Source organism: Dermochelys coriacea, chromosome 7 (genome assembly GCF_009764565.3).
Source record: "Dermochelys coriacea isolate rDerCor1 chromosome 7, rDerCor1.pri.v4, whole genome shotgun sequence".
In the NCBI taxonomy this organism is placed as follows: domain Eukaryota; kingdom Metazoa; phylum Chordata; order Testudines; family Dermochelyidae; genus Dermochelys; species Dermochelys coriacea.
The window spans coordinates 52,060,031-52,582,556 of NC_050074.1; the positions used below are offsets into that span (position 1 = coordinate 52,060,031).

Consider the following 522,526-nt stretch of genomic DNA (forward strand, 5'->3'; position numbering starts at 1 on the left):
ACACCATGCTAGTCACTATGGATGTAGAAGCCCTCTACACCAACATTCCACACAAAGATGGACTACAAGCCGTCAGGAACAGTATCCCCGATACTGTCACGGCTAACCTGGTGGCTGAACTTTGTGACTTTGTCCTCACCCATAACTATTTCACATTTGGTGACAATGTATACCTTCAAATCAGTGGCACTGCGATGGGTACCTGCATGGCCCCACAGTATGCCAACATGTTTATGGCTGACTTCACCAGCAATGCCCCTCTGCCATGTACATTGGCCAAACTGGACAGTCTCTACTTAAAAGAATGAATGGACACAAATCAGACGTCAAGAATTATAACATTCAAAAACCAAAAAGAATAGGTTGATGGTGGGATGGAAATTGTTGAAATCAGCCTGGACCAGTCCACACAAGAGATCCACTTCCTGGACACTACGGTGCTAATAAGCGATGGTCACATAAACACCACCCTATATCGGAAACCTACTGACCGCTATTCCTACCTACATGCCTCTAGCTTTCATCCAGATCATACCACTCGATCCATTGTCTACAGCCAAGCGCTACGATATAACCGCATTTGCTCCAACCCCTCAGACAGAGACAAACACCTACAAGATCTCTATCATGCATTCCTACAACTACAATACCCACCTGCTGAAGTGAAGAAACAGATTGACAGAGCCAGAAGAGTACCCAGAAGTCACCTACTACAGGACAGGCCCAACAAAGAAAACAACAGAACGCCACTAGCCATCACCTTCAGCCCCCAACTAAAACCTCTCCAACGCATCATCAAGGATCTACAACCTATCCTGAAGGACGAGCCATCACTCTCTCAGATCTTGGGAGATAGACCAGTCCTTGCTTACAGACAGCCCCCCAATCTGAAGCAAATACTCACCAGCAACCACACACCACACAACAGAACCACTAACCCAGGAACCTATCCTTGCAACAAAGCCCGTTGCCAACTCTGTCCACATATCTATTCAGGGGATACCATCATAGGGCCTAATCACATCAGCCACACTATCAGAGGCTCGTTCACCTGCGCATCTACCAATGTGATATATGCCATCATGTGCCAGCAATGCCCCTCTGCCATGTACATTGGCCAAACTGGACAGTCTCTACGTAAAAGAATGAATGGACACAAATCAGACGTCAAGAATTATAACATTCAAAAACCAGTTGGAGAACACTTCAATCTCTCTGGTCACTCGATCACAGACCTAAGAGTGGCTATACTTCAACAAAAAAGCTTCAAAAACAGACTCCAACGAGAGACTGCTGAATTGGAATTAATTTGCAAACTGGATACAATTAACTTAGGCTTGAATAGAGACTGGGAATGGATGAGTCATTACACAAAGTAAAACTATTTCCCCATGGTATTTCTCCCCCCCACCCCACCCCCCACTGTTCCTCTGATATTCTTGTTAACTGCTGGAATTAGCCTACCTGCTTGTCACCATGGAAGGTTTTCCTCCTTTCCCCCCCTGCTGTGGGTGATGGCTTATCTTAAGTGATCACTCTCCTTACAGTGTGTATGATAAACCCATTGTTTCATGTTCTCTGTGTGTGTGTATATAAATCTCTCCTCTGTTTTTTCCACCAAATGCATCCGATGAAGTGAGCTGTAGCTCACGAAAGCTTATGCTCTAATAAATTTGTTAGTCTCTAAGAATATCAGAGGAACAGTGGGGGGTGGAGTGGGGGGGAGAAATACCATGGGGAAATAGTTTCACTTTGTGTAATGACTCATCCATTACACAACAGAACCACTAACCCAGGAACCTATCCTTGCAACAAAGCCCGTTGCCAACTCTGTCCACATATCTATTCAGGGGATACCATCATAGGGCCTAATCACATCAGCCACACTATCAGAGGCTCGTTCACCTGCGCATCTACCAATGTGATATATGCCATCATGTGCCAGCAATGCCCCTCTGCCATGTATATTGGCCAAACTGGACAGTCTCTACGTAAAAGAATGAATGGGCACAAATCAGACGTCAAGAATTATAACATTCAAAAACCAGTTGGAGAACACTTCAATCTCTCTGGTCACTCGATTACAGACCTAAGAGTGGCTATCCTTCAACAAAAAAGCTTCAAAAACAGACTCCAACGAGAGACTGCTGAATTGGAATTAATTTGCAAACTGGATACAATTAACTTAGGCTTGAATAGAGACTGGGAATGGATGAGTCATTACACAAAGTAAAACTATTTCCCCATGGTATTTCTCCCCCCCACCGTTCCTCTGATATTCTTGTTAACTGCTGGAATTAGCCTACCTTGCTTGTCACCATGAAAGGTTTTCCTCCTTTCCCCCCCCTGCTGCTGGTGATGGCTTATCTTAAGTGATCACTCTCCTTACAGTGTATATGATAAACCCATTGTTTCATGTTCTCTGTGTGTGTGTGTATATAAATCTCTCCTCTGTTTTTTCCACCAAATGCATCCGATGAAGTGAGCTGTAGCTCACGAAAGCTTATGCTCTAATAAATTTGTTAGTCTCTAAGGTGCCACAAGTACTCCTTTTCTTTTTGCGAATACAGACTAACACGGCTGTTACTCTGAAACCTGTCTTCATTCCTTGTAACCAGCTTCTTTTCGAGATTGTTTAAGATATCCTCCCACTTTACTGCATAGTGATCATCTCCCTCAAGCATTTTGATTGTCAGGAAAAGTGTCAGTTTTGCATAGTGTGACAGGGTCTACAGTGATGAGAGGGATCAGCAAGGAAAGCTACCTTATTGAGGTCAGAACATGTAGGGATAAAGTGAGACAGGCTAAAACTCGAGTAGAGTTGGACCTTGCAAAGGGAATTAAAACCAATAGTAAAAGGTTCTGTAGCCATATAAATAAGAAGAAAACTAAGAAAGAAGAAGTGGGGCCGCTAAACACTGAGGATGGAGTGGACGTTAAAGATAATCTAGGCATGGCCCGATATCTAAACAAATACTTTGCCTCAGTCTTTAATAAGGCTAAAGAGGATCTTAGGGATAATGGTAGCATGACAAATGGGAATGAGGATATGGAGGTAGATATTACCATATCTGAGGTAGAAGCAAAACTCAAACAGCTTAATGGGACTAAATCGGGGGGCCCAGATAATCTTCATCCAAGAATATTAAAGGAATTGGCACCTGAAATTGCAAGCCCATTAGCAAGAATTTTTAATGAATCTGTAAACTCAGGAGTTGTACCGAATGACTGGAGAATTGCTAGTATAGTTCCTATTTTTAAGAAAGGGAAAAAAAAGTGATCCGGGTAACTACAGGCCAGTTAGTTTGACATCTGTAGTATGCAAGGTCCTGGAAAAAATTTTGAAGGAGAAATTAGTTAAGGTCTATGGTAAATGGGACAAAATACAACATGGTTTTACAAAAGGTAGATTGTGCCAAACCAACCTGATCTCCTTCCTTGAGAAAGTAACAGATTTTTTAGATAAAGGAAATGCAGTGGATCTAATTTACCTAGATTTCAGAAAGGCGTTTGATACCGTGCCACATGGGGAATTATTAGTTAAATTGGAAAAGATGGGGATCAATATGAACATCAAAAGGTGGATAAGGAACTGGTTAAAGGGGAGACTACAACAGGTCCTACTGAAAGGCGAACTGTCAGGCTGGAGGGAGGTTACCAGTGGAGTTCCTCAGGGATCAGTTTTGGGACCAATCTTATTTAATCTCTTTATTACTGACCTTGGCACAAAACGTGGGAGTGCGCTAATAAAGTTGCAGATGATACAAAGCTGGGAGGTTTTGCCAATTCAGAGAAGGATCAGGATATTATACAGGAGGATCTGGATGGCCTTGTAAACTGGATTAATAGTAATAGGATAAAATTTAATAGTGAGAAGTGTAAGGTTATGCATTTAGGGATTAATAACAAAAATTTTAGTTATAAGCTGGGGACGCATCAATTAGAAGTAACGGAGGAGGAGAAGGACCTTGGAGTATTGGTTGATCATAGGATGACTATGAGCTGCCAATGTGATATGGCTGTGAAAAAAGCTAATGCAGTTTTGGGATGCATCAGGAGAGGTATTTCCAGTAGGGATAAGGAGGTTTTAGTACCATTATACAAGGCACTGGTGAGACCTCACCTAGAATACTGTGTGCAGTTCTGGTCTCCCATGTTTAAAAAGGATGAATTCAAACTGGAGCAGGTACAGAGAAGGGCTACTAGGATGATCCGAGGAATGGAAAACTTGTCTTATGAAAGGAGACTTAAGGAGCTTGGCTTGTTTAGCCTAACTAAAAGAAGGTTGAGGGGAGATATGATTGCTCTCTATAAATATATCAGAGGGATAAATACAGGAGAGGGAGAGGAATTATTTAAGCTCAGCACCAATGTGGACACAAGAACAAATGGGTATAAACTGGCCACCAGGAAGTTTAGACTTGAAATTAGACGAAGGTTTCTAACCATCATAGGAGTGAAGTTTTGGAATAGCCTTTCAAGGGAAGCAGTGGGGGCAAAAGATCTATCTGGCTTTAAGATTCTACTCGATAATTTTAGGGAGGAGATGGTATGATGGGATAATGTGATTTTGGTAATGAATTGATCTTTAAATATTCAGGGTAAATAGGACTAATCCCTTGAGATGGGATACCAGATGGATGGGATCTGAGTTACCCAGGAAAGAATTTTCTGTAGTATCTGGCTGGTGAATCTTGCCCATATGCTCAGGGTTTAGCTGCTCACCATATTTGGGGTCGGGAAGGAATTTTCCTCCAGGGCAGATTGGAAGAGGCCCTGGAGGTTTTTCGCTTTCCTCTGTATCATGGGGCACAGGTCACGTGAGGGAGGATTCTCTGCTCCTTGAAGTCTTTAAATCACAATTTGAGGACTTCAATAGCTCAGACATAGGTGAGGTTTTTGTAGGAGTGGGTCAGTGAGATTCTGTGACCTGCATTGTGCAGGAGGTGGACTAGATGATCAAAATGGTCCCTTCTGACCTTAGTATCTATGAATCTATGTGTGATGGCTCCAGGAGAGGGGGTTTGTTTTGTTTTTTTTTTCAAAATCTGAGGGTTTTTTTATTAACACAGATACATTTACTTGTCTTCTGGTTTGTTGAAGCAGTATGTCAGGCAGCATTTGCCACAGTAACGTCTGTCAAAGTGACTGGCCATGAAAACTCCAGCCCCACATTCCTCAGAGGGGCACTCTCGTTGCAGGTGACTGATTTAGAAGGCAGATATATTAGTCCCAGATTAAAAGCAGGTCCATATTTCTTGGGTAAGGTAACAGGGGCAGTTCCAGAACAAGAAGGAATTTGCTGGAGCAAATTCAGGCAGGCAGGCTAATTAGGACACTTGGAACCAATTAAGAAGTTGCTAGAATCAATTAGGACAGGCTGGCTAATCAGGGCACCTGAGTTTAAAAAGGACCTCCCTACAGTTTGTGGTGTGTGTGCATAAGGAGCTGGGAGTGAGTGGATATGCTGCTGAAGGACTGAGGAGTTTCATGGATTATCAGACACCAGGAGGAAGATTGTGTGGAGAGGATAAAGAAGGTATTGGGAGGAGGCCATGGGGAAGTAGCTCAGGGAGCTGTAGTTGTCGCGCAGCTGTTCCAGGAGGCACTCTGGGCAGTTGCAGTCCACACGGCCCTGGGCTGGAACCTGAAGTAGAGGGTGGGCCTGGGTTTCCCTCAAACCTCCCAACTCTTGATCAAAGAAAGGAAGAGTTGACCTGGACTGTGAGTTCCACCAGAGGGGAAGGTCTCTGGGCTGTTCCCCAACCCACATGGTGGATCACCAGAGACTGCGGGGATTGTTCTTCTTCCTTTTTCCCATGCTGGCCAGTGATGAAGTTAGCTGAGTGAACGGCAGGTTTGAGCCACTAGCAAAAGTGGCCAAACTGAGGGCTGATGTGAATCTCTGAGGCAAACGAATCCACCAATAAGCACATGACCCACCAAGGCAGAGGAGGAACTTTGTCACAATAGATAAAAGCAAGCCAGAGTTTGGTACATGGGTGTTCAAATATTTTGTGAAGAACTACTGGCAACTTTTCCTCTGACAAGAAAAACAACTTCAATGATTCAAAGTTGAAGGATCCTCTCTAAAGCAGGTAACATCAACAGCCATTTGACCCTACTGCCTCCCACTATTATTGATATTCTTGTCCCATGTACTCGCAAAAACTTTTCAGTCTTTCTATGTGAACAGCAAATATATGAATATATCCAAAAATCTTAATTACAACTAAGTGAGGTAGATGTTGAGAGCATTCTATCCCTTGCAATTCAGGCACAGTTGTGCATGACATGAATAGGGCATCCAAGGCCTACGCTCATCTTATTTTGGCATGAAAATGTTCTCTTCCATGTCTGTAGAGGCTGCTGAAGTTTGTGTTTGTATTGTCTACTAAGAATGGCACAACCTTATTATTTCAGCTGCAATAAGTTCTGAGGTCTTGCCTTTTTAAGTTTGACAAAATCCAGAAGTTTAGTGTGCCCACACACACTGCCTTTGTAAGCCTTGAAATAACAAACCAAGCCAGGAACCAATTTCACAGGTCTGTGATTTGATGCATCAACACACAGTGACAAATATTCAACATCTTTCAGATAATTAATTAATCATTTGCCCATGGAACAAAAACATTTTGCTATCGCTTCATGCTGTGTCTGTGCACATGAGAACTTTGGTTTGCTGATTTTTTTTTTAATTTAAATTGGAAGTCCAGGCCATTGACAGGAAACTGTGATGATGTCTAATGGTGGAATATGCAGATAGTTTTTTTTTTTGGGGATGTGTGTAAAATGTTTCACTGACTCAAGACTCCTTTAGCAACTCCCTACATCACACCAGCTAGGGTAGACTGCCTTGTGTAGGCACTGGGTTGCACAAACTCCACCCCTGGGAGAAAGATGCTGAGCAGGACAGCCCTGTGACAGGGGCTACAACCTGCCTATTTTTGCAAACACTGCAGGTGGCTCACTGCCCTGGGGGAAACTGTTACCCCTCTTCCCCTCCCCATGCGGGGTTTCCCCTCTGCCCCCTCAGGCAGCGCCTCAAACCTGGCTCCTACCCCCCCTCCCTGATTTTACCCCTCAGTCCCTCTCCTGCCCCTGCCTACATCTGTCTGTCGTTCCCCGCCCCTGCACAGACTGTGCCCATCCCCCCTGCTTGTCCCTTTAGCCCCTGGCACCAGAGGGAGCCTATTGTGGATGCCTGTGAGCCAAGATAGCAAGACCTGTGATACCTTCATGAGCAGGCCAGTGTGCCATACCATATTGTACGCTGCTGTTAGATTGATGAAAACAGTGCCTGTTTTCAAGTTTATCAGCACGAGTACTTGCTCGCATGTGCTACGGCCTCAGAGAAAACCAGCTTGGTCAGGGCTCAAAATTCTCTCCACATTGGGTAATATGCACTGTAGGACCAAGTGCTCCAGTGTCTTGAAGCACATCGACAATAATGATATGGGACGATAGCTTGATGCTTGACTTGGGTCCTTTCCAGGCTTTAGGAGGCCAATGACTTTTGCAGTGCACCATATCTTCAGTAGTCTATCTTCACTGATGACCCTGGTGAAGAATTTCACAAGCCAAAGCCAAGCATGGGGGCCAAGGTTTTTCTGGAATTCTGGAGATATGTTATCATAACCTGTAGCTATTCCACACTTGATGCTATCCAGTGTTTGTTCCAGCTCTGTTACAGTGAATGGTTCTGGGCAGCTTCTGGTCTGGTGTAGACGTTTAAACATATGCCATTCGTTCGTCTCTTGTCTTTGCACCCGTTTCTCCAAAGTTGCTTTGGCCACTTTAAGTAGGTGTCTGGCTACTTGGTTGGGTGTCACTGAGGGTTGGCAGAGTGCAGGTGACTGCCGCGCTGCTCCAAGGCGTCAGAGCAGACTCCAACACTTGCGGCTGGAGCGGGTAAAGCCCATCCTCTCGATTGTCTCCTCCCATCCATATGGTGGAGAAGATGCGTGCTTGGAGAAGACAGAGCAATGGGTTACGCCAGGGCTCTGTGCTTTCTCCAGGCTTTACATCAATGACCTGCCAACAACAGAATCACGCAAGTTCATTTACGCAGACGACATATGTTGTGGTACCCAGGCCCAGACGTTTCATGAGCCTGATGCCACCTTGAACCGGGACATGATAAAGTTAGCTGACTACTGTAAGACTTGGCGCCTCCAGCCAAGTGTCATAAAAACAGTCTCCTGTTTGTTCCGTCTTCATCACGCCAGCGCAACCCAAGAACTGAATGTTTATCTGAATGGTCAGAAGGTGAAGCATGAAGTAGAACTGGTCTATCTAGGTGTGACCTTAGACCACACACTGAGTTATCATGCCCACGTGAACAAGACGGCAGCTAAAGTTAAGATGCGCAACAATCTTCTTACCAAACTGGCAGGTTTGTCATGGGGTGCTCGTGCTCCAATTTTGCGGACGTCAGCTCTTGCCACCTCGTATTCAGCGGCGGAATATTGGAATTGATCGTCACACACCAAACTGGTGGATACAGTTACATGCCATCATGCGTATCACCTCTGGCACCCTGCGTCTGACTCCAGTCTGATGGTGTCCAAATCTGAGCAATATTGCTCCTCATATCAGACGAGAGGTTGACATTGGCAGGTTACTGGAGAAAGTACAGACCAACTCAAGCTTGCTGCTGCATAATGATCTTTTTAAACCACCAGCTGCACGTTTTCCATCACGATACCCATTATGGTCTCATCTGCCATGCCAGGATGTTAGGGCAGAAACACTCTGGCAAGAGGAATGGATATCTGTTATAATCCCCAACCAGTTCCTCGTCACCGACCCCACGCTCTGACTGCCTGGTTTTGACCTGCCCCATCGCCAATGGTCCCTTTTGAACGGGTTCCGGACCAGGCAAGGTCTCTGTGCAGCCAACCAGTATCGCTGGGGCCTTCGTGACAGGCCTTTGTGCAGCTGTGGTGCAACACAGAGGATGCCACACATTGTTGGTGAATGCCTGCTGACTAGATTCAGCAGTGGCCTAGAAGAACTGCTTCACGCCACTGAAGATGCCATCGCTTGGCTAGACGACTATGCACAAGCTAAATAAATATCACAGGGAGCAGATTTAATGCCCACCGAGGCTAGCGGTCTCAGCGATGTTACTGCGCATGTTTAGTGCCAACCAAGCCGCAAGCTCTGTCAGGCAGCCAGCCCCGCGGGGTTCCTGGCAGGGCGTGGGACCCGCCTCCCGCATTGGGGCTGCGCTGCAAGGGGCGCGTGGGACCCCGGCGGCGAGCGGGGGCAGGGAGGAAGGCTGTGCGCCTGCGCACGCTGGCCGGTGCGGCCCGGCCGGATATCCGCAGCAGGGCCGGGGCGCTGGGTGCACGGACATGGCGGCGGAGTTAGATGGTGGCCCGAGGCCGGAGGTCGGGGCCCAGCGGGCAGAGCTGGGGCCGCTGCTGGGGATAGCTCTGAGGCCGGGCGAGTCCTGGTGAGAGGAGGGCTGCCGCCGGCAGTGACAAGCCGGGCCGGGGCGGAGCTAGGTGGGGGTGGGGAGCGGAGCTGGGGGGAAGGGAACTAGGTGTGCGTGTGACGGGGGAGCCGAGACGGGTCGGGTCGTGGGGAGCGGAGCTGGACCGAGAGGGCCAGGCTGAGTGGGGAGCTGGGGGGTGCTTTCAGGCCTCTTGCCCTGGTGTCTGGGTCTCCGTTCCCTGCTGTAACAGTGGAGTCGGTAGCGAGTCTCGGCTCCTGGGAGGCATCACGTGCGTGTGGGCCCTTGCTCTGCCTGCTGAAAGTGGCTGAATCACCAGTGGCGAAGCCACAGAAACATGGGTCCTAGTGCAGGTTGCTAGTGTGGATCCCCTCGTTAAACGTGTAACACTTAAATCTGCTCATTCAACTTCTCAGGACTTCATAACACTCAGTTTGTTTACCCTTAAAACGCTACGGTCGCACACCTGTAGTGCTTCAGTGTAGGTGCTGTCCCCTGCTTTTGGGTAGGATTTTTTGTGCAGAGGGCCATTGCTCACTACTGGCTCTAGCTGTGATTCTGTGGTTCTGTCAGCCCAGTTCTTAGTGACTTAAGTGGGAACCTCCCTGCTGCTGCCTGTTTGTGCTGTCTTTTCATGGCAGTACTGTCTCCACACCACTCTAAGACCAACTTCCCTTAGATCAACATATCAGTGATTTCAGCTCAATTAATTACAGAGCAGAAACAAGCACTCTAAATTGAGTCTGATCCGCTCTGTCTTTAAACACTGAAGGGGATGGTCAAATGGTAAATGTCTTGTTAAACAGAGTCCATGCCACCAAGTAGGAACATTTGTCTGCACTCCCTCTGCCTTTTTGCTTGGGTGTAGAATCATGATCCCCTGCTTAGCAAGTTGACTTGATATTAGGATGACCCCCCCTCAATTAGGGCATGCTATGTATAGCTATGCTACTCTTTGCTCATACAATAATATTTCATTACTCCTGCATTCAATAGTAAAGCGAATCTTAACCCAAAACAGAAATGCCAAAGGGACCAAAGCAGGTCTGTCTGCAGGTTACCTAGGCAGAGTAGGTGTGTTTGTGCAAATACAGCCTGCTCCTTGGTCCCCCCCCCCCCCCTTTCACCACTAGATTTCAGGAGTGAGTTCAGACCCTGCTTGCTCCATTGTGGGGAGTGATGTCACTGGTAGATTAAACAAAAACATTTAAAATAAAATCACACCATTAGAAAAACTTGAAATATAAACCTGGTATGTAAATCATTGTGGAAACTTTGTTCTATTGAGTGAGGGGGAAAAAAAGGAAAAATGAGAAACTCATAGGAGATACAACATGCAAATGCCAATTATTTCCCTTCCAAAAGGGAATATGTATTCTAAATGAGAAATTTCTGTTGCTATCCTTCCATATGGGAAGTTCAAAAGTGTCTTTAATACTTCGCTGTCTTTGGTTTTTACATCTTCAGTTTTTTAAAAAGAATTTATCTACTTTGTTTCCATAGCAATACATTTTCATCTTAATTATTTACTGTATATAGCACTGAAAGCACGGGAAGCACTTTTCAGACAAATATGAGATCTGATCTGAAAAGCTTGTCCCATGCCCCTTGCTTTTACATTTGAGGCCCGCTATTGATTTCAGTGGGAGTTTGGAGTGATCCAGAGCACTGAAGATGAAACTACAGTTGCTTGCCAAGCTTGTAGCACTCAAAGCCTATGGTGGTGTCCAACAATAAAAATCAGTAGTTTCTCATTAATCTACCTGTCCAGTTTGTCAAGATTATACAGACATTAATGAAGAGAAGGGGGAACCATAACTAACACTACATGAATTAAAGATGATCTATTTACAAGGTACTATATGAAATAGCACCTTTTATCGGTGAGTCTCAAAGTGATTATAATAGGAGGAAGGTATTGCTATCAAAATTTTACAAACTGAGAAACTGAGACAAAAAGCGGTTGAGACCTGAATATTCAAAAGTGTCTACTCATCAAGAGTGCCTTGATTTTTGGGGGCCTACTTACTTGGGCTGGGCATCAGAAACTCCCACTGAAGTCAGTTGGAGTTATGAGTCTTTAACCCTTCCAAAAACCTGGCAATAGGTGACCCAAGATGACCAACAAAAATCAGAGGCCCTCCCAGGTTAGTGGACGTTTTGGACATATTTGCCTAAATGGTTTTCCCAAGATTGCACAGTGAGTCAAGGCTGAGAACAGGGCTCTGTTGACCCAACTACTTAGCTAGTCGTCTAGTTTGATCACTAGGTCATACTGCTGCTCATTTGTTAAAATACTCAAGTGTGTATTCGTTTTTATTTTTACTATACTATCCTCCCCCTCTCCAGCCCTCCATTCACAGAGCTCCTGCCTCCCAACCTGTCCTTTTCCTTCCCTGCTGGCAAGCCTTTGGACTTTGGGTGATGCGTCTGTTGTGTCCTGGATCTAGTCAGTCCCTGCCACTGAGAGGGCTCTGAGACAAGCTCCTCCTGTGGTTTCAGTAGCCAGTGATAGGTAAGGGTTGGATACAAGGCAGAGTAGGACCTGGCTGGCATGCAGCACTACACAGAGCAGGAAAAGAGGCCTGGCCAGCATTAGGGTCTGTTCTGCGTTGTTGATAGGCCTCCCATCCATGAACATAATCTGCTACCCTACGCAGCGGGTCGCCTTAGCCAAGAGTGGCCTCTGCTCCCAGGGCTTTCTTAGCTGCAAGGGGTCCTATGCACCTGCACCAGCTATTCCTCCTCCAGCAAGACTGACGTTGTAGTATGTGCTTTGGCTGGTACAAGCTGAAAGCTGCTCCTGACATCTTGTTGTTCAAACTGTTCCAGGTATTTGATTGATAGTCGGTGGTTCAAACAGTGGAAGAAGTATGTGGGTTTTGACAGCTGGGACATGTACAACGTGGGTGAGCCTAACCTGTTTCCTGGACCCATCGATAACTCTGGACTCTTTGCAGGTAAAGTGCATGCAGTTAAGGTGCACTGAATAGCTGGGCAGCTATTTGTGTCTGGCAGAGAAGGAGAATCCAGGTGCTCTTAGCAGTTTTTGAAAGAGTGTGTCCTTTAGCTCTTATACCATCTAACTGAAAAAATTTGCAATTTAGGTTCTCTTCTCATTCCCTGCCTTCACAAAAACAAAACCCATTAACCTTTCTGAGGGGCACAGCATATAGTCCAGAGGGAGCATGAAATAATGGAATTATGGGTTTGCCCAGACTGGGCTCTGATTTGTGATGTGCTGGAACAGCATTTCAGGTTGAGCACAGATGAGTGAAGTTAAGAGTGAATAATTTCTGTTTTCTGAGAAGGCTGGAAACATTTATAATCTTCTTCTGTCTTTTCTCCACACCCTATCCTGCAGTTACTTCCTTCCCTCCCACACTGACATGAAATTCTGTCAATGTCTGGAGACAGTCAACTTTACTGTAAATAGAAACTGAAATAGAGAAGTTTCAGAAGTTGCACCTGGAAGCAGAAGTGTGTGTCCAGTTTGAGTTTTGAAAGTTGGATCAGTCTGAATGAACTCGTAGCCTGATACAGAACTCTGATAACTCTAGGAAACTTTCTTTACAGACTTAATGTTCTGAAAAATGAACAAAGTATTATGCTATAAAGTTCTTTGTGTTCCCTAGTACCAGATATAGGCTAGTGTCTGGTGCAGGGGATAAGTGGCTTTTGAATTCTGGCTGATCTTCTGTCAGGTGATATAATGCACTCTTTATGCTCTTGCTCCTGTGATGCTACTTTAAGTGCCTGAAACCATTGTATGTAACACAGAATGTGCAATCTACTTTGGAGCCACTGTTAATGCTGCTTTGTCAATTGACTGGCATGGAGATTGCTGTGGCAGGCACCCTACCAGGTCATTAGCAAGATATATCTGGACTCCCCTGGTCCTAGGAAAGAGACTCTTGGTTTTCCTGTGCATCAAACCTTTATGGAACAGCAATGAGGCTGTCTTTTTCCACTGAGGGACTGTGAGTTTGGAATTCTCTCCCCCTTAAAGTCCACTGATAGATCCTTCTGGGTGAGGCTCAATTCTAAACTTCTGAGAGAGTTAGTTTGTGATGGTTTTATGTGCTGAGTTTGATCTGACTCACAAACCAGTTCTCCTGGATCTGTGTTTGGAACGTAGTTAACTTCTTGCAGTGCCTTGATAAGTGTTTGGGAAAATGAAGATACAAAAAATTAATTAGAAAATACGGTCAGTGGTTAAGTGGAAACCAGTGGTAACACTGCTTCTGTTCTGTAATGCCTGCTTGGTTGTCTATAGATGCAGCTGATTGTCCGTAGATGTAGTGTGTGAATAACTTTTGTGGTGGTGCAAATTGTATAATTTTTCTGCCCTACTGTTACATAAACTTTTTTGCCATAAAAACTTGGTTAATGTTTCTGCAGCACACGGGTACTGCCTTCTCCTTCCAAAACATGGGTCCTCAAAATGCAAAACCCAAGTATTGTAAGGGAAGGGGAGAACCAGGAAATGCTCAGTTTAGGTCTCCCTGCAGTTTAGTGTTCCTTTGGAACATCATAGTACTTTATTATCCTTTCCTCAGTCTTCTAGCACAGTGTGATCTCATCCAAAGCATAACAAGTATTTGACAAATCAGTGGTATTATACAGAGCATGTTAAAGGTTTGTTGGGACGTGTGAATAGGAATCCTGAATTGGAGGGCTCCCAAAAAAAGTCATTCTTGTTAAGGCTGGGAAAGGTACTGTAATGTTTCCAGTTCCTCTTGGCATCCCTGCAGGGAAAGATCTGATTGTGCATGTGGGTTTTAGAGCATGTTGAAAATTCAGCTTTAAACAGCAATGTCACAAGCTTAATTATGGTCCAACTAGCAGCTGCTCCATAATAAATCTGCAAATAACCATTTTCCAACTCCTCAGCTTGTCTACTTACCAATTTCTTGGAATCATAGAAATATAGGTCTATAAGAGACTTCCACAGGTCAGGACCCTCTCCTGAGGCAGGCCCAAGTAAACCTAGACCATTCCTGTTAGCTGTTTGTCCAACCTATGCTTAAAAGCCTCCAATGATGGGGATCCCACAAACTTCCTTGGACATCTATTTCAGAACTTAACTAACACCTAAATCTCACTTGCTGTAGATTCAGCCCATTACTTTGTCTTACCTTCAGTGGACATGGAGAACAATTGATCACCATCCTCTTTATAACAGCCCTTCAAATATGTGAGGGGCTGTGAGGTCCCTAATCTCTCTCCCTCCCCCCCCCCGACTAAACATGCCCCCCCCTTTTTTTTTTAAATCTTTCATCATAGGTCAGGTTTTCTTTGCTCTCCTCTGGATTCTCTCTAATTTATGCCCATCTTAAAGTGTGTGCTCAGAATTGGACATAGTACTCTAGCTGAGGCTCACTACTGCCACATAGAGTAGGACAGTTACCTCCTGTGTCTTGCATACAACTCTCCTGTTAATACACTCTAGAATATTAGCCTTTTTCACAGCTGTATCACATTGTCTCATATTCAATTTATGATCCACTACATCATCCTGTTCTTTTCAGCACCTTTTTGGCTACCATCTAGCCAGTTATAACCCATTTTTTAATTGTGCATTTGATTTTTCCTTTCTAAGTGTAGTACTTCACGCTTTATAGAATGTCATCTTGTTGATTTCAGATCAATTCTTTAATTTGTCAAGGTCGTTTTGAATTCTAATCCTGGCCTCCAAAGTGCTGCCAACCCCTCCCAGTTTGGTATCATCCACAAATTTTATAAGCACAATCTCCACTCCATTATTCATGTCATTAATGAAAACAGTGGATAGTACTGGATGCAGGACTGATCGCTGCAGGACTCCACTAGATACACCCTCCTAGTTGGACAGCAAACCATTGATAACTACTCTTTTTTGAGTATGGTCTTTCATCCTGTTATGAATCCACCTTGTAGTAATTTCATCTAGACCACATTTCCGTAGTTTGCTTTTGATATTGTCATTTGGGACTGTGTCAGAAGCCTTACTAAAATCAAGATGTATCATGCATGTCCTGTGCTGTAAGAGGACTTACCCTGTGTGTCTTGGGAGCCTCATAGCATGGAAAGGGGGTTGCTATGTGGAGCTCCCAAGAATCTTTTATGTCCCATCCGAAATTCTTCCAAGATAGTGCTTCAGCCCTTCTTATTTGGTTTTCTTGGCTTCCACTTTCTCCGCTGGCCACATAATACAAAAGCTCCCATCCCGTCATGGCTATTAAGCTTCACAAGAGAACTATCCTCTGTAGCACAGGCTAGTTCTGTGTTCATTCTGCATTGCATTTTTGGAATTATTTTAATAACAGTGAAAGTTACATATGTCATCTTATGGTTGATAATGCCAAGAAATATCATTTTCTTCAGAATTTGATTCGGCACTGTCACAGACTGGCAGAGGGAGATTGTTCAGCATTTAGATCTCATGTGGCACTTAAGGTCTCTGAGATGGCTGTTGTGGCAATTAAGATTGTCTGGGATCCTGTTGCCTCTGTTTTTGTAATGACATTTCCCAGGGCTTGGCTAACTTATTTTCTTCCTTTAATTGACAACCAGATCCTAAGACACAATGCCAAGCTGGGACAGTTTGATTTAATCGGAGCAATTTAAATCACCCAGTGGAAAGCCTCCATTTAAATCATGGATTTTAATTAACTTTTCTATTTATACTTCAGTTATTTTCTGAGACTGTCAGAGTAAGGAGGACTCTTGGGAGAGGACCATATCTTGTTCAGCAGTAAACACACTGCTGACATTTAATGAATTAATACAGAATTTGTCTCAAGTTTCTACCTTTCAGAGCTCCCTGTATGAAACTTCACCATGTTCACCAACATCCAAAGGGTTGAGAACATTTTGATTTGCATGTCTTGAAGATCTTTCATTTTATAGAATGTCTGGAACACCTTTAAAACATGAACTTCTAGTTTGTCCCACTTCTCAAATCTCACTTTTTTTTTTTTCTCTCTTCCTTTTTAGATCCAGAAATACAGACCTTAAAAGAACACCTCATTGATGAGCTGGATTATGTGTTGGTGCCCACTGAAGCCTGGAATAAGCTAGTGAACTGGTATGGCTATGTAGAGGGGCAGCAACCTATAGTAAGAAAAGTAAGTGTGCATGAATCTGAGACTCTTGTTTCATAATCTGCTGGGCAGTTTAGCCACCTTCATTATCTGAAACACCATCTAAATTTGTCAGATTTATGGTGCTAATGTGAGTTAAATCAGGCACAAGAACTTACTCTCCAGAAGTAGCTGGTTTAACTGTAACCCAAAATGTGGACGTATGTGGGCCTGCCCACTGGTTTGGCAGGTAGTGATCCCACTGTCATAGGTGGGAAGATAAGTTGGAAAGATGGGTCTTGTAAGTTCCTCAAGTAGTGGCTTCTGTTGAGGAGAGTGAAGAGGTTCATCCTGGATAATAGTCTTTACCTTAGTGATTGGTAGGAGAATAGTATATTTGGCTTCATCTGAGGATGAATGCATTGTTTGCCCATGTTGTACAGAGCTAAAAATGGGGGTTGGGAGTAGTGGTGGTGTTAAATTTCCTTCATAACAGAAGAGTGTGAACGTTTTTATTTGGGCTACCCTAAATCCCAGCGTGTTGCTTCTGAGTTGAGGATCTTCTTGGGCGGAAGGAGATACCAGACAAAGATGCTGTGCTATTAAAATAGGAGATTCAGGGACTTGCCACAAGGTTCGCTGAAATTCTACCCCCTACATTATTCTGTTTTTATTTAAACATGGGGAAGGGCATAAATGCCATACAGGCTTATTTGCTGCTTTAGTGAAAGTTCTAAAAGATTGTCGACTTTTGAACTTTCCTGAATGAACATTGGGCACAGGTAACTAGTACAAGAAAACATTTCAGAGCACAGTGACTTGTGAAGCAAATGGCTCTGCTGAGCTTCACTTTAATAAAAAAAAAAAAAAAAAAAGCCTTGAGTTATGGGAATCACTGATTTTAATAAGTTTCTTTTTTTTTAAAACATCAATCTCCAGTACTTAAAACCTAGACGCTACAACAAAGGTTGCATTGAAAACAAAGAATGGTTTTAGAATTAACACTCTCAAGTGTCAGTTTTTTTTTTTAAACACTGAAGTAAAAATCTTGCACCAATATTCAGTGTATATATTCAAAAGCAGGAAAGGGTGAATGGGAAAGCAAGGTTCCTTTATTAAAAGGTCCTCTGTATTGATGAGTGGCACTTATACCTTTGTAGGGCAACCTAGAAATTTTGCATACTGAGAAATTCACAGGTGCTTCAGAGAGCATCAAAGTTCCCACCTCCTTAAACTACCAGGATTCTCTCCTTTCTTTGAACACTGGTGGATTCTATACTTAGTTTCTTTATTTCTGCTTGCAGTATAAAAGTGAGAGGTTTGTGGTTTCAGTAGTGTCTTGTAATGGAAAAATTATTTCAGCATCATAATTATTGGACAGGGGAAACTTATGTACAGTATGCATTTCTCCCAACAGCAAGACTATTATGGTCCAAATTTAGCAAGAATAGATTTTATAGGTCCTAGTTTGCAGTTAGATCAAGTTCTTGTTGTCCACTTATACTACCCTGGTAATCAGAGTAGCAGCCGTGTTAGTCTGTATTCGCAAAAAGAAAAGGAGTACTTGTGGCACCTTAGAGACTAACACATTTATTAGAGCATAAGCTTTCGTGAGCTACAGCTCATGGACCCTGGTAATGAAAGAGGATCTTGACAAAATAGAAACTACTGAAATACGCTGGAATGACAAATGAATGGGCTGTTGTAATACCCAATTACCCAGGAAAAAAATATTAGTTAATAGAGGTGAGGAATAGCGCTATACCAGAAAGATTCACCTAATTAATGAGAATTCCTGAATGGAGAAGACTACACAGTACACTTGTTTGAATTTAAATTGCAGGTCATAAAAACAAATATTCTAGTAGGGTTATACTGCAAGCCTCCAGATCAGGGAAGGGTTATTGAGGGCACAGTTATGAAGAGCTCAGAGGCAAATGAGTAAGTTCAGGAACATCACTTTGTGTCACTTGGAAGCCTAATTGGCAGCATGAAGCAATGGGAGTGGCTACAAGCGTGGTTGAGAGCTCTTTTTGTTCAGAATAGCACTAGCCTGAATAATTGCTGGGATTTGAGGTCTGTTACTGTTCAGTTTTAATTTCTCAGCCATTTTGGCTTTATAAATTACATCTGTGTACACCAAGGCTTGTATCTATGCCATGCCAACTGTCCTATATTTTTGTGATTTCAGAGGGTAACAACCAGTTTCCACCCTTACTGTATAGCTAGTTTGTGTGCAACAGTTTCATTAGTTGTAGTGATCCTGCACAGGTGCTGGATCACTTGGCCTAACTGCCCACCTATGCATTTGTACAGATCAACAAAGATCTCTCAGCATAACCCCCCCCCTCCCCCCCCGGATCAAGACGACCAGCATGCACAATCCCAAACATTGCTCTGAAGCCTAGAATATCTGAGTCAGAGTGAAGTGATGGAAAGAGCTACACGTGCTTGAGATCTATTTTTTTTTTTTTTTTTTTTTTTTTTTTTTTTTTTTTGTTTAGAATATCACCAGGTTCAGTCATCACTCAGATTCGTGGTCAGTTATTGCCCAATTTTTACGTTCTCATTTATTTTTGGCTCTTTTACACATGTGACTTTATGAATTACGTGTGTGTGACAGCATGGGCTTTCAGCTACTAATAAAACTAAATATGTGGCTTCAACTGTGTGCATATAAATTCGGTCAGATGTCATCTGGAACTCATTTCCACAAGATACCATTGAGATTTAAGAGCTTATTTGGACTCAAGGATTAGACATTTGTGGATAACACAGTATAGCATTAAAAAACAAGGCTATAAATCATGCTTCAGGGTATATATCTAGCTGATTAGCTGTTACGAAGAAATCTTCCCTTCATGCAGCTTAGTTTCCATAATTTTCCAAAATAGGTTTCCTTGCATCATCCTTTGAGGGATCCAGTATTTGGCTGTGGTCATGGATGGGCATAGTGACTAAATGAACTATTGATCTGATCTGGACATAATGGACTAGATGATGGTCTGGTCATTCTTACGATATTTGAAATGAGGCTTTGGGGCTTCCTGTTAAAAGTTAGTGTTAGACTAGTGAAGAGGTTTTATACGTCAACATCCTCCATTGTATTTCACACTTGGAAAATATGCACATCAGCACAGTTTAAGGCTACACTTTATTCTCACTAAAGTGATGTATGTTGTCTTTAGATTCCGACCCAACAGCACAAGCCAAGTTTCTTTCTACCAAAATCTTTACTGGAAATGAGTTTGCAGTTTACTACATAACTGCTTCTATCTGGTATCTTTAAACTATTACATTACAGAGATTAGCTTTATTTGGTATCTGCTGTAATAAGAATCCATGACTTGAACTAAAACTTTTTAAAAAAGTTCCATCTCTGAGCACGACCTTTTTTTCCTTCTGCTTAATTAAAACATCAGAACTATAGAAGTCAGAGACTAGATCAGTAAATAGATCTTTCCTATTTCCCATACAGTCGAAAAAGCAACTGAACACTTGTGGCAAGTGCCTTTTTATTCTTAAGAAAACAAAACAAAAAATCTTTCTAGTATGTTTGACCAGTTCATTATTTTCATAAGTATTTTTAATTTCCGTTCTTGCTGTATCAATAAAATGTTACAGAAAAGTCTTTTCAAGTGTCTTCACTTGTTTGCTTTTTCTCTTTAAAGCAAGCATCTTATGGATTTAATATCACATTTCTTGGCTTCTGTGAGGTTGAATGGAGACTACCAAGATCACTTAAAGTCTATTAGTTCTAGCCCCTTTCTTAATTTGGGAGAAGCTCAGTTAGTTTAATGCCACACGGGCTTTTTAATCTTAGCATGTTGCATGTCGTGCCCTAAGCAGACAAGCTGTTTCATTTTGCAGTGTTATGTACAGTTCTATATACATAGAACCCTACATAAACAAAAACCCTAAATATACACTACAAAGTATCAATAAATGCCAGTGTTAATGTTGCTCATGCAGGCTTGTATGCACACCTTACTTCCTTCAATGCAAAATTGTTGAAAGGGAGAATTCTTCTCTGGATACTTACCTGTGCAGAACGTCCATAAGCTGAGAGACTTTTCTTCTACTGGTCAGCTCAGCATCTAGCTTTGACTTTCTTTGCTAGCCTAACCAAGATCCATTAGCATTTTTACTGTCCTCCCACAGTGGTTCCAACAGCACTCAAACACATGACACAGTTCTTCTCTACCATCTTTCAAAGGATTGCACTCTGCCTGTGGCAGAAAAATTGCTCTTGCTGCTACATATACAATCTCTTTAAAACTTAATGGAACTTTCCAGAGTGTTTCAGGATCCCCCATCCCTATTGTACTATGATGATGCCCCTCTCACTCCGTAGCAAGAGAGGCAGTTAGCATTTAGATACCTTAACAAATCTAAGGAAATCGGGAGCCTAGGATAGATATCCACTCCCACCATCTCCCCCTCCCTTCTCCTTCCCACCAGCTTTACCTTCTCTGATTGCCCCACTCCTCTGACCCACATATCACTGCCAGCCATTACTTCATCATCTCTTGCTCTTTGGCTCCTGATCCTCACCAAGACCAGGATCTCATCTGACACTGCTACTGCATCCACTCTGTTATATGATGGATTCTCTCACCCTGAATCATCTTCTGAAGTCTGTTGGGCTTCTTCTCTCTCAATCCTGCCATTTCCAGTCCCTGTTTCTCCCTCTCTTTGAGCTTTGAGTCTGATTACCAAGCAGTGGCTCACCCCCAGCCTCTGCTTGTAGCCTTCTTGTTCCCTTGCTGTGGAGTCTCTGGAAGTCTTTTGACTGTGCTGATCTTGTCTGCTACAGCTGCCTCTTTCTGCTGTGTGTTTATCCAACAGATCTACTTTACCTCCCTTTATCGAATCCTACACTGCCACTTCATCACCCCTTCCACGCTTCTTGCCTGTGTCTCTCAAAGAAAATATCCGTAAGACTTGGCTTGACCTCCCCCCAGCCCAGTGGGTTCTAAATTTCAGTTGGGATCTCTGGGTACTACTCTCATATTTATAGGCTGCCCTGTGTACTGGTGAAGCTAACACTGGCTCCACATGCTGCTATTTTCCACCTCTATAGCTCAGCTCCTTAATCGGAAGTAACATGGCATGTGGTACATAGGTGCACAGTCAAATCCCTGTGCACTATACCTTTTTATGAGTGCAGATGATAGCTGAATGGAAAGGGTTACTGCACATGTGCAGTTTCACATCTGGAAGTTTTGAACCCTTCATTTTGAAACCAATTTTTGTTAGGTTTACCAAAACAAACAGGATTACTTATGTTCCAGTAAGTACTTGACATTTCAGCCACTTTTGTGACATTGTTGATTAATTTTTTGTTTGAGCGGGGGCGGGAATGTAGTCATGAACTCATTCTGTGTTGGAAAATGGTTTGTTTCTTCTTATAACTCAGAATATCAGGTGGTATTTTGTTCCAATGTTCTGGGGGTGGGAAATTGCCTTTGGGCAGAGACCAGGCACAAAAGGTAAATGCCTTTGGAATTCTCTGCATGAAACCTAGGAGTTGCAATAGAAATTGTTCTTTGCAACCTTAACTAGTTGGTGCTACTACTCAGCTGCTATAATTAAGTTTCAGAACTTTCCCATGGGGGAAAAAAGGAGTAGTCTGTGTGTTACAGATGGGAAAATGGTGATAGAGAAGTTGAATTTCTTAATCTAGATAACACAACAAGTTGGGGCAGAGCTGGGATTAAACTTATGAATTCCCAGCTCCCAGTTTTGGAGTCGGACACTCCTTCCCCCACTCAATTTAAAACTGTAAATCACTCTTTAGGCAGCCAGTCCAGGTTGTGGAGGGCCCTTTAAAAATGATTGTCCTCTCACTTATGTGGGGATGGTCAGTATCATGCCTGCTTCAGGGGCAGCCTTTTGTTTATAGGTGGTGGAGTACGGTCTGTTTGTGAAGCACTGTAAAGTAGAAGTTTATCTCCTCGAACTGAAGCTGTGTGAAAATAGTGATCCTACCAATGTGTTGGCCTGCCATGTCAGCAAAGCAGACACCATCGGTAAGTAGCTATGTGATACTTGCAGCTTTGAACTGACTGACTCCCATAAGGAATGTTTAAAAACACCTAATTTAATAGCAGTAAATGGAGGTAGAGCCCTTCAGCCTGTTGCTACATGACTACAAGATTTGGGTTTGGGTTGAGTTGCCTCTGATGACCTTCTCCTGTCTCTCATGTCAGCACAGTGGTGGCTGCATGCCCTACTCCTAGCTTTGCTTTGTATGCTCTACAGAGTGTGCTGCAGATCCTCAGTGCCTCTTGCTCTGACCACACATACAGTGCAGAAGGGGTGTCAGGAACTGGGTACGCAGCCACCACCATGTATCAACTTTATGGGCTGGGTTAGGTTGGGTTGGAAAACTGCTTGACCCTTTGAGGCCAGGTGGGCTTAAAAGTTAGGTCTCAGCAGACCTGTAAATGTGGGGGTGGGGATGAGGTTAAAGGGTAATCAGAGCTTATCGTTGTCTTCTGTCCACTTCCATAGCAAATGGCCGTGCCGTTGTTTGAAACAGTTCTGTGTCTAAATGATTCCAGTACTTCTATTGTACGTTCTGTCACTGATGTGGCTCCTTGGGCTTTATCTGCTGGAATATTTTAGTCATACTTCCTCCAGTTTCCCCTGCTCGTTCATTTACCTGAAAATTGGTCCTATACCCTACATCACTGCATCATCGTATGCACCCTCCCCCCCCGCCTTTTAAGATGCTGCATGTAGACTATAATGTGATCCATAGATGTGCTTGGCTGATAGTTGCCAGTAGTGGGATCTTATAGTAATATCTGAGCACACTTCCTTTTTAAACTCAAATTTTCAGGTGCTTATAGCATTTCAGAAAAGATACTTGTTGGGCAAACTTCTCAAGCTTGCTCGCAGCCCAGCCAAAAAGGAATATTTCTGACAGACGAATGTGTATGAAAATGAAGGGTTTTAATAAGTAGACATTTTCAGCTCTAATTATGGTCACACTACTGGATTATGAGACATATCTTTTGCCACTGGGGCATTGATTAAAGTAGGGACATATGCCTTTAATGTATCTCTGGGGTTGGTCAGTTCTTTCTAGAAATATTGAAGCATTTCAGAAGTTTATTATATTATTTTCTCCCCTAAACAGCTACCATTGAGAAGGAAATGCGACAGCTGTTTAATATCCTCAGTGAGAAGGAAACTAGGTTATGGAGCAGGTATATGAGTAACGCCTATGAGCAGGTTAGCAACCTGGACAGCACTGTACAAGATGCAGGACTCTATCACGGTCAGGTAAGATGCTCAGAATTCTCTAGTAATCATGGTATTGAAATGCCTGGTAAGCTGTACTATGCACAAAAAGAGAATCTATCAGTAAAGACCCCCTGCAACTGAAGTATTATATACATGTAATAGAAAACAAAAGATGTTAAACAATATTCAGAGAACATCATTTAAGAGATGTCTAAGGCATTTTATAGAACGTAAAATAAGTTTGTTTTTGCCTTGCCCTACTGTCTGCATTCCTTCTTCAGGTGCTGTTAATAGAAGTGAAGAATGAAGATGGTACATGGCCCAGGCAGTCTCTTCCTACAAAGTAAGCATCCTCTCCATTCTTGTCTTCTCACTTCTGTTTTACTGTCTTGCTCAACTCTCTAATTCTAGTGACCGGTTGCCTTATAGAGAAGCCCTGTTAAAGGCTATTATTTTCTTAATTTCTTTAAAGAGAAGAGGTTAGCATGTCCTGATCAATTGAATGTGGGATTAAAAGCAAGAACACTAGCATTTTCTAATTCTAGCCTTGGCCCTGTCACTGACTCTCTGTGGTCTTTGGCTGTAAAAAGGGGATACGCAACAAAGTGTGATCTCAAATAGGTGACATGAGGATTAATTAGCTCATATCTGTACCATGCTTAGAAGATGCTAAGTACTATCTGTGCTAAGCATTATTCTTTAAGTTTTAAAAAATGCCTGGTGCTTCTTTAGTTGCATTTACAGTTTTAAAAGATGCAAAGACTGACGGCATGTCTACGCTTAACACGTTGCATCAGCACAACTGCACCGCTCTAGCACTTCAATGAAGACTCTCTCTGCTGATTGGAGAGAGCTCTCCTGTTGGCATTGATATGCCTCCCTGAGAGGCAGCAGTAACTCTCCTGCTGACATAGCACTGTATGCACCGAGGACTACGTTGGTATAACTGTCTCTCTGGTGTCGGTTTTTTTGCAGTGTGCACCAGACCTAAATGTCACTGTGGACTACATTAATGAAAATATCTGTGCATTGGTGGAAAAAACCAAACAAGATGTCATGGTGTATTAACAGATACTAATATTGAATATTTTATTCCATTCTGTGTTCAGTTCTAGTCATCTCCCATCAAAAGGATATACTAGAAATGGAAAAGGTCCAGAGAAGAGCAGACAACATGATCAGAAGCCTGGGAAGGCTTTTGCATAAAGAGAGACTACAAAGATTAGAATTTTTTAACTTAGAGAGGAGGTGAATGAGAAGGGCCTTGATATAAGTATATAGAATAATTAATGCTATAGAATGAAATTGAAATTTAAAATGTATGTGCACTGTTTTTTTTTTTCCTTCTAGTGCAAGCACAAGATGACTTTCAGTAAAATAAAGGCAGCAAACTTAATGGTGACAAAGGGAATGCTTTTCTACAAAACACACGGTTAACATGGCAGCGAGTTCCATGAGATTTTATTGAGGCTAACAGCTTAGTAAGATTAAAAAGACTAGGGCTTCAATTTTTAAAAACTGATTTATAATGGGATCTGTACTTTAAGTAACTTTTTCTTTGGAAAAAATGTCCCTAGATATTTATATGGATCATGACAACATCCACATTTGCAGTTCATAAGATTAAAATTGTATAAGTAGTATAAATCATGCTTCAAATTGTGTAGATCGTATAAACCATCATGCTTCATAGCAAAAGTCAACCACTAACTTTCACAGAATAGGATGAAACATGATCTATGAGGAGGTTAGCCCAGGATTGTTCATTCTAGAAGTTTTACACTTTCCCCTGAAGCTTGTTACTTTCCACTGGGAAACAATACAAGATGTAGGGGACCAACTGCTGGTCTGATTTGGTAGGAGAATTCCTATGTTTGTACAAGAGGAGTTCATTGATTACATAGTCCTCTATGATTGAAAGGAGTCAAGGAGGTTCAGAGGATTCCATGGAAAATCAGAGCTATGTGACTCTAACTTTCTTTGACAATTGATCCAAAAAGAGAAGGTTCAACCATTTGGCCAATTATAGGTTTGTTTTAAGTGCTGGATACTTGGGCAAGTATCAAATATTCTAAAAATTTACAAGGAATTCTATATAGTTCCAAGTATTATACTTTTTCTCCTTGAGTAGCTAGACTTAGAAACAGACTACTACCTAACTTCATATACCTAGGACTATCTAAGTGAAAATGCTTACCAGGTGCAAGTTACTATCTCCCAATTACAGTAAAAAGTGTGTTATCTGGCCCGGTACCAGTTGGAAAGCTCTAAAATTTGGCATTTCTAATCTTCATAGAAAGTCCAGTTTATTGTCCAGTTGGCACGGGATCGGCAGGCTCCCTCCTTGGCTCCATGTGGCTCCTGGGAAGCGGCGACATGTCTCTGCTGCTCCTAGGCGAAGGGCCATGAGGGGTTTGGAGTGTGGGAGGGGGCGTGGGCCCATGGGTTGGGGCACAGGAGGGGTTTTGGGGTGCTAGATCCAGAGGGTGCTCACCTCAGGCTGCTCCCTGCAAGCAGCGACTGTCCATGTTGTTGTTCGGTGGAAACATGGCTAGGTGGCTCTGCTCACTGCCTCCACCCACAGGCGCCGCCCCTGCAACTCCCAAACTCCCTCCTAGAACTTGCGCCCCACACCCCTTCCTGCGCCCCAGCCCCACACCCAAACTTCCTCCCTCTTAGTTAACTGGAATTCTTCACTTACTGGCACCCCCCATTTCCCCAAGATGCCGGATAAAAAAAGCTTTTACTGTAGATGGAAACCTAGGATTTTGGATTATATAATGTAGAATTTATAAAATATTAAGTGTGTTTTATTGAAGAGCTACAAACGCTGGTTGAGAACACTGTAGTAGAAGCATATATCTGTTGGGATTATCTATGTCTCTGTTCAGTCTAAGTCAGTATTTCATTTCCTCTTCACTGGGGAATGGAGTCAGGAATGTTATGTTAAACTGATGTCCACAATTCAATAAGAAAGGAAAATGATGATAGCATTTTTCTTGCAGGGGCACCTGTTTATCTTCCCTGTTTCTTAAATTCATTATATAGTCTGTCTGTTTAAAAACCCATTTGGGATTCATGGTGATCAGATACCAATCTGCCAGACTGGGGTCTTTCTGGATATTGAATGCTTCAAGGGCCAAAGGTTTCTTTTCTGAGGAAAAAAATTTACATTAATATGTAAAAACTCAGGGCTGTGTTAGTCAGACTTAGGCAGGTCAGCAGTGGTGGACTAGTTTAACAAGCAGGGTGCTATTTTGCTCTGAAAGTTGTCCATTTCTCAGGGAAATCCATTCCCCTAGCAAACAGATTGAACTACAGTATAATCTTCCTTACCTCAGTATTCAGGGAGTGGGGAGAAGGAAGCTCAGAAATTTATTCTTCGTAATCATATCATGTTTGCTGTAAGTAGCAGATGATTGATTAGGTTAAATCGAAGGGCCATTTCAGAAGGCCCTTGATAAATCCTTTGTGTTGCTTATTGCTTGTGGGTCTTCTTTAGTGATGTTTGTTCTGCTAGCACACTATATTCGATTTTATGGCACAATTATTGGTAGGATTACACTTTTTTTTCTTTTTTGCAAGATTATCACACTTGCTTTTCTCCCATCTTTTGATGTTTCCCCTGTTGCCCATGATTTTTCAAAAATGTCAGTGGATCAGGCTGTTACCTGGACTGGCTGATATATACATGTTCATATTTCCCAGCATTCTCTTTCCTGCTTGTTCTCAAGAGTCATTTCACAAGGTTAGTCTTCCTTATTTTGTTCAGTATCTATCCTTTTGAATACATGCTTAAAAAGGAGTCATTTAATTTCAGCATTCTCATTTATTAATGGACCAGATATCTTCCTAGTATTTTGGCCATTGATGAATTGTTAGTATTAGTTCATTTATATTTGTGTTGCCTATATCTTTCTTCCAGAGCTATGACTGCTTCAGATGTTTTTTGCTTGATTACCTCACCCCCGTCCCTTTTTAACAGATTTTTTTGAATATTCCTTTACGCACCCAAGTTAGCTGATTCTTATTTCTTGGTGTCTTCTTTTTTTAGGTGGCTTGTAGTCAGCCACCTTCTATGCTGCTAGATGAGGCCTCCTCTCAAACATTCCTCTCTAGATTCCTTAATTTCTCCAGATGTGCTTTCCTGAAATCTAACACCTCTATAGAGCTGCATTCAGTGAACAACATCTCTAAATCCTCATTCCCGCGTGTCATGTGGGAGAGTTAGCTTGGTTCCTCCCACTGTTTTCAGAGTAGCTCCTGCAAAGTGTTGTTACGGAAGTATTTTGCAATTGCAACAACATTAGCCTTTATTTCTGGAACAATGAAGTCTTTGGCTAGAAGGTGCATCAAATGAGCACTGCAATTATATGTTAGCTTGGGACTCTCTTCTCATCTTGGAAACATTTGCAGCATTGTCTGTGACCAATCTGCGTACTAGACATTTGAATTTTTTCCCCACAGTTTTGTTATAGCTTTTACTATTACTTATTGTAACTTCTGCTGTGTGTGCATTTCCTGATGTATTAATTGTTTCTGTAAGGAAGACATTCCCTTCTTCTGTTGTCACACAAGCACATACAACAGGATCATTGTGGACATTGCTCCACTCATCAAGACTCAGGTTAACAGTTTCACCCTCTAGATGTTTTGCACACTGCTCAATTTCTCTTTCATACACTTTATCCAGCAATTTGCCTGCGACATCTGCTCTGTTGGGTGGACTGTATCCTGGTCTTAATGACTGAACCATGTTAATGAAGTGTGGGTTCTCAATCACATGGAAAGGAGAGTTTGTTGCATAAAGAAACTGGGCAGTTTTTTCATCAATTACCTCTTTTTGTAATCTGCTGGTTCTGATCACAAACTTATCTATGATTGTTTCTGGATGATGGAGATCTTTTTTTCCCTTTTGCTAGAGTTGATACACTGTGGCTCTTTGACATACATGATGTGACTGAAACACTATCATTGGTAGATAACTCTGAAACTATAGAAAATGATGGTGATCTTGAAGGCGGATAGTCTTCAGAATCCTATGTGTTGAGGATGGATTCTCCTAAACAAAATAAGTCAATGCAGTTGTTTAATTATTATTACAATACTACTCATTTAGTTTTCAGAGTAGCAGCCGTGTTAGTCTGTATTCGCAAAAAGAAAAGGAGTACTTGTGGCACCTTAGAGACTAACAAATTTATTTGAGCATAAGATTTCGTGAGCTACAGCTCACTTCATTGGCTCATTTAATATTACTCATTGCATTCACTGACACTCAGTACTACTTTCAAGGTGAAATTGTAAAAGGAAGATCTGCCTCTTTCAGCTATTTATTTTTTATTACAACTGCGTCTAAAACGATAGTACCAGAGAGTAACAACTATATTTTTTGCTCAAATATGAGAATTCAAGAATAGTCCAGAAGGAAGACAGGCAGTCCTTAAGAAAGAAGTATGAACTAAAAAAGTTTACCAACCTGAAGATCCTGCGTGTTCAGACATGTTCCTTTCATCATTTTCAACACAGCTTCCTCCTGAGAAAGAACACTTCTCATGATGTTGTTTCATTTGGGCAAACAGCCCTTGCATTTCTTTGTTGCACTGTTTGCATTTTGCACACATGCCTGTCTTACCCACAGGTAGAGGAACTTCATTAAAATATTCCCAAACTGGGTCTCTTTTATGGCCTGCTGCCATTACAGGTTTTCCCTTCTAGTGAGAGAATGGTATGGTAGATCTCAATTCAAAGAAGGCTACACTCAGAAAGACATCAAGACTCCTGGAATATGCTGCTCAAACAGTTTCACTTCTGTTTCTACTGCCTGTTCCTCCCTTCTTACACTTCTCTCCAGACTTCTTCACCTTGTCCAGGTCTATTCCGCCCCCCAGCAGTCTTCTATTCATTGAATTTTTTTGAAACTTTGCACTTTTAGAGAGAGGTAAGGGATTGACTCTGTGTACACAAATTTGCAGAGGGACAATAGGGTTGAGGTCTGTTGTTTCTCATCTCTATATTTATTTTAAAACATTTTTGTTAATAAGCGTGTTATCTCTGGAGACACAAATCCACAGTTTGAGAACTGCAAAACTAAGCATCTCTGATGGTATCTTCTAGACCGAACTATTGGAACTCATTTACAAAACTTTTCTTAAACATTACATGAATATATTGTCTCATACTGTAGAATTAGAATTTATAATCCCTATCTCCATGATGAGATATCTTGGAGGTATAATTTATCTTTAGATTTTTTTGAGGAAAAACCTGATTTAAATAAAATCTGGTTTTTTGGTATTTTTAAAAAAAAATATTTGATTTTTATCCACCGTTATGATCAATTATTTTTTTGTCAAGGTCCAAATTTCTTGGTCAAGGGATTGTCAGGGTCCAGACTCTGAGAAAATAATACAAAACCAATAATAATGATAGTAATAAGTAAATAAAAAGATGTCTGGCTGTTCAGAAGCGTCTGGCAGTCCAAATTTGGTCTACGGTCAGACTATTGACTACCCCATATAAGCAGTTCTGTCTCTCTGCTCCTCCAGTTCACCCACTCTGACCTCAAGATGGTGCACGTGGGCTCTCAAGTGCTACAAGCTGTTTGTGCCGTACTTAGCCACAAAGCATGTAGTTTTACGTGCTGTACTTTGCCCAATAAGTTAGGTAGCACCCACCCTACTTGGTTTGCTGTTGGTTTCTTACCTGCATAGTTAGAGTGGGTTTTAAATAGAAGTTTTTTGTTTTGGTACTCTGTTGATGATTTAGAGAAAAGGTTTTATTATTTTAGAGGGTTTATTTTCTTAGTGTACCAGGCTGTTTAGAGCCTACTTTCCACTCAGTCCAAACTTCCTTGTGCTTATGCTATCTGGGGCCTCTTCTTGCTCATGACTGGCTTATTGTTTCTGCCTTTCACTTGTGATGCCCTAGATTGACTCAGACTAGTGTTTTGGAAATGCAGATACTAACAGGGTAAGATTGTAAATTCTCAATCAGACTTTACCTTTATTTTAAGAGTCTGGGGTTTGCAAAAACTGGTGGCGTTGTTTCTTCTTCTTCCCTTTCTCCCAGATCAAGCACTGCAACTAGCAAAAATTTTACTACTACTTCAGCATCACCAGTAAATTCTTATTCCTCAATGTCTGTCTCTTCTGCCATTGCAAATGGTGATAGCAATAAATCCTATGGACTGACCAGCTCCAGCCTTGGCAGGGGGTAAGAGCAGGAATGCTTTTCTTTCCCCTCTCCTTCCTCTGACTAGCTTTGTGTCCTGTTGCCCCTGGCTATTTGTATTTTCAAGCTGTTGTTGAAAGTAACACTTGCCCCACTCTAGCCCAACTGCATGCAAAACTAGCACTTACTCTCCCTTTCAGATTTTGTCCCATTCTTTGGCTGCAATAGCCACTTCATCAGGCAGAGACCATAAAACTTTTATCAACTGTTGCAAAGTAGTAGCTCACCTGCATATGTCTGTATAACGTGATAAAGGATTGTAGGCACCATACACTTGAAAAAAACGTGTCATAAAGTACTAGGTAAATGGTCAAAGAAAAACAGCCTGAATAGAGATAAAAGATGCATTGTTTCAGTATACATCAGACCTGCCAGTAATCAGAGTTAAATGAGATGTCAAAACTAACAAATATGGAGGAGCAGAAATATATGAAAAAGCACCAGTAAGAAGGAATAGCATTTGATGCAAATCATAAACTTTGCAGTGATGGGTGAAATGTGGACTGGTGTGGTCTAGATTAAAAAAAAAAAAGTGTTTTCTTCTTCCAGAGTTTCTGGCTTCTCCTACAACTCCTACTGCTGCAGGGAGTCCCCTTCCCAGTCACAGCCTGGCATCTGTGGGCTCAGTAACCTGGGAAACACCTGCTTCATGAACTCTGCATTACAGGTAAAGGGCTGAAAAGAATCTATTTCATGCTTTATCCCCATGGATTCATTGCACACCTGTCAAGTGCTCTGATATAGCATCCCAAAGTGTGTTAGGCACTTTATAGGCCTGTTAGAAGACCATTAGCTGTCCTGAAGAGCATCTAGCCTAAATAGGTTGCATACAGGTAAGAGGTGACAGGGGCAGAGATTCAAGATAAAATACTTTTTGTTTTTAAACCTGGTCAATTTTCTTTTTTGACACTATTTCCCTCTCATTGTCGGGTAAAACGTACACGTAACTTCCCCATGTTCAGCAATTGCACTCCCTCTCTGTACCTGGACACTCTGCTGCAGGGACATGCAGAGGGCAGAGTCAAGGACAGCAGGAGGGTAGCTTCCTAAAAGCCTCCCTACCCTGCTCAATGCTGATTCCTAGAGTCACTGGGTCTCAGAAAGTATCTCAGCACCAGGGAGGAGGAGCAGCAGCAGCTAGGAGGAGGGAAGACCAACTGTACATGGATAATCTTAAGATTCATTGTGTGGGGCAGGCCCAGAGGTTGGTACACACCCCTTCCCACCATGTTGGTTTGCAGGGACCACAGCATCACTGTATTGCTCCTACCTCTGGTGCTTTACACAAGAGTTTCCCCATTAGTGTAGGTTAGAGATATTCTGCTGTGTTACAGGAGTCTGCTACCCATGCAAGGGCGAGGGATAGCTCAGTGGTTTGAGCATTGGCCTGCTAAACCCAGGGTTGTGAGTTCAATTGTTGAGGGGGCCATTTAGGGATCAGGGGCAAAAATTGGGGATTGTTCCTGCTTTGAGCAGGAGGTTGGACTAGATGACCTCCTGAGGTCCTTTCCAACCCTGATATTCTATGCATCTTTAATCTCCGCACAAATGAGGAAAATTGCTATAGATATTAATAGGTGGAGTGGGGAGAAAGGTGTGTCATGGGATAGAGTGCTCCATTTTCATATTTTCCACTCAACTGTGTACAGTTACCATTATATAGTATCTTTTAGGCCTCATTTCAGGCTGCGGGAGTTCAGTGGGATGGAAAACCTCTAACAGACACACTCCTGAAAACAGTTAGGTGTGCTATCTAAACAGAGGCTAGCTTTGCTACTGCTGAGATTGGAGACAAGGTGGAGAAATTGTAGATCAGAAGGTAACTCTTGATTAAACTATAAGTGACATGAACTAAAGCTGTGCATTAAAGGGCCATCTCTTCTTCAGCAATAGCCTTAGCAAAGTGCTGCTATTTACACTTTTTATCCTTGGAAGAGAAGTCTGAATATTCTGAACCCTTTTATATTGCCTTTGTCTGGGTTGCATTGCTCACATTGTATCTCAATAAGATACAATTCTGTTTTACTAAATTGTGAGAGAGCTGTAGTCTCAGAACTTTCATTGTTCCTTTTAAATATTTTGTTCTATCTACTTTCACATGAGCTTTTAAAAAGGTTTTGTCATTTCAGATATGTACTGATATGAAAGTTGGATTGTTGCATTACTTCCTTCTCATAGAGGTTGGCTGTTCTAGACAATGACATGAGCTTTGTAAATGTTTTTATTTCAGTGTTTGAGTAACACTCCACCTCTGACTGAGTATTTCCTGGAAGATAAATATGAGGCTGAAATAAATCATGACAATCCTCTGGGGATGAGAGGAGAAATTGCAGAAGCATATGCAGAGCTTATTAAGCAGATGTGGTCTGGGAGACACTCTCACGTGGCACCACGTATGTTCAAAGTAAGTAGACACTTTTATTCAGAGAAGATGGTAGTCAAAGCAGAGTTAGAATGAAAGTTGTAATGTCTTTCCACAGGTTTTGCTGTCACGAAAGCTATAATGAAAAACATCTTAAACCTAAATGTTTTTCCATTTAGAAGGAGGGGTGGGGATCCAGATTCCTGCCTTGTGCCAAAGCTATAAAAGGGGGTAGAAGAGAACAAAGGGGGCTGCCAGTCATGAGAAATCCCCTAGTTACCATGTGAGCTGGAACTAACAAGGACTGTACTAGGGGAAAGGATTGGGCTCAGACAAGGAAGGAGTCTAGTCTGTGAAAGAAGCTTATTGGAACATCTCTGAGGGTGAGATTTACCTGATTTCAGTTTCTTAATGTATTAGGCTTAGACTTGCTTGTTTTGTTTTATTGTGTTTGGTAACTTATTTTGTTCTATCTATTATTTTGAAATCTCTTAAATCCTACTTTTTATACTTAATAAAATCACTTTTGTTTATTTATTAACCCAGCGTAAGTGATTAATGACTTGAGGAGCAAACAGCTGTGCATCACTCTCTATCAGTGTTATAGAGGGTGAATAACTTATGAGTTTACCCAGTCTAAGCTTTATACAGAGTAAAACTGATTTATTTGGGGTTTGGATCCCATGGGGAGCTGGGTATCTGGGTGCTGGAGATTGGAAACCTCCTGAGCAGTTTTTGGTTAAAGTCTGCAACTCTGGGGGCGTGGACCAGATCTGGGTCTGTGTTGCAGCATACTAGCATGTCTGGCTCAACAAGGCAGGGTTCTGGAATCCTGAGCTGGCAGGGAAAACGGGCTCAGAAGTAATTTCAGCACATCAGGGACGGTCCCAAGCGGGTCTCTGTGACCGAACCCGTCAATAGTGTTTTCTAATATCCAACCTAGACCTCCCACACTCCAACTTGAGACCATTGCTCCTTGTTCAGTCATCTGCCACCACTGAGAACAGCTGAGCTCCATCCTCTTTGGAACCCCCTTTCAGGTAGTTGAAGGCTGCTATCAAATCCCTCCTCGCTCTTCCCTTCTGCAGACTAAACAAGCCCAGTTCCCTCAGCCTCTCCTCGTAAGTCATGTGCCCCAGCCCCCTGATCATTTTCATTGCCTTCCACTGGACTCTCTCCAATTTGTCCACATCCTTTCTGTAGTGGGGGCCCAAAACTGGACACACTACTCCAGCTGTGGCCTCACCAGGGCGGAATAGAGGGATAATAATATATTACCTCACACTCCTTGTCTATCTCATATCCTGGGACCAACACTGCTCCACCAACACTGCAAATAACATTAGAAGAAGGTTGCAGTTACCCCAAAAACAAGCATTATAAACCCAGTTAAGGTTAAGCATAAAAATAAATCCACAGATGTCAAAGTAGGGAAATGCACTTAAGGCACCCAAACAACCTGAGTAATGTTAAAGTAGAATAACTTCTCAAATGTATGGAATGAGTCACTTTCAACTTAGCTTTCAGAGTAGCAGCCGTGTTAGTCTGTATTCGCAAAAAGAAAAGGAGTACTTGTGGCACCTTAGAGACTAACACATTTATTAGAGCATAAGCTTTCGTGAGCTACAGCTCACTTCATCGGATGCCAATCTGTTGAAACAAATGTCAGAAGTTGCTATAAATGCTTTGCCTTAGAGTATGAACTTGAATTTGGGGTGAGTTGCTTTTGGGGTGTGTTGCTGTAAAAGGTGGAAATGTAAGCCTTATGGAATGGTGGGGTCTGTTATTGACAGTGTTGTGGGTGATGTGAAAGTAGCAAGGAATGCAGAAAACTTTCCCCTTAACTTCAAAGATTTTTGGCTTGGTGTGAGACGTATCCTGAAGCAACCTTAACTGTCCCCAAATGAAGTCTTTGTGTGTTTAGTTTTTGAAAGTGTTAAATTTTTACGTTAAGGAGTGATGTGGATTACAGACCTAAAAGTGGCAATTCTTCAATAAAAAAGCTTCAAAAACAGACTCCAAGGAGAGACTGCTCAATTGGAATTAATTTGCAAACTGGATACAATTAACTTAGGCTTGAATAAAGACTGGGAGTGGATGTGTCATTACACAAAGTAAAACTATTTCCCCTTGTTTATTTCCCCTCCCACTGTTCTTGTAAAGTGCTGGAAATGGCCTACCTTGATTGTCACTACAAAAGGTCCCTCCCACTCTCCTGCTGGTAATAGCTCACCTTTCCTGATCACTCTTGTTACAGTCTGTATGGTAACACCCATTGTTTCATGTTCTCTGTGTATATAAAATCTCCACACTATATTTTCCACTGTATGCATCTGATGAAGTGAGCTGTAGCTCACGAAAGCTTATGCTCTAATAAATTTGTTAGCCTCTAAGGTGCCACAAGTACTCCTTTTCTTTTTGTGGATTCAGTAGTTGATTTTTTTTTTAATACAGGCTTTTTTTATAATTGAAATAGATCACTTCTCAAATTTATGATAGTTACTTAGTAATAACAACTATAAGTCAGTCACTGTTAAGTAGCAATGTTAACTTGTTCCAAGAAAATTTCTCTCCCTCATGAGCTCTGCTGGAGCCCTCTGGTTTGTTTTCCCATAAGTGGGGCTCTGATGCCTTGCTGGCCACCTCATGTTTGGCTGCTCCTAGTTTGGGAAAAAAATCAGTGGGATAACCTGCTCATGGTACCAGAATGATCGCGCTTTCAGAGTAATTGTGGCTCTTCATACTGTGATCCTTATGTCTTGGTAAGCAGGAAAATTATTAATGGTGAGAATCAAAGTATTGTCTTTACATTATGAGGTAGCACACAGTCTATTGAATAAAGCAGTTCATACCTCAGAGCGATTTTCAAGGTCTGCGCAAGTTCAGGCTGTTGTTGTTGTTACCTTTGGTTATACACTAGTCAGTTTTCAAAGTTTGTTTGAAATTAGAACAGCTAGAGACTTAGAGTAGAATCCTGGCTTCATTGAAGTCACTGGGAGTTGTGCCACTGACTTCAATGGGGCCAGAATTTCACTCTTAATAACTTTTAGTGAAAGCTGAGACTGGAGAACATTTGTGGCCTATCTGCTCCATACAACCCAGCTAATCCTTCATGTCATGTGGGAGGAAGGGCGCCTGCCATACTTTGGGAAACATTTTCCTTATGGACATGTGGTTGTTCCATAAATATCCACTACAGGATTCGTGGATTTTTCTCTGAAGTATCTGGCTGATGTAAGAGGATCCTGGACTAGGTGGATTGGGGGGAGGGATAGCTTAGTGGTTTGAGCATTGGCCTGCTAAACCCAGGGTTGTGAGCTCAATCCTTGAGGGGGCCATTTAGGGATCTGGGGCAAAAATTGGGGATTAGTCCTGCTTTGAGCAGGGGATTGGACTAGATGACCTCCTGAGGTCCCTTCCAATCCTGATATTATGTGATTCTATGACACTGGTCTGATCTACTGTAGCAATTATGTTCCTAAAAGAACACAACTGAAACTTGTTCAGCACCCCAGGTGCTGCTAGTTGGTATTTCTTGACCCAGAGCTTAGTATCAGGCAGTCCAGATTCCCACCATCCTGGTCTTTAAAAATGCCTTTGATTGAAAGCCTTTAAAATAGGCCAGGAAATCTGTATTGACATCCTTGTTCTGTTGCCTTCAGCTTCATTATTGTTAGCAATAAACTACAGCAGCTTCTTGCTGCTGAATTCTGAAGAATCCAGGATATGATTTTCTTTTCATTTTTACAAATACACGCATGATGCTGCTTTGACCAGATTGTCCATTCTGTTTTAATTTTAGACCCAGGTTGGCCGTTTTGCCCCCCAGTTCTCAGGATACCAGCAGCAAGATTCTCAGGAGCTCTTGGCATTCCTCCTGGATGGCTTGCATGAGGATCTGAACCGAGTGAAGAAGAAGCCCTATTTGGAGCTCAAGGATGCCAATGGCAGGCCTGATTCGGTACAGTGCTTAGATAAAATTACACCCTATGCTCAGTTGGAAGCCCTAAGCTACATTTAAATAGCATGAATAGTCTGTATTAAACTGCTATCCAAAGCCAGGAAGATGATAGTTAAAGCTTCAAATGTGCTTAAGTAATTGTTTGCACTTGGGATTGCAGTGGTCTTGCTATATCCCCAGCATTGCTCTGACACTTGGAATGCTAGAAGTCTCAATAGAGGTAGATTAATGAGCAGAATGAAGCTAATAAAAAATGTGAACGTTAAACTACATTATCCCATATTACTGCAATTTATTACTTGACTGTCATTCCATATGCAGGGTTGGAGCACAGAATTTAATAAATTTATGTTTTTGTGTTCTATGTGCATATGGGGCAGCGAATGTGATAATATGCAACACAAATGATGGCATAATTTATCTTTTCTCTAAGAGGCCACATAAATCTGTTCGTTGTGTATATAAGGAATTGCCTTGAATTCTGTTAGGGAGAGGGGGGCCTTGGACCCAGCCTGCCTTTGCCTTTTATCCAAGCACTTCCATTTTTCCTCTAACTTAAGGAGACACTCTGAGCTTCCAATCCACAGGCTGAAGCAAATACCCAGTAAATAGAAATCTTCAAACTTGGAAAAGAATTTCAAGAAAGCCAATTCAAATAGCTCTGTGATTACTACCTGTAGATTTCCTTTAGTTCAGCCCCCTTACCCTTCACTGGGGAAAAAGCCAAGTGATGTAGATTGATAAAATACTTTCCATTCCAAGAATATTTAAGGAAGATATTTAATAGCAGCTGCTAAAACTAGACATATTTAAATTTGCAGGTTCAAATAACTTGCAACAAAGAGTAGACAGAGGAGCTCTCTGGACCATTAATGTTGATTTTTAATATGTCTTGGAATACTGGGGAAGAAAACGAAAGTGTTAATATTTAAAAAATAAATGGGATGAGCAGAGTAATTCTAGGCCCATCAGTCTGATGTTTATTCTGGGCAAGATAATGTAATAGCTGGTATGGGGAACTGTAAAGGAGCAGACTCACCCCTGCGGTGCCTCCTGCTGGTCAGGAATTAGCTCACCAGGCTCCGGAGCACCCTCTGCAGGCTGGTGATCAGCACAGCTCTGGCCTCCATGTCCCTCACAGACTCCAGGGCCCCTTTCTCTGGGGTTCTACCCCCTGGCAGTACCCCCGCACTCTGCCTCTGGGTCTCCCCTTCCTGGGGAACCGCCAACCCACTATCTCCACTTTGCCTCAGTCTGGGCTAGTGCCAGTCATCACCAAGCCCCCACTCCCTGGGGCAGACTGCAGTGTAAAGGCCACTCATCATAGGCAAGGGGGTTTGGACCTGTTGCCTTCCTCTACCTCCCATACCTCTATGGGCCTTGGACTAGGCCCTACAGCCTGGAACTCCCCCACTCAGCCTGCTCCTTCCCCCCCACCCTCAGTACCCTGTCAGGTAGATAGGCCCTGCTCTCTTCCAGCCTGGAGAGAGACTCCTTGGGCCTCTGGCTCACAGCCTTTTTATATAGGCCAGTTGGGGCCTGATTGGGGCGTGGCTCAGCTGTGGCTGCTTCCCCAGTCAGCTCTCTCCAGCCACAGGGCTGCTTTTAACCCCTTCTATTTTAGAAGCAGGGTATCTGCTCTGCTACAGGAACTCAATTAATAAAGAATTAAAGGAGGGTGCTATAATTGCCAATTGTCATGGGTTTAGGGAAAACAGATCTTGTCAAACTTTTTTTTTTTTTTTGGATGAGGTTACAAGTTTGACGGTAATAGTGTTAGTGTAATATACTTAGACTTCTTAAAAGCATTTTACTTGGTACTACATGACATTTGATTAAGAAACTAGAGCAGTACAAAATTAACATCACACATGAAATGCATTAAAAACTGGCTAATTGTTAGGTCTCAAAATGTAACTAAATGGGGAATCAGCATGGGGTGGGTGTGTTTCTAGCAGAGTTCTGCAGGGAAGGGTTCTTGGCTCACTGCTATTTAACATTTTTATCAATGGCCTGGAAGAGAATGTAAAATCATCACTGATCAAGTTTGCAGCTGACGCAAAGATTGTTAAATGATGAAGAGGACAGGTCACTCATACAGAGCTTTCTGGATTTCTTGGTAATCCTGGTGAAAGCTTGGAAATCTGGGTAATATGTATTTTAATACAGCCACATTAAAGTCCTACATCAGGAAACCAAGAATGTAGGCCATATTTAAAGGATGGGGGGACTTTATGTTGGGAAGCAGTGACTGTGGAAAAAGACTTAAGAATCGTGGTAAATCATCTGTGAACGTGAGCACCCGGTGCAAAGCTGTGGCCAAAAAGAGTAATGCTATTCTTGGATGCATAAATGGGAATATTGAGTAGGAGTAGAGAGATTATATTACCTCTGTATTTGGCACTCTTGAAACTACTACTGGAAATATGTCCAGTTCTGGTGTCCACATTTCAGGAAGGATGTTGATAAATTGGAGAGGATTCAGAGACTGAGCCATGATAGTGATTAAAGCAGTGATTCTCAAACTTTTTTTTTCGCGGACCACTTGAAAATTGCTGCGGGTCTCAGTGGACCACTTAATGATCTTTCCAAATATTATTTGTACCGTTAGCTAAGTATTGTAAAGCGCTTTTGATAAAAGCGCTATGTACAAAAAACCTTAATAAGAATTTAATGTTTTTTGTTCTACAAATAAAAGCACACAACTCATATTTTAATATTAGTAGTCTTCCTTTCTAATGCGATCGATGTGCCCTCTCTCCCCAGCTGCAGCCGTCCCTGAGCTGGGGCTGGGAAGGAAGGGGGTCTCCCCCTCTCTCCCCCGCTGCGGCAGCCACTCAGCTGGGCTGGGAAGGAGGGGGATCTGTCCCTGGCCACCACAGCCCTGCACATCCCAAATTCCCCCCCTTCTCACCCCACTGCCCCCTCCCATCTACCTCCTATTCTCCCCCCTGCCCCACCCCCGGTCACCACCTCACCTTACATGTGCATCTTCTCCAGGGTCCGGGCATCTAATTAGTGGAGCCACACCTGTGCAGCTCCACTAATTAGGTGGGTGGTCCTTCATTCTCTGTGTGGCCACCCAGGCACGCACCTTAGAGGGAACTATCCGCGGACCATCTGAATGGAGCTCGTGAAAAACTGGTGGTCCACAGACCACAGTTTGAGAATCTCTGGATTAAAGGATTAGAAAAATGTGTTTTATAGTGATGCTTGAGGAGCTCAATCTGTGTAGTTTAACAAAGAGACAGTTAATGGGATACAATACCTACATGGGAAACGCATTTGATATTACAGGGCTTATGCAAAGTCCAATGGCTGGAAGTTGAAGCTAGACTATTTCAGATTAGAAATAAGGCACATGATTTTAATATTGAGAATCGTTAACAATTGGTACAATTTACCAAAGGTTGAGGTGGGGTCTCCATCACTGGCAATTTTTAAACAAAGATTGTTCTCATTCAAACAGGAATTAATTCAGGGACGTCTATGGCCTTTTTTACACAAGAGATCGGACTAGATGATCACAGTCCCTTCTGGCCTTGTCTATGAATCATCATCTTCTAACTTCAGGCTCTGGTCCACAGTTTTCTACTCTTCCAGAGAAAACTATGCATAACATTTATAAACTGAGAGATTTTGCAAGCTGGAGACCACAACCTGTCCCTGCTGGGTCAGGACAGAAAGCAAATGACCTTCCATGGATGAGGACTAAATGAAGCCTTGCATACCCCACTATGGGCAGGAAATCCGTTCTGTATCCGTTTCCACATACAGCCTAGAGATGAACTTTAGCTGCATCCAGTATATAGGGCCTGATTCAAAGTCCTTGATGTCAATGGGAAGACTCCCATTGATTGCAATGGCCTTTGGGTCAGGCCCGTTGACTTAAAGCAACTTGCTCCTTCCACTGCCTTCTCTATCTCCAACCCTCACCTCCAACACTGAGGCAATCTGTAGCAATACAGACCTGACATCTCCCTGCAACCTAACACGGACTGGTAGAATTAGGTGTCCATTACTTCCTTTTGCAGCAGGGAAGACTTGCAGACCTGGGGCCTGGTTAGTGAGAGAGAATGGTAGGCGGTTAAGGGGGACAGAGTTCAGGGAACCCCATAGTGTTTCCAGCTTGCTTAGGTGTGTATATATTTTTTTAAATATCAGAATTATGCTGAGTTCCTTTCGTCTCATGTCTCTATATTTACATTTCTAGTGAAGTGTATGAATTTAATTTTATTTCCTTTCTACAGGTGGTGGCGAAAGAAGCCTGGGAGAACCATAGATTAAGAAATGACTCTATTATCGTGGATATTTTCCATGGCCTTTTCAAATCAACCCTGGTCTGTCCAAAATGCTCTAAAGTTTCTGTGACTTTTGACCCTTTCTGCTATTTAACTCTTCCACTGCCCTTGAAGAAAGATCGTTCCATGGACGTTTCTTTGGTTTTTGCAGGCCTGCATCGTAGACCTACCCAGGTAAAAAGACATTTGTAGGTGTGAATTATCCCCAAAGACAGTCGCTGCAAACCAGTTCAGAAAAATCTGATCTATTTGATTATTAAGGCTGAGATTTTCAAAGTCACCCAAAGGACTCAGATGCCAAATTCTCATTTAAAAATTATTGGGAATTGAGCACCCAAAATTGAAAGTGGTTTGGAAAATATCTTCGTCTAAGTGACTGGGATGATGGGGCAGTAGGAATCTTATTTGCCCTGGTGGCAACAAGAGTACATATGATGATGTTGGAGAGCATAAGCAATAACGCATTTAATTGTCACATCCAACCCTGCCTCTGGTGCCATGGGAAGTGCTAGGCTGAAACTTCTCTTGAACAATGTGACCCCTTTATGTACCCGCTGTATGACCAAGTGGGTTTATCTGTGATCTGGAAATGGGAGTGGATAATCAGGTAGCAAAAATTGCAGATGGCACAAAATTACTTAGGTTGATGAAGACTTAGAAAAGACCAAGAAGCTTCAGAAAGATCAAATAAAGCTAAAAGAATGGGCAACATAATGTCAGATGAAAGGCAGCGCTGACAAATACAAAACCATGTGCATTGGAGGGCATAATTTGAACTACTCATATAGTTTGCTGTATTTTTAAATGAAAAAGACCGAAGCATTATTGTAGGCTCATCAGTGAAAACCTGCTCACTGTGCAGTGTCTGTCAAAAAAGCAAACATAAGTTGAGATTTATACAGAAAGGGAAGGAAAATAATTCTGAAGATATTAAATCATTATGAACCAGTGAGATACCTTTATCTGGAATACTGGGTTCATTTCTATTCACCCTATCTCAAAAAGGAAATAGTAGAATCAGAAGGGATTCAGAGAGAGGCAATAAAATTAACAGCCTGCGAACAGATTTTTATGAGTGACTATTGAAATGACACACTGTTTAGTTTAGAGAGGAGGCTAATAAGAGCAGACCTGATAGAGGTATATAAAATAATAAATGGCATAGATAGTGTTTATAAGCATTTCCATAAAACAAGAACAAAGTGGACCTTCAATGAAAAAAGATAACACATTTTAAAACTGATAAAAGCAAGTACTTTGTGACAATTAACCTGTGGAATTCATTGCCACTGGATAACATTAAGGCCAAAAGCTTAACAGGATTTAAGAAATGATTAGAAAATTTTATGGATAATTGGAACAATGCACAGATGAGGTAAAAATAAAAATAGAGGATTTAAATGAACAAGGCAGCTTCTGGGGTCATATGGAATCTTACTGTATGGACATGTTAAGTAATTAACCACTGCAAGGATTCTTGCACCTTTCTCTGAAGCGTCTGGTATTGGCCTCTGTCTGAATCAGGATATTGGATTAGACAATCCACTGGTGGCAGTTCCTGTCTTCAAGAATTTCCATGCATCCCCACTTGTGGGATAGCTCCCTCTGCTGACAAGCTCATAGAGCCCTCTTCAAAGCAGTGTTGTGTACATGTTCTGAGGTTTTCAAACATTCAGCACCCAGGTTATAGAAGAGAGTGCACTTCTCAGCTGTCTCAGTTCTTTCTGCTGTGTGTCTGATACTGCCGTGGTGGTAAGCTTTAGTGCCCTGTTCTGTAGTTGAGGTAGGGGTTTAGTTTTTAGTGTAGTTAGGCCTTAAGGAATATGTCCCTAAGTTTAGCTGAGTTCTCAAGATTCCCTCCAGTGTTGAAGCTGTGCTCAGACTGGAAACCTGCAAGGGGTTGAAAAGCTGTTTCCATGTTGATGATTCCAGAATCAGATGCCCGAGTGAGGTTTTTGATCTGTTTGGGGGATTTCCCCCTCTTCAACCCAGTATGCTGCCTGCAAGGCATTCACACCCCAGGCTTTCCAGGACTGCCAATTGCAGCCCCAGCTGCACCTTATGGAAGTGTCCCTACAGGCTCTTGAGTTTCTAGAAGACTGTGTTTCTGTGCACTGCCCAGACCGACCTTCATGTGCATCATCGCCCACACCAGCTGTATGGGCAAACCTGTCTTATGAAAGGAGACTCAGTCTTCTTTAGCCTAACCAAAAGAAGCCTTAGGGGAGATATCATTGCTCTCTATAAATATATCAGAGGGATAAATACCAGGGAGGGAGAGGAATTATTTAAGATAAGTACCAGTGTGGACACAAGAACAAATGGGTATAAACTGGCCATCAGGAAGTTTAGATTTGAAATTAGATTAAGGTTTCTAACCATCAGAGGAGTGACGTTCCAGAATAGCCTTCCAAGGGGAGCAGTGGAAGCAAAAGACATATCTGGCTTCAAGACTAAGCTTGATAAGTGTATGGAGGGGATGATATGATGGGATTAATTGATCTTTGACGATTAGACAAAAGCCTATGATGGGATGCTAGATAGGGTGGTATCCGAGTTACTACGGAGAATTATTTCCTGGGTTTCTGGCTGGTGAGTCTTGCCCACGTGCTCAGGGTTTAGCTGATTGCCATATTTGGGGTTGGGAAGGAATTTTCCTCCAGGGCAGATAGGCAGAGGCCCTGGGGGTTTTTCGCCTTCCTCTGCAGCGTGGGGCACGGGTCACTTGCTGAAGGATTCTCTGCATCTTGAAGTCTTTAAACCATGATTTGAGGACTTTAGTAGCTCAGACATAGGTCAGGGGTTTGTTTATAGGAGTCGAGGTCTGCTGTGATGACTGTCTGCGCAGAGCTGGGGCCACACACACACATGCACGTGCACACCCCACCCCCCGAACATCTAACCACAGGCAGGAGACAGCTGTTGCATTAGCTGAATAACTTTCTTTTGTTGTTTTTGTACAGAAAAGTTCATTTCATGTGGTGGCATGGGAGTGGGGCACTCGGTGTTGGGAGGCCAAGGTTGGCTGCAGGTGCCTGATGCTAGTAGGCTCTGGTAGTGTTGATTGACTCCCGAGGGTTAGTGCGTGTTTGGAGAACCTACCATTCCAGGGATGAGGAGGATGGAGACTGGTGGAAAGCCTTGAGCGGAAGTGAGGGGAGAGCTTGACTCCTGGCATTAGTCTCAACTTGTCACTTCTTCTAGTGTCTGTGAAATATTTATTCCTCTCTGCAAAGTATTCCCAGTGGCCACAGGAAATTGCTGGTTTTAGCCAGTCCCTACGTGATATCCTTATGGGAGGTAGGCAGTTCTGGAGTAATGATTTGCAGGAAGACACATTGGTTAACTCCAATTTACATGAGGTATAGTAGAAATCCAGCCAAACTGATCATGGCTTCCTCCTTTCCTGGTGCTTGCTTTAGATCAGGGGTGGGCAAACTGCAGGCTGGATCCAGCCGACCAGCCGTTTTAAGTTGGCCCTTGAGCTCCTGCTGTGGAGCGGGGCTTGCTCCATGCGGCTTGTGGAAGCTGCTGCATGGCCCCGCTCTGGCACTCCAGCCAGGGAGCAGGGTCGGGCACAGCTCCTGGAAGCCATGGCATGGCCTTCCTCCACCTCCTATGCGCTCCAATGGCCCCCTCTGGTGCTCCAATGGGAGCTGCAGGGGCAGTGCCTGCAGATAGGGCAGCATGCAGAGACGCCTGGCCGCGCCTCCACATAGGAGCCAGAGAAGAAACATGCAGCTGCTTCCAGGAGCCGCTTGAGGTAAGTGCTGCCTGGAGCCTGTACCCCAGAGCCTTCCCCTGCTCCCGAGCCCTGATCCCCCTCCTGCCCTCCGAACCCCTTGATTCAAGCCCGGAGCACCCTCCTGCACCCCAAACACCTCATCCCCAGCCCCACCCCAGAGCCTGCATCCCTTTCCGTACCTCTGCCCCAGCCCAGAGCACCCTCCTATACCCCAAAGTCCCCAGCCCCACCCCAGAGCCCGCATCCCCAGCTTGTGCCCTCACCCCCACCCCCGCATTCCACTCCCCCAGCCCAGAGCCCCCTCCCACACCCTGAACTCCTCATTTCTGGCCCCACCCTGAACCAAAGCCCTCACCCCTCCTGCACCCTCACCCCAATTTTGTGAGAATTCATGGCCTGCCATACAATTTCTATTCCCAGTTGTGGCCCTTGAGCCAAAAAGTTTGCCCACCCCTTCTTTTGATGCATAAAGTCAAAACCTTCTGGGAGACTTTCTCTAGGATGGTTCCTTTTGCAGTGTTAATTGCAATATCCAGTGGCTGGAAATGGAAGCAATTGAGAGAGCAAATAAGGCATGGATTTTTCAACAGTAAGGGTATTTAACCATCGGAACAGCTTTTGGGAGGCAGTGTGGTGGATTGTTCCATCACTTGAAATCAAGATTGGATGTCTTTCTAAAAAATCTAGTGCCACCGCAAGTTGTTGGGCTAGACAGAGGAATTTCTGGGTGAAATTCTGTGATCTGTACTATGGCTGTCTGGGCTTCAAATCTTTAAATCTGAGCCTGAGAACCCGAAGACAGCCAAGTGTGACTGGAAACCACACTTGCCATAGGATTCTCTGCTTTTAAGATGTCAGGACTAATGAATTGCTTAACTCCCATTTGCTAACTTTCTGCTCCGTGCATGGATTTATTTTGCCTCATGTAAGTTTAACGTTCTCTTTGTTTCCAGTATCGGGTAGTTGTGCCAATGATGGGGGCTGTTTCAGACCTGTGTGAAGCTCTTTCTAAACTCTCCAAGATCCCTGCAGAAAATGTAAGACGCACAATAATTTTGCTAATAAATGTGTTCTTTCATTTTAAAGAATTTTATTATTGGAAAAACTTTGAAATGGACAATAAGCAAAGAGGAGCAAAATAGTAACTAAGCATTAACTAATTGGACTGATACATAATTCCTTGCTTGCCTGAATTCTGAAAAGAAAGCCAGGACACAGGCACACTCTGTTCACTTTGACACCTCTATTATAGTAATGACAGTAATAAAGGTTTTAAAAAGGGGGGTGAGGGAAGAAAAAAATGACTGCCACTATCATTGCAACTCCTCTTAGCCCTGGTCTACACTGGAGTGGGGGGGAGATCAATCTAAGTTAAGCAACTTCAGCTACGTGAATAACGTAGCTGAAGTCTATGTACTTAGATTGACTTACTGTGGTGTCTCCACCGCGGTGAGTCAACTGCTGCCACTCCCTCGTCCACTCTGCTTGCGCCTTTCGTGGTGCTGGAGTATAGGAATCGACAGAGCGCTCAGGGATCGATTTATCATGTTTAGACTAGACGCGATAAATCGATCCCCGCTGGGTCGATTGCTGCCGGTCGATCTGGCAGGTAGTGAAGACATACCCTTAGTTTATCCTTTTTGCCCCTCATATTATTACTTTGGGGGTATCTACTCCCTAGAAACCTCCTTAGTAGCAACAGGAAATGGGATGTGCTTTATCTTTCTTAAGAAGTGAATGATTTTATTGCCCATTAAAATGTCAGGCTTGAAACCTGTGGTTTGTGGGAAGTTGTCTGGATTCCCATAACTTGTTACCTCATGCCAGTTCAGAGGATCAGTTCAGTACCTTTTGTAGTTGTTAAGTGTTCAGTTATTTCTGGCTGACATCCCAGCCTGTTGGGCCTTGATGCACTGGGATGTATGATATCCTCTTCACAGGACAGTTTGGCCACTGGGCTTGACGTGAAGCCACTGGGAGCTGCAGGTCCTCAGTGTCTCAGAAAAATCAGGCCCAATTGTTGTTCTCTACCTCATTGGTCTGATTAGGTTCAATTAATAGTATGTCGAATCAGCCATAAGGTGTCACTATAGAGCCTCCATAAATACTTTGGTGATGTGAACATTAAAAATGTCTGAGAGAGAAAACTGAGGAACTGTTTCTAGAATTGTGAATTATTTTAGTTTGTCTAACCGTCTCTAACTTCACTCTTTTAGATGGTGGTGACAGATGTTTATAATCATCGATTCCACAAAATTTTCCAAATGGATGAAGGGTTAAGTCACATCATGCCAAAAGACAACATCTTTGTGTGAGTAACCATCTCTTTGGAAAGAGCAGTGTTGAGAAGAATGTGCTAGGAAATGAGATTTTGGGCTTCTGTATATAAAAGCTGAAATGTTTTTTCCACAAATGTTCCAGCCTGCCTGTAGGTTGTCCTTCATGTAGTGCCTGCTCTTTGGCCCTATGCCTTTAACGAGGAGCTAGCTGGGCAGTCTGGGGGCACTGTTCTCATGCATGTCCCCTCAGTGGATATGCTTTATTTCCAGTAGTGATCACAGTGTGTTAAGTGCTTTCCTAACATAAGGAATGTCAAAGTCTCTACTCTGAGGAGCTCTTAAGTCTGAGTGATTATTTTCTAGTCACTTAGTACTTATGTTCTAAAACTTATAGGGATGCTGCTAACTTATTTTGATCTTCTGTTATTTGTCTTGCTGTAGTGCCTTTGAGGCTTCAACAGAGTTTGTGGCTCCCTTGTGCTGGGTGCTGTACATATACGAAGTAAGAGACAGTCCCTACCCTGAGGAGGTTACAGTCTAAACAGACAAAGGGTGGGAGAAAGGAAGTAATATTACCCTCATTTTGTAGATGAAGAATTGAGGCAGAGAGAGAAAGCGACTTACCCAAGGTCATGTAGGAAGTGAGAAACAGACTAGGGAATTGAACCTAGAGTCCTTAAGGCAGTTCCTTAACCACAAGACCATTCTTCTCTCTGTCTAAAAAAACGTTTTAGTCTGAGGCTTTGTTTTAGAAAGCTGTTTTGTTGCCTTTGCTGGTGTAAAGTCAGGTGTTCATTTCCTGTGAAGCAGCTGATATGTCATTCAAGGATGATTGCTGCATGACATTGCAATTTTGGGCTGTCCTGTCACTCTCTAGTTGTGGCGGCATTGTCATTGAGTAGTAGTACCAGAGTACTAAAAAGCTCTCAATATGTTATTTCCTGCAGCTGTAATTGTGAACTTGGTGATTTGTGGGACGAGTTACAGTAATTTGGAAGAGCATTTGGATTCTGTGTAGTCTGTGTTCCCAGAGATTGATGTGTTGTGGGGTAGAAAGGGGTGTCTGTAAGTTGTTGAGTGCCAAGTTATATAATCGCCCAAATTACTAAATAGTCTAGAAAAACAGAAAATAGTAGGCCAAGTCTGAATAATTATGTCTCTTAATACCAATTCAGGGATATCACTCCCACTGTTTTAGTCACACATGGTCCTTTTTATGCCTCTGGACAGTGGTTCTCAACCAGGGGTCTGTGGACTATGTTTGAGGTCTGCGAAAGTCTTGGACTGAAAACTCACTGAACAGAATTCAACTCCTGTATATACAGACAATAGATTTCCAAGGGGGTCTGCACCTCCATTTGAAATTTCCAAAGGGGGCTGCAAAAGGAAAAAAAGGTTGAAAACCACAATCTTAGGGGATGCCAGGATTGAAGTCGAGCAAAACAATCGCATAGTCGTTAACTATGATTATTTCCTTATTAAAGACAGGAAAATAAAAACAAAACACAAACAACATGCAATGGTTACTTCAGTTACAGTTGCTTCTCTATGACTCTGTGGACAGCTTTTAATAGAGATTACACTTTAGAGAGGGGGTCTGCACTTGGATGGGACACTTTTATCTAAGTAAACTACAGCGAAGGTTCATTAGTCCCGAAATCAATACTCAGTCCTCTCTGTGTATCGTAAATAACTGAAAAAGTTTATACATGGCAAAGGACTTTTTGTCTAAGGGTAGGTAAGCCTGATTTAGTATGGATAAGCTAAATAGTTTATAAATGGAAAAAGTGAGTAATCTTAATTACTTGTTATATGCAGTGCTGTTGTAGCTGTGTCAGTCACAGGATATTACAGACAGTGTGGGTGAGGTAATAGCTTTTATTGAACTAACTTCAATAACTAGTGCTAACTACTTATGCTAAACTATCTGTTTGACCTTGTATTTAGCCGGGACATCTGAGTACCTTTCCCAGACCTGAGGAAGAGCTTTGTGTATCTCGAAATCTTGACTCTCTCACCAACTGAAGTTGGTTCAATAGAAGATATTACCTCACTCACCTTGTCTCTCTAATCTTAACTAAGTCCAATGGGTGGGGGGGGAAGAGAATTTAAATCAGTTACTTAAAAGAAGCAATTCTAAGAGGGGTCTTGTGACAGGTCGTTAAAGAATATTAGGAATCTTAAATGCTCTCCAAATCCCACAATTTCTGTTATCAACTTTAGCTGTTGCTTTGAGTAGCGTCCCTTTGGGTTCTCTACTGCATGTGTACATGTGCCTCTTGAGCCTTTGACTGGAGATTTTTGCAGTGTTTTGTTTAGCCTGCACATGCATCCTCTGTATCCTGGTACCACACATCAAGACTATATAGGGATGTGTGGGTGAACTGCCTTCAGTTACTTCTCAACTGATTTGGCCTGAGATGGAGCCTTAGCGTGTCTGCCTTGAGTGTGCCTCAGCTATTCCCTTGTGCAGTTTACTTTTAGTTTTTGGTTTAGGATTAGATAGTGTATTTAGTTTGTTACGTTTTAGTTGTTAGCTTATAGTTAGTTAGCTATGAGTAATGAGAGGATTTACTTGTTTTGTCTCCCTCCTGTTCCTCCAGGAGCCTTATTCTCCTGGCAGGCCATGTCTGGCTTCCAAGGTTTCAAATGTTGCCTTTCTTCTTCAGAGGCTATGTCAGTAAGTGGTGGCTACTCCAAGTGTGTTGTTGCTTCGGGGAGTCCCATGTCTCCCAGAAGTGCAACTACTGCCTGGCCTTCAAATCTGGGGCAAGGAAGAACAGGGAAATTAAACTGAGGTTGCTGATGAGCGTGTTCCCTTCAACTCACTTCTGAGTCAGGTCAAGAGACCTCCACTGTAACCCTGTCTCTGGACAAATCTAGCACCCCTTCAATGGTGGTTGCAGGTTTCCCCTAAAAAGGGGAAGGCTATGGAAGCCTCTGGGAAACCATTAAAGAATAGGCGCTTGGACTGTCATCATACAAAACTAGATCTTGTCCCTTGTTAGATGTATGGTCTCGGAAGCTTCGAGCTCTTGGCTTGGTACCATCGAGATGAAAAACTCCTCCTCTGGTACCGGTGTGGCCGGCAAGTCCCAGAGCTCTAAAGAGAAACACAGCTCAGAGAGGACCCTGGTACCATCTGAGAGACAAGGAGGGCAAGGATAAGCTCTCCAGAGTGGGATAGTCAGTCACAGCCCACCACTGGTACCTACCTACAAGGCACCATTGATGCCAGGCAAACCACAGCTCCAGACACCAATGGCCCCTGGGATGTTACGCTCCCAATCAGTGATACCGTCTACTTCGGCCATGTTGGTACTGATCCACTGCTTGGTACCGCAAGAATTAATGTACTCTAAGGGCTTGTCTGAGATAGATGAACCAGAGTCCCCACTGCTCATGGGTACCAAGTGTCTCTTGGTACTGAGACCTCGATCCGCAGATTACCATCATCCTCTGGTACCATAGGACTCTCCACCCTGCTGGTGCCTCTTCCCCATCATTGGGGGGATATTGAGGAGAATAAAGGAGACTTCCATTCAGTCTCTATCTCTGTACAGGGTTCTCCGATGTATCTGTGTAGGAACCTGTTTTTTGACATTCACAGAGAAGATCCTCGTGCATGACAACAAGGGTGGTGGGATCTCTGGACTGTACATTGCCACACAGTCTTAGCTGAGTCCAGAAGTGCCTCATTAATGGTGGGAGTTGGACTGTACCATGTCTAGCTGTTTGTAGTCTGGAAAATGGCTGGCAAACACCCACTACCATTGTAAAGGGACAAATAAGAAATATTATGTTCCCCCTCAGAATTTTTGTTCTACAGCCCTCCACCTCACTCCCTGGTAGTGCGTGCAGTAAATGAGCTGTGTAAGCAACACTACTCCAGATCTACCCTGTAAGGACCAAAAAAGGCTAGACCTTTTTGGATGGAAGTCTTATTCATCCATGACCCTGCAATTTCAGATCACAAACTATCAGGCAATCATTATTAAATATAATTTTACAAGCTATAATAAATGTACTGAAATTTCTTCCACAGGGAAACATAGGGAACAATTTCAGTCCATCTTCTCACTCCTTGGATGCCACATACACCACTACCAGGTCCATCTTTGCAGCAGTTGTTATACTCAGGATGGTGACTCTGGAAGCTATAATCCCTTCACTAGAGGCAGGGGATTGGTTTTCAACCTTTGACCTACAAGACAGCTATTTCCATATAGCAAGACACCCATCACACAGGAAACACCTACGTTTTACTATAGGCCAGGATCATTTTCAGTACTGAGTACTTCCTTTTGGCCTCTCTGTGGCTCCACGGGTGTTCTCAAAGGTCCTGGTGGTAGTGGCTGCTTATTTCTTATGAGAAGCGATTTTAGCCTTCCTGTACCCTGACAAATTACTGCTCAAAGGCTGATCTTGTGAAGCAGTGCTGTCTTCCGCTTTCTCTTTTTTTCAGGAATTGGGTCTGCATCTAAATGCAAGAAAATCCACAATTAGCCCGTGTACAGAAAATACAGTTGATAGGAGCATACTTGGATTCATTGGGAGCCAGGTCATACCTTTCCCATAAACAGGTTCATAACTTTTTCAGGTCTGGTCAGGAGAGTTCAAGGAAGTCCTTGAACTACAATAAGAAACTGTCTACAGCTCCTGGGACACATGGCAGTTTGCACCTTCGTGACCGACCGGGCAAAGTTATGCCTCTTCTGCTTTCATGGCTGGCTCAGAATGACTTATTCACAGGCCAGAGACACTTTGGACAGGTGAGGAACTCCCTAGACTAGTGGAAAAGAATCAGCCTAGCATTTGTGCAAGCATCTCTTTCATTCACCTAGCTCCAACAAGAACCATGACAACAGATGCATCACTGTTGGGATAGGGTCACCTCAGTGCCCTCACAACTCAGGGCAGATGGCCACCTCAGGAAACCAATCTCCACGTCCGCCTGCTAGAACTTGGGACAGTCAGGAACATGTGCTTTCATTTCTTACCCCTCATTGGGGCAAATCAGTCAGGATCATGACAGACAATGTGACCTGCATGTTCTATATCAACAAACAGGGAGGAGCAAGATCCCCCTCCCTGTGTGCCAGAACTATGAAGCTGTGGAACTGGTGTATATCCCATCAGATGTCTCTCTCCCAGGCACTCAGAACACCACCGCGGACATTCTCAATAGGCGCATCTCCTAGGACTACGAATGGGAGTTGGACTTTCAGAGTTTCCAGTGTGTTTCAAAGGTGGGGATTTGCACAGGTGGATTTCTTTTCCGTGTCCAAGAACAAGAAGTGTCCTTTATCCTGCTCAAGAGAACGTCTAGCCACCACCCTTCGATGAAGGGTCTGCTCTATGAATTTCCTCCAGCACAGCTAATACTAAGGGTGATGAACAAGCTCAGACAAGACAAAGCTATGGATATCCTTACGGTACCGAGCTGACCGAGATATGCTTGGCACTCTTACCTACATCACCTATGCATCCAATTGCCATTCAAACTTCTGACCTTTTCCCATCACCTCTCCCAGGGTACAGATCGTGTGTTTCACCCTTGTAGAGCTTCTTTGCCTCAGAACATGGTTCCTCGCTGGTTCACAGGGATAGAATCTTCCTGCTCTTCAGAAGTGCAGCAGGTGTTACTGAACAGTAAAAAGGAGACAACCCAAATTACTTAACAGCAGAGATCTGATGCGCTACCATTGGTGTCATTGTCACAGACTTGTGCTTGAATCCGTATTGCTGTCATCCTGGATTATCTGTTGGATCTAAAGAAATCAGGGTTGTCAGCTTGACTAAGGTTCAGTTGGCCACAATATCAGCACCTGATGCTCCAGTAGAAAGGGTATACATATTTACTCATCCTATGTCATTAAGATTTATTAAGGGTTTTGGGAATCTCTACTCCACAGATTAGGACCCCACTCCAACTTGGGACTTCAGCGTTGTACTTAAATATCTCTCAAGACATCTATTAGAATCAGTGGCAACGTGCATGAACTCATCTATGAAGATGGGGTTTTTAGTAGTTATCACATTGGCTCATAAGGTTGGAGAAATTGGGGCCTTAATGGCAGGTCCCCCTTTACAGTGTTCTTCAAGGACAAGGTCTCTTTATGCCCATGCCCTAAATTCTTTCTTAGGGTACAACTGAAATTTCATCTTAACCAGTTCATTTGTCTACTAGTGTTTTTTCCAAAACTGCATAAGTCTCAACAGGAGATCTGTTTTCATACCTTGGATATTAGAAGGGTGTTGGCCTTCTACCTAGATAGAATCAAACAATTTTGGAAGGCACCTAGACTGTTTGTTTGTTTGTTTTTTTTTTTTCCATTGCAGACCGATCCAAGGGATATACAATATCTCCCCAGAGAGTGTTGAGGTGTATCTCTGGGTGTATTATTGCTTGTTACAAAACAGCCTCCTGCCAACGGTGTTTATCCCCCCGTACCCCCTCCAGAGGTGATAGTTCATTCTACCAGATCACAGGCAACGTCCACAGAATTACTCAAGAACGTTCCAGCATCTGAGATATGTAGGGCTGCTACATGGGCTTCAGTACACGTTTTCTAAACACTATGCCTTAATCCATGCTGCCAGATCCAATGCCGCACTTGGTATTGTGGTACTATCTTTAGTTTTGGACTCAATTCCAAATCTCCCTCCTCCCTTTGGGATACTGCTCAGGAATCACCTGAAGTGGAGCACCCACAGGGACGCTACCTAAAGAAGAAGGGGTTTGAGATGTGTGTTCCTGTGGGTGCTCCACTACCTGCCCTTCTTCCCCTCTGCTTTGGGCTGCTCTCTTAGGACATTAGGAGGGAGAAAGGGAATTGAGGGCAGTTTGCTTGCATAGCCTCTATAGTCTGGTGTGCAGCATAAGGATACATAGGATCATGTGCGGGCTGCACAGATACTGCTAACAGAAAATCTCCGATTTGAGGACTTGAGAGGCACATTGTCATAACCGTACAGCTAAGGGTAGCCTAGAATTCCTCCTTACCTGTAAGAGGTTAAGAAGCTCAAATAACCTGACCAAAGGGACAAATGAGGAAAGAAGATACTTTCAAATCTTGGTGGGGGGGAGAAAGGCTTTGTTGGTGTGTTCTCTGGGGAAAGCAGAGAACATCAGGTCAAAAAAAACCTCCTTCTCCTATAAGCCATCCTGTACAAGTCTGTGATATTACAAAAAGAGTAAGTAAATAAGGCAGGGCATGTTAGATTACCTTTTGTTTTCAACTTGTGAATTTTCCCTTTGCTAGATGGAGGTTTATCCTGTTTTTTTTGGTAACTTTAAAGTTTTGCCTCGAGGGGAATCCTCTGTTTTGAATCTGATTACCTTATAAAGTATTTACCATTCTGATTTTACAGAGGTGAAGTCTTCGAGCGCATAAGGGGGGCAGGACTAACTGTTAAGGCTAAGAAGTGTCAAATAGGCCTGAACAGAGTGACTTACCTTGGACACCAGGTGGGTCAAGGAACTATCAACCCCCTACAGGCCAAAGTGGCTGCTATCCAAAAGTGGCCTGTCCCAAAGTCAAAGAAACAGGTCCAATCCTTCTTAGGTTGGCTTGATATTACAGGCGACTTGTACTGCACTACTGCCAAATCGCCACCCCACTGACAGACCTAACCAAAAAGAAATGGCCAGATGCAGTTCAATGGACTAAAGAGTGTCAGAAGACCTTTAACCAGCTTAAAGCGACACTCATGTCTGATCCTATGCTAAGGGCCCCAGACTTTGACAAACAGTTCCTAGTAACCACAGATGCATCTGAGTGTGGTGTGGGAGCAGTTTTAATGCAGGAAGGACTGAATCAAGAATTCCATCCTGTAGTGTTTCTCAGCAAGAAACTGTCTGAGAGAGAGAGTCCCTGCTCAATCAGCCAAAAGGAATGTTACACCATTGTGTATACTCTGGAAAAGCTACACTCATACGTTTGGGGAAGGCGTTCCTACCTGCAAACAGACCATGCTGCGCTGAAGTGGCTTCATACCGTCAAGGACAATAACAAAAAACTTCTTTGGTGGAGTTTAGCTCTCCAAGATTTGGATTTTGAAATGCAACACATTTCAGGAGCTTCTAACAAAGTGGCTGATGCACTGTCCCATGAAAGTTTCCCAGAATCAACTGGTTAAAATCATTCTTGAAATGTGGAACATATTGTTAGTTTTTATGTAATCAGTAGTATCTCTAGAGGTGCATGTGTTTTATTAACTGTTTTCTCCTAGCGCTCCAGGAAGAAATCCCAGCCAGTGTGGAACAGGCTGTCCAGCACTGTCTGTGATTTGTGGGGCATGTCGTAACCATACAACTAAGGGTAGCCTAGAATTCCTCCTTACCTGTAAGGGGTTAAGAAGCTCAGATAACCTGACCAAAGGGACCAATGAGGAAAGAAGATACTTTCAAATCTTGGTGGGGGGGAGAAAGGCTTTGCTGGTGTGTTCTCTGGGGAAAGCAGAGAAACATCAGGTCAAAAAAACCTCCTTCTATAAACCATCCAGTACAAGTCTGTAATCTTACAAAAAGAGTAAGTAAATAAGGCAAGGCGTGTTAAATTATCTTTTGTTTTCAACTTGTGAATTTTCCCTTTGCTAGAGGGAGGTTTATCCTGGGTTGATTTTTTGGGGGTTTTTTTTTTTGGTAACTTTAAAGTTTTGCCCAGAGGAACTTCTCTGTTTTGAATCTGATTACCTTGTAAAGTATTTACCATCCTGATTTTACAGAGGTGATTTTTTACCTTTTCTTTAAATAAAATCCTTCTTTTTAAGAACCTGACTGAATTTTCCATAGTTCCAAGACCCAGGGGTTTGGGTCTTTGACCATTTTGTAACCAATTGGTTAGGATGTTATTCTCAAGCCTCCCCAGGAAAGAGGGTGTAAGGGCTTGGGGGGATTGCTGGGGGAAGAAGAACTCCAAGTGGTTCTTTTCCCTGGTTGGTTGTTAAATCACTTGGTGGTGGCAGTGTTACTTAAACCCAAGGTACAAGGGAGAATTTGTGGCTGGGGAGCTATTAACCTAAGCTGGTAGAAATAAGCTCAGGGGGTCTTTCATGCGGGTCCCCACGTCTGTACCCTAAAGTTCGGAGTGGGGAGGGAACCCTGACACATGTGCACAACAAAAGTAGCTCACCCATAGGGACACAACTCGAAGAACTGCAGTTACTGCACAAGGTGAGTAGTATCCCCTTCGTATGTGTCCTCTCCAGAAATACATAGTGTAACCAGTCTTGTGGTTAACAGGAGAAGTAGTTAAAACCTTAATTTACAATACCATTTCAATGTCCCATTATTATCATGACAAGAAAAATTTAAGTCCAATTCCTTGCATTCCTTTTAGTGCTTTTGCACTACAAGAATATAGGCAATAAGGATAGATCTCTGTCCAGATCTGCCTCTGAGAAACGACCCCTCCCCATCTCAGTCAAAGTCAGGTGAGTCCTTGTGTGTGGGTCCTTAAGAATTAGGTCTACATAAACCTTCTGTCCAAGAAGGATTGGCCAAAGGAAGAAGGATGTGACGGTACTGGCTCCAGCTCCATTCCACAAACCTAATGAGCAGTACCTAGCGGTTTCATTTGGGAGCTCAATGCTGGGACACCATCTGACAGCTCCATTGTGGGATCCCCTGTACACTAGACCCTTGAATGACCAGCATCTGCCAATACCCTCCCCAGGGGCTCCCCAAACCAAAAGGAAGACTGAAGCCTTTACCTCACTAGAAGATATATTTGCTCTGTCATACCCACAGTCTCCCCTGCTGTCAGACTGGGCTCTTCTTAAAGACATCCCTACGTCTAGGAAAACCACCCTGGGGTGAAGAGTATCCTCAATGACTATGTCCGCAACCATCCTCCCATCAGTACTGTCAGCACCACCAGCATAAGAGGAGCCTATCATTTCATCAAGTGAATCTGACGCTCCAGAGAAGGCTTCCCACTCGCAGGGTAAACCAGCCTAGTTGGAGACCAAAGAAAGTATTGGAACCGTCCACCTCCTTCTGAATATGGCTACCCAGGGGACTGCTGGTACCTGATGCCTTGGCCTACTCCTTCTCTGGTTGATCCTTAGTGGTTGGCCTGGGGCCTTTGAGATCTTTACAGTAAGCCCCCTGGATCTGTGCTGGAATCTCACTGACCCTCCTTTCCCAGCTAATACCAGCTGGCTTTGTCAGAATGCATGGTGGATGAGGTCGAGCCGATTGCACCAGTTCCAACAGGTATGTCATCATCCTCGTCAGATGAGGCAGTTGCTTCATCATCTTCTTTTCTACTTGATGACCACAAGCCGTATCAGGAGTTGTTGCAGAGGGTGGCAACTGAGCTGCAGATCTCTTGGAGAGGTCCAGGATATGCAACAGGACCTATTGGACATTCTCTGGCCCCTTGGGAGTGGCCCTTCCAGTTAGCCAAACCATTTTGGGCCCTGCTAGGTCAGTGTGGCATACCCCTGCCTCTTGTGCCCCTACCCCAAGGAGAGCTGAGAAATGATATTTCATGCCAGCTAAAGGGGCAGAGGTTGTCTTTTTCCCCCCCCCCCACTCATCAGCCATACTCCTTAGTAGTGCAAGTGGCTAGAGAAAGGTCTAGGGTGTAGTACTCCAAGACTCCCCCCAACTAACAAGGGCACTAAACACCTCGACCTCTTGGGTAGGTGACCTCTTGGGAGGTGAACTATCTCCAATTCAACAGGTTAATCATTAATATTTGGAGGATTTTTTTGCCATGCTGTATTAGGAAGAGAACATCACCAGACAGACATGTAAATTGTTTTATTTAACTAAAACAACATTATGTATTTGGATTTTTTTCTTCAGCCGCAAACATATTATATTTTAACAAAACAAGCATATGAATTTTTAAATTTAGTTAAACATTCAAGATTTTTAAACTCAGGTTTATTTTTATTAAAATTTGTTTTTAACTAAAATAGATGAAATTAAAAAAAACACCAAAAATTAAATAGACTTTGTCAGGTAAGTCAACATGAGAAACTTAAAATATTGCCTTCTGCACCTAACTCAGTCGTCTTGACCTTCATTTTCCTGTTTGTTCATAATCTGGAAAAGAAAAACAAGCTTTCCTGCTTTTTCAGGTCCCAAATGATTTCTCAATTTGGAATGAATTAGTCCAAAGGAAGAAAATATTCTTTCTACGCTGACAGAAGAAGCTACTGCAGTTAAAACTGAGATTATCACTTCAACAGTCTCTGAATCCAAGTTCTTAAGTGACTTCCACCAGTTCACTGGTGTGACTTCCTTTTAAAACCTCATCAGCAAACATATTTCTTGAACGGTTCATCCTTAGCTCTAAAGTTTATTATAGTTGGCATTATGGAGGGTTGATTGCTGGATGTCAATGTCATAGCCAACTCCTCTTCTTCAGCAGTTAAGGTTTGATCCTGGTACTGAGTATTGACAATATTTGCAAGAAAATGAGCTGGAGGTAGTGCTTGTCCCATTCGTTTTTTTTAATGCTTGTAATTTAACTCTGCCACTGCATATTTCTCTCTTTAAGATCTCACTCAGTTCCTTCCAAATTTCAACAGTCAGCAATAAAACAGCTTTTCCCTGCATTTTGTTCAAGGCTACAGAAGTAGGCTTCAGGGTACTCAGCATGTGTTCAACATTTCTCTTAAGCCCAATAAGCACAACTTTGGCTGTGACAGTCCCATCTATTTTTTCACTATTTTGTTCACAAACTCATCAGATTAAGCCATTTTGTGATATAGTGCTCAAAACAGTCCACTACAAGTTCCATCGCACGTCTTGTGGGAGAGCTAGCTTGGTTCCTCCCACTTGTTTCAGAGTAGCTGCTGCAAAGTGGTGTTATGGAAGTATTTTGCAATTTCAACAACATTAGCCTTTATTTCTGGAACACTGAAGTCTTTGGCTAGGAGGTGCACCAAATGAGCACTGCAACCGTATGTTAGCTTGGTACTCTCTTCTAAATTTCTTCTCATCTTGGATACATTTGCAGCATAGTCTGTGACCAAGCTGCATACTAGACAGTTGCATTTTTTTCAGTTTGTTATAGCTTTTACTGCTACTACTTGTAACTATATTCTGCTGTGTGTGCAATTCCTGATGTATCAATTGTTTGTTTCTGTAAGGAAGACATTCCCTTCTTCTGTTGTCACACAAGCACATACAACAGGATCATTGTGGACATTGCTCCACCCATTGAGACTCAGGTTAACAATTTTACCTTCTAGACCTTTTGCACACTGCTCAGTTTCTTTCATACACTTTATCCAGCAATTTGCTTGCGACATCTGCTCTGTTGGGTGGGCTGTGTCCTGGTCTTAATGATTGAACCATGTTAATGAAGTGTGGGTTCTCAATCAGACAGAAAGGAGAGTTCATTGCATAAAGAAACTGGGCAATTTTTTCATCAATTGCCTCTTTCTGTAATCTGCTGGTTCTGATCACAAACTTATCTGTGGTTGTTTCTGGATGATGGAGATTTTTTTTTTCTTTTTGCTACAGGTCTGTGACATACATGATGTGACTGAAACACTATCATTGGCAGATAACCATGAAACTATAGAAGATGATGGTGATCTTGAAGGTGGATAGTCTGGTGTATTTTGAGGATGGATTCTCCTAAACAAAATAAGTCAATGAAGTTATTTTAATTATTACCATTACTGCTCATCTAGTATTGCATTCATCTCATTGCATTCATTGACACTCAGTACTACTTTCAAGGTGAAATTGTAAAAGGAAGATCTGCTTATTTCAGCTATTTATTTTTTATCACAACTGAATCTAAAATGATAATACCATAGAGTAACAACTATATTTTTTGCTCAAACATGAGAATTCAAGAATAGTCCAGAAGGAAGACAGGCAGTCCTTAAGAAAGAAGTATGAACTAAAAAAAGTTTACCAACCTGAAGAACCTGCATGTTTAGACATGTTCCTTTCATCATCTTCAATGCAGCTTCCTCCTGAGAGAGAACACTTCTCATGATGTTTTTTCATTTTAGCAAGCAGCCCTTGCATTTCTTTGTTGCACTGTTTGCATTTTGCACGCATGCCTATCTTACCCCTAGGTAGAGGAACTTCATTAAAATATCATTAAAAGATTTAGTTGGGGATTGGTCCTGCTTTGAGCAGGGCGTTGGACTAGATGACCACCTGAGGTCCCTTCTAACCCTGATAGTCTATGATTCCCAAACTGGGTCTCTTTTACGGCCTGCTGCTATTATACATTTTTCTTTCTAATGACAGAATGGTATGGTAGTTCTCAAATCAATGAAGGCTACACTCAGAAAGACCTCAAGACTTTTGTAATATGCTGCTCAAACAGTTTCACTTTTGTTGCTGCTGCCTGTCCCTCCCTTCTCACATTTATCTCCAGACTTCTTCCCCTTGTCCAGATCTATTCCGCCCCCAACAATCTTCTATTCGTTGAAGTTTCTGAAACTTTGCACTTTTAGATCGAGATAAGGGATTGACTCTGTGTACACAAACTTGCAGAGGGACAGTAGGATGGAGGTCTGTTGTTTCTCACCTCTAGATATTTATTTATTTTAAAACATTTTTGCTGTTAACAAGCATATTATCTCTGGAGACACAAATCCACAGTCTGAGAACTGCAAAACTAAGCATCTCTGATGGTATCTTCTAGACTGAACCCTGAGTCCGGTTGAGTAGATAGATTAACCTAAATCTATACAGAAGCCCCTGGAATCCCATAAAATTGGGTCCCTAATCCATGAACTATCGGAACTCATTTACAAAATTTTTCTTAAACATTACATGAATATATTGTCCCATACCATAGAATTTGAATTCATAATCCCTATTCCATGATTAGATGTCTTTGAGCTATAATGTATTTTAATTAAAACTATTTTCCTCAAAAAGCATTTTATCAAAAAAACTTTTTTTTTTTTTAAATCCTTGATTTTTATCCATCCATTTGCAGACTTTAAAACAGACTTCCGCAGGAAAACAAGGCCCAGTTCCAAACCCTTATTGATGAAGGCAGGCTGCTGCCCAAGACATCATTTCAAGTGGTAGTAGACACAACTGATACTGCCCATAGAGCCGTCTTTGTTCTTCTCTAAAATAGAGCTGTAGTCAAAAGGTATGAGTCATGTTTGCATGGTTCCCTAAAATGGTCCAGAGTACCATAAAGGACCTTCCCTTTCATGAGTCTTTACTTGCTTAATGAGAAGACCGATTGTTTCTTGACACATTCAAAAAGACTTTAGAACAGCCCTCTGCTCCCTGGGCATTTATGCCCTGACATTAAAGAGGAAACATCACAAGCAACCCTATAGGCCCAGACCACAATCTCCTCAGGTGTTCTATCATCAATGCCCATATGACCCCACATGTAAGTAGCAAAGGGCTTAAAGATAGATGGCATCTTCTACCGCCACAGCTTCACCCACCATCTAAGAGGTTCTTCTGATGGTATGTTCAAGAACTGCGTACTGACATTGATGGAATACCTCGTTGTCCCTCATACCTTTGGAAGCTGCCTTACTCTCTCTGCTCTCAGCTGGGCAAAAATAACTACAGACATGTGGGACTAGACATCATCTAAAACTCAATAATGTAGCCTATCTCACCTCCCTGCCACAAACCCTTTTCCTGGCCCCTTTTCAGGGACCACTTTATCGCAAGGAGATTCTTCTTCAAGAGGTAAATTCTCTTCTCCAGAAAAAGGTCATAGAACCAATGCCCCCTCAATATCAAGGGAAGGGGTTCTAGTCCCCATATTTTTTGGTCCTCAAGAAATCCAATGGATGGACACCGATTCTTGATCTTCACCAACTATGTATTCAACCAAAAATTAAAATTCCACATTGGCATCAATACTCACCTCTCTGAAAGGGGGCACTTGGTTCATGGCCCTTGACTTTAAAGACACATACTTTCATATCGACATTCACCCATCCCACGGAAGGTTCCTCGGATTCTTCTTTGGAAGGACTGCTTCCAGTTCAGAATCTTTCCATTTGGGCTAGCTTTGCATAACATACTGCTGTAGATGCCTAGAATTGTGAGCTACTCTGTTACCTCTTTGCCTCAGCAAGAGTGAGCTTTGCTGGAGATTAGATTTTGTTAGCTCCCAGCCACACCAATCTGTCTTCCTTGCCAGCAAACTCCTCAAGGCTCTCCCTGCCTAAATCTTGCCTAGCAGGTAACAGTCAGTGAACTCCAGCCATTGCACAGCCTTTATCACTGTATACTTACAGAAGATCTAAAGTTTGCTGCTCCTTCAAAGAGTCAGTACATTACAGTTTATTAACTTAAGTGGGGTAAACATACCCTTCTCTTCAAACACAGAGAATTGTTTTATAGTAAAAGTTAAAACAAATTTATTAAAGAAGTCATAGTGATACCAGGTATATAAGGAGTAAAGATAAAGGGTTACAAACAAACAAAAGATAAAAATATGTGTTCTAATGGCTAAGACCTAACTAAAAATATACTTTGTTCGAGACAGTTTCCTCACAATTCTTTTTTCCAGCAGTAGTTGACTAGCTTTTAGCCAGGATCCAGAGTCTAAGGTACTGGTTTTCCTTTTATGCGCAGGTGAAGGATAATCACAAGTCTTCATGTGTCGTTATATTGCAAAGTCTACCTTGGTTTCAAGGGTCAGTTGATTCCCTAAGGTTCAGTCTCCTGTTTCCTCCGGGCTGACTTCATTTTGATTAAAGTATTCCCCTAGTGTGTTCCATTGTGATACTTCCTGCTGCAGTTTTACAGGGTAAATGGTCTCTTCCTGCCATCTTTAACATCTGGTCTTAGTTTCTAAAAGAGACCTCATAAGGCATATTTTGTACAAATATCATTGCAGTAGGGTGTGAATACAGAAGTGCTTAGGATCACACTACCACACCCAGGGTCTTCACAAAAGTCCTTTCAGAATTGGCAGCTTGGATAAGATTAAACAATTTCACAATCTTTCCATATCTCAGTGACTGGTTCCTAACTGGCAGATCCAGTAAGAAAGTCTGCTCGGTGACAGCATTCCTACTTGGTCTGTTTTTCCACAAAAAGTCTACTTTGAATCCCATGATGTCCTGGACTCGACTACAGCAATAGCCTGTCTTCCCACAGAGAGATTCCACATCATAAGTGATCTAATAAAACAGGTCATCCTCAGTCAAGTCTTGAGTTTTCCTTGGTGACCACATGAGCCTTGTTAGAGGGCTTATTCCTTCAATCTCTTACTTCCCTGGTCCTTCTTGCATGAACAGAGAGCAACAATACCTGAAGTCCAAAGGTGCAAACAATTTGATGTTTATTGGGGTGAACTTCCAGCAAACAACGATTCCAATTTCTTTCCTCAGTGTCCCCCTTCCCAGCTCTGACACCACAGAGCCTTACCTGTGTCCCTGTTCCCATTCCCTGTTCCCATTTTCCCCCCCGAGCAAAACATGATTCCAATTCCCCCCTTACTTCCTGATTGACTGCAGATTATATAGTAAAACTTGAGTTCTGCTTAGCTATATCTTAACTAAAAAATTTTACTGAAATTTAACTAACCAATCCTAACATATTGTAACATGATTATCTAACAAATTAGATCCCACCACCTTAATTGGTTTACACTCAACAAAATTAATTATAGAACAGACAGAAACAGTCACAGAACCAGACAGAGATTATAGAGACAAACAAAAGAGAAGTGGAGACTACAGTGATAGAACAACACAGAAATGAGGATTTCACACTCCAGCTATTGATAAGTAAGTTCTTGCCAGCCAGGATGCTATCAAATGAAGTTTTCTTCAACTATCTTTATCTGGTGATGATAGGAATACAATCCTGTCCTGATAATGCCTAACAGCCCAATAGCACTTTATTTCAATGTGACTGGTGAGGACATGACCATACGCTTCCCAATTTATGGCTGCCTCTGCTGCTTAGCCAAAGGCCTTAGCCTAAGAACAAGGCCTTAGACCATAATAGTAAGAGAAGGTCTATAAACAGGCAGACTATGATTTTGATTCTTGTTTTGTACCTCTATAACTAACTAAATGATAAACATATACCTAAATTCTTAAAGTATAGGCCTTTACAGACAGAATATCTATATCGCATCAGGCCTTGTTATACCATTTGTCAGGCTCCATCTGCACTGCCTACAAACTTGGCTTCAGTCTGTCTTCTCACCAGAAAAACTAATCATCAGTGCTAAAGTAACAATTCCAACCAAGGTTTTGGCTTTGCTCAAGCCAGAGAAAGTTTGGGTGGGAATTCCCTTCCTCACACCCATACCCAAGGTGACTATAATCACAGATGCTGCTTTATTAGATTGGGGAGCTCATATAAACAATCGCACCACACAAGGCACCTGGACCCCTCAGGAGGCCAGGACACACATCAACATAGTAGAATTAAGAGCAGTCTGTTGGACATGCAATGCATTCTTCCCACTCATCTGATCCTGACATCCAAGTAATGTTGGACAAAATGACAACTGTCTTCTACATAAACAAGCAGGGGGGAACAAGTTCCCTCCTTCTGTGTGTAGAGACAGTCAGCCTCTGGAACTAGAGTATCAGATACCACATGATCCTACTGGCAGTATGTGACGGGTTAGATCACAGAACCGCCCCTGGGGGGGCTGCCAAATAATGTGCCAAGACTACTTCTGCCCCTGCTTTCTTGCCCTGGCAGCTTGGGACTTCAGTGCCCTGCCTGGTTTGAGCCAGACCCGCTAGCCTGGTGCAAACCTAGACCCAGGTCTGAACCACGTCCCCTAACAGCTGTAGGCTTAAACTGAAAGCAGCTTAAAAAGTGTTCCTGTCTTTAACACTTTCAATGGGGTCCAAACCCCAAATAAATACGTTTTACCTTGTATAAAGTTTATACAGGGTAAACTCATAAGTTGTTTGCCCTCTAGAACACTTATAGAGAGGTATGCACCCCTCTCCCCCCAGGTATTAATACATACTTTGGGTTAATTAATAAGTAAAAAGTGATTTTATTAAATACAGAAAGTAGGATTTAAGTGGTTCCAAGTAATAGCAGACAGAACAAAGTGAATTATCAAGCAAAATAAAATAGAACACACAAGTTTGTCTAATACAGTAAGAAAACTGAATACAGATAAAACCTCACTCTCTGAGGAGTTCCAGTAAGCTTCCTTTTACAGACTAGTCTCGGTCCAGCAATCACTCACACCCCCTGTAGTTAGTGTCCTTTGTTCCAGTTTCTTTCAGGTATCCTTGGGGTGGAGAGGCTATCTCTTGAGCCAGCGGAAGTCAAAATGGAGGGGTCTCTCACGTGCTTAAATTTTCTCTTGTGGGTGGATACCCCTCCCTCCCCCTGTGTAGAAGTCCAGCTACAAGGTAGAGTTTTGGAGTCACATGACAAGTCACCTGTCCATGAATGACTCAGAACTTACATGTAGCAGCCAGGGTTCACATGCTACCTTTAACGTCCTCATGTAGACTTCTTATGTGGATTGGAGCCTTCCAAGATCCATTGTCCGTTAAGTGCTTCTTGACTGGGCACTTAACTTCCAAATTCCCTTCTAAACAAGCTGACCAAATGCCTTACTAAGGTTATTTAAAATCAAACAAGTATACAGCCAATATTCATAACTTTGAATACAACAATGACACATGCATACAAAGACTATGAATATTTTCAGTAGATCATAACCTTTACATAGATATGTTTCATGGCATATGTAGCGTAAAACATATTCCAGTTATGTCATATACACATTCATAAGCATATTTCCATAAAGCCTTATGGGGTGCACCGTCGCACAGTATACCACCCAGGCATGCCCAAGTCCCTAGTAGACACACTCAGCAGACATTTTTCAACAGACCACGAATGGGAGAGTCATGATTCCATTCTCAACAATCTCTTCAACCAAGGGGAACATCATTCTGCAATTTCTTTGCCTCACCAGGGAACAGAAAACTCACTCTGAACTGCTCCAGAGCGGCTCTGGGCTGAGACTTGAAGGGGACACCCTTCAGTTACCCTGGATGGATCACCACACATATGCCTTCCCTTCCATCCCACTGATATCACAAGTCCTGTGAAATATCCATCATGATAGGGCTCGAGTAGTCCTCATCGAGCCCAACTTGGCCCAAGGCAGTTCTGGTTCTTGGACCTCATGAAGATTTCAACCTGTCTGCCCATCAACATCTGACCATTTCTGAATTTGCTGATGCAACACAACAGCACAATCAAGCATCCCAACCCAGCACCACTACAACTCAAGGCCTGGTATTTGGATGAACATCAGATGTAGAGCAAACATGTTCAGTAGTGGTTCAATCCATTCTCAACCAAAGCAGGAAGTATTCTACCAGGAAATGTTATTCAGCCAAATGGAAGCATTTCTCTTCTTGATTACATTAACGCCAGTCATCTCCAGAGTCTGCTGGGATCCAGCTATCTTCGATTACCTACTCACCATTAAGACATTGGATTTTTCTGTCAGTTCCCTTCAGGTCCATTGTGCAGCAATCAGCACTTTTCATCCTATCAAGGACTACACTATCTTCGCTCATCCTAAAACGACTAGATTCTTGAACTGACTTCTTAGATTTTTTTCTACTGGTGGAGTAGCCAACACTTCCCTGGGACCTCAACCTCACTCTTTTGCTTCTCATCAAACCTCCTTTCAAACCATTAACCATTTGCTTTGTTTGATCTCTCAATGAACGTTGCCTTTCTAGTTGCTATCAAATCAGCCAGAAGGCTGAATGAGCTGGGAGTGCTCATAGCAGATCAACCATATACCATTTTTCATAAAGAGAATGTCTTTCTTTGCTTCCACCCAAAATTCACTCCTAAAGTAATTTGGGAGTTTCATATGAATCAAACTGTCCACTTACTAGTATTTTTTCCAAAGCTGCATACCCCTGATGAGAGAGGAGACTTCACTCCCAGTGGACACAGGCCATTTATCTACTGAGAACAAAAGTAATTAGAAAGAAACTTAGACTTTTGATTTCCATAGCAGAGATTGAGAGATCAAGTTCTATCTGTGCAGAAATTCTAAATGGATCTCGGGCTGCATCATCCTTTGTTAGCAACCAGCTCATATCCCCACCTTGCCCAGAGGCAATGAAAGCCCACTTCACCAGAGTGCAAGCAACCTCTATGGTATCTTTGCGAGACATACTTTTAGTAGATATACGGAGGGTAGCTAGCTGGAGCTCCTTACGCAACTTCACAAGACACTACACTTTGGTCCAGTCTTCTAATACAGCTGTGGGGACGACAGTATTACAGACAGCCATAACTTTTGCATCCTCACACGTACTTCCTGTTGACTGCTGCTTACTAATCTCTCATGTGTGGAAGTCACATAGGGACCATGATTCAAAGAAGAAATGGCGGTTACTTACCTGAAACTGGAGGTTCTTCGAGATGTGTGGTTCCACTCTGTATTCCTCTACATGCCCTCTGCTGTGGATCATAGCCAGATTCATAGCAAGAAAAGGAACTGGAGAGGCATCAGTCCATACTGGCCTTTATATTTTTTGTTTGGAGCACGAGGAGAACAATTGCACACGTGCAGACCTTTGGACACTGCTTTCTAAAAATTTCCAGACTCGGGTGCATGGTGTTCATAGAATACAGATAGGGACCACGCATCTTGGAGAACCTCCATTTCTAAAAGTGCATTTCATAGTCTGTAATTGGACCTGGAGGTGAGCAAGAAAGAGGGATTCTCCTTGAAGCTTTTTGTGCCTATCACTTACTGGAAGAAAGTTTTTTTTTTTTTGTTTTTTGTTTTTTGTTTTTTTTTAAGAATTTGTTTAATTAGCATGAACACTTCATTTAATAAAATGGACAATCAAAGACCTAAATACATAAGCTGTTGATCTCCAAGCATTTGTACATGGAAAAGAATTGTAAATATCTCCTAAAAATCAGTAAAGGCAAAGGTGGGTTTGCAATAACCTAAAATTACAGGTTTCAGAGTAGTAGCTGTGTTAGTCTGTATTCGCAAAAAGAAAAGGAATACTTGTGGCACCTTAGAGACTAGCAAATTTATTTGAGCATAAGCTTTCATGAGCTACAGCTCACTTCATTGGATGCATTCAGTAGAAAATACAGTGGGGAGATTAATATACATAGAGAACATGAAACAATGGGTGTTACCATACACACTGTAACGAGTGATCACTTAAGGTGAGCTATTACCAGCAGGAGAGCGGGGGGTAAAAAACCTTTTGTAGTGCTAATCAAGGTAGGCCATTGTTAATAACCTTTTTTGCACCAAGATTGAGGTCTGTGATTTAATGTGCAGAGCTGGGAGTGGAGCAAGCAAAGTTTCACTGTGCGAGTTTCATCTGATAAGTTGAGGGGGGGGGGGAAGGACAGAGGAAGGAGGTTTTTGGTATCAGTGACATCTTTGCCGGGTGGATTTTGGGTTGTCTCAAATTAATCCGGAAGCTTTAATGGTGGTTTAATGGACTCCAGAATAGAATTTTTGATATTTTCAGTGTATGAAATGCAGCCTGCAGTATGGCTCTGTTTTTAGGTTAAAGGGGAAATGATTCCTGATATTAAAAAGATTCTCTGATGTTTAATTACAAAGATTAGTAAATCACTAAAAATCTTTTTTAGAGCATCTGAAATGTACCATAAAGTTTGGCTAATTGACATTTTGCTAATCTGTGCATTTCATAAGTTACTCTTGCACACCAATGGTCTGACCTTACTTTCCACCAAAAATTCAGTGACAATCTTCATTGTGTGCAAACATACTCCATACTACTCACTAGTATATTCTAAAGAAGTGGAAGTTAAACTACATTTGTTGACTAAACAAAGTACATTTTGAGTTGTACTATACTTTCTTTGTTGTTTGCTTACTCACTCGCTTGCAGCTGGTCTCCCAGGCGTTTTTGAGAATTAATCAGTCCAAGATTTTCAAAAATGGGTGCCCTAAATATAGGCCCCCCAAATCCATATTTAAAATCCTAAATAAATGGTCTGACTTTCAAAAGTGCCAACCGCCCAGCAGTTCCCATTGAATTCACTGATTGGGGGGTGTAATTCTCAGAGTCTGGAGTCCTTCAGGCTCCATTCATCTGTAAATTCTGTTGGTGTGGAGAAAGTAGCTCTAATCTGAGCCTGAAGGAGGTATAACTTTCACACAGCTGTCTCTAGTTTCACACCACAGATCAAATCTGTTATTTAGATTGTGAGCCTTTCAGGAAGGGACAATCCTTTCATAGCATCTGGAAATTGCCTAATGCATTGTGGGCACTGCCAGAAACAAAAGATACTTACTGTTACTAAATGTGCCTGTGAATATTGTTGATATCGGAGAATAATCGTAGGGCTGTTGTGGTGGATATGAGATCCTGTGAGAATTATCCTCCTGAACACTGAAATCAAGGACCACATGTATGCATTTGTTTTATGTAATCCAAAGTTCATTGCTCAAGTGGTATCAAGTTCTAGGGTCCTTAGAAAACATGGCCTGGCAGCTTTTTCTTTTCTTCTTATCCCAGTACTGTTTCATGAAGTGGATCAAAAAAGGAAAATTTTCCCTCCTAACTGGTCAATTCTTTGTAACATCCATCCAGCATTGTTTTGATGAGAGAATCAATAAAGCAAGTTAAATTAGGTCTGCAGATAGGAGAACAGAATCACTCTTGGTGGGCTTGAGTTTTATGATTCTGGAGTTTTGAATTCAATAAATGTTGTTAATTAGCACCCAGTGTTCATTTTGCAGATGGAAGGAGGGATCTATAGGAAACATAGAACAGCCTCCTTTGACACCCTGTACCCAAGTAACACCCTGTAACCTCATATTCACCCCTTTTATATGATATTTTGTACAAAGCATGCCCTGTGAGTCATCATTTGAAAAGTCATAATTTGCTGAACATTATTGTCCTATAAAATTTCTGCATTAACGTTGCATATGGAGTTATGAGATTTTGCTATATGTTTGTTACTGAAACATATTGAAAGTCCTGGAAAATGCCCACAGACTAGCACCTTAGAGATAACAGAGGACTGTAGACTGAGGCCTTACATGTCGTTCTCCAGACAGCACATACACAGAAGGTATAAGCAAGAAATTTGCAGTTCACCGGAGATACACTTCACATTTCACGTATACCACAGACTGAATGTCTTGCACCGCAGCAGGAGGGTATTCATTCAGGAGAGTAGGAGGGTATAAAATAAGAGACAATGGCTTTTTCATTACCTCTCCTCACGGCAGCAATAGCATTTGAAAGACAAAAGGGGAGCATTATTGAACTGGGAGGGGTGGTCCCAGGCTGGAAGGAGACAACCTGTTGAATATCCTTGAGTATGTTTAGGAAATAGATTGCAACATTATTTTATTTCCTTTTGTAACCAATTCTGACTTTTTATGCCTTTACCAGTTATAATCACTTAAATCTGTCTTTCTATAGTTAATAAACTTGTTTTAATATTTTATTTAAACCAGTGTGCTTTGACGGAAGTATTTGGGGAATCTCTACTCAGGTTAACAAAGACTGGTGCATATCCATTATCCTTTGATGGAGTGGTGGACTAGTTAACGGGAGTATCTTTCTGTATAGAGTTCACAAGTGGCTGGGAGAGCATTCATGTAACTTTGCTGGATGTGCCTTTATATGCTGATGGCTGTGTGAGAGAAAAGCCTGGAGGGGCTGCTTTTCACTCGCAAAGCAGCGTAAGAGGTGTCCCGAGCTAGAGAGCTAAGGGGTCACTGTGATTCCACAGTTCAGATTGTACCCTGGGGATGTGTCACCTCCCTTCAGTGAAGTGCAGAGCCATGGCAATATGACTTTCATTCTGTTACTTTTTTCAGGAGGATCCCTTAAGTGTCAGATGAGGGCTTTGACCAGCAAGCATTGGAACAGGTCTCACTGTACACAGGGCAATGTACAGATACATTGCCAAACCGGCACTTTGGCAGGGAGAGCATTCGGAGGCTCATGGAGGTAGAGGATAGAGGACACTACACTTCTTTTTTCACATAACTGTTTAACAAAGGATGTCTTGTGTTAGTGCCGACGTTTTAATCCCAGTTGTACTTCTCAAAACTGCTGGTGTGTGGAAGATAAAATGCTTGGTTTTGAAAGATACACTGGAAAGTATTTTTAAAATACTGGATACGAGGCTTTTTTTTTCTCTTGGTCCCTTTATTATGGCTAAGGAAAACCTGAAAAGCTTTGTTTTGTGTTGGGTTTTTTGGGGGCAGGTGATTATTTCTGCTTTTTACTTTAAAAATATCTGGAATATCAACTTTGGTATTTCATGGATTTCCTGGAAGACTTCTGGGACATCTCAAGATATACATTGTGAATTCTCAAAGCTTAATTGAACTTTTGGGGATGTTTGAATCTTTAACGAAAGCATCTTTTCTCCCAAGACTTCATTTGGAGTTTAAATTAAATAGGCCTTAACAAAAACAAACTAGAATTTTGGGCAGTTGGACTAAAAACCTTTTTCCTCTTGGTTGTTCAGCTTCCAGTTTCTTGGTTCTTATGATGTCATTGTTTCACTACTTCTCTACTAACAGTAGAGCCTTCCAGACAGGCAAGACCTAAATATCTTATGTTTTTAAAAAAGAAACTTCTAGCTTAAAACAAAACCGAATGCAACCTTAGACTTCTGTATCCACCTTAAAGTGGAAAGAAGGTATGAATGCCTTGTTTTCCTTTGCAAGTCAATTTTGTGAGGAAAGGGAGAGAGTGGCACTGGAATTCTCTGAAAGTAGCTTCTTTCACAGGTCTCCTTACTCATACGCTCTCCCCCTTATGACAATAGGTTTCAATGTATAATTGAGACAGTTCCATACAAACTAATGGTATAGTAACTGACAATTGGAGCATATAAACTGTAGAAGGGGAGATGCTTTTTGAAGCAAGGAGTGTGGGTTTAAATAAAACAGAACTTCTCATAAGGCCCTTGGAAATGCACACAAGGGCCTTGTGGCCAAAGTGTTGCTCTGTGGGAGTATTTCCACTTCCCATAGCACTGTAAATTGTTATCTGGAGGAATGTTGTTCCTGCTGAAAGAATAGTGAGATCTCTGTGGCACGTGATCAGAATGTGACTGTATGTAAAGGTGGTCTGCAAATCAATCTGACAAAATGCCATCAGGTGTTTGTGCTGAATGCCCTCATTCTCCAGGCTAAACAGAAGAGGGCATTCAGTACATAACCAGAACGCTTACTATCTTTTTTTCTTAGGTCCCATGATGTCCAGCCCCACTAGGGCTTCCGGCTCCCGCTCCGATGTAACGCCCCAGCATGTACCATGCTGGTGATGTCACATCACCCAGGGATCCTGCTGGAGCATGGAGCCGGCCTACAAGGGGTCAGGTAAGTGACTTTTTAAAAAGTACATTGCACAGTTTTGCAAAGTCTTATTGTTTTCGGTTTGGGATTTTTTGTTTAAATTTCTTCTTAGGTCATGGGACCTAAAACGAAAACTTTTGAAGTGATTAATATTCTGAATACCCCCGTTCTTGTAGCCTGGCTAATGGGGGCATTCAGTATATTTTATTGTTAAAGTTGATGCAACTTTGCCGAATTGATTTGCAGGTCACCTTTAACTTACACTTTAACTTATGTGCACATTTTTATAAAATGTGTGTTTGCCATGTCATGAACCACTTTATTTGGCTTTCTCTGTCTTACCACATGCTGTGATTTTTATTCCAAAAAGTTCCTGGTTTCTAAAACATTGATTTGGCTGCAGAAGCTTCTGACCTAGTACCATGAGTAAGGACATAGCAACTTTGTCAGTCTGGATCAGACCAGTCAGTGTTCCAGCTAGTCCAGTGTCTTTTTTCTCTAGCAGTAGCTTATACCAGATGTTTCTAAGCAAGGTGTGAGAAACTCTGCAGTAGGCATTTCTGGCAAGTTTTCCCTAACCTTCTCAATTAGCAATTGACTCGTGTCCTGAAATGAGGTTTTAGTTCCTTTCCAAAACTAATCTGTATGTTTAATATTTACTATAACAACTTTGGATATTCTTGTTACCGTAATAAATGTCTAATCTTTTTTAATTTTGTCAAGCTCTTGGCCTCCGTAATATCCTGTTACGATCAGTTCTACAGGCTAATTGTCCATTGCGCTTCTTGTGATTAGTTTTGAATTTGCCACTTTTCAATTTCACTGACTGTCCCCTTGCTCAGGTATCATGAGAGAGGGTGAATAAAAGCTCCCAACCTTCCTCTCTAGATCATGCATTGTTTTGTTTACTTTTATCATATCCTCCTATAGGGTAACAATCCTGGTCTTTGCAATCTCTTCATCGGAGACTTTATTCAGGTCCCTAGTCGGTCTCATTACTCTTCTCTGCCCCCTCTAATTCTGCAGAATCCTTTGTAAGATAAGGCTATTTGCCTTATTCTTTATTCCATTACATAAAACACTGGGGTTTTTTAGCCATTGCTGCACATTGAGCTGTCTACAGTGATACCCAGTCCCTATGCTGGGTTGATGTAGTTAATTTAGAACCTTTTAAGATGCATGAACAATTCATATTATTCTTTCCAATGTGTGTGTATTGCATTTGTCAAAACTGAGTATGTACTGAAATCATCTTGTCCATTCACGTAACTATGCTGGGTACCTCTAAAAGTCCTAATGCTCCTTTGTTCTTGACTAAACTAATTTTGTCGTGCAAATTTTGCCATTTTGATGTTTGCCCCTTTTTTCCAGATAGTTAACTAATAAGTACATTAAACATTGGTATAAAGAAAAGGAGTACTTGTGGCACCTTAGAGACTAACAAATTTATTTGAGCATAAGCTTTCGTGAGCAACAGCTCACTTCATCGGATGCATTCGGTGGAAAATACAGTGGGGAGATTTATATACACAGAGAACATGAAACACTGGGTGGTGGTATACACACTGTAAGGAGAATGATCACTTAAGATGAGCTATTACCAGCAGGAGGGGTGGGGAGGAAGAAAACCTTTTGTAGTGATCAAGGTGGGCCATTTCCAGCAGTTGACAAGAATGTCTGAGGAACAGTATGTGTGTGTGTGCGCGCGGGGGGAGGGGGGGGAGAATAACATGTATTTTCCACTGAATGCATCCGATGAAGTGAGCTGTAGCTCACGAAAGCTTATGCCCTAATAAATTTGTTAGTCTCTAAGGTGCCACAAGTACTCCTTTTCTTTTTGCGAATACAGACTAACATGGCTACTACTCTGAAATCAAACATTGGTATGCTACCTTGTGGCACCCAGTGTTAATCTTTTGTCAAGATGTAAACCGGACATTTATTCTTCTGTTTTTTCCTTTTCTTAGACAGTTTTTGACCCATAAACGATATTTTGCCTTTTTCATCATGACCATTTAGTTTCTTTAGTAGCTTTTGTGAGGGACTTTGTAAAAGGCCTTTTGAAAGTCTCAGTGAATTGTTTGCCTCTCTCCACTTGTTTATTGACTGATAGATTAGTGAGACTTGATTTTCCTTTGCAAAAACTTTGCTGATTATACCCTGTCATAGTGTGCTCTTCCTAGTGTCGTATTCTATTTTTAAATGATCATTTAGACCAAATTACTAGGTACCAGAAGGAAGGTGTTCTGGCATATAATTCCTTACATGATCCTTAGTGCCTCTTTAAAATATAGGCACAACACTTGCTACTGTCCAGTCCATGGAATTCTTGAGTTTTTGCAGTGATGGTTCCTTCTAAAGAAGTGGCAAATGCTGATTCTTAAAGATCTATCAGCTGCCTTTAACACCATGGATATAAGTATTGCTGTCACATCTGTCGTTCCTAATAGGAGCAGGTAGAGCTGCTCCTGAGTGGTTCTACTCGTTTATTCTGGTGGGTAGTTTTGGGCAGTTGCTTTTAAGGCTCTTTACTGCAAAGTACTGTAAAGTTACAGCTTGTTGCCCCTCTGGTATAGAAGTGTGCTGGGATGGTTATTGAAGTGATATGGGTTGCAGTGCTTTAATTTGAATATGATGATGATGATAATTTGAATATTAGCTCTATGTCCCCATTACTTCTGAACCTACTTGTGCAGTGGAACAAAGGACTCAAGGTCTGTATGAGATTGAAGTGTGGGAGAGGGCTGGCCTTCTGAGGCTGTTTGGATAATGTTGATTTCATGTGTGGGCGGGGGGCAACCAGAAGAATTTGGCAAGGAATATATGCTGTTTGTTATGCGGGTACATGAAGGAGATGGTGTGTTTAACTTTTTTCAAAAGGGACAAAATGTTTATCACACTAGAGACAGTTACCAATATGCATTTTCCTAATGGTGCTTTTTAACATAAACAATATCTGTAGTCACCACAGCAATGTTCTGCAGGAGGCGACGGAGACAGCAGGGCTCTGGGCAAAGGGGCAGGGATAGTGGTCTGCACAATCCTCAGTGCCTGGGAGGGGTCCATGAGAGAATCTCTCTGTTAAGGTGTGGTCCATAACATGCCAAAAGTTTGAGAACCCTTCTTGTCCTTCCCAAGTGTCAATCTTTTGCAGAACCCTTGCTAGAGTTAATTAGTATTGCTTCTGTCTGCCCACTGTGCTTTAGGGGTAGAACTCACCCATTTTTTTTCTTTCAAACAGATATGAAGTTTGCAAGTCAAGCGAGGATGGTGCTGAGTGCATCACTCTTTCTGTATACTTCAGAGAAAAAAGAATAAGACAGTCCAGCACTTCTTCAGGGACTGTTCTTTGTGGGCAGCCACTGCTAATCTCTGTGCCCAAACACAAGCTCACTCTGGATCACTTGTACAAGGTTGTCTTGGAGCAGGTTGGGTAAGTACAGGCATGGTAGTGGGGATGTTTATACAAAATTTTAGTATTAGCTCATGCGGTTATACTGTAGTGGGTCTGTCTCAACCCCTCTGAGGTCAGGAAGCTGCCCAGTTTCTGGCCCAGAGCTCCACAGCTTTTCCCTGTGACCATGCTCCCTTTGATTTGCATGATTTCTGCAGTGGTTATTTTTTAATAACTAAGTTGAATGTAAACCCTTGTTCTCTGGCTGACACGCCATTAGCCATTCAGAGTGAAGGGACTTGCATAATCGTTTTATGATAATTAAGCAACTCTGTACTCCAGTTGACTGCTATAATCCCTCTGCTCTGATTGACTCCTCTACTTGAATTTTCTAGTTGTTTTCTTTCAACAAAGATGTTGCCACAGTGTCTGCCTCCTTCAGCTGAAGCCAAAAAACTTCATGAAAGAGAAGGGTAAAAAAACCAAATATCAAAAGAAATGGGGCTGAGACTGAAAGACCTACTCCCACCTTCCTTCTTCCACACGCTCCCCCAGAAGAAAGAAAGGAAGGAAAATAACCGTGTGTGTGTTCATGCAGAGGCCCCCCATTAAAATGTTCAGATATACTGGCAATCAGCATATGTAATAATGATATTCCCTTTACTGTCGTTCAATTGCAGAGATAAAACTGTAAACGCTTTTGGGTGGGATTTTCAAAAACACTGTGTAAGCTTGAGTTTTCTCCTGTTGAAGCCAGGGCTGCTGTACATGGTGGTTTGTTTTGATTTGGTTCTGTGGACACTCAGCCTTGTTGTTCATTGTCTTTAATAGATGTACAGCAGTGGCTCTCAACCTTTCTAGATGACTGTACCCCTTTCAGGAGTCTGATTTGTCTTGTGTACTCCCAAGTTACACCTCACTTAAAAACTACTTGTTCATAAAATCAGACATAAAAATACAAAAGTATCACAGCACACTGGTACATTGCTTACGTTCTCATTTTTACTATATAATTATCAAATCTATTGGAATATAAATACTGTACTTACATTTCAGTGTCTAAGTATATAGAGAATTGTATACAAGTCGTTGTCTGTGTGAAATTTTGGTTTGTACTGACTTCACTACTGCTTTTTATGTAGCCTGTTGTAAAACTAGGCAAATATCTAGATGAGTTGATGTACCCCCAGGGGTACACATACCCTTGGTTGAGAACCACTGATATAGGGGACCCAGGCATTCTGGCATTGCGCACCAGCATGAATGTCCTAACAAAAATGCATTTTCTTTGTTTAGCCACTACATTAAATTCCCTCTGACAAAAGAATATTCTAGTGTATGCCTGGACAGTGGGATCTGCAATGGCTCCAGTGGTGGCTGCGAAGGTAAAATTTAATCATTTGGATTGGAGAAGCTTTGCTAGAAGGTCATTCAGACCTACCTCTATCCGCTTTTAATTTTCTGCTTTATTGCATTATTGTTGTGGACTGTGGACTTTAATGGAATGTTTGGTTCTATACTGTAATTAAATCACATTATTGGAGAGGGCTTCTGATCTGCATGTGTGATGACAATGGCCCACAAAATCTCAAACACCTCTGGTTACATACTGCAGTATGTCAAGTTTGTGTATTTGAAGAACCAGGTGTAGTGCATTAGTCTTCTGCTACACTAGTAGTCTCCTGTCCCTGATCTCTATCAGATGTTCTAATGGTTCATTAGAGCAGGTGGTTGAGCAGCAGGAGGGAAAGGAAGGGGTCCTGTGAGGGCACTATGGTGTAATCAAGTGAGAGAGTGCCCAGAGCCCAGCAGTCTAAAGCTACAGGGGCTCATGCCTGGGCAGAGCCCTATAGCCTGTTGCACATTTACACTTCTGTGAACACGCTGCCACCAGAGGATCCTGCTGTGCTGCCATGAAAGTAACTGTGGGAACAGGGGATAGGGAAGAAATTAAAACAAGAGACATGCTGCCTTGCTGTAGAGAAGGGGAGCTACCTCCCTTGGACCTACCCGTCTCCCTCTGCTGAAAGGACAGACCCCACTGAACCCCTGCCACTCCTCTGTTGAGACACTGCTGAAGCATACTGTCAGCTTTGCTAACTGGCATGACTTGTAGCCTAGTGTCCACCTGGTGTTCTTCACAGGAACAAAATAGCTGTTTTGTCTTTACCTTCAGGACCCTTCACAAATTAGCCCCTCTGTCCTCTTCAATGCACTAATGATGCCGCTCTTGATCATGGCTTTCCCTCTTCTCCCACCAGCATCCATTGTTCTTTCTTCCATGCAACTTCTCCCCAAAGAATGGACTCATGGGGACTGATGTGGTCTGAATTTTGTCTCAGGTGGAGAATTAGCCCCAGCATTTTGAATGGATTGGATTTGAAAGGGGACGGGGCTGTGGAAGTTGCAATGACCCACCTGTGAGATTTTCAATTACTGGCAACTTTCAAATCTAGATTGGATGTTTTTCTAAAGATCTGCTCTAGTTCAAACAGGAATTAATTCAGGGAAGTCCCTGTGCCTGTGTAATACAGGAGGTAAGACTATGTGATCAGAATGGTCCCCTTTAGAGTCTAGGAATCTGAGATGGTAAAACCCAGGTTGTATTAACTAGATCCCTCAACAGGAAAAAAATGCCTTTCAGGTGCAACTGATTAGCAAATGCAAATTTCATCTTTAAAGTGTGAATCTACTGTTTTTAGTTGGTTTGTTGTAAAGCAGCTTCTGCCACATCTTTACTGGCATTTGTGTGTCATGTAAGCAGAGTGTGCCTCTCCTAATGAGCTCTCACAGCATGGTTTTTGGTGAGATAATTGTGTCTCTATAAAGGCTACAGAGCATGTAATATTGTGCTTGTTTTTAATTTTCACCAGTTGAAGAGATGGAACATCAGGATGGAGATGAGGAGGGCAGGGAAAAAGCCTCAGAAGCAGATTCCTGCCAGTCAGAGGGTTGTGCACATGATTTGCTGGGGAAGGAAGGGCAGCATCACAAGAAGCATCTGTTCACCTTTAGCCTTGTGAATTCCTATGGGACCTCTGAGATAAACTCACTTACGACGGAGGGGAAACTTCTAAAACTGAACTGTAGGTATCCTCTGTAACTCTTAGCTCTCCCTTCAGTAGCATGCTGACAGCAACCCTGATTCATTGTTCTGTCCTGCAGCCTATGCCACCCTTGCTATTGACTTGGATCCCGACACCCGGAAGCTGCTGTTTGATGAACAAGAGTCACAGGTCAGTAGTTTGCTTCTTTAAAGGTTAATGATGTGATCTCTAGCTGGAGTTAAGCAAATGCAGAGATGCTGATACAGAATGCAAGAGCAGCCTCCTCCTGGGAATCAGAGTCCAGTATGGAAGAGGAAAATTTATCCGTTTGCCTGAAAACTTCTAATAATAATGTCTACAGATCCATTCAAGTGGGCCTTCAGCCTACTTTCTCAGGAGGCAGAACCAAAGCTGTCAGTCCTTGGCAGTGGGATTTGCCCCAGCCCTGAAAACCTAGTCAGTTTGAGAACTTGCACAGCAAAGGATAGTTGACTGGTCAGTAGACTAGTTCAGAATTCACTTCTGGAAGACTTGAAAGATATTACAGTTATGTTCTGCAGAGCTTAACAGGAACTTGAACATTTCTTATTGACTTAAATCCTGAATTGGGGTCCCAGTTTGTAACTGAGAATGATCTGCTCTGTGTCTGGTCTGGTTCTATGAACTTTATTGCTGAGAGAAAGGAAACTTTCAGGTAAGCATGGGGAAATGTTTCTGCTTTCTCATGCTAGGGTCTGCAGACCTCTTAAAGTGAGATTTTGATTGCAGTGTGCATGTTGGGAGGGAGAAAACTGACACACATCTACCCTCATTTACAACAGACAGACATGAACATATGCAGTCACATGCTACTGCTGCTGCAGATTAACCACATTTAGGATCCAAGAGTATCCTGGGTGGCAGTAGAGGTAAACTCCAGTTCTTCAAGTGATTGCAAATACCCGTTCCACAGTAGGTGTTCGTGTGCTCCAGTGTATAGGTGTAGGAGAGTTTCAGCTGTTAGTGTTACCCGTTGGGGTGGCCTGAGCAGCCACACCATGCAGGCATAAAGGTATGAGCTGCCTTGACCCCCGTCAATTCCTTCCTACCCCCTGTGACAGTTTTTGGAGCTCCCTGGTCTTGCTTCTGCAAGTCTACTCCATACCTGTAAATAGTACCCGTCTATAGTCAGTACAGAAAATAATTGTTTTTGTTACTTTGTGTGGTTATGGCACCTAGTTTGGGTACTGGCCCCACTACCGAAGATATGCCGTGCTCTTTGGGTTTCAAGCCCTGACACTCTAACAGGAAGGCAATGCCTAATAATGACTCTCACCCCAGCTGCCTTAAGTTCTTGGGGGAGGCTCATGTGAGTGACAGGTGTGGCATTTGTAAGGCCATTAAGCTACATTCTAAAAAAAGATAGGGCAGCCAGATTAAAATACCTCCTGATGGAATTGGCACTGTGTCCTCCATCTGAGCCATCTGCCTCAGTCCAGGTACCGAGTACCTTGGTGTCGGTCAAGAGCAGCTCACCACTGGGCAACCAGTACCAAGAGATGGATCAGCATAGTTAGTAACAGAGGCATCAGAAATTGCAGTTGATACTAGGTGTGTCGACAGACGTAAAGAGGATGAGTTCTTCTAAAGGCTCGGGAGGGCATTCCAAGAGGAAGCACTCATCAGAGCATACCTCTAAAAAGGGGAGTTTGTTGACTTCAGAGCCCAGTGTAGGCCTGTTGAGACGGACTCCCGAAGCACGTTAGTCGGCATCTCCTTGCACCACAGTGTGTCTTCCTGTTACTGTCTACCTCTAAGGCATTTGAGGCTACGAGAGGGTTATTAAACCTCTGTGTTGCTGTCACCAGCAGTTCAAAAGCCTCTCCCTGCCCCAAGATATTGCCTCCAGTGCCTTCACCCCTGCACCAAGCAGCTCCATCGGATTGTGCCATCAGGGTACCAGTTAGGGCTGGACCATCCAAGGAAAAGCCACAGATGGTCTCCCCAGCTCCCCTTTCTTCAGATTCTGAGCCTTCTTCACTGCTACCAATGGGTATGGCTGTGACCACAAGAAGAGGTTTCTTCCTCATCAGACTCTGAAGTGGGATCCTGTGTATCCTAGCTGGTCCCATTAGGAGGGATGTGTCACTGCCCTGCGTGATTTCTGCCTCAGTACCAGCAGGATGCTTATAGGAGAGACCTCAGGACTATGCATAGTTGGGAACTGGGTCCTTACTGGTGGACCTTTTGGAACCTGTGGGGCTTCCTGCCCAATCAGTCACATCCCTGCAGCTACCTCAGCTGGCTTTATCTACTGGCGTCAGGAGCATCAATACACCTGTGGCATATTGGGGTGCAATCCAGACCAGGGAGTGGCTGTGTCACCCCTGCTCTGTAACCTGGGGTGCCTTTGCAATGCTTTGCTGTTGCCTCCAACATGGACTGCTTTCAAACAGCCACCAGTCTGCTGGTCGCTACCAGATGCTCGTATGAACTGCAGCCTGCCAGCCTCTCAGCAGCTTTGATTATTACTGCAGGGTAGCCTCAACACACTCCCAATCCCAAACTTTCCCCCAGAAATGTATGTTCCACAGTGTCCAGCCCTCTCCCACACAGTCCAGAAATACTGTTTGTTATTCCCTTAAGGGTATAACGTACACCAGCTTCTCTGATAAATGAAGTTACCCAGACACTTTACACCATGCATTAGACGAAACAATAAAACAAATTTATTAATAGAGAGATTTTAAGTGAGTACAAGTAATGAGGCATAAAAGTCAGAAATGGTTACAAAAAAAATAAAGATAAGAACACTTTCTAGTGCTTACTTAAACTCTATGAGATTCAAAGCAAAGTTTCTCATCACATGGTTCCAGCTGCATTACCGACCAAACTCTTTAGGTCAGGTTCCCGTCCCCCAGTGTCCAGTGGCTGTTTTCCTTTGTCTTCAGTGCAATGCCAGAGACAGATGGAAAGAGAGAGGGGTGTCTTGGGGTTTGCCACATATATTTCCTCTTTGAAAAGTACAATATTTCCAGCTGAGAACCAGGAGACTGGCAGTCTGCTGGAGGAAGGGACACCAGGCTTTCTCTTTGCTAAGATGCAAATCTTTTTCCCTGCCCTGCTTTCTGGCCAAAGAATGACCACTTTGTAGTTAATGGCCCATCCTCTTAGTTGACAACTGACTGGAGTGTCAGCTTGCCCTTGGTCTTTGAGACACTGGTTTAACTACTCCCCTGACTTACCTGGTAAACATATTTCAATCATAATTTCAGCTTATGTTCATAACTTAACCTCTAATGTTGCTATGTACAGTTTACCATGATATTTTATGGTATCACACTTTATTTACCAAGTGTGGTATACCAAGATTGGTATCGCACTTTACCAAGCTGGTTGTATTTTACAACTTTACCAAGCTGGCTTTATCTTAAAGAAGCCTTATTGAGGGCGCAGGAACAAACCATCCTGATGTGCAGAAATAATAGCAAATATGGTAGGCGGCTAGCTTGGCTTAACAGTGAAATCTTCGGTGAGCTTAAACACAAAAAGGATGCTTACAAGAAGTGGAAGCTTGGACAGATTACTAGGGAGTATAAAAATATTGCTCGAGCATGCAGGGGTTTAATCAGGAAAGCCAAAACACAACTGGAGTTGCAACTAGCAAGGGATGTAACGGGTAACAAGAAGGGTTTCTACAGGTATGTTAGCAACACGAAAAAGGTCAGGAAAAGTGTGGGACTCTTAATGAATGGGGGAAGGCAACATAGTGACAGATGTGGAAAAAGCTGAAGTACTCATTGCTTTTTTTGCCCCAGTCTTCACAGACAAGGTCAGCTCCCACACTGCTGTTCTGGGCAAAACAGCATGGGGAGGAGGTGCGAGTAGCCCTCAGTGGTGAAAGAACAGGTTAAGGACTATTTAGAAAAGCTGGACCTGCACAAGTCCATGGGTCCAGACCTAATGCATCTGAAGTGCTGAGGGAATTGGCTAATATTATTGTAGAGCCATTGGCTATTATCTTTGAAAACTCAAGGGAATCGGGGAGAGTCCCGGACGATGGGAAAAAAGCAAATATAGTGCCCATCTTTAAAAAAGGGAAGAAGGAGAACCTGGGGAACTACAGACCGGTCAGCCTCACTTCAGTCCCCAGCAAAATCATGGAGCAGGTCCTCAAGGAAACCATTTTGAAGCACTTGAAGGAGAGGAAGGTGATCAGGAACAGTCAGTATAGATTCACCAAGGGCAAGTCATGCCTGAGCAACCTGATTGCCTTCTATGATGAGATAACTGGCTCTGTGGATATGGGGAAAGCAGTGGACGTGATATATCTTGACTTTAGCAAAGCTTTTGATACAGTCTCCCACAGTATTCTTGCCAGTAAGTTAAAAAAGTATGTATTGGATGAATGGACTATAAGGTGGTTAGAAAGCTGGCTAGATTCTCGGGCTCAACAGGTAATGATCAACGGCTTGATGTCTAGTTGGCAGCCGGTATCAAGCAGAGTACCCCTGGGGCTGGTTTTGTTTAACATCTTTGTTAATGATCTGGATGATGGGATGGATTGCACCCTCAGCAAGTTCGCAGATGACACTAAGCTGGGGGGAGAGGTAGATACGCTGGAGGGTAGGGATAGGGTCTAGAGTGACCTAGACAAATTGCAAAAAAGGAGTACTGGTGGCACCTTAGAGACTAACAAATTTGATAGTCTCTAAGGTGCCACCAGTACTCCTTTTCTTTTTGCGAATACAGACTAACACGGCTGCTACTCTGAAACCTAGACAAATTGGAGGATTGGGCCAAAAGAAATCTGATGAGGTTCAACAAGGACAAGTGAGAGTCCTGCACTTAGGACGGAAGAATCCCATGCGCCACTACAGGCTGGGGACTGACTGGCTAAGCAGCAGTTCTGCAGAAAAGGACCTGGGGATTACAATGGCCGAGAAGCTGGATATGAGTCAGCAGTGTGCCCTTGTTGCCAAGAAGGCTAACGGCATATTGGGCTGCATTAGTAGGAGCACTGTCAGCAGATCGAAGGAAGTGATTATTCCCCTCTATTCGGCACTGGTGAGGCCACATCTGGAGTATTGTGTCCAGTTTTGGGCCCCCCACTACAGAAAGGATGTGGACAAATTGGAGAGAGTCCAGCGGAGGGCAGGGAAAATGATCAGGGGGCTGGGGCACATGACTTACGAGGAGGGAACTGGGCTTGTTTAATCTGCAAAAGAGAAAGCAGCCTTCAACTACCTGAAGGGGGGTTCCAAAGAGGATGAAGCTCGGCTGTTCTAAGTGGTGGCAGATGACGGAACAAGGAGCAATGGTCTCAAGTTGCAGTGCGGGCAGTCTAGGTTGGATATTAGGAAACACTATTTCAGTAGGAGGGTGGTGAAGCACTGGAATGGGTTACCTGGGGGAAGGGTGGGGTGGAATCTCCATCCTTAGAGGTTTTTAAGGCCCAGTTTGACAGAGCCCTGTCTGGGATGATTTAGTTGGTGTTGGTCCTGCTTTGAGCAGGGGGTTGGATTAGATGACCTCCTGAGGCCTCTTCCAACCCTAATCTTCCATGATTCTATGATATCAATCAGCAGGTTATGAGTTTTCAAATGATGAGCTTACCTTGTACAAAGATTATTACAGGAGGGTGTGAACACAGGGGTGTATTCTATCACACCAATCAATAGCTTCCCTGTAGCCACCTCAGCTGGCTCCATCTACTGGGCATCAAGAACTTTGAACACTGATTGAATAGATTTCCAAAAGAGTCCACACCTCCATTTGAAAATTTTTAGGGGTCCACAAATGAAGACTATTGAAAACCATTGCTCTGGCAGACCTTGGCTTCCCTGCTCTGACTGCATAGAGCGTGGAGTACCATGTTCCCTCCCCGGCGTTCAAGGATCTATATAACCATTCCCCTCCAGGCTCCCTTTAGTGGTACCAGCCACTGAAAAAGAAAGATGGAGTGCCAGGCACCAACCCTAAAAAGGAGAGGACAAGAAGCTGGACTTATTTGCATGGAAGCTTTATTCCACAAGTGGATTACAGATTTGTACTGCAAACCAGAAAGCTTTGCTGGGGTGTTAAAATTTCACCCTTTGGGACACTGTTTTGAAGCTCAATGACAAGCTCCCAGATGAGAGGAAACCGGAGTTCCAGTCCATAGTAAAGGAGGGCAAGTTGGTCACCAGAACAGCTCTATTGGTGGGTGTTGATACAGCAGATTCTGCAGCTTGGCCTCTATCACGATGAACTCTCCATAGTTTCAAATACACTAAAGCAGCCCTGAAATCCCTGGGCATTTACACCCCAGCTCTGAAGCGGAATGTATTCTGCCCTCATCAGTCTGTGTTTTCAGTGGTTTGCTCCTCAAGCCCAAGACCTGCGAAAGAGAAGGAGCAGAGGTTACAAACAACGACCATTGCTGCCCTCTGCTTCTGCAGCCGCTTGTTCATCAAAGGAGGCAGCAACTTCAGTTCCGAGTGTCATCTTTTTCAGTTTTTGAAAACTGCCTGTCCAATTCCTTCTTGCTTGGCCCCACATCACAACTGATCAGTGGGTTCTAAGCATGGTGGAACTGGGATACATGATCCATTTTATTTCAACCCCTCTGACAAGACAGCATTACTGCAAGAGATACAATCATCTCTCTCCTTGTAGTAGCTATAGTGGAGGTCCTTCCTTTATTCAGGAGAAAGGGGTTTTACTCCCAATATTTCCTGAGCCTGTAAGCAAAAGGGGATCTCCAGGCCTATTTTAGATGTAAGGCAGTTAAACAAATTCCTGAAAGGCAAAATTCCAGACAGTCATTCTAACTTACTCTTCCTCCACTGGAGCTTGGGGACTGGTATGCTGCTCTCGACTTAAAGGATGCCCAATTTCCCATGGAAATTCATCAGAGCCACAGAAAGTTTCTGAGATACACTGTCAGTGGCTGCCATTATCAGTTCACAGTTCTCCCCTTCGATCTCTTGGCTTCCCCATGTGTTCTTACAAAGTGCTTGAGGCAGTAGCAGCATTCCTCCAGAAGGTAGTCGTGCAGGTAAGGGAATACATGGAGCCCTGCGGGTGGATAAGAGGTCAAGCCAGCTCATAGGTGGTGCCCATCATTTGCATAATCCAATCCACCTTCAACACACTAGACCTCCTGATCAACTCAGACAAGTCAGTCCTGTCTCCAGTCCAGAAAGTAGAATTTATTGGAGAGGTCCTGGCTTTACCACCATAGGCAAGGCTTCTTGCAATTTGAAGCCTCATTCTGGATTGAAGGCTTATCCCTTTACCATGGGGAGAAGTTGTTTTAAGGCTTCTGGGGCATGTGGCAGCGTGCACTTACACAGTGCAGTACACCAGACTGCTTCTCAGATGCCCTCAGGGCTGGGTAGCACAGGTGTACATAAGAATGGCCATACTGGGTCAGACCAAAGGTCCATCCAGCCCAATATCCTGTCTGCCAACAGTGGCCAATGCCAGGTGCCCCAGAGGGAGTGAACGTAACAGATAATGATGAAGTGATCTCTCTCCTGCCATTTGTCTCCACCCTCTGACAAACAGAGGCTAGGGACACCATTCCTTACTCATCCTGGCTAATAGCCATTAATGAACTTAACCTCCATGAATTTATCTAGTTCTCTTTTAAATCCTGTTATAGTCCTAGCCTTCACAACCTCCTCAGGCAAGGAGTTCCACAGGTTGACTGTGCACTGTGTGAAGAACTTCCTTTTATTTGTTTTAAACCTGCTGCCCATTAATTTCATTTGGTGGTCCCTAGTTCTTATATTATGGGAACATGTAAATAACTTTTCCTTATTCACTTTCTCCACACCACTCATGATTTTATATACCTCTATTATATTCCCCCTTAGTCTTCTCTTTTCCAAGCTGAAAAGTCCTAGTCTCTTTAATCTCTCCTCCTATGGGACCCGTGCCAAACCCCTAATCGTTTTACTTGCCCTTTTGTGAACCTTTTCTAATGCCAGTATATGTTTTTTTTGAGATGAGGAGACCTCATCTGTACGCAGTATTCAAGATGTGGGCGTATCATGGATTTATATAAGGGCAATAAGATATTCTCTGTCTTATTCTGTATCACTTTTTAAATGATTCCTAACATCCTGTTTGGTTTTTTTGACTGCCGCTGCACACTGCGTGGGCATCTTTAAAGAACTATCCATGATGACTCCAAGATCTCTTTCCTGATTGGTTGTAGCTAAATTATCCTCCAAGAAGGCACCACATAGATGTTAATGTGTGTACCAAGCAGATAAACCCGAACAGTGTCAGCAATGGAGTTCCTGTTTTCCCCACCTTGACAATCTTTTACCCTCATGGATGCTTCAGATCTGGGGGGTGGCTCACCTGGGACCCCTGCAGCTATGTCTGTGGTCTCCTCAAGATCTCAGTATGCACATAAACATCGGGGGCTACAGGCTATCTGTTTAGCATACCTTCTTCACATCAGGGGCAGGGAAGTATTGGTGCTGATGGACAATATGATCTCCAAGTTTTATGTAAACAAGCAGGGAGGAGCCTGCTCCTGTCAGAAAGCAATCCTGCTCTGGGACTTCTGCATCAGCAACTCTATACTTCTGAAAGTGGCCCACCTCCTGGGGGGCTTGGAGTATGCTGGCAGATCACCTGAACAGCTTGTTTATCAATCACAGACCCTTCATCCAGACGTAGCAAGGTCCATTCTGCAGCTCTGGGGATTTGCCAAGTGGATCTGTGTGCAAGAGGGGACAACACAAAATGTCCCCAGTTCTGCTCCAGAGCAGGACACAATCCAGGTTAATTGATGGATTCTTTTCTTCAGCGGTGGTCAGAGGATATGCTGTACGCTTCCTGCCCCCCTCTTCTGCTCAGAGTTCTGTGCAAGTTCAAAGACGACTAGGCCAGTCTTGTACTGATCGCCCTGGAATGGCCCTGTCAGTGCAAGTTTTCATAGCTCTTGGACCTCTGAATCAGTCCCCCACTGTTACTTCCACTTAACATAGGCCTAGTTTCACTCAGTCATGGCCTCTCCTCCACTGCAAATTTTCAGGCCCTTCACCTGACAGCCTGGGGACTTCATGGTTAACAGTAGAGGAGTCCAGCTCCAGAGAGGTGCAGGAGATACTGCTGAATAGTAGAAAAACATCAGCAAGGACAACTTACCTTGCTAAGTGGAAGACCTTTTCCACCTGGTTGAGTCTGAAAGAGGTCTCCCCTATTCTTGTTTCTATTCAGCATGTGCTGGACTGTCTTTTGTAAATGAAACATCAGTGATAGGCAGTTTGCCAGGTGTACCCTGTTCAATTTCCTATATTGGCTTTTCACCCCTGAGGCCATATGGTTTTTAAAGGATTTAGACAGATTGTTCCTACATGTACAGAGTTCTATTTCACCATGGCGCCTGAATTCAGTCTTAAAAAAACTGATGGGTCCCTCCTTCAAGCTGCTAGTGATTTGCCCCCTGTTGTACTTTTTATTTTTAGTAGCCATACATTGGCCAGGAGAGTAGGGGAGGTGAGGACATTAATATCAGATCCTTCCTATACTTTTTTTTTTATGTGGCTAATGTCTGCCTTTATCCCCATCCAAATTTTCTTATGAAAGTGGTCTCCAAGCAATTTAACCAAACAATTTTCTTACTGACTTTCCCAAAGCCTCACAATAATAAGGGATAGGAGAGACTGCACATTCTAGATGTTAGAAGAGCATTAGCATTTTATCTGGAATGGGCTAAATCTTTCAGGTGTTCATTTCAATTGTTTGTTGCATCTGTGGACAGAATGAAGGGCAGTCAGATTTCCACGCAAAGGGTTTCATCATGAATACCAGTTGTATTTACCTGGATTACCAGTTGGCTAATATGAAGCCACCAGAGAGAGAGTATTGGGTCATTCAACTAGATCCCAAGTATCCTCTGTGGCATTTTTGGCTCACATGCCCATATTAGACATTTGCAAAGCAGCAACCTGGTCGTCATGTCACTTGTTTGCCTCTCACTGTGCAATCTGTCAACACTGTAGAGATGTTACATTTGGACAAGTGGTCCTCCAATCCCTGTTTAAATAGACTCAACACCCACCTCCAGATGGGACTACTTGTGAGTCACCAGCAGTGGAATGGACATGTGCAATCACTTGAAAAAGAAAAAAAGTTACTAAACTTACCGTAGTTGTGGTAATTTTCGTCACAGCATTGCTCTGGCATTCATGTTTGAATTATTTGTGATGATCCTTTAATGCTTTTCAGTCACTGCTTTCCAGAATACAGTCTCCCATGCTCTGTGTGACGGGTTCAGTCAGAGACCCCCTTGGGACTGTCACCTGATGTGCTGGAATTACCTCTGAGCCCGTTTTCCCTGCCATCTTGGGATTCCAGAACCCTGCCTTGTTGAGCCAGACATGCTAGCCTGCTGCAACACAGACCCAGGTCTGGTCCACGCCCCCAAAGTTGCAGACTTTAATCAAAACTATTCAGCAGGTTTCCAGTCTCCAGCACCCAGCTCCCAATGGGATCGAAACCCCAAATAAATCCGTTTTACTCTGTATAAAGCTTAGACAGGGTAAATGCATAATCTAGAACACTGATAGAGAGATATGCACAGCTGTTTGCTCCCCCGGGTATTAATCACTTATTCCGGGTTAATTAATAAACAAAAATGATTTTATTGAGAATAAAAAGTAGAATTTAAGTGATTTCAAGTAACAACAGACAGAATAAAGCAAAAACACGCAAGTCTAAGGCTAATATATTAAGAAAGTGAATACAGGTAAAATCTCACCCTCAGAGATGTTCCAATAAGCTTCTTTCACAGACTAGACTCCTTCCTAGTCTGGGCCCAATCCTTACCCCTGGTACAGGCCTTGTTAGTTCCAGCAGACATTTTAGGTAGAAACTAGGGGTGTTCTTAAGACTGGCAGCCCCCTTTGTTCTGTTCCACCCCCTTTTATATCTTTGGCACAAGGCGGGAATCTTTTGCGTCTCTGGGTCCCCACCCCTCCTTCTAAATGGAAAAGCACCAGGTTTAAGATGGATTCCACTATCAGGTGATATGTTCATATGTCCTGTGAAACCCCAGCCTCCATTCTTCCAGGCCTGGCCCACATGCACCCAGGAAGGTTTGCAAGTAAACAGATCATTTACAACCAATTGTCTTAGTCAATGGGAGCCATCAAGCTTCCAAACCACCGTTAATGGCCCACACTTCGCATAATTACAATAGGACCTCAAAGTTATGCTTCATATTTCTATCTTCAGATATAAGAATGATACATGCATACAAATAGGAGGAATATATTCAGTAGACTATAAGCTTTGTAATGATACCTTAAAAGAGACCTTTTGCATAAAGCATATTCCAGTTGCATCATATTCACACTTATAAGCATATGGAGTGCAATGTCACACTTGGTGTGTGGTCTGTGTAGCCTTATCTATAGCTATGGGTTACTTTAACCAATTACCCACCCAAAGTTTACATCTACTTTAATATGTGAGAATTCAGCCCCCAAGGTCAACTACAGGAGCAATAGAAGTGGGACTTTATGGTGTAGAGCAGAAACTACATAGTGCTCTGTCTATAGTAATTACTATTACTAATCAACCAAACAACAATATGTGCTGCAGTCTGGTGAAGGAGAGAGAGACCAACACAGAACTCACAGTATTTGCATTACTCACACCATGCCTTGTGGGAAAACCCAAAGTGTTAGTCATCATTCTCATCATCATCCTTACCACCAGTGGTCATCATCCTGGTGTTTCCCCCCCTGCAAGGCATGCAGACTGGGATACAGCTTGGATAATGGGTTAACGGCGACACCCACTGAAATTCATATTTATTTATTAAGGTTTTAACTCCTTTTCCCTATTTGAACTTCCACAGCCCTCTACTTTTCAGGTGCCCTATTTTTCATAGGCTAGCTTGTTAGTGAGTATAAGGGGAACTCACATTTACCTCACCGTATCAACATAGTAACAGGCAGTTATCTTAAGGAAGTCTCTAATATTTTGCCCTGCCTCCCAAACATAGACGTAGGCTCAGCAGGTTTTATTATGAACTTACTTATGCTAGCTTATCTTTTTTTAATTAATTTATTTATGCTAACTTATCTTTATAGTATAGTTAACTTATCCTGAGGTATAAAATAAGCTGTAGGACTAAGTCCTAGGCCTTGGCAAAGCTAAATGTCTTAAAGGCCTGAGGCCTGTAGGCCCTATGTTACAACATTAACATTCACCTCTATATCCTAAATACACCTGATAGCTTTTTTTACTTGGCTATACTTGTCTTTGTTCCTAAACATGTGCCTTTGCATTTGGCTGTATTAAAGCATGTATTGTTGGATTCCACCTGATTCACCAGGAGTTCTGAACATTTTATATGTGACTTGTCCTTATGGTTATTTACCACTTCCACCAATTTTTGTATGATGTGCATACTTTATCAGCAGTGATTTTACTCTCACTCTTGATAAAAATACTAAATAACACTGAGTCAACAACCAATCTCTGCATAACCCTACTAGAAACACCCCCAGTAATTAATTCCTTATTAACAGCACACTTTGAGATCTGTCAGACAGATTATCCATTTAACACAGGGCATATTGATTTTGTATTACTTTAGTTTTTTATTCTGAATGTCATGCTATGTAAGTTGAACTCCTTACGAAGTCTGAGTATACTAGGTCAACACAGTTACCTTTTTCAACCAGACTTGGAATTTTGTCAAAGAGCAATATCAAGTTTAACAATACCTATTGTCCAGGAGATCATGTTGATTTGGTATTAATTTATATTTTTGTTCTTTAACTCAGGATCAGTGTCAGGTTAACTGACCTAGACTTACCCACATCATTTCAGCTACCCTTTTTAAATACTGGCAAAATACTGGGTTTCTTCTAACCCTCTGGAACTTCCTCAGGTTTCCAAAATTTGTTAAACATTAATAACCAGGCTCCTCTCCCAAGCTCTTAAAAATTTTTCTGTACAAGTTATCCAGAGAAAATGTTTAACTTTAATAGTAGATACTGTTTAGCATTATCCTTAGCAACTGTCATATGATATTGATATATTGTTCAGACTGGATCCAAATACAGAACAGAAATATTTATTAAACTCATCTTTTTCTGCTTCATTATTGACAATATCACCCTCTAATAATGGACCTAGAGTGCTAGACCATTGCTAGGATTGCTTTTGTTCCTGATACATTAATAAATGCCTTAACCATAATGTCTATAGATATTTTGTTGATATACCTTTTGGTTCAGTTATTAACTGCTTGTATTTCTTAACTTCTTATTTATATAATTGCTATTCAGATCCTTTTCCCCATCTATGTAATGATTTTTAGTTTTAGATTAGTTGCTGCTTTCATGTTACTCTTAACCAAGATAAGGCAGGTGAGGTAGTATCTTTTATTGGACTAATATTATCTCACCTTCCTTGTCTCTCTAATATCTTGGGATCAACTAGCCTATAACAGTCTTAACCAAGATGACTTGTTAATCAAACAGCCCTTTTCTCTGATAAGGAATTGTAACTTTCTGGGAAGCAAGTGAAATGTTCTTAAACAACCTCCAACTTTCATTCATGATTCTCTATTTAAATTTTTCCTCCCAGTCAATTCAACAAATTTAATTTTGGCTTTGAGAAATTCGCCACTGGAAAGCTGCATATATGTATGTAACTAGTTGAGTGTATTCTGTTTGCTCAACACAAATGTTACCAGCTCTCAATCACTTACACCTGGACAGCCACTACTTTTTAGGTCAGTGATCAAATTCTTTCTGTCAGAATGAGATTTCCTATAGAGTCACACTCTGGGAGCAATAATTCCTGTGTTACAAATGTTAGAAACTCCAAAGATGTTTCACCAGTGTATATCCCCTGTTGTAATGCAGTATTTTTTTCCTACAGTTAATAAATGCACATCCTTTTCTCTGGACTTATTTGAGGGTCTGTAATAGACTGCCACCAGTAACCAGCCTGGTTAATAGATTTTAAGATCAGAGTGGACAATTATGATAATCCAGTATGACCTGCATTACACAAGCTATAAAATTGTACTTGTTTCCCCTTTCCTTCCCCCTTTTTTGTCTCTTGTTGTACAATAAGATTGTTAGCTGTTTGGAACAGAGACTGTCTTTTCCTTCTCTGTCTATGAACATCTGACAAAATTCCTTTCTGCTTTAGGGCTAACTTCAGCAGTAAACACCCTTGTGCAAGAACGTGTCTTTATTTATTGCCGCTGTAGAATGCTCTGCACAGCTGTGAGCAATAGAGATTGTGGGTGTTGATGTAGGTGTTGTGGGTGGAAAGAAAGAGGCTGGCTGCCTACGTCCAGGAAAGGATGGCTCGTCAAACAGTCTCTGGAGCAAGAGAGGAATGGGGTGGGTTCATTTCGAAGATAAGAAAGAAATGGCAGGGAACTGTGTTGGAATGGGACACAGATAACCTGTATGGGGACATGGGAAGGTGGTTCTAGATGCCTAGGATGAGCATATTCGTTTTCAGGATACAGAGGGTTAACATGCATCTTTTTTGGTAGACATTTGAAAAGGATGCAAGTATGTTGCAGTCACAGAAGAAGAAAAGTACTGTAGCTCTTAAAGACTGTATAGAACTCTTTACTACAATGGAAACGCTTGGTGAACATGACCCTTGGTAAGTTTACCACCCAGCTGCTTGGCAGCCATCTTACTTGGACTGTCTTTATATATACTATAAAATAACAATATTGTTTGGGTAAAGATTCCCCCCTCTGCTCTTTCTGTGCACCTTAGTTTCCTACCCCTGTTCTCACAGCCACAGTTCTGCCACTGCACCTCCGTCCTCAGCAGCGAGAGAGGTAATGTTACCTTAACAAGAAACAAAAAAACAAAAAAAAAAATAACCCAATTGCTCTATTGCCATTAGAAAGCAGCTGTAGTTATTATCCTTAGGCTCTGTGTAATTCTGCCACCTCAAACTTGACCTTCAGCACCTCATGCCGTTGTAGTCCTAACACCCCACTCTGTATGGTTCTCTCATTCTACCTCTTTTCTTACCAGGTGGAAGCAGGCTGGGCTGGTGCTCTGTAACACAATGCTACCTTTGTTCTAGTGTTCCAGTGAAACTGACAAAATGTCTTACCTTCAGAAACTCGGAAATCTAGTCACTTTTACTCTGCCACTTGGGCAGAGAGTAGAGCAGAGAGAAGGGAGGAGCAGAGGGGAGGATTGGAAAGGAAGCCAAAAAAGGACAGAAGACAAGACAGGAAGAGGAGAGTGGGGAAAGACGTCCTGAAAATACAGTGCTCCAGGAGTTTCTTACAGCTCATCCCCCAGAAGAGAAGAGAGCTTCTGAGCAATGGCCTTTGGATAGCAGTAGGCGGGGACATGGTGAATGTGTGAAGGCAGCAGAGAGGATTTACTGGGGGAAGAAGAGATTGCATATGTGAGGGGAAAAATCAGAGTGATGTTCTCAAAGCCTATTTATTTAAAAAAAAAAAAAAAAGACACAGGTGACTGAAGCCTGAGATAGGGATAGGCATTTTATATGTTACTCAAAAAATACTGTTCGTAAAGGGGTTTGAAACCCTTGGCTAGAAGGCAGATATCGAAGGTGTTTCATGCCTATCTATGCTCCTTTCTCAGGTACTGCCCTAACTGCAAGAAGCATCAGCAGGCCACAAAGAAGTTTGATCTATGGTCTTTGCCCAGGATTTTGGTGGTGCATTTAAAACGTTTCTCATACAACAGATACTGGAGGGATAAACTTGACACTGTGGTTGAATTCCCCATCAGGTAGGGTTCTTTACCAGCAAGTCACAATTGGGCAGAGCAAGAAACTCCACTTTTGATATAGCGATTGTATGGGCTCCACATTGGAGACATAGCTCAGGATAAGATTCTGCCTCCAAAGCCACAAGCCAGTAGACCTTAGTGAAACTCTAGTAACTGTCTCTGGAAAGGGGATGCTACCTGCACCTGTGATACCTATGGTGCAGATACGGTGTAGAGCTACTGAGCTTAGCAGGGATGGGCCTGGCCACTACGTGGTTAGGATGCTGCTGAGAAAATCCAGTGATTCCACGTCTTTACAATTCCCTCTGAGTCAGTTTTGAACCTGTGTCCCAGCAGAACCTGGACACTTTTGTCCTTTAAAGATCCTATGACAATTTTCATGAGTCATGATGGAGAGTGTTGGCAACAGCATGTCCAGGCCAAGTTCTACGCCAGAGATTTCTATGCTGCCTAACCTCCCCTGCAGCTTCATTGAATATTCTTTCCTTCCCTTGTAAAGTACCAGCTGTGTAGATCTGCTAGGATTTCCAGTTCAGTGTTACCTCTCCTTAAACAGTAGTGTGAAGCACTTGGAAAGAAAGATGCTATGTACGTATGAGGTATGAAAGTTGTTCATCGGCAAAGCATAGCAGGAGTCCTCTTTGTGTAACGGTATCTGTGTCCTGAAAGCAGGTACAGTACATGCGGTAATACCTGGAGATCCTTCTTGGAAGTCAGGTATCAGTGTTATTTCTGATCTTTGTGTCCAAATATAACACAATGCTCCTGGAATGGGTCGCTGGCAGGCGTTGAACCTGACACCTCTGGGTCTAAAAGCATGAGGCTCTTACTGTAGTGGACTCTCTATGTAGATTGTCCTTTAGAGGGGAATGGAGCCACGCTGTTAGTGTGGATTACATGTATGTTGCATGATCACCAGCTTCATCCCTCTGCATCCTCTACCAAGAGAAGGCCTTGCATTCATCCATCCATCTCAGATGCTACCATCCCACTGCAGGACATAAGCCTACCGAGTGTTGCTCCAATTCATCATATGGAAGAGTTTTACTTCTTCATGCTTGTTTTACATTGATTGCTGTTGGTGTGGCAGTTAGCCATCCTCTCTCACTAACCACACAACAATACTTGTCTTTGCCAGTAACCGTCATTCCTGATGGCAAACAAACTGGCTGATGCCATCCATATTACAGCCGCCTCGGTGGTGACGTCACTGGCTTGTGGGTCAAATATGTCATTAATAATTAAAAAGGAAAAACAGCATTAACTGGGACAGGTTAGCCCTTGGTCCGGTGCTGGCTATTTACAATGATTCATTATTACTAGGCCTTTCTCTTATTATGTGTACAATAACAATGTATTCTTACTTTTTTCTCAGGGATTTGAGCATGTCTGAGTTTGTCTGTGACCCAACAGCTGATCCGTATGTGTATGACCTCATTGCAGTGTCCAATCACTATGGAGCCATGGGAGTAGGCCACTGTGAGTAACTACCTGTGTCGTCTTTATCTGCAGGGAGACAGGAGGGCTGTATTTGTATGGGAAAATCGCTGTCAGGAGAGCAGTGACTCTTTCTCTCTGGGGGCGGGGAGTCATGATGGATGGGCACTAGTGGGTGGGGATGTTGGGGCTGCAAGTTGCTCAATCCATCCCTATGTTTTGCAGTTGTAGTTCTGCCCCAAAAGCCCAGGGAGCAAATTCAATCAGAGTTTATAGTGCCCACCCCCTTCATCCCTTGGTGGTCCATGGATTGATGTACTGGGCTCCCTGTAAGGAGGCCGGCAGGCAGTAAAGGATGTACTCCACCCCATTTAAACCTCATCAGCAACAGGAAGCAGCTAGGCATTTTATGTGCTGGGCTGTTGCATCCACACCCGGATCCGGACATTGTGGAGGGCAGGGCCTTGGCTAATGAAAAAGAAATTAGGACAGTTGGTAGGACTGATCGGAAAGCTGTTTGGGCAGCATTAAATTTCAGTGCTGAGATCACAACAAATGTAATGTTCAGCTGTAGTTTCCTGTGCGCCTTCTGTGTTTTATGGGACTCATTCTGGCAAAAAGAAAAGGAGTACTTGTGGCACCTTAGAGACTAACAAATTTATTAGAGCATAAGCTTTCGTGAGCTACAGCTCACTTCATCGGATGCATTCTGGCAAACAGAGCCATTAACCATTAAAATAGGTATAAGAATATACTGTGCAATTAAACTGGTTAGTAAAGCTGCTTCTGGAATCTGAACTTCTCCTGTTCCTCACTCTGGTGCTTACTGTGCTATGTGATGCAGTGTTTAGTTTTTTGCCTTTTTATTATCCTTGTTTCAAAAACAAAAAGAGAAATGATATGGAAGGACTTGTCTTGTGGTGCTTGGGAAAGCCTTACTGTGCAGGGGCATGGCTGGCTTTTCCAGTGGAGGCTGTACATTCCTTTCATCAGCAAATGCTCGCATCTGTGTGCAGCACCTGTAGACTTAAGAAAGCTCTATTGCACATGGTCAGTGCCCCGTGAGGCTGAGAGCAGGATGGAATTTACAGGATTCAAAAGAAGATTGGCCTTCTGTATGTACAACAAGGAAAACCACAGTTAGCATTAGATTAGGATTATTTTAAAACATAAATTTGGAGTGGGTATAAACCCTCTGCTTGAAGGCAAAAACCAACCACTGACTGAAGGATCAAAGAGAAATTTAAATTTCTTACTCCCTCCTCTGAAGCATTTAGGACAGGCCACTGTTCAGAACAGGTTTGTGGACTAGATGGACCTAGCCTCTGATCCACTGTGTTCCCTGTGTTCTCTGATATCACTGTGTGATATCGCTTCTGAGCAATGAAACCCAAGCTTTCTCTTCCCCTGCACGCTTACTTTGTACCTCTTATAGATGGAGTTATCAGAATTGTGTGTCATCAGGGTATTACAGTTACACTAGTGAGCCTCGTGCCTTACTGCTGAATGTAGATAGCCACTCTGTTTGTGTGACAGATACTGCATATGCAAAGAACAAAGTGAATGGCAAATGGTACTACTTTGATGACAGCAGTGTATCAATGGCTTCTGAAGATCAAATAGTGGTGAGTACTTGGAGTCAGACTAATTCAAGATGGGGGAAATCCCCAGATTTATACAACCCAGGAACATGCTGGGATGGACCCAGATGTTTTCTGCCCCTGTTAATTAAATCATCGTAAATGCAGGCTAGAATCTGCTTTGGATTGAGGTCAGATTCAAGCTGACGATGCTGTGAAGGAGCAGCAGACTTTGTGCTGCTGAGGTTGCTGTGTGTGTTTTGGAGTGAGTCGAACGTCCCTTCCTGCATGAAAAGCCATTGGAGGGGATTTTCTTTTGTTACAAGGACATCTCTGCAAAGATTCCCTGGCTGAGGTTCCTGCTAAAACATCTTTGGGGGAGGGGCTGGCTTCTCAGAGCAAAGCCTGAATGACTTGCCCCGAGTCTGATAAGCTATAGCCTTCCCAGGATCTGTGGGGTGGGTACCAGGGCTGTCCAGCTCTGCACAGACAGTGGGGAAGAGAGGGCAGTAAGGTGATATGAAAGCATTTCCTGGATTGTTTCTCTTGTTATATATATTGAAGCTCCATAAATCTCTACATACAGCTATATTACCAGCCGTGCTTCCCTCTAGGCCTCCAGCCTCCACATGAGGCAGAGAAGTACTGAGCTGCCCGATTGGGAGTCTGCAATAGGTTACCTCCTGCATCATCAGCTTTCCAGAACTGTGCTTCGTGGATGGTTTCTTTTCCTCAGATTGGTTTTCTTTCCTTGTTTGGCAGACGAAAGCTGCATATGTGCTATTCTATCAGCGGCGGGACAGCAAGCAGCACGTAGCCCCATCTCTTCCTGCAGAAAGTAAGCTGGCATTGGAAGAGTGTGATGGCATGGATACCAACTGAGCCCAGCCTGCTGCGGTAGAGTTCTCTGTTTGACGCCATGTCTGGAGCATCTGACAGTTGCTGTTCTGCCTTCGGTAGGATTCTCAAGCAGGAAATCTAGTGTTGGGGGCTTAGTGCCCAGTGTTGTAAGATAGCACTGGGGAGCCAAGAATGAGCTGACATGGGGTATTTAGAGGCCAAAAATTATATATATATCAAAGCTTCAATAAAATTTTTGTAAATCTGTCTGGACTGTGTGGCTGGAGCTGGGGAAGGAGAGGCTTGGGCTGGGCTGAGTTGTGGGGCTGGAGCTGGGGCCTGGGGCGGAGAGGGTGGCTGCAGGGTGTTGCAGAGATGACAGAGAGGTGTCATTTGGGCATGCACGCTATTCCTGTGGTGTGCCTGTTGTCAGCTCTGTGTGTAGCTGTCAGGCCCAGTACAGATTTTCTCTGTCTAATCTCATCAGCCTTAGTGTCCGGAATTCCTGCTATGGCTCCAGCAGTGCCTCTTCCACACTCCCCAGTCCATGTGGCCACAGCTCCTGGTGTCTCTCTTCTTCTTTCTGCCTTTGCACCTTTTTTCCTGTGCTGAGGAGCCAGGTGCATTTGATCTGGTCCCTGTCTGCTGGTGACATCTTTGACTATTCTAGGCAGCTGAGCCATGGACCTTTCCCACATTCAGACATATCATTTTGGTCTCAAAAAAAGTAGGAAATTCACTGGAAATGAAATGCAGTACCCCTGGCCTCTGCTGTGTGGAGAGAGCTGTACTCTGATTGCAAAATATACACACTCCTGTGTGTACGATAGGATTTCAGCTTTGGCTTCCACTCTTAGCACAATCACAGGGTGAGGTCTTGGCCTTTGAGACCTAAATTCAGCCAGGTCTTGTACTATTAATTCATATTCCACAGTCCTTTGTGCCAGTTCCCATGGAAACCTGCTGATGATCCCTAGACTGACAACCCCCCGATTGAGTTTGTCCCCGCCCCCCTCATCCGTGCGATACCTTGTGGGTTCTGTGCACCAGTGATCACAGCTTCCGTGTGATCTCCACCAGCTGCTATGTAGACGGCCCTACATACCACCCTCCCAGATGCTAATCCTTTCCAGGAGCTGGCCAAGTCAGAAAGTGGCCTTGCTCCAATCCAGCCCTCCCCGGTGCTAACTCTTCTCTCTCCCCACTGCTGTCCACACTGGTTGCATGCCAGTGCCACCCCATACAGGCACTGCCAGCTGCACAGGCCTCCCACTTGTTTATTTCCTAGAAGTTAAAAGGGAGGGAGGAAAGGCCCCGTGTGGGAACGCAGTACAGGATTAAAGCTGCATTCGCTAGGTTTGCTGTAAAGGAGAAGGGAGCTGCTGTATGCCCAGCCCTCTGGTTAGCATTGTGCTGCTGCTCGGCAGAGCGGCTCTTTTAAAGCACTGAGGTTTGAGTTGATTAGCTCATAATTGCTGATGCTTCTGCTGTTTGGTTCTTGGTTTGTTTGGGTTTTTACACCTGGCTTAAGTGGATATTATGTTTCTTTTCTTTCCCCCTCACTAGGGGCTAAGTTTGAACTGTAGCACTGCACTGGTTTTTTTGTTTAGCATCTTTGATTGTGGGTTTTCCACCCCTTTCAAGTAAAAATTTGGGGAGACAGTGGGGAAAAAGTAAGAAAAGATCCTGTTAAAAATGAAGAACAATATAATGTAACAAATGTGCTTCCCTTTCTATATCGACACAAGAAACCTTGCCACTTTCCTTTGTATGGTCAGACTGAAAAGGCATCCATCGGGCTGAAGGCTGATTCTTGGATGCTGAATTGAAATCTCTTCTAATACACTGCAGTAAAAAGGGTGACAGGAATCTGGCCTTCTTCTCTGCCGGCCAGCTGATTGGGTTCTGATTGGTGTGTACATTCTGTATAATGTCAAATCTGTTTTTAGACTGGCACTTTGTAAGTGACTGACTTTATTGTACAAAGAGGAAATAAAGAAGAGTGGTTTGCACTGAATTGGGGCTTTCTGGTGTCCTCAACCTTGCTTTTCTGAATTCGGATCAGAATGAATAGGTCACTACTCTAGGACACGGGCTAGTTCGCAGGGGACTGCCCCTGGGAAGAGGCTGAAAGGCAGGAGGGGAATGCTGGTACCACAAGGAGTTCCAGCTTATCTCCTACTTACTGATCCCCCAAGCACAGGTGACCCACATGAAGTGCACACACTGTTACCATAAGAATGACCATATGGGATCAGACCAAAGGTCCATCTAGCCCAGTATCCTGTTTTCCGACAGTGGCCAGTGCCAGGTGCCCCAGAGGGAACGAACAGAACAGATAATCAAGTGATCCATCCCTTGTCAGCCTGCTGGACCTATGCAGGATCTGTGTACTTCTGTGCAGCTGATCTGCACCAGAACACCAGGAACAATTCTTATATGCTGTCAGGTTTCATTCCTATGTTAGGATTTTTGTCACTTTTGGAACAACGAAGGTTTAAATCGCCTATCAAAATGAGGATTTTGCAACAGCCTTCTTATGGCATCACTACTGCTCCACTGTTATGAGAAGGTGATCGCGATATTCTGGGCTACCATGAAATAATGTCATTAACTCCCTCAGTAACCATGTTGCTACTCAAAAACCAGTGATTAGCCCAAACTCATAAGCCCTTAGCACTGCCTTCAAAGAGATCTGGGTCTGAGTGCAGAGAGGGATTTGGCTGACTGTTTCTCCATCAATTTAATGTGTGATGGTGGATTTTGGTTTCTGTGGCAGTACAGACTATGGCTGCTTCTCATCTCCTTAGCCAAATTAACCAAGTCTTGCCTGTCATATTGGACTATTCATGGCCTTTGGGGCAGTGTACCCTCTATTTTTTTTTCTATGCATATGCAGAATGAATTTTGTTATGTGCACCAATATGGAGGGGGGAGGGCTCCAGCTGGGGGTGCGGGCTCTGGGGTGGAGCTGGGGATGAGGGGTTCAGGGCTGGGGCAGAGGAGTTAGGGTGTGTGGGGGTGGATGAGGGCTCTGGCTTAGGATGAAGGATCTCGGGTGGGGCTGGGGATGACGGGTTCAGGGTGCAGGAGAGGGCTCAGGGCTGGGCAGAGGGTTGGGGTAAGGGTTCCAGCTAGGGCTGCGGGATCTTGGGTGGGGCCGGGGATGAGGGGTTTAGGGTGCAGGATGCCCTGGGGCTACATTGGGGGGAGAGGACTCCCCCAGCTCTCTCTCCCTGCAGCAGCACCTGGGCTGTGGGGGGATAAGTGCCTCTCCCCAACACGGCAGCTCTGAGGCTGGGGTTGTGGGAGAGGCACCTCTTCCCCAGTAGTGACAGGTCTGAGGCTGGGGAAGAGGCATCTCTCCCCATTGCAGCACTGAATGCCTGCACAGCACTTTGCAGCTGCGTTGCAGCCTATTCAGCTTAGAGGGAACTTAGCTATGGGCATTTCTCTAAGGTCTTCTCTACGCACAGATTTGCACTGATTATACTTAAACCAAAATCAGTACCCACACAGAAGTTTGCATAGGATTAGCTAACCTGCTTTAAGAATGGCTTATTTTGGTTTAGACCCAGGCTATATCTACACTGGCAACTGAATGACAAAACTTTTGTCTTTCAGAGATGTTTAGCGCCCCCCCACCCCACAAAGACACAAGTTTTCCACAATAAGCACCCATATGAACAGCGTGATGTCATCCTGCTGACAATGCAAACACTGCTCATTGGGGATGGAAGTTTTTTGTCAGCAGGAGAACCAAAGAACAGTGGCTACATTGCATGATTTTTAGTGGCATGGCTGTAAGCTGTACAGTGTAGACATAGCCTAAACCTATTCCCGATGAAGCCACAGTCAGCCTGCTTTAAACTGAACTCAGAGCATGCACACGGGTTTGCAACACTACAGCATACTGCCTTTTGGTACACTGATATGACCAGGTATATACACAAGCCCTTGATTCCCCAGTTTGATTCCTGCTTGCATAGGAGAGGTGCCAGCTGCCAGCCTGTCTCTGCTTTGAGCATGGGAGTTGCACTCTGTCATCCTACTGGGAGAGGCTGGCACAGGCTCCAGCCCACTCCCCACAGCCAGAGGGAGTACTGCCCACCCACAGGGTCTCCCAGGGGGCAGCATAGAGTCTGTGATGGAAGAAGCAACGTCCAGCTGCAGAATAGTCTGAATAGGCAGCAGTCCTGGCCTGGATTAATCAGCCCAGTTTAGGAGCCTAGAGCCAAGTCAACCCTATGCCCCAGAAGATTCTGAAGAAGCCTCACGTGTCGGGGCTGTCCCATGGCCTACTTGCTTCTGCCACTGAAGTGGCAGGGACCAAAGGTTTGACCAGATGCACTAATGATGTCTTTTGCTCTCCCCAGACACCCTCTTCAGGGAAGGGAGAAGTCTCCTGCTCAGAAGCAGGGGCTATCTGCCTGAAGCAGCCACGAGAGTCTCTGAGGAGGACTGCATTAGGCATGTGTTCTCTGCTTTGGCCACCTCTCCTGTAAGAGGAGTGACACCAAAAGTTTGCCCCTGTTTCTGGGGGGAGCAAGGCCAGGAGAAAATGCTCCCAGTGCATCCTTTGGCACAAAAGATCCTCGAACTGGAGCTTGTGTCCTGCAATAGATGGAGAACAATGGCAAGTAGAGAGAGGCTGTGGGGAGCGGTCATGGCCTGAGACTGCAGAAGAGCATCATGCAGATCTCCCTTCTGAGACAACCTCAGGCAGGCAATGCTGTGCTTTTGTGTGCAGGTGAACTAGCTTCATAATAAATGCCTTAAACATGACACAGGAGAGAGGAGCCTGGTCAGGAAGCCACAGATGGAGTGATGGCAAAGGCAGACACAACGTTTGATTATGTGATGGGGTTGCCTGTGATAGCAGGAGATGGACGTGATGACCCAGGGACTCCCTTCCAGGCCTGTGTCCATTATGTGTGTTCCCATAGTAGCTAGAGGCCCCAGCCAAGATACAGTCTCTGCCCTAAAACCTTTCTCTATTTAGAGAGAGAAAGTGACTGGACCAAGGTCAGGCAGCAGGGCAGAGCTGGGGCCAGAACCCAGGTCTCCTGTGTTCCAGTCCAGTGCACTGGTCATTGAACTTTGCTGCCTCTTGTGACACTAACATTGGGTGCTGGAAGGATAGTGGGGTGAGAGGGATGGGGGAGGATGGTCTGGAAAGATAGTGTAAGAAGGGAGGCCATGGGATGAGCCCTGAGATGGCAGTGAGGACAAGGGTGGGACAGTTGAATTCCCCAGGAATGCTGGAGAAGCAGTTGGACAGATCGGAGAATCACAAAGGATGGGGAGCAGTGAATATGATGGGGATAGGTCAGTGACAGAACAACCTGCAACCATAGTAAGCTGGGCTCACTGCAGCAACATACACTTCAATACAGCCAAGTAAAAGGTCACACATCTAGGAACAAAGCATGTAGGTTCCACTGACAGGATGGGGGACTATATCCTGGATAGGAATGACTCTGAAAAGGACTTGGGAGTCACAGTGGAAACCAGTGAAATATGAGCTCCTAGTGAAATATGGTGGCTGAAGGTGCTGTTCAGGTGCATAAACAGAAGACTCTCACGTGGGAGGTGATATTCCCTCTGTATACAGCCATTGGTGAGGCCATTGTAATGTTATGTCCTGTCCAGTCCACACTTCAAAAAGGGTATGAAAGGAAATTGAAAAGGGATCAGAAAAGAGCTACAAGAATGATTTGAGGTCTGGAAAACCTGCCTCACAAGTGAGGTACTTGAGCTCAATCTATTTAGTTACTCCAAGAGAAGATTGAGGTGATTTGATCACAGTGTATATTTGTGTGTACCTATATGAGGAGATATTTGGGAGTACAGAGCTTTTGATAAACATTGGTCTTTAAAATTAACATACATGAACTGAGGAAAATACTGTAACCGCTTTGGGGAGGTAGTTGCTCTGTGTGGATTTGCAGCGAGAGGCAGAAGAGGGCACCTGAGAGGTTTGTTGGGGAAAAGTTCACTGGTGCCAGAGATGACCAGGAGCATACAAGACTTGCCGCTGGACTGGAACTCTGCCAGGATTCCTGAACTCTAGTGCAAATGTAGTGCTCAGCATCCATCCTTTTATGTTGTGATAGCACTGGGCTATTGGGGCCTCTTGTTGGATGTAAGCCTGCTCTACCATTCCCTCATCTTCTCCCTCTGTTGCTTTTTCTCCATTCATCCCTCTCTACATCAGTATTTCTTCTTTGAGTGCTGTCCCTGTGCGTGCTCTATTCCAGGTGACAGTGCGTCCCGAGGCTGTTGATTGGAGATCTTCGATAGCAGTGCCTGGCTGGGCCATGTGTGCTCAGCTGCTGTCTCGCGGAACTGAGGGGGTCAGGCTGTGCACGTGCTGAACAGACTCAAACAATGCCGTGAGACAGCAGCTGCACACACCAGGAAGTGACCAGGCACTGCTACCAAAATTCTCCAATCAATGGCCCTGAGACACACTGTCACCTGGAGTGGAGCACCCACAGTGGGACACATCTTGAAGAATCTCAGTTACTGCACAAGGTGAGTAACCTTTTCTTTATATTAATTGTAATATTGATGGGGGAGGGGGTTTACCTCTGGAGGTTTGGAACAGGTTCCCCTGGGATGGAAGGGAGTTTCTCTGCCGCATTCCTCCATGTGCCTTCTCTTGGCCACAGCCACCCGCAGAGCATACTCCGTCTTGGCCATGAGGGCGCTAAAGTTACAATCTAATCATATAAATTATGTGGATGTTTGTTCTTATTCATGTTAATCAAATAAACTCACATTTCCAGTCAACTATAATAAATTCTGCCCAGAGCTGTAAAATAACTTCCAAGAATCTCACCTACTAGTTTTACTTTATTTTCCCTGCAAAGCGTCAAGAGGGGCTCAAGGCCACTAGACGTTAACATAAATACCAGCTGAGAAAAGTCAATCAGTAGTTTGCAGTGGGTAGTCACTCTGTCTTGTGATGCTACCTCAGCATTATACCTGACCTTCCACAAGTTATATTTGATCTTCTAAAGGTTTTCCCAGTCTTGTATTAATTTATTCAGTTATTTATGCAAAGTAAAACAGTTTCAATAGGAGAGATTGAGCATCCCCTGCCCCGGAATCCCCTATAACCTGCTGGCTAGGGCACTCACTGGAGATGCACGTCCCATCCCTCCTCCAAATCTGGCTGAGCAGGGATTCACAGAGAAGTCTTGACATGCTCAGTTCTGCCTCTCTTTGTGAATTAGGCATGCACAGAGCATGCCTACTGGATGGAGCCTGGCAAGTGAGAGAGGCAGTGCAGCATCTCACCTGAGAATCCTACTGAGAGGTGTCAGCTAGCTCTCTGAGCAGCTCATGAGTTGTGGCGAGGTGATGGCAGGAGTTAGGCCACTTGGCACATGCCCGCTGGCAAAAATTTAGGCACGTGAAGATTTTGGCTTCTGTAGGGTCAGGTGGCAGCTAAGTAGGGGTCAATGGCACCCGAATGTTGGATTTGGGTCTCTTAAGTGGCAATTGGGCACCTCTGTCCCTGTGTGAATCTCACCCTAGATTATCAGAAGGGTTCCTTCTGGCCTTCACATCTATGATTATGGGGCATATGAACAAATGGAATGGTCACTCCTGTCAAAACCAGCAGATGTGCTCTATTGAGAGCAGGAAGTGTGTGTGGGGGGGGGGAAAGGGATGTGGGGTATGGGAAGGTGAAGAAGAGAAAGCTGAGAGGTGGAGCAGAGGATCCCAGGGCCAGGAAATATGGGGTGGGGCACCAGTAGAGAATTCCTGGTGGATGGTGTCCAATTGCCATAGGTTACTCTGGTGAGGTCTGGGGCAGAAGAGGACGTTAGTAGCAGTTTCCCTCATGACAGTTTGAGAGCGTGTGAATGTCACAAGGATGCCTGCAGGAGAAGCGAAGGGAAAGTATGGCCACAGGGGCAGCCCTGACCAGGGGCAGGGGGCGGGAAGGTTCCGCGGCAGTTAGGGCAGGAAGGACCTGGCTGTTGGGAGCCTGCAGGACAGACTGATGTGGCAGCAGTTCTGGCCATCAGCCCTGAGGAAGGAGGCTGGTGTAATTACTAACTTGGATTTTGCTTGTCCTGTTGCTGTTACTCCCCAGAAGGACTGAGACCAAGCTAGGCCTGCCCTGAAGGGCCCAGCCACATCTGGTCTTGCCAGTCCAGTAACTCTGCCCTACAGGAGAGGGTGAGTATGGTGGGGAGGGGGGATGATGACTCCATCCACAAAAAAGGAAAATTAATATGCACTGTTCATCTTCTCTGCCAGAAGAGCAAACACTGACTGGGGGCGGCAGAGTGAGGAAGTGCTGCTTCAGTTATGAGAAATCAGGGACAACACAGTCCAGAGAGTTCGCAGGAAGCAGTGATCGCCTTCACAATGCCTCATTTACCCACTTCAGTAGAGAGATCAGTTACTGCCTGGTCTAAGTACAGACTTGGACAACACTGTCACTTAGTGGAAGTGACCTTTTCAATGATGATCATAAATAAGCACAATTCCCTTGACGATAAAACATGCTCGCAATGACACTGGCATGATTTAAAAACCCTGGGCTGGATTCACAAAGGGACTTAAGTGCCTCTCTGCTTCTTTAAAAAGAAAAGGAGTTCTTGTGGCACCTTAGAGACTAACAAATTTATTTGAGCATAAGCTTTCGTGAGCTACAGCTCACTTCATCGGATGCATTTGGTGAAATCTGCTTCTTTAGGCACCCAAGTCCAACATTTAGGTGGATCACCACTCAGCTGCTGCCTAACCCAGTAGATGCCTAAGTTCCCGGCAAGTAGGCATATGCATAGCCTCCTAAGTCCTGACACCACCCCACAGCATATGAGCAGCTCTGTGCTCTTGTGTGAGCGAAAACCCCTGTGGCCCTGAAGTGGGATTCTGAAACACGGTCCCCTGCCTATCTCACCAATCGGGTCTCAGAGCACATCTTTAGGTGTGCATAGCTTGTGTTCACAATAACCTGGTGGTCCGGGCACTCACTAGGGATATAGGGGACCTGGGTTGAAGGCCCTGCTCCAAATCAGGCAGCTCATGGATTTGAGTGTCCTAACTGGCTATAAAGGAGGAGGGGAAAAGTGTGCATGGATCGGGGGGGGGAGGTTTGTGGGAGGGGGTTTGTGAGAAAGAGAGGACTGGGCTCAGGTGGCTAGCTCCTGGAGAGGGGTTACAGCCTCTAAGTTTTGCTGGTGGATATGCACATAACCGCTGAATTCTTGAGGCCACCAAGCTGTTTGGTGGCTAGTGCACATTGAGATTCACAAATTAGGTGTTCCCCTGTCTCTCATCTCCAGGGCCTGATCCAATAGGTGTGATCATGCCTTGCACAAAAAGCAATTGGACACAAGCAGAGTGGGAATTTTTGTTGCTGGCTGGTGGGGACCTGTGTGCCATTATACCCAATAGCTACAGCATTCACTGGGGATGTGGGAGACCCAGGTTTGAAACCAGCTCTGCCTGATTTGAAGCAAGCAATTAAACCCAGAGCTCCCACAGCTATTGGGTGTTCTGGGAGAAGTCACATTACAGTCCCTTCCCCAAATCAGGCAGAGTCAGGATCCAAATGTGGATCTCCCACATCCCAGGAAGGGCCCCAGCCACTGAACTTATAGAGTCTGTATCTCCCTCCATCTGGCCCTACAGACAACAGACTCCCCACTACCACCCCCCCAACCCTGCACTTCATTGCAAGAACAGGTTAGGTTTGCCAGCCATTTGGTGCAGCTCCTGTCAGCACTGCCGACTGGGTCATTAAAATTCTGGTTGGCAGTGCTGCGGATCTAAGGCAGGCTAGTCCCTACCTGTCCTGGCTCTGCGCTCTGGCCCGGAAGTGGTCAGCAGCTCTGGCTCCTAGGCGGCAGGGCATGGGCCTCCATGCACTGGCTCTGCACTCCCATTGGCTGGGAACTGTGGCCAATGGGAGCTGGGGCGGAGGGGGTGGTGCCTGTGGGTGAGAGCAGCACATGGAGCCTCCTGGCCCCTCTGCCTAGGAGCCAGACCAAGACAGGTAGGGAGCTGACTGACAGAGGGAAGCAAGCACCCCAACCCTGAGCCCCAGCCCTGAGCATCCTCCTACACTTTGAACCCCTCATCCCTGGCCCCCCCTCAGAACCCACACACACAGTCCAGAGCCTGTACCCCAACCGGCAGGTCCCTCCGGCATTCTGAATCCCTTGGTCCCAGCCTGGAGCCCCCTCTGGGATCCCAATCCCCTCATCCCTGGCCCCAGCCCGGAGCCCATACCTTGTCCTGCACCTCAACCCACAGCCCCCTCCCACACGTCAAATCCCTTGACCGCCCCGTCACATACCCTGAACCCCTCACCCCAACCCCCTGCCCCAGCCCAGTGAAAGTGAGTGAGGGTGCAGGAGAGTGAGCCACCAAGGGAGGGGAAATTAGAATCTCTAGAGAATTTAGCAGCCAAACACTAACAAATCAAACCTGAGTATGTGCAAACTGAGATTTCTAGAGGTCAAATTTGGGTGAATTTTCCCAGAGTCACCTTGACTCCAGTGTGAGCTGCTTGCCACATTTCAAGTCCTTGCTCCAAAGCACAGAAGCACTAGAGCTTCTCAACAAAACAGATGTAAGATTTTTTTTCATATGGTGGTGTTCTTGGAAGTGACTATGCCATTATCACTGAAACTTTCCAAAAACATTCAGCCCAAATGATTAAAGTTTGGCAAAATTATAAGCAACTAAAAATAGGGTCTTATGGTGGTATACATCGGGCAACTGTACGATAGGTGGTGCTACCTGCACTGCCTATAGTAAAAACAATGGGCCTGTTGGTAACAATTGAACCAAATAGCTAACTCAGCTTAACTTCAGTATCTGGAAAGATAATGGAGCAAATAATTAAGCAATCAATTTACAAACACCTAGAAGATAATAAGGTGAGAAGTAAGTCAGCATGGATTTGCCAAGAACAAATTGTATCTCAGCAATAGCTTTCTTTGACAGAGTAACAAGCCTTATGGATGGGGGGAAGTGGTATGGTATATCTTGACCTTAGTAAGGCTTTTGATTCTGTCTCACATGAACTTCTCATAAACAAACTAGGGAATACAATCTAGATGGAGCTACTATAAAATGGGTGCAAAACTGGTTGGAAAACCATTCCCAGACAGTAGTTATCAGTGGTTAACAGTCAAGCTGGAAGGACATATTGAGTCAGTTCTGGGCCCAGTTCTGTTCAATATCTTCATCAATGATTTAGATAATGGCAAAGAGAGTACATTTATAAAGTTTGTGAACGATACCAAGCTGGGAGGGGTTGCAAACGCTTTGGAGGATAGGATTAAAATTCAAAATGATCTGAACACACTGGAGAAATGGTCCGAAGTAAACAGGATGAAATTAAATATGGACAAATGCAAAATGCTCCACTTAGGAAGAAACAATCAGCTGCACACATACAAAATGAGAAATGAGTGCCTTGGTAGGAGTACTGTGGAAAGGGATCTGGGGGTGATAAACTAAATATGACTCAACAATGTAACACTGTTGGAAAAAAAAGCAAACATCATTCTGGGATGTATTAGCAGGAGTGTTGTAAGTAAGACACAGAAGTAATTCTGCTCTACTCAGCACTGATTAGGCCTCAGCTGGAGTACTGGGTCCAGTTCTGAGAGCTACATTTCAGGAAAGATGTGGATAAATTGGAGAAATCTGGACAAAAATTATTAAAGATCTAGAAAACATGACCTATGAGAGGAGATTGAAAATCTTGGGTTTGTTTAGTCTGGAGAAGAGAAGACTAAAGGGATGTGAGAACAGTTTTCAAGTTCATAAAACAGTGGTTTTCAACCTGTGGTCCGCAGACTGTCTAAGACTTCCAAAGGGGTCTGCACCTCTATTTGAATTTTTTTATGGGTCTGCAGATGAAAAAAGGCTGAAAATCACTGACATAAAAGGTCATTACAAGGAAGAGGGTGAAAAATTGTTCTCCTTAACCTCTGAGGATAGAACAAGAAGCAATGGGCTTAAATTGCAGCAAGGGTTTAGGTTGGACATTAGGAAAAACTTCCTAACTGTCAGGGTTACAAATTGCCTAGGGAGGTTGTGAAATCTCTGTCACTGGAGGTTTTTAAGAACAGGTTAGACAAACAACTGTTAGGAATGGTCTAGTTATTACGTAATCCTGCCTTGAGTGCAGGGGACTGGACTAGATTACCCACTGAGGTCCCTTCCAATCCTATGATTTCTATGAAAAGTAATTCTAAAGTTAGAAACTCCGAAACTTAATCACTCCATTTTTGCAATGGCAATTCTGTTCAACAGTGCCTTCCCACACAATGCTAATCTAAAGCCATGCCATTTCCTTCTACTCAGTAACAGCTGTCCTAACTCTCCCTTGCCAGGCCATGGTTATGCCTCCATTTCGTGGCTGATCGACTGTCTCCCAGCAGCTGATTGGTCAGTTTAATTTGTAAAGTCATGGATCAGTTTGGGTAGAAGGCTAAAATCCTCCCCTTCCAGGTAACCCAAAGTCAAGACACACAGTAAAAGGTTTCACCAAACAAGCCTTAGACCTCCTTGGTCACCATGCCCAGCACTGCGTGAAACGACGGAATCCTCTGATGTTGCTGCCTCAACTCCCCTGGCACTGCTGTTTCCATGTATGGTGGAGCTGGGGCAGCAGCACCTTGGGCTTCTTTGAAGTACTGTTGCCTAAGCTAGCATGGGACCTTTACCATGCTGACAGTTGAGCTGAGCAATGCACCAGCGAGAGCTCTTGACACGTTAATTCAGCTTACCTTAGATCTCTGAGTTGTTATAATTCCTTCATAGAATTATTGTACGCAAATTAGCTGCAGAGGAAGAGTGAAATTATATCTGATGTCACAAAGGCTGGCTGTACTTGGAGTTACCTGAGCTGTGGTCCTGATACTGTCTGTAGCCTATATGATCATACCAATTAGACACAACACTCATTAACTTAATTACTACTTGATTTCTTCAATATAGCCTATGCACAAGACTTAAATGAATTTTGACGTTATGGAACATTTGAAGAGTCCATCTTATTCTGTTATTAAGATCACTTGGGGCAAAGAAAAGAGACTACATTTCTTAAAAGACCCTTTTAAAATTAATTTTAATTAATCTGTACATTCTTACAAAATTCATTCTATGCTCAAAGAGTAGATGCTGTGCAATCGAGCAGGATGCACTGTATTTTTAATACAGCTATTGAAGGTACTGAGTGCCTTCCAAGCCCTAATGTATTTTTCCTCCCAGTCCCTGTGAGGTAGGGCAGTGCTATTCTCCCGATGGTACAGAGAGTGCCCTGAGGAACTCACGCCAACCCAGGTGAAAGGAAATCTGTGTACATAGTCTGTTGTTTTTTACCCTGCAGGACCAGGATGCAGATAGATTTTCTAACTCACAGTGACAGGTTTCAGAGTAGCAGCCGTGTTAGTCTGTATTCGCAAAAACAAAAGGAGTACTTGTGGCACCTTAGAGACTAACAAATTTATTAGAGCATAAGCTTTCGTGAGCTACAGTTCAATGAAGTGAGCTGTAGCTCACGAAAGCTTATGCTCTAATAAATTTGTTAGTCTATAAGGTGCCACAAGTACTCCTTTTCTTTCTTCTAACTCTCAGTGGTTTGTCTCTCACAACAGGGCAAAGTGTCTTTCAGTTGAAGGCAGTGCAGCCCTCACTCCACATGTAAGCAGCAGAGCTGTGAAATCTGGCCCTGCCTCCAGAGCCCTGGCTGGCTGGGGATGGGCAGTGACTCAGGGAGCAGCCCTCTTCCCCCCAGAGCCCTGGCTGCCTAAAGCGCTGGCAGGAAATCCTGCCCCTACCTTCTGCTGCCAGCCCTCCTCCCAATGAAGGAGGGGAATGCCACTCAAGGAGGGATGGCATAGCCAACATCATGTGCTGCTGTAAGGGTCACAGCAGGCCCAGTGGATCCTGGGCTCAGAGCTGGGGGACAGGCTCAAGGAGTTGCCTCGGTGCATGGTCCATATACATCTGTACCACAAGCAAAGAACAAGGCACTGCCCAAAGGGAAAGAAGATGATTTAGCTGGTGTTGGCCCTGCTTTGAGCAGGGGGTTGGACTAGATGACCTCTTGAGGTCTCTTCCAACCCTGATATTCGATGATTCTAAGGGCAGGTCTTCATTACCCACCGGATCGGCAGGTAGTGATCGATCTATCAGGGATCGATTTATTGTGTCTCGTCTAGATGTGATAAATAGATCCCCGAATGCGCTCCTTGTCAACTCCGGAACTTCAAATCATGAGAGGCAGAAGCGGAGTCGATGGGGGAGCGGCAGCAGTTGACTCGCCTTCGTCCTCACAGCCAGATAAGTCAACCTAAGATACACCGACTTCAGCTACGCTATTTGCGTAGCTGAATTTGCGTATCTTAGGTCGACCCTGCCCAGTGTAGACCAGGGCTAAGAGCCTTGATATGGAAGTAAGGGAGTGTCAAGATTGTTCCTGGCAGTGTCAAAGACCCTTCAAAAAGTGCCTTGGATTCACATCATACTCCCATTAATCAGACCTACCAATGGCACGAGGGTGCTATCCATGCTAATAAAGCTGTTGGCATTGAACTGCGTCCTGTAGAAATTCCTGGGAGAATGCCTGCATCTCCATGGGGTGCAACAGTTTAGCTAACTCTGGCAGAGAGGAGAGCCCCCAGCACACACATCCTCATTATTATTGGTCAGAGCCATGTTGCACTGTCATGGGAGTTATGTTCACTTATTCTAAGCTGAGCTGAGCTACCCATGTTATTTTCAAAGCTGTCTCAAGTCCTCTCTTTTCTTGCACTGCGATTTCACTACATTTACTATATTTGGTTCTGCATAGATCTGCTGCAGTTCCCTATTAAATCTTCTTTTCCACCTATCATCCCCCCAGTTGGTCCAACAATCCATCTCAACACTTTACTTTGAAGACATTTAGCTGTCTTTCTTCCACCTTAGTAAGGTCTCACATCTATATAAAGCAATAGGCCATATAATGGTCTTGTAGCTTGGTCTTCTCAGCTGTTTGAAACTAAAAAATCTCTGCAGAGAAAAGCAACAGGTGTTCCCACTCTGTAACCCTGCCTTAATTTCCTCCTTCCCCAAGTTGTCATTGGTAATTAAAGCTCCTCAGTATTTAATGTCTGACTTGTTGATATCTATGGTTATTGATTGCTAGTAGGGCTGTCGATTATTCACAGTTAACTCACGCGATTAATTCAAAACATTAATTGCGATTAATTGCAGTTTTAATAGCACTATTAAACAATAGAATACCAATTGAAATTTATTAAATATTTTGGATGTTTTTTTACATTTTCATACATATTGTATTGTGTTGTAATTGAAATCAAAGTGTATATTATTTTTATTACAAATATTTGCACTGTAAAAATGATAAACGAAATAAATAGTATTTTTCGATTCACCTCATACAAGTACTGTAGTGCAATCTCTTTGTCGTTAAAGTGCAATTTATATATGCTGGAGGATAAGGCACTCCAGGACTTTGAAGATGACAGATTGTAGAGAGATTTATCAGCAGCTTCCTGCCCTGTACAGGTTATTTCTGGATTTTAGAAGGACCATCACTTTTGACATTTTCCAGATCCTTGACAGGTTACCCTCGTTGACAATCTGCAACAGAAATTTGGATAATTTGGTTGGTGTTGGTTCCGAGGTGTTTCAGGAAATCTGGCAAAATGTTATATCCTGCCACCATTCTGGGTCTGATGTTGCTCAGTACAGTGTCTAGTTCATGGAATTATGATATTTTCTGTCTTATTATCTATCCCTTTCCTAATGGCTCCTAACATTCAGTTCACTTTTTTGACTACCCCTGCACATTGAGCAGGTATTTTCAGAGAATGACTCCAAGAACTTTTTCTTGAGTGGTAACAGCTGATTTAGACTCCATCTTTTTGTATTTGTAGTTAGGATTATTTTTTCCAGTGTGCATTGTTTTGCAAGTATCAAAATTAAATTTCATCTGCCATCTTTGTTGGCCAGTCAACCAGTTTTATGAGATACCTTTGTAACTCTTCGTAGTCTGCTTTGGACTTAATTATCTTGAGTAATGTAGTATCATCTTCAAATTTTGCCAGCTCATGGCTTATCCCCTTTTCCAGATCATTAATGAATATGCTGAACAGCACAGGTCCCAGGACAGATCCTTGGGCGACCCTGCTATTTATCTCTTGCCACTGTGAAAACTGGCCATTTATTCCTACCCTTTGTTTCCTATCTTTTAACCAGCAACTAATCCATGAGACACCTTTTCTCCTACCCCATGACTACTTACTTGGGTTAAGAGACTTTGATGAGGGACCCTGTCAAAGGCTTTCTGAAAGTCCAAGTACACTATATCCACTGGATCACCCATGTTGAGGCATGATGACAAAAGCTGTGTTGATTCTTCCCCAATATATCATGTTCATCTGTGTATCTGATAATTCTGTTCATTACTATAGTTTCAACCAAGTTGCCTGGTATCGAAGTTAGGATTACCAGCCTGTAATTGCCAGAATTGCCTCTGGAGTCTCTTCAGGATGGAAGAAGAGTTCTGTGTAAGCTCAATAGTTTGACTCTCACCAATAAAAGATATTATCTCACCCATCTTGCTTCTCTAATATCCTGGGACCAAAACAGCTACAGCAACACTGCATAGCTCAATCTGAGACAGTTCCTCAGATTTGTTATCTAAAAAGAATGGCTCAGGTGTGGGAATCTCCCTCACATCCTCTGCAGTTAAGACCAATTAAAGAATTCATTTAGATGCTCTGCAATGGCCTTGTCTTCCTTGAAATCTCCTTTAGCACCTTGGTTGTCCAGTGGCCCCACTGGTTATTTGGCCGGCTTCCTGCTTCTGATATACTTAAAAACTTTTTTTTTTTTTTGCTGTTGATGTTTGTGTCTTTTGCTAGTTGCTTTTCAAATTCTTTTTTGGCCTGCCTAATTACACTTGACTTGCCAGAGTATATGCTCTTTTCTATCTTCCTCAGCAGGATTTAACTTCCATTTTTTAAAGGGTGCCTTTTTGCCTGTGTGATGGGGCACCTGCCTTACACTGGGCACTAAGGGGTTAATAGAGCCCTAGGGAGGCTGCGCAGGAGGCTGCCAATCAGAGAAGGGCTGAGAGGAACACCATTGAGGAAGTGGCCAGACATTGGCGGCAGTTGCCACTGAGGGAAGTGGCCGGACAGAAACCTGCAGTTCCTCCGGAAGAGGGGAGAACAGAATATGTCATGGCTGGAGGGCTCTGTCCTGAAGAGGACGCTGTGCTCCTTGGAACGATATGGGTCCAAGAACAGAAGTGATGGCGGGTGAGACACCACCAGAAGAGGGCACATTGGCCAGCAGAGCTAATCCCCGGGAAGCCAGCAGGAGGTGCTGCAGTGGTGAGTTGCACCCTGTTACAGCCTCTAACTGCCTCATTGACTCTGCTGTTTAGCCATAGTGGCATTTTCTGGTCCTCTTACTGGTGGTTTTTTTTTTATTTGGAGCATACATATAGTTCAAGCCTCTATTGTGGTGTTACAAAATAGTTTCCATGCAGTTTACAGGCATTTCACCCTTGCGACTATTCCTTTTAATTTCTGTTTAACTAGCTTCTTCATTTTTGTGTACTTCCCCATTTTTAAGTTAAATACTCCTGTGGTAGGTTTCTTTATATTCCCCCGCCTCACACACACTAGGATATTAAATTTAATTACATGATGGTTGCTATTATTGAGTGGTGCAACTATATTCATCCCTAGGCCCAGATCCTGCAACTGTTTGTTCCTGCCTAAGTGGAGTACTTTGCATTTGTCCTTATTGAATTTCATTCCATTTTCTTCAGACTTTTCTGGATTATTCTCCAGATTTTTCTGAATTATTCTGAATTTTAATCCTATCCTCCAAAGCACTTGCAACCCTCCCTGCTTGGTATCATCTGCAAATGTTATAAGTGTGCTCTTTATGCCATTATCTAAATCACTGATAAAGATATTGAACGGAACCAAACCCAGAACTTATCTCTGTGGGACTTCACTTGATATGCCCTTCCAGCTTGACTGTGAACTACAGATAACTCCTGTCTGGGAAAGGTTTTCCAACCAGTTATGCACCCACCTTATACTAGTTCCATCTAGGTTGTATTTCCTTAGTTTGTTTATGAGAAGGTCATGGGAGACAGTATAAAAAGCCGTAATAAAGTCAAATATACCACATCTACTGCTTTCCCACCCACCCCCCTCCACAAAGCTTGTTACCCCAAAGAAAGCTATTAGGTTGGTTTGACATGATTTGTTCTTGACAAATCCATGCTGACTGTTACTTATCACCTTATTATCTTCTAGGTGCTTGCAAACTGATTGCTTAATTTGCTCCATTATCTTTCCAGGTACTGATATACTTTATTTATTATTCTTACTGCAGTTGTCTTTTACTTTTCTTATATGACAGGTTTCAGAATAGCAGCCATGTTAGTCTGTATTTGCAAAAAGAAAAGGAGTTCTTGTGGCACCTTAAAGACTCACAAATTTATTTGAGCATAAGCTTTCGTGAGCTACAGCTCACTTCATCAAGCATCCAATGAAGTGAGCTGTAGCTCACGAAAGCTTATGCTCAAATAAATTTGTTAGTCTCTAAGGTGCCACAAGTACTCCTTTTCTTTTTCCTTATATGGTTACAATACAGTGTGTAATTAGAAACCTCATCTCTTTTAGGTGAGATGTCAGAAAAACTAAGGAGATGCAGGAAGGAACTGACTGCAGCTATAGACAGGGCATTTGAAGATCTCACAGCTCCTTTCTGTCTCTCAGAAGATTGCATCAATAAACAGAATTCAGACTTGCAGACAGAGACACCTTCCTCCTTGCTCCAAATGAACAGAGGTAGTTACAGAAGAGATCCTACTTCCTACTTATTTTCCTACCTCGACCAGTCTGCAACAGTCTCCTGTGTGCTGGAAAAAAAGAGTCCTGTCTTCATACCAAACCTTATTCCAATAAGCATTGCCCAAAATCCCTTATGCCCAAAGAGAGAACCTTTGACAAGTAAGGAAAATACTTGGCTACGTTCTTCCATTTTTGTGCCTGATAAACAACTTCCAAGAACTCTGGGGGACAGCGAGAGATTGAGGAAAGGGCACGCAAGGTACAATTTGTATTCACAGTTCTTTGTCATGAATACTGTTAAGACATGGTCAGGATGTCCAGTTTTAAGACTTCCAAGAGGAAGGAACTTCTGAGGAGATATGTGCAAGAATGTTTCCTCCAGAAGCTCAGATAGTAGATATTATTTCTGAGAGGGGAATGGGCTGTAGTGCTTAGAGTGGGGCACTGAGAATCAGGACTCCAGGGTGCTATTTCCAACGCTGTCACAAGTATTCTCTGCAATTTTGTGCAACCTCTCTTGCCCACATTTATCCTTCAGCCTGTAGGTGGAGAATGCTGTTTGCCTCCCTCCTAATGCCTTGTACACAGGGCTGTGAAGCGTATCGCCAGCCTGTGTTATGCAGGAGTTTAGGCTACGTTATCATAATGGTGTCTTCTGGCCTGAAAATCTGTGAATGGTTTGCATTACAGTAGCATCTAGAGACTTCAGTCTCAGGGCTCCTTTGTGCTAGGTGCTGTACAGTAAGAGACAGTCCCTGTTCCAAAGAGCTTGAAATGCAATATAGGAATACTCATGTCTGAGACAAATCTTAGGTGAGTCACCACGTGAAAAAACCTTCACATGCATAGGACCCTAGCAAATTCATGGTCCATTCTAATCAATTTCACAGCCATTGGATTTGAAAATTAGTTACGTTTTCAGATGTTCACATCTGAAATTTCACAGTGTTGTAACTGTGGGGGGCCTGACCCCCAAAAAAGATGGTGGTTGCCAAAGCTGTTGCAGGGGGATTGCACCCCTCACTTCTGTGCTGCCTTCAGAGCTTCCTGCAGCTGGAGGAGGCTCCTGGAGGTGGAGGTGGGTCTGACCTCCCCCATGCTCCTGGAAGTGCTACAGCTGGGGGCTCCTACCTGCTAGTCCTAACCAGTGGCTGATTAATGCATGGGCACTGCCCAGGCCAATTTGGGGGTCCCTGGAAAAATGGGCACCCCAAGCCCCAGCACAAGCTGCAGGGGCAGAAACCCCAAGCCCTGGCAGAAGACATGGAGGCAGAAGCCTTGAGCCCCAGCAGGATGCATGGGGTGGAAGCCTCATTTGGAGCTGCGGGGGCAGAAGCCCCAAGATTGGGCATCCCAAGCCCTGGCCGGAGCTATATGGGTAGAAGCCCTGAGCCCCGGCAGGAGCCCTGGGGAGCAGAAGCCCCAAGCCTGGGCACCCTGAGCCCTGGCAAAAGCCACGGGGGCAGAAGCCTCAAGCCCTGGCTGGTGCTCTGGGGGTAGAAACCCCAAGCCCAGGCACTCTGAGCCGTGGCAGAAGCCAGCGCACGGAAGCCCCTAGGCTGGGCGCCCTGAGCTGTGGCAGAAGCCCCGAACCCAACTCCAGGGTTGCTGCAGCACAGAAGTGAGAGTGGTACACCCTCACTTCTGAGCTGCCTTTGGAGGTGGGTCTGATCTCCCCACTGAGAGAGGACATGCAGGGGAAGGATAAGCCCCTACCTGGCCACAACTAGGAGCCCCTGCCTGGGATGCTCCCAGCAGCAGGGGGAGATCAGATTTCACAGGGAAAGGCTTATTTCATGGTCCATGACATGTTTTTCACAGCCATGAAATTGGTAGGGCCCTACACATACACATTAGAAGATGTCTCAGACTATACAACCATTATCACCATACCTTCATTTTAATGTGTGCCGTATATTTAGTCCTTATGTTTATAAAGCTCCATTTTTGCTGTCAACCATTTGACAAGCTTCTGCAGTGCAGCTTGTCCAGAGAACCAAAACCATTCCGTTATTTTGTCTAGCAAAGATGCTGAAAGATGCATGAAGTCAGAAGCAAACGTAGCTGTCCATGCTGTCACCCGAGACATTCCACAGGCTCTTCCTGACACACCTGGTGAGTCTAGAGCTCTGCTCTTCTTCCTTGCACTCAGGGTAGGCTGGCTTTTCCATCTCTGTGAAGTCTTTTAAAAACATCTCCTCACCCTTTTGTAGAAGGGATTGTGAGGACCTGTAAATGTAAGGGGACAGATATCAGGCAATGGAGCTGTTTGCCACTAAGCCACCTGTTCAAATCCAGCCAGATCAGGCATAACTAAAGTTACTAAAAACTAGGGTATTGATTACTCCCAGTTAACTCACGCGATTAACTCAAAGAAATTAATTGCGATTAATCACATTGTTAAACAATAGATACTAATTGAAATTTATTAAATATTTGTGGATTTTTTTCTACATTTTGAAATATATTGATTTCAATTACAATACAGAATACAAATATTTGCAGTCTAAAAATGATAGAAATGAAAGAAATAGTATTTTTCAATTCACCTCATACAAGTACTATAGTGCAATCTCTTTATCCTGAAAATGCAATTTACAAATTTAGGGTTTTTTTTGTTTGGGTTTTTTTTTGTCACATAACTGCACTCAAAAAAAAAAAGTAAAACTTCAGAGCCTACAAGTCCACTCAGTCCTACTTCTTGTTCAATTGCTAAGACAAACAAGTTTGTTTACATTTACAGGAGATAATGCTGCCATCTTCTTATTTACAATGTCACCTGAAAGTGAGAACAGGTATTTGCATGGCATTTTTGTAGCTGGCATTGCAAGGTATTTACATGCCAGATATGCTAAACATTCGTGTGCCCCTTCATGCTTCGGCCACCATTCTAGAGGACATGCTTCCATGCTGATGATGCTCATTTAAAAAATAATGCATTCATTAAATTTGTGACTGAACTCCTTGGGGAAGAATTGTATGTCTTCTGCTCTCTTTTACCCACATTCTGTCATATACTTCATGTTATAGCAGTCTCAGATGATGACCCAGCACATGTTGTTCATTTTAAGAACACTTTCATTGCAGATTTGACAAAACGCAAAGAAGGTACCAATGTGAGATTTCTAAGGATAGATACAGTACTAGACCCAAGGTTTAAGAATCTGAAGTGCTCTCCAAAATCTGAGAGGGACAAGGTGTGGATCATGCTTTCAGAAGTCTTAAAAGAACAACACTTTGATGCAGAAACTACAGAACCGGAACCACCAAAAAAGAAAATCAACCTTCTGCTGGTGGCATCTGACTTGGATAATGAAACTGAACATGAGTCGGTCCACACTGCTTTGGATCGTTATCAAGCAGAACCCGTCATCAACATGGATGCATATCCTCTGAAAGGGTGGTTGAAGCATGAAGGGACAAATGAATCTTGAGCGCACCTGGCACGTAAATATCTTGCAAAGCCAGCTACAACAGTGCCATGAAAATGCCTGTTCTCACTTTCAGATGACATTGTAAACAAGAAGCAGGCAGAATTAATTCCTGCAAATGAAAACAAACTTGTTTGTCTCAGTGACTTGCTGAACAAGAAGTAGGACTGAGTGGACTTGGAGGCTCTAAAGTTTTACATGTTTTGGTTTTGAATGCAGGGGTTTTTTTTGTACATAATTCTATATTTGTAGGTTCAACTTTCATGATAAAGAGATAGTACTGTAGTGCAATGAGGTGAATTGAAAAATGCTATTTCTTTTGTTTTTTACAGTGCAAATATTTGTAATCAAAATCAGAGTGAGCGCTGTACACTTTGTATTCTGTTGTAATTAAAATCAATATATTTTAAAATGTAGAAAACATCCAAAAATATCTAAATAAACAGAATTCTACTATTTTTTAACAGTGCAATTAATCACGATTAATTTGTTTAATTGTTTGACAGCCCTACTAACAACCACTAGCTGCTTGCTGAACTAGATTAAATGTGTTTGGTGTCTCAGTCCAGTTCACTCTGGATGTATGGCCACTGCATCCTAAGTGGCAGCATGATGAATATGCTCAGCAAAAAAGCCAAGCACTGAATCGACTGATGCTAAACTACCCTCTCAACCAGAGGTGATGCCTCCAGCCAAGGGAGATAGAAAGTTGGCTCAGCATGATATACCTGTTCTGCAGTATACTTGCCAGCAAGTTAAAGAAGTATGGGCTGGATGAATGGACTATAAGGTGGATAAAAAGCTGGCTAGATCATTGGGCTCAATGGGTAGTGATCAATGGCTCCATGTCTAGTTGCTAGCCGGTATCAAGCAGAGTGCTCAAAGGGTCGGTCCTGGGGCCGGTTTTGTTCAATATCTTCATTAATGATCTGGAGGATGGCGTGGATGCACCCTCAGCAAGTAAACTGGGAGGAGTGGTAGATATGCTGGAGAGTAGGGATAGGATACGGAGAGACCTAGACAAATTAGAGGATTGAGCCAAAAGAAATCTGATGAGGTTCAACAGAGATGAGTGCAGGTTTCAGAGTAGCAGCCGTGTTAGTCTGTATTCGCAAAAAGAAAAGGAGTACTTGTGGCACCTTAGAGACTAACAAATTTATTAGAGCATAAGCTTTCGTGAGCTACAGCTCACTTCATCGGTGCAGAGTCCCACACTTAGGACGGAAGAATCCCATGCACTGCTACAGACTAGGGATTAAGTGGCTAGGCAGCAGTTCTGCAGAAAAGGACCTGGGGATTACAGTGGCTGAGAAGCTGGATATGAGTCAGCAGTGTGCCCTTGTTGCCAAGAAGGCTAAGGGCATTTTGGGCTGTATAAGTAGGAGCATTGCCAGCAGATTAAGGGACGTGATCGTTCCCCTCTATTTGGAATTTGTGAGGCCTCATCTGGAGTACTGTGTACAGTTTTGGGCCCCACACTACAAGAAGGATGTAGAAAAATTGGAAAACATCCAGCTGAGGGCAACAAAAATGATTAGGGGGCTGGAGCACATGACTTATGAGGAAAGGCTGAGGGAACTGGGATTGTTTAGTCTGCAGAAGAGAAGAATGAGAGGGGATTTGATAACTGCTTTCAACTACCTGAAAGGGGGTTCCAAAGAGGATGGATCTAGACTGTTCTCAGTGGTAGTAGATGACAGAACAAGGAGTAATGGTCTCAAGTTGCAGTGGGGGAGGTTTAGGTTGGATATTAAGAAAACCTTTTTCACTAGGAGGGTGGTGAAGCACTGGAATTAATTACCTAGGGAGGTGGTGGAATCTCCTTCCTTAGAGGTTTCTAAGGTCAGGCTTGACAAAGCTCTGGCTGGAATGATTTAGTTGGGGATTGGTCCTGCTTTGAGCAGGGGGTTGGACTAGATGACCTTCTGAGGTCCCTTCCAACCCTGATATTCTATGATGCAGAAGATTTAAGTCTTAAGTACGATCACTTCACCACCTTCAGGGCTGCTGAGCTGCCCCAATAGCAAATCACTGTGCCCCTCACCCCAGGGGGCAGACATACTAGAGAGGGCATCCCCACACCAAGATGGAGACCCTACAGTGCTTCTGCCATGACCTCCTGCTCCCAAAAGGCTCTTTCCCCATCTTTGATGTCTTCGGCAGGACTGCTTGTACACAGCTGAGATCCACCACATCCCAACCTGCACCTCTCTCTCCTACTAGCCTTGCTCGCAGATCATCATCACAGATCTGCACTGCCTGTGGTCCAGGCATATTCCTTGGCCACGTGCACAGCATAAGGATGGACCTTCCTTAGAGGTTTTTAAGGCCCGGCTTGACAAAGCCCTGGCTGGGATGATTTAGTTGGTGTTGGCCTTGCTTTGAGCAGGGGATTGGACTAGATGACCTCCTGAGGTCCCTTCCAACCCTGTTATTCTATGATTCTCTGCAATTGATGCGCTGCAGGCTTACCATAGCTGTGTGCACTCCCTCAATCCTGCCAAACGCAATATCAAATGGCCTGAAAAAGTGGCACTGGGTGAATATTATCAAGACAAACATCCTGCCCCAGTTACTATACGCCTACAGCCCCCAAGCTTGCTATACTAAATCAGTAGAACAGCCACAGTTTACTCTGAGAAAGGTGCCACTTGAAGCTATATTTACTTGCTTCTAAGGCCAGATTCAGACTTCCCAGAATGCTCGCTACTAAGGCAGGCCTTTCACTTGGTATTGGGGCAGGATACAGAGACCTCAGCCTGAGTATGTATAGCATGGGAACTTAACAGACCTCTTTCACTGCCATATATTCTGGGTTTATAAAACATGTCACTCCCCAGTCCTCGCCTCTGCTATCCATACCACCAAACAAGAGATGCAGCCCAGATTTTGTTGTAGGGGAATACCTATGACTGGGAAGGAGTGGATGAAAAGGGACATTTTCACACTTTCACAGCTCTGAACCAATGACACCCCGCATGCTTCTCAAACCTTGGTACTCTGCCCTGCAAAAGCCATATTTTTGCCAATATCTACAATTATGCTATGTACCGGCTCAGCTCAATGAATGAGCAACAAGCTGGCACATGAAATTCAGTATTGATAAAGGCCAGGTAATGCACACTGGAGGAAAAAAATTAATTACCCATACAGCTTTTCAGGGCTCCAAATAAGCTGTATCAGGAAAGGCATCTAAGCATCACTGGACAGCTCAGTAGAGACTGCTGCTCAATGCGCATGTTGGGATTCATAAGGAATGGGATGGAGACTGACGCAGAAAATATAACACCTTTATCTCCATCAACAGTAGAGCTTCATCCGGATAATGTGTGCAGAAGTGGTCACTCCTTATCAAAGAGACGACTGCAGAACTAGATGGGGGTTCAGAGAAGGATGACAAGAATGATCCAGGGCTTGGAGAACCCCTGTATGCTGAAAGATTAAAATGACTGGGATTGTTCACTTTAGAGAGGAGACAAATAAGAGGGGCAGGATAAAAATGTACAGAACATCATGGTTCTGAGCCGCCCCCACATCAAACCAGTGTGGGGAGCCCAGTGCTCACAGCATACTGGGATACAAAAGGTCTCCTCCGCCAGTAGATGATGGGAGAGGTGCTGGTGGCCATGTAAAGATCCCTGAGTGGTTATAATGTAACTATAGATATTTACGGCCTCTCTTACACTGCTTCAATTACTGATTACACTTACGGACTGGTTTTCATGGCATTTTCCTTTATTCTGTAGGGAACCCAAACAGTTGGGGTATAGAGGAGTTATCAGGACAGCTGGCTCTAGTGAATGAGTTAAGCAGAGTTCACAGGCACTCAGGTGAGCCCCCCCTTAGAGACAATGTTTTAGCCATCTTTATGGATGCGAGCAGCAATTCTGAGACAAGGCACCAAAGACCAAACATTGAGGATGAAGAGATTATCCAGACAGTTCTGGATTTGGAAGAGGATTACAGCACGGCCATCTCTGCTCTGCACCAGCTGAACTAGGGAAACTGGATCAAAGGTTTATATAGAAACAACAGTTCTCAAACATGGAGCCTTTCTGGGGAAAAAATGGCAGATTCCATGTAGTATAAAGGTTCAATTAAAATAATAGTAATTTATAAATTCAATTTATTCTCAAACTCTCCTTTCTTTATGCTAGTGTTTTGTACTATTCATGTTTTCTTCTGAGTGCTGCTTTTTTTTTTCGTAAGAAGGGATGTTTCATTATCTGCGACTGACTTTCTCCACCAATATTGTATCTGCAGATTCAAGTCTACAGGGCTACAGAACCACTGTGAACAAAAGAAAATGTTAAGGGGCTGGCGCACTAGACATGTAGACATTATTGTGGAGCTAAAGATATACAAGTTCTTTTATACTTCACTGATCCACTGTTCCTCTCAAATACAATGGAAACACACCAGTCCTAGACAAAAGCTACATTATACTAGAATCAGTTGAGAATATACACAGTTCGTGCTAACACACAATGAGTTACACCTAGCAAGGGACATAAAAGGCAGTAAGAAGTGGTTCTAGAAATATGTTAGACCTACACGTTCTTTCCCCTTTCTCTTCTATTAATTAATGGGAAAGGAGAGCAAATAACAGATGACACACAGAAGGCTGAAATGTTTAATGCCTTTTTGGCTTCAGTCTTCACTGTGACCAGATGCTTAAAACAACTAATATTAACAAGGGGCAAGGAACTCATACCAGCATAGGGAAAGAACAGGTTAAAGAATATTTATATGTATTCAAGTTAGTAGGGCCTGATGAAATTCATCCTATGGGCCTTACGGAACTAGCTGAAGCAAACTCTGAACCACTGGTGATGATCTTTGAGTACTTATAGAGGACAGCTGAGGTTCCAGAGGAGAGGGGAAAGGCAAACATAGTACCTATCTTTAAAAAGGGATGGATGGGCGGGTGGGGTGGTGAAGAGGCCAGTGGCTGGGGGGAAGGTGAGCTGGCGGCGAGGGAGGGGGGCTGAGGAGGCGAGCCGGGGGTGGGGTGGTGGGGATGATGAGCCGAGTGGGTGGGCGGGCAGTGGTGGCAATACTGGATTTACCATGGCACCACTGGCGCTGGGCCCACAGGTCCAAAGGGGCCCCGGCCCAGCCGGCTCTTCTCCATCCGCCTGCTCCCTCCTGTGGGGGCAGAAGCTTGATGCTGCCAGCAGCTGGGGCTCCTGCTGCAGCAGGTCTCTGCTGGCAGCCAGGCTCCTCCCTGGTCTCTTCCCCCACTGTGCTACGTTCCCTCCCCTCCCCCGCTCCCTGCCGCTGCTTGCCAGCAGGAGGGAGGGGGAAGAGTGGAGCCTCAGCACACTCGCTGCTCTGGGGAGGAGGAGGAGGAGGAAAAGAGGAGGGAGCATGGCCTTGGGGAAGGGGCTGGAATCGGGGCATACCCCCTCCAGCCCCTGCTGTGAGTACCCCCACAACCCCAGCCCACACCCCCAGCCCTCTGCCCACCCTGACCCCTGCACCCCACTCACACACTCCAGCCCACCCTGCACCCCCTCACACCTCCCCAGCCCCCTGCCCTGACCCCTGCACTCCTCACACCGCCCCTGCCCTGACTCCTGCATCTCCCCTCATGCACTCCCAGCCCCCTGAACCCCCCTCACACACCCAGACCCTGCCCTGATCCCTTCCCCAGCGCCTCCCCCACAACCTTCCTTTTCGGCCCACAGCTGTTTCAGCAGGGCGGCGCTGGGAAAGGAGGGTTTGTTTCTGCGAGGCAGGCAGCGCTTGCGGGGGGGTTGTTTCCGCGGGGCTGGGGGGTTTCGGCCCTCAGCTGTTTTCTTTGGAGTAATATGACCCTTGCCGCTTTACGAGTTGTGCAGGCCTGTATTAAACAATCAAACTGTAAGCACCTAGAGAATAATAGCGTTATAAGTAATAGCCAAGATCAATTCATCAAGAAGAAATCATGCCAAACCAATCTGATTTCCTTCTTTGCAGGATAACCAGTCTCATGAATAGGGGGGTTGATGGCACCCGGCATGTCACCTGGAACTGGGGTACCACTGAGCCTCCTGACCCATCAGCTTGGGCTCCCTTTTACACTGTACTGCTGTGACAAGCTGCACAGCCCGCCAGCCTGCACTTTCACCAGGATATATACAGGGACACACCTAGCTGCAGTTACATGCAGACTCTCTGACCAGCCCGTGCATGAGAAGACTACAGCTAGGACAACTACCAGCTCCTCAGGAGTATAAAGCCAAAATTATACCATCTTGAACTTCATAGGGAACTGTACAGCAAAAGCTCATAAAATTCACCCCTCCCTCAATGTGGAGAGGATTATACAGCAGCCCTGCATTATGATTCCTACACACTGGGTTAGATAAAGGGAAAACAAGTTTATTAACTACAAAAGATAGATTTTACGTGATTATAAGTGATAGCAAACAGCTCAAAGCAAATTACCTAGCAAACGAACAAAAACACAAACTAAATTTAATATACTAAACATATAGAGTAAGAAGCTGCTATTCGTATCATCTCTTTGAATATAAGTAGGCTGCATATTCTTAAGAGGCAAGCTGCACTTGCTTACAGTGTGGAATCCCCAGGTGTTCCATTCACAGGCTAAAAATCCCTTTAGACTGGGACAATCACTGCTCCCAGTTCAATTTTTGTGCCTCAGGTGTTTCCAGGTGTGTTGCTGTAGGGAGAGTGAGGCACCATCATGATGTTATTTCCCCCTTTTATATCTTTTCCCCACTTGCTGGAAAGCTCTTTTGCTGTGACCTGGGTCAAACAGTTCCCACTGTGTAGTGCTATCTCTGAGAGGTTTCTATTGTAAACAGGTCCTGGGGTAATCCTTGTGTGTGTGTGTGCATTTCCTCAATAAGCCATTAACATTGTTTGGCCTTTTTACTGTTGTATCTCAAAGGTTGCTTGTGGATGTTTTCAACCTCAGGCCATGTTTCAGTAACACATACATAGCCAGACTTCATAATTTCACATACAATGATAGCACATACAATCAAATGAGATATTAATGTCTAGCAGATTAAAATTTTTAGAATGATACCTCTTAAGGCATACTTTGTACAAAACATATCTTAATTACATGACAGTGGTGAATATTGCGGTGCCAGGGTGTCGGGGGAAACAGTAGACATGAAATATTTTGACTTTGGTAAGGCTTTCAACACAGTCCAATATGACATTCTCATGAGCAAACTAGGGAAATATGGTCTAGATGGAAGTACTATAAGGTGGGTGTATTCAGGGCCAGCGCTAGACCAAATGGCATGTCAAGCGAAGGGCATCTTCGGTGCCCCCCTCATTTGTTAAAAGGCTGAAATTTATTCTAGGAGGTTCAAGGAAAATGTAGTTCTCAGAAAGCCTGGAAGGTTCCACAAGATTCTACAAAGGTCCAGAACATTCTAGGAGGTTAGTCAAAAATGAATCCACGTAAAGAATACCTGAAATATTTTACTTCAAACATTCTATTTTCCCTTTTGTTGCTAAAAACAAAAATGGCAGCCTCCAAGTCCAGCACCCAAGGCAGTTGCCTGGGTCACCCGCCCCTAAATCCAGCCCTGGGTGTATGCAGTGTAGGTGTAGCTGTGTTGGTCCCGGGATATTAGAGAGACAAGGTAGGTGAAGTAATATCTTTTTTTGGACCAACAACAGAACTAAAGAAGAGCGCTGTGTGGCTCAAAAACTTCTCTTTCTCTCTCTCTCACCAACAGAAGTTAGTCCAGTAAAAGATATTACCTCACCCACCTTGTCTGTCTATAGTGGTCTATAGCACAGCTGGTTGAAAAAAACATATGTGAGTAGTTATCAATGGTTCACTGTTAAACTGGAAGGACGTATCTAGTGAGGTCGCCTCCCCCTGGGTGTCTGGCATGGATCCAGTACTAGTCAATATTTTAAGTAATGACTTGGATGCTGGAATAAAATGTACACTTATAAAATTTGTGCATGACAGCAAGATGGGAAGGGTTGCAAGCATTTGGAGGATAGGATTAGAATTCAAGATGATCTTGATAAATTGATAATTGCTTTGAAATAGATGAAATTCAATAAAGGCAAGTGCAAAGGTATAAGACTTAGGAAGGAAAAATCAAATGCACAAATACATAATGGGGAATACGCGGTTAGGCAGCAGAACTGCAGAAAAGGATCTGGGGGTCACAGTGGATCACAAATTGAACAGGACTCAGCAATATGCTATTGTTCTGAAAAAGGCAAGTATCATTCTAGCATGTATTAATGGCAGATGGCAGGTCTCTTTCGCTCTCTCTATTCAGGATTGGAGAGGCCTCAGCTGGAATACTATGTCCAGTTTTGCGTAACACACTTTAGGACAGATGTGGATAAATTGGAGAGAGTCCAGACGAGCGCAACAAAAATGATAAACTGTTTAGAAAACGTGACCAACAAGTAAAGGTTGAACAAACCTTGTTTGTTTTAAACAAACATGTTTAGTCTAGGGAAAAGAGGACTAAGAGGGTGCGGGGGGGCTGTTCACAGTCTTCAAGTGCTTCAAGAGCTGCTACTAAGAGGATGGTGATCAATTGTTTGCTATGTCCACTGAGGGTAGGACAAGAAGTAATGGGCTTAATTTTCATCAAAGGAGATTCAGGTTATATATTAGGGAAAAACTTTCTAACTATAAGGATAATTAAGCAGTAGAACAGGTTAGCTGAGGGAAGTTGTGGGATTGAAGGTTTTTAAGAGCAAGTTAGACAAATACCAGGCAGGGATGGTCTAGGTTTATTTAGTCCTGCCTCAATTCAATTCAGGGGCTGGACTAGATGACCTCTTGAGGTCCCTTCCAGTCCTACATTTCTATGATTCTATTATTCATTCTGTAAAAAAAGACATAAAAGTGTTCAATAAATATTTCTGTTCTGCATTTGGGGAAAAAGAGGATATATTCTCATGATATGGTGATGATAACACTCTTTCCATTCCACTTGTATCTCTGGAGGATGTTAAAGAGCAGCCCCCAATGTTAGACATTTTAAATCAGCAGGTCTAGATAGCTTGCATCCAAGAAGTTTAAAAGAGCTGATTAAGTTCATGCTTAACTTTAAGCACAAGTTGTCCATCAATGATTGAAGTTAAGCATGTGCTTAAATGCTTTACTGCATATGGGCCAGAGGATTTAGCATCTTGCATGACTGAGCCTCAGCTGTGCAGGAAATTCAGAGTTTAACCTTAGCTTAAAAGAAATCTACACATTTTTATTCTGATATACGTAGATTTCAAGGTCAGAAGGGACCATTTTGGATCATCCAGTGGTTCAGAAAATTTATTGGCTCAAAGTACCACCTTCGAAAAAAAATTGCTGTTTCAAGTATAACATGCAAATTTCTCCTTTTTGTGCACATTTTGTAAGACATTAATAGACATAACTTGAGTATTTCTGGATTCACAGTAACATTAATGCATAAGGAAGCCTGAAATGTTAACATCCGTTTTAACCATCTCAGGTTTTTAGATAGTGAATCAAAAAGCACAATGAAGCAGCACTTATTATGTCTTTCATCGTATACGAATAAGAAAAAGGGTATTCTCCTCCCCCTCATCCCCGACTTTCCTCTGAAGCTGTGTTGGGCTGTCATACTTGGGTCTAGTTTCTGTTGTTTAGTGTATGGGTATTGGGTGGTCTGTGATAGGTCAGACTAGATGAGCTGGCCTTAAAGTTTGTGACTCTCTGTCACGAACAAAGGCAGCTAAGAGGAGAGTTTCAGAGGATGTAGCTGTGGACTCTGTGCTTGGAGGTAGCTGGACATGGGAATGGTGTGTTTGGCCCATCTGTGGGTTGTTTGTTTATTTGGTCTCTATGTATAGACTTGAAGGCTGTGCCGCAGCTGAATAAGCAAAGAAGACAGGTCTGTTTGCTGGTTCCTTTACAAGGACCACAAGGCTCTGACCCTGGGAGTGCTGATCAACCCAGCTGTCTGAAGTCTCTGAGTGGTTCATCGCTCCCTGGTGGAGAAGGGTGGCGCTGACCTGAGCTAAGCAGGGCGACTTTATATAAAAGGTCACTTGCTTTGCAAACTCAAGAGCTGTGAACAGAGGCAGCTCACAGCGGAGTTCAGGAAAGCATTTGGAGAGGGAGTTGTGGGAGACTCTTTCCAGGTTCAGCTTTAAGTGTGATTCCGTGACGGTCAACAATGGAACAGTGGTGGTGACCTGCAAAGGATATGCCCCATGGGTGCATGCCTCCATGACTGGCAGCTGTGCATGGGTGTGGTTGGGCTGTTTGCCCATAGACAGGGGAGAGTCCCCCTTCCCCTCCTGCCTAAGGTCAGTATGGGGGTTGTAGACCCCATTATAGTACCTCATGCAGCTTTAATTGTCATATTGCCTGACTTTTAATATCTAACTGTGAAACCTTCAGATACAATAATATAGTATTTGTATGGATTTTTTGTGTTTTGTATTCATTTTAAAAAAGTATTATTCTTTTGCACTTTATGGCTAGACAACAGCAAAATGATATCTTCCTCACCTGTGAGTAGATGTTTAACTGTACAGTGACTGAGGCTATGTGCAGGTATGCAGTGAACATGTGCACTAACAGCATGCATGCACAGCCCAGCGTATCTTCATTCAGTGTTGGCAAAAAGTACCAACAAAAACAACAGCACAAAATTTCAGAACCAAGCCTAGAATCTACAGGCGATATTCACAAAAAGGACGTAGGCTTACCATTGCTGCATGTAACTTTTAGCTACCATGATGCCTGGTGGAATCCTCAGCCCTGAGTTAGGTGCCCAGGCTCCCTATACAATGTATTAGGTGCCGAAGAATTGGATTCACAAAAGTCAGCAAGATGAGTGGGGAGCCACCTAAACTAGCCCAGAGGAAATGCCAAAGAAGAGAAGGAGGTGGTGATCCCGTATGCTCAATAGCCCAGTGGTTAGGGCACTCACCTGGGAGGAGGGGCATCCCTTTCTTGGTTGTCTTTTGTCCAGGTTAGGCATGCCATGAGTACACCTACTGTAGCAGGTCCCACAGACAAGACAGGTTGGGGAATGCCTAGTTTGTGAATCCTGCCAGGCCTTAGCTCCTGCGCTGTTCAGCAATGTCAGCGATTGGACGACTCTGGCATGTGCACTTGCAGAAATGTGGGCACCTAAGGTATTTACCTGCAGAAACTTCGCTATCTTGTGACTGTATACACCTACAGGGTTAATGGCAGCTCAGCAGGCATTCTGAGGAGCTAAATCAGTGGCTCCCAAGTTTTCCAGACTACTGTACCCCTTTTAGGAGTTTGATTGGTCTTAAAAGGTTAAAAACTACTTGCTGACAAAATCAGATATAAAAATACAAGTGTCACAGGACACACACTTTGCTTCTCTACAAAAGAAAAAGGACACTAAGCTATCTAAACTACTACATGCCACAAGGGGCCACTACAGTGGTTCTCGTAACCCACCCAGCAATATTGTTAATCTATCCAACTATACTCTTAGCGCAGCAGAAGAATCTGTCCTATCTCGGGGCCTCTGCTTTTGCCCCTCCACCCCACACGAACATGATACAGTTCTGTGGTGACCTAGAATCCTATTTTCGACGTCTCCGACTCAAGGAATATTTCCAACACACCTCTGACCAACATATTAACCCACAGAGACCTTCCTACCAACACTACAAAAAGGATTCTGGGTGGACTCCTCCTGAAGGTCAAAACAGCAGACTGGACTTCTACATAGAGTGCTTCCGCCGACGTGCACGAGCTGGAATTGTGGAAAAGCAGCACTGCTTGCCCCATAACCTCAGCCGTGCAGAACACAACGCCATCCACAGCCTCAGAAACAACTCTGACATCACAATCAAAAAGGCTGACAAAGGAGGTGCTGTCGTCATCATGAATAGTTCGGAATATGAACAAGAGGCTACTAGGCAGCTCTCCAACACCACTTTCTACAAGCCATTAGCCTCTGCTCCCACTGAGAGTTACTAAAAGAAACTACAACATTTGCTCAAGAAACTCCCTGAAAAAGCACAAGAACAAATCCGCACAGACACACCCCTAGAACCCCAACCTGGGGTATTCTATCTGCTACCCAAGATCCATAAACCTGGAAATCCTGGATGCCCCATCATCTCAGGCATTGGCACCCTGACAGCAGGATTGTCTGGCTATGTAGACTCCCTCCTCAGGCCCTTCGTTACCAGCACTCCCAGCTATCTTCGAGACACTACTGACTTCCTGAGGAAACTACAATCCATTGGTGATCTTCCTAAAAACACCATCCTAGCCACTATGGATGTAGAAGCCCTCTACACCAACATTCCACCCACAGATGGACTACAAGCCATCAGGAACAGTATCCCCGATAACGTCACAGCTAACCTGGTGGCTGAACTTTGTGACTTTGTCCTCACCCATAACTATTTCACATTTGGGGACAATGTATACCTTCAAATCAGCAGCACTGCGATGGGTACCCGCATGGCCCCACAGTATGCCAACATTTTTATGGCTGACTTAGAACAACGCTTCCTCAGCTCTCGTCTCCTAATGCCCTACTCTACTTGTGCTACATTGATGACATCTTCATCATCTGGACCCATGGAAAAGAAGCCTTGAGGAATTCCACCATAATTTCAACAATTTCCATCCCTCAGCCTGGACCAGTCCACACAAGAGATCCACTTCCTGGACACTATGGTAATAAGCGATGGTCACATAAACACCACCCTATATCGGAAACCTACTGACCGCTATTCCTACCTACATGCCTCTAGCTTTCATCCAGATCATACCACACGATCCATTGTCTACAGCCAAGCTCTACGATATAACCGCATTTGCTCCAACCCCTCAGACAGAGACAAACACCTACAAGATCTCTATCATGCATTCCTACAACTACAATACCCACCTGCTGAAGTGAAGAAACAGATTGACAGAGCCAGAAGAGTACCCAGAAGTCACCTACTACAGGACAGGCCCAACAAAGAAAATAACAGAACGCCACTAGCCATCACCTTCAGCCCCCAACTAAAACCTCTCCAACGCATCATCAAGGATCTACAACCTATCCTGAAGGACGATCGCTCACTCTCACAGATCTTGGGAGACAGGCCAGTCCTTGCTTACAGACAGCCCCCCAATCTGAAGAAAATACTCACCAGCAACCACACACCACACAACAGAACCACTAACCCAGGAACTTATCCTTGCAACAAAGCCCATTGCCAACTGTGTCCACATATCTATTCAGGGGACACCATCATAGGGCCTAATGACATCAGCCACGCTATCAGAGGCTCGTTCACCTGCACATCTACCAATGTGATATATGCCATCATGTGCCAGCAATGCCCCTCTGCCATGTACATTGGTCAAACTGGACAGTCTCTACGTAAAAGAATGAATGGACACAAATCAGATGTCAAGAATTATAACATTCAAAAACCAGTTGGAGAACACTTCAATCTCTCTGGTCACTCGATTACAGACCTAAGAGTGGCTATCCTTCAACAAAAAAGCTTCAAAAACAGACTCCAACGAGAGACTGCTGAATTGGAATTAATTTGCAAACTGGATACAATTAACTTAGGCTTGAATAGAGACTGGGAATGGATGAGTCATTACACAAAGTAAAACTATTTCCCCATGTTATTTCTCCTCCCCACCCTACCCCCCACTGTTCCTCAGATATTCTTGTTAACTGCTGGAAATAGCCTACTTGCTTGTCACCATGAAAGGTTTTCCTCCTTTCCCCCCCCGCTGCTGGTGATGGCTTATCTTAAATGATCACTCTCCTTACAGTGTGTATGATAAAACCCACTGTTTCATGTTCTCTGTGTGTGTATATCAATCTCCCCACTGTATTTTCCACAAAATGCATCCGATGAAGTGAGCTGTAACTCACGAAAGCTTATGCTGTAATAAATTTGTTAGTCTCTAAGGTGCCACAAGTACTCCTTTTCTTGAAACATTGCTGACTTTCTCATTTTGTAATTACAAAATAAATCAAGTGGAATATAAATATTGTACTTCCATTTCAGTGTAGAGTATATAGAGCAATATAAACAAGTCATTGTCCGTATGAAATTTTAGTTTGTACTGACTTTGCTTGTGATTTTTATGTAGCCTGTTGCAAATATCTAGATGAGTTGATGCACCCTTTGGAAGACCTCTGTGTACCCCCAGGGCTATGTGTACCTCTGGTTGAGAACCACTGAGCTGTATCATGCACTTTGGTACCTAAAGTAGCAGTTTACCCAAGTCCCTTTGTTAATCTAAGCCTATGGCTCTTGGCTTTGCAGCAATAGCCTGCACCATGGTGCCTCCCAGCCAAGTCCATCCATCCCTCTGTTCCCTACTTAACTTATCTGAAAATAAAATGTGACTATTTCATTCACATGTTTTAAGTGAAAAGAAAAGGAGTACTTGTGGCTCAGGGATGAAGAGAGCTGTAGCTCACGAAAGCTTATGCTCAAATAAATTTGTTAGTTTCTAAGGTGCCACAAGTACTCCTTTTCTTTTTGCGAATACAGACTAACAGGACTGCTACTCTGAAACCTGTCATATTTTAAGTGAGTCTGTTTGACAAGCTGGGGCAGCTAAGTGCCCTGCTGCTTATTTCTGTTGTTCTTCCCTGATGACCATTTGGCTACGCATAGGTCCTAGAAAACCCAACAGATGGTGTATTAGGCCCCAAACAATGCAGCTCTGAAGAGTGCTTAATGCATCATCTCTCCCTTTGTATTGTAGTGTCAGCTAGTGACAGGGTATACCTGGTCCTTTGTAGCTCCCTGCTGGAGGCCCTGTGGTCCTGCCACAAGAAGGAGGAGTAAGGGTGGGTCCTCTAGGTTTGCATGTAAACAGCGAATCAGAGCCCAGCAGGCTCAGATGAAAGGACTGCAGGGCCCTGGCAGGTCAGTTCCTGATTGGGACCAGTGGGGTGAGGATGGGTACTTTGTGGTGGCCACAGGAGCCAGCCAGCCAGCGAGCCAGCCTTTACTGGACCTGGGAGAGAGAAGACCTGAAAGGTTTAACTCTCAGGTAATGGGTGGAAGGAAAGGCACAAGATGGGAAGAGGCCCAGGGAAAACAGCAGCAACCAACTAAAGGAGGCAGTATAGGCTGCTGTAGATAGGCTCACTGGGAGTTGTGGGTGGGCCTGGGTTCCTCCACTGGGAAAGTGGGCTAAGCCCTGAGAAGAGGACAAGCCTGAGTGATGGGTGGGAGTTAAAGGGCTCATGGATTGGTCTGAAGACCCTTCGGAGTTTGTTAAACTCTTTGCTACCCTGGAAGAGGTTCATTAATTTTTTGACTGTTACTTGGCTGGAGGGCTGAGCCACTGAAGACCTGTCAAGCAAGGTTGACAGCTTATAGGGGGGCACCAGGTGGGGGGGGGGAGAAGGTTGCAGCAACACACCCAAATGATAGGAGGAACTCACGCGAGGTGAGTGTTTAGCACTAGCTGCAGTTTAGCACTAACTGCAGTACCATCAAAAGAAAAGGAAGAATTATTTTACTAGTAACTTAAGTTGTAGAAACCAGGTCACTGTCACACATACTTATATCACATTAAGTCTATGCAAACAGTTAAATACAGTAAAAACACCAAGAACCATAACCCAATATTAACGTTTCCAAGGGCAGTGTGAATTTGGGGAATGTGGACTGTACTACTTGTTCTCCCTGTTACACATCATCTTGGGTCAAAACCAGTGGAATATATATTACATAGCAAGTCAGGCCACGTACATCTGCAAACTGCACTTTATATTTTGGTTTTTCAGAGGAACAATAATTCTGACAACAGTTGCTTGTGTGGTATTTGTTCAGTGTTATTTCAAGTTTTTTTTTTCTTTGTATGGTTTTCTCAGAGGAAAACAAAACCTGATAAAACGGGAAAAGACTATAAACACAAGGAGAAAAAATTAAAACCTGAGGAAACTGAATGCTGAGGCTTTCTCTGAAAGATGAGTGATATAGTTTTTTGGTACTTCAGTTCTGCATTTCTTCTTCTGATATGGTTATATTTTCTACTTTGTTAGACTCTTTTAACATCAAAGAGAAATTGGATTTCTAGCTGTCTGGATGATTTAAAGGAGAAAACATAGGTGACTAGTGTATTACTTCATCTGTTTGAAGTGTTGTAGTGAAGTTTTGAAGTCTTTATCTCCAAACCCTATTTTTCATTTGTTTATGATAGAACTAGAAGTTACTGTTTGCTGTTATAAAACAATAAGCCTCTTGTTTTATAGCTGCCATGACTGAAAGATGCATGTCTTCTAAAAAGAAAATCCTCTCATAGTAACTGGAAACCTATACTGATCCCCTTTGGATCAAATATACCTTGAAGACAGATGGGAACAATAACTCTTGAGTCTCACATTAGTGGAAGTTAGATAACTGCAGTTTTGATCTCTTTTATTCTGAGCATCAAAAAGTACAGTATATTTTAGTAAGTAACCGATTTTTTTTTAAATGCCTTTGCATGAAAACTCATCTCTGCTTTCAGAAGATAGACGTCTGTAACTCTTCCTTAAACATGCCTTCAAAGTGGAGATCTCTTGCCATGAGCTCTTCTTCCACATCCTCTAATGCCCACTGATGATCAGTCAATTCCAAAGCTTCCCATTCCGTCTACAGGGACAGTAAATAAAACGGGAGGAAGAAACAGAGAGGGCTGAGTATTAAAACAGTTCTCTTGTTACTTCCTGTACATATTCTCTTCAAGGATGGTGCAATGTCCTGTTTAAATAAACAGGACTATGCCCAATTTCACACTCCTTCCTCAAAATAAATACTTTCTGCATGAAATTACTCACAAGTAGCCTACTCTTATAGAAGAACATATCTAAAAAGTTGGTTGGTTAAAGCATTTCAGAGATGTAAGGCCTTTTATGCTTACAAAGAATTTGAAAAATGAGGCTTTTCTTTCTGAAAAGGCCTCTAACTTTTTAGAGTACTGTTCTCCCTCTAAAACCCCTGAGACTACAAATGCCACATTGGCTGGATTTGTTTGTCCCCCGGGGAGGAGTGCCTCTTGGCAACAGGTAATTCACTTGGGAGACATTGCTAAGATTAGCTGTACCTCTGAGAATTCTGCAGGCCTCATGTCAGAATTGATGACATCCACAGGGATTGGGGCTATCCCCTCTGCAAGTCCCAGGAGGCTGTGGAGCTTATACACTCTGTAAGACTGGAGTGGGCTGCTAAGGCTATCTCCTGAAGACCCTCTAAGGTCAGCAGTTCCAGCGCTGCAACTGGAGCAACAGTCTAGCAGAATTTCTGCCCAACCTTCTATACAGGTTCCATTTTCACCTCACTGATGCTGGGGCAGAAGTCCCTGTTAATTCTCGAGTCATTAGCAGTGTAATTGGTTACAGTGTAACCTTAATCAGCAAACACACGAGAATTCTATTTTTAAAGACAAACTAATGGGGTTGGTTTGTTTGTGACTGAACTTATACACAGGTCTGAATGGTAATGAAACTTCTCAATTCTCAGAAAAATAAACTTAGGATGACTTAAAATAGCACAGGGAAGAAACAAACATGCCAGAAGTCTTATTTGCCTTTTATAAAAACAGGCAGGTTCTAGATTCTAAAAAGTCATTGGAAGATAGGTCCATCAATCACTTGATGATTACCTGTTCTGTTCATTCCCTCTGGGGCACATGGTATTGGCTACTGTCGGAAGACAGGATACTGGGATAGATGGACCTTTGATCTGACCCAGTATGGCCGCTCTTATGATGTTCTTGATGTAGGTAAGAAGGTGCCCAGCACTCTTGTTAAGAAGTGTTGGAGTCCAGCATCCTTCATGGACATGGTAGTTTATCTTCTCTGAAGGAGGCACTGATGATCACTGAGCAGTGCTCCCGAGTGCTCTCGCTTTCACCAAACTTAAGAAGAAAGAGTCTCTCTTGTATGAGAATGTACTGATGAACAGTCAAAATTCTGATCAGGAGAATGGCACCACTGCTTCATTCTGCATCTTTGGAACCAATGAGGCCACTGAATTTCCCTGCTGAATTAAGATGAGAGCTCTTAACAGCAAGAAGCTTCTGGGTCTGAGGTTGGGCAAAGACAGTCTAGGATGAAATAGCCAGGCAGGATTTGGTGGCTACTATCAAAGCTGAGAAGGATCTCTTGATTTCCTTCTTGCCTGTGTCATAGAGTCTCAAGGACTGTGACAGAAGGTGCTCCCCTCAGTAAGCAAGGGATTAAACTGACTTCCCCTCTTCCCTTGAACAGGTGCTGAGGCCTAGAACAATGGATGTGGGAAGGCAGGGCTCCAGGTTCAGGGGGATAGGTGAACCCCAGCTGGGGAATCATGTTTGTTTTGCTAATGCTAACATGCCTTGATTTAAACAGGAAAAGATTTTTTTTCAGCTGAGAAAAATCCTTGTGGATGATTACTGTCCTTTTTCTGCTGAGTCACCCCACCAGTTACAAACTCCTTATGTCACCCATAGCTGGTCTGGGAATAAACCTTGAGTCCCTTGTTCTGACTCCTGGATTATGCTTAATTTGAGACAGGTTGTCTATGAAGTATGAGATTATCAGGCAGTGTGGAGCAGGGGTACTCTGGGGATTGCTCATCAATAAGCAGTGTCTGGACATTGGTTGTAGTTTGGCTGGTCCCTCCACAGGTTGGGCCTGTGGCTAAATTGTGTCTTTCACCACGGAGCTCAGGAAACTCACTGAATCGAAGCATTTTCGAAGCAGACCATCAGCCTGACTAACTCCCTTCACACACAGCAGCGTGGGAATGCTCTAGTCATGGCTTGTGGGAAGTGGTGGGAGCAGGCTAGTGGTGGTGGGGGGAGGAGGAGGCAGTTACTACACTCCCTGCATTTCCATTAACCAGAAGGGGAAGTCATAGGAGTGTCCCGGTGTGTGAGTGGGTACAGAGACTGCTTGGGAGAATTGTGGCAATCATAGTTCTGTCAGGTGCAGGCAGACAAGATAGTTCTTGATATTGCAGGTCAATGCCCCAAGTACCAGTAATTGTGTCATCAAGCAGGCAGAGGTTGAGTAGCTCTTCAAGGCACCTCTCTGATTCCCTGGGCTCAGGCTTCCAGTATTTATGGTTTCCTTCTCTGCCTCGGTCTTTCACAAGGCAAGATGAAGCACGTACGACACACAAATACCTCACTTAGGCTCAAGTTCTATTACTAATGCTCAGGCTTGAGAATCTTCTGCTCCTGTCAGTCATGCCCAATTTTTTCTTCTTGACAGATAAGCCTCACACATGGACACAGCTTCCATACCTTTAACAATCCGCATCACAGGACTCCCAACTCTCTGGGTTTTCCAGATGACGCTGTCAGGTGCTGATGAAATCCTACAAGATTTTTACAGAGGGAGCTTGCAATGATCCATCTAGGAGCCCAGCTAACCCTGATCTTCCCTGGAAGTTCACCTGGCTGTTGTTTCTGCCTGTTATCTTTGCTCATCAGCAAGTAAGTTTTTCAATTCAGGAAGAGCCTTGGGCACTTTAACTCTCCAGTGCTGGCTTCACTAGTTTTGCTGGATTTAAATTTCTGAGTCACTAAACTCAGAACTTCTGTCTGAGTGCTCTTTATACTTTCTGTCCTTGAGCTACCTTCCTGACTGTACTCTCCTCTGCCAGGCAGCTGAGGATACTCCAACCCTTGATAACTCATTCCCCTGACCACTTTGGTGGTTTTTCATAAAGATGAAGTTGTGCTTTCTCCTCACCCAAAAATTTTGCCAAATGGGAGCACACTTTCATCTGAGCTAGACCCCCCTCTACTGATTTCTTTCCAAAGCTCCATCATAGACCTGCTCCATGAGTTGGGCTTGTGTTCAGCTTCACAATGGCCCAACAATCTCTTTTGTGAAGTCACCCAGGTTATTTGCTGCATTTGGGGGAAGGTCTAAAGAGGAAAATAAATTAAAAGCTGGTCCAAATGGATCCTCTCTTATATTCAGACAGACCTGTAAATAACTAGGTTTACTTCAGATGACTAGAAAGCCCATTCCGCTAACACTATGGAAGCTTCTACTTTGTGTTAGTCATATGACAGCTCAGATTTGTGGAAAAAGTGTTTGGATATCATTATGCAGAACTACTGTCTCAATGCCAAGGCACAATAGGCCACTTTGAAAGTGCTGTTCTGTAGCTTGGAGTGCTAATGAAGAGCAGCATTTCCTCCTGAGGTGGTTTCTTCTGCTCTGTTAATCTTCAAGAACAAGGAAAATGCGGAGGCTATTTCATGAGATAGCTGGGCTACTTATCTATAACAGGAGTTGGCAGAATATTACCTTCACAGATCTCTATTCATCCTCTTTCCTCACTCCTTCAGAAGACCTGTGTTTTCCAGGCAGTGAGTAAGGGAAGAGGGGCTGCATACACTACACAAACGTACAGCACACAAAAATGAAGTTGGAAATTTAAGCAATACTGTACCTTAAAGGCTTTGTTAGTATCTGCGGGCATGGCCATTGCTGCTCCTGTCATCTGTTCCTGCATTACCCTAGATTGGTCTGCAGCTGCAACAGAGAGAAACAAGAGTGGATATTTACTTACTCCACATGGACAGAGAGCTCTTGAAAGCACTGTACTATCAGAGAAGAAGTTCTGGATCGGAACTGTAGGCTAGAGAGTTGCAGGCACCCATCCACCATGATCATGCTATGATGACCCTGCAGGATGAAAGTAACGTATGCTCATGAGGCAGAGTGGAAAGGAACGTTTCTCATCTACTAATTCCTTCCTGAGCCATGCTGAGCACCAGTGCAGATGTATGGGTAACTTTCCTCCATGTGCAAGTTTACATTTTGTCCCCTTACTGACAGACCCTGCCTTCTCCAACTTAACGGCTTCCACAGATACAAACACCCAACCTCAGACTCTCCACCAGTGCAGGATCTTTTTAGCATTCCCTCTGACTATTTGACTAGGCAAAAGGCAAAGTGTCACAGCTACACAGATCTCCAAACTGAAAACGTTCCATGAAAACTAAGGCTAAAATGTCTAATAGCCAGAAACCATGAAAGAAAAACAAAACTCATCATGAACAAGTGAACTGCCCGTAGTGAAAGGCTTCAGTAATCTTCTGCCTAGAGGATGCTCCTACTGAACCTGCAATGTCCAGAGAAGCTGTGGGGAGAATGCTATTACCCCTTTTGGTGATGGTTCTGCCCAGCTTTCCCACTAAAGCTTCACTTTTCTTGGGTTTAAAAACCCTCAGTGTCTTAAGTGGAGTGAACCTTGATAAATGCAAGGTAGGGAATCTCTGCTAGCTTGCACTTGTAGAAGTTTATAAACCAGATCTAGCTGTATGGCCCTGTTTGTGTCACTCAAATAATAAAAAGCCAGTTATGCTTGGCCCAGTGGAATAGCAGTTATTTCATTTTGGGAAGAATTCTGCTCTTACTACCTCATTGGTAAGTGATGTGGGTTTCCAGCTGTGGTTTGTTTTTTTTGGGTCATCACTGACCAGCAGCTTGAAGGCCATTTGTACTTCTCTTAATTCCAGGAGACTGTAATCAAACTTCCTTTAGAAGCTCAGTTACATGCATGGAAACATTTTCTAGGCTACATGATACTAGTCTGATGGACTGGAGAGCCTGGCATTTTATGATTACTCGGAGTATCATTCCTGTGAGCATTGTTCCAAAGATGCCAACTATGCAGTTTGCACTAGTAGTGGAGGAAACAGCATGTTCAGCTCAGAGAAATGAATTTCTGACTTCTGGGCAAATAGCTAACGGATTCAGCGTGCAGCTGCAACTATGGCACCAGAGCTGGCAGACTTGGAAGATCCTTGGCTGAAAACTCCTGGTCTTATACTAGAAGAACTCAGTGATCTCACTTTAGAAATCTGTCCTTGGAGAGTTAAGCAAGAGCTCTCCTTGTGCTGAAGGACTCCCTGGTGAGAGTCTACTGTTGAGTTGGGATGGAACAGCTCTCATCTATTATCAGACTCAGGTTCTGGAAAAAAGATTTGCATATGTTGATTAAAGTAGGGTCTACTGTACAGGCTAAGGAAGGCCAGCTCCACTCACCCAGATATGACAGACCATCACTAGCTTTTCTCCCTTAGAGCTACAGCATCCACTATCTTCTTTGTGAAGGGTTTGGGGGCAGTTACCAGCCAGAATGGCAGGGGTCTGTACTGGAAGAACAGTCCTCTGGTGACTCTTGGGACCTGCTGATGACAGAACTCTGGGGAATCTCAAGGATTGATCTCTTTTGTGAAAGGGATGACTGGAAAGGCAGTTTTGTTCTGTTTGTTTTAAGAGGCCATCTTCAGAGAAGAAAAACTGAGTTTTGTGGGGTCTCTCTCTAGCTATCTAATACAATCCCTCCTAGGGATGTAACTTCTAATGCAATGGAAGAAAACTGAACACAGCTACAAATGATCCATCCTGTGGCCACTAAGCCATGCTACCTGAGTCAGCTTGTAATGCTTGTTCAGAGTCCTTGGTGGGGATTTCACATCAGGGTTTCTCAACACAAGTCAATAATTTTTAAATAGGTAATGGTGAAAGTCTTTTCTCAGAACCATCCTAAAGATGGACATGACAATCCCTAAAAGGGCAGAGCCATGGAGACGGAGACTGATGCCTATAGAAGGCCAGGCTGAGAAAATTTACCGCCCTCTCCTTTGTCCCAGAGTGAGCCTGAAACTATGAACTCTTAGGACCTTGGCTGCATATTCTTCTTTAGTAGCACCCACAATCCTGACATTTGCAGTCAGTACAGCAGCCCCTGTTGCTCTGATGTAAACTTCAGTTTATTTTCTGCTGTCCCCACCCTTCCAGTGGATCAGAGATTCTGACTTGGAGGCACAAGAGTGAACTGTAAAAGTTGTTGGGGAAAGCTCCAGGAGTTCTGGGGTTATTGCCTGGTGTTTTGGCATGAGTCTCAAACCCAATACCTGCTTCCAGCCCTTTCTCTGAGGTGGTTGAGGCTTACTGAAGTGGGCAGGGGCTGCAACTCCTGTGTTTCTCTCCCCTGTGAGCAGAGGGGGAGAGAACATTTATATATGAGGTGTGCGGGGAGGAGGGAGATGTGAACTCCTAGCTTCCCAGCCAAGAAACTTTTGAAAGCAACCAGTTGTCCCACTGCCCCGCATCTAGTAGCGAAGACTAGTTAAGTCTTTGCACTTTTCTTTAAAGCTAAAAATCCAAACAGATTTAGAGAGATTTCTCCCCATCTGTTTGAAGCTAATGAAGGAAAAGGCAATGGGCTACATCCACCCTAATTGAATTGGCCTCGTTAGCACGGCCCCCCCACTTGGTAAGGAAACTTCCATCTTTTCATGTGCTGTATATTTATACCTGCTTACTGTATTTTCCACTCCATGCATCTGATGAAGTGGGTTATATCCCACGAAAGCTTATGCCCAAATAAATTTGTTAGTCTCTAAGGTGCCACAAGGACTCCTTGTTGTTTTTACTGATACAGACTAACAGGGCTACCCCTCTGAAACCTGGAACTATGGAAGATTATTAACAGTCAGTGAATGGGCAATGGAATAGACTTCCAAGGCTAGCCATACTGTCATCCATGCAGAGAGAATAGTGGTAGGACTGAGTAACATAAGGATCTGAGAGGACAACTCATGACTTTCCTGGTCCTGCTGGGAATCTAGTATTTACTCAGATGAACTCTCCAACACAAGCAGAAACCAGTTAATTAAACAAAAACAATAGGGGTCTTACCATTATCTTGACCCAGGATGAGCGTATAAATGCTTCTAAGTCCAAACACATTCAGGAAGTACCATGAAGCAGAACTCACCCTGACAAACCAAAACAAAGAGATTAGATTTTAGTTAAATGAGTGCCTGAATGCAGGATGCCTATTTTCTGATCTCACTTCAGGCATGCTTGTACAGGCGGAGGCACTCATTCATTCTAAGCTTTTAATAGCAAAGTTCCACCATTCCCAGCCTGTGATGTATTGATTAAAAAACAAAGCTCTTACCAGGATGCATCCAAAGTGAGCAGCTCAATTCCCTGCTGCAGCATTGGTTTAAAGCGCAGCGTCAGGGGAAATGGTACCTTTGCTGTAAGGAAGGCAAACAAGATGATCTCACAAACAATGGTAAGCAACTGCCGAGCTGTTCCACAATCAGCTGTTCCTCTTGGTATTAACATTTTTCAGCTGATGTATACAAAACTCACTCACTTTTTTTTAATTCCCAGTAAAAGTCAAATTTTAAAGAGTTTTTGAAAATAAACCAAATCATCACTGCTATTAACACATCCACGATGGACATGAGTCATCTCGCAAACAGCAGGAGTAAAACAAACCCCGAACTGAAGGAAAGTATATATGTTTGGAACCCACTGCATTAGTTACTTAGTGTGACTTGACTTTTACACGTGTGGAAGGAAACCTACTCTGCCAACTTCAAATCTAGGCAATAAAAAAGGTTCCCAGCAGTTACTGGTGCTACGCCTGCTCTCAACTGCACCTACCAGTGTCTGTATTTCATGGTCATATTTTGCTATTTTTAAAAAGTGTTTCTCACTCCACTGTCACTGAGTGAATGAGTCATTGCATCAAATAGAGTGCAACTCTGCCATAAATACTCAGTATCTCCCATTCCCTGCTAGATGTTAGTAGATGTCTGCTTAATCACAATAGTGCCAGTAGGCAGGGTGAATTTGATTTAAATCACTAGTCAGGAAGATTCTATTTAATCATGGATTTCTACATAAAAGTGAATTCTTGTTGGTTGTTATAACCTTAATACATATTCTTCACAACTCAGAGATAGATGTAGGTTTCATTTTTAGAGGTACACACTATACATTTTTAAAGTGACTTATTTTGAAAACTTTTCAGATTAGTCTTACAGCTATATAAGAAAATGAATTATTGTTTGGTTATTTCATTTACCAAAGGTAATTGAAGCAGATATTTATGAAGTCATTGGGAGGTGAACTATCTCCAACTGAACAGGTTAATCATTAATATTTGAAGGATTTTCTTGCCATGCTGTATTAGGAGGAGAACATCACTAGACAGACATTTAAATTGTTTTATTTAATTAAAACAACAACGTTATGTATTCTGGATTTTTTTCTTCAACAGAAAACTTATAATATTTTAACAAAACAAGCATATGAATTTTTGAATTTAGTTGATCATTCAAGTTTTTTAAAATTGTTTTTAACTAAAATAGTTAAATGAAATATTTAAAAACAAAACAAATTAAATCGACAGTCAGGTAGGTCAACATGAAAAACTTAAAATATTGGCTTCTGCAGCTAACTCAGTCATCTTCACCTTCATTTTCCTTTTTATTCATAATCTGGAAAAGCAAAACAAGTTTTCCTGCATTTTCAGGTCCCAAACGATTTCTCAATTTGGAATGGATTAGTCCAAAGGAAGAAAATATTCTTTCTACACCGGCAGAAGAAGCTACTGCAGTTAAAAGTGAGATTACCATTTCAACAGTCTCTGAATCCAAGTGCTTAAGTGACTTCCACCAGTTCACTGGTGTGTTAGTCTCTAAGGTGCCACAAGTACTCCTTTTCCATCGGCAAACATATTTCTTGAACAGTTCACCCTTAGCTCTGAAGTTTATTATAGTTGGCATTATGGAGGGTTGATTGCTGGATGTCCATGTCATAGCCAACTCCTCTTCTTCAACAGTTAAGGTTTGACCCTGGTAGCGAGTATTGAGAATATTTGCAGGAAAATGAGCTGGAGATAGTGCTTCTCCCATTTTTTTTTTTTAATGCTTGTAATTTAATTCTGTCATTGCATATTTCTTTCTAAGATCTCAGTTCCTTCCAAATTTCAACAGCGTCAGCAATAAAGCAGCTATTTCCCTGCATTTTGCTCAAGGCTACAGAAATAGGCTTCAGGGTACTCAGCATGTGTTCAACATTTCTCTTAAGCCCAATACTGAGAACTTTGGCTGTGACAGTGCCATCTATTTTTTCACTATTTTGTTCACAAACTGTCATCAGATTAGGCCAATTAGTTCTTGATATAGTGCGTCAAAACAGTCCACTACTGAGTTCCATCGCACATCTTGTGGGAGACTTAGCTTGGTTCCTCCCACTTTTTTCAGAGTAGCTGCTGCAAAGTGGTTGTTATGGAAGTATTTTTTGCAATTTCAACAACATTAGCCTTTATTTCTGGAACACTGAAGTCTTTGGCTAGGAGGTACATCAAATGAGCACTGCAACGTATGTTATTAGCTTGGGACTCTCTTCTAAATAATTTCTTCTTATCTTGGATACATTTGCAGCATTGTCTGTGACCAAGCTGCATACTAGACAGTTGCATTTTTTTTTCACAGTTTGTTATAGCTTTTACTGCAACTTCTTGTAAGTATTCTGCTGTGTGTGCATTTCCTGATGTATCAATTGTTTCTGTAAGTAAGTCACTGTTTTTCTGTTATCATACAAGCACATACAACAGAATCATTGCAGACATTGCTCCACCAATCAAGACTCAGATTAACAATCTCTAGACCTTTTTGCACACTACCCAATTTCTCTTTCATACGCTGTATCCAGCAATTTGCCTGCAACATCTGCTCTGTTGGGTGGACTGTATCCTGGTCTTAGTGACTGAACCATGTTAATGAAGTGTGGGTTCTCAATCATACGGAAAGGAGAATTCATTGCATAAAGAAACCGGGCAATTTTTTCATCAATTACCTCTTTCTGTAATCTGCTGGTTCTGATCACGAACTTATTTATGGTTGTTTCTAGATGATACAGATTTTTTTTTTCTTTTTGCTACAGGTGATATACTTTGGTCATGTGACATACAGGATGTGACTGAAACATTATAATTGGTAGATAACTCTGAAACTATAGAAAATGATGATCTTGAAGGTGGATAGTCTTCAGAATCCTGCATGTTGAAGATGGATTCTCCTAAACAAAATAAGTCAATGCAGTTATTTAATTATTATTACTATACTGCTCATCTAGTATTACTCATTGCATTCATTGACATTCAGTACTACTTTCAAGGTGAAATTGTAAAAGGAAGATCTGCCTATTTCAGCTATTTATTTTTTATCACAACTGCATCTAAAACGATGTTACTCTATGGTAACTAACTATATTTTTTGCTCAAATATGAGAATTCAAGAATAGTCCAGAAGGAAGATAGTCAGTCCTTAAGAAAGAAGTATGAAATAAGAAAGTTTACCAACCTGAAGATCCTGCATGTTCAGACATGTTCCTTTCATCACCTTCAACGCAGCTTCCTCCTGAGAAGGAACACTTCTCATGATGTTTCATTTGGGCAACTAGGCCTTGCGTTTCTTTGTTGCACAGTTTGCACACGTGCCTGTCTTACCCATAGGCAGAGGAACTTCATTAAAATATCCCCAAACTGAGTCTCTTTTGCGGCCTGCCTGCTATTATAGGTTTTCCCTTCTCTCGTGAGAGAATGGTATGATGGATCTCAAATCAATAAAGACTACACTCCGAAAGACATCAAGACTTCTGGAATATGCTGCTCAAACAGTTTCACTTTTGTTTCTACTGCCTGTCCCTCCCTTCTCACATTTATCTCCAGACTTCTTCCCCTTGTCCAGATCTATTCCGCCCCCAACAATCTTCTATTCGTTGAACTTTTCGAAACTTGCACTTTTAGGGAGAGGTAAGGGATTGACTCTGTGTACACAAATTTGCAGAGGGACAATAGGGTTTAGGACTTATTTCTCACCTCTAGATATTATTTATTTATTTAAAACATTTTTGCTGTTAACAAGCATGTCATCGCTGGAGAACAAATCCACAGTTTGAGAACTGTAAAACTAAGCATCTCTGATTATATCTTCTAGACTGAGCAATGAGTCATAGAATCATAGACTATCATGGTTGGAAGGGACCTCAGGAGGTCACCTAGTCCAACCCCCTGCTCAAAGCAGGACCAATCCCCAATTTTTGCCCCAGATCCCTAAATGGCCTCCTCAAGGACTGAAATCACAACCCTGGGTTTAGCAGGCCAATGCTCAAACCACTGAGCAATTCCTCCCCACATTGGGAGTCCCATTGGGTAGATAGAAAGATTAACCTAAATAATCTATACAGAAGCCCCTGGAACCCCGTAAAATTGGGTTCCTAATCCATGAACTATTGGAACTCATTTACAAAACTTTTCTCAAATATTACATGAATATATTGTCTCATACTATAGAATCAGAATTTATAATCCCTATTCCGTGATGACAGGTTTCAGAGTAGAAGCCGTGTTAGTCTGTATCTGCAAAAAGAAAAGGAGTACTTGTGGCATCTTAGAGACTAACAAATTTATTTGAGCATAAGCTTTTTGAGCTACAGCTCACTTCGTCGGAAGCATGCTAAGGTGCCACAAGTACTCCTTTTCTTTTATTCCATGATGAGGTATCTTTGAGCTATAATGGATCTTTAGATCTGATTGTTTTTTTGAGGGGAAAAAAACTATTTAAATAAAAAAAATCTGATTTTTTAATTTTTATTTTATTTTTTAAATCATTGATTTTTTTTTTATCCACCCTGCCAGTAGGACAGAGTGATGCAACATTATAAAACAAGCATTGCAAAACTACCTCAGCACATTGCACAAACACTTCTTTATGCCTCTCTCCAATTTCTAAATGAAGACGTGCTTTCCAGCTCTGACTACTCTGCTTTATGTCAACTGTATTTGGGGATGGGACACTTGGCCCTGAGAAGAGGGAGCTTCCCAGCTGGAAGGAGATAACATAAGAACGGCCATACTGGGTCAGACCAAAGGTCCACCTAGCCCAGTATCCTGTCTTCCGACAATGGCCAATGCCAGGTGCTTCAGAGGGAATGAACAGAATAGGTAATCATCAAGAGATCCATTCCTGTGGCCCATTCCCAGCTTCTGGCAAAATAAAGGCTAGGGACACCATCCCTGCCCATCCTGGCTAATACCCACTGATGGAGCTATCCACCACGAATTTATCTAGTTCTTTTTTGAATCCTGATATAGTCTCGGCCTTCACAAAATCCTCTGGCAAAGATTTCCACAGGATGACTGAGTTGTGTGAAGAAATACTTCCTTTTGTTTGTTTTATACTTGCTGCCTATTAATTTCATTTGGTGACCCCTATTCTTGTGTTATGAGAAGGAGTAAATAACACTTCCATATTTTCTCAACAGCAATCATGATTTCATAGACATCTATCTCATTCCCCTCTTAGTTATCTCTTATCCAAGCTGAAAAGTTCCAGTCTTATTATTCTCTCCTCATATGGAAGCTGTTCCATGCCCCTAATAATTTTTGTTGCCCTTTTCTGTACCTTTTCCAATTCCAGTATATCTTTTTTGAGATGGGGCAACCACATCTGCACAAAGTATTCAAGATGTGGGCGTACCAGGGATTTATATAGAGGCAATATATTTTCTGTCTTATCTATCCTTTTCTTAATGATTCCCAACATTCTCTTAGCTTTTCTGACTGCCACTCCACAGTGAGTGGATGTTTTCAGAGAACTATCCAGGATGACTCCAAGATCTCTTTCTTGAGTGGAAACAGCTGATTTTGCATCACTTTATATATGTAGTTTCAGAGTAGCAGCCATGTTAGTCTGTATTTGCAAAAAGAAAAGGAGTACTTGTGGCACCTGAGAGACTAAAATTTATTTGAGCATAAGTTTTCGTGAGCTACAGCTCCGATGAGGCACAAGTACTCCTTTTCTTTTTATATATGTAGTTATTGATGGTGGGTTTGGAGAGTCTGCATTCCCTTTCCATTTGGTCAAGAGGGGAGAAATCTGCTGTGCCTCTTTAGAACCAGGATCACACTCATTTCACTCCACTAGCTCAGCCCATGCTTAGGCGGAGGTAATAAGGCTCTAATGGGGCCTAATGCCTGCAGGAAACCATTGCATATTGCTCCATGACACTTACTTGTTACAAATCCCGAGAACGTCATGTTGATCCAACCGCCGATAAGGATCATGGGTAAAACATTGGTTACATTCCCTTTCATCATATCCGTCAGCATAGTAGGATCTATCAGGTACAGATTGAACACAGTACATTAAGCACTGACTACATGCTGCCTTCCCAGATGTTTTGTCACTGCCTGCCTTTCTGATGGTAGTTAAAGGAAAACAATGTAAGAGGTCACATAGCTTGACTGAAAAAGTGGGTTGTATCAATAAGGAGTGAACGAGAGGTTAATCACGATGACAATACCCCCACCTAGGTCTTTTATATAGTGCTTTTCATAAGAAGATCTCAAAGCACTTTACAAAGGAGGTGAATAGCACACAGTATTAATAAAGTGGTGTCACTTCAACTATGCAATCCATTACATTGACCTAAATTGGGGGCACAAAGCAAAACAGAGTCCAAGGCTCTGAATTCACAGTACTGACAAGAATGCTATCTCCTGTGAGCTTTTTAGGACAGAACTCTACCTGCATCTCCACAGAGCTCAGAGGTTTCCTCTGAAAAATTTCAGCTTAACTAGGAATTTAGAAAGGAAAATTGTTTCCCTGCTGGGTGCTGGTGCCAGCTCCTAGTTGACCCTAACCCCAGTTGACTTCAAGAGGGCTGTATGCGTGGAAGAATTGAATTTAGCTTTTCCCTTCTGTTGCACCTCCCCAGGCCTTGTGGACGTTGGTGTTGAACTCTAGCCTGGGCTGAAGTCACAAACTGTCCCAAAAGGGGAAAGATGCCAAAAACTCCACAACTGATAAGCACATTATATAAAATTATTGTTGAAAGAAAGCAGAGAACAAAGACAAAGCCATGGTGAGAGCTGGGTTTGTCAGGACTAAGGCCTTGTCTACACATGGAGTTTAACAAAAAGGTGTCAATTTAAACCAATTTAGTTGAACTGGTGCAAATCCGTACGTGGACATGGATTTAAATTTAGCTTAAGTCAATTAGGAATGGGTTTTATGCTAAACTGAAATAAGAGTGGCCACACAGGGATGCAACTGAAGTAAGTTTGTCTGTAGCCAAGGCCTAAAAGGACAGGTGATTAAGGACTGCCTGGCTTCTGTTGAGGGTACAGAAGTGTTATGGTAAGAGAACAGCACCATTTTAAGATAATATAAGTGACAATACATGGGATCAGTGAAAACTTGTTTTTACTGGCCATTTATGCTAGGACAAAGCTGCCCTCCCTTTGGACCACTTCTTTTCTGAAGAGCATTTGACAATATAGTTTGAGTGTAGGGTAGCAGGAAGCATATAACAGCTGTCACCACCAAATGTGGGGTTAGAGGGATTTGTCATCACATAGCTGGGCCTTTTTCTAACCTTGAAAGATGCTGTGACTGAATGAGATGAGGCAAGGAAACCAGGCAGCGTCACCATTTCCACTCCTGTGTCCTGAGCAGTAAACATATGGCTCCTGCTCATACCCACTCACCCTGTCAATTTCCTCCCCACACTCCCATTCCTCCTGCCTCTCTTTTCCTTTCTTATTAGAAATCTGACTTAAGCTTGGTTTACACTTAAAAGTTATGTCAGCAGAACTAAATCAGTCAGGGGTGTGAAAATCCACCCCGCGACTAATGTAGCTATGCTGCCAAAACCCTCAGCTTAGATGCAGACATATTGATGATAGAGTGCTTCTGTCGAGGTACCTAACATTGTGCGGGGATGTAGTGTTCCTACACCAACAGAAAAACTCCTTCTGCCGGTGTAGGCTACATTTACGCTAGGGTCTACACCAAAACTGCTATGCTGACAGAGGTTTCGTAGTGTAGACATACCCTCAGCCAACTAGGATAGTTTTAACCTGGAAACGCTTTGCTGTGACCAATTTGATAGGTCAATAATGATCTCCAAGTGCTCTGAGTAGCTCGAAAGCTTGTTTCTCTCACCAACAGAAGTTGGTCAAATAAAAGTTAGTACTTCACCTACCTTTTCTCTCTAATATTCTGGGACCAACATGGCTACAACGCTGCACAGAGCTAACAATACACATTTTCAGAGATATTCAGCAGGTCTGCCAGGGCAGACAAGACTTGAAGGGCTTGTCTACACTTGCAAGTTTGTTTGCAGTAAAGCAGCTTTGAGCGCAGTAACTCCCAAGGTATTCACACTGCCAAGCCACTTAGAGCACAGAAATTGCGCAGTTGCAGCGCTCTAAAAAAACCACCTCAACGAGAGGTGTAGAGCTGTCTTTCACCAGGGCTACAGCGCTGTGGTGCCAGTATAGACCCTGTGATGATTACAGCCTGTTCTCACCTCTCTGGCCATCGGTTTGAACTCTACTGCCCTGTCCTCAGGTGACCAACCATCAGCCCCACCCTGTACATTCCTTTGCAAATTTGAAAGTCCACTTCCTGTTTGCTCAGTGATGCGTGCAGTGGTCTCAGCGCATCTTTCCAGGTGGCCATACCTGCTCCACGCACCAGGCGATCCCCCCATTTGGAGCAATGCTGAGCTGCTGGACATCATTGGTATTTGGGGAGAGGAGGCAGTGCAGTGACAGCTGCGCTCCAGCCGTTGGGATTTTGATACCTATGGACAGATTTCTAGAAGCATGACAGAAAAGGGCCATGACTGGGACACATTGCAGTGCAGGGTTCTGCAGTGAAGAAGCTGTGGAATGCCTACCACAAGGCGCGGGAGGCAAATCGCCGCTCCGGTGCTCAGCCCACGAGCTGCCAGTTCTACAAAGAGCTGGACGCGATACTCCACCTCCATTATGAAGTCCCCTGTGGATACTTCGTTGCCAGTTGAGAGTGGACCGAGCCAGGAGGAGGCAATCTTGGATGAAGAGGGTGAGGGGGAACCAGAGGCAGAGGATGATTCGGAGGCCAGAGATGCATGCAGTCAGGAGCTCTTTTCTACCCCGGAGGAGTCTAGCCAGTCACAGCAGGTGGATATTGGCAAAGCGCAAACAGAAGAGGAGGCCCCTGGTAAGTGGATCTGATTTTGGGAATTGCTGAAGTGAGTTGTTGGGGACAGGAGGGTTGCAGAAAGCAGGCTTGTCTCCCACATCATGCCTAGTTTGAGCAGTGGAAAAGGCTGTTGATACACACCCAGATTTCATGGGAATCTCCCTCAGAGATCTCCAGGAAACTCTTGTGGAGACACTGGGCAATCCGCTCCCGCAGGTTCCTCGGCTGTTTCTTGCCCCATTAACTGTAACTTTCCCGCGCCACTGTGCTGTCATGGGGGGGGAGGGGGGCGGGGAGGCAGGGACCATAGCTGCATACAGGCTATCCACAAAGGGGGCCAGGGCGGAAGCCGCAGGCTTGGAGAAGACTCTCCCTTGATTCCCTGCTCGCACTCAGCAGTGAGATATCTTCCAAAATGATCATCTCCTGTGGAAAGTGTGGGGACAGGAATGATTATCAGGCGCACCCTACAGTGCTGGCTCTCCCCAAGTGCCCAAGAGCCACATGCCCAGTGTATAGCAGGTTCCGGGAACAGTGATTTACCCTGCCCCTGCAGCTACTCACCATTTTGGGTCTTGTGGCTTGTGTGTGCTTGTCTGGGGTCAGGTGTGTGAGTACTGGCTGTGTTTTAAAGCACTGAAACAGTGTTGTCTGTTTCAGAGTAGCAGCCGTGTTAGTCTGTATTCGCAAAAAGAAAAGGAGTACTTGTGGCACCTTAGAGACTAACAAATTTATTAGAGCATAAGCTTTCGTGAGCTACAGTCTGTGTTGCAAACAATACTGCTTCTGTAAAATCTTGCATTTAAACTTCACAGAGATGACATTGGGAGGCCAGCCTCCCTTATCTGTGGCAGAACGGTTGCGAGAAATTCAAAAGCGACCAAGAAGGACTAAGGAGGACTTTATGTGAGAGGTTATGATGCAGTCTGCTGCCGAGAAAAAGGAATTGAGGGAGTGGTGGGACGGTGAGAAGAGGGAACAAAAGGAGAACATGGCATACCGGAAAGAAGCGACGGAGCGGCTCTTAACAGTTATGGAGCACCAAGCGGACGCGCTCCAGGAGATATTAGCTCTTCAAACCGAGCGCCCACCTTCCCCTGCAGCCACTGTCGCAACTCTTTCCCATGTGCCACTCCCCCCACTGCCAACACACTCTTATCAATCTCCTGGCTCCACTCTCTACCCGCAGCATTCCACTCCTCCCTCCTCACAGTCCAGCAATGTGGACTCCCAATACCTACTACACTCAACACCCATCCATATGTAGTTTGGCCCGAATGAAGTACAGCATTCGCTGCATCGTACTCCAAAGGAGAAGGTTGGGTATGATCCCTGGACATACACAAATCTGTAGCCATCCCGGGAGCCCTCCTCCTCTTGAGACCTTCCATTCCCCCATTCTTTCCATTCCCCCGCACCATCCCCCTCCCTGCTGATGAATTTTTTCTTTTGACTCTCTCCTCTGGTTGTTGACTTTCTATAAAAAATTGTGCTTGTTTGAAATCAATCTTTATTCTATTAAGGGAAAGCAAAAAAGAGCACTGCAAAGCAACATACATACAGCTATGTTAAGGCCCCTTCTTGCATCATGTGCACCAATCACCTCCTAGCATTATAAGCACTACAATCTCGAGCACAGCAACAAATATTAGTGGCTTTCAGCTTCAAATTGCTGCCTCAAAGCATCCCTGATCCTTATGGCCCCGTGCTGTGCCCTTCTAATAGCACAGGTCTCTGGTTGTTCAAACTCAGTCTTCAGGCGCTGAGCCTCTGCAGTCCAGCCCTGGGTGAACCTTTCACCCTTCCCTTCAAAAATATTATGGAGTGCACAGCATGCAGCTATAAGCATAGGAATATTATCGGCCATGTCTAGATTCCCATACAGGCATTGCCAGCGGGCTTTTAAATGGCCAAATGCACACTCCACAGTCATTCTGCACTTGCTCAGCCTGTTGTTGAACCACATCTGGCTTCATGAGCCATGGCATTAAGGGGGAGGCGGGGTCTCCCAGGATCACAATAGGCATTTTGACTTCCCAGACCAGAAGATTACCATGGGGGGAAGAAAGTCCCTGCTTGCAGCTTCTTGAACAGGCCAGTGTTCTGAAAGATGTGTGCGTCATGCACCTTTCAGGACCAGCCTGTGTTCACGTCTGTGAAACGCCCACAGTGATCCACAAGTGCCTGGAGAACCATTGAGAAATATCCCTTGCGATTAATGTGCTAGGTGGTCGGGTGCCAGAATTGGAATGTGTGTGCCATCTATCGCCCCTCTGCAGTTAGGGAAGCCCATTTGTGCAAAGCAATCCACAATTTCACGCACGTTGCCCAGAGTCACAGTCTTTTGGAGTAGGATGCAATTAATGGCCCTGCACACTTGCATCAACACGAGTCCAATGGTCGACTTGCCCTCTCCGAACTGGTTAGTGACTGATCGGTAGCAGTCTGGAGTAGCCAGCTTCCACAGTGCAATCACCACGCGCTTCTCCAATGGCAGGGCAGCTCTCATTCTCGTGTCCTTGCACCACAGGGCTGGTGCAAGCTCATTGCACGGTCCCATGAATGTGGCTTTCCTCATGCAAAAGTTCTGCAGCCACGGCTCGTCATCCCAGATGTGCACCACGATGTGATCCCAGCACTCAGTGCTTGTTTCCCGAGCTCAAAAGCAGCGTTCCACAAGGGTCAGCACCTCCGTGAATGCCACAAGAAATCTCTTGTCATAGCTACTACGTGTGGCGAGATCGATGTCGCACTCCTCTTGCCTTTGCAGTTTAAGGAATAACTCCACTGCCTCTTGTGACGGTCAGTGCGAACAGCATTCTTGTCAACAGCTAGGGATCCATTCCTGCAGCCAGAAAGAGGCAGGGCAGGGCATGCAGCACACAAACCGTTGAAAGATGGCACCAAATGCGAACGGAAGCACAGGGATTGCTGGGATGCGAAGCAATGCATCACGGGACATTGAGACAGGACCCAGAATGCCCCACGACTCCTTCTGCCTTTCCACAAGTCTTGGCAGCAAAATAGAAAGAGGTGCTCTGTGGGATAGCAGCCCAGAGTGCACCACTCCAAATAGCACTGCAAGTGTGAACACATTATTGCACAAGCAGCTGTCGGTGTGAACCCACCACAGCAGTTTTCCTTTGGCGCTCCCTAAGTGGCGCTGTAACTACCGGCACTGTAACTTTGCCAGTGTAGACGTGCCCTAAGGCTAAAAACATGCAGGGGGGAAAAGCCCCAAATGCTTATTCCTTATTCATTTACAGCAACAAAAAGGAAAGCATAAGGCCAGTTTTTCAATTTTTTGCAGTTTACCTTTTAAAGATGGTAACCCCCTAAAGACTCTACCCAAGCTTCATGGCCTCACTTCAGCAGAGGGGGAGGATATAAGTGAGGTGATCAGAGGTCAGCAAGTGACAAGGCAACATAAAAACCAACACTTGTGAGCCCAATGCAATTGCTTGTAGACCCTAGCCAAACCAACATCTCATTACTATTCTTATTACTTTGTTTATATTTTAAGGGGGGAAATAAAAACAATAAGTTACAAGAGAGCTAGAGACTTGTCAGGAAAGCCACCTGCTTACTTAGAATGTCTTTTGCAATAATCTCTTAACATACCTGTCATTGGAGAAGGGGGCACTACCTTCCTTTTTGTTTTTTTAAAAAATCCATCCTCTGGGTTATTGAAGAAATACTTCCGTGTCAGGAAAGACTGAAAGCAAAAGGAACAGCAAATTCTAAACGGGCTAGGAACCAGACAAGTACAACAGAGTGTACAAACAGCAGAATTCCTCTTGAGTGTTCAGGATGCATGCTTGTCATTTTTGCCTTTTTCATATCTCCTCCTTCCTCTCCTGCAGAGATGCACTAACCTCATGTACAGTCTTGCTCTGCTTTCCAGGTTTCATAGACTTTAAGGCTGGAAGGGACCATCCTAATCACCTACAGTGACTTCCTGTACATTGCAGGCCACAGAACCCCATCCACACCCCTCCTATAATAGACCCCTAGCCTCTGGCTGAGTTACTGAAGTTCTCCAAATCATGATTTAAAGACTTCAAGTTACAGAGAATCCATCATTTACATTATTTTAAACCTGTGGCCCATGCTGCAGAGGAAGACAAAAAAATGCCAGGATCTCTGCGAATCCTTCCCAACCCCAGATATGGCAAACAGTTGGATCTTGAGCACTTCCGCAAGACCCAACAGCCAGACACCTGGGAAAAATTCTCTGTAGTAACTCAGAGGCCTCCCCAACTAGTGTCCCATCACTGGCCAGTGGGGATATTTGCTACTAGCAGTCGCAGAATGGCTACATGTCATTGTAGAAAGCTTCATCAGACCATCCCCTCTGTATGCTTATCAAGCTCAGCCTTGAAGCCAGTTGGGTTTTTCCCCTGGATCCCAGTAATTTCAATAACTGATTTGTATTTGGGCAGAGCTTCTGTCTTCAATGTCCCCCAGGTTAGTGTCTATCTCTGAAATTCCATCTGAGACCTCCACATCTCAAACACTATTGACTGTTTCATGCACAGAAGCCATTTGCTCCCAAGGAGACTTACACCTTTCTACATTTCTTTTTTTCTCCAAGATGGCTTCCCAACATTCTCAGAAACTGAGAACAAACTATTTATATTTTGAAAGAAATTAAATCAATGCTGATGGTGAATGTTTGGTCCCAGTTGGGACCAATCAGCCCATGTCCCATGACCTACTGCAGTGTTCCACATTACTGCTTTTCTTTTTAAACATGTAACATTTTATATACAAAATGACCCCATGAATCTTACTACAAGAACCTTAACTACTTTAGGAACTGTCTGACATTTGAGCACAAGTCTCAACTTTAACAATGAATTAATACTACTTTCTGCACTTAATATTTGAAAAAGATTTGGGGGTCATGGTGGATAATCAGCTGAACATGAGATCCCAGGGCGACGCTGTGGCCAAAAAGGCTAATGCAATCTTTGGATGCATCAACAGCGGAATCTTGAGTAGGAGCAGAGAGATTATTTTACTTCTGTATTTGGCACTGGTGGAATCCTGTGTCCAGTGCTGGTGCCCACAATTCAAGAAGGATGTTGATAAATTGGAGAGGGTTCAGAAAAGAGCCATGAAAATGATTAAAGGATTAGAATATAGTGGTAGACTCAAGGACATGAATATATTTAGCCAACAAAGTGAAGATTAAGGAGTGACTTGATTACAGTCTATTAGTATTTACATAGGGAACAAATATTTGATAACAGGCTCTTCAATCTGGGAGAGAAAAGATATAACAATGCCCCATGGCAGGAAGTTGAAGCAAGACAAATTGATGCTGGAAATAAGGGGTAAAATTTTAACGGTGAAAGTAATTAAACACTGGAACAACTTACCAATGGTCGTGGTGGATTCTCCATCATTGATTGTTTTTAAATAATGATTGGATGTTTTTCTAGATGTGTTCTAGGAATTATTTTCAGGGGAGGGTTCTGTGACTTCTATTATACAGAAGGCGAGACTACATGATCATATTGGTCCCTTCTGGCTTAGGAATTTATAAATCTACGTTCATTTAGGTCATCATTCTCTCTATACAGACTTCATAAAAAGACTAAAGAAATTCAAATATGCAGCTTCACACATGTACATACCTGTTTTGGAATGTATTTTCCATTTTCTCTGAGGACTCTGCTTCGAATTAGGACTTGGCTAAAAAAAAGAAATCCATTATTGCAGGTCTATCGAAGATCAATATTGGAGAAGAGTAGAAGTGAGGGCTGCAAGTGAGCTGTAGGTAAACAACATGCTGGACAATAATTGAGCTGAGAAAGGCTGACTCAGCAACATCTACCACACAAATATAAAGACAACTTCCTATTAATGGAAACTCATTTCCAGAGTATCAGTTTTCACAGTTTGGAGCATCTCACTCATAAATCAGGATGGGTGAGGAATAAAAAGGTCACCTCTTCCGCCTCCTTCCAGATTAGGAAAAGAAGATTTCCTCAGAGGAGGACAAATTAAATTGTATCAGATGCTGTATATGTACCCTTTGGAATGACATTTAGACTCCATGAAGCAGCTTCATGGATTTTTGGGCCTCCTTTAAGCAGAATTTTCTGACAGATAATAGCAGCTTCTTCTAGGTCTAAAGGCAATTTTTATAGGAAAACCAAAAATATGTCTAGCATTAAATAGACTTCATTCACCAAAATCTTTGCTGTCCCAACTTAAATGAGATTTAACAGGAAATGTATTGTGCAAAGCAGCAGGAGAATCAGTGTAATTTTTTTTTACATAAGAATAGCTTCCTCAGTTAGCCTCAGGCTTCATTAAGAGGAAGTAGTGATACTGTGGGTAAATCAATGGCAAAATTAGTAGTACCCAGTGAAAAAAATAGTTGCAGCTCAAGATGAGATCCAAACATGACTAGGGACAGCCAGACAAAAAAAGATAAATGAACATAATGAATGAATACTCCCTGTCGGTATTACCTTTACACTCATAAGGGAGAGTTCTCTAGCCTGTTTTAAGAACTCCATCCAACAAAGGCATCTTTCCACCCTTTTACAGCAGGATAATTGAGCTTACATAGAAATTATTCGTATGAATCAGGACTTTGATTCATCTAGTTCAATACCCTGTTTCCACTGTGGCCAGTGACAGAAACTTGGGAACCAAGGGAATTTTTTCCAGAATGTTCATGAAATCCTCGGATGCTATATGATAAGCACCACAGAAAAGTCCATGAGGAAATTAATACATAATAGGATTTGAATAGTACAGTAAATATGGCCTGGGGCCACACAGTGAATAAGGAAAAGAAATACTGAATAGCTGTTCATTCAGTAAGCTCTATCCATCAAGTTCATTGAATGAGATGGAGTCCAGTGGAAAAATGTGATAATGTAATTAGAAATTGTTTCATATTGCATACAGACAAAGAGTCCAAATTAAGCTTGCACAAGCAACTTTAATTCTGGCATTTCCTTACTTTTGTTTGGTTGACTTTGCAAACTTAATGTTCTTTTATTCTAGCTTCATTAGAAAGACCATAGGAAAACTTTGGTGCACTTCTTAACTTACCTGTCAGACACTTGTTCCCTAGTGAGCTTTTTGTCACTTTGAAGCAAGATGGATACGTAGTGACGAATCATCCCAACAAAGAATGTTATGAAAACAATTGGAAGAACCACCCATAACCGGATATTGGAATCCAGCAGCAGCTCTGGTTCGCTCATCTTTAGAGTAGATTCTAGTAAACAAAATGGACCTGATTATGTGTTACATCCTGAAGGCACGCAGCACTTTCCACTCTTCATTCGGAAAAATGTTGTGTTCTGAACTTGTATTTGCTAGTATGTGGTGACTAACAGCAGGTATCTCATGATTTGGCTCATAATTGTTTTCAATTTTGTGAAATTGGTCATTCTAAGGCACCAAGTCTATATATTTCTGGTTTGGACTTCATTCAGTTTGCACATTATAAATGTGATCAAGTCATGATGACTTGTACTTAAGCTACCATTAATTTTTAGTTCTGTGCTCCATTCCCTCTTCATCTATTAGGACAAGGTCTAATAAAAAATTCCCCTGTGTCGGCTGCAACACTTTTTGAGTTAGGAAATTGCTATGTACAGTGTTTAGAAATTCCAGTGATGGTTTAGTACTGGCAGCATGAGACCTCCAGTATGTGTTACTCAAACGGAAGTCCTCCATTATCATAGTTTCCCCCCCCATACATTATAGTAATTCCAATTCCTCTTGCTTGTTATCCAGGCTTTTAACACTAGTGTATAAGCAATTCAATCATTTCTTCTCTTCACATCCATTGGTTCCTTGATTTATTTTGTTTCAACATCTCAATTTTGTGCTCATTTTACCCTCTCCTTCTGCTATTAATTTAACCCCCTGACCTGACTGCTCTGGTCAGCCTGTCCCTGAAGAGATTGGGCCACCTTCTACTGAGGTGGAGGCCATCCAAATTACACAGCCCCCACTTCCCATAGAGGAGGACCAATGTTCCACACAACCAAAACCCTCCACTGTATACCATTTATGTAGACAGTGGTTCACAGCTAGAATCTTCTGCCTTCTGTCTTCCTTCGCTTGTAGGACAGGAAGGAGCTTGGAAAAGGTCGCTTGAACATTCTTTTTCAGCATGCTTTTGAGTTCCCTGAAATCATATCTGTGAGCTATTCATTGACACAGTGTCATTAGTGCCAATTTGAACAATCACCCATAGCTCCTAGCCCACTAACTTCAGAAGTGTGTCCAGTTTCATGTCTTGGCTCTGGGAAGGCACCACACTGCCTGACTCCTGCCGAATGTTCATTTGATTCTTGTGAGGACTGAGTTTCCAGCAAGGATCATCTGCCTTCCTTGGATGGCTGAGGACTGCTAACTCCCATTAGAACTACAGACTGACTTGTCTTAACTGCAATTTTACCTGCTGTTAGTCACCCTGTGATTGATAAGCCGAGTTATGTATACAAAGATTTTCCTTCTGATAATAAGGACGAAGAGCATCAAAAATTACCCATCCATTACATGCAAAAAGGGAAGTTAAAGCAACAGTAGCAGTGGGGAACTGTTTGATCCTTTAATCCCTTGAAGAAAAGGAGTACTTGTGGCACCTTAGAGACTAACAAATTTATTAGAGCATAAGCTTTCGTGAGCTACAGCTCACTAGTGGTGAGACTAGACTCTAAGGTGCCACAAGTACTCCTTTTCTTTTTGCGAATACAGACTAACACGGCTGCTCCTCTGAAACCTTTAATCCCTTGGTGTGTGTGGCTATCATGCCCCATTTGCCATGTGCCAGCGCCCATCACTTCTACTGTCCCCTGCCAAGCAAAGAGATCCCAGCCCCCTCCCTAGCACAGACACCCCAGCCCCCTCCCCAGCCCAACAGCCGTATGCTGCAACCAGACCAGCACAGAAACCCAGTCTCCTCCCAGGCCCGACAGCCGCCTGCTACCCCCTTCCCGGCACAGAGACTTCAGCCTCTTCACTGGCCTGACAGCTGCCTGCTGATCCCTGCCCAGCACAGAGACCCCAGCTCACTCCCTGGCCTGACATCCACCTGCTGCCCCCATCACAGCAAAGAGACCCCAGCTCCCTCCCTGGCCTGACAGCCGCCTACTGCCCCCTACCCAGTACAGAGACCCCAACCCCTTCTCCAGCCCAACAGCCACCTACTGCCCCCTACCCAGCACAGAGAACTCAGCCCTCTCCCCAGCCTGACAGCTGCCTGCTGTCCCGTGCCCAGCACAGAGATCCGAGCCATCTCCCTGGCCCGACATCCACCTGCTGCCCCCTCCCCAGTGCAGAGACCCCAGCTCCCTCCCCTGCCCGACATCCGCCTCCAGCCCTCAGCCCAGCAAAGAGACCCCAGCTACCCACCGGACTGACAGGCACCTACTGCCCATTGCCCGGCACTGAGACCCCAGCTCCCTCCCCGGCCCAACATCCACCTCCTACCCTCAGCCCAGCAGAGAGACCCCAGCCGCCTCCCTGGCCTAACAGCTGCATAGTGCACCATGCCCGGCACAGAGACCTTAGACCCCTCCCTGGCCTAACAGCCACCTATTGCCCTGTGCCTAGAACCAAGACCCCAGCCCCTTCCCCAGTCTGACTGGCACCTACTGCCCACTGCCAGGCACTGAGATCCCAGCTCCCCCCCGACCCGACAGTCACCTACTGCCCCCTGCCCAGCACAGAGTCCCCAGCCCCCTCCCCAGCCCAACAGCACCTACTGCCCCATGCCCGGCACAGAAAACCTAACCCCTTCCCTGGCCGGACAGCCACCTATTGCCCCCTGCTGGGCCAGAGACCCCAGGTTCCTCCCTGGCCCGACAATCACCTAGCGCCCCCAGCCCAGCACAGAGACCCTGTGACGTTCTGTACCTCGGGGGATCACCCAGTACCCCCATGTTCATCCTTATGTTTGTGTGGTATCTAATGCAAAGTTTGTCATGTTGGGCGTCTTTGGAAGGCTTATGATGTACTGAGCATTGTTGTTATGGTAATGTTATAGTAAACATTGTTATGGTAATGTTATAGATTGTAATTTCATGTATATAGTTATGAGGCTGAAAATGTGTCCTCATGGCTTAAAGCAAGCCCAGGCAAAAACTCTCTAGAAGCAGAGGGGCAGTTCACACCTCATCAGGGCATATATGGGACAACCCAGCCCAGCCTCACCGGAACAAAGGACATTGGCTTAGGCAACAACAAAGGATCTGTTGGACTCTCGAGTGGGTCACCCCCCTTCCTTTGGTCAGTTTGGGAATGCGATGAGGTAGTGTTCACTTGACTCTGAAGGGGGGGGGCAAAGCCAAGAGGAAAGAAAGGACATGATCAAAGGGAGAGACATTTGCCATGCTCTTCCTCTCTTCCACCTTCATCTACAGACATCACCATCAAGCGATTGAAGTGCTGATCAAAGGGGAGAGCTTGGCTGAAAAGCAACCAGCCACCCTGTGGTGAGAAGCTTCTAAGGGTACTGAAAGTGTTAAGATCAGCTTAGAATGCGTTTTGCTTTTATTTCATTTGACCAAATCTGACTTCTTGTGATTTGATTTATAATCACTTAAAATCTGTCTTTCATAGTTAATAAATGTGTTTGATGTTTATTCTACCTAAAGCAGTGCATTTGGTCTGAAGTGTGTCATCAAGTGTATCCTCTGGGGATAACAAGCTTGGTACATAAAACGATGAATTCATATGAGCTTGCAGCGTCCAGTGGGCATAACTTGACACTGCAACATGGAGGTTCCTAGAGTTGTGTCTGGGACCGGAGATATTGGTTAGTGTCATTCGGTTGCAAATGGCTGGGAGCAGCTTACATGCCAGAGGCTGTGTGTGAACAGCCCAGGAGTGGGGGGGTTCTCAAAGCAGAGCAGGGTAAGGCTGGTTCCCAGAGTCAAGGATTGGGTGACCTAACGGATCACTGGTCCAGATAACACCAGAGGGGAACGTCACAGACCCTAACCGCCTCCCTGGCCCGACAGCCACCGGCTGTCCTGTGTCCGGCCCAGAGACCCCAACTCCCCCCAGCCCGACAGCCGCCTACTGCCCCCTCCCCAGCACAGAGACCCCAGCCCCCTCCCCGGGCCTTAGCCCCTCCTCACCCTTCGCCTTGACTCCGCTTCCGGGATTGAGAGAACGCAGTCTTCCCGTAAGGCCCAGGAAACACGTAATTGTGAGGTCATCAGGACGAGACAGGACTCGCTGCCTGGCGGGAAACTCGAGTAGAGTCTGGAGCTGTCGGCGCGAACGGTAACCGCGGTTCTGTGGCCATGGGGATGTCTCCTACTGGCCGCAGGGTCTCCCGCTTCCTTTCCTCCTCCCCTCCCCGGCCCGGTCTCCATGGTAGCGGGTGTTTGGGGGGATGGTGCCCTCCGTCTCCACGGCAAAGGGGTTTATGGGGGTATGGTGCCCCCCCGTCTCTGTGGTAACGGTGTAGGGGGTTGGTGCCCTTCCACGTCTCTGTGGTAACAGTGAGTTGGGACTAGTAACCCCCCATAGCTCCATGGTAACGGTATGTGGGGGGATAGTGCCCTCCCACGATTCTGTGGTAGTGGGGTGTGTGTGGGGATGGTGTCCCCCCATTTCTCCATGGCAATGGGGATGGTGCCTCCCAACTTCCCTTGCTGGAAATGGTGTGTGTGGGAGGATGGTGCCCCCCATCTCCATGGTAGCAGAGTGTGTGGGGGCATGATGCCTGCCCACGTCTCCATGGTAGAGGGGTGTGTGTGGGGATTGTGCCCCCCAGGTTTCCGTGGTAACGGGCTGTGTGCGGAGATGGTGCCCCCCCACGTCTCCGTGGCAATGCTGTGTGTAAGGGTATGATACTCTCCCACATCTCTGTTGCAGTGGGATGTGGGGGGGATGGTGCCCCCCACATCTCTGTGGTAACGGGGTGTGTGTGGGGTATGGTCTCTGTGGCAGCAGGGTGTATGAGGGGATGGTGCCCTCCCACGTCTCCATGGCAATGGGTTGTGTGTGGGGATGTTTCTCTCCATCTCTGTGATAGCGGGGTGTGTATGGGGATGGTGCCTCCCAACATCTCTGTGCTAGTGAGGTGTGTGTGAGGATGGTGTCCCCTGCATCTCCATGGTAGCAGGCTATGTGCGGGGATGGTGTCCCCCCACGTTTCCTTGGCAATGTGGTGTGTGTGTGGGGATTGTGCCCCTTCAGGTCTCCGAGGTAGCAGGTTGTGAGGCGGATGGTGCCCCACACATTTCTGTGATAAAGGGGTGTGTGCGGGCATGGGGCTCTCCCACATCTCCATTGCAGTGGGATGTGGGGGGGATGGTGCCCCACAACACCTCTGTGGTAACTGGGTGTGTGCGGGGATGGTGCCCCCCTGCATCTCCATGGTAACAAGGTATGTGGGGGGGATGGTTCCTGCCCACATCTCTGTGGTAGCGGGGTGTGTGTGGGGATGATTCTCCCCCATCTCCGTGGTAATGGAGAGCGTGCGGGGATGGTGCCCCCCTGGTGACTCCGTGATAATGGAGTGTGTGGGTGGGGATGTGCCCTCCCCCTTTTCTTTGGTTGTGGGGGAATGGATCCCCTCTGCGTCTCTGTGGTAGCAGGCTGTGTGCAGGGATGGTGCCCTCCACGTCTCCATGGTAACATGGTATGTGCGGGGATCGTGTCCCCCCCATCTCTCCATGGCAACAGGCAGTGTGTGGGGATTGTGCCCCTTCACATCTCTGTGGCAATGCGGTGTGTGCGCGTATGGTCCTCTCCCATGTCTCTGTTGTAGCGGGGTGTGTGGGGGTTGGTGCCCCCCATGTGTCTTGCTGGAAATGGTGCCCCCGTCTCCATGGTAATGGGGTTTGTAGGGGGATGGTGCCCATCCATGTCTCTGTGGTAGGGGTGTGTGTGTGGGGATGATTCCTCCCTGTCAATGGGGTGTGTAGTGGTGATGGTGCTCTTCCACATTTGTGTAATAGTGGGGTGTGTGCGAGTTTTCCTTCGCATCTCTGTGGTAGCGGGCTGTGTGCAGGGATGGTTCTACTCTGCATCTCCATGGCAATGGGCAGTTATGCACAGCCCATGTGGGGGGATGGAAAAATCATGGAGCAGGTCCTCCAGGAATCAATTCTGAAGCTCTTTGAGGAGAGGAAAGTGATCAGGAACAGTCAGCATGGATTCACCAAGGGCAAGTCATGCGTGACTAATCTAATTGCCTTCTGTGACAAGATAACTGGCTCTGTGGATGTGTTATTCCTTGACTTTAGCAAAGCTTTTGATAGTCTCCCACAGTATTCTTGCCAGCTGGATGAATGGACTATAAGGTGGATAGAAAGCTGGCTAGATCGTCGGGCTCAATGGGTAGTGATCAATGGCTCCATGTCTAGTTGGCAGTCGGTATCAAGCGGAGTGCCCCAAGAGTTGGTCCTGGGGCATGTTTTGTTCAATATCTTCATTAATGATCAGGAAGATGGGGTGGACTTCACCCTCAGCAAGTTTGCAGATGACACTAAACTGGGAGGAGTGGTAGATATGCTGGAGGGTAGGGATAGGATACAGAGGGACCTACACAAATTAGAGGATTGGGCCAAAAGAAATCTGATGAGGTTCAACAAGGAAAAGAGCAGAGTCCTGCACTTAGGACGGAAGAATCCCATGAACCGCTACAGACTAGGGACCGAATAGCTAGGCAACAGTTCTGCAGAAAAGGACCTAGGGGTTACAGTGGACGAGAAGCTGGATATGAGTCAACTGTGTGCCCTTGTTGCCAAGAAGGCTAACGGCATTTTGGGCTGTATAAGATGGGGCATTGCCAGCGGATCGAGGGATGTGATTGTTCCCCTCAATTCGACATTGGTGAGGCCTCATCTGGAGTACTGTGTCCAGTTTTGGGCCCCACACTACAAGAAGGATGTGGAAAAATTGGAAAGAGTCCAGCAGAGGGCAACAAAAATGATTAGGGGGCTGGAGCACATGATTTATGAGGAGAGGCTGAGGGAACTGGGATTATTTAGTCTGCAGAAGAGAAGAATGAGGGGGGATTTGATAGCTGCTCTCAACTACCTGAAAGGGGGTTCCAAAGAGGATGGATCTAGACTGTTCTCAGTAGTAGCAGATGACAGAACAAGGAGTAATGATCTCAAATTGCAGTGGGGGAGGTTTAGGTTGGATATTAGAAAAAAACTTTTTCACTAGGAGGGTGGTGAAGCACTGGAATGCATTACGTAGGGAGGTGGTGGAATCTCCTTCCTTTGAGGTTTTTTAAGGTCAGATTTGACAAAGCCCTGGCTGGGATAATTTAGTTGGGGATTGGTCCTGCTTTGAGTAGGGGGTTGGACTAGATGACCTTCTGAAGTCCCTTCCAACCCTGATATTCGATGATTCTATGATGGTGCCCCCACGTCTCTGTGGCAGCGGGGTATATGAGGGGATGCTGCCCTCCCACATCTCTATGGCAATGGGCTCTGTGTGGGGATGGTGCCTCTCCATATCTCCGAGGTAGTGGGATGTGGGGGGAGGGAGCCCCCCACATTTCCATGGTAATGGGGTGTGTGCAGGGATGGTTTCCCCCCATTTCTCCTTGGCAACGGGTTGTGGGAGGGATGGTGTCCTGCCACGACTCCATGATAGCGGGGCGTGTGTGAGGATGGTGCTTGCATGAGGTGAATTGAAAAATACTATTTCTTTTGTTTATCATTTTTACAGTGCAAATATTTGTAATAAAAATAATATAAAGTGAGCACTGTACACTTTGTATTCTGTGTTGTAATAGAAATTAATATATTTGAAAATGTAGAAAAACATCCAAAAATATTTAATAAATTTCAATTGGTATTCTATTTTTTTAACAGTGCAATTAATCACAATTAATTTTTTTAATCACAGCTAATTTTTTTTTAGTTAATCACGTGAGTTAACTGCGATTAATCAACAGCCCTAGTTAAAAGTCCTTTTGGGTCCTACACCCATCCCTGATTTTATTTGCCATTTTAAAAAATGATTTTTCAATAATATTTTCCTATTTAAGAACAAACTCTTTTTCTCTCTCTCCTATTGCTGTGTGAAAAACTAACAGACAGCAAGGGGAAGTGACTGAGTAACTGATTGTAGTGCAGAGGGCTGGGGAAAATGAGAGACTAAAACCAGTGTGCTCTCAAATGAGCAAAGTAACCAAAGTAAAATAATAGAGAAAAATACTCCATAGGTTCATAGATTTCAAGGCCAGAAGGGATCATTGTGATCATCTAGTCCAGTGGCTCTCAAGCTTTCCAAACTACTGTACCCCTTTCAGGAGTCTGATTAGTCTTGTGTACCCACAAGTTTCACCTCACTTAAAAACTACCAGCTTACAAAATCAGACATAAAAATACAAAAGTGTCACAGAATGCTATTACTCAAACATTACTTACATTCTCATTATTACTATATAATTGTAAAATAAATCAAGTGGAATATAAATATTGTACTTACATTTCATTGTATAGTATAGAGCAGTATAAACAAGTCATTTGTATAAAATTTTAGTTTGTACTGACTTTGCTAGTGCTTTTCACGTAGCCTGTTGTAAAACTAGGTAAATATCGAGATGAGTTGATGTACCCCCTGGAAGACCTCTATGTACCCCTTGGGGTATGTGTACCCATGGTGGAGAACCACTGGTCTAGTCTGACCTGCATAACATAGGCCATAAAACTTCCCCAAAATAATTCCTACAGCATATTGTTTAGAAAAAAATCCACATGTTCTCTTCTGATAGCTACATTAATACCTAAAATTAGTGTATTTGTGATAATGATAGGTAAAATGCATTCAAAATAGGGATGTAAATAGCGTTTAGAAAAAGTAACGTTTTAAACTATTAAAATTATATTGGTTAAACATTTAACTGTTAAGGAGTTCACAATATAGGCTCTGGATCTAGGGTTGCTGCATCACCCCCACATTCTATGCTGGGCTCTGCTGTTGGTCCTGCGCCCGGGGTCCTGGCTGCCGGCCCCAGCCTCAACCCCCTTACCATTTACTGAATACATTACTGGTAAGGCTGATGCTTATCGGTTAATCGGTTACCATTTTACATCCTAATTCAAAAAGTGTGTTTTGTTAGCTTTGTCCCTTTTTTATATACTTACCTTTACTCAAAATTAAAAAAAAATTACACATAATAGAGAACGAGCAGTACTTGTGGCACCTTGGAGACTAACTGTCTCTAAGGTGCCACAAGTAATCGTCGTTCTTTCTGCTGATACAGACTAACACGGCAACCACTCTGAAACATATAATAGAGAGTAATGCTAGATATGTGTCTGAAAGATATAGAAACAAAGTATCTCTCTCCTAGGTACTTATAATGTGCCCATAATCTTAGTAAGCGATGGTAGCTATACTATTTGAGAAATCTAATGTGATGATGTAATTGAACATTGTATCATGATGTGTGCACACAAGGGAACAGTGATGATTGCATGTTCAGCCTTGGCTTTGGGATTTACTGACATTTGACTGTTTAACTGCGTAGACTTGTAATGTTGGAGTTTTTTTTGGTTACTCCAGTTCACTCACCATTTAATTCGACTGGCAGTTGAAAGAAACACAGAAACTCAGAACCCGGTGTTCTGATAAACTGTATTTTAGAAAAAGTGAATAAACATGCTATTTCACTGTAACTGGAACTCCTTGACATCAGTCTGCATTGAAGAGGTGTTTGTGCAAAGAATAATGCTGGTTAATCCAATCTCTCTCATTTCCTTAGAATGGGCACTCTGCATTCCTGGAGCACTTTTCCTTCGCTATATCCTGTCCTCTATTCACTTTAGATTTGTTTACAAATTTTAAAGTAAAAACTGATCTCTGACTAGTTGCTAATTGTTTTTTTAATATTATTCTAGGATACAACAAAGATTTTGTTGCCATGGTTTCAAAACGAAAATTGTCCAAATCTGATGCTCATGGGGACAGTCTGATTGCAGAATTACCACGTATGTGTAGAAAACTCCTCTTATTTGAAATGAAATTCCTTTGGTAGAGGGCAACAGCTGACAGGCGGGGTGCATACAAGTTTTCTAGTAAAGTTACGGGTTGTGCAGAATGGCCCCGTAGAATATAAAATGGTAACGTTTGATAAGCTACAGTACAATGAAAAATAATAAAACCAAGGGTGTTACCAGGTCTGAAAAATCTGATTGCCTCCTTTCCTCCATCTCTGCATTTATCTCTCTCTGGACTGATGGGAGCAAGCCTCAGTGCCATTAGACGGAAGTAGTAAGCCCCTCCTTCCCCCAAAATAAGCCCTTTCTACCAAAATCACAGATTTAAAAAAAACGGCCGCCTCTCTACTGAATAGGGGAAGGAGAAAGCAACTTCATTTTCACTCTAGTAAATGTGCAAGGTGCTCATATATCCCAGTGATAGACAAGGTAGAAGAACCAGGATAGAGAGTAAACACTTCAGGGCAGGGATGTGCCTCTTGTAGATGCCTGTAAATAAAGGACCTAGCATGCTGGTGGTGCTGTACAAATTATAACTAAGGCATTGCATGATTCATGTATGTTGGCCAAGCTTATTGCACTAGCTTAGGGGCTCCTTGCTTTCCTCTATTCCCCCCCACTCCACCCCTGCAAGCTCCCTGTGTGACACTCTCCCATCCCCTTCTATTACACTGGGACTCTCTTCAACTCCCCTCTATCTTCCTCCTGCTACGAGTTCTTTCCCATACCAGAGTTCCCCATTGTCCCCACATGCCAGTGGCTTGATTCCCCCCCATTTCCACTCCGCCCAATGCCTCCTCTTTGCTCCCATTTTAGGGGGTATATGTGCCTCCCCACCGGGGTTCTCTGTGCCCCCATTCTTCCCTCCCCCATTCCTGGGACCCCCGTACTCCCCACCATGGCAGGGGCTCTGTATGTACTCCTAGACTCCCTTCTCCCATACAAAGGTCCCCCAATCTCCCCCCCCGGAGTTCTGTGTGCCCCATTCCCCTCTCCCCGTTTCCACCTTCCCTCTCATGCCTGTGTGGTCCCCACTTACCCTATTCCAGAGTCTCCCATTCTCCCCCACATGCCAGAGTCTCTGTGTGCACGCCTATTCCCACCTTCACCCATGCTCCCCAGTCTGTCTTCCCCACCACACCAGGATCCCCCATTCTCTCTTTCACCAGGAGTTCTATGTACTCTCCCTTTCCCCCTCCCCTCATTCCAGTGTCGCCCATGTCCATTCTCTGTGGCAGGAGTTCTGTGGCCTCCCCCATTCCTCCTTCCCTCTATTGCAGGGCCTCTGGGTGAACGCTTATTACCCGGCTTTCTCCATTTTCCCCTTTCCCCCCATGCTAGGGCTTTGGGTGTCCTCCTTCTCCCATCCCTCTCCCACCATCCCTCATTCTCCCCCCACTCCCCCATGCCAATGGATGTGTTCATGTCCTTCTCCATTCTCCCTTCCCCCCAATTACTCTTCTTTCTGTCTGGGAGTCAAGGTGGATGAGGTAATATCTTTTATTGGACAAACTTCTGTAGGTGAGAGAGACAAGCTTTCCAGCTTACACAAGTCTTGCAGGGTGCCAAGATGTTACACTCTGTTGTAGGGGTGGGCAAACTTTTTGGCCTGAGGGCCACATCGGGGTTCCAAAACTGTATGGAGGGCTGGGTAGGGAAGGCTGTGCCTCCCGAAACAGCCTAGCCCTGCCCCCTCCCACTTCCTGCCCCTGGACTGCTCCCCTCACAACAACTGACCCATCCATTCCCCCCTGCTCCTTGTCCACTGACTGCCCCCTCCTCGGACCCCCACGCCCTAACTGCCCCCCCGAGACCCCACCCCCATCCAAACCCTCTGCTTCCTGTCCCCTGACTGCCCTGACCCCTATCCACACCCCCGCCCCCTGACAGGCCTTCTGGGACTCCCACGCCTATTGAAACGCCTCCTGCTCCCTGTCCTCTGACTGTCCCCGGGACCCCCTGCCCCTTATCCAACCTCCCTGCTCCACGCCCCCTTACCATGCCGCTCAGAGCAGCAGGCCGGGCAGCACAGCTGGAGCTTGCCCCGCCGCCCAGAGTGCTAGCGGCACGGCGAGCTGAGGCTGCGGAGGAGGGGGACAGCAGGGGAGGGGCCGGGGCTAACCTTCCCGACTGGGATCTCATGGGCTGGGCAGAATGGTCCTGCGAGCCATAGTTTGCCCACCTCTGCTCTGTTGGGAGGATGGGCAGAGCTGAGATGGGGTATTGTTTTCCTGGAATATGTTAATGAGTGCCATCGGCTTGTTGTTTGATAAACAATTGCAGAGGTGCTTGAGGCTATGTCTCTGCTAAAAAGCTAGCAGGGGCTTCTTGTGTCCCCGTCCCCCCCATTTCCCCCAAATTAATAAGCATTGATGAGTTGGAATTGATTGGATGTGTATTTAAAAGTGATTGCCTCATAGACAGATTTCAGAGGAGTCACAGACTGTCGCCTGATGAGCTGAAACTACCTCTGAGCCCATCTTCCCTGCCAGCTTGGGACTTCAGAACTCTGTTTTGTTGAGCCAGACACGCAAGCTTGCTGTAACACAGACTGAACAATGCCCCCAAAGCTGCAGACTTAACTGAAAACAGCTTAGCAGGTCACCTCTTTCCAGCACCCAGCTCCCAATGGATTCAAACCCCAAATAAATCCGTTTTACTCTGTATAAAGCTTATACAGACTTAACTCAGAAATTGATTGCCCTCTATAACAGTGATAGAGAAAGATGCACAGTTGTCCGTCTTGCAGACAGAGAGACAGAGAAATGCCATCAAGTTGAGTGCAAGGCCTTCCAAGCTCAGCCAATAATTTGTTAATGGTGACAGTGGCTTTACAAAAAATGTTGGTATTAAACCAGATGCTTTAGGTCATGAACAGGCCACAAGCTGGGGCCGGTAAGAAATTTCCCCTTATGCTGTGGTAATGCACTCCTAAGTGTTTTATATCTTACTCCTAAATGTTTGCTATTGACCACTGTCGGAGACAGCAGCAGAGTGGATAGACCAGTCTGACCATCAAAGGTAATTCCTCTCTTCACAGAATATCTTGAGGTATGGCTAATTTTGAGTTAGTGAATTCTCTTAAGGAACCCCACTCCTTATTGCATCTGTTTATCCTACAATAATAAGCCTTGCTTTCTCAGAAACAAAAAAGTCTCGGATCTCTTGCATGGAGAAGACCTCTGCCGAAGATGGACCGGTGGAGAATGATAGCATCTTTGTAAAGCTCATCAAAACAGCAGGAATTACTCTGAATGCTGGGGAGAGACAGAACGACATAGGTATTGATTTAGCACTCTGTGCTGTATTTGGCTGTGGATGTATATATCTATCCAAAAAGCAACATTAAAAGGTGTTTAGGGTGATAGAATAAAGCACTCAACTCAGGAAATGCCAAAGTTAAAGTCAACCTCATGTGTGCTGTTGAATTACATGATTCCTGCCTTATTCAATATGCAAGATGGACAATGCACAGTGAATGAGGCAGCTGATAAACCTTTATTTTTATCTCCATTGTTCAGTGAGTAAATCCTTACTTGCCTTATTTGCTGCACACTGATCAACACATTACACACATGCTTCCACTCTTCTGATGTATATACGCATGTGCCGTGCTGGGAGAATGCTGCAAGATTGTAAGTGTACAGATGGGGATGGAATGAGATAAGGCTCTGTGAGTTGCTCTAACGTTTTCTCCTATTTTCTTATTAACCCATTGCAGAAAATGGGTGAAGTAGGGATTTTATTTTTAAATATTACAAAGTTTAGCTGCAAAGGCAGGAGTACTAGAGCGAGAGAGCTTCAAATGGAAACCCCCATTCCCCTTCCTCTCCCAGCTCAAGCACAGCTGTCAGCAGTTCTGAGGAAGTGGTTGCATTATTTTGAATCAGCCACTTTACTGTTTTTTGGACTTAGCAATACCAAGCTTCATTGCCACATGGAGATCCCAAGTCAAGTTTCTCATTCAGTACTTTGTGTCTGGAGCATTGCAGGCTTAACATCCTCATGATACATGTTTTAATATTCCCACAGTGGCTCCCTTTTACTGGCTACTGGACAAACTAAAGTGGTTCTGGCAGAGACTTACTGCTTCTCTTTAGAGTGGCTGGAACACTAGAAATGCAGGGTGTGCTTGGGACAGAGCAGTCTGATATTGCTGGAGGGTTTCTGTCATATCTTGTAGGGGTAAATGGTCTTTCTTTAGTAGTATAGGAGTTAGGGATTTGAGCTGGAGGAGAGAGCTTAATCATGCTGTATTCATTAGGACACAAGGAAAACAATGGGATGCCTTCCCTGCTGCTTGGTTCCCCAGTTTGTGTTCTTGAATGGGCTGGCAGGGTCTCCATACTAGGAGTGAGCTATACAGCTGACTGCAAGATTGGAGAGGCTACGCATTGGTTATTCTTTAAATTTCATCAGATCTGCTTCTATTTTGCCATGATGGAGGGAATGTGAGTAATAGGTATCTTTCAGGTTTTTGTTAACTGGGCACTCTAGATGAAGTGAACTTGTAAACTGCAGTGGGTAGCTGCTTGTAATCTACAAAGCAACTTGTATTTGTTGCTGAAATACTGTGAAGTTTGCATAACTAAAATGTATGACTAACTTGTATGTTGCATGACTAAAATGATTTACTCCTGACTTTCTCCTTAGCTGTGGATCAAGCAACCTTCCAGAAGAAACTCTGCCAGATCTTGAGGAAGCATCCTTTCTACCCACATGTATGTAGCTGACACCACAAATTTCAGGAGAAGTCAGTGTTTAAAATCTGTGTGCTACTTGGCTGTGTGGCCGCTCCCTGTGCTAATAGGCTATTAACAAAGGCTAATTGCTGCTGCACAGCCAAAATTGGCAGTGCAGAATTTGTCAGGTAAAAGAGGTATGCAAATGTAGCCAATTCCAGAAGTGTCCCAATGGCTCCCCCCTTCTGCCACCTTCCTGAGGAAAAATATTGCTGCTTGTTCTTGGGCCTGTTCTTTCCAGATGCCTGTCTGTCTCCCTCTCACCAATCCCCCAAACTGTATTCAACTCTTTCCCCCCTCTCCTTGGCTCCCTTCACCCTTTCTGCTCTGGCTCTGTCTTTTTTGAGTTATCATGTCAGACTTACCAGCCATTAATAGGCTGATTGGAGGCAAATCTGCACTTGAACTTGTCAAACCTCATCCAGTTTATATGCTGCTAAAGTGGCCTTGTACAATTCTGGGACAAAGCATTGCACATCTGTCTCCATGGCCATGACCCCTATTCTGCCCATCTTGGCCCCCTCCTCAAGCATGCACTGCTAGAAAATGTGACTTGGGAGAGAATTCAAATCCAAAGGATGCAAGAGACAAAGACACACGCAAAGGGGAGGGGGGCAAACCTAGCTTTTGAATGGAAAATTGTCAATTCACTGTTCAGTAAGTAATTGGCCTGGTAGCTGCCAGCAATAGAATGGCCACTCTTTGTTTAAATGTGTTCATATTGCCAGGGTTTTCCCTTCCCCTACTCTCTTCCCTTGTCCCCATCTGAAACAGCCAGACCAAATATGAAACTTCTGAGGCTACTTGTTTCAATATTACAACTATTTTTGGACATTGTTGTTTGCTGTATTGGACACCATGCTCCTAGCTGCACTGGGAGAAGTCACAGCTGGGACTCAGCCCTTTGAGTCACAAGCAGATGAGGGGAGTTTGAAACTGTCACCCTAGAGTGAGTTTGTAGAGGAACCAGCATCTCATTTGCAGGCTGTTTAGATTAGAGTAAAGTAGAACCTCAGTTTTACCAGAACCAGTCTCACAAATGACCAGTTATATGAGCCATTTTTCCAGATAGAAAAAAATCATATAATGAAAGTAATGCTGAGGAAGAACAGGCAACATCTCTTCATATTCTGAGGCCTCTAGTGCTTTTGAAAGAGCTTTTCAGCAGCTTAAAGGGCAAGCAGAAAGTGATGCAGTGTATCATACTGCACCAGACATGCATCAATTTTGAGATGTTCAGTTTTAACAACTTTTTGATTTTATGAACTTCTCAATTCCCAATTAGTTTGTAATATAGAGTTTATACTGTATCTCTAAGATGTCCATTGTGTTGCTTCCCCTCTAGTTTATCTCTGCCTGCAGCCTCCCGTCCAGCTGGGTGTTCCTTGGCTATCTTAGTACAGAACTCCTCTTCCCCCTCGTCTTTTGCACAAATAGCCCATACTAAAGGAAAGTGGGTGATGAGGGTTCCTACTCAGTCAGTGGCTGACTTTTTTCCCTTTTTCTCTGCAGGTTGTGCAGGAGTTTGTCAGTGGCTTGGAAACTCACATTAAGGACAGAGACCAGTTCAGGAACTGCCTTCTGCCTTGTGCTCCAGTGCGGGGCGAGGTTACGAGGTCAGAGAAAATGCATTTCTTTCTCCCTGCCCGCAGGAGTTAGTCTCTGCTTGAACAATGCAAAATTGGTTGTGGGGAGAAGGATTTATTCTGTTAAACCAACCGTACTTTCATAGATAGAAGGGTTTATTCTGTTAAGCCAGCCGTTCTGTTAAGCCAGCCCAGGACCAGCTCTAGGCACCAGCAAAGCAACCACGTGCTTGGGGCGGCACAATTCCAGGGGACGGCATTCCGGCCACCCTTTTTTTTTTTTAGCTTGGGCAGTCGCGCTCTCAGTGCGGCAGATTTTTTACTTGGGGTGGCAAAAAACCTGGAGCCGGCCCTGAGCCATCCGTACTTTCATAGATTCTTTAGCTATGTCTACATTACAAGGTAGGGGTTTGATTCCCCTGCTCGTGTGTGTAGACTCATGCTAGCTGTTATCGAGCTAGCGTGAGTATAAATAGTAGTGTAGCCTGGTAGCAAGGGTAGTGGCAGTAGAGGCACAGTTTAGCCATGCCAAGTATGTATCCACCAGTTCCAGGCAGGTTTGTATTCAGCATGGCTAAGCCATGCCCCTGCTACCACTGCTGTACTGCTATTTATACTTCCACTAGCTGGATGAGAACTAGCACAAGTACGTGTGCACAAGTAGGGAAACACACCCCTAGCACTTAATATAGACAGCCAGAGATTCCAAGGCCAGACAAGACCACTGTGATCATCTAGTCTGCCATCCTGTATAACTCAGGCCAGAGACCTGCCCCAAAATAGTTCCTAGAGCAGATATTTTAGAAGAACATCCAACCTTGATTTAAAAATTGCCAGGGATGGAGAATCCACCAGGACCCTTGGTAAATTGTTCTAATGGTTAATTATTAGCACTGTTAAAAAATTATATTTTATTTCCAGTCTGAAATTATCTAGCTTCAACTTCCAGCCATTAGATTTTGTTATACATTTTCTCTGCTAGATTGAAGAGCCTGTTATCAAATATTTATTCTCCATATAGGTACTTATAGATTGAGATCACGTCACCCTTAACCTTCTCTTTGTTAAGCTAAATAGATTGAGCTCCTTGAGTCTACCACTATAAGGCACATTTTCTAATTCTTTAATCGTTCTTATGGCTTTTTTCTGACTCTTTTCCAATTTATGAATTTATGCTCAATGACAGGATCTATCCCTCAGGCAAAGGAATGGCTAGACAGGGGCATGGCGCTTAAATAACAGAACATTAAAGATGCGGAGTCATTGGGCATACTAGTTGTCTAGGTGTGACTTGGGCCACAAGCAATTACTTTTGGAGGCGGTACAGTACCTGTTCTTGGCCCTCCCTGATTATAGTCCAGGAACTGTGGTAAGAGCAGACACTGGGGAGTTAGCAGTTGCGGTAACACTGAGGACAGCAAAATTCAGAGTCTGACAAAAAAGCCACAAGATTTGGCAGAGATCATCTGCTTAAATAGTGTCTCCAGAAGATCTAGGAAAACCCCAAAGGTTTAGCTTTCCCGGCCAAGGCTCCTTCCAGAGCTTAAGCTGAAAATGAGCAAGGCTGATTTATAATTTAAATGAACTATTGTCTGTGCCTCTAAAATTTCCCCTGGCTATTCCCAAGAACAACTTGGCCTAGTCGAGAGAGACTTCTTTGCGGTACCACTAGCTCAGGAATCCCTCTCTCAAGTTTCCAGTGTCCAGTGCAAGACAGGTTTTGGTCTCTCTGATGCACCTTTCCAGTAAGTTCTTTTGACTGTGATCAGGCAAAGAGTTCCCCTTGGAGCTTTGCAGTTGAGTTTTCAGCTGTTGCTGTTGCTCCAACTCAGACTTTGCCCTCAGCTCTGCTAGGACTGACGAAATGTGTAGCCTGTATCATCTTCCTCTCCCGAAGATATCTAGTCAGTTTCTGAGTCCCCAGATTTGTTAGTAGAATTCAGTTCACCTCTCTTCTCATTCCCTCTAGTTTGTCCACTTGCTCCCACACGGACGTGCTAGTATGTTAGATCAGTGGAGGCTTTGGCAGAGTTGCTGGTGCCAGGGCATAGCATGATACTGCTAACAAAGCCAGTTCTTCCCATATAGAGGGTGACCTCAATGCAAATAGGACTCTCAGGGTACATTTACATTGTGATTAAAAAACCCATGGCGTTGAGTCTCAGAGCCTCGGTCAGCTGATGCAGGTTCACGGGGCTCAGGCTGCGGGGCTAAAAATTGCAGTCTAGACACTTGGCCTTGGCCTGGAGCCTGGGCTCTGAGACCCTCCTCCCTCACAGAGTCTAAATAACAACAATAGTTAAAAATAGTTAAGATTGAAAAGGTATTAAACCTGACTGCATCTAGTGCCTAACCACAAATTTTTATAAACCTGTTTGTCATACACTTCTAAAAGGACCCTTCGCTTTAGAGGGTCTGGAAATGCAGAGTTATATTTGATATGTAGCTAGTTCCCCACTACCATGTACAGCAAGATTCAGAGTTTGATAGAAAATCCACAAGCACCACTAGCACCTGACCAGTTTCCCTCTTTGACTGAGGGGTTGTTTTTGATAGGAAAAGGACACTGCTGTCATTTTAAGTAGATGTTCTTTTTAACCTCTGCTGGACAAAAGCAGCTTGCTCACATCATGAATTTTCCTAACAATAAAATTTTTTTTGGGCAGAAATTTGGTTCATTCATACTGTGAAAGCCTTATTAAACTACTACTTGGAATTGAGACTTTACAGGTAAGGACATTTTAACATTCTTCTTTTCAGTTGTGACTATGTATTTGGGGACATCTAATGCTTACGAAAGTAGAGGACTGATAGAGCTAGTCACACTGCAGACACGTACTAATCTGCACAAATCCGCTGATGCTCCTCAGTCCAGACTAGCGCCCCTGCTTTTCCAGTCCTGACACAGCTCTACTGGTTTAAAGGGAAAGGTCAGAGAAGTGAGGGATGTGGATAGGGAAAAGAATCAGTCGAGGGTGCAGGAAGGCAAGAGAAGAGGATTGATAAGGACATCAAGGATTGCCCCAACGTGCATGTTCCAGGCTTCAGCCTTTACTCTCTAATCTTGAGACCTGCTGAAAAGTTGCTGCTCCAGCCATGGGCCCTGTCACTCCATGCTGGGGAAGTGGGGCTGGTGAGAAACCATCTGGGCGACTGCATGGTAGGAACTTACGGTGTTTTGTGGGGAGGTTCAGCTCCCCTGTTGGAGAAGCCGGGAAGGTTTCTGTAAAAAAAATTATCTTCTCTCTATCAAGGTACTTCTATGGCCCCCATTGTCACTGTGTCTCGCAAACTTTCAAGGGATTACCTTTGTGAGAGCTGTAAACGAGTTGCCGCTGACCAAAGCTTCTGGAACTCCTAGGAATATTATATGTACAATGCCCAAAAACAAGCCAGGTGCTTACAAATGTACCCCTCAATCTTTATTTAGTAATAACATGTATATTAAGAGCAAAGAATACCATACCCATGTAACATCTGTTAAATCCCTTAACTACTTGGTTCTAGCAAAATGTGTCTCCAAGAATAGATTGATTATGCCATCAAGGAACAGCCTTGAGTTAGGACTTGTGTGGCACCAGACCACCCAAGGCAATGCAATCCCCTCTGGAGCTTCCTAAGCTTCAGGAGAATGTTCATGCTGTGCCACCCTTTGGGGCAGTTTGCTCCCTCCTCCACAGCTGGCCAGCTGTGCTGGCTGGCATGGAAGAGGGGCAGGACCATGTCCCTGTCTCTTTTCTGCTCCCTCTGCAGTAGCTAGTTCCCTGGAGGCACTAGGAGTAAGCAGTTGCTATTTTTGGGGAGCACAAGGACTATGATTATGCCTAGTCCTTGTGCAAGGAGTATTGGGTTGGAAGGCTCTATGAGTCCTCCCCCACTACCTTGTATACCCTTGCAAGAGCAAGCCAGTCTCATTTGCAGCATACTGCGTGCTTATACTCTTCTGACCAGGTGGCAGTCATTGCTCTTCAGTTTCCTGAATTACTTTCCTGGCACGTGTCCCGTGAAAGAAACCATACAAATGAAGCACAGTGTATTGTAATAATACTTCAGGTTAACAGAGCCTTTCCTTGCAAGGCACTTTGTTAATCATATGTGCACTACAACAGTCTCTGAGGCAGAGAGCAGTAGCTGCCTCACTACAGGCTGCTGCACTAGTGAGCAGGGCTTATCAGGAGCCAGAAGGGAAAATGTTTTTGGTTTTTTAATCCTCTTTTAATTAAAACATCTTAATGATTGTTGTTTTAAATAAATTTTGAAAAATTCCATTTGGACAGAGGCCAAGTAGGGAAAATTAGAGCCACGAAGGGGAATGTTTTGTATAGGAAGTGTGTGTGAAAATAGGGAGTTAAAATAGAAACTTTTTTTAGTCTTACCTGTAGTGGTTGTTTCTGATGCCTCCAGCAGAGAGGTTATATAATGGAGTCTGGGGAAGGGAGTGTGGCTTCACATGCTTTTTTTTTTTTTAAAACTAATTTTAATTCCCACTCCTGAGTTATTTTGCTTGATACTTTTAAACCTAGCAAGCAAGTGGCCCTGCTTATATGTCTTTGTTCCTGTAGTTCAGAGGTGGATAGGCTCCACAGTCTCTGTGACTCGGTCTAGGGTGCACCTAACTACCAAGGTTTTCCAATTTGCAGGAATCTTCCTCTGGTTTGCATGCTGTGTGTGTTCTGTCTGTGCTCGTGAGAGGAGAATTCCAATGAGCAACGTTTCTTGGTCATGCTTTTGGGTCCCTTATACTCGGTGTGAATGCAGTGCCTAGGGCACTGGGCTCAGTGCTGAATGGGACCTCTGAGCACTACCACAATCTAAAAAAACCCCCAGCAGCATAATACTGTCTTTCTCTTTTTCTGTTTTAGCCTGCTGTTATAACATTGTTATTGGAGAAGCTCCCTGAGTTCTTTTTTGACACGTGAGTGCCTTAATATCTTCTCTCTGACCTGAACTGAAACCTTGTCTGTTGAGCATGATCCCAGCTGTTTGCTTTTAATCAATGACTAAAGTTTAACCAAAATGACCTATTTACATATATGGGAAAACACTGAATCTGAGGAAGGGAGAGTACAATGTACTATACAGTACTCAGAGCTCAAGATAATTGAATCATAGAATCATAGAATCATAGAATATCAGGGTTGGAAGGGACCCCAGAAGGTCATCTAGTCCAACCCCCTGCTCAAAGCAGGACCAAGTCCCAGTTAAATCATCCCAGCCAGGGCTTTGTCAAGCCTGACCTTAAAAACCTCTAAGGAAGGAGATTCTACCACCTCCCTAGGTAACGCATTCCAGTGTTTCACCACCCTCTTAGTGAAAAAGTTTTTCCTAATATCCAATCTAAACCTCCCCCATTGCAACTTGAGACCATTACTCCTCGTTCTGTCATCTGCTACCATTGAGAACAGTCTAGAGCCATCCTCTTTGAAACCCCCTTTCAGGTAGTTGAAAGCAGCTATCAAATCCCCCCTCATTCTTCTCTTCTGCAGACTAAACAATCCCAGCTCCCTCAGCCTCTCCTCATAAGTCATGTGCTCTAGACCCCTAATCATTTTCGTTGCCCTTCGTTGTACTCTTTCCAATTTATCCACATCCTTCCTGTAGTGTGGGGCCCAAAACTGGACACAGTACTCCAGATGAGGCCTCACCAGTGTCGAATAGAGGGGAACGATCACGTCCCTCGATCTGCTCGCTATGCCCCTACTTATACAACCCAAAATGCCATTGGCCTTCTTGGCAACAAGGGCACACTGCTGACTCATATCCAGCTTCTCGTCCACTGTCACCCCTAGGTCCTTTTCCGCAGAACTGCTGCCGAGCCATTCGGTCCCTAGTCTGTAGCGGTGCATTGGATTCTTCCATCCTAAGTGCAGGACCCTGCATTTATCCTTATTGAACCTCATTAGATTTCTTTTGGCCCAATCCTCCAATTTGTCTAGGTCCTTCTGTATCCTATCCCTCCCCTCCAGCGTATCTACCACTCCTCCCAGTTTAGTATCATCCGCAAATTTGCTGAGAGTGCAATCCACACCATCCTCCAGATCATTTATGATTGGGCAGCATATAGCAGAGGACAAGCCTAAAGATGGGGGATTCTCCCTGATGTGGTATGAATTCATTGGCTATTGGTGCTTACATTGGGTATATTGCACAGTACAATACTAAAGGCAGAGGCACTATGGGAGTGGAATTAAAAGGTGTCCCAGCAGAGTCCGGAGTACAACAATGACTTTTACATCTGAAAGAACTGAGATCCCTTTCAGCAATCCACCTCAAAAACTCCAAATTCCCCTTTACTGTGGGACTCAGGAAGTCCACAGCAAAGACTCCCCACTCTTGCATAGCTCAGGAGTATGCTGCTCAGCATGTAACTTTTTACAATAATGTGATTTTAATTTTCAGGTTTCCTTTTTTATTTCACACTCCTGGAAAAACAAAAAACAAAATTACAAACACCCCCCCCCCCCACAACTAGAAAATTCCCCTTCAAAAACGTAATTAAACTTCTATTTAAAGTTGCTCTCATACAAGCTACAAAACAAGGTGGAGAAAAAGTTTTTGAAAATATGGAAATGGTCAGTTAAATTAAAATATATTAATATTTCATTAATATTTATTAATGAAAATATTAATGTAAAAATTGTCCTTATACATGTGTACAATATCCTTAACTCTGACCTGCAATATATATTTGCAAATTCTGTCAATGTTTACATGGGCTAAACATATTTATTGGTAGCCTGGATTCTGCTATAGTGTGGGAAGAGCTTTAGAACCCTCTTCACTAATCCAGTTTTGAAGCTATTTGTGACATTGGTGGATAGAGGAGGCCTGAAGCTAAGTCACACTGAGTGCTCATTTGCATGCCAGAATGCTTGTGGTATTGAGGCTCGATCTTGGCTGACACACTGAAAACGGTTGGTTTCTGGATGCTTAGGAAGTGAGAACCGTGAATGGTTTGCCCTATTTTGTACTGAAATCTGCAGTGGTTGTAAATGAAATTTTGAAGGTAGCTAATCCATGAGGGCCTGCTAATCTGCATAGTTTTGAAAAATACTTAGATGAAATTCCTTTACTAACTGAGAGCTAGCAGTGAGAAGCTCTGCTGCAGTGGAAACTGGTCCAAAGCATCAAGTTTTGTATTTTGCACAGTTGCACTTTTCTCTCCCCTTGCCCATTATTTTTGTAAAAACATGATATTTCTCTTTCTAGCTGAATTTGCTTTGCAAACTTGCATTCTGTCCATGGGAACCACATCATTACTAGTTTAATATTTAAAACAAAAACAAATTCTTCTAGCTGAATGCTATTGTTTCAAAGTCTAGCACAGTGGTGGGTAACCATGTATCAGGGCAATAATGAATCTGGAGAAAAATGGACAGCCATTCTACATTGTTTCCAGCTTTGGCTTCTCTATCAGTCTTGCTTAACACTGAGACTGCTGTTGGCTCTGCTAGTAGGATAACTTCAACTGACTTGTATTTCACTTGTTCTGACTTTTCAGTGTGGGCACCTTTGGAACCAATTTCCCCCGTCTTATTGTCAATCAGTTTAAATGGCTTGACAAAATACTTGACAGCAAGGTAAGTACTAATGGTGCAGTCAGCAATATGTTTTCTCCATTTAGTTCTTTGAGCATCCTCAGATGGGATGAGATAACTATTTTGCTTGTAGGGGATAACAAGCACATACTGCAAAAGTATGGGAGGGGGTCAAGCAATCAAAACATGTTGAAAACCTATGTTTTTTTTTTTTAGTACTATATTCAATGGCCATTATGAATCTTAGGATTTGACCCACAGACCTTAATATGTGGGCTGATAGAAATTTTGATGATAATGATTAAAGTGGAATAGCATGTGCCCCTCCCAAAGCAGAGGACCAAAGGAGAATCTAGGAAATAAAGAGGACTGGACAAGAAGTCTAGTCCACAAAGTTAGGTGTAGGGAAATGCTCTGTAAAGTGTATTGGTTTCTTAGCTGAACCTTTATGAAGTTTCAGATGTACAATATATAAAGTTCCAATCTATTAAAGTTTGTTCTCCAATACTAATTTATTTTATGCAAATGCTTGACATCTTGTTCTTGTAAAGCATAAATGTCATGATGCACTATCCCAGTATGAAGATGTGTTAACCCCACAGATATTGGGGGAATTTTTAATACCCTGCATGTATAAGTTGCGGAATGCAGAACAGCCCCATCTAATACAAATCATAAAAATTTGGATGGCTGAGAACACTAGATATAGAAGATATGAGGATTTAAGTGAGGGTTAAAGTGACTTCAATGCATCTACATCTATATTAGGTGTTTGCCTTGATTTAACCAGATTAAAGACAGTTTAGTTAAACCAGTAAAAAGAAAAGGAGTACTTGTGGTACCTTAGAGACTAACAAATTTATTTGAGCATAAGCTTTCGTGAGCTGCAGCTCACTTCATCGGATGCATCCGATGAAGTGAGCTATAACTCACGAAAGCTTATGCTCAAATAAATTTGTTAGTCTCTAAGGTGCCACAAGTACTCCTTTTCTTTTTGCGAATACAGACTAACACGGCTGCTACTCTGAAACCTGTCATTAGTTAAACCAGTACAACTGTTCTAATGCAGGCCAAACCTTAAAATGTACAGACTAAGGGTCTAATCCTGTAGTCCTTGTGAAAGTAGTCTCATTAAAGTCAGGGGTGAAATGCTGGCCTCATTGAAGTCAGTGGCAAAACTCCCCATGACTTCAGGGGTGAAATGCTGGCCTCATTGAAGTCAGTGGCAAAACTCCCCATGACTTCAGTGGGGCCAGAATTTCACCCAAAATAAGTAAGGGTACAGGCTCAGGCACCAAATTACTGGAGTTGTTATTGTGGGTTAGTGAGGGTAAATAGTGGGGAAGGTATAAGTATGGAACAACTGTGATCATACTAAAGATATATTTGACCATTAAATGTCTTGTAGTGTTTCTTGAATGTAGGAGAAAATGTATAGTAGTGGATGTCAGGAAGGAACATGTCCCACTCCCTGCTATCCCCACAGCAAAGACAAGATCACCTGCTGGCAAGAGGCCCTTTAGATTTGCAGGCACAGTTGCCTGACACCTAAAAATAAGGACTGTTTTTTGTTTTCCTTATTTTGTCCTGACAGACCATTCAGATTGTAGCCTGAGGACTTCGAATGTTAGCTGTGCATTTGAAACACCCAGTCAGAAGTCTGTACTGGAGTTAGCTCCTGATGTAACTCCCAATGAAATAAATGACAGACCTTCCATTGACTTCAATGATAGTCAGGGGTATATTGGCTTGAGTCTCATTTAAAGAGCCTTGATCTAAGGCCTGATCTGCTCTTAAAACTTGGGTTGATGTAGCCAAGGTGCTCAGGGGTGTGAAAATTCCATACTGACCTAACCCCCAGTGTAGACGCAACTAGCCTGATGGAAGAATGCTTCCATCAACCTAGGTACCATCGCTTAGGAAGGTGGAGTTCTTGCAGCAACGGAAAAATCCCTTCCATCGCTGTGGTCTGTGTTTGCACTACAGGCTTATGGCAGCATAGCTATGGCGCCATATCTATTCTGCCAAGTGCCTATAGTGTAGAGATGGCCTAAGTTGCTTTGAAACTGAAGAACTTCATAATTGTTTAACTGCCTGGTCTTGTTACTGAAAAGAATGGATGTCAGTGAACCTGAAGAGCTAACTGGATTTGACAGTTCCATCAACACTTTTGAGAACTGCTGTTTAGATGGCTAAGAGGTAGATGAGGAGGAGGAGGAGTCTGGTGAAGAATTAGAGATGTAGAGAATTAGAGAATTAGACAATTCCATATAATTGTTCTACCCTTCTGTGTTCTCTGCTTCCTTTTTCTGTTTTTTTTTTTTAAATCAGTCTGTCTCTGTTGATTACTCAGTACTCAACTACCATTATTAATAAATGAGAGCAGCTGTCCCATAGTGGTTTGAATGAAAGAGGGTTGTAGTCAATTGTAAAGGCTTGATTATTTTTATTTTCCAGTCTCCTTTGCCCAGCAAAATAATTGGCATTTTATCAGCAAAATATGCAGTGCTTTAAAAATCACAATGTGATTTAAATTGTCATTGGCTTAGTAGAGAAGGCACTGGACTGGGACTCAGGAGATCTAGGTTCTGTTCCCAGCTCTGCCATTGGCCTGCAGGATTATTATGGGCAAGTCACTTCACCTCCCTGAGCCTCAGTTTCCCCATCTGAAAAAAGGGGATTATGACCTCCTTTGTAAAGTGCTTTGAGATTGACTGATGAAAAGTGCTAGGTATAATGTGGTCAATCAAGAGGACAGTGATTATGGGTGCATCCACTACAAGCATAGAGAAATGACTTAATTAAGGACATAGTGTTTATAATGTCATCATTGCTGTGAAAATGTGCTGGGTTTTTGCTGGTGGTTAGCAAGAAGGCCATGTTCCTTTTCGATTTGCTCTGGTGGTGGTGGTGATGGGAAATTGTCATATGCCAGTTTTTCCCTCTTCTGCAGGATCTCGTCATGAAATTAATGCAGATGGTTAGTGTTTCTCCGGCCCCAATCCAGCATGACATTATCACCAGCTTGCCAGAGATCCTGGAGGATTCCCAGCAAAGTGAATTTGCGAGAGAGGTTAGGTAAGGCTGACACTCATGCTGTCTCTTAATCCTTTCCACTGTGTATGCTTTACTCCCAGCTGCACAGTGCACCAGAGGTAAGATATGTCTTTATCAAATTGTGAATTCCACTTTGTTTTGTATCTTCCATTTTGTTGTAGGTGCTGAGCATATGTCTAATCTTGTCCTGGGGCAAAAAGAAAAGGAGTACTTGTGGCACCTTAGAGACTAACAAATTTATTAGAGCATAAGCTTTCGTGAGCTACAGCTCACTTCATCGGATCGATGAAGTGAGCTGTAGCTCACGAAAGCTTATGCTCTAATAAATTTGTTAGTCTCTAAGGTGCCGCAAGTACTCCTTTTCTTTTTGCGAATACAGACTAACACGGCTGCTACTCTGAAACCTGTCCTGGGGCAGTTTATTATGCTGTATCCAGACACTGCCTTGCTCAAGAAGGATGTGACACAGCTATTTGAGTGACTATGTCAGATGGGGGGCATTCCCTGGTCCCAGCATACGTCTCTTCACAAACACCAATCCTCCCTCCTGTGGGGTCAGAGTTAACTCCCTAGATCAAGCAACATGGTCTACAATAAAACAACATTTTTTCTAACTCAGGCAAAGCCAGGAGTAGACCCAGGTCAGGCTCTCTGGCAGGAGTAACACAGACTCCCTTGCCCCGATACAGCACCCCCAAGTCTGGCTAGGCACATGCCCAGACTCCCTGCCCCCCATCAATGCAAGCCCTACTTGGGTCAGTCCAACCTGTCTATGCACTCTGATGCTATGAGCTCAAACTCTGGGTCTTGCTGTGCTATCTCAGCAGTCCTGTTGTCTCCAGAATGTGTATCTGTAAGAGTCCCCATTTTGCAAGCACCAGTGCAGTACCTGCAAAAAGAAAAGGAGTACTTGTGGCACCTTAGAGACTAACAAATTTATTTGAGCATAAGCTTTCGTGAGCTACAGCTCACTTCATTGGATGCATGCAGTGGAAAATACAGTGGGGAGATTTTATATACACAGAGAACATGAAACAATGGGTGTTACCATACACACTGTAACAAGAGGGATCAGATAAGGTGAGCTATTACCAGCAGGAGAGGTGGGGGGGGAACCGTTTGTAATGACAATCAAGGTGGGCCATTTCCAGCGGTTGACAAGAATGTGTGAGGAACAGTGGGGGGTGGGGGGGATAAACATGGGGAAATAGATTTACTTTGTGTAATGACACATCCACTCCCAGTCTTTATTCAAGCCTAAATTAATTGTATCCAGTTTGCAAATTAATTCCAATTCAGCAGTCTCTCGTTGGAGTCTGTTTTTGAAGTTTTTTTTGTTGAAGAATTGCCATTTTTAGGTCTGTAATCGAGTAACCAGAGGGATTGAAGTGTTCTCTGACTGGTTTTTAAAAGTTATAATTCTTGACGTCTGATTTGTGTCCATTTATTCTTTTATGTAGAGACTGTCCAGTTTGACCAATGTACATGGCAGAGGGGCATTGCTGGCACATGAGGGCATACATCACATTGGTAGATGTGCAGGTGAACGAGCCTCTGATAGTGTGGCTGATATGATTAGGCCCTATGATGGTGTCCCCTGAATAGATATGTGGACAGAGTTGGCAATGGGCTTTGTTGCAAGGATAGGTTCCTGGGTTAGTGTTTTTGTTGTGTGGTGTGTGGTTGCTGGTGAGTATTTGCTTCAGGTTGAGGGGCTGTCTGTAAGCAAGGACTGGCCTGTCTCCCAAGATCTGTGAGAGTGATGGGTCGTCCTTCAGGATAGGTTGTAGATCCTTGATGATGGCGTTGGAGAGGTTTTAATTGGGGGCTGAAGGTAATGGCTAGTGGCGTTCTGTTGTTTTCTTTGTTGGGTCTGTCCTGTAGTAGGTGACTTCTGGGTATTCTTTTGGCTCTGCCAATCTGTTTCTTCACTTCAGCAGGTGGGTATTGTAGTTATAAGAACGCTTGATAGAGATCTTGTAGGTGTTTGTCTCTGTCTGAGGGGTTGGAGCAAATGCGGTTGTATCGTAGAGCTTAGCTATAGACAATGGATCGTGTGGTGTGATCTGGATGAAAGCTGGAGGCATGTAGGTAAGCATAGCAGTCAGTAGGTTTCCAGTATACGGTGGTGTTTATGTGACCATCGCTTATTAGCACCGTAGTGTCCAGGAAGTGGATCTCTTGTGTGGACTGGTCCAGGCTGAGGTTGATGGTGGGATGGTAATTGTTGAAATCATGGTGGAATTCCTCAAGGGCTTCTTTTCCATGGGTCGAGATGATGAAAATGTCATCAATGTAGCGCAAGTAGAGTAGGGGTATTAGGGGATGAGAGCTGAGGAAGCGTTGTTTTAAGTCAGCCATAAAAATGTTGGCATACTGTGGGGCCATGCAGGTACCCATAGCAGTGCCGCTAATTTGAATTCTTCAACAAAAAAACTTCAGAAACAGACTCCAATGAGAGACTACTGAATTGGAATTAATTTGCAAACTGGATACAATTAACTTAGGCTTGAATAAAGACTGGGAGTGGATATGTCATTACACAAAGTAAAACTGTTTCCCCATGTTTATTCCCCCCCCACTGTTCCTCACATGTTCTTGTCAACTTCTGGAAATGGCCCACCTTGATTATCACTACAAAAGCCCCCCCCAGCTCTCCTGCTGGTAATAGCTCACCTTATCTGATCACTCTTGTTACAGTTTGTATGATAACACCCATTGTTTCATGTTCTCTGTGTGTATAAAATCTCCCCACTGTATTTTCCACTGCATGCATCCGATGAAGTGAGCTGTAGCTCACGAAAGCTTATGCTCAAATAAATTTGTTAGTCTCTAAGGTGCCACAAGTAGTCCTTTTCTTTTTGTGGGCACAGACTAACATGGCTGCTACTCTGAAACAGTGCAGTAGCTGGCTCTCCGCTAAGGAACTCCTAGTTCAGACTCTGTACCCATGTGCTCTGGTGTCTCCCTGCCCCAGGTGGTCCATAGTTAATTCTGTATCCTTGTTCTGTAGTGGCACTCCCCCACTCCCTTAGCCAGTCAGTTTCCGTAGAATAGCAGGAGGTTGGGGTGGGGAAGAGAGAGATAGGAAGGAGAATGGGGAAGGGGTTCTACCCAGTCCCATAACTGTGATTGAGAAACAATCACTGAGCAATTTAGGGTCATCAGCTCTAATGTGTGTTAAATACTGAACCATCCACAGAGAACAATGGACTGTCTACATCAACACCTAATTGTGGGGAAGGGAAGGGGCTGGAGTTTCTCAGCTTGAGCACATGGCAGAAGCGGTTAGAGACTATGGGTATGTCTCCACTAGAAATGCAAGTCGACCTGTATTGGATCAACTTACAGCCATTGCAGTAATTACAGTGTCCGCTCTTCCCTCCTTGGGTCAGTGGTGTGCATCCTCACCAGGAGCGCTTCCACTGACTTGGGGCAGTAGAGCCCTGTCTCTCAGCTCCACAGGCAGCTCCCTGCCAGGAGCCTGGCTGCTCCTCAGATTTCTGGACTCCCAGTAGGCTGTCTCTGTCTCCTCCCTCCCCCCCACCCCCATTCCCCACTGAGAGCAGGGAAAGTTGCCTGGGTCCATTGCCCAGGGGAGCTGGAGGCAGCTGGACTTTAGCTGCCTGGCTTTCTTGTCAATTTCACGGCTCCTGCCATGAAATTGACAAGACAACCAACAACCTATGTAAGTAATGCAAGGCAGTGTCTACACCAGGGGTCTCAAACTCAATTTATCTTAGGTCCAGAGTCAGTCCTCAAATCCTCCCAGCGGGCCTATAATGTCACTTATGCTGCCCAGAACCTGCCCCCCCCAAACTCTGCCCCCCCCAAACTCCACCCCCACCCGCCTAAGGCTCTGGGCGGGAGTTTGCGTGCGGGAGGAGGTCTGGGGTAGAGGATTGGGGTGCAGGCTGTGGGTTGGAGTTTGGGTCCTGGGAGCAAGCTCTGGGCTGGGAAAAGGTGGGGGTGCAGGAGGGAGGGGGTGGAGTTGCAGGCTCTGGGAGGGAGTTTGGGGGTGGGAAGGGATGTGTGGGGAGGGGGTACAGGCTCTGGGAGGGGGTTTACGGCGCTTACCTGGGGCTCCAAGGCCTGGGGGCCTCTGTGCGCTACTGCCCCCAGCCACCGCATCCACAGCTTCCCCTTGGCTGCAGGGGTGCTTTGGGTGGGGGCAGTGCGCGGAGGCACAGCCCCGCCCAAGGGCTGCAGGGAGGGGCTGTCAGCCACGTGGAGCAAGCGTGCAGGAAGCCGCTCAGCTCTGATGTGCTGCTGCTGGTGGGGAGGGCCCCGGGCCATTTTAAATCGCCTGGGAGGCGTGCGGGGGTGAGGGTAGGGAGGGAGGAACGCCCAGGGACAGCAGGCGGGGCCAAGGGAGAGTCCCAGCCCCAGAATTGCTGGAGCCCCACGGGCCACATTGGGAAGGTTCTTGGGCTGCAGATGGCCTGCGGGCTGGGACTTTGAGACCTGGTCTACACAGACATTGTGTTGCCCTAACTACACCAACATAAACCTTACGCCTCTCATGGAGGTGAAGTTATTATGTCAGTGGAGTGGGGTACTTTTATGGGCGGAAGCAAGGCTGTAGTGTAAACACTGACACAATGATATAAGCTGCCTTAGTCGACCTAACTGTGTAGTGTAGACCAGCCCTATATTTAAGAGAGGTGGCTCTCTGCGAAGGTGGGCTGGCCACCACAACATGTAAGCAGAATGGGCTGGAGAGAGAGAAGGCAGGAGGAGCTCTGCCTAGACTGAAACACTGGCAAGACTCTGGACTCACAAAAGGTGTGAGATCAGATTAAGGGGAGGGTGTGTTTTGAAGGGATTGAATTAGAAGCCAGTGTGCCAGCAATCAGGTGGAATTTAGGGAGTGCATGTCAAAGCAATTGCAGGGCTTGGGAGATCTGAGGCGTTGGTTTTGGGGACGAGTGTGGTTGGATTGTCATCCCATGATCTAAGGAAGGGCTCAGACAAGAGGTCTGTGCCTGGGAGTGTGCTCTAGAGACTCAGCGCCACAAACAGTGACTAGACTCTACCCCAGCCCAGGGGGCTTAGAAGCACATGCTGCTCATGAGTGGGTCTCTTACAGCAGACTGGTGACTGTCCAGAAGAGAACACTGGGACAGGTTATACACATGGTAGTTAATGTGTTAACTAAAACATGTTAAACATACTCCTTTTTTCCTGGTAAAAACATGGCCTTAGACTTAAGTTTTTGTGGTCTGTGACTGTCTTTTACTCCATATAGTGCCTAGCACAGTGGATACCTGGGGCCTCTAGGTGCTACTGTAATAAAATAATTCATAATAAAATTAAATATCATGTAATAATGTGTATGTACAAGGTGGCAGAATTAAATTTGCCCAGGCAACTTTTGACTGCTTGGCTGAGTAACCTTAACATTCTTTTAGTGTTGGGTGGCTTTTTGTATGTACTTTCAAACATATTTTTAAAAAGAAACTGAAAAAACAGAAATTCCATCTCATGGATCCATACTGACCCCTGCTTGGGTCATCAGCAGATTTTGAACTAAGTACCTTTAGCGCCACAGCACAGATTTTTACTACGTGAACAAAAGGAATAGATGGTAACGGCCTAATACTGTTAACACTTATGTTAACCAACCACCAGTGGGAACACAACATGCAGTTTGCAAGTTGCACAGTATCTTACATAATTGTCTACAAGACAGCAGAGTAATGTTGGGATCAACATTTGTGAAATCTTTACCTGGCTTTGGAGGGCAGTGAATTTACTGGTTACAGACAGCACTGTTAATGACCTTGTGCCATCACTCGGTGAAATATGGGCAATAATACTTGCCTGCCTCTTACTGTGTATATTGAGGAAGTCCTCACACCCCTGTAACAGGCTATGAAATTCAAATAATTATTAACACCAGTCAGTGGAAGGTGGCTCCCTGCTCAGTGCACTTCCCCCACAAGCCAAAGGGAAAGATGCTGTTGTTGTGCTTGTGTCCTGTGTGGGACCATGTCTACACTATGGGGCCTATGCACAGCTATGCATAACCTCACAGTGTAGAAGCAGCCTGCACTGACAGAAGGGACTTTTCTGTCTGTGTAGGAACACCACTTCCCCAAAGTGTTCTGTTGACCTAGCAGCATTTACAGTGTGGGTTAAGTCAACTCCTATTTTGTTTAGGAGTGTGGATTTTTCACACCATGAGCGATATAGCTATGTCAACCTAGATTTTAAGTGTCGGCCAGGCCTGGTGCTCTAACTCTGGGTCTATGATGTAGGAGGCTGGGCCTGAGAGCATGACTAGGGCATGTGGAAGGTCAGTGGGACCAGAGCATGCCCAGTAACATGGAATGTTCAGAAATTTTAAGAACAAAGCTCTAACAAATCTCTTCTGAGCGTGGGCAAATGGGTGATTTTCAGAGCTTTATAATTTGGCCAAATCTGAGTGGATTTTTGTAGAGGTGGTAAAAGGCATCTCACTGACCCCAGGACCGGTCCTTGCCAAACTTCAAGTCCTTGCTCCATCTGAAAACTGAGGCTTATACTGGAAAGTGCTAGGCATTGCTCCCAGTCCTGCCCAAAATAACAATGAGAAATAGTAACCTTTATTCCTCTTCATGTCCACTTCAGTTATAGTAATCCCAAATTCATTGTGTTCAGAGAGAAGCAATCTTTTCCAGAGTAACCATTTTCTATAGTGCCTCTGGCATATATTTGTCATTGTTGCAGAGATTCTGGAGTGAGTGGAGAAACTGCTGACATTTTATAATTGCATAATTCCACTTAATAAAAAACTCTTATTTGTCTGCAATCTTTTTCTTGTGTATCAGCCAGCTGTTAAAACGGGACACTCGCCTAACTGTTCCGATCCTGGATGCCCTTTCCAATTTGGATCTTGATGCAGAACTTTTGGCTGAGGTAAGAGATTCTCTACTAAACAGAAGCGTAAATATTAGAGCGGCTCTGATCATTCCTAGTGTTGTGTTAAAACCAGCTCCTTTGAGTTTTTCTGTGCCAGCCAAAGTGGGAAAGGTGGCAGGAATGTCATTTGAATCTATAAGCCTATTACATAAAATTGTTCTTGAGAGAAAGCAGTGAATTGAGGATGACTTGTATGAGATTTTCTGGCTATAATGCAGTGGTGTGTTCTCAGAGGATGTGCCATCCTAACCCCCTCAGTTAGCAACTGTTTATGCCCTGAAACCTAAGGGCTTATTTTCCTTATTGTTTTTACCCTGTCTGTTGTAAATGGATGTTTTCATTAGGCATGTAAATTTCTAATCCTTTGAATCCTATTAAATTCTTGGCCTCAGTAATAATATTGTGATAGAATATTTTTTAAAAAAATATTCTATTATCCATCTTAAATTTGTTGCCCTTCAATTTCATTGACTGCCCCCTTGATCTTTTATTATGAGAAATGGTAAATAGGAGCACACAACTTACCATCTTCAGACCCATTCATTATTTTGTGTTGCTCTACGATGTCCCTTCTGAACTAAACACTCCCAGCCTTTTTAGGATGTTTTCATATGGAAGTCGCTTCAGCTTCTGTTAATTTCTTTTGCCCATCTCCAAAACCCTTGTTATCTCTGCTCTTTAGTTTTTGACGTGTGGTGACCAGAATAGAATCCAGTATTCTAGGTGAGAGCATGCCATTGATTTATATAACATTCCGTATTCTTCTGCAGCCCCTTCCTTTGCATCCAAAGATCAAGTTGGCAATCATGACAGGTTTCAAAGTAGCAGCCATGTTAGTCTGTATCCGCAAAAAGAACAGGAGTACTTGTGGCATCTTAGAGACTAACAAATTTATTAGAGCATAAGCTTTCGTGGGCTACAGCCCACTTCATCGGATGTGGCAATTCATCGAATTGGCAATCATGTTGCCCATTCCCTTAGCTTGCCATAATGGTGTTGTCCTACTCCCTGTGAAATTCCTTGCTATCTTTTCCAGCCTTGCCTATTCTAAATAATTTTTTGTATAGATTCCAAGGCCAGAGGGACTATAGTGATCATCTAATCTGACCTCCTGTATGACACAGGCCAGAGAACTCCAAAATATTTCCTAGAGTAGATCTTTTAGAAAATCATCCAATTTTGATTTAAAAATTGTCAGTGATGGTAAATCCTCCCCAACCATTCGGAATGATTTTTCATCATCTGCAAATGTTGCTACCTCATGGCTCACCACTTTTTCTTGGGGATCTTTATTAAATATATTAAATAACACCAGTCTTGGTTCAGAACCACTAGTCACCTTTCCCAATTATGGAAATTCCACTGTCATCTCAAGGTAAAAAGAGAGAAAGGTCTGTGTCATTGGGTGTATAGAACTCATGCTGGCCTGGTAACCAAGAAATTAAAGGATCAGCACTAATCCTCACAGCCGCTGCGGGAGAAAAAGAGCTGAGAAGCAGAGGGGTGGGGTGGCTGTCAGAGGAGCAAGCAGGTCAAAGAAAGAGTGTCCTGCCAACAAGCTGGTGAGAAGCTTCCCCAGAGTGACAACAGCTCAAAGAATGGACGACCAGCGCCACGGGCCACAGAAGCCTACAGAGCCAATGGAAGTGGGAAGGAGCTCAGAGTATTGCAGGAAAATTGTTAAGGACTGATTCTGCCTGCCTGGGTTAAGGGTCCCGAGTTAAGGGTCCCCTGGAATCTAGTGAATTGGGTGTGCCTGAATTCCCCTACCAACCCCTTAACAGAGACTTAAAAGCCAAAGGGGTTCCAGGCTCCTTGAGGAAAGGACCAGATAACCCCTGCCAATCATAAGGGGAAGACCGTACACCCCAGTGGAACAGAAATTAATGTCCTTGCCTCCAGAAGGACTATAAAGATCCAGACAAGAAGGGCAGACTGACTGCCCGGTCGATCTGAGAAGACTGCGCAACGCCCTGTCTAACCAAAGGGTGGCACTAATGCACTGGGGCACCAGCTCACGGTCTGTAAACAAGCTTGTGGGCTGCCTTTCAGAGATGCTGCTGCACATGGAGGCAAAGGAGCCAGAGAGGACAGTTTATATCTATATTGATGACCTCTGCTGCTTGTCTGACTGGCCATTTAAAGGGACCCCACTGTGGATCATGATTTCTTGGAAAGTGGCTTGGAGGAAGAGCTTTGAAATGGGAAAGAGCAGCCATTCTTCCTGTATATTAGCTGAGGGAGATTCAGTGACTCGGCACTGGGCTTAGTCTCTGTGTTTTTGTTTTGTCTTTTATTAATACTGAATGCTGCTGAAGAAGACACAAGTGGCACCATTCTGCAACCCCCTCTGAGTGAATCCCTGCTAATATAGCATCAGTCATGACTCTGCTGACTGGCAGTCATTATTATGAGGTGTCACCTCATTGTCAAGGCAACACCTGCAAGACAACTGTACAGCAAAATGAAAATGTAGAATGGAGGTGAGATACAAAGGCTTCTCCCAGCCAGAGCCTATGTACGTGCTGAAATGGTACAAATCTCATGTTCAGGTTGCTTCTGAGCACAATGCAGGTTGTTTGTTTGAGTGTATTAAAGACTATTTTATTATTTACATGGTCCCAAGGAGGTGCTAGTGGTCTTTAATAAACTTTACATTTCCCTGGCACCCCAGTCTTACAGATGACACAATATTGCTCTTCCCTTTAGGTGCGGCAGTCTGCTATGATCATTGTGCCTGCTGTAAAATTGGAAGATTTGCCTGTAGTAATCAAATTCATTCTACATAACATCAAAGCTGTGGATGCAGTAGAGGTACAGTATTTACTCTGTCACAGAGAGGAGATGTTCAAATGAGTATTCTTTAGGAACACAGCAATGGCCATGCTGGTATAAACCTATGGGCAACGTAGTCCAGTGTCCAGCTTGGCAGAGATCAGTGCCTGATTCTTCAGGAGGAGTTGAAATACTCTAATAATACTCCATATTGCTAAGTACTAAACCCAATAAGGAATTTATTCCTGACTCCCATTGTTGATGCACTTATGACCTGAAGCATGAGGATTGAGAGCCCCTCCTGTGCTCTGTGTATTTTTCAAGCCCCTTTGTTATCATTTGTTTTTTAAAATATGTTTTGCAGAAAGTGACAGGAATTTTCTTTAAAGGGCCTTTCCACAAAATTCATGTGTGGTGGACTTGCCATCCTGCGCCCCTCTTTCTGTCTCTTTTGCAGCAGGCCCTTTAAATTTCCCTGGTCCAGCTTCAGCTAGGCTGGCTGCAAAAGTCTTTCAAAATAAAATTACCTCAAACACAAAACCTTGATAGCAACCCTCCCAGTGCTGTTCAGGAGGGTTGTTTCCCATCCCTCTTCCACAGCCTTGGAAAGGGACTGTAGGTCACCCCTGTCCCTCCTGGGGCTGATGGTCCCTGGCAAACAGTTCCTCTCTATTTTTCCCTTTCATGGTGAGAACAGGGAATTTTTTGTGCTATCTGCCCCTCTTCCCCCCACTCCCAATGGTTTTTGTCTCGATTGGTTAGATTGATTGATTGGGAGGGGAGCCTTGCCCCCTCCACTGCAAGGCTATTGGCTCTGGGCCCTTAAAGAAACAGTCATCTCTGCTCCCTGGGGCCATTTCCCCCATGTCTACCCCTGCTGCTCCCAGGATCATCATTTGGTTGAGACTGTTTGGAACGGGGTAATCTGAGCCCTATTCCCTCTCACTCCCACAATTCCTCTTTTCCTGAGAGGACCAGTGTGAGGGATTGTCACTCCCTGGGGTGAAGTCTGGGAGCTGCTGGAACTGCTGTGCCCCCTAACAATTCAGCTGGGATGGCCTCTCTCACACTGCTCTGCTGGTGACTCAGCCAGCCTCTCCAGCCCGGTGGCACCACACACCCAACTGAGTTACCTTAGTGCTTTACCTAAGCCACTCATGGACAAACAGAGGGCAACAGCCAACTTTCCAGCTCTCCAGCCTTGCACCCCTACTGGAGCATAAACACAGAATTATACTGTCTTGCTCTGCACAGGATCTGTACCATGCAAGCGTATTAATTAATTCGCTTCCCCCCTCAATGTGGGAAAGATATATCCAACAGCCTTTGTTTACCAAGCAGAGATTTTCCCATATACTTCACTCAAAATGCACTGGTTAAGATAAATCATAAAACAAATTTATTTACTACAGAAAGATAGATTTTAGCAAACAGATCAAAGCAGATTACCTAGCAAATATAAAAAATGCAAGCTAAGCCTAATATACTAGATAGATGGTTTGAATTAGCAATTTCTCACCCTGACTGATGATACAAGCAGGCTTGCAGATTCTTAAGGCACAAGCTGCATCTGCCTTGCAGTTTGGGTTCTCCTCCCCCATTCCAAATCCTTTGTTTTCCGGAGTTTCTTTCAGGAGTTGTGTTGTGGGGAAGTGAAGACAAATCATGATGTCACTCCCCACCTTATATATTCTTTCCATATGGTGGGAACCCTTTATTTCAAGCTAAATTCCCAGTCCAGTTTGTGAAAAATTCAGGAATTTAGTGTCACGTGGTCTGGTCACATGACCTTGCATGCCTTGCTGAGCCATAGCAGCCATTATTCATAGGCTGTCTGAAGCCTTCCCAGGAAGGCTCACTAGATGGGGGATAAGCTTCTTCTAAGGCCTACTGTTTCCCTTAATGGCCCATTACCTTGAATAGGCCCTTCACAATCAGCTGTCTAAACTGGAAGCATCTTGCCTAGTGGATGTCACCCAGGTGTAACCACATGTGAAATACAGATACATAGTCAATATTCATAACTCCAGATACAAAAATGATATATGCATACAAATAGAATAATCATATTCAGCAAATTATAACTTTTCCAAAGACATCCCACATGATACATCTTGTAGAAAATGCATCATATAATTATGTCATAATCATACCACAATGATGAATATGGGGTGCAGTGTCACAATCAGCGTACCTCGTTATGGTCTGTAATATTGTCTCTGGGGATTCTACATAGTTGTCTTTATTTTTCTTTCACCTTTCTCTATCCCTCAAATCTATCCATTGATTTGTACAAATGCTCTAACAAATGTGCCTGTCTGTTTTATAAATGACTGTACTCTGCAGGTGATTTCTGCCCTTCGCAAGAACTTGGATCTGTCGTCATGTATTTTACCTCTGCAGATACTGTCTTCCCAGAGCAAGCTCAAAAGCCAGCCACAAATGAGGTATTTTCATGGTATCTGCATGATTCTGCTTGGTTTCTGCATGGGAAAGATGGGACAAAAGGACTTCGATTCTAATTTCTGAGACTTCTCAGTTGCGTTTAGTTACATACACTAGCATCATTTGGCCAGGTTGCTATGTCCGCTGGCATCCTCAGTGCTTTAGCCAGTGTCTCTTCCAGCCAGAATCATTGCAACCACCTCCCTGTGTCTGCTCCCTATCCTGTCCAGATGGCACCCTCCGCCGTACCACTGCAGTGTCTCTTCCAGCCAGCACCACACCCTTGCAGTTGTGCTGGCACATCCATTCTGGCTTGTGCTGCTGTGATTTCATCCCCATCACCCTGGCTGGCATTTGCACCCAGGACTAGCCTTGGCTGGGATGATTTAGTTGGTGTTGGTCCTGCTTTGAGCAGGGGATTGGACTAGATCAGGGGTCTCAAACTCAATTTACCTTAGGGCCAGTGCCAGTCCTCAAATCCTCTCAGCAGGCCAATCATGTTACTCATGCTGCCCAGAACCTGCCCCCCCAAAAACTCTGCCCCCCCCACCTGCTAAGGCTCTGGGAGGGAGTTTGGGTGAGGGTGGGGGTCTGAGGTGCAGACTCTGGGATGGAGTTTGGGTGCTGGGTTCAGGCTTGGGTGGAGGTGCAGGCTCTGGGTTGGCACAGGGGGTGGGGTTGCAGGCTCTGGGAGGGAGGAGCGTGGTGGGAGAGGGTGTGTGGGAAGGGGGAGGGAGTTTGGGGGCAGGAGGGGGTATGTGGGGATGGGGTGGGGCTGCAGGCTCTGGGAGGGGGTCGGGGGTGCAGTGCTTACCTGGGACTCCAACACAGGGTGGGCCAGGGGGTCTCCGCGTGCTGCTGCCCCCAGGCACCGCCCCTGCAGCTTCCCATTGGCCGCAGGGGTGCTTGGGGCAGGGGCCGGCAGACATGTGGAGCGAACAGGCAGACGCCATTCAGCTCTGCTGTGCTGCCGGGGCCCCAGGCCATTGTAAATTGCCTGAGCAGGGGAGCACCCGGGGCGGCAGGTGGGGCCAATGGAGAGTCCTGGCCCCAAAACTGCTGGAGCCCACAGGCCACATTGGGGAAGTTCATGGGCCACGAGTTTGAGACCCTTGGACTAGAGGACCTCCTGAGGTCTCTTCCAACCCTAATACTCTATGATTCACTGCCACCTCATACCCGTCCCTCTGCCACCACATGATCCCTGGCTGGCACTTCTGCTGCTGCACGCATCTCTTCCTACCTGCCCTGCCTTTATTGTGATTCCAGATAGCATTGCTTTCACTCCATCCCTGCCATCGCTTCCCTTCTAGCAGGTGGTGCTGTAGCTGCTCCTCTTAGCGCTGAGTTGACCTGTACCTGTTATGACAAGATTCACATAACAGATGAGCAATTCTGTTCCTCTCTGGTTGTTTGCAGTTCCTCCACAAGCCAAGAGAGCAGCAGCCAGAACTGTGTCAAGCTCCTCTTTGATGTGATAAAGTTGGCTGTGAGATTTCAGAAAGGCATTTCTGAAGCTTGGATTAAGGTCAGATTGGGCTCTCCAGGGTTTCTCTGATTTGTAATGTAATTAGAACATTAACTGTAGATTTCCTCACTTGCAAATATAGTTTCACAAAACTATCTAGTGTTACACTTTTATCCCTGAAAGTACTGATACTAACCTTTTTTTGTGGTATTGATGCTTTGTACTTTTCAGCGGCAAATCTCAAAGTGCTCTCAAGACTGTGGGTAAGCAGTACAAGCCTCGTTCTACAAAGCGAGGACCTGAGGCACAGGTGAAACCCAAGAGTGTATTTTAAAATGAGCACTTTTTTGTAAATTTGTGCTTTAGCTTATCTGGGCCTCAGTCTCCTCATCTGTGAATTGGGGGATAATGATGATGCTGTTCTTCATAAGGATTAGCTTGGTAATTGATGTTTGTAATGTGCTATTGAAATGTCCAGCAGGGACTGATCCTGTAGAGGGCATAAAGTTCAATTTTTAATGATGGGCTGGGGTATAAACTATGAGGCTTGTCTTGGTCTCTTGTTCCCAATTCTTAGTTTATTATTCAGGATTTCAGTTCCTTTTTCAAAGGCTGAAGTTGTTTGAGTATCCTCAGTCAAACTGTAAATTTGCACATTTATTCATGTGGAAGGATGTAGGAGTGGAGGGAAAGAGCAGATCTTAAAAGAATAACCGGATGAGGTCAGGCATACTGTGATGTAAGGTGTTCAGATGCAAGTGGAGATGCTACTCAGGATCGGTGCAAAAATGAGGGAAAAACTGAGGAATCGCTGAAGAAATTTGAGGAAAATATACTGTGCTGCGAGCTCACGTGCCTTCTTTCCCTTTTCTGTGCCTAGAATACTTCCTGCTGGCTGCATCCAGCCATACTAGAGTGTTAGACACACTTTGAGAAAGTGAGAAATGCTCGGCCTATCTCGCAGTTTGAATGTTCTGTTTATCTGGCAGTTTCTTTCCCCTAAAATAGTGTGCCCACCCATCTTAGCCACCCTCACTGGATCAAATTTTACATGGCATGGTGGCTAGAATTTTATTTTTTTAAGGGAATTGTTCTGTTCCTCAATGAAGATATTATTCTTGCTCTGGAAAAATTTCATATGGGGAGGTGAGGGAGGGGGAGCTACCTTTTAATGAGAGCTCTAGGAACTGCCTCCAGACTCTGCAGTATTTAATGCAATCCAGTATCCTGGATTGATGGGTTTGCAGAGAAGAGAAACTGACAATATTTCTTTTGGTATCTGCCTGGCCACTCTGGTCATTTCCAGCGTATAGGATGTGTGGGTTTTGAAGTCCGTTATTACTATACGCTATTCATAGAATCATAGGACTGGAAGGGACCTCATCTAGTCCAGTCTCCTGCACTCCTGGTAGGACTAGGTATTATCTAGACCATCCCTGACAGGTGTTTGTCTAACCTGCTCTTAAAAAACTCCAATGAACAACCTCCCTAGGCAATTTATTTCAGTGCTTAACTACCCTGATAGTTAGGAATTTTTTCCTAATGTCCAACCTAAATCTCCCTTGCTGCAATTTAAGCCTATTGCTTCTTGTCCTATTCTAGGAGGTTAAGAAGAACAATATTCACAAAAAGAAAAGGAGTACTTGTGGCACCTTAGAGACTAACAAATTTATTTGAGCATAAGCTTTCGTGAGCTACAGCTCACTTCATCGGATGCATTCAGTGGAAAATACAGTGAGGAGATTTATATACACACACAGAGAACATGAAACAATGGGTTTTATCATACACACTGTAAGGAGAGTGATCACTTAAGATGAGCTATTACCAGCAGGAAGGGTGTGGGGGGGGGGGGAGGAGGAAAACCATTTACGGTGATAATGAAGGTGGGCCATTTCCAGCAGTTAACAAGAACGTCTGAGGAACAGTGGAGGGTGGGGTGGGGGGTGGAGAAATAACATGGGGAAATAGTTTTACTTTGTGTAATGACCCATCCGGAGAGTGACTGGAGAGATTGAAGTGTTCTCAGCAACCTATCCTTGCAACAAAGCCCATTGCCAACTCTGTCCACATATCTATTCAGGGGATTCCATCATAGGGCCTAATCACATCAGCCACACGATCAGAGGCTCGTTCACCTGCGCATCTACCAATGTGATATATGCCATCATGTACTAGCAATGCCCCTCTGCCATGTACATTGGTCAAACTGGACAGTCTCTGCGTAAAAGAATGAATGGACACAAATCAGACGTCAAGAATTATAACATTCAAAAACCAGTCAGAGAACACTTCAATCTCTCTGGTCACTCAATTACAGACCTGAGAGTGGCTATCCTTCAACAAAAAAAACTTCAAAAACAGACTCCAACGAGAGACTGCTGAATTGGAATTAATTTGCAAACTGGATACAATTAACTTAGGCTTGAATAGAGACTGGGAGTGGATGGGTCAGTACACAAAGTAAAATTATTTTCCCATGTTATTTCTCCACCCCACCCCCCACTGTTCCTCAGATGTTCTTGTTAACTGCTGGAAATGGCCCACCTTCATTATCACCGTAAATGGTTTTCCTCCTTCCCCCCCCCCCCCCACACCCTTCCTGCTGGTAATAGCTCATCTTAAGTGATCACTCTCCTTACAGTGTGTATGATAAAACCCATTGTTTCATGTTCTCTGTGTGTGTATATAAATCTCCCCACTGTATTTTCCACTGAATGCATCCGATGAAGTGAGCTGTAGCTCACAAAAGCTTATGCTCAAATAAATTTGTTAGTCTCTAAGGTGCCACAAGTACTCCTTTTCTTTTTGCGAATACAGACTAACATGGCTGCTACTCTGAAAAAAGAACAATATTGTAACTGTTTGTTTATTTCTTTCCTCCTTAGGCTATTGAGAACACTGTCTCTGTGTCTGATCATAAGGTAATGCCTCTCTTGACTCTTCCTGTGCTGTAGCTGTTCTATGTTATGAGCTTCTCCCTTGGACACACACTAGCAAGGGCACTTGCTTCCTCCACAGCAACAGGATTGGAGGTTTTGCTATGGAGACCAGGAAATGCCATTGATCAAGAGATTTTTGTGGGTCTCCATGCATTTGTTCTCTCCATGTTTTTAACTGGGTTTGCTCTGAATTGTATTTACAACTGAACATTCTTAATAACAACTGCATCCAGCCCAGTCTGAAAGTCATGTGAGAGACGGTTCCTTTGAATCCACCTCCCTCCTCAATCTGTGGTACTAGAAACTGACAAGTCAGTTAAGTGACTTATTGAGCCCCGAACTTTCTCTGTAGATCTGATGAAAAATGGACGGTTCTTTTTAGTCTTTATTTTCTTTTGTGTTCTGCAGCCCAGCATCTTCCCCCAGTTCTGGACATCTCAGCTGCTCTCGTCTCTCTGCAGCATACAGACGTGAAGGAACATTTTGGCGTCACACGCTCTGGTCACGCCCCTCCATGTCCCCACTTGCTGCCAGATTCTGTGTCTCTGTGGCAGCAGACAGTGGCTGCTCCTTTTGCTCCTGCCCTTACTCCTTCTGTTTTAACATTTCTGCCTTGTTCTTTGGGCAGTGGGGAGCAGGGTTCTCCCTCCCTGAGCCTTCGCTGCAATGTTTCTCTACTGGTTCCTCTGCCCCTTACAGGCACGGCCAAGCAGTCGAGAGAGCACTGAGTCAAATCCAAGCAGTGCTTGATTTGTGAGGCAGCCTTCCCAGGCTCAGCAGACGATGAGTTGTGCCCAGCCTGCACCCAGCCTTCCGTCCCTAATTTTGTTAGGTCCAGGGGCTACGATTTGGAGAGGCAAGTGGGGTTCCTACCAATGTTCCCTCTAATTTTTTCTATCCATGTGCGGAATGAATTTTGTTATGTGCACCAAATTATCGAGATAACGTGTGGATGTGCTCCACCAGTAAGTAGAAACAAAAAACCTAGATATAATATATATTTTTAAAAATTTAACTTAGGAATAATTACTTCAGCCAGGACAGGTTAGGCATTTTAAATTTTAAATTTAAGTGTAAGAGAGAAATGAAAATTATGAAATGCAAAGACGAGTAAAAAACTCAAATAACAGCACTTTGAAAGAATAAAATTACAGAGAATATATGACAAGTTTCAGAGTAGCAGCCATGTTAGTCTGTATTCGCAAAAAGAAAAGCAGTACTTGTGGCACCTTAGAGACTAACAAATTTATTAGAGCATAAGCTTTCGTGAGCTACAGTTCACTTCCTCGGATGCATTTGGTGGAAAAAACAGAGGAGAGATTTTTATATATACACACACAGAGAACATGAAACAATGGGTTTATCATACACACTGTAAGGAGAGTGATCACTTAAGATAAGCCATCACCAGCAGCGGGGAGGGGGGGGGAGGAGGAAAACCTTTCATGGTGACAAGCAAGGTAAGCTAATTCCAGCAGTTAACAAGAATATCAGAGGAACAGTGGGGGGGAGAAATACCATGGGGAAATAGTTTTACTTTGTGTAATGACTCATCCATTCCCAGTCTCTGTTCAAGCCTAAATTAATTGTATCCAGTTTGCAAATTAAATCCAATTCAGCAGTCTCTCGTTGGAGTCTGTTTTTGAAGCTTTTTTGTTGAAGGATAGCCACTCTTAGGTCTGTAATCGAGTGACCAGAGAGATTGAAGTGTTCTCCAACTGGTTTTTGAATGTTATAATTCTTGACGTCTGATTTGTGTCCATTCATTCTTTTACGTAGAGACTGTCCAGTTTGACCGATGTACATGGCAGAGGGGCATTGCTGGCACATGATGGCATATATCACATTGGTAGATGTGCAGGTGAACGAGCCTCTGATAGCGTGGCTGATGTGATTAGGCCCTATGATGGTATCCCCTGAATAGATATGTGGACAGAGTTGGCAACGGGCTTTGTTGCAAGGATAGGTTCCTGGGTTAGTGGTTCTGTTGTGTGGTGTGTGTGGTTGCTGGTGAGTATTTGCTTCAGATTGGGGGGCTGTCTGTAAGCAAGGACTGGCCTGTCTCCCAAGATCTGTGAGAGTGATGGGTCATCCTTCAGGATAGGTTGTAGATCCTTGATGATGTGTTGGAGAGGTTTTAGTTGGGGACTGAAGGTGATGGCTAGTGGCGTTCTGTTATTTTCTTTGTTGGGCCTGTCCTGTAATAGGTGACTTCTGGGTACTCTTCTGGCTCTGTCAATCTGTTTCTTCACTTCAGCAGGTGGGTATTGTAGTTGTAGGAATGCATGATAGAGATCTTGTAGGTGTTTGTCTCTGTCTGAGGGGCTGGAGCAAATGCGGTTATATCGTAGAGCTTGGCTGTAGACAATGGATCGAGTGGTATGATCTGGATGAAAGCTAGAGGCATGTAGGTAGGAATAGCGGTCAGTAGGTTTCCGATATAGGGTGGTGTTTATGTGACCATCACTTATTAGCACCGTAGTGTCCAGGAAGTGGATCTCTTGTGTGGACTGGTCCAGGCTGAGGTTGATGGTGGGATGGAAATTGTTGAAATCATGGTGGAATTCCTCAAGGACTTCTTTTCCATGGGTCCAGATGATGAAGATGTCATCAATGTAGCAACTACAACTACAGTACCCACCTGCTGAAGTGAAGAAACAGATTGACAGAGCCAGAAGAGTACCCAGAAGTCACCTATTACAGGACAGGCCCAACAAAGAAAATAACAGAACGCCACTAGCCATCACCTTCAGCCCCCAACTAAAACCTCTCCAACGCATCATCAGGGATCTACAACCTATCATGAAGGACGACCCATCACTCTCACAGATCTTGGGAGACAGGCCAGTCCTTGCTTACAGACAGCCCCCCAATCTGAAGCAAATACTCACCAGCAACCACACACCACACAAAAGAACCACTAACCCAGGAACCTATCCTTGCAACAAAGCCCGTTGCCAACTCTGTCCACATATCTGTTCAGGGGATACCATCATAGGGCCTAATCACATCAGCCACACTATCAGAGGCTCGTTCACCTGCGCATCTACCAATGTGATATGTCATCATGTGCCAGCAATGCCCCTCTGCCATGTACATTGGCCGAACTGGACAGTCTCTACGTAAAAGAATGAATGGACACAAATCAGACGTCAAGAATTATAACATCCAAAAACTAGTTGGAGAACACTTCAATCTCTCTGGTCACTCGATTACAGACCTAAGAGTGGCTATCCTTCAACAAAAAAGCTTCAAAAACAGACTCCAACGAGAGACTGCTGAATTGGAATTAATTTGCAAACTGGATACAATTAACTTAGGCTTGAATAGAGACTGGGAATGGATGAGTCATTACACAAAGTAAAACTATTTCCCCATGTTATTTCTCTCCCCCACCCCACCCCCCACTGTTCCTCTGATATTCTTGTTAACTGCTGGAATTAGCCTACCTTGCTTGTCACTATGAAAGGTTTTCCTCCTTTCCCCCCCCTGCTGCTGGTGATGGCTTATCTTAAGTGATCACTCTCCTTACAGTGTGTATGATAAACCCATTGTTTCATGTTCTCTGTGTGTGTATATAAATCTCTCCTCTGTTTTTTCCACCAAATGCATCCGATGAAGTGAGCTGTAGCTCACGAAAGCTTATGCTCAAATAAATTTGTTAGTCTCTAAGGTGCCACAAGTACTGCTTTTCTTTTAGAGAATATATGTGTATTGCAGGAAGAATCAAGAAATAACAATAACAATAACAATAATAAAAAAAAAAAAAGGAGTACTTGTGGCACCTTAAAGACTAACAAATTTATTAGAGCATAAGCTTTCGTGAGCTACAGCTCACTTCATCGGATGCATTACGAAAGCTTATGCTCTAATAAATTTGTTAGTCTTTAAGGTGCCACAAGTACTCCTTTTCTTTTTGCGAATACAGACTAACACGGCTGCTACTCTGAAATAACAATAATACAAGTATGTGTTGGGAGGTGACTGAAAGACAGAGTGTGAGTGTGTCTGTGACAGAGACACTGTGTGTGTGTGTGTGTGTGTGTGTGTGTGTGTGTGTGAGAGAGACACACACACACACACACACTCTCACAGGCACACAGTCGGCCTTTCATTTATCCATTAAGACTTGTTCTTAGTAGCTGTCACGTCCGCAAGGAGGGAGTGTCGGAGCTGGCAACCTTATCCATACATGAGTCTTACTGGGTATTCCATGAGGTCAAGGTGGGGCTTGGAACACCAGCATCCTTTCTTGCTAAGGTAAATTCCTCCTTCCAGATTTCCCAAGATGCTGTGCTTCCTTTGTTCTATCTAAAAACACAACATCCATATGAACGAGTAGCCTCCTCCAGGATGGCTCCTCGTTCCCTCAGGGCAGCTTAGCAAATGGCCCCTCCACCTCACTATATGAGCTTATCATATAGTCCCTAACCATAGTTTATTAACAAAACGAAGTGCAAAAATCCATTACTCAAAAATCCTGACTCACAGTCCATGTCACCCCAGTGCATGTAGATTTTAAAACCCAGCTTCGTTTTCACTGGACTCTTGTCAGTCCTCCTTTGCCCCTCTGCCAGGAAAGTCACCCCAGCTCTTACTTCTGGGGCTCCACCCTGCTGTTCCCAGACTCTCTGCTGGAAGCATCCCTCATTCTCCCTGGCCCTCTCATGACTCCTCCAAGGACCAGCTCTTTGGTGAGGAGATGTATGCACTCTCCTTCTTTCCCTGCCTTTACCCCTCTCTGGTTCTTGACTCCAGCTCTCTAGCTTAGAGCCAGCAGGTATCTCCCTCTGCTCCTTCTGCTCTCTGGCCCTCTCCTCTTTGGCTTGGGGACACCAGCCAGCAAACCCCTTTTGCTGCTCTCCTGCCTTCAGCCCTCTCCTAGGAACCACCTTCCCTCTCTGGCAACTCTCCTCTTCTGCTCTTCCTGACTGAACCAGTCTGCCTTGCTTCACCAGGTCTCTTTCTCACCAGGCCTCTTATAGCCTCCAGGTGCTGCCCTCTTAATTGGCCCCACTGCGGGCTCCTGGACTGGAACAGAAGATCTCAGTTTGGTTTCATTTAATGAGCAAGCTACTCTGTTATAATCCAACTGAAAAGATGTGGTGCATCTTAGATGTTGGAAGAGCGTTGAAAATCTCTCTCAAACATACAGAATCCACAGAATTGGGTTCTCTATTTGTGTCATTCCACCCAAAATGCCAGGAACTCAGAGCTTCCAATTCCTTCATTGATAGATGGATTAGACTATGTATTGTGAAAGCCTATAAATCATCAGAGGTTCCTGTCCCAGAAGGGATTAAGGTACACTCCACGAGATCCTTAGCAACCTCATGGATGGAATGAGCAAGTGGGTTCAGTTCAGAAATTTGCAAAGTGGTCACTTGGTCTACAGCTAACATCTTTGTTAGCACTATAGTGTGGACCTTCTGTCTTCTGCAGATGCCTCGCCTCTTTTGGCAGGATGGTGTTGCAGGCTTTTGAGAAAGCTCACAAAAAGGCAGGTACTTCTTTCCTATTTGAAGTTTTGTTTCATAACCCTCCCTACATCTGTTCACTGCTCATTACTTCCCAAACATCCAGAATCGTGGGAGATACAGGGCTGCAGAATGGAAGATTTCTTAATGATAATTTCTTTTCTGCTAGCAGGGTCTCCCACAATTCTACCCACCCTGAATGGTTCATGAGTCAAAGATAATATGTTAAGTGGAATCGTTACAATAGGACAGTGCCTGTCTACGACTTAAAAGTGTTCCTTGATCTAATGTACATAGTTATTTCATTATCTCTGGAATATTTATTAACAATATTATGCAACTGTTAGAGGTCGGGACTAACTCATTTGGCACCAAGGGGGAGCAGAAGGAGCAGGGCCAGATTGTGTGGCACCAAAATGCTGATCTGCCTCCCATGAGCTGCAGAGAGAGGAGAGTAGCCGAGAACAGTGGGAGACACTGCTAGCAGAAAGGAAATATCGGTAAGAAATTTTCTGTTTCACTGCATAATGGATATATGATTAGTGATTATTTTCTCTGTGAAAGGTTCTGGACCTGATCATTCTGCTGCTAATCCATACTACAAACACCAAGAGCAGGAAGCAAATTGAGAGAGTGCTGAGGAACAAGATTCCACTGGGCTGTGTGCCAGAGCAGCTGCTACAGAGCGCCTTCCGAAATCATTCAGTGGTGAGTACTGCTGCTACTTTAAGATTCTGCACACTGGGAGCATTCCCCTTTCCACCTCCTGGGATGTGGCAGATTGTTTTTAACACAGTAAAGAGCTGAATCACAAAGACCCACTTGCAGAGCTTGTCTCGTGGGCCTTGTCGACCTTCCTGTGACTTCCCAAAATTTGCTGGAGAAGAACTGCCCTCCTCTGCCCTGCAGCATAGGGTAGGCTTCTGGTTCTTCAGATCTTAGGAAGCCCTTTTGCCCTCTGTCTCCCCACTACAAGTGACCCCCTCCTCCAAGGCCTGACATGCTGCTCTGCCTCACATTTTTCTTAGACTTTACATTTTTAAACCCATACCTTCTTGCAAGTGTAAAATGATCTACATTTAGACATGTTAGTGTGTCTGACTTGAGTGCCTATAGTTACAAGGAGAGGGGACCATGAATGCGGACAGACAGTGCCTGTCTACAGCTTAAAGTAGGGCATGAAGACTAAGTATTTGTCTGCCCTGGGGTTTTTAGTTACTAGTTTAGCTGCACCAGTGTAAATTTGAGTATAGACTGTTGTAAACTGACTTACATGAGTCACGCAGTTCAAGTCCCATTTTACACTGATGCATCATGTCTGCATGAAGAGTTTGCATCATAGAATCATAGAATATCAGGGTTTGAAGGGACCTCAGGAGGTCATCTAGTCCAACCCTCTACTCAAAGCAGGACCAATCCCTAATTTTTCCCCCAGACCCCTAAATGGCCCCCTCAGGGATTGAAGTCACAACCCTGGGTTTAACAGGCCAATGCTCAAACCACTGAGATATCCCTCCCCCAAGAGTGCAGCTGTACTCTGTTGCTGCAAAAAAGCTTTTGTGTGGATAAGTTTTCATTGTTTTGAAAGCAAAGCAGGCCTATAGAGAGCACAAATCTAAGTGGGAATCTGTTATGGCGTCAGCCTGTATCTAGTGAGGTGGAAGAGTCAGAGGCCAGGGAATCACCTGCTAAACTAACTAGGGATCTTCAGAATAAAGAGCAGTGCTCCTCAAGTTGGAACTCATAAAATGAGGGGTGAAAGCTTTGAAAGTAAATAGTAATGATGGGAATCTTATGTCTCTGTCATGATGTCTGTCTTTCAGGTTATCAAAGACTTCTTCCCATCAATCCTGTCACTTGCTCAGACCTTTCTGCACTCTGCTGATCCATGTGTCGTCTCCTTTGGCAGCTGCATGTACAAGCAAGCATTTTCAGCCTTTGACTCTTACTGTCAGCAGGTATATTTTGAAATATATAATAGCATATACTTTTACTCTGTTAAACATGAGTTCTGACAGACTGCAGATCAAAGTAAGGACATCAAAAAAACCTGGAGATCATGAATCCTCTACATAGGAGTTACAGATATTTTCACTTTGTTTTGTACAATATCTTTCACTCAAACTGCTTCTGAAAATGCTATATAAACTCAATAATGCAGATACAAAGTTAAATAATAAATGGAGAAACAGGTTGAGGCGTGAGTAGGGGAGAACATCCATGCTTTCAAAAACAACAAGGAGGCCAGTGGCACCTTAAAGACTAACAGATTTATATGGGCATAAGCTTTCGTGGGTAAAAAACCACTTCCTCAGATGCATGGAGTGAAAATTACAGATGCAGGCATTATATACTGACACATGAAGAGAAGGGAGTGACCTCACAAGTGAAGAACCAGTGTTGACAGGGCCATGTTGATCAGGGTGGATGTAGTCCACTCCCAATAATTGATGAGGTGTCAATTCCAGGAGAGGCAAAGCTGCTTTTGTAATGAGCCAGCCACTCCCAGTCCCTATTCAAGCCCAAATTAATGGTGTTAAATTTGTAAATGAATTTTAGTTCTACAGCTTCTCTTTGAAGTCTGTTTCTGAAGTTTTTTTGTTCAAGTATAGCTACTTTTAAATCTGTTATAGAATTTCCAAGAAGATTGAAGTGTTCTCGTACTGGCTTTCAGTTTATATGAACTGGGATGGTGAGTGAGGGAGCTGTTTACGATGGCAGGAGCTGGAAAGAAAATGACTGTCAGCAGTAGTGCCAGACTTTAAGGAGTATCATGGAGGAGACCAGCGCTAAATTAAGTACAGTGAGCAGACAGAGAAGCTGATAGAGAAAAAGTCCAGGAAAGCAATTGGAAACCCATGGAGGGTTTGTGAATCAAGAAAGTCAATTTTGAACTGTATCTGGTACAGTAACTCCTTGCTTAACGTTGTAGTTATGTTCCTGAAAAATGGAACTTTAAGCAAAATGATGTTAAGCAAATCCAATTTCCCCATAAGAATTAATGTAAATGGGGGGGGGTTAGGTTCCAGGGAAATTTTTTCACCAGACAAAAAACTATCTATCTACCTACCTACCTACACACACAGTATAAGTTTTAAACAATTTAATACTGTACACAGCAATGATGATTGTGAAGCTTGGTTGAGGTGGTGAAGTAAGAGGGTGGGTATTTCCCAGGGAATGCCTTACTGCTAAATGATGAACTATCACTCGCCTGAGCCCTCAAAGGTTAACACATTATTGTTAATGTAGTCTCACATTCTACAAGGCAGCACGAATGGAGTGAGGGGAGACAGCATGGCAGACAGAGACCGAGACACACACCCTGTGTGTGTGGGGGAGAGAGAGAGAGAGAGAGGTGGTGCGCATTGCCCCTTTAAGTATGCTGACATCACTCTAAATACATTGCCTTTTTAAGTGTATCAGGAAGTTGAGACAGCAGCTGTGACCAGCAAGCTCTCTCCGTCCTGAGCCCTGTCAAGTCCCCACCCTGCTCTATATGGAGAAGGGATAAGTGGGGAGCAAGAGCAGGGGGGAGGGGGACACCCTGACATTAACCCCCCACTTCCCCACCCAGCACGGCAAGCTGGAGGCTCCCGGGAGCAGCTCCAAGGCAGGAGCAACACAGGGCTGTGGGGGGAGGGACAAATGAACTGCTAGCAACTGATAGCCTGCTGGGCGGCTGCCGCACAGGGAACTTAGGGGAGCGGGGAGCTGATATGGGGGCTGCCGGTCCACCCTGGTTCCAAGCCCCCACCAGCTAGCTGCAATGGACTGCTCTTCCTGCAAGCAGTGGACAAAGCAGGCGGCTGCCAAACAACGTTATAAGGGAGCATTGCGCAACTTTAAATGAGCATGTTCCCTATTTGATCAGCAATGTAACAATGAAACAACGTTAACTGGGATGACTTTAAGTGAGGAGTTACTGTATTGTGAAGTGCTGAAGGCTGGAAAGTCATTGCCTCAGTAATGCTGTTCGGTCTGCCCAGTGCTTCTGTCCTTGGAGCTTCAATATTATCAGTGCTAATAGCAGATAAGGCAGCCTGCTAATTCAGCAGACCTTTACTCGTAAAGAGAGATCACAGGTCCTGTGCAGTGACAAAGGCCCTTGGCCAGGTTTATTGCCCTCAAGGCACAGTCCTAGTGCCCTGGCTCTACAGGTACATGAGTGCCCAGGGACAAGGAGTAGCTCAGTCAGTAGCAGGAATTTCTGCTGTCCCCTAGGCCACACAAAGAGTTAAGGTGAGATATCCTGTCATTTATAGACTGAGGGTACATCTACACTACCTGCCGGATCAGCGGGTAGTGATCCATTTATCACATCTAGTGTAGACGCAATAAATTGATCCCCGATTGCTCTGCCGTTGACTCCTATACTCTACCACGGCAAGAGGCGGAAGCAGAGTCGATGAGGGAGTGGCGGCAGTCGACCCCGCGCCGTGAGGACGTGAGGTAAGTCGACCTAAGATATGTCAACTTCAGCTACTCTATTCTTGTAGCTGAAGTTGCGTATCTTAGATCGATCTCTCCCCCCCCACCCCACCCCCAGTGTAGACCAGGCCTGAGACAAACAACTGGGATAAACAACTTAAACACCACCTTATGTGTTTTATGACATCTGTTTATTACCTCCCCTTGTTCCTGATATCTCAGACAAAACATCCCTATTCGTTATTTTGTCAAACCATCTTATCTTGTAGTAGATTGGGATGTATCTGTACTAGCTGGAATATATTTAGTGCTTAGTACACTAGCAACAACTTCGCTAAGTTCATGTACTGGGCAGTGAACTTGTAAGCATCTGCTTTAATCCATGGCTTGGCTTTGGTTCACAGCCTCTGATTCAGGCCTTAGATCTTGCACCAGGCCCAGTGCTCCAGGCTCTCTCTCTTTTCTTCTACTATTGCTACTACTTCTGGAAATGACTGAGAAGTCAGTGAAGCTGTGTGAGATTGGAGGTGATCTACTTTCACTTGATGAGGCAGGGAGAAGCATTCTGCATGTACCAGAATATGGAAAGATGAGACCTGGGAAGAGTGTGGATCAGGAAGACACAGCAGTGCAAGCATGAATGCAGAAGGGAAACACAATTACATACAGAGCCAAAGGCTTTTGGAAAACTGGAAATCAGGCTAAAGGATAAGGGCAAGATTGGGGACATTGGATGTGCTCTGAACAGAGAAGGGAATTAGAAGAGATGCAGTTGAATTTCAAAATAACTTTCTGGTTTTGAAACATTTCTTTATGTGAATGAATCTGAGTCAAAGCTACAGACTTTCTTTTTCAAGACTGGCAGAAATACAGATGTCAAAAGAAATGTACAGCTGAGTACTGCAAAGGACAGGTTAAGATGATTGAACGAGAAAGCAGATATGAAATCAGAGGGCTAAGAACTGAACTCTGTGGGTGGTACTGAGGAGGATGAATTAGTTACTATTTGTATAGTACTTTGAAGATAAAAATTGTTCTATAGAGGACATACTAACTAAGTATTCTTATGATGGGGCCACTTGGACACAGATAGAGCATCTGGATAGGGATGAGTAGGACCATGGCAGATGGGAATCATATGTGACGGGTTCCCCCCCCGGATGCAACCTGGAACTGGGGTACCACTGAGCCCTCTGACCCACCAGCCTGGACTCCCTCTCACACTTACAGCTGTAACAAGCTGTAAAGCCCTCCAGCCTGCACTTTCACCAGTATATATACAGGTAGGGGCACACACAGTTATAAGCAGGCTCTCTGATCAGCCTGGAAAGGCTACTACCAGCTCGTCAGGCACGCACCCCCTTTGAAGTATAAACCCAAAATTTTACTGTATTGCATGGCACACGGAACTATACAGCGTAAGCTCATAAAATTCACCCCCCTCTTTCAATGTGGAGAGGATTATACAACAGCCTTTTGCCCCTGAGTTATGCTTCCAACACACTTCACTCCAACTCACTGATTTAGATAAAGCAAAAACAAGTTTACTAGCTACAAAAGATAGAATTTAAGTGATAGCAAACAGATCAAAGCAGATTACCTAGAAAATAAACAAAAAACACAAACTAAGCTTAGTACATTAAATAGATTCGATATGAATAGCAGATTCTCACCCTAAGAGATGATACAAGGAGGCTGCAGATTCTTAAGGGGCAAGCTGCACTTGCTTTACAGCTTGGAATCCCAAGTTGTTTCATTCACAGGCTAAAAATCTCTTTAGCCTAGGGTCCAGCACTTCCTGCAGTTCAGTATTTGTTCTTCAGGTGTTTCAGAAATTTTGTGTGGAGATCGAAGAACACTAGATGATGATGCTTCTTATCTTATATAGCTTTTGCATATGGCAGGAACCCTTTGTTCTCAAAGTTTGGTTTCCAGAGCAGTCTGTGGAAAAATACTGACATCTCAAGATGACATGTGGTCTCATCACATGTCCTTGTAGAGTCATAGCAGCCGTCACACACAGGCTGTTTGGAGCTTTTAGAGGAAGGCTCACCAGGTGGGAGATAAGCTTCTCCTAAGGCCTACTGTTTTTTCCTAATGGCCCATTGCTCTGAATAGGCACTTCCCCACCCACTATCTAGACTGAAAGCATTTTTTCTACTGGGCGTTACCCAGGTGTAACTACATTTGAAATTCAGATACATAGTCAATATTAATCACTTCAGATACAAAAATGATACATGCATACAAATAAGATAATTGTGTTCAGCAAATCATAACCTTTCCAGTGACACCTCACATGACTTATCTTGCATAAAATACATTATAATTATGTCCTAATCATATCATAATAATATCATTGCAAAGAATATGGGGTGCAGTGTCACACCATATACAACTGCATAGCTATGGAAGTAGTCTCAAAGGATGGAATAATCCATAATATTAAAGCTGTACTGAGCCCAAGGCAAAAGAGGTGAATTCTCATCTAAGCTCATGGATCCCTAGCCCTTTCCTTTAATTTATGATGGACTGTTATTTGGTTGTCATCTTATATGGTGTAGCATATACTTTGTTGTTGTTCCAAGGGTCTTCTGGTACAGAACAGATATTTTTTTATTTGCTTTTCACTCTTGGTTTCTTGTGTGTTTTTCCTTCAGGAAGTTGTGAGTGCATTGGTGACTCACATTTGTGGTGGAAATGATGCAGAAGTGGACATTTCTCTGGATGTGCTCACTGACCTGGTGACTCTGCATACCTCCTCATTGATTCGCTATGCCACCTTTGTGAAGGTAGTGTATCTGCTTGTGAATGGTCCACACTTAGGGCTTGTCTATAGGATGAGTTAGTGTGTGGAAAGCTGGGTGTTGTAACAGGGTAGGTTGCCTCCTGGGCACCCCATCGTGGCCAGAGGTTGCTCTACAGTGCCCTTCCTTTGTTTCCTCTTTTTCAGGGTCCCTCAAAAATGCCACAGCCATTCTCATCCAATTATAGCCTTTCTTGGGGATATGTTTTTTATTCACACAGTACCAAAAACAACTACAAAAAAAATCTTTCACCCAGCCTTAAGCTGGGCACAACCCCTCCTTCCTGAGGTACTGCCCCTTCCTGGTCTCAGAGCAGCTGGAGAAAATGCAAGGCCTGACTTGCCTTCTCCCAAAAGAAAATCAAAACTTTCAGCTGGGTCTTGTTACCCAACCCCAACTCCTGTCCTCGGGGACCACTGCAGATACCCTCTCTCCCTGCAGCTTTTCTCTGCAGTTCCCCTTCCAGCTCTGCCCTCACTGGAATACACTCTGACCCTTTATAGCCCAGGTGCAGCCCTCGCACCTCTGATTAGCTCAGCTGGGAGCACCTGGTCTAGCACAGGGCCCAGCTGTCCTGTTACTGTAAATCCTGTAAATCTACAGTACTCCAATGTGTCATGCACTAACTCTGTGGACCCTCCTGCTTCACACTAGAAGTTCTCTAGTGTGATTTGACCTATTGCTGTTTCATGTTGGGGATAAGAAGTATAGGGGAGTGGGAGGATAAGAGTAGGGATGGGGACGAGGTAGGAGCCTGGGAGGCGATATGGAGAGGGTTCAGGAAATGGAGGTAGGTGCGGGAGAGAACAACAAGCTTGTGGGAGTACAGGGCCAGAAAGATGTAGAGCACATTCCCACCTAGAACTTGGAATTGAACCCAAGAGTCCTGAGTCTCTAGATTCATCTGCTTTCTGGCAGATAGCTCTGAAACCGACTAGCATAGTGTGTGTCTCATCTTCTTCTAGTGCCAGACCCACACTGAGAATAACAACCGCCTGATGCTACCAGTTACTTTGTTAGCGCAAGTGATAGAGGTCTGTGCTGTGGATCTCAAGATCTAAATCCTGTGATGACCCAAGTTGGGGGATCAATATGATTCCTTGTGATGGAATTTCTGTTTTTTGTGTTTAAAAAAAACCCCAAATTGCATTTTAAAAAAAAGTTGGTAAAAGAACATTAAGGTTCTAAAGTCCAGCCCTCAAAAGTTAGAAAGTGTCAGAAAAAAGGTTGCCCAGCCAATCTTAATTCGGTTTCTTTGTGCATATGCATTATAACGGTCTTGGCTAACAGGGACAGAACGACTGCCAATCCTGTACCTTGAATGGGGCCTACACAAAGGATGACCAAATTAAAGTTGTATATGCAGTCTTAAATCAAGCATTTCCAAACTGAGAGTGGCTTGACTTTGCAGTCATAATGTTCTTTTTAATGTAAGGTTTTAGTATGTAACTTGCTAGGATTTTTAAAAAGGAAAATGGAAAAAAAGATCAGAAATTCCTTCATGAGGAACTATATTGATCTTTGCATGTGCTGGACCTTTGTATCCACAGCAGAGACCTCTACCATTCTATCTAAGGAACAACTGTTAGAGTCGGAGGATAATACCTAATACCCTCTGTGGACCAATCATGAGGGGGAATGCAGTGCACCTTTGCAAGTAACTTACATAATTATTTACTAGACAGCAGAGGAATGTTGGGAATGCTGGAGTCTATTCTTGGCTCTGGAGGGGAGTATGGTCTAGTGGTTATAGACAGCACCGCAAAGCACTTAGATTTGGCACATTGTGGCTGAATGGGTGAGGCTTGGCTCTGCCATGTTAGAGACCCATGTTCTATTCTCAGTTCTGCCACATGTGACCTTGTGCAACCTCTTGCTTACCCCCTCATTAAATGGAGGGAAATTATATATGTCTGCGTCTGGAAGTAGGGCTGTTAGGATTTGCTCAATAATAAAGGCCCTGAAGAGTATAGACATAACACAAGTCAGTGGAAAAGCTGGAACTAGAATTCATGGTCTCCTTCTACTGCCAGCTCATTACACCCTCCCCTAAGCCAAACTGCGGGATAGCCGCAGTAGTGCATCACAACCGACCCAGAGCTTTAGCTTTATGCCGAATCTGTATGAGACTCAGTGGAGTCTGGGGAGCATATTTTGTGCATTAGGCAGGTGGTGAGCTCTGTAGAGGTCAAGAATGCTTAGTGTATTTGGCACATAGGGATCTCTATGAGGATAGAGCATGCTCAGCACAGACAGAATGTTCAGAGATTTTAGCAAGAATCCTCCATAAAGCTCTACTGAGCATGTGCAATTTGCACTTTTGGGAGGCTTATAATTTGATACATTTCATGGGGACAGCAAATGGCACCTCTTTGACCCCAAGATCATCCTCTGCAAATTCCAAGTTCCTGCTCCAAATCACGGACTTGCTAGTGCTTTTCAGAGAAATAGCTGGATAAAAATATTAACATGAGCAAAATTACCAAGTAGTGGAAAAACGAGCCTTGTTCCGGGAAGCAATCATTTTCATAAAGGAAAAAAATAGCTTGAGGTAGAGACCAGCTGTAGAAAATTCCAATCTAAACCGTTACAATTTGGCAAAGTTATGAGCAATTGAAAACAGAGGCTTGTAATGGAAAGTGTTAGGCAACCTTAGCTGTAGGCATCACTACCAGAATATTAGTTTTTGTCAAGATCCAATAGTTGAATCACCTTTTATCAGTTTTGAGTTTGGCACCTTTCAGTGTCATTGAACTCCCCCTCTCATCACAAGAACAAGGAGCAAACAGCCCTCCTAATCTTTGTTCTCTAGATCATTCACTGTTTTATAGACTTTTGTCATGTCCCTTTTTGTCTGTCCACTCTGTAGGGGAACAATCCCAGTCTTTTCAATTTCTCTTCCTAGGAGAATTTCTCCAGGCACTCACTCATTCTTGTCACCCTTCTCTGAACTCGTTAGTTCTGCAATATCCATTCAGAGATAGGGTGTCAAGTGCTGCACATAGTATCCAGATGAAGCCACACCACTGATTTATAGAATGGCATTATATCATTTTCCATATTATTCTCCATCCCACCATGATCATTAATGCACTTTGGACCTGCTTTGAAAACTCGGATCAAAGCCTTAAAGTGGCAATGGAAGCAGACTGGGTGTCAGTAGAAGGACTGGAGCACATATTTAACATGCTCCTGGTGACCAAAGTCATGGAAGAAACGGGCACTACATTTTGCATATCTTCACTTTCAGCCTCAGTCATGGGGAATTGCAATAATGTAGCCCTCAGATGACATATGAATGGATGCTTCTTTAATTTGAATGCACAGTGGTAGCTTTCTCCTGAGTATGTGCAAAAGAGAAAAGTAAATTCTTGTTACTGACAATCAGGTGTGTTATTTGGAGTGTGAGAAGGGCCTGTCAGGGTATTATGGCTACTTTGACATTTCTCTATTACAGAACATTTTAGACTATACAGAGAAGCTGAATCCACAGCAAATCCGGAAACTCTTCTACATTCTTGGCGAGTTGGCATTCAGCCAGAGGCAGGAAGACAGCTATATTCAGGTGAGTGGAGGGGGAGAGAGACAATGGGGGCAGGTAGGAAGCAAATCCCTGGTCTTTCTCCCCTTGCTGCGCTAGTTTGCAGAGCTTGTGTGGTGTGGAGACAGCAACAGCAGGGCCAGGATGGTGCAGCCTATACAGCCCTCCTGCATATGGGGATTTCTGGTGCACAGTACCTTTTTAATTTTAAAATTTCTTCCCCTCACCTTCCCTTTGCCCCCCCAAGTTTGATGGTTGTGAGCCCGTTTCCTGCTCCAGACTTTTCTCCTGTGGAGCTCATTCCTATTCCACACAGGAGGAACTCCCTGCTGCTACCGCACACCTGATTAGCTCCACTGGGGAGACACTGCCTGCACACATCCTGAGAGGCACAGCAGCAGAACTTGACTTCTACACACCTTAGGAATCCTTCAGGAAGCATAACTCAGCTACTGCACCCCAGTAGGTCTGCTGCGGGAGAGCTTCTCTCTAACAGGCCACTTAAGGTTTGCAAGACAGAAACAAAAGAGACTCCGCCCCTGAAGAGTTACCCTCCTCAAAGGAGTGTTTTCTCTGCTGCATCGCTGCAGTGAAGTGTTAGACTTCAGAGCTTTGTTATCTGTAGTTTGATATCTAAAACTCTAGAGGACAAATCTGTGTTACCAAATCCATTTTATGTCTGAATTGACTTCCAGCTTATTATACAGCATCCCAGGGAACAAGTCAATTACAATGTAACAAGAGCATGTTCAAATACATAGGTCTGAATTTTCATACCTGTCAATGAGGCAGTGGTCAGGCAAAAGTAGCTGAAAAATCTTGTGAAAATTGGAAGCTGTGAGACCTGGGCTTAGAAACAGTATAGAGCCTGCAAATAAAAAATATTCTTCTACACACTTTCGTTAAATAACTAGAGCAAAGGTCAAAACGAGCCTAATTTTGGAACATTGGTTGCATCTTTAACTGTGGATGTGTGGCCAGTGTCCCCATAGTCAAGGAGGTCACTGTCACGTTCCAGAGTGCAACCAGACAGTGAGAGGCTGTGTTACTGCCTGCCCTGTATTTTGAGTGCTTTGAATGCTCTGCTGCTGTGATTCACCACCAGGACACTGATAGTCCACAGTCAAGCACGCACTGAGTGTCTCTTTGTTGAGCAGTTCTGACTTCAGCAGCCTGTCTACAACACAACAGCCCCACTCTACGTTCTGTCACCCAGTTACCTTATGCAGGGGTGACCCCAACACACTCCCTGTCCCAAATTTCCCCAAAACCGTCTGCTCTGAAGTATCCAGTCCTCTCCTGGAATGCTCAGAGAAATAATGTTTGTTTGCTCCTCTAAAATGACAAAATGTGCTCAGCTTATCACTTTAACTGGAGTAAACTATCACTTCAGTTCAGACATAGCACTGGGCCAGTTTAGATTAAAAGTAAAACAAATTTATTAATAAAAGGAGATGGGATTTTAAGTAAGTTCAGATATCAAGGATAGTGTTAGAAAAGATTACAAGCAAATAAAAGTGAAAAACACTGTCTAGTGGCTAAGACTTCACTCAACAAGCTGCAGTCTTTGTTCAAGATTGGTAAGCAAACTATCTACCTTCCAGCAAGATGGCTGAGCACCCGTCTGATCAGCTGATCCCACAAGGGCCAAAGTGCTTGGTTTCTTTGTCTTCTTAGGTGAAAGATCACTTGCGGTTCTTTGCCCCTCTTTTATAGTTCAGTGAACCTTTTAAATGGATTCTTCTTCCTAAAGCAAAGTTCATTCAAGCTGTGAGGTAGGCGACATGGAATTTCCTGGTAAAGGACATTCCATGCTGGGTTTTTCCCCTGCTGGTGTTTGCTAAAATGCAAATTGATCTGTTCCTACACTCCCCTCTCCCTGCCGTGATGCTGAGTGGTTATCTCTTCCCCTTATTGGCTTGCTGATCCTGTTTACTTTTTATGTAAATTGCATTCCCTTTGTTTCTTAATGTAACTTGGAAATAACTTCAAGATGGCAGAACACATTGTTATATCTAGTGTGGGGTAACTTCAGCCCTGCCTGGCAGGCACACTTTTTGATAACATAATTCCTAATTTATTTGTAATTTTGAATTTGTCCTCCATACATACACCATCCAATGATACTGATGATAAATAGGCTATTACCTTTCTACTGATATCTTATATGACACCTTTTAGATGCAGTTTATGACATTAGGGAGCTGGGGTACACTCAACTGGACAGGCCAGCTGAAACTCACTGTCCTCTTGCATTGGGTTGCTGTTAGTCAGTCACAACATGTGTTTTCCCTTACAAGGATGTACTTCCCGTGGTCTGGCTGCCCCGTTTTGTCTGGAGGAAATTAACAGGGAAGTAAATCAGCTCTATTGTAAGTTTTGAGTGTTGAAAAGTGAGATGTTCACAGCAGTACCATTAACACACTCAAATGCATACATGGTGACTACTTGTAATGCCTCTCTCTCTCTCTCTCTGCAGGACGATATGCATATGGTGATCAGGAAGTGGCTGTCTAGCACAGTTCCTAAGTATAAACAAATGGGGATTATTGGTGCTATTACTGTGGCAGGCAGCATGGCAGCAAAGAGGTGGGAAAGGAATAGAACTTGTCAACTGTCATTTAACCTGCTCTAGCCAGCCTGATATAACCAGAGCTAGTAAGAGGGGAGGAGAAAGGGGACAGTCACATGGTTTGTGATGGTCACTGTAAGGCTCACTGGAAGAAAACCACCGAAAAACATTCTTTGCACATGATTGTCCCGTGTATCCTTTGAAAATGTGCTGTCCTGCTGCTGGTCCTGCCACTGCTTTCCTGATGATGCTGATTCTGAGATGCCTGGATCAGCATCAGAAGGAGTTGTGACTGGAAAAGATTTGGGGTTGTGGTAGATAGTCAGTGCAACATGAGCTTCTGTGGCTAATGCAATCCTTGGATATAAAAACAGTTGATTCTTGAGTAGGAGTAGAGAGGTTATATGACCTCTGTATTTGTCACTGGTGTGACTGCTGCTGGAATACTGTGTCCTGGTCTGGTGTCCACAGTTCAAGATGGATTTTGATAAATTGGAAAGGGTTCAGAGAACAAAAATGATTATGGGATTGGAAAACATGCCTTATAGTGAGAGACTCAAGAAATTCAGTCTATTTAGTTTATCAAAAAGAAGGTTTTTCTTCGAGTGCTTGTTCACATCGATTCCAATCAGGTGTGTGCGCATGCACGTGCATGATGGCCGGAAGATTTTACCCTTCGCAGCATCCTTCGGGTCGGCCTGGGCGCCCCTGGAGTCATGCCCTTATGGCGCCTAATATATAGCCCGGCTGACCCGCCACCCTTTCAGTTCCTTCTTACCGCCAGTGACAGTGGCTGGAACTTCCCTTGGCTCTTGATCAGCAAGTTTTCTTTGTTTATTCTATGTATATATTTAGTTAGTGAGTAGTACCAGTTTAAAGTTTAGTATAGTATTGTAGTTGGGGGTTCCCCCCAACTCTGGCCCCGGCGCCGTGGCATGTCGCAATCCCCGGGATTTAAGAACTGCGTGGCTTGTGCCAAGCGCATGCCTAAGAGTGATCTGCACTTGTCGTGTCTTCAGTGCCTGGGGGAGACTCATCAGAAAGATCTTGCAAGATCTGCTGCGAATTCCGCCTGAGAACACTTAAAGAACGGGAACAGTGGCTGAAGGTGATCCTCATGGAGGCAGCCTTGTGCCCCCTCTCTGACCTGGGCTTGAGATACCCAACCCCGATGGCGTCATCCTCGACACGGAGTGCCCCAGTGCTGTTGGCAACTTCGGCGCTGAGGAAGGACTTCTTCAGGGACGGTTGGCACCCCCATGGCACCTCATTGGGCCCTTCTGATAGTAGGCACCGCTCCCATTCACTAATGCCTCAAAAGAAGAAAAAGCCGGACGACCATTCTCCAGCTAAGCCTCAAGAAGTGCAACCCCAGGTGGGCCACTCCTCGGCGTCTCCTTCCAGGGCTGTGTCGACTCCTATCCAGGTAAGGCGATCAAATCTGGCCCCACCTCGATCACCAGCGCCTACGCAGCAGCTGCAGCTCCCGTCCACGCCAGAAGCATATCAGGCTGCCAGAGATCTCCTCCACCTGATGGCACCATTCTCGCCTGCCAGGGAGGAACCCTCAGTGCCGATGGAGCCCCGTCCTCCGGTGCATTCTAAGGGAAAGCCAGCTATGATGTCGAGGCACTCTCCTTTGCCTTGTCCATTGGCACCTATATGCTCAGATAGAGAGCCTTCCTACTCCCTGAGCTCTCGCTGTTCGAGACACCAAGGATCGGCTCCTCCGTGGTCTTCAGTGTCTGAGACCTCGGAGTCAGAGCCTGATTCCTATCGCTCAAGTAGTAGAAGAAGCCGGAGAGCGAGGTCCGGCAGAGACAGAAGGGAGCATCAGGCATGGCCTCTGCAGTGGCAGAACCCACCTCAGTGGCCCTTTTGGACTCTCTGGGCCTATCACCAGGGTCAGGGAGGAACCCAGGGCCCATGCTCAGCAAAATGCTTCAGTCACCTCCGCCACTTATGTACCACCTTCCGTTGTGCATCCGCATCCGGTGCCTATGGTACCGACGCCTTTTCCTCCAGCACTGTCGATTCTGGCACCGTGCTTGGCTTCGACTTCGGCACCAGCCTTCATAATGTCGACACACCTGTCTCCCATGCCTGCACTGTTGTTGATGTCGACCTTGATGCAGGCACCTACAGCCCAGGTTCCGATGTCGGCACCAGGCCCCCCGACCCCGGCGGCTCCTGTGAGTGTGCCAATGCAACTTCCTCCTGTGAGACTGATGCCGACGCTGCCTATGACGCCAATTGCCCCGGCACCATCATTGGCACCACCTCCAGCGCTGTCCCGGGAGTCACGTGACCCATCCAGGGCAGACAGCAGGGAGCTTCCACCACCAGCACATGCTTCCTCCTCTTTGTCGCTGGATGAAGCATTGGCAGGGATGTCCATAGTCCCTGTGTTAGAGGACAACAGAGTTTTACAGCAGTTGCTCTGCAGGGCTGCCCAAGACTTGGGCATCAAGGCTGAGGAGGTGGTTGAGGATACGGATCCCATGGTGGACATCCTAGCACCCTCGGGGCCCTCATGGGTAGCGTTACCCCTCATAAAGACGGTGGTGGACACCATCAAAACTCTATGGCATATCATCTCTGCCACTGTAGTGAGGTGGTGTGGCTCCCCGCCTCCCCGGAGAGGGACGAACCCATCCGGGTGCCGGAGTAGGCGGAGCCAGGGAGCTCTGAGCCTGCCCCTCATCAGGTCAGGTGGTGACCAGAAAGTATAAAAACTCTCCCTCAGAGCTCACTGGGGGCCCATCTTCTGGGGAGGCCAGACGCCTCCAGCCTGGCCTGTGACTGGGAAGTCCCTGCAGCCCAAGGTGCATGCCAGGAGTTGCCGGACCTGCCCTGCGGCTGCTACCCGGAGGAGTTGCTGGACCTGCCATGCGGTCGCTACCCTGAGGAACCCATAGTGCTGGATGCCCCTGAGGACACTGCCTGGACCCAGGTACCCCAAGAGGGGGGATTAGGAAGTAGCCCGGGGACAGCCACCCTAGTCTGGCTGTAACACTGCCAGAGCCCATGTCAGTGTGTTGCGACCAGGATCCCCACTGACACAGCAGCAGGTCTTCTGCCGCTGCTAGGGCCCCGGGCTGGGACGCAGTGGAGTGGGAGGGCCTGTGTCCCCCCTGCCACTCAACTCGTGGGTGACAGTCTCTTCCAGGTCCTTTAGGGCCTAGGCCTGCTAAAATTGAACTATTTGCTCAGTCCCTGCCTGAGGGCCTGAGCTACTGACTTGGTTGCCACGCCCTGATCCAGGGCCTGGACCTATTTCTGTGTACTGTTTACCACTGCTCAGCCCCTGCCGGAAGGCCTGAGCATCTGACTCATTGTTGCCCCGCCTTGACCTAGGGCCTGGGCTTACGGTGCTTGTTTCAGTTGCCGCAAGGGCTGCCGAGGGAGACTCCCACGGCTGGATTAATTTCCTCAAACATTATCTGTGTGTTGTGAGCCGGCGTGGCTCCCCGCTGCCCCGGAGAGGGTCGAGCCCCGGCTAGCTGCATTACAGCCACCCACTGCCAAATGCAATGAGCGCCGGTATTTTATCCCCTCCAGAGGCTTTTAGCATCTCTACTCCCATCCGCCTCCGGACTCGTTGGTCATAGATGCGGCTAACCAGTGGGAGAGACAAGATTTCCAAGGTCCTTCCCCAAAGAATAGGGACGCTAAATGACTGGACCTCGTGGATAGGAAAATCTACTCCATTGGTAGTCAACAACTCTGTATTGCTAACCAGCAGGCCATTGTGAGCAGGTACTCTTATAACACCTGTGCTTCCATGGCTAAGTTCACGGAGCTCATCCCTTCCGACGCTCAGTCAGAATTAATCACCTTGGTGGAAGAATGGAAATTAGTCTTCCGCACTTCACTGCAGCCAACCTTAGATGCTGCAGATACTGCCACAAGAGTCATGGCGACAGGGGTGGCTATGTGACAGGGGGCCTGATTGCAAGTCTCGGTTACCCTACGAAGTCCAATAAACGATTCAGGACCTCCCGTTTGAGGGTGAGACTGTTTTCAGAGAAGACAGACAAATGGCTCCACAGCCTAAAAGATTCCCGAGTCACCCTTAGATCCTTGGGCTTACATAGCTGCACCACTCAGCGCAGACCCTTCCGCCCACAATCTCCGCAAAGGTTCCAACAGCAGAACTGCCAGGACAACTCTAGAAGGAGGAACTGGAGCGGTAGGAGAAGGCAACATCCCTCCATTAACCAAGGCCAGCCCAAAACGCCCTGTGGCCCTAAACCGGCATTTTGAAGGTGCAGTCGAGGACGGTGCACCAGATCAGAGACTGGATTCGCCCCACCTTACCTTTTCCTCCCGACTATCCCCTTTTTACTGTGCATGGTCCCGTACTACTTCGGACCGTTGGGTGCTTCGCACAGTAGAGAGGGGATACTCCATCCAATTCTGTGCCCTCCCGCCCTTCCTCCCCCCTTCTCCATCCCTCTTCAGGGACACTTCTCACAAGCAACTTCTCATTCATGAGGTTCAATCACTCCTAGCGCTAGGGGCTGTGGAGGAGGTTCCACTGGAGCACAGGGATGAGGGTTTCTATTCCCGCTATTTCCTAATGCCAAAGGTAGCCTAAGGTCTATCCTGGACCTGCGTGGCCTCAACAAGTTTGTGAGGAACCTCAGGTTCCTCATGGTCTCCTTGACCTCTATGATCCCTTCATGGCATCCAGCAGACTGGTACGCCGCCTTCGACTTGGAGGACACGTATTTTCACATAGCAATAGCGCAAAACCACAGAAAGTACCTCAGGTTGTGGTCAGCAGTTCCCATTACCAATTTAGAGTCCTCTCTTTCGGCCTGTCAGTGGCACCTCGAGTCTTCACCAAGTGCATGGCAGTTGTTGCCACCTTTCTGTGGAAACATCAGGTACAGGTGTTCCCATACCTCGATGACTGGCTGATCAAAGGCTTATCCAGGGCTCAGGTGGCATTCATCAGAGCCACTTTCGAGAATCTGGGCCTCCTACTCAACGAGGCGAAATCGACTCTGTCCCCACTCCAGAGGATAGAGTTCATGGGGTGGTTCTGGACTCAACCCCAAGCCAAGGCATTCCAGGCCCTCGACGCCATTATCCAGGGAATCAGGCAATTCCCCACAACCACCATGAGAAATTGTCTCAAACTTCTTGGCCACATGGTGGCCTGTAAATATGTGATTTGACACGTCAGACTCAGGCTTTGGCCATTTCAGTTGTGGCTTGCGTCAGTGTACAGACTCACCCCTTTGGACAGGATCGTGACCCTGCCTCGCCCCATCCTTGACTCGCTCCTGTGGTGGACGGACTCTCAGCAAGTGTGCTCAGGAGTCCCCTTCACTGCCCCACAACCATCCCTGACGCTAGTAACAGGTGTGTCAGATTTGGGGTGGGGGGCTCATTTGGGGGACCACAGGACTCAGGGCCTCTGTCTTCTCCGTCTCCGTCTTCATATCGCCTAGTGTGTCAGTCATTCCGCCCATATCTAGCAGGTTGATGTGTATCGGTCATGACGGACACTACGTCCATGATGGTCTGTATCAAGAAACGGGGGTTCACGCTTCTCTCCCCTCTGCCAGGAAACCTTCAGGTTATGGGACTTTTGTATAGAGCACTCAGTTCATCTACAGGTGTCGTACCTTCCGGGGTCCAGAACGAGTTGGTGGACAGCTTCAGCAGGTTTTTCACAGCCGCGAGTGGTCCCTTTACCCAGACGTTGCATCGTCGCTCTTCCAGAGGTGGGGCTGTCCTCTGATCTACCTCTTCACCATGTGACGCAACAGGAAGTGTCAGCAGTTCTGCTCCTTCCAGAATCATAGTCCGGGCTCTACAGTGGACGCGTTCCTCCTCCATTGAGGGGGTCCACTTCTATACGCCTTCCCACCCATACCACTCATCCACAAGGTCCTGCTCAAGATCCGCAGAGACTGAGCTTGGGTCATTCTCATAGTATCAGCCTGGCCCCACCAGCATTGGTACATGACTCTCCTAGACACGTCAGTGGGAGCCCTGATTACCCTGCCTCTTTTCCCGGACCTTCTCATGCAGGTTCATGGGTGGCTCCAGCACCCGAACTTGCAGTCGCTGCATCTCACAGCCTGGAGGCTCCATGGCTGAACCCGTCGGAGCTCTCTTGTTCAGAACAAGTCAGACAGGTTCTCTTGGGCAGTAGGAAGCCCTCCACTAGGGCCACGTACCTGACCAAGTGGGAGAGATTTTCAATTTGGTCAGCTCAGCACAACTTTCCCCCGGTGCTAGCCTCAGTGCCCCAGCTTTTGGATTATCTTTTCCACCTAAAGCAGGACGGTCTCTCCTTCTTTTCTATAAGAGTACACCTGGCTGCCATCTTGGCTTTCCACCCGGGGGTACAGGGCCGCTCAGTTTTCGCTAACCCCTGGTCAGTCACTTCCTGAAGGGTCTCGACAGGTTGTACCCGCACATCCTCCAACCGGTTCCTACTTGGAGCCTTAACTTGGTCCTCTCTAGGCTCATGGGCATCCCTTTGAGCCTCTAACAACATGCTTCCTGCTCTCTCTCTTCTATAAGGTTGCGTTCCTAGTGACGATAACTTCAGCCTGGAGGGTGTCTGAGCTTAGGGATTTAACGTCCGAGCCATCCTACACCATGTTTTTTAAGGACAAGGTTCAGCTCAGACCCCATCTGACCTTCCTCCCGAAGGTGGTATCGCAGTTCCACATCAACCAGGACATTTTCCTCCTGGTGTTCTACCCCAAGCCTCATGCGAGTAGTAGGGAGCAGAGACTCCACACTGTCGATGTCCGCAGAGCTCTGGCCTTTTACATAGAAAGGATGAAACCATTCAGGAAGTCGGTACAGCTCTTCATCGCAGTAACAGACAGACTGAAGGGCCAGCCTGTTTCGATACAGTGCATTTCATCATGGATTATGGCCTTGTCATAAATATAAAGGGAAGGATAACCACCTTTCTGTATACAGGCTATAAAATCCCTTCTGGCCAGAGGCAAAACCCTTACACCTGTAAAGGGTTAAGAAGCTATGGTAACCTCGCTGGCACCTGACCCAAAATGACCAATGTGGGGACAAGATACTTTCAAATCTGGAGGGGTGGGAAAACAAATGGGTCTGTCTGTCTGTGTGATGCTTTTGCCAGGAACAGATCAGGAATGCAGCCTTACAACTCCTGTTAAGTTAGTAAGTAATCTAGCTAGAAATGCGTTAGATTTCCTTTTGTTTAATGGCTGGTAAAATAAGCCATGCTGGATGGAATGTATATTCCTGTTTTTGTGTCTTTTTGTAACTTAAGGTTTTGCCTAGAGGGATTCTCTATGTTTTGAATCTGATTACCCTGTAAGGTATTTACCACATCCTCATTTTACAGAGGTGATTCTTTTACCTTTTCTTTAATTAAAATTCTTCTTTTAAGAACCTGATTGCTTTTTCATTGTTCTTAAGATCCAAGGGTTTGGGTCTGTGTTCACCTGTACCAATTGGCGAGGATATTATTATCAAGCCTTCCCCAGGAAAGGGGGTGTAAGGCTTGGGGGGATATTTTGGGGGAAGATGTCTCCAAGTGGGCTGTTTTCCTGTTCTTTGTTTAAAACACGTGGTGGTGGCAGCATAGGGTTCAAGGACAAGGCAAAATTTGTACCTTGGGGAAGTTTTTAACCTGAGCTGGTAAGAATAAGCTTAGGGGGTCTTTCATGCAGGTCCCCACATCTGTACTCTAGAGTTCGGAGTGGGGAAGGAACCTTGACAGGCCTGCATTACCAAGTGCTACAATCTAGCAGGGATCCCAGCGCCCCCGATAATGGCGCACTCTACAAGAGTGCAAGCTTCATCAACAGCTTTCCTGGCCCAAGTCCCCACCCAGGAAACTGCAGGGCAGCAATGTGGTCATCGATACACACTTTCGCTTCTTACTATGCAATTACTAGACAGGCCAGAAATGATGCAGCCTTTGGTAGAGCAGTACTCCAGTCAGTGGATAGCTCTGACCCCACCTCCTAATTTTGCTTGGGAGTCACCTGATTGGAATTGACATGAACAAGCACTCAAAGAAGAAAAAACAGTTACTCACCTTCTTGTAACTGTTGTTCTTTAAGATGTTTTGTTCATGTCCATTCCAATACCCACCCTCCTACCCCTCTGTTGGAGTAGCCGGCAAGAAGGAACTGAAGGGGTGGCGGGTTAGCAGGGCTATATATTAGGCGTCATAAGGGCAAGACTCCAGAGGGCGCCCAAGCTGACCTGACGGATGCTGCTAAGGGAAAAATCTTCCAGCCATCGTGCACGTGCATGCACACACACCTATTGGAATGGACATGAACAAAACATCTTGAAGAACAACAGTTACGAGAAGGTAACCGTTTTTTAATTGGTGACTTGATCACAGTTTGTAATACCTAAGTGGGGAACTGAAGTTTGATAATAGAGTGCTCTTAAGTCTAACAGACAAAGGTGTAAGAAGTGCCAATGGCTGAAAGTTGAAGCTAGACAAATTCAGACTAGAAACAAGGTGCAACTTTCTAACGGTGAACCATTTACCAAGGGTTGTGGTGCAGTCTCAATCACTTGGGATTTTTAAATCAAGATTAGATGTTTTTCTAAAAGTTTTGTTCTAGTTCAAATAACAATTAATTCAGACAGGTCAGACTGATCACAATAGTCCCTTCAGGCTTTATAATCTATGAATTTCTTGTTCAGGGATGTAAGCACTATATGCTGAGTATGCAGGACAGTGGACACAGCCAGTGGGGCTTTTAAGGGATCATACCTGGAACAAGAGGCTTCAGGATTAGTTTAAATGGCTTTTTATTTGAGTTCCATTTAAGATGATCTGGCACGCTCCCTATGTAATTTTTCAGAGCTGCTGAAAGCCCCAGGGCTCACTAGAGGGTCTCAGAGGTCACAGCATAAAGTTGTTATGAAGGATCACACAATTCACTCACTTGGTTGTCTTCAAAAAATGCTCTCACTGTTAGGTTACATGGAGAGAAAAGAGACAGAGTCTAGCCGTCTGTCCAGGCCCATGAGCTAGCACACTTCCCAACAGCAGCTCTCAAAGGTGCTCTTCTGTATAACATTGTCTCTAGAGTACCTAATGAAAAGGACCCTGTAAAGTAGGTTTGATATTCTAGTAGGGTATGTTTATGGGGAGTGTGTATTGGGGATCTGCGGAGCAGTTTAATACACTTCTACTTTACAATGGTTTTATTGGCTTCCTGTAAAGTTTCTCTTTGCTATTGAAAGTTCTTACCCTCTGTGAAATACTGCATTGTGTGTGCAATGGCTATTAGGCAGGATGGACAGGGATGTTTGCCCGAAGCTGGGAATGGGTGACAAGGGATGGATCACTTGGTGATTGTCTATTCTGAGACACCTGGCATTGGCCAGTCAGAAAACAGTATATTGGGCTAGATGGACCTTTGGTCTGATCCAGTATGGCCGTTCTTATGTACTTATGTGCTTCAGTGATTCACCTGAACTTTCCATAGACAGTGCAGCCCTAGCCATCCTTTAGGTTAATCAACAGTCTTATGCCTACAATCCTGACACTGGAAACGAGCACTTTTTAATGATGCTCCAAGAATCTCCCTATTACTCTCTGCCATTCCCTGTCTATGCTGACACTTAAAACCTGGTTGAAGAAACGCTTGGACCTAGGTAGTGGAAGTTAGGTGTTTGCCCTTGTGGTAGGCCCATCTTTCCCATGAATAATTCCTCCAGGGCAGGGAGCCCTGTATCTTAGTGTAAACAGGTTTGAGCATCTCGCTGCGTAGTGTACTGTGCAGTGAAAAAAGTTTGTTGATTTCAGAAGTAAAGAAGACAGATGTTCATTGGAGAGAACGCAGCAAAGTGAAGAGCACTGCAGACAGGTGAGTGCCAGGACAGTGTGTGTGCTGAAGGGAGACTGGAATCCATGCACTGCCAGGGGATTGTGCCAGGAGGGGGTGTGAAAGGCAGAGGAGTGTGTGTCTCTGGAGAGGTCAGGGTCCCACTGGGCAAATGGGATATTGGTGTCAGTGCAGGGCCCGGGAATGGGGTAAGGCAGTTTTGTGTGTCTGCAGAGAGCAGAATGAGAGGCCGTTTAGGGGAGGATAGGGTCTGTGCTTGGTCTGTAACCACTTTCCTCCGAGGAGTTCAACAGTGCCTAGCAGAATAGGGTCCTGGCCCATGACTGGGGCTGCTAGTCACTGTTGTAACACAAATATGTAATACGAGGGGTCAGGTCAGTGGAGAAAGGCAGCGGCTTGTGGGGTTTGTATGTCAGTGAGAGGGGCTGGACAGGGCTTTGTGGGGGCTGTGTCTCAGTGGGAGAGTTTGGGAGGTAGAGAAGGGGGAGCTGTGGATCCTGCCTGTGTCTGATCAAGCTGGTGGGTAGGGTATGTATTATTCCCATGTCATTGGTCCTTCTTTGCAGCTCTCCATCTTGCTCGATCTGGTGAGCTACTGCTGTGAGCAAAGTCCTGAGGCCTTGGCTCTGTATTATGATGAACTTGCCAATTTGATTGAGAAACAGAAAGGGAATTTGGATTCGCAAATCCTGGTATGTTACAGAGTGGTCTGTATTTAGTCAGTTATACTAATCCTTCGGTGACGTGCAGGTTAACCAGGCATTATGGGACAGCATCTGTGTAAGAATCACACTCCTGTCTGAAAATGTTTTTCCTATTATTGCTACAGGTGACACCTAGAATTCCTGTAACTGACTGAGATTAGATGGAAAATCCAGTCTTTCAGCTTGTTTACTTTTTTGTTTACATACCTGGAGTGGTCTGTTGTTGATGTACGCCTTTCACACAGCCACAGTGGAGAGAGAAACCTTTTTAAAAATAGCAAATGTGGTTGTAAATGTACCAGACATAGCAGGGGGGATCAAGGGCAGGTGAAGAACCTGAAACTACTTTAAACTTTTTTTTTACTTGGCATCCCTTTAAACATGCAGGGCTCTCTAATGTCCAAGGGTTTGGAGGAGACACCATGGGGCTGCTTGGTGGGGGAGCAAGTTGGGACTTCTTCCTGCAGAGTCTCGATTGAGCCTGCCTTTCCCCTTACTTGGGAGCCCTTTCAAACCCTGCTTTCCCTTCTACTGTGCCTACTGGGGAAGATAGTATGTCATATTGGGGGTTGGGAGGGTGGCTGGTGGGGAATGTGAGACCATGGGGGAGCTGTTGTGGGGGTGGTCTTGTGCTGTCAGGGCACAGGAGGCAGGACTGGTATTGGGAGGAGGGTGGAACTTGGCTGTACTGTGATTCTTGGAAGCAAGTACCAAGACCACAGCAACCACAGTTCATTAGCCAGTGCAGAAAGTCCAGAGTATTTAGTGCCATTAGCTTAGGGTTGCCGAGATGACCTCGTGTTCTGCTTTGAAGCCTCTCTGGCTGTGTCTTCATTAGGAAAAAGTGTTCTTAACTTGAGTCAGCTAATGTTAGGTAAAATCCTAGCCCAGATGAGATGGTTAGGAGTTCTCACATGTTAGCAGGTCAAGGTAAAACTATGGGGAGCTAGTTTGTAATTCAGCCTGCTAGTTCATTTGAAGTTTACACATTGCCTTGTCTTCACTGGGATTTTATCTTGAGCAACCCACTCTCCTCCTTCATCCCCTACCCCACTGAAGACAAGGCCCTTGTAGTTGGGAGATGGAAGAAGAACAAACCAATGTTGTGATTAGTGGCAATAGAGTTGCCAACCTGAGAGCTGGAGGCCCCAAGTAACCCAGAATTCTGCCTCAAACACAGCATGCCTTGGGGAGAGGAACAATCATCCTACACAGAATGTGTCAATGGGGACCCCTTGAATGGAGGTGCCCATCTGTCTTTGGGTGGCCACAGCCTGATAAACCCCACTGCTAGAGAGCCCAGGCTTTCTATAGCATGTTGGATTAGCCTCAGAAATAAAAAGGTTGAGAACCCCTGCTCTGGAATAACCTCTGGGTGTTGAGTGCATGTAAGTCTGTGTAAAGAGGGCGGAACAGGCAGCAGCAGGCAGGGAAGCTGGATAGTGCAATAATCTTCTTAAAATATTTGGATGTGGCAGAGACCTTCCCTTCCACAGTAGCTTAGTCAAACTGAATCAAGGACATGGGAGAATAATCACAATAGTACCTAGTGGGTTTCATAGCACTTTTCATTTCAAAGGCAGTGAGTAGCATTTTAGAGCTAGGGAAGCTGAGCCACAGACTGGGTAGTGATTGGCCCAAGGTCACATGGCAGATCCGGGAATAGGATCCAGTCTCCTCAGTCCCAGTCCGATGCTCTGGTCACTGGGCCACATAAGTGTATGAAATGCAGGGGGAAGAGGATGCTCTTCCCTTTCCAGGGAGAAAGAGCTGGAAACCAATCAAGATCCCCACTCCTACCTTAGTCTTGGTCTACACTAGGAGTTGAGGTCGAATTTAGCAGTGTTAAATCTATTTAACCCTGCACCCATCCACACAACGAAGCCCTTTTTTTCGACTTAAAGGGCTCTTAAAATCGATTTCCTTACTCCATCCCCGACAAGGGGATTAGCGCTGAAATCAGCCTTGCCAGATCGAATTTGGGGTACTGTGGGCACAATTACATGGTATTGGCCTCCGGGAGCTATCCCAGAGTGCTCCGTTGTGACCGCTCTGGACAGCACTCTCAACTCAGATGCACTGGCCAGGTAGACAGGAAAAAGCCCGCAAACTTTTGAATTTCAATTTCCTGTTTGGCCAGCGTGGCAAGCTGCATGTGACCATGCAGAGCTCATCAGCAGAGGTGACCATGATGGAGTCCCAGAATTGCAAAAGAACTCCAGCATGGACCCAACGGGAGGTACGGGATCTGATCGCTGTATGGGGAGAGGAATCTGCTATCAGAACTATGTTCCTGTTTTCGAAATGTCAAAACATTCGTCAAAATCTCCCAGGGCATGAAGGACAGAGGCCATAACAGGGACCCAAAGCAGTGCTGCGTGAAACTTAAGGAGCTGAGGCAAGCCTACCAGAGGGGCAAATGGCCGCTCCAGGTCAGAGCCCAAAACATGCTGCTTCTATGATGAGCTGCATGCCATTTTAGGGGTTTCAGCCACCACTACCCCAGCCGTGTTGTTTGACTCCTTCAATGGAGATGGAGGCAACATGGAAGCAGGTTTTGGGGATGAGGAAGATAGCTCACAGCAAGCAAGCGGAGAAACCAGTTTTCCCGACAGCCAGGAACTGTTTCTCACCCTGGATCTGGAGCCAGTACCCCCTGAACCCACCCAAGGCTGCCTCCCAGACCCGCCAGGTGGAGAAGGGACCTCTGGTGAGTGTACTTTTTAAAATACTATACATGGTTTAAAAGCAAGCATGTTTAATGATTAATTTGCCCTGGCATTCGCGGCTCTCCTGGATATACTCCCAAAGCCTTTGCAAAAGGTTTCTGGGGAGGGCAGCCTAATTCCGTCCACCATGGTAGGACACTTAACTACTCCAGGCCGGTAGCACATACTCGGGAATCATTGTAGAACGAAGCATTGCAATGTATATTTGTTGGTGTTCAAACAACATCCATTCTTTATCTCTCTGTGTTATCCTCAGGAGAGTGATATCATTCATGGTCACCTAGTTGAAATAGGGTGCTTTTCTTAAGGGGACATTCATAGGTGCCCATTCCTGCTGGGCTGTTTGCCTGTAGCTGAACAGAAATGTTCCCCGCTGTTAGCCGCGGGGGGGATGAGGAGCTAGCCACACGGTGGGGGGAGGCAAAATGCGACCTTGAAACAAAAGCACATATACATATGTAATGTTAACAGCAAGGTTTACTGTGAAAGAGTGTACCCATTGTTCTATAAAATGTGTCTTTTTAAATACCACTGTCCCTTTTTTTTTTTCTCCACCAGCTGCATGTGTTTCAAGGATCACAGGATCTTCTCCTTCCCAGAGGCTAGCGAAGATTAGAAGGCGAAAAAAACACACTCGCGATGAAATGTTCTCTGAGCTCATGCTGTCCTCCCACACTGACAAAGCACAGACAAATGCGTGGAGGCAGACAATGACAGAGTGCAGGAAAGCACAAAATGACCGGGAGGAGAGGTGGTGGGCTGAAGAGAGGGCTGAAACTGAAAGGTGACAGCAGCGTGATGAGAGGAGGCAGGATTCAATGCTGAGGCTGCTGTAGGATCAAACTAATATACTCCAGCATATGGTTGAGCTGCAGGAAAGGCAGCTGGAGCACAGACCACCGCTACAGCCCCTGTGTAACCAACCGCCCTCCTCCCCAAGTTCCATAGCCTCCTCACCCAGATGCCCAAGAACATGGTGGGGGGGGCCTCCGGCCACCCAGCCACTCCACCCCAGAGGATTGCCCAAGCAACAGAAGGCTGGCATTCAATAAGTTTTAAAGTTTTTTAAATTTTTAAAGTGCTGTGTGGCCTTGTCCTTCCCTCCTCCACCACCCCTCCTGGTGCTTCTCTCCTCCACCACCCCTCCTGGGCTGCCTTGGTAGTTATTCCCCTATTTGTGTGATTGAATTAATAAAGAATGCATGAATGTGAAGCAACAATGACTTTATTGCCTCTGCAAGCGGTGATCGAAGGGAGGAGGGGAGAGTGGTTAGCTTACAGGGAAGTAGAGTGAACCAAAGAGCAGGGGGTTTTATCAAGGAGAAACAAACAGAACTATCACACTGTCGCCTGGCCAGTCATGAAACTGGTTTTCAAAGCTTCTCTGATGCGCACCGCGCCCTCCTGTGCTCTCCTAACCACCCTGGTGTCTGGCTGTGCATAACCAGCGGCCAGGTGATTTGCCTCAACCTCCCACCCCACCATAAACATCTCCCCCTTACTCTCACAGATATTGTGGAGCGCACAGCAAGCAGTAATAACCGTGGGAATATTGGTTTCGCTGAGGTCTAACCAAGTCAGATCGGATGCCATCCGATGAAGTGAGCTGTAGCTCACGCTCAGATAAATTTGTTAGTCTCTAAGGTACCACAAGTAGTCCTTTTCTTTTTGTGAATACAGACTAACACGGCTTCTGCTCTGAAACGAGTCAGTAAATTGCGCCAGCGCACTTTTAAATGTCCAGATGCATATTCTACCACCATTCTGCACTTGCTCAGCCTGTAGGTGAACAGCTCCTGACTACTGTCCAGGCTGCCTGTGTATGGCTTCATGAGCCATGGCATTAAGGGGTAGACTGGGTCCCCAAGGATAACTATAGGCATTTCAACATCCCCAATGGTTATTTTCTGGTCTGGGAAGAAAGTCCCTTGCTGCAGCTGTTGAAACAGACCAGAATTCCTGAAGATGCTAGCGTCATGTACCTTTCCTGGCCATCCCAAGTTGATGTTGGTCCCTTGTGATCCACCAGTGCTTGCAGGACTACTGAAAAGTACCCCTTGCGGTTTATGTACTTGCTGCCTTGGTGCTCCAGTGACAAGATAGGGATATGGGTTCCGTCTATTGCCCCACCACAGTTAGGGAATCCCATTGCAGCAAAACCATCCAGTATGACCTGCACATTTCCCAGGGTCACTACCCTTGATATCAGCAGATCTTTGATTGCATTGACTACTTGCATCACAGCAGCCCCCACTGTAGATTTGCCCACTCCAAATTGTTTCCCAACTGACTGGTAGCTGTCTGGTGTTGCAAGCTTCCACAGGGCTATTGCCAGTCGTTTCTAAACTGTGAGGTCTGCTCTCATCTTAGTATTCTTGCGCCTCAGGACAGGGGAAAGCAAGTCACAAAGTTCCATGAAAGTGCCCTTACGCATGCGAAAGTTTCGCAGCTACTGGTAATCGTCCCAGACCTGCAACACTATGCAGTCCCACCACTCTGTGCTTGTTTCCCGAGCCCAGAATTGGCGTTCCACCGCATGAACCTGCCCCATTAGCACCATGATGCCCACGTTGCCAGGGCCCGTGCTTTTGAGAGAAGTCTGTGTCCATGTCCTCATCACTCTCGTCACCGCGCTGATGTCGCCTACTCACCCGGTTTCGCTTTGCCAGGTTCTGGTGCTGAATATACTGCTGGATAATGCGTGTGGTGTTTAATTGGCTCCTAATTGCCAAAGTGATCTGAGCGGGTTCCATGCTTGCTGTGGTATGGCGTCTGCACAGAAAAAAGGCGCGGAACGATTGTCTGCTGTTGCTCTGACGGAGGGAGGAGTGACTGATGACATGGCTTACAGGGTTGGCTTACAGGGAATTAAAATCAACAAAGGGGGTGGCTTTGCGAGAAACAGAATGACCCCCCCTCAAGGATAGAACTCAAAACTCAAGGATAGAACTCAAAACTGGGTTTAGCAGGCTGTTGATTTCACGGAGGGAGGGAGGAGAAAACGAATACAAAACAAATCTGGTCTATTTCTTGTTTTGATCCACTTCATCTGTCTTTATACATCTTGCTGGCAGCAGACTGTGCAGTACGACCGCTAGCCATCGTCATCTCCTGGGTGCTCGGCAGAAGACGGCGCAGTATGACTGCTGGCCATCGTCTTCTGCTGGCTGCAGATTAAAAGACAGTGCACTGCCGGTAGGACTGAATCACCATGAAACAAAACTTAAAAAGGAAATGACTTGGCTGAATTACTCCCATATTTACCCATGCACCCCTGACCTCATCGAGGTCGGTTAAAAGAGCACCCTAGACTACGTTGTCGACGGCTACCAGTCATATTGCACTGTCTGCTGCCAAAAGGCAATAAACTGTTGCTGCGTAGCAATGCAGTACCACGTCTGCCAGCACCCAGGAGACATACGGTGACGGTTAGCTGAGCTGGCTCCATGCTTGTCGTGGTATGGTGTCTGCACAGGTAACTCAAGAAAAAAGGCGCAAAACGATTGTCTGCCCTTGCTTTCAGGGAGGGAGGGAGGGAAGGGGGGCATGACGTTATGTACCCAGAACTACCCGCAAGAATGTTTTAGCCCCATCAGGCACTGGGATTTCTACCCAGAATTCAAATGGGCGGTGAAGACTGCGGGAACTGTGGGATAGCTACCCACAGCGCAACGCTCCAGAAGTCGATGGTTGCCTCGGTACTGTGGTCACACTCCACCGACTACATGCACTTAGAGCATTTGTGTGGGGACACACACAATTGATTGTATAAAACTGCTTTCTACAAAACCAACTTCTATAAATTCGACCTAATTTCGTAGTGTAAACATCCCCTTAGGCATTTATTCAGGTGTTTCCTATGTGTAATTTCTTGGAGCTTTCCTACTCCCCATAAACAGTTGGACAACTCTCTTCCCCCCACCCCTGTCCAATCCCATTCATTTCTATCTCTCCCTTAGCCATCCCTGATGATCCAGTTTGCATGACATACAATACCAGCCCTTTGAAGCGTTTGGCATACTGTGGGTCAGGTCTACAGTTAAAGACCTTCTCATGGATGCCACCTGTCCCAATCCCATGGCTCCCCTGCTGCAACTAGAAGGCTTGGTTGCATGCAGAATGCATATGAAGAGAGTAGTAAGTAGAGCAGATATTCGCTGCAGCTGCTTAGCAAAATTCCAGTTTTGTGTCTCAGCTGTTCATTTCCTTTCCCAGGCTCCATGGCTCCTTGCAGCCTGCTCTGATCTCTCTAGGACTCTTTAGTTTGGTTCTGCTCTCCTTTGTATCTGTTGCCCCTCTTGTTTGGTATATCTTTCACTAGCCCCTTGCTAAGCTGTGGTTCTCTTTCTTTCAGGAGCGGATTGGGAAGAGTGTGGTGGAGGACTTTTCCAATGACTTCGTGGTAGATCTCACTCCTGTAGTTGATGGGTATGCTGGAGAAGTGCTAAGTGTTAATGCTAATAATATTTATTGTCAGTAGCTGAATTTGCTAACATGATGCTGACCGCAATTGACAACTGGTTTCTCTGCAGTGTTCACCTGTTCCCAGTGAAGTCCTTATTTAACCTGGATGAAGATGAGAGTCAGGGAACAATTGTTATCAACCTATTGCCACTGCTGTCACAGAACTGGCTTGGCAAGAGTGATGATGAAATGGCAACTAGGAACCAGGGTAAAAAGTAAGTGATGCCTTCCTTTTAAAATTATTTCACTGTCCAATAAATTGCAGTGATGTTCTTTTCTCTTAAGGCCATGCACTATAAATTCTGGTCACAGCTCTGCCTTCCTAAATGCCTATTAAATGACAGAAAAGTTAGGCAGGAGCCTGTATTCTTGTCCATTTCTTGCATTGAAGATGTCTGGAGCTCTGTGGTGTGGGAGGGGCAGGATGATATAGTGGTTTGCATGCTAGCCTGCCACAGGCTCCCTGTGCTATGTTTGGCAAGTTGCTTAGTCTCCCTTTGCCTCAGTTCCCCATCTGTACAATGGAGAAAATAGCATTTCCCTGCCTCCTGGAGATGTTGTAATAATAAATATATCAAAGATTGTGGTATTGTAGAAATGGGGTTGATATTAAGTACCATAGATAGATTTAGTTTAGAGAAAAGCTGGAGGAAGTGTGATTGAGGTATATAATGGAGTGTTCCTTTTTTATTCCTTCCTAATACAAGAACAAGACATCCACTGAAACAGAAAGGTAGCAAAGTTAATACTGATAAAAGGAATTAATTTTTACCAACATATATTCAGCATGGGAACTTACTGCCACAAGAGCTCGTTGATGCCAGAAACTTTTTTGGGTTCAAAAGAGAATTTGACATTTTGATATGAATAACAAGAAAATCCAGAGTTACGTTAGTGTGAAAAACACTTTTAGGAAGTACATGAGCCCTCCTCCCTCAGGGAAAAAAGCAACCAGTAACTGTGGGAGTTGGGAGGAAATTTCTCCTTCACAATTGCTCACTTCACAGCTTCTCACACCTTCCTCTGGCTCATTTGTTATTGCCCAGACACTGGATTAGATGGACCCTGCGCTGGTCTGATCTGATCGGTCCAAGTACAGCTTCTTTTTTACCTGTGGAACTTTACCCTAATCATTTGAGATCAAGGACTTTATTCTTTAGAAGCAAAGCGGAGGGAGAAAAGTTAACCATGGTGCTTTTCTTCCCTGCAGACTGGCAGGGGCAGAATATTACAAATGGGCAGTGGCTTCAGAGGGACAGGAAATGTTTTTCTTTCTTGAGGTTCCCCTGCTGGGTAGTAGAGTACAGGAAACAGCCTATCTCTTCTTTTCCCAGGATAGTGTCTCCAGAATGTCTGTGTCCCTCTTTCCGATTGCTGAGGCTTTACACGACGGAGCAACACAATGGGAGCATGGAGGAGATCGATGCCTTGCTAGGTATAGGGAATAGCCATTGAGCTCTACCTGTCTGAGCCCGTCTCCCTGCCCTAGTTCTGCCAACAATCTCTGCAGTCATGGCAGGGCCTCCAGGACTGGTGCAGGAGAGATTGAGGTGTTGTGTTACCTGCTCCCCCCCCGGACAAGGTGGGCTGCTCTCTGACCTGAGGGAGGTGGCTGGCTGGGCTCGGTTTCCTCTGGTTGGGGATTGAGTTCAACAGTGCTCAGTGTGGTGGTTGGTACAGTGCATGCAATGGGAATAAAGCATTCTCCACACAAAGGGAAGCCAGGTGAGTGAGAGTGCCAGAGATGGATGTCATGGTAACTGAGCCCGGCAAGCAGAGTTCAAGTAGCCCTGTTCCTGCTCTGTTACAGGCTGTCCCCTATACCTGACTGACTTGGAGATAGAAGGGAAGGTGGACTCCTTAGCCAAGCAGGAAAGGGAATTCCTGTGCTCACTCTTGTTCCATGCGCTCAATTGGTTCCGTGAGGTGAGTGGAACTGCAGAAAGAGGCTAGGCCTTCCATTGCTCACTTCATACCTTACTGTGCTACAGAATTTTGTATTGTAATCACCTTCTAACAGGCTTGTAACATGCCACCTGTGCAATGGGGGAGTTGGCAGGTCCAGGCCTCCATGGACCTATCCTGTCCCTTCAATGCAGGGGGGGCACAGATCCCTTCATCTCTTCCCTGCTCTCCCCTCAGGGCAGAAGGGAGTTGGTGGGCACAGACCCCCATGTCCCTAAGCATTCTCTTTCAGATTTCAGGGATTTTGTAGTGAAGACCAGCTATAAGTGGCTTCACAGGGAGTGCTGTTTACAATTCATGTCCCTTCCTGGTGGATGGCTTCCTGGTTGTCACTAGTCTCAGTCCTTTGGGATAGATAAATGCATCATGTGTTAATTCCTCTCCCCTAATTAATATGTTCACCAGTCCCTCTTTGTAAACATGTCTAAAAGGATGTCCAGTAGCTGCTTCTGTGTAGCAATTATGAGAGAGAAATGGACATTGCTGCTCTGATAGTTTTTTTTCTGATGGAATTCTGAAGAGATGGGTTTTTCTGTGCAGCCTGGATTCAGACATATAAACTGCCTGTGTGAATGGTGTCACCAGATGTTCGGAGCTAGTAGATGTTAGGCAGGCAGGAAAAATTAATTATCGAATAGTACCCCTTTTGTTGCTAATGAGTATGATTTGTATCTATAGGTCGTGAATGCCTTCTGTCAGCAACAGGACCTTGAGATGAAAGGGAAAGTTTTGACTCGATTACAGAACATCACCGAGCTACAGAACATGCTTGGAAAGTGCTTAGCAGGTGAGCTATGCAGAATACAGGATCCAGAGTCTAAGTGAGAATTTGCCCTTGGAAGGGGACCACTCTGCATGGCTAAGTGCCTTGTATAGTTATTCTCCGAATTATGTCTTCATTTGAATTTCTCCTGCACTATTCCCAACAACCATCACCAAACATTAATGGAATCTGGTAGAAGGTGACAGACACTCCAGTAAGCCAATTAATAGCCGTATCATGAAGAGACAATGTCTCACCAGAGTAGATCTGGTTGTAACAAATGTGCATTATAAGTAGGACCCTACCAAATTCACGGTCCATTTTGGTCAATATCACAGTCATAGGATTTTTAAAATGGTAAATGTCATGATTTCAGCTATTTAAATCTGAAATTTCACAGTGTTGTAATTGTAGGGGTCCTGACCCAAAAAAAGACTTGGGCTGGGGTGTGTGTCACAAGATTATTGTAGTGGAAGTTGCGGTACTACTACTCTGACTTCTGTGCTGCTGCTGGCGGCGGTTCTGCCTTCAGAGCTGGGCAGCTGGAGAATGGCGGCTGCTGACCGGGAGTCCAGCTCTGAAGGCAGAGCCACTGCCAGCAGCAGCAGCAGCACAGAAGTAAGGATGACATGGTATGGTATTGCCACCCTTACTTCTAGGAGGCTGCTTGCAGAGCTGGGTCCTCAGTCAGCAGCCACCACTCTCTGGCTGTCCAGCTCTGAATACAGCAGCCTAGAAGTAAGGGTGTCTGCCTTCAGAGCTGGTATGGTATGGTATTGCTACCCTTACTTCTGTGCTGCTGCTGGCAGGGTGCTGCCTTCAGAGCTGGGTGCCAGGCCAATAGCCGCTGCTTTCCAGCCTCCCAGCTCTGAAGGCTGTGCAGAAGTAAGGATGGCAATACTGTGACCCCCCCAAAATAACCTTGCGACCCCCCTGCATCTTCCTTTTGGGTCAGGACCCCCAATTTGAGAAATGCTAGTCTCCTATAGTGAAATCTGTATAATAAAGGGTAAAAACACACGAAAGATGATATTTCACAGTCCATGATGCATTTTTAATGGCCGTGAATTTGGTAGGGCCCTAATTATAAGCCCCATTTTTAAATCTTTGGACAAACTGCGGTCTGGGAGTAGTAAGCAAGCCCTAGCCCTTTAAGCTGCTGCAGCAACGTAAAGAGGGCAGCAATGGCCCCAGGGGAATACCCTGAAGTAAGAGTGTTTGTTCCCTGGCTGACCTAGAGTTGCTGGAATGGTTCTGTGCTGGCCTTCCTATCAGCCCCCAGCAGAAGGGGCATACAGGTGAGGCCAGAGAGCACTGTGTCCTGGTCATTCTTATTTGGCACATGGCAGAAAGAACGCCATTTCCGTCAGAACGTAAGTTAGAGCATGGTGCTCTACCTTCCAGACACTATGCAGGGATCAAAGGTAACTTAAGGCATTAAGTAGAGGAGGAGGTGACCAGGATCAATGGGGGCATTTCCCATGGAAGTCTAGCTTGTTCATATTTTATTGTTTGTGTGAAGAACTGAACTAACTGACTTATTGTCCTCTGGCTCTTTCAGCAAGCCCTGGCTATGTACTTCCCCCAGCTATCTTTGACTGTGAAGCCCTGGAAGCAGCACCAACTGTCAATGCTGTTGGTCTAGTTAAAAAGAAGAAAACAGGTAGGGAAAATTCCCCAAAATACTTATGCACACAGTTTGCAGTCAAGGATTCAGCAGAATTGCACAGCTGTGGCCACATCAGTGCAACCTTAGAAATAGGGATCAGACCCAGGGTCTGTACAGCCCAGTATCTGTTCTCTGACAGTAGCCAGCACCAGATGCTTCAGAGGAAGGTGTAAGAAATGCTGCAGTAGGTGGTTATGGGATAACCTGCCTCCAGGGGAAGTTTCCTCTTAATTCCCAGTAGTTAGAGGTCTGTTTAAGCCCTAAGGTTTATATCTTTCCAAAACTTATTGTATAATACTTACTAGGGCTGTAGATTAATCCCCATTAACTCACACAATTAACTCAAAAAATTAATTGTGATTAAAAAATTTAATTGCAGTTAATCGCAGTTTTAATCTCACTCTTAAAAATAGAATACCAATTGAAATTTATTAACTATTTTTGGATGTTTTTCTACATTTTCAAATATATTGATTTCAATTACAATACAGAATACAAAGTGTACAGTGCTCACTTTATATTATTATTTTTATTACATATATTTGCACTGCAAAAATGATAAAAGAAATAGTATTTTTCAATTCACCTCATACAAGTATCATAATGCAATCTCTTTATCGTGAAAGTGCAACTTACAAATGTAGATTTTTTTTGTTGCATAACTGCACACAAAACCAAAACAATGTAAAACTTTAAAGCCTACAAGTCCACTCAGTCCTACTTCTTATTCAGCCAGTCACTAAGAAGCCAGCAGCATTATCTCCCGTAAATGTAAACAAACTTGTTTTTCTTATTTACAATGTCACCTGAAAGTGAGAAATAATCTATTTTAGTTTCTCATGGATTTGGTGGTTTTCTTATGGATTTGGTTGTTGCTAATGGGGAGAGATTTAAAGGGGGAACCTATTAATAAACAAACTCTTTCTTAGTGGATTAAGAGCTGTATAGGGCATTGTTACACCTTAGCCAGAAAGCCAATACCTCCTGGCTTGAAGACACACCTCACCAGAGCCACAGTAGTGGTTTCAGTAGCACACCTTAGGCAGATTCCCCTGTGCGAGATTTGTGAGTTCCACGCACACCTTTATCTTTGCCCATTCAGTTTGTGAGAGTGGTGCTGCATTCTGTATCTAACTAGAACTCCTCACCCGCCTTCCTCCTGATGGAGCACTGCTTGCCAATCTCCCATAAATGGGAATGCACAGAGGCCTTTGAAGTCACCTTTCAGAGTACCTATCCAACTGCCTCTCTACCTCAGAGTTCTATAAAACATTAGGACTCTGGTCCAAGGAGGAAGAACTAAAGCCATTGGAGAGATCCGCTCCCTGATACAGAGTAGGGTGATGACATCATCTTCACGCAAGAACACTCATGAACTCCCTAATGGACAAAGCTTTTTAGTGAATTTCTGTAGCTTGACATTAGGGGGTGCCATATCCCACACGTGTAAATGTACAGAGGCAACTCTTGAAGAAGATGTTACTGCTAGGTAGACTCTCTTTATAATTCTGGATCTTCTTGTTACCCAGAGAAACGTTTCATCTTATCCACAGTGACATCCTCGAGCAAGGAATATGTGCCTCTGTGTGCCTGGGGTAGTCCTGAAAATGCCAAGTTCAGGGAAGACTGCAAAAGGAAGAGCAGACACTCCCAAAGTGGTGGTTAATACTGAAGTTAAACTCACCAACAGTCATAAACTGTGCTTCTGATCCCCCACACTGGTTATCGAGAAGCAAAAAATAGAAATCACACTACTGCCTTTATTGCATTCCAGTTCTCTGGCCCTCAGTCAGCACCTAGGTCCAGTACAGCGAGAAGTTATTTAAAAACTCTGCTCACATATACAAAATGTTCTTTTGTCACCAAAGGGCCAGCCATGTTACCAGGTCAATATTAGTTTGGATCTTACCCAAAATACCACGTTGCCAACAAATCTTTTAGTGTCTAAAACTAAAGCTTATTGTAAAGAAAAAAAGAACAAGAAGAGAGTTGTTAAATGTTGAAGTGGTCAGATATATGGACTTTGAAGTCTCGGTATGTATCAGGTTCTTAGCAGTATTGGTGAGTTTGCTGGCTTTAAAGTCCCTTTGGAACACATCCACAGCTTGGATGCGTCATTCAGTCCTTTGTTGAGAGCTTGAGTTTTTAGAAAAGTTACTCCAAAGGTTAAAAGCAGGAATGAAGACAAAAAGGAGATGATGCAGCTGCCTTTTTATATCCTTTGCCATGCGACTTGTACTTCCTGTGTCCCAAACACAAGCTTCACAGCACATGGCATTGAAAAGTCTTAGTGTTCTGTCCATAGGCATGCCCCTGACTTGCTGACTCATAAAGTGTAGTCCCTAGCTTTTTCAATGGGTTCATTATGTAGCTGAAGACCCTTAATGGGCCATCAAACAGGTTAAGCAGTGATGCCAATCTGTCTGGGGGTGTCACCAAGAAACACAGCATAAGTTTTGAAACACAGATATATCATACATATCTATAACTCACAATATAAAAAGAAAAGGAGTATTTTTGGCACCTTAGAGACTAACAAATTTGTCACATAAATTATGCTCAAATAAATTTTAGTCTCTAAGGTGCCACAAGTACTCCTTTTCTTTTTGCTAATAAAGACTAACATGGCTGCTACTCTGAAACCTGTCACAATATAAAAGTGATACAAATATATAAAAAAGATCATTATATTTGGCAAATCATAACATTTTCACAGATACCGTACATGGCATATCTGTCGGATTTCTTGTAATTTTATAATATTGGTATCAACAATATCATAAAGTGTCTCCCATATTCCATACAGCATCACAGAGTCCACATCAAACATTGTGTGAAAAAGTATTTTCATTTGTTAGTTTTGAATTTGCTCCTTTTTGATTTCACTGAATGTCCCCTTGTTTTTGTGGTAAGAGACAGGGAGAATAGAAGCTTCCCATCTAACCTCTCTAGACCATTGTGATAGGATCCCTTGGATACAACCTGAAATTGTGGGACTGCTGTGCTCCCCTTACTCTTCAGTCTGGATTTTCTCTCACAATGGTTTGTCAGTGACAAACAGCAAATCCTTCCAGGCGCTGTTATCTTGCACGAATGCTCTCCAAGGCACTCATGAACTATACACAGGGAAACACCAGCAAATATTCCCAGCCTTAAACACCAGGAATGTACCATCTTACACTCCTCAAGACCTTTTCTTGAACAGCACAAGCTCATTAATTAGTTCACCACTTAGTCAAAGGATAGTGGACGTGCACCAGCCTTTGTAACCTGAGCAGATTCCCCATGCTATTTACACAAACCCACTGGTAAGAATAAAACATTAAAATAAGTTTATTAACTACAAAAAGAGAGCTTTTAAGTGATAGGCATAAAGGTCAGAGATATTTACCTATGAAAATAATAAGTAAACACTCATTCTAAATCCTAAACTTATAGACTAAGCAAGATTTGAATCAAACAGCTTTTCTAACCTGACCGGATGTTGGAGGCAGGTTACAGTTCTTAATACACAGGCTGAATTTCCTTCTCCGCTTGGGACAGTCTCCTCAGTTCAGAGTCTTTGTCTTCCTGGCATTCTTGTTGCCTTCGGTGTAGGTGGGGCAGGAGAGAGGTGGAATCATGATGCCATGCCACTGTCGCTTATTTTATACTCTCAGTTCATGTCCCAGACACGTCCTAGTTGGCCTTGCTGAGTCACAGAGTTGAGCAATCTCCCATTGTGTGGTGCTTGTGCAACTGAGTCATAGAGTTGAGCAATTCTTATTGTGTGATGCTTACAAATTATCTTTTACAGAATTGTAAATCCCTTGTTTACAGTTCCCCTATTGATCAATGGTCATTTAACTCCCGCCTGGGTATGGGTCACCACCCTTTAGTCACTGGAGAGCTAGCAGTGGGCATCTCCCAAACTCATAACATAGTTTAATAACAACCATATAGCAAATCTTATACACACTAACAATATACATATTTTGACAGAACAGTGGTTTTCAGCGGATCATGAGCTTTCATATAATGACTTGCAAGGCACACTTTGTCTGAAATATCACAACCATATACCAATCATGAATATGGGGATTACAGGATGCTACTTTGAGGTATAGCATGTCACAACCATGCATTATTGTATGGACTTATTATTATTATTTGTATTACCATAGCACGTAGGAGCCCTAGTCATGGACCAGGACTCCATTGTGCTAGGTGCTGTACAAACATAAAATACTTTTATCTTGACCTCTCTAAGGTGACAGTCCCAATCTTTTGAGTTTCTGTGTAGATGAGAATTTTACTAAGTTCCTAATTATTCTCATCACCTTTCTCTGAACCCTTTCTCCTTCTGCAGATAGGGTGACTAGTCCTGAACCCAGTATTATAGGTGAGGGCATTTCTATTGATTTATAGCACTGCATTATAATATATGTAGATAATAGTAAAAACATGGGGCCCAATTAAGTAAACTAGTTTAAGGAAAAAAAAAAAGTGGTTGGGGAAGGGACCCCAAATGTCCTGGGCTCTGCAATTTCAGGCTGTGACCCTGGCTATCTCCAATATAGTCTTTATGTAGTGCTTTGTCAGCTGCTTTCCTAAATCTCACTAGATTACAGCATGAGCATTCCCCTATCTGTAGCCTGGCTGACCCCTCGCAGAGGCTCGGGTTTGGCATGGGCTATGTTTGTAAAACTGTTTCTCTTCCAGCAGGAAAAAAACAAAAATCTGAAGGCAGCAAAGACTCCTCTGCAGACCAGTCACAAATGGAGGAGAATCCTGAGGGAAATCAGTCCGAAGCTGAGACCACCCAGCTAGAGAAGGTACTATTGGTAAAAGGGGCTTGTGGGGGATAAGAAAGCAGTGTGTAAAACAGAAAGCGAGGAGAGGAACTCTTAACAGTGATAGAAATCTCAGTTCAAGAGCTCAGTGCTGCTTTCTGACATGATCCTCACATCTGAGCTTGGAAAGTCGGTTCTTGTTTGAGTGTCCTCTGCATATTTCTGCTCTTGTGATGCACTGACCAGTGTAGCTGAGACAGTGGAACCTTGGTAGTGTTTGAGCAGATTCTAAAGGTGTGGCTATCGAAGGGTGCATGGCTGTTTCCACCTCAATTCCTTCCAACCACAGCAGCAAAAGAACGTGAACCTCTTCGGATTTTTAATATACTCAGTGCTTTTTTTGCCTCTGTCTTCACGAACAAGGTCAGCTTCCAGACTACTGCTTTGGGCAGCACAGCATGGGGAGGAGGTGACCAGCCCTGTGTGGAGAAAGAAATGGTTCAGGACTATTTAGAAAAGCTGGACAAACACAAGTCCATGGGGCAAGATGCACTGCATCCGAGGGTACTAAAGGAGTTAGTGGATGTGATTGCACAGCCATTGGCCATTATCTTTTGAAAACTCATGGCGATCAGGGGAGGTCCTGGATGACTGGAAAAAGACTAATGTAGTGCCCATCTTTAAAAAAAGGAAGAAGGAGAATCCGGGGAACTACAGGCCAGTCAGCCTCACCTGTCCCTGGAAAAATCATGGAGCATGTCCTCAAGGAATCAATTCTGAAGCACTTAGAGGAGAGGAAAGTGATCAGGAACAGTCAGCATGATTCATCAAGGGCAAGTCATGCCTGACTAACCTAATTGCCTTCTATGACAAGATAACTGGCTCTTTGGATGAGGGGAAAGCAGTGGACATGTTATTTCTGGACTTTAGCAAAGCTTTTGATACGGTCTCCCACAGTATTCTTGCCAGCAAGTTAAAGAATTATGGGCTGGATGAATGGACTACAAGGTGGATGGAAAGCTGGCTAGATCATCAGGCTCAACGGGTAGTGATCAACGGCTCCATGTCTAGTTGGCAGCTGGTATCAAGTGGAGTGCCCCAAGGGTCAGTCTTGGGGCCGGTTTTGTTCAATATCTTCATTAATGATCTGGAGGATGGTGTGTACTGCACCCTCAGCAAGTTTGCAAATTACACTAAACTGGGAGGAGTGATAGATAGGATACAGAGGGACCTAGACAAATTAGAAGATTGAGCCAAAAAGAAATCTGATGAGGTTCAACAAGGACAAGTGCAGAGTCCCGCACTTTTGGACAGAAGAATCCCATGCACTGCTACAGAGTAGGGATTGAGTGGCTAGGCAGCAGTTCTGCAGAAAAGGACCGAGGGGTTACAGTGGACGAGAAGCTGGATATGAGTCAACAGCATGCCCTTGTTGCCAAGAAGGCTAACGGCATTTTGGGCTGTATAAGTAGGAGCATTACCAGCAGATCGAGGGACATGATCATTCCCCTCTATTCGGCATTGGTGAGGCCTCATTTGGAGTAGTGTGTCCAGTTTTGGGCCCCACACTACAAGAAGGATGTGGACAAATTGGAAAGAGTCTAGTGGAGGGCAACAAAAATGATTAGGGGGCTGGAGCACATGACTTATGAGAAGAGGCTGAGGGAAATGGGATTATTTAGTCTGCAGAAGAAAAGAATGAAGCGGGATTTATAGATTCATAGATACTAAGGTCAGAAGGGACCATTCTGATCATCTAGTCCGACCTCCTGCACAGCGCAGGCCACAGAATCTCACCCACCCACTCCTATGAAAAACCTCACCCATGTCTGAGCTATTGAAGTCCTTAAATCATGGTTCAAAGACTTCAAGGAGCAGAGAAGCCTCCCTCAAGTCAACCATGCCCCATGCTACAGAGGAAGGTGAAAAACCTCCAGGGCCTCTCCAATGTGCCCTGGAGGAAAATTCCTTCCCGACCCCAAATATGGCAATCAGCTAAACCCTGAGCATATGGGCAAGATTCACCAGCCAGATACCCAGGAAAGAATTTTCTATAGTAACTCAGATCCCATCCATCTAATATCCCATCTCAGGGGATTTGGCCTATTTACCCTGAATATTTAAAGATCAATTACTTACCAAAATCCCATTATCCCATCATACCATCTCCTCCATAAACTTATCGAGTAGAATCTTAAAACCAGATAGATCTTTTGCTCCCACTGCTTCCTTTGGATGGCTATTCCAAAACTTCACTCCTCTGATGGTTAAAAACCTTCGTCTGATTTCAAGTCTAAACTTCCTGGTGGCCAGTTTATACCCATTTGATATTTGATAGCTGCTTTCAACTACCTGAAAGGGGTTTCCAAAGAGGATGGATCTAGAATGTTCTCAGTGGTAGCAGATGACAGAACAAGGAGTAATGGTCTCAAGTTGCAGTGGGCGAGGTTTAGGTTGGATATTAGGAACAACTTTTTCCCTAGGAGGGTGGTGAAGCACTGGAATGGGTTACCTTGGGGGATGGTGGAATCTCCTTTCTTAGAGGTTTTTAAGGTCAGGCTTGACAAAGTCCAAAGATTTAGTTGGGGATTGGTCCTGCTTTGAGCAGGGGGTTGGACTAGATGACCTCCTCTGCTCCCTTCCAACCCTGATATTCTATGATTCTCAGATCCTTAGCTAGATAAGTGCCTTTTTTATCTTTTAGACTTGTTATTGTTAAGATCAGATCTCTTTGATTAATCAAAGAGAGTGTCTGGCCTTAGATTCGGATGCCTCAGGTTCTGGTGGAAGATATTCCAGCATTGAAGAGTGAAATTTTCTTGTTTGATACATAGGATGTCCAGTATTGTTCATTCGAGTCTGACACTCATATCTAAGACCTAATCATTTCCTAAACAGTCTTCCTCCCCTTTCACATCACTTGTCACACAATATGGTCTTTCATCGAGTGCACTGTGAGTTTTGCTCTTACCATAGATTCCTGGAATCTGGAGATGTCAAAACTTTTAGATCATCTTGTCAACCTTCCTGGGGTGAAGGTAGGATTGGGCTCTTTAGCGAATTTTCTAGTGCTTTATTCAGTCCAAAGTGGTGGTGATTTCACCACTTCCTTAGGAGACAATTCCACGCCTTCGCTACCAAGAAGACTTTCCTGTTGCTCAACCTGGGAAAAAATGTGGAAGACGGAATGTGGGAGAAGTGTCTTTATTGAGCTGAGATGGTTTAGGGGGAGCAGAGGGGAGTTGGTTTGTGTTGGAGAAAATCATGCATTCAAGGGAAAACCCTTGGCAGTTTTCACACGTACCAAATGATGTAGGGTCCTGTATTGTAGGACCAAAATTTTTTACATGCAGTATTCTTTATCAGAGCACAGATGTGACCATTGGCTTTATTCTGCTATTGACATTGCCTTTTTCATTTCAGGACACCACTGAAAAAAAGTCAGGGATCCCTTTCGTGCAGCTGCAGAGTTACCGTGCATTCTTCCGAGAGCTAGACCTTGAGGTGTTCACCATCCTGCACTGTGGGTTGCTGACCAAATCTATTTTGGACTCGGAGATGCAAACAGAGGTAAGTGTAACAGAGTAAACTTGTACCAAGGGGGGCCAGAAGGCTGCTGCAGAGCTGTAACTGGTTCATTCTCACCGAGGGTTTGGAAGACTTAGCCTTCTCTGCTTAAGTAAAATGGAGAAAATCCAATCTCATCATGGCCCATGCCCAACTGCAGAAAATCAGTATGCTGCTTCAGGGAAGGAATCTACATACACACAGGAGAAGACAGGTGCCTTAGAAATCCTAGGACAGATAGTAACACTATAGCTGTGGCAAATAGATGTTACTTGTGCACCTCCAGCTGGTGCTCCATCTTGAGGCTCTTTCAGCTTTGATCAGTCTCAGGCTTTGATCTCTCTTAGTAACCACATGGGATGTATTAAACCCTTTGGAGCTAATGGGGATTGCAAGTCACAGACCACATGTTTTAGTGATGGCACATCACTCATGTCACAACCAAACCATTCTCAGCTACTGTCAGAACATCATGTTCGCTCCAGTCACTTTCCCAACCAGACAGGACACACACAGACAGGGTACATGAGAAGAAAAAGAGAGAAGACTCTTTCCTTGGGCAGGCAAAATCTCATGTCCATGAAAGGGCAGATGGGAAAGACTGGACTGGAGGTGCATTCTCACTGCTGCATGGAGTTTTGCCCCTCATCTGCAGTGCAGTAACCAACATCAGATGAGTAGGTAGAACCAAGTCCAGGACCAGTTAGGGTATTATGGTAATACCTGAGAAACCAGGACCTTCAGGTTTGATAGTCCCAACACCCATAACTTGGATTGAAAAATAAAAGAAGGCATAGAAAAGGACATACACAAAAACTGACTAGAGTAAAGACAAACAGAGTTGATTTTGTGTCACTGGGATTTATATTTCTCAGTCCATGGAAAAGTCCGAGGCTGTTCACAGCCATCCTTCCACAGTTTTCCATTAGCTCTTCTAATGCAAACCATCTTAGCTGAAAAATGAGGGAATTGACAGGAGTCTCAAAACAAAGTTCAGACAAGAGCCCAGCATGCATTGGGTAGTCCTGTAGCATGACTTTGATTAAATTACTTTCAGGTCTTTCCCAACAGATTCAGGGTCAGAATTCATAGGCCTTAAACTTGTTAGACTGTCTCTTGGAGATATGCCAGGTCAGTTGGTCCTGTTCAGTTGGTCCTATATACACACAGCATATAGCTGCCACAGCTGTCCAATGTGTAATGGGGAATTTTGTGGATCAGCGTTCCCCTAAATTGCCAAGTTTAGGTACTCCATCCTATGTATAACCCAAGATCCTGTGTGCCTACTTTTGAGGATGGTTAATGGAGATGAACATACTGAACTATTTTCTTCCTTGAAATTTTAGGCCAGAGAAATTGTACAGTTAGGGCCAGCAGAGCTTGTGTTCCTTCTGGATGATCTTTGCCAAAAGCTGGAGCACATACTGATACCACCCGCTGCAAAGAGAGCCCCTTTCTTAAAGGTATGTGCAAAAGGGAGAGGTGGGGCAAAGTGTTTACTAGCTAGAGGCACCGAGAGTGAAATTCCTCCTCAGGTAGAGAGCCTGAACAAGGCATCTGTGCTAGATTGAGTCTGGGGATACCAGTGGTGCATAGGCGTTACATAAGCTCTCTACTCAGGGCTGAATTGGAAAGTGCTTCCCATATACTTAGGCTTATTACAGTAGTGCCTAGGAAATGGCTAAAGTCAGAGCCCATTGTACTGGGCGCTGTACAAACAGAGTAGTAGACAGTCCCTGCCCCAAAAGCTTACGATCTAAATAGCAAGACTGACACAGGGTGAGGCAAAGGGATAGAACATGTCAGCAGTGTGAGCCGAGGGCTGAGCAGCAAAGGGCATTAGAGTGCTGCCATTTTTAATTGTTTTTTGTTTTTAATGTTGTGGTTTAAGTTTTGTTAGCAGGGGATTTGCTAAACAGAAAGACACAGGAATGGAGAGAGGACATAGATGGGAAGGGCTGCAGGAGAAGAGGGAGGGGAGGAAAGGATGAAGGGTAGCTGGAGTGAGCCTGAGGTGAAGAGACTGTAAGGGACGGGATGAAAAGGACTTGGAGCATCGTTCGTGTCAGTGTCCCTAGGAACCTGCTGAGGCTGCTTCTGTGTCTCCTCTGCTGGCTACAAAATTGCTCTGGTGTGGGGAGCTGGCTTTTCCCTGGAATGTGTCTGCTTCTCCAGCCCACCTGCCTGGGGGTCCCATTCATCAGGATGTGCTGAGCTATGTTACTTAGAAGTGTTAGTGACACCCCAAGTCGAGGCTACCTGAGCATTTCCCTTTTCACGTTCTCATAACTGTCTCAGACTTGCATTTTTTAGGGATGATATTTTTCAGGTCTGCCTGATGGTGAATATTTTGTCGTTGAAAGTTTTGAGTCCAGTTGTTTTGGAGTATGACGAGAATGAAAACTACACTCCTTTTCCATTGTGCCTTTCTTCTGTTTACCAGCTGTAGCACCGTCTTTGGAGAGGCAGACTGGCCTTGTGCTGAGACTCAGGCACTGGGTTGAGACTTAGGAGAGCTAAGTTCAGTTCCCAGCTCCGGCATGGGACATCATCCCTCTGTGACTCGCCTCTCCATCTGTCACATGGGGCTAATAATCCTTCCTTTCTCCCAACCTTTGTCTAGTCTGTAAACGCTTTGGGACAGGGTCTGAGACACTACATTTTGTACAGCACCTAGCACAATGGGCCATAGTCTCAGCTGGGGCCTCTAGACTCTACCATAGAACAAATAATAATAATAAGTTGTTTGCTGGAGCAGCGGCTTCTGTTTGGAGGAAAATTTCTTTTTGTAAGGAAGCAAGAAAGATTCAAGCAGGAAATGAGTCCTCCCCATACGTCTCTACTGGAGTCTCTTCTTCAGTAAATGGTTTCTGGAGGCGTGCCAGACCAGCCTCCATCCTTCCCTATTGCAGAACTGTTTGGCAGAAGGAATCCCTGCTTCACAAAGGCTTGTATTATCTAGAAATAATAAGAAAACTTTACACTTTTGAATTCATTCTTTTGTCCCACCCCTTGGCCTTCCAGGTTGTAGACTTGTCCCCTTTCCTCCACCTTGTCACAAAGATCCCAGCGCTCTGGCCATACAGATCATTGTCACATTCTCTTGGTTGGAGCGAAGGCAAGATTTCTACTCACGTTGCATTATGAAGTTGAAGCAGGTGGGGGTATGGAATTCAGCCCTATCTTAGAACTCCAGTTAATCAACAGCACTAATTGGAGGATGTACCTGCTTATGGAAACCACCCTGACCAGTCCTTCAGGCCCTCTGCAAGGGCAAATTTATTCTGTTCACTCCGTCTAAAGGGCACGTGTTTACATATCTAAACCCAGCTAGCCTTTCTTCCTTAAAGATCTTCACAGAGGTTCTGGCACTGATGTTGCCAGGCTTCATTGCGGGAAGTACATATCTACCCTTTCCTGCATGGACACCTGACTGAGCCAGATCTGTCCTGGGTTCCTCTTAGTTTGAACAAATCCCAGATGCTGCCTTCTCAAGCTGCATCATTTGCACATAATCCTGGACATCTGGATGAAGAGGACTTTTTTTCCTCTCAACTATTTTGGGTTCTCTCTTATTTAGCTAGTCCCATCTCAGCTTTTGGCATAATGCCAAGGTTTTCATAGTTACCAAATGGACTGCACCCTTGACCCCCACCTGGTCTGTCTAAGTGCACCCTTCCAGGTCTCAGGCTACCACTTCTCCTGGGGTGGATGATATTCCTCAGGGTGCAATCTGGACTGCTGCAATCTGGGATGCCTCTGCAATCTAGCTCTGCAATCTGGGATGCCTTTTACACTGCTTTGCTGGTGAACAGCAACTTCTCTAGGCTCTCTGCACACACAACCATTAGTATGTAAAATCACTCTAGCTGAATACATGAATGCTATGCCCAGCCATCCATGAATTATATACAGAGCAACACTTGCTCTGTTTCCCCAGTCCCAGCCTTGCTCCCCAGAAATGTGTCTTGCATTGCTCGGTATCCTCCTTAACAGTGCAAGCTCCTAGTAACCTGTCATTCCAACTCTAATGATTATGCACCAGCCATGTTGTCCTAAGTAGAGATTCCCCAACATTTCAATCCAAGCATACGCTAGTTTAGATAAAACAATAAACCAAGTTTATTAACTAGAGAATGATGGATTTTAAGTGATCACAAGTGATAAGGCATAAAAGTCAGAATTGGTTGCAAAGGAAATAAAAATGCTAATTAATTCCTAAACTTTACCGAGGCTAGTAGGTTTAAAAGCAAAAAGATCTGTTTCACCATATGCTGCAATACATTTCACAGGCTGAGTTTCCTTCTAGTCTGGGAATCGCCCCACTTCCCCCCCAATACACATATACTTTAGTTCTGTGTTCTTCAGGTATTCGTTGATGAAATGAGTAAGGCTAAGATTTTGTCATGGATATTTTTAGTAAAAGTTAGGGACAGATCAAGAGCAATAAAGGAAAATTCATGGGAGTCATGGCCTGTCCCTGACTTTTGCTAAAAATATCTGTGACAAAATGGGGATCTGCGGGTCCCCACACCACCTGCAGTGGGCCTGTTGCGTGGCGGCTAAGAGCTCCGGGGGCCCCCACTGCAGGTTGTGTGTCAGAGCTCCAGGGTCCCCTGCTGCCCACAATTGGGAGCTGCGGGGTACCCCAGCCGCTTACAGCTCCAGGGGCCTGTGGCAGCCAGGAGTTTGGGGGTTTTACCATCGCCTGCAGTGATTTGGAGCTTTCAGGGCCCCCTCCATAGCCTGCAGCTTCCAGCCCCCCCGGGCACCGGGCGACCCTGCTGCTCCCAATCACCACAGGCTGAAGTCATGGACATCTCTGGAAGTCACAGTTTCTGGGACTTCCAGAATCTCCGTGACTAAATTGTAGCCTTAGTCATGAGCAGAGAGATGGGAGATGGAAAGAAGAGGTGACGTGGAGGTCACTGTTTCCTATTCTTATACTCTTCTCCCCTCTTTGAGGATTACCCACCCTCCACAGTGTAGACAAACAGTCCTCTGTGTACATGAGATTTGAACCGTTTTTGAGATGAAATGTAAATTACTAATTTACATCTCCTCCCCTGCTGGTGAATGGTTGATTAAGCAGGTAATTGCCCTTTAGCACTTTGCTGGTGTGTTAATGTGTCTTTGTGTCTGAGAAATTGGTTTGTTGTAATTCTGGTAATACACACATATTTCAGTAACAATCATACAGTCAAGCTATATAACTTTACACATAGTGTTGCTTCACACATTTCAACAGGACAATAATAATCAGCAGATTGAGTTTTCAAATTATACCTCACAAGGCATAATTTGTACAAAATATATCATAACCATATAAAAGGGGTGAACATGGGCTACAGGGTGTCACACTGGAATCACTCAATTCTCCCATTCTCAGATTGGATGCTGGATGGCAGGCTCTTGTGTCTCAACAGCGATCACCTCAGCAGGTCTGATTTAAGAACATAAGTACATAAGAACGGCCCTACTGGGTCAGACCAAAGGTCCATCTAGCCCAGTAGCCTGTCAGTGCCAGGTGCCCCAGAGGGAATGAACAGAACAGGTAATCAACAAGTGATTTATCCCCTTTTGCCCATTCTCAGCCTCTGGCAAACAGAGGCTAGGGACACCATCCCTGCCCATCTTGCCCTCCATTGATGGAGCTAATTTTTTTTTTAACCCTATTATAGTCTTGGCCTTCACAACATCCTCTGGCAGAGTTTCACAGACTGACTGTGTGTTGTGTGCAAAAATACTTCCTTTTTTTTGTTTTAAACCTGCTGCCTATTAATTTCATTTGGTGACCCCTAGTTCTTTTGTTATGAGAAGGAGTAAATAAGGAAGTGTTATGTACTTTCTCCACACCAGTCATGATTTTATAGACCTCTATCATATCCCCCCTTAGTCGTCTCTTTTCCAAGCTGAAAAATCCCAGTCTTAATCTCCCCTCATACGGAAGCTGTTCCATATCCCTATTCATTTTTATTGCCCTTTTCTGAACCTTTTCCAATTCCAATAAAAACAACAAGGAGTCCAGTGGCACCTTAAAGACTAATAGATTTATTTGGAATTTTTTTCAATTCCAATATATCTTTTTTGAGACGGGGCGACCACATCTGCATGCAGTATTCAAGATGTGGGCATACTGTGGATTTATATAGAGTCAATATGCTATTTTCTGTCTTATTATCGATCCCTTTCTTAATGATTCCCAACATTGTTTGCTTTTTTTTACTGCTGCTACACATTATGTGGATGTTTTCAGAGAACTATCCACAATGACGCCAAGATCTCTTTCTTGTGTGTAACAGCTAATTTACACCCTATCATTTTATATGTATAGTTGGACTCCGAGCCTACAGTTCGTTCCCACCAGGACTCTGGACAGTGGTAATCAGCAATCAGACAGTAACATTTATTTAGAACAAAAGCATTTCAGAGAAAACATATCTTAAAAACAATAAACCCCCCTAAATGCAATGCTTACTTTTCCACAATACTTGCCATTCCCTGGGTCTCGGAAGATTAAATTCCTTTAGACTCCTCCATAGAGCCTCTCTTTCTTTGTCAGCCTGACCCCCTAGATGGCTTCTGACAAGTTCCCTCACCTTCGTAAAAATCAACACACACTTTAATGGTTTGTAGCCCTTTTATCTGGTAGGCTCCAGCATTGCAAAAACAAGTTTACAGCATATTGGAGGCAAGATGTAGGATCTTTGATGCTAACAACTGTACCCAGTTGTCTTTCTAGTGTATATCTGGATGTTCTTATATGGGAAGCCATTATGTTGCCTTGCCTCCCTGTTCTTTTCACAGCACAGGAAAGGAAAGTCCTATAACCCAATGACTTCCCCTCACTGACTTGGTCATATAAAGTGCTTATATCATTATTACATCAGTAGTCATTGATTAATACATAACAATGCTTCCAGTATTCATAATTAAGGCTAAGATTTTGTCACACATATTTTTAGTAAAAGTCATGGACAGGTCACAGGCAATAAAGAAAAATTAAGGGAAGCCCATGACCGATCCATGCCTTTTACTAAAAATATGCATGACAAAATGGGGAGCTGCAGGGTCCCCACACGGCCCTCGGGAAGCCCTTGGTGAGAGCTGAGGGTCCCTCCGCTGCCCATGGCTAGAAGCGCTGGGGGCCACTGCCACCTGCAGCAGCTAGGAGCTGTGGGGATCCCCCACCACCCATGATAGCCAGGAGCTATGGGGATCCCTCCACCCCCTGCAGAGGCTCGGAGCTCCCAGGGGCTTCGCTGTCTGTGGCAGCCAGGAACTGCGGGGGCACCCACTGCCCACAGCAGCTCAGAGCTCTAGGGCACCTCCACTGCCCACAGAGGCCTGGAGCAGTAGGGCACCCTTGCTGCTCGTGGTGGGTCAGAGCTCCAGGGGACGCTGCTGCCCACAGTGGTTCGGAGCTCCCACGGGCCCCACTGCCTGCAGTGGTAAGGATCTGCAGGGGTGCCCCACTGCCCATGATCGCTTGGAGCTCAGGGGGGCGGGGGCGCAGTTCCTAACCACGATGGGTAACAGGGGGACTCTGCAGCTCCCAGGCACTGCGGGCTGAAGTCACAGAGGTCTCTGGAAGTAATGGATTCCATGACTTTCATGACCTCTGTCAAGGTTTCTTCCTCACTCTGAATGCTAGGGTACAGATGTGGGGACCTGCATGAAAACCTCCTAAGCTTACTTTTACCAGCTTAGGTTAAAACTTCCCCAAGGTACAAACTATTTTACCTTTTGCCCTTGAACTTTCGCTGCCACCACCAAAATCTAACACCAGTTACTGGGAATGAGTCCGTTTGGAAATGTCTTTCCCCCCAAAATCCTCCCAAATCTTACACCCCCTTTCCTGGGGAAGGTTTGATAAAAATCCTCACCAATTTGCATAGGTGACCACAGACCCAAACCCTTGGATCTTAAGAACAATGAAAAAGCATTCAGTTTCTTAAAAGAAGAATTTTAATAGAAGAAAAACTAAAAAGAATCACCTCTGTAAAATCAGGCAGAATCGCCTGATTGACGATTGAATATTGACAGAATCGCAGCCCTATTCATAATCTTGTTACATATCAGCTCCATTTGTGTCACAGGTGTCTAAAGTTATCTTTCTGAGTCCATGTTCACCTAGAGCTCTGATCTGAGTTTCAAAAGTGCTTAGTAACTAGCAGTTCCCATTGACATGTGTTTGTTTATGTCCAACAAATGTGTAAATACCTGTCGATAATAACAAAGAAATTCCAGGAGTCGTTTTATTTCCAAAACTGCAATTTTGATAAGAAAAACTTTCCAGGACTGTAACTGCAAGAAAGACAACTATAAATGAATGCTGGAATTAAAAAAAAAAATATAGAGTGGAAATCGAGGAAACTCTCATTTCATTTTTAAACTTAAAAAATAAAATGTGCCCTAAGCACCCTTAACTCTTCCCAAGTAACCCTGCCCAAATTACCAAAACAACCTTACTTCTGTACCTTGTGCATTTTTGACACAGAGAGAGTTAGCGACATATTTGTTCAAGAATTCCTACTTTTTTAAGGCCAGAAGGGGCTGTAATCGTATACTCCTGTATGTTCTTCTTTGTGCTGTGGTCCACAGGTCTGTTATAATGGTACATTGGCCTGCTTGCAACTGTTTGCAGCTTGGGGACAAAACCAGACCTGTCAGTCACTCAGTGGGAATACCCCATCCCCTGAAGTTCCTTCCTGGGTTCTTTGCCTGCTGCAGTGTCTCTTAACCCTTCCAGACTACTGTACTCCTTTCAGGAGTCTGATTTTGTCTTGTGTACCCCCAAATTTCACCTGACTTAAAAACTACTTGTTTATAAAATCAGACATAAAAACGTAAACATGACACAGCACACTATTGCTAAAAAAATTGCTTACTTTCTCATTTTTACCATATAATTATAAAATAAATCAATTGGAATATAAATATTGTACTTACATTTCAGTGTATAGTATATAGAGCAGTATAAACAAGTCATTGTATAAAATTTTAGTTTGTGTTGACTTCGCTAGTTCTTTTTACGTAGCTTGTTGTAAAACCAGGCAAATATCTAGATGAGTTGATGTAGCCCCTGGAAGACCTCTGTGTACTCCCAGGGATACACTTACCCCTGGTTGAGAACCACTGATCTACTGCGTCGCCGGCGGCTCCCCTAACCTTCCCTCCGCAGATCCTTTCAGAGGGAAATTACAAACTTCATTTTGGATTTTTAGATTAACATGTTGTCTAATTCCCAGCCACGTCCCAGAGTTGCATTTACTCTTTGGGGAGATTGTACCCTCAGCTCTTCTTCCCCTTCAGAAGTATTTTCAGTGGTTCGTGCCTACAGGCTTCACTGGGAACATCCAGACGCCAAAGGAAGGATCCATGTCTCCTGCTTTCCCCTTACTGAGCGGGGAACTCAGCCAGCTCTGTGGGCAGGATGAAATTTCCCTCACAGCCCAGACTGGGCAAGGTCACCTCTTACCCTTTCCCCAAGCAGGAGAGGAGGCAGACAGGATTGGAGAGGATGGCTCTATTGGGCAAGGAGCAGCCAGGGCCAGGGCTCACCTCAAACCACCTCCCCAGGCAAGAAAGGACGCAGGCAGGGTTGGAAAAGAACTGGCTCCAGATCAGACGGCTCCCTCTCCCACACCTTCATGGGGGAAGTGAAGACAGCAGGACAGTGTACCAGATGGAAGATCACACTGGAGTCCCTATAGCCCGCACCAGCAGCTCTGCCTCTGACTGCAGAGTTCATCCATCTCCTCCCCTCCGCTTCCCCACCGGTCATAGATAGAGGGCACTGGACACAATATGGACACTGCCAACAGCAGAGTGTGTGGTAAGAGGCTTTGGGCCCAGCTCCCTTCCCATAGTGCCACTTTTATAATGGCCCCCACCACCCAGGGGATTCCTACTCACACGCCAGACTGGGACCTCCTGAGGAACACAGCCTCATCTGGCCCATGTAGTTCTCATGCAATAGAGGGGAGGGGAGTTTCAGGGGAGCCCATTCTTGAGCCTCAGGCCAGCACTTTCCTTGAGGGACCCAGAACGGCCCCAGCTGGGGAGGAGAGACAAATAGGCCTGGCCTCTTTCAGGACAGGGAGATCAGTAGCCACTGAAAATATTTTCAGAGCAATCTCTGAGCCCAAGTTCATGAACCACTGAAACAGGATTATGGGGGCAAACTCTTAAAAGGGAAATAAATGAATAATAAAATTAGTGGTGTTTTTCCTGCTCTTCTTCCTGGAATGCAGCATGGCACATAATCCTCAGCACCTGGTTGCCCGTCTCACCTTCATGGCATGCAGCAGGGCAGATCAATGTAGAAAAGACCAGGCTATAGACATAGAATATCAGGGTTGGAAGGGACCTCAGGAAGTCATCTAGTCCAACCCCCTGCTCAAAGCAGGACCAATCCCCAGTTTTTGCCCCAGATCCCTAAATGGCCCCCTCAAGGATTGAACTCACAAGCCTGGGTTTAGCAGGCCAATGCTCAAACCACTGAGCTATCCCTCCCCCCTGTGCTGATTCCTCTCTGTTCATGCCCCCACCCAAAGCATTCTTCCTACTCAGGGAAGGGAAGCCAGTAGTCCACATCAGAGTCACTGAATTACATGGTAAAATATATTTAAAAAACCAGCCAGACAAAGAGGATAGATTCTGTCAGGCAAGAGTATAGTGAGTGTGTGAAACTGCATTGCAGAGGTCTGCAGCTGCCCTAGTCAAGCTATAGCTGCACCCTGGGAAGGTGGGAGAGAGGAATAGGGATTTTCTGCCACACCTCAAAGATTGGAAAAGCATCAGTCTGTCTTCCCCAGCTGAGGGTCGCCAGGCCCTAATGTTCTGGTTATTGCTCCAAGCTTCGGTTGCAGATTGCCATATCTCCCCACCACCTCATCTTCCTCCCCTGCACTGATCGCTGTGGTGTGACAAGAGAGACGGCAGCCCAAATGTGAAAGAACTGGCAAACAGTGAGGGGCCTCTTGGCCCACCATTCATTTCTAGTCCATTTTTTAAAGCCAGAAAGTTCTTCGGTGTGCACCGGTCATATTTAACCTGCCACAGATAAATGTGACTATTTTCCTTGGTGTTACTGGGAGAGATGCTTACCTGAAAGAGTAGCCTCATCATTATCCAGGCCCTTCACAGGCAGCTAAGTCCACGCAGGCATCACCTGATTCCATGAAATCTCTCAGTGGTATCAAAACAACAATAATAAACAAACAAATATGATCTGTCATCTGACACCCCAACTTGCCTTGCAGGCTGTCACCAGCAATGCTAACATGGGTGGACAGTATTGTAGATATGATCCCTTGCAAGGCTAAAAACCCACAGCCTAAAGGCTTCTCTCCAGTTAGAAGAGTCATCAGAAAAGTTGACTTACCATCCTGATTCCTGCCAAAAACTATAGAAAGGAATTCATATCATAAAGCAAGGCTGTGAAGCACAGCCAGAGAAAGTAATAGCTAGATCAAGTGCAGGGTCAGTAGCTGTTCTCTCTTGCCTCGGTTATCTGTCAGTCTCCCAGTCAGTCCTGTCTGGAGTTAGGCCCCTGATTGGTGCCACTTTCTCTCAGTTTTAGAGCAAAAGGGCTGTCTGTCTGTCTGTCTACCTATCATCATCAACACCATCATGGCAATACCAAAGAGACATGGCCTCCTTGCAATTCAGGTGCCCACTCAGATTGATCTCTGGGTTGGTTCCTAAGGTGCTCTGCCTGTAAATTCAATTTATGTCCATTACTGTTATCTTCTCCTGTCACCAAAGTTTTTGGTGCCCATGTGATTGCTGGCCATATGGTGGCATTCCCAGGTACACATGCTTCAGAATTTATTGGTCTTCTATTCTAACAACAGGTCCATACCAGGAAAGCCACCAAAACTGAACCAGTGCTGATGGAGGCGGTTGCTGGTTTCGGCTTCAAACAGCCATGTTTCTGATCTTGTGCTGCCACTTGATTGGAGCTGCCCACGAAGACAAGAATCAAAAATGTCAATCCAATATTCAGCCTCCCTCAGCACCCACATTTCACTGCTATACAATAGAGTTAGTATAAATATGATTCTATAGATCCACCATTTCAAAGCAAGCTTGATGTCACAGCATCCTCACAGAGGTTGCTGTGAAGGGCTGCAAGACAGCTACTACACACGCCCGACCAGGCACTGCTACCGAAAATCTCTGATCAATGGCACTGGGATGCACCGATACCCTCGAAGACTTATATGGCAGAAGTTGGATTAGCAGAGTGGTTCCTATATCCAGAAATAGTTCATTCCTTATAAGTCAATTTGATGGACTGGTGATCAACTTCTTTGTTTCTGGAAACAGCCATTAGAGTAGGCCTCCTGATGGCTACTATATCCTTTCAGATGAATCTTTTATCAGAATCTTTTAAAGGGGCCCTGTAGCCCCTCTGTGTTGTGAGCCAGGATGTGAGGTGGTGAATGACCTCTCTCATGGTCCGTGCTCTGTGTCTTCCCACCTTTTCCACTGCTCCCCAGTACAATATCAAACATAGGAACAAGACGGTGGCAGTGATACCATTATTGCCTTTCTGGCTGTAGAGGCAATGGTTCTCAGGCCTGATTAACATAGCATTGGATCTTTAGATATCTGTTTCACAGAGGAGATTTGCTATTGCAAAAACCAGTTGTCCATTCAGGGCCAGGCATATTTAAAATAAATACTTCAGTGGAGTGATTATTGCTCTCCTGGACCCCAAAGAGAAGTCAATAAAAAGAACTCATTCTGCTGGTTGGTACAAAGTCCTTAGTTTAACTAACATGTTGATTTAGTGAAACATAGTCTTGAGGTCCCCCGGCAGGGCTTTATTGTGGGTGAATAAGTGTGTCCAGGCAAAAAGATCAAGTCTCTCTCTAGTATAATTTTCTCTGTATGTTCAAGAAAAGGCAGTTTCCGTAGGGCACCAGCCTTACTCCAACCCTGCAAGATCATAGAGCATGACCCTGAAATCTCATTCTGCTCCTTCCAGCACTACCCAGATTGAATCCCTGCAGAAAGTGTCATTATACTTCTTATCCATTAGAGCAGGACTCCTATTTCCAACCAGATGAATGTTTTATTTGCAGCTGGGAGCTTTCCCTAACGAGACCCAGTAGTGTACATCCAATTCCGACATACAATTCTCACAGCTGTCATAACATTCATTCCCCAAGTAAATTCAAGAAATAGTCCTCCTTTGGTTAAATGCCAAAATCCAGGCCTTAGGAGCACTGAAAATCCCATGGTAGAGTAGTGATGTCTCCTGAATTGAGAACTGCTGGGTGCCCACATGGCTGTTAATATATAAATTCACCAAGTTCTGCATATTTGTCATCCAGTCTTAGCCAATGCCTCAGCAAATGTCTTCTCCGAGGCCTATTGCCAGGGGCAGATGGAGGAGATATTTATATCGAGCCAGCAGAATGGTGCAGCGGAAGTGTGCTGGGCCCATAACGCAGAGGTCGATGGATTGAAAACATCCTCTGCTAGGGATAGGCCTGTTTATTTAGGGGGCTGGGGCACATGACTTATGAGGAGAGGCTGAGGGAACTGGGCTTATTTAGTCTGCACAAGGGAAGAGTGAGGTGGGATTTGATAGCAGCCTTCAACTACCTGAAGGGGGGTTCCAAAGAGGATGGAGCTAGGCTGTTCTCAGTGGTAGCAGATAACAGAACAAGGAGCAATGGTCTCAAGTTACAGTTGAGGAGGTCTAGGTTGGATATTAGGAAACATTATTTCACTAGGAGGGTAGTGAAGCATTGGAATGGGTTACTTAGGGAAGTGGTGGAATCTCTATCCTTACAGGTTTTTAAGGGTGGCTTGACAAAGCCCTGGCTGGGATGATTTAGTTGGGGTTGGTCTTGCTTTGAGCAGGGGGTTGGACTAGATGACCTCCTGAGGTCTCTTCCAACTCTAATCTTCTATGATTTTATGATATATCATCTACATTGTTTTGGGTGTCCTCATTTAAAGGATGATCCTGCTTCTGCAGGCACACTGCTATGAGAATCCCATCGTAATGGATCTGTGGATCTTAGAACAAAGGAGAAGAAGAAAATTTATCCATGCTTACCTGAAAATTTCCTTTCTTGAGTAATAAGGTCCACAGACCCAGTCCCTCAGGGAAACAAATGGATCACCCAGAATAGAGATGGAAATTGGCATCCAAGGATTTGTTGTTGTTAGGTGAATTTTTTTTTTAATAGGTTTTTTCCTCAAAAAGCATACTATCGAAAGATAGTTTTAATTAAGAAACATTATAGCTCAAAGATCTGATCATGGAATAGGGATTATAAATTCTAATTCTACAGTATGAGACAATATATTCATGCAATATTTAAGAAAAGTTTTGTAAATGAGTTCCGATAGTTCATAGATTAGGGACCTAATTTTATGGGATTCCAGGGGCTTCTGAATTGATTATTTAGGTTAATCTTTCTATCTACCCAATGGGACTCAGTGCTCAGGCTAGAAGATATCATCAGAGATGCTTAGTTTTGCTGCTCTCAAACTGTGGATTTGTGTCTCCAGAGATAACATGCTTGTTAACAGCAGAAATGTTTTAAAATAAATAAATAAACAATGTCTAGAGGTGAGAAATAACAGACCTCAACCCTATTGTCCCTCTGCAAATTTGTGTACACAGAGTCAATCCCTTACCTCTCCCTAAAAGTGCAAAGTTTCAAAAAGTTCATTGAACAGAAGATTGTTGGGGGCAGAATAGATCTGGACAAGGGGAAGAAGTCTGGAGATAAATGTGAGAAGGGAGGGACAGGCAGTAGAAACAAAAGTGAAACTGTTTGAGCAGCATATTCCAGAAGTCTTGATGTCTTTCTGAGTGTAGCCTTTATTGATTTGAGATCTACCATACCACTCTCTCACTAAAAGGGAAAACCTGTAATGCCAGTAGGCCGTAAAAGAGATCCAGTTTGGGAATATTTTAATGAAGTTCCTCTACCTGTGGGTAAGACAGGCATGCGTGCAAAATGCAAACAGTGCAACAAAGAAATGCAAGGCCTGGTAGCTTGAATGAAACAACATCATGAGAAGAGTTCCTTCTCAGGAGGAAGCTGTGTTGAAGATGATGAAAGGATTATTTTTGAACATGCAGGATCTTCAGGTTGGTAAACTTTTTTATTTCATACTTCTTTCTTAAGGACTGCCCGTTTTCTTTCTGGACTATTCTTGAATTCTCATGTTTGAGCAAAAAATATAGTTGTTACTGTCTGGTACTATCATTTTAGATGCAATTGTGATAAAATATAAATAGCTGAAATAGGCAGATCTTCCTTTTACAATTTCTCCTTGAAAGTAGTTGTGACGGGTTGGATCACAGAAACCCCCTTGGGAGCTGCCACCTGATGTGCCCAGACTACTTCTGCTCCTGCTTTCCTGCCCTGCCAGCTTAGGACTTCAGTGCCCTGCCTAGTTTGAGCCAAACCGGCTACCTTACTACAAACCCAGACCCAGGTCTGAACCACGTCCCCTAACAGCTGTAAGCTTAACTGAAAGCAGCTTACAGAAGTGTTCCTGCATTTAACATTCAGATGCCCAGCTCCCAATGGGGTCCAAACCCTAAATACATCCGTTTTACCCTGTATAGAGCTTACAGAGGGTAAACTCATAAATTGTTCGCCCTCTATAACGCTGATAGAGAGATATGTACAGCTGTTTGCCCCCCCCCCAAGTATTATTACATACTCTGGGTTAATTAATAAGTAAAAAGTGATTTTATTAAATACAGAAAGTAAGATTTAAGTGGTTTCAAGTAGTAACAGACAGAACAAAGTGAATTACCAAGCAAAATAAAATAAAACCTGCAAGTCTATGTCTAATAAAACTGAATACAGACAAAACCTCACCAGTTCCAGTACAGCTTCCTTTTACAGACTGATCTCCTTCTAGTCCGGGTCCAGTAATCACTCACACCCCCTGTGGTTATTGTCCTTTGTTCCAGTTTCTTTTTTTGGGGGGTGGAGAGGCTCTCTCTTTAGCCATCTGAAGGCAAAATGGAGGGGTCTCCCACAGGCTTAAAAAACTTTCTCTTGTGCGTGGAGATCCCCTCCTCTCTCCTATGCAAAGTCCAGCTCCAAGATGGAGTTCTGGAGTCACCTGGGCAAATCACATGTCCATGGATGACTTACAGTTTTTACAGGCAGAAGCCATTGTCCACATGGTTTCTTGAATGTCTCCAGGAAGACTTCTTATGTGGATTGGAGCATTCCAAGATGCATTGTTCCTTAAGTGCTTCTTGATTGGGCACTTAACTTTGCGAATTCCTTTTTCTAGGAACTGACCAAATGCTCTACTACGGTGATTTAGAAATCAAGCGAGGACATGGCCAATATTCATAACTTTGAATACAAAAATGATACATGCATACAAATAGGATAAATAGATTCAGTAAATCATAACCTTTACATAGATATGTTACATGGCATATGTAGCATCGAACATATTCTGGTTATGTCATATATATTCGTAAGCATATTTCCATAAAGCCTTATGGGGAGCACTGTCACAGTAGTACTGGGAGTCAGTGAATGCAATGAGTAATACTAAATGAGCAGTATGGTAATAATAATTGAATAACTGCATTGACTTATTTTGTTTAGGAGAATCCATCCTCAACATACAGGATTCCGAAGACTATCCACCTTCAAGATCACCATAGTTTTCTATAGTTTCAGAGTTATCTGCCAATGATAGTGTTTCAGTCACATCATGTATGTCACAGAGTCACAGTATATCACCTGTAGCAAAAAGAAAAAAAATCTCCATCATCCAGAAACAACCATAGATAAGTTTGGTGATAAGAACCAGCAGATTACAAAAAGAGGTAATCGATGAAAACATTGCCTGGTTTGTTTATGCAACAAACTCTCCTTTTCGTATGATTGAGAACCCACACTTCATTAACATGGTTCAGTCATTAAGACCGAGGATACAGTTCACACAACAGAGCAGATGTCGCAGGCAGATTGCTGGATAAAATGTATGAAAGAGAAATTGAGCAGTTTGCAAAAGTTCTAGAGGGTGAAATTGTTAACCTGAGTCTTGATGGGTGGAGCAATGTTCATAATGATCCTGTTGTATGTGCTTGTGTGACGGCAGAAGAAAGGAATGTCTTCCTTACAGAAACAATTGATACATCAGGAAATGCACACACAGCAGAATACTTACAAGAAGTAGCAGTAAAAGCTATAACAAACTGTGAAAAAAAATTCAAATGTCTAGTATGCAGCTTGGTCACAGACAATGCTGCAAATGTATCCAAGATAAGAAGAAATTTAGAAGAGAGTGAAGAGAGTCCCAGGTTAATAACATACAGTTGCAGTGCTCATTTTATGCCCCTCCTAGCCAAAGACTTCAGTGTTCCAGAAATAAAGATTAATGTTACTGAAATTGTAAAATACTTCTGTAACAACTATTTTGCAGCAGCTGCTCTGAAAAAAGTGGGAGGAAGCAAGCTAACTCTCCCACAAGATGTGCAATGGAACTCAGTAGCGGACTGTTTTGAGCACTATATCAAGAACTGGCCTAATCTGATGACAGTTTGTGAACAAAATCGTGAAAAAAATAGATGGCACTGTCACAGCCAAAGTTCTCAACATTGGGCTTAAGAGAAATGTTGAACACATGCTGAGTACCCTGAAGTCTATTCCTGTAGCCTTGAACAAAATGCAGGGAAATAGCTGTTTTATTGCTGACGCTGTTGAAGTTTGGAAGTAACTGAGTGAGATCTTAAAGAGAGAAATATGCAATGACAGAGTTGAATTACAAGCGTTAAAAAAATGAATGGGACAAGCACTATCTCCAGCTCATTTTCTTGCAAATATTCTCAATACTCGGTACCAGGGTCAAACCTTAACTGCTGAAGAAGAGGAGTTGGCTATGACATGGACATCCAGCAATCAACCCTCCATAATGCCAACTATAATAAACTTCAGAGCTAAGGGTGAATCGTTCAAGAAATATATGTTTGCTAATGAGGTTTTAAAGAAAGTCACACCGGTGAACTAGTGGAAGTAACTTAAGCACTTGGATTCAGAGACTGTTGAAATGGTAATCTCACTTTTAACAGCAGTACCTTCTTCTGCCGGTGTAAAAAGAATATTTTCTTCCTTTGGACTAATTCATTCCAAATTGAGAAATCGTTTGGGACCTGAAAAAGCAGGAAAGCTTGTTTTTCTTTTCCAGATTATGAACAAACAGGAAAATGAAGGTGAAGATGACTGAATTAGCTGCAGAAGCCAATATTTTAAGTTTCTCATGTTGACCTGGCTGACGTAGTTGATTTAATTTTTGTTTTTTAAAAAATATTTCATTTAGCTATTTTAGTTAAAAAACAATTTTAACAAAAACAAACCTGATTTTAAAAAACTTGAATGTTCAACTAAATTCAAAAATTCATATGCTTGTTTTGTTAAAATATTATATGTTTTCTGTTGAAGAAAAAAATCCAGAATACATAACGTTTTTGTTTTAGTTAAATAAAACAATTTAAATGTCTGTCTGATGATGTTCTCCTCCTAATACAGCAAGGCAAGAAAATCCTCCAAATATTATTGATTAACCTGTAATTGGAGATAGTTTACCTCCCAATGACTTCATAAATATCTGCTTCAATTACCTTTGGTAAATGAAATAACCAAACAATCATTCGTTTTCTGATATAGCTGTAAAACTAATCTGAAAAGTTTTCAAAATAAGTCACTTTAAAAACGTATAGTGTGTACCTTTTAAAAATGAAACCTACATCTATCTCTGAGTTATGAAGAATATGTATTAAGGTTATTAAAACCAACAAGAATGCACTTTTATGTAGAAATCCATGATTAAATCGAGTCTTCCTGACTTTTGATTTAAATCAAATCCATCCTGTTTCCTAATGCAAACCAGAGAATCTCATTGTACCATAGTTAATATAACTAATGTATGCCCTCTGTCCTCCTGCAGACTAATTCTGCATTTCACTGTTGCTTAGCATGTTTGTCAGCATCTCTCACCTCATACATGTTGTGTATTCACAAAAGACCCCATTTGTTTCCCAATCTCACTTTCCCAGTAGAATTCAAGCATTAAAAATGTTACAACCATTTTGACTCCTTCCTGCTTGGTGTTCTGGCTCCCTATGGCTGTGGCCATCTTAAACTTTGTGGACTTCAGCTTTGTATCCTTGGTACCTGCCAAGGAGTGAAACTGAACAGGACTGCACAAGCCAAGTTAGTTTTATTCTCTCCATCAGGTGGTGTGATTGTGTCTTTGAGCTCCTATAAATTATTAATGAAGAAGTGACTTTAAATATTTGGGTTCACAGCAGGGGAAAGCCTGTAGGAACATTGGATTCTCCCATCTGTGTCAGAGATCATCTCAAGAAGTTGCCCAGTGTGCAGTCGAGCTGCTGAAACCACTGTGTAATCATATGGAGAACATGCACAATTACTTCCAGGTCAGAAGGCAGCAACTTGATTCTTAACAGTTGTCAACTGTTTTTTGTTTTATATCATTTATTTTATGGAAATGGAGGGGCAATGACATACAATAATTCTTGAAATAATATTTAATTAATAGTTTGTTCTGTGTTTTAGGCACTAATTACAGAAAACAAGGAGGTGGTGGATGGACCACGAGTGAACATCCAGGAGCATCAGCTTTTGTCTTCTTGTTACCAGCAGCTGCTGCAGGTCTTTCGCCTCCTGTTTGCTTGGTAAGTGTAAGGAGTGGCGTGTGCACAGGGGTACATAAACAAAGCCTATTTATTGCTTTTTGTGTGGGTTCCTCTTCATTGAAGGGCTCATATGTAGCAAATAGCACATGCAGAATATCAAATTGCAGTGATACAGGCTTTTAAGAAAATGTTATTTTGACGGGTTGGATCTTAGAAACCCCCTGGGAGCTGCCACCTGATGTGCCCAGACTACTTCTGCTCCTGCTTTCCTGCCCTGCCAGCTTAGGACTTCAGTGCCCTGCCTAGTTTGAGCCAAACCGGCTACCTTACTACAAACCCAGACCCAGGTCTGAACCACGTCCCCTAACAGCTGTAAGCTTAACTGAAAGCAGCTTACAGAAGTGTTCCTGCCTTTAACACTCAGATGCCCAACTCCCAATGGGGTCCAAACCCTAAATACATCCGTTTTACCCTATATAGAGCTTACGCAGGTAAACTCATAAATTGTTCGCCCTCTATAACACTGTTAGAGAGAGATGCACAGCTGTTTGCCCCCCAAGTATTAATACATACTCTGGGTTAATTAATAAGTAAAAAGTGATTTTATTAAGTACAGAAAGTAGGATTTAAGTGGTTTCAAGTAGTAACAGACAGAACAAAGTGAATTACCAAGCAAAATAAAATAAAACCTGCAAGTCTATGTCTAATAAAACTGAATACAGACAAAACCTCACCAGTTCCAGTAAGCGCTCTTTTACGGACTAATTTCCTTCTAGTCCGGGTCCAGCAGTCACTCACACCCCCTGTGGTTATTGTCCTTTGTTCCAGTTTCTTTCTTGGGGGTGGAGAGGGAATCTCTTTAGCCATCTGAAGGCAAAATGGAGGGGTCTCCCACAGGCTTAAAAAGACTTTCTCTTGTGCGTGGAGACAAGAGACAGGAGAGGGGTCTGTCATTTTAAATGCAGACTTTTCACCTTTCTCCTGGGAAAGATCCTCCCCACAAAAGGTGGGTGGACTTTCTGCCCCCCCCCTCTGTCTGGGCTTCCTCCTCTGGGTCAGGCACCCCTCTGTCCCCCAAAAGGGAAGGTGACCCTGGTCCAGCTGTGAGCTCACAGCTACCAGCTATGACAGACCCTTCACTGGCCAGCAAAATTCCAACCTTTGTACTTTGTAGCTGGAAGCAAGCCCAGCCTGAGTTCTTGGGGTCTGTTCCCACCACAGTGGTCACCAGGTCCCCAAATTTCACCTTTGGGACACATGTTTTTGTGCACCCCAGGGCAGGCCCTGCCCTCTGCTGACCTGTAACTTTCTGGCAGTCAGCGGCTGGAATGGCCCCCCTGCTACAAGGTGGTACATTCCCCTTCCTCGGGGAGATGATTAGAGGACAGGAGCTGGCTTTGTCCAGCCCCCACCCCTGCCCCGGGACTTGCCTGGAGTCCCAGGGCTACAGGAACTGGCCAGAACCATCCCTGTCCCCAAAACTGCATTCTTTACTGCTACAGAGGAATCTAAGAGACACCCTTCTATTCCCCCAGAATGCTCCAATAAATTTGTTAGTCTCTAAGGTGCCACAAGTACTCCTTTTCTTTTTGCAACTACAGACTAACACGCTAGTACTCTGAAACCTCTGATTCCCCCAGCAGTCCATGTGATTCCTCCCCCCCCACTGGGGCTTTTAGCACAAGATTTCTTTTCACTGCTGACCAACCCTGGAACAGATTCTGCCACATTAAAGAAATTATTCCCCAGTAGAAACGGTGCAAAATTGTGTGCTACCGTTGCAACAGTCAGTTCAGCCTGCAAATGACTAGTCTGCACGTGAACTTTAGCTAAATGTGCAAGGACTTTGTAACCTCTCGCCATTTTACCTGGCAATAAATCCTTCTCCTGGATAAGGTTCCTCCTGACCACAGAAATCTCAGCACCTGTGTCCCTCAAGCCAAGAAGTACTTCCCCATTGATTTTAACAGCATGCATATGCTCATTGCTTAGTTGTGTGAAAGCAAGCTTTACAAATCCTGTGTAGAAAGAGGCCTGGCTTTGAGAAGTAGCAGCCTTATGCGTTACTTGCTGCCTGCTTTTACTCAGCAAGGAACACTTATCCCTCAGGTGCTCGGTGGACTTACAATGATAACACCTCTGGGGCTCCTCTGCAGGTGCAGGAAATTTGGGACAAGTAACAGGAGAAGGGGGAGGTGAAAGCCCAGCCTCCTTTTTCCCAGGGGTAAAACGGTGATTCTGCTTTCCACCAACCCTGCACCCCTCAGCCAGTGGTTTGTGTTTTAATTGCAGCTTGTGCTTGCTTATAAGAGTCTGCAAATCCAGCTAATTCACCCACTTCATTCATTTTTTTGTCCCACAAATACTGTTTTACATTATCACTGCACATGTTCAGGAATTGTTCCTGAGTAACCAAATCACATATTTCCTCCAAGCTTGTGATGCCTTTCCCCCTCACCCACTTATCTACCAAATCTTTCATTTTATTTGCATAAACCATATTATTTAATCCAGATCCCCTCTTAAGACTCCTGAGTTTAACCCTGTAGGTTTCAGGTGTAACTGTTTCAAAACCAGTTTCTTTAATTTACCATAGTTTAAAGCATTATTAGTAGGCATCTTATTGAATATGTCCAGAGCTCTGCCAGTTAATTTTGTTATTAATGTGGTCTTCAGGGATCACATGGAGGGTGCACAGTTTTTCAAAGATGATGAAATATTCAGCAGTATTGCTGGATTCATCATACTGAGGGCATAGTCGCTCCCATTTGTGGATTTTTGGGGAAGTGGAGCCAGCAACTGGAGGGATTTGTCTCTTCAACTTTATAACAGCCAGTTCATGCTTCTGGGCTTCCATAGCTCTCTTGTGGGCAGCCTCTTCTGCCTTTATAGCTCTCTTCTGAGCAGCTTCCACCCTGGCGGTTTCTGCCTCCACCCTGGCTGTTTTTGCCTCCACAGCTTTTTTGTGGGCAGTTTCCTCCCTGGCTGTTTCTGCCTTCACAGCATTAATTTTTAATTGCTTTAATTCTATTCGTTTCTTATGGTCGATTTCTTTTCTTTTTTCCTTGCTTTCAGTCTAGCCAGCTTTAGTTTATTAGCTACTTCACTGGCAATCATTTTCCTGTGTTCTTGTGCTGGCCACGCCCCTCTGCAGCTCACTGAAACTGGGATGCACTTAGCTTAGGGGATTCTTAGTTAACAGAGACTTTCACAGTGTCCAGTGTTCAGCCTTTCTGGGTAATTTGCAACCTGTGCAGCTGTTTTTTGATCCAGTTTCTTTTAGCAAAAAGAAAAGGAGTACTTGTGGCACCTTAGAGACTAACAAATTTATTAGAGCATAAGCTTTCGTGAGCTACAGCTCACTTCATCGGATGCATCCGATGAAGTGAGCTGTAGCTCACGAAAGCTTATGCTCTAATAAATTTGTTAGTCTCTAAGGTGCCACAAGTACTCCTTTTCTTTTTGCGAATACAGACTAACACGGCTGCTACTCTGAAACCAGTTTCTTTTAGGTATCCTTGGGGGTGGAGAGGCTATCTTCTTAGCCAACTAAAAACAAAATGGAGGAGTCTCCCATGAGCTTAAATAAACTTTCTCTTGTGGGTGGACACCCCCTCCTCTTTCCTATGCAAAGTCCAGCTTTAAAATAAAGTTTTAAAGTCACCTGGGCAAGTCAGATGTCCATGCATAACTCACTGTTTTTACAGGCAAAAAGCCATTGCCCACATGGTATCTTAAATGTGTCCAAAAAAACTTCTTATATGAATTGCAGCGTTCCAAAATGCATTGATCCTTAAGTGCTTCTTAATTGGGTACTTAACTGCGAATTCCTTTCTCCAGGAACTGACCAAATGCTCTACTAAGGTTATTTAGAAATTAAGCCAGTATTCATAACTTTAAATACAAAAATAATACATGTATACAAATAGAAGTAATAAATTCAGAAAATTATAAGCTTTACATAGATATGTTACATGGCATATGTATCATAGAACATATTTAGTTATGTCATATATATTCATAAGCATATTTCCATAAAGCCTTATGGGGGACACCATCACAGTTATATATTACAATTGCTGTATATTCAGTCAAGCTATAAAAAATTGAAACTATAGATGATTAACCATAGTTACAGTAATTTAAGATCCCATGTTGGAAATTGGTTCCAAGGCAATTACCTGGTTTTAACAGATCATGTGATCTTGGATTAAAGCCAGCAGAAGTAAGACACCTATCTTTGTGCTTTCCAGTCTGTCTAGACATCTAGGAATAGCTAAAACAGTAAGTCCCTCTCTTCACTACTCAGCATGCAGGCAACAAGAGAGAAAAATTGGTCCATAGATACTACAATGATGGCTATAATAGAAATACATATTCCTTACAATAACAACAAAAACTCAATGTTATGATTGCATGATTAAGCACTCAAGCCAGAGGTGCAGATGCCAAAGTTACGGTTGCACATGCAACCCAAACTTGGCCTCTACAGTTGCTTAGATAATACAATATAATATCATAGAAACTTTTTTTCTGCAACCTAGTATCTTTCAATGTATACAGTGAATAAGGCATGGCTCTGCTGATCATTGTGTATATAAATTTATTTCATGGGCTATGTTTGTCGGGCATATATAGAGTTATATGCAGTGGTGGAAGATGATACGGATGTATCTGAGGTAGTTGGGGGAAAAATGTGATGTTACATTGTATTATTTGAAAAATAGTATGTGTCATTCAACGCATACACAGAAGGGGGCAGAATTAAGGGCATGATGGTAACTCTAACTTTGGCATTCACTAAAGTTTAAGTGCTTAATGATGAACCTTAACATTCCCCTAAAATATTTGAATGAAATTTCCAAGGGGTGCTTGTTTGATTTTAAGAAATTCCGTCCTCTGAAGCTCTTTGGCTAAGTTCCAGTGGGAATACCCTTTGTCGTGCAAGGGGTACACTAAGTGAGGCAGTGGTCACTGAATACTTACCACATTCACTGAAGCCAGGGTATGAACTTTCACTGACCAGTTTTGTGTTCTGTGTGCATAATGCTTTTAATGGCCTAGAAAAGCTAAAGCAATTTCATGTGACCCAAATTCTCATTTTTTTTCAAGTATTCTCTGATCTCCTCTCTTTCTGTAGCTAGGACAGAGCTGTTCTAATTGTCCAAACTTCTTTTATTTTTCTTCTTGAAAACAGATTTAAAAGAGCTCAGCATCTTAAAGCCATTGTGTAGCTGGCATTAATTTCTTCCCCTCCTCCAATTTGTCATATTGATGATGTTCTGCGGCTCCTCTCTTTTCCCAGGAGTGGATTTTCTCAACGTGAAAATAGTGACTTGTTGAGGTCAGCCCTCAAGGTCCTTGCAGACAGACTAAAGCCAGGAGAGACAGAGTTTCTTCTTCTTGAAGACCTAATCAGGTAGGATAAATGAAGGCAACCGTGCTGCATCCCCAGAACTTTAACAGGAATAATATTCAAAATGTTTTCTATATTTCCTGTGGGTGTTCTGCACAAATATGACAGATAAAACCGATTCAGGGTCCCTGATATTTTTAGAACACAGGGCTTGATGCTCAGGGACAGCATAAATATATACACACAGCTCTTGGAAAGTGGAGGCACCTGAGGTCTATGAAATACTTGGAAATAGAGGAGGGGGTACCAGTATGTCTAAAATATTCTGAGGGACAGCAAGGAGTGCCCTGATTAGAGCAGGAGAGAGAGAGAGAGAGAGAGAGAGAGAGAGAAAATCTCTTCCGGGTGTGTAGTGGTGTTCAAAAAGCACACTGAGGGAGTACAAGGAATGGGTTGGAAAATGATTCTGAAAATTATTATAATTCTGCAGTCCAGGGTCTCTCTCTCAGTTCTGGATGTCTGGGCTGCCTCTGCAGCTTCGTGGAGATGGATCAGTATTTTGGTGCCACACGCTCTGGCCACCCCGCATCTGGTGCTGCTTGTTGCTGGATTCTCTCCTTCAGCGGCAGCAGACAGTGGTGATTTCTATTGCCCCTGCCCTTACTCTTTTCTGTTTTAACTTTTTCTGCCCAGTTTTTGGGCAGTGGGGAGCAGGGTTCCCCCTCCTCGATGTTTCTCCTCCTCCTCTCTGGTTGATTAACCCTTTGGAGTTTTAACCCTCTCTGAGCCTCTTCTGCAGTGTTTCCCTGCTCGCTCCTCTGCCCCTTACAGGCATGGCCGAGCAGCCAAAAGAGTACTGGGTCAAATCCAAGCAGTGCTCAATTTGTGAGGCAGCCTTCCCAGGCTTAGCAGACGATGAGTTGTGTTCAGCCTGCACCCAGCCTTCCGTCCCTAATTCTGTTAGGTCCTGAGTCTATGAGTCGGGCAGGCAAGTGGGGTCCTTACCCACCAAAGCATCTGTGACTCCAATGGGGGAAAAATGGACCAGGAACCCCAGGGCAGAACAGGGAGAGGTTCCAAAAACAAGGAGAACCCTGACCACTTGACTAAGGGGATAAGTCCCAGGGGCCTCTTGCAGAGCAAGTCGTAAAGTGGGTCCTGAGTGCCATGGGGAAAGAAGCGGGACTTCTAATCAACCCCCTCCCAAGCTGTCCAGATGGATCTGATGAGTTCCCCCAAACCCCACCTCCCAGGGGGAGTGGGACCAATGGGGGAGGATTCAGAGCCAGATCTCTCGAGAGGGCTCCAGGCCCTAAGGAAGACAAGCTGTGGGCAGCAGAGCTTCTATGCTCCCAAAGTGCGGAAAGAAAATTAGTAAATTAAAAAATCTGAAAGGGGGGAAAAAAGGCACAAAAAATCCAGGAGGTCCAAATCCTCCGATTCCTCCCTCTGTGGAAGGCGATATGTCTGGCTCTGACTCCAAACAGCCTGGGGGAAAGCTCAGCAAAGTCTTTTTCTCCAGGAGAAATGTCAAGCCATGGACAGCAAGGTTATCTGCACAATTCAAACCCAACCTCAGCAGGCTCTTGAGAGTGAGCATCAGAGTCAATTTCTTCCCTCAAAACCCTCCCCGGTGGCGGTGATACCACTTCATTCTTCCTTCTCGGAGGCGAGTAGGGTAAGTGGGGTAAGCCAGCTAAGGGTCAGCACATTAACAAGAGTGACCTCAGGCTCCATAACATTCCAGACCCAAAGGGCTCCATTGCTGAGATACCAAAGGCTGATGCTGCTGTAGGGTCCCTCCCCAGGGATATGGTTAGCTCCTCAGAAGGGGAGTTCTACTCTATGGATCCCACAGATAGGAAGATGGAGGCCATTCTCAAACAAGACTTTGAAGCCGCCTCTGCTACCTTCTGAGCATCCCTGGGAGCAGCTGCCTGCTTTGCAAGAGCATCTCTCCTGGCTGGGAGATCACAAAGCCCTTAAGAAGAGAGATCACCCTGACTTTGGCTCCATTTTAATGAATATCTCCCGAGCAACAGTGATTGTAGCTGACACCTCAATGGATGCAATGAGGTTCTCAGAATGAGCCATGGCTTCCGGCTAAGCTGCCAAGCATCACCTCAAAGCATTTACCCATGGCTGCAATAGCTTTTTCACCAGCTTAATCCCAGTCTTGCTTCTTTCTTGTTCTAGTCCTGCCCCTGCCTTATTCTTGTATTGGATCCAGTCTTGCCCCTGCCTTGCCACACTCCAGGTAACCCAGTTCAGACCCTCTGCTCCAATTCCTGAGCTCTGACCCTTGGCTCTGATGTCTGGCCTCTGACTCTGGTTCTGACCCTGCTCTCAGATTCCAATCTACCAACTCCTGTTCTGAACACTAGGCCTGACTCCTGTTCTGACCACTAGGCATGACCGCCCACATCCCAGCCATGTGACAGTTTGAGCAGCCCACAACACAAACAATAAGAGCTGATACGGTGAGTATGGATTCTACAAAGACCAATATCTCTCTGATGAAGATAGTGGGAACCCTGTAGACCTTGCAGGACCTAGCAGGCCCAGGCTGTCAACCTAGAGGCACAGAATGCAGTCCTGCAAGCTCAAGCTGCCACCCTGTTCACTCCACTCCCTGCTTCTCACGAACCTGAGCTCCCTCTGCCTAACAAGTTCAATGGTGTTAGCAAAAAATGTCATGGGTTTCTAAATCAGGATCAACTCCTGTGTCTGCTATGCCCACAATTGAATTCCATTGACCATGCCTGAGTGGGATTGATTATCAGCCTGCTTACTGCGGGGACAGGGAGGGTGTCCTGGTTTGGTCTAGAAGGTCTCTGTCTGTCCTCCAGAGTCATTAAGTAATTGCTTTCATCTAGGAGAGCATCGACACTAAATGTGTACTCCTCTGTCTGGTCCAGATTCTACAACTGGTACCAATAGCACAGTGCAAATCCTGGAAATCCTGGAATTCCAGCCATTCTGGACTTTCTCTAAGAAGGCATGGACAGAAGCCTTCAGTACCATTGCATGTTAGGTATTTGTTCTTAGTAGTGTGCATAGGTAGTCAGATTCCTTCTAGCAGTCCAATTATCCAGACTGGTGGTCAGTCCAATCTTCCCAAAATGGGACCTTCTGCTAGTTTTGAGGGCCCTACCAAGGACTCCATTCGATCCTCTGACTTCAGTGTCGGCCTTTTATTATGCTTTGTATTTTAGTAGCTGCCATGTCTTCCAGGCTAGTGTTGAAGCTGGCAGCCTTACCCATACACGAGCCTTACTGTGTGTTTCATGTGGTTAGGGCGGTGCTCAGAACCAAAATCCCTTCTTCCTAAGATAAATTTCTCCCGCCATGTTTCCCAAGAGGTTATGCTTCCTTCATTCTGTCCAAAACCACAACATCCAACAGAAAAGACATGGCAAACCTTACATGTCAGAAGAGCTTTAAAATCTATCTAAAACGCACAGAATCCTCGAGAAGATCAGGCTCTCTCTATTCATGTATTTTCATCCAAAATGCCTCCATTGCTAGTAGATTAGACTATGTATTATGGAAGTTTACAAATCATCAAAGGTTCCTGTTCCAAAAAGGATCAAGGTACACTCCATGAGATCCTTAGCATCCTCCTTAGCATCCTCGACATACCAGGGCACAAGCTACACTAATGAGTAGCTGTGTAACCACTGCCCTGTGACCTGGGATGCCCTTTGCAATGCCTTACTGCTGTAGCTTCCAACCTGGACTGCTCACAAACAACCTCCAGCATGTAAGCCATGTCTGTGTGCTGCAGCCAGCCAGCCAGAACTTGGCCCTTACCAGCTTGAGTTTTGCTGCAGGGTGACCCCAACACACCTGCAATTCCAGATCTTCCCCCAGAAATTTATGTCCTGTGCTGCCAAGCCCTTTATATTAAGTCCTTTATTCCTTTAAGGGACTAGTATGCCAGTTTATTATTTTAAATAGAGTACCCAGAAACTCCACTGAAGTCCAGTGACTCCAATGAAACACACTGGATTAGAGAAAAAAATAAAACAAGTTTATTAAAGTGATATGTATGAGGCATACAAATCAGAAATGGTTACAAAAAAAAAGAACAGAAAATGTTTACTAACGCTTAACTTAACAAACTGTATTAGATCCAAGAAAAGTTTTTTACCACATACTCCAGCAGATACTGACCAAACTCTCAGGACCCACTCCCAGAGTCCAATGGCTGTTTTCCTTTGTCTTCTTAGGGGCAATGCCAGAGACAGACAGGGAGAGAGAGAAGGGTTTCTTGGGGGTGTCTGCCCGTTCCTTCTATAGTCCTGTCCTCATTTGAGAAGCATTTCCAACTGGGAGCAAAGTGACAGGCAGTCTGGTGAAGAAAGGAAACTCCATGTTGTTTCTTTGCTAAGATGTAGATTTTTGTCCCTGCTCCCTTCCTTGCCAAAGAATGGCCACTTAGCAGGTAATGGTCCATTGGGTTTGTTGACTGAGCTGATCAGGCTGAGGCGTCAGCTTGCCCTTTGTCTCTGAGGAACTGGTTTAGCCATTCCCTAGACTTCTCTGGGAAATATACTTCAGTCATGATTTCAGTTTATACACATAACTTTGCATATAATGTTGCTGTGTGCAGTTTGCCATTGTATGTGCAAGTTATGAGTTTTCAAATGAGTCTCACAAGGCATACCTTGTACAAACATCATTATAATAGTGTGTAGGGTGTGAACACAGTATCCACTGTCACAGCATCCACTTCGGAAATTTGCAAAGCAAGCACTTGGTGTACAGCTAACACCTTCATTAAGCACTACAAATGGATTTTCTGTCTTCCGCAGAGGCCTCCTTTGGCAGGAAGATACTGCAGGCAATGGCCAAGAACTAACATAGACCTTTGAGTGAGCTCATAAAAAGAGGGTACGTCTTTTCTGCCAAACTCTTGTTTCATAACTCTCCCTATATCTTATCACTGCTCTCTACTTCTCAGATATCCAGAATTGTGGGAGACACTGGACCATGGAACAGAAAATTTTGTAGCGATATTTTTCTTCCTGCAAACAGTGTCTCCCATGATTCTAACCACCCTGGATGACTCATGAGTTGAGGTCAGATACTAAGTGGAATCATTACCACAGGACTGTCTTTCTTGGTCTAATGTACATAGTTATTTTGTTATCTCTGGAATATTTGTTAATGTTATGCATGTTTCACAGTTTGGGAATAATTCATCTGATGGCATGTGGGAACAGAAGGGGTGTGGCTAGACCAGAAGGTGCCAAAACTCTGCTGATTCACCTTTCTGAGCTGCTGAGAAAGGAGAGCACCTCAGACTTCCAGAATTGTGGGAGACACTGTTTGCAGAAAGGAAATGATCAGTAAGAATTTTTCCATTGCATCAAATAGGCCAAATTCTCTTTTGCATTCAAGGTCTACTGGACATTAAAGGATAAGTGTGGCTGTCCAGAAGCCAGTCATGGCGCTCCATTCTGTTAATCTATGCCCCAGCATTAGTTAGAACAGCCCTTAGACTGCTCTAACTTACACCTCTGACATAAGGTCTCAGTGTGACTTAACACGAGTAGAGAAGTGGCATAGTGTACCAGAGCATCCCCTCTCTGCCCCAGCATGCTCCTTATCCTGAGAGAAGATGGGGCAGTTGGCCAGCTCTGCCAGCCTTATGCCAGCAAGAAGCTCCATTCCATCAGGGGAATTCTCTGTGGAGTACTGTATGGTGAGAATCTGACCCCTTTGTGTGGTGCAGTGTTAGAGAGTCTGGCTCTAAAAATCAAAGGGATACCCTCATTTGAAAATACTGCATTCAGTTTTAGTCTCTCCATCTCAAAGGAACATAGCAGAAATAGAAGGAGTTCAGAAGCATGTCATGAGAATGATTAGAATCTAGTGATACTGAGAAGGCTTGGTCTGTTTTTGCTTAGAAAGGAGATGAAAGAGAGAGAACATGATAGAGGTTTGGGATAGAGAAGGGAAGGTAGATCAGGTGCTACTACTTACCAGTTCTTATTATAAAAGAACAAGGGGGACATTCACTTAATGTAAAAGTCAACACATTTGAAATGGATAAAAAGTAAGTACGTTTTACATGACATCATTTGCTTGTGGAACTCATTGCAACTGGATACCATTGAGACAAGGAGAGTAGTAGGATTCAGCAAAAGGAATAAACATTTATATGGGAAAACATCCAGAGTAATGTAAGATAAAAATAGTCCTAATCCCCAAGTCAACCTCAAACTGGCTGAGGTTAGACAGAAGCTTGTTTTATGGAAAGGTTTTTCCAGTACAGTAACTCCTCACTTAATGTTGTCCCGGTTAACATTTTGTTGTTAAGTTGTTGATCAATTAGAGAACAAGCTCATTTAAAGTTGGGCAGTGCTCCCTTATAATGTTGTTTGGCAGCCGCCTGCTTTGTTTACTGCTTGCAGAAAGAGCAGCCCATTGGAGCTAGCTGGTGGGGGCTTGGAACCAGGGTGGGGCGGCAGCCCCCCCTCAGCTCCCCTAAGTTCCCTGTGTGGAAGCCACCCAGCAGGCTATCAATTGTCGGGCAGTTCAGCTTTCCCTCCCACCACTGCTGTGTGCTGCTCCTGCCCTCTGCCTTGGAGCTGCTTCCAGGAGCCTCCTGCTTGCTGTGAAGGGTGGGGAAGAGCAGTACTAATGTCAGGGTGTCCCCCTCCCCCCTGCTCCTGCCCCTTTACCTCATCTCCACAGGGTGGGGGGGAGAAGAACACGACAGGACTCAGGATGGAGGGAGCTTGCTGGCAGCAGCTGCTATCTCAACTTGCTGATCTACTTTAAAAGGCAGTGTACTTAGAGTGAGATCAACATACTTAAAGGGGCAATGCGCGTCTCTCTCTCTCACACTCGCACTGTATGTGTGTGTGTGTCACACACACACACACACACACACACACACACACACACACACACACACACACACACACACACACACACACACACAGAGTGTGTGTCTCTGTCTCTCTCTGCCATGCTGTCTCCCCTTCCTCCATTTGTGCTGCCTTGTAGAGTGTGAGGCTACATTAACAACAATGTGTTAACCCTTGAGGGAGCAGCCGAGTGCTAGTTCATCATTTAGCAGTAAGGCATTCCCTGGGAAATATCCCACCCTTTTCCACCCTCTGACTTCACCACCTCAACCAAGCTTCGCAATCATCATTACTGTGTACAGCACTAAATTGTTTGTTTAAAACTTATATCGTCTATGTGCGTGTGTATTATATTATATATATAATAAAATATAGTCTTTTGTCTGGTGAAAAAAATTTCCCTGGAACCGAACCCCCCCTATTTACATTAATTCTTAAGGGGAAATTGGATTCGCTTAACATTGTTTCTCTTAAAGTAGCGTTTTTCAGGAACACAACTACAACCTTAAGCGAGGAGTTACTGTATTGAGGCATCTGGTGCTGATCACCATTGGAGACAGGTTGCCAAGCTAGCAGGATCTCACGGTCTGATCTGGGCTGGCACTTCCTCTCTTGCTGTGTATATATGTGACATATCTGCAATGTCTTCATCCCTTTTCTTCCCTGTCACCCACAGCGAGAGTTTTCACTACTTGCTGAATTTCCAGCACAGCGTTCCCAATTTCCAGTGTGCACTCACCCTCACTCAGCTCCTGATCGTCATTGCTGAAAAACCTGTGGCTAGTTGGAAAAAAGATAAAATAGGTAATGTGTGCAGAACCTCTTTTCCTGGACAGGTTCTTTATCTGTAATGCTTTGGCTATTCTTTATCTGAAATACTTTGGCTTCTCACCAGGCAGTCTAGAAAACTTGCTAACATGAATAACACTAAATGCTCAAATAAATTTGTTAGTCTCTAAGGTGCCACAAGTACTCCTTTTCTTTTTGCGAATACAGACTAAAACGGCTGCTACTCTGAAACCTGACTAAATTTATTGGAAGCGCTTTACCACCTGCTTTATTATATGTCAGTCACACAAGAAAACAGTGTACAGTTCTATTAGTTTTTTGTTTTTTTTAATCATTCTTCAGTAAGAAGAAATGATGGCTGAAAGGCAAGATGGCTGAGAAGAAGCGTTTAACTTCAGCCTAATTTTACTGATAAAAGTAAATTGGTACAACCACTAGAGTCGGCACAATTGTACCACTATAAAGGTGCTTGTAACAGTATAGCTTATTCACATACATTAATGAGAATAAACTATAGTGGTATAACTGCATCCCAACTGGGGGACTGTTCCACTTTAACTATTTCTGTTCCTGACACTATACAGTAAAGTTTTAGAAAAACTATAGACAAGCCCTAATAAAGCAAGAGGAGCAGCTCTTGCAAGCTGATTAGAGTTCACTTGCTAATGGGGACAGTAGCCACATGGGCTGAGAGATCTTCTTGCAAGGAATATGCAAGGAAGCTTGCTGGCATTCATTTCCCATGTTCTCCAGATACTGCTAAAGCGAAGAGTGCAAGTTTGCAGGCTCCTCTCTCAGCTGTAAAGTGTTGCATTCTAGCAGTGTCTCAGATCCACAAAACTATTCAGAATTGTACACAGTTACTTCATCCCAGGGAGAGAATGTAGGGGTGAACTGTCTGCCCTGGATAGTGTTACAAATTGCCCTTCCCCCAGAGCAATTCAGTCAAATTTGAGAGAGACCCAATGGGTTTTAACAAGTTATTGAAAATTACAATAGGATCTAACTATATGATCCTAGGCTACAATACTGCAAGTAAGTAAAATCTCACTCCTCACGTCCAGCCAGGCGTACCAGCTGCAGTCGGATGAATCTGTTTCTCTGTCTAGAGTATGTCACTAATGCACTACACACCACACAGAGAAACTCTTAACACACGCATCTATACTCTAGGCTACCCATGCGCCCTGTGACAGGCACATACCCAGCATGTCCAGACATGCCCCAACCATGGCTTCCCTTACTGCTGGAAAACGTGAACACATACTAAAAGATAAACATTAAAAAATAAGGAAGGGTAAAGGTGGCTCACCCTGGAGACATAGGAGCATCTCAGGGTGCGGCCTGTGTGTGGGCTCTATAGTCCCTTAACAATAGGAATAACGATGAAAAATTTACTCTTAGCTGATCATTTCTTTTCTTTGGCCATTTATGTCAGAGAAGCAGATGCAGCCTTTGGAGGAAGACAATTATTTCTGATTACAAAATTCTAAACTGTAAATTTGCTGGTTCAAATTAACATGAACAGGCAGTGGCCAAAGGGAAAGTTTACCTGTCACCGGTACACTAACATTTGAGTTCATACTTGTATATCAGCATTGGAAAACCTCATTTCTGGTTTCCCATGGGGGCGACACTTAGCCCCTGCAGCAGGGAAAAACTGATCTCTGGCTCCACAGACCAGAGGGAGGAAAGGAAACCCATTGTAGCATTGTCAGACATGAATGGACAAAGAGCGAATGACTCCAATAAGAACCACTGTACCAGGCCAAGAGCTCACTAGACTTGTGTATAAATCTCCTTAGTGTGGTGAGTAATGATCTCTAAGGAAAACACCTTTTCCAACTCCCTCAGCTTTGGCAGGCACCTGTATGGAGAGCACAGGATCTGCTTGAAGTGGAATTACATTGTAATTAGCCAGAAGCATTCGGCTATCCTGCATTTGTATGAGGGAGAAGAAAATTATCTTGGATGCTTGTATTCTCAGTGAAACAAAACACATCCAGGCCCCTCCTCATTTTATTGCTTATCTTTGACAGCTTCACTTGCTAAGCAGTTCCTCTGCCAGTCATGGATGCATCCCAGTGGCATGCGAGAGAAGGGTAGCCAGTTCAGTGATGCGCTGCACACTCTGCTCTGGTAAGAATGCTTTGCTTCTGCTGCAGTAACTTGGTTTCTGAGAGCAAACTCTCTTCATAAACAGCTTTACTCTCCGTGTCTGTTCAGGTATTCTGGCTAGATCAACCCAAGGGGTTCTTTAAGAGTATCCAGTGTGCAGTGTGCTGAAATGCTTCTCCAGGAAGCCTTGTCAGGCCTGGGGAACAGGAAAAAATATAAACGGTTCTTGAAAAACAGATTGGAACAGTTTTCATAACCTTTCCCCCCCCCCCCCCCAAGACAAATAAGACAGGAAGCAAACAGTAATCCTACAGCATGTGCAAACTGTGTCTGGAAACTGATGTTTGTGCAACTGCATTTTCCAAAAAGCAATTTCAAAAGCAGCCATTTTAAAATCTTTTACTTTCAAAAGGATGTTAGTTAATATCATCAAAGCTTTCTCAAGATGTCTGTGAAACTGCACCTACAAATCTGAAAGTATGAAGAATTTTATTTTTAGTTAGCAGGGGATCAAAATCAGCCTTATATTGATACCACAGTTGCAACCTTAACTATGGAGAGGCATCCAACTCTCTGCATTAGACCATACACCTGCGGAACCAGGCCTAGAACTCTGTACCTATAGTTCCAGAAACACAAGCCTCTACCACTTGAGTTAAAGGAAAAACTCTGTTAGATCTCAGCTATAGAAAGATCCCCAAGCCTTCTGTTTTTTCTACACCAAATTTGTCAATACAGTCCAACACACATGCGTGTGTTTGTGAGCGTGTGCATGTGCATATATGCATTCTGGCAGTATAAAGGGGCTGCAGTGTAGTGTCTGATTCTGCTTCTATTAAAGACAATGGTAAAAGCTCTAATTGAGATCAGTGGGAGCAGGACTGACACAAAACTAACCACAACAAATAATTGTTAATATTTTTGCTTAATTGCAACCTATTTCTTCAGGTGTAGCTGCCATGTCAGTTTAAGGAGTTCTAACTCTCTGGAAGGTTGTGGCAGGGGAGACTATAACCAGCCACTGATGAGCTAGAGAAAAAGGGAGAAAGGCATAGGTTCAAGTCAATGATTTTCAATGACATGCAACTCAGGAACAGTTTGGCTAGAGGGAAGTCAGGAATGGGCTTTGTAATGGAAGCTACTGTCCTGCCCCTGCATAACATGTACTGACTTGTTATCCTGATGTTTGGGTTCAGTGTATATATGGAGCACACAGACAACATCTTGAAAGCTGTGGAAGACATCTCCAGTGTTGGGGTCCCAGAGCTGATTAATTCTGCTAATGATGGATATTCTTCAACTTACCCCACGCTGACCAGGTAATAATATCAACAAAGACCTTGAATCTCATGTGCTGCACAATAGCAATCGCTGGCTTCCGACGTTCAGATCTCTTATTGTCTGGTCTGTCTTGTTTTATGTTAAGGTTTCATACTAGTAATGTTTATACATCTGGGAACTGCTAGGCATTTTCTTAGCAGTGCACATTAAATCTGTACAAAGTCAGCTTTAGCCAGTGACAAACTTCCACCATGCTTCAGAGCAGGGTTAAGTTTATTATCCCTGAACCAATGCTAATAGATGAACACAAGGCAGTCAATCCTTGGGTGCTGATGGCCAGTTTGGGTGGTTGTGGTGGTGTACGGTTGTGATGGTTCTCAGGGTGCCTAAGGCTGAGTCACCTTGTTACCTTCTTCCTCCAGTGAGAGGGACACTTGCTTGTGCTTCACTGGGAGTCAGCTCCTTGATATCTCCAGTCTGTCAGTCACCTAGACAATTGCCTCTGGGCTATGACAGCCCCTGCTTTGCCTTGCAGGTAACAATAGATGTACCCCAGTCTCTGAGCCTCTTTGATGAGTTCCCTTGTAACGATCAGCCCTTTGACTGAACATTCACAGAAATACCAGGTCTGCTGTCCCCAAGGGAACTGTGTACACACCAGATTGAATGGTTCAACTCAGGATCAGCTCCTTATACAAAATGACAGCACTGAGGTATATTTATAGTGAAAACAATCATAAGTTTATTATCCAAGATCAAGATTTAAGACATAGTGAGTAAGGATAATGAAAGCAACTGATTACTTATAAAACAAAAGTATAACACGCTTTGTGAGACTAAATTTAACAGACTAATCTCCAGTCTAAATAAGTTTAGTTCACCCCAAATGTCCTTTGTAGCATTTTCAACCAAGCTTGGTTGAGATCCCATTTTCATGAATATAAACGTGCTCTCAGTTTACTTCCTAGGTGCAAGAAAACTAGGGTGCTTTCCTTGTCCTCCATTTATAGTCCAATAAACCTTTGAAGTGCCCCCCCAACCCCCAAAGGCTCTTTCCTCCTCTGGTCTCTTTCTGTTAAATCTCACTATTCTTCATCTGCATTTAGCTCAGACTGGTGATTGATTGTGGATGAGAAAATACAAGATTTACATTTCAACAGATAGATGGACAAACATCTCTCATCTGGCAGGAAATCAGTTTTTCACCTCTGCTGGGGTTAGCACTTAGATACAAACTATAAGAACATCTTTCCAATATAGATACATAACTCCTGAGCTGATAGTGGTACATAATTTTACAGTGCTACTCACAAATGTGTTACACTGGCTTTCCTTTGATACCTTACATGACATTTTTTGATGAACCAGGATGTACATACCAGAATCAGGATATACTTATAACCAGTTGCATCCCAACATCAAGGGAAGGGATTCTACTCCAAATATTTCTTGGTCCCCCAAAAGAATGGGGGATGGAGACTGATTCTTGATCTATACCAACTAAATGTATTTATCTGAAAATCAAAATTCTGCATGGTCACATTGGCATCAATAATCCTCTCTCTGGAATAGGGCACATGGTTTGTGGTTCTTGACATATAAGATGCTTATGTTCATATAGTCATTTATCTATCCCACAGAAGGTTCCTCATTGAACAAGACCACTAACAACTCACAGTCCTCCCATTCAGACTAGCTACAGCACCCAGGGTCTTTACAAAAGTGCTTTCAGTGGTGGTGGCGGCTTGAATGAAAATAAATGGCTTACTGTCTTTCCATATGGCAACAACTGGCTCCTGACAGGCAGTTTCAGCAGAGGAGTCCAGTCAGTGACCCTATTCCTATTCTGTCTACTATCTTCCCAGGGAATCTGTGTCAACAACGAGAAGTCCACTTTGACCCCCATGAGGTCCATAGACTTCATAGGAGGAACTCTGCATTCCACTACAGCAAGAGCCTATCTTTCCATGAAGAGATTGCATGCCAGGAGTGACCTTGGACTACTGTCAGGATCGGTCTTTCCCTCCTAGGGCACATGGCCTCATGCACCTACATATCACCATTTGCCACACTTTATCTCTATTGCCTGTGAACCTGGCTTCACTCTGTCTACTCACCAGACAGAGACAACCATCAATGCCAGAGTAACAATTCCAGCCATCGTTATGGCCTCTCTTGTTTGGTGGACATACCCAGAGGAAGTTTGGGTGGAACTTCCATTCCTCCCACCGATACCCAAGATGACTGTCATCACAGATTCTCCCCTCTTAGGCTGAGGAGCCCTTTTCAACAATCACATTGCATAATGCCTCTGGACCCCTCAGGAGATCAGCTTGCACATCAACTTACTGGAATTAAGGTCAGTCTGTAGGGCCTGCAAACACTTTCATTCCGCTCATCCGATCCCAACACATCCAGGTAATGTCAAACATTATGTCAGCTGTCTTCTACATAAACAAGCACATGAGGAAAAGATCCCTCTCCCTGTGTATAGAGACAATGGACCTCTGGAACTGGCATATCAGAAGTCACATAAGCCTATCTACAGTATACCTGCCAGGTGCACAGAACTCCCTAGCAGTCTCAGCAGATATTTTTCAACAGACCATGAATGGGAGATTCATTATTTCTTTCTGAACTAGATCTTCACCCAATGGGGAGCACCATTTTGGGATCTCTTTGCCTCACAGGTGAACAAGAAGTTCCCCTGTAGTGCTCCAGAAAAGCTCTGGGCTGCAGCTCAAAGGGCAATGCTCTGCTGCTATCCTGGATGGACCACCTCAGATATGCCTTCCCTCTCATCCGACTAATATCACAAGTCCTGCCAATGATCCATCAAAACAGGACTCCGGTCATCCTTATTTCGCCCAGCAGGCCGAAACAGTCCTGGTTCTTGGGCCTCTTGACCATTTCAACCTGTCTGGGATCTCAATCTCATCCTTTCAGTTCTCAGCTAATGGTTCTAAGGAAGGTTTGCTATGTCCCATCTCTCGATGAAAGTTGCCTTCCTCGTCTCCATCACATCAGCTAGTGTGGTGAGAGAGGTGGGGGCATTCATGGCAGCTCTGCCATATACCATCTTTCATAAAGGGAAGGTCTCTCTTTGCTTCCACCCAAAATTCATCCCTAAAGTAATTTCGGAGTTTCACATAAATTAAATCATCCACTTACTTGTATTTTTCTTCACTCCAACAGGCAGTGACATTTTATCTACAGAGAACAAAAGCAATTAGAAAAATACCCAATTTTTAAATCACCGTAGCAGAGTGATCAAGGCATCAAGCTCTATCTGCACAGAGGCTCTCTAAGTGGATCTTGGGCTGCATCATCCTTTGTTACTAACTAGCTCACACTCTACCCCCCACCCCAGTGTGAGCACCCATTCCAAAAGAGTGCAAGCAACCTCTGCAGCATTTCTGAGAGACATACCCTTACTAGATATATGTGGGGTGGCTACCTGGAGCTCCATAAACACCTTTAGAAGACATTATGCATTGGTTGAGACTTCTACTGCAGATACAGCTATGCGGTTATCAGTACTACAAATGCCCATACCATCTACATCCTCGCACCCATCTCTTGACTACTGCTTACTAATCTCTCAAAGGTGGAATAGGGACCAGCCCTTGAAGAAGAAATGGAGGTTACTTTCATGTAACTGGAGGTTCTTTGATATGTGTGGTCCCTATCTGTGATCTACTATTTACCCTGGGCCCCTTTGCTGCCGATTGTGACCAAATTCATGGTAAGAAAAGGAAGTGGAGAAGCATTGGTCCGCAACTCCCCTTAGCGCCCTCAGTTTGGAGCACCAGGAGAACAACTGCACATGTGTAGTCCAATGGACACTGCTTACTAAAAGTCTCTGGACTCAGGCACATGGAGTGCATGCATACATGTGGAATACAGATAGGGACCACATATCTTGAAAAACTTTCAGTTACAGGTAAGTTACCTTCATTCTCCTTCTGCTGCCTTGTATTGTTAAACTGAGAGGTGCTGATCACTGGATGTATCACAGACCTCCTTGAACATGATGATTGTGAACTAGTCCTTGATGCTTTTGAACTCATGCTTCAGTTAACATAACTAAAGATAAGTTATACATGAACTCTCACTGAAGACAAAAGAAGGCTTGGACAGAGTGGCTGGAAATCGGCTACAATTTGAGAATTGTGGGTTGCAGTTTTATTTTGGGGGCAACGTAATCACAGTATTTGGTGGGGGGAGGGAGAACTAGACATGTTTAATAGATTCTTAGATTCCAAAGCTAGAAGGAACCATTATGATCATCTAGTCTGTCCTCCTGTAATAACACAGGCCACAGGACTGCCTCACAATAATTCCTAGAGCAGATCTTTTAGAAAAAATCCCATCTTGAGTTAAAAATTGTCAGTGATAGAGAATCCACCATGACCCTTAGTAAATTGTTCCAATGGTTTATTTACCTTCACTGTCAAAAATTTACACCTTATTTCCTGTGTGAATTTGTCTAGCTTCAACATCCAGTTATTTGGTCATGTTATATCTTTCTCTGCTACTGTGAAGGCTTCCTAGGAAGGGAGGGGTAATTAGGGAATGGAGGAGTGGGGGAAAGGAGGGTTTCGGATTGCAGTGAAGGGGAAAGCGATGAAAGGGGATGAATGGTAGGGGAGGCAAGATAGGTTGGGGACTCAGTTGAGGTAGGCATGGCACCATCCAGCTCTGCCAGTGGACCCCTGCAGCTCTTTCAGTGGACTCCAGTACCTCTAACCCCCAGCTCTGCCTGTGCATTCCAACCACCCAGCACCCAAGCTTCCTGCACCCCTGCCAGTACACCCAACCCCTGTACATCCCCCAGCTGTGCCGGTGGACCCCACCACCCGTAACCATCAGCTCTGTCAGTGCATCCCAACATCCGAAACCCTAAAGCCCCAGTTCTATCAGTACACCCCAACCACTCTGCACCCCAATTTTCCTGCATGCCACAGCTCTGCCAGTACACTCCTGCCCTGAACCCCTTCCCTCTGCATCCCAACTCCACCAGTCCACACTGACCCCACTGCACCTTCCAGCTCTGTCAGTGCATCCAACCACCCTGCAGTTCTAGGCCTGCTGGTATACTCCAACCACACTGCACCCCAATTTTCCTGCACCCCATAGCTCTGCCAGTGAATCCCTAGTGTGAACCCATTCCCTCTGCACCCCAACTTTGCCAATCCACGATTTCACTGCATTCTCCAGTTCTGCCAGTGAATCCCAACCACCCTGCACCCCAACCCCATGCACTCCCTAGTTCTGCCAATGCATCTCAACCACTGTGCACTGCAACCCCTCTGCACCCCCAGCTTTGCCAATGCATTCCAGTCCTGCATCCCCACCCTGTGCATCCCCCAACTCTGCCAGTGAGCTCCAACCCCCCTACACTCACCAAAATGTTGGGAAGTAGAAATTGACATGTGACTGCTTCCTGGGCGGGGAGAGATAATTAGGGGGGCATAGGAGTAGGGTTGTGGCTGCAAGAAGGGAGGGGGGATAAATTGGGATGAGTGGTAGGGGAGGAGAGAGAGGTTGGGTAGGCAGGTGAGGGAGGCTTGGAGGTTAGAGGGAATGGAGGGATGGGGTCTGGGGGTGAGTGGTAGGGGAACTGGGGAAGAATTGTCAGCCTCACACTCTCCCCTCTCGTGTTGCTCTATCTCGCGGATTCTTGCTGCTTTAGCGGGGTCTAAGCCCCCCCCCTTGCTCCTCTCATATGATCTGGGATATGGTGGGTATTCTGTGTGTGTGTGTGTGTGTGTGTGTGTGTGTGTGTGTGCGCCAGTGCCAGAGTCTGGGGGGCCCTGCCCATCTGCAGGGGTTGGAACCTTTCTTCCCAGCCCTGGGTGAGCCAGGATCTCTAGAAGTCCTGCCCCTTTGAGTGGGGTGCTGAGAACCAGTATACTGCTTACCTCTCACAGGTTCTAAAGCAGTGGTTTTCAAACTGTGGGTCGTGACCCAGTATTGGGTCGTGGAATGTAAGGCACTGGGTCACGGCGGCTCTGGTCAGCACCGCCAACCGGGCTGTTAAAAGTCCCGTCGGCGGCGTTGCCCAGCTAAGGCAGGCTAGTCCCTACCTGTTCCGACACCGCACTGTGCTCTGGAAGCGGCCAGCAGCAGGTCCGACTCCTAGGCGGTTCCTGGCCAATTGGAGCCTGGGTGGGTGTCACCTGTGGGCGAGAGCCACGTGGAGCCGCTTGCGCACCTCTTCCTAGGAGCCGAACCTGCTACTGGCCGCTTCCGGGGCGCAGCGCGGTCCACAGTGCTGCCGATCGGGAGCTGCCCGAGGTAAGCCCATGGCCAAATCCCCTGCCCCAGCCCTGAGCCCCTTCCTGCACCCCAAACCCCTCATCCTGGCTCCACCCTAGAGCCTGCACCCCCATCCCAGAGTCCTGACCCACTCCTGCACTCCAACCCCCCTCCTGCACCCTGATTCCCCTCCTGCACCCTAAAGCCCTCACCCCTGCACTCAAACCCTGAGCCCCTCCCACACCCCAAACCCCTCATCTCCAGCTCTGTTGGGTCGCGGACATCAGCTATTTTCTTCAACTAGGTCGCCAGAAAAAAAGTTTGAAAACCACTGTTCGAAAGCACTCAGAAGGGATTGGGAATACCTGGGGAGATAAATGGAGCAGTTTACACATCTGAGAGTTATTGTTCCAGGCTCTGTCATCTTCATGGGCTGAGGACATCACATTGAGATGAATGGGTCACTTCACACCCCTCTGAGCCTCTTAAACTGCTGATGCGCATGTAGAGGAGTCCTTTCCCTCCTTCAACTCTCTATCCTTCATGTTTAAAGGACAATGCTTCCAAGTGCTCTAAAATCCACATGCGTGCACAGATTTTCTTCAAATTCGCTATGACTTGTGGGAGTGCAGAGTAGGGTGAGTGACTGCAAGGCAGTCACAACTCTCTGCCCATCTGTCAAGGAGGGAGGCCATGTCCCCTTGCTACAATGCCTCTGGAGCGATTCAATTCAGGGTGGAATTAGCTGACAGTTAGTAGGCCCAATCCTGCAGTCCAGGCCTGGCAGGAATTGAGTCTGAGACACCTGGCTCTCAGACAGGGCAGGGCAGCCAGCAATTAAGGGCTCTGGCCTGCAGTCAGGCAGAGCAGCAGTGAGTCTAGGGGGACCCAGGTCCTCAAGTAGGTCAGGACACCAACAGTTAAGGGGCTCTGGCCTTGAGTCAGGGCAGAGCAACACAGCAGTCTAGGGGGGTCAGTTATCTGGCGAAGCAGACAGCAAAACTGTCCAGCGTCCTAGTTTGGATGGACGAAAGACCTCTTGGCCTAAAGGTGGGGAGGCTGCCACCCCCAGAGGTGGGGGGGCAGGGGGATGCTGGCCCACCCATCTCCACTGCGTCCTAGCCCAGGGCTCTAACAGTGGCGGAGTGATCCTTCACTGGGTCAGCAGAGAATCCAGCCGCAACATGCTGGCCAGCTTGCAGCAAGTAACACAGCTGAACCCTATTCAGCTTCCTTGGGCTCCTTCATACACTCCCATTTGGGGGTACCTGGGTTCCAGGGTCATCATTTGTCTCACCAGTGTAAATGACTAGTGGCAGCCCCAACAGCTCCTCCGGGTCTCTGGTGCCTGCCAGCTCCGGCAGTCCCTCTGTGCAGGACTCTGCACTTGTTCTTGTTGAACCTCATCAGATTTCTTTTGGCCCAATCCTTTAATTTGTCTAGGTCCCTATGTATCCTATCCCTACCCTCCAGTGTATTTACCACTCCTCCCAGTTTAGTGTCATCTGCAAACTTGCTGAGGGTGCAATCCACACCATCCTCCAGATCATTCATGAAGATATTGAACAAAACAGGCCCGAGGACTGACCCTTGGGGCACTCTATTTGATACTGGCTGCCAACTAGACATGGAGCCATTGATCACTACCCGTTGAGCCCGACAATCTAGCCAGATTTCTATCCACCTTATAGTCCATTCATCCAGCCCATACTTCTTTAACTTGCTGGCGAGAATACTGTGGGAGACCGTGTCTAAAGCTTTGCTAAAGTCAAGGAACAACATGTCCACTGCTTTCCCCTCATCCACAGAGCCAGTTATCTCATCATAGAAGGCAATTAGGTTAGTCAGGCATGATTTGCCCTTGGTGAATCCATGCTGACTGTTCCTGATCACTTTCCTCTCCTGTAAATGCTTCAGAATTGATTTCTTGAGGACGTGCTCCATGATTTTTCCAGGGACTGAGGTGAGGCTGACTGGCCTGTAGTTCCCAGGATCCTCCGTCTTCTCTTTTTTAAAGATGGGCACTTCGTTAGCCTTTTTCCAGTCGTCCAGGACCTCCCCTGATTGCCATGAGTTTTCAAAGATAATGGCCAATGGCTGTGCAATCACATCCGCCAACTCCTTTAGCACTCTCGGATGCAGCGCATCCGGCCCCATGGACTTGTGCTCGTCCAGCTTTTCTAAATAATCCCGAACCATTTCTTTCTCCACAGAGGGCTGGTCACCTCCTCCCCATGCTGTGCTGCCCAATGTAGTAGTCTGGGAGCTGACCTAGTTTGTGAAGACAGAGGCAAAAAAAGCATTGAGTACATTAGCTTTTCCCACATCCTCTGTCACTAGGTTGCCTCCCTCATTCAGTAAGGGGTCCACGCTTTCCTTGACTTCCTTCTTGTTGCTAACATACCTGAAGAAACCCTTCTTGTTACTCTTAACATCTCTTGCTAACTGCAACTCCAGATGTGATTTGGCCTTCCTGATTTCACGCCTGCATGCCCGAGCAATATTTTTATACTCTTACCTGGTCATTTATCCAATCTTCCACTTCTTGTAAGCTTCTTTTTTGTGTTTAAGATCAGCAAGGATTTCACTGTTAAGCCAAGCTGGTCGCCTGCCATATTTACTGTTCTTTCTACACATCGGGATGGTTTGTCCCTGTAACCTCAATAAGGAGTCTTTAAAATATAGCCAGCTCTCCTGGACTCCTTCATGTTATTCTCCCAGGGGATCCTGCCCATCAGTTCCCTGAGGGAGTCAAAGTCTGCTTTTCTGAAGTCCAGGGTCCGTTTTCTGCTGCTCTCCTTCCTTCCTTGTGTCAAGATCCTGAACTCGACCATCTCATGGTCACTGCCTCCCAGGTTCCCATCCACTTTTGCTTCCCCTACTAATTCTTCCCGGTTTGTGAGCAGCAGGTCAAGAAGAGCTCTGCCCCTAGTTGGTTCCTCCAGCACTTGCACCAGGAAATTCTCCCCTACACTTTTCAAAAACTTCCTGGTTTGTCTCTGCACCACAATATTGTACCACCAGCAGATATCTGGGTGATTGACGTCTCCAATGAGAGCCAGGGTCTGCAATCTAGTAACTTCCGTTAGTTGCCAAAAGAAAGCCTCGTCCACCTCATCCCCCTGGTCCGGTGGTCTATAGCAGACTCCCACCACAACATCACCCTTATTGCTCACACTTCTAAACTTAATCCAGAGACTCTCAGGTTTTTCTGCAGTTTCATACTAGAGCTCTGAGCAGTCATACTGCTCTCTTACATACAATGCAACTCCCCCACCTTTTCTGCCATGCCTGTCCTTCCTGAACAGTTTATATCCATCCATGACAGTACTCCAGTCATGTGAGTTATCCCACCAAGTCTCCGTTATTCCATCATAATTCCTTGACTGTGCCAGGATTTCCAGTTCTCCCTGCTTATTTTCCAGGCTTGCATATGTGTATAGGCACTTAAGATAACTCGCTGATCGTCCCTCTTTCTCAGTATGAGGCAGGAGCCCTCCACTCTCGTGCTCTCCTGCTTGTGCTTCTTCCTGGTATCCCACTTCCCCACTTACCTCAGGGCTTTGGTCTCCTTCCCCCGGTGAATCTAGTTTAAAGCCCTCCTCACTAGGTTAGCCAGCCTGCTTGCGAAGATGCTCTTCCCTCTCTTCGTTAGGTGGAGCTCGTCTCTGCCTAGCAATCCTTCTTGGAACACCATCCCATGGTCAAAGAATCCAAAGCCTTCTCTCCGACACCACCTGCATAGCCATTTGTTGACTTTCACGATTCGATGGGCTCTACCCAGGCCTTTTCCTTCCATGGGGAGGATGGACGAGAACACCACTTGTGCCTCAAACTCCTTTATCCTTCTTCCCAGAGCCACGTAGTCTGCAGTGATCCACTCAAGGTCATTCTTGGCAGTATCATTGGTGCCTACTTGGAGAAGCAGGAAGGGGTAGGTATCCGAGGGCTTGATGAGTCTCGGCAGTCTCTCTGTCACATCATGAATCCTAGCTCCTGGGAAGCAGCAGACTTCTCGGGTTTTCCTGGTCGGGGTGGCAGATAGATGACTCAATCCCCCAAAGGAGAGAGTCCCCGACCACCACTACCCGCCTCCTTCTCTTCGGAGGGGTGGTCGTGGAACCCCCATCCCTAGGACAGTGCATCTCATGCCTTCCAATAGGCGGAGTCTCCTTCTGTTCCCTTCCCTCAGATGTATAATCTAGTCCCCTCTCTGCATTAGTACCTATGGAGAGAACATGAAAACGGTTACTTACCTGTATCTGCAAAAAAGAAAAGGAATACTTGTGGCACCTTAGAGACTAACAAATTTATTTGAGCATAAGCTTTTGTGAGCTACAGCTCACTTCATCGGATGCATTCGGTGGAAAATACAGACTTGATTAGCAACATCTTCCGAGCAGGACACTCATTTTGACAGGATTGTTTAATGTTTGTAATTGACAGAGAAGGCAGGAAAATAAAATAAAAAAAACCCCCAAAACCTCAGAGATCTTCCAATAAGCCTCTTTTACAGACTAGCCTCCTTTTAGTCTGGCTCCAACAATCACTCACACCCCCATGGTTACTGTCCTTTGTTCCAGTTTCTTTTAGGTATCCTTTAGGGGTGGAGAGGCTCTCAGTCTCAAGAACCTAAACAAATTTGTCAAAACGCAATGATTCCAGGTGGTTACTTTAGCAACAATCATTCCAGCTCTGGAACAAGGGGATTGATTTGCAGCCCTCGACTTGCAATATACTTATTTTCAGGTCACCATTCATCCAGCACACAGACGATTCCTCCTATTTGTCCTTGGGCAGTATAACTATCAATACACGGTACTGCCCTTTGGCCTTTCCATGGCTCCCCCAGTGTTTTCCAAAGTTCTGATGGTTCTGCAGTCCACCTACGCAAGCAAGGGGTAATAATATACCAATATTTATACAACTGCCTCCTCAAGGCTCCCACTCGGAAAGAAGTCGTAGAAGCCACACAAAAGGCAATGTCACACTTCACAAACCTTGGCCTGCAAATAAACCTTCAAAAGTCAACATTAACACTGATCAAGAACTGGAATTCATTGGGGCCCATCTAAACTTGCTAGAAGTGAAAGCCTCTTTACCATTTCACAGATTCGTTACCCTAGTGATCCTGATCAATACCACGGTGAGCAGTCCACAAACATCTGCCAAGACCTGCCTTTGATTACTGGGACACATGTCAGCGACCGCTTATGTTGTCCGACAAGCCAGACTGAGCATGTGTTGCCTGCAGGGGTGGCTCAGGATGGTGTACCTCCCACACAAACACGGTCTGAAAAAACTTTTAAACATGCCAGCAAAAGTCAAAAGACTCCCTGCAGTGGCAGAACCGCTCGCACAATGTGTGTAGGTACCCTTTTCTACAGACTCCCCCGAACTGATAATCACAATAGACGCCTCCCTACTGAGGTGGGGTGCCCATTTAGAGAATCTGACCATCCAGGGGAGATGGTTTTTTTCGGAATCAACACTGCACATAAATGTTCTGGAACTGTGAGCAGTACGCAATGCTTACACGTGTTTCCTGCCTCTGATCAAAAACAAGGCAAAAGAGATCATGATGGACAATCTGGCCTGCATGTACCACATAAACTAACAAGGAGGAGCAAGTCACACTCCCTATGTACGGAGACCATAATGCTGTGGACATAGTGTATACAACACATCTCCATATCTGCTGCTGTTAGATGTTTGGCTGCGTGTGTGTTCTTTGTGTGCTGTCCCAGCTCTGCGCAGATACTTGGCACAGCAGACCTCAGTTGAATTGCCCAATGACCACAAGATCTGTTAACGTATGAAGGTGCCGGAACAGGTTAATTGTCAATAAAGCAAGGTAATAGCACCAGCAGACTCTACGAGGATACTAAGACATATATGCCTGTGACAAGGGATGCAGCTCAGTGAATGGTGGGACTTTCCATTCCCCCCTAGGCTGGCCAAAGGGTTAAGGTGAGGTATTCCAACATTTATAAACTGAGACAAATAATCTGAGATAAAGAATTTACGTATCACCTTACACGTTTCATGAGATATTTGTTGTACTTGTTGTCCCCTTGTACTTTCCTCCTGATGTTTCAGACAAAACATTCCTATTAGCTACCTGTCTTTGTACTTTTACTCCTAAGGTTTCAGACAAAATATCTCTCTTCATCACTTTTTCAAACTATTTTATCATGTGCTAGGTTGGAGTGTTCTTGTGCTGGCCTGCTGGAATGTGTTTACATATTCAGTGTGTTTTAGCAATGCTAGCAAAACTGGTGCCAAGTTCGTATACCAGACGCCGGCTTGCAGGCAAGCATCTGCTTTTGACAGTGCCTGACTGTTGCTCATAGCATATCTTTTGCTGACTTTGATTCAGGTCTCACACCAGGCCCATGCTCTCTCTTTCTACTATATCAGCCACCTACCTACCAGGATCTCAGAACATCACTGCCGAAAGTCCTCCCTTGACCATGAGTGGGAAATAAACACCTCAGTGATTCACAACATATTCCAACAATGGGGCTTCCCCATAATAGGTCTATTTGTCAGGAGTTGGAACAGTGAACGTCCAACATTCTGTTCCAGAGCAGGCCTGGGAACAAGATCCAGGGTCGACGCCTTCTTCATCCAATAGGACGCGCCTCTCCTATATGCCTTTCCCCTGAACCTGTTGTTCTCCAGGGTTATCCACAAGATCAGAAACGGCCAAGCCAAATTCATCCTGATAGCTCCAGCCTGGCCCAGGCAAACCTGGTATCCATGTCTACAACAGATGTCAGCATGCCAACCTCGTGTCCTCCCACTTCTTCCAAACCTCTTGTCACAGGACACAGGCCAGATCTTACATCCAAACCTGGAGACATTCCACCTGGGAGCTTGGCTTTGCAGTGGTTCCAAGGCAAGGAGATGATCTGTTCTGAGGAAGTTAAAGACATTTTGTTAAACAGCAGGCGGTCAACTACACACTCAACATACCTCCACAAGTGGAAGAGATTCCACTTGTGTCTAAACAAACAAATAGAAGCCATTATCTCTACCCTGCCAGTAGTCCTGGATTACATACTCCAATTTAAGAAATCAAGTCTCTCAATAAGCTAGATACGAATTCACCTGGCAGTGATCACGACCTTCCAACACAAAGTTGATTGGAGTCTCAGTCTTTGCACATCCAATTACCAAAAGATTCCTACAGGGCATACGTAATATCTACCCAGAACCCAGACCCCCAGCTCCTCCATGGGACCTCACTCTAATGCTTCGATCCCTCACAAGTGCCCCTTTCAAGCCTTTGGCTACATGTTCACTACTATATCTGTCCATTAACGTTGCTTTTCTCATTGCCATCACGTCTGCAAGGTGCGTAGGAGAATTCGGGGCCCTTATGGCACACTCACCATATACGATATAAGAAAAGGAGTACTTGTGGCACCTTAGAGACTAACAAATTTATTAGAGCATAAGCTTTCGTGAGCTACAGCTCACTTCATCGGATGCATTTGGTGGAAAAAAACAGAGGAGAGATTTATATACACACACACAGAGAACATGAAACAATGGGTTTATCATACACACTGTAAGGAGAGTGATCACTTAAGATAAGCCATCACCAACAGCAGGGGGGGGAAGGAGGAAAACCTTTCATGGTGACAAGCAGGTAGGCTAATTCCAGCAGTTAACAAGAATATCAGAGGAACAGTGGGGGGTGGGGTGGGAGGGAGAAATACCATGGGGAAATAGTTTTACTTTGTGTAATGACTCATCCATTCCCAGTCTCTATTCAAGCCTAAGTTAATTGTATCCAGTTTGCAAATTAATTCCAATTCAGCAGTCTCTCGTTGGAGTCTGTTTTTGAAGCTTTTTTGTTGAAGGATAGCCACTCTTAGGTCTGTGATCGAGTGACCAGAGAGATTGAAGTGTTCTCCAACTGGTTTTTGAATGTTATAATTCTTGACGTCTGATTTGTGTCCATTCATTCTTTTACGTAGAGACTGTCCAGTTTGGCCAATGTACATGGCAGAGGGGCATTGCTGGCACATGATGGCATATATCACATTGGTAGATGCACAGGTGAACGAGCCTCTGATGGTGTGGCTGATGTGATTAGGCCCTATGATGGTATCCCCTGAATAGATATGTGGACAGAGTTGGCAACGGGCTTTGTTGCAAGGATAGGTTCCTGGGTTAGTGGTTCTGTTGTGTGGTGTGTGGTTGCTGGTGAGTATTTGCTTCAGATTGGGGGGCTGTCTGTAAGCAAGGACTGGTCTGTCTCCCAAGATCTGAGAGAGCGATGGCTCGTCCTTCAGGATAGGTTGTAGATCCTTGATGATGCGTTGGAGGGGTTCTGTGGTGACCTAGAATCCTATTTTCGACGTCTCAGACTCAAGGAATATTTCCAACACACCTCTGACCAACATATTAACCCACAGAGACCTTCCTGCCAACACTACAAAAAGAAGGATTCTAGGTGGACTCCTCCTGAAGGTCGAAACAGCAGCCTGGATTTCTACATAGACTGCTTCCGCCGACGTGCACGAGCTGAAATTGTGGAAAAGCAGCATCGCTTACCCCATAACCTCAGCCATGCAGAACACAGTGCCATCCACAGCCTCAGAAACAACTCTGACATCATAATCAAAAAGGCTGACAAAGGAGGTGCTGTCGTCATCATGAATAGGTCAGAGTATGAACAAGAGGCTACTAGGCAGCTCTCCAACACCACTTTCTACAAGCCATTACCCTCTGATCCCACTGAGAGTTACCAAAAGAAACTACAGCATTTGCTCAAGAAACTCCCTGAAAAAGCACAAGAACAAATCCGCACAGACACACCCCTGGAGCCAGGACCTGGGGTATTCTATCTGCTACCCAAGATCCATAAACCTGGAAATCCTGGACGCCCCATCATCTCAGGCATTGGCACCCTGACAGCAGGATTGTCTGGCTATGTAGACTCCCTCCTCAGGCCCTTCGTTACCAGCACTCCCAGCTATCTTCGAGACACCACCGATTTCCTGAGGAAACTACAGTCCATTGGTGATCTTCCTAAAAACACCATCCTAGCCACTATGGATGTAGAAGCCCTCTACACCAACATTCCACACAAAGATGGACTACAAGCCGTCAGGAACAGTATCCCCGATACTGTCACGGCTAACCTGGTGGCAGAACTTTGTGACTTTGTCCTGACCCATAACTATTTCACATTTGGTGACAATGTATACCTTCAAATCAGCGGCACTGCGATGGGTACCCGCATGGCCCCACAGTATGCCAACATTTTTATGGCTGACTTAGAACAACGCTTCCTCAGCTCTCGTTCCCTAATGCCCCTACTCTACTTGCGCTACATTGATGACATCTTCATCATCTGGACCCATGGAAAAGAAGCTCTTGAGGAATTCCACCATGATTTCAACAATTTCCATCCCACCATCAACCTCAGCCTGGACCAGTCCACACAAGAGATCCACTTCCTGGACACTACGGTGCTAATAAGCGATGGTCACATAAACACCACCCTATATCGGAAACCTACTGACCGCTATTCCTACCTACATGCCTCTAGCTTTCATCCAGATCATACCACTCGATCCATTGTCTACAGCCAAGCGCTACGATATAACCGCATTTGCTCCAACCCCTCAGACAGAGACAAACACCTACAAGATCTCTATCATGCATTCCTACAACTACAGTACCCACCTGCTGAAGTGAAGAAACAGATTGACAGAGCCAGAAGAGTACCCAGAAGTCACCTACTACAGGACAGGCCCAACAAAGAAAACAACAGAACGCCACTAGCCATCACCTTCAGCCCCCAACTAAAACCCCTCCAACGCATCATCAAGGATCTACAACCTATCCTGAAGGACGAGCCATCGCTCTCTCAGATCTTGGGAGACAGACCAGTCCTTGCTTACAGACAGCCCCCCAATCTGAAGCAAATACTCACCAGCAACCACACACCACACAACAGAAGCACTAACCCAGGAACCTATCCTTGCAACAAAGCCCGTTGCCAACTCTGTCCACATATCTATTCAGGGGATACCATCATAGGGCCTAATCACATCAGCCACACCATCAGAGGCTCGTTCACCTGTGCATCTACCAATGTGATATATGCCATCATGTGCCAGCAATGCCCCTCTGCCATGTACATTGGCCAAACTGGACAGTCTCTACGTAAAAGAATGAATGGACACAAATCAGACGTCAAGAATTATAACATTCAAAAACCAGTTGGAGAACACTTCAATCTCTCTGGTCACTCGATCACAGACCTAAGAGTGGCTATACTTCAACAAAAAAGCTTCAAAAACAGACTCCAACGAGAGACTGCTGAATTGGAATTAATTTGCAAACTGGATACAATTAACTTAGGCTTGAATAGAGACTGGGAATGGATGAGTCATTACACAAAGTAAAACTATTTCCCCATGGTATTTCTCCCTCCCACCCCACCCCCCACTGTTCCTCTGATATTCTTGTTAACTGCTGGAATTAGCCTACCTGCTTGTCACCATGAAAGGTTTTCCTCCTTCCCCCCCCTGCTGTTGGTGATGGCTTATCTTAAGTGATCACTCTCCTTACAGTGTGTATGATAAACCCATTGTTTCATGTTCTCTGTGTGTGTGTATATAAATCTCTCCTCTGTTTTTTCCACCAAATGCATCCGATGAAGTGAGCTGTAGCTCACGAAAGCTTATGCTCTAATAAATTTGTTCGTCTCTAAGGTGCCACAAGTACTCCTTTTCTTTTTGCGAATACAGACTAACACTGCTGCTACTCTGAAACATATACGATATATCTCAAGAATGAGGTCACTCTAAGGCCGCACCCAAAGTTTCTACCTAAAATCCCTTCTTCATTCCACATTAATCACCCATTCATCTTCTCATCTTCTTTCCTAAACCTCACAAGAACAAATAAGAGGCAGCATTCCACACCCTGGACATCAGAAGGGCACTCGCCTTTTATCTAGAATGGACTAAAGTGTTCAGAAAGACTCCTAAATTCTTTCTCTCCATGATGGAATGGTCCAAAAGCAAACCCATATCTAAGCAGAGACTTTCCAAATGGATTTCTGTCTGCATCCAGCTTTGCTACCGCCAACCTGAACTGCAACCTCCATCTCAGATCAGAACACACTCCACAAGATCCATAGCCATATCAGTAGCCTTTTTGAAAGACGTGCCTATCACCAACATTTGTAAAGCAGCCACTTGGGCATCCTCTCACACGTTCATACAACACTAGGTCATTGACCAGGACTCAGCCTCTGACACTAAACTGGAACACAGTCTTATTGTCCAATCAGATCTAACTCTGAAGCCCCTCCTTCCCCTGAGGGGCACTGCTCTACAGTCACCTAAAATCCACAGGGACTCCACTCAAAGAAGAGAGGTTACTCACCTTGTGCAGTAACTGAGCTTCTTCAAGATGGGAGTTCCTGTAGGTGCTCCACTACCCACCCTCCTCCCCTCTACTTCGGAGTTCTAATTTAGTCCTTTGCAGTAGAGAAGGAACTGTGGGGCACACAGTGCTAGTTAATCACTGCTGCAGGTACAAGACTGGAAGAGTGCATGTGCTGCCCAGCCAGGTACAGCTGTTGAAATTCTCTGACTAGAGGCACAGGGGCATGCAATCACCTGAAGTGGAGCACCCACAAGGACTTACATCTCAAAGATGTAATTACCGCACAAGGTCTCATCTCTTCAGACCTTGGGGTTCCGAGGGTGCTCAGGGGGTTATCTCGGTGGGGTCCTTCATTCCCCATCACAGTTGGTAGGTGTACCGTGGGGCTTTGGGGTAGAACCAGATAAGCCGTCATGATGGGGGCCTTCTTCGTGGCCCAGTGCTGGGTGGGTTGCAGTCGGAGGCCTGGAGGGTTTTCCCATGGTCAGGAGGGAGTCCGCACTGTGGCCATGGGTCTTGGTGCTGCCAGGGCCTCAGCAGCTAAGAAGTCCTCCATGAGGCTGATGGCCACCTTCAGGGTGGTGAGCTGGTGCCACAGGACCCATGCCCTCCCTCAGGGTGGGAGGATATGTATGAATTGTTCAACCACCACCTGCTTGGCGAGTTTGGTGGCTGTGTGCCGCTCCTGTTGGAGCCATCGCCAGCAGACATCCTTAAACTCCGGGCCACGATGCCAAGTTGTGCACCCGGCAGATATGTTTTTCCCCAAAACCTATGCTGAAGGTTTTCAGGGAGGTGATGTCCAGAGCGTCCAAGACAGCCATCCTGACTGCTCTATAGTCACGGGTCTCCTCATTAGAAAGGCCTTGATAGACAGCCTGGGTGGCCCCTGTCAGATATGGGACCAAGAGCCTGTCCCATTGTTCCAGGGCCCACCCAGCTGTCAAGGCAACTCTCAAAACTAATAAAAAAATGTGTCAGGGTCATCTGCTGGACTCATTTTCGTGAGGTGTAGTGGTAGCATGGGGGCCGCAGGGGCTGCTGCTCCTCCAGGGCCGGGGGAGTGGGTTGGCAGGGCAGCCAGTTGTTGAAAACATTGCTTTTGTTGGTCCTGCTGCTGGGCCCCCAACTCCCAGAGCAGCTGTTGCTGCTGGGCCCCCAGCTGCTGAAGTAGTTGCTGCTGTTGCTGGAGTTGGGCGGTCTGCTGTTGCTGTTGGGTTTTGGCCCACCATTTCATCAATTGCTCGAGCGCCGTAGCGGCACTTGGGCGGGTTGTTGTCTAGGCACAAGGGCAGTCCCCTCCCTCTGTTTCAGGGTGTGGATGATCCCTGATTCTCCACCATGTGTAAGGCGGTTGCGGCTCTCTACCCATCCGTCAAGGAGGGAGGCCACGCCTCCTCACGACAGTGACCCACATTTAGTGTAATCTGAGCCTGGGGTTCCTGGAGTTCTTAGCCTGAAAAAAAAACAAACTGTTTTTCAAAAAGTTCCTAGGCTGTTTTTCCCCCCACAGAGCTAGAGATCAAACTATTGCTATGATGTGAGTCAAAATGGTATGAGTCTGTTGGTGTTTACCCACGGTAGTGCATGGGGGACCCGAATTGTGAATGGCATTTAAGAACATGTTCACTTCTTCCCTTGCGTAGATGTGCAATCTGGAAGGATTACAATGTGCTTGCACTAAGGCTGTCAAGCGATTAAAAAATTCATTGTGATTAATTGCATGATTAAATAAATTAATTGCAATTAATCACATGATTAATTGCGCTGTTAAACAATAATAGAATACCATTTACTTAAATATTTTTGATGTTTTCTACATTTTCGAGTATATTGATTTCAGTTACAACACAAAAAGAAAAGGAGGACTTTCCGATGAAGTGAGCTGTAGCTCACGAAAGCTTATGCTCAAATAAATTTTAGTCTCTAAGGTGCCACAAGTCCTCCTTTTCTTTTTGCGGATACAGACTAACACGGCTGTTACTCTGAAATCAGTTACAACATAGAATACAAAGTGTACAGTGCTCCCTTTATATTTATTTTTATTACAAATATTTGCACTGTAAAAACCAAAAGAAATAGTATTTTTCAATTCACCTCATACAGTACTGTAGTGCAATCTCTTTATCATGAAAGTTGAACTTACAAATGTTTGTTTAAAAAAAAAACTGCATTCAAAAATAAAACAATGTAAAACTTTAGAGCCTACAAGTCCACTCAGTCCTACTTCAGCCAATTGCTCGTACAAACAAGTTTTTGTACACAATTTGCCCGCTTCTTGTGTACAATGTTACCTGAAAGTGAGAACAGGCATTCACATGGTACTGTTGTAGATGGGGTCACAAGATACTTATGAGCCAGATACACTAATGATTCATATGTCCCTTCATCTTCAACCATCATTTCAGGGGACATGCTGATGACAGGTTCTGCTCAATAATGATTAAAAGCAGAGCGGACCAATGCATGTTCATTTTAATCATCTGAGTCTGAAGCCACCAGCAGAAGGTTGATTTTCTTTTTTGGTGGTTCGGGTTTTGTAGTTTCCACATTGGAGTGTTGCTCTTTTAAGACTTCTGAAATCATGCTCCACAGCTCATCCCTCTCAGATTTTGGAAGGCACTTTGGATTCTTAAACCTTGGGTCAGGTGCCATAGCTATCTTTAGAAATCTTACATTGGTACCTTCTTTGCGTTTTGTCAAATGTGCTGTGAAAGTGTTCTAAAAACAAACGTGCTGGGTCATCGTCTGAGTCTGCTATAACAAGAAATATATGCAGAATGCGGGTAAAACAGAGCAGGAGACATACAATTCTCCCTCCAAGGAGTACAGTCACAAATTTAATTGATGCATTATTTTTTTAACTAGCATCATCAGCATGGAAGCATGGCCAAAGCATGAAAGGGGTGTGATAAATGAAGGTGGGGGGTAGTTCCCTTTTATGGACACCCAGCCAGCCAGTAGCTATAAAATCCCTCATAGTAGCTCTTCTCTAATTGCTCTACCTGTAAAGGGTTAAAAAGTCTCACTGCTGTGCTTAGGTAAAAGGAAGGGAGTGGACACCTGGCCAAAAGATCCAATGGGAAGGCTAGAACTTTTTAAAATTGAAAAAAAGACTCCCCTTTTGTCTGTCTGTCGTTCTCCTGGGGAGAGGCAGACAGGGCAACAGCTATGCTGTAACAAGCTTAGGCCAGGTATGGAAAAATCATCGGTATCATGCCTAGAAACTACTCATTTAAAATCCCTGATATGTAAGTAGATCAGGAAACGTCTAGGAAGACACGATTAGGTTTATCTATTTTATTTTGTTATGGCTTGTGGATTCCTCTGTGCTAACCCTAGGTGGTTTTTTGTTTTTTGTTTTGTTTTTGTTTTTGTTCTTGTTTTTTGCTTGCAACCTTTAAGCCGGACCTCAAGAAAGTTATTCTTGGTGCTTAATTCTTGTAGTTGCTCTTTTAAAATCTAGCAATAGCCTGAGTTCCCGAATATATTTTCTTTTTTTATTAATAAAATTTATCTTTTATAAGAATAGAATTGGATTTTTGTGTCTTAAGAGGTTTGTACACGTTATTTAATTAGCTGGTGGCAACAGATAATTTCCTTTTTTTTCACCCTTTCTCAGCTCTTCACTGGGGGGTAGGGGGATGAAAGGGCTTGAGGGTACCCCACAGGAAGGAATTCCTCAGTGGGCCTTCCTGGGCTCTCAAAGGGGTTCTGCACTTGGGTAGTGGCAGCATCTACCAATCCAAGGTCAGAGAAAAGCTGTAACCTTGGGAGTTTAATACAAGCCTGGAGTGGCCAGTATTAATTTTTAGAATCCTTGCAGGGCCCCACCTTCTGCACTCGAAGTGCCAGAGTGGGGAATTAGCCTTGACAAGAGGCATACAAAAGTTTAGCATTTCTGGCACATAAATACCTTGCAATGCCAGCTACAAAAGTGCCATGTGAACTCCTGTTCTCACTTTCAGATGGCATTGTAAATAAGAAGCAGGCAACAGTATCTTCCATTAATGTAAACAAACTTGTTTGTCTTAGCGATTGGCTGAACAAGAAGTAGGACTGAGTGGACTTGTAGCCTCTAAAGTTTTACGTTGTTTTGTTTTTGAGAGCAGTTGTGTAACAAAAAAGACTACATTTGTAAATTGCACTTTCTCAATAAAAAGATTGCACTACAGTACTTGTCTGAGGTGAACTGAAAAATACTATTTCTTTTATCATTTTTACAGTGCAAATATTTGTAATCAAAATAATAATATAAAGTGAGCACCGTACACTTTGTATTTTGTGTTGTAATAGAAATCGATATATTTGAAAATGTAGAAAAACATGCAAAATATTTAATAAATTTCAATTGGTATTCAATTGTTTAATAGTGCGATTAATTGTGATTAATTTTTAATCACAATTTTTTTTAGTTAATTGCGATTAATCAACAGCCCTAGCTTGCACCAATAAAGAAAAAAACTGCAAGACGGTTTCTCTGCAGCCACTGTATGGTTGCCTGGGTGGCATGGGGGAATGTGTTGATGCCATTGCCCTGGTGAACACTCCACCACTGACATTGCTAGTCTGAACCTTTGTATGCCTGTGCAATAAACATATTGTTTGTCACAAGTTGTCTCTGTGATAATATAACATGTTTTTATTACATAGGGAGATTTACTGTGAACACAGCAGAATGGTCAGCCACAGGTCTTACCAAAATTTTTGTTATATGGATGGGAAAGAGCTGAAGACAGAGGACTTTTTGGGGGAGACGGGGGATGGTGGGAGAGGGGTTGCGCAATGAGGATGGGTAGTAGGCAAGCCATGGATTGGTTATGTGAGAAAATCTGTATTTTATTAGCCTTGAGGAGTCAGGAGGGAAAGAGTGAGCAGGCAGATGACTACTTCCTGATCTTTGGGCAGAGTGATGTGCTGTTCCAAAGACATGTGGTGCAATAGTTTGCCATGGGGTTGCCAGTGTGTGTATTCTGCATGATTCCTGGATCATGAGGCTGGGTAAGTTCGCAAGAGAGTAAGGCGTACACTATGGCATGGGGTTACTGACTACAGGCTGATTTGGCTCAGTATGCAAATTATGGAACATGCTATGTACAACTGCCTAAATGACTGCTAACTCCTCCCTATTTAAAAAATTTCCTGTTTAAAAAACTAGGAAATTCAATGGAAAAATAACTATGTTAATACAAAGTTAAAATTGCTTAGTGGCATGTTGTCTCCCTGCAGAACATTGACCCAAGCAAAACTCAAACTTGTGAAAACCAGGAAATGCAGAGTTTACTCTGCCAACCCCCCATTTCACCTCCTTTTACAGCCAACAAGATTCATCTAACAGTGTTAAAGGACCAAAAAGCAGAGGGGGAAAGGTTGGTCATGCCACCTTCCCTCTGTACTCCTGGTGGTGGCAGTAGTCAATGGTAATTCTTTTTATACGTTCCAGGTTCAGTCTGTTAGATGTACCTACAGTAAATAGTGAGGCAGTAGTTGGCACTGCTTGGTAAAGGTTTGTTTGTGCTATGAGGATGTGTGGATTACTTGAGGCGGTGGGAGGGTAAGCTCAGTGGTTTGAGCATTGACCTGCTAAACCCAGGCGTTGTGAGTTCAATCCTTGAGGGAGCCATTTAGAGATCGGGGCAAAAATTGAGGATTGGTCCTGCTTTGAGCAGGGGGTTGGATTAGAGGATCTCCTGAGGTCCCTTCCAACCCTGATATTCTGTGTTTTGTGTCCACTGCATATGAGCAAAGAGAAGAGCTGCATGTGTGTCTTCAGTAACTACTTTTACTCCTGGGGGAATTCTGCACTACTGCATGCATGCACAATTAATGAGCCACGTATATTTTAAATTTGTTGCACAGCAAAAAGCTTCTGCTGAAATGTTGCTGCAGTTCCGCCTTTTGCCCATCAGAGGGTGCTGTGCCACAAGAACAGCAGCAGCTCCCAGCAGAAAATAGCTTCTGCAGCCTTTTGCCCAACAGAGGGCGCTGCGGCGATAGAACACAGCAGCAGTTCTCTGCCAGCTAGGGAAGAGAAAGAGCCTGCAGTGCCTTCTTCGCAGCACCTGTCAGGCCAAGTCAGTAGACGGGGTCTATGGGAGACAGACAGCATGGGGTTGCTGAGTGGTCAGACAGGGCTCATAAGGGCTAATGGGGGAGAACAGAGTGGGGCAGGGACTGAATGGGAATGGAGGCACAGGGTCACAGAGGGGAGGGAGGTGCAGGGCCACATGGTGATTGGGGAGGGGGTGAAGAGCTACATAGGGACAGAGAGTGGCTGAGTGGGGGCACAGAGACACATGGGGATGGGGGAGGGGATACAGAGCCACATAGGGACAGGGAGAGGGGGTGCAGGGCCACATGGGGATGGGAGGAGTGGGTGTCTGAGTGGGGGAGGAGGGACACATGGATGGGGTGCAAGGACACAAGGGAGTGCTGGAACACATAGTGACAAGGGCAGATCTGCTGACTGAATGGGAGTGACTACAATACAGAAGGGTCAGCCAGGGTCTGCATGGGGGAAACTCCCTAACAATTCCTCCCTGCACCCCAAAAAAACCCATTCCATACTTTTCCCACCCATACCCAACAACCCTCCAAGTTCACACCCAGGCTCCTTTCCAGCAATTTACTTCCCTCTCCCTTGGCTCCTCCGTTACCCCTGACACCCCCAAGCCTTTGCACTGTTTCTGAAGGATACAGGAAATATGGTTCTGTATTGTAGTTTAAATAACTTATTACTCAGAGTTCAGTATTAAGATGCCTACTAAGGAATCTATTTGTCAAAAAACATTTCCTGAATCTTTTTTGTTGCATGTATTGTTACAGACATACGTGCTGACAGGTATTTTGAAATAAATGACCAAAAATAATTGAAACTGGTGTGATTATATTATGTTATTTTGACAAATAAAATATGCAGAAATTTGCAAAATTTTAAAAAGTGCACAGAATTTTTTATTTTTTATTGCAGAATTCCCCCAGGAGTACTACTATGCAGCATTTCATTATAGAATTGTGTACATGATATAATTAGCAGGGCAGAGGGGTTTCATTAGAAAGGCTATTGTCAGTAATAAACTGAGGTACCTGAGCAGTCTATGCATTTATTATCTGCATGTACTCCAGGTAAAGTGAGTCTGGTCAGTGTCAAGTGTAGCTGTCCTTAATGGTAGATGCAGTGTTTTTGTATCAGTGTTGATCCCAGGATGTTAGAGAGACAAGGTGAGTAAGGTAATACATTTTATTCCACAGAAGTTGGTCCAATAAAAGATATTACCTCACCCACCTTGTCCTTCTGAATTGTGGAGGCAGTAGTTAGCTCTGCTTGGTAGAGGTGTGTTTGGGAAATCTGTGTGATGGAGCTGTCGTGATATGATCAGATGTATGTTTTTCACCCTTTAATGTTTGTGAGGAAAGGGAAAAGGTGCATGTGGCATGCCTCATTTCTATGGAGAATTTGTGTACACTATGTCCGTAGCTGGGTATGAGGCTTTCACTAGAATAGGTACTGTCAGCAGTAGGGTGGAATATGGCAGGATTCCAAAAGTTTAATGATAGTTTAGTGATGGTGTAGGTAGAGATGGTATCTTGTGAGCAAATGTAAGGGAATTTTAAGAAGTTGTGAAGTGGTTCTTAAATCTGTACATATTACATTCTTTCTGGGGACTACGTTAAATACGAGTCTATGCTTTTTTGTCCTTTAATAGTGTAAGATGGAATCCTGTGGGTGAGAGTGAATGGGTTGTAAAAAGAGGTGAACTGTGGGCTTGGAAGAGTAAAGGTATGTGTGTTCATAGATTCCAAGGCCAGATGGTATCATGGTGATCATCTAGTCTGACCTCCTGTATAACACAGGCAAGAGAACTTCCCAAAATAATTCCTAGAGCAGATCTTCTAGAAAAACAGCCGATTTAGATTTAAAAATTGTGAAGTCACCCATTAACCTTCTCTTTATTAAGCTAAATAGATTGATCTCCTTGAGTCTCTCACTATAACTGTGTTTTCTAATCCTTTAATGCTTCCTGTGGCTCTTCTCAGAACCCTCCCAATTTATCAACATCCTGATTGAATGGAGGGCAACAGAACTTAATACATTATTCCATCTGCGGCAGTACCAGTGTCAAATAACCTTTTGGCCATAGCATCACACTGGGAGCTCATGCTCAGCTGATTATCCACCATGACCCCCAAATCTTTTTCAGAGCCACTGCTTCCCAGGGCAGAGTTTCCCGTTCTGTAAGTACAACCTACATTCTTTATTCCTAGATGTATACATTTACATTTTGCTATATTAAAATACATATTGTTTTCTTGTGCCCAGTTTACCAAGTGATCCAGATCACTCTGTCAGTGGCCTGTACTCTTCATTATTTACCACTCTCCCAATTTTTGTGTCATCTGCAAATGACAATAATGGTTTTATATTTTCTTCCAAGTTTTAAATAAAAATGTTAAATAGAGAAGGGCCAAGAACCAATCCCTGCGGGACCCCGCTAGAAAAACACCTGTTTGGTGATTATTCTCCACTTACAATTAGATTTTGAGATACATCAGTTAGCCAGCTTTTAATCCATTTAATATGTGCCATGTTAATTTTATATATTTCTAGGTTTTTAGTCAAAATATCATACGGTACCAACTCAGTGCCTTACCGAAGTCTAAGAATATTACATCAACACTATTACCTTTATCAAACAAACTTATAATTACCAAAAAAGATTTCAAATTAGTTTGACAGGATCTATTTTCCATAAACCCATGCTGAATAGCATTAATTATATTACCCTCCTTTAATTCTTTATTAATCAAATCCCATACAAGCTGCTCCATTATTGTGCCTGGGATCAGTGTGACACTGACTGGCCTCAGGCATCCCACTGACCTTTTCAAACATTGGCACAATATTAGCTTTCTTCCAGTCTTCTGGAGCTTTTTCAGTGTTCTTATTGAAAATCAGAATTAATGAGGCATATTGGCACACTGCTGAACAAGGGCAGAGTTAAGGTTGCACGGACAACTTTAGCTCTGCATTTCCTGATTTTCAGAAGTTTAAGTTCTTCTTTGAGTGCATTCCACAATAAGTGTGCTTGCTCGCCACATGCACTGGTGCTGGAATTTTTTCCCCTAGCAACCCTTGGAGTGGCACCACCATGGCACAGTAGAAAGGGCGCTGCGCTCTCTACCCGATCTCAGTTCCTTCTTGCCGCCAGTGAAGGTGCTTCGGAACTGCTATGCTCCAGCTCTCTGCGGTAGCTTTCCCTGTTTGGATTGTCATTTAGTTCATAGATAGATAGTACCTGTAGTTCAAAAAAAATAAATAAAAAAAAATTAGAGAAGTGCGCCCGGGTCGGGTTGGGGCATGCCCCGCGCCATGGGCTTTAAGTCATGCGACACTTGTAAATGGCCTATGCCCATGAGTGATCCTCACACTAGCTACTTATGCTGTCTTGGGGAAACCCACCTCAGCAACCACTGCAAAATTTGCAGATCATTTAAGCCTCGGACTAAGAAGGAGTGGGACATACGGCTCCAAGCCATATTGATGGAGTCGGCCCGGACCCCGACACCGCTACGCCATTCCGAGTTGGCACCAAGCACTGCAGCATCAGTGCGCGGCAACCCATCGGTGCCTTCCACCAGCCAGCACTGCTCCCCATCCATGGGACGCTCTAAGAAGATGAAGAAGAGATCTTCTACATCAAGGAACCAGGGCAAGGCTGGGGGGTGAGACTAGACCAGCGTTGGGCAACTCTCTATTCCCCTCGACCTTGCGGCTTCCGACTCAAGTAGAGTGGAGTAGCCCAGCCCACTCCGAGACGCCCTTGATGGACTCCAGTGGCCACATATGGGTGCCCTCCATGCCGGAGGCCTTGCAGGCGGCTCGATACATAATGTCTCTCCCGGTACTGACTGCACGGACCCCAGCGGCTCCCAGTTCCAGAGGCAAGCCAGCGCTCGGACTGCCACAGTCACCACCCCGGCGGCACTTCTCACAGTCGAGGGAAGGTTCTTGACACTGTTCTCCGCAGAGTGACGACCCTGCTCACAGCCCGCACCAGTCCCCGTCGACCCCACTAGATTTTCTGACTGGGTGCTGAGTAGAAGGGATTTGTGGCACCGCTCTGCATCGAGAGAGAGCAGTCCTCGAGGTCAGAGCATGGACCGCTGGGACTGGGACTGATGGCACCAGAGGTTGCTGACTCCAAGAAGCCATCGTAGCCCCTCACGGTATCGATGTCAATGCCGCTCATGCTCTTCGTCCCGGTTGAGGTCCCCAACAGGGCACTGCTCCCACAGCCCCAGGCGTAGATCGCCAGCAACCGGCTGTCGCGGATCAGCCCGGCAGAGCTGTTCATGGAGCAGCCGTTACAGACAGTACTCCTGCTCCTCTACACCGGACTCAAGGTCTCAAGCCCGGCACCACTCACGATGCCATTACTCGTCCTCATCCCGGGATAGCGGTCACTTCACGGTAGGACAGGAACACTAGCAGTTTACCGTCCTCCCATTTGGTCTGTTGACGGCACTCAGAGTGTTCACAAAGTGTATGGACAAAGTCCTCACTGTGCCCAAGACTGTACTAGCCTCCCCCTGTGGTCCACCCCGCAGAACATGCTCGAAGGGTTCCCATTCAGGAGCTGTCCCCCAACTATAGAATTGGTGTCCGATGCATTGAACTTGGGGTGGGGAGCCCATGTGGGAAATCTCTAGACCCAAGGCCTGTGGTACACGCAGGAACTAGCCCTACATATAAACGACAAAGAACTCAGGGCGGTCCATCTGGCCTGCGTAACCTTTCGCTTGTGACTTACGGGCAAGGTAGTCAGAGTTCTCACGGACAACATGACCTCGAGGTTCTATATCAACAGGCAAGGTGGGGCCCGCTTCTCAGCCCTCTGCCAGGAAGCCCTCCGGCAGTGGGACTTCTGCATAGCCCACAATATCAACTTGGAAGCCCACCACTTACAGGGCATCCAGAACTCTTGAGCAGATCGCCTGAGTCGGGACTTCTCCTCCCAACATGAATGGTCGTTGCACCTGGAGTTGGCGCACATGATCTTCCAAATGTGGGACACTCCCCAAGTGGACCTCTTTGCAACCAGACAAGTGCTGGTGCCCTTGGTTCTGCTCCAGGAGGGGCCTGGGAAAGGGCGCAGTTTCCAGTGGCTTCCTTCTGTCCTAGTCGGGTCAGCTTCTGTATGTTTTTTCCCCAATTCCGCTGATCAGCAAGGTCCTGGAAAAAATAAAGACAGACAGGGCTCACGTCCTCATGATCGCCCTGGCATAGCCCAGGCAGCACTGGTATGGGATTCTTACGAGCCTGTCCATTGCTCCTCCCTTCCCCCCCGTGGCCACTGCCAACCCGCCCTCTCAGGACCAAGGTTGCCTCCACCTCACAACATGGTTGCTCAATGGCTAGGCCACGAGGAGGGTCTCCAGTGAGTCCTCCTGGAATGCAGGAGGCCCTCCATACCTCAGGCCTACCTGGCAAAATGGTCAGGATTCTCCCAGTGGGCCGCTGATCGCGACGTTTCTCCAGTGACTGCTCGCTCCAGCGTATACTGGATTACCTCCTTCATCTCAGAGGCCAAGGCCTAGTGCCCTCATTCATCAAAGTGCATCTGGCAGCCATATTGGCCTTCCACCCGCCAGTCCAGGGCCACACAGTATTTTCTCACGCCATGACCGGCCGATTCCTTAAGGGCTTGGATCACCTCTTTCCTTACATTAGATCCCCAGTCCCACAGTGGGACCTGAATTTGGTTCTGGCTAGGCTGACAAGGCCTCCATTTAAGCCACTTGCTATATGCTCCTGATCCCACCTTTCCTGGAAAGTAGCCTTTCTTGTGGCAATCTCATCTTCTAGGAGGTTCTCGGTGCTCCAGGCCCTGACCTCCAAACCCCCATACACGGTATTTCATAAAGATAAGGTCCAGCTCCGCCCATACCCTTCGTTCCTCCCTAAGTTGGTCTCCGCCTATCATATGAGCCAGGACATTTTCCTTCCGGTGCTCTATCCCAAGCCCCATGCTACTAGTGAGGAGTGCCTTCTCCACATGCTAGATGTGAGATGGGTCCTGGCTTTTTACCTGGAATGAACAAAACCGTTCGGGGAGTCTTCACAGCTGTTCATCTCCACAGCCGAATGTATGAAGGTTTGGCCAATCTCCACTCAGCGTCTCTCCAGCTGGACACTTCATGAATCTGTACTTGTTATGACCTCATGGGAGTTCCCCTACCACCGACTGTGAGACCGCACTCGACAAGGGCACAAGCCTCGTCGGCCGCCTTTCTGGCTCACATCTCTATTCAGGATATTTGTAGGGCTGCTACTTGGTCATCAGTCCACACGTTCACCTCAAATTATGCAATCGTCTCCCAGATGAGGGAGGACGCTGGGTTCGGCAGGGCAGTGCTCCGTCCCGAGTGTCTGTGAACTCCTACCCACCTCCAACAGATATATCTTGGAATAACCTATTGTGGAATGCACATGAGCAATCACTCGAAGAAGAAAAGACAGTTATCTTTTCCGTAACTGGTGTTCTTCAAGATGTGTTGCTCATGTCCATTCCACATCCCGCCCTCCTTCCCCATTGTCGGAGTTGTCTGGCAAGAAGGAATTGCACGTGGGTGGAGCATGCAGCACCCCTTGTACCACGCCATGGTGGCGCCATTCCAGGGGTCGCTAGGGCTGCTCCTCTACAGGTACTGCTAGGGGGAAAACTTCCGGCACTGGTGCACGTGGCAAGCACGAACACCTATTGTGGAATGGACATGAGCAACACATCTTGAAGAACACCAGTTACGAAAAGGTAACTGTCTTTTTTCCTCAGCTCACCATTCTGCAAGGGGATGACATCGTACCAAGCAGCCGCATTAATGTATTTTGTCATTGAATGTAGATATTTGTCCTGGTGGGTCTTATGCCAAGCCTTGCTCCCACCTTATCTAGTTGTTTAGATGCTAACCAGGTTATAAATACGGCCAACTTTCAGTTGGGTACAGTTGTTAAGAACTCAGTACTCAGCACTCAGACCTCCTCTGGATGAGTTGCACTGGTTCAGTGCACCTAAGTGACTACTCCACTGCTGTTGCATGACAAATGGTTTGTCCAACCCCGCTGGCCTCTTGAGTTTTCAGACTACTCAGGGGATAAGCACTGTTAGGATATAGATATTCAGGCCTGACTGTAAAGGCCTATACTCTAAGAATTTAGGGGTATTCTTATTACTTAGCTAGTTAAAGAGGTGTAGAAGAAAGAATCAAAATCACTGTCTGCCGGTGTAAGGGCCTTCTCTTACTGTGACAGTCTGAGGCCCTGTTCTTAGGCTGAGGCCTTTCGCTAAGCAGCAGAGGCAGCCGTAAGCTAGGAAGCGAATGGTCACATCCTTACATGCCAAACTAGTCACATTGAAATAAGGTGCTATTGGGCTGATAGGAATACAATCCTGTCCTGATAATGCCTATCACCTCCAGAGAAAGGGGAGTGCCTAGAAGATGTAAAAGGAAACTTAGTTTGATAGCTTCCTGTCTGGCAAGAACTCACTTATCAATAGCTGGGATGTGAAATCCTCATTTCTGTGTTGTTTTATCACAGTAGTCACCATTTCCCTATTGTTTGTCTGTATAATCTCTGTCTGGTTCTGTGATTATTTCTGTCTGCTGTATAATTAATTTTGCTGGGTGTAAACTAATTAAGGTTCTGGGATATAATTTGTTAAATAATCATGTTACAATATGTTAGGATTAGTTAGTTAAATTTCAGTAAAATGATTGGTTAAGGTATAGCTAAGCAGAACTCAAGTTTTACTATATAGTCTGCAGTCAATCAGGAAGAAAGCGGGGGAATGGGGGTGGGGGAATTGGAATCATGTTTTGCTAAGGGGGAGGAAATTGGAATCATGTTTTGCTAAAGGGGGGAATGGGAACAGGGACATAGGTGTAAGGCTCTGTAGTGTCACAGCTGGGAAGGGGGACACTAAGGAAGGAAATTGGAATCATTGCGTGCTGGAAGTTCATCCCAATAAACATCGAATTGTTTGCACCTTTGGATTTTGGTATTGTTGCTCTCTGTTCATGCGAGAAGGACCAGGGAAGTGAGCGGGTGAAGGAATAAGCCCCTAACAAGCACCCCAACCAGATGCACAAACAGCTACCCATAAGTCTTTAACAGGCTCTTGGCTTTTTTCTCTCCAGGCAGACATTTCCGGTTTTCTTTCAAGTGATGATGGCTCAGCTGGAGAATTCAGTGAGAAGCATTCCTGTGGTGAAACCATCGGACTCAAGTGAGGTAGGCCAGCAAATACATCTGAGATCTCCAGCAGGGATTTACAAAACACAAGCCAGGAAACTGCAGGAAAATGCTACAGTAGTAGCATCTTAACAATGATGTCCTGGCAGGTAGCCAAAACACAGACACACAAAATAACCTTTTAAGTATGGCAGTCTACCAAACTGTCTAATAGCTAGCTGGTACCCTGGCCAAATTCCCCATTAACCCAGCAACAAAGAATGTACACCATACTTACAGGGTGGGGGTCTATATACTGGGAAGCAGTGACTCTGAAAAGGATTTAGGGATAATCAGTTGAACATGAGGTCCACTGTGAGCTAACGTGATCCTAGGATGCAGAAATAGGGGAATCGTGAGTAGGAGTAGAGAGGTTATTTTACCTTTCTCTTTGGTATTGGTGCAAACCATTGCTGGAATAATGCATCCTGTTCTGGTACGCACAGTTCAATAATGTTGTTGATAAATTAGAGAGGGTTAGAATCATAGAATCATAGAATATCAGGGTTGGAAGGGACCCCAGAAGGTCATCTAGTCCAACCCCCTGCTCAAAGCAGGACCAAGTCCCAGTTAAATCATCCTAGCCAGGGCTTTGTCAAGCCTGACCTTAAAAACCTCTAAGGAAGGAGATTCTACCACCTCCCTAGGTAACGCATTCCAGTGTTTCACCACCCTCTTAGTGAAAAAGTTTTTCCTAATATCCAATCTAAACCTCCCCCATTGCAACTTGGTTCAGAGAAGAGTGACGAGAATGATTAAAGGATTAGAAAACCTGCCTTATAGTGATAGACTCAAGGAGCTCAATATATTTAGCGTAACAAAGAGAAGGCTAAGGGGTGACTGCATTACAATCCATAAGTATGTACATGGTAAACAAATATTTAATAATGGGCTCTTCAATCAGTCAGAAAAAGGTATAACACAGTCCAATGGCTGGAAGTTGAAACTAGACAAATTCAGACTTGAAATAAGGCATAAATTTTTAAGAGTGAGAGTAATTAACTATGGAATTTATATAATAATTTTTAAATCTAGATTGACTGTTTTTCTGAAATATCTGCTCTAGGAATTATTTTGGGGCAGTTCTCTGGCCTGTGTCATACAGGAGATCAGACTGGATAATCACAGTGTCCCTTATGGCCTTGGAATCTTTGAAAAAATGCATTGCCAGAAAACAGGACTAAACTTAGTAAAATTAAGTGGAATAGGTAGGTCCTGCACCCACTTAGGAGTAAGAAGGAATTTTTGAATAGGGAGCATATGTTGGGATCAAGTAGGTGGATTGTACATGATTAATTCCCAGTGATTTTATGGGCCTGGGCACTGGCGGAGCTTGCTTCTTTCCAGACATTATCTTCTGTGTTTTCATGGGCAACAAACTTATCTAGTAATTCTAGCAAATGATGTGAGGGGCGGGATTGTGTTTTGTGTCTGAATGGCCATGTGGCTGAATGTGTGACTGTGGACTCTGCTCGGGAGCAGGAAAGTGGTTTCTCCCCAGCTGTTTCCAGGGTGAATAGAAAGATACATTTATCAGATGGAGAGAATATAAATCTGGCAGGTGAGGAAAGCTGGAATGGCTACTGAATGATTTTGACTTTCACGGGTAAATGTTTGTGGAGTCTTTTAAGATGTAGGATCTCAAACACTGTTTCTCAAACATGTCCCTTCCCCTTTGCACAGCAGTGATGCCTCAGACTCTGGCAGGATCTGGGCTCTTGACCCTCTGTCTGCAGGCACAGTGCGTACTGTAGTAGCACCCAGTAATATGAAGGGAAATGCAATGGCTCTGTGTGGACAACAGGACTGGATAACTGTGTTGTCACTCCCCAGGTACAGCTAGAGAAGCTGCTGCACTGGAACATGGCGGTGCGGGATTTCCATATCCTTGTTAACTTGGTTAAGGTGAGCACATTCTTCTTTCCTTCCTTTCACCTTCCCAGCAGAATCCCATCCCTGAGCATGCAAGGAAAACAATGTGACTTACACTATGCTGGAGAAATGGTCTGTGATCGTGTAATCAGAGCCAACTGCGCTGTGTACTCATGTGCACTCGTGGCACATTCAGCCTTCACTTTGGCACATCCTCACTCTTGTAGCCTTAGCATTCTAGTAGCATAGTTTTTTGTATGGACAAATAATACAGACAAAGGCAGGAGGAAGCAGAGAGGCCCTGGAGAAGGACAGGAACACAGAAATTATCAACTGTATCTGACTCTTTGTCCACTCAGTGCAGTCTCCTGTCTCGGACAGAGGCCAGTGTTAGCTGCTTCAGAGGCAGATCCAGAAACCTGCAGTAGGCAATTCTAGGATAATCTAACCACTTCCTGCTAATTGTCATAGTTCAGGAGAATTGCATTCCTCCTCCGTGGTCCAGCAAGGGCAACCATTTTTAGGCTCCTGGCTCTTCAACTGTCACCTTTCTTGGGCTGAGACCCACATCTCTCTCCATCCTGACTGGGGCTTTTCAGGCTGCACAGATCCCTGCCTACACTGTGAATTCCCCAGCAAGTCAGACTGCCTAAACCGGACAGCGTCTGCATTTTGCTTTCTCCTCAGAGGCGGGCAAACTTTTTGGCCTGAGGGCCACATCTGAGTGGGGAAATAGCATGCAGGGCCATGAATGTAGGGCTGGGGTAAGGGGTTGGTGTGCAGGAAGGGGCTGAGGGTAAGGGGTTGGGGTACAGGAGGGGTGCAGGGTGTACGAGGGGGCTCAGGGCAGGGGGTTGGGGTGCAGGAGGGGGTGCGGAGTGCGGGAGGGGGCTCAGGGCAGGAGGTTGGGTGCAGGGAGGGTTGCGGAGTGAGGGAGGGGGCTCAGGGCAAGGGGTTGGGGTGCAGGAGGGGTGTGGCAGGGGGCTCAGGGCAGGGTGCTGGGGTGCAGGAGGGCTTCAGGATGTGGGCTCCAGTCCAGCACTGCTTACCTTGAGTGGCTCCGGGGTGGCAGTGGCACGCAGCAGGGCTAAGGCAGGCTCCTTGCCTGCCCTGGTCCCGCGCCGCTCCCCTCCCAGAAGCGGCCAGCACTACGTACCTGTGGCCTCTGGGGGAGCAGAGGGCTCCACACGCTGCCCTCGCCTGCGGGTACCTCCCCCAAAGCTCCCATTGGCTGCGGTTCCCCATTCCTGGCCAATGTGAGCTGTGGGGGGGGGCTGCAGGTGAGGGCAGCATGCAGAGCCCTCTTCCTCCCCCCGCCCTCCACCAGGGGCTGCAGGGATGTGGTGCTGGCCAATTCCGGGAGCGGCTCAGGGCCAGAGCAGGCAGGGAGCCTGCCTTAGCCGAGCAGCGTCACAGCGGTGGCAATCCCGCAGGCCAGATTCAGATTCGGCCCGTGGTACGTAGTTTGCCCACCCCTGCTATAAACAGTGTAATTGCCTGCAGTTATAAGTTACTACTCAGTTCTTTCTAAACAAGCAAATTTATTCTTAAAGTGAAAGCATTAGAGAGAAAACAAAATCCTTCCAACCCTTCTGTGACACTTTCTTAGGGTGTCCATTGTGTAGATCACTGTGCTACCCACCAATTTCAGCAAGAGAGAGACTTGCTGGTGTTAAACTATGAACCAGTTCACCACCCAAATAAATTCAGGACTTTGCCAGCCCGCACTTTGCCTTACACAACACTTTGTGTACCCCGGTCCCCAAACTCCTGAGAAGCATCCCTTTGTAGTATCCAACCCCAGTCACTGGACACACTCAGTAATTACCAGGTAAGTTGTTCCCAGAGAGACGGTGAACACACAGCTAGAAGGTTACAATTCAGAATCAGGTCCTTTAGAGCAACACAGCACTGTAATCAATTTATTGTGAAAACAAATATAAATTTATTCACAAAGAACAGATTCAAGTAAGTATTGAGTAAGAATAATGGAAACAGAAATGGTTATAAATAAAATAAGAGAATGACACGCTTTCTGGAGACTAAAACTTACCAAGTTACAACCTTGACTAAAGCATTTTCTCACCCACAAAGTCTTTCTACAGAGCTTGCTGGTTTTCAGTCAATCCAGGATCCGTTCCTTCATGAATCATTCCACTCCTACAAGGGTGGTCCACAGTGAAATGGATAACAGGGTCTTGTCTTTGCACCCCCTGTTATAGTCCAGTAGACTTTTGAAAGGCATTCCTGTAGTTTGTTTTTCAGTGTGGTGGCAGCATCTTGTGTTCACATCCCCCCACAACCTGTTTTTCCTGTTGACTTTACATGAAAATGTAGCTCCCGTTGTTTTTGCACACACTGCTTAATTTTAGGGCTGTCGATTAATCACAGTTAACTCAGAAAAATTAATCACGATTAATTGCACTGTTAAATAATAGAATAACAGTTGAAATCTATTCAATATTTTGGATGTTTTTCTACATTTTTATATACATTCTGTTTTGTAATTGAAATCAGTGTATTTTTTTATTACAAATATTTGCACTGCAAAAATGATAAATAAAAGAAATGGTATTTGTCAGTTCACCTCATACAAGTACTGTAGTGCAATCTCTTTGTTGTGAAAGTGTAACTTACAAATGTAGATTTTTTTGTTGTTGTTACATCACCTTGGTCACACCTTGATCGATAGGTCCTTCAGCCCTTGTGCTGTGATCAGTGCAATCTATACATCTTCCATTCTTCTCATATCCTGGCCTTCCTTCTCCGTGTGCAGCCATGTCTTTTCGCGATAAAATCTTCCCATCTGTTTGGAGGTTGGCCGAGTGGTCATTTCAGTTCCTGTGGGTACCACTCGGTGACAGCTGCATTCCATCAATTGTCAGTGAGCCTCGCGATATGCCTGATCCATCACACTTTACTATGCCTGCTCTCAACAACGATATCCTGCACTTCACTCTGCTGTCTGATCACTTCATTGGGGATACAGTCGAGGATTGAAATTCCCAGAATTCTTTCCATCGCCCTCTCCGTGACAGACAGTTGCTGCTCCTCTGTCTTCATCAGTGCCCATGTTTCGCTGCCGTACAACGTTGCTGGCAATACTGTTGAGTTGAAGAGGCTGGCACGTGTTGCCTTGTTGATTTTTCCTTGGAGGACATCTTTGATAGAATGGAATATGCACCAACATGATTTCTTTCTTTGCGAGAGTTCACCTTCCTGATCGTGGCACATGTTAATCTCTTGGCCCAAATAGACATGTTGCTCAACTTCTTCTATTTGTTCTCCCTTGATGTTTATTTGGACTTTTGGCAAGGTGTCAGACTGCATAAATTCTGTTTTGGAGTGGTTAATTTTCAGTCTGACTTGGCTGCTTTTTGTTTTGAGTTCTCACAGCATTTTCTGTAGTTTGACAGTATTTTCAGCAATCAACACAATATTGTCCACAAATCTGAGATGGTTTAACTGCTCTCCGTTGATGTTGATTCCACCCTTCCAACTCATCTGCCTCATTACCATTTTGAGGCAGGCTGTGAAGAGTTTTGGTGAAACTGTGTCTCTTTGTTTCACACATTTGTTAACTGGGATGCAAAGGGGAGTATCAAAGTTATATCTGTAGTGCAGTCAGAATTAACTTCTTTTAATACTTTGATATAGTTTGTGTCATTACCCTGCTCTGCAAGAGCTTTCAACACTGCATTGATCTCTACGCTGTCGAAAGCTTTTTCATAGTCGACGAAGGCAATACATAAAAGGAATCTGTGTTCCCTTAAACTTTTCAATAGCTAGTTTATAGTGAAAATATGATCCATTGTGCTGAAATTCCTTTGAAAGCCTACCTGCTTTCTTGGCTGCTGCTCATCCAGACTCTGTGAGAGTTGGTTTGTTATTATTTTGGTGAACTGCTTGTAGACATGTGAGAGCAGGCATATTGGATGATAGTTCTTTAGATCTTCATAGTTGCCCTTCTTGTGCACCAGAATGGTGTTGGACTCTTCCCAGCCAGATGGTATCTTCTGCATTTCCAAGTAATGGCTAAACCTCTGAACAAGGGTTTCCCAGAGATCTTGGCTTCCAGCTCTTATCATTTCGATTGTCAGTCCATCTTTACCCTGGGGCTTTTCCTTCTTTTATTTGATGAACTGCATGTCGAACTTCGCTGACAAGGGCTGGGAGTAAATGCTCTTTGTCTGTTGCAGCGTTGGTACTGGGACATTTATCTGAGACGCAAACAGTTTGGTGTAGAAATCTTTGCAGACCGCTTCCATCCCTGTTCTGTCAATTACTGGTTTTCCATCCTGTTCTTCAGCATCATTATTGTTGACCTGTATGTGTCAATTCCCTTTTGCACTTTTTGAGGCTTCTGCAATATTCAGCTGTCTTCAAGAGCCTTTCATTTCAGTACTTCTCGAAGTCCTCCTTTAGTCTTCTTCTTATCAACTTGCAGAGGAGAGAGTACTCAAGTTTGTCACCATCATTTTGCTTCATATTCCTCCGCTTCTCTAGCAAGTTCCGCGTTTCCTCTGAGATTCTTCCCTTCCCCCTTTTTGGTCTTTCTTTCTAGGCTAATTTCACGCATTTCCTTAATAGTGAAGTTTTTATAATCCTCATCGCAGTTATCTATAAGACTCCAGTCTTCCTTGGAAATGTTCACTTTCAAGATTGCGTCATCTAATATTTTTGGCTGCTGTCTCTGATTTGCCATCTGTAGTGCTCCACCTTTTCGTTGAAGTTGAGCCGTCTTCTGAGCAAGTAATGGTCACTACTGGTGTTAAATGATGGTACTACTGAGATGTCTTGTACAATGTGCTGCTTATCGATCAGAATATAGTAAATCTTGTTCTTGTTCTTCGCTGGGTGCGATCTATGTCCACTTCCTGTTGGCTGCCTTCTTAAACCAGGTGTTACCAATGAACATTTCTTTTGTCTCCGCCAGAGTTGCCAGTCGCTCTCTTCGTGGATTCCATTTACCGATGCCATACCTTCCAATGAATTTCGCGATCGTATATCTGGATTTTGAGCCAGGGTTTCCTCAAGCTCCTGATAGAATTCTTCCATATCGTCGTCTTCACTTGTGCTTGTGAGAGCATAGATCTGAATAATCTTGAGGGTTCTGTTCTTGTTCAGTAGAATGCCAATGTGTGATGACTTGAACTTGCAGAAGATGATTTTTGAAGACCATTCCTTGATGATGATGATGATGATGATGAAGCCGATTCCTCCAGCGGTTCTCGAACCTTCTCCTTTTCCCAACATGATGGTATTTTCATATCTCCACTTCACTTCCATCTTCTTTCTTCGTCGTGTTTTGCAGAGACCAAGGATGTCACAGGCTGTCCTTGCCTTCTCCTCATTAGACAGTTGATCGAATCGTCTCTCATCAGTATCCTGCAGTTATAGGTTCACACTGAGAGGGCAGTCCTTTTCTGGCTCCTGAGATTCTTAACAGCCTTTCATTGACTGAATTCCCCATCACTGTCGTAGAAAGGATCGAGGAGTTGGGACCCATTTATTCCTGTTGTTTAATCCATTTCTTCATCCACCCGCTGGCTATGCTGTCAGTGGCACGTTTACCTCCTCAACTTAGCTAGCACCTAACCTCAAGAAAGAGAATTGTCCTCTCCCTGGATTGGTAGTCTGACACCTTATAGCATGGTTGAATCTATTGAAGAATACACTCCACTATTCTCACTGTCAGACAAGCCAGGGTCACTGCTGCGGCACTTTGAGGCATTGAGGTAGGATTTTGCAGCATTCAAAAAAAACCAAAAAACAAAAAACCACCAATGTAAAACTTCAGAGTCTACATGTCCGCTCAGACCTACTTCTTGTTCAGCCAGTCGCGAAGACAAACAAGTTTGTTTACATTTATGGGCGATAATGCTGCCCTCTTCTTATTTACAATGTCACCTGAAAGTGAGAACAGACGTTCACATGGCACTTTTGTAGCTGGCATTGCAAGGTTTACCTGCCACATATGCTAAACATTTATATGCCACTATATACTTCAGCCACCATTCCAGAGGACATGCTTCCATGCTGATGATGCTCATTTAAAAAAATGCGTTAATTAAATTTGTGACTGAATTCCTTGGGGGGGAGAATTGTATGTCCCCTGCTCTGTTTTACTCGCATTCTGCCATGTATTTCATATTATAACAGTCTCGGATGATGACCCAGCCATGTTGTTCATTTTAAGAACACTTTCGCTGCAGATTTGACAAAACGCAAAGAAGGTTCCAATGTGAAATTTCTAAAGATAGCTACAGCACACGACTCAAGGTTTAAGAATCTGAAGTGCCTTCCAAAATCTGAGAGGGATGAGGTGTGGAGCATGCTTTCAGAAGTCTTAAAAGAGCAATACTCCGATGCAGAAACTACAGAACCCGAACCACCAAGAAAGAAAATCAACCTGCTTGTGGCATCTGACTCAGATAATGAATCATAGAATCATAGAATATCAGGGTTGGAAGGGACCCCAGAAGGTCATCTAGTCCAACCCCCTGCTCAAAGCAGGACCAAGTCCCAGTTAAATCATCCCAGCTAGGGCTTTGTCAAGCCTGACCTTAAAAACCTCTAAGGAAGGAGATTCTACCACCTCCCTAGGTAACGCATTCCAGTGTTTCACCACCCTCTTAGTGAAAAAGTTTTTCCTAATATCCAATCTAAACCTCCCCCATTGCAACTTGAGACCATTACTCCTCGTTCTGTCATCTGCTACCATTGAGAACAGTCTAGAGCCATCCTCTTTGAAACCCCCTTTCAGGTAGTTGAAAGCAGCTATCAAAACCCCCCTCATTCTTCTCTTCTGCAGACTAAACAATCCCAGCTCCCTCAGCCTCTCCTCATAAGTCATGTGCTCTAGACCCCTAATCATTTTCGTTGCCCTTCGTTGTACTCTTTCCAATTTATCCACATCCTTCCTGTAGTGTGGGGCCCAAAACTGGACACAGTACTCCAGATGAGGCCTCACCAGTGTCGAATAGAGGGGAACGATCACGTCCCTCGATCTGCTCGCTATGCCCCTACTTATACAACCCAAAATGCCATTGGCCTTCTTGGCAACAAGGGCACACTGCTGACTCATATCCAGCTTCTCGTCCACTGTCACCCCTAGGTCCTTTTCCGCAGAACTGCTGCCGAGCCATTCGGTCCTTAGTCTGTAGCGGTGCATTGGATTCTTCCATCCTAAGTGCAGGACCCTGCATTTATCCTTATTGAACCTCATTAGATTTCTTTTGGCCCAATCCTCCAATTTGTCTAGGTCCTTCTGTATCCTATCCCTCCCCTCCAGCGTATCTACCACTCCTCCCAGTTTAGTATCATCCGCAAATTTGCTGAGAGTGCAATCCACACCATCCTCCAGATCATTTATGAAGATATTGAACAAAACGGGCCCCAGGACCGACCCCTGGGGCACTCCACTTTTTTAATGAAACTGAACATGCATCGGTCCACACTGCTTTAGATTGTTATCGAGCAGAACCCATCATCAGCATGAACGCATGTCCTCTGGAATGGTAGTTGAAGCATGACGGGACATCTGAATCTTTAGCGCATCTGGCACATAAATATCTTGTGATGCCAGCTACAACAGTGCCATAAGAATGTCTGTTCTCACTTCCAGGTGACATTGTAAACAAGAAGCGGGTAACGTTATCTCCTGCAAATGTAAACAAACTTGTTTGTCTGAGCGATTGGCTGAGCAAGAAGTAGGACTTGCAGGCTCTAAAGTTTTGCATTGTTTTATTTTTTAATGCAGTTTTTATTGTACATAATTCTACATTTGAGAGTTCAACTTTCATGATAAAGAGATTGCATTATAGTACTTGTATTAGGTGAATTGAAAAATACTATTTCTTTTGGGTTATTTTACAGTGCAAATACTTCTAATCAAATATAAATATAAAGTGAGCACTGTACACTTTGTATTCTGTGTTGTAATTGAAATGAGTATGTTTGAAAATGTAGAAAACATCCACAAATATTTAAATAAATGGTATTCTATTATTGTTTAACAGTGCGATTAATCACAATTATTTTTTTTAATCTCTTGGCAGCCCTACTTAATTTACATATGACAGAGAGATAACTACCTTCTCTTGCCTCTGGAAGAAACCTGTAGGATTATAATATTTTCTATCTTACTATCTACTCTTTTCTGATGGTTCCTAACATTCTGTTAGGTTTTTTGCTTGTCACTGCCCACTGAGCGGGTGTTTTCAAAGAACTATTCACAATGACTCCATTGAGCAGTAACAGCTAATTTAGATCCCATCATCTTGTATGTTAGAGATAAATGTGAGTCAACAGTGTAACACTGTTTCAAAAAAAGTGGTAATTTTGGGTTGTATCAGCAAGAATGTTGTAAGCAAGACACAAGAATTAATTCTTCGATATTACTCCACTCTGATGAAACCTCAGCTGGAGTACTGTGTTCAGGTCTGGGCACCACATTTCAGGAAAGATGTGTACAAATTGGAGGAAGTCCAGAGGAGAGCAACAAAAAAGATTAAAGATCTAGAAAGCATGACCTATGAGGAAAGGTTTTAAACGCTGGATTTGTTTAGAGGTCTGGAGAAGAGAAGACTAAGGAGGGACATAACACTTTTCAAGTACGTAAAAGGTTGTTACAAGGAGGGTGAAAAATTGTTCTCATTAACCTCTGAGGATAGGACAAGAAGCAATGGGCTTAAGTTGCAGCAAAGAAGGTTTTGGTTGGATATTAGCAAAAACTTCCTAACTGTTAGGGTAGTTAACCATTGGAACAAATTGCCTAGGGAGGTTGTGGAGTCTCCGTCATTCCAGGTTTTTAAAAACAGGTTACACAAACAACTGTCAGGAATGGTCTAATTATTGCTTCGTCCTGCCTTGAGTGCAGGAGACTGGACTAGATGACCTATTGAGGTCCCTTCCAGTCTTACACGTCTATGATTCTACATCCTCCCTGTTGAAGGAAAAGGCCCAGGCCATTGAATTGTGGAGGTAAATGCGTGGTTACGCAGGTGGTGTCGGAGAGAGGGCTTTGGATTCTTCGACCGTGGGATGTTGTTTCAGGAAGAAGGAGTGCTAGGGAGAGATGGGATCCACCTAACGAAGAGGGGAAGAGCATCTTCGCAGACAGGCTTGCTAACCTAGTGAGGAGAGCTTTAAACTAGGTTCGCCAGGGGATGGAAATCTAAGCCGTGAGGAAGTAGAATAACAGGAGGAAACACAAGGAGGAGGGTGAACAGAGGAAGCCTCCTGATTCATACTGAGAAAGTAGGGCAATCAGCTGGTTGTCTTAGGTGCCTGTACGCGAACTCAAAAAGCCTGGGAAACAAACAGGAAGAATTGGAAGTCCTGGCACAGTCAAGGAACTATAATGTGATTGGAATAACAGAGCCTTGTAACTCACATGACTGGAGCACTGTCATGGATGGGTATAAACTGTTCAGGAAGGACAAGCGGGGAAGAAAAGGTGGAGGAGTTACATTATATGTAAGAGAGCAGTATGACTGCTCAGAGCTCCAGTATGAAACTGGAGAAAAGCCTGTTGAGAGTCTTTGGGTTAAGTTTAGAGGCGAGAGCAACAAGGGTGATGTCATGGTGGGCATCTGCAATAGACAACCAGACCTGAAGGATGAGATAGACGAGGCTTTCTTTGGACAACTAACAGAAGTTTCCAGATCACGGCCCTCATGGGGGACCTCAATCACCCTGACATCTGCTGGGAGAGCAATACAACAGTGCACAGACAATCCAGGAAGTTTTTGGAGAATGTTGGGGACAACTTCCTGGTGCAAGTGCTGGAGGAACCAACTAGAGGCCGTGCTCCTCTTGATCTGCTGCTCACAAACAGGGAACAATTGTTAGGGGAAGTAGAAGTGGGTGGCAACCTGGACAGCAATGACCATGAGATGGTGGAGTTCAAGAAAAGGAAGAAAGGAGAGCAGCAGAATATGGACCCTGGATTTCAGAAAAGCAGACTTTGACTCCCTCAGGGAACTGATGAGCAAGATCCCCTGGGAGGCTAATATGAGGGGGAAAGGAGTCCAGGAGACCTGGCTGTATTTTAAAGAAGCCTTATTGCGGGCGCAGGAACAAACCATATGCAGAAAGAATAGCAAATATAGAAGGCGACCAGTTTGGCTTAACAGAGAAATCTTTGGTGAGCTTAAACACAAAAAGGAAGTTTACAAGAAGTGGAAACTTGGACAGATGACTAGGGAGGAGTATAAAACTATTGCTTGAGCATGCAGGGGTGTAATCTGGAAGGCCAAAGTGCAATTGGAGTTGCAGCTAGCAAGGGATGTGAAGGTATCTTGAAGATAGCTAGGAGTGCTGGTAGCATAGAGCCTGAGGAGAAAGTCTACATAGCCAGACAATCCTGCTGTCAGGGTGCTAATGCCTGAGATGATGGGGCGTTCTAGGGGTTATTTCCAACACAGCTCTGAACAGCACACTAACCCAGAGAAGCCTTCCTACCATCACTACAAAAAGAAGGATTCTGCGTGGACCCCTCCTGAAGGTCGAAACAACAGACTGGATTTTTACATAGAGTGCTTCCACCGATGTGCACAGTCTGAAATTGTGGAAAAGCAGCATCACTTGCCCCATAATCTCAGCCATGCAGAACACAACGCCATCCACAGCATCAGGAACAACTCTGACATCATAATCAAAAAGGCTGACAAAGGAGGTGCTATCATCATCATGAATAGGTCGGAATATGAAAAAGAGGCTGCTAGGCAGCTCTCTAACACCACATTCTAGAGGCCATTACCCTTTGATCCCACTGAGGGTGACCAAAAGAAACTCCCTGAAAAAGCACAGGAACAAATCTGCACAGACACACCCCTAGATCCCCGACCAGGGGTATTCAGTCTGCTACCCAAGATCCATAAACCTGGAAATCCTGGACACCCCATCATCTCAGCCATTGGCACCCTGACAGCAGGATTGTCTGGCTATGTAGACTCTTCCTCAGGCCCTATGCTACCAGCACTCCTTGCTTTCTTCGAGACACTACTGACTTCCTGAGGAAACTACAATCCATTGGTGATCTTCCAGAAAAAAACATACTGGCCACTATGGATGTAGAAGCCTTCTACACCAACATTTCACACAAAGATGGACTACAAGCCATCAGGAACAGTATCCCCAATAATGTCACGGCAAACCTGGTGACTTTGTCCTCACGCACAACTATTTCACGTTTGGGGACAATGTATACCTTCAAGTCAGCGGCACTGCGATGAGTACCCGCATGACCCTACAGTATGCCAGCATTTTTATGGCTGACTTAGAGCAACGCTTCCTTAGCTCTCGTCCCCTAATGCCCCTACTCTACTTGTGCTACGTTGATGACATCTTCATCATCTGGACCCATGGAAAAGAAGCCCTTGAGGAATTCCACCATGATTTCAACTATTTCCATCCACCATCAACCTCAACCTGGACCAGTTCACACAAGAGATCCACTTCCTGGACACTACAGTGCTAATAAGCTATGGTCACATAAACACCACCGTATACCGGAAAACCTACTGACTTCTATACTTACCTACATTCCTCCAGCTTTCATCCAGACCAAATCACACAACCCATTGTCTACAGCCAAGCTCTAAGATACAACTGCATTTGCTCCAATCCCTCAGACGGAGACAAACACCTACAAGATCTCTATCGAGCATTCTTACAACTACAGTACCCACCTGCTGAAGTGAAGAAACAGATTGACAGAGCCAGAAGAATACCCAGAAGTCACCTACTACAGGACAGGCCCAACAAAGAAAATAACAGAACGCCACTAGCCGTCACCTTCAGCCCCCAACTAAAACCTCTCCAGCGCATCATCAGGTATCTACACCTATCCTGAAGGACGACCCATCACTCTCACAGATCTTAGGAGACAGGCCAGTCCTTGCTTACAGACAGCCCCCGAACCTGAAGCAAATACTAACCAGCAACCACACAACAAAAACACTAACCCAGGAACCTATCCTTGCAACAAAGCCCTTTGCCAACTCTGTCCACATATCTATTTAGGGGACACCATCATAGGACCTAATCACATCAGCCACACCATCAGAGGCTCTTTCACCTGCACATCTACCAATGTGATATATGCCATCATGTGCCAGCTATGCCCCTCTGCCAAGTACATTGGCCAAACCGGACAGTCCTTATGCAAAAGAATAAATGGACACAAATTAGACATCAAGAATTATAACATTCAAAAACCAGTCAAAGAACACTTCAACCTCCCTGGTCACTCAATTACAGACCTAAAAGTTGCAATCCTTAAAAAATCCTTCAAAAGTTATTATGTTATAGACAGAAAGACACAGAAATGTCGTTGAGTTTACAAACTTTGCAAGCTTGTCAGTCATTCTCTGTCCCATTCCTTATACATCTCAACATGTTGTTTGATTTTTGATTGCAGTTGCACATTGAGCAGAATGGATGTAGTTAATTTAGAACTCCACAAGGTATATGAGTAGTTTAAAATTATTCCTTCCCAAGAGCATTTCTTTGCACTTGTCAATACTGAATTTTATATGTTGTTCTGTTGCCCAGTCCCCTAGCTGGGTTAGGACTCAGGACTGGAGAAAAATCTGAGGAACTGCAGACTTGCCTAAATAATTTTGTCATCTGCCAATGTCACCACCTCCCTACTCCCCTCCCTTTGTAGATTAGTAAATGTTCCTCTTAGCACCGTACCTTGGTACTCCAGATGTTAACGTTTTCACCATGATGAAAACTGACCACTGAAACTCTTTGTTTCCTAGCCAGTTTCTGAGACTTGGACAGCACTTTTCATCCAATGACGATTTTGTTTCTTTAGGCTTGGTTCCAATATCATTCTCTCTTCCTCTTTTCTGTCACACTAATGTACCCCCTACACACCCACCATACCTTGCACACCCCACTGTTTTCTAGCCACATGAATATGGACCCATCTCCCTACACTATTCACACAAGACCTCCCCTCCCCCACGCTTAGATCTGGGAATGGGTTCCAGCTGAGCCTGGCTTCCCACTGCTACCCCTAACACTGGGGATACCATCAGCTAAGTGCTAATTCTTACCTGTTTGCTCTTGTTCTCACTGTTCCTTCCCCCTGAACTGGCTCTCTCGTTCTCTCCGAGCAGGTGTTTGACAGCAGGCCTGTGCTCAGCGTCTGCCTGAAGGTAAGTGAGAACTCAAGATTGCAGAGAATGGCAGCCTGATTGTGGTCTTTCAGGAATTGTTCCCTTGGTGGGGTGGGGAGCGGTTACAGAGTTCCTCTTCTCTATTAGGTCAGGCAGCAGATCTGCCTCTATCTCATGCCCAAGTGCACCGGCTCTTGGACTCTGCCCTCATTTGTGCCCAGAATGCTAACAGCGTGACTCCATTGGAGCTCCACTGCTGGTACTTCCCCGGCCTCTGCTGCCTATGGAATCCTGCACACACAACAAGTACAGTGAGGGCTCACAGAACAATCGCAGGCAGCTTTCACACTGAGCCCAGAAGGCAGCAGTGTGTCCTCTACATGGCCCTCCCCTTTCCAGCTGGGACCTCACAGACTGGCTGCTTCATTGCTGTGTACTTACTATTATTGTTTCATTTTATATTCCTAGTGATATGGTATAGCCCCTTTGCATGCCAGGAACTTTAATCACTAGCAAAAGGAAATGTCCCTGCTTCTAAAGCTACCAGACTTGTTTGCAGTTGGATTTCAATGAGACTCCTCATAGGATATGGAGATCCAAATCTAGCCCTTATGCAGGAGAGATCTGTGATGGACCTTTAGAAAAGATTGCCCTAAAAGAGAGTAGCAGCCGTGTTAGTCTGTATTCACAAAAAGAAAAGGAGTACTTGTGGCACCTTAGAGACTAACAAATTTATTTGAGCATCCGATGAAGTGAGCTGTAGCTCACGAAAGCTTATGCTCAAATAAATTTGTTAGTCTCTAAGGTGCCATAAGTACTCCTTTTCTTTTTCCCTAAAAGAGAGGAACCTTTCCCTGTTTACCTGAACTCCTTGCTAATGAGGAATTGCCCTTGGCTCATTCAAAGAGGAATTTAAAGTTTGGTTGATGGAATAGCCAAATGCAATAAGAAAAAGTGTGTGATGTGTTTACTTATCATCTTTCTGCATTCACAGTATGGCCGCCTCTTTGTGGAAGCCTTCTTGAAGCTTGCCATGCCTCTCTTGGATTACAGCTTTAAAAAGCACAGGGTAAGAATTTCAGAGGCACAGAGACTTGCCTGAAATCCATTTGGAAGCTGAAGTAAGAGCAGAATGCAGCAGCTGGCTTCTTGAGTGTATTGCAGTAGTCCAGTCTTGAGAGGACAAAAGCATGGATCATACTTACATAGTCTACATCCAAAAATAATGGTTGCAGCTTCCTGGCCAATGCAGACTTGAGAAAAGCCATCTTCATCACTTCAGCTGTGTAGTCATCTAAACACAACTGGGATTAAAGCAAGCCTCTCATTTGTGAACTTTGGTTACAAATGATGGATAAATATACTCAATAGGCAGGTTTGAGATGACCTATGTCATGTCCTCCAGCCCACCAGATCAAACAGTGGGCTAGAAGACATGCATGCAAGCTGGTGAGTAGTCAGTGAAATGAACAGGGTAGCAGAGCGCTGTTGGTAGGTCAGTAGGTGTTAGTCTGTGCCAGGTGGAGTTTTTCAGTGCCTGATTTTATTCTCAGGGACTAAGCACTACAATATTAGAAGCTGGAGGTCACAAATCTCATGGTATGGATCTCTGTCACTTGGCCTATGTCTGTTAGAGTGGAGAGTAATCTCCAGACCAGGCCTTTTTTCACACACACAGAATCCTCTGGCCTGGAAACTGTGCAGAGCACATGCGCAGAGCACGGGAACAGCTGGAGCTTGTTGTTTTGGTGCCAAAACACTGCCTAACAGTGGAGCCACAACCAGCACTTCCTCAATCAGCCCTGGCTGGCTCCTTCGGTACCACATCAAACAGCACCACTAAGTAGCTCTGCTGTGGGAGATCATTAGACCGCTGGCTTTAGGGTGCTGGCAGCAGTCCTCCTACCTGCTGCTGCTCCTCTCTCTTGCCTCCATCCCCAGACTCTGACCATGGGGTTTAGTGGTATGGCTGATGCCTAAGACCATTGGGTCTTACCCAGCGTAGCAGAGGGTTGGCTACCCCTTGCTGGAGATTCTTGCTGAACTAGGAGGGTGCCTCAGAGTAGTTGAGAGTTTGGCTAAAATGACTTGTTCACATATTGCAGTCTGCAACATGACTGTCTGGCCCCCTGGAGAAAGTATGTTGACAGTTCCATAGTTGCCTAGCATTTGAGGCTTTCGAGGTATCATGACTGGGGCTGAGGTGCAGCCCAAATGCATATAAAAAATCATTTGGGCACCAAAACATTGACGTTTCCAGGGGCTTCTGAGACCACGCTGAATGTGGTGTCTGACCTGCCAGTCTCTGAGCAGTCTTTGGAAGGAGGGAGCATGTTTGTGGTAAGTGCTAACAAACCAGACTCATCTGACATCAGCCTGTCTGTGCCTGATTAAACGCTTCTCCTGGAGTGTCCTCGCCAGGCTGCAGAGAACTAGGTAGCTCTGCCCTCTTGCTTCTGGAGGCAGGAGCGTGCTCTCTTTCACTCTCTCCTGGGCCATCTCTGAGACCCCACACCCCGTTGAAGAGCTCAAGCCCCAGAACACTTGGACAATGTGAGTGTGCTCAAATGCCAGCTTTGAAAATCTTTAGGGTGCACAGTCCTCACTAGAGTCTCTAGACAGGCCCCAAATTGCTGCTTGTGGCTACCCAAACTTTTGAAGATGTTGGTCTCCATCTCAGCTTGGTGGGGGCATTACAGACCACATGTTATTGCTGCCTGGGCTGCAATATGGGGCTGGCTGCTCTATGACTGCTATCACATTTCAGTCATGACTGCTTGTGAAAAGTTGATTTCCCTGGCCCCAAGGCACCTTGACCCTATAGGTGCAGGGTTCTGTGCTAGAGAATAGAGAACAGATTCAGTTCAAAATGTCTTGACTTGGCTGTTTTGCAGAGCTATGGAACAGAGTGGTGCCCATGATATATGTCTGGTGAGCACATTCTCTTGTTGGTTATGAGACTATGCAGAGTTCAGCTCCCTTATGGCTGCCATGTCTTAACTTGTTGGGTATTTTCTGTGGAGTGGGCAGAATGTATGTCTTTATATCTCTGCAGCACTGGTAGGATGAATAGGAGAGCTAATATTCTTGCTTCCAAGTTATCCTTTGTGATGGGTAGCAAATTCTTATAGATTTAAACATTCAGTACCAGTGACTCAGGGGGTCCTTTTCATTACAGGAAGACGTGCAGAGTTTGCTGAAAACTTTGCAGCTGAGCACCAGACAACTCCATCATATGTGTGGCCATTCAAAGGTAAGGGAGACTCTAGACTGCACTAGCTCTTGTATTCGCAAGGCCTTACTAATCTATGTTGATTTCTCTGTGTGTCTGTCTGTCACCACTGCCCCCTCACATGGTGTCTCCAGGAGTCCCACGCAGGACTCCTCTTCACAGGAATGTGACCAGTATAAAGCTCCTGTCATGGTTGAAGTGTCCTGACAGCAAAGCTGCTCTGGGTTCAATAAGCACAGACGGACGCCTGCAAATTGTTTTGCACTCTCTTGCCGCTGTCCCAGGGAATATGCTTCCCAGGTTCACTCATCTGTTTGGCCTCCTCTGTTGTCCAAGTCCATTAGTCTGGGAGAGTATGTAATTCCATGGGCAAGTTAATGATATAAATGTAAGGGAGGGTCATTTGATTTATAAAAATCTACAGAATCATAAATTCAACAGTCTCATCCTCTATGGCCTGGCAAGGGGAACTCACTCCCCACAACAGTCCTCCCCAGCTCCAGGTCCTCCAGTTGGTAGAAATATTGCTGATACAATGTCATCAGAAATGGGTTGAGTTGGGTATCACTCAAAAGCCCTTTCTCCCACAAACACAATAGTACCAAACATGACAAACGTAGAACAAGGCCTTTTATGATGTATATGCACGAAAAAGTTTAAAAATCAGTGGTTGTTTAATTATACTTTAACACAGGGATGCATGGCTTACATAAAAAAGACACTGCTCTCTGGTAATTCTAGGGAAGTTAGACTTGGCATTTAGGACTGAAAACATTTATTCATCAAAGTCGTCATCAGTGTTATCTCCGTCTAGGGCACCACTGCTAGACACAATCTCACACTGATCCTGGTAGGTGCCGCATTCGCACATCTCGGTACATGGCAGGCTACTGGCCAAACATTTTCAGGGTGATGAGCATCTGGTCTTTGCACACGAGCATTTGATTAGCTGAAGGATTGATTTGGGAGCGCACAGTATTTCACACACAAGTGTGATCAGTCCATCCTCCAAGACCCATCCATTCCTGACAAGGAAGGGTAGTTTTGGATGCACTCAATCATCCTGGAGCCATTTCACTGCTTGATAATTTGCCCTCTTGATAGCAGGTATAAATGCACCCCTTGTTGGTGGTAATTTTTCTCCTGTTGTCTGCTTCTTGGCAAACATCCACCAACATAGCTCTGCAAGTATCATAATGTTGATCTTCAAATGATAAACTCAGCATATCAACGCCTCCAGTGCATTTATGACTGCATCAGTGACTGCTTCGTCCATTCTGAGCACCCTCAAAGTGAGGAGAGAGTCTATGGAGGCTGAATCCAATGCCTTTCAATATGATAATTTGGCCTTTCCAGCCAACCTTCCAGTGGTGTCATACCCTGAAAGGGCTTGGAAACCTGGCAGTGCAGTGGCGTTTAATGGTCTGAGTGATAGAAAAATGTTTCTGACAGCACCTGAGCCTGGGACTGCTCCCCATTAATACACTCCTGATAGCAAGCCATCACAGCAGCATGAAGGGTACCTTTGCTATCTCCTGTATCTTGAAGGAAGTCTAAGTTATCCATAGCACAAAATATACACCTACCTTTGATGAGGTTTAGGGGAATGTAAAGTAAAACTATTTCCCCATGTTTATCTCCCCCCCCCCCCCCCCCACACACACAGAGTTTCTCAGATGTTCTTGTCAAATGCTGGAAATAGCTTACCTTAAGTGATCACTCTGGTTACAGTGTGTATGGTAATACCCATTGTTTCATGTTCTCTGTGTATATAAATCTCCCCACTGTATTTTCCACTGAATGCATCCGATGAAGTGAGCTGTAGCTCATGAAAGCTTATGCTCAAATAAATTTGTTAGTCTCTAAGGTGCCACAAGTCCTCTTTTTCTTTTTGCAAATATAGACTAACACGGCTGCTACTCTGAAACCAGTGTTATCAATATTCTCTCTAAGAGTGACTGCTTCATATAGTTTCATACCTCTCTCAAGTGTTGAAACTGTGCTTAAGGGGATGACTTCCAGTTTACTGAAGAAGAAGCAGGTGTTCTTCTCGAAATGCATGCCACAGCTGGCACTTATCCCAGCACCTTCAACTTTTTTCTGATGGTCAGTGTGCTTCCTCACCAACCTTCCAAATTCAGTTTATGGGCCCACTTCTTATAGCACGTAAGGTGCCACCAAATGTGTTTAGCCAGGTCCACCCATGGTGGTATTCTCCAAAGATTCAGCTGCTGGTTGGTACTCTGTCTCCCCATTGATGCCTAAAAATGATTAAGACCAAAGTAAAAACAAGGATTTTGTAATAAATTAGTTTGGGAGTGTAATTAATTATGTTTTATGTTATGTTATGTTATGTTATGTTATGTTATGTAGCTGATTGCATACTGTTTGGGGATGGATTCCAGTAATTTCTGACCTGATACTGATGTCTTACCCTGTGCCTTGGTACCACTCTTGGCATAATAAACAAAGCTAATAATCAATATCACTGAACTGCTTTTTTGCTGATGATGGCAAATCAGCTTGAAGCACTCCTTCCATTAATAGTCATCTGTAACATTAAAAAAATGAATCAGGTGTCCTGTTTTGAGCATTAACTGATAACACAGACTGGCAGTCAAGGGACACCACTTATCTTGTGAGGGCTGCATATTTGGCATGCCTGTGTTCAACTATGCTTTCATAAAAAGTTGATTTTTAAACATTTTCTCCAATATCTATCTATGGAATTGTTCTAGGTTTGTCATGTTTAGTACCATTGTGTTCGTGGGAAGAAGGAGCTTTCAATGATACCCAGCTCAACTCATTTCCAACAACATTGTATTCTCAAAATTTCAACAAACTTGAGGACCTGGAGCTGGGAGCCAGGTGGATGGGGCAGCAAGTTCCCCCTGCCATGCCACAGAGGATGGCACTATTGAAATTATGATTCTGTAGATTTTTATGAATCAAATGACACTTCCCTTACCTTTCTATCACTAACTTCCTTGGAAAGAGATTTTAGTATATTAAGCTTGCAGACTATATTGCCTGCCACCATGAGGTTTTGCACTGGGATTCCAGGACCTAGGCTAGCTGCTTCTCCCATTCCTTCTCACTGTAGGTTTATTCGTTATGCACAGCCTCCTAGGTATCCTCCAAGCTGCTGATTGTGGCAGCAGCCACCCTCAAGCATTAAGAGATCCAGATCACTCCCTAACTCAGCAGCGCAAGAATGTGATGGGTTGGATCACAGAAACCCCCTTGGGGTTGCCAACTGATGTGCCAAGAATACTTCTGCCCCTGCTTTCCTGCCCTACCAGCTTGGGACTTCAGTGCCCTGCCTGGTTTGAGCCAGAACCGCTAGCCTGCTGCAAACCTAGACCCAGATCTGAACCACGTCCCCTAACAGCTGTAGGCTTAATTGAAAGCAGCTTAAGAAGTGCTCCTGTCTTTAGCACTCAGATGCCCAACTCCCAATGGGGTCCAAACCCCAAATAAATCCGTTTTATCTTGTATAAAGCTTATACAGGGCAAACTCATAAATTGTTCGCCCTCTATAACACTGATAGAGAGATATGCACAGCTGTTTGTCCCCCACCCCCCAAGTATTAATACATACTCTGGTTTAATAAGTAAAAAGTGATTTTATTAAATACAGAAAGTAGGATTTAAGTGGTTCCAAGTAGTAACAGACAGAACAAAGTGAATTACCAAGTAAAATAAAATAAAACCCCCAAGTCTATGCCTAATACAGTAAGAAAACTGAATACAGAAAAAACTTCACCCTCAGAGGCTTTCCCGTAAGCTTCCTTTTACAGACTAGTCTCCTTCTAGTCTGGGTCCAGCAATCACTCACACCCCCTGAAGGTAGTGTCCTTTGATCCAGTTTCTTTCAGGTAACCTTGGGGTTGGAGAGGCTATCTCTTGAGCCAGCTGAAGACTAAATGGAGGGGTCTCCCAGAGGTTTAAGTAGACTTTCTCTTGTGGGTGGATACTCCTCCCTTCCCCTCTGTAGAATTCCAGCTACAAGATGTAGTTATGAAGTCACATGGGCAAGTCACATGTCCATGCATGGACTCAGAACTTACAGGTAGCAGCCATGGTTTACATGCTACCTTGAACATTCTCATGTAGACTTCTTATGTGGATTGGAGCCTTCCAAGATCCATTGTCCGTTAAGTGCTTCTTGATTGGGCACTTACATTGCAAATTCCTTTCTAAAGAAGCTGCCTTACTAAGGCTATTTAAAATCAAACAAGTATACAGCCAATATTCATAACTTCGAATGCAACAATGACGCATACAAATAGGATGAATATATTCAGTAGATCATAACCTTTACATAGATATGTTACATGGCATATGTAGCATAAAACATATTCCAGTTATGTCATATATATATATATATATATATATATATATATATATATATATATATACACACACACACACACACACACACACACACACACACACACATTCATAAGCATATTTCCATAAAGCCTTATGGGATGCACCGTCACAAAGAGACTTCATGCTGTGGCACAAATGCATTCCCTCCTCAGGCTTTGTCACGAGTGAAGAGCAGAATTCTGGACCCATCGCAGCAACTGGCACATCTGGAGCTTCCTTTAGTAGGAAGGAAGCGATTGTGCTCCCCACAAAGCATCATCTGCCAAAGGCTAAAGACATGAGGAGGACTATGCTCAAAGGTCCTGCAGCCACTGGGAATTTTGGCTTCCGTTGTAGGATCCTGGGCTTAGCAACATGCTTGACTTCTATTCTCTCCCTGCTCTCTCAACGGAGCTTGCAGGAAGGTGACTACAAGAACATAACATGGGTTTGAATGTAGCCTGCATGTTTCCCTGAGATGGTGGAATACCCCTCACTCCCTCCCTGATGGAGAGGAGTGCCCCTAGAGATCCCAGAACATGGTTATCTCTGTAGATACTAGCAGAAAAGTATGAGGAGCAGCCTTCCTATCTCATTTGGGCCATGGATTTTAGACAGAGTGGACAGAAATCATTATGTCAGCTCTAGCCTACATTAACAAGAGGAGACACAAGAAGCAGCTCTCCAGCCAAGGAGACAAAAAAAACCTGTTCCTCTGGGCAGAATCTCACCTGCTTGCCACTTGGCATCTTGCTTAGGAGACAGATTAGCTCAACCAGCAGGATCCTCCTGCAGGGAATGCTTCCACTTCAAGCAAGTAATTCACCTGATTTGTTCAGTGGGAGGCATCCCAGCCCTCTGTTCATTGCAGAACTTGGCTCTCAGCTGAATCAATTCTACAGCCATCACAGAGAGATCAAGGTTGGGCAGAGGACTTTTTCCCATCTATAGTTGTCCCTTGTTCTCGAGTGGGGAGGGAGGCCACTCCACCTCACTACACATCAAATAGACCAATCCATGTCTTGACTTCTACCCCATGCTGCCATGCAGAGTTCCTCTGCCTATCCCAGTGCTGGCAGAGGAGCAGAGAAGGTTCAATTGCCTCAGACTGACTGACTGCTCAAGATCTGGTACACTGATGTTCCTGTCCCAGGAAGATTCCATTGCCCATCCCTCTGGCTGTCCCAGGGCCCCTGGCAGTTTCTACTTGAAGGCCTGGTGCTTGGAAGGTCCATTTTAGCAGAGGAAGAAGAGTAACAGCAGAGCAGGTGGCCCTAAGTGTGCCTTTCAAGACCATGTTTGCATCTCTTTGGAGGAAACTAATAACAGCATCAGCATTCTCTTCAGTTTTTCTCTTCGGTACCTGACAGTTACAAGCTTAAGTCCAGCCTAGCTAAATGTTTTACCAGGGAATTTCCTTAGGTTTTTAATCCCTGTGAGAATGCTTGGAGCCAGGAATCCCAGTGGAGCCTGTGCGCTCTGTAGGGACTCTTCGGAACCCTGACAGGAGAGGCCATTGAGACAGGGAGGAAGGGCACTGCCAAGGGAGAGGAACTTGGGAGGGCAGCCAGCCAGGGAGCAGGGATTTATAACCTCTTAAATGAATTCTGGGATCTTGTGCTCCCTGGAGCACTGAAGCAGAGTATGCAGCTTCCATCACTCTACCTGGTGCACAGTACATTTTAGTGAGAGGAAGTGTATGTATGGTAGACACTGGGTGACTGGGATTCCATCTGAGAGGAGACTGGCAAAACAAGGATTAGCCTTGAGCAAAGACAATAGGATGTGATTTACTCAGAAGAGTTTTATATCACTGCTGTACAGTGCTAAATTGCTAGAACAGGCCCCTGGCTGAGCAGATGGGTTCCAGGAGAAACTGGGCCCTCCACAGAACCGAACAGATTAAAGGGGAATGAGCTGGATTTCTGTGTGGGAGTTACCAGCTGCCCTTATGGATCTGGGCAGGGACGTTTGGGCTCACTGGGCCTTTCTCCATATTGGATAGGGTTTTTGGGTTGCTCAGAGGAGTAATTTTGTCTCCCTCTTGCACAAAAGGCTAAAAAAAGTTGCAAAGATTTTAATCAGGCTTAAAAGTGTATGGGACTAGAGATGGCAGCATTTTCCTTGGACTATTCCAGCCACACAAGATCCCTGGTTGCTTCATTCCTACCCATCTGTATAAGAAGGATAAGTGTAACCTTGCTTACAGACTAGTACAACATCTTAAGAATCATTAGAGTTGTCAGGAGAATAAATACAGTAGTTGGTTTTGCATCTCTTCTTTATACCAAGATGCCCCACTGCATAGATTTTAAAGAGCAGAAGAAGCTAAGCAAGAATTAGGTGTAATTTCATTGTGTTTGTATCCCATTTTTAGATTCACCAAGACCTAGGATTGACCAACCACGTGCCTTTATTGAAAAAGTCCCTAGAGCAATTTGTATACCGAGTAAAAGCCATGTTGGCCTTCAACCACTGCCAGGAAGCATTCTGGGTGGGCATCCTCAAAAACAGGGACCTGCAGGTAAGGATCACAGCACTGCCAGTCCTGTGAAGTGGGGTATTTTTGTTTTGTTTTGTTTTTTGCTTTGGATACTGTCACAGCTCAAGGAAATTGCACCTGTATTCCCTCTCCATGATCCAGCATGGGCACCCACTCTCAGGCTTCCAGCTCCCCAGCCGTCGCTTCTCTTGGCTGAAGACCCGCATTTGTCTCCCACCTGACTGGGATATTTCCAGGCCACACACCCCTGTGCCTACACTTGAGTTCCCCCGGAAGGCAGTCTGGCTAAACATGCCTGCGTTGTCTTCTCCTTAGAGGCTATAAACAGCGTAATTTCCCGCAGTGAAGTTACCACACAGCTCTTTCCAAGCAAGCATGTTTATTCCTAAGGAGAAAGCATTACAGAGGAAACATTAAAAACAATAAAAGAACCTACATGCATCCTAATAAGCTTACCAGAGATCACCCCAACTTCAACAAAGGCTTTGGCATCAAAGTCAGCAGATCGACCTCTCATACTGTTTGCAGATAGGAAGGAATCTTTCAAATCCCACCAACAGGGTTTTCTGTAGTCACAAGTTCATAACAGCTGCTAGCTCAGAACAAGCAACATCGTGAAAAGTTTAGCCCCTCCTTTATACAACCTGGGTCTTTGATCTGGGAAGGGGTGATGTGTAGACAATGGACTTAGCTTCAAAAGGCTTGGGTTTTGCATAACTGGACGAGTTACATTTGCATACACCTCCCTCTGGAGATTCCTAGAAAGCTCATAACACTTCCCAACATTTACTTTAGTGCTGTCTCCACCTAAAGATGTTACATACAGTCCCACAATAATATATAATCCATTGAAATTTTAATACAAGGAACTTCCAACTTAAACTTAATTCAATAAGGTTTGTCCGGATATTGCAGGAAATTGCCTTATCTGTCACAGGTACAACTTAAACTTCACATTGAGACAAACTTGAAAAATAATCAAATTCCATTTTAAAAAGATGTGAAAAGACCGTCCAGGTTGCATGATTAATCTCTGGAAGGTCAGGAAATGCCAAAGATTGCTGTGCTCATACAGCCTTATCTCTGACCCTTGTGTGCATGCATCATTATCATACAGCTTTTAATGATATGGTCACCAACAATGATTTCATCTAATGCACAGAGAATGAGGCAAGAGTCTGACATTTACTGACAAATAATGACCTACTAGGACAGAAACAAGGTAGATGTGCCCACAATACAATTGCTATTGGCCATCTAAAAATAATTGTTTGCATTAAATTAAACAAAAGTGTTACTCGCTTGGAAAAGTGACTCTAAAAAACCTAATGGTATGGTTAGGTATTGAGTGTCTCTTGACGCTAGATCGAATATGATCAGATTACAAAGAAAACAATGTTTTGTTTCCTAATGTCCAGCCCTGCAATTCAGCCTGGAAACTGTGACTCAAGTTAGGTCTTGTCATCTTGTACATCATCATCATCATCAGTAAGATGAGGTATACATTTGCTTTGATCATCAAAATCAGTAGATCAGTCTCTCATAAAGTTTGCAGATAGGAAGGAATCGTTCTTGTATGGTTGCTTTTCAGAGTAGAGCTGCACCTTAAATACACTTAAAAACTAAAATATAAATTATAAGTGTAAATGTTTTCAATCAATAAAATTAATTATTTGTAAGTGTATTATATTAATATGTTTATTCTCATCGTTCAGTGCTTCGTTCACTGCACACCAGCTAGCTTATGTAGTCAGCGCTAGATTCTGATCTGAGTTGCACTAGGGTAAATCCAGAGTAATTCCAATAATGTCAGCATATAGAATTTGACCCCAAATGAGGCAGGAGTTCTGTAGACCCCTGTGTCATTCACTGTTTACTCCTGCCCTCTTGGCTGTGCACTGAATGAGACAGCTGTCTTGCAGAACTGTAGTATGTGACCAAGTCATTCAGACACTGTGGTATAATAACTCTGCCCCTGGTGTTTTTGAGTTAAGATTGTACAGGCAGCCTTAACGTTTTGGTATTTACTGGCTTCTGAGTGCTTCACTGTGTAACATTAATATTCTCCTGCCAATGTTTTGTACTGAATTGTCACAAGTCAGTGACAGAAAGACACTGCTCTCACAAGCCTTTCCCCTTGCAACTGGTCTCCACCAACAGTAGTGTAAATAGAAAGAACACAGAGTCATGTGAGGCCCTATTCATTTTAAAAAAATGGGAGTTACTTTTGTTATAACTGCCTGCGCTACAAGCATGCTTTTTCAGAGAAAGATCAGCGGCTGTTTGTGCATTGTTAGTGAAACTGATGCTGAATATTTTTGCACTAGTTCTTTAAGTTGAGAGAGCATTCATTTTTTACTGATCCTCACTTGGGTGAAATTCAGAGGTCCTTGTGCACCACTTCACTGCTGTTCTGCAGGCTTGGATGGGGAATAACTGGTGCACAGGCTTGTGTGGGGCCCCCTGCACCAAGAAATGCTGTCCAAAGACAAGAGCGAATAGACAATTTTTATTTTTGCAATGTTTGACTTTTAGGAGCCCTGACTACCCCTTGCCTTTTCCCTTCTTTTTGATGGCTGGCACTTCGACTTGGGCCAGATGGGGGCCCCAAAACTGCCAAATGTCATTTCATAATTTTTTTTTAAAAAAGAGGCCTGGCCATTTTCTTTCCCCACTCCCACCGCAGTGAAGCAGTACATTGTGGGGGAGGATAGGGGCAGCTCATTTCTGCAGAGAAATCTCATTTGCAACCAAATGCAGTGCATATCTGTTCCAGCAGGGGTCGATATTGCTGCTCCATGCATGAATTTGCCTTATAAAGTATTTACCACATTCACTTTAGGGAGAAGAGATCCTGTCTCAGGATTCTGAAGAGAATGACCCAGGGGAGGGAGTTTCCCAGCTCCCCAGAGAAGATCCTGCTGAGGTATTTCTGTACACGGCAGCAGTGCCTATTGCTTTTATGGTTCCTGAGCATCCCTGGTGGTATTTCAGTTGAGTTACAGTTTGTGTCTGCAAAAAGAAAAGGAGTACTTGTGGCACCTTAGAGACTAACAAATTTATTAGAGCATAAGCTTTCATGAGCCACAGCTCACTTCATCGGATGCATCCGATGAAGTGAGCTGTGGCTCACGAAAGCTTATGCTCTAATAAATTTGTTAGTCTCTAAGGTGCCACAAGTACTCCTTTTCTTTTTGCGAATACAGACTAACACGGCTGCTACTCTGAAGTTTGTGTCTGCTCTCTCTGCAGGGCAGGAGCAAAGACCATCTCTCTCATTTGCTCAGCTCCATGACAGTGCTTTCTCCTCACCGTATTAGGATCTTGCTGCCTGCTGAAAAAAATCTATCTTAAAAAAAAATGCAGACAGCAAAGCCCTTAGGTTTTCTTGACTGAGTTAATAACCTGAGCGATGCAAGCAGAATCAGTCTTGTTTGCTATTTTGAGTTAAGGATGAGGCACAGCCTCTTGTTAGGGTGAGAAGGCCACGTGCCACAGTCGGTAAATCAATAGGGAGTGTTCTGCTTCCTTCAGATGAGCTGGGCAGAGTCTGGGGCAGGGGTGGACAAACTTTTTGGCCCAAGGGCCACATCTCGGTGGGGAAATTGCATGCAGGGCCATGAATGTAGGGCTGGGGCAAGGGGTTGGGGTGCAGGAGGGAGTGCAGGGTGTGGGAGGGGGTGCAGTGTGCAGGAAGGGGGTCAGGGCAAGGGGTTGTGGCAGAGGAGGGGTGCAGGGTGTATGAGGGGGCTCAGGGAAGGGGGTAGGGGTACAGGAGGGGGTGTGAAATGCAGGAGGGGGCTCAGAGTAGGGGGTTGGGGTACAGGATGCGGTGAGGGCTCAGAGTATGGGGTTGGGGTGCAGGAAGGGTGCGGTAGGGGGGCACAGGGATGTGGTGCCAGCCACTTCCAGGAGCAGTGCAGGGCCCGCGGCACCACGGGGGGTTCCAATCCCGCAGGCCTTATCCAAACCCCTGACGGGCCAGACCTGGCCCATGGGCCGTAATCTGCCCACCCCTGGGCTGGGGGATACATCCTGGACTGAAGTTAAGCTAAAGAAAGTCCAGATGAACCAAAACTGGGACCCCAAATCAACCAGCCTATTTCCCTTTCTGGCTACTGGGAGGCAAAGACACTCCAGCTCCCTCTTGTGTCCATTGGAATGGGAAGAATACTGGTATCCCCTGAGCAGTCATTGAAGTGAAAGCTGGAAATGCCTTATTAGGCCACATTTTATCCCTCTTCCTACTGCGCTGGTAAGGGCAGGATTGTTCTCTACAGCATACTTCCAGAGGCAGCTAGTGGCTAGCTCCACCCTCTTGCTTCTGTAGGCAGGACTGCAGGCTCCCACCAGCCCCAGACCCTTAAGAGCCCTTTCCCAGTCACTAGCAGCTTGTGCTATTTTTTTACACATACACACACACTCACTCTCATGTTTTTTCTCTGCCTGTTTCCCCACCTTGGTTCTCTGTCTCTCTCCCACCCCTGGAAGGCAGGCTTTTGCTGATGTCCTGCTGTAGTGGCTCTCCTCAGCGGCACTCTCAAGCAGTCCTCCCAAGCTGCAGGGCATGAGCTCCAACCAAACCTTGTTGACAAAATAGATTCATAGATTCCATGGCCAGTGTGATCATCTACTCTGACCTCCTGTAAAATATGGCCAGGAACTGCCCCACAATAATTCCTAGAGCAGATCTTCTAGAAAAACAGCCAATCTTCAGTTTAAAATTGTCACTGATGGAGAATGACTCCAATTACAATGAATTACTCTCCCTGTTAAAACATACATCTTATTTCCAGTCTGAATTTGTCTAGCTTCAACTTCCAGCCATTGGAGCATGTTATGCTTTTCTCTCCTAGATTAAAGAGCCCATTATTAAATATTTGTTCCCCAGGTAGGTACTGATAGACTGTGATCAAGTCAGCCCTTAACTTTCTCTTCATTAAACTAACTCAAATTAGTTCCTTGAGTCTGTCACTATAAGGCATATCTTCTAATCCTTTAATCATTCTCATTTCCACCGAGCACCTCTTCCTCTGCCAGCTAACTTCCCTATCCCAGTCAGTGTGGCAGTGCCTAGTCCTTCAGGGGCAGAGATAGCAGGACAGGAATGGGTTACCTAGGGAGGTGGTAGAATCTCCTTCCTTCGAGGTTTTTAAGGTCAGGCTTGACAAAGCCCTGGCTGGGATGATTTAGTTGGGGTTGGTCCTGCTTTGAGCACGGGGTTGGACTAGATGACCTCCTGAGGTCCCTTCCAACCCTGATATTCTATGATTCTATGACAGAGCAACACAATAGGCAGGTCGTAGGAGGATCAGGCAGGAGATTCTACTCTCTTTCCCTTCAAGACACTTCCCTCAGGATCCCTTGCACTCTCCCTTCCACATCCAGTTTCTCCTCCTTGGGTTAGTACCACCACCCACTCAAACACCTCTCAGCCCTATGCAGCCACTTCAGAACTCCTTGGTATCCACTGTGTTGCTAAAACAGCTTGGAAATGGTGAGCAGGTGAGTTTTATAGGATACTTACAAGGAATCATGGGAGTTTGACCTCTGCTCCCATAATTCTCCAAAACCAGAGGAATCCTATAGTCCTTGGCAAAAAATGTTTGAGAATGGACTGATGGGGTGTAGTAAACAGAGATCCACAAGGTCCTCCGGGACTGTCTCAGATCAGTGCAGCAGAGTACTAGTGGAGTGGAAGCAGACTGGATATGGGGTGAAATTTCAGGGCTTCTTATGGATGCACTGAATGGTTGGTGGAACAAATGTACAAGATGGCTGATGAAGTACAAATCATTCAGCTCCATAGTGCAAACAATAACTACATGAGAGAAGAATTTGGCCCTTTTTTGTTTGAATATGGACATTTCTGGCCTGCCAATGCTCACTTAGGAGGACTTGTATGCAATCTGTGTCTGCAGGCCCCCAAGGTTACATCCAGTCCTTGGTTCTATAAATATTTTTTCTCTTTTCCAGGAGGAAGGTGACATTTCAGGGAGCGAGGGTGGATCCGAGCACAATGATGATGATGAAGAGACCTCTGAGTAGACTTTGTAGCCTCCCAGCATTCTGTTAGCTCACCATAGCATAGAAGCTTGGTATTATCCAAAACAATCCACACCAGTCACAACTGAATAGACTCTGGGGGTTGGAGGCTGTATGCCTCGAACATGATGAGATGTTAATACTGTGCAACAGTAAAGAAGGTTCACTTGTAGCCAGATCTTTATAGATGGGATTTAGTCCCCATTTAGTGTTGGTTGTGCAGTCTATATCTGTTGGGAGTTTTGCACCCAGACATATTGAAAAAAGTCATACCTAGAACAATTTTGATTTGTTCTTGCCTCCAGATCCTCCCTAACAAACTCTTTTCCATATGAATTCCTTTCCTTCTCTGCTGCCCTAGGGAGTGGATTTCAAGGGGAAACTCTGTGGCTTTCTGTCTAGAAATGCATTGAGAGTTTGGATTAGTTGCCAAAGTGAGAGAAGTGATATTTACAGAAAGAATCTGCCCTGTTCTTGAACAGTAGCTATGAAAAGCTATGATTTGCACAGAACCCACCTTCCCTCAACAGTCCAGCCGTTGGAGCCCTTGTGAGAATGACCTTTGTGCATTGGCCCTTTATTGAGACAGAAGAATCAGTGGGAGAGCAATCCAAATTCCCTCATTAGTGGCAACATAAAGTGCTCATTAATGTTGAGGGAAAGGCTTGTTATAGTTGTAAATTACAAAAAACAGCCTAATTCCAAATGCCTTGTTTACTAACTCATTGAATAAACTGTAATTCCTGCCCTGGGCACGTGGAATCGGTGACTGACTGTGTATTGTAAGGGTACAGCATAAAGCTCTCCTTGTGGGAGAAGCTCTCTAGGGGTCTAACAGCTCCGACCAACATGCCTTTTCTAGAGCTTAGCCTGGATGTGTGTGGGGCAGCCATGGCTGTGATGGTTACAGAGGCAGGGGCAGTGAGTTACATGGGCCCATGGTGCCCAAGCTCCAGCAATATTCAGGGCCGGGGACCCAGCTCCACCAATGTTTGGAAGCCGGTCTCTCCCCCAGCCCTGCCTGGAGTGTTCCCCGCCCCCGCCTGCTGCCCTCCTTCTTTTCCCCCGCCCCCTCGGCATGCCTCCCCCCAGCCCCGGAGCGTCCCTGCCTCATTAAAAGTGGGAGACTGCTCTCCTTTGCCGCTCCATGCTGCTGTCCTTTGCCGGGGCTGCCGCCTAAGGCTAGGCTACAGCACAAGAGCAGGCTGAGGAAGCTGGCTACTGCTGCTGCACCAGAGGAAGTGCACATATGATTGATAGCACCCAGCACCCACTGGAAGAAGATGCCGAAATAGACCTCTGGATCTCACTCACCTGAGCAGCTGCTGGGGCTTCCTTGAGTGTTTGATCCTGTAATCCTGCCCCCCACGGTCACAAGGCAAAGGGCAGCCCCTCCCCAGGAGGCTATGGTATGGGAGGTGAGGGGGCTTCCTGGACCTGAGCAGCGGGGGCTTGGGGGAGTGTAGTGACACCCTGCACCCCCCCCCCCCCGCCAACTGTCACTGCGTCTGCCCCACCCCCAGTGAGGCTACGGTGAGGGGCAGCAGCAGTGGGGGAGAGGGTTGGGGGGAGTCCTCCTCTCTGGTCCTAGCCCAGGGGTTGCCCAGGGGACCCCAAGCTCTTCATCCCTGGCCCTGCCCCACCCTGGAACCTGTGCCCCTGGCCAGAGCCCTCGCCCCCTGCACCCCAACCCTGAGCCCCCTCCTACACACCTGCCCCAGCCCAGACCTGTCACCCAAACTCCATCCCAGAGCACATCCCCCACACCCACTTCTCCTGCCCCAGCCCAGACCTGATACCTGAACTCCCTCCCAGATCCCATCCCCTGCACCCCAACTGCCTGCCCCAGCCCAGATCCTGCACCCCAACTCCCTCGCAGAGCCCACCCCCTGCCCCAGCCAAGAGCCCGCACCCAAATGCCCTCCCAAAGCCTGACATCATCCCCCTCCCACACCCAAACTTCCTCCCAGACCCTTAAGGAGGTTGGGGGGTGGGGGGAGAGGAGGCATGACTTGGACTCTTCTGGGCACCACCAGATATTATACAAACCTGCTGCTCCTGTACTGAGGGTACTGGAGGGGGTGGCTATAGAGGGGAGGGGGAAGTGCTGGCTATAAGGGGTGAGAGAGGGGTGGCTATATGGGAGGGGTAGCAGTGGCTATGGGGGGCATTGGGGATGGCTAGAGGGTAGCCATGGCTGTAGATGGGGGAGGCTGCAACAGGGGCTGGGGGCTTAAGGGGGTGGTCGTAGGGGTGTAGAGGCCATCACTAACCTCGCTTTCCTGTGCTCTTCCCAGGGCGGGGTGCCCTGGGCAGGGCTGTCCGCCCCTGGCTTGGGGCAGGAAGGAGGCAGGTCTCCGCTGGGGCCCGGACAGATCCGGGCTTCCCGCAGGCTCCCCCCAACCCGCCCACCCAATGGCTCATAAAGGCAGGGATCTGTCCTGTGTCCCTTTGCAATCCATGCCCGCACATGCGCAGTGCAACGGCGGGCTGGGTGCGGGGTGACAGCAGCAGCCATCTCGCTGCAAGAGGACCTGGTGCAGCATGAGATCCACCAGGACTGGGCCAACCGCGAGTACATCAAAGTGATCACTAGCTCCATCAAGAAGATCGCGGACTTCCTCAATTCCTTCGGTGTGTACGCGCCTGACCCGGTTCTGCCCTCAGGTTCCCCCCCAGGCCCCGCTCAGTCCAGCTCTTCCCTCAGGCCTGGTTCAGCTCCAGCCACCCTGCCAGGTCTGCCATCGTCTCATCCTGGTTTGACCCAGCCTGGCTCCATCCCACACTGGCCCCGCCAGCCGCCGCGCTCTGTTCGGGCGGGAGGGGTTCTATGGTCGGGGCTCCCCGGTGGGCGAGGGGGGGCGCACCTGTCCTGGCTGGGTACCACGGGGCCTGATGAGCCACCCCTTTTCCCTCAGACATGTCCTGCCACTCCTGACTCGCCACCCTCAACGAGAAGCAGACAGCGCTGGAGTGACGGATCGAGTACATCGAGGCCAGGGTGAGGGATAGCGCAGGGGAGGCGACACCAGGGGACAGCCCCGGCGCGGGAGGGAGGGCTGCCCTGCGGGTAGCTCGAGGCAGGGCTCAGCCTACGCTTAGCAGCTCAGGGACAGCTGGGGCCTTGCTGTTCAAGCCCCTCTGCAGCTTTTACCCCATCTCCAGTGGGTATTGCCCTGCTGTACCCCTCCACCTCCCAGCCAGGCAGCAATGCTGTGCCCAGCACCACCCACCAGCTAATCTGCTCTTTACACAGTGGGGGAATGTGCGCGACTCCCACACAGAGCCCAGCTGTGCTAGTTGTTACTGTGGGGTGGTGTTGCAGGCCCTTCTCCCGAACAGTAGTGCTGTATCTCCTGCCCTCTGTACACTCTGGTGGGCACCCCAGCAGTACTTACATTGGGGCATTGATTTTGGCCAACAGAGCTAGAGAGAGAACTGAGATCCTGGTGAATTGGGTGACACTGGCCTGGGGAGGACTACTGCCCCTGCCAGCCTTGCTGCAAGGGATGACTTTTACCCAGTTCCCAGTGTATGGGAGCTCTCATTAACTTTCCCTGAGTGGGCAGACTGGCTAGCCCTTGGTGACTGTAGGCTGTGCTCTCCTTTGGCAGGTAACAAAGGGCGAAACTCTCACCTAACTGCAAAAGGCTGGTGGGGAGCTGACCTGGAGAAGATTGTGTGGCTGTGCCAGAATTCACTGTCAAGCATCTGATTTCTTCATTACTTCTTACGGTTAACAGGACTTCAGCTTGTTTCTGCTCCCTGCGATGCAGTATCCCTGCCTTCAGTGCATTCCTCCAGGGGTGACTCTAGAGGAAATTGATAAAATGCAAATGAGCATGTTGGATTCAGTGATTTTATACAGACAGATTCGTGCAGCTGTCAGATACTCCTTCACTCCTTAATCTCTCTCTAATTCCCAGCTGTGCATGTAGAGCTCCGACATTTTGTAGCTGCAGAATCTCTCTGGCCAAAGGTCACTTTGTGGGAAGAAAACTTCTCTTGGAAGCTGAGCGGCTGAGGAAGTGGGTGTCCCTGCTGTTCGTGGGCCACTCCACTGGTGGCTTCAGTTCCTTTAGCAAAGTGGTTCTCAACCAGAGGCACCCCTTGGGGACCGCAAGCAGGTTTCAGGAGGTCCTCCAAGCAGAGCCAGTTAGAATCACTTGAGCCCACGGCAAAAAGCCGAAGCCCCGCTGCATGGGGCTGCAGCTTGGGGCCCTGAGCCATGCCACTAGGGGCTGAAGCCAAAGCCTGAGCCATGTAGCTTCCACGGAATCTGTGTGGCATGGGCCTCAGGTAAATGTGCTGCTTGCTACCCCTTAACACTGGCCCTGGCTTTTATATGCAGAAAACTAGTTGTTGTGGCACAGGTGGGCTGTGGACTTTTTATAGCGTGGAAGGGGGCCCTCAGAAAGAAAAAGGTTAAGAACCCCTACTTCAGCAAACACTGCAACTTATATCTCTTAGCAAAAATGTCAAGTATATCCATCCTTCCAGTCCGTGAGCAGAGCAGTAGATGGGCAGTATGTGTTTGTGGGGGAAGAGGGGAGGAGGAGAGAGAGGGGGCAGGGGAATAGGTAATGTGCCAAGGTTAAACTCTCCGGGCAGGGTGGGTTCAGAGTTTTCTATGTCTTTTGTATTCCATAGTGTCACATGGGGGTGTCTTCCATTTGTGTTTCAACAATAAACTGGATCTGCTGATGAGGTCTGAGCTGATGTATAGCTGGAGTGCATTGTCTGGGTTGCCAGGATGCCGGGGTGGGAGCATGGCCATGAAGTGAAGATGGCCAAGAGAAGTCACAATGGCCTGTTACTGTAACAGGTGCAGTTGCCTTTTGATGTTCTTCTCTTCCTTCCCTCCTCCACCAATTCCTGCCCCAATGGGCTTCGCTCCTCCCCCCCCAAAATGATTAGTGATTAAATAGTTAATGGTGTCAGTGCACTAAGTTTGAGTGTTAACACTCCAATCCTGTTAATGAGTGCTCACCCCACTGATTCACTGTCAGGCTCTCTGCAGACAGAAGCAGCCAGCACTGCAGTGGTGCTGTGGGTCCCATCTGAAAGTCATGAGATTTTTGGTGAGCTCATGGGTGTCTTTGGCCTCCTGGTTTCTGAGACCTTGGGGCTGACTGATCACATCAACAAACAGGGCTAGAAACTGATGGGTTTTAAATGAAAGCTGAATTATCCCCTCATCCCAAGACTCCAGGAGCTGGGCCATTCCAGGCTGATGATGGTTTCTGTCATTCTGAGCCTTAGCGGTTGAAGGAGAGCTCATAAGGGGGAATGGAGTGAAGAGTATATCTGCTCTGGTAGGCCCAAGCCTTTCCTGCTATCCTACTGTCTTGGCAACCTTCAGGAAAGTGTTTCTAATATGCTGTTCTCTTGTTTAGTCTAACAGAAAGAAAGTTGAGAGAGGATCTGATTATCCCCTGCTATATTTATAGCAGCGAACACCAGGTGGGGAAGGGCTCTTTAAGCTAAAGGACAATGTTGGCACAAGCGGTCACAACAGCGGTCCCAAGCCACTCCCTGGCAACGCAGGCTTGTCACTTCAGGCGCCCAGAGCAGACAGCGGAGAAGTATATCACTGTTGGGAGGGTTGGGTGGGCAGGACTGGGTGTGTATGGGGAGACACCAATCACTGCTGCGGGATGCCTGGCGTGGAGGGGCAGGGTTTTGGGATGTTTCTGAGGAAGAAGGTGTGGGTTAGGTTCTGTCCCCTCAGGCAGAGTAGAATGTAGCAGCCTGCCTGCATAGTGAATTGTTCCCGTTGTTCTTCGTGAATTCCCCCAAGAGCATAAAACAGGTATAAACCTTTGAAGGCTCCTTTACATTGCCAGAGTGGTGTAAAGGAGCTTTATTGCAAATGACAGTATAAATGTTTATGGTGGTTTAGTGATTAGAAATGGTCGAAATTTTTGGACTGAAAAATTTTATCATCAAAATGTGCTTCGTGAACTGTTTACTACTGACCTTCTGGAGATGGTCAATAGCCAGTATAAATTGTGAGCTTGATTCCCCAACCCTCACTTGCTCTTCAGTTGCCTATGATGTAATACTGAGTGTATGGCTGCATATATTCGTTGACTAATAATCAGAAACAAACGGTCAAACCTAACTATGTTACTATTAGACAAGGGGAGTTTGGGGATTTCATCCAATACTCCCCACTTCCATTCTCCATTCATTGTATTGTAGTTTAAATAAATTACCAAAGTAATTGAAATTGGCATGATTGTATTGCGTTATTTTGACAAAATATGCAGAATTTTAAAATATTGTGCACAGAATTTTTAATTTTTTGGTGCAGAATTCCCCCAGGAGTAATGTAATGCCCAAGAGCTGTCAGACACATTAATTACTCCTAGGTTGAACATGCTTTCTATTTCTGTACAAATTCATTCCTGCACCTTGCCCAGTAGCCCTGTAGGGTCTGCTGGGCAGTGACTGTAGTTCTTCTGTACTATATAAAGCAGTGAGCAAGTGACCAGGTGCCACTAACAGGGAGTTTTGAGAGGGAGGTGGGAAGGGGAGTGGGAAGGGGGCAAGGTACACTTGCCATTCCTTAGAACCTTAACCTAAACTATAATCAAAACTTCTTGATTTCAACAAAAACCCTATCATTAACCTAGGTAGCTGTAGGAGAGAATGCAGGCAGAAGCCCAGCAGCTGAGTGGGGGCTAACCTATTTATTGCACGCAGTGTGGCATGTATGATTACCTGCCCTGTGGGCTGGTGGCGTATGTGTGCATTCGGTGCAAGGAGGTCCTGGCCCTCAGAGACCGTGTACGGGCTTTGGAGGCCAGGGTGGCAGAACTGGAGGCGCTAAGGGAGGCAGAGAGGTATGTTGATAAGGCTTTCACTGTATATTTGTCCCACCTCTGCTCAGAGAGGCCCTGCGCTTTTAAGGAGGATGAAAGGCCCAGGGAAGGAGAGCAGTCAATGAGAGCAGAGGGAAATCTTCCCATAGTTGGGACCCTCCTTCCAGATGATGTTGGGGTATCTTCTCGCATTGAGGTTACCTCTCTGGGGGAGGGAACTCCAGTCATTAGGAAAAGGCAGGTGTTAGTAATGGGAGATTCGATCATTAGAAACATAGATAGCTGGGTTTGTGATGACCGGGAGAACCATATGGTGACTTGCCTGCCTGGTGCAAAGGTTGGGGATTTCTCGAGGCATCTAGATAGACTTATGTCTAGTGCTGAGGAGGAGCCAGTGGTCATGGTACATGTAGGTACCAATGACATAGGGAAGGGTAGGAGAGACATGCTGGAGGCCAAATTTAGGCTGCTAGGAAACAGACAAATTCAGGACCTCTGTGGTGGCATTCTCAGAAATGCGTCCAGTTCCAAGTGCAGGGCCAGGTAGGCAGGCAGAGCTGCAGAATCTCAATGCGTGGATGAGACGATGGTGTAGAGAGGAGGGGTTTAGATTTATTAGGAACTGGGGAAACTTTTGAGATATGGGGAGCCTATACAGGAAGGATGAGCTCCACCTAAACCAAGGTGGATCCAGACTGCTGGCACTTAACATTAAAAAGGTTGCAGAGTAGTTTTTAAACTTAGGCCTGGTCTATACTGAGGGGTGGGGGGAGATTGATCTAAGATATGCAACTTCAGCTACGAGAATAGCGTAGCTGAAGTCGATGTATCTTAGACTGACTTAGAATCACTTACTTCACGTCCTCGCGGCACGAGATCGACGGCCGCCGCTCCCCCGTCAACTCCACTTCTGCCTCTCACCATGGTGGAGTTCCGGAGTCGACAGCAGAGCGATCGGGGATCAATTTATCGTGTCTAAACTAGACGCGATAAATCGATCCCCGACAGATCGATCACTACCTGCCAATCTGGTGGGTAGTGTAGATGTGGCCTAAGAGATGGGGGAAAGCTGATTGCTGCAGAGGAGCACGTGAATCGGACAGAGACTTTTCTTAGAGGAGAGTCTATTGATAGTGAGTCTCTAGGTTTTAGTCAGGAGGAGAGGATGAAAGAGGATAAAGTATGGGCCAGATCAGTCATAAAACATTCACATAAAAAAGAATCTGACACATCAGAAAAGGGCAGACAAGTAAACAGTGACGTTTTTAAAGTGCTTATACACAAATGCTAGAAGTCTAAATAATAAGATGGGTGAACTAAAGTGCCTTGTGTTAAAGGAAGATATTGATATAATAGGCATCACAGAAACCTGGTGGAGTGAGGACAATCAATGGGACACTATCATTCCGGGGTACAAAATATATTGGAAGGACAGAACAGGTCATGTGGGGGGGGGGGTGGGCACTATATGTGAAATAAAATGTAGAATCAAATGAAGTAAAAATCTTAAATGAATCCACATGTTCCATAGAATCTCTATGGATATCAATTCCATGCTCTAATAAGAATATAACAGTAGGGATCTATTATTGACCACCTGACAAGGACAGTGATAGTGACGATGAAATGCTAAGGGAGATTAGAGAGGCTATCAAAAAAAGAAGTCAATAATAGTGGGGGATTTCATTTATCCCCATATTGACTGGGTACATGTCACCTCAGGACGAAATGCAGAGACAAAATTTCTTGATACTTTAAATGACTGCTTCTTGGAGCAGCTGGTACAGGAACCCACAAGGGGAGAGGCAACTAACTCTCAATCTAGTCCTGAGTGGAGAGCAGGATCTGGTCCAAGAAGTAACTATAACAGGACCGCTTGGAAAGAGTGACCATAATATAATAACATTTAACATTCCTGTGGTGGGAAGAACACCTCAACAGCCCAACACTGTGGCATTTAATTCCAGAAAGGGAAACTATGAAAAAATGAGGAGGTTAGTTAAACAGAAATTAAAAGGTACAGTGACTAGAGTGCAATCCCTGCAAGGTGCATGGACATTTTTCAAAGATACCATAATAGAGGCTCAACTTAAATGTATACCCCAAATTAAAAAACACAGTAAAAGAACTAAAAAAGAGCCACCGTGGCTTAACAACCATGTAAAAGAAGTAGTGAGAGATAAAAAGGCATCTTTTAAAAAGTGGAAGTCAAATCCTAGTGAGGTAAATAGAAAGCATAAACACTGCCAAACTGAGTGTAAAAACATATTAAGAAAAGCCAAAAAGGAGTTTGAAGAACAGCTAGCCAAAAACTCAAAAGGTAGTAACAAAATGTTTTTTAAGTACATCAGAAGCAGGAAACTGCTAAACAACCAGTTGGGACCCTGGATAATCAAGATACAAAAGGAGCACTTAAAGATGATAAAGTCATTGCGGAGAAACTAAATGAATTCTTTGCTTCAGTCTTCATGGTTGAGGCTGTTAGGGAGATTCCCAAACCTGAGCTGTCTTTTTTAGGTGACAAATCTGAGGAATTGTCACAGATTGAAGTGTCACTAGAGGAGGTTTTGGAATTAATTGATAAACTTAACAGTAACAAGTCACCAGATGGCATTCACCCAAGAGTTCTGAAAGAACTCAAATGTGAAATTGTGGAACTGTTAACTATGGTTTGTAATCTGTCCTTTAAATCAGCTTCTGTACACAATGACTGGAAGATAGCTAATGTAACGTCAATATTTAAAAAGGGCTCTAGAGGTGTTCCCGGCAATTACGGACTGTTAAGTCTAATGTCAGTACCGGGCAAATCAGTTGAAACAGTAGTAAAGAATAGAATTGTCAGACACATAGAAGAACATAAATTATTGGACAAAAGTCAACATGGTTTCTGTAAAGGGAAATCATGTTTTACTAATCTATTAGAGTTCTTTGAAGGGGTCAACAAACATGTGGACAAGGGGGATCCAGTGGACATAGTGTACTTAGATTTCCAGAAAGCTTTTGACAAGCTCCCTCACCAAAGGCTCTTACATAAATTAAGTTGTCATGGGATAAGAGGGAAGATCCTTTCATGGATTGAGAAATGGTTAAAAGACAGGGAACAAAGGGTAGGAATAAATGGTAAATTTTCAGAATGGAGAGGGGTAACTAGTGGTGATCCCCAAAGGTCAGTCCTAGGACCAATCCTATTCAACTTATTCATAAATGATCTGGAGAAAGGGGTAAACAATGAGGTGACAAAGTTAGCAGATGATACTAAACTGCTCAAGATAGTTAAGACCAAAGCAGACTGTGAAGAACTTCAAAAAGATCTCACAAAACTAAGTGATTGGGCAACAAAATGGCAAATGAAATTTAATGTGGATAAATGTAAAGTAATGCACATTGGAAAAAATAACCCCAACTATACATACAATATGATGGGGGCTAATTTAGCTACAACTAATCAGGAGAAAGATCTTGGGAGTTGTCATAAATATAAAAGGAAGGGTAACCACCTTTCTGTCCACGGTGCTATAAAATCCCTCCTGGCCAGAGGCAAAACTCTTTCACCTGTAAAGGGTTAAGAAGCTAAGATAACCTCGCTGGCACCTGACCAAAATGACCAATGAGGAGACACGGTACTTTCAAAGCTGGAGGCGGGGGGGAACAAAGGGTCTATCTGTGTGATGCTTTTGCCGGGAACAGATCAGGAATGCAGCTCAGAACTCCTGTAAAGAGTTAGTAAGTAATCTAGCTAGAAATGCGTTAGATTTCTTTTGTTTAATGGCTGGTAAAATAGCTGTGCTGAATGGAATGTATATTCCTGTTTTTGTGTCTTTTTGTAACTTAAGGTTTTGCCTAGAGGGATTCTCTATGTTTTGAATCTGATTACCCTGTAAGGTATTTACCATCCTGATTTTTACAGAGGTGATTCTTTTATTTTTTCTTTAATTAAAAGTCTTCTTTTAAGAACCTGATTGATTTTTCATTGTTCTTGAGATCCAAGGGTTTGGGTCTGTGTTCACCTGTACCAATTGGTGGGGATTTTTATCAATCCTTCCCCAGGAAAGGGGGTGTAGAGCTTGGGGGGATATTTTGGGGGGGAGATCTCCAAGTGGGCTCTTTCCCTGTTCTTTGTTTAACACGCTTGGTGGTGGCAGCATAGGGTTCAAGGACAAGGCAAAGTTTGTACCTTGATGAAGTTTTTAACCTAAGCTTGTAAGAATAAGCTTAGGGGGTCTTTCATGCAGGTCCCCACGTCTGTACCCTAGAGTTCAGAATATCGAAGGAACCTTGACAGGAGTCATCATGGATAGTTCTCTGAAGACATCCACACAGTATGCAGCGGCAGTCAAAAAAGCAAACAGGATGTTAGGAATCATTAAAAAAGGGATAGAGAATAAGACGGAGAATATCTTATTGCCCTTATATAAATACATAGTATGCTCACATCTTAAATACTGCGTACAGATGTGGTTTCATCTCAAAAAAGATATACTGGCATTAGAAAAGGTTCAGAGAAGGGGCAACTAAAATGATAAGGGGTTTGGAACGGGTCCCATATGAGGAGAGATTAAAAAGGTTAGGATTTTTCAGCTTGGAAGGGGGGGGGTATGATAGAGGTATATAAAATTATGACCGGTGAGGAGAAAGTGAATAAGGAAAAGTTATTTACTTGTTCCCATAATATAAGAATTAGGGTCCACCAAATGAAATTAATGGGTGGCAGGTTTAAAACAAATAAAAGGAAGTTCTTCACACAGGGCACAGTCAACCTGTGGAACTCCTTGCCTGGTGAGGTTGTGAAGGCTAGGACTATAACAGGGTTTAAAAGAGAACTGGATAAATTCATGGAGTTTAAGTCCATTAATGGCTATTAGCCAGGATGGGTAAAGAATGGTGTCCATAGCCTCTGTTTGTCAGAGGGTGGAGATGGATGGCAAGAGAGAGATCACTTGATCATTACCTGTTAGGTTCAGTCCCTGTGGGGCACCTGGCATTGGCCACTGTCAGTAGACAGGATACTGGGCTGGATAGACCTTTGGTCTGACCCAGTATGGCCATTCTTATGTTCTTAATGAATTTATGGGTTAGCAAGTGTGTCTTCCCTGGTTTGTTAGAAAACCATTTTTGCAGCACAAAAACCTTTGCCCTTTCACCTGGTGTTAATACACTGCAGATATCAATGCTTTCCAGAGATGTGTCAGATTGGCACAAGTGACCAACAAAAGGACAATCATGCTAACACTATTAATTCCCCATGTTGCTGGGTGGGTACACCCGAATGCTTATAGGGCTGCCCAGGGCTTTTGGTTTTTCCTATACAATCACCCATTGTCTTAAAAAAAAAAAAAAAAAAACAAAAAAAAAACAAAAAACCTCCCCATTTTCCCTTCCTGGGGCCCCCCTCTAGGACAGCAATTTTCAACCAGAGGTCTGCAGCCCCCCCTGGGAGGAGAGAGGAGTTGGTTTCAGAAGGGCCATGTGGCTGAAACTAGGAGCAGAACTGCAGGGAGCCCCACCCTAGGCAGGGTTGAAGCCAGGTGTCCTGAAGCCCGCCCCCGCCCTCCACCTTGCCAGGCCCTGGAGTGTTTCTACTATGTTAGGGGAGCCTCAGGAAGAAATAGGATGAGACCTCGCCCCTGTTCTAGGACACACCCTCTTATCTTGCGCTAGCAGTGGATTGGTCCTTTGTTTCACTGCAAAATGGGGGCAGCTGACATCTGCAACAGCGTCTTCAGCTACAGGGGTTGGTGCCTCCTTCCCTGGTCCAAGGACATGCTGCTTTTCTCTTGTAGCCTTTTTCATTGTTTAAATTGAATTTGGTAGGTTTGTATTTAATGACCACGGGTTCAGCTCCTCTTGCTGCAGGTTCAAGCTCAACACCATGAAAATTACTTCTGGTGCTTTTCTCAAATGTGGAGCCTCTAGGAACAAAGGCAGGCCAAGGCTAGTGACTGCAGATATAATCACAAGTGCAAACTCTAATACAGGTCACAGGCACACCTGCATATTGGTTTCAGCACATACCCTAGTACTGGTCCCATTAAGACCCCCTCATACTGGTGCCAGTACTGGTCCCAGTACATACCCCAGTACTGGTTCCAGTAAGAGTCCCATACTGGTCCCAGTTCCTACACCAGTACTGCTCCCACTACATACCCCAAGTTTGCTCTGTCAACGGCACAGTGGCTGATATGCACAAGCTCCTCATCTCGATTTACAAGCCTTTGAACGAGCCCTACAGGTTCAGCTGGGCCTCACCAGGTGCAACCCCCCAGGGCATGCCAGATGGGGGCCTAGCTGGGCTCGACCACATCAGTGACTGCAGTCCAAGCCCTCCACCACTTCTATTCAGCGGCACCACCCCCTCCTTACTCATCCACACTGCCTCACCAGTCCCTACTCCTGAAAGCCTGGGTGCAAGGAGCTCATTTTCCCTTACAATGCTCTGAGCACCTCCTTCCCCCTTCCCCCCGTATGCACCTGGAGCTGAGATCAGTGTACCCCTGAGCTGCTCCCTTGTGAAAACCAAAGGTTTAAGTTAGAGGGAGTTGACTAGTCTCTGAGGTCAACTGGCCAATCGCCACTCAGAGTCACAATGGTTCTGGCCCATGTTGTATATTGAAAATGAGATGACTCGATAGCTCTTTTATTCATTTTTTAAAAACTTTTTATTCTGGCAAAGTTACAATAAAATGTTAACATTCTACATTGTACAACACTTATTAAAGGTTAGGCTAATATTCCAAGAACACGGCTAGAGAGTCTGGCTTCTGGTGGGGAGAGTTGTCCTGCTCTGAGGCCAATAGAATGGGTGACCAGATTTCTACATACCTATCCGTTTTTGGCACTGCTTTAGTTGATATGAACATTTTCCATGACAATAATAATCCATATTTTTATATACCCAATTCCACAGGATGAGGGAATCACATTTTTTCTAATCCTGTTCAATATGGAACCTAGCTGCTAGCAATAAAAACATGAAATAATCTGCTGTCTTGTTCAAAAGGCAGATCCTTTACTGGAGAATTAAGTAAGCAGATCAGGGGATCTGCATTTTGTTATAAAATGAATGGATTTAATAATTTCCTCCCAAAACCATCTCATGTTTGGACACAACTACAATTCTTTTTAACCCTTTCCCCACAATTCCTCCAAGAGAGCATCTACCTGTAACAGAAATACGATGTATCTTAACTGGTGTTTAGATCTAAATGCCAGCTACACAGTCATTTACAAAAAATATATTTATGAACTATATAAACTGAAGATGCACAGTCCCTGGCCTTTCCTACAGAGAGAACCACTCAGCCAGATCAATTTTTGTCCAAATCCCTCTTCTTCCATCAAAATTGTCTCCACTTTAGAAATTAAGCTTTTATTTCAACTTGCTCTTTGATCATCTCCTCAAACATGGTTAAAAGGTCTAGACAGAAGCACCTTGTATCCAGCTTTCACAATAAAATGTTAGACTTGTAAATACTGAAAATATGGGAGCTTTATATGATTACATAGATTTGGCTATGATTTCAGACCAGGGCCCAGGAACAGCTCTCAGAATTGAGTAAACTCAGCTCTTACCCACAACTAATAGTCACTTTCAAAAAGAAAAACAATGTAACTTTCAGTTTACCAATATAATTTGGGTAATTAGTCTCTTAGTCTTTAAACAATAATTAACTTCCTGTTTAATTTCATTTTCACTGGTAACAATAACGCTTTCAAAAATCACAAAATCTAATCATATATGTTATCTTTCTTTTAATCCTTATTTCCACCAAATGAGCCCTGGTGTAAAACAACATAGGTGCCTTCCACAACTGTGAGTTTATTGGTCTCTGGCTATTCAGCCATATGTGTTGGTGTAAGGGGTCTCACGCTCAGTGGGAAGGTTTGCATCATGAGAAAAAGTCACCCGTGTCTGTTTTTAGACCAGGAATCGGCAACCTTTGGCACGCGGCCTGTCAGGGTAAGCCCCGTGGTGGGCCGGGGCGGTTTGTTTACTTGCCGCATCTGCAGGTTCGGCTGATCGCAGCTTCCACTGGCCACGGTTTGCCGCTCCAGACCGATGGGGGCTGTGGAAAGCGGCGTGGGCCGAGGGATGTGCTGGCCACCACTTCCTGCAGCCGCCATTGGCCTGGAGTGGCGAACTGTGGCCAGTGGGAGCTGTGATTGGCTGAACCTGTGGACATGGCAGGTAATCAAACAGGCCTGGCCCGCCAAGGGGTTTACCCTGGCAGGTCGTGGGCCAAAGGTTGCCCATCCCTGTTTTAGACTTTCAAAGTAGCAGAGGTGGAGGAGAAGTGATGCAAAACTAGTACTCGCAAAAAGAAAAGGAGTACTTGTGCCACAAGTACTCCTTTTCTTTTTGCGAATACAGACTAACACGGCTGCTACTCTAAAACTAGTACTGTAAGTCCACTGCAAAACTGAGACAAAAGCATAGAATCAGAACTCAACATTTGGAATCCTGCAGCCTGAACATGGAGCCATCACTTCTTCAGCACGAATGTCCTGCTTATTCCACAAGGGAGCCAGACTGGGATTCATGGGGAGGAATGTCCTCAGAGGGCACCAATTGCTTCTCTCTTTTCCTCATGACACTTTGGATCCAAATGATAAAGGACAATAGTTTCCAGTGTAACCATGGCATCTTTTGGGACCATAATAACTGCCATTGAACTAGGGTGCGGGGTTCCAAAAACAGTTTTATCAGGGACATACATCACCATAGTGTCCTTATCTTGGGTGAGAACCAACCGCTGTGTTCCCAGTACTAATACTGTAGTTGTTGCCAAAGCTTTGGCCTTGGTCAGGATAAATTTACACTTCACTGAAGTAAAATCCTTTAATAAACCACATACATTTTCAGTCATCATAGTGAGGAACATTCCCCAAACATGCCCAATTTGCTTCTTTAATGTGGTGGCTCGGATCTAAATGAGGGATTAGAAACAGGCCTGGATCTGAATCCCTGTAAGCACCCAGAGGTGGGATATCTTCAGAAATAGATATTCTGCTGCTGTCCCACATTCAGCACTGATTTCATTTTATGCACATTTGCAGCATCTACAAAACATGAGTTCAGCAAAATGCCATTTCGGTTTCCTCCATAGCTGCATAGATAGTCACAGTATTTCACAAGTCATAGGATTATCTAGGTGATATAGTGAGGTGTAAATGCCTGTAGGGTCTGGACCGCATCTACTGCTGCTATTAGCCAAGATGGTCAGGGATGCAACTCCATGTTCTGGTTATCCCTAGACCTCTGACTGCCAGATGCTGGGACTAGATCACTTGATGATTGCCCTGTTCTGTTCATTCCCTGTGAAGCACCAGGCATTGACCACTCTCAGAAGACAGGATACCGGGCTAGATTGCTGGGCTAGATGGACTATTGGCCTGACCCAATGTGGCCATTATTATGTTCTTAGGGCTCCAGATAAAAGGCCATTTTGCCTAGTTCCAAGTCACTTACGGTGGAATTCTCGCCTTTGGTCATCTGAGACCGTATTGACCGAAAAAATTTAACAACAGTGTGATCATATGCTGTTACTTCAGTTAGTTGTACAAATTGGGATGTGCTATTGTTCACCATTTCAGAATATAGATTTCATTGGTAGCATGTCCAAGAGCTTGGAGTATTCTCTCCAGTTGAATGAACTGAATTTGAACTTCCTCCATGTCAACATGAAGTGATGGGGAAAAAGCAAAAACAACATGAGAAATTACTATTTTAGTAAATGGTCATTTGTCTCAAAGTGCCCAATAAATCTGAGCTACAGTCTATTGAATAAAACTAATATCCAGTAATGTGACAAAATGGCTTTCAGAAAAGAAAGAAAAACCCACAACACAGAGAGGAATAAGACACTTTCTGTTTCATATTAAGTGATATTCCAGAGCAGGTTGCATATGATGCAGAATCAGGACAACAGGTTCTCCCATTGTGTTCTCCTCTGAGCCATTCAAAACCGTTTCACTCAGCGCTGCCTCTATTATTGTCATGTTATTTGCAAAAGTTTTAACACCATCATAATGGGAAAACAGGCAACCTTCCCATCTGCAAACCATCCCATTGGAATGGAATGGAAAAAGCCCAGAAGTGGCTTTGCCAATAGATAGAAATGGTGATTTAAACTCAGAATGACCCCACTGTGTTTCGGATCGATTTGCATTCCCCTTCTAGGTCTGTGACACTTTCATCTCCTGCCCTAATGAGTCTAATTTAAGAACAAAGGAATCAAACCATGATTCCAAAGCACAGAGAGCTGAGAACACAGCACGACGTGACACTTTGCAAGGTGGAAGGATAGAATATGAAGAAGATAAACTCTACGTGGCTCAGACAGAAGGTAACAATGCTGAGGCCATGGGGGAGAAGGGAATCCCTCCAAATCCTCCCATCTCCTTGTAGTGTCACAGAGGCTGCCCCGATCCTGTTATTATATTTAAATACATTTTAAATGAGAAAAATGGTACAAAAATAACTGCTGTTCAGCCCACTCCAGGGCAACATGAAAACAATTGAGAATGAGACATGGGGTCGGGAGGTGGGGGTGAGGAGAACTTGGTGACACACTGCAATCGGGGAACAGTATAAATGTGATGCTCCAGGATCATTTAGACTAGGAGAAGGGATGGAGCTTAGTTCAGGTCATGAGGAAACGTGCTAGATGGCCTGTGTATAGTGGCCATGGTTATGCCTTTACTGTAAGAATAGCTGTGTTTTACATGAGAATAACAGGTAGATTATCCCTCACTGTAGCTCATAGACTTAAAGGCTAGCAAGGACTATTAATCATCTAGTTTGACTTTGTGCACATTGCAGGCCACAGAACCTTGTTCACCCACTCCTGTACTAGACCCCTAACCTTTGGCTGAGTTACTGAAGTCCTCAAATCATGATTTAAAGACTTTAACTTATAGCGAATCCAGCATTTATTCTAATTTAAACCTGCAAGTGACCATGCTGCAAAGGAAGGTGAATCTAACCTGGGGGAAAATTGCTTTCCAACCCCAAATATGACAATCAGTTGGACCCTGAGCATGTTGACAAGACCCACCAGCCACTCAGGAAAGAATTTTCTGTTGTCAACTCAGAGCCCTCGCCATCTAGTGTCCCATCTCTGGTCATTGGGGATATTTGCTACTAGCAGTTGCAGATGTGCAACCTGGCATTGTAGGCAGTTCCTCAATAAACTTATCAAGCTCAATCTTGAAGCCAGTTAGGTTTTTTTCCCCCACTGCTCCCCTTGTAAGGCTGTTCCAGAACTTCACTCCTCTGATGGTTAGAAACCTTCATCTCATCTCAAGCCTAAACCTGTTGATGGCCAGTTTGTATCCTTTTGTTCTTGTTTCAACATTGGCACTTACCCCTCCCCAGTATTTATGCCTCTAATGTATTTATAGAGAGCAATCATATCTCCCTCAGCCTTCATTTGGTTAGGCTAAACAAGCCAAGCACCTTGAGTTTTCTCTCGTAAGATAGGTTTTCCATTTCTCGGATCATCCTAGTAGCCCTTCTCTGTACCTGTTCATCTTTCTTAAACATGGGAGACCAGAATTGCACACAGTATTCAGATGAGGACTCACCAGTGCCTTGTGTAATAGTACTAACACTTCCCTGTCTACACTGAAAATATCTCACCTGATGCATCCTAGGATTGCATTAGCCTTTTTCATGGCCACATCACATTGTCCACTTACAGTCATCCTGTGATCAACCAATACACCCAGGTCTTTCTCTTCCTCTGGTTGCTCCCAATTGATAAGTCCCCAGTTTATGGCAAAAATTCTTGTTGTTTAGTCCCCAAGTGCCTGCCCTTGCACTTTGCACTATTAAATTTCTTCCCATTTCTCTTTCTTCAGTATTCAAGGTCGTCCAGATCTTCATGTATTATATTTGCGTCCTCGGTATTGGTAATACTTCCCAGCTTTGCGTCATCCACAAATTTTATTAGCACACTCCCACCTTGTGTGCCAATGTCAGTAATAGAAACATTAATAAGATTGGTCCCAAAACTGATCCCTGAGGAACACCTCTAGTAACCTCCCTCCACCCTGACAGTTCACCTTTCAGTATGACCCATTGTAGTCTCTCCTTTAACCAGTTCTTTATCTACCTCTCAATTCTTGTGTTAATCTGCATCTTCTCCAATTTAACTAATAATTCCCCATATGGAATTGTGCCTTACCAAAATCCAGGTAGATTAGATCTATTGTATTTCCTTTGTCTAAAAAAACAGCTATTAGATACATCTGGCATGATCTACCATGTTATAAAACCATGATATATTTTATCCCAATTACCATTTATCTCTTTGTGCTTTACTACTTTCTCTTTCAAAATTCATTCCAAGACCTTGCATGTATTTGAGGCCAAATTAACAGGCCTCTAGTTTCCTGGAACACTTTTTTCTCTTTCTTAAAAATAGGTTCTATATTAGCAATTTTGCAGTCATAGGGTATGACCCCCCCAAATTTATGGATTCATTAAAATTCACCCTTTTCTACCCCATCTGGGGCTGATGGGGATTCCTGGTAGGAGGGACACATACATTCCCATGACTCATAATTCAAATGAGTTGATAGAAAGATCAAAGAGATTCACCCCCAAAGAATGGTGAGCTTTAAAAAGCAAAAGCAAGCAGCTTGCCTGGTGGACCATGGTGACACAAATGGTTCAAGCAGCCTTAAAGTTCACTGTGTGGTAATTAGTAAAAGTATTAAAGAAAATATTTTTATTGTCTGCCCTGGACAAGGTTTTAATGGTGTTTGTCTTGTTTGTTGATTCTCTGATGATAAATAAAGGCTGAGCTCTGATGGAAGATTTTCCCACACTAAGAACATCTCTAGGGTGTCTTGCCTGTATGGATTCTCTGATGTGCAGTAAGGGCTGAGCTTTGACGGAAGTTTTTCCCACACTCACAGCATTCATAGGGTCTCTCACCTGTGTGAATTCTCTGATGTCTAATAAGGGCTGAGAGCTGACGGAAGTTTTTCCCGCATTCACAGCATTCATAGGGTCGCTCTCCTGTGTGGATTCTCTGGTGTGTAATAAGATGTGAGCGCCGAGAGAAGGTTTTCCTGCACTCACAGCATTTATAGGGTCTCTCTCCTGTGTGGATTCTCTGATGCGTAACGAGGTCTGAGCGGTAACTGAAGCTTTTCCTGCATTCACAGCATTCATAAGGTCTTTCTCCTGTGTGGATTCTCTGATGTGTAATAAGCGATGAGCTCTGACTGAAGCTTTTCCCACACTCACAGCATTCATAGGGTCTCTCACCTGTGTGGATGCTCTGATGTGTAATAAGAGTTGAGCTTCGACTGAAGCTTTTCCCGCATTTATGGCATTCATAGGGTCTTTCTCCTGTGTGGATTCTCTGATGTGTGACAAGGGCTGAGCTCTGAGTGAAGCTTTTCCCACACTCACAGCATTCATAGGGTCTCTCTCCTGTGTGGACCCTCTCATGTCTAATAAGGGTTGAGCTGTCAGTGAAGCTTCTGCCACACTCACAACATTTATAGGGCCTGTCTCCCGTGTGGATTCGCTGATGTATAATAAGGTGAGAGCTCAGAGTGAAGCTTTTCCCGCACTCACAGCATTCATAGGGCCTGGCTCCTGTGTGGATTCTCTCATGTTTTGTAAGGTGTGAGTGGCTACTGAAACTTTTCCCACACTCAGTGCATGTGTTGTTTCTGTCTCCCAGGGAGATTCTCTTCTGGGCTCTGGTTTCCTTGCAGTCTTTGTAAACTCCCCGATAATTAATGGAGTTACCCATTTCTTCCCCTGGCTGGGTTCCCTGCAGCCTCTCTGGTCTGTGCTGACTCTTACAGGCTTTTCCCTGCTCACGACTACTGGACACAATCAACTGGGATCTTTGCACTAATGCCCCATGCAGTTCCACTTGCTCAGCCTCTTCTGGCTGAGGATTCAGCTCCTCATTCTCATTCACCATCCCCTCACCTGCTGGGACAGAGAGAGAAACCTCAGAAACAGGGATGGAAAAGGGAAGCACAAAACAAAGTAAGTGCTGAGGAGACAGGAAAAAAATCAGGACTTGTATTTCCCCAAACTCTGCCTTATAAGGGAGAAAGGAGGGGATCAAATCTACCTCTGCATCTCATCCAAACAAGGGAAGGGAGGTTAGGGAGGGAGTTTCTGCCAGGAGTCAGTCAGGACAGCAAGGGAACCATGAGTGATATCTGCCCTAAGGATACAGCACCTGATGGGGACAATCCTGAAGTTGGAGAGCTCACAAGGTCTTTGTACAGAATCCCAACTGTTTCCTTTAGGTGCTGATTCTTTTTGAGTTGGTTTCATGATTCCTCACCTGTGCAGACACTTTTTAGAATCTCTCTTTCTTCAGAGCCGTGGAGATCTGAGACCCATCTCTCATCCCTTCGTTCCAGCTGGGAGATCAGATCGGGTTTGGAAACTGGAAACCCTGCTTGGGGGGAAAGAAAACCAGGGAGATCAGCTTAAGTCATGCAACCTCTGTTGCAAAAAAAGTTCTGTTATTTTAACACCAGCCCATTTTAAAGCAGTTAAGATGTCAGGATGAGTTCCATCGATTCTCAAAGGTGCAGGTGACTCTGTTTATGAGGCATTTAGCTAGCCCCAAATCTGCTGGGAACACACAAAGCTAGATACTCATGGACAAGGGGGCTCCTAAAATGCAGAGACGATAACTCCATGTTCCAGAATGCGAAGAGTCTAGTAAGAGGGGAAGTCACCCTGGAACTGCTTCTTGCTAACAGAGAGAGGCCCAAAGACAATGAAAGGTCATAGGGAAGCTGGGACCAGTAAGAATGGACTGGCAGGGTTCAGTGTAGTATGGAATAGGATGGAGTGGGGAATGCCACCAAATGCAGCAGCTCAGGGTATATGAAAAGGCTCATGTGGAGAAGGCTGGGGAATTAGATGCTACAGCTCATTCCACTGGAAAAGGAGATTGTTAATAATAATTATTGGGAAAAGCTTCACTCAGAGCTCAGCCCTTGTCACACATCAGAGAATCCACACAGGAGAAAGACCCTATGAATGCCATAAATGCGGGAAAAGCTTCAGTCGAAGCTCAACTCTTATTACACGTGACCTCGGGAAGGAGCAACTAAATGATCCAAGAACGCTGCAAGGCAGAGAGACTGTGGCTGATGCAGATGGGGAGGAGGGGAGTAAGATTCTCTGATTTCCCAGAATTTCACTGCCAACCTGTGACATCACCAAGAAAGTGCCCATTTGTGCCAGGTGACTGGTCATCTTGTGGCTGGGAGGGACATAAGGACTAATGAAAGGTGGCTGGGGGTTGCAGGGGGTAGGGAAGGGTGGGTGTTGGTGTAGGCACCGAGTGGTGGAGAGAGAAGCAAAGTCAAAATAATATTGGAAAAAGTGAAAGTGGACTGTAATCAGAGTGCAGTGCAGGTTCCAAATCAACAGGGCCTCGGCGGGGATGGTGTGTTAATGGGCTGGGACTCTCTGCAGACCAAGATCCCCAAAACCTCCCCTCCCCTCCCCACTACTGACCCTGCCCTCCCCACGTCTCTTGGCATATGAACATACTGCAATGTAAGCCCAAATCTGTGGACTCACGTCTGCAGGCTCATTGTTTGTAAGCCCAGGTTTGAAAGCCCACACTTTATATTGACCCTAGATTTAGAATGTCTGGATATGGATTTCATGTACCCACACTGCATTCACGTATCCACATTGCATTACACAGACCCAAGTCAAACCAGCCTATCCCAGACTTCCCGGTGATCTCCGCAGCTGTCACCATTCTAGCCCTTTGTTCGTGGTGCACTGAGGGGACTTAACCGTCCACCAGGTGGCACTTTAGAGAAGTTTTTGCAGATCACCAGGACACCCAGCTGAGCCATCTCCTGAGTCTGCATGCTCTTGACAACTGGAGCCAGAAGCATGGACAAATCATCATCTGAAGAACTTGTCCTGCTTGTGCTTTCACTCCTGTGTCAGGAAATAGGCAGAGTATGCATGATACACTGGTGAACATTTCACTGGCATTTTCTGATCTACTGAAGGCACCTGTCACAGGATGACGATGACACAGATATGGCAGCCTGGAACCTGCTGACACTGCTCACCACTCTTGGTGATAGCCACTGGTGCTCGCTTTGCAGACAGGTGCTTCTGGAACAGGGCCACATGCACAGATTGATGGGATCACATCATCATGCGGACCCGCAAGGACCAGCAGTGAGGTCAGCACTTTTGCATGAAGAAAGCTACTTTGCTGGAGCTTTGTGCGCAACTAGCCCTGACCCTCCAGCATTAGGTCACATGCATCAGGGTGACCATGGGTCACCCAACCCTGGTACTGTCCAATGAGTTCCTGGTCTGCAGGACATGGTACCATGAAGGGGATTCAGGACTGGTGCAGATGGAGCAGGAGCCTGAACTCTCCCAGCCATGACCTCAAGTAGCCTCTCTAACACGTCTTTCTGCTGCTTTCTATCTTCCTCCTTCAAGGGATGTTCCCACTCCAGAGATTGCACTGCAAGTCTCTCCTTGCATGCTGCACTTCTTCTCATGCTCAGCAGCCTGCTTTTTGCCTTTCTGCTTGCCATGAATCCTTTCCCTTTCGGTATTGTTCCGCCTTGTTGGCCCTGTCCAGGATGTCCATCATAAGCTTATCACAGACATGCTTTCTCCGTGACTGCTCCGTGACACTTTGACATGGAGCCTTGTTGCCAAGAAAGTTAATGGCATATTGGGCTGCATTAGTAGGAGCATTGCAGCAGATCGAGGGAAGTGATTATTCCCCTCTATTCGGCATTGGTGAGGCCACATCTGGAGTCTTGTGTCCAGTTTTGGGCCCCACACTTAAGAAGGGATGTGGACAAATTGGAAAGAATCCAGCGGAGGAAAATTATTAGGGGGCTGGGGCACATGACTTATGAGAAGAGGCTGAGGGAACTTGTTTAGTCTGCAGAAGAGCAGAGTGAGGGGGGATTTGATAGCAGTCTTTGAATACCTGAAGGGGGGTTCCAAAGAGGATGGAGCTCGGCTGTTCTCAGTGGTGGCAGATGTCAGAAGAAGGAGCAATGGTCTCAAGTTGCAGTGGGGGAGGTTTAGGTTGGATATTAGGAAAAACGATTTCACTAGGAAGGTGTGAAGCACTGGAATTGGTTACCTACGGAGGTGGGGGAATCTCTATCCTTAGTTTTTAAGGCCTGGCTTGACAGAGCCCTGGCTGGGATGATTTAGTTGGGGTTGGTCCTGCTTTGAGCAGAGGATTGGACTAGATGACCTCCTGAGGTCTCTTCCAACCCTAATCTTCTGAGCCTATGATTCTATCCCAGGCTTCTACTGGACTGGAGTTCAGCTGCAAAGGTGGACAAGCATGAGAAGAGACATCAAACAGTTCATTATTGTCTCAGAAAAGGTTCAGTGCACCTCCAGAAAAAAGAGCCTGTGGAATGTCAAGGCCAAAAAAATGACACTTTGTAAAACTCAGATTCGGTATATTCTCAGACGTCCTAGTTCTCTGCACCTGAGAAGACAAAGAAAACAGCTGTTGGAATCTGGAGGAGGAATCCTGACCTGAAGAGTTGGTCAGTAACACTGCTGGAAGAATGTGGTGAGAAACTTTGCTCCAATCTAATATAGTTTGATAAGTTAAAACACTTTCTAGTGCCTATCTTTATTTTTCTTCTAACCATTTCTGACTTTTTAGCCTCATTACTTGTGCTCACTTAAAAGCTCTCTCTTTGTAGTTAATAAACTTGTGTAATCCAGTGTATTTAAGTTACAGTGTCTGGATAACTCTAAGGTAATAAACGGTTGTGTATTTATTCCTTTAAAGGAATAATGGACATAATATAATATAATTGGACTTCCCTGGAGAGGGCTGAGCTGTACAGGACATACATTTCTGGGGGGAAATCCAGGACTGGGAGTGTGATGGAGTCATCCTGCAGTACGATCATGGCTGGTGAGAGCTAAGGTATGACTGGCAGGCTGCAGTTTCACAAACACATGAGTGACCTGCATGCTGGTGGCTGTTTGTGAGCAATCCAGGTTGGAGGCTACAGCGGTAAGGCATTGCAAGGCATCCCAGGTTACAGGACGGGGTAACTCAGACCCCCACTGGTCTGGATTGTACCCCAGTATGTCACAAGGAAGTTGGGGGGGGGGTTTGCTGTGGTTTACTACCTAAACTTTCTTAGTCCTTTCAGTCATTCCACATTCTGGAGGACATCAAAATGCTGGAGGTTCCTGAATGGCAAAAGAACATTCTATTCCAAGGTACCAGTGACAAGCCAGCAGTGTCTGCCACAGAGGTTTTCAAGCTTATGGTGAGTTGGCAACACATCTATGAGTGGAGTTGGCTGGTGTTCTATAGAGGAAGGCCTGGGAAATACACCCTTCCCTGAAATGTGACTACTTATCTGGAGTTCCTCCTATGGGAAAAGTTTGCCATCATCAGCACCTGGGATTGGGTCAAAATTCATGAGGGAATCAACAGGAGGCTGGGTTAGTGTCCGCATGGATTACTGCCTTCCTATGGATTATGATACACCCTGCTCTGAGTACATCTACCTCTGGACTACATACAAACACACACAGTAATACGAATTCTCACAGAACTGCACAGCCACCCCCACCCCTTTCCCTGGCATATTTATGGACTTTCTACAAACTCCCTGATATTTTGGAAAGTGAATTTGTCATCCATACACTACAATTCCCCCTTGCCCAGTGCAGTTTACAGATGGGGTTGATTTAGTTGGGGATTGGTCCTGCTTTGAGCAGGGGGTTGGACTAGATGACCTCCTGATTCCCTTCCAACCCTGATATTCTATGATTCTATGGCTCGTTATGCTGTGGCATGGCCAATTTGTACAGTGCGGCGTACTAAAAGGGAAGGCAATAGTAGGATCTTATTTTTAACACCCCAGCACATCTTTGTAAGAATGTGCGAGTATATAGTAAAAAATTATGTTAAATGCTTGCTAATCTGTTGTTTGCCCTTCCCAGTCTCATTCTGAACTCCACGTGGTGTTGGGGGGTGAGAGATGCCAAGGCACTGGCATGCATTCTGCCATAAACAGATATATGCTGATACCTGCTGTGACGTTATTGACATGAACTCTGACTGTATAGATCATTGTTGCAACCAAGGTGCTATAGTGGCATCAAATCTTGTACTAAGAAGGTCAAATAAGGTGTCTATGAGAAAGTTATGATTTGCTGGTTATGATTATGCTATCTGTATGCAAGTACCATTTTGTATTTAAAGTTGTAAGTATTGGCTCTATATGTCTGTATTTCAAACTTGTGCTATGCTTTTGGGTGACACCCCAGACAATTTGGCATCAGCACTGTCTAGCCTGCTTGATGGCCCATTAAGGACCATCAGCTATTCAACTGACCCATTGAGAGAGGGCAGATTCATGTTGTGACTCAGCAAGGTATGCAGGGACATGCCTATGGACAGAACTCTAAGGTTTTTCCATGCCATGTGCTGGGTAGCTTGTGTTTGGAACAAAGGAAGCACAAGCCACATGGCAAAAGGACTATAAAAGGCAGCTGCGTCATCTCCATTTTGTCTTCAATCTTGCTTCTTACCTCTGGAAGGACTTTGCTACAAACTGAAGCTCTGAACAAAGGACTGAATGACCCATCCAAGCTGTGGATGTACTCCAGAGATTTGATTTGAACCTGCAGTTTATTCCATCACTGCTACAAGCCTGAAGCAAGAACTTTCCCATTACTGTATACAATTGATTTCATTTAACCAGTTTTAGCTCTCATCTATATTTCTTTCTTTTTATGAATAAACCTGTAGATTTTATATTCTAAAGGATTGGCAACAGCATGATTTGTGGGTAAGATCTGACTTGTAGATTGACCTGGGTCTGGGGCTTGATCCTTTGGGATAGAGGGAACCTTTTTTCTTTTACTGGGGTATTGGGTTTCATAACCATTCGTCCCCATAAGGAGCAGTGCTGGTGGTGATACAAGGGGACTGGAGTATCTGAGGGAATTGCTTGTATGACTTCTCTGTTTGGCGTGCCTTAATAGTAAAGGAATTCCAGCTTTGGGCTGTAGCTGCCCTGCTCTAAGCAATTTGTCCTGAACTCTCAGTTGTATCCTATCAGAGGCCGCTTCATTACACCTGCAGCTTGTAATAAAAATTGCATTTGGTCATAGTCCAGAAATCCCCCTCATTCATACATTAATAAAAATGGACGTGGAGCCAGAAATTTACCAGGCTCCAGGACTACTTTAGCCTCTTCTGTTTCTGCTGTCAGTTCCACAACAGAATGCGCCTCCAAGGGGTCATCAAACAGCTCCTCTGAGTATGGACCCAGGACATGCTGCAGCTAGGTGCTGACGGACCAGTCGGAGCACCAGAGTCACTTTGCTAGCCTGATCTGGTGGCTGCTGGCTCCCCTCAGGAGTTCTATGAAATTGAATGTCAGAAGGTTGTCATCCTGGCTGACCAGGCTATCGTGAATTTCTGGGGTCTCAGTGCTCAGGAAGCACCCAGCACCTGGTCAAAGTCATTATAAATGAGACAGGAGGCTGGGAAGTTCCCAGAGATGCAGTTCTCTGGCTTTCCGGCAGTTGCTTTTGAGCCACTTAATCTGCTCCCTGCTCTGGTCACTAGTCCATGTAATCCCCAGTGCTGTCAGTTGTTTGCTATTTCTTGGTACCCATGGTCATTTTTGATGCTTTTACTGAAGTCCATGTCTTGCTCACTTTGCCCCAGAGATTCACCAGAATTTGACTGTAGTCCTGTGGCCATGCAGCAGCATGCTGGACAAAGGGCTCTTCTTGTTGGTGGCCACAGCTGTTTGCAGTTCAGTGATCAGAATAAAATGGCAGGGTTATAGGATGTGCAGTTGTACTTGAACCAGGGGCGTGCTTCCATTTCCTGGGAGTTGATTGGCTAGTCTAGAGACAGAAAGGCCAAGGAACACTAGCCCATGGGATTGTGGGATAGAATTGCTGGATGCTCAGGACATGAGTTGCGGGACCTGGACTTGAATTGCTTCCACACTGCAAAATGATGAAGTTTCTGGGACTCAGGCTCAGAATCACTGCCCTGGCCAGGTCCAAGGGCCCAGGTCCTGAGAGCTTACTGGCCTGAGTCAGATAGATCTGTGTGTAGAAGGAATGGGGGCTGGGCTTGAGCCAGAGTCTGAACCTGGGCTTACACTGCAGGGTAGACAGAGCCTCAGTCCTATTTCTCCACACCCCCTGTGACAGAGTTGGAGCTGCTCTTTAGTACTGATGAATATTGAATACCCTGGCCTGGTTATTGGGATATTGATTGTATTACTATGCTGGTTTAGTTTAACAGGGACACTGCAAGGAAAACAAGCAGGCTGGAAGAAGAGTGGCTCAAGATGAGACACCCCTTATTAATCGCTTAAGGGTTGGTAAGTGAAAATGCCTGAAATATTAGCTTGGAATATTCTACCTCCTGGCTCCAGACAATTTACAGAACTGGGTTAGCTGAGCAGAGCCAAGGTCTGGAGCCAAGAAGATCAAAAGGACTGGAGCAGTTTAAAAAGGGACTCATTCCCAAGAAGGGGATGGCTGGTTAGGAGATAGGGGGGAAAAGGCAGAAACAGAGACTGTGCTAGGGAGTCAGCAGAAGTTAGACCTGCCTAGGTGACCATCAGGGAATGGTAAGCCTTTAGGACGGCAGGCATGCATGAAGCCTATTTGTTATTTTAAAATCCTTTTCTCTTATACTTTTTTTCCCTCCTGCAAAATCAAACCACTGCAGTGTTTAAGGTGGCTGTTTTGTCACTGTGCACCACTGATCCTAGACTGCCGAAGGTGTCACCACTCAGCCTGGCCTGCTGGGTAAACATGGCTGATACACAGGGTATTGCAGCCTAGGGCCCGATCTAGGAGCAGGAGAACAGCAGAATTCCACTCCAGAAGGAAAGGCGCAAGGTCTGACAGCTGGGGGGGTGGGGTGGGTGGGGGCGTGGCACTCAGAGAGACCAGGAAGGGGAGAGAGGTGCAGCAATACTGGTCACGCATTCCCCTTCCTTCCACTGCTCTCAGCTCTCCCCCACCCCCGCCAGTGTCATCACCAGGATGCAGGCAGTCTGAGCTAGTGGTCAGACCAGGAATTGGGCATCAGACCAGGTCAGATATCAGGAGGTCAGACGCCGAGACAGGCCAGGGGGCAAAACCAGGAGTCAAGAGCCAGGAGGCAGCAGGGTCAGTTTCCAAGCAATCAGAGTCAGGCAGTAGGAGCAGGTATCGCTGAGAAAGCAGTCCTCAGCAGGGGAAACCCAGCGGCAGGGACAATTTTCTGTGTCTGTGCTTGGGTTAAATAGAAGAGGGGGACCAATCAGGACCCCCAACGTTCCACCAGTCAGCTGGAGTCCTCTGTTAGGGTTCGGCTTCTAGTCTGACACTGCTAGCAGGACCCTGGGTGGCAGGCGGAACTTACTAGCTGCTAAGAGCCCCGTGGACCAGCATTCAAGATCTGTAGTCCCGGACACCTGGGGACAAGAGCACGTGCTTCTGGTGTTCTCTCCTCCCCTCCTATCGCCCACGGCCCTCTTCGGTACCTGTTCCCCCAAGTCTCCTGCTCCCCAACCACTTCCCATCCCGAACTCCGTTCTAAATGGTCCTTACTCCTGCCAAAAAGAGTGTCCCCTCTCTCCCACAGCTAGCACACCCTTTCCTGGAGCACCTAGCATCCACCCTCCCTTTACTCACACCCCTAACCCTCCCAGCTTTTTGAGCTCCTGATCCAACTCCCTCCCACTGCTCCCAGCCCTCCATGGCACCCAACTCCCTACAGCAGCTGCTCCATGGCATCCCACTGCCCCCAGCCCTCCTAACTCAAAAGAGCTCTTTGCCCCAAGCCTTCCTCTCTCCAGCCTGCCACCAGCAGGTCCCTGAAGGAGGATTGTGAGGTAGCTTTCTGGAGGTGTATGGAGTGCTCCTCCCAGCATGAGCGAAAGCTTGAAGTGGATAGTTTGAACTTTTAACAAGCAGGTGATGGAGGCTGGCATCCCTGGAGGATCACTGGTAGGAGCTGGCATCTCAGTGCTGAATCAGAAATCATACGTCAGATGGAGACAGGATGCGAAAGGCCTTGCTACTGAAGACAAGCAGTTTATGTTTGAGGGGACAGAGATGGGGGAACCAATGGAGGGATTCAGAGAAAGGGATGCCATGGATTTACAGGGTGTTAGAAGCTGCAGCCTTTCTACAGTCTCTCTTGGGACTGCCCCCTTTAATGTGCTAGACCCTAAGCTTAGTTCTTTGGAGGGCAAGCCCCACAGCACCACTTCTGAGTGTGGGCCCGGTGGCAGCACCCCCTTTTCTCCCCAGGGCTCTCCAGGGAGTTCAAGAGAGTCCCCTCTCTTTAGTGGGTGATGCAAACAGTAGGTATCTGCAGCAATGCAAGAGAGGCTCTTCACAACAAGACAGCGTTTATTGACAATACAGTATTGAAGGGTCCTCTCAGGTTAGTCTGCGCCGCAAGTGTGTGCAAGAAAATGTTATAAGAGCAAGCTGATTTTGGAAAAAACTGCTTTGGAGGAGTCTCTATCTCAAGAGCCCTTTATCAAATAACCCCATCCTTGGGCACCCCCATGAACAGCAGCACATTTCAAGCCAATTCAAATAAACGTGTGGATTTTAGGGCAGTGAAAATGGTCAGCCTTTAAACAGAAAGCAATGCTGAACCTTAACTATAGCAAAGCTAGTGCTCCTCTGTAAGGATTTCCCGAGTTAGCGTTAATAGTTGTAGTGTTTGGAATTTCAGATCACCATGAACCAAACCGACAAGTCAAAGAGATCGAAATGCAGGCAGGCAGGAAGACTAAGGCTATGTTTAGAGTCAGAGGGTTTCTAGCAATCTGCTCTCACACAACTGGTTCAAGGGACATGTTGTGGCCATTGATCATAGAATATCAGAGGTGGAAGGGACCTCAGGAGGTCATCTAGTCTAACCCCTACTCAAAGCAGGAGCAATCTCCAATTTTTGCCCCAGATCCCTAAATGGCCCCCTCAAGGATTGAATTCACAACCCTGGGTTTAGCAGGCCAATGCTCAAACCACTGAGCTATCCCTCCCCCAATGACGCTGAGCTACATCCATGTGTTTGAGTCCTATGTCTGACAGCTTCTAGACGGTGTGTGTTAGGCAGGAGTTCCTTGTGGAAGTTTTGCTCCAATACCAACATTTCTCAGTTGAGAGCAATATTTTCAAGTGCTCTATAATCCACAGGCAGGCTTTGACCTGCCCTTCACTTAAAAGCTTTACCAGCATAGCTATGTCAGTGAAGGGTGTGAAAAATCACATCTTTATTCCACATAGCTCTGACAGCAAGAGCTCTGGTGTAGACACAGTTATAGTGACAACAAAGTCCATTTTAAAAAACATCAAAGACATTAAATGTCCATAAATGTCCTTTATGCAGCGTTTAACATTGCCCAGTGCTGCCTCATGCCCTGATGGTGGCTAAACCTCTGAAAACCAGGAAATAGTTAAAGTAAACGCCACCTTTGCAATGCATCCTTAACTCTGCCCCCACCCCCTAGCCCTGGAGCTGGCAATAGCCATTGGGAATAGTTCAGTAAAGGTGCAAAGGTTTACAAACTACCAGGGGATGTGAAGGGTTCTCCATCTCTTGAAATCATGATATGATGCCTTTCTAGAGGATGATTTAGTCAAACACAAGGTATTCAGCTCAATAAACTGGTAAGTGGATGTAATTCTATGGCCTGTATTATGCTGCAGGTCAGACTAGATGATCTCATTGTTCATTTTGGCCATAAAATATCCGAGTTTATAACGGATACGAGAAAAGACTGGCGTTGTGTTCCACAGACCGCAATACCAGCATTAATCTGCATGCACTCCAGCTATGTGCCCTGTGCTAGCTCTAATTGAATGATGCAGGAATTGGAGCAGCTTGGCAGAGCTGTAACTGTGATATTAAGAGAGGTGCAAATGAACCTTGAGGGACCAAGTCTGCCTCATTTCAGTGCTGAGCGTTATTGACCCAACCTACAAAGGTACACAAAGTTGTATTCTCACCATGGGGATTGTCAACAATCTGGTGACATACATGGTAATGGTCTCCAGGCTGAGTGAAGAGTAAGTGAAGGCAATGACTCAGAAGGAATCGCCATGGGGAGGGAAAAGGCGTGGTAATGTTTTGCTAGTCTGAAATGCTTTGTGTGCAGTAGGCTCAGTGTTTAACTGTAGCCCGGAGTAGTTAACTTCTGTCTGCTACAATGGAAATAAACACAAGTTTTCCCTTAGCAAAGAGAAGATGTCAGACTTTGTGCTACCCTGTCATGTGCTCTGTTCCCAAAGTGTTCTATAGCGGGGAGGGCAGAGCGTTAGCATGTGTGTCACTGGCCCTGGGGCTGTTGCTGAAACAAGGCAGAGTTGAGGTTGCATTGTGGGGGTGTCGTGAACCTTAACTATTCATTTCCCCTTCTAATATCCAAGGGGACAGGAATCCTTACCCAGCGAGGTCACGTTCTCATAGATCTCCTGCATGACATCTCTGTAGAGGGCTCTCTGAGCACGGTCCAGCAGAGGCCACTCTTCCTTGGTGAAATACACAGCCACCTCCTCGAATGTCACCGGCCCCTGAAAGAGCAAGAGCCCCCCACTGAGTACGTGCTGCCCCAGAGACAGCCCTACTAGTCACAGGGGAGCAGGGCCAGGAAAATGGAAGCTCTGGGAGGCACAGTCCCCACAGTCCCACCCCCACCCTGCTCAGAGAAGCCAGGAGGTATCAGAGTGAGAAGGGAAAGAAAGAGCCCCTTGTCCCTTCCAGCACACAGAGGGGGCAGGGTGTTCACATTCATCACACACCTATTGGCCAGAAGCTGATACAGCAGATGGAGCACCTGGCAGGGTCCAGGTTCAGCCCCAGGGTACGAATCCCAACACCCTCCCTATTGCCAGCAGCAGCATATAAGGGAAGGGTCATCTCCCCTAAGCTGCACTGGTGGGTGCCCCCTTAGTATCTCATCACAGCCTCTGGCTGGCAAGTTCTTGTTCCAGCACTGGGAGCCTAGTAAGTTTTCCCAGCCCTGTCCAGGGGGGTTGTTTCCTGTTCTTCAAATCATAGATTTTCTACCCCAACCCCCATGGGTCTCTTCCTGGAATCTAGGCCTGAGTTAAACTAGTTCCAGCAGGTCTGTCACACTGTCTTTCCCCCCCACCCCCACCCCGTCTCCATCTTCTATATTTCCTACCCCCTCCCACCTTGAGAGCAAACTGTCCAGACACTCCCACCTCCTGTGTATTTACTGCCCCTCTCCAGGAACTCCCCGATAATCCCTACCTGAACTGGCTCCACTGCAGCCATTCCCTTTCCCTGTCCCATGGGAGGCTGAGCCAAGCAGGCATAAAACAGGGACGCTCCTCTGCAGCCTGTCAGGGCAAGAAGGGCAGCTGGGGAGATTTCCAAACAGACTTTGCTTAATTCCACATCACGAGTCTCAGCGTCCCCCTGGCTCTTTCCCTGCAGACAGATGCTCCAGACTCTGCCATGCTGGGAACAAGCTTTAACCCAGCACAGCCACAGCCCCACCACCAGGACTGAACTTAACAGGTTTCAACCTTTCCCAGTGACAACGTCTCTGAACCTACTGCTAGAAAAGAACAGAACCAAAGGAGGCACTTTGGGGGATTCTCCTGCCATAGGCCCAGGGGAACCGGGAGAGGCAGGGACAGGCTGTTCCACTCTGTGCTCCTCACCTTGCCCACAGGACTGTGAATCTATCCAGGGAAGCTGCAATACGTGTGTCAGGGCAGGCGAGAGATCTGGGCCACTCCCTCCCCACTTATTTCTCCCCCGCCCCATCAGGCTCTCTCTCCTTTATCCCCTGCCTCTCTCCCTCTAGCTGGGATAGCTCCATTCTTGGGGTTTTCCCTCGCCCATGTCTGGATCCGCGCCTGCAATTGCTCCCAGGAGAGGCTGTTTGCGTAGAGTCAATGTTACCCCGTCCCCGAGGTCACTCACCCGCAGTCTCCGGCTCAGGGCTGGGGTGAGCAGAGCCTGGGGGAGAAAGCCCCCCTCTCGGAAGTTGCAATGCAGGTCTCCCCCAGCACGGCTCTCTGACCCCAATGCAAGCAGCAGCCAGCTTCGCTCTTTGTTCTCCTCGATAGCTGCCTCCTTCCTCCCAGCAGCACCCTCCGCAGCAGCCTGCTCTGTTGCTCCAGCCCCTTCCTGTGTCCTTCAACACCAGCCCGGGCTGCTGAGCCGGGGGCTTGCTCCGGCTGGAAGCGCCCCGTCTCCGCGCGACCCAGCCGCAGCCAGTCCAGCTCGCGGGAAGTGACTGGCTCTCCGGGCCAGAAGGGTAAGGGGCTATACAGGGAAAGCGGAGAGAGACTGAGAGGAGCAGACGGAGAAATAAAGGGGGAGGGCGGTTCCCAGCTTCTTTCACTGCATCACCCTGGGCTGAGCGTCACAGACCCATCGCCCCAGAGATCCCCCCGTCTGCTTCGAGCCTCGCTGAGTAAGTGCAGAAACTCACTGCTACTGCCCTCCCCACTCCGCTGCTTTGTCACCCCGCCATGGGGGCAAGTCTGCAATTAACATCTCTGCTTTCAGGGACAGGAACTGTATCAATTTAGAAAAGGGGGACTTGTGGCACCTTAGAGACTAACAAATTTATTTGAGCATAAGCTTTCGTGAGTTACAGCTCACGTCATCGGATGCATTGGCACCTTAGAGACTAACAAATTTATTTGAGCATCAGCTTTCGTGAGCTACAGCTCACTTCATCTGATGCATTCGGGATGCATCCGATGAAGTGAGCTGTAGCTCACGAAAGCTGATGCTCAAATAAATTTTTTAGTCTCTAAGGTGCCACAAGTACTCCTTTTCTTTTTGCGAATACAGACTAACACGGCTGCTACTCTGAAATGTATCAATTTACTGCCTGGGGAGGCACCAGGGAAACTCGCACACTCAGGGGCACTGTTCAGATAATAACTAAAGACTAGGGCTGTCAAGCAATTAAAAAAATGAATCACAATTAATCATGTGATTAAAAAATTAATTGCTCTGTTAAACAATAATTAAATATTTTTGGAATGTTTTCTACATTTTCAAATATATTGATTTCAATTACAACACAGAATACAAAGTATACCGTGCTCACTTTATATTGTTATTTTTTATTACAAGAAATAGTATTTTTCAATTTACCTAATACAAATAATGTAGTTCAATCTCTTTATCGTGAAAATTGAACTTACAAATGTAGAGTTAGTACAAAAAAAGCTGCACTCAGAAATAAAACACTGTAAAACTTTAAAGCCTACAAGTTGACTCAGTCCTACTTCTTGCTCAGCCAATCGCTCAGACAAACAAGTTTGTTTAAATTTGCAGGAGATAATGCTTTGTGCTTCTTGTTTACACTGTCACCTGAAAGTGAGAACAGGGATTGGCATGGCATTTTTGTAGCCCGTGTTGCAAGATACTTACATGCCAGATGCACTAAAGATTCATATGTCCCTTCATGCTTCGCCCACCATTCCAGAAGATAAGCTTCCATGCTGATGATGGGTTCTGCTCGATAATGATCCAAAGCAGTGCGGACTGACCCAGGTTCATTTTCATCATCTGAGTCAGATGCCACCAAGAAGATTGATTTTTTGGTGGTTTGGGTTCTGTTGCTCTTTTAAGACTTCTGAAAACATGCTCTACACCTCATGCCTCTTAAACCTTGGGTTGAGTGCTGTAGCTACTTTTAGAAATCTCACATTGGTATCTTCTTTGCATTTTGTCAAATCTGCTGTGAAAGTGTTCTTAAAATGAACAACTTGCTGGGTCGTCACCTGAGATTGCCATAACACAAAATGCAGAATGCAGGTAAAACAGAACAGGAGACGTGCAATTCTCCCCCAAGGAGTTCAGTCACAAATTCAGTTAATGCATTATTTTTTTAACAAGCATCATCAGCATGGAAGCATGTACTCTGGAATGGTGACCAAAGCATGAAGGGGCATATGAATGTTTAGTATACCTGGCATGTAAATATCTAGCAGTGTCATGTGAACACCTGTTCTCATTTTCAGGTGACATTGTAAATAAGAAGCAGGCAGCACAATCTCCCCTAAATGTAAACAAACTTGTTTGTCTTAGCAATTGGCTGAACAAGAAGTAGGACTGAGTGGACTTGTAGGCTCTAAAGCTTTTATATTTTGTTTTTGTGTGCAGTTATGTAATAAAAAAAATCTACATTTGTAAGTTGCACTTTCATGATAAACAGATTGTACTACAGTACTTGTATGAGGTGAATTGAAAAATATTTCTTTTATCATTTTTACAGTGCAAATATTTGGAATAAAAATAATATAAAGTGAGCACTATACACGTTGTATTCTGTGTTGTAAATTGAAATCAAATATTTTAAAATGTAGAAAAATATCCAAAATATTTAATACGTATCAGTTGGTATTCTATTGTTTAACAATGTGATTAAATGCGATTAATTTTTTTAATCACAATTAATTTTTTGAGTTAATCATGTGAGTTAACTGTGATTAATTGACAGCCCTACTAAAGACACCATTAGTGTTGTATTGCCATTATGTTATCCTACGCATGCCGGCGTGGCCCCTCTGCTAAACAAGAGCTGGCCTGAACCTGGAAGGTCGTTTCCCAGGGAAGGAGAAATCAGTGCCCAGAGTCTGGGTAAATCCCAAGTGAGATTTGCTTTATTTACATGAATACACCAACCGTGGAACAGAGGCAAACAGCACACAGGCAACCCCCTCCTCCAGAAATCTCAGCGCACACCAATGCCTGGTTCCCAGTTAGCTACTCTGGGCCAAGCATTGCCTTTGAATGCAGAGAATACAGCAGAGCAAACTCTGTTGTCTGCCACAGCTTCTCTCTGAGGACAGCTGCGTCCCCAAACTCACAAGAAGCTTGTCCACCAAAGGGACTGAACAAGGCTAAGCAAGGAACCTGTCTGCCTGTAGAACTAGCTGGGCCACCTATGCTCTAGGGTTCAGATCTGTCAGCAGATCTTACAAGATTTTGTAAGCAGCCTGCCTCCTCCCTCCTCTGCTGAGTCTACGTCCCCAGGGGTCTCTGGCAGGGAAGGGAGACAGGGATTCCAAACTCAACAGGGAGTTAGGGAAGCGATTTTCCTCACTTTGGGGTACTGACAAAGTAAAACCCCTGTGCACCAACACCCTGCTGTCCCTGACACTCCGGCTGTCTCTCTGCTGTCAGGGAACTAGGCGTTACTGTATTGGGACCCCCTGAGTGGAGTTGCCATCAATCTACAGAAATTTTACCCCAGGGGGATTCACCAGGCTGCGTGGGGCTGGGATGAGGGGACAGAGGAGACCCCAGAAACCAGCCAGAATCCAGCTCTCCCATTCAGTGCTACAAGTGTCCAGAGAACCCCCAGCTGGAGATTGACCCATCCAGAGCTAAGGGTCCGGAGTGTCTGTTCAACAGCTTCCCCTTCCCCCAGCCCCCGACCCAGAAAGATCAAAGGGGGTGGCACAGGTGTGGAGGGGGCTCCCCTGGTACCAGATGGGGAATGAGCAGGAATCGCTGGGCCCCCCGCAGGGTCCCGGAGGCATGAAGGAGCTTTGGGAGCTAATATTCCTGTCCCACTCTCCAGATGCTGATGCTGGTCCATTGGGGTTGAGCCATGTCACACCTGGGGTGACAGTACAGGATATCGGCCCCACTAAGGGGATCAGATCTCTCTCTCCTGTCTGAAGGGAGGGCAGAGCAGCCCCCAAGGTCCCATCTCCCCTGACTGAGCCAGTAACTGTCTGTGATGGTTCATTCCCCAGCTCTCTGGCAGTGCCCAGAGGTGTCAGAAATCTCCCAACCTGGGTCATTGATGGGGGGTGGGGGTGGGAGGGGAGTGTCACCCTGAGTTGCAGCATTCCAGGGCTTGTCCCTGGGGAGCTGAGTGTGACCTGGCTCAGGAGGGGCAGGGAGCTGGGGCTGCTGTGGCTGGGCAGGAAACAAACAGGCCCCAAACTCGGTGTGTTTAAAATGTCACTTTTTCTGGTGGGGGGCAGGAGGACTGACTCATGATTTCTGAATGATTTGGGATTGATAAGACTACATCCAACCCTCAACCCCAGCACAGAAATGTTTCTGTATGCCTTACCTTCTGCCAGTTGGGATTGGGGGGCTTCTCATTGGGGAATGGGGGAGCAGCCTGTATCCCTCCAGAAAAAGAGACGGCTTACTTCATGTGTGGCTGGTGACAATTTGTTAGTTACACAGGGTAACTAACATGTACTACTGTAAAAATATAGTAGAGACAAGGCACTTCAGTCTTACTGAAAGGCAAAGTAGGTGAGGTCAGCAACACTATGCCTCCACCCCAAAGGAGTAACAGAATAATTCATGTAAAATATCTATTGATTTGGCAGTACAAAACAGTAAACTTGTCAGTATGAAGAACATCACTGAAACATATCATAGCAGAGCTAGGTATCATACCTAACAGCTCTAACAGTGAAGTGTGCCAATAGAAATGTAAACAGTTCCATAGAAAAATCTACATCAAGGTGTGCAGCAAATGAAGTAATAGAAGAGGGATAGCATATGCTTCAGTGTTTGCAGGATGGGGAAATTGCTTACACAAATAAGGAAGTTTAATTAATTTTCAATGAAGGCAAGTGGGGGAGGTCTGAAATAGCAGTGGCTGTTATAGGAGTGTACAAATATTTGCGGTATGGGTGTATTGGGGGAAAAAAGAACGGCAAAAGTATGAGAGTAGGCCCAGATCCACAAAAGGTACTTAGGTCCTAACTGCCAGTGAAGTTAGGAGCCTAAATATTTCTGTGAGTCTGGCCCACGTGCCCCCTAAAGGCTCAGGAACAAAGAGAAATAGAAAGAACTCAAAATTATGTATTTCTTTTTAAATTCTTCATGTTAAGTGTACAACTCATGCTTTTTGAATTATTGTGGGTATCAATCTACACTGGCACTGTAGATCTGTGTTCAATAAAAATTACAGTAGAAACTTGCCTTTGAGAAGTGTAACGTTGCACACCATAATGCTCTATGGGAATATGCTTATGAATGTATATATGACATAACTGGAATATGTTTTATGCTACATATGTCATATAACATATCTCTGTAAAGGTTATGATCTACTGAATATATTCATCCCATTTGTATGCATGTATCATTTTTGTATTCGAAGTTATGAATATTGGCTATGTACTTTTTAAATTTTAAATAGCCTCAGTGAAGCAGTTGGTCAGCTTCCTGAGAAAAGATTATTCTCAGTAAGTGGCCAATCAAGAAACACTTAAGCCAACAATGAACTTGAAGATGCCAATCCATATCTGAGCTTTCCCAGGAATGTGGCCTGGCTGGTAAGGAACTTCAGTCATGCATGGACATGTGACCTACCCATGTGACTCCAAAACTCCATCTTGTAGCTGGGATTGTACACAGGGGGAGGGAGGGGTGTACACCCACAAGATGAAGTCTATTTAAGCCCCTGGAAACCCCTCCATTTTGTCTTCAGCTGGCTCAAGAGATAGCCTCTCCACCCCCAAAGGATACCTGAAAGAAACTGGAACAAAGGACAGTAACTATGGGGGTTTGAGTGATTGCTGGACCCAGAGTAGAAGGAGACTAGTCTGTAAAAGAAGCTTACTGGAACATCTCTGAGGGTGTTTTCATTTGTAATCACTTTCTTACTGTATTAGGCATAGATTTACGTGTTTTATTTTATTTTGTTTGGTAATTTACTGTGTTCTGTCTGTTACTACTTGGAACCACTTAAATCCTACTTTCTGTATTTAATAAAATCACTTTTCACTTATTAATTAACCCAGAGTATGTGTTAATACCTGGGGGAGAGGGGGTAAACAGCTGTGCATATCTCTCTATCAGTGTTAAAGAGGGCGAACAATTTATGAATTTATCCTGTATAAGCTTTATACAGGGTAAAACAGATTTATTTGGGGTTTGGACCCCATTGGGAGTTGGGCATCTGAGTGTTGGAGACAGGAACACTTCTTAAGCTGTTTCAGTTAATCCTGTAGTTTGGGGGGACATTGTTCAGGCCAGGCTAGCGTGTCTGACTCAGACCAGGCAGGGAAAGCTGGGGCAGAAATAGTCTCAACACGTCAGCTGGCAGTTCCCAAGGGGCTTTCTGTGATCTAACCTGTCACAAGAAGGATTTTGTATGAGACCATAGACTGCCCTTAGTGAATCTTTGGGAACCAAGTTCTACACACAGGTGATGTGAAAAAGCACTAAATTTCTTGATTGAGAGGTTTGTCACTTGAGAAAGACGATCCCTCTTGGGGAATCAAGTGAAAATGAAGATGTTTTGAAGTCAGTCTTGAAGTCACGTGTTCCAAAAGAATAAATTTGTTCTATACACACACACATTCATATATAAAAAAAACAAAAAATAGAACAAACAATTGCAAATTACAAAATCATGATAAAATAGGCAGTGTCACACTAGACACTTTGAAATGTCATTGCTAAAACTACTAGCAACTATTAATATTTTCAATTATTATTTGCTGTCAAAATATAAATTAAATAGCACAATGACATCCATCTGCTCAGTATTAACAAAGTTAGATGCTGAAGAGTTAGGAATAATAAGAATAACTTTTTAAAAACTAAACAATTAAAAGGAGCAAAACTACATTTACAGTGAATGAGAAAAAAGGCAGTACAATTCAGGGAAACAAAACAAGACACTTGGGAACTGCAATGAGGCTTTATGCACACAAACTTATAATGGACTCTTTTAAAAACTAAAAACCTGTATGACAATTATATTTTCACTGGGGTAGCAGAGTATGTAACATATTTCATCGAATCAAGTTTCCTTTAGCAGCTCAGTACACCATTTCAGCTAGGGAAGAGCTGCTTTGTCCAGGTATTGGGAAGCACTGGGGATTTAAGAACACAGCCCTGGGAAGCAGGTGCTGAGATACACTGTCCTGAAGAGTGGGAGGAGGAGAAAAAAGATCCTCTGCCCCCTAACCTCTATTTTTTGCAAACATTGTAGTTGGTTCACTCCCTCTGGGGTAACTTTTATCCCACCTGTCCCTCCCTATCCCGGATCTCCCTTCTACCAGTCTGGCAGCACATCTCGCACACCCGCCTTCTTATCCCTGGCTTCTATCCCCTGCCCCTGATTCTACCCCTTGGCCCCTCTCCTTCCCTTACACCAGCTCTTTAACCTCCAGTTTGGCCCCTGGACAGACAGTGCCCATCCCTCCCCTCTGATTTGCCCCCCTATCCCCATGAGCAGCTGGGAGCAGGTGGTCACCCCAAGGGAGGCAGAGCGAGGGCAGCAGCTCTAGCAACTGTTAATGAGCATCTGGAGTTGACAGGGGCATGTTTAGTCCCAGCAAAGTGTCCCATTGTGTTGGGGACCCCTATGGGTACATACACCACTCACTGCCTTGGCTCAGGGTCTCCCCTCCAGGCTGAGGAGTGTTTTCTCAGCAACAGCTCAATTCCCCATGTAACCCTTCTGCTAGATGGAGTTGGCAGCAACCAGGTCCAGGTTCAATATCTAGGGCCCTGTCTACACTGGCAAATTTATGCTCAGTAAAGCAACTTTGAGTGCTGTAACTCCTGAGGTATACGCACTGCCAAGCCACTTAGTGCGCAGAAATTGCACAGTTGCAGTGCTCTATAAAAACCACCTCGAGGAGAGGCATACAGCTTTCTGCGCCATGCCTATAGCGCTGGGATGCCAGTGTAGACACCGTGGTGATTACAGCACTGCGATTGGCCTCAGGGAGGTGTCCACAATGCCTATTCTCACATCTCTGGCCATCGCTTTGAACTCTATTGCCCTGCCCTCAGGTGACCAACTGTCAGCCCCACCCCATACATTCCTTTGCAAATTTGAAAGTCCCCTTCCTGTTTGCTCAATGATGTATGCAGTGGTCTCAGCGCATCTTTTCAGGTGGCCATGCCTGCTCCATGCACCAGGCAATCCCCCCCCTTGGTGCAATGCCGAGCTGCTGGACCTCATCGGCATTTGGGGAGAGACGGCTGTCCAGTCCCAGCTGTGCTCCAGCATTGGAATTTTGATATCTATGGACAGATTTCTGAATAGATGACAGAAAAGGGCCATGACCGGGACACATTGCAGTGCAGGGTCAAAGTGATGGGGCTGCAGAATGCCTACCGCAAGGCGTGGGAGGCAAACCGCCGTTCCGGTGCTGCGCCCATGAGCTGCTTGTCCTACAAGGAGCTGGACGCGATACTTGGTGGTGACCCCACCTCCACTGCGAAGTCCCTTGTGGATACTTCGTTGGCTTCGTTGCCAGTTGGACCAAGCCAGGAGGAGGCAATCTTGGATGAACAGGGGAGGGGGAACCAGAGGCAGTGGATGACTTGGAGGCCAGAGATGCATGCAGTCAAGAGCTCTTTTCTATCCTGGAGGAGCCTAGCCAGTCACAGCTGGCAGATATTGGCGAAGCGCAAACAGGAGAGGAGGCCCCTGGTAAGTGGATCTGATCCAGCAGAGAGGCTAACAGAGGGAGTTTGCCTGGGATCTGCCTGAGAGGAGGTACGATAAGGGCTGCATTAAGGAGGCTGTGTTGGTGAGTATCTGAGTGTCTGTTGTGGGGACAGTTTGACAGTTTGACCGTGTGCTTGATTGGTGGTTTGAAAAGTGTGAATTGGGAGTGCTTTGTTCCAGGTGAGCCTTGAGTTGGCCTGACTGTTATAAAAAGCCAGTCAGCTGTGAACCAGCTGAGCGGCGAACAGCAGAAAGGTTAACAGAGGGAGTTTGCCTGGGAGTTCACCTGGGGAGAGCCCACTGAGGCTTACATCTTGCCAACTTCTCTGAGTAGTTACTACAACTCCTGTGGAATCTTGTAGAAGGAAGGTAATATGGAAGGGGAGTGTTCAGCTGTTGTGACCTGCACTGGATGTGCCATGTTTGTCTTTCTTCCACAGGACAGAAGCGACTTTGTCTGTACAAAGTGCAAGCTGATCTCCATATTGGAAGAGAAGGTTCAAGGTCTGGAGCAACAGGTATCAACCCTGTATTGCATAAGAGAAACTGAAGATTTCCTGGACAGACGTCAGGATATGCTTCTATGGACACAATGTTCTGAAGATTCAGAGCAGGCTGCACAGCGGGGACAGGAGGACGGTGAAGAAATTTGGCAGCATGTGACCTCCAGAAGAAGAAAGGGGAGCGTCCATGTACCAGCAATGCAGATACAGGTAAGTAACCATTTTCATGTTCTCTCCACAGGTACTAATGCGGAGAGTAGACTAGATGATGCATCTGAGGGAAGGGAACAAAAGGAGACTCCGCCTATTGGAAGGCATAAGATGCATTGTCCTAGCGTTGGGGGTTCCACGACCACCGTTCCCAAGAGAAGGAGGTGGGTGGTCATGGACTCTTTCCTCTGGGGGACTGAGTCATCTATTTGCCGCCCTGACAGGGAAAACCGAGAAGTCTGCTGCTTGCCAGGAGCTAGGATTCACGATGTGACAGAGAGACTGCTGAGACTCATCAAGCCCTTGGATCGCTACCCCTTTCTGCTTCTCCACATGGGCACCAATGATACTGCCAAGAATGACCTTGAGTGGATCACTGCAGACTACATGGCTCTGGGAAGAAGAATAAAGGAGTTTGAGGTGCAAGTGGTGTTCTCATCTATCCTCCCCATGGAAGGAAAAGGCCTGAGTAGAGACCATCGAATCGTGGAAGTCAACGAATGGCTACGCAGGTGGTGTCGGAGAGAAGGCTTTGGATTCTTTGACCATGGGATGGTGTTCCAAGAAGGAGGAATGCTAGGCATAGATGGGCTCCACCTAATGAAGAGAGGGAAGAGCATCTTCGCAAGCAGGCTGGCTAACCTAGTGAGGAGGGCTTTAAACTAGGTTCACTGGGAGAAGGAGACCAAAGCCCTGAGGTAGGTGGGGAAGTGGGATACTGGGAGGAAGTACAAGGAGGAGCGCGCGAGAGGGGAGGGCTCCTGCCTCATACTGAGAAAGAGGGATGATCAGAGAGTTATCTCAAGTGTCTATATACAAATGCAAGAAGCCTGGGAAACAAGCAGGGAGAACTGGAAGTCCTGGCACAGTCAAGGAATTATGATGTGATTGGAATAACTTGGTGGGATAACTCACATGACTGGAGTACTGTCATGGATGAATATAAACTGTTCAGGAAGGACAGGCAGGGCAGAAAAAGTAGGGGAGTTGCATTGTATGTAAGGGAGCAGTATGACTGCTCAGAACTCCGGTTTGAAACTGAAGAAAAACCTGAGAGTCTCTGGATTAAGTTTAGAAGTGTGAGCAACAAGGGTGATGTCATGGTGGGAGTCTGCTATAGACCACCGGACCAGGGGGATGAGGTGGACGAGGCTTTCTTCTGGCAACTCACAGAAGTTACTAGATCGCAGGCCCTGGTTCTCATGGGAGACTTCAATCATCTGATAACTGCTGGGAGAGCAATACAGCAGTGCACAGACAATCCAGGAAGTTTTTGGAAAGTGTAGGGGAGAATTTCCTGGTGCAAGTGCTGGAGGAACCAACTAGGGGAAGAGCTCTTCTTGACCTGCTGCTCACAAACTAGGAAGAATTAGTAGGGGAAGCAAAAGTGGATGGGAACCTGGGAGGCAGTGACCATGAGATGGTCGAGTTCAGGATCCTGACACAGGGAAGAAAGGAGAGCAGCAGAATACGGACCCTGGACTTCAGAAAAGCAGACTTTGACTCCCTCAGGGAACTGATGGGCAGGATCCCCTGGGAGAATAACATGAGGGGGAAAGGAGTCCAGGAGAGCTGGCTGTATTTTAAAGACTCCTTATTGAGGTTACAGGGACAAACCATCCCGATGTGTAGAAAGAAGAGTAAATATGGCAGGCGACCAGCTTGGCTTAACAGTGAAATCCTTGCTGACCTTAAACCCAAAAAAGAAGCTTACAAGAAGTGGAAGACTGGACAAATGACCAGGTAAGAGTATAAAAATATTGCTCGGGCATGCAGGCGTGAAATCAGGAAGGCCAAATCACACCTGGAGTTGCAGCTAGCAAGAGATGTTAAGAGTAACAAGAAGGGTTTCTTCAGGTATGTTAGCAACAAGAAGAAAGTCAAGGAAAGTGTGGGCCCCTTACTGAATGAGGGAGGCAACCTAGTGACAGAGGATGTGGAAAAACCTAATGTACTCAATGCTTTTTTTGCCTCTGTCTTCACAAACAAGGTCAGTTCCAAGACTACTGCACTGGGCAGCACAGCATGGGGAGGAGGTGACCAGCCCTCTGTGGAGAAAGAAGTGGTTCGGGACTATTTAGAAAAGCTGGACGAGCACAAGTCCATGGGGCTGGATGCGCTGCATCCGAGAGTGCTAAAGGAGTTGGTGGATGTGATTGCAGAGCCATTGGCCATTATCTTTGAAAACTCATGGCGATCGGGGGATGTCCCGGACAACTGAAAAAAGGCTAATGTAGTGCCCATCTTTAAAAAAAGGGAAGAAGGAGGATCCTGGGAACTACAGGGCAGTCAGCCTCACCTCAGTCCCTGGAAAAATCATGGAGTAGGTCCTCAAGGAATCAATTCTGAAGCACTTAGAGGAGAGGAAAGTGATCAGGAACAGTCAGCATGGATTCACCAAGGGCAAGTCATGCCTGACTAATCTAATTGCCTTCTATGATGAGATAACTGGCTCTGTGGATGAGGGGAAAGCAGTGAACGTGTTGTTCCTTGACTTTAGCAAAGCTTTTGACAGGGTCTCCCACAGTATTCTTGCCAGCAAGTTAAAGACGTATGGCTGGATGAATGGATTATAAGGTGGATAGAAAGTTGGCTAGATTGTCGGGCTCAACGGGTGGTGATCAATGGCTCCATGTCTAGTTGGCAGCTGGTATCAAGTGGAGTGCCCCAAGGGTTGGTCTTTGGGCTGGTTTTGTTCAATATCTTCATAAATGATCTGGAGGATGGTATGGATTTCACCCTCAGCAAGTTTGCAGATGACACTAAACTGGGAGGTGAGGTAGATACGCTGGAGGGTGGGAATAGGATACAGAGGGACCTAGACAAATTAGAGGATTGGGCCAAAAGAAATCTGATGAGGTTCAACAAGGACAAGTGCAGGGTCCTGCACTTAGGATGGAAGAATCCCAGGCACCGCTACAGATTAGGGACCGAATGGCTAGGCATCAGTTCTGCAGAAAAGGACCTAGGGGTTACAGTGGACAAGAAGCTGGATATGAGTCAACAGTGTGCCTTTGTTGCCAAGAAGGCCAATGGCATTTTGGGCTGTATAAGTAGGGGCATTGCCAGCAGATCGAGGGACGTGATCATTCCCCTCTATTCAACATTGGTGAGGCCTCATCTGGAGTACTGTGTCCAGTTTTCGGCCCCATACTACAAGAAGGATGTGGAAAAATTGGAAAACATCCAGCGGAGGGCAACAAAAATGATTAGGGGGCTGGAACACATGACTTATGAGGAGAGGCTGAGGGAACTGGCATTGTTTAGTCTGCGGAAGAGAAGAATGAGGAGGGATTTGATAGCTGCTTTCAACTACCTGAAAGGGGGTTCCAAAGAGGATGGATCTAGACTGTTCTCAGTGGTAGTAGATGACAGAACAAGGAGTAATGGTCTCAAGTTGCAGTGGGGGAGGTGTAGGTTGGATATTAGGAAAAACTTTTTCACTAGGAGGGTGGTGAAACACCGGAATGTGTTACCTAGGGAGGTGGTGGAATCTCTTTCCTTAGAGGTTTTTAAGGTCAAGCTTGACAAAGCCCTGGCTGGGATGATTTAGTTGGGGATTGGTCCTGCTTTGAGCAGGGGGTTGGACTAGATGACTTCCTGAAGTCCCTTCCATCCCTGATATTCTATGATTCTGTGATTCTATGATTTTGGGAATTGCTGAAGCGAATTGTTGGGGGCAGGAGGGTTGCAGGAATCAGGCTTGTCTCCTCCCTCATGTCTAGTTTGAGCAGCAGAACAGGCTGTTGATACACTCCCTCAACTCGTGGGAATCTCTCTCAGAGATCTTCAGGAAACTCTCATGGAGATACTGGGCAATCTGCTCCCGCAGTTTCCTCGGCAGAGCTGCTTTGTTTCTTGCCCCATTAACAGTAACTTTCCCGGGCCACTGTGCTGTCACAGGGGGGACAGGACCATAGCTGCACACAGGCTAGCCGCATATGGGCCAGGGTTCCCTGCTCACCCTCAGCAGTGACATATCTTCCAAAATGATCATCTCCTGTGGAAAGTGTGGGACAGGAATGATTATCAGCCCCCCCCCTACAGTGCTGGCTCTCCCCAAGTGCCCAAGAGCCACATGCTCAGTGTACAGCAGGGACCAGGGACAGTGATTTACCCAGCACCTGTGGCTACTTACCATTTTGGGGGTCTTATGGCTAACGTGTTCTTGCCTGGGGTCAGCCAGTTAGTGTCAGGTGTGTGAGTACTGGCTATGTTTTAAAGCACTGAAACGGTGTTGTCTGTGTAGCAAACAATACTGCTTCTGTAAAATGTTGCATTTAAACTTCGCAGAGATGACCTTGGGAGGCCAGCCTCCCTTACTGGCGGCAGAACGGTTGCGAAGAATTTGAAAGCGGTGAAGAAGAAGTAAGGAGAACTTTATGTGTGAGGTTATGATTCACTCCGCCATCGAGAAAAAGGAATTGAAGGAGTGGCGGGACAGTGAAAAGAGGGAACAAAAGGAGAACGTAGAATACCAGAAAGAAGCCACAGAGTAGCTCTTAATAGTTATGGAGCGCCAAGCGAGCACGCTCCAGGCGATACTAGTTCTTCAAACCAAGCAGCTTCACGCCCGCCCTCCCCTGCAGCCACTGTCGCAAAACTCTTTCCCATGCGTGCAGCCCCGCCCCCCACCATACTCTTATCAACCTCCTGGCTCCACTCTCTACCCACAGCATTCCACTCCTCCCTCCTCACAGTCCAGCAGTGTAAACTCCCAATACCCACTGCACTCAAAATCCATCCATCTGCAGTTTGGCCCTGATGAAGTACAGCACCCGCTGCATCATACTCCAAAGGAGAAGGTTGGGTATGATCCCTGGACATACACAAATCTGTAGTCATCCTGGGACCGCTCCTCCTCTTGAGACAATTCCCTATTCTATTCCCCAATCCCCCTTCCTGCTGATGAATTTTTTCCTTTGACTCTCTCTTCTGGTTGTTGTCTTTCAATAAAAGAATTGTGTTTGTTTGAAAGCAATCTTTATTCTATTAAGTGAAAGCAAAAAGAGTACTGCAAAGCAACATACATACAGCTATGTGTGATAGACCCAGGCCAGTTGGGTACAGCAGAGTAGCCTTATTGGGATCCAGGAAGTGGGAGGGTGAAGTGCCCACTGCTAAAGGATCCCCCCCAGCCTAAGAGGGGGATCCACAGGACCTGGACACCAAATAAATATGGAGGACATCTAATGAAATAACAGGGACAGGAGTGTGGTCAAAGGGTAAAATGAAGGGAACCGGACGGGAGCACTGAGCACAGAGCCCCAGACAGTGCCCACTGCTCCTCAAGGGTGCCAAGGGAGTCAGTGGGCACCGCCCAGAGGAATTCTGCCCGGATATGTGACTGGACAGAGGATCAGAAATAGGCCCCACAGTCACAGGAGACTCCATCGGCCAACCTCCTCACTCTCGTTTTATAGATGGCCACTTTAGCTAGGACCAGGAGGAGGTTGACCAGGAGGTCCTGCAACTTTGTGGGGCCACAGATAGGGAGTACATAAATAAGAAGGTGAGGGGAAAAGTGCAACCAACAGTGTAACAAGATATTTGTGAGGAGCCGGAATAGGGGCTGCAGCCTGGCACACTCCAGTATATATATGCCAGAGTTTCCCTCATGCCGCAAAAGGGGCAGGTGTCTGGGATGGGGTGAACAGCACCAAGTACATGTCCGTGCTCACAGCTCCATGAAGGAACAGGCAACTGATATCCCTGGTGGGCCTCGGGACCAAGGTGGAGTATAGGCTGGCCCACCGGGGCTCCCCAACCTCCAGAGGTGGCAGGAGGTCCCACCATTTTGTATCGGGGAGGGACGCAAAAGTGAGGATGTGAAGGTTGTGGAGCACGAGCGTGTATAGATGTTTCCTTGGTGAGGTCTGGAAGCAGACTGGCTGCAGCTCGTGCAGCCGGATCACGATGAAGGGGCGGGAGAGTCGGTTGGGTCCACGGGGCAGGGGCCCAATGAAAAGGTCCAGAGGGCCTGGGGTGGAGGGTGGCTGGGGTGCACCCTCGTGCAGGACCCGGTCGAGGTAAACCCGAGCAGCGGGCAGCAAAGAGTCCCTCACCTCCTGAAGTACGTGCCGGAGAGTACGCGGTCTGGAGAGCCCCATGCGCTGAGCGAGCATCAGGGGATCCAGCCAGTCTCTCTAGTCGTAGTCCAGGAGGTCTCCAACTCTTGTGACTTCTGCCAGGACCAACCTCTGGTGCGCTGAGGGGGACTCTGCCACCTGCACGTGGAGCTAGGGGTTGTGTAGCAGGGGCTCCACAAGGAGATCTGCCCCCTCAGTGGCCGCCATGGACCTGGTCGTTGAAAAGAGTTTCCAGGTCCGGAGGAGGTCCTGGTAGAAGATCGGCAGCCCTGAGAGGTCTCGTGGAAGACCTCTTGGATGGAGATAAAGGAGCTGCCGGTCGTATCGGAGCCCTCGGAAGCGGCGCAGGAAGGCGTGCGCCAGTATGCTCCACGCCGGACTACCTGCACCATAAAGGAGCCTCTGCAGGGCCTGGAAGTGGAAGACATGGACCTGAGTGTGCCGACACTTCAGGCCCTGCCCTCCCTCCTCCAGGGGTAGATGGAGAATCCCTGCAGGGACCCAGTGCAGTCCTGACCAAAAGAACTCCAGAATCGGTGTCCGGAAGTTGGCCAGGAAACCTGGGTCCGGGACCAGGGTGTTGAGCTGGTACCAGAGCATGGACAGGACTAGTTGATTAAGCACCAGCGCTCTCCCTCAAAGGGAGAGGCACCAGAGTAGTCCTGTCCATCTCCGGAGCCGCTCTATCACCCTGCCCTCCAAATCATGCCAGTTCTCCGGCGGAGAGGGATGCATGGCAGAAAGGTAAATGCCGAGATAGATCAGCGGACCCACGCTCCACTGGATGGTCTGAAGTGTGGGTGGGAGGGAGCTCGCCTGCCAGCCGTCCCTGACCACCAGGCCAGAGCTCTTGACCCAGTTGACCCGGGCGGAGGAGGCTGCTGAATAGATGGCCTGGCAAGCCTCCACCCATGCCAAGTGGCCTGGGTCCTGGACCACGAGGAGGACGTCGTTGGCATACGCCAACAGGACCAGCCGCAGCTCCGGCTCCCACAGCACCAACCCCATCAACCTCCTACGGAGGAGACAGAAGAAGGGCTCAATCACCAGAGCGTACAGCTGGCCCAAGAGCGGGCACCCCTGCCGTACTCCTCGCCCGAAGCTGACTGGTTCTGTCAGGGTCCAGTTGAGCCTGACCAGACACTCTGCAGAGGCGTACAGCTCCCGGAGAAAACCCACAAACTGGGGTCCGAAGCCAAACGCTTGCAGAGTGCTCAGGAGATACCCGTGGTCCACCCTGTTGAATGCTTTCTACTGATCCAAGGACAGGAGGGCGAATGAAAGACCATCCCCACACCTGAGTTCCAAGAGGTCCCAGACCAGATACAGGTTGTCAAGAATGCTGCGGCCTGGGATGGTGAAGGTCTGGTCTGGGTGGACTACATCCGCCAGCATGGAGCCTAGCCACAGCGAGAAGACTTTTGCTACGACTTTGTAGTCCGTGCTGAGGAGCGAGACGGGATGCCAATTACATAAATCGTGGAGGTCCCCCTTCTTCAGCAATAAGGCGAGCATGGCTCGCCTGCATGAAAGAGGGAGGACCCTGCTCTGCAAAGCCTCAGCCTAGATGGTTACTAGGTCTGGGCCGAGGACGTCCCAGAACACGCGATAGAACTCCACGGTCAGCCCGTCCATGCCCGGACATTTATTGGTGGGCATGGGACTGAGGGCTTCTGAGAACTCAGCCAGAGTGAGAGGCAGCTCTAGCTGGTCTCAGTTGCCCGCGCTGATCGTAGGAAGCTCCTCCCAGAGCACTCTGCAAGCGTTAGGATCAGTCGGATCTGGGGAGCAAAGGCTTGCGTAGAAGGTTCTCACCCTCCCGCACATCTCCACCAGGTCCGTGAGGGGGGTGCTTTTCTCTGTCAGAAGGTAGGTGACAAGCTTCTTGGCCCCCCTCCTTTTCTCCAGGGCGTAGAAGAAACGGGAGCCATGATCCATCTTCTGAAGGAAACAGATGCGGGATCGAACAAAGGTGCCCCGGGCCCGATGATCTTCGAGGGCCCAGAGCTCCTTCCGCTTCTCCCGGCATGCTCTGCAGAGGGGCGGATCCTTGGGGCTGGCAGCCAGATGCCTCTCCAGCTCTGAGACCTCCTGTTCCAACTGCTCTATCGCCACGTCTCTCCATTGGCTGGTGCCCTGGGTGTAGTCACAGCAGAAAAGCTAGGCGTGCACCTTCCCCAGGTCCCACCACCGCCGCGCTGAGGGAAAGGCATGCCGCTGTCCTCTCCAGGCCAGCCAGAATTCCCGGAAGGATGCCAGGAAGCGCACATCCTCCAACAAGCTGTTGTTGAAATGCCAATAGGCCAGCCTCGGCCTCTACGCAAAGAAGCCATCACGGTGGCTAGATGATGATCAGAGAACGGGGCCGGCCGGATGCTGGAGGAGTGGGCCCATGAAAGGTGATAAATAGATGGGGTCCAACCGGGAGTGGCGCGACCGATGGGCCTCCACCCGGACAAAGGTGAATGTTGAAATGTCATCCGGGTGGTGGTCGAGCCAGATGTCCACCAGGGAGTGATGTTCGACTATCTCCCGGAGGACATCCGCGGTGGCTGGGCACTGCTCCGTACCCGAGCGGTCCCGTTCCTCGAGGGTGGTGTTAAAGTCCCTGCCAAGGACCAGGCATTTATGAGGATCCAAGGTGCCAAGGAAGGCGGACGCCTGCTGGTAGAAACGCAGCCGCTCTGGGCCCGATGTCGGGGCATAGATGTTAACGAGATTGACCACGAGCCCCTCCATACAGACCCGGAGGTGCAGCAGGTGGCCCGGCACAGCCTTGGAGACCCCCAGCACCTCGGGCCGTAGGTTGGGGGAGCAGAGAGTCGTCACTCCAGCTGTATGAACTGTAAGATGGCTAAAGTAGACCCTGCCCCCCATTCCAGCTGCCAGCAGTCTTCGGCAGCCGGATCCGTATGGGTCTCCTGCATGAAAACCACAGAGTACCCCCCTCCCGATGGAAGGAGAGCACCTGGGACCTGCAGACACCCATCCTATAGCCCCAGGTGTTCAATGTTGCAATGATGATTGGTGCCATGAGGAGGGCTGGAGGGGGGGATCCTTGCAGTTAGGGAAGCTCGCGGCCCCCATTGGGCCATGCAGAAAACTGTGACCTACCCCGTAGGTGAGCAATGAGTCACGGAAGCCGCAGACCCGCTGGTAGACTGCGGCAGTCTGCTTCCTGGTCCTTTTACCCTCCTGCATAAGGGCCCTTGCGGCCCGGAAGATTTGGTGAAAGTCCCCCCATCGCTGGAGAGCAAGCTGTATCTTGTTGCGGGAGCCGCGGACGTCTTCAAGAAAGTCCCGCAACTCCTCTTGCAGTGCATGGGGGGATGGGATTACTGACTCCTGACCATCCTCTGGCGGGATCCGTGACACAGCCCTGTGGCCCACCGAGATGGCAGGCAAGGGGCGGACCCCTGATGTGGCACCCGATGGGCTGGCGCCACGTGGCCCGCCTCGAACCTTGGGTCAATAGGGGGCGGCGGAGGGAAGATAGCAGCCCCTAGTGGGTCGGGACAGGGAAACACAAAGGCCATTTCCTGGGGGTCGTCTACTGGAAAGGGGAAGGAGACAGCCATGGGGCGGCAATAACATCACAGGAGGTGGTGAGTTTAGGAACAGGGTCAGCATCAGGGGCAGAGGTGAGATTCCTGGCTCCAGAAGCCAAGCAACTGGGTGGTGGCACTTCCCGGTCAGGCTCAAGGGTTCGGAGGTTGGGGAGGGGGTTCTCACTGATGCCGGGTGCAGGCTTTACGGTGGGTTTGGCAGCCACAGCATCAGGAGATGGACTCTCTTCTGTAGGGCCCTCGCCCGGGAGGGAGGTCGATTGCTCCACACCAACGAGGGGTGCCCCTGGTGGCTCGGGTCCTGGCCGCAGGGCACTGGCCGTTGCCTCAACAAATTTGGTGGCCATCAGCAGGGTGCCTTCTGCAGCTGGGTTGGTGTAAGAATCCAGGGGCTCCTCGGAGATAGGAATGGTAAGGGGAGGGAGCATGGAGAAAGGGCAGTCGGAGTGAGGTCTCCTAGATCGAGGCCCGCTGGCAAAGGGTCGTCCTCCCCCTGGGTGACTGGGGTCAGACGCAGGGCCTCGATCTCCTCATATATGGAGGGGAGATCGCCTTCCACCACCTCGGGGCTCTCCCCGCCGGCATCCGAAGCAATGGTCACCTCGGGGCTCACAGAGGCTTCAGATGATACCAGGACAGGAGGGGCTCCATCGGGGGCCTTGGAGGGGAGGGACTCCCATGGAGGGGCTATATGACCCACCAGTGCTGCCATGTCTTCCCCAGCCGGCACCAGTGGATGGAACACACCTGTGGGCAAAGTGGAAGGCTCGGCCTCAGTGCCCCCTTTCTGCTCTTCCGGGGGGCCTCCGCATCTGATAGAAGGAGTGGGGCTCAAGCCTTCTGCTTGCTCTGCTTCCCCTGTACGAGGGCCCAGCCCTCCATGGCATCATCTTGGGGCTGGCTAGCAGGAGTCAGGTCAGGGAGTAGGGGCGATGGCTCAAGGACTCGGGGGGGGGGGGAACGGTGGGGTTAACTTGAAATCATTTTGAGATCAATTTGAGATTTTTTGAACAAGAAGCACAGATTTTAAAAGGAATTTTTTTCCCTTTGGGCTGCTGGAAAGCCAGTTTTAAGCTGAAACCAGTTATAGTTTGTTTTTCCTCTGCTTGGGGCCCAGAGCAGAGACAAAAGGGAATTGTCTTTTGTGAGCTGGAGTTTTCTCTACCTAAAGGCAGGGTAGTTAACCTCCTGCAGGGAAATTCATAAGTCTTCACAGACCTGAAGATGTTTTTTTTTTTCCTAAGAGCAACTAGAGGGGTTTTCTGCCTATTTGCCTGGAGACAAAGGTGTTGGGTTTTTTTTAAGGATTTTTCTGTAGGCTGACAATCACTATCAGAGAACGTAGGTATCCGGACAGCACAGCAAAATTTTACAAGCCAAGCTTTTTTTTTGTTTTCTTTCTAACTCTCGGGTGTAAAGTTAGTTAAAAACAGAGAGGTTAGGATGACAGACTGCACTGTTCAACAGAAGCCGGAATTAACCAGATTTGAGGCTGAGGAAAGACAAAAGGAACATGAAAGATGGGTAGAACTCAAACAGATGGATGAACAAGCGGCCAAAGAAAAAGAAATGGAGGCTGCACACAGGAGAGCTATGGAGGCAAGGGACAAAGAACTGGAGGAGAAGGAAAAAGAGAGGAAGCATGCGGAGGAGGAAAAGGAAAAAGAGAAGAAGCATGCACTGGAGATGGAGAAGGCAAAGGCTCAGCAGAATATACCAACAAACCCTAGAAATCCTTCTCCAGGTACCACTTCCCATCCCAGAAAGTTCCCCACCTACAAGGCAGGTGATGATACTGAGGCCTTCTTAGAAAACTTTGAAAGGGCCTGCCTTGGGTACAGCATCTCTACAGACCAATACATGGTAGAGCTGAGGCCGCCGCTCAGTGGACTCTTAGCTGAGGTGGCGGCTGAAATGCCTAAGGAACCATGAACAAGTATGAACTGTTTAAAACCAAGGTGAGAGTCAGAATGGGGCTAACGCCCGAGCATTCCCATCAGCGGTTCAGAGCCCTAAGGTGGAAACCAGACGTGTCATTTACCCGACATGCCTACCACATTGTGAAACATTGGGATGCCTGGATATCAGGAACAAGTGTTAAATCTCCAGAAGATTTGCCCTTCCTAATGCAAATGGAGCAGTTCTTAGAGGGTGTTCCTGAGGAAATAGAAAGATACATCCTAGATGGGAAGCCCAAAACTGTAATCGAGGTGGGGGAGATTGGAGCCAAATGGGTGGAGGTGGCAGAGAAGAAAAAAACTGGTCGCAGTTGGAGCGGATACCAGAAGGGACAACCTCAGACCACACCCTACTACCGGGGGCTGCCCAAGGCCCCACCTACCCCCCAAGGAACCCTCCAGACACCTTATCGTCCTGCCACACCGTTCTCCAGTAACTCTCCTCGCCCCTCGTCAGCTGGACAATGTTTTAAATGTAACGAGCCGGGGCATGTAAAGGCCAACTGCTCCAAGAACCCCAACAGATTACAGTTCATTGCACTGGAATCACCCCAGAGGTCCTCAGGCCCAGATACCTTTCAGATACCCTCGGAGCAGAGGGAAACTGTGAGTGTGGGCAGGAAGAATGCATGGAGCGACACCAGGGCACAAGTGTCGGCTATCCATGCTTCTTTAGTGGACCCCAATTTAATCAACCCAGAGATCCAAGTCACAATTCAACCCTTCAAGTCAAACTCTTTCAATTTGCCTACAGCCAAGTTGCCTGTCCAGTACAAGGGCTGGTCAGGAACGTGGACTTTTGCAGTCTATGATGATTATCCCATCCCCATGCTGTTGGGGGAAGACTTGGCCAATCGTGTGAAGCTAGCCAGGAGGGTGGGAATGGTCACCCGCAGCCAGACTAAATAAGCCGTCACGCCTAGCTCTGTTCCAGAAACTTCTACCAGGACCCGGTCAGAGGTGATGGACCCGGACCCCAGGCCAATGTCTGCAACAGCAGTAGTGGATCCAGTCCTAGAGACCCAGACAGAGCCAGTCCCAGAACCAGAACCAGCGGAACAACTAGCACCAGACCCATTGCCAGCACTGAACCCAGTACTTGCAACCCCAACACCAGGGGGCCCCACTGAACCTGAACCGGCAGCAGCCAATAACCCTACACAAGAGGCTCAGCTGGAGCCTGAACCCCAACGTAGTGCACCAGCGGAGAGCGGTTCACAGTCAACAAAAACAGCCCCATCCCCTATATTGCTTCCAGAGGGACCAAGCATAGGTCCACAATCCAATGAGGAACTGATGTCTCCAGCATCAAGGGAGCAGTTCCAGATTGAACCGGAAGCAGATGAAAGCCTCTAGAGAGCTTGGATGGTGGCACGGAGCAACCAACCACCTCTCAGCTCTTCTAATCAATCCAGGTTTGTTGTAGAAAGAGGACTTTTATACAAGGAAACTCTTTCTGGTGGACTCCAAGAAGATTGGCATCCTCAGAGACAGTAGTTCCAACTAAGTATCGGATCAAGCTCTTGAGCTTAGCCCACGATCATCCTAGTGGCCATGCTGGGGTGAACAGGACCAAAGACAGTTTGGGGAGGTCATTCCACTGGGAGGGAATGGGCAAGGATGTTTCTACCTATGTCCGGTCTTGTGAGGTATGCCAAAGAGTGGGAAAACCCCAAGACCAGGTCAAAGCCCCTCTCCAGCCACTCCCCATCATTGAAATTCCATTTCATCAAGTAGCTGTGGATATTCTGGGTCCTTTTCCGAAAAAGACACCCAGAGGAAAGCAGTACATACTGACTTTCATGGATTTTGCCACACGATGGCCGGAAACAGTAGCTCTAAGCAACACCAGCGTTAAAAGTGTGTGCCAGGCACTAGCAGACATTTTTGCTAGGGTAGGTTGGCCTTCCAACATCCTCACAGATGCAGGAACTAATTTCCTGGCAGGAACTATGGAAAGCCTTTGGGAAGCTCATGGGGTAAATCACTTGGTTGCCACTCCTTACCACCATCAAACAAATGGTATGGTGGAGAAGTTTAATGGAACTTTGGAGGCCATGATATGTAAATTCGTAAATGAGCACTCCAATGATTGGGACCTAGTGTTGCAGCAGTTGCTCTTTGCTTACAGAGCTGTACCCCATCCCAGTTTAGGGTTTTCACCATTTGAACTTGTATATGGCCGCGAGGTTAAGGGGCCATTACAGTTGGTGAAGCAGCAATGGGAGGGGTTTACACCTTCTCCTGGAACTAACATTCTGGACTTTGTAACCAACCTACAAAACACGCTGCGAACCTCTATAGCCCTTGCTAAAGAAAACCTACAGGATGCTCAAAAAGAGCAAAAAAGCCTGGTATGTTAAACATGCCAGAGAGCGTTCTTTCAAAATAGGGGACCAGGTAATAGTTCTAAAGGTGCTCCAGGCCTATAAAATGGAAGCATCGTAGGAAGGGCCATTCAAAGTCCAGGAGCTCCTGGGAGCTGTTAATTATCTCATAGCATTCCTCACCTCCAACCGAAAGCCTAAGGTATACCATATTAATTCTCTGAAGCCCTTTTATTCCAGAGAATTAAAGGTTTGTCAGTTTACAGCCCAGGGAGGAGATGATGCTGAGTGGCCTGAAGGTGTCTACTATGAAGGGAAATGTGCTGGTGGCATGGAAGAGATGAACCTCTCCATGACCCTCGGGCATATTGCAGCGACAGCAGGTCAAGGAGCTGTGCACTAGCCCCAACATTCTCAGCCACCCCAGGACTGACTGACTGGGCATACCACTCCATTGACACAGGTAATGCTCACCCAATTAAAGTCCAACCTTACCGGGTGTCTCCTCAAGCTAAAACTGCTATAGAATGGGAGATCCAGGATATGTTACAGATGGGTGTAATCCGCCCCTCTGGCAGTGCATGGGCATCTCCAGTGGTTCTAGTTCCCAAACCAGATCGGGAGATACATTTTTGCGTGGACTACTGTAAGCTAAATGCTGTAATTCGCCCAGACAACTATCCAATGCCACGCACAGATGAATTATTAGAGAAACTAGGACAGGCCCAGTTCATCTCTACCTTGGACTTAACCAAGGGGTACTGGCAGGTACCACTAGATGAATCCGCCAAGGAAAGGTCAGCCTTCACCACACATGCGGGGCTGTATGAATTTAATGTACTCCCTTTCGGGCTGCAGAATGCACCCGCCACCTTCCAAAGACTTGTAGATGGTCTCCTAGCGTGATTACGAGAACATGCAGTCACCTACCTTGATGATGTGGCATATTTTTGGATTCCTGGGCAGAACACCTGGAACATCTACAAAAAGTCTTGGAACGCATAAGGGGGGCAGGACTAACTGTTAAGGCTAAGAAGTGTCAAATAGGCCTACACAGAGTGATTTACCTTGGACACCAGGTGGGTCAAGGAACTATCAACCCCCTACAGGGCAAAGTGGATGCTGTCCAAAAGTGGTCTGTCCCAAAGTCAAAGAAACAGGTTCAATCCTTCTTAGGCTTGGCTGGTTATTACAGATGATTTGTACCGCAATACAGCCAAATCGCCGCCCCACTGACAGACCTAACCAAAAAGAAACAGCCAAATGCCGTTCAGTGGACCGAAGAGTGTCAGAAGGCCTTTAACCATCTTAAAGTGACACTCATGTCTGACCCTGTACTAAGGGCCCCAGACTTTGACAAACGGTTCCTAGTAACCACAGATGCGTCCGAGCGTGGTGTGGGAGCAGTTTTAATGCAGGAAGGACCGGATCAAGAATTCCACCCTGTAGTGTTTCTCAGCAAGAAGCTGTCTGAGAGGGAAAGCAACTGGTCAGTCAGTGAAAAAGAATGTTACGCCATTGTCTACATTCTGGAAAAGCTACGCCTATACGTTTGGGGACGGCGTTTCCACCTGCAAACCGACCATGCTGCCCTAAAGTGGCTTCATACCGCCACAGGAAATAACAAAAAACTTATTTGGTGGAGTTTAGCTTTCCAAGATTTTGATTTCAACATCCAACACATCTCAGGAGCTTCTAACAAAGTGGCTGATGCACTCTCCCGAGAAAGTTTCGCAGAATCAACTGGTTAAAATCGCTCTTGAGATGTGGAAAATGTGGTTAGGCTTTATATACTTGGTAGTATTTAGAGGTGCATGTGTCTTATTAACTCTGTTTTTTCCTAGAGCTCCAGGAAGAAATCCCAGCCAGTGTTTCACCCTATCTGTGATTTGGGGGGCGTGTCATAAATATAAAGAGAAGGGTAAACACCTTTAAAATCCCTCCTGGCCAGAGGGTTTAATCCTGTAAAGTGTTAAGAAGCTAGGATAACCTCACTGGAACCTGACCAAAATGACCAATGAGGAGACAAGATACTTTCAAAAGCTGGAGGGAGGGAGAAACAAAGTCTCTCTCTGTCTGTGTGTGTGATGCTTTTGCCGGGAATAGAACATGAATGGAGTCTTAGAACTTAGTAAGTAACCTAGCTAGATATGTGTTAGATTCTGTTTGTTTAAATGGCTGAGAAAATAAGCTGTGCTGAATGGAATGGATATTCCTGTTTTTGTGACTTTTTGTAACTTTCGGTTTTGCCTAGAGGGATTCTCTATGTTTTGAATCTAATTACCCTGTAAGGTATTTACCATCCTGATTTTTACAGAGGTGATTCTTTTATTTTTTCTTTAATTAAAATTCTTCTTTTAAGAACCTGATTGCTTTTTTCATTGTTCTTAAGATCCAAGGGTTTGGGTCTGTGTTCACCTATGTAAGTTGGTGAGGATTTTTATCAAGCCTTCTCCAGGAAAGGGGGTATAGGGTTTGGGGAGGATTTTGGGGGGAAAGACGTTTCCAAGCGGGCTCTTTCCCGATTATATATCTGTTAGACGCTTGGTGGTGGCAGCAATAAAGTCCAAGGGAAAAAGGAAAATAGTTTGTGCCTTGGGGAAGTTTTAACCTAAGCTGGTAAAAATAAGCTTAGGAGGTTTTCATGCAGGTCCCCACATCTGTACCCTAGAGTTCAGAGTGGGGAAGGAACCTTGACATGTCTCATCAGTCATTGGGAGTTTAACCCAGAATTCCAATGGGCAGAGGAGACTGCCCATTGGTTGGATGTGTGGGAAGAACATCTCCCTACAGAAGAAATTAACACAACAGAAATGGGGCTTCTTTGTTCTATTTGCAACTTTGAATAAGACACAATTATTGCCCCCAACATCTGGCGTTTTGCTGACCAGGCATATCTTAACAAAAGCAAGATTATCTTTGGTTTTGCTGCTTTCCCTTAGCTAATCACTATTTGCTAGGCCTCTGACCTCTTGACCAAATTCTGGACTTTGGGCCTGTATACAAATCCATACACCAGGTTATTACATCAGCAATGGACTTTAACCCTTCAATTACAGCATTGGCGGTTCAGTCCTGATGTTCCCCTGGCATGCAGAAAGCAACTGTTTGATTCCTGGCCAGGGCAGTGTTGAGCTTTAGTGACAAGACGTTTTAGTAAAAACAAATCCACTATAGAAGAGGGGTTTTTGTTTGTTTTGCCTTTTTTCTTCTTTAAATTTCTCTGATTGTTGCTGTGACATTGCACTCTATATGATTTTATGGAAATATGCTTATGAATGTATATATGACATAACTGGAATATGTTTTATGCTACATATGCCATATAACATATCTCCGTAAAGGTTATGATCTACTGAATCTATTCATCCTATTTGTATGCATGTATCATTTTTGTATTCAAAGTTATTAATATTAGCTGTAAGAAAAAGAGTACTTGTGGCACCTTAGAGACTAACAAATTTATTAGAGCATAAGCTTTCGTGAGCTACAGCTCACTTCCTCTAATGCATTTGGTGGAAAAAACAGAGGAGAGATTTATATACACACACACACAGAGAACATGAAACAATGGGTTTATCATACACACTGTAAGGAGAGTGATCACTTAAGATAAGCCATCACCAACAGCAGGGGGGGGAAGGAGGAAAACCTTTCATGGTGACAAGCAAGGTAGGCTAATTCCAGCAGTTAACAAGAATATCAGAGGAACAGTGGGGGGTGGGGTGGGAGGGAGAAATACCATGGAGAAATAGTTTTACTTTGTGTAATGACTCATCCATTCCCAGTCTCTATTCAAGCCTAAGTTAATTGTATCCAGTTTGCAAATTAATTCCAATTCAGCAGTCATAGAATCATAGAATCATAGAATCATAGAATATCAGGGTTGGAAGGGACCCCAGAAGGTCATCTAGTCCAACCCCCTGCTCAAAGCAGGACCAAGTCCCAGTTAAATCATCCCAGCCAGGGCTTTGTCAAGCCTGACCTTAAAAACCTCTAAGGAAGGAGATTCTACCACCTCCCTAGGTAACGCATTCCAGTGTTTCACCACCCTCTTAGTGAAAAAGTTTTTCCTAATATCCAATCTAAACCTCCCCCATTGCAACTTGAGACCATTACTCCTCGTTCTGTCATCTGCTACCATTGAGAACAGTCTAGAGCCATCCTCTTTGAAACCCCCTTTCAGGTAGTTGAAAGCAGCTATCAAATCCCCCCTCATTCTTCTCTTCTGCAGACTAAACAATCCCAGCTCCCTCAGCCTCTCCTCATAAGTCATGTGCTCTAGACCCCTAATCATTTTCGTTGCCCTTCGTTGTACTCTTTCCAATTTATCCACATCCTTCCTGTAGTGTGGGGCCCAAAACTGGACACAGTACTCCAGATGAGGCCTCACCAGTGTCGAATAGAGGGGAACGATCACGTCCCTCGATCTGCTCGCTCGTTGGAGTCTGTTTTTGAAGCTTTTTTGTTGAAGTATAGCCACTCTTAGGTCTGTGATCGAGTGACCAGAGAGATTGAAGTGTTCTCCAACTGGTTTTTGAATGTTATAATTCTTGACGTCTGATTTGTGTCCAGCACTCCCAGATATCTTTGAGACACCACTGACTTCCTGAGGAAACTACAGTCCATTGGTGATCTTCCTAAAAACACCATCCTAGCCACTATGGATGTAGAAGCCCTCTACACCAACATTCCACACAAAGATGGACTACAAGCCGTCAGGAACAGTATCCCCAATACTGTCACGGCTAACCTGGTGGCTGAACTTTGTGACTTTGTCCTTACCCATAACTATTTCACATTTGGTGACAATGTATACCTTCAAATCAGCGGCACTGCAATGGGTACCCGCATGGCCCCACAGTATGCCAACATTTTTATGGCTGACTTAGAACAACGCTTCCTCAGCTCTCGTCCCCTAATGCCCCTACTCTACTTGCGCTACATTGATGACATCTTCATCATCTGGACCCATGGAAAAGAAGCTCTTGAGGAATTCCACCATGATTTCAACAATTTCCATCCCACCATCAACCTCAGCCTGGACCAGTCCACACAAGAGATCCACTTCCTGGACACTACGGTGCTAATAAGCGATGGTCACATAAACACCACCCTATATCGGAAACCTACTGATCGCTATTCCTACCTACATGCCTCTAGCTTTCATCCAGATCATACCACTCGATCCATTGTCTACAGCCAAGCGCTACGATATAACCGCATTTGCTCCAACCCCTCAGACAGAGACAAACACCTACAAGATCTCTATCATGCATTCCTACAACTACAATACCCACCTGCTGAAGTGAAGAAACCGATTGACAGAGCCAGAAGAGTACCCAGAAGTCACCTACTACAGGACAGACCCAACAAAGAAAACAACAGAACGCCACTAGCCATCACCTTCAGCCCCCAACTAAAACCTCTCCAACGCATCATCAAGGATGTACAACCTATCCTGAAGGATGACCCATCACTCTCACAGATCTTGGGAGACAGACCAGTCCTTGCTTACAGACAGCCCCCCAATCTGAAGCAAATACTCACCAGCAACCACACACCACACAACAGAACCACTAACCCAGGAACCTATCCTTGCAACAAAGCCCGTTGCCAACTCTGTCCACATATCTATTCAGGGGATACCATCATAGGGCCTAATCACATCAGCCACACTATCAGAGGCTCGTTCACCTGCGCATCTACCAATGTGATATATGCCATCATGTGCCAGCAATGCCCCTCTGCCATGTACATTGGCCAAACTGGACAGTCTCTACGTAAAAGAATGAATGGACACAAATCAGACGTCAAGAATTATAACATTCAAAAACCAGTTGGAGAACACTTCAATCTCTCTGGTCACTCGATCACAGACCTAAGAGTGGCTATACTTCAACAAAAAAGCTTCAAAAACAGACTCCAACGAGAGACTGCTGAATTGGAATTAATTTGCAAACTGGATACAATTAACTTAGGCTTGAATAGAGACTGGGAATGGATGAGTCATTACACAAAGTAAAACTATTTCCCCATGGTATTTCTCCCTCCCACCTCACCCCCCACTGTTCCTCTGATATTCTTGTTAACTGCTGGAATTAGCCTACCTTGCTTGTCACCATGAAAGGTTTTCCTCCTTCCCCTCCCCCCCCGCTGCTGGTGATGGCTTATCTTAAGTGATCACTCTCCTTACAGTGTGTATGATAAACCTATTGTTTCATGTTCTCTGTGTGTGTGTATATAAATCTCTCCTCTGTTTTTTCCACCAAATGCATCAGATGAAGTGAGCTGTAGCTCACGAAAGCTTATGCTCTAATAAATTTGTTAGTCTCTAAGGTGCCACAAGTACTCCTTTTCTTTTTGCGAATACAGACTACCACGGCTGCTACTCTGAAACCTGTCAATATTAGCTGTGTACTTACTTGATTTTTAAGTAGACTTAGTAAAGCATTTGGATCAGCTTCTTGAGAAAAGAATGTGCAAATTAAGTGCCCAATCAAGAAACACTTAATGAAGAATGGATCTTGGAAAGCTCCAATCCACATAAGAAGTCTTCCTGGAAACATTCAAGATAGCGTGTGGGCAATGGGTGCTGCCTGTAAAAACTGAGTCATGCATGGACATGCGACTTGCCTATGTGACTCCATCTTGGAGCTGGATTTTGCATAGGAGAAAGTAGGGGGGGGTCTCCACCCACAAGAGAAAGTCTATTAATGCGCACCCTCCATTTTGTTTTCAGTTGGCTCAAGAGATAGCCTCTCCACCCCAAAGGATACCTGAAAGAAACTGGAACAAAGGACAGTAACTACAGAGGGTGTGAGTGATTGCTGGACCCAGACTAGAAGGAGACTAGTCTGTAAAAGGAAGCTTTCTGGAACACCTCTGAGGGTGAGGTTTTATCTGTATTCAGTTTTCTTATTGTATTAGGCATAGACTTGCGTGTTTTATTTTATTTTGCTTCATAATTCACTTTGTTCTGTCTGTTACTACTTGGAACCACTTAAATCCTACTTTCTATATTTAATATAATCACTTTTTACTTATTAATTAACCCAGAGTATGTATTAATACATGGGGGGGGGCAAATAGTGGTGCATATCTCTCTATCAGTGTTATAGAGGGCGAACAATTTATGAGTTTACCCTATATAAGCTTTATACAGGGTAAAATGGATTTATTTGGGGTTTAGACCCCATTGGGAGTTGGGCATCTGAGTGTTAAAGACAGGAACACTTCTTAAGCTGCTTTCAATTAAGCTTGCAGTTTGTGGGACATAATTCAGACCTGGGTCTGTGTTCGTGGCCAGCAAGCATGTCTGACACAACCAGGCAGGGCTCTGGAATCCCAAGCTGGCAGGGAAAGCAGGGGCAGAAGTAGTCTTGGCACATCAGTTGGCAGCCCTGAGGGGGTTTCTGTGATCCAACCTGTCACAGTTGCGATCACAAAAATATTTGTGCAAGACCAAGTAAAATGAGCAAAACCTGAAAATCTGCAGGGAGGGAGAGGGTTGTGTTTCTGAGCTCCAGGGCAGATGGAGATTTTCACAAAAGGGGATTAAGTCTAGGAGGGGCCTCAGTGACAAACAAGTCTTTTGCTAAAACAAGTTTTTTTTTCCAGTTTAATTTTAACCAAGTGCCAAACTCCCCCTACTGCAGCCCCTGCCTAGACCCCAGTGACATCCTGGCCTCCCCATGTGACCTACAGACTTGCCATTGGCAAATCCTCTAGTGAATCTTAAAACAACTGCCCTAGTGTGGCCCTTTTCCCAGCTGACACAACAGGTTTTAACATGACCTGTCACAGTGTCTGTGGCTGGGCAGCTTGTGGGTGAATCGTTCCCATTTTCTCTTCACACATCTCCAAGATTCTCTCCCACTTCCGCACTCCTTGGCCTGACTTGGAAATATCTTGTCAGGGAACCTTCTGTTTGAAAACCTATCACCCACATTGCTCCTGGTGAATGGGGAAGAGAATGTGACACTTCATTACACATTTGAATACATAGGGAATATTTTCCTCTGAGAATAAATTCAAGAAAAAGCCACTTTCTCCCCTCAGATATTTTCAACACTTTAATAAGCAGAGATTTAACAGCTCACACTGAACTCAATAAAAAATACAGAAAACTCAGTAATAATGAGAGATTTCAACTATAGTGTCTGGGTGCATGTCATCTCAACATGACCTATGGGGGAAGATTGAAAAGCCTGGGCTTGTTTAGTCTGGAGAAGAGAAGACTGAGAGGGAACACCATCACAGTTTTCAAGATAAAAGTTTGTTACAAGAAGGAGGGAGAAAAACTGTTCTTCTTAACCACTGAGGATAGGGCAAGGAGCAATGGGCTTAAATTTCAATAAAAGTGGTTTAGGAAATCTTCCTTAGCTGTCAGGGTAGATAAGCACTGGAATAAATTGTCCAGGGAGGTTGTGGAATCTCCATCATTGGAGATTTTTAAGAACAGTTTAGATTAACACCTGTTAGGGATGGTCTAGCTAATACTTAATCCTGCCATGAGTATAGGGGACTGGACTAGATGACCTCTTGAGGTCCCTTCCCATCCTACGATTCTATGTCATCTTAGGATAGGATGCAGAGGTAAAATTTCTAGAAACCATTAATGACTGCTTCTTGGAGCTGCTAGTCCTGAAACCTACAAGGGAAGAGGCTATTCTTGATTTAGTCCTAAGTGGAACACATGATCTGGTCCAAGAGGTAAATATAGCTGAACTCCTCAGTAATAGCGACCATGATGTATTACATTTAACATTGTTGTTTGGGGGAAATACCAAAGAAGCCCACCGTAGCATTTAACTTCAAAAAGAGGAAGTACACAACAATGAGAAAGTTAGTTAAAAGAAATTAAAACAGTCACAAGAGTGAAATGCCTGCAAGCTGCATTGAAACTTTTTAAAAACACCATAACACAGGTTCAAATTGAATGTATTCCCCAAATAAAAAATAATAAGAGAACCAGAAAAAAAAGCCACCATGTCTAAGTAACAGAATAAAAGAGGCTTTTAGAAGTAAAAAGGCATCCTTTAAAAATTGGAAATCAAGTTCTACTGAGGAAAATAGAAAGGAGCACAAACTCTGGCAAGTCAAGTGTAAAAGTATAATTAGGCAGGCCAAAAAAGAATTTAAAGAGCAACTAGCAAAATACACAAAAACTAATAGCAAAAAAAAAATTTAAGTACATCAGGAGCAGGAAGCTTGTCAAACAACCAGTGGGGCCACTGGACCATTAAGATGCTAAAGGAGCACTCAAGGAGGACAAGGCCATTGCAGAGAAGCTAAATAAATTCTTTGCACCAGTCTTCATTACAGAGGATGTGAGGGAGATTCCCACACCTGAGCCGTTCTTTTTAGGTGACAAATCTGAGGAACTGTTTCAGATTGAGATGTTAATAGAGGAGGCTTTGGAACAAATTGATAAATTAAACAATAAGTCACCAGGACCAGATGGTATTCACCCAAGAGTTCTGAGGAAGTCAAATATGAAATTGCAGCAGTACTAACTGTGGAATGTAACCTGTTGCTTAAATTAACTTCTGCACCAGATGACTAGAGGATAGCCAATGAAAGGCCAATTTTTAAAAAAGGCTCCAGATGTGATTCTAGCAATTACAGGTCGGTAAGCCTACTTTTAGTACCAGGCAAACTGATTGAAATTATTATAAGGAACAGAATTATCAAATACCTAGATGAAAATGAATGTTAGGAAAAGTCAACATGGCTTTTGTAAAGGGAAATCATGCCTCACCAATCTATTAGAATTCTTTGAGGGGGTCAACAAACATGTGGACAAGGGTGATCCAATAAATATAATGTACCTGGACTTTCAGAAGGCATTTGACAAGGTCCCTCACAAAAGACTCTAAAGCAAAATAAGCAGTTATGGGAGTGAAGTCCTCTCGTGGACAAGTAACTGATTAAAAGATAGGAAATAAAGAGTAGGAATTAATTGTCAGTTTTCACAGTGGAGAGAGGTAAACAGCAGGATCCCCCAGGGATCTGTATGGGGATCAGTGCTGTTCAACATATTCATAAATGATCTGGAAAAAGGTGTAAACAGTGAGGTGGCAGAGTTTGCAGATGATACAAAATTACTCAAAATAGTTAAGTCCAAAACTGACTAAAAGGGGTAAAAAAGGGATCTCTCAAAACTGGGTGACTGGGCAACAAAATGGCAGATGAAATTCAGTGTTGATAAATGCAAAGTAATGCACATTGGAAAACATAATCCCATACAAAATGATGTGGGTCTAAATTAGCTGATACCACTCAAGAAGATGATCTTGGAGTCATTGTGGATAGTTCTCTGAAAACATCTGCTCAATGTGCAGCAGCTAACAATGTTAGGAACCATTAGGAAAGTGATAGACAATAATAAATACCACAATACTACTATATAAATCCAAAGTATACCCTCACCTTAGATGCTGAGTGAAGTTCTGCTTGTTCCATCTCAAAAAAGGTATATTAGAATTAGGGCTGTCAATTAATGACAGTTTACTCACATGATTAACTCAAAAAATTAATTGTGATTAATCGCACTTATAACAATTAAAATTTATTAAATATGTTTGGATGTTTTTCTACATTTTCAATATTGATTTCAATTGCAACACAGAATACAAAGTGCACAGTGCTCACTTTATATTATTTTTTATTACAAATATATGAACTGTAAAAATGATAAACAAAAGAAATAGTATTTTTCAATTCACCTCATACAAGTACTGAAGTGCAATCTCTTTATCATGGAAATGTAACATACAAATGCAGATTTTTTTTAGTTACATAACTGCACTCAAAAACAAAACAGTATAAAACTGTAGATCCTACAAGTCCACTCAGTCCTACTTCTTATTCTGCCAATTGCTAAGACAAACAAGTTTGTTTACATTGACAGGCAATACTGCTGCCTGTTACTTATTTACAGTGTCACCTGAAAGTGAGAGCAGGTGTTCGCATGGCACTTTTGTAGCCAGCATTGCAAGGTATTAACATGCCAGATATGCTAAACATTCGTATGCCCCTTCCATGCTTCTGCCACCATTCCAGAGGACATGCTTCCATGCTGATGATGCTCGTTAAAAAAATAATGTGTCAATTAAATTTGTGACTGTACTCCTTGGGGGGAGAATTATATGTCTTCTGCTCTGTTTTACCAGCATTCTGCATATATTTCTTGTTATAGCAGTCTCAGATGATGACCCACCACATGTACATTTTAAGAACACTTTCACAGCACATTTGACAAAACACAAAGAAGGTACTGATGTGAGATTTCTAAAAATAATTACACCACTCAATCCAAGGTTTAAGAACCTGAAGTGCTATCCAAAATCAGAGAGGAGCATGTGGAGCATGCTTTTAGAAGTCTTAAAAGAGCTCTGATGCAGAAACTACAAAACCCAAACCACCAAAAAAGAAAATGAACCTTCTGCTAGTGGCATCTGACTCAGAGGATGAAAATGAACATGTGTCAGTCCGCACTGCTTAGGATTGTTATCAAGCAGAACCCATCATCAGCATGGAAGCATGTCCTCTGGAATGGTGGTTGAAGCATGAAAGGATATATTAATCTTGAGCGCATCTGGCACATAAATATCTTGCAACACCAGCTACAACAGTGCCATGAAAACGCCTGTTACTACTTTCAGATGACAGTGTAAACAAGAAGCAGGCAGCATTATCTCCTGCAAATTGTAACCAACATTGTTTGTCTGAGTGATTAGCTGACCAAGAAGTAGGACTGAGTGGACTTGTAGGCTCTAAAGTTTTACAGTGTTTTATTTTTGAATGCAGTTTTTTGGTACAAAATTCTACATTTGTAAGTTCAACTTTCATGATAAAGAGATTGCACAATAGTACTTGTATGAGGTGAGCTGAAAAATACAATGTGTTTTTTACAGTGCAAATATTTGTAATAAAAAATAAATATAAAGTGAGCACTGTACACTTCGTATTCTGTGTTGTAATTGAAATTAATATATTTTAAAATGTAGTAAACATCCAAAATATTTAAAATAAATAGTATTCTATTGTTATTTAACAGCACGATTAATCGCCATTCATTTTTTAATCGCTTGACAGCCCTAATTAGAATTGGAAAAAATACAGAGAAGGACAACAAAAGGGGGCATGGAACAGCTTCTGTACGAGGACAGATTAAAAAGACTGGGACTGGTCATCTTAGAAAAGAGACAACTAAGGGGGAATATGACAGAGATGTAGAGAAAGTGAATAAGGAAGTTTCAGAGAAGCAGCCATGTTAGTCAGAGAACACTTCAATCTCTCTGATCACTTGATTACAGAACTAAAAGTCGCAATATTAAAACAAAAAAACTTCAATAACAGACTCCAGTGAGAGACTGCTGAATTGGAATTAATTTGCAAACTGGACACCATTAAATTAGGTTTGAATAAAGACTGGGAGTGGATGTGTCATTACACAAAGTAAAACTATTTCCCCATGTTTATTCCCCCCAGTACCTCACACATTCTTGTCAACTGATGGAAGTGGCCCATCTTGATTATCAAAGGGTTTTTTTTTCTCTCCTGCTGGTAATACCTCAATTTACCTGATCACTCTTGTTACAGTGTGCATGGTAACACCCATTGTTTCATGTTCTCTGTGTATATAAAATTGTTCAACTGTATTTTCCACAGCATGCATCCAATGAAGTGGGCTGTAGCCTAAGAAAGCTTATGCTCAAATAAATGTGTTAGTCCCTAAGGTGCCACAAGTGCTCCTTTTTTGAATAAGGAAGTGTTATTTACTCCTTTCATAACACATGAAGCAGGGGTCGCCCAATTAAATTAATAGGCAGCAGGTTTAAAACAAAGGGAAGTACTTTGTAAAAAAGAAAAACAACGTAAGTTTCAATTTTCCACTATTCAAGTTATCACATAGTTATTCTCTACATTTTAAGAAATAACAAAAATTACTTAATCTTATCATTTGTTAGTGTTCTTTTAATCCCATTTAACACCCATTTCCATCTACTGAACCCTTCTGCAAAGTTGTGGTTTACACCAATTTAGGGGATTTCCCCTTCTCAGAATTCATTTATCTCTGGGTCTTCTGTCATAAGTGTTGGTAGAAGGGGCCTCACACCTTGTGGGAAGGTTTGCATCATGAGGAAAAGCACCTGTAAGGGTTCTTTCCCCACTCTGAACTCTAGGGTACAGATGTGGGGACCTGCATGAAAGACCTCCTAATCTTATTCTTACCAGCTCAGGTTAAAAACTTCCCCAAGGTACAAACTTTGCCTTGTCCTTGAACAGTATGCTGCCACCACCAAGCGTTTTAAACAAAGAACAGGGAAAGAGACCACTTGGAGATGTCTTTCCCCAAAATATCCCTCCAAGCCCTACACCTCCTTTCCTGGGGAAGGCTTGATAATAATCCTCACCAATTTGTACAGGTGAACACAGACCCAAACCCTTGGATCTTAAAAACAATGAAAAATCAATCAGGTTCTTAAAAGAAGAATTTTAATTAAAGAAAAGGTAAAAGAATCATCTCTGTAAAATCAGGATGGAAAATACTTGACAGGGTATTCAGAGTCAAAACACAGAAGATCGCCCTCTGGGCAAAACCTTAAAGTTACAGAAAACAGGAATAAACCTCCCTCTTAACACAGGGAAAATTCACATAAAACAAAAGATAAACTAATCCACCTTGCCTGGCTTACCTATACTGGTTGCAATGTTGGAGACTTGGATTAGGATGGGTTGGAGAAGATTGATTTCTGTTAGTCTATTTTCACACTTTGTAATCTTTCAAAGCAGAGGCGACGGAGAAGTGATTCAAATACATAAGACACAAAAGCAAAACTAAGTCCTTGTTTACACTATGCAGTTTTGTCGGCAAAAGCTGCCTATGCCGACAAAACAAGGGAGGTGTACACCACAAAGCTACTTTTGGAAGCAAAACTCTGCTGTTTTGCCAACAAAATAAAACCACCTCAGTTAGAGGTATAGAGCTTTCTGTAGCAAAGTTAAAGCAACAAAGCATTAGTGTAGATGCTGCCATTCATTATGTTTAGGTCCCTATCAAATTCATGGTCCATTTTGGTCAATTTCATGGTCATAAGATTTTTAAAATCGTAAATGTCATGATTTCAGTTATTGAAACCTGAAATTTCATGGTGTTGTAATTGTAGGGGTCCTGATCCAAAAAGGAGTTGTGGGGAGGTCAAAAGGATACTGTAGGGGCAGTTGCAGTACTGCTATCCTTACTTCTGCACTGTTGCTGGTGGTGGTGCTGCTCCCAGAGCTGGGCAGCTGGAGAGCAGTGACTGCTGTCCAGGATCTCAGCTCTGAAAGCAGAGCTGCTGCCAGCAGCAGTGCAGAAGTAAGGATGGTGATGGCATGGTGTGGTATTGCCACCCTTACTTCTGCCCTTTGCCTGTAGCAGTCACCACTCTCCAGCCACCCAGTTCTGAAGGCAGCAAAGCTGAAGGAGGAGTGGCATGGTATGGTATTGCCACTCTTACTTCTGCGCTGCTGCTGGCAGGGTGATGCCTTCAGAGCTGGGCACCTGGCCAACAGCCACCACTCTCCAGCCGCCCAGCTCTGAAAACAGCACAAAAATAAGGGTGGCAATACTGTGACCCCCCTTCCCCCAATATAATCCTGTGACCTTCCTGCAACTCCCTTTTGGGTCAGGACCCCCAGTTTGAGAAATGCTGGTCTCCCCCCTGAAATCTGTATAGTATAGGGTAAAAGCACACAAAAGACCAGATTTCAGGGGGGAGACCAGATTTCACAGGGGAGACGCGTTTTACACAGCTGTGAATTTGGTAGGGCCCTAGTTATGTTGACATAACTGGCCTCCCCCAGTATCCCACAATGCCCATTGTGACCACTCTGCTCACTGTTTTGAACTCAGGTTTCAGAGTAGCAGCCGTGTTAGTCTGTATTCGCAAAAAGAAAAGGAGTACTTGTGGCACCTTAGAGACTAACAAATTTATTAGAGCATAAGCTTTTGTGAGCTACAGCTCACTTCATCGGATGCATTTGGTGGAAAAAACAGAGGGGAGATTTATATACACACACAGAGAACATGAAACAATGGGTTTATCATACACACTGTAAGGAGAGTGATCACTTAAGATAAGCCATCACCAGCAGCAGGGGGGGGAAAGGAGGAAAACCTTTCATGGTGACAAGCAAGGTAGGCTAATTCCAGCAGTTAACAAGAATATCTGAGGAACGGGGGGGGTGGGGGGGAGAAATAACATGGGGAAATAGTTTTACTTTGTGTAATGACTCATCCATTCCCAGTCTCTATTCAAGCCTAAGTTAATTGTATCCAGTTTGCAAATTAATTCCAATTCAGCAGTCTCTCGTTGGAGTCTGTTTTTGAAGCTTTTTTGTTGAAGGATAGCCACTCGAGTGACCAGAGAGATTGAAGTGTTCTCCAACTGGTTTTTGAATGTTATAATTCTTGACGTCTGATTTGTGTCCATTCATTCTTTTACGTAGAGACTGTCCAGTTTGGCCAATGTACATGGCAGAGGGGCATTGCTGGCACATGATGGCATATATCACATTGGTAGATGCGCAGGTGAACGAGCCTCTGATAGTGTGGCTGATGTGATTAGGCCCTACGATGGTATCCCCTGAATAGATATGTGGACAGAGTTGGCAACGGGCTTTGTGGCAAGGATAGGTTCCTGGGTTAGTGGTTCTGTTGTGTGGTGTGTGGGTGCTGATGAGTATTTGCTTCAGATTGGGGGGCTGTCTGTAAGCAAGGACTGGCCTGTCTCCCAAGATCTGTGTGAGTGATGGGTTGTCCTTCAGGATAGGTTGTAGATCCTTGATGATGTGTTGGAGAGGTTTTAGTTGGGGGCTGAAGGTGATGGCTAGTGGCGTTCTGTTGTTTTCTTTGTTGGGCCTGTCCTGTAGTAGGTGACTTCTGGGTACTCTTCTGGCTCTGTCAATCTGTTTCTTCACTGCAGCAGATGGGTATTGTAGTTGTAGGAATGCATGATAGAGATCTTGTAGGTGTTTGTCTCTGTCTGAGGGGTTGGAGCAAATGCGGTTATATCGCAGAGCTTGGCTGTAGACAATGGATCGAGTGGTATGATCTGGATGAAGGCTAGAGGCATGTAGGTAGGAATAGCGGTCAGTAGGTTTCCGATATAGGGTGGTGTTTATGTGACCATCGCTTATTAGCACCGTAGTGTCCAGGAAGTGGATCTCTTGTGTGGACTGGTCCAGGCTGAGGTTGATGGTGGGATGGAAATTGTTGAAATCATGGTGGAATTCCTCAAGGGCTTCTTTTCCATGGGTCCAGATGATGAAGATGTAACTCAGTTGCCCTGCAGGCACTTGCCCCTCCCCTTTCAAAGCTCATGGAAGCTTTGACATTCCTTAGCCTAGAGAGCTCACAGAGAAGCTGAGGATGCCGCTCCCAGTAGCTGGGGAGGCTGTGGGAGAACTCAGGAGGGAATCAGAACCATTAATGTGGAATGTTGCTCTCCCTGGCAGGCAGGCAGAGCGGGCTGCTACTGTGAGGTGTGTGTAGAGAGACTGCTGTGCAGTCTCCCTCCCCCTGCCTCAGGATTGGTTGCTCAAGCTGCTATCTAAATTTAAAGAGACCGCATGCCGACACACTCTCCCCCAACACACACTTCATCTCTCACATACATACTCCCCCCCACACTTCCACAACACACACTCTGTCTCTCTTCCCACCACACACTCCCTGTCATACGTTCCTCCCTCTGCCCCACCCCCCACTTCAGTTGAAAAGCAGCTGGCAAGAAGGATGCCTATGAAATCATGTGACGCTATACCTGCCCCATGAGGCACTGCAAACGCATCCCAAAGCACCCTGTGACCAGTTGCACAGTAGGATAACTACCCACAGTGCACTGTTCTGTGTTGATGCAAAAGCTGCTAGTGTGGATGCGCTTCAGTGAAACAAGGAGCGTAGTGTGGACACTCAACAGTGGTTTAATTAAAGTGCTTTACTTAAAGTGGCATAACTTTTGACAACAAAACTCTGTAGTGTAGACATAGCCTAAGAAACCAACACATAGAATCAGGAGTCAAAATTCACATATCCTGCAGTCTGACACATTCATTCCCTCATTGGCTACCACCACTTGCACAGCATGTGCTTCTTATCCAGCAAGGCAGCCAGATTGGGATCCAAGGGGAAGGAAGGTCTTCTGAAGACATCAATTCTTTCTCACTTTGCCTCATGAAACATTGGATCCAAATGATAAAGGACAATTGTTCCCAATCTCACCATGGCATCCTTTGGGGCTGTAAACAGTGGCACTCAACTACGGAGTAATGTTGTAAGCAGTTTTACCTGTGCCACACTAAACCACAGCTTCCTCCTCTGGGGTGAAAACAAACAACTAGGCGGCTGATATTTCTCCCTAGGTTCTTGCCAAGTTCTTGGCCTAGGACAGGATAAATTTACACTTCTCTACTAGAATTCCTTACCAAACCACCCACAATTTCAGCAGTGCTAGTGAAGAATGGATTCCCCAGACATATACCTAATTTCTTTCTTTAGTGTGATGCCACATGTCAAAAATTAGGAACTAGGTACAGACCTGGATCAGAATCTCTGTAAGCTACCAGAGGTGTGATTTCTCTACCAAAATAGTTATTTTTCTGCTTCAACAAAAACGTCATTTTATCCACATTTGCAGTACATACAAAGAATGAGTTCAGCAAACACACCATTTCTATTTACATCTGCATAGTTAGGGATATCCTTTCCCAAATAATAAGATTAGTTAGGAGATTATCTTCATGGGTAACCTGCTGTGAGACCTGAATCATAACTATTTTGGGAACCAAAGACAGGCATTTTGCCTAGTTTCACGTCACTTACTGTGTAATTCAGTCAGTCTCTGGAGGATCTGAGACAATATTGACCTAAACAATTGAACAACACTGTGAACATATGCAGTTACTTCAGTTAGTTGTACTATTGGAGTCTGCTGTTGTTCATCATTTCAGATTGGAGATTAAAAAATATTAATGAGTCCTGGGTAGCAGGTCCAATAGATTGGAGTATTCTCTTTACTGAACTGCACTTCACCTTTCTCCATGCCATCAAGGAAGGATGGGGAGAAAGAAAAACAAAGTAAGAAATGACTATTATAGAAATGACTAATTTTATTTGTCTCAAAATTCCCAATAAATCTGAGCTACAGTCTCTCAAACAAAACTACTACCTAGTTATGTGACCAAATGGCCTTCAGGAAAGAGGGGGAAAAACATCTCAGAGAGGTGTACGACACTTCCAGTTTCATATAAAGTAAAATTCCAGAGCAAGTTACATGATTCTTCCATTGTCTTCTCCTCTGATACCTCCTTCACTGAGCACTATCTCATTATTATTAAGACATGTAATTTACAAAAGTATTAACATAATCATAATGGGGGAAAACAGCCAACCTTCCCATCTGCAAACAATTCCAACCAAGCAGGAAAAAGTCCAGAAGTGGCCTCGCGAGTACATGGGGTAGTAGAGAGAGTGAGCACTGGGCCAGGTGCAAGATCTGAGGCCTCAACCAAAGGCTGTGAACCAGAAGAAGTCTGGCCTTGGCAGCATAACATACTTGATATTTATGTAAATATATTCCAGCTAGTACAGATACAACCCAATCAAATACAAGATAAGATGGTTTGACAAAATAACGAATGGGGATGTTTTGTTCAAGATATCAGAAACAAGGGGAGGTAACAAAACAATGTAATGAAACTTGTAAGATGGTATGTAAGTTGTTTATCCCAATTGTTTGTCTCAGTCTATAAGTATTGGGGTGCGGAGATGAAGGAAGAAGGGGACACGGATCAGGACCCTAATTGTGCCCTGGGTGATCGCTACTTTCCACCACCCAACACAGAAGTAATGAGGTTGAGTAGTGCCCGTATAAGAAAAAATAAAACTACTAATTATTCCTCAAAAAGGGTTTTTAATGACCCAGCTGTAAAGGCAACACAGACAAAATAAGAAAAGAAAGATTAAAGACCAGCACTGAATAAGGATTAATATAACTGGCAAGTTATACTGAAGTCAAGCACAAGTACATGTAAAGTTATTCATCAACTACCTACTACTATTCTTAACACTATAGTATTGATACAAACTTGAGATCAATTCAGCTCGAGCAACATAATCTTACCCTGCATTTGTCTGAAAATACATTACCCTTCAGTTGGCTGTTTCCCGCACTGGCCAGGTACAGTTAGTCAAGAAGTGCACATTCCTTCGGTTCAGTGGGTGTGGGTCTGGTTTCCTGATCAAAGAGGGTCCCCTTATGATCAGAACACACACACTTAGTCCTGTGCCTTCGTATGCGGGTACATAGCTTATCTCCATGTAGCCAATTATCTTAAATGTAGTCAATGTGTGTTCATAATCCATGCACGGGCGCATAGATTATCTCAATTCATATGAGTCAGCCTACAGTGTTATCTGGTTGCAGCACATCCTGACCACAAGGTTTAATTTAATTCTGCAAAGCTTGCTTTCTGAAGCTTCCGGAAGTTTGAGGCCTAACATTGACAATACCTTTGTACAATACTTTTGTTCATATTAATCACATCCCTGCGAGGCCTAAACTTCTGATTTAGGAAAAACAACATTTATTTGAGTATATCACTTTATAACAAGGGGCAAATAGCGAATGCAGGCAAACATTAAGGCCCCAACAATAATTATGGTAAAACAGACTAACAATCCCAGAAGAATGTGTGGGCCCCACTGCTCCACAATATGTAACAATCTTTCAGGGATTCCAATCACGTGGTGGGCTGTTTCTTTAATATCTTGCCTGATCATGAAGACATATCTTCCTATTCCTTCTAACCATGGAATTATTATCGCATCCTCAGATTGAGTAGAGGGAGGAATCACCAGGGTTAGCTCCTGGTAACGTTCCCGTGAGACATTAAAAATCGTGGAAATAACATTGCCTAGCTGAATTATTGCTAGGTCAATTTCAGAGAATTTTTGGACAACCTCCTCTAATTTGGACACGCATAGGGGTGTAGGCAGGTGCACCTGGAGCTTCACTGAGTCACGTGCACTGTGAACCCATGTAGAATTGATGATAGTGCCTAATTGGAAATGATAATAAGACCAATTGATGTAAGCTATACTTTCAGTTGGCCGAAATAAGACCAACTGATTGCATATGGAGCATAAGGTTTATAACAATAAGAATGATGTTTCAGTGAATTTTTGAGGAATGCCTACACATTGGCTTCCCATCATTGCTTCCTCAGAATATGTGTTATTGATTAAGGATTTTTTAAGGTGGAGCCATCCCTTGCGCATCATACGCTTTACTTGAGTGGTACAATGTTTTCTAACACTCACAGGCCACAAATGGCACCGAATAAAGGTGCTTTCCTATAAGCTTCTTCCCAAGCAGAAGCATTTTTACAGGGGTCTGACTTACTAACAGCAATTGACAAAACAAGATTAATACTTTGAAAAAGAAAAGTCTGTCCACGAAGGCTATCCTGGAGTGCCTGGTTCTGAAGAGAGTCTTCCTCCCATTGCTGGCGATTTATTTGATTTTGCTGCTGGACTATTGCTTGGAGACTGACTTGATCTCAAACAGAACTTCTGTTGCATAAGCTCTAAGTTGTAACAGATGTAACATAGGAGAGATTTTGTTCAAATGTCCAATTATTGCTTTGAGGTCCAATGGGATAATATATTTTTAATAGTTCGGTCCCCAACAGTTTCTCCAAAGCACCCACATCCCATTTTATTTCCATTTGACAAGCATACACAGGCCCTCCACCGTACATGAAACATGAAGAGTTATAATACATACAACCAAAGAACCAGAGAGTATCATTAATAGGGAGTATACATCCAAAAGGAGGCTGAAGAAAATAAGTATAGGTAATGATGGAGCAGTTTCCCAGTGAAGGTTTTTCAATAAGAGTTTAGTTGACAGCCTTTACCGGGCACCAAGGATCGCTGGCATTGAGAACATTCCCATTTAATGTGCATTCAGGAAAGGATGAGTTCATGGGGGTGAAATAAGTACCATTTCCTAAGCACAAATTAGCCGCCTCCGATTTCAATACTGAAGACACCCAAATGAAGAAGAGCCACATTCCTGTAACAAGAAACACAATGCAGCTCACTGTACGGGTTCAGAGGCCGGAGGGGTTATCCAAGCTTGATTAGCATGGATATTATCGCTAGTAGTAGAAATTAAGTACATAAATGGATGGGATAGTATCTTTATTTTTCCTCCAAGGGTTCATGAATCTGAGGAAATACAAGCCAGACCAACTGATCTTTTTTGGTACAAAGGCTTCCAAGGGTCAGCCTCAAGGAGTGGCTTCCGTTGGTAAGTATATTGCCATTTTTCAGAATTTATTCCCCGGAGAACAGCAGATAATTTATTTTCCCACCCTTTCCAATTACCCTCATTTTTTAATCTAGGTTTAAGATCTTGGATTTTTCTTTCCACCACCCTATTGCTTTGTGGGTGGTAGGACAGGTGTAAAATGGGAGCTATCAACTGGCCTGAACACCAACACTCCCATTCTCGACTATTCCAAGGAGGACCTCTGTCAGTAAAAATGATACTGGAAGGACCCCAGACTGTCATGAACTCCTCACAACACTTACTAATATTGGATGCCTTGTAGAAACTTAATGGGAACCCAACGGTCCTCCGGGATCCTAAATCTACAACAACCAAGCCCACGGGGTTTCTTTTTGATCCTGCAAACAGGCCCATTAGGTCCATTTGCCAATGGTAATTTACCTGCTACTTTTCTTTTCTGTAAGCGCCTAACATATAAACATTAAAATATTTTTGATGGCTGAGGCAAAACTTAGTTACCAGTAACAGTTGCAATGATTTTGTGAATTTCTGAAAACCCTAAATCACGTAAAATAAATTCAAGAACAGATTTATTGCAATGACCCTGATTCTCATGAACAGCCTTTGCATAGTGAATGGCTGCACGAGATGGTTTGGCTTTTTTGCTATATGCCAGAATTGGAGGGCCTCATCAACGACAGAATGAGTGGGAGGAGTCCAGGATTTATGACTAGCAATTTTTATGACAGCAGAAATTTTTCCGAGCTCCCAATGATTTTTTAAGAATTTTACTATAGAATCCCAATGTGTATAAGGGGCTTTCAGAATTGGTGAGGTCAGAGCTTTGGGGCTCCTAAGCTTCCCTTATAAAGGTACGAACTGTCCACACCAATGTACCAATTTTCCTCTCCATGATTTAGTTGGGCATGAGTTAAGGAGAAGGTCAGTACCTTGACCTTGGCTAATTGAGCCGAAGGATTAGTCAGTAGTCTATGAGTCCCATTGGAGGCGCATTTTAGGCAATTATACCCAACTGCCCCTTCATGTTGTGGTGCACCATCAATCCATAACCACACTTTTTCTGTGTTATGTTCCGGAATACACCATTGTTTTTGGAAGAACTGGTTGAATCCATCTTACATGCAGTGGATGAAACTGGGTCTTTAGGGCCAATGCCATTTTTATAACTGCTTCAGGCATGTCCTGATGCATCCACCGAAACTCCGAACCAACCGAAAATGGATTATATGAAAACACAGACCAAATTAACAGCTTTCCTGCAAACCTCTGAAGAATGGGATAAATTTGATTAAGAATAGTTAACGTTTTATCCGTGTAGGACTGATAGGAATGAAAAATGCCACTGGTAAAGGAAGAGTGATTCTCTTGTTTGAATTCCACCCACCAATGATCATAACCATTATTTACATACACATCCACCCTTTTAGAGCCATTGAGGTAGGTAACAGAAGGTTCCTTAAAGAAGTGGGTTTTCCATTTTTGCCATATTGTCTGTATAAATGGCCAATCAGGATGTTTTCCCCTACTTAGAAGGTAGGCCTGTTTGAAAAAGGCATTCCAGGAGGAAGACAAAAGAGTAGTTTGGACTGCTAATCTAGCAGCCCTTTGGAAATCCTTTAAGGAACAGATAGAAGTGAGTTTGTCACTTCTATCGCATCTGAATTCAAGGTAATATCTATGGCACCCCATATCTATCCCAAAAATGTTTGCCTAAGGGTGGGTTCTTTTCCCTTTTCCTTTTTGATTTCCCAACCCTGGTTTGTAAGGTGTTGCATTAAGACGTTTAAGACTATACTGCAACTCTCTTGGGTGGAATCAAAGATCAAAATATCATCCAAATACCTAACCCAATTATCATAATCGAAGGAGGCCATTGATTGTGCCATCATTTATGTAGCCCATACAGGGGAATTACAAAATCCCTGGGGGGTGACTCAGAATTTATACTTTTTCTCATTCCACATGAAAGCAGTCAACCCTTGAGGATCTAGAATTGGAATTTGAAAAAACATACCTTTAATGTCAATAACTGCTTTCCAGGGGTTGTTCTTTAATTTGGCAAGAAGGTTATATTGAATTTCAGTTCGATTAGCAATAATCCCTTTTTCTGTTTGGACAGCAGCATTAATTCATTTGTAATCTATTACCAACTTCCCTTTGCCGGGTTCCTTTTTTGCTACAATCCAAACAGGTGATGCGTATAGTGAGATTCTCCTCAATCCATCCATTAGTTAATGCTTGGCTAACTAATTCATTACCCAAGGTGATTTGCTCACAAGACAATAGATACTGCTTTTGAGGTCCCACCTGTACATTTGGTTTCAACTGGACTATGAAAGGAGTCTGTCCTAGCAAAGGGAGGGTACTATAGGTAGTCAAAAAAGATTTAGCACAAGGAATTTTCCCATTATCATTTCCAAAAATATGAAAGGAATTACATTTCATAGGCACTAAGATTATAGAACTAACACCTTCTATTGAAATATTTGAGGCAAATCTCTTTTTAGTTCCTCTGATTCCTTTTAACCAAACTTCGGAAAGATCCCTTTTATCAATTGTTTTGACAAAGTAAACAGATTTTTCAGCATCCGTATCAAGTAACCAATTTTCCTGCTTTCCATTGGTATCTAATTTCAAAACAGGGAAACTTTTGCTAAGATTTATTAAAATGACTTTGCTCGTCTCCCTGCTCGAGCCACTGTTTCCCTATTCATTTTTATTTTTACCCTGTGCAACAAATTGATGGTGTTCAGCCAATTTTACTAACTCAGGATCAGAGAGCCAGGCCTCTGGAAGTTTATTCTGATTTCGTAAAAAGGTGAAAGCCGCATGTGCAACTCCAGAGTGCTACTGTCTAGGGTTTATGGAAGGATTTGATTTTAACAGTTTTGGGTTATCTATTACATTTCCTTGGTCCCACTGAATTTGTCAGGAGGACAGAGCTTCTAAGGCAAGTCCATCCAACCCTAAAACAACAGATTCCAACCAATATCATCTGAAAGATAGCTCGTCTAAACAGTAGCTGGATTTATTATTCTGGCTTGTGTTTCTACCATGATGTCATCTCACCATCCAGCGGTGCCATTATCATTATCTCTTACGCTGAGAATCGTATTCAAAAAAATGTATGCATACAGTGACTCCCAGTCCTGGATGTCATCAGGGCCTGGCTTAGTTCTCCTTCCCTAGGTATTAGTTACAGCCATTGCCAATGCCATGACGGGAACCGGGGTTAACCCGTCGCTTATTTTTGTTCTCCAGTCCCCTCCAGTTAGTCCCCCAGTTGACTGATAACTCAAACACCAGGGGTCCATCCAGACCATTAAGAAAATCATCACTATGTTCCTTATATAATCGCATTACCCACTTCCAAATAGGTTCACCATCTTTCCTAGACACCCTGGTTCGCAAATGTCAGAGCTCAGCAGTGGTGTAGAATCTATATTCACCATCACTTTTGGATTTGATGGTAACTACAAGGTATAGAGGCACTGCGGGAGCAGAAGGAACTGCCTTCTGCAACTTATAGGGAGGTGGTGGACTTTCTTCCTCCATTTTGACAGGAGGGGAGGAAGGGGCACAATGAGGCTGAAGCAGCAAGTGGATGGTTTTTTGCTGTTTAATTATAGTAGAACTTAAACACGTCAAGCAGTCCAACACAGACTGACATAATCCCTTCTTATTGATTTTATCTCTGTCCCAAAGCAATTCTTTTAAGACCAAAGGCTGGAGAAGCTGGTCCATGCATTGAAAATTTTCAGGGACAGTGGCTTTTACTTTGCAGATCTTCCCTAATCCTTCCAATAACATGTGGCAGGGACTATCAACAGGAATTTTACTTTGTTCGTTAAAATTAACAGAAGCGGTAGAACGAATTTCCCAGGAATTAAAGGTGACCACCGCTCGGCGAACCAAGGTTCCTGTATTATGCAAGCAATTAAACCCCCTATTGGAAGTTCGGCCCTTCATTGCTAAAATTTTTGGAGGCATTTCTTTAAGTTCAAAATTATAATCAATCTGAATATTCATTTGTATATTTCCATAATTTTCATTATAATGGAAAGCAATATGTTCCACTAAATGCCCAATCGGGGTGTTTACCATATTCATACCAGTCCTACCCATATATGGGCATTCCCTAGTAGGGCCTGCCTGGACCAACATTACATCTCCTTCCTGGGGTTAGCCATCTTTACTGAAAAAAAGATATTGCATCTCTACGATGGAATTGGGCAATATTTGTGTCATACAAACCCCTGAGCTTGTGGGCAAATAGCTCCCTAACACGTAATAAGGGTACTGGATCAGGGGAACCTATGTACCTCTGAATTTGATCCCTTTCAGGTCCTGGGGGGTGGGGGCTAGTTCCCAGCAATACCCTGTGATATAAATTAGTTTGGCACTATAATCTCCTGCTCTTAATTGCTTGCTTGATAACATATCGTAATACTGGTAATGATCTACTAATATCTATACTGTGATTAAATTGTACAAAAAGTATTGTCAAGTAAAAGTATTGCCAATGTTAGGCTTCAAACTTCCGTATGCTTCAAAAAGCAAGCCTTGCAAAATTAAGCTTAAGCTTGAGGTCAGGACGCGCTGCAACCAGATAACATTTTATGCTAACTCCTATGTACTTATCAAACCCACATTACCCACATTTAAGACTCAATTGGCTACAAAAGATAAATAGGCCTAAATTATACAACTAACTAACAATTGGCTACAAGGAGATAGGTATGCATCAATTATACAATTAGGGCAACCACACTAACCACATTAACAATGTGGCCCACCCTAATTGGTTGGTCTGTTTTAAAACATAGCCGTCAGACCAGATAAAAACTACGAAGGCACAGAAACAAGTGTGTTGTTGGTCATAAGGGAAACCTGACCCACACCCCCTGAACCGAAGGGACATGCACTTCTCAACTGTCTGTACCTGGCCAATGTGGAAAATGGCTGACTAAAGGGTAACGTATTTTTCAGACAAATGCAGGGTAAGATTATGGAGTAAAGAAGTGTGATTGCTCGAGCTGATTTGATCTTAGTTATATCAATACTGTAGTATAAAAACAATTGTAAGTGGCTGGTGTATAATAGCTTTGCATGTATTTGTGCTCGTCTTTTGAATAGCCTGAGTGGATGCATGTAAGGCTGTCATTCATTAGCTCCTTGTACGTGTAGTTGTGCTTGTCTTCGGTATATCCTGCCACCAGGAATATATAACTGCTGAATAATAGCTTTATTTATGCTTGTCTTCAGGGCTTCTATTATAACCTGCCAGGACCAGCATATGTCGAGTCACTGTTCAGTAACTCCCAAATGCTCCACAATATTACATGTACTTGCGCTTATCTTCAGTATAACCTGCCATTTATATTAATTCTTATTCAATGCTGGTCTTTGTTTTTGCTTTTCTTATTTTGCCTGTATTATCTTTATAGTCGAAAATCATTAAAAACCTTTTTTGAGGAATAACTAGTATTTTTTGTTTATCTTATACAGATGCTACTCAACCTCATTACATCTGTGTTGGGTGGCAGGAAGTAGCGATCATCCAGGGCCCAATTAGAGTCCTGACATGTGCCCCCTTCTTTATCTCCGCATATACCAGTGTAGTCTCAATGGCAGGAGCTTGAGCTCCTGAAGTTAGTTCTACTAATGGAAGAACCGGATTGTCAAGTTGCCTATGAGGATATTCATGAGCCCGGGAACAAAAATACTGTTTAAGAAGACAACAAACCACTCCAACAGTAAACAAAAAACAAAGGCCAGCAAAAATCCAGGTGGAGGTGACTCCTGGATCAGACCATAAATTCATTTAGTTAATTATCAAATACCACGAAGGGATATACAACCTTACAGTCGTGGACCTGCCACAGAACTTCATAATTTTCAAGCTTACTAAAGGTGCAAAGGAGAATTGATAATAACTGGGGAGAATGTAAATTCACAGTGACAAAATCAACCCCAGCACAAGACAATTTATCTTACCGGTGCTGAAGTTGTTCTTATCACTGCTGATTTAAAAGATGGCATGGTGGTCTGGAAAGCGTTAATCCATGAAGCACTCTTAGGACACTGAGGGAGTGGGAAAAGGGATAGCAGCAAGAAGGTAGAAATACCAAAGGTACGCTAACTGCGACCTGAGAATCCAAAACTGGTAATTTGACAACGAAAAGGTACACTGGCAGATGTAACCACGTGTCTGGAAACATTAACTGCACAGTCTCTGTGTCCCTTCAATTTGCCAGCTATTTTAGCTGTAGATATGCCTTTGGGTCTTGCACAGCTCTTTGGCTGTCAGGCCAAGTGTTAAGAATCAGACTTTGTCTCTTAAACCACAAATGTTCTATGCTGTGGTGTCTTTCGGGATCAAATCCCCAGGCCGAATTTTAAAATTCAAAACACGTCCCTTTGTAGGTAGTGTGTGTCACCCGAGTCTTTCACTGCTTTTACCGCAGTTCGACAATCGTCTGACAGGTGCCCAAATAGAAACTATGCCACAGAGTCTTCAGAGGCTTATGGGTCTCAGGGCAGACAGGTTAAAGTGTTTAACTGCGTCCCCTTATCCCAGATTTTATCCGGAAATCCTGCCAACTATGCTATGCGGAGATGAAGGAAGAAGGGGACACACATCAGAGCCCTAATTGTGCCCTGGATGATCACTACTTCCCACCACCCAACACAGAAGTAATGAGGTTGAGTAGTGCCCATATGAGAGAAAATAAAACTACTAATTATTCCTCAAAAAGGGTTTTTAATGACTTCCGGGTATAAAGGCAACACAGACAAAATAAGAAAAGAAAGATTAAAAGACCAGCACTGAATAAGGATTAATATAAATGGCAGGTTATACTAAAGTCAAGCACAAGTACATGTAAAGTTATTCATCAACGACCTACTACTATTCTTAACACTATAGTATCGATACAAACTTGAGATCAATTCAGCTCGAGCAACCAGACTTCCTTACTCCATAATCTTACCCTGCATTTGTCCAAAAATATGTTACCTTTCAGTTGGCTGTTTTCTGCACTGGCCAGGTACAGACAGTCGAGAAGTGCCCATCCCTTCGGTTCAGGGGGTGTGGGTCAGGTTTCCCGATCAAAGAGGGGTACCCTTATGATCAAAACACACACACTTAGTCCCGTGTCTTCATACCTTTTATCTTATCTGTTGGTCGTGTTTTAAAACAGACCAACCAATCAGGATGGGCCAAATTCTTAGTGTGGTTGCTTTAATATTATAAGCTATGCACGAGTGCATAGCTTATTTCCATGTAGCCAATTATCTTAAATGTGGTCAGTTTGTGTCGATAATCCATGCAAGGGTGCATAGATTATTTCAATTCATATGAGTCAGCCTGAAGTGTTATCTGGTTGCAGCACATCCTGACAACAAGGTTTAGTTTAATTCTGCAAAGCTTGCTTTCTGAAGCTTCCGGAAGTTTGAGGCCTAACATTGACAATACCTTTGTACAATACGTTTGTTCATATTAATCACAGGGTATCTCGCAGTAACCCTTTGTCCAGCCACAGGGGCAGCAGAAAGTCCTGCTGCTGACTGAGCTGGTCCCATGCTAACACACTCATGTCCATTACAAATCTGTAGGATCTATGGGGTGCTAGGATGGTTCTTCATTGAGAATAAACCTGGCCGAGCACCTTCACCACCAAACCGAGTCTCTGCTCTTTCTGGGTAGTTCCATCAATGTCTACTGGGTCAACTTCCTGCACAGAGCTCAGACGTCTCTCTCTTTCATACACACACACTGGGATTTTGACTAAAAAGGTGCAGAGTTCTGCACTTAGGAAGGAAGAATCCCATGCACAGCTATAGGCTGGGGACCACTGGCTAAGCAGCAATTCTGCAGAAAAGGACCTAGGATTACAGTGGACAAGAAGCTGGATATGAGCCAGCAGTGTGCCCTTGTTGCCAAGAAGGCCAATGGCATATTGTGCTGTATTAGTAGGAGCATTGCCAGTAGATCGAGGGAAGCGATTATTCCCTTCTATTTGGCCCTAGTGAAGCCACACCTGGAGTACTGCGTCCAGTTTTGGTCTCCCCACTACAGAAAGGATGTGGACAAATTGGAGAGAGTCCAGCAGAGAGCAACAAAAATGATCGGGGGGGCTGAGGCACATGACTTATGAGGAGAGGCTGAGGGAACTGGGGTTATTTAGTCTGCAGAAGAGAAAAGTGAGGGGAGATTTGATGGCAGCCTTCAACTACCTGAAGGGGGTTTCTAAAGAGGATGGAGTTAGGCTGTTCTCAGTAGTGGCAGATGACAGAACAAGAACCAATGGTCTCAAGTTGCAGTGGGGGAGGTCTAGGTTGGATATTAGGAAACACTATTTCACTGGGAGGGTGGTGAAGCACTGGAATGGGTTACCTACGGAGGTGGTGGAATCTCCATCCTTAGAGGTTTTTAAGGCCCAGCTTGACAAAGCCTTGGCTGGGATGATTTAGTTGGTGTTGTCCTGCTTTGAGCAGGGGATTGGACTAGATGACCTCCTGAGGTCTCTTCCAACTGTAACATTCTATGATCACATTCTGTTTGGGATCCATTCAAATTTCCCTTCCAGGACTGTGATACATTCATCTGTAGCACTATTGAGTCTGATTTCAAAGCACAATTCTGAATCACCGAGTTGAGAATACGGCATTATGTGACACCTTAGTAGGTGGAGGATTATCTTCTCCACATTCTAAATATTGCATGGCTCAGACAGAAGCTGACACAACTCGAGTGTTGGGGAAGGAGAGAATCCCTCCAACTCACCCTTCACCTTCCAGTCTAACAGAAGCTGAAACAACATTCTTTTGCCTGTCCCTGCTCTTGGTTATATTTAAATATATTTTAAATGAGAAAAAATGAATGCTGCTCTGCACAACCCAGGGTAACATGAGAACAACTGGAAATGAAACAATCTATCCCCAAAGGGGGAACTCGGTGACTCTAACAATCACTTTGCAGTGGGAGGAATAATATAAAAGTGATACTCCAGGTTTCTTTAAACTAAGAAAAATGGTGGAGGTCAGGTTACTTTATGCAGAAACGTGTTTGAAAACTTCAACCACTGTATGTGGCAAAAGCAGGTAACTCATCTGGGGGACCTGACAGACCATGGTGAAGCAAATGGTGCAAATAGCCTTAGAGTTCACTATGTGGGAATTAGCTAAAGTATTAAAGAAAACATATTTTGTCAGCCCTAGGCAAGTTTTTATGGTGTTTATCACTCTTGTGGATCCTCAGATGCTCAACACGGTGTGAGCACACATAAAAGCTCTTCCCAAACCCTGAGCATTTATAGAGTCTCTCTCCTGAGTGGAATCTCTGAAGACAAATAAGCCCTGGTCAGTCAGTGAAGATTTTCCTACACTCCCAGCATGCATAGGGTCTGTTTCCTTTGATGGGTAATAAGGCCTGAGCGGTAAGTGAAGGTTTTTCCACACATTGAACATTTATAGGCTCTTTTTCCCGAATGAATTCTCTCATGTCTGAGAAGGTGTGAGTTGTCATTGAAGTTTTTTCCACACTCTGAGCATTCATATGGTCTTTCTCCTGTGTGGATTCTATGATGTCTAATAAGTGCTGAACTCTGAGTGAAGCTTTTTCTGCACTCACAGCATTCGTAAGGTCTCTCTCCTATATGGACCCTTTCATGTCTAATAAGGGGGGACATATCATTGAAGGTTTTCCCACACTCAGAACAGGTATAGGGTCTCTCTCCTGTGTGGATTCTCGCATGCCTAATAAGCTTTGAGGGGCTACTGAAGGTTTTCCCACATTCAGTGCATGTGTTGTTTTTCTGTCCTGGGGGGATTCGTTGCTGGGCTCTGGTTTCCTTGAGGTATTTGTGAGTTCCTGGACTATTTGTAGATTTACACAGTTTCTCCCCTGGCTGGTTTCCCTGCTGCCTTTTTGGCCAGTGCTGACTCTCACAAACTTTTCCCTGCTCATGACTCCTGGACACAATTCCTTTAGATCTTTGTGATAATACTTTGTGCAGTTCCACTTGCTTAGCATCTGCCTGTTGAGAATCAGGAGCAGAATCCTCATTCACCACCCAGTCACCTGCTGGGAGAGAGAGAAACATCAGAAACAGGGATGGAAAAGGGGACAGGAAACCAAACTAAGTGCTGTGAAGGCAGAAAAATATCAGGAACTACATTACCCTACACTCCTCCCCCTAGGAGAGAGAGAAGGGTATCAGATCTGCCATCCAAATACTCAGGAGAAAGGGAGGTCAGGAAAGGAGCCACTGCCAGACATCAGTCAGGATGGGGAGGAAGCCACTGCCAGATCCCAGCTATTCCCTTCAGACACAGACAGATTCTGAATTGATTTATTTATTCCTCCCCTATGCAGGCACCTCTCAGAATTCCTCTTTCCCCTGAGCACTGTATATCAGTCATAGCTCTTCCCCTTTATTCCAGCTGGGTGATCAGACCAGCTTTGGAATGGGAAATACTGCTCTGGGGAAAGACAACAAGGAAAATTCATGGGACATTTTTTTTCCCCTCTCTCCCTCCCTTCCAGATTGGAATTTTTTCCCCTAAATCTCCCTTGCTGCATAGTAAACTGACCTATTGTTCTACCTTCAGTGGGCATGGAGAACAATTGACCACCATCCTCTTTCTAACAGCCCTTAACATCTTTGAAGACTTATCAGATCCTCTCCGTCTTCTTTTCTCAAAACTAAACATGCCCAGTTCTTTCAATCTTTCCTCACAATTCATGTTTGAGGATAATGAGGTAGCTTTATGGACATTTCTTCTCCAGCACCATTCTGAATGGATATGAGTGGGGGTGAGGAGGATCCTCCTAGAGCATGCTGAAGGGTGATTAGAGAGGTAGGAAGGGAACCAGGTGACAACAAGAGAAGACAAGGTTTCAAAAAGAGGAGCCTGGTCAGTGGTGTCAAATGCAGATGACAGGTCAAGGAGGATGAGGCTGGGGTGCTGGTTCTGAGCTTTGCCTAGGGCAAGCTGTGACCTTAAAAACATCACAGTGCCATCTGGCACACTGTTGGTGTGATATTTACCCAATGGGTGTCATGTAACGTATCCCTGGAAGAAAGACAGTTACCTTTTTCCGTAACTGATGTTCTTTGAGATGTGTTGCTCATGTCCATTCAACTTAGGGGTGTGTGTGTGCGCGCGCGCGCGCTCACCACATGCACTGGTGCTGGAAGATTTTTCCTCAGTGGTATCCATAGGGGACTGGCTCCGGTGCTGCTGGCTTCCCCCACCTTCAGTTCCTTCTTGCCCTCCTTCCTCACTGTTGGAGTTTCCAGCAGGTTGTGGAATGGACATGAGCAACACATCTCGAAGAACACCAGTTACAGAAAGGTATCTGTCTTCGAGTACTTGCTCATGACCATTCAACTTACGTGACGCCTATCCCTTGGAGGTGGATAGGAGTTCACAGACGTGTAGATTGCAACACAGCTCTGCCAAACCCAGTGTCGTCCCTGGCCTGCTGATGATAGTGTAGTGGGCCATGAACGTGTGCCTGGAGGACCATGTCATGGCTCCACAGATGTCCTGGATCGGGAAGTGTGCCAGGAAGGCTGCCGAAGATGCCTGTACTCTAATGATCAGCGGTGGAGGGACTCCCACTAACTCGTAGCGGGTCCGAATGCAAGAGGTGATACAGTTAGAAATCCTCTGCGTGGACACCAGGAGGCCCTTCATCCAATCAGCTGCAGAGATTAAAAGCTGAGTCAATTTATGGAAAGGCTTTGTCCGATCTAAGTAGAAAGCCAGGGCCCTTCTTATGTCCAAAGCATGAAGCCACCGCTCTTGACTAGTCTCATGGAGCTTAGGGCAGAAGACTGGAAGGAAGACATCCTGGCTCATGTGGAAAGTAGACACCACCTTGGGAAGGAAGGCCAGGCGGGGCTGGAACTGAACCTTGTCCTTATCGAAGACTGTGTATGGTGGTTGAGGTCAGGGCTCGGAGACTTGCCTCACTGATGTCACCGCCACCTGGAAAGCTACCTTCCATCGTAGGTGAGACAGGGAGCATGAAGCCAAAGGCTCAAAGGGCGGACCTGTGAGCCTGGACAGAACCAGAGTAGAGATTCCACTGAGGGGCCGGGGACCAAACTTGAGGAAAAAGTCTCTCGGGGCCTCTAAGGAACCTGACCGTCATGTCAAGGGAGAACACCATCTGCCACTGGATAAAAAAGGTGGAAAAGGCCGCCACGTACACCTTGATAGAGGAGTGCCCCAGTCCCTGGTTCCTCAAATGAAGCAGGTAGTCTAAGATCAACTGCACCAAAGAATGCGAAGGGGAGATGCCCCGTTCAGCTGCCCAGCGGGAGAACCTTGTCCACTTTGCCAGGTAGGTCTGCCAAGTCTAGGGCTTTCTACTCTTGAGGAAGACCTTCTGGGGCCAGGGATGGGGATTGCTGAGAAACTTGATAGAATCCCAAACCAGTGCTGGCGAGGCCACGCTGGGGCAAGCATGATAACCTGAGCCTTGTCTCTCGATTTTTGCTAGGACTTTGCTGATGAGTGTAATTGGAGGGAATGCGTACATCAGGCTTCCTGCCCATGCCAGGAGGAAGGCATCGGAGAGGAAGCCCTTGCCCAGACCCTGTCTGGAGCAAAACTTGTGAAACCTCCTGTTCTGCCTGGTGGCAAACAAATACACTTGGGGAGTTCCCCACCTCTGGAAGATCGTGCCAGCTACCTCCGGGTGGAGCAACCACTTGTGGTGAGAGAAGTCCCTGCTTAGGTGCTCTGCTAGCGTGTTCCTGGCACTCAGAAGGTGATGTGCTTCTAGATGGATTCTGTGGTCAATGCAGAAGTCCCAGAGATGGAGAGCCTCTTGGCAGAGCGCCAAGGATCGCACACCACCTTGCCTGTTGATGTAGAACATTGAGGCTGTGTTGTCCATCAAGACTAATCATTCTGTCTGACACGTGAGGTAGGAAGACCACGCACTGCTCTGAGTTCTTTGACGTTGATGTGTAGCGTCGACTCCTCTGGGGACCACATACTTTGGGTCTGGAGGGTGCAGAGGTGTGCCCCCCATCCAAGGACTGAGGCATCTGAAATCAACTCAACTGAATGAGGAGTGCTGACGAAGGGAACTTCTTCTAGGACTTACCTGGGGTCAGTCCACCATCACAGTGAGGTAAGTATCATCGCAGGGATGGTAACTACCTTTTCCAGGTGGTCCCTGGGTCTGGGAGGAGACCATCACGAGCCATTGCTGCAGGGGTCACATCTGGAGCCCGGCTTGGCACACCACATATGTGCATGCTGCCATGTGACCTAGGAGGTGCAGGCAAACCCTGGCTGTGGTCAGGAGAAGCGCAGAGACTTCTGTGATGAGGTCCGGCAATGTGCTGAATCTCTCCAATGGCAGGAACACTATGGCGGAGGACGAGTCGAGGACTGCTCCGATGAACTCTATCCTCTGTAGCAGAACTAATGGTAAATGACAAAAAAAAAAAATCTACAACAGGCTGAGGCGATGGCAAGTGGCTAACAGCATTGTGACATGCCTTTGGACCTGGAGCTGCCCTGGACCAGCCAGTCATCGAGGTAAGGGTAGAGCAGGACACCAACATCTGAAGTAAGCTGCCACTACCAACACGCACTTGGGTAAATACCCCCCAAATGGGAGTACCATGAACTGATAGTGGTTGGGACCTACCGTAAACCAGAGGAAGTGTCTGTGTCCCTTGAAGATAGCGATATGGAAGTATGCACTTTTCAGATCGAGGGCAGCATACCAGTCTCCTGGATCCAAGGAGGGGATGATGGATGCCAGGGAGACCATACAGAACCTCAGCTTCATTAGGAAGCGGTTCAAGTCTCGCAGGTCCAGGATATGCTGCAGACTGCCCTTGGCCTTTGGGATTAAAAAGTAATGGGCGTAGAACCCCTTGTACTTGTACTCTGGAGGAATGACCTCCACCGCACCTAGCTGCAGAAGGGTGAGAAGGGTATCTGAAGAGGGATGGGGAGGTGGGGTGGGAAGGAGGGGTGGAAAACAACTGAAGAGTGTAACCCCACACCAGAGTAATGAGGACCCATCGGTCTGATGTTATAGATGCCCATGAAGGGAGCAAAGGAGAAAGCTGGTTAGTTAAAATAGGGGAGGGAGGATCCTGGGAAGTCCCATATGTCGCCTTTGGGCGTACTCTCAAAATGAGTGCTTGCCCACCTGCTTATTATGGGTCAAGATTGACTGAGAAGCCTGTGAAGGCTGTTGGCTAGGATGCCACTAATAGCCTCTGGATTTCTTATGGGGAGGCTCCTGGCGAGGGTGGCTCCCCTGGCCCAGAGGCTGCTGTGGCTTAAACTGCTTGCGGGCAGGGCTGTGAACACACAGGCCCAGCGTTTTAAGTGTTGTGTGGGAGTCCTTTAAGTCCATGGAGCTTATTGTCAGTCTGTTCTGCAAACAGGGCTTGCCCATCAAAGGGAAGGTCTTGCATCGACTGCTGAGCATCCATGGACAAAGCAGAAAGGAGCAGCCAAGATGCCTGGCGCATGGCGATGGCCATGGTTCGGACAGCAGTGTCCACCACATCTGATGCCGCCTGCAGTGTCGCCCTGGCCGCAATCATGCCTTCCTCCATAATTGCTCTGAACTCCTTCCTAGAAGCTTCAGGAAGAGAGCCCTCGAACTTGGCCATGGCTTGCCACATGTTAAAGTCACAGCACCTCAGGAGGGCTTGATGGTTGGTCACCCTCAACTGGAGGCTATAGGACAAATAAACCTTACACCCAAACAAGTCTAGTCTTTTGGGAGTCTTTGTTCTTAGGGGTAGCCCCGGGTTCACCCTGTGGCTCCCTGTGGTTAGCTGCTTCTAATCACTAGGGAGTTGGAAGTAGGGTGGGTGTACAGGTACTTGTGGCCTTTGGATGGCAAAAAGTACTTACGCTCCACCCCCTTGGAGATGGGTGGCAGGGAGGAGGGAGTTTTCCACAGGGCATTAGTGATTTTTAGAGACCTCTTCATGAAGGGGCAAAGCCACCCTACCGAGTGCTGTGGAGCAGAGCATGTCAAAGAGAGTCTGAAGGCTCCTCTACCTGAAGACCCAGGTTGGCAGCGACCCTCTTCAGTAGTTCCTGGTGTGCTTTTGCATCATCTGGAGGAACTGGGGGAGGGGGCCCCGTTATAGCCTCGTCTGGCGATGACAAGGAAGATGCAGGTGCTGTAGGGTTTTCCACAACCATTGGTGGCCCAGCAGCTTGCTCCTTTGCTCCCTCTTGGACCTACGGGGTCCTTGCGTGCAAGGCTTTATGCACAGGCGGAAGACAGGACAGCTGGTCTCTCTGAGGCTTCAGACACTGACTGGGTGGCCTTGAAGGGCTAGGTGAACCCCAAAAGGTTCCATGGGTACCACAGCGCCAGCCACTGTGCCTGAGGCCATGGGGCTGATTTCAGTGCCAACAGTGTAGCTGGTACTGGAGCTTGTCCTGCTTTCAGGGAACCTCACTCTGTACCAGGGCTGGATCCTGAGCAGTTGCTCCCAGGCGACCAGGACAGAGAGGAACGGTGGCTCTGTCCTGACTGGTGCCAGTCATTCCTCCTAGAGTCTGATTTGGAGCAGGGTCTTAGGGACTGGTGGTGCTTGCTCATCGGCACCAGCTTGGAGCCAGTGATCTGTCTTCCACTTGATGAATGTTACCGGGATGAGGAGTGGGACCAGGAGTCACAATGGGCCTGGTGCCAGGAAGCGCCCACACGAGGTGATGCCCTCCTAGGGAATCAATGATGGTCTGAGGAATGGTAACGTCAATCCCTCAACAGGTCCTTGGAGTGGAACCGTGGTCTCGGAGATACCAGGTGCTGGGACCAGTACTCCTGCCGGGGGGAGGGGGGGTAAGAGATAGCCAGCGAGCTGCCTCTTGAGCCTCTCTGCTCATGCACAAGGTCTGGGGACCGAATGTGGCTGCACTGCGTCTGCCTTTTGCGGTCAGAGGCGTGGCGGCTACAGGAGGGCGAGCACTGGCAGGACATCCCCCACAACGGGGAATGGTGCAGCTGAGGTGGGGACTGAATCAGTCTGAACACAGGTTTACCCTGTGACTGGGGAACAGCAGCATCCAGTGTGGGCAGCACCAGGAGGGACATGATCTCCTGCACTGCCTACAAGGCTTCTGGCATGGACGGTACCTGGACCTGATGGAAGCCTCTGTCGCTATCGAGGGTAGCCGGCGGAGAGCAGGCTGGGCTACACCGCTCCACCAGAGCTTGCGCCTTAAATCCTGATGGGGGCGAAGAGTTCCCAGGCATGGGATCTTACTCACATCCAGTCTTATCCTTCCCCTTGTGGGAGGTTGGAGACCTACCTAGCACTGTCTTCTTGGGCTTCTTGGTTGGAGCCACAGCTGGGGACCGGTGCCGACCAGCGGACAGTCCCTATGGGTCACTGTATACTGAGATCACGGTGCTCGGTGCCCAGCACTGGAGCAACGCTCCGACTCGGGTGAGGGCTGACTCCGTAAGGAGCACTCTTAAATGAATATTGCGCTCCTTCTTAGTCCTTGGCTTGAAGGACTTGCAAATTTTGCACTTTTCACTAATGTGCCCTTTGCCCAAGCAACTCAGACAACTGCCGTGGATCACTAACGGGCCTGGGCCTCTTGCAGCAATCACAGGGCTTAAAGCCTGGGGCATGCCCCATCCCGAGGCAAAGTCCCGTTTGGGACCTATGAAGTCCCTAACTATAGCTAAGGGATTTACAAACACTAACTATATACACTAGAATACACGAATTAACTAGTTTGTATAAACAAGCAGCAATAGAACTAGCTGAAGCAGCAACAGTTCCAGCACCGTCACTAGCAGCAAGAAGGAACTGAGGATGGGGGGGAGCTAGCAGTGCCATATATACTGCAGCAAGTGTGTGCCACTCCAGGGGGTGCCAGAGCTGGTCCCCTACGGATACTGCTGAGGGAAAAACTTTTGGCACCAGTGCATGTGGCGAGCACACACACCTAAGCTGAATGGACATGAGCAAGCACTCAAACTCAGAACTCACTGATCATTAATACAATTGTGTGGGGGCATGTATGGGTTGTATTAGGAAGACAGCCTGAGACATAAGCCCTTGTATCAGAGGCCTGGTATAAGGCAGGACCTGCTCACAGAAACTGGCAAGAAAAGGATTGATATTGCAGAAATACACATTCCTAAGAAGTGCTAAACACAGAGTACTTATGAAAACCCATCGTGATATCAAGTGGTACCAGAACATCCCAATATCAAGGATAGCATAAAAACATTCCCCAAGGAGAACAGGAACACACTGACCCCTCCTAAAAGATAAAGGTCAGGATGACAGTACGTAATAGAGATGTTTTGATCAAACCAAAATGTATAAGGTAATACAGGGATCTCAAACTCAAATCACCACGAGAGCCACATGAGGACTAGTACGTTGGCCTGAGGGCTGCATCACTGAACTCTTTTCATACAACAATACAAAAGTACAGTAAAAAATGAATAATATAGTATGCTATTAAAAGTTTATTAACTTTTTAAAAACTGTAATGCAAAAAGTCAGTGCTAATTTTGACAGTCATTTCATTTTTGGCCACTTAGCTGGCAGAGTTTTGCATCAACCAGAGCATCACTTTGATATCTTGAGATGAAACCAATCTCAGTGTTGCTTTCAAATGTTCATCAGTGAGCCTTTACCTTAATCTTCATGGAAGAGGAAAAACAAAACTGTTCACATATATATGTACTTCCAAACATTGCCATTACCCTTGCGGAAGCAGAGAATAACATGGAAAAATCTTTCTTGTGAAAGAAACCGGTAGAATTCTGGAATTCCAACATCTGTACACTTCTGCTTCAAAATGGTATCACACTGAAGCTCTACTAACTCCATCTGCATTTCCTCTGCAACATTGTCAATTTTCCACACCATCTGCTGTGGACAAAAGTTGAAAATGTGGTTCAAGTGCGTTGAAATCTTTAAACCGCACATCAAACTGTTTGTGTAAGTTAGAAAGGATATCTGTATATTCTTTCAAGGATTTGGGTTCAACTTTTCCTAAGGAATTCAGAGTTGAGAAATGGACCAAATTGCCAGCAGTCAGCTGTTTCCCGCATAAAGTAAGCTTGACTTTGAATGTTGTAACACGGTCGTACATCCGTGTTATAACCTGTTTTCTACCCTGAAGCTTCAAGTGTAGTGCATTCAGGTGATCAGTTACATCTTTTAAAAAAGCAAGGTTGCAGACAAAAGTGGAATCAGCAGGCTGAGGAACCTCCTTGTTTTTCATTTTCATGAAGGAATCAATCTCTTCTCTAAGTGCAAAAAAACACTTCAACACATTTCCACGACTCAGCCCATCTAACTTGAGTGTGATACAGAAGTTCCCCATATTCACTGTCCCTACTTGCTAGAAAAGAAGTGAACTGTGATTCAGCCCTTGTGCACATATAAATTTAATGGTTTTACCAACTACATCCATAACTTCCTTCATTTGTAGACTTTTACTACACAGGGCTTCTTGGTGCAAAATGCAATGTATACTGGTGAAGCTAATTCCTGGTATATTGAGGCTGTTCAGTTTGGTCTTCAATAATTCAACCACACCAATGTTTTCAGAGTGCACCATCCGTAACCAAAGATACAAATTTGTTCCATGGCAGCTCAGCTTTTTCAATGCACTCTTCCAGTCTTTCAATATGTCCTGTCCCACTGTGGTACCCTTCAGTGGCATTAAGTCTAGCAATTCTTCAGTTATATTCAAATTACAATCCACACCTCTTATGAACACTGTACACAGTGCAGTATCTGATACATCTGTACTCTCATCAAGAGCAAATGAAAAAGGCTTCGAAGCCTTTTGCCATTTGAATCAATTGTTTTTGCACATTATCTGCTAAATCCATTATCCTGAAGGCAATTGTATTGGCAGACATGCTTATGCCTTCAAAAACTTTCCTCCTATCAGGACATAAAATTTCGCTGGCCCTCAAAAGACATTCTTTTATGAATAGGCCTTCTGTAAAAGGTCATAATGAATTAGCTATCATTTCGCTTATCACAAAATTTGCTCTTACTGAATCTTCGCTAGACTTGTTAATCTCTGAAAAGAAATTTCTTTGCTTGGCAAACGCTGCTTTAAGTTGCTGAACTTTCTCCTCTCCAATTTTTCCGGTGAGTGCATCATATTTTTCATGGTTCATTGTGTTGTAGGGATTTCCCTACACCCTCACTTTGGGGGTGTTTACCCACCATAAATTTCCCCAACACCCCCCACCCCCAGTTTTGTGAACTAGTTACATGCAGTGTTGCCAATTTAGTGATTGCTTGGAAATTTGAATTGAAATTGAAATATTAATACACATATTTTATCATACACTGTATATGCTTTTAAAGTGTGTATCTGAAAAAGTACAATAGATTTGAAAAGTATAACAGACTAGCTTCCTTATGCAGCTGTTGTTTTTATGACCATATCAGTGCATTCATTTCGGTGATGTTGGCCAACCTAATAATTTCAAATTATGATTTGTAAACAAAGTCTAAATGCACCCTCCCTGACAGCTAGTGATGAGCTGGGGGGAAAGGCTTCAGGACCAGATTGTATGTACATTCACACTTAATCTACCTAGGTATCGAGCAAATAGAGCTGTGTTGCCCAAGTGATAGATTTTGGCTGGGGTTGGGTTACAAATCACTTGAATGCGGGGGGTAAAGAAATGATGTTATTCTTATTGTACAAGTAAAGGGCAGTAGAACTGTACTTAGCCTTTGCTGATTGAGGGCATTGAGAGAGGGTGGGGACAGGTGTTTTGCTTGACGGTCTACCTGAGTCACAAGTACTATTTGACCTGCCCCCTCAACTGTTTAAAGACAGAGCTGATTAGGCTCCACAGATAGTCTTTGTTCTGTTAAGCGACCACTACAGCTGAACGACAGGTTTCAGAGTAGCAGCCGTGTTAGTCTGTATCAGCAAAAAGAAAAGGAGGACTTATGGCACCTTAGAGACTAACAAATTTATTTGAGCATAAACTTTTGTGAGCTACAGCTCACTTCATCGGATGCATTCAATGAAGTGAGCTGTAGCTCATGAAAGCTTATGCTCAAAAAGATTTGTTAGTCTCTAAGGTGCCACAAGTCCTCCTTTTCTTCTTACTACAGCTGAAATCACTGATAATCAGATCTAAGTGCTTAGATCTGCTGTGGGACAGTCTTTCTGTGGAAGAGATGGCCCAGTCTGCACTAGCAGTGAGGTTCCCGCACTGAGAGCTCTGCTGAAATCACTGAGAGCTGGGTGGAACCTCAAGAGACCAACTTGCAGAGGTCACAGTGGCAGTTGGCAGCAGAAGGTGACGGCACATAGCCACTGGCAACAAGAGAGATGAAGTGAACCGTGGCACAACAAACAACAGTGGCCAGAGTGAACAGTGAGCAGCTGGAGGAAAGAGCAAGGTGCCTTCTTGCCCCCCACCTGGGCGGTGAACTCATGTGAAAGCACCTCTGAACTCTGAGTCTCCACGGACCCAGGACAACACCAGTGAGCATTAATGAGGCTGTTAAGAATGCTGGAGACACAACACAGTTCATGCGAACTAACATGGCTGTGGCATCATACTTTCTATTTAGACAAGAGATACCACACACTACAACTGAAGTGCATTGTCACTTGTTCATCCTGAAGTTGAACATTAGTTCCGAACAAGACCAGCAAATGCTCACTATCTTTCTGCAAGAAACTCAACTGATTGGCTAGACGCATGTGGTGCAACAGTGAAAGACTCAACAGTTGACCTCTCTCACCACATTCAAAAAATTTGCATATATGGATGATGAATACATCAATGCAAATGGTCATCGAGTCATTGTGTACATTATCTTGATGTTAGTGGTAGGCCTGTACATGCATTTCTAGATGTTCAAGTTATAGAAGACAGATTGTCTCAGATGCAACCAATCTGTGACAATCCACATCTTAGAAGAGTTACATGCTTGTCAACTGGACCCCAAACAAATGGCAGTTTGTGCATTTGATGGAGCTGCAAACTTCTCTGGAAGACATAGTGGAGCACAATCTTTGCTCAGAGAAAAGTGTAACCCTAGTCTCTCCTATACACACTGCAGAGGCCATCTACTCCAATTAATGCTAGTACAAGCTGCAGACTTTTCAAGACATTTAAAAAGCTATAAATTTAATATAGTCATTAATTTTTTTTTCAGCAAGAGTCCAAAAAGACTGAATATCTTGGAAAATATAGAAAATACATTGGGACTGAAGTTCATATTAGTCCAACCTGCAAAAACCCTCTGGCTTTCTCATGAGCGATCCTTGGCTGTTGTCTTAAAATTACTCCAGCCATTATTACTGGCTTTGGAAAGTATCTACCAAGATGGAATAGATCTATGTAGTGAGGCTGGTGGATTACTTTTGCTACTATGTTCAGAGAAGACTATTGCCATTCTCTCTTGTAAGTCTACTGTTGAAACCACTTGGATCATTAAACAATGCAATCCAGGCATCTGCTACAACAGTAGTAGATCTTTGTCCAGCAATAGAAGCTACATTTGGATCAAACAGAGAGATAGCCATTGAAAATGTACTGGAAGAAGGATTTCAGTTCAGAAGTTGACCAATTAAGGCACGTAGCTTTTACAGATCCCTGTCTTATAAAACACTGACAGTTGAGTGGAGTGAGGTACTACCAGCAATGGGGCTGCCATGTGCTCAGGACAGAATAGAGAATTTGAACACAGAGTGGAATATCATATGATGAATGAATGAAGATTTGACGTCAACGTCATCTTTATCATCACTAGTGGTTCAACCCAATTTTTGTGCTATGTTTCCTGGGATGAAAGAAGTAGGAATTCATCTCTTGCTACTCCCAGTCACAACAGCTACAGTTCAGCGTTCTTTTTCATCATTGAATAGAATTTTGTGTTTTGGAAGAAGTCGCCTTCTGCCTGATCATGTGAATGAACTAAATGAGCATATCAATTGAAGGAATGGAAGTACCAGACACACGAGAAGCCACCACAGATGAATGCATTGCATTCAAGAAGTTCATAAACAGAGTTGTGCAAAATTATAATAAGAAATCAAGAAGGATGTAGATGTAGTGCTTCATAGAAGGCTTGAATAGCCAACTTTAATTTGTGTAATGATTTTAAAGTCTAATAAAATGGTCATGAAACATTTTTCAAATTTTACTATGGTGCCATACAGCCCACCTTCACACTCACAGTCTCACCCCTCATCAGCCCTGACCCCGCCCCTGTAAATTTGAACACCCCCCCAATTTCAATTCCTAGAGAAAACACTGGGTGCCAACGCACATTATATTCCTTGGGAACAGCAATCGTTTGCTGACAAATAAGGCATTGAATTTTATCTTTTACCTATGTGAAAAAAATATAAATTCTCCCATTTGTCTCGGAAAACTCCTTTTTCTTCCATGAGTGTTTTTTTCGATGAAGTCATTTCCGAACGGTTTTAATAAAATAGAAACACTCAGTAATGCACCTCAAAGGACAAAACAAGCACTTACTTTTAGAAATACTTCTGTTAAAGCCCCCCTCACCCCGTCCCCATTCCACCCCTTCCATGAGGCCCCACCCATATTCCAACCCCTTCCCCAAATCCCAGCCCCACCCCTTCTCCGCCTCCTCCCCTGAGCGCACCGCTCCTCCCCCCCAACCTGCTGGAAAGCACTAAGCACTGCCAAATAGCTGTTTGGCAGCGGGAAGCACCTGGAGGTAGGCAGAGGAGCAGGGACGTGGAGCACTGGGTGAGGGGGGAGGAGAGCTTGGTAGCCACAGGAAATAAGTCCGGAGGGTGGGCGGGAGCTTGGCGGGCCACTGCAAATAACTCAGAGCCGCATGTGGCCTGCAGGCCAATTGTTTGAGACCCCTGAGGTAATAAGTGATAACTAGCTACGTCAGGGGGCAGTAACCACAGTAACTATGTCAGAGGGGCAGTACTTACTTGCTTGTATTGCGGTATAAAGATGTATCTCAGAGGGAGTATCTTTTGTCTGGCCTAGGGAGGAACGGAAAGTCCCGCCGTTCACTGAGCTGGTCCATTGTTATGGGCATTCATGTATTAGTGGTCCAATAGAGTCTGCAGCATACTAGTATAGTGCTTCGTTGACAAGAAACCTGGCCTGGTGCCTTCATCCCTTAACGGATCTTGTGGTCATTGGGTGGTTCGCTCGAGGTCTGCCATGCCAGCTGTCTGTGCAAGGCTGGGGTGGCACACAGAGGGAACACACACACAGCCAGTCAAACATCTATCAATATCTAACCACATGGGTGACATGCAAAATTACAAATGTGATGGAATCATGTTCTCAACTGTGTGCCAGGCAAAACTTAAGGTACCCACCCTAGACAAAGGAATGTAGTTCCACCTGCTTGTATGCATCTCCAAGGTAACTTGAGAGACACTAGAAATCCATTTACAGAAAAGGTAAACAAAGCCACCAGGCTAGCAAGGGGAGGAGATAACCACTCAATATCACTGGAGGGAGGAACCAGCATGAAGTCTTCGCCAGACCACATCACATCTCTTCCCTGCAGGAGAAAAGGGGGTATGCAGGCATACATTTCAGAAGAATACACAAAGCTTTACTGAATTATAAAGAGATGGTCAGAGAACCCCTGAGTGATCCTTTTAGTTAAAGAGACATCGAAACTGAGCACTTTGAACTCTGTAAAGGATCAAAGCCAGAGGAGCTGGTCAGCCCTTGCTGGAGAAGAGATTTGCTGAGAAAGACTCCTTTTTGACCTAACGACTCTAGTTTGTTAAATCAGGTTTTAGTCTTAGGAGGGTATATTTGCTTTTGTTTCCCTGTCATCCTATCTTTATTATACTTGATATCACTTAAATCTATGCCTTTTTGATTAATAAACTTGCTTTACTTTTAATATAAACTAACAGCGCTGTGATTGAAATAAGAGTGTTTGTCAAAACCCAGTTAAATTAATGAGTTGCTGTTTACTGTCTCCTTAGAAGAGCAGCAAACTTAGTAACTTCTGTGAGAGTTCCAAGAGCAGGCTGGACACTACAGGCAGACCAAAAAAAGGAGGAGTCCTTGCGGCACCTTAGAGACTAACAAATGTATTTGGGCATAAGCTTTTGTGGGCTACAGCCCATTTCCTCAGATGCATGGAGTGAAAAATAAATACAGTAGGTAGATATATATATTACAGCACATGAAAAGATGGGAGTTGCCTTACCAAGTGTGTGTGTGGGGGTGTCAGTGCTAACTGGGCCAATTCAATCAAGATGGAAGTGGCCTATTCCCAATCAGCTGACAAGAAGGGGTGAATATCAACAGTGGGAAATTACTTTTTGTAGTGACCCAGCCACTCCCAGTCTTTATTCAGGCCTAATTTGATAGTGTCAAGTTTCCAAATTAATTCCAGTTCTGCAGTTTCCCGTTGAAGTCTGGTTTTGAAGTTTTTTTTGTTGAAGAATGGCCACTTTTAAATCTGTTATTGAGTGTCCAGGGAGATTGAAGTACTCTCCTACTGGTTTTTGAATGTTACAATTCTTGATGTTTGATTTGTGTCCATTTATTCTTTTGCATAGAGACTGTCTGGTTTGGCCAATGTACATGGAAGAGGGGCATTGCTGGCACATATCACAATGTTAGATGTGCAGATGAATCAGCCCCTGAGGGTGTGGCTGATGTGGTTAGGTCCTATGATGGTGTCCCTTGAATAGATATGCAGACAGAGTTGGCAAAGGGGTTTGTTGCAGGGATTGGCTCCTGGGTTAGTATTTTTGTTGTGTGCTGTGTAGTTGCTGGTGAGTATTTGCTTCAGGATGGGGGCTGCCTGTAAGCGAGGACTGGCCTGTCTCCCCAGGTCTGTGACAGTGATGGATTGTCCTTCAGGATAGGTTGTAGATCCTTGACGATGCGCTAGTTGGGGGTTGTAGGTGATGGTTAGTGGTGTTCTGTTACTTTTTTTGTTGGCCTGTCCTGTAGTAGGTGACTTCTGGGTACCCTTCTGGCTCTATCAATCTGTTTCTTCACTTTCCCAGGTTGTTACTGTAGTTTTAAGAACACTTGACAGAGATCCTGTAGGTGTTTGTCTGTCTGATCGATTGGAGCAAATGCGGTTGTATCTTAGGGCTTGGCTGTAGACAATGGATCATGTGATGTGATCTGGATGAAAGCTGGAGGCATGTAGGTAAGTGTAGCAGTCAGTAGGTTTCAGTATAGGGTGGTGTTTATGTCACCATCGCTTATTTGCACTGTAGTCTCCAGGAAGTGGATCTCTTGCACTTCAATCTCCCTGGACACTCAACAACAGACAACAGACTTAAAAATCAAGGAATAATATGGTTACCCCTCTGAAACCTGTCTACAGGGAGACAGTGAAGGACTGGGGGTGGTGGTGTTGGGGGTCACATTGCAAGGAGTAACCCAGCCTGGTGGAAGCCAGAGTGAGGCTGTTGCACTGTAAGCATGCTGCTTGTACCTGGGCTCTGAGCCAAAGCAGCACAGCAGACACCTAGGGTTACAGGGCAGGCAGTGACAACTCCTCCCTGATGTGGGTGGAACTCCAAAGCACCACAATCAGTCATTGGACACTAAGTCAAAACCAATCTCAGTGGACCCCAAATCTTTCAATGAAACCTTCCCGTTGTCCCTCTCCCACCAGACCCTCCCCGCTCACTAGAGTGACCATTCCCCAACCGCTTCCCCCTACAACTACCCCACTGTTCCCCCAGCCTCCCATAACCTGGATTGCCTACCTAATCCTGCCCCACCAACACCACCACAGCTCCACCCCTTTTTCCTCATTCCAAGTCTCCCATTCCCCCAGCCCATTCCATGGCCACTTCCCAGGAGCTCCAGTCCCAATCTCCCTTCTACCTCACCCAATCCTCCTTAATTCCCCCTCACCTTCCTCCCACCACTCTCACCCTCCCTGCACCAGCTTCCTATCATCTCCTCTCCCACTGCTCTCTGCCTTATCTCCTCCCAAGGATTCCTAAACAGGAACTTCACATTGTCTCTTTCAACAGATGGGCCCATCTGACTGTCACAAGCTCAACACACTTGGGAAGTAATTATAGTAACGTGCCAGCTCTGCTATAGTTAAGGTTCAACATTTCTTTCTGTTTAGAGATCTACTATTCTAATTGCTCTAAACTCCAAATGCCTACTCTGATTGTCTAGAATTATGTTGCTTAACATGAGGGAGATCCTGGTCTTGGCAAAACAACACACTAGGTATTGGCTGACCAAGTAAGCACATTCCTGACTGGAGAAGATGGTACAAGAACACCCAGAGTTCCCAAGTAACCACATAAACACATTCTTGAGAGATGGTGCAAGAACACACCAACCCCTTGTAAGATAAGGATGGGATGACAGGATAATGGATGAGGATGTTTTGTTCCAACTAGCAGGTACCAGGTGTAGCGCTGATAACTAACCAGGAGTGTGATACGCAACTTGTTTCTATCAATGTATAAAAGGAGAAGTCATAGGAGGGGCACCTTTGGCCAGCCGAGGGGGCAATGTCCTGGTGCACTGAGCTAGTACCATTGTTACAGGCATACATAGGTTAGTGTTCCTGTAGCTCCTTCACCACTGAACCGAGCCTGTGGTCTTATGAACAAGATCGAGGTCTGCTGAATGAACATGCAGCACTGTCTGCTACTTCAGCTAACATTGGAGCTCCAAGAACAGTACTTGCGCTCCAGCAGCAACCACACACAAATGTGGGGTTATTTGATCAAGAGGTTCCTGAGATCCTCCCCCACCCCCACAGCAGCTTTTTACAAACTCACCATGCTCTTATAACATTTCCTTGCACCAACCTGGGGCTCAAACTGTGGTTCTCATTGTCCCCCAACTGATCTCAGGCACTTGGTCTTTATCTCAGCTGGCACTGCCTCTTTGGGCAAGCAGTACTGAAAAAGTTTAACAACTAGAGTTTGGAATTTCAGATCAGCAAGAGCCAAACTGTAGAGTTAAAGAGACTGAAATGCACATAGACACCAAGATTAAGGCTCTTTAAGAGCCATAGTCTTTCCAACAATCAGCTGTCACAGTAATTGTTTGGCTAGAGGGGGTATGCTGTGGCCACTGAAAATAAGCTACACCCATGCCTTTGAGTATGAGCCCTACCAGAGACATCTTGCAGACAACATGTATTGTGTTCTTTCTTGGGTTCTACCCTGATATGAACATTTCTGGGTTAAGAACAATATTTCAAGATGCACTAAAATCCTCATGCCAAATTTGGCCTGGTCTGCATGTAAAAGATTTGCCAGCATGGTTCTGTTGGTTATGGGAGTGAAAAAAATCACATCCCAAGCCAACATAGCTAAGGCAAAAAAAAGCTCTGTGTAGACACAGTTATAGTGGCAAAAAAGTCCATTAAAATAAATCAAGGAAATTAAAAGCCCATAAACTACATGAATGCAGAGTTAAGGTTGTCTAGTGCTGTCTCATGCCCTCCCAGAATGTGGATGATGGCTAAGCTTAAACCTCTGAAAACCAGGAAATGAAGAGTTAAAGTATGTTACCCCTGTAACGTAACTTTAACTCTGCCCCTACCCCTAAGCCTAGAGCTTCAAGAGCCACTGAGAATAGTTCAGGAAGGGTGGTACAAATCTTAATAAACTACAAAGGGAAGTAGAGGACCCTCTGTCTCGAAGTCTTCTGGCCAAGACTGGCTGCCTTTCAGGAAGATCATTTAGTCAGACACAAGGTATTCAGCTCAATATCATAGTAACTGGATGAAATTCTATGGTCTGTGTTACACAGGAGGTCAGACTAGATAACCTAATAAGGACCCTCTGTCCTTAAAGTCTATTAATCTACAATAGATATGAGGAAGGACTGAGAGAACATGTCATTGTTTGTGTTGTGCTCCAGAGAGTTGAACACCAGTATTTATCTGCATGCACTCTAGCTGTGTGCACTGTGTCAGCTGTAGCTGTAATTAAATGAGGGATTAGTTGGAGCCCTTGGCAGAGCTGTGACTGTAATATGAAGAGAGGTGCATGTGAATCTTGACAGACAAGTTTGCCTCATTTCAGTGCTGAATATTGTAGGTTGTGTCAGTAAAGGCACACAAGCTGTGTTCTTGCCATGGGGATTGTCAGCAGTCTGGTACCATACATGTTAACTGTCACCCGGGCTTAGTGAAGAGTAAGTGAAGGCAATGACTCGGAAGGAATCCTGAGTGCAAGGGCAAAGGGGTGGTAACATTTTGCTAGTCTGAGATGCTTTGTGTGCAGTAGGCTCAGTGTTTAACTGTAGCCTAGGGTAGGTAACTTCTGTCTGCTACAATGGAAATAAACCCAAGTTTTCCCTTAGCAAAGAGAAGATGTTAGATTTTGTGCTATCCTGTCAGGTGCTCTGTTCCCAAAGTGTTCCGTAGTGGGGAGGGCAGAGCATTAGCAGGTGTGTCACTGGCACATTGGGCTGTTGCTGAAACAGGGCGGAGTTGAGATTGCATTGTGGGGACGACGTGAACCTTAACTCTTCATTTCCCCTTCTAATATCCAAGGGGACAGGAATCCTTACCCAGCGAGGTCACGTTCTCATAGTTCTCCTGCATGACATCTCTGTAGAGGGCTCTCTGAGCAGGGTCCAGCAGAGCCCACTCTTCCTTGGTGAAATACACAGCCACCTCCTCGAATGTCACCAACCGCTGAAAGAGCAAGAGCCCCCACTCAGTACCTGCTGCCCCCGAGACATCCCCACTAGTTATGGGGGAGCAGGGCCAGGAAAATGGAAGCTCTGGGAGGTACAGACACCACAGTCCCCACCCCACAACTGCTCAGAGCAGCCAGAAGGCATCAGAAGAGAGAAGAGAGAGCCCCTTGTCCCTCCCAGCACACAGAGGGGGCAAGGTCTTCACATTCATTACACACTTACTAGCCAGAGCATACAGGAGATGGATCCTGCTGGGGGCTCTAAGGACAACTCCATGGTAAGAATCCCAACATCCTCCCATTGGCAGCAGCTGGATATGGGGGACAGGGCATCTCCCCTTAGCCTCACTGGTGGGTGCTGACTTCGTATCTCCTAACAGCCTGTGGCTGGTAGGTTCATGCTCCAGCACTCGAAATCTGGTAAGTTTTCCCAGCCCTGTCCAGGGGGTTGTTTCCTGTTTCACAAAGAGGTAATTTCCACCCCTGGCCCCCATGGGTCTGTTCTAAACTATAGGCCCAGGGTAAACTAGTCCCAGCAGGTTTGTCACACCTTATCCTCATTCCTTTCTATATCCGGGGAATTTCCTGGCCCCTGCAACCTCTAGACCAAACCCCCAAGAATTTCCCACCTCCTAGATATTTACTGTCCCTCTTCCTCCAGTATCTCCCTGAAAATCCCTACCTGGACTGGCTTGATAGCAGCCATTTCTTTTCCCTGTTCCATGGGAGGATGAGACGATCTGGAGGAAAACATGGATGTTACTCTGGAGCCTGTCAGGGAAAGAGGGCAACTAGGGAGATTCCAGAACCAGCTTTAGTTAATTCACATCAAGTTCTCCTCCATCCCCCCAGGCTCTCTCCTTGTAGACAGATGTTCTAGACTCTGCCATTCACAGGTGGCTTTTGACAGTCTCATGAGATTCTCAGAAGAAAACCAGGGAAATGTGAAATTATGATAAAGTGGGTGCATAACTAGTTGAAAGACGGTACGAGTTATTATCAATGGTTTGCTGCCAAATTAGAAGGTCACATCTAGTGGGGTCCCACAGGCATCTGCCCTGGGTGTGGAATATTCAGTATTTTCATTAAAGACTTAGATAAGGGAGTGGCGAGTCTGATTATAAAATTTGTGGATGACACCAAGCTGGGAGGGGTTGCAAGCAATTCAGAGGATGGGATTAGAATTTAAAGTGATCTTTACAAATTATTGAATTTGTTTGAAATTAACATCATGAATTTCAGTAAAGACTCAAGCAAAGTACTACTTTTAGGAAGGAAAAATCAGGTAATAACTGGCTAGACAGTAGTCCTGCTGAAAATGATTTGAAAGTCATAGTGGATCATAAATTGAATGATCAATGTGATGAAGTTGCGAAAAAGGCTAATATTTTGTAGTGTGTCTACTGGATGGAGTCTCATGCGTAAGACACCAGAGGTAATTGTCCCAGTTCATTCAGCACTGGTAAGACTTCAGCTAGAGTACTGTGTCCAATTATGGGTGACACACATACAAATGTTATGAACAAATTGGAGAGAGTCCAAAGGAGAACAACAAAAATAATCAACCTAAATCTACATTCTAAATCAGGTTTAGAAAACCTGACCTATGGGGAAAGGTTAATTAACTGGGCATGTTTAGTCTTGAGAAAAGACAGCTGAAATGGGATGAAATAGTCTTCAAATATCTAAGTGGCTGCTTCTGCATTGGTGGCTCTAGTCAGCAACTGGATACAGAGACAGTCATTCACACCCAGGTTATGGCTGTTTATTGTCTTCCCAAGAAAAAAAGTGTACAAAAAGAAACACCAACAATAAAACTGGTCAGAGGCTTAGACTGGGGCCCTCTGGCCCCCAGTAACTACCAGCAGCTTTTCTGATGCAGGAGAGGAGGGGTCTTCACTGGGCGGGCGGGCTGGCCAGCCAGCCAGCCACTCTGATTATCACAGAGTATCCTCTCCCCTGGCTGCCCTCCTCTCCACAGAGCTGAGCTCACCTTTTGGCTCCCACTCTCAGGTGGAATATAATCATGAGGTGCTGATCAGCTTTGTCAGCAGATGCCCAGCACCTGTCTGTTGGCCTTCTCTCTGGGGCAGGGGCAGCTGCTCCCTCTTTCTCTCATCTCCCCGGGGCTATTACAGGACCAGCTCAGCTGTTATTCTGCTTTAAAGAGGATGGTGATTGTCAAGGTTCCCTCCCCACTCTGAACTCTAGGGTACAGATATGGGGACTTACATGAAATACCCCCTAAGCTTATTTTTACCAGCTTAGGTTAAAACTTTCCCAAGGTACAAACTTGCCTTGTTCTTGAACAGTATGCTGCACCACCAAGTGATTTTATACTAAGAACAGGGAAAGGACCACTGTAGCGCAGCATGGTTGGTTTGCAGGTGGAAACACCGTCCCCAAATGTACGGGTGTAGCTTTTCCAGAGTGTAGACAATGGCGCAACATTCCTTTTCACTGATTGACCAGTGGCTTTCCCTCTCCAACACCTTCTTGCTGAGAAACGCAACAGGATGGAATTCTTGATTCAGTCCTTCCTGTATTAAAAAACTGCTCCCACACCACGCTCAGACGCATCTGTGGTTACTGGGGACAGTTTGTCAAAGTCTGGGGCCCTTAGCACAGGGTCAGACATGAGTGTCACTTTAAGCTGGTTAAAGGCCTTCTGACACTCTTCAGTCCACTGAACTGCATTTGGCTATTTCCTTTTGGTTAGTTCTGTCAGTGGGGTGGCGATTTGGCTGTATTGCGGTACAAAAGCTTGTAATATTCGGCCAAGCCTAAGATGGATTGGACTTGTTTCTTGACTTTGGGACAGGCCACTTTTGGATAGCATCCACTTTGGCCTGTAGGGGATTGATAGTTCCTTGACTCACCTGGTGTCCAAGGTAAGTCACTCTGTTTAGGCCTATTTGACACTTCTTAGCCTTAACAGTTAGTCCTGCCCCCCTTATGTGCTCCAAGACTTTTTGTAGATGTTCCAGGTGTTCTGCCCAGGAATCCAAAAATATGACGACATCGTCAAGGTAGGTGACTGCATATTCTCCCAATCCTGCTAGGAGACCATATACAAGTTTTTGGAAGGTGGCTGGTACATTCCGCAGCCCAAAAGGGAGCACATTAAATTCATACAGCCCAACATGTGTGATGAAGGCCGATCTTTCCTTGGCGGATTCATCTAGCAGAACCTGCTAGTACCCCTTGGTTAAGTCCAAGGTAGAGATGAACTGGGCCCGCCCCAGTTTCTTGAATAGTTCATCTGTGGTTGGTATTGGATAGTTGTCTGGGCAAGTAACAGCATTTAGCTGACAGTAGTCCACACAAAAACGTATCTCCCCATCTGGTTTGGGAACTAGAACCACTGGAGATGCCCATGCACTGCCAGAGGGGTGGATTAACCCATCTGTAGCATATCCTGGATCTCCCGTTCTATAGCAGTTTAGCTTGAGGAGACACCCGGTAAGGTTGGGCTCTAATGGGTAAACATTACCTGTGTCAATGGAGTGGTATACCCGTTCAGTCAGGCCTGGGTGGCCAAGAACATCGGCGCGTAGCTACGGCACAGCCCCTTGATCTACTGTCGCTGCATACGCCCAAGGGTCATGGAGAGGTTCACCTCTTCCACGTCACCAGCACTTTTCCCTTCGTAATAGACACCTTCAGGCCACTCAGCGTCATCTCCTCCCTGGGCTGTAAACTGACAAACCTTTAATTCTCTGGAATAAAAGGACTTTAGAGAATTAACATGGTACACCTTTGGCTTTTGGTTGAGGTGGGGAATGCTATGAGATAATTAACAGCTCCCAGGCGCTCTTGGACCGTGAATGGCCCTTCCCATGAAGCTTCCATTTATGGGCCTGGAGCGCCTTTAAGACAATGACTGGTCCCCTACTTTGAAGGGACGCTCTCTGGCATGTTTATCATCTCAAGGTGTTTGCTCTTTTGAGCATCTTTTAGGTTTGCTTTAGCAAGGGCTAAAGAATTTTGCAGGGTGTTTTGTAGGTTGGTTACAAAGTCCAGAATGTTAGTTCCCGGAGAAGATGTAAATCCCTCCCATTGCTGCTTCAATAACTGTAATGGCCCCTTAATCTCATGGGCCATATACAAGTTCAAATGGTGAAAACCCTAAACTGGGATGGGGTACAGCTCTGTAGGCAAAGAGCAACTGCTGCAACACTAGGACCCAATCATTGGAGTGCTCATTTATGAATTTACATATCATGGCCCCCAGAGTTCCATTAAACTTCTCCACCAGGCCATTTGTTTGATGGTGGTAAGTGGTGACAACCAAGTGATTCATCCCATGAGCTTCCCAAAGGTTTTCCATGGTTCCTGCCAGGAAATTAATTCCTGCATCTGTAAGGATGTTGGAGGGCCAAACCTACCTTGGCAAAAATATCTGTTAGTGCCTGGCACACACTTTTAGCCCTGGTGTTGCTTACAGCTACTACTTCTGGCCATCGGTGGCAAAAATCCATGAAAGTCAGTATGTACTGCTTTCCTCTGGGTGTCTTTTCCAGAATATCCACAGCTACTCACTGAAATGGAACCTCAATGCTGGGGAGTGGCTGGAGAGCAGCTTTGAGCTGGTCTTGGGGTTCCCCCACTCTTGGGCACACCTCACAAGACTGGACATAGGTAGAAACATCCTTGCCCATTCCCTCCCAGTGGAACGACTTTCCCAAATGGTCTTTGGTTCTGTTCACCCCAGCATAGCCCTAGGATGGTCATGAGCTAAGCTTAATAGATTTAGCCGGTACATAGCTGGAACTACCAACTGTCTCTGAGGATGCCAATCTTCTTGGAGTCCACCAGAAAGAGTTTCCTTGTATAAAAGCCCTCTTTCTACAACAAATCTGGATTGATTAGAAGAGCTGAGAGGCGGTGGTTTGCTCAGTGCCACTGTCCAAGCTCTCTGGAGGCTTTCATCTGCTTCCTGTTCGGTCTGGAATTGCTCCCTTGATGCTGGAGACATCAGTTCCTCATTGGACTGTGGACCTGGGCTTGGTCCCTCTGGAAGCAATGCAGGTGATGGGGCTGTTTCTGTTGACTGTGAACCGCTCTCCGCTGGTGCACTATGTTGGGGTTCAGGCTCCAGCTGAGCCTCTTGTGTAGGGTTATCTGCTGCTACTGATGCAGGTTCAGTGGGGCTCTCTGGTGTTGGTGTTGCAAGCACTGGATTCAGTGCTGGCAATGGTTCTGGGGCTGGTTGTTCCGCCGGTTCCAGTTCTGGGACTGGCTCTGTCTGGGTCTCTGTGACTGGATCCACTACTGCTGTTGCAGACGTTGGCATGGGGTCCGGTTCCATCACCTCTGACTGGGTCCTGGGAGAAGTCTCCAGAACAGAACTAGGTGTCATAGCTTGCTTAGGGTGGCTGCAGATGACCATTCCACCCTCTTGGTTAGTTTTACATGATTGGACAAGTCTTCCCCCAGCAGCATGGGGATGGGAAAATCATCATAGACTGCAGAAGTCCACATTCCTGACAAGCCCTTGTACTGGACCGGCAACTTGGCTGTAGGCAAGTCAAAAGAATTTGACTTGAAGGGTTGAATCGTCACTTGGACCTCTGGTCAATTAAATTGGGGTCCACTAAGGAAGCTGGAAGGCCGACACTTGTGGTCCGGTGTCCCTCCATGCTGTAATCTTCTTCCCACCCACACTCACAGTTTCCCTCCACTCTGAGAGTATCTGGGAGGCATCTGGGCCTGATGTGATTCCGGTGCAATGAACTGTAATCTACTGGGGTTCTTGGGGCAGTTGGCCTTTACATGCCCCGGCTCGTTATATTTAAAACATCACCCAGCTGACTGGTCACTGGGGCAAGGTGGGTTGCTGGAGAATGGTGTGGTGGGATGATAAGGTGTCTGGGGTTTTTCTGGGGTGTAGTCAGGGCTTTGGGTTGCCTCCAGTGGTAGGGCAATGTTTGGGACCAGATATCTCCCCCGGCCTTGCGAGCTGCCCCTGTGCACCACCCCGAGTGTCCCACTGCTCCCGCGTGCCGCTCCATCCTGCCTCTGCTCTGCTGGCTCTGGGCATCAACTGCGGCCACAGGATCCTAGTGACCCCCATCCACTAGTGCCAGCGCAGGCTGCCTTGACCCTGCCCTTCCACCTCAGACCCTTCCCTTTTCCGGTGGGACCCTCCACCAGGAGAGGGGCCTCACCTGCCTGCAGTCACGGCTCCTGCCCCAAGCTGGACAAGGGGCCCATTCCTCACCCCTTGGTGAGGCTACAGTGAGGGGAGGAGGCCAAACGTGATGGCAGCCTCCACCCAGCACCCACCGCAGGGAAGTGCTGTTGCTGGCAGGGGGAGTCCTCCTTTCAGGCCCCAGCCCCGGGACAGCCTGCCTGCACCCCAAACTCCTCATTCCCAGCCCCACCCCAGAGCCCTTACCCCCTTGCACCCCAACCCTCTGCCCTAGCCCTGAGCCCCTCCAGCACCCCAAACCCCTCATCCCCCCAAATCCCTGCCCTAGCCCTGAGCCCCTCCCAAACCCCTTATCCCCAGCCCCACCCCAGAACCCTCACATTTTTACATTATTTAAAAAAATATATATTACAAGCAGGTGTGTGTGTGGAGGGGGAGGGGGGGACTTGGACCTTTTCTGGGCACCACCAAAAATTATACAAACCTGTCGCCCCCGCCCATAGGAAGGGTGCAGATTTTATTTGCCCCCATGTTAATCTAGGAATTACTCCTTGTCCTTCCTTGCAGTGATTCTAGATTAATATTGGTCTCAATGAGACCAGGAAACAAAGCTCAGAGGAGAGGAGGCTAGAACCCTTTTAGGCAGATCACTGTGTGGGGCCTGTGGAGGGCTAGCTGTAGTACCCTTGTCTCTCAGGTAATTGCCTCACAGAGAAAATTACTGGCTTGCCCTGAGACAATTAACCTGTTATAGTGAGATCATTGAAACAGCAGGGCAAAAACTGGGCTAACGAGGTGATTAGCAAAATAAAGGGAAGACTATATAATTGGGAGGAACAGGATGTACCAGGAAGCTCAGTGAGAGTGGGGTGTAATAGAGTAGGCTGGGTGGAAGGTTCCTCCTGGCACATGCCTGTACTATGTTCTGTTGTGCTGGGAATAGAAGATTAAGATGCACATAGGGAAAAGAAACAGCCTGTGTATATATTGCAAGAGACAATCCAAACGGGTCAGGCAGTGCAGCACAGTGCATAGCAAACAGGGCGCCCTATGACACAGGGTAACCCCTTTCCCACCTTCCTTCCTTCCTTCACATCTGAGAGAAGGACTCTGAACAACAGTTTTCCATCCAAACCACAAGTTCTTGCAGTTTTCACGGAGGGAGAGAAGCAAAATCTGTGGTAATTTCACATTAGTTTTGGTAAATTAATAGAAAGTTACCAGCCCCTGCCCGCCGGCCATTCACACATGCAGCTGGGAGCCCTGGGTGATGCTTCCTTAACAGAAGGACAGCACAGAGGAGCCAAAACATTTGAGACATTCCTTGGCTTGTCCCTGAAAAATAATGGCCCTGACCCACCCCAGAGGTGGCTGCACCTCAGAGCTGGGGGAAGCAATCCCACATGGGGGATGGGGATACTTCTGGTCACAGAGTCAGTCAGCTGGCTCTGGGGACAGCTACACTGGCTGCTCATGGAGCAGCTCTGCAGCCAGCCGATCCAGCAGCCCTGCAGCCAGCCACTGCTGGAGTGGCCCTGGGGCCAGCTGCACCGGCCACTGCTCAGGTGGCCCCAGGCACGTAGCCCTGCTCGGGACCACCTGAGCAGTGGCCAGTGCAGCTGGCCCCAAAGACCACCTGAGCAGTGGTCCCCAGGTAGCCTGTGCAGGCGCTGCCGGCAGCGATCCCCAGGTGGCTGGAGTAGGCACTTCCCCGGGCACCCTCCCGGTAGCTTTGCCCGGGTGGCCGGTACAGCCGCTGCCGGCAGCGGTGCCCAGGAGGCTGGAGTAGAGCTGCTTCCCTGGGGTGGCCAGCGCAGCTGCTGCTGCTGGCCCCTGGCAGCTAGTGCTATGACTGGCCCTGTCCTCCACCAGCAACAGCCCCCGGGGTGACCGTTCCCCGGCAGCAGCCCCCTGGTATGCCTCCCCAGCGGCGGCCCCTCCAGACTCCCCCGGGGTGACCGTCTCCCAGCAGCAGCTCCAGCACTCCTCCAGACACCCCCCCAGCAGCAGCCCCAGGCCCTAGCAGCAACCCCCTTACAATTTGTCACAAGTATTTTTAGTAATAGTCATGGCAGGTCAAGGGAATGTGTGTATTGCCCAAGACCTGTCCATGATTTTTACTAAAAATACCTGTGACTAAATTGTAGCCTGATTGATAATTAGTGGAAATGGCTGACTCTGAGATTTGATATCAGTGTTCAATAATTGAAGAGAAAAGTGTGGAAATCTGAGGAATTTTGGATCAATCTTCATAAGTTAGAGAGGAAAGTAGGAGAATGATGAGGTATTTATCAATAGTTGATAATAGGTAGAGATAAAATCTGAGTGAATTTCTTATCAATATTTGATAAATAGAGAAAAGGGGAAACATTTCCAGGGATTTTATAATCAATAATCAAGAATGAGAGGAAAGGGCCCAAAACTGAGATTTTATGTTAACTTGGATAATCTCCAAGCATAATACATTAGCAATAGAGAATTAAAGAGAAAATGGGGCAGAGTTTAGGGTACTTTTATCTCAGTCTTTGAGAATTGGGGAGGAAAAGGTGTTAAAAACAAAATATCTGATCATAGAAGAGGAAAGCACCAAGCTCTGGGGGATATTTAATAATTAGAGGGAAAGTTTGAGAGGACTGTGTATGGATGTTCAATAACCAAAGGAAAAAGTGCATCCGATGAAGTGAGTTGTAGCTCATGAAAGCTTATGCTCAAATAAATTCGTTAGTCTCTAAGGTGCCACAAGTACTCCTTGTTCTTTTCCACAGACAAAAGTAGTTTCCCCACCACCGTTCACCTGGGCAACAGGCAGCCCCTTTTGCAAAGCTGCTTTGGAGATGTGTGTGGAGCAGGCAGGCTCCACGGCCCTGGGGAGGGGGCAGAGACAGGGGAAGGTGCATTGGGTGGACGAGGGGGAGGGGCAGCAGCTAGGAGCCGATACTTCAGCGGAGAAACTTGCTCCTGCCTCCCATTGCTGTGTCCCTTCCAAGCCCTGGTAATGGCAAAAATGGCCACCCTCTCCCCACCCCCGAGGCAGCGTGTCTCAGGCTCTCCCACTGCTACCCCAACCCCTCCCATTTGGGGAATGACTCAGGGCAACCATTTCCCACCTAAGCGAGGGCAAAGGGCCACCGATAAAATGGGCGGGGAAATGGCCCAACTCGGATGAGAACTTAAACGGACGTTTGAGGGATGAGAAGAAAATGGGGCAAAATCGGCTGAAGGTCAGAGGCGCGGAGCAGGGGGTCTACCTGGAGCCCTTCCTCCATCACCGGCCCTTCTCCCCGGGCACGGCCTGCCTGCGGGCAGAGCTCAGTCACTCCCTTGCGCCCTCTCTCCCCTTCCCCACCCCAGGGGGCCGCTCTCTTGCCCGCCCGAGCCTCCCACTTGAACGGCCCTGCGGACCCGGGCGGGAGCTGGGTGCAAAGCCAGGGCAGCGGGCTTCACTGAGACTAACCCAGCTCCGACCCTGCCCGCGGGGGGCACTAACAGTCACCGGCGAGAAGATCCCGGGGCCGCCAGCCAGAGACTCACCCTCCTGCCGCTCCCAGCGCTGTCCCCGGGGCCTCTCCCAGGGAGTCTCCGGCTCCGGGGCTGGGGTCGGCAGAGCCCGAAGCTAGCTCCCGCTGGAGAAACGCCAGGGCTGAGGCACAGGAGGCTTTACATGCAGGGCACCGAGCCGGGGAAGCAGCAGCGGCGGCGGCTCAGCCCGGCTCCCAGATCACACGGAGGCAGCAGCGTCCCGTGCTGAGCCTGGGCAGAGCTGTGCAGTATGGGTCCGGCTCCGGCTCTCAGCTGCGGCAGCCCCTTCCGGTGCCCTCAGCACCAGCCCGGATGTAGCAGCGCTGACCTGGCCGGGGGGCGGGGCTCTCTCCGGCTGGAGGCCCAAGACAAAAAAAAGGGCACCGTTAAGGAGACCGTGGAGGAGGGGTCCAAGCTGCAAGCAGCCGTGCGATTATAAAACTACGTCTCGAGGTGCCTATCTTTAAATTAATGTAATGCTCGGTTGTGAATTAAGGGTGAAATATCAGTCATATGCTATACCAGAGGTGGGCAAACTCCGGCCCGCGGGCACATCCGGCCCGGCCCCTGAGCTCCTGGACGGGGAGGCGAGCCCCCGGCCCCTCCCGCGCTGTCCTCCTCCTCGCAGCCCTACCTCGCCCCCGGCGCAATGCTCTGGGCGGCGGGGCTGTGAGCTCCTGGGGCAGCGCAGCCGCAGAGCCTGGCCTGACCCGGTGCTCTGTGCTGCACGGTGGCGGCGGCGGTGCGGCTGTAGCGCCGCCAGCCCCGGTGCTCCAGGCAGCGCTGGGCCGGGAGTGGGGGAGTTGGAGAGAGGCAGAGGAGTTCGAGGTGGTGGTCAGAGGGCGGGGATGTGGATAGGTGTCGGGGCGGGAACAGGGGGTTGAATGGGGGCAGGGGTCCTGTGGGGCAGTCAGGAAGGGGGGGGGTTCCGGGGGCAGTCAGGGGACAGGGAGAAGGGGTGGTTGGATGGGGCAAGGGTCCCAGGGGGGCAGTCAGGAAGGAGAGGGGGGTTGGATGGGGCGGCAGGGGGCAGTCGGGGACGGGGTTCTGGGGGCAGTCAGGGGACAGGGAGAAGGGGTGATTGGATGAGGTAGGGGGTCCTCAGGGGGCAGTCAGGAATGAGAGCAGGGGTTGGATGGGGCAGTTGGGGCGGAGGTCTGGGGTCAGTCAGGGGACAGGGGTGTGTGGATGGGGCAGGGGTTCTGGGGGTCCGTCAGGGAACGGGGGGGGGGTTGGATGGGGCAGGAATCCGAGGGGAGCGGATAGGAGGTGGGCGCTGGGCCATGTCCCCCTCCCCTAACTGGCCCTCCATACAATTTCTGAAACCTGATGCGGTCCTCAGGCCAAAAAGTTTGCCCGCCCCTGATCTATACTGTATCTTATCATAAAATTCTTTTAAAAAGCCTCTCAGGCATAAGCATACTTCAGAGTTAGACCTTACTGCAGGGGTTCTCAAACTGGGGGTTGCAAGAGTATTACATGGGGGGTCTTGAGCTGTCAGCCTCCACCCCAAACCCTGCTTTGCCCCCAGCATTTATAATGGTGTTAAATATACAAAAAAGTGTTTTTAATGTATGGGGGGAGGTTTGCACTCAGAGGCTTGCTATGTGAAAGGGGTCACCAGTACAAAAGTTGAGAAACCAGTGCCTTACAGTGATCCCACCCGTCAGAATGAACTACCCATGGGAGAAAACTGGGAGAGCAGCTCATTCTGATATCAAAGCAAACAAACCCTGATACTAGGGCTGTCAATTAATCCCAGTTAACTCATGCAATTAACTAAAAAAAAGTAATCATGTGGTTGTAAGCACCACTCCGGAGCCTGGTGGCACCACCACAGCACCATCTAGGACCGGCTGGTGAAAGACATCTCGCCATCCCTGGGAAAGGATCGCCGTTCGACTCCGCCATCCACTGGAATGGACAGCCAACTGCAACCCGACATCGTCATGACCGATGAGGAAAATAGAAGATCGTCATGGTGGACATCACGGTGCCATTTGAAACGTGCCTGGCCTTCCATGAGACCCGTGCTCAGAAGGTGTTGAATACACCCTGCTGGCTGACACCCTAAGAAACCAGGGCTACGAGGTCCAGATCCACGCCCTGGTCATGGGAGTTTTGGGCGTGTGGGACCCCCACAATGAGCCAGTGCTGAAAGCATGCGGAGTCAATCGGCGCTATGCCCGGCTCATGAGACAGCTCATGGTGTCCGACACCATCAGGTGGTCCAGAGACATTTACACGGAGCACATCATGGGACGCTGTCAGTACTAGGACGTAAACAAGACCGCCAGTCAGGGAAATAACCCACTTCCTCCTCTGACAAACCGCTTGGATGGAGGAGTTGGTGAAGACAGCCTGCTTCAAGGACTTTGACCTCCTTGTAGACAAACGCACTAAAGATCTGTCTGCAGAAATTGTATCTGCGAGGAACAGAACTCAGGAGAACACACCGACTGTGCACAGAGCTCCTGCATCCAGACAGACCCACAACATGAGGGAAGCCAGAAGAACATCAGTCGCCACTGTGACCCAGCAGCAGCATCCAGGAGCTCTAGCAGTCAAGCCACCTAAAGCTATGAGAGAATCCTCAGGGGGCCCTCATCCTACTGCGCAATCCTGTCCAAGAGACTATTCTTGTACTTTAAGGGCGTGTTTGACCGTGTAGCTCTGAACGACGCAAAACGTCCAAGTGCCTTCGTCCTCTACCCCGGGTTGACTATGCAGAGGACCTGGAACAAGACTTTACATCACAGGAAGTAGTGACCAGACTCACAAAGATCAAAAACACAGCCCCAGAAAAAGATGGCACTACAACTTCCTGAAAAAATGAGACCCCCGTTGTCTGGTAAACTGCCATTTTCAACAAATGCAAAAGTCCGCCATACTGCCAGCTCTTGGAAGAAGTTGATGACAGTGCTCGTCTAAGAAAGGCGAGCGAGACAACCCCAACAACTGGAGACCCACTCTCTGTTCCCCATGTATAAACTGTATGCCAACTGCCTTGTGCTAGGATCACAAATTGGTTGGTGAACGGAGGATCCATCAACTCCATCCAGAAAGACTTCATGTCATGCAAAGGCTGCTGTGAACACAACTTTGTCCTTCAGACTGCCATAGCATGGCTCGACCTGGCTAATGCTTTTGGATCGATGCCCCACCAGTACATTTTTGACATGCTGCGAGAGTTCAGGAGACCTGAAAACTTTCTTCAACTGGTCCAGGAACTGTATGAAGGCTGCACCACCACCACCTGCTGCATGGAAGGAGAGACACCCGAAATTCCTATCAATAGCTGCATGAAGCAAAGCTGCACCCAGAGCCAATCATTTTTAACTTAGCCATGGAGCTGCTCATTCGAGCGATCTCCAGAGGTGTAGGCAGTTTCAAGCTATATGGCAACAGAGTGAATATCCTGGCCTATGCAGACGATTTGGTTCTGATTGCAGGCAACCCTGAGAGGCTCCAACAAATGCTTGACATCACCAGTCAGGCTGCCAATTGGATTGGACTCCGTTTCAGTGCCAGGAAGTGTGCATCCCTGCATATCAATGGCAGTAGAAGGGATTCGGTCCAGGAGAAGCCATTTCAGATCCAGGATGAACCCATGATCTTCCTTGAAGATGGGCAATCGTACCAACATCTTGGCACGCCAATGGGTTTCTGTGTCCAGCAGACACCTGAGGATACCATTGCAGAGATCCTACGAGATGTGGCCAGGATCGACTCTTCCCTACTGGCACTGTGGCAGAAGATCGATGCCTTGAACACCTTCCTGATGCCCTGTATCTCATTCGTCCTGAAGTTATCTGCCATGGCGAAGGTACCTCTGAACAAGGCAGACAGCACCATCTGGAGCTGGTGAAGAAGTGGATGTTTCTTCCTCAGAGAGCCAGCAATGTATTGGTGTACATCTCACATATGCATGGAGGCGCCAACATCCCACGAACGGGTGAGCTGTGCGACGTTGCCATGATCACTCACACCTTCAACCTTCTGACGTGCCCGGACGCCACGGTGAGGAACATCGCGGAGAGTGCTCTGCAGGATGCCATCAAGAAGCGAATCACCAGGACCCCTTCCAACCAATATGTTGTCACCTACCTGAGCGGCTTGCTGGAAGGTGAATTTGGAAGAGACTGGAGACTTTGCTTCGCTCTGGGCTCATGCCTGCAACGCTACATGACTGGAGAAGCATATCGGCTGCTACTGGACGTGGTGCAAGGAACTCCAGGAGCTGGGAGTCCTGGTACCACTGGTAAAGAATGCAGAGCACACAGTTGTCACTCTGAGAGTTAGAACCATGCTGGAGAGGACCCTGAAGGATGCCATCTGCTGCCAATATGTGGAAAACCTGAAACGGAAGCCGGACCAGGGCAAGGCATTCAAGGTGACGTGCAAGTGTGATGCCAGCAACCAGTTCCTCCCTGGGGGCAGCTTCACCTGATTTACTGACTGGAGGTTCATCCACAGGGCCAGGCTCAACTGTGTTCTGCTGAACGGAGCCATCTGCCACAGGAATCAGGACAAGTGATGCAGGAAGTGTGGCTACGCCAACGAGACACTACCCCACGTCCTGTGTAGCTGCAAGCCCCATTTGAGAGCTTGGCAGCTGCGACACAATGCCATCCAAGATTGCCTGGCCAGAGCCATCCCGCCACCTGTGGGAAAGGTTGCCGTAAACTCCACCATCCCCAGAACCGACAACCAACTGTGACCGGACATCGTCAGTATTGATGAGGACTGGAAGAAGATCATCATGGTGGACATCACAGTGCCATTTGAGAACAAGACCCTAGCCTTTCACAATGCCCAAGCTCGAAAGGTAGAGAAATATGCCCTTCTGGCCAAAACCTTGAGAGCTCATTGTTACCAGGTCCAGACCCACGCACTGATCGTCAGAGTCTTAGGTGCATGGGACCCCAGTAAATAGTGAGCGCTGAGAGAATGCAGAATCAGTCAACGTTATGCTTGGCTGATGCGGCGACTCATGGTGTAAGACACCATCAGGGGGTCGAGGGACATCTACATAGAACATATCACCAGACATTGGCAATACTAGGAGGAATGAGCTGGAGTGCGGATGAGAAGTGCAGTCAGGAAAGTAACAAATACTTTCCTCATTTTGTATTTTCTAAATGGACAACCAACCTAATTCTCAATTACTGAGGGACAATCTCCACTCATTGATATATTTTGCTTTCCACAACCAAATCTTTGTACAACTTTTCATGAGTGATGTACTCGAGTATTTGGATTCTATTATCTAAACTGAATTGTTAAATCTATTCACCTAAATTTGAGTTATAGCTGATTATGTACTTTTAAAAACAAACTTTGTATTTGTGGATAATCTAAGCATTCTACCCAGATGTACAGACACTGTTTTCTCAACCTATGTATTATATAATTTTTTTTAATATTAGCTTTAATACAAATTTTAAATCTGTTCTTATCAGTTTAATTACTGAGGCAGAAAGTACACCTTCTAGAAGACTTGACTTGCTATCTTGAGGAAGACTACCGCTTTGAAGATGGATTCTGCTGCTGCGGCTTCAAAAGAAAATCTTCATGCTGCTTCGGAGACCCCAGGAGAGACTGAGAAGATGATCGCTCTCTTGCCAATTCCACAAAAACCAGATGCTGCTCCATGGAATGCCCATCGGGGAACAGCCTCTAAGAAGACCCTCAGTGCTTTCAGGGCATCACAGATGAACAGCATCGATAGGAAAAGCAGCTTGAAGAAAACCTGTGGAGATGCTGCTGCAGGGAGATCTTGCATCTCGAGGACGGCCTTCCAGGACATCACAGCCAGGACAAACATAATCTCGCCTGTGTGACCGGTTCAGTCACAGAGACCCCCTAGGGACTGTTACCTGACGTGCTGTAACTACCTCTGAGCCCGTTTTCCCTGTCGGTTTGGGACTCCAGAACCCTGCCTTGATGATCTAGACATGCAATCCTGCTGCAACACAGACCCAGGGTTTGAACCACGTCCCCAAAGCTGCAGGTTTTAACTGAAAACCACTCAGCACGTACTCCTGTCTCCAGCACCTAGACACCCAGTTCCCAATGGGATCCAAACCCCAAATAAATCCGTTTTACTCTGTATAAAGCTGATACAAGGTAAACTCATAAATTGTCTGCCCCCTATAACACTGATAGAGAGATATGTATAGCTGTTTGCTCCCCCAGGTATTAATCACTTATTCTGGGTTCAATAATAAACAAAGTGATTTTATTAAGAATAAAAAGTAGGATTTAAGTTGTTTCAAGTAATAACAAACAGAACAAAGTAAGTCACCAAGTAAAATAAAGTAAAAACACACAAGTCTAAGTCTAATACTGAATACAGATAAATCTCACCCTCAGAGTTGTTTCAATAAGCTTCTTTGACAGACTAGATGCCTTTTTAGTCTGGGCCCAATCCTCTCCCTGGTACAGTTCTTGTTCCAGCTCAGGTAGTAGCTAGGGGATTTCTCATGACTGCAGCCTCCTTTGTTCTGTTCCACCCCATTTTATGGCTTTGGCACAAGGCAGGAATCCTTTGTTTCTCTCTGGGTCCCCATCCCTCCTTCTAAATGGAAAAGCACCAGGTTTAAGATGGATTCCAGTACGAGGTGACATGGTCACATGTCACTGTAAGACCTCATTCTTCATTACCCACAGGCTGGCCCCCAGGTCCACAAGAAGGCTTGCAGGTAAATAAACCATCTATACCCAATTGTCCTAGTCAATGTGAGCCATCAAGATGCTAAGCCACCATTAATTGCCCACACTTTGCATAATTACAATAGGACCTCAGAGTAATACTTCATATGTCTAGTTTCAGATACAACAATGATACATACATACAAATAGGATGAACACACTCAGTAGATCCAGAGGTGAAAGTGCAGCAGCGTAGCAGTAAGAAAGTGGAATATTCAGTACTGGCAAACTTTCACCTCCTTTGGCTGCATAACAAACAGCTTAAACTCATAGCTAATAAAAACTTGAAAAGGGAAAACTCACTGTCACATTTGTTTGTTGTTTCTCTCCCTCTCCTCTGGCCAGGCTGCGGAAGGCAGCTAGGCTCTGTGCGTCCTGTGCCTGGCACTCTGCAGCGGCTCCTCTCTAGCTTGTGGTGGGGAGCAAGGGGACTGGCTGAGGGAGAAGCCTGCCCAGGACGCCTTCCACCTGCATAATAATAGATTAAACTCAGCTGTTCCCTCCGCGGTTCAGCCCGTGGGATTAGGGGCCATTTCTGGCATCCTTGTTAATTTCACTCACAGTTGTTGGTGTGTGTTTGGTGTCTGTGTGTGTGACGAAGGCAGGGGCAGTTCTTTTCTGCCCCCAGGATGAAGGGATCTCCAATAGTATAATACACAAAAAATACAATCAAAATTGGAACCATTTCCAAGTTCAAATCTATCCCATTCCCTCCCCAGCAGAGGATCATGGTTGTGATGCCTAAACTGCTTGCAGATCCTCTTTGAAATGTTACTGTTTAAAAAAAACCACAAAGAACATGGTGGGAAGATGTGTCATGATGATCAGGGTTTATTTTGGGCAAAGGAATTTTGCTAAAGCAATTAAAGATTTACAGGGAAAGCAAATAACCCAATAGACAAAACCACAAAGGGATTGGAGGGGAAAACTGGATAGTCAGGGAAATTACGGTGCCTCCTTTGAAAGAAATAATAGTTTTCATTCCACCCTCTTTATATATTGAATTAAACACCTGAAATGTCTTTAGGACGTAGGGGCGCGATCTCAGATCGCTTTTTGTTTTGTCAGTGTCCTGCAGAGTGCAGAGACTGAAACTGACAAAACTTTCTCTAAGTATCTTCTATATTTCATGAAGGCTGTTCTGGTTGTCCTTCATTCACCCCTGCCTTCCCCCTACTACTAGCCACCCATTGGTGTGCCCCCTGCCACCCTTTTATGTGCCCGGAAGGGAGATTAAACAATCCTTGTTATCTGACTTTCTAGGAAATAGGGAGGGTCTAGGGCAGGCAGGGCACTGGCAGGCATGGCACAGCGCAGCCCCTTGCCCCCTCCACCTGGCTGGCTGACTGGCTGTGGTTTTTGCCTCGGTTATTTACTCCTTGGCAGGCACAGCCCAGTGACACCTGCTGGCTCTCTGCAGGCAGCAGCCTGCAGGGGCCAGTTGCTGGGATCACTGCTGGTAGGTGGCATGCTGCAGCTGCATTGTTTGTGACACATTCATACACATACATAATGTATGTATTACTGTCCTTGTGCAAGCAAGCGGCCACCCATTGCTGTGGCCAGGTGCATTCTCCAGGCACGCAGCCCGTGGGGAGGGAGCCGGTGGCCTTTTGAGGGGTGGAGGGACGGAGACAGTGTTTCTGTGGCTAACACCGCAGGAACTTCTGCAAGAGGCAAGGTCTGGTTGGGCACTGTCAGTGCATCTGTGGGCACCCAGCTTTTGGGTTGCTGCTTAATGGTGTCCCCAGGAAAACTTCCAGCCTCAGCAGCTGCTGCTCTCTCTGCCAGGTTGCAGGAGGGACCCATGCACAGGTGCCTCCCCGGAGGCAGGGGAGGAGACGGAGGTCTGGGGGCACGCGGCAGCAACAACACACACAGCAATGGGGGGTGGCAGGTGGGGGCTGCAGCTCCAAGGGGAACCACTACTCACAGCAAAGCCATCCCAACTCCTGGCTCAGTTCTGGCATGTGGAAGGTGTGAGTGGGCCAGCGGGGGCAAGAAAGGGGCATCCATGGGAGGGACTGGATGGAACAAAGCATCCTTATAGAAACTCCTACATTGGGCCATACAGCTGATCTCGCTGATCTTCCTGTTGTCGTGCCATGCCTCGAGATGAATGTACTGCATGTCGGCCCTTTCCAAGCCACAATTTCACATATGGCATGGGATTTCTTTGAGTATAAGGAGGTCCCACACACGAAATGAATAGCAAGTCCACCACATGATGAGTGGTAAGTGCAGTTTGTTTCACTGTAATGATGTTGTTCATCGCACTGAATCCCCTTTCACAATCAGTGTTGCTTGCAGCAAGGGTGTCCACTGCAAGGATGAGTTTTTTAAGTTTACCAGGAATGTTTTTTTCTCCAGAAGCCTTGAATTCAACAAATCCAAAGTGTGTTTCCTGTTGATTGATTCTCAGTTGATCAGCCAATGCTCTTATTTCCGTTTCTCTGAAGTTGGGAATCTCTTGCCATTTTTCAGGATTCAAAACCAACAAATTGTTAATTAAGTTCTTATAATTGGAAACCCTTTCTTCGCGTGTGCTTTGATTGGCTTTGTTTGAGGCAATTATGAATAGTTTTGTCCTTATGTTGTCAACAACTGTTTGAATGAATTGAGATCAGTTGATTCTGGGGCTTTTTCCAGCGCTGTTTAATTTGCTATTTTTGAACATCATGGATTGTTCAGCCTTCTGAGCTTCTTCAGAGTTTATTCCTGGGTCTGTTTTTAGACTTTCGATTCTCTTGATGTACATTTGCATTAGGTTGTCTGCTTTTGGAATGGTCCTGTCTCGTTCTTGTAACATCTCAGACAAGGTCTTCAGTTCTGTTAGCACATCCAGAATTAAAGAAAGGTTTCTGATGAAATTTACAGAACACAGCTTTGCGTGTAGTCCTTGAAATTTAATATGTTCACTTCTGACTCTTGACAGATCTTTTGAGACCGCCTCAAAGTGTTTTTCCAAAGCAGGGTATGTTTGCCACACTGCATTGACTGCTCTCCATGTTGATACCATCCACCTTAAATTTAACACTTTGCCGATTTTTTGAAGTACAATGTGTAATTCATTGGCATGAGCACTCAGTTCTTGAGAGTTTTTTGGTGATTGACTGTACAAGGAATATAATGCATCCAAAAAAGCCTTAAAGTCATTTGTACCTCCGGTGACTTCTAAAGCTTCATCAACAGCAAGTTCCAGTCTATGGTTGAGGCAATGCCATAAAATCACATTAGGAAAGTCCATTTGTAGTAGTTTTCCAGCGCCAGCTTTGACTCCTAACATCACATTTGTGCCGTCACTACAAAAGCTGATCAACGTTTCCAATAATAGTTCTTTAGTGAACCCACAACGCAGCAAGCATTTCAAAATTTCCCCTTTAATGGCTGCTGCTGTTGTGCTTTGTAGCTCTATCAAGTCCAGAGAAAACGTAAGTGGCCTCAGAATTCCACCTATACTGGCTTTCAAAAAAATGATGAGAGTTGACTTTCGAGAGAGAGTAGTTGATTCATCGACAAGTACTGTAATTTTTGCCTTATTGTCAATGATTTTGTTGACAAATCTCTTTTTCATTTCAGTGGCTATATAATTGATTTTGTCTACACAGACTGTTCTACTGTGCAACAAACGCCCCATTTCAATTCTGTTGATTTGATGTAGGTCAATGAGACTCTTGTGGTCACTGAGTGGTCGATTTGTTTTGGTGATGAAGTAGGCTGTTCGGAATACATGAGCAGTAGTTTCAAATGCTGCTTCTTCACTTTAGCATTCAGATTAAAAAGAGTTTCTTTTTTAGCCATGGCTTGAATTTTTTCAGCCTCCACGTGAGCTGCAGATTTCTTATGTTCATTTATTTTTTTGCGAAGGGAGGATAGCTCTGTCTCTTTATTCTTTCCGTACGAGGATATTTCACAAGAGGCCCAGTTTGGAGAGATGTAAACCACTCTTGCAGAATGCAGCTTCAAATCTGAAACGTCATGACATACTGTGCACCCAAGTTTATCGCCTGAAGCAAAAAGCCAGTAGTTTTTCTTTTTGGAACTCCTCAAATTGCATTTTTGACCACACAGCAGGGTATGGTGGTGGAGTATCAGTTTTCTTACCCAGAAATTCAGCAGTTTCATTTGTCTCCTCTCTTTGTGGTGGCTGTGGCTCACCACATGAATGTAAAAGTGTCAGCGTTTTTTCCCTGTGGATGACTAGTTACAGCTTCTTCATTGGTTGCTGTTCTTTTTGACTGACAATCCCCCCTTTCCTCACTTTTATGTTTAAACCCACCTGTTAAGGTTTGTTGAACGTGTATCTTCTTAGGCTGCATTTTTTCCCCCACTTACTGTCCTCCTGCTGTTAATAGTGCACCTGACAAGACTTGACCAATAAGAAGCAAGCCTGTGCGATTACCATGTGGCGGTATGGCACTCAAAAGCTAACGTTTGGAACAACTATGTGAACATCTTCCTGTGAAAACAAAATCTTCTTGTCTTGCTTAACAGATCTAAATCTACTCTGATCCAGGTATGTTCTAAATGTATATGTACAGTATGAATGGAGCTCTCAGAAAAGATAGCTTTTCAGTTTAGGAGTCGGACCAACAGCCCCACTGGGGCAGGTCACCATTAAGCAGCACACACATTAAGCAGAAGTTCCTGAGGTGTTAGCTGCAGAAACACTGTCACCCCATCCCTCCACCCCTCAAAAGGGCACTGGCCCCCTCCCCACGGGCTGCATGCCTGGAGAATGCACCCAGCTGCTGCAATGGGTCGCTGCTTGCTTGCACAAGGACAGTAATACATACAGTATGTATGTGTATGAATGTGTCACAAACATCGACCATCGACCAGCAACGACCCCAGCAACTGGCTCCTGTGGGCTGCTGCCTGCAGAGAGCTAGCAGGTGCTGCTGGGCTGGATCTGCCAAGGAGTAAGTAACTGAGGCAAAAACCACAGCCAGCCAGGCAGAAAAGAACTGCCCCTGCCTTCGTCACACACACACCAACAACTGTGAGTGAAATCAACAAGGATGCCAGAAATGGCCCCTAATCCCACGGGCTGAACCGCGGAGGGAACAGCTGAGTTTAATCTGTTATTATGCAGGCAGCAGGCGTCCTGGGCAGGCTTCTCCTTCAGCCAGGCCCCCTGCTCCCTGTCGCAAGCTAGAGGGGAGCTGCTGCAGCCAGCCGCTGCTGAGTGCAAGGCTCAGGGACGGGGTGGAGGGGGAACGCAGAGCCTAGACGTCTTCCGTAGCCTGGCTGGAGGAGGGGGAAGGACGAGCAGAAAAATGTGACAATGAGTTTTCACTTTTTCAGGCTTATTCCAATATTAAAGTTTTATTACAGACAGTATTGGTAGTAGTAGTAGTTTTATTTTCTATATCTAAGTCATGCAATGGGAGGGATCCATGAAGTATGTAGGAGAGGTGGGTTGCTTGCAATTGGACTGTACCAGTAAGAAATATAAATTAATTTCATCCCTGGTGCTGAGTGTTTGTTGTGTCAGTAAACATGCACAAGGATGTGTTCTCACCATGGGGATTGTCAGCAGTCTGGTACCATACATGTTAATTGTCACCAGGGCTTTGTAAAGGGTAAGTGATGGTAGTGACTCAGAAGGAATCCTCAGGGCCTGGCTAAAGTGGGGTAATATTTTGCATGTCTGAGGGGGCATCTACACTGCAAAACAAAATAACCCACAGCAGCAAAACCACTATACTGTCTACACAACAAAACCAAAAAAAACATCACACATCAGTGATTCTTAAAGTCTGGGTCTAGACACTTAGGTTTTCAGGGTTCACACTACAGCACTGAAAATAGATATGTAGATATCCCAGTATGGGATGGATCCTGGGCTCCAAAACCTGGTCGGGGGGGGGGGGGTGGCTCTCTCAGCCTCGGCTCCAGCCTGAGTGGGAATGTCTATGCTGCTATTTTTGGTCCTGGAAGCCCGAGTCTCTTAGGCTCTTAGAGTCACTGATGCGTGGGTTTTTTGGTTTTACAGTGTAGACACTCCTGAGATGGTTTGTATGGAGCAGGGTCAGTGGTTAGCTGTGGGTCAGTTATAAGGAGCTTCTGTTCCCTTACTGGACTTAACCCCAAGTTTTTCCTTAGCAAAGAGAAGATGTTAGACTTTGTGCTATCCTGTCATGTGCTCTGTTCCCAAAGTATTCTGTAGTGGGAGGGCAGAGCGTTATTTAGAACATAAATTTTAGTATAGATACATAATTTCTTAAATATTATCCATACATATATTTTGCAATGATTTATGACAACCTGGGTAGAGACCTCACATCCCATCCTTCAATAAGTTGTTATGCACATATCCAACCCAGAAGATACCCTGATAACCCTATGCCCCCTGTGCCCTCTGCCAGTTCTCACCAAGAGGTCTCTGGGTCACAATCAGAAGCTAGGTATTGTAAAAAATAAATAAGAGAACCACAGGGACACAAAGAGAAATCTATGGTCAACAGAGTTAAGGAGAATAGTATGTATTTTTCAAGTATATTAAGAACAAACAGAATCCTAACAATCATATTGATCCATTACTAGATGGAAATGGTAGAGTTAATAATAATGTAGAAAAGGCAAGAAGTTTTCAATAACTATTTCTGTTCAGTAGTTGGGGAAAAAACAGATGATATAGTCATATCATCTAATAACATGCTTTCCATTCCATTAATAGCTCAGGAGGATGTTAAACAGAAGATATTAAAGTTAGACATTTTTAAATGAGCAGGACTGGATAAATGCATCCAAGAGTTTTAAAAGAGTTGGCTGAGGAGCTTGCTGGACCATTAATGTTGATTTTCAAAACATCTTGTGCCAAGGTTCCTTCCCCACTCTGAACTCTAGGGTACAGATGTGGGGACCCGCATGAAAGACCCTCTAAGCTTATTTTTACCACCTTAGGTTAAAAACTTTCCCATGGCACAAACTTTACCTTGTTCTTGAACAATATGCTGCCATCACCAAGTGATTTAGACAAAGAACAGGGAAAGGACCACTTGGAGTTCTTATTTCCCCAAAATATCCCCCCCAAACCCTTACACTCCCTTTCCTGGGGAGGCTTGAGAATAAACAAGATGAGCACAAACCCCTTGGATTTTTAAGACCCAAAAAACCCAATCAGTTTCTTAAAAAACAGAACTTTATTAGAAGAACAAAAAAAGCTAAGAGAACAACTCTGTAAGATCAGAATGGAAGATAATCTTACAGGCAGTCACACTCAAAACATAGAGAATCCCTCTAGGCAAAACCTTAAGTTACAAAAAGACATAAAAACAGGAATACACGTTTCCTCCAGCACAGCAAATTTACAAGCCAAAACAAAGAAAACCTAACACATTTTCTAGCTAGGTTACTTACTAACTCTGCAGGAGTTGAAGGGCTTGCATCCTTGATCTGTTCCCGGCAAAGGTATCACACAGACAGACCAAAGCCTTTTCCCCCGCTCCAGATTTGAAAGTATCTTGTCCCCTCATTGGTCATTTTGGGTCAGGTGCCAGTGAGGTTACCTTAGCTTCTTCATAGAATCATAGAATATCAGGGTTGGAAGGGACCTCAGGAGGTCATCTAGTCCAACCCCCTGCTCAAAGCAGGACCAATCCCCAACTAATCATCCCACCAGGGCTTTGTCAAGCCTGACCTTAAAAACGTCTAAGGAAGGAGATTCCACCACCTCCCTAGGTAATGCATTCCAGTGTTTCACCACTCTCCTAGTGAAAAAGTTTTTCCTAATATCCAACCTAAATCTCCCCCACTGCAACTTGAGCCCATTACTCCTTGTTCTGTCATCTTTTACCACTGAGAACAGTCTAGATCCATCCTTTTTGGAACCCCCTTTCAGGTAGTTGAAAGCAACTATCAAATCCCCCCTCATTCTTCTCTTCGTCAGACTAAACAATGCCAGTTCCCTCAGCCTCTCCTCATAAGTCATGTGTTCCAGCCCCCTAATCATTTTGTTGCCCTCCGTTGGACGTTTTCCAATTTTTCCACATCCTTCTTGTAGTGTGGGGCCCAAAACTGGACACTGTACTCCAGATGAGGCCTCACCAATGTTGAATAGAGGGGACGATCATGTCCCTCGATCTGCTGGCAATGCCCCTATGTTCTGGGCCACGGTGCTCGAAGCACCACAGGCCTGGCAGAAGTACTCTGAGAAAAACGAGGCTTACACACAGCTGTGAGTTATTGGCTTTATTGAAGGTTAGTGACCCATCCGCAACGGGGACTCCAAGCGTTGCAGTCACGGAGGCGGGGAACCCAGCACACCGGAGCTTTGCCTGGGACGGAGTCCGACAGAGGGGTAGACAGTCAGTATTAATAAGCATTACACAAAAACAGCTCATGAATATAAAGTTAGGTGCTTCTTAAAGGGGGCTTTCTACTACCTGGCGAAGGGCCATGCAAAGCAGCTGTGTCCTTCAAGAACTATCTCCTACAATAACAAAGCAGCTGTGTCCTTCAAAAACTATCACTGTCCCACAGTAACGAAGCAGCTGTCTATGTCCCACAGTAGCCTCTCAGCTCGAGAAAGCGGAAGTTCCCTGGCTAGGCCATAACAAAGTCTTCTGCAGTCCCTTATACTCTACTTATACATCCCAAAATGCCATTGGCCTTCTTGGCAACAAGTGCACACTGTTGACTCATACCCAGCTTCTCGTCCACTGTAACCCCTAGGTCCTTTTCTGCAGAACTGTTGCCTAGCCATTCAGTCTCTAGTCTGTAGCGGTAAGAAGGATTCTTCCATCCTAAGTGCAGGACTCTGCACTTGTCCTTGTTGAACCTCATCAGATTTCTTTTGGCCCAATCCTCTAATTTGTCTAGGTCCCTCTGTATCTTGTCCCTACCCTCCAGCGTATCTACCTCTCCTCCCAGTTTAGTGTTATCTGGAAACTTGCTGAGGATGCAATCCACATCATCCTCCAGATCATTTATGAAGATATTGAACAAAACTGGCCCCAGGACCGACCCTTGGGGCACTCCACTTGATACCGGCTGCCAACTAGACATGGAGTCATTGATCACTACCCGTTGAGCCCGACAATCTAGCCAAATTTCTATCCACCTTATAGTCCATTCATCCAGCCCGTACTTCTTTAACTTGCTGGCAAGAATTCTGTGGGAGACCGTGTCAAAAGCTTTGCTAAAGTCAAGAAACAACACGTCCATGCTTTCCCCTCATCCACAGAGCCAGTTATCTCGTCACAGAAGGCAATTAGATTAGTCAGGGCATGACTTGCCCTGGTGAATCCATGCTGACTGTCCTGATCACTTTCCTCTCCTCTAAGTGCTTCAGAATTGATTCCTTGATGACCTGCTCCTGATTTTTCCAGGGACTGAGGTGAGGCTGACTGCCCTGTAGTTCCCAGGATCCTCCTTCTTCCCTTTTAAAGATGGCACTACATAGCCTTTTTCCAGTCATCCGGGACTTCCCCCAATCGCCATGAGTTTTCAAAGATAATGGCCAATGGCTCTGCAATCACATCCACCAACTCCTTTAGCACTCTCGGATGCAGCGCAATCCAGCCCCATGGACTTGTGCTCGTCCAGCTTTTCTAAATAGTCCCGAACCACTTCTTTCTCCACAGAGGGCTGGTCACCTCCTCCCCATGCTGTGCTGCCCAGTGCAGTAGTCTGGGAGCTGACTTGTTCGTGAAGACAGAGGCAAAAAAGCATTGAGTACATTAGCTTTTTCCACATCCTCTGTCACTAGGTTGCCTCCCTCATTCAGTAAGGGGCCCCACACTTTCCTTGACTTTATCTTGTTGCTAACATACCTGAAGAAACCCTTCTTGTTACTCTTAACATCTCTTGCTAGCTGCAACTCCAGGTGTGATTTGGCCTTCCTGATTTCACTCCTCCATGCCCGAGCAATATTTATATACTCTTCCCTGGTCATTTGTCCAATCTTCCACTTCTTGTAAGCTTCTTTTTTGTGTTTAAGATCAGCGAGGATTTCACCGTTAAGCCAAGCTGGTCGCCTGCCATATTTATCTTCTTTCTACACATTGGGATGGTTTGTCCCTGTAACCTCAATAAGGATTCTTTAAAATATAGCCAGCTCTCCTGGACTCCTTTCCCCCTCATGTTATTCTCCCAGGGGATCCTGCCCATCAGTTTCCTGAGGGAGTCAAAGTCTGCTTTTCTGAAGTCCAGGGTTGGTATTCTGCTGCTCTCCTTTCTTCCCTGTGTCAGGATCCTGAACTCGACCATCTCATGGTCACTGCCTCCCAGGTTCCCATCCACTTTTGCTTTCCCTACTAATTCTTTCCGGTTTGTGAGAAGCAGGTAAAGAAGAGCTCTGCCCCTAGTTGGTTCCTCCAGCACTTGCACCAGGAAATTGTTCCCTACACTTTCCAAAAACTTCCTGGATTGTCTGTGCCACCACTGTATTGCTCTCCCTGCAGATATCAGGGTGATTGAAGTCTAGTAACTTCCGTGAGTTGCTGGAAGAAAAGCCTCGTCCACCTCATCCCCCTGGTCCGGTGGTCTATAGCAGACTTCCACCACGACATCACCCTTGTTGCTTACACTTCTAAACTTAATCCAGAGACTCTCAGGTTTTTCTGCAGTTTCATACTAGAGCTCTGAGCAGTCATACTGCTCCCTTACATACAGTGCCAACTCCCCACCTTTTCTGCCCTTCCTGTCCTTCCTGAACAGTTTATATCCATCCATGACAGTACTCCAGTCATGTGAGTTGTCCCACCAAGTCTCTGTTATTCCAATCACATCACATCCAATCACAATAATTCCTTGACTGTGCCAGGACTTCCAGTTCTCCCTGCTTGTTTCCCAGGCTTCTCGCATTTGTGTATAGGCACCTGAGATAACTCGCTGATCGTCCCTCTTTCTCAGTATGAGGCAGGAGCCTCCCCTCTCGCGCACGTCCTGCTCATGCTTCCTTCGGGGATCCCACTTCCCCACTTACCTCAGGCTTTGGTCTCCTTCTCCCGGTGAACCTAGTTTAAAGCCCTCCTCACTAGTTAGCCAGCCTGCTGCGAAGATGCTCTTCCCTCTCTTCGTTAGGTGGAGCCCATCTCTGCCTAGCACTCCTCCTTCTTGGAACACCATCCCATGGTCAAAGAATCCAAAGCCTTCCTCCGACCCACCTGCGTAGCTATTCGTTGACTCCACGATTCAACGGTCTCTACCCAGGCCTTTCCTTCCATGGGGAGGATGGACGAAAACACCACTTGCACCTCAAACTCCTTATTTTTCTTCCCAGAGCCATGTAGTCTGCAGTGATCTGCTCAAAGTCATTCTTGGCAGTATCAGTGGGGGCCCATGTGGAGAAGCGGGAAGGGTAGGGATCCGAGGGCTTGATGAGTCTTGGCAGTCTCTCTGTCACATCGTGAATCCTAGCTCCTGGCAAGCAGCAGACTTCTTGGTTCTTCCCGGTCGTGGCTGCAGATAGATGACTCAGTCCCCGGAGGAGAGAGTCCCCGACCACCACCACCCGCCTCCTTCTCTTGGAAGCAGTGGTCCGTGGAAACCCCGAACGCTAGGACAATGCATATCATGCCTTCCAATAGGCGGAGTCTCCCTTTTGTTCCCTTCCCTTAGATGCATCATCTAGTCCACTCTCCGCATTAGTACCTGTGGAGAGAACTGAAAATGGTTACTTACCTGTATCTGCGTTGCTGGTACATGGACGCTCCCCTTTCTTCTCTGGAGGTCACATGCTGCCAAATTCTTCACCGTCCTCCTGTCCCGGCAGTGCAGCCTGCTCTGAATCTTCAGAATGTTGTGTCCGTAGAAGCATATCGGATGTCTGTCCAGGAAATCTTCAGTTTCTCTTATGCAACGCAGGGTCGATACCTGTTGCTCCAGACCTTGAACCTTCTCTTCCAGTATGGAGACCAGCTTGCACTTTGTACAGACAAAGTCGCTTCTGTCCTGTGGAAGAAAGACAAACATGGCCATCTAGTGCAGGTCACAACAGCTGAACACTCCCGATCCATATTACCTTCTTCTACGAGCTCCTCAGGAGTTGTAGTAACTACTCAGAGAAGCCGGCAAGATGTAAGCCTCAGTGGGCTCTCCCAAGGCGAACATCCAAGCAAACTCCCTCTGTTAGCCTCTCTGCTGTTCGCTGCTCAGCTGGTTTGCAGCTGACTGGCTTTTTATAACAGATGAAAGGATTTTGTCTCTGGCCAGGAGGGATTTTATAGCACTGTATACAGAAAGGTGGTCCTTCTTCGAGTGCTTGTTCACGTCCATTCCACAATAGGTGTGCACGCGCTGCATGCATGAGCGTCAGAAACTTTTTCCCTATAGCGCTCTCATCAGTCCAGCGGGGCCCTCCAAGTGGTGCCACTGCACCGTGCATATATACCCTTGCCGGCCCAACCCCCTCCAGTTCCTTCTTTTTGTCCGTGGCGGTGTTGGAACAACCTCTCTCTCTCTCTCTCTCTCTCTCTCTCGTAGAAGAGCAGTACCTTAGCCTTTAGAGTAGCTGTTATCAGTTCATTACCATACCTATTGTGGACACTTAAGTCATTAGGTGCTTGGAGGCCTCCAGCACCCATCCCGGGCCGTGGGGCATGCCGCAGGCCCACAGCTTCAAGGCTTGCGCCACATGCCGTAAACCTGTGCCAGTTAGTGACCCCCACGACTCGTGTCTATGTTGCCTGGGGGACAGACATCAAACTGAATGGTGTAGGATTTGCAAGGCATTTCAGCCAAGGACAAGGAAAGAAAGAGACTTTTGTCTAAAGCAACTGTTGATGGAGGCCACATTGCAGCCGCTGGGCCCGGAGCTCCCGATGCCGGCTCAGGCTTCCTCAGTGTGTAGTGCCCTGGAGCTGTCGAGAGACCTGGCACCGGCTAAGCACCGTAAATTGTTGGCCCCAGAGTGCCAGGCTAGGCCCTGGCACTGCTCATCCTCCCGGTGTGGCCCCTGGCACAGCTGAAAGTAAGGAGCAGTCTTTCCCCAACAGGAGGCTGGTGCCGATAAGAGCGGGAAAGGCCATGGTACCGGCGCTGACACCGGCAGTCCCGGCAGCACAAGCCCCACCGAGCCCAGACCTAAGTGATCTCAGTGCGGATAATGGGCTTGAGGGCATAACGGATCAGCCCTCTGAACCTGGCACCTTTGAGGCTGCAAAGGACCTCATCAAGCTGTCGGCGGCAAGCCCCCTCCTTTATGGAGAGTTCCCTTTGGCACCCGTGCCTTGGGTGCCGTTGAGGACACCATCCCAGCACCGCTCCCGGATTTGGTCCCAGTCAAGCTCTGACTCCGCAGACTCACACTTGCCAGTGGCCCAGAAGGAGGTTTTGACACCAGCAGCGGGTCGGTGCGAAGAAGCACCGGAAAGGGCACTTCGCTCTCTGGCACCACCCAGAGACCAGCACTGGGAGGAGTTGAATTGTCCCTCGTCAGAGGACTCCTGCAGACGGTCCCTGTCCAGGAACGCAGGCACTGGTCCCGTTCCAGATCCCGGTCCCAGTCCCGGTCCGGGGATACCGGTACCACTCCTGCTCAGCCAGGAGCCACTCATTCTCCCGCCAGCACAGATTGATGGCAATGCCATGGCCTTTGCGATCGGCGTTGCTGCAGTCCGGCGCTGACTCTGGCCGCTATAGCTACCCGCAGTGGGCCCCGGACAGCAGGGACCCTCAGGGGAGCTGGCAACCCCAATGGGGGCTGCCAGGAGATTGGCCCTTCTGGACCCCCTGGGCCTATCAGGAGCGCCAAGGGGCCCCGTCCAGGGCAAGTTACTTGGTGCATCAGTCCCGGTCCCTGCACTGACGCTAGACGATGCCGGAGGCTACAGTTTCCAGGCCTCCAGCATTCCCCCAGCATAAACCAGAGAGACTAGCACCGAGCCCAGTGCCGTCCCATGGACTCCCATCCCGGCCTGAGCTGGAGGCCCTCCCATGGGAGAAGGGGAGCAGGAGGACCAACCAGAGGGGGTTGAGCAGCAGCTAACCTCCTCATCTTCCCCCAGTGAGGTGGTGGCAGGTACAGAGGTGTCCGGCCCTCTGCCAATAGACCATAGAGCCCACCAGGAATTGCTGCGCAGGGTTGCCCAAAACTTGGGGTTGCAGGCCAAGGAAATGGTTGAGCAGGAGGACCCCATGGTGGACATTTTGAGTCCCGAAGGTCCATCCAGAATAGCGCTCCTGCTCATTAAGACCATTCAGCACAACTATAAGACTATATGGCAGACCCCGGCCTCCAGTGCTACAACGGCTAAAGGAGTGGAGTGTAAATACTTTGCCCCATCTAAAGGCTATGAGTTCCTATTTGCCACCTGAGTCCATGCTCCCTAGTGGTTTCAGCAGTAAACGAAAGGGAGCTCCATGAACAGCAGGCCACGGCCCCTAAGGTCAAGGAAGCGAAACGCCTGGACCTTTTTGGCAGAAAGGTGTACTTATCTGGGGGCCTTCAGTTGAGGATTGCGAACCAGCAGGCCATCCTCAACAGGCGCAATTTCAACTCCTGGGTGGCAGTGGGGAAGTTTAAGGACAAGCTCCCGCAAGGTTCCCAACAGGAGTTCACGGCCCTTGTGGACAAGGACAAGGCAGTAGCCAAGACCTCTCTTCAGGCCTCTCTGGATTCAGCAGATGCGGTGGCTAGAACAATCACGTCAGGGGTGGTCATGAGGCGCTCAGTGTGGCTCCAGGAGTCAGGCTTGCCACCTGAGGTCCAGAATACACTCCAGGAGCTCCCCTTGGAAGGGTCTGGGCCCTTCTCGGACCAGACAGACACAAGGCTACAGAGCCTCAAGGACTTGCAAGCTATGCTTAAGTTGCTGGGTATGCACACAGCAGTGACCCAGAGGAAGCCCTTTAAGCTGCAGCCTCCCCCTCAACGCCAGTACCAGCCTCCCCATAGGCATGAGCTTTACCGTAGGCGAGGCAGGGATAACAGGCGATGGCGCAACAACAATAGTAACAATAATGCACCAGGCCAGAACCAAGGCCAGCACAAACCCCAGCCAGGCATTAAGCCAGGCTTTTGAAGGTGCACTTGAGGACAGCATACCAGACCAGTCACCGGATCCGTTCCTTTGTTTCCTGAACTGCCTGTCCCGTTTCTCCTGTGCGTGGTTCACCATTACATCAGACCTTTGGGTCTTATGCATGGTGCGGAACGGGTACTCGCTGCAGTTTGCCTCCCTCCCCTCCTCCTACCCCTCTTCCCCGTCCCTCTTTACGGACCCCTCTCACGAGCATCTCCTACAGAAGGAAGTCCGCTCTCTGCCTGAGGTGGGGGCAGTAGAGGCGGTGCCGCACAGCCTAAAGGGAAAGGGGTTCTACCCCTGGTACTTCCTCATCCCCAAGGCCAAAGGGGGCCTTTGCCCCATCCTAGACCTGCGTGGGCTCAACAAGTTCCTGGTGTAACGATGCTGGTTCTGGCAGGACCCAACTGAGAGTGCCAATTCAGGACAAACTGCTTAAAGCAGGGCAGTTACAACCCAAGGCTGGGGTTTCCTGTGCACACCAAGGCAAACCAAACCAGCCAGATAGAGAGGACTTTGGTTCTACCCCACTGGCTAACCACAAGTCATACAAGCAATTCCCTTAGACACTCCAGTTTCCCAGTATCACCACCAGTGCCACTCATTATGGGGACAAATGGTTATGAAAACCAATACCCCAGTAAAAGAAAAAAAGTTCTCTCAATCCCAAAGCACCAAGTCCCAGACCCAGGTCAATATACAAACCAGATCTTACCCACAAATCACGCTGTTGCCAGTCCTTTAGAATCTAAAATCTAAAGGTTTATTTATAAAAGGAAAGAAATATAGATGAGAGCTAGAATTGGTTAAATGGAATCAATTACATATAGTAAAGGCAAAGTTCTTGGTTCAGGCTTGCAGCAGCGATAGAATAAACTGCAGGTTCAAATCAAGTCTCTGGAGTACATCCACAGCTGGGATGGGTCATCAGTCCTTTGTTCAAAGCTTCAGTGTAGCAAAGTTCCTCCAAAAGTAAGAAGCAGGATTGAAGACAAGATGGAGGAGCTGCAGCAGCTTTTTATATTCTCATGCCATGTGGTCTTTCTTTCTTTGTTCCAAAGACAAGCTGTTCATCAGATGGCCTGGAAAAACCTTAAAGTTCTGTCCATAGGCATGTCCCTGCATACCTTGCTGAGTTACAAGGCATGTCTGCCTTCTCTCAATGGGTCAGTTGTATATCTGATGGTCCTTAATGAGCCATCAAGCAGGCTAGGCAGAGCTGACACCAACTTGTCTGGTGTATCACTGAGAAGCATAGCATAAGTTTGAAATACAGACAGTATAGAGCCAATATTCATAACAAAAACTACAAAAAAAACTATACACATATAGACAGCATAATCATAACCAGCAAACCATAACCTTGTCTTAGGCACCTTATTTGACCCCCTTTTATACAAGATTTGGTGCCACTACAGGACTTTGGTTGCAACAATGATCTATATGGTCCCAGCTTATGTGAATAACGTCACACCTGGTCAAGGCCCGGTTCCTCATGGTCTCTCAAGGCACCATCATCCCTTCCCTGGATCAGGGGACTGGTACGCTGCCCTCGACATGAAGGACGCATACTTTCATATTGCCATCCACCCAGCACATTGGTGGTTCCTATGCTTCACCATGGGCTGAAAACATTACCAGTTTGCGGTTCTCCTATTCGGTCTAGCCGTGGCCCCAAGGGTGTTCACGAAGTGCATGGCAGTGGTGGCGGCCTTCTTACGGAGATAGAGAATTCGGGTGTACCCGTACCTCGACGACTGGCTCCTGGTGGGCTGATCCGAGGCGGAAGTGCAGTGCCGTGTGGAGATGCCCCTGAGATTGTTCTGCGAGCTTGGGCTCCTGGTCATCATCCCCAAGTCCACACTTGTACCCATGCAGAGTGTGGAATTCATAGAGGCGGTCCTGGACGTGGTGCTGGCCAGGGCAAGCCTTCCGGTATCCCTATTCCAGGCTATCCAACAAGTGGTGGCCTCCATGCACCAGTTTCCAATGACAACGGCCAGGTGCTGCCTGTGGCTGCTGGACCACATGACAACACGCATGCACATGGTCAGGCATGCCAGACTGCGACTCAGGACTCTGCAGGCATGGCTCGCTCGGGTGTACCGCCCAGGCAGGGACCCCCTGGAACTGGTAGTGACAGCCCCAAGGGACGTTCTGGATTCCCTGCTGTGGTGGCAGTCCCAGCCTGTGGTTTGTGAAGGCATCCCCTTTGCTGCCCCACAACCGGACCTGATGCTGGTGATGGATGCATCAGACCACGGATGGGGGGCTCACCTGGGGGACCTCATGACACAGGGGTTGTGGTCCGGAGCAGAGCGGTTGCCCCATATCAATGTGAAGGAGCTCAGGGCGGTTCATCTCAGCTCCAGACCATTCACGCCACTCTGAGTGGTCACAGCATGACAGTTCTGATGACAACACTACTGCCATGTTTTATATAAACAAACAGGGCAGGGTTCGTTCCTCCCCATACTGTCGCAAGGCTCTCCTCCTCTGGGATCTTTGCATAGCCCATGCAATTCACCTTGAGGCGTCCTATCTCCCGGGGGTACGAAACGAGCTGGCAGACTCCCTCAGCAGGTCGTACTGCATGCATGAATGGACGCTCAGGGCGGACGTTGTGCTTTTGCTCTTCCGCAGGTGGGGGTTTCCCCAGGTAGACCTGTTTGCCACCAGGGCCAATGCCCAGTGCCCGTGGTTCTGGTCGTTCCAGGGCGGCAGCCCGGGCTTGCTCATGGACGCGTTTGTGATCCCGTGGAGAGGGGGCTTGATGTATGCCTTCCTCCCGCTCCCCTTGGTGCACAAGGTCCTACTCAAGGTGCGCAGGGACAGGGTGGTGATGATCCTTATTGCCCCAGCCTGGGCCACCAGCACTGGTACACATCACTCCTAGAGCTGTCAGTGGAGGCCCCAGTAGTCCTGCCCTTACACTGGGACCACATTACACAGGACGGCGGCCGGCTTCTCCACCCCGACCTACAGTCACTGCACCTGACGGCATGGAGGCTCTGTGGCTAAACGCCCTGGAGAGCCAGTGCTCCCTTCCAGTGCAGCAGATTCTGCTTGGCAGTAGAAAGCCCTCTATCAGGGTGGCCTATATGGCCAAGTGGAAAAGGTTCTCATGTTGGTGTGAACCCCTACAGGTGCGGCCATGCCAGGCCCCGGTGCAGGCCATCCTGGAGTACCTTCTGCACCTCAAGCAGTCAGAGCTAGCCTCGTCCTCACTCAGAGTGCACCTAGTGGCCATCTCCACCTTCCATCCGGGGTTCTCAGTGTTTTCCCACCCAAGGGTGGGATGGTTTCTTAAAGAGTTGGAGAGGATGTTCCCGAACTCCCGCCCACCAGTCCCTCCATGGAACCTTAACCTGGTCCTCTCTAAACTCACGGGACCCCCTTTCAAGCCCCTCGCTTCCTGTTCCCTCCTGCACCTTTCCTGGAAGGTGGCATTTCTGGTTGCCATTACCTCAGCCAGAAGGGTGTCCGAACTGAGGGTCCTGAACTATGAACCACCGTATACAGTATTTCACAAGGACACGGTGCAGCTCTGGCCACAGCCCAACTTCCTCCCTAAGGTGGTCTCCCAATTCCATTTGGGTCAGGACATTTGTCTGCCGGTGTTCTTTCCGAAACCCCATATGGACCTGAGTCACTGGAGCTTGCACACCCTGGATGTGCGTCGAGTGCTTGTGTCCTATTTGGATCACACCAAGCCCTTTTGCAAATCCACGCAGCTGTTTGTGGCTGTAGCCAAGAGGGTGAAAGGCCTCCCAGTGTCGGTGCAGTGGATTTCGTCTTGGATTACAAGCTGCATTCAGGCGTGCTATGAGCTCACAGGTGTTCCAGCCCCAGTGGTCATGGTCCATTCGACCAGGGCGCAAGTGACTTCCACAGTGTTCCTGGCACAGATCCCGACCAGGAGATCTACAGAGCAGCCACCTGGTCCTCGGTGCACACCTTCACGACCCACTACGCAGTCAACCAGCAGGCCAGAGAGGATGCGGTGGTTGGCAGAGCGGTCCTCTGAGCAGTTGTTCCGTGACTCCTACCCTTTTCCAGAGGTAAGCTTGTGATTCACCTAATGTGGAATGGATGTGAACAAGCACTCGAAGAAGAAAAAATGGTTACTTACTTGTAACTTGTTCTTCGAGATGTGTTGTTCACGTCCATTCCACCACCCACCCTCCTACTCCTCTGTCGGAGTTGCCAGCAAGAAGGAACTGGAGGGGGTCGGGCCAGCAGGGATATATATGCATGGCGCAGTGGCACCACTCAGAGGGCCCCGCCAGCCCAATGGGAGCCGCTAAGAGAAAAAGTTTCTGACGCTCGTGCACGTGGCACATGCACACTTAATGTGGAATGGACGTGAACAACACATCTCGAAGAACAACAGTTATGAGAAAGTAAGTAACTATTTTTTACCCTTCCCTTTATATTTATGACATCTTGGAACACCAGAAAAGTTCCAGAAGACTGGAAGAAAGGTAATGTTGTTCCAATATTTATGTAACCCCAAGGAGTTTATCTAGGTTCCTGAAGTGCTCTGTGCATGTAACTCAGGGAGAGGAATGTTGTTCCTGGTAGGGTTGGGGAACTAAGGGCAGACTCAGAATCTGCTTGGCAACACAGAGGGAGAGAGGAGAGATGCCATGTAGAACAGGGGGCGCTGTTGGCATGGGGAAGGATAGCAGGCATGCCTGCTTGCGGGAGGGGACAGAGTCAAATGATTGACAAGGGAAAGCCCAGGAAGAAGAGCTAGCCTGAGCAATAGGAAGTGAGATGCCCTCCCTTGGGACGCCTGGAGGGGGAAGAAGTTGTTCTGGAGCCAGCCAGGCAAAGGGCAAGACCAGCTGGTGCGGGGTGGGGGAGGCTGGTGAATCCAGGCCTGCATGCAGGTTCCCCATGAGAACTGGCCTCTGGGGACTTGGAAGGCACATCCCTCAGCTTGAACCTTTCCCGCTCCAAGGTGACTCCCAGTTTAGAGATTTTTGTTGGTAAAACTCTACCCCCCCGCCGTCCACCAGCCCAATGGAGTTAGCTCCCCCAGCCCCCTCATTAGATCAGACACCATATGGCCAGCTGTGCTCTGTCCGCTGGCAAAGGACTGCTGCCTGCTGTGTGTTTGTGAGCACTGGGGTGGGAGACTAAAGTTAGGATTTCAGTCATTTTGTAACCTGCACCCTGAGCCCCACACCCCTTTGTGGTGAGGGAAATCCTGGCACGAGCCGCAGCCTGACTCCTGCATTGAGAGGAAGCCTGTCAGCAGTGACCGTCAGCCCCTCTGCAGGGACTGAGGAGTCCAGAACTATCTCTGAATAGGAGGATCATTTACAGAGTTGGGAGTTAGTTAGGGGAATTATTTGGGAGACCCCCCTTACTCCCTGAACTGTGTCCTCTGGGTACTGCCTGTTAAACCTGCAGAGGGACTTGCCACCTTATCCTACTTGTGAGTCTTTTGGCTGTACTGAACCCAGTCAGCCACATCGCTAACTGCTGCACAGAAGATAATATGGTCACAGGTCATCAAGGGCCCTATAAGGTACATGTACCAATGGGACCCTGATTCTTACATTTGCTATATCAGGTCTCGTGACTTGGAAAATTCACTGTTACTATCAGATGGGGGAACTGGTGATGCTGAGAATAGTGTTTTACCGTGTGTTATATTTACTTCCTGTTTAATATAATACTGTGCTGAATATATTATGTGTGTTCGTGTTATTTCTTGGGAGTCTCCAACTATCTATTTGGGACCAATATTATTTAATCTTTTTATTACTGACCTTGGCACAAAAAGTGGGAGTGTGCTAATAAAGTTTGCAGATGATACAAAGCTGGGAGGTATTGCCAATTCAGAGAAGGATCAGGATATTATACAGGAGGATCTGGATGACCTTGTAAACTGGAGTAATAGTAATAGGATGCAATTTAATAGTGAGAAGTGTAAGGTTATGCATTTAGGGATTAATAACAAGAATTTTAGTTATAAGTTGGGGACGCATCAATTAGAAGTAATGGAAGAGGAGAAGGACCTTGGAGTATTGGTTGATCATAGGATGACTATGAGCTGCCAATGTGATATGGCTGTGAAAAAAGCTAATGCGGTTTTGGGATGCATCAGGAGAGGCATTTCCAGTAGGGATAAGGAGGTTTTAGTACCATTATACAAGGCACTGGCGAGACCTCACCTAGAATACTGTGTGCAGTTCTGGTCTCCCATGTTTAAAAAGGATGAATTCAAACTGGAGCAGGTACAGAGAAGGGCTACTAGGATGATCCGAGGAATGGAAAACTTCTCTTATGAAAGGAGACTTAAGGAGCTTGGCTTGTTTAGCCTAACTAAAAGAAGGTTGAGGGGAGATATGATTGCTCTCTATAAATATATCAGAGGGATAAATACAGGAGAGGGAGAGGAATTATTTAAGCTCAGCACCAATGTGGACACAAGAACAAATGGGTATAAACTGGCCACCAGGAAGTTTAGACTTGAAATTAGACGAAGGTTTCTAACCATCATAGGAGTGAAGTTTTGGAATAGCCTTCCAAGGGAAGCAGTGGGGGCAAAAGATCTATCTGGTTTTAAGATTCTACTCAATAAGTTTATGGAGGAGATGGTATGATGGGATAATGTGATTTTGGTAAGTAATTGATCTTTTAATATTCAGGGTAAATAGGCCTAATCCCCTGAGATGGGATATTAGATGGCTGGGATCTGAGTTACCCAGGAAAGAATTTTCTGTAGTATCTGGCTGGTGAATCTTGCCCATATGCTCAGGGTTTAGCTGATCGCCATATTTGGGGTCGGGAAGGAATTTTCCTCCAGGGCAGATTGGAGAGGCCCTGGAGGTTTTTCGCCTTCCTCTGTAGCATAGGGCATGGGTCACTTGAGGAGGGCTTCTCTGCTCCTTGAAGTCTTTAAACCACGATTTGAGGACTTCAATAGCTCAGACATAGGTGAGGTTTTTCGTAGGAGTGGGTGGGCGAGATTCTGTGGCCTGCGCTGTGCAGGAGGTCGGACTAGATGATCAGAATGGTCCCTTCTGACCTTAGTATCTATGAATATGGCAAGTAAGTAGGGGTCACCCGTGGTCAGAAATTTCCTCCCAAGATGCCCTGGTGACCCTGCAGGAAAGAGCAAGGTGGGTGGATGCACCACCAAATGAGTTCATATGGGAAGAAAATAAAGAAGTTACACCCTGCTGAGTGGGAGGCGGGATCCAGAAGAACCCAGGCCTGTCCATCAAAACCCCTAAGGAGACTGGTGCTAAAGGAGGTAACCAGGTGAACAGGGGGCATTACATTTTAAAAGGGGATCAACCTAGACCTGTAACTCAGGGTGCCATAAATGCTATACTGCTGTGGTGCACAACGCGGACACCAACAGCCAGCATACAAGTCACACCTTGGTTTCAACTACCCAGTTACAGTTTGCAGAATGATCCCAACACCCTCCCCAGTCTGGAATTTTCCCCAAAACTGTCTCCCTGCAGCATCCAGCCCTCTCCTGGAACACTCACAGAAGTTGTTAAGTTCACTGCTCCTTTAGAGAGACAGAAACAGCAACTTGTTATCATGGAGTTATCACTCACTTCCGTTCAATCAAAGCACTGGTTTGGTTTAGATACAAGGTAAAACAAATTTGTTTAATCATAAAAGAGATCGTGTTTGAGTTCAAGTAGAAAGGATAAAGATAGAAAGGGTTACAAACAAACAATAGTAAAAATATATTATCTAATGGCTAAATCCTAATTTAACAAGATGCAGTCTTTGTTCAAGGTAGTTTCCTCACCTGTCTTCCATTCCCAGCAATGGCTAACTAGCTCTTAGTCAGGATCACAGTAGAGTCCATGGCACTGGTTTTCTTTGTGTCCTCAGGTGAAGGTTAACTTAAGGGTTCTCTGTTCCTCTCTTTATAGTCACGTAAACCTTTGAAAAGTATCTATCCCACGTTTAACCTTGCTTTAAGAGGCAGGAAGGCTTCATGGAGGAGCAGTCTCCATTCCCCCCTTGGCCTTATTTTCCTGGCATGAAAATGTACCTTTCTTTTTCTTTGATCACACCTTGCTCAATTTACATGGGAGACACAGTCAAGCAGATGGAACTGCATTCCTTTGTCTGAAAAACCTGTTTATCAACTCCCCGCTGACATGCCTGGTTTAGACACATTTTAGTCATAATTCCAGTATAGCTGTATAATCCTTTGTGGATTAGCCAGATATACATCATGCAAGAATATTAATGAGCAGTGAATTATCAGTTTTCCAGTAATCTATTATGTGACATCTGTAAGATACCAATTAGAACAACAGTGAGTTGGGGTACACTGGATTAGTCAGGCCAGCTGAAACTCACTGCTATATACCAGGGAGCCCCTTGCCTTCTGGCATAGGAATGATTTTAGGGTCTCACTGTGTAATTACTGGCCTGTAAGGATGACATCAATCCCAGGCAAGATAATGGAGCATCTGATATGAGATTTAGTTAATAAAGAATGAAAAGTATACTATAATTAATGCTAAACAAGACAGGTTTATGAAAAATAGATCCTGTCAAACTAATTTGATCTCTCTTTCTCTCTCTCTCTCTCTCTTTGATGAGATTACAAATTTGGTTTATAGATATACTTTTCTAAAAGATCTGCTCCAGGATTTATATTGGGGAAGTTCTATGGTCTGTGTTATATCGTTTGGTCTAGCAGGAGGGTCTCCAGTAATCCCATAGTGGAGAGTACTGCATGCCTTGAGGCTGTAGTTTAATGAGGATCCCTGCACAGCGATCACACACAATGTTCCCTCTAATTTTTTCCATCCATGTGCGGAATGAATTTTGATATGTGCATCTATATCGAGGTAATGTGCAGATGTGCACCACCAGTAGAAACAAAAAACCTAGATATAATATATATTTTTAAAAAGTTACCATAGGAATAATTACTCCAGCCAGGACAGGTTAGGCATTTTAGAGCTCATTTCTCAAAGAATTAAATTTAAGCATAAGAGAGAAATTAAAATTATGACATGCATAAACAGGTCAAAAAACTAAAATAACACACTTTGAAAGAATAAAATTACAGAGAATCTATGTGCATTGCAGGAAGTAACAAGAAGTAACCACAACAATAATACAAGTATGTGTTGGGAGATGAGTGTGAAAGAGTGTGTGTGTGTGTGTGTATGTGTGAGAGAGAGAGAAACAGAGTGTGTGTGCATGAGACAGAGTGTGAGTGTGCTGGCTGCTGGGGAAGTCTCTGCGAGACTGTATGCTGTCTCTTTAAGGCACTCATTCACAGCTGGAAGGCTCATTCAGACCTCAGAGATGCAGCAGCTCTCCTGCTCCTGCGCCTTGTCCCCCATTTCTCCCCACTCTGTGGAGATGGGGTGCATTGCAGCCACTCAACCCCTACAGCAGATCCAGGATGGGGCATTAATTTGATCCAGTCTCTCTCCAGTGAGCGAGTGCACAGAGCCCTGTTTCTCAGCCCCTGAGCCCCAGCCTGTAGTTTGCAGCATTCTCAGTCACTGGATACCAAGGAACTGGGGGAACCCAGTGCCTGGGTCTGGCAACCCCCTGCACCCACACCCCCACCAGTGATGGAGAGTCTGAAATTGGGCACCTGGATGTAGCAGATGGTGTGTGTGTGGGAGGACCAAGATTTGGAGACTTGGGCAGGGACTGGCAGCAGGGATGGGGCAAGACAACTGTGATAGAGCCCTGCAACCTGACCCAAACCTGACTACAAGTGTTGGATCAGGTGGGAAAACAACCAGCTTCTCTCAGGCTGGTGTAGCTCAGCTCTTCTCCTCCTGCCTGTAGGTTTGCCATGGCTGCATACCCCACTCCTGCTCACCGCTACTACCTCACTGGGCTATATGTGCACACCTGGGATCATTCCCAGCATCTGAGTGGGATCATAGAATCATAGAATATTGGGGTTGGAAGAGAGGAGGTCATCTAGTCCAATCCCCTGCTCAAAGTAGGACCAACCCCAACTACACCAACAACAACATCATGAATTGGTGGAGGATGCAGAGTGGGGAAAGCAGGTTGAAGGGTCACAGGGCAGGTGAAGATGATGTCTTCCTGGGTCTCAGGGTGCATGGCACCCCTCCTTGCCAGGCCAAGGAGCATTCCATCCAGATGTGCCCCAGAGCCCAGCTGAAGCAGCACTAATCCTCTTCTGACAAGCAGTGCATCTGGCAGAGCGGGCTGGTGGGCGCTACAAAGGTGCTCTCCAGATTTGCCCTACCATGCACCACTGGTGGCAACTAGATGGTGACTTGAGGGTCCAAAGAAAGCATGAGATGGAATGTGGGTTCCCTGGAGGCCAGTGGGAGAGGGCTGGAAGGGCAACCCATTTCCCCAGGCAGAAAGGGGATGCAAAATAGCAACACTGCGAGGAAGGGTGGGATGCAGATGAGGGAGGGATAGCTCAGTGGTTTGAGCATTGGCCTGGTAAACCCAGGGTTGAGTTCAATCCCTGAAGGGGCCATTTAGGGATCTGGGGCAGATACTGGGGATTGGTCCTGCTTTGAGCAGGGGGTTGGACTAGATGATCTCCTGAGGTCCCTTCCACCCTGATATTCTATGACATCTGTACACCTACGTCCTCCAAGGGCCCTCACCAAAGTGCCATTCTCCCAGGTGGTGGCCCCTGATGTCAGGAAGAAGACGATCCTTCCCATGCACCTTGGATGTGACCCCATACTCTTCTATGTGTGTCAAAGCAGCCCCCCAAGAGGCAGGAGGTGCTGTGCCTCCTGGTCAGGGTGGGGAAGAAACCCTGGCCACTCTAAGTGGATGAAGAGGAGGCAGGGGCTGTGTGCAGATTGGTCATAGCAGGTGGTGGTAATATAATAGATGGAACTATAGCTGTACACCTCAGCAACTGGAGCAGCAGCACTTCAGAGTTGGTGGAAGGGATGGAAAGGGCATGGCTGATAGCTGGGATAGGGCTGTGGATGGGCACTTGTGGGCGGGGCCCTTTCCCTTCCCTTGGCTGTTTCTGCCTGCCGCAGAGGTACTACTGAAGGCAGTTATCCCTACCTGTGCTTGTCACCGGTGTCACTGTACGGACAATGATGGTGGTGACTACAGTGGTGGGCGGGAAGTCAGAGGGTCAGCAATAGTTATGAGTGGCTCCTTCCCTCAGTCTCCCCTATGAATGAAGCCATCCCCCTGGCCAGGTCTCACATTAAGGAGAGATGGGGATTGCCCACCCGAGACAAAATGGGAGGAGAGAGGCTATCCGCTTCTCCCCACTAGGCTGGGAGGAGGGAGCAAATGCAGAATAACGCAATCAGTCCAATAGTGGGAGAGGGAAGAACAACAGAAGGGGATCAGCTGTCTCACTGGGAGCATGTAGGCCAAATAGGAAAGAGAGGGAAATAAGGGAGGGGATAGGGCTGGCGTTCGAGCACACGTGGGCGCACAAGGCTGGCAGGGAGCAGTGAACTGCAAAGGGCTGAGGGGTGTGGGGAAATAAAAGAAAGAACTAGGGAGAGAGGGGCTGGCCCCAGTTGGGATGAGGGTCTGCTGGGCAGAGGGGAACAGCAAAGGGGGCCTGGGAGGAAGAATGCACAAAACCCAAAGAGAACGATACCAGGTGGGGAAACAAAATTACCATATTGTGGGGAAGGGAAAAAATTATTGTTGGGCAGGTCAGGGAACTTCCAGCCCAGTGCAAACTGGGGAAAGGTGAAGTACGTCTTCTTCCCACCATTCCTCATCTGAATCCTACTTCTTATCAGATTAAGAAGCACTAGTGACCCTCCATAGCTGCTGCTGACTAGAGGTTTCTGGGAGTGGACTTTTCTCAGACCAGGGAGCCCTATGGCCAATTTGCAAAGAAGAGTTTGTGTTTTCTAACACACAATAGAAGACTGAGTCAAGAGCATAAAATGACATGGAGAGATTGAAGTGGTGTGTAGGGAAAGATTTGGTACTAAAAAATACGAAGCTAAGGCTTCACCAAGATTTCCCATGCAGCTCATTTTCGTTACTCCCCACACAGCCCTGTACAACATCAGTGAAAGCAGCCAGAAACTCCCAAGTTTCATTCTGCTGATGCTTGGGAAACCTTTGAGCAGCAACGGCCCTTTCTGCAAACCCGGCATGACACCACTGGCCCATCTTTATATTTAGAGCACTCCTCACAACTGTAAAGGCTAGAAACATTTTAAAATTAAACAGCAGTCATGCAACAGCCTTGTACTGAATTAAGGAAAGCCAATTTAGATCCTGTATATTTAATAATGCCTTCACATCACTTCTCCATGTAACCAACCATTACACAGTTGCTGCAGGGAATGGGCAGCGAGAGGTCTGGAAAAGGAGTCTGGGATGGTGAGTGTCTGTGAGAGGCCTTCTCTTAAGAAGTAGTTTGAAAACCTTTTAAAGACCACCTGTAGTATGCAAATTATTTTTTTCCCTGGGCTCTTGGAAGAATTTTTCCTGTCTCTCTCATTAATTCTCTCAATTTTCAGAAAGCCCTGAACACATGGCCACACCCTCTCCTCCCCCCAGAATACCTCTTTCCTACTTTTGACATGCCTGCAGTGTCTCCTTCAGCAGGGCTCCTTCAGGGAATAGGAAAAACTGATCTAATGTCCATTTTGTGGCAACTTTCTAGCTGGCATAAAGTGGTTTGAAGGCAGCTAAAGTTCTGTGGCTGTAGAATACAAATGAGTGCATGAATCCCAAGCTCAAAGATAACAAACCAGCACACAAATCCTGGGACTAGAGGCAAGAACAGTGTTTATGAGGTGTGTGCAAGTATATATGTGGGATGCACACACCATAAGTTTTAGATTTTGTTGAAAATTTCTATGGTTGCATTCATCTGGAGCAATTTTGAAATTAAAATAAACAATGGAATTGATGTTAGTGCTAAGTCAATTTTGGGCCCGATTGTGCTGACCTGATAGCTTCAAGGTTAATGTTATACTGCAAAGTACAGCATGGTTACTCTACACTCTGCTAGGAATGTGTGCTCCTAAAGAGATCAATAGCAGGAGCCATACAAGATCCTTATAGAAAGGTAAGTCATATGAGCATCTCCTGAACAATGAGCCAGAATACATCATCCTTGCCCTAGAAACTTTTCACTTTGGGTTAGGGGTGGGCGAACTGTTTATTCAATGAATATGCCCATTGTTTTCTTCAGGAGTCTGTAATTAGACTTTGATTTTTACAGATTTGCTCATTATTTACAGTTATTTGATAATTGGATGACAATCATATTTCAGCCTATTGTTTGTTTATGAACTATTTGCCATGATTGTTGCTATGAGTAGTCATTCTTAGTAGTATTTGTGACGGGTTCCCCATGGGGTGCCATCTGGAACTGGGGTACCACTGAGCCTGCCTGACCCACCGGCCTGGGCTCCTTTTATACTGTATTGCTGTGACAGGCCCTCAAACCCCTTCCAGCACACATACAGGTAGGGACACACCCAACTGCAGCTACATACAGATGCTGAGATCAGCTCTGCATGGGAAGGTTTTAGTTAAGGAACTGCCCAGCTACTCAGGTGCACACCTCCTCTGGAGGGTAAACCCAAAATTATACCACCTTGCGCTGCACAGAGAACTCTATAGCATAAGCTCATGAAATTCACCCCTTCCCTCATAACTGATGCCCACACACACTGATTTTAGACAAAGCAAAAATAAATGTAATAACTACAAAAGATAGATTTTAAGTGATTATAAGAGATAGTAAACAGATCAAAGCAGGTTACCTAGCAAATAAACAAAAATGTAATCTAAGCTTAATATACTAAAGAGATTCACTATAAGTAGCAAATTCTCACCCTAAATGATGATTTAAGCTGGCTTCAGACTCTTAAAGGGCAATCTGCACTTGCTTTCAGCTTAAAAACCCCAGGTATTCCTTTCACAGGCTAGAAATCCCTCTAGCCTGGGTGCAGCACTTTCCCCCCAGTTCAGTCCTTGTTCTTCAGGTGTTTCCAAGAGTCTCCTTTGAGCAGGGAGTCAGTGAAGAACCATGATGATGTCACTCCCCTGCCTTAAATAACTTTTGCATATGGTGGGAACCCTTTGTCTCCAAGTTTGGTTCCCATGCCTTTCATTGGAAAAACACTGGTATTCCAAGATGGAGTCCAGGACCAGGTCATCTGGTCACATGCCCCTGTAGTGTCGTAGTAGCCATGACTCAGAGACTGTTTGTAATGTCCTCAGAAAGGCTCCCCAGGAAGGTGGGACATTAGCTTCTTCTAAAACCTATTGTTCCCCCTAATGACCCATTGACTTGAATGGGCCGCTCCCCCCCTAGTGCTAGGGTTCCTAAGATTCCTAACCCAGGTTCTGGTTAGAACCAGGTTCTAACACTGGTTAGAAGGTGGGGCAGATTGTTAAGCATGGAGGGTTAACATATGTTGCAAGAAACCATTTGAAATGAAGTGGTCAACTAACACCCTCTTCAGTCATAGGACAAAGGAGGGTTAGTAGGTTACAAATTACTATAATGAGCTAAAAACAGTGTCTCTGTTTAGACTATGATTTTCAGTGTCTAGCAGAGTTATGAATTTAATTTCCCAGGCTCATCTTTTAAAGGTGTTTGTTAGGGAGCTTATTCCTTCACCCACTTACTTCCCTGGTCCTTCTCACATGAACAGAGAGCAACAATACCCAAAGTCCAAAGGTGCAAACAATTCAATGTTTATTGGGGTGAACTTTCAGCAAGCATGATTCCAGTTTCCTTCCTTAGCGTCCCCCTTCCCAGTTCGGACACCACAGAGCCTTACCTTTGTCCCTGTTCCCATTCCCCCCCTTAGAAAAACATAATTCCAATTTCCCCACCCCCATTCCCAGTTCCCATTTCCCCTCGTAGCAAAACATGATTCCAATTTCCCCACTCCCATTCCCTATTCCCATTTACCCCTTACTTCCTGATTGACTGCAGACTATACAGTAAAACTTGAGTTCTGCTTAGCTATACCTTAACCAAACATTTTACTGAAATTTAACTAACCAATCCTAACATATTGTAACATGATTATTTAACCAATTATATCCCAGCACCTTAATTAGTTTACACCCAGCAAAATTAATTATACAGCAGACAGAAACAATCACGGAACCAGACAGAGATTATACAGACAAACAATAGGGAAATGGGGAGTACAATGATAGAACAACACAGAAATGAGGATTTAACAACTATATCTATAAAGACATAAGGGTTTCCCAGCTGTGTCTATTGATAAGTGAGTTCTTGCCAGACAGGATGCTATCAAACTAAGTTTTCTTTTACATTTTCTAGGCACTTCCCTTTCTCTGGAGGTGATAGGCATTATCAGGACAGGACTGTATTCCTACCAGCCCAATAGCACCTTCTTTCAATGTGACTAGTTTGGCATGTAAGGATGTGACCGTTCACTTCCCAGCTTATGGCTGCCTCTGCTGCTTAGCCAAAGGCCTTAGCCTAAGAACAGGGACTCAGATTGTCACAGTGAGAAAAGGCCTTATACAGTCAGACAGTGATTTTGATTCTCTCTTTTATACCTCTAGAACTAGCTAAGTGATAAGAATACACCTAAATTCTTAGAATATAGGCCTTTACAGACAGGCCTGAATATCTATATCCTAACAGTGTTGTGCAGGTTTCCTTTGAGGACAAGGATTGATAGGTCAGATCTGAAGTGATCACTTTGTGAAAAGTATTTGCCCAGGGGTGATACTATTAGGGTGTTTATTTCTTTTATCATTTTTTGAGGTGAGTTCATTCAAGAGCATGGTGATTGTCTGGTTTCACCCACATTATTTGACAACTTTACAACTCTGTGGTCACTTAGGAAGTTAGTGCATGTGTCTAGAAGGTAGTACAGACTTTTTTTTTTTTATTTCATTCTCATCATAACTAGAATTCGGTTGTTAAATTGGAAGATAATGATTCATGGATTTTAAGGCCAGAAGGAACCATTGTAACTCTGACATTCCCCTGTTGTTATGTGGACCAGTGATCTGCTAGGTCACTCCAATCCTTGACTCTGGGAGCCAGACTTACCCTGCTCTTCTGTGAGAACCCCCACTCCTGGGCTGTTCACACACAGCCTCTGGCATGTAAGCTGCTTGCATTGTGCAACCAAATGAACTAGCCAATATCTCCGGTTCCAGACACAACCCTAGGAACTTCTGTCTTGCAGTGTCCAGTTATGCCTGCTGAACGCTGCAAGCTTATATGCGTTCATCAATTTAACAAAGAAATTGATATGTACCAGGCTTGTTACCCCAAAAGGAGTCTCTGACGCACTTCAAACCAAATGCACTGCTTCAGGTAGAATAAACAAACAAATTTATTAACTATAAAAGATAGATTTTAAGTGATTATAAGTCAAAGTACAACAAGTCAGATTTGGTCTAATGAAATAAAAGCAAAACATATTCTAAGCTGATCTTAACACTTTTAGTGCCCTTACAAATGTAGAGGCTTCTCAACACAGGCTGGATAGTTGCCCTTCAGCCAGGCTCTCCCCTTTGATCAGTGCTTCAGTCTCTTGGTGGTGATGTCTGTACATGGAGGTGGAAGAGAAAGGAGGAGCATGGCAAACATCTCTCCCTTTTATCATGTTCTTTCTTCCCTCTTGGTTTTGCCTCCCCACTTCAGAGTCAGGTGAGCATTACTTCGTCACAGTCCCAAACTGACCAAAGGAAGAGGGGTGACTCACTTGAGAGTCAAACAGATCCTTTGTTGCTACCTAGGCCAGTGTCCTTTGTTCCTGTGAGGCTGGGTTGGGTTTGTCCCATACATGCCCTGTTGAGGTGTGAACTGCTCTTCTGCTCTAGGGGAGTTTTTGCCTGGGCTTGTTTTAAGCCATGAAGACACATTTTCAGTTTCATAAATACATACATGAAATTACAACCTATAACATTACTACAACAACAATGCTTAGTGCATCATGAGCCTTCCAAAGACACCTAACATGACAAACGTTGTATTGGATACCACACAATCATATTATAAGGATGAACATGGGGGTGCAGGGTATTCCCCTGAGGTACAGAACGTCACAGTAACCATCTAATCTGACTTGCATAACACTCACAGGCCACAGAACTTCTATGAATTAATTCCTGCTTCAAGTCCAATGGCTGTGGCTGAAGTAGAGCTAATCTTCCAGAAAAAACATACAGTCAATTCAAATATTTCCAATGATGGAGAATCATAGAATCATAGAATATCAGGGTTGGAAGGGACCCCAGAAGGTCATCTAGTCCAACCCCCTGCTCAAAGCAGGACCAAGTCCCAGTTAAATCATCCCAGCCAGGGCTTTGTCAAGCCTGACCTTAAAAACCTCTAAGGAAGGAGATTCTACCACCTCCCTAGGTAACGCATTCCAGTGTTTCACCACCCTCTTAGTGAAAAAGTTTTTCCTAATATCCAATCTAAACCTCCCCCATTGCAACTTGAGACCATTACTCCTCGTTCTGTCATCTGCTACCATTGAGAACAGTCTAGAGCCATCCTCTTTGAAACCCCCTTTCAGGTAGTTGAAAGCAGCTATCAAATCCCCCCTCATTCTTCTCTTCTGCAGACTAAACAATCCCAGCTCCCTCAGCCTCTCCTCATAAGTCATGTGCTCTAGACCCCTAATCATTTTCGTTGCCCTTCTTTGTACTCTTTCCAATTTATCCACATCCTTCCTGTAGTGTGGGGCCCAAAACTGGACACAGTACTCCAGATGAGGCCTCACCAGTGTCGAATAGAGGGGAACGATCACGTCCCTCGATCTGCTCGCTATGCCCCTACTTATACATCCCAAAATGCCATTGGCCTTCTTGGCAACAAGGGCACACTGCTGACTCATATCCAGCTTCTCGTCCACTGTCACCCCTAGGTCCTTTTCCGCAGAACTGCTGCCGAGCCATTCGGTCCCTAGTCTGTAGCGGTGCATTGGATTCTTCCATCCTAAGTGCAGGACCCTGCACTTATCCTTATTGAACCTCATTAGATTTCTTTTGGCCCAATCCTCCAATTTGTCTAGGTCCTTCTGTATCCTATCCCTCCCCTCCAGCGTATCTACCACTCCTCCCAGTTTAGTATCATCCGCAAATTTGCTGAGAGTGCAATCCACACCATCCTCCAGATCATTTATGAAGATATTGAACAAAACGGGCCCCAGGACCGACCCCTGGGGCACTCCACTTGACACCGGCTGCCAACTAGACATGGAGCCATTGATCACTACCCGTTGAGCCCGACAATCTAGCCAGCTTTCTACCCACCTTATAGTGCATTCATCCAGCCCATACTTCCTTAACTTGCTGACAAGAATGCTGTGGGAGACCGTGTCAAAAGCTTTGCTAAAGTCAAGAAACAATACATCCTCTGCTTTCCCTTCATCCACAGAACCAGTAATCTCATCATAAAAGGCGATTAGATTAGTCAGGCATGACCTTCCCTTGGTGAATCCATGCTGACTGTTCCTGATCACTTTCCTCTCCTCTAAGTGCTTCAGGATTGATTCTTTGAGGACCTGCTCCATGATTTTTCCAGGGACTGAGGTGAAACCATCTCAGCCTTTGGTAAGTGGTCCCAATGATTAATAACCCTCACTGATCAATATTATTTCTAGTCTGAATTTGTCTAGTTTCAACTTCAACTTTCTGTTTCTCATGCAGCTATAGACTGTGATCATATCACCCCTTAACCTTCTCTTTGTTATGCTAAATAGATGGAGCTCTTTGAGTCTATCACTATCAGTTGCATTTTTTAATCCTTTAATCATCCTGTGGCTCTCGTCTGAACCCTCTCCAATTTATCACCAAGCTTGAGTTGTGGGCCTAAACAAGGTGTGGGGAGGCTTATCCCATCCTGCTCATCCCAAAGAGAATACTCTTTTTATTTTATTTTTTTTTAAATTTAGTCTTTCTGGGGAAGCTCCAAAGCAGGGGTCACAGCCTCTGGAGGAAGAGCAGCATCCGGATTTGGAAAACCTTGGAATAAAGTCCAGGACTTAAACAATCACATCAGGCCAGATCCTGTGTTCAGCAGGAGCTTGGGGTTTGTCCATCACGTAGACTTGGGCCAAAACAATAAGCTTGTGTTTTAAATTACAAAGAAAAGTAAATTTAGGTTTGTCTATTTATTACTAATTAACTGCTCTGCACCATCCCGCAGGTCTGAGAGCAGCTGTAGTATGTTACATAGGGCCCACACTTAAATGCGAGTTGGGCCCAAGCTGGAAAGTTAACATCAGATCTGAAGAGACCCTGAATTTCCCACAGTTTGGGGCACTTCAGCTCCATGTCCTGGGATTGGGTCCCATGTCAAATGTTGAGGTTAACTTTGGGAACATTGTTGTTAGAAGAAAAAGCCTTCCCAAGCCAAATCATTTGAAGTCATCACCCTTCATCAGCTCCCTTGAATAGTGCGTTACAGATATTATGTCCACAAGCTCCTCTCTCATGGAAAAAGAGTCAGGGCCAGGAGCTGGCACCATTTTTCATCCTCTCCTTGAAAGTGCATGTCGTTTGGGCTGCAGGTGGGACTAGCCTGACTCAGCCACCTCTCTAGTTGCTGTAATTAGCAGGTGGGGAGAGGAGGGATTATGGGGCAGGACTATTGGGTCTGGTAAGAAGAAGGGCTAAAAGGAGATTTAGTAGAGCCATAGCAAATAACAGTTGGCATGAAGGAGGCCAGTCACATACTCCTACATACCCCGCCTTCGTCGTTGAGGAAGAAGGGGCCAGTCAATGACTTTACATGGCAATAGGCCTGTCATGGATTGGACCCACTCTAGAGCACCTCCTCATGCTCTCCAGGTACGCCCATAGGTGCTGGAAATAGGGGTGTTGCTGCACTCCCTGGCTTGAAGTAGTAATAACAACCCAAATACATGGTTTCTGCCTTCAGCACCCCCACTATAAAAATGGTTCCAGCATCACTGAGCCCACCCCATGCAATACACCATGGATCTCCAGCCATGTTTTCTCTAACATCTGGCCCATTTCAGGGTTAGGGTGGCTTTAAAAGCTTTCACCTCACCAGCCCAGCAATAACCCATGGGTCAATCCGTCAGTGACTTGGCATCTCGGGTCTCACCTCTCCATCCTGCTGGCTTCCTCTTAGTCCTGACTCTTCGTCCAGGACACCAGTTTCCTTTAGTCCTGCCCTTCTTTCAGGATCCACTGTCCAGGGGTGTTCTCTTCCCCTATAGCCTGGCTTCCTTTTCTAAGCCTGGTCTCCCTGGCTCACTAGCATTTCCCTCTTCTAACTCCAGCACTTCCTCTTCCCAATAACACTCACCTCCTGAACCACAACGACTTCCCTGGGTCAATATCTAGGGGTGCCTTTCAACACTACAAGACAGAACTGGCTCAAGCCCCCACCCAGTGCCTGGGAAAACTAAACACCACTCCGGGAGCCTATCAGAGGCAGTTCTTCTCCATGTGCAAGCTCTAAGTCTGTGTATAACAAAAGAAACCTTTTCTTAAAAGGGAAAGGGAACAAATAATTAATTTGGGAAAACACAACCACACTCAAAAACATGAGAATGTAAGCAAACCTGACCCCACAGTACATTTGGCAGCAGCCTTGTCTCAGTTTCCCATCTTGCGGTGGGAAAAGTCTGACAAACAAAACTCCCTTTCCTGCATCCCACTCAGAGTTGGTGGTCCATGGTTAGCAAAGATCCAGAGTTCAGATGTGCATTCACAGGGTTCACCTACCAGTCTTGGGTGGAGGGCAATCAAACAATACCTCTGCAAGTGGTTCACAGCAGTTGCTGTTTCTCTGCTGCTGCTCTTCTGACAACACCAGCCACTGCTGCTCTGCTGCCACTAAACACTACAGCTTGCTGCTCCCCCAGCATCACGTTCTGAGGTTGCCCCTCTTAACCCAGCTCTTAGTGATTTCAGCAGGGAGTGGGGGAACCTCACTGTCAGTGCAATCTCTGTGTTTTCTGTCACAAGGTCTGAGGCTTAGCTCCTACACCTGCTCAGCATTAATGTCAACCCTACGAATCACCAACCAGATACAAGGACTCTCAATTTAATCATCTCTGCCATTAAATGCTGGAGAGAAGCAGCACAAATGATCTCTATGACTTGTTGGGCAAAGTCCACACTACCCAACACAGCTACCCACCCCACCCCACCCCACCCACTCATCTTTGCTAGGATTTGGCATTCTTACCTCATGCTTAGCAAGTGAGGTTCAGGTTAGGGTCACCCCCTCAGGACAGTGCATTCGAATACTAAAGTGATTTGAAACCCAAACCAGTCAAAATGGATGATTTTGGCAAAGCAGCTTCATCTTGCTGTGCACTTAGGCAGGGTCAGCATGTCTATGCAAACGTGGTGTGCTCCTGAAATCTTTTCCCCTAGTGCATCACTTGCTGTCAGGGCAGAGCTCATTCAGATCCTGCTTACGGCTGTAGTTCTCAAAACTGAGTCATGGCCAACAGAGGAGGGGCAAAAATAGTGCTTCAAAGATACCCTCAAAGCCAAAAGGAAGAAATGCAATATTGACAAACTCATGGGAAACCCAATCCCATGACTGACCAAAATGGGAAAGGACCATGTAGCAAGGATCCCAGTATTCTGAGATCCAACGTAGACACAGGGAAACAGGAAAGGGGGAAAGAACGCCCTGCAGCCTGACTGACCAATCCAGATTCACCCCTCCCACTGAGAATGTCTGCCCCAACTGTGATAAGATCTGTGGATCCTGGGTCGGTCTCATTAGCCACCTGTGGATCTACCAGCTATAACTGGCTATCATTTTACGGAAGACAATTATCCTTGAAATCCGAGGGATCGCTGCCACCGCCAGCTGTAGTGCAGCCGAGAGGTGATGAAGGCAGACATAACTGAGGCCAGATCATCATGTATCAACATAGAACGCAGCCTCCTAGCCAACCAGAGATAAGAGAGAGCATTACTCACGGATGATGCTGTGTGAAAGCTTAGTGTCAGAGAGGAATCAAACAGTACAGAAGTCTGTATACAAGTTCCTGTGTTACTAACCAGGTAACTTTGTTTTTCATTCCTGTGGCTGTTTTCCTGTTCCAACCTTTGTGAATGCCACCCTGGCTTATTAGCAGGAAGATTAACATAAGAATTACAATTCAGGTAAGCATTCTTACCGGAGCTGGGTTTGAACCAAATGCCCCATTACTAATCCCTGAACTTTGGGTGTATCTAAATCTGGATCCAGATCCAAATAGTCCTGTTTTGTGAGCAGAACCAAAACTGTGCATCCAACCTCTTCCCCATTATTTTGATGTGTTTAAAATCCAGATGAGAGTCTGAATTTGGTGGTTAGAACCCACCTCTAATTGAATTACTGAGCTTCCAACTCGTAAATACCAAAAGGTCATATGAAAACATCAATAACATCTATACTTAATGGGCCAAATCCATACTTAGAGTAACTCCACTGAAGTCAGTGATGTTAAACCAGAGGTGAATCTGGCCCGCTATGACTTGTTTGCCAGCTCAAAGAAACAATATGTTAACAGATCACAAATTCTTGACAGTAGTTCATAGCCCTTTCCTTGCCATCACTGAGTGGGCTTCTTTGCAGAAAGATGCCTATTTGTTGACTGTTCACAAACAGTTTCAGTTTCATTTGCACTGGTTCAGTGTCCAGCACCCAGCTCTTTAGCAAAACACCATCAGTCATTTTGACATGAGTTGTGGGGTGGTGGTGGTGACAAACCTGATGTAGGGGAGTCATGGGGTTGCCACCCTCATTTCTGTGCTGCCTTTGGAGCTTTGTGTAGCTGCAGGAGGTACCCGGAGGTGGAGGTTAGTCTGATCTCCTCTGTGCTGCTGGGAGCTCCCCAGCCAGGGATTCGTACCCTCTAGTCCCTGCCGGGCTGGAGAGGGACAGGACTTGCTCTTCCCCTGCACAGCTGATCTCACGGGGGGGAGATCAGACCAACCTTTGTGTACCTCCCCCTGCTGCAGGAAGCTCTGGGGCTGATTTCTGACCCCCCCCCAGAGCAGCCATGTAGGGGAAGGACAAGTCCTGTCCTTCCCCAGCCCAGCCAGGACTCAGAGCTGGGAGCCCCTGCCTGGGGCACTCCCAGAAGCATGGGGGAGATAAGATTACATGTGGAAGGACTTTTTTCACCGTCTGTGATATGTTTTTCACAGCCGTGAAATTGGTGAGGCCCTACGAATGAGGCACTATGGAATTCTGAGGTCCTGGGGGGGGATGCAAGCACCATCCATGTGGACGCTCTATGCCTTTGCACTGGTTCTGAGACCCTGCGCCTGGCTCTCTAGCAATATGCCTTCACAGTGAAAACACGGTGTCACCTGTGTCCATCTGCCCCAGGACTTAAAGAGGAACTCTGTGGAAAGGGTAATAGTCTTCAACTGGCAGGAATCTCCCTTGATCATCTGTGGTGGTGAGTTTTGTGCCACTGGAGTCTGAAATCTCATTGGCTGTTCTCATGAGATTTCTACATGGCCAACCCCTGAACTCACGGTTTAACTCTTTCCCTCAACCTGTCTTTGTTCCCTTTTGAACCCTAGCTAGGTTCAGCCATTGAACTCTAAACCCCCAGTCCAACTGTAATCCGGACCCACATTGGAACACCAATGCATCTGCAAGAACAGTGAGAGAACGGGGGGGGGGAACATGTGCATGCTGCAGTCACGTACATTTGCAGTGGAACCGTGTAAGCCAGTGGTTCTCAAACATTTGTACTGGTGATCCCTTTCACATAGCAAGCCTTTGTGTGTGACCCCCCCCCATATAAATTAAAACACTTTTTAATATATTTAACACCATTATAAATGTGGGAGGCAAAGTGGGGTTCGGGGTGGAGGCTGACAACTCACAACCCCCCATGTAATAACCTCGTGACCCCTTGACGGGTCCCGACCCCCAGTTTGAGAACCTCTGGTATAAGCAGACAGGGAAGGCTGGGTGAGGCCAGCAGCCAGGATGTGGAAAGGAAGTGTGGTAAGGGACTCTCCAAAACACTCTGTACTGTGATGCTGCCTGGAGCGGGGTGGGCTGCACCAGACAACATGAAACCAAGCCTTCAGTATAATTATCAAGGTTTGCGGCATTCCTTAGTCTCCCTAGACAAAGGGCTGATATTCCCCACCAGGCTCAGCCCCACAAGCATGGTGTACCTCAGAGAGAGGTGGGAGAGTGGGACAGTTCTGGCAAGTGTTGTACCTTGCCTGATAAGAGGAAACAGCAGAGACCTTCAGACCAGCAATAGATGGGTCTGAGCCTCATAGCCTGGAGAGGAAAATTTTCAAAAGCACCTAAGTCCCATTTTCAAAAGGAACTTGGGAGCAAAAAGTCAATGGGAGATAGGCTCCTAAATCACCTTGGCACCTTTGAAACTTTACCTTGAGTCCAGGTTTGAGCCCTTTCAAAGTCTGTGGTGTTCAGATCCAGAGCTTTGGGCTCCTCTTTACATCAAATGCTCACAGCTGAGGTTTGACAGCGAATGCAGCATTTAGTGTGCCCTGGGCCTGATCCAAAACCCACTGGAGTCAGTGGAAGTCTTTCCATTTACCCTTCTGAGCAACTCCATGAAGCTCAAGAGTGAAGCTCAGCATCACCAGAACCCTCCCCCCACATTTTGGCTCAGTTTGATGAGACCTTTGAGTCTATGCAATCATTTACAAAGGATGGGAACAAAGGAGAACACTTACGTTTACAAATCTTAACTTTTGTTCCAAACAGTGTCCCTTTGATTGAACTAAAGCGAAGTACAGTATGACTGCAGCTAAGTCACTATAGCAGAGACACTGGATATGTTTAAACTGCTTTGTAAACCTGGGTCTCTGGGACCCAGGCATGTGGACCTGGTTTTTCCACACCTGTACGTGAGCATCCACATTGAACGTAAACCTGGGCTTCCAACAGCCATGCTAATGTGTCCATGCTGCACTCCGCAGACCTTCTAACTCAGGAGTATGGCTTGACCTGTGTCAGCAGCTCCAGTCACTCTAACTGGGAGCCTTCTGGTGTTCAGCTCTTTTGGAAATCAGGTCTCTTATTTATGTGCCTGGTAGGGCTTTAGGAACTTAACTTTCCTTTTGTTACTGGCTGGATTAAACATTGTTGAAACCGGGGAGCATAATCACTGCCCTTCATTTAGGATCATTGTAAGAAGCCACTAAACTCCTTTATGGAACCACATAGTTGAAATAGTAGGGACTCCCAAACAAAGGGACACGTGAGGCCATTCATGAATTTGAACTCTGTGGGCAGATGGGCTTGATTAGGCATTGTTTTAGTTGGGGGTGGGGTGAGGAGAAGACAAGCAGCAAGAAAACACCACAGAACAGAGACAGAAAAGGAGCTGAAAGCCAAGGATACAACCTGAACAAGCACTGAGAGCATGGTCTTGAGAAAAGCCTAGAGAGCTTTTGGGGCTGAGTGCTGTCTGAAAGAGGCTTGGAACTGTGAGTAAAGAAACTCTCCTGTTTGATTCCTCCTGCATTCAGGGAAACAGGACTTCATACATGCATAGTAAATAAATAGGATTGCTCCAAAGATACCTGGTTCCATCATTAATTTCTCCTCCTCACAGAACCAACCCATAGGACCCTAAAGTTTGGCTAACCACTTGGGGGTGAGGGGAGCTATGGTGGGCCACAGAAAATAACTCTGTGGGCGGCATGTGGCCCATGGGCCGCGTGTTTGAGACCCCTGTTCTTGAAGGTCTTTAGCCATGAGGGGGGATAAATTCCACTCAGGCTTTTCCCCTCTGTTAATGACCCTTCTCCCAGAGTCTAATTTACTGACAGAAAACAAAAAACCCAGTTGCAGGGCTTCTCATCTCCCCCCAGTCTGCTCTCTGCAGGAATTCCCTGCAGTCTCAGCTCCAGGACCCTCTGCTGGAGCCTACTCACTATTAATAGCCTCTGATCTCTCTCAACAACCCCCCACCCGTTCCTGCTGCTTTTTGTATGGGACCCCTATTCAGCTGTGCTTCCTTAGTAATCAGGGTTAGCTGGCCCCACGCATCTAGCCCACAAGAGGCAAGCTATCCCATCAGAGTGGGCTATATATTGCTGAGAAAATAAGACTTTTTTTTTGCTCTGGGGGATAAATTCCTCTAGGTTTAAGGCCAACAATCACAAGGCTGTCCCATGCATTTCCACAGAACAGCCAGCTGGCGTTTCATGTCGGTGACTTGGTAAGAAGCACATTAGATGTACTCCTTATGGGAACGGGGACAACCATCCCCACCCTGAAACATGGACTCCTGATCCTGCTGAAATGCCCAGGGACTGAAGGTTAACACACACAGGCACTCTGGCACACACATCTAATTGTAAGTGTTGTGGAGATGTAGCGATTGCACGGCACAAGGGATCATCTCCAGAGCAGTGTTCAGGGGGAAGGGATGTGTGTGTTTGTGCAAGAGAAGCCTGCACTGGCACTACCAGAGCTGTTCCTATTTTGTAGATAACAGTACCTTCACATTGCAGGGCTGGCAGACAGGCACCTTCCCCTCAAATAAAGGCAAAGTCCTTTCATCTTTGGATTGAATCAGCTTGTAGGTGTCAGGATCATGAAAGGGTCTGAATCAAAGCTCTGCCTATGCTGTAGGCCAGGGGTCTCAGACACTCGGCAGAGTTATTTCCTGCAGTCTGCCATAGGCACCGACTCTGTGGGTGCTCCAGGGCTGGAGTGTTCTGCACCCACCAGCATTCAAGCTCCTCTTCCCCCCACCCCCTCCTACACCCCAGCATGCTGCGTCCCCACTCCTCTGCCTACCTGGCAGTGCTTCCCACCAACAAACAGTTGTTTGGTGGTGCTTAGGACTTTCCAGGAGGGAGTATGGGAACGCAGCGCACTCAGGGGAGGAGGCAGAGAAGAGGTGGGGTCAGGGCGGGGATTTGGGGAAGGGGTTGGAATAGGGGAGGGAGGGGGCGGAGTTGGGGCGGGGACTTCGGGGAAGGGGTTGGAATGGGGGCAGGGAAGGGGTAGGAAGAGGCAGGGCAGGGGCGGGACTTCATGGAAGGGGTGGAGTGGGGGTTTTGCAGTCTGTTACCAACCAATTTTGAAGTTCTCAGCTATTTCGACTTGACAATTGGTGTACAACTACAGAAAGGTGTGTATCTGTGCTGTGCCAGGAGTACTAGACCATTGTGATATCAGAGATAACTCAACCAATCATCACCCTTACTCAATAGATAATTTGCATGCTACAGTTTCATTGGTTGTATGAGGGAGACTTCACAGATGGTGGATTACTTGGTCCAACTGTCACACCTTTGTGCCTAGCTGCCACCTCACATATCAGCACAACCTCCTACACAACAACAACAACCAGCAAGTTCAAATACAGATAGCCCCTCACCCCAGCACGCACCCCTTATTTGCCACCAACACAAATCAACCAAAATCTCCCAGCACAACATAACCCAGGCACAAATCAACACAGCTTCCCATCACAACACACATTTTCCCACCCTGACTCATACTTACATAAACTTGAGTGGCTAAGTGGCAAGTCCTTTCCTAGTAAGCATATATTGGGCTACTGTGACAATGCAATAAAAGTCAGTAGAAAAAATCACTGTGACATGCTATACAATTTAAGGGTGTAGAAAAAAGGTATATATTGTATGAGAAACAGTACTTGACCCTGTAATTAAAAGATTACATAATAACACATAGTCTCAAAGGGGCAGAGAAAAAGTTGTGTGTGCAACCCTAATTTTAGCATGTGAGCTTAACTGTGCAGTCTTAAAATTCTTCTATTATAGTTTTTTGTATGGAATGTGGACACCATCATAGGACCTAATCACATCAGCGACACCATCAGGGGCTCATTCGCCTGCACATCTACCAATGTGATATATGCCATCATGTGCCAGCAATGCCCCTCTGCCATGTTCATTGGCCAAACCGGACAGTCTCTACGCAAAAGAATAAATGGACACAAATCAGATGTCAAGAATGATTACATTCAAAAAGCAGTCGGAGAACATTTTAACTTCCTTGTACACTCAATTTCAGACCTAAAAGTCACAATTATTCAACAAAAAAACAGACTCTAACGAGAAACTGCAGAACTGGAATTAATTTGCAAACTGGACACCATTAAATTATGCTTGAATAAAGACTGGGAGTGGATGGGTCATTACAGACTAAAAACTATTTCCTCATGCTAATTTTTCCCCTACTGTTACTCACACCTTCTTGTCAACTGTTTGAAATGGGCCATCCTGATTATCACTACAAAAGTATTTTTTCTCCTACAGATAATAGCCCACCTTAATTTACTAGTCTTGTTAGAGTTGGTATGGCAACCCCCGTTTTTTCATGTTCTTTGTACATATGTATATATATCTTCCTACTGTATTTTCCACTGCATGCATCTGATAGAGTGGGTTTTAACCCATGAAAGCTTATGCCCAAATACATTTATTAGTCTCTAAGGTGCCACAAATACTCCTCGGTCTTTTTGCTGATACAGACTAACATGGCTACCACTCTGAAACCTAATATTGATGCTCTGATTGATGCAAAACACTGCCAGCTAAGTGGCCAAAAATGAAATGACTGTCAAAATTAGCACTGACTTTTCGCATTATAGTTTTTAAAAAGTTAATACGTTGACTTTTAATAGCATACTATATTACTCTTCATTTTTGACTATACTTTTGTATCATTGTATGAAAAGGTTTCAGTGATGCAGCTCCCGGGCCAATGTACTAGTCCTCATGTGGCCCTCATGGTGATTTGAGTTTGAGATCCCTGCTGTAAGCTATTCAAATTGCAGCAAATTCCTACCTCATGGGCTTCCTCCAAGCTCACACTGAGATTTGGCTTTGAGCAAGGTGCTTCATGACTCTCTTGCTTAGCAGTTTATGTGCATGGGCAATGACATCACATTGTGCTCTATTCTGTAATAATCAGGGGCGGCAGGTTTGTATAATTTTTGGTGGTGCCCAGAACAGGTCCAAGTCCCCTCCCACACACACACCTGCCTTGTAAGCCAATATATATATTTTAAAATAATGTAAAAATGTGAGGGCTCTGGGGTGGGGCTGGGGATGAGGGGTTTGGGGTGTGGGAATGGCTCAGGCAGAGGGTTGGGGTGCGGGAGTGAGGGCTGCAGGGTGGGGCCGGGGATGAGGGGTTTACGGTGCAGGAGGGGGCTCAGGGCTGGGGCAGAGGGTTCGGGTGTGTGTAGGGGGGTGAGGACTCTGGCTGGGGGTGTGGTTTCTGGGGTGAGTCAGGGCCAGGGATTAGGAGTTTGGGGTGCAGGCAGGCTGTCCCTGGCTGGGGACAGAGAGGAGGACTCCCCCCAGCCCTCCCCCCACTAGCAGCTCTGGAGGAGGGGCTCCCTCTCCCCCCTGGCAGCACACTCACCTCACACCACTGTCACTGCATGTGCTCCTAGGGCCCCTCTCAGGTCCAGGAAGCCCCCTCGCCTCCCCTGTGGTGGGTGTGGGGGTGGGCTGCCCTCATCTGTGCTCCTCCTCCCCTGCTGCTGCCCCTCACTGTAGCCTCACTGGGGGTGGAGGATGGAGCCGCCCCTTGCCCAGCATGGGGCAGGAGTGGTGACTGGGGGCAGGGGGGCCCCCTGTGCTGGTGGAGGGTCCTGCCGGAAAAGGGAAGGGTCCATCTGAGGTGGAATGGCAGGATCAGGGTCAGCCTGGGTCAGCCTGGGTCAGTGGTTGGGGGATGCTAGGACCCTGTGGCAGCAGTTGATGCCAGAAGCCAGCACAGCAGAATGCAGCGTGGAGCTGCAGGGGGCCCGCTGCCCAGGGAGCAGGCAGGAACATTTGGGGGAAGTGCATGGGGGCAGCAGGTGGGGCCAGGAGAGAGACCAGGCCTGTTGCTTGTCTGCATCTGCCTAAGCAGATATTTTGCAGACAAAGTGGCAAAAAATTGGGCAATTTGCTTGGAAGCATGTTCTTTACAAATTGTCTTAAATGTCATTCATTTAATGACAGAGAAAATTCATTAAGAGGTTGACCATGTGATTGGCCAAACGCAAATTCCCTGCATAGCAAATCAAAGCCAGATACCCTGCATTCACGCCATGGTACATGAGATTGAGGTTCCTCTCTGTTGTCCCCCTGAATGTTCCATGTGCTGCAGTGAGAAACACCCAATTCAGACAATATGTTATCCCCAAGGTCAGTTCTTCTTATTCTGGTAGTACCTAGGCACCTGCCATGGGTCAGGGCCCCATTGTGCTAGGCGCCTGGTCGAGAAGAATTTACAATCTACATGTCTATACTACCGGGCCTATGTGGGCATAGCTATACCAGCTGGTTAAAAGTTTTCAGATGGAACACTTGTGTGGGAACATATCAATTACACTGAATTTTTTGACAAAAAATATTAAAACGTTTTGTTCTGATAAGGTCAAAGTGTCTGATATGTATAAGGTCAAAGCACTTTGTTGCAAATTGATCATTTTGACTATTATAATAATAATTAATAATGTATATAATAAAGTTGAAATGAAGTGCTCTGACCTTATCAAAACAAAGTATTTGTATTTTCAAAACAAATTATATTTGAATTTTCATTTTGCAGGAAAATTTGACTTTTCCTTCTTATTTGGGACAAAGGACATTTTGATATATGAGAATTTCCTGCAGAATGGAAATTCCAAGTTTCAACCAGCTCTAATAATAATTGTATGTAAGTCTGGACAGAATGAGATGGATTCATATCATGATTACTTTTGTCCTTAGTGATTTGTTAAATAAGGGAGGAAAGTTTGGAGAGGAAAAAACAGTGCTTATACAAATAAAAGTTCAAACACTTATTTCTTGTTTGGTTATATCAGGTATCCTTTTCTACTTAATGAATACTCTTGTTAACCCAGAGGACCTGAGAGCTGCTATTGGCTAATTGCATCCACCCCCTTTTGCACTGTACAGTATGTGAGGTCTCCTTTGCTGGTCAAGGGCTAATCTCATTTACCAAGGGAACCTGAGAGCTCCTATTAGCTAATTGGCTTGTGCCTCCTTTTGCAGAAACACCAGTCAATTCCCTGCCAGACCCCAGAAAAATTGCTACACTCTGCAATGGAACCTCTGGGAGCAACAGCTATTTTATACCTCCATGCATCTGAAGAAGTGGGTTTTTTACCCAAGAAAGCTTATGCCCA

General features: G+C 45.3%; 6 protein-coding genes, 1 long non-coding RNA gene and 1 pseudogene across 22 annotated transcripts; 4 read left to right on the plus strand and 4 right to left on the minus strand.

Annotated features, from left to right (window-relative positions):
- Positions 1-9,110: 9,110 nt before the first annotated feature.
- USP4 (ubiquitin specific peptidase 4) lies at positions 9,111-101,022 on the plus strand. Of its 8 annotated transcripts, XM_038409535.2 has the most exons (22): positions 9,111-9,460; positions 12,293-12,420; positions 16,439-16,569; positions 22,430-22,556; positions 23,672-23,817; positions 24,060-24,121; positions 30,847-30,990; positions 31,558-31,675; positions 33,239-33,412; positions 37,173-37,331; positions 41,582-41,806; positions 46,331-46,414; positions 47,594-47,688; positions 76,190-76,381; positions 77,639-77,727; positions 79,216-79,428; positions 79,508-79,578; positions 93,908-94,023; positions 94,995-95,144; positions 96,520-96,623; positions 98,118-98,206; positions 98,924-101,022. In XM_038409535.2, the coding sequence occupies exons 1-22, from the start codon at positions 9,126-9,128 to the stop codon at positions 99,041-99,043; spliced, it is 3,072 nt and encodes a 1,023-aa protein (XP_038265463.2). In that variant the 5' UTR covers positions 9,111-9,125; the 3' UTR covers positions 99,044-101,022. The 8 variants fall into 8 exon arrangements, 7 of the variants coding, with proteins under 7 accessions (XP_038265463.2, XP_038265466.2, XP_043374340.1 ...); XM_038409538.2 differs by lacking the exon at positions 94,995-95,144; XM_043518405.1 differs by lacking the exon at positions 37,173-37,331.
- A 14,889-nt stretch (positions 101,023-115,911) lies between these two features.
- Positions 115,912-126,179, plus strand: C7H3orf62 (chromosome 7 C3orf62 homolog). Its single transcript, XM_043518416.1, has 4 exons — positions 115,912-116,400; positions 117,712-118,141; positions 119,906-119,997; positions 125,060-126,179. The coding sequence occupies exons 1-4, from the start codon at positions 116,298-116,300 to the stop codon at positions 125,311-125,313; spliced, it is 879 nt and encodes a 292-aa protein (XP_043374351.1). The 5' UTR covers positions 115,912-116,297; the 3' UTR covers positions 125,314-126,179.
- On the minus strand, positions 117,608-132,631 carry LOC122460955. Its single transcript, XR_006282606.1, has 3 exons — positions 130,755-132,631; positions 127,252-127,255; positions 117,608-117,662 (listed from the first exon to the last, which is right to left on the minus strand). It is a non-coding gene; the product is annotated as an uncharacterized LOC122460955 (long non-coding RNA).
- A 4,126-nt stretch (positions 132,632-136,757) lies between these two features.
- Positions 136,758-165,384, minus strand: LOC119858580 (ER membrane protein complex subunit 3). Of its 2 annotated transcripts, none has more exons than XM_038409555.2 (9): positions 165,237-165,384; positions 161,188-161,356; positions 159,753-159,810; positions 157,732-157,825; positions 151,151-151,255; positions 145,233-145,314; positions 144,968-145,047; positions 141,705-141,787; positions 136,758-137,906 (listed from the first exon to the last, which is right to left on the minus strand). In XM_038409555.2, the coding sequence occupies exons 2-9, from the start codon at positions 161,340-161,342 to the stop codon at positions 137,778-137,780; spliced, it is 786 nt and encodes a 261-aa protein (XP_038265483.1). In that variant the 5' UTR covers positions 161,343-161,356; positions 165,237-165,384; the 3' UTR covers positions 136,758-137,777. The 2 variants fall into 2 exon arrangements, 1 of the variants encoding a protein (XP_038265483.1); XR_006282605.1 differs by lacking the exons at positions 136,758-137,906; positions 141,705-141,787 and adding exons at positions 147,932-148,153; positions 148,438-148,494 and having other exon boundaries at positions 144,993-145,047.
- On the plus strand, positions 165,266-353,829 carry FANCD2 (FA complementation group D2). 7 transcript variants are annotated; one of them, XM_038409532.2, is made up of 44 exons: positions 165,266-165,384; positions 170,976-171,065; positions 174,218-174,355; positions 175,728-175,795; positions 177,329-177,432; positions 180,069-180,132; positions 182,265-182,317; positions 184,904-184,982; positions 187,894-188,018; positions 194,810-194,897; positions 197,610-197,714; positions 200,022-200,122; positions 201,540-201,648; positions 204,477-204,512; positions 210,572-210,715; positions 211,831-211,965; positions 217,099-217,230; positions 220,703-220,810; positions 223,266-223,375; positions 233,155-233,215; positions 233,761-233,886; positions 240,982-241,055; positions 241,160-241,306; positions 242,426-242,526; positions 242,902-243,017; positions 243,735-243,843; positions 245,381-245,482; positions 250,190-250,302; positions 253,684-253,830; positions 255,174-255,290; positions 273,158-273,289; positions 273,429-273,547; positions 278,814-278,927; positions 286,422-286,549; positions 288,574-288,673; positions 289,849-289,971; positions 321,812-321,905; positions 323,739-323,810; positions 336,914-336,952; positions 337,908-337,982; positions 340,092-340,166; positions 346,897-347,043; positions 349,865-349,948; positions 352,999-353,829. In XM_038409532.2, the coding sequence occupies exons 2-44, from the start codon at positions 170,999-171,001 to the stop codon at positions 353,068-353,070; spliced, it is 4,353 nt and encodes a 1,450-aa protein (XP_038265460.1). In that variant the 5' UTR covers positions 165,266-165,384; positions 170,976-170,998; the 3' UTR covers positions 353,071-353,829. The 7 variants fall into 7 exon arrangements, with proteins under 7 accessions (XP_038265460.1, XP_038265461.1, XP_043374346.1 ...); XM_038409533.2 differs by having other exon boundaries at positions 250,193-250,302; XM_043518411.1 differs by lacking the exon at positions 197,610-197,714.
- Positions 353,830-354,478: 649 nt separating this feature from the next.
- LOC119858982 lies at positions 354,479-357,771 on the plus strand (annotated as a pseudogene).
- A 13,352-nt stretch (positions 357,772-371,123) lies between these two features.
- On the minus strand, positions 371,124-387,243 carry LOC119858575 (zinc finger protein 501-like). Its single transcript, XM_038409547.2, has 5 exons — positions 386,885-387,243; positions 386,204-386,313; positions 385,374-385,500; positions 374,219-374,332; positions 371,124-373,851 (listed from the first exon to the last, which is right to left on the minus strand). The coding sequence occupies exons 2-5, from the start codon at positions 386,243-386,245 to the stop codon at positions 372,737-372,739; spliced, it is 1,398 nt and encodes a 465-aa protein (XP_038265475.2). The 5' UTR covers positions 386,246-386,313; positions 386,885-387,243; the 3' UTR covers positions 371,124-372,736.
- A 52,583-nt stretch (positions 387,244-439,826) lies between these two features.
- Positions 439,827-470,356, minus strand: LOC119858582 (zinc finger protein 3-like). Of its 2 annotated transcripts, XM_043518438.1 has the most exons (4): positions 469,759-470,344; positions 460,756-460,844; positions 459,943-460,069; positions 439,827-441,492 (listed from the first exon to the last, which is right to left on the minus strand). In XM_043518438.1, the coding sequence occupies exons 2-4, from the start codon at positions 460,825-460,827 to the stop codon at positions 440,789-440,791; spliced, it is 903 nt and encodes a 300-aa protein (XP_043374373.1). In that variant the 5' UTR covers positions 460,828-460,844; positions 469,759-470,344; the 3' UTR covers positions 439,827-440,788. The 2 variants fall into 2 exon arrangements, 1 of the variants encoding a protein (XP_043374373.1); XR_005293930.2 differs by lacking the exon at positions 439,827-441,492 and having other exon boundaries at positions 460,018-460,069; positions 460,756-460,813; positions 469,759-470,356.
- Positions 470,357-522,526: the final 52,170 nt, after the last annotated feature.

Bases quoted from the DNA above. Each gene is read 5' to 3' on its own strand.
- USP4 (XM_038409535.2), top strand. From the start codon at position 9,126: ATGTTACTGCGCATGTTTAGTGCCAACCAAGCCGCAAGCTCTGTCAGG. The intron at 47,689-76,189 runs GTGAGTAACCAT...TCTTTCAAACAG, and splicing joins CCAAAAGACAACATCTTTGT to ATATGAAGTTTGCAAGTCAA. The intron at 77,728-79,215 runs GTAAAATTTAAT...AATTTTCACCAG, and splicing joins CTCCAGTGGTGGCTGCGAAG to TTGAAGAGATGGAACATCAG.
- C7H3orf62 (XM_043518416.1), top strand. From the start codon at position 116,298: ATGGGTCCAAGAACAGAAGTGATGGCGGGTGAGACACCACCAGAAGAG. The intron at 116,401-117,711 runs GTGAGTTGCACC...CATCTCTTTTAG, and splicing joins CAGCAGGAGGTGCTGCAGTG to GTGAGATGTCAGAAAAACTA. The intron at 118,142-119,905 runs GTACAATTTGTA...TATTTTGTCTAG, and splicing joins TTGAGGAAAGGGCACGCAAG to CAAAGATGCTGAAAGATGCA.
- LOC119858580 (XM_038409555.2), bottom strand. From the start codon at position 161,342: ATGAGCGAACCAGAGCTGCTGCTGGATTCCAATATCCGGTTATGGGTG. The intron at 151,256-157,731 runs GTATGTTAAGAG...TGTACCTGATAG, and splicing joins GCCCCCTTCTCCAATGACAG to ATCCTACTATGCTGACGGAT. The intron at 141,788-144,967 runs GTAAGACCCCTA...TCTCTGTTGCAG, and splicing joins CATCCTGGGTCAAGATAATG to CTGCAGACCAATCTAGGGTA.
- FANCD2 (XM_038409532.2), top strand. From the start codon at position 170,999: ATGGTTTCAAAACGAAAATTGTCCAAATCTGATGCTCATGGGGACAGT. The intron at 174,356-175,727 runs GTATTGATTTAG...CTTTCTCCTTAG, and splicing joins GGAGAGACAGAACGACATAG to CTGTGGATCAAGCAACCTTC. The intron at 220,811-223,265 runs GTGAGTGGAGGG...CTCTCTCTGCAG, and splicing joins AGGAAGACAGCTATATTCAG to GACGATATGCATATGGTGAT.
- LOC119858575 (XM_038409547.2), bottom strand. From the start codon at position 386,245: ATGGGACAGGGAAAGGGAATGGCTGCAGTGGAGCCAGTTCAG. The intron at 374,333-385,373 runs GTAAGGATTCCT...CCCCCCAAGCAG, and splicing joins TGAGAACGTGACCTCGCTGG to GGTTTCCAGTTTCCAAACCC. The intron at 373,852-374,218 runs GTGAGGAATCAT...CTGTCCCAGCAG, and splicing joins TCTAAAAAGTGTCTGCACAG to GTGAGGGGATGGTGAATGAG.
- LOC119858582 (XM_043518438.1), bottom strand. From the start codon at position 460,827: ATGTTTTCCTCCAGATCGTCTCATCCTCCCATGGAACAGGGAAAAGAA. The intron at 460,070-460,755 runs GTAGGGATTTTC...TTGCTCTTTCAG, and splicing joins CTGCTATCAAGCCAGTCCAG to CGGTTGGTGACATTCGAGGA. The intron at 441,493-459,942 runs GTAAGGATTCCT...TCTCTCTCCCAG, and splicing joins TGAGAACGTGACCTCGCTGG to CAGGTGACTGGGTGGTGAAT.